General features: G+C 33.5%; 8 protein-coding genes and 3 long non-coding RNA genes across 16 annotated transcripts in view; 6 read left to right on the forward strand and 5 right to left on the reverse strand.

Moving 5' to 3' along the window:
* Positions 1 to 3,915: 3,915 nt before the first annotated feature.
* Positions 3,916 to 8,775, reverse strand: LOC143148434 (uncharacterized). Its single transcript, XR_012992474.1, has 3 exons — positions 8,730 to 8,775; positions 8,518 to 8,633; positions 3,916 to 5,521 (listed from the first exon to the last, which is right to left on the reverse strand). It is a non-coding gene; the product is annotated as an uncharacterized LOC143148434 (long non-coding RNA).
* LOC143148430 (aminopeptidase N) lies at positions 7,685 to 31,787 on the forward strand. Of its 2 annotated transcripts, XM_076314741.1 has the most exons (19): positions 7,685 to 7,915; positions 18,280 to 18,467; positions 20,342 to 20,687; positions 21,074 to 21,235; positions 21,305 to 21,485; positions 21,921 to 22,076; positions 22,853 to 22,868; positions 22,941 to 23,167; positions 24,549 to 24,726; positions 27,008 to 27,155; positions 27,238 to 27,319; positions 28,551 to 28,731; positions 28,923 to 29,109; positions 29,427 to 29,704; positions 29,820 to 29,998; positions 30,314 to 30,481; positions 30,904 to 31,044; positions 31,118 to 31,199; positions 31,286 to 31,787. In XM_076314741.1, exons 1-19 carry the CDS (start codon positions 7,867 to 7,869, stop codon positions 31,445 to 31,447), a joined length of 3,111 nt encoding a protein of 1,036 aa, XP_076170856.1. In that variant the 5' UTR covers positions 7,685 to 7,866; the 3' UTR covers positions 31,448 to 31,787. The 2 variants fall into 2 exon arrangements, with proteins under 2 accessions (XP_076170856.1, XP_076170855.1); XM_076314740.1 differs by having other exon boundaries at positions 22,853 to 23,167.
* Positions 24,738 to 26,611, forward strand: LOC143148431 (uncharacterized). 2 transcript variants are annotated; one of them, XR_012992473.1, is made up of 3 exons: positions 24,738 to 25,525; positions 25,799 to 26,001; positions 26,203 to 26,611. It is a non-coding gene; the product is annotated as an uncharacterized LOC143148431 (long non-coding RNA). The 2 variants fall into 2 exon arrangements; XR_012992472.1 differs by having other exon boundaries at positions 24,738 to 25,426.
* Positions 31,788 to 37,941: 6,154 nt separating the features above from the next.
* Positions 37,942 to 425,390, reverse strand: Nachralpha4 (nicotinic acetylcholine receptor alpha4). The gene is made up of 12 exons (XM_076314742.1): positions 425,318 to 425,390; positions 404,403 to 404,691; positions 282,284 to 282,328; positions 257,012 to 257,121; positions 184,219 to 184,399; positions 118,066 to 118,181; positions 117,345 to 117,513; positions 94,903 to 95,039; positions 44,745 to 44,891; positions 44,003 to 44,161; positions 42,354 to 42,603; positions 37,942 to 41,326 (listed from the first exon to the last, which is right to left on the reverse strand). Exons 2-12 carry the CDS (start codon positions 404,607 to 404,609, stop codon positions 41,135 to 41,137), a joined length of 1,713 nt encoding a protein of 570 aa, XP_076170857.1. The 5' UTR covers positions 404,610 to 404,691; positions 425,318 to 425,390; the 3' UTR covers positions 37,942 to 41,134.
* LOC143147863 (uncharacterized) lies at positions 231,561 to 232,706 on the reverse strand. Its single transcript, XM_076313545.1, has 4 exons — positions 232,636 to 232,706; positions 232,509 to 232,552; positions 232,164 to 232,300; positions 231,561 to 232,103 (listed from the first exon to the last, which is right to left on the reverse strand). The coding sequence occupies exons 1-4, from the start codon at positions 232,704 to 232,706 to the stop codon at positions 231,561 to 231,563; spliced, it is 795 nt and encodes a 264-aa protein (XP_076169660.1).
* LOC143148367 (uncharacterized) lies at positions 413,057 to 413,962 on the forward strand. The gene is made up of 3 exons (XM_076314660.1): positions 413,057 to 413,136; positions 413,438 to 413,701; positions 413,837 to 413,962. The coding sequence occupies exons 1-3, from the start codon at positions 413,057 to 413,059 to the stop codon at positions 413,838 to 413,840; spliced, it is 348 nt and encodes a 115-aa protein (XP_076170775.1). The 3' UTR covers positions 413,841 to 413,962.
* An 11,382-nt stretch (positions 425,391 to 436,772) lies between the features above and the next one.
* Positions 436,773 to 437,733, forward strand: Snrnp-u1-c (small ribonucleoprotein particle U1 subunit C). The gene has a single exon (XM_076314271.1). It carries the CDS (start codon positions 436,947 to 436,949, stop codon positions 437,457 to 437,459), a length of 513 nt encoding a protein of 170 aa, XP_076170386.1. The 5' UTR covers positions 436,773 to 436,946; the 3' UTR covers positions 437,460 to 437,733.
* Positions 437,734 to 438,115: 382 nt separating this feature from the next.
* LOC143148438 (uncharacterized) lies at positions 438,116 to 442,980 on the reverse strand. 3 transcript variants are annotated; one of them, XM_076314756.1, is made up of 7 exons: positions 442,966 to 442,980; positions 442,655 to 442,889; positions 440,840 to 442,564; positions 440,553 to 440,761; positions 440,352 to 440,480; positions 439,929 to 440,274; positions 438,116 to 439,853 (listed from the first exon to the last, which is right to left on the reverse strand). In XM_076314756.1, exons 2-7 carry the CDS (start codon positions 442,674 to 442,676, stop codon positions 438,301 to 438,303), a joined length of 3,984 nt encoding a protein of 1,327 aa, XP_076170871.1. In that variant the 5' UTR covers positions 442,677 to 442,889; positions 442,966 to 442,980; the 3' UTR covers positions 438,116 to 438,300. The 3 variants fall into 3 exon arrangements, with proteins under 3 accessions (XP_076170871.1, XP_076170869.1, XP_076170868.1); XM_076314754.1 differs by having other exon boundaries at positions 438,116 to 440,274; positions 440,553 to 440,734; XM_076314753.1 differs by having other exon boundaries at positions 438,116 to 440,274.
* A 375-nt stretch (positions 442,981 to 443,355) lies between these two features.
* LOC143148001 (CCR4-NOT transcription complex subunit 6-like) lies at positions 443,356 to 557,693 on the forward strand. 2 transcript variants are annotated; one of them, XM_076313827.1, is made up of 6 exons: positions 443,356 to 443,411; positions 443,515 to 443,782; positions 444,832 to 445,147; positions 445,319 to 445,494; positions 555,425 to 555,516; positions 556,968 to 557,693. In XM_076313827.1, exons 3-6 carry the CDS (start codon positions 444,840 to 444,842, stop codon positions 557,238 to 557,240), a joined length of 849 nt encoding a protein of 282 aa, XP_076169942.1. In that variant the 5' UTR covers positions 443,356 to 443,411; positions 443,515 to 443,782; positions 444,832 to 444,839; the 3' UTR covers positions 557,241 to 557,693. The 2 variants fall into 2 exon arrangements, with proteins under 2 accessions (XP_076169942.1, XP_076169943.1); XM_076313828.1 differs by having other exon boundaries at positions 443,515 to 443,740.
* LOC143148745 (uncharacterized) lies at positions 467,721 to 469,003 on the reverse strand. Its single transcript, XR_012992581.1, has 2 exons — positions 468,899 to 469,003; positions 467,721 to 468,258 (listed from the first exon to the last, which is right to left on the reverse strand). It is a non-coding gene; the product is annotated as an uncharacterized LOC143148745 (long non-coding RNA).
* Positions 557,694 to 573,087: 15,394 nt separating the features above from the next.
* LOC143148278 (uncharacterized) overlaps positions 573,088 to 576,716 on the forward strand; it is a 7,347-nt gene continuing 3,718 nt past the window's right edge. The window contains exon 1 of the mRNA XM_076314466.1: positions 573,088 to 576,716. This exon is cut by the window's right edge and continues 3,718 nt beyond it. Within this exon, the coding sequence (XP_076170581.1) occupies positions 573,555 to 575,465 (1,911 nt within the window). The 5' untranslated portion in view covers positions 573,088 to 573,554 and the 3' untranslated portion in view covers positions 575,466 to 576,716.

A 576,716-nucleotide genomic window follows, 5' to 3' on the forward strand; every position in this document is an offset into this window, starting at 1 on the left:
ATGTTTCGTGTACAAGTATCTTGTCTGGCTTAAGGGACAACTGGGTCACTCGTATTATTCGACGACATTTTCCTACCGAGTTTTGGGGAACCTCTAAGTGTACCCTTCACGGACGAGTTCTCGGGCGCAGATTGTTCTAATTTACCGTTATTGCCTACGGCAGTTTTCGCTGATGTTGTTTTCGTTCAGAATATTGTGCAATTCGTGCACTTAGACCGAGGAATACGTCGTGCACTTAGACTAAGGAAACGTCTTCTGTTCAGTTATTTCTTTCATTATACTTTGTGTTTCTTTTTCAATCTTTTGTTCGTTATTTGTCGTCTTTTGAGATTGAGATTCGATTTTTAATGGATGCACATTGAAATATTTCAACGTTGGTAAATTTCCAGAATTTGCGTTGACTCGGTAGCTATGCGTTGTGCTAAATTTGGTACATTTGGAACAACTGATCGAAAGCTCGCTAGAAACTTTTAAAGTAAATTAATTTCCCCATAGAATTGGTAAACTCAAATGCTCTCGATTGAAGACATTTATAAAAAGGATAAGACAATTTTCATAAATGCACACTTTGCATTCGATAGAAAAAACTTGGCATTTGCCTCAACAATTTGTTTATTTCCATCCCATCGGTGGAAGAAATTCTCCCGATCCATAGAGATACAGTTCTTCCGATACAAGCTTTTTGTAGCCTCGATTTTCTTCAATTGTTTTTGAAATTTGCAATCGTACCACCGGAGGCGAACGTTCATTCTTTCTCTTGATATTTGATTAGTTGGTACTAAAATTTTTCCAATTGGAGGAGAAAAAATACTCAAAAAACTGAATGTTGATCAATTGCTACGAGCAAAATAGACCATTTACCATACAAAGAACAATTCTAAAAATGTATACAGCAATCAAATTTGAAATTCAAACTTTCTTTAAACCGATGCATTAGTCGATTGGTTTTATCAATGTAATGTAAAACTGTAGCTTGATCTTCTTTCTACAAAATACTAAGTAATAGTACACATTTAACGAAGTTAGTACACATGCACAAAATATAGGAAAACGTAAAGTAGTAGATAAACTTTCTTTTCTTGCTGTTTTAGAACATATGAAATGGAATGTGCTAAATTTAACACATCAAGACCGAAAGGGTTAATAAAGCATCGTTAAACGTAATCATTTCTTATAAACAGAAATAACGCAAGGTTTCTAGCGAAGATTAGGAACGATTTTTGTTATTAGAGTATGTTCAACAATAATTTTAATGGTTGAATGTTGCAATTTCAATAGTTCATACCGATGGTGGCAATGCTGTCTTCGTAGAGTTAATATTAAAGTATTTTGATATCTTTTTTAAAATACAGAGTGAACCGAATGAATATCTATACGTAATTTTCTCAAAAATTGTTAGAAATAGTGTCGTACAGTGGATAAAAAAAGTATTTGTACGCTATATTACAAGGAAATTCCCCTAATCTACACGTCTGATTTTAATGAAACTTTGTGCGACTGTGATGCATAATGGGACGCATACGACATAATTTGTTTCGTCGAGAAAAAATGTTCTCGAGAGGATAAAATCAAAATCTCAAAATTCAACGTTTCTTCATTTTTTTTTTAATATAATTTTTGTCACGATTGAACGATAGAGGACTTAAAACTACATTTTTGTAAGAAAATTTTCGTCGTATCTCTCCATGCATGCACTATTATGCTCTACGTGCACGCAATTCTTCGTTAAAATCAGTCTTACAGGTGAGAAGAATTTCCTTATAATATAACGTACGAATACTCTTTGGAGTCACTGTAATACTTTTTCGATGTTTCACAGTTCCTTGTGGTATCAGCGGATGCAAGCGGCCCCTTGTTTTAGAATACAGCACAACGGAACAATACGACTGGCATACAATTTGAATGGGTCCACTTGGCCAAAGAAAAGATAACAAGCGATGAAAGTGTTGACAGAGGTTTGTGTATCCACAAGCAGTTGCACGAGAGGATGACCGAGTCATCGGAGGGTGGTGGACCCAAGGGCGTAGGAAGGCACACCGCATGACCCACGAGGACAAGTGGAGGACAGTCGAGAAACAACCAGCGACCGATTCAGACAAGCGAACGAAATATTATATATTGTAATACACTTCAACAGTTTCAAACATTTCCAAAGTGGTACATGTATCCAAGATCCATGCACACACGAGATGCATCGAGAATGTGTTGAGGGGACAGTGAGGGGATTAATTCAGTTGGTTTTACGCGGAGTACTCGGTATTGTTTATTACCTTGCGCTTGTGTGTGATTACGGGCCGTATATAAGTTTGGTTAAGCGCAGTGTTTAAGAACAAGGAAGTGAGGAAAATTGATTACGAAGGAACAGTGAACTCGCGAGGTCCATCCACGGATGAAAAGATTGTGAAAGAACAACCGAAAAGCTTTAAAAGTATTCAAAAGAACTGGTTTAGGACACGATCGCGTGCAACGACGATGAACTTTTTCGTTCTCGGGATTCATTCCGATACGTATAAAATTAGTAGCGAATATAAAGCGCGTTCTCTATTGGGCTCGTAGATATCGCTTGAAAGAAGATAACGTAATGTCAATTGTTTGAAAGGAAACACTTGCTTATTGTGCGACAATTAACATCGGCACGATGAGATTTAGGATGAGGTTAAAGATGACACGGTTAGGAGATTTCATTATAGTCAAAGTCAGCCAACTATTCGGTAAAAAACTTCGAGTGGTAAACCCGCGCTGCCTTTGCCACGTACTTCCTGTCTCTTCGTTACGCCTTCACTCTTGGATCGCTACGGCTATCCGTTTGTGCTTTAACTTGAGAGGGTATTTTAACCTTTAGTCGTCAGACGAATGATCGGATCTTATACGGCCTGTTGTATGGATCTGTTCAACTACGGCATGTGTATCGGGTTGTTCGGAGTCATTTCGTTTTCCAAAATGGAGAATATATAATTTAATAAAATATTTATACCAAACGAAACGAAACACCAAAAAGAAACAAAATGACTTTCCGAACAACCTAATATATATATGTAGTTAAGTATCCGTGACCAGGATAATATCGAAAGTTGATTTTCTACGAAAAAAATTCATTCTGCATTTTTTTACGTAGAATCACCCCCTTCCTGGGGGTAACAGGTCAATGGATAATTCTTTATAGAAACTTACAATACATCGGGTAACTTCGTTTTTGGGATACGTTGTACTATACTTTAAATTACCGTGGTTGTCGTTCGTGGTTGTTGAGATATGCTGCTTTAAAGTTTTCGAATTTTTCAACCCTATGTAACTTAATTTAACGAAGAGGAGAAATCAGATTGAAAATAATCGAAACAATCCGGACCACTATTTTTCCTTCGTAATGATCCGATTTGGTTTGGTTTCGTTTGTAAGACAATAAAACCGAATAAAAAATTCTAAATCGAAATTAGATTATCATTACCTATTCGTGCTTGAACTCGAAATAATACGGTTTTAAAGAAATTACAATACTTCAAAACTGCATATCTCATTATAACATAATTTAATATCGTTAATAATCGCGAAAAGTAAGTTTTCGTAAATAGGTGTTTATTATCATTTCGTTTCTCCTTCGTTCAATAAAAAGGTAAATATATATATACATACTGTATAGGGAAATATATTTTACTTCTTTTTGTTTTTTATTTCTCTTTTAATAGTCTCTGAGGTTTTATACAGGTTATCTCGGTAATCATGGTATAACCAGGAAGGGGATGATTTCACTTTGTTGAAAAAGTGCAGAATGAATTCTTTTCGTAGAAAATCGACTTTCGATATTATCCTGGTCACGGATACTTAACTACATATATATGTATTATATTAGGTTGTTCGGAAAGTCATTTCGTTTTTTTCTGATGAAAATGAAACACGTTTTTTTCAGAGTGTATAAACATTTTATTAAATTATATATTCTCCATTTTGAAAAACGAAATGACTTTTCGAACAACCGAATACATATGCCGTAATTGAACAGGTATCGGTATAGAGTATCATTTACTTCTCCATTTGTAAGCAATTGCATTGACACAACTTCGTTTGTTTATAATACAATATCATGTTCTGTGGTCTGACTCTACTACTATCTTTCGGTTTCAATTATCACAATGATGACATACACTAATCAAGAATACATGGATATGCTTTTTACATTGGAAGCGTGTGGTTGGTCTATATTAAAAAGTCTACATAATTCTTGTTTTGTATATTGGTTTATCAATACTTTACTAACGTTTACAAATCATTACATTAAACAGTGTCAAATATTTATCGAGATAGTTGTTCAAAAATTTTCTTCTACGCGGTTGAAACGATTACGTTCGTCATTAGAAATAAGAAACAACTTTTAATAAAGAAACAATTTTCAACAAAATTTGTTTCGTTTAATTTGTTGCAAGACATAGAAGTATCGTTGATATATTTAGTATGCCGGTAGATACGATGGAAAATTAATTCTTAATTTGAAGTTAATAGAGCAGTAAAAACTGAGCACTTTTTGTAAGAAAATTTTCGTTGTATTTCGCAAGATTACGAAGTTATAAAGAAAATGAAAGTCATTGAAAGTAATCCAATTGTTTGAAATCAGCCTTTACTTAGTGCCACTTTCTTTTCGATTTTTCAAAAAGACATAATTCGTAATAGAGCGAAATACAGCAAAACTTTTTACATGAAAAATATTCAACTCTTAATAATGTATCATTCTGTTGCAAAAAAGTCCCAAGAAAAGTTACATCGAAAAAATAAAAAACACATTACAACCTTTGAGATTTGATTTCACCTTTTTAAAGAAATTTCCTCTGGACAAAAAAATTTCCCCATATATACACTATTATGCTTATAATTTCTTTGTATTCTAGCGTACGAATATATTTTGGAGCCATTGTAATTACTACGTAGAATGATACCACCACCATCGAAATTTCGCATAAATTTTCACTGACGAATCCGGTGAATGTATTCGCCCTCGACAGAATCTATCACTGACAGAATCTATTAATCACGGGCAAATACTCGAGACAACCAATCCTTCAACGATGAGACAGAGGCGAGATTAGATAGTCACGATACAACCATCAAATAAAAACCAATGAAAACCTCTCCTCTGTCCGTAAATACGCTAAATTTTAATAGTGAACTGTGTCGTATTTCAACCAATCTCTCAGCGCGACTGCATTCCGTTAAGTCAAAGTGCAGTCAACAGAGAGACGTCACAAAGATACACCTTGACACATCGAGCAGAGTCCAGCTGGATATCATCAATTTATTTATTATCAGCTCTGCAGCAGAATATCATCAATTGTCGTGCCTGACGTTTTAGAGCATTCATTCTTCACCGAGTCAGAGCTTTCCTCTTTTCGTGGAACTCGCAAGGACGATTATAGACGATTATAGAGCAGCGAGTAAGTTCATCGATGGCAGCCGAATAAAACGTACATCACCTTCCAGGACACGTTCTTGAAACTTCGAGTAATTCGAAGTGTAATCCACTCACATGGAAGCCCTGTAAAGGATCGTGTAATTCGCTTATGAGTTTAAAAGTTTTGAAACGTAGTATAACGAAATGTAGCATAACCAACGTATGGACTTCCCTGGATTAAATTGTTGAAAATTTTTTTAATCGAATCTGATTACAATATATGTCTAAATTAATCGTTCTATTCTTTAGACATAAATGAAAACATAGAATTCCTTGATATTCTCATCGAACGTTGCTTTAATTGCTTTTCTTTTTGGGTTCAGCATCTTATTCACTGTGAATTACGCTAGAGAATATGTTTTTTGTTCCTAGTAATGAAATATTTCAAAAGTGATTTACTTTAATCGCGTGAAACTGAAGAGATGCAAACTATCATCCGAGTAAGACCATTCGTGTCCAAATTTCCAATTTAATTTCATTCGCATTTTGTTTAAACAATCCTGCACCATTGATTTCGAAATATTTAACATGTCAGAAATTTCTTCAATGGATAAACTTCGCGATTTCTCTATTGAAACCAATTAATTCCAAGATAAAATTTTCTTCTCAAAAACGAATAAGCTATTTCTTACACGTGCGATGCGATATAATTTCTTTTCTATAAACAGCGCAAGTATTATTGCTGCATTTTCTTTTCGAAATTCATACTGCGGAGGAATGTTAGGCATTCAGACAGGTTAACGACGATACATCACTTTGATGATAATAATAATATAAAATATATTTAAGCACGAAACTCTCGCTCTACGATTCACACGTCTCGATTTTTTTATCACGATTCGTCCACACGTAATAAAGCCCTTTTTTCGATTGCTACATTCGTCTTCTCCAGCCTAAAAACTTCAAACCCGTTTCCAGTGATCCATGCACACTCTCGAAACCGATATTCCACTGTAAACTATAAACATCCACTCGATACCGTTCACTTTGTCTCGAACACTTTTCATTTACACCCAGTCGTACCGATATTTATCTCACACCTACAATACAGTATCGGGCGAGAAAAATGAATGTTTTGATCGTTCATGGTTTTTCTTCCGCATCTAAATCTCACAATACACAAATCTTACGCATTCAGAAGTTGTCCGTGAATTGTTCTAGAGTAACTCGAAGAAGTCCAATGGGCAACTTATCGCTCTTTTTTAAGAAAACATGACGTAAAGTATGTTTACGTATCATGGCGTAAAATCCTTTGATGAAAATGTTTATCAAGTATGTTCTTGAATGTGTATTGCAAAGAAATAAAAATATTTTGCAATTTACAACTTGTGTACTTTCTCAACGAGTAAAAATTGACTTTTTCTTTTTTTTTTGCATTTCCTTAAAATCAACGGTCTTGCAAATATATTTTTGAAATTGATCGCAGAAATGTTTGTAGAAAAGTGATGCGCGGTAGAAATTAAACGATGCCTTATGGTTTCTGAAATAACATCCCACGATCGTTGTATTATTACTTTCTTAAATAAAATTCTATCTACGATTAACACGATAGATAAACATTTATCGTATCATTCTGATCAGCTTAAAATTTGGTACGCACATTCAAAAATTGTCCCTTTATTCCCGGAACCCCGAAAATGTTGATAGTTGATCACGATTATTGTATTTTCTAGTAATAGGAAAGTTTTCGTAATAATTTCTTTTCTTTTTATATTTGCAAAAACCACAATCGATGGAATCACGTGAACGCAACGAGAACTAGTATTTCGTGAGACATTTTTTGCAACTTCGTCTACCTGTTGCAAAATTATATACAATATACCGCCAAAAAATTCATACAGTTACTCGAATCGTATATAAATATGCCTGCAAAGTTCCATACACGTATCTTATCTCGTTTCTTGTTCTTTCCAAAAATTCGTACAAATTCTGTTATTGTTAGCATTTCAAACAAAAATACTTCTTTAAACAGCTGACAATTAGAGTATATAATATTTCAACTCCTTAAGTTTCTGATCACTTTGATTTGAGAATCGTTTTCGCAACGATTGTTGAAAACGGCTCCCGACGTTGATGAAAAAAATTATGGAAATAGAAAACAGGAAGACCGGACGATTGTGCTCGATCTATAGAAGTGCATAAGAGTAATGCGACGTCGAGTCAACTATTGAAAAAAGTGGGGAGTTACGAAGAGCATTCTGCTTGTTGAGCAGCGTTCACGTATTGCATCACAGGTAGAACGACTAATTGCGCTGTACTTGCATGAACGAGGTACGCCATCGTGGCCGCAGATTTAACTTGGTACCTAAAGAATAATTCTCCTGTCGCAGATCGTCCGTTTAGTTTCGTCGGTTTTCGTGTCTGATTTAGTTTTTACGTGTCGCACGCGATCGGTGTGCCTTTGATCGAAGAAACCGGAAGCTGATCACATGAGCCGAGGATCCATTTCCAGTTGGCAAGATTATGGACGCAGAAGTTGTAAGTAACGTTAGAATTACAATTTTCGTTCATTTCTATCGCACTGTATAGAATTTACAGTGAAATTAATTACCGAATTTCGCTCAACGAGTTGTACATTTTTACAACTCGGTTTTTCGGTTTCGTTTCGCGCGCAACATAAAAGTTTCAATCGAGGGTGCAAAATCTAATTTAAGTAAAAGGATAATTATGTTAATTAACTGTTTTTCTTTTTTGGTAAAGCCTACAAGTTGAAGATCGTTTAATTTGTAGCGATTACTAAAATATTGTACAGAGTTGTTTACAATTTGCTTTTTGACGCGTGTTTTTTAATTGGAATTGTAAAGAGAAATAACAGCGAGGTGTAACAGTGAATCAGAAGACAGTTTGATTTCATAACATTTACGCGGGATGGTGTAGTTTTAATAAGCTATGAAACATCTAAGTTAATAGAGAATGCTTTTGAAATAACTGTCAATTATTAAAATAATCGTATTGAATACTCAATTGCTACAAACAGCGACGTTAAATACAAATAAAAATAATAAGTTACAAATGTATATTAATGGATAGATAAAAGTATGCGACAGCCTCGAAAAGTTATAGATTTATAATGAACTTACCTCACAATTTGCCATCGTGAATTCTTTGCGGAATATTCTTTTTAATTATACAGTGAATTAAAACGGTTCATAATAGTTTCACAGATAATGTTTGCCACGAAGCATTACAAATGTCACTGGAATGTGAAATTCATATTTTTATAGAATGTGAATAAAAAAAAATGAACCTATACGAGAATTTGTTTCGGTATTGAAAAATTGTAAAAACATACCGTTTAGCCAGCAATTTTGCTCTAAAAACATGCAAAAATATATTGAAAAAGTGACGGCAAATATACCTCGTGTTTATCTGGTTTCAGTAATCATTTGACAATGCTATGTAAAACATTGATAAAGTTAAAAATGTTGAACTGCTCGTGGTACGAAGATAGTATCGAAATAAAATACGAGTGACATTTACTCACTCTTAACTTAATGCGTTAAAATGTTCATAAGATGCCTCGTATAATAAAAAGTGAACGTACGATAATATAAACCTGGGTGAAGGGAATACAAAACAATAATTTCGCGAGCGATACAAAAATTGTCCGATATCGAGTATGTTTACGATAGTGCAATTGATATAAAAAAAAAGCAAAGCTCTAACGAAACATAATCCAGGAAAATTGACAAAATCAGAACAGATGAAAATTTTACCAGAGAAATGAATAAATATGTGTATGTAGTTTGTTAAACACTCTTAACGAGCATTTTATTTAACGCTTTCGGGCGTATTGTTTCGAATACCTTCAAAATTAAAATAGAGTATCTTACATTTACCGCCTAATTTTACAACGATAAGTTTTCTTTTATTACCACAGAGAAATTCGTATTACCATTTAGGCATAAAGTTATTGATTGTAAGTTTTGAGTTTGCGATACACATTCATATTATAATCTCTATGTAACAAGTAATAAGTAGTAAGTAGAGACATCCTTATATTTAAGAAAATATGGAAAATTTTATGACAACTACATATACAAAGTGTCCAGAAACCATTCATACATCCTTATTAAAATGGAGAGGGAAAAACTCTCATGGAGAACAGAAAATTTTAACTGATTTGAACACGCTCCATCGAATGGTAATAATTTAAACTTCCTGTATCGGAAGTCGAGTTTTTTTAATGACATATGGTATTATTTATCGCATATTTATGAGCACTGTCGATATAGGCACTATGGTTCAAATATTCTAGATATCGCAACGAAGAATTCTTCTCTTGTTTTCATTCTTATGTCTGTTATAAATATCGACAATACTGTGCCCTTGAATGAATGCTACGTTATTTTCTTATTATTCTCTTTTCGTCGAGCTCGGTCCTTTTCGTACTGTAGCTACGAATCTATTCAACTTATAATTAATTTTACGGCAAATAAACTATAATTCAGTAGATTTTCCCGAGAGAGAGAAGGGATTCGGTATTCGTTTCATCCAAATATTAGTTCTACAAACAATGTAGTGAAGGAATACGAGCAACGTGATTGTTGAGTATGGTAATCGGAAACACGTGATAAACTGGACACGTCTCGATGAAAATTAATACCCTGAAACATTAAAAAGTCAAAGAAAAATCTCTTTAACCATCACGGTTGTTAAAAAACGATAGACGAAGTTTAATGAATTCTCAAGTTGCTCGACGTATTAAAATTTTATTGCGTTTATGCTGTCATGAACATTACTAGGAATTGCGAACTCTTTAATTGCTATTTGTCATAATCGTAATTGCTTGATTGCCACAAACGATCGTATCTTCGAAGCGTAGCCGATGGCAATAACTTCTGTTTTTCGCAAAATGCATCAGGTATGACAATTCTTTACACGAAGGGGCTCCTTGTCATACGAGACTGAGACAATGAGTGATTGGTCCACATTGTGGAAGTTTGAATCAATGAAAAAAACTTAGTCTTTTAGCTGATAGGAGGTACACGCGGAACGCTGGCACATGATTCTAAGAGGAAACGTACGATTGCAGTTATTATGTGGTCGTGGTTGTATGCAGTAGGTGTACTTGGCATGATCAACGTTACACGTGCAATTTAGTATCAGATTGATATAATGCGTATTTCTGTGCACATCGAGGACCAAGACGTCTTAAAATTTGACTACCGAAACGGTTTGAAAATATTAACACGAAACAGTGTTACAATGACAATACTGGTAAATATATCAGTAATCGTTAGACATGCAGACAATATTATATCGGAGGATCTGAATTCATTTTCTCGTTTCGATGATGTCTCGTGCGACAGTTGTTGAGTACGAAATTAGTTAACAAATTTTCCAATATTCCACATTAATTTTAACGAAACGAAAAGTTTTATGATAACTTGTTCCGCAATAGTTATCAATGCGCCCCTCTCTTTTTTCATAAAATTTTCATCACCTTTCAGTACTTTTAATTCGAAGCAGCGGTTTCGCAATGTAATGATACGATTATTGTTAATTGTCTGCAATAAATAAATATTCGTTTCGTGCTTTTATAAATTCGTTCAAATTGTGACTTTTATAACGCTAAATGAAATAAACGGTAGTACTCTTTTTCGAATATGAAAAAACTTATCCGATCGTTTTATGTGGAATAAATACAACGCGGAAAGTGAATACCTTACATGATATTCTGTGAAAGACTTAAGGTACGTGTCTTGACATTGGAGCAGTTTCGTGTGATTGAGAAACGTTGCGAGATTATTGAATTTAATTGAAATTGTGTGTTTCGTAGCGCTGGATTCATACATACGTATACCTTATAAACAGAAATGAACGACGACAGAACATCGACGCAAGATGTTTCAAATTTCACATGTTTACACGTTGATCATGCACTGTGTGATATAACGTGTAATACAATCTCGTGGCGAATTTTGCCACGAAGAACTACACGTCCAACTCGCATACGTAATCCCATGAAGCACCGTAAGTAGTAACCTTCGGTCACGTCGCGTGCGTTATCGTCGGCGAAACATCTTTTAAGTGAAACATTTCAATGACGCGCGAAAACACGAATCGGTGCACTCCTTCCGGCAGCGTTGCTGTAATTAAGCCGAACTTTCATCAAGGAATCTTTCAAATTGGAAAGCTGCTACATGCCTTGCATCGAAGTTACTTTCGTTTTATCGTTTTCTTATACATTCATCGCTCTTTGCTTTTTTCCTGCTTATGTTTACTGTTCAACGGAGTAACAAATTATGGAACGTCGTCGATCAATCGGGCGTTTAATTCGGATTAACTATAAATAGAGGTAGATGGAGCTTTTTTAAATAAATTACAACGGTTGTCAAATATTCAATCATTATTTGAAGAATTTACCAGAAACTTATATATTTATACTTCGGACGTCTCGCTTACAGTTACAATATTCGTTTACGATTTCGTCACAATATATCGAAAATTTATTTAACGTTTTAGAGAACGATCGGAGTAAAATTCATCGGTATGTGTGTTACACGTTAAAATGTACACTTCTATAAATAAAATTCTCGAAACCTTCTGTTAGCAATTCAATCACCGTGTCACGGTGCTTTTAAAATTTAAATATTGTTATACTTGTGTATCGTAGATTTTGAATTTTTTACGACTCCTTTTGCTTCGATTAAGAAATATAGTAAAAGTTATTTTTCAGTAATATTTCGATGAAATAAAACGAAACCAAACTTTATTTAGAACGAGTTATAGATTTTAATTTCTACTCGATTAAAGTGCTCTACTTAAATTCTGAGTGTCATCCACGACAAATATGCTTACTTCTAAGTTTTTTAATACAAACAGAGTAACGGTAGATTATGCGTTCGATGGTTTTTCTAATATTGCAAATGTACGATTCATCAATTAGTGATATCTTTGCAATGATGTACAGTATTATCGCTTTGTTTTTACTCGTAACATTTAAAATTACGGCAATGCCTCGCTAATTGTCGTTAGTTTGGTCTCGTTAACTGTCACGTATTTATTCCTTAATGCTTAACTATACTTCGGTCATCTTCATTCTCTCTTACTCTTTAACTATAAGCGATTCATTTTTTGAACATTTACTTTCCTCGATAACATATGATTACTTTTCAAGTATTTCGGTTTTTAGCGCAAAAGTACTAGAAAACATTTCAAACACTTTGTAAGACGTTTATACTTGTAAGAAGACTTATACACATCCTTCCTTCAAAGCAATATTGATAATTGTTTACATTAGAGTACGCCTCGCGTATAACTTTCATCTTAACGTATGTTATACGAGTGGAAGTATTAATTACTTTTTTCAAATGTTTTAATCGATGGTCTCGTCGTTTTCAAGGCAAACATGAAGAACAGAACCCATACACTTGTACACTAGGTTGTTCAATAAGTTTTGTCGTTCGATAAAACTTATTGAACAGTATAGTACCAGATTGCTCGATAAGTTTTATCGAACGACAAAACTTATTGAATAACCTATTAAATTTAATCTTCGGTAAATCATTAAAGATACTAGTAATAACAAAGACAAATAAATAATTTTGAATATATTCTTTAAATAGCACAGGTATATTTCATAATTCTCTGATATTAGACGTAATTGACACATAATATCGACAAAGAACGAGAATTTTCTTTCATAACTGACATAATATTGTCGACACATGTCGATTCGAGGAATAATATTTTTCAATTGTTAATAAAATTACCACCTAATCAGAACCTAACCCGGATGACATCTAGAAGAAATTATAGATACAGTAAGCTGAAAGGGTTGCAATTTAAGAAGGTAAGATTTATGAGATTTAAATAAGAGTGAAAAATAAAATAAAATTTAAGAGATTCAGTGTTTTTCTTATCCGTAGAACATATATCAACGTCAAAATCATCGACAAGGTGTACTTTAATGTAAACAACTACCGTGGTACTTAATCGATAATACAGTTGTCTGTTGATAGTATCTTAACGTGCATTACGCCTGTAAATTTGTTTGTTGAACTTAAACGATTATTGATATTGATTTTCATGTATTTACAAGCTAAAAAAAAAAAAAAAAAAAATACGAGTACCCGTCGAAGTGCAAATTGCAGACATCTTAGCTCGGTGTCTGCCTATGTTTTTCTAATATTAGTATGCCGAACGATCGCAGCAAAAACAGTTTTCCGGTAAACAATTGGCATGGAAACGTAATCTATGCCTTCGAACAGAATCCATGCACCGGAATGTCGTTAACGTCTAGAGAATTATAGCGGGTCGAGCTTTGTTGACTCTGTGAATGATTATGAGAGTGGTAAAGTTAATAGTCGTCGAACAACGTGCACGGAAAAGACCTTGAGAATCCGTTTCTTGAGCGTATTTACGAGCGTGTAGATCGAGCTACCTGAAACATGCGTGCATCGCCAGGAATCAATTTCCGTGATTTCCCATCACGTTTACCTCGAACTTTATTATAACGCGAATTTTTCGTGATCGCGGCAACAACGATAACGCCTTGAGCTATGAGAGGCAATTCCAAACATCGACTCTTCAAATGAACGCAAACGTACAACGTAAAATTACCATAGGCAAACACAATGGAATGTCAATCATTGATAATGTTATGGAGACTTATGTTTTACATTTTCGATAATCGATCCACGGAAACAATTCCCAGAGATGGAGATCTTGCAATATTTTCTAATGAAAACAATGTGATGTAACAAATAACGTTTCATTTAATTGTTTCTTTATCACAACGGATAGGGAAAATGTTCATTTAACTGTTCGGTACAAGAATTCAATTCTCTTTGAGATTTATTCGAACGATGTTACAAACAACGGATTTATAACAGAATGATCAAAATTGGATTATTTGTGGTCGATTTTGCTCAAAATGAAATCAAATTTTTCGATGAAAATATCAAAGTTAAATACAAAGTTTCGTTGAAATCGTAGTTTAGACGAAATCTTCTCACCAGACGTATGTACGCATATATTTATCTATATGTGGATTAAAAAGAATTCTTTTTAATACTCAAACGTAATTTTAAAATGTGACTTTTCTTCGATGCTTTCCTTCCTAATCGGTTGAAAAGCAAAAATATGAAATTTATAGCAAGAGAATATGCAACTAAGTTCATTTCTTTGAGCGATCATTATTTATTATGTGAGAAAATATTTTCTCAATGAAAACACACAATGAGTCTCGCAATCTTTTCAGTATAAATATTTCCATACTGCCGATTTCTTTTCGTATTTTTGGCCATATTGATGCAAAGTATACTCATACATACTACATTTTTAGCTTCGAAACTTCGCGGGATAAATATTCAAATATTATTTCATAACATATTTTCATCATTGAATGAAATTAAAGAAGTGTCGATTTTATCAATTTGCACGATTCGACGTACATACATATACTTGTTGTTATAAGAAAACTTTGATTAAAAAGTATTTTTGAATTATACATTTATATGAATTAAAAATTCTAATTAGCGTGCACGAATTTCTATTAATGATGAACAATTCGAAATAGCTTTCTGGTTTGACTAACGTTTAATAACCATACTGAAACATACAAGGGTGCTGGGAACATGATTATAAAGAACTATGTTTGAGTGTAGATACCATAATGAATATGCGAGACAAGACTATGTCATTAAGTTGAGTCGATGGTAACAGCGATCGAAAGAATAATATTATGTATATGCGAGAACAGCTATTAAACTATTAATAATTTTCACTCCTTCGTTTAATGGTGGTATTACTCTTTTCCTTGAATTACTCATTTCGAATGTACGTCGTACGAGCAATGAAATAGACAATTATCGAAACGGTTTGATTTGTTAGAAGAGACGAGAAGTTGTGTTCAAAATAAATTAAATGTCAAAATGATTGAAATTAATAGAAAGAGATTAAATTTGCAAAAGTTTCGTTTCGTTTATTGTATTATTCAGCTGGCCTATTATGTTTTCGAATATTCCAACTTAATTATACATCATACTACTTGGTATCACTATGAAGGATGTATCGATGAAGTTATAGAAGGAAATATTAGCGGTTAAATTTATCCGAAAGAAATGATAATACATACTTAAAATGCTTTTTCATTTTATACTCCTAGTTAATAGTAGTTGAAGTATATACAATACATTCGAAAAGATTGTAAACACCTTTGTCGTGACAATATTCTTATTACAATTATTTTGAAAATAAGTTTAATGAGAATAAGTGGGAACAGGTGTCTAATTAAATAAATATTTCAGTCAAAATGAAATCGATCGGATATCCTACAATCTTGTCATATTTTGGGCTATTAGTATTTTCCAAAGAACTGTTATAAAATTCACCGAAGTAGCTAGAATCGCAATAAATTTAAAAATTACACATAATTTACAAATAATTCGTAGCAAATTTCTGATACAAAAGTCTGTTTCATTTTTTGCAAAATTCTCCTCGTTTGTTCAAATGTTCGAGCTACATGGTAAGAAAGAAATTGGTTTCCGCATTAAAAAAGGGAGTTTTATCTAATAAAGGTACAACCAAAAAGGAGACGATTAGTTGTGCACAAGTAAATTGAACATGTAAAATAAAATTGTTGAACATTTGGATTCATTTTCAAGAAACTCGATTTGAAAAATTTATCGCGTGTACACGAGTATAGTACTATATATTTAACTGGTTCGCACTATTGTAGTTAGAAGACATAGGACTGAGATAAGATTAGCTTATGCATATAATTACAATTAGTCTTTCCATCGTAGATGTATACTTATCTTTACTTACACATTTTAACGTCGTTTCGTATTATTTACAATTCTAGTGGAATAACGATGTATTTTTATTGTTTACAAGCATCGACAAAAGTAGAAATAGGAATTGAACCAATTGCAAACGAATGAACATTTTTCTCGGTGCCCCTTTTACGGACAAATCAACTTTTATCAATCGTGAACAATTAAATATGTACGTATTGGACCATTTTAACGATGACTGCTGAGTTAACTATGAAGAGAAATTTTTTCAGCTGAAAGAAATCGAATGTGGTGTCACTTTTATAATATCGAAAAACACGAAGAAACGTAATAGAACAACAAACATTAGTCCAGAGGCTAATTTTATTTATTGCCTATAGAAATGCATTGACGTTGATCATCATTCAGCACAATATTTATGTCATTTCATCCTGTCTAGATTTTCCGTGCTCGAAGTTACTTAAAGATTATGTTGTCATATATTATTGTATTCATCTTGATATGAATTGTAATATCGCAGTAATACAAATAATAAATAATACCCCATGTAATCCTATTTAAAAAAACGCCGATGGCTTTGAAATCTGGAAAAAGATGATCTTTATTCCTTCAAATTAAACATTTGTTCCTATGACATTTCGTAGTATCATTAAAAGCAATGGAGAAACTTAAAGTGCCCAAATTAAGCGGTGAACCCGCTAATATATATGTCTTCTATTCACGAGTAAATGTCTTCTTTTAATCTGGTTTACGCTTTGTTATATTAATAACTATTAAGTGTCGGTAATCCTGGTGTACAGTACAATTTTTTTTTGTAGTTGTTTATACAATTTTTTATTTCGAATAATATGTAGCAACCAAAATGTAATTTAAAACACTTCGCTGTAAGTTTAAACACTTGATGTGAAACATAATTACGTTGAATCTCAATTATTAGTGCAAAAATTAACGAAACGATTCTAAATATCAGTAAAACCGAGAAATGTTGATGTTAAGAGTTTACTGCTTGACCTCGTTTAATTTATCAAAGTTGAATTAGACACAATCAAATATCTATCTCATTATTTTTCACACCTGGATCTATAGAAATTAAATTTTTATTAATGAAGAAATTCGATATCGGCACGCTCGATAAGGGTCGCTCTTGCCTGTCGATAGATCATTGTCAATTCAATCATTATCATTAATAAGGAAATAATTAAACGATCGGAGAAATTAAATTATCAAATTTAACATCTGGGCTGCACTCGTTTTATTACTATTTATAAAACTCTGATATTCACTAAATAGTATCTTTTTCATTACGAATTATATCATCCATTGGGTTCCATACTAGCGTTTTTTTTATTGATGACATTGTGTACGAAAATATTAGAAAAAAACTATCAATTACATTACAATAAAAACAATCTCTAAATTAGTATTCAATTTACTGTACAATATTTCTTATTTCATTCGTGTTTTCTTTCGGTATATTTTTACGAAAATATTAGAAAAAAACTATCAATTATATTAGAATAAAAACAATCTCTAAATTAGTATTCAATTTACTGTACAATATTTCTTATTTCATTCGTGTTTTCTTTCGGTATATTTTTACGAAAATATTAGAAAAAAACTATCAATTATATTAGAATAAAAACAATCTTTAAATTAGTATTCAATTTACTGCGCAATATTTGTTATTTCATTCGTGTTTCCTTTCGGTATATTTTTACGAAAATATTAGAAAAAAACTATCAATTATATTAGAATAAAAACAATCTATAAATTAGTATTCAATTTACTGCGCAATATTTGTTATTTCATTCGTGTTTCCTTTCGGTATATTTTTACGAAAATATTAGAAAAAAACTATCAATTATATTAGAATAAAAACAATCTCTAAATTAGTATTCAATTTACTGCGCAATATTTGTTATTTCATTCGTGTTTCCTTTCGGTATATTTTTACGAAAATATTAGAAAAAAACTATCAATTATATTAGAATAAAAACAATCTCTAAATTAATATTCAATTTACTGCGTAATATTTGTTATTTTATTCACGTTTGATTTCAATATATTTTTACGATTATTTTCTGAATAATTTTGCAGCACAAATCATGCCACAGTTCAGTGGCAGTCCGGTGGAATTTATGACCTGCGATGAAATCGAATATAAAAGGGACAATGGTTGGTTTCTATCGTATTCGAAGATAGCGGCGATTATCGTAGTTTTTATCATTGGTATTGTTGCCGCGGGACTCCTTGGATGGTACATCAACTCTATACCAAAAAAGAAAGTAAGTCGTTTAATTAGAATAGATTATCGTAACGAGGACGACATAACGCAATATCTCGTCGATGAACAGTTTTTATTTGTTCGCGTGAACTATGAACGAAAATAACGGTGCGATTTTTCAAATCTCGGATCTACGATTTTAGAAAAATAATACAGAATTATTGCAACCCTTCCCCAAATTATTTCAAGTTTCTTACCTTAATAGAGAACCACTAAATAAACCAGTGTTTGTAAGATTATGCGATGTGCGTGTATATTGGGATCGAGGCAGATAGAAATATACGTATAATGTAGTATTTTGTTTAAAAATAGAATATATATGAAAATTTACACAATTTAAAACTTTGAACGAGAATGATACTTTTATTTATTAAATTCTACTTAAAAATCATTTTTGTTGCGAACGTTTTACTTCTTAAACGTTCAATTGCAGCAGTAATTCGTGCAAGAGAGTATTATAATATTATGTTGAACTTGCTGGATTTATTCATAATATTTAGGGTGATTAATTGTGCGACAGCCATGGAAATAATGATTTTTTCATGCAAAGCGGAATTATGGTTCTTCCCCCTCTCTACCCTTCGCGGTATTTCTGAAGACCAGAGAAAAAACCCTTGAATACCTGGAATCAAAGTACAAAAAGGGAATTCTGAACATAGTATTCGTCGTGTAAAGTCAGAAATTGTTCCTCGCTGTTCACAATACGCGAACAAGCTACAAAAGTAATATCGTCATTTTTTTTATTTATAGCTTTAGTAATAAATTGGTATTTGCTACGTTTCTGGGAGCGCGATCACTCTGTATTTAAACCTATAATATAATACATTCTCACCTTAATTGCAAATAGAAAACTTAATTGTCACTGTTGATAATGCGAGACAAAATTTAAGACGCACCGAAATTGATCAACAGAACAACTTTTATTCGAAACATTTTTCCTTAGAGTCGAAAAATAGCAGCGACGAAATGAGTTATAGTTTTTAGATTGGATCAACAAACACTTGTGCAAAGTTTCATCGAAATCTGACGTATGTCAATTGGCAATATATCTTTGTCTGTTTGTAATAAAAATTGGAATACAAAAATACATGTAACTCGAAAACAATGTCACGTAGAACAAACTTTTATACGAATTTTAATTCTATGCTATTTTCGAATCCATCTTCAGCTTTTGTGGTACAAACAATATTCTAGTGTGTTGTGAAATGATTGGTCGATATTAAGGACAATCATTTATTTTGATATATATATATATACTTGCATATGAATCGGCGTGGAACATAGCAATTACTTATCTTCTCGCTATTAATAGATTATTAGTCAGAGCACTATTATTAAATGGTAAATGGACTTTTAAAACGTTCAAGAGTCGAAGGTAGAATATTTACGTATCCTGTAAATAAAGTCAAATAGCAGAGAAATTGATTCTTGTGGTCCAAAAAAGTCTTCCTCCATTTTATAGTTATAGTTTTACGATCCTGAAACAAAAATATAATATTCCGTTTAAAAATACAAAATATCCTCGATTTACGGTTACAAAATTGAAGAAAAAATGTTTCCTCTTGTATTTTCATATTCTACACGAGACATAATAAGGAAAGTTTCTTGTTATGTTTCTCTATTACCTTCTAACGTTCAATAATTACGTATTTCCAAGGAAAATTAAATCAAAGCAAGATTTACATAAAAACTGTTGATATTTATGACACTCTGTGATATCTTTGAAAAATAATATAATACATCTACAATTGATATTCTTAACTATCTTGAAAACGATTTTTCGATCACGCTATGTATACTCCTAATTGTGTAAATATTTTAATAATTATTTCCACGAGGGCGCTGTTTACACCCATTTATGCACCTGTTTTCCAGTCTTACGATGTCATCGATTTGCTCAACGATGAAATCGAGGATTTCGACGGTATTGGTGAAACTCTGATTTCACCTTTTATTCAACCCTTGAAATACCGTCTCGAGTTAACGCCGATAATCAATATTAACGGTCAGTCGAGGCTGAAGGGCCGCGTAGTTGTCGAGTTTGAAGTAAACGGCACGACAAATTTAAATAAACTGTCTTTAAATGCGAAGAACATTACGGTGTCGAGTTATAAATTGTCATCGTTGGATCCAGGAAAGGAACAAACCCATTTAAGGAAACGACGGAGAAGGAGAGCCGGCAATGAAACTAATCAGAATCACCATGATGGTGCAATACCAGGTAATGTCTTCGATTTTATTAATAACACGTTGGTAAATACTTCTGGATCAAAGTATAGTAATATATTGGGTATTGATCAAATTTGTTACTCGTATTCACGATTACGAGCAATTCGGTATCACGGATTCATTATCCGCGATTTATTTATATTCAACGCTCAAATAACGTTTCCAGGTTCTTTTCTATTTATGAGTGTACTTGAGTGTGTCTCGAACTTTTATTTTATACATACGTGTGAAAAAAAAAAAAAAAAAGAACAAAATTTACCCCTCTTCTTCAGAATTATTATTAGAAGAACTGTTATTAAAGTCTAGACTAACTACACTTGATTCTTCGAAATATGATTTATTCACGGTTCGTTTAAATATAACTTAATTTATTCCCAGCGACTCCTACCACGTATTACGTGGAACGTGACGTTCCAGTGGCACACACGGAAAGCGAAACAGTTCCTGACAAACAAAATGCTGAATATCCATTGCAAAATACATCCTTGGTTAAAGTGTCTAACGCAATTTCGATAAATCACAGCACATTTCACAATACCGGTAAAGTATAAGGTTCAAGCGTCCCCGATGTCAAAAAACCGTTGATAACATCGTTTCCTTATTCCTCAGAGATTAATTTATCGGAAATCGAGATTGCACAATACGTAGTAGACGAGAACAATGAAATTCACACAATTTACTTGTCGACTCGGATTCAAGAAGGAATTTATTCACTAGAAATCAATTATCAGACGTCGATCGACAATAATGCATTTTTTATTGCAAATTATAGCTCGTCCGATGAAGAAATGTACGTACCACGTATACCTAATTTTTTACTGTTAATCGTTTAAAGTAATTGCTTTATATTACAATCTTGCAAATAATTACAAGAATTTTATTTAGACGTGTTCATTGCGTAATGTCAAATGACAGTTGCGTAATAAAATTGAACAATTTTGAACATTTTCTTATTTCTACGAAAGAGTAGTACTTTCATAAAAAATTTGAATCCAAAATTTTATGTAACTGAGTAACAATTGACAACTAATACGAAAATGACCTATGTTCTTTACTCTTTAATGTAATAAAATGTTTTGATTATTTTTCAATTATACACAGTAATTACACTGATTATTTTCCCTCCAAAAAATTATGTTTAACTTGATATTTGAATTCTATGTTAAATTAGTAATCAAAATTTTATTTAATAATTTTTGTACAATTTTTTATCTTTTTATATCAGGTGGTTAATGGGTACGAAATTGGAACGTTTTGATGCTCGGTACATTTTGCCTGTTTTTGACGATACTGATCACAAGTCAGTTTTTTCCTTATCCGTGACACATTCCAAAGAAATGAATGTTCTGTCGAATATGCCCCTCAGGACTTCGAGGGACACGTAAGTAATCTCTGCCATGTCTTTTCATAAGATATATCCTTGAATAAAATCGAACGCCTCCACAGGCAAATCGAATTTAGATTTCTGTTACCTTTTGCAAATTATTAAACGATTTTCACTATTGTTATACACTGTTTGTGAACCCTAAATTGGGAAAGTCTTGTACAATACAAATCCACTTAGAGTAACGTAGGTATTATTTCTTTGCTCGAATGAATTAAATCAATTCCAAGTGGAATGAATATAAAATAAGAAATGTTAATTTTGTGTTCGTTTGATGTTAGAAATTACGTCAACAAAATAACTATAAATTACATTTTTATATTAGACTTGGTTTAACGAAGGATCTTTGAAACATGTATTTACGTTCCATAAAGAAAAATAACATCAAAGAAGTATGTACGTACAATACATATGTACATACGCATAGTATGTTCTACAAAAATTTTGTTTTTAATAGTTTTTTATATCTGGCAAATAAAACGTTTTCTAAATTTGTCTTAATTGTAATAGTTTTCTTTCTTATAAGTCAGAAAGTAAAAACATTTTATTTCGTTTGAAAATAAGCGACCCCCGTACGATTCAAAATGTAGATAACTCGGGACTCTATCTTGTATAACGTATCTCAAGGCCTGTACAATCGGTGAGGTGTAAGTTTTTGTAGATAATTGTGAAATTTTTATTACGTATTTAATTTTTTACGTTCTCGAACGTTTGATTTATAAGTTTTTCATTGAAAGGGATCGTAATCATTGCTCGATTATTTCTGTTTCAAGTTCGAATGCAACAATGGTAATTGAGACGTTCGACGAATCTCCGCCACTTTCACCACATAATTTAGCTTTTGTAATGGGTTACATTCAGCGTATAGGAGTGACATTGGTAGAAGATTCCAAAGTAGTAGCAACGTTCTGGAGTAATCCAGGCATACCCCGGCCGCTAGAGATTTACCTCTTCGACAAACTCGACCCAGCTGTCATTAACCTGATTGACGTGTTCCCGATACCTTACTCGCTGCCTAAGTTGGACCTTGTATGCTTGCCTCCTGGGATCGGCGAGAGCATAGCTAAACCGGGATTAATTGCAATGAAGTAAGGGTTATTATTCTTTTCCAGTTGCAAATGTCGTACATCGATGCAAAATTTACTCATTTGAGACCAAATATATATTTACAAACTGATTTGGTTGTAAAATTAATAAGTATGAGCAGTCTTTAACGTCTCTAGAGACAAATTATTTAGTTTGAAAGAAACGAAAATTCAAACTGGTATTGATCCGTCATATTTAACACTTTACCGACCGGTAGCTTATTAATTGGCTTTTTACCGCCAACACTTACCGACCGGTAGCCTATTAATTGACTTTTTGTCGTCAACACTTACCGACCGATAGTCTATTAATCGGTTTTTACTAGAAATATGGAATAATGGCAAAAGTAATATAAATATGTCAACAATACATTTAGCATAATTAATGGAATCCAGAAATAGAGATAAAAGATCCGATAGTCCAATAAAAAAGCCAGATTCAGTGGTAAATTACAACAAATATATGAAGATCCACATTGATCATGTGGATCAATGATTATTCAATTTTTAGGAAGATAAAGAAATTGACTAAACACTCTTATGTTTTGAATATTGGATAAAAATGATATTTTTATCTTCATTTTTGTTAAATCTACTCAATGTATTGTACATATTATATGTATTATCAACAAATGTATTGTTTTTTTCAAAAATAACTGCAATAAATTTATTGAATTATTTATGACAAATTTTTAGATATACGTGCAATCAATAAAGAGATAATTTGTTTCCAATATTAGAATAAGAAAAAGTAGGTTTATTCATTTTAATGAGTACTATTGTATATTCACATATACTTAAATTTATATACTTTTCTATCATTTAGTACCTGTATATATAGTATTTCCAGAATAAGAATCGAATTCAGAATTTTTGATACTAATATGTTAGTGAATATCAAATAAAGGAGAGAAATCATTTCTGAGTTATTATTATCATAATGAGAAGTCATTATGTTGATGATATGGATGGAAAAACATATTTGCCTAAGTAAATATGTTTTACCATACTAGAAGTACTATTTGTAGCTTAATACTGTGATTCTTACTGTAACTGTTTACATTTTACTATTGTGCTTGAAAAATGTCGAAACAGAATGCATTTTTGAACATATGTTTACATACCACTATCACAGTTCGATGAACAGAATGCACTGGGAAAATTTGGTCAAATATTTTAGAACAAATTTGTACATTGCTATTGAATTACATGATAAAGTAAATCACTACTGAATATGTATTACCATAAATTAGATAAGAGCTGCTTTATGTAGGAATAATTGTAATTACTTTGTTTTGTATTTGCAATTGTCATAAGTGTACTTTTTACTATAGAAATTAACATTTCAGTCAACATTTTCATTTACATTGAATAAACTTTTAAGGCAATCATTGTTCCGCACCATGAAAACATCATCACTGGTCATGAAACACAATGCTCTGAGGATTCTAGTCATTTTATTCGGACAACAATTGCTTGATGAATTCATGAATGTGAATCGGACGGACGCATGGATCTTCAAGGGTTCGCTGCTTTATTTTCAGCATGAGATTGTCCCAAAGGCAAGCAATTAAATTGATATATGAATATGATATTTAATACTTTTACGACCCAGATTTTTACAGTTAATACTGTTGGAGGCTTCCAGGTGTAAGTTGTATCCTTCTGAAAATTTTCCAAGAGTTGCAATGCACATTAAAGAAGTATGTTAGTTCATAACTTCTTTTTTACTTTTTAAAAGTTTTAAGTATAGAGAATATGTATTGACAATTAAATCGTTAATATTCGAGAAATTACAAAAGTTATAATAGATTGAATAGAACGGCATCTCTACAGGATGTCATTAACAATAAGTGTTGATTTTCCCTCTAATAAATGCCCGCTTGTCTTTTATTGCGTTCTTTTCAGATTTTACTTAAGAACACTAGATATTGTAATTGTAGATTGGTGCATTTAAGTTTGGAAAACCTCATATAATGTTTCACAATCAATGTAGTTGGAAAATACAATTCAAGTGCAAATAGTAAATTTGTGCACGGTTATGTATGTACTTTTTGACTCGAAAAGTGAAGTGTGGGTAACTTTCTACCAGAAATCTTCCATAGAGAAAAGTCACTGTATATGATCTATTCTCTAGTTGACAAAACTGGTGTAAATGACATACTTCAACGATGTTCAGACGCAAATACGCAAAAAAGCAACGAGAGTTAAATTCCATTGTTTGAATTTTCGTTTCAAAACTCATTTAATATGGGAAAAGAAGTATTGAAATTACTGTTTATGTAGCAGTTAGTGTAGTTAACAAATGTTATACAAGCATGTAGAAAATGATAAGACTACAAAATTAATCAACGATTTGAAGTACATACAGATATTTTCTTTTCCTTCTTTGAGGAAAAAGAGAATCCAAATATAAGCCGTTAACCTTTAAGCTAACCTTTAAAGCTATATTTCTTGAAACAGCATTTTTCAAAATAGCGTCCATAATATTTTAAATGGTAGTTCACTGATTGACTTGATACTTTGTACATATACAAAGTATTAGCACCCTAATTGTGGTGTAATTAAAGTTTTGTATTATTATTGCATAACAAAGGCTTAAGTTTTGGATAAAAATCGAACTGTTTTTTTTAGATGGGCTGCAATTCCACAATCTTATTTATTAAAAAGAATACTAGTTCATATAATAAGCTCAATCGTGCAGGCAACAATCTGTTCAGTTGGTTTTATTCAGAAGACCACACTTACTTAAATTAGGAATTGTTGTTTGTCTATTAAACAACTTCTTTTTATGTTTTTAGACATAATACATAATGCAAAAGCAAATGATACTCAAAGTATGTATAAATATATGTGTAACATTTTAAATTAAGAGGTGTAATATTTAACTTAAAATCAATAAGCAAAAAAATCCTACATTTGTGGTATCTAGGCTAGACTACAGTATTTATTCAAGAGCTCATGGCTCAAAATCACTGCTATGTCTAAACATAAAGGTCACCTTTATCAAGCTGTTGTTTTTTGTTTCTTTCTTATAGGCAAAACTGAGTTCTTAACAAATACTGTGCACTCTTATGCATTCAAGGGCCATGTAAACCTCAAAAATTAATTCTTGTCAGTACCATAAAGTGGAATATTTAAACTGTTGAATGCACAGGTCGCCATGGAAGTATAAGTCATCATACCAACACATGTAGCTCAACAACTAAAATAAGAGTCCTCAGGAAGCGACCTGAGTATGGTGGGGTCAGTAGTGGGAATGAATCCCATTGGATTCTCAAGGTCAAGGCAAATGCTAATGCTTGTGAGCAGAACTGAGGGCAAACATTATAGTCCTGATCTGCAGACATGTGTCTGCATTCTTAGAATTGTGCCCATGAATAGTGTGATTTGCTGTGGTGATAGCAAACTAAAGCTGTCTGGGTACATTGAAAACAGTGTGTGGAAATGAAAGTCGTGGTCAAGTTGATTCTGATTAAGAACTTTGAAGGTAAACCTTCTTTATCTTTGCACGTACTTCCTGTTTCTTCATTCCATATTCACTCTTAGATTTCTCTAAGAGAGGTGACAGGTAGGGATCAATCGTATGATTTGTATGTATTAGCATTTAAAAAATGAAAAATGAAGAAAAATGGTGCTACGTGCTGATCACTCTTGTCAGTTTACACATATGATACTTAACAGTGTGTTATTAGACTTGTAATCAGTTTAACTGTAGTGCTAACAAAAAGTCAAAGCAAACATTCAAAAGGATACAATCTACTCCTGAATGCATCAACTGAAAATTAATATTTAGAAGGATATACATTGTTGTAAACCATTTTGATAAAATTCTATTTTCAGATAGATTCATCATTGAACTTGAGCAATTCATTTGTCACCGATGTTCAGCTTCAGGTCATGGAAAGTGACGGGTACAGCATTTCAAGGCCTTTCCATGAAAACGTTAATTATCGACTTTTACACACTTTTAGTGATGAATATGCAAAAGGTACAACGGTAATTCGACATAGTTTTTAATCTTAGGACATCACGAGTGTAAAATAGTTTTGCATTTTAATTACTTCTTATAGGTGCATGTCTGATACGCATGTTGCATGGCGCGATAAGTGATACTGCCTTTAGGAATGGCTACAAGAAATTGATAAGGAGGTGGTGGGTATATCATACGCGAAGAATTCAACGTGTTTTATAAATTTCAATAAATACCGCTTAACTGACATGGATTTCATAATCTGCAATTTAACGAGAATCAATGTCTTTGAAGCTTAGACAAGACGTTAAGCGGTAATCGAGTCGTTTCAAAGCTAATTGTGATTAATCACTCGCTACGGTATTACAGTATTGTCTTGTTGTAGGTCGTTCGCTTGGGTACAAGTATGACTTACAACGAATTAGTCCTCTATTTTGCATTTCTTCTGTTTTTTGCCGCAGCAAGTGCGATATATTACTAGTGAGCGAGACAGCATATGCCGGGCAGGAAATCATAAAGGATCGCTCGAATTTTAGCGGGTTCGATTGTATAGGGATATAGGAAAATAAATATCGTTATTTAAATTTTTAAAAATGTTAATAAATTGTATCATTATAATCATTTAAGCGGGAGGAACTGTTCCCAATTTAGCAAAGCAGTATTAAATCTGTGTAGAAACAGTTCAATGCATTCAACGCGAAGAAAGTAAATTAAGAATCTATGCAGCTAAAGAATTCGTGAATTAAAATTAAAAAAGAGAAGAACATGCAGTTTTAAGAATTTGGAAAACCGCCTTCAAACGTGGTTTTTTAGAACAGCGGACAATGAGAAATTCACTCACGGATTTATTATTACAGGAAAAAGCATTGGAAATAGAAAATGATATTGTGTTCATTGAATGCCAGTAGGGGCTGGTTAACGAAATTTAAAGACCGCTACCATACAAGATTAGTTATCAAAGCCGCCAAAGACTCGAGCGAACTTTATGATTTGTCGTCGTCATGTGTCCCATCGCTCACTCGCAGTCTGTCATACTCGCTGCGGCAACTACAAAAGTAGTGGAGGGAATAGAGAGAGTACTTATAATGAAACGTGAATGACGACCTATAATGAGACAACACCGTATTAATAGTGTTTTGTTTATCATGTTCTTCTCCTAATTTCCTTTATATGTTCTTTTTTCTTCTATGTATTTATGTGTAATTTATTATTTCTGCAGACGTTATAAATACGCGTACAGCGAGTCACTATGTAGTGAATATTTGTTGATGTAGAAATGATTTTATTTCGCATATATATCAGCTTGTTTTATACCGTTACAATAATCAAATGTGTTTTGGCGAGATTATAGTTTTTTGCTATTAAATAAGTACAAACTGTAAAATAATGAAAGGAATCATATTTTTCATTCAGGAAATACAATACTACATATATCACTGATTTCATGAATGCCATGACAGAAGAAACTACCGAATATTCATTAACTCTTGGAGTTACTTTGGAAGAAGCGATGAATTCTTGGATTTTTCAAGGGGGATATCCGGTTATTACTGTTATTAGAAATTATGAAAATAAATCCATCACTGTTTATCAGGTAACAATACCAAATACTATACTATCTATAGACTCATACTTAAACAAAATGTGCATCCTTAATAACACTCTCATGGAACTCTGATAGGTAGTAGAAATAAGATGAATAAAGCTGTTTTTATTTAACATGTTTCTTGTTTAGAACACACAGTTTTTTTATATTTAATCAGTTCTTTATATTCATTATTTTAGGAACAATTTACAGTCGACAGACCAGTCGAAAATATCTTGAAGTTTTGGTATATTCCACTTAGTTATATTAACGAAAACGGCAATTGGTCGTTTCCTACAAAAATATGGTTTCATTCAGAGCCAAAAATGACTATAGATAATGTTGATTTAAACGAATCTTGGATTCTGTTTAATATAAATAAGACTGGTATGTAATAAATTTGAGTACTATTTTTGCCAATCTTTTTCTAACATTTAAATTTAGAAATATATATATTATTACATGGTATCTTATGGTTTATTCAAATGCAAGATTCTCAGTAATTTCTTTAAATTTCATTTGATTAAATTGTACTATAATAAATCTTATTATAATTTTATAACATATTTTATCACATCTTATTCATTGCATGATTTTCTTACATTTGATCTGTCACTGTTCTTACAATTTCGTTTATTTGCAATTGCAGTCTGTGTGTATTTATGTAATAATTTTATTTCGTTTTCTTATTCATATTTTTCAAGGTTATTATCGTGTCCACTACGATGAAAGAAATTGGATGTTGTTGAATAAGGTTCTGCAAGAAAATCATGAGCTATTTCCACCAGAAACAAGAGCATCACTTATAGATGATATATTTAGCCTCGCTACGGTGGGCTTTATAAAATATGAAGTTGTCTTTGACTTTATTAAATATATGCAACTGAAAGAAAGGCATTACCTACCTTGGACGGCGCTGATGCGACACGTGTTCAAATTAAATAGGCTTTTATATGAAACTTCAATCTTCACTGATTTCCAGGTGAGTTATTATACGAATGATATTGTGTCACAAAATATCTCGTCCATGGTTGTAAGTAGTTAAGGAATGGATTTACTGCACGTACACTCTGTGATATTATTTTATTCAATTTCAGGAGTTTATGGTGGAGTTTGTGTCTCCACTGTACAATGAAGTGAGATCGAAGCTTAAAGAAGGTTCACATATAACTATTATTGCTGTGAAAGTAGCATGTATGTTCGAGCATCTAGAATGCAGAGAGTGGTCTAAAAATGTATTCGAAAATGCAAAAACTGTTAATGAAGTCCAAGAACTGTGAGTTTTAAAAATATTATATTTGTTCGAGTTGTTATGATGTATCCACTGGCGTTTTTGAAATTAGCTTTTTCGTATATAATCCATTCATAGTTATGCGCATCATTGATTTTTTTATCAAACCATTTGTAAGAAACACATGACAGTTTTATGGCATGTTTTCAGAAGGACTTGTCATGGACCCGAAAATGATTTATTAAATGGAATAGTCCCTTTATTTTTTCTATTATATGAGAAAAGATTCTATATTCTACATAGATAGAAGAATTTTCATTTTATTTTTTAATGGTTTAATGGATATTCATGTCTTTTTAGCATTCCTCCATATCTTCGTGAAACGTTTTACTGTACACTTGCACGTTATGGAACACGAAAGGAATGGAATTATTTTATGGAACAAGTAACTTTGACCGAAGATGAGGAAGAAAGAAAACGCCTATTATCGTCCTTCGCTTGTTTCCAAGCACCCTGGATTTTACAATCGTAAGTGAAAACGTTTTCAATATACTGCTACGATTATTCTCTTACACTATGGCTAGCATCAAATCATTCGGCCGGTCAAGCCAATTGAGGATACTCAACTGATAGCAAGAAGATTGGTGGAGTTTGGCTCACCGCAATATGTAAGAAAGGAAGAGAGGAGTAGTAGTTTTCATGTCTAGTCCCTAGACATCATTTGGATTACCACAGCTCGATGAAAATGAGACAATTATTTTTGCCTGCTGTACAAACTAGGAAAATTTCGTCAGGATCGTCATCAGACTGATTGCACCATTCCGATGACCCACTTTTATTTGACAGCTCACCGACGACCCTTGTCAAAAGCTTCTTTGCATGTTAATAATTAAAATTTGTTGCCCTTTGTCGTTATATGTAATATTGTATACCTTTTTCTCTAATATTAGTGTACTCAACGAAATCCTTCACGAAGAGACATTCCAAGAAGATGAAATATCGATCATTTTAAAAGCCTTCCCTCGAAATCCAGCCGCGGCTCAAGCATCGTCTCGATTCGTTCGAGCAAACTGGCAGGAAATTGCACAGAGGTATTTTATAATCAATAAAACGAATGTATTGTAAGAAAAGGGAAATGATAAAGACACGATTTACTTGATTTAGATTTGTTGGATCTTATACAGTATTAAAGTTTTTCGTATTATCGATGAGTAACGGTTTAACCACCGAACAAGATTTAGAGGACGTAAGTATTTATGTATTTTCAAGTTAACTTTATATATTTTCAGTGTTTTAAATTACACAGACTCAAGAAATACTTATTTATTGCAGCTTCAATTATTTAGAGAAAATTATTACGACAGTATGAAAGGAGCCAGATATGCTGCAGCACTCGTTGAAGCGAACGGAAATTTTGTAAAGTCATGGTTGAAAAATTCGTTGCCTGAAATTGAAAAGTTGTTAAAAAAAGAAATTATCGATAAAGCTTCGTAGTCATGAATGTAGCCGATAGAAATACAAAAAGAAACATGTTTAGAATTCCATTCTAAGAAGCTCAATACAAGATTTCCGAAGACTTCTTTACAATAACATTGCGTGGATATCATGTTAATATACATTAACATTTAAGAGCAGTTATACACTAACTCGTGAAAATTATAAACATTTCATCTATTTATGATGTATTGTTCCGTGAAAATTTATAAAAATAATACGTATAAATATTTTATACTTGCGTAAGCTCGATTGTGTCTGTTGCAACTAATAAAGTTACACATATGCTGCAACATGTTCATTCATAGTTTGTAGTGTAGTGTACCTATTTAATATATAACAGTTTTTTTTTTTACCTAGGGGAAATTTCCCGAGTCCCCCGATGTCTTGAAGTAAGGGAGAGTATCCGGTTCCGGTATCACCAGTTGCGAATCCTACTCACAATATACAAAGTTTAATAAAACAATATTCACCCGCTTACTTCATTTTGAAAACTCTTCGGCATTTCTTATTCGATAACTTTTGTTACGAAGCTACTATAGCTATTAAGCGAATAACTATTGTTTTTTGAACAATATTGCTGCTTCTCATTCTTCGTGTACGTGTGTAAACAAAACTACGTAACCCCGGGTAAAATTGAAATCGAAGAAAGCTGTTCCTCGAATTGAAATTAAGATATAATAGAATTTGTACAACTTACAATTTATATATATATTCTATTAGGTTGTTCGGTAAGTCATTTCGTTTTTTTTTGGTGAAAATGAAACACGATTTTTTTAGAGTGTATAATCATTTTATTAAATTATATATTCTCCATTTTGGAAAACGAAATGACTTTCCGAACAACCCAATATTATATCTTAATCTCTATTCGAGGCATAGTTTTTTTCGATTTCGGTTCTGCCCGAGGCTATGTATATATATATGTATTTTGCAGTGTACTATTTTACAATTCTGTAATGCAAAGGTTAACAAGAGAAAAATGGGCGTTAGAAGCACATACAAATCCTCAAGATTGTGTTTCGACCCTCTATCCTTTGAATTTACCACAGATACATTTTTGGCCAGAGTCAGCAATGATTGTATGCCGTAGACATGTAGTTTTATTTAACACCTCCCAGACTCTCACAAATTATATCTCTAACCGCATGATAACCGGCTCTAACATTCCGAAATATTTTGCTTACAATTAGACTTTTAGAAAATATTTTTCCTTTTTCTTCTTGTTACGTACGTAATTACATACTTTTTCCTTCCCTTCTGATTTTCGTTACAACGAGGTAAAAAATGTCGAAACACCGCCTTGAGGATTTGTATGTTTGAAAAATATAAAAATTGACATAGATACCTGTGTCAAGCATCGTTCCTTATTTTGGATTTACATTCCACAAACGTTGATCAGTGAATTTTAAATAAGAATTATCTGTCGAATTGAAGTATAAAAGAAGTTATCAATTCAAGGATTAAATTATTATTCGTCAATGTATTTTTTGCTTCGCTTTCAGGGCTGACGCTCTTAATGTACCCTCTGTTTCTGGCAGAGTGTGAGAGAGAAAGAATTCGATTCGATTTAGAGTAAGCGTGCGCGATAAAAGCAGATTCAAAAATAAAACGAATAATTTCCATTAACGTCTCTCTCTCTCTCTCTCTCTCTCTCTCTCTCTGCGATCCTTTTAAATTTGGTCTCTACGCTTTTTGAATTTTAACGAAGGCCAACGACTGTATAGCAGATAGAACGATTCGAGTGGTATATACAGTACTTTTGACAGTGTAAGACGTGAAATGTACAGGTTTTCAAAAACTATGAAGAATCAATACTGGTCACGTTTTGATTCTCGAAATTAAAAGAAGCACATTCCGTTTTCATCTCGTAGTGTCTTTAAGATTACGCTGTATTTATTCCACATAGAATACTGTCGATACAAGAAAGGGTCGAATAAGGCATCAAAATAAGAAGGGAAGCGATTTTTCGCCCTTTGAGGGAGTTTTCTACTTAGTTGAGTAAAAAGAATCTTAATTTTTCTTGGTCGCATTTCCTTAAAGTATATATATTTAAGAATGTGTAGCTTAGATTTTATTCAAAAATTCGTGAACTGAATTAATAAGTTTGGAATGCCGATACTACCTACTTGCCAGCTTGTTATTTGAAATGTTTTTAATATTTGCTTTTTTCTCGAAGGCATGGTAGGTGAATTTTAATTAGGGAATTGCAATTTTGCAATGTCTGAAAAAGTATCGCAAAAGCGTTAGGGTTAACACTTTGGCAGCGATCTGTCACCAGGTTTCCCGAAGAGCACGAGCAACTCTTCACAGGTGGTCGTGCAAGACGACCAAGCGTGGGAGTGCGTGAGAGCGAAAGGAAATGCGTGTGGTCTGGAGAAAATGAAGAGTGTTTGGAAAAGACGAACGATTGAGATGGGCGTATGCGACCAGATGTCTAAAGTGTGAGAGAGATCGAGGATTAGAACGAAATGGAATGAATGCGTGCGAGGATGTAAGGTGCGAGAGAAGAGTGTTTAGGGCGGCAGCCATTGTTGGAGAATTGTCGAAGCGTGTCGTGTAAAATAAGAATAGCGTAGTCAGCGTAGTTATTAATTGTGAGCTTCGTTAATGTTTCGTTCCTGCTACCACCTCATTCGATACACGTATATCCTAGAACTTTGTTCACCCTTATTTTATAACCATCGTCTAACTAAAACGGATACCATACGGATACTTCTGAAAGCCACACATTTACGACGTGTACGCGAGATACGTGTATTGAACGAGGTGGTAGCAGGAACGAAACATCAACAAAGCACACAATTAATAACTACGCTGACTATTCTTCTTTTACGCGACACGCTTCGACAATTCTCCAACAATGGCTGCCGCCTTAAAGACTCTTCTCTCGCACCTTATATCCTCACGCGCATTCATTCCCTTTCGTTCTAATTCTTAATCTCTCTCGCTCCGCGTACAAAAGATGCAAGAGATTGTAAAAGTGTGTAGGTTGGGCTTAGCGTGATTCGAAGGCGTTGAAGTGGCCTCGAGTGGCTTGAAATCCGTGGCCTCTACCGCAATCGAGAACTTATGAGAATAGGGGCTGATGGAAAGCCTACTTGTGGCGAGTGCGGGAAGTGTCGCGACGAAGGATTAACATTTAGCCGTCTTTGTTAACAGCGATGCACGATGGACCAGACACGGTTCCGTGAAATATTACCAAAGAAGAATTTTCTACGACAACAAGTTTTATTCTTCGAATGCTTTTATCAAGCACGATTACAAAACCAAGCAACAAGAATCTCGTCCTTACATCGTGTAGCCTTAGAACGACGGATATCAATAATTCATAGGTACATATTTAACAAACGATATACATAGTACTTGTATCTAACGATGATAATCAATACTCGATAATCTTCTCCGTCACTATTCTCAGCTCGTTATTTTCCTCATTTTAATAGCGCTAATGCTATACAGTACATTCGTTTACTATAATTATCGTTATTACGTAATCATATCGTCATCCTTATTCGTCCTTAACCTACGTCGCTAACGTTTCTGAATTACAGAATGTTTAAGCTACTTTTAATTACGTTGCGCGTTCAAATGTGTCGAGTGGTCAGAGATCGGGACGCGGGTGTCGATTGAAATGAACTTTGTCCGTTAAAGTTGAATCGTGGACGAAATGATAAGAAGATGGAATTCAACAGCCCTGGAAGCGGCAGATTTCCAATTCCGTTTAGCCCTTTCGAGTTACCCACACGCAAAATAAAAGTACACTTTCTCGCGTTGCTTCCAGAGTGACGAATTCATCCGAGATACGATATTGCTTTTTTTTTTAACGAGTCGATGGAATCATTCAAAGGAGCAGATTTCGCGATAACTGATCGTTTGGTTGTTCTTCAATTTATTGTCATTATGCGATTTAAGCTTCTTACGCGTTCACTTGGCACAGTGTAGTACAAAGTAAAAGAAACGGAATGGAAAATGTACATTGAATTCATTGAGAGATTGGTACGCATGTTTCCCGGGATTACAGCGAAATGAACATTTTTAAGTTAAAGTACGGAATAATACTATATCATTAACACCGATTATATATATATACAACGCGCTTCGAATTTCATTTCTTGCCTTCCTCCTTAAGATAATAACGTTTTCATTTTACCTCGACAATGTTCAACACTTTTAACGAGCTTCGATCGATCTACTTAATTCCTCGGCATTTCGTGTAATATTATTTGAATTAGGGGCCCCCAAGTCTTTATAGAAATACTTTCTCCGATTCGCGACAAATCTACCGTTATTTTCGTCATCGCTGGATCACTTTCTCGCAATGAAAAATATGTTTCGTCGATTTTCAGTCAATACGACGCGGAGACTTCGTTTACAAAACATTCGCATACGAGCGGGGAAACGATACATTTGAAAGCTAAAAGACGATTCTCGATCGTAGAAGATTTCCTCGTTTTTGGTCTCTAGCTATCAGAACATGGGAGCTGCTAATTGAAATTGTTCGAGTCTCGATAAACGAATATTCGAAGAATTCGCAATGATTTGACACTAAAATTCTTTCGAGTCTTTAGAAACACCCGCATAACGATCGTCTTCGATGTGTGTTCGATTTTGTTGAAATATCGATCGACACACGGGAGGGATTGGGGCTTGGAGATTGGTGGATGGGCCCAGCTGCGTCCTCTTCGAAGGTTTCTTTTATTTTGTATAAGTGTAAAAGTGTGCTTCGAGAAACGATTCGAATTTTCATCGGTGTTGCTCTCTTTCTGGGTAGACTTAGTCCCGAAAAAATGTAGCCCCGGTCGAAGATCACTGCAACCCGATTAAGATTATAATCAATTTATCGTTCGCAGCGTTGCAATCTTATCCTACGTTATATAGTTCAACCAGACCCGTTGGTGGTTACATATTGCGCGAACGAAAATATTACAAATACTAATCGATCTTCATCTTCGAACTAACCGAGCGGTATAAGTTATTAGTTAACGATTTATCAGTACATACTCGTTCGAACGACTTGTTGCGGTCTCGTGTTCGAAGTCTCCAGTGGACGATTAAAACGATGTATTTTCATCAGATTTCGAAATATTTCTTAAAATTTTACGCAAGATTCTTACCAAATGTTTGTCCGGTACTCAAGATCGCAACAATTATCCATGGAAACGCGACACGAAGATCTATCCGTTTACGAAGTAACACGAAACCCGCATCGGTTAGATCGTTCGTACATATTTCGCGAAAATAACGTAAACGAGTGTGAATAATTTTGTATCGTTCGTTGTCACTGATAAATCGAATAATGCTTAGCTCGTATATTTCCACTGTCGATCATCGTCGCGTTGCGACAAGTTCTAAACAATATCGTGGGACCCTTTCGTGCAACGTGCGATCCCAGTTTCTCGAAATAGTAAAAAAAGTCCAATCGCTTCGTAGCATCTGACTTACGTTACGCTTCGCTATTTACAATTTATTTACAGCTTAAAATTAATCACTTCTTCTATTCGGCTAATTTGTAACTAGATACCGCGCGTTTGTTTTCCCTATACGAGAATCTTTAACCGTTTCTTTTGCAGCACTGGACAAATACCTTAATCGTTTCTCTTCACCGGCAACAATAATTAAATGTCTGCGACGGGTTAACAACTGATTAAAATGTCAGAGTGACAATAGCCGATCATCGATTCGAAATGATCCACCGTTGTCAAAGTGAGACTTTAAGGTTCATCGTTGCGGGATCGAGCTAACGATCCGACAGCTGTTTTCGTACACTAACGAGTAATTATGGCGTTAACGCGTAAATTAGTAACTGACTCTATCATAGAAAATGTGTGCGTTCTTTCCTATCAATCTAGTGCAAAGTAAATTTCTTATTCCGTTCGTTTCCCTTCCTTCGGTTGAATTTCGGCCTCTGAAAACTCGGCCGAAGTCTAACAAGAAGAACGCGAGACATTCGTTGCACCGATCTACACGAGGCTTTGCATACTTGTAAATACGTACACACATACGTACATATATACATTTACGTACCCTGATATATCACGTATAGCATTGTAACAGCAGATACTCGATAGTTTTCCAATTATTTATAGTTAATGTTTCATCGTTCTGCGTAATTACAATGTAGTTATAATATTCTTCAAATCGAGTGGTGGCTTAAATGTAAGGTGTCCCGATCCCGAGAATTTTTTTAATGTATTCTTTCCTTTTCATTTATTCCAATTAACTAGATCTCGATTAAAATAATTTTATTTTTTACATAAAACACGATACTTGTTGTATACGCAAGAAACATTCGAAACTTATCGATTAGAAAATTGAAGAAAAAATTAAAAAATACAAAATGATGCCTGAATACAAAATAAAATATTGTCATTTGTTACATCGTATCGAATAAATATAGATATAAATAAAAACACGATTTGTGTACAACTACGGTACTTACTTTTGCATACATATATATATATATTCAACGACGAGTACCGTATTTTATGTAAAAAGTAAAATTATTTTAATCGAGATCCAATCAATTCGAATAAATGAGAAGAAAAAATAGATCAAAAGATGTTTGGAATCGAACACTCGGCTCGACTTGAAAACTATTACAACTATTCTGTAATTGTACACAACGATGAATCTTTAACTGTAAACAATTAGAAAACTATCGAGTACGTGCTCTTGTAATGCTATACGTAATAAATCGGGGCAAGTGAATGCATTTACGTACAAGTTTGCAAGGCCTCGTCTAGATCGTTGCAACGAAGGTCTTGCGTTCTCATTGCAAGGTCAACGATGCAGCTCCCGTTGCACTTTAGTACCTATTTCGGCAACGCTTCGGCGTTCACTGGACGATTTTTCGATCAGGTATCAAATACGTTTATCCGTCGTGAAATACAACGTGCCCTGAGATCGATCACCGATCGATCAATGATCAATCCACCGTCTCGAAAGGTCTCTTTCGGTCGATTTGCAATTCGAGCATCGAATCGACGTCAAAATGGTAAATCAAAAGCAGATCGCGTAAGCGTGCACACTAGATCGTTTCTTTATTATTTAGTTTACTGGTTGACGAAGAATCACGGAGCTTACCAATTACGACGATACAAAAACGTCTCTCACACTAATCGACGCTTTCTAATGGCAGTATTTACGGAACCAATACATTTCGTCCTATGAATGTATAATATTTACAATCCAACGTAAGGTAAAGTATCGTACCTTGGATGCGTTAAAACTACGATTTTTAGCTATAAGTATGCCCGTGGACGTCGAAGAATTAGAGAATCCCTCGAGTCGAGTCGAGTCGAGTCGAGTCGTATTAAAAATGATTCAAACAAGGTGTCGACGCTTTAAAAGTATTCACTTACTTTAAAAGTGAGTTTCCCGAAACTGCAGATCAATGGTGGTCGTTGAATGTTCGTTCGCGACATCTTTGCGTTAATTTTACCAAAGAATCGCAGATTCTCCGACGAGACGTAACCAACGAACGTTAAACGCGATGGTACAGGTTTGTTTACACATGACTCGTTATTACAGAAAGAAACGAACGAACCTCGAAACGAAATCGTAACCAACTCACAGTAACATCAACCACGTACTACGGCATTGAACAACAATGTCAACGGTTGTTCAATCAGCTACATCTATCAGCTTTAGAATTCGTATGCTTTACTTGTTCTTACAGTACTATCGGTTATTATTATTGTAATGTCTCACGTGTTTCGATTGTTGTTACAAAATACAATATTTTCACAGAGGCGAAGTATAACGTGTCCGTTATGAAGTTTCTCTCGAGATTAGGTGTAAAGCTTCATTTCAAAATAACGAATTATTGTTAAAATTGAATCGATGGATACCATTCGAGATTCATTCCAATAATATCGAAGAATCAAAATAGTCGATAGACTATTGACATTTACGACGAGTTCGGAGCGCTTTAAAACGAGTATTCTGCTAAAATTAATCCTCGGTTTAACGTTATCACTTGGCAGGTGAAAGAGATACGTCTGGTCCAATTTATTCGTAAATTTTCTTTCTTTCGTATTCTAAACTTACGAATGACATATAAATACTATTTCTACCCGATTATTATCCGTTATAAACGTTAGAAATTACAGCGACGTGGAAGATCGAGTATTACTTAAAAAAATTACATTATTATTACGAAGCAGTGGATACCGTTTCAACGATTGAACGTCCTTCCTGAAATAGTCCACGCGTACCGAGCAAAAACTGATTCTTCTTCTCCTTGAGTTTGAGTTTGAGTTTCCTCTTAGAATTTTCAAAATCGTAACGCGAAACTGAGAAACCGATCGTCGCGATGAAATGAAAAAAAAAAAAAAAAAAAAAAAAAACGGTTACGTTCTCCGTATCGTTTACGAATTCGAAAGTGAAACTATGAAAAGTGATCGCGCTGTAACATTTCAATCGTCGCGGATATTTTCGTTCGCTCGTTTGCAAAAGGACCTAACTTGGACTAGCTTTATTCGTAACCTTTGAGCGTACAGCTGAAACGGTCGCTGTACGATCATCGTGTGGAAAACTCACGTTTCTCGAATGTACAAATAATAATTTCCCCGGATAACGATAAAGGAGAGAAAACGGTAATCTCGAGTGACAATTTCGTTGCATGTACCGCTGGAACCATTATCCTTCTCTCCTCTGTTTCGCTTAAAGATACATTCGTACAAATGGGTACGTTACTAAATGTTTAAAACTAATCGATTATACATTAAGTTACACACTAAATTCGTGTCGTATAACGAACTATCTACGATCGTGATGCCTAGAATAATTTCTCTGAACGTGTCTGGTAAACGAGATATATAAAACACGCGATCGTACGACATGTTCATTCGTGAACGTTCATTTGAACTCTTGGGCCAGAGTCGAACAATCGGTTTTCACGGTGATTAACGGTTTAACCTTTACCTTCTCGCCTCTTCGATTCCTTCGAGCGTCCCGGAAACTCGACGAAATTCGGCAACGATTTAACAAAATTATTATCAGAGTAGTACCTTCAATTGGCTTCTCGTTTTAAGATAACCCGATTAAGTAGTGGCAGTCGTATTACGATTTACTTGAGCATACTATATAGGTATAAGTTTCTTCAAAATTGTTGCAACTTGTCGACGCACGCGTCGATCGTTTTCTTCTCAGCGTGTCGACAACACTTGAACGAAGCCAGGAACGAAAGACTTCGTATCGTGCGTTTTCATGAATCGATGGTAACGAAACGAAGGAAGATTCCAAGGAACGTGGTTACTGTCTATGGCACCGACGATTGTTCACCGTTTGCTACATCGAAACGAAGTTTCAGGGTTACCGACAGGCTTTCGGCTCGTTTTCTCGCCCGAAAAAGGTTTCACTCGCGACTTGGGAACCAACGTCAGATATCGCCGTCAACGTGAAAAAAAGAAAAGGATCGGAAAGGCAATTTTACAATTGGCGTTTCCTTGTATCTTCCTCGCATGATTCTCTTTACCCCGCTTTCCTTCCTGTGGCTTGGCGTACGTTGTATATTTTACAATTGTTTTAGAAAATGGAGCCCTTTTACCGTTACTTCGTTATCGAACGTTGATGGAAATTGAAAGTTCCCGAGACTATAGGGCGGGGTTCCGTGGTCGGTACCAAGTCACTTCCGGGCATTGGTCCTTAGTCTTTATCTACGGTGCAGGGCTCGGGCAGAGACTATTGCGGCGGGCAGTTTACTACCGTTGTGGTTGCGAAATCGCTGAATTTTTTATCAATCGGGACCCGGTCGTCATAGAGAGTCGGAGCCTGTAAGATAATCCCAGCTGTGCCAACCAGGACCGCCAGAGTAAAGATCCAAAGGAACAGTCTGTCTAAGACCATCGCCACGTACTTCCAGTCCTCTTTCACCTTTTCACAAAGTAGTAACATGTTAAATGTCAAATCATTGAACGCATCGGTATACAAATTTAGAAACATAGAATTTCGTTCGAATACAGAGATGTAATACGAAACAAGTGTCGAAATTAACTTTCGCATAGAAATATAGAAATTGATTTACAATCGGTATATAATTTACGATTGTTCTTCGTATCTCTTTGGATACATTTACATACGTGCACGTATGGATGTTCTTGTACATATGAAAACGAATGATCGATGAATTTATGTATTATTGAAATGATAATTAAACGCGTTTATCAGGTTTCAAAAACTCGTTTCGTGTAACAACTTGCAGATAGTTTCCAAACGAGGGAAAGAATGTTTAAATATGTAGAGGGTCGAAGAGAAGGAATTTTACGAAAATTTATATATATTTATTGTCACGAGTTTACTATTATATAGTTTGTACAGTTTAGGTGAGCGAGTAAGTTAAACTTCGTTTGATAATAATATTCATGGGTCTTGCGCCTTCTGTACGGTAACAATTGGATTTTCTAACGCGACGAAGATTTATCATTGTTATTTTTTCTATAAAACTTTTTCTATACCGAGTTTCAGTGCATAACCGATCGTTAGATACCAAAAACCAATGATCCTTTCAGGATCGAAGTTCCATGTAAAAACTATTCATTTTACACTTTCAATTGATCCGTCTTTGAAATTTCTTAATCTTTATTGTAACGTATACGAAGCGAGTCGCGAGAAACACGACCCTGAAAAAATATTAAAAATCGTCTCGAATCTTTCACTATTTGGAAAGACGTGTGCAAAGGAGAGAAACGTCAATAAGACCATTTTGTACCCGATTTCAAAGACATCGTGTTTGTTTTTTTTTTTAATTTTCTCGATACAGCACCAAACAAGGGAGATATTTCGTGGTCCTGTTTCTCGTGATTCATCCTGCGTACGTATATCTTCCACCAAAGTGATTAAGAAAAAACGTAAAATGCAAAATATTTGTACGAAAGTCTCAAGGTTTCTAAACAAAAATTACCTTAGTCGAGTCTTCGAGCATTTTCGTGTGCTCCGCGATAAAACGTACACAGATGCAAGATTTGTGAATTTCGGGGGGGCAGCGCGAGTGCGAAAAAGGTGGAGGACTTCGTAGAACTGGACTTTTAACTTCTTCGATCCCTGCCTCTCCAGAAACGGAGAGATTCTCGCACTCGGTGTGAAGAGGAAGTGGTGGTAACGTTGGTCCATGAATTAAGCAACTTCCACCGAATCGTGCACCATCCGTGAGACTGAATTGCGAACAAAATAATGTAGTTCCGAGTAGAAAGTTTTCGTACGATGTTCGTGGTCTCGAAGAATGTGTAATATACGCATTCTGATCTCTCGAGATATAAAATTGTGTTTCAGTGAAATATATCGTATTAAATGAAATTACACTACGGATTAAACGTACGACGTCTATCTACTGTGCGCATTTTCTTTATTACCGACACGCATAATGAAATTAAACCTACAACAGTCAGTCTATGTGTTTACGTCGAATGTGACCACTCGTTTTGTTCAATTGGCGTCCCTAACACGCGAAATGTAACTTTTGAAATATATTTCTCATTGTATTTGCTATCACTTGGGTAGACAAGCGGTTTGTATTTTATGTAAAATTTGTGAAAATCGTATTGTTTCGTTTGTAAATAAGAACCGAAGTTAATGCACAATTTCGATGCGACGAACCATAAGAAGAAAGAAGTTAACGAATAAAACACGGTTTTAACAAAAATTAAAACAATATCATATATCGGTGTACCAACTTTATTCGTAATTACATTTTATAATAAATAGAAAATAGAAATGGTTCGAGTTAAAGAAAAATCAATCGGAAAATTTCTGATGAAAATAGAAACGAATGCAAAGTTTGATGATTACCGAGAATAGTCCTCTGGTAGCCACAGGTGACAATATTGTTCGACTGGGTAACTTCTTTCTAGCAAATATCTTTCAAAAGTAATATTCTTCGAAGCTTTGCACGTCTGTTTATACTCGAAAATTATACGCAAATATGTATGTGTGTGTGTGTCTGTGTACGTATACAACATATGCTTATTGCGGTGTATGCAATACATATATACTATTGCTTCGTGTAATGTTTGAAAATTTGGATCGTCATCAATACGAGTTATCAATATGAAAAGCACGGGTGGGGAAGTTTTTGTCACAATTGGTGGAACTCAAAGAGGCTGCTAGAAGAGGACAATAAATGGGACACAACACAAACAGTGATGGGGATAATATCTGATCGCGAATCTGAGCAACAAATTTATAGTGAAGGTTTATTAGGAGCTTGCCTTCAAGTTTATCGACCGTCTTTTTCTCGAAGAAGATAGACGACCAAACCCGAGGTAAACCTCGATAAATCGCCACATGTACGGGGCTGCTTACCGTAAGAAATCAAAATATATTGTACCATTAGAATACATTGAATAAATGTTCAATTTTTTTTTTCAGAGTAAAAACTGTGTTACCCGTCGTACTAAATACTGTAACTATTGCAACAATTTATACAGTATTCCAAGTATGAAGTGACACGTTTTATCCTGCATTATTAAAAATCTAACCATACGTTCAATAATGTAAATTAAGAAAGAAAAGGATTTCCTAGAATTGTTCAGATTTATCATTTGTAACCTGTACCTGGAAGGTGAGAGGTCTTCTTTCGATGGAGCACGACTATGAAATCGTTTGGGTGTTAGGTGCTCTTCACTATCCTCCTGAGTGGATGAATGATAAGGATAATAGCAAGCCTTCTCTTTTCCCCTCACAGTCCTCATTAATACTCTGCTAGAAGTATATCTGTGTATCGAAAATTTTTAGGATCAGCGATAGGACAAGAAAGTGTTATTTATCAAAATTCTACTTGTCCAGTGACTATTTATATATATATATATATATATATATATATATATATATATATATAACGTTATATTGTAATATATTACAATAATAATATTGAGTTACTAAAGAATAAAAGAAATACGTATACGATTATGTCATAGAAAATAAATATATTATATACAATAGAGAGATGCACATTACTGAAATATACTTTACGTTCACGCTAAATTAATAACAATAATTTGTTCGATGTAATATTTAGCAAAGGCAAGCTCAATCGATTATACGTATCGTTTGGATTTATTAAATGCTTTCAATCACTCGAAATGTATTACTGTTGGTAAAATTTAAAAACTGTTTATCGGCAAGAGATGTTAATATCGTGAAATTAGGATAATACTTTTAAATAGAAACTTATATAATAGAATATTTGTAAAGAATGTTTTCAACGTTTCATTGTAGTATTTAGAAGCACAAGTTTATTTTACGCAATACTTCTAAGACATTGAACACGATGAGTAATATATTAATAAACTCTTACCTATTTGTATCAAATTTATATTGAGGCCTTCGCATAACCAGCAGGCGAGGAAGAATGTGAATAAAAACTCTCTTCACCCAAGGAGCCATTTTATGTGTTTGCGGTGATCGAAAGTGGACATTTAGTACAACCACAGTTACACATATACTGTAAAATATAAAGAAATAGAATTAATTTACTACGATGTTTGAAATTTGATATAATAATTTAATCTCGTATAGACAGAATACAAATCAACTCATTATATGTTGTAGTTATAGCCCGTGTTGAAAAATTCTCACGATGATCAAGATGGTTTTTGTTTGTATAATTTGTTAGCGAGGGCTAACAGACGTAGGCTATCTTTTTTTAAAATTCTTAAAATTTTTTATCGGCAATTGACATTGTTTTGTACATATTTAACTATACTTCTATATAGTTATACAAGTTGTAAAAAATTTATGGTATTTTGTTAGTATAAAGTCGGTAAATGTATTTTTCAAAATTATTTATTTCATTTAGTGAGTTATTTAATCATTTTATTTGAATCTATCCAAATCAATTAGATTAACTCACGAATACCGATGAAGTAAGTTTTCTAATTAAGCGGTTTATAAAATCTCCTTTTGATAATATTTTGTTAGTTTGTAGACGGACCGATTTACTCCTTTAATTCTATTTCCAAAACTATTGGAAATGCAAAGGACATTTTTGGCAAATATTTATCATGGCTTTTGACAGAAAATAATATGGCTTGCGCAACAATATAAAATTTATAAAAGAATCACTTTAACGCGTTCACTTTTGAAGTTAATAACATTTTTATACAACCGAGAAACGAAGTCATTTTTACCAACAATTTACAATTGGCCATAGTAAGTTTTAATTAATATTGTATACATATCGATTAAAACAGTTAATGGAATTGATACATCAAACTAATCACTTTTATATAATATATTACACTCCTGTTTTTAGAAAAATGATGCTAACCTCGAACTAGAAGATAGGAAAAAGATTTTTCGTTGAAGACTTTCATTACGGTGTGCATCGCAACGGTTCTTGTAAAAAACCATAATTGAGTACAAAAAGGTTTGTTATAAATTTCATAATTTTCAGCGTAGTATCAGAGGTGAGAAACTTTCGAGTGTAATTTGCAACTTTGAGTTGTCGTAGCTAACAAAGTACGTATATTTTACTGCTCAACAAAGTATCAAAGTTCAACATAGTTGTATGAAAAAAAAACGTATTAACCTTTTATGAGATATTGAGAAATACTAACAGTTTAATTGGTTCGTTATTACAAAGAATATCTTATTCATGGTGTAGCGGGAATCGTAATACGATCAAAAAGTGATTCTTCGTATAGAAATAAATAAAAAATTTCGTATACAATTTATTTACAGGAATATTCATTTTTGGGAAAATAGATTTTAAAAAAATTCATCGAATTCGTGCGTAGTTAATTATTACACGGTTTGTTGAATGACAGTCTATTTACGTTTGTAAATATTTAACAATAATTTGTCAGTTACTATGTTTCGTTAGATGTAACCGACAATGTTTGTTTCGTGCATACGACTTTTTAATTGGCGAGGTTCGATAAAATTAAAAATTTAAAAATTAATTACTTTATTAAACGAGGAATCGCTGAAACCGATATCCCTTTCATTTATTTTTTGCACAGCCGTGTCCGTCGTACGTTTAATTTTTAACTATTGAAACTCTGGTAGAGTTGTCACTCTGATATCAGTACCAAAAATATTTCGGTAGTATTTCACATTTTATCGATCCCTGCCAATACCAAAGTTGTATATACGAGAAACAAATGCGGACGTATACGTGCAAACAAATCTAACAACTGCCTAAACTCGACAAATTGTGCAATAATTGACTGCAATGCGTACTCGACGAATGTTCAATATTGATTTCCTCGAAAGCGGAGGTCTCGTTTGAACAAATTCGATTTCAAATTTTTCGATTTCTTTTTACGCGAAGAGTTACTCACTTTTCGATCACAATGGTTGATGTAAAATTAAATAATGTTGACATAATAATTGACGATAAACGAGCACCGTAACTAGAACGGAAATAGAGGGTACACGCATCGAGCAAAGGTTTGTACATCGATAACGTTGGATCTGTTATTCTTTCTGCTGTTTTATGACTTCCCATCATCGGAAAGAGGGAGGAGATCTTCGTAGGGAACCAAGGCAAATTGCCATAACATATAACCGGGAGTGGCTGCGGTAGAACGACAGAATGTAAATCTCACGAGGCCATTCATAATGGAGATCTATTCTGCGATGGCTGGTCTTAGCAGCTGGTACTAAGGGGCAGACTACGATTTAAATTGGACCAGGTTCCTTTGATTCGACTTGGAACCATTTATCGGCTTGGAACTCGCTTTCTATCGACGCCTTCTTCCTCCCCTTTCGTGTTTGTCCTTTATTTCCCTTTGGGAAATCGTATGAATCGGTTGGAGACGAATTAAAGCCGTACTCCCGTGTCTCGTAGATAACAGATTTTATTACCAGAACATTCAAATATAGTATTCTTCCAGCATACAATGTAAGTTGTCGGCGTTCCCAATGAAACGGACTCTGAACTATAACTTGTAAACTTTTTCTGAAACCTTATAATCGCTTGGAAGAATAGTTGATTAATTTATATAGGAAAATATTGTATATTTTCTTTAATCCGAGAGTGAAAGCTTACAGAGGCGGAATTCGCGTTTTAATTTATTATATTTTTGTTGGAAGGATAATTAAAGGAGTGTAAATTGAACAATCACGCGAACTTTAACGTAATATTATGTTACATAATATATTTACATATTATCTACATATAAAATTCTTCATTCAGGTAAAAGTGTTGCGATTGTAGTTTTGCGACAATATCTTGACTTACTCGATGTTACTAATAAGTTATCAATCATTCAACAGTTATGAAATGTGTGTCTTTATACTTTTTATACTTCTTTTAAGAAAGATTTCTTCGTTATAGTCCTTCGATTGTAAGTAACTGAAAAAACTATTATATTTTTAATTGTTATTCGCGCCTTTTTCTATAAAAGTGAAACGATAAAACCTCACGAATCGGATTATGTTCTTCCATGGATTTAACTTATAATTTAAAAATCATTCATAGCGATTAACATGCTTGCTAATCGTTATCCAATGATTCACACAATTCATTTTGTAAAATTTAAAAGTCACACCGTACAAGGTAAACTTGATTGAATTTAAAAATTCAAAATTACCCTTCCAGTGTAGAAAAGTCTATTTCCGAAATAAAAACAATACTCACCCTTTGCTAAATTCATCGCGGTAATTTTATTCTTTAACGTAGCCTCAAAAGTCGGACGAAAAGCTATTAATATCCCAATGTTTATCATTTTTGTTTTCCAAATTTCCCATAGTCGTAAATGTCTCTAATTTTCGTAAGATCGTTTTCTGAGGAAAATTCTATTCTTCTACACTTTATTGCGTTTTTTTAAGATACTTAACATAGTTCCACGTAATAGGTTGTTCAATATAAATAAGTTTTATCGAACGACGAAACTTATCGAACAACCTGGTAAAAGTATTTCACACCCGATTTACGATAGTAGACTTTTGGCAGGCCCCATTAAAAATTTAGAAAAATCAAATAAACCACAGCTAAAAGTTCTTGGATTTAATGCCAGTATAATGCGTTTACATTTTTTTAGAAGAAGCAATAACGGTATGGGTTAATGCACGAGGGCAGCTGTCCATCCCCTTGAAATTCAACGAAGAAAAGAGGTCGTTTCCTTGGTTAGTTTCCGCCTAGAGCATTAACAAATCCCGCTCGATGCTACTGATTAATGGGTCACACTTACTGCCTGGTTTCGTTCATCAAATATATTGGAAGAGTTAGTAATATTATTCTGAATATATTCATCGTTTTCGTCAACGCTTTTGCGCATACGTTTCTTCATTTTGTTAGCGGTTCCTTTTCCTTTGACGTTCTTCTTCCATTGAATCTTGTCATTACTTAAAGTGCAGGATGATTAAAATTTTATTCCGCTTGGACTGAAAAATATTTGCTTCTTACTTTTCGATCTACAGGGAAGGAAAGTATTATAATTAAGAGAAATTTCGATAAAATTCTTTTTATAGAAACACGTTTCATAACTCTCTTATCATACCATGACCATTAATGATAAAAGATATTATGTACGCCCGTGAACACGATTACGTCTAAATGGTTAAGTGGATTTCAACGAAACTTTATAGTTAAATTTGATATTTTAGACAAAAACGGTCCGTAGATGATGATCGTAATTCTTTGGTTTTTTTTTTTATATATATTCGTCGTTTATAAAGATTTTGCAAAAACGTGTCTAATGAATCTTAAAGAGGTTTAAATTTTACAAAAAAGGATAAGTATCGTTGTTCTCTAAATTTCTTAATTAAGAAGAAATTAAATGAAATTTTAAACAACGTTTTCTTCGATTAAAATAGTAGTTATTAAAGTGACGCGTAGACAAATATTCCACGTATTCGTTGCTGTTAATTACGTGCACAAAAAAATACTTATTCTCCACAGAATATAGGTATTCCTTTTTTGTAGTTATAAACTACTGTTATATACCACTGTACCTACTATTGCTATATAAACAATACTGCTTGTATTGTTAGTACTGCTGTTAGTGTAACTAATACAACTATTATCATTACTCTTAATTGCTGTATTAATATTATTATTATATATACAAATAATTATGTCTACTACTCTCAGGTTTGAATATTTTGTTTTCAAGTTATCATATTTTAATAAAAATAAAGTTATTTAAACTTAAACACAGTTCAAAGTTTTGAATGATATATTTTATTTATCCTTAATTATTATTGAATTATGAAACTGAGGGAAGTGATTGGAAGAAAGAAAAAGAAGTGTTTAATTAAAAAAACACTTTAAATATTTTGGATTTTGTTTTGTTTTTTAACGTAAATAAATATACATTTTTTTTTGTATCAATAACGGATACCTTGTACAAGTATTTTTCTAACAACACATGTACTATTACATCCATTAATAGTTATTCTATATCTTGTCTGTGCCTCAATTTTCAATAAAAACAAAATGTCGCAACTGATTTAATTCAGCTTTCTTCCGTTAAGCCAAATAATAAAGAGTTAAAAATAACAATGTTTTGCCTTAAAAAAGTATAGTAATTTTTCTATAAAAAATCATACGCTCAACAAGTAACGGATCTTAACAAGTAAATACTTAAATAAATATATATTTTCAAAACATTAAGATTTAATTAAAACTATTACATTTACTAGGTTTAAACATCGATAAATACGAGCCAGATAAATAAAAGCTGTACGAAGCACCGCAGAGAAAATTCGTTGATCATGTTTATGATCATACCTTTGAAAATATGAAAATGTCTTCTGTTTTCGTTTACTAATGCTATTATAATTGATGCTATTATAATTTTACGGAGCACTGTATAATGCAGGATGAAAAACAAAGTCGGATAATTTGAAAGTAGAGAGCAATGGATTAATAACCGAAGTAAGGAAGAGGAGATGATAGATCGGTAAGCGGGGAAAAGTAGAGAAACAAATTGGGTCGATAACCGAGCGATAATTAGAAGGTGGGATAGGTTAATGACCCCGGTTAATAAAAACACTGCTACGGAAAAGGACAGCAAGTGTAGGCAGGAAAGAAAACGAGGGAAAGTGAAAACATTACTTCTCGAGACAAAAAGAGAAAGAACGAGAAATGACGTGATAGAGGAAGACGGACAATAATATGGAAGGAATTGTCAGAGGCAGTACAGTGTTTACCATATCTGTGGTAGTTACGACATTCGTATTGTTCTTGGAAAATTCACAAACACATCGTTGCATTCTTCCGGATGGAAACGACAGGAATTCGAGTCATCAACTGTTTGTTCAGCGGCTTATACAGCGACGGTAATAATCTATTGCCGAGGATAAATCATCGCCATTCAATCTGCCACACGCAATGTTTAATCGTTCGTTATTACAATCAGCTGGTCGTTTTTATGTCACCTTTCCCCTACTTCTTTCTCCCTCGGCGCCATTACTGATTTCCCTTCGGTGGTCTCTCTCTTTCTCTCTTTCGTTGCTCGCACTGTCCTTCTCGTATTTTTTTGTAAAGCTCTCCCGTGCCCGCGTTTCACCCACGAGGCGTTCTTTCTTCGTGACTGATGGATAACGATGATGAAGCGACTTGGAAATTTGTAGTGCAGCGGTTCTCCAGCGTGATGCAGACTAGTCCCGGAACGACGGGGTATAAAGAGACATCGTAGACCGAAAATCAGTATCGATAAGCCGAGATTTTTACGCTTCCGTTTCCTCGGGAATCGTTCGGTGATCACTTTTTCACCGAGTAGACGGCTTGTCGAGAATTCATGGCCAGCGAGAGTAGTTACAGTGACTACGAAATTTATTATACGCTATATCGCGAGGAAATTCTTCTTACCTGTAAGATCGATATTAACGAAAGTTTGCCCCCACGTACAGTATAGTAGCGCAATAGAGAAATTTCTTTAAGAAGGTGAACTCAAGTCTCCAAGGTTTTAATGTCTCTTTTTTTCATTTCTTTAATGCAACTTTTCCCGAGACTTTTTTTTGCAACAAAGTGATAAAGCATTAAGAGCTGAACGTACGAAAAGTTTTGCTCTATTTCGCACTCTTACGAAGTTGTATTTGAAAAATCGGAGAGAACGATATTTTCATTCACTTTTTTCAAATCATTGAATACACTTTCGGAAATGTATGCACGAAAGAGATTGAAATGGTAGAAGACGGTATTTTGCTGTACAAGATGATATATCAAAATTTCTCTTTTTACTTTATTAAATATTATTATGTTCCGCAATACCGAGGTACAATTTGAAAAATTGTACGAACAGAACGCAGCCTTAATAGTTGTGCAGGCGCTGACGCGATATTATGTCCTTTTCAATCCAGTATTTTGCAGATACAGTATAAGAAATCTGAAAATCTTTCTACTTCCATCGATGCATTTAATCTCTGACTATACGTTCCACTTTTTGCGTCGTTTTATCTCGCATCCCTCGCCGAAAGCGTTCCACTTGGATTCAAAGGCCGTTCATTTTTCACGTTGGCACACAGTTACAACCACATGAATTCTAATCGCGTTCGAAAAACCAGCTCACGTTTCAGGAGCGCATTCCGAGAAGTAACCCAAAGGGAAACTTATGGCGATGATCGAGCGATAATACGAGGTTTCTAACCTAAAAATCTGTAAGATATTGTTCAACGAAATTTTAACGTTCTGTAGGTACTCTGTAGCCTTACTTTGTTTTCTTCTACTTGTGTGTAGAGTAGAAACAAGGAGCAAAGACCTATTTCAGTCTATTTGCTGGTTTTACGCGATTCCTTCTTTGAAACTTTAAATAAACACTCTATTTTAAAATACGTAGGGAGACATTCAATTTTTGCAGCCCAGTAATAATTGTAATTTGTTTTTCGCAGATGTTGAAATTTCTACGTAACAATAACGTTAATATTTCAAACGTTACAGGTTGGATCATAAACCATATTTAGGTTTGTATTGGTCCATGGTTGCTACAGCAACACCCATTCTGTTGGTCTGAAGTAAATAATTCAAAATGATGTTTAATTTATAAAGTTGTTGTTGTAGCAAGTACCAGAATCATTTAAAAAATTAGATGTAACAAAATGGAAATAATACACACAACGCATAAACTTAATTTCTTCTGCCAGAGTAATTTTATAAATGAAAATCTTTCCTAAAAGATACCGAATTTCATTATTTGGTATAAACTAATACCTAAAATTTAATTACTGACTCCTCCAACGTGGCCACTAATAACCCAGAAGGGTAGATTTTATAGAAAAATCCATAGCACTTAAAAAAGCATTATACAACGTTTCTTGTACAAATATCCCTCTGATCTAGGAAAATGTTCGTGAATCTCTCCCTCTCAGGGATTATGGTTTGAATGATATATTAATATTTGGAAATTTTGTTCGGAGATTGATACATAGTTCGATGAAATATTTAGCTATTATTCAAAAGTACATTACATTAAACTGATTAAAAAATTATGATTTCGACAGAGCTGGTCAAAAAACCATCCAATGATCAAATGATCAAATTATCAAATTATATTTACCTATTATTTAAAAGTACATTACATTAAACTGATTAAAAAATTATGATTTCGACCGAGCTGGTCAAAAAACTATCCAATGATCAAATTATCCGAAGTAAAAACAAGCAAGTTTTATAATCTGCATTAACATCGTTATTGTTATGTGTATGTAGTCTTTTTTCAAAAAACTTTAGTATTATGGTCGAAAGAGAACAAAGATATTGAGTAAAACTTCAATGCAAATCAATGTAAGAAGTAGAGAGATACAATTTTTAAAAATTTGAAATCTTAACAATAGTAACACCGATGTGGATTATAAAACATACATTGTTTTTTTATTTTAAATAATAACTGTTCCGTCAATCCAAACGGATTGGCTGTACACGATTAGCCATCACTTTTTCACAAATCAAAGTTTTATACTCCAATTTAATATTTTTATACTTTAACGTGTGTATTTGTAGGAAATAGATAAACATTTGGTAAAATTATGCATCCTCCTTTAAAAAAGAATTCTGCATGCTATCTTCTTTTTTAGTCTGTCGTCCTGTCGTAAACCCTTGAGGGTGGATGTAACGAGAACTGAATAGACAATTGCAGTGCGTTTTGACAGGTAGTTCTATTCAAGAATATTCTGAAAGAACTGTCCTATTGATACGATCGCACAATTTGCATTTGAGAGTTTACCGAGTATAAAGAGCAAGTGCATATTAAAAAATCTAATATCGAGAGCAGCAAATAAGTGTATTAGAACGTATATATTATAGTAATATTTCAGTGTTTATGAGTTAAATGTGTTTCATGTCTAATATTATATGTAAATTTGTCTGCCCTCTAAGAACTGTTACATGTTGTTGAAACATTTCTGAAACTTCGATAATTTTCCGATATCCCCAGGGTGTCATGGCTGCTCTTAAGAGAATAATTGGTAACAAATAGGCTCGCGTGTAATTTAGAAAACGGTTATACAATATATGTACAACTCTTGATAATTAATAACTCGGAGAATTTATAATAATTTTTATGAAAAGAACTCTAATAGAGATGTAATTATAATTACAATATTTTAATAGTATGGTCGGTTTCATTATGCGATTTGTAGCTAACAATCTAACTCTTAAGATTCTTTAGGAAAATACCAGTTTGTAATATTAAGGGAAGAATTGTTCGATTAAATTCAAATACATAAAACCATATTCCTACTTTGGTATGTACAAGTAGGTACTACCAAAATATTATTGCAGGTACTTACGTATACTTTAAATTTCGAAAATAAATCGTACGAATATCGATGGTTTTGCACTGTGTGTTGTCACTCATCTGTTGAAGAACACAACTACAATCTTCTTTTTTTCTTTAACTGCAACTTTTTTACGATTATAGGAGAACTTTTATTTTCAAAATCTAATGTATTTCAATCTCACGAGAAGTGGTTTTATCGGGAAGAAGGTACAGAACGGCGTGGATGAGCGAAAAAGTAGATTCAGTTGAAAGTTTGTAATACCTTCGTCTCACTATTTAATACAGCGATGGATGCCTGAACGGGGTGTTGCGGTAACCTCGAAGTTTCAAACTTGTTTAAAGTTTGGATGCGGTCTTATCAATTGCATGAAAATTTTCTATCCGACTTTTCCTTTTCTTATTTAATCTTTGCTCTCCATGGTTTACTTTTACATCTTCCTACTCGTTGTCCTTTTTCTTCTTTTCCATGTCGACAGCTGACTTTTATACCTTTTGCTTTCGAAGTACAAGACGTAATTATTTCTGGCTTAGAAGCTAAGCTTGCATTTGAAAAATCGAAGAGAAAATGCCATTCTAAAAGTTGCAACTTCGGTTAACTTGACTTCGATTTCATGCGAGCTTGCATCGACTTTCATTTTCTTTATAACTTTGTAATCGTACTATATCGTCCAACTGTGAAAGAAATTCACCAAAAAAATTGTACTAAAAATATTAAGAAATGTCGAATTTTCGAATCTTGACTTTATTCTCTCGATAAGTGGCCAGTATGCTTTGCATGTACATAAACTTTCATTAAAGTCAGTGTTGTAAGTTAGAGGAATTTTCTTATAATATAGTGTACGAATACTTTTTCGATTCACTGTATTTTCGATTTGTTGTGGGCAGGACTAGTTTTTATTTCGTCATGTTTATTACACACTCTACGTGCATGTGTAATTTGGGTACAATATTTGCGACAGTTTTTTGCGGAGATTTCGGAAACTAAGACCGATCAGCGAGTTCGTGTATAGGGAACATTTGTTACAAATATTGTCCCTAATAACACTTTTCAAGTTCATTGAAATCGAAATAGTGGGCCGTGTTCTCAATAATTATCAGGGCTCGCAGTCGAATGTGATAAGACACGATAAGATAAGACAGTGATAAGACTCTTTTGAATTTGATCTATCAATGAAAATTGTAATCTTTATATTTTTTAGTATGTCTTCGTGAGACTATTACCAATGGATCGACGTGGTTTCATCGATGATAATCAATCCAAATACGATTTCATTCCAACTATTTTTATTTATACGTTATTCGAGTTACTTCTGAAAAGCTTTCGATTACGTATGATTAAGAGTAGTTCAATCGAAATTGTATTTTAGTTCATTTTACTTGAAGAAACTACGTCAAGCCGTTAATAATACTGTGATTAATATATATTGAAAAATGTAAAATTTGAAATTTTTAGCAATGGATAACACTGTAATTCGAGACTCGCTTATTCTTGTTCTATCTCGCTCACATTCAATGTGTCTCGTTTATTTTTCACGTTGAAAGGTACACGCAGAACTTAGTCTCAACAGGAGACAAGAAAAGGTCGATTCTGGAGAAAATTGCTATCTTCGTAAAGATGACCGTATACTATCGATATTATTGCAACAATAACGGTGGTTCATGCAGATGCTATACTAGTCTGAATCATGTTTCCAATGCGAAAAAAGTCCTAAGAGGGAAGTCTTCATTTATTACTGTTGGGTATATATTAGAGTTGTAAAGGTTTCAGGGAAGTGGGAATTATAAAACATTTAAAAAAGTAACAGTCGGAAAATACGTGGGTTTGAAAACTTTGGCTACCTGTCATTGTCAGTTGCTATCGATCTTTAACGGTGTACAATTGTAAATTTCAAAAATTGTTCAATTATCGTGATTTTTCTGTGACAGTTTATCCTCACTCAGACGTGTAAATTTCTTATTAACGTTCTACCCATTTTATAGCCGAAGTCGTCAAATTTTGGCGATACGTTCTATAAACAGAAATAAAAGAAAAAGTTATATAGAACTAGGTCGACACGTGTTCTATTAGAACATTATAAGAAAAATATTAAACACGAAGAATAGAATGATAGGTTTGCTGTTGATGTATTACGGCGTAAAACTAAATCGATAGAACTTCCATTAATCACTCACGGTAAGTACTTCACTTCAAAGTGTCGTCCACTCTTGTCAAAATAAAATCGACACCTTTCAAATATTCCGTTCGTTTCTTTCTGTTATAATTTTTTAATCATCAATTTTTCAACTTACATTTATACTTTTCCTTTATCTTTGCCCGTGGAACGTATCGACACAGTTTTGATTCCTTATTTCGAAACACCTTTTACGTAACTTCGAAACATAACTACTTCCCTCGTTATTGAAAAGCTGTATCTGAAGAAAATTTTTCTCGCGGTTTAATTCCACCTCGAAACGGTTTGTCATTGGACAACCTCGATCTTAGGAACAGTATCTCGATGTGTTTAGCAAATCGTTACGTTAGACATCACGTAAGATTGATGGCGACCCGAAGAACACCCTTTTTGTTTTCTATGTTTTTGCACCGCCGATCCGCTATAACAAACGTTTCTGTAATACATATATTTTTACCGACCGCCTTTGTATCGGATACTTGTCCTGGAATGATTAATTCGCGAAAGCCCTCTGAATAATGATGAATGTAGCATCTATATTCCCGTACTTGTAGGATGGAGGAAAGATTAGTTTTCCTGCCGTTCGGGAAAAAGAGGCGAAGAGGAAACAGGACTGATCTCGCTGGTACTATTTGAAAGTTAAATCGTATTCAACTTGCAAATCGTTCGTTTTGGCTCTGTTGGGAGGTTAAAGGGTAGGGTGGAGTTCGTTGATTACTCTGCACTACCCTCCGATTGAATCTTAATCGAGACTGTGCCAGGATCAGAGCTCGATTACCTAGTCATCATATTTTTTAATTTGACTAGATATTCCGACTTTTGAATCCTTATCGATGGATGGTCCGAGACGATACTGCTATCTCACTCGGAAGTCCTTTTTATAGAAGATAAGATTAGCTTATGGGAAAGATCATTTTTGTCGAACCACTGAATACACAGAGGAGAGAATAGTTTCTGAATTTCGAATGGAAATGAGGATACATATTCATGATAGTAGTAAACTCAGTTGAGCAGTTGGGTCTATAAAAGTTTCTTTATCTATGATACATTAATACACGGCAAATCAGCAATTTAATGTTAATAATTGGCAACTCCTGCATTAGTATAATTAGTCTGTTTATTGTAAACGAAAGCTACGGTTATTATGTACTTATTAATCTACATTTGTATACGTGTTTTATTTAATTGCTGTTATTTGCAGTAGTATCGAACAATGGAACAAAATTGATCGCATTTATGGAAGCTCCTCGGAAATTGGGAAATATTAAATTGTAGCGTTTAAAGATTAAATTATCCATTCTCGATCATTTTAATAAGATAAACACCAATAATTACTTAAAGTAAATTATGTCGGAAACGGGACTCATTCGTTCTACGAATATTCCTACAATAGTATTCGTAAAAGTGATAGCAAGCTCTTAGGTTATGCAGTATGACTTAGAAAGTTCTAAAAAACTTCTTTCAGCTGTGTTCGACATCTTTATGAAAATGAGAAAATTATCTTGTTAACAAGACTCCGTTTTACATCTTCGATAGATCTTCAGAAACATCCAGACCAAACACGTGTCAAAGATTTTCACAAACGATCGATACATACAATACATACATCTCACCCTATAATTTTATTTGTGTCACAAGTACGGGCACTCTAGTATTTTAAATATATACACGTGCCGTTGTTAAATTTATTATTAATTTAACGATAGTCTTTTCATACAGTAAAAGATAATACGAAATAAAAAAGAATCAGTGGAAAAGAAGTTGTCTACGAATTAAGAAGTGTCTATGGAAAAAGAATATATGACAAATATACATAAATATATGAAAAATATAGTGAAAACAGATACCATAAGATGAAGTTGGACGAAAATTAAGAAATATATGTTGCGATGTACAGTAATCCCTCGTTAAAATACTGTCGAGCTTAGAAATATTTTAAGAAGTAATGGTTGGCAAATTTGTTTCAAGAATCGATCTTTGTATCTTGAACTGAGACCCAGCTACGTACGAACTCTTCGATAAGGAGAGCGTTATGGCGTAACAACACAAAATTCATAGAAACGTTCCAGAAGAAAAGAGCAATTTACCTTAACAGCTTCAATCGTGCTGTTTAGTTCAATTCTAAGAACCTTCGAAACAATACAGTATGCAAACATGTGGCCAAAGTGATCAGAAGGTAAAAAGGGTTTAACTTGTCCGATAACCATCATAATCTTGCAACATTCCAACCTCAGTTGTTTCAACGTTCAAATTAAACTTATTCATATTTTAATTCGATCGATTTATTTTTACCGTTTACTCGAAATTATTAGGTTGTTCGAAAAGTCATTTCGTTTTTTTCTTTTTTTTTTGGTGAAAATGAAACACGATTTTTTTTAGAGCGTATAAACATTTGATTAAATTATATATTCTCCATTTTGGAAAACGAAATGATTTTCCGAACGAACCAATAATTTCTCTCCACGTGAAGCGGAGCGATATCAGAAAGCATCTTTCGCACAGTTGCTTTAGAGTACCTAACTATTATTTCGCACCGCACAGAGAATGAACGAGATACACCAAGAATGAGCGCAACAGCGAGCACTTCTCTTATCGCAGACACTTGGTCATCGAGTTTCAAAGTGATGTCGCAGGCATATCGGTGTGACAGCTGTTAATGTAAGCCATAATGTTTAATATAAGGATCATCAGGTTTTGACGATTCATCCTTCTACGTTGTTCTGTTTCTCGCTTTTCCAATCGACCGAGCATTTCTTCTATCCAAAAGAATTTGGATAGAATCTCTTCTTCTTCGTGAAATGTTAGTTTTCTACATTTATCAAAAACAATGTAATAAATCTTTATTCGTTTATATGTGCGACATTTTCCTTGTAGAATATCACGGACAATTACTTCACTACCGTACATTAATACCTTATGGACAGTTACTGACATAAGACCAGGGATAATGTATTATATTACAATTTAGCAGTCTCTTTTATATTTTCTATTGTATCTTCGTGAAAATATTATGAAAGATTCAATGAGGTTCTCCCGATGAAAATTAGACCAAACGCAACAATATTCGGATTGTTTTGCTTTCTGACCTTATCTAGAATTTTTCGAAAATTAGTTCCACGAGACTGTCGTTGTTCATACTGAACGAGGGGACTGGTGTTGACCAGAGTGATTTCAGCAAGCAGAATAGTCGTGACTTGAGATTAAAAGTCAGTGTACAGTTCACGAACAACCATTGCATCCGCATAAAGTTACGGTGTGGAATTTGGATAGGAGGTACATATTGACCCGTATCTCTTTGAAGATAGTAATGGAAATTCGTTAATCACTACTGGTGTACGTTATTGAGATACTTTGATAACTGTTGCGAAATTTCTTATCTCGTTAAATGATTATGCTTATATAGCACGTGATACGATACAAGTTCCGAAAGACGTGTTTCCAGGCTATTTGATATTCCAAAAGTGGTAACATCAACTGGTTACACAGATCGCTCGACCTGACAGCCATGGATTACTTTCTTCGAGGTTTCTTAAAGAGATGAATTTGCATTGACAAATCTAGAACTTTTAAGCAATTAAAGGAGAATACATATAGTTTCAGTAAATAATACACCTTTTATTATACTAACGCCAACTTTCATAGAAATAATCGACCCAACATTTTCAAATATACGTATTCTCCATATTGATCTATAGTTTATATTGGTAAATTTATAAAGATGCAAAAAAATAAATTGTAAAAGAAAGTATTAAAATGATCATTTTTTTAACACAGTGGTTAAACAAATTGATATTTTGCAAAATTGTTCGGGAGGTTAAATTCATTATTCAAAAGTACACAATTGTTGTTTGAACAACTTCTTTTTGGGTTTCATTAAATTTGATTAATTATTAGTTCCCCTTAAATTTGAAAGTTGATTTTACCGCTTAAACATGCATCATAGCAGAGAAGACAATATGGATCAAATATTTTTCCAAGAATTGTATTATACGTAAGTTTCGTTTAAATTGGCGATTTACCCTTAGGTGATGTTACTTGTAAGTGAGACTCCCAAGATACATTTTACCCAATTCATCGCTAATTGCTATCTTCCAAACAATCTCTCATCCCCTGTGACATTAAATTACTGATAAAGTGGCAGAACGACGTGGTGTTTACAACGTTAAAATTGTTGCACTTTCATGATCTTTTTCAAGAATTAAACGAATTAAACATATATACAATGTATCCGCTATGTTATTATTTTCTTACCGGCTATTTATTCACAGCCAAATTGGAACTCACGATCTTCCCAAGTATACTGGGTTGTTCGATAAATTTTGTCGTTTTTTCCATTGTAAAAAAATACCATGACACTTGAACTTTGAACAACTGTAAATATACGAACGAGTCGACAGATCTACGCGAAACTTCGCACATATTCATCAAACGGTAGTACCATTTTTCGAGAAATAAAACGACGAATTTAATAGCTTCATTTCTCATCGAACGACAAAACTTATCGAGCAACCTATTACGTAGCATTTATTGCCCTTTTCACTTCGAGGATTCAGGTACAACGTTCCGCGGTAGTGAATCGCCCTTTGTGTTGACTTCTTTGCCACATCGGCCGTTGTCATATTTTGACATCGAGAAGCCATTGCGCTCGACGTTACCGTCCACGCTTTAGCCATAACAAGGCCAGAGCTAAGAAAAAGGGGCACTCAGGGTGATGAAATTTACTTAGCGTGAGTAACAACGTCACTGCCCACTTAAACAGACGGTTGTAGGAAAGAGTGAAGAAGATATGTACCGGAGAAGAGGGAAATGGAGTTGAAGAGAGACTCGTTGCACCCTCTAAACATTTTGTAATTTTCGGTTACTGTGTTTCAGCAAGAACAGGAGGTTGGTTGTGAACATTCATCAATTTCAAAGAGACACGAATAGAGAAGAAGGAAGTCCCTTATCCATCTTTAAATTTTGTCTCGGGTTTACTTGATACGCAAGGATGTTTATCTCTGATACGCTGATTGACAAGCTCATAATTCCATAATTTGTCATTTTAACCGAATACTTTTATTACGATCAATAAGATTCAAAGTTTCTACAAATAATTTTGAACATCTATTGGATTTTTCGTAACGTTATTCATACTTTAATAACGCGCTGTGAAAAATAACTCTGCGATACCCGGATTATTTAGCGTCAATCATACATGCTTGTTATAGCAGTCAACGTGTGAAATAGAAATTATCATATTATTGTACTATTTACAAATGATCCAATGCGAAGAACACCTACCAGGATTGGATTTATTTCATAGATAATAAACTCTTCTTATTGTATTATTATGTTATTGTGTTATTATGTATTCTAATTTTAGTTTGCACGTATATAGTCAAGAAAATTAAAAAATTCCAAGTAAGTTTTCTATTTATAAATAACAGGTATACATACATACACGTGTACATGTTTTTACATTCGTATATTTACACGAACAAATTATTTTCTTCCGATATGCAATTGCATAGATATCCACGAGAACACCAGACTGCAAATAGAAATTATGGGATTATGAACCGATTTTCCCAATTAAAAGCGCTTTTAACGTTTCTTTGGCATTTCATATGTACCAGTATGTTCCTTGCAAAATATTTTCAAAATTCAGGAAACCTACCCAAGAATTTTCATAGGCGTTCTCAAGCTGCCTTCTCCATCTGCAATTTTCCATCCTTTTTCAACTTTGAATAAAAAACATTTATGATCACAATTTTTAAATTTTAATTAAAATGTGGTACGGGTTTCCTTCGTTCGATTATGCTGCAAATTTGCTATAGATTAATTTTTCAAGTGTCTCAATTTACGAATGTCCAACGTGATGTTGCACCTATATCAGGCCGTCAACTTCGTTTCATATTATTCTAAATTAGTTGTAAACTTTAATTTAAAAAAATAAAAGATCAAACACGTTGACTTACCGAAAACAGATTTGGATATTTTCAGAAAATTTTCACTTTTTTTCAATGCGAACAACGTCACAGTGTGTGGTTCTCGAAGGTCCTGTCAATCCTCCTGATAAAGTATTGCATAAATATATGTTCTTAAATTTGACGTTACAGAATTTAATGAAAATGTAACTTTAGTCTGAAGAATTGTGGGAAAATTTTAAGTAAAGACAAATACAATTTCGAAGATAACTCTGTTACCTCGATTTCGGGTAGAAATTGTCACTCGAGAGAGAAAATTAGTGTATTTTAACGTTGAAGCGTTTTATCATTCGACTTGTACAGTGAAGGGACTTTTGGATAAAAAATCTCCCGAATAACTTACTTCAAACCTTTTGTTTTTAAAAGATACGCGAAATGCACTAGGGATAAAGTAGCGTGTTTCAAATATCCGTATTGTAGGTAAATTCAACACTCGAAAGGTCTTAACAAAATGAAATTCCAGTAGAAGAATATACAACGTGACCCGCAAAAACTTGACTGGTTTCGGTTATTTTACAGAGATTATGGTACATTCGTTAGCGTTCAGGCGTGTCCCGTAAAATTTTTGAACCGATAATCAATCTAGCTTTGCCTTAAGGTATGTGGTATCGTTTGTTACGTGCTCTTGGTAATCACGCCAGAAGCGTTACCTAGCTTACTGAAAAGCTGGTTTTGATGGTTCAGCTTCTGGTCGACAGCACTTGTTCGTTAGAGCTTCGACCCATAATTGCTCCTTGAGTTCTACGGCTTCTTTGCACTAGTACTCCGTTATTTAATAATGAATACAAATACGTATATAGCTTCTGTGTGTATTTATATTCGTATATAGGTCGAGATTCGTCATCAGGAGCTTTATTTCTGACTGAACTTTACTTATTTGAAAAGAACAGTGGTAGTAATTTTTCATTCGAACCTAATTCAAAAAGTTATAATTGACAATTGAAACAATTTATTTCTCAAACGAACATTTAGTTTGATCATTTAGTTTACGAAGCATATTTAAATATAGGATTATACATCGGAAAAATATTCTGCAAATTTAATTGTACGTAGACTCACCTTTAAAAGTCTATGTTTAATCGAACGCGTGTTATCGAGTGTTACAATGCAAAAAATTATGAATTGGATCAACAATGATTTATTTACACTTCGATTGTTATTAATAATTACAGCAGTATTGGTATCTGTATTGTAGTCAATAGTGACGGTAGTTAGGACATAAATCAATGAAATTCATCTTCAAAATGTCCAACGAAAGAATTTGTATGTATTTAGAGTGTAAGGAAATAATTACCTGACTAACCATAAACCACAAGAAGATTAACCTCAAGCAATGAACAAAAATAAACAACCTCATAACCTCATGATGAAATCACTTTTATCAGCCAACTACCCAACACAATTTAAATAGAAAAGAAAAAACCATAGCATCTCGGCTAAAGACGAGCCACATCATGGTCATTTGTGAATACTTGATCGAAAAAACTGAACAACTCTTTTGCAACTACTGCAGTATCGAACTTCGAACAGTAAACGATCTACTATATGAATACAGTGAAACTGAAGCAATAAGAAAGAAATACGACGTAAAACCTGACTCAGCTCTAACGGACAAAACATGCATAAAAAATACCTTGAAGTACCTCCAGGAAATAAACATTTATGAAAAAATATAACACCACGTATGTGTAGATATCTATCGCTAATGACTCGTAGTTGATGTAAGATAAAATCCATAATAATAATAATAATAATAATAATAATAATAAGTTACTATAATAAATACAGTTTGTGACAATGTATGCAACGTCAAAAGGATTAATGGTTCCATTTAAATTCTAAAGGTTTCAAATGAAACATGCGTGGAGATGTAATACTGGATGAAAATAAAGATTTTGAATATTAATCCTATATCTGAATTATACCAAATTAACAATTCACAATTCATTTAAGAAATATTCTATAACATTTAAATCCTATTAAAGATCATTGGAACAAATTGAATCTTCGAATTTTAATTGGAATCTCTTAACATTCTAAAAGAATAACTGCAAGTTTGTCTCAAAAAGAAGAGCAACGTATCGCCATCGTTGACTATTTGTAAAATAATATTTCTAGTGTGTCGACACATTCATAATAAGACACTTTTGGTGTTTTAATCTTTTAAATATTCCAATATATTTGTAGCAAATATTACATTGGAATAATGCGCAAACCATGTGATCTATCTTTTTGTTCAGGAATGTATATCAATATATATTTTGTTATTTTTATATATTTTTAACAGTATTACGAAAGAAAAGTTGTCATTATCAACAAAAAATATTGTTTAAATGTATTGAAAGATGTATAAAAATGTCAAATTTTGTGCACCCTTTTATACGAAATAAATTCTCTATGAATTATTTCTCAAACAAGATTCTTGCTTTATTCGTGGCACAGTATTATCGGTAACGCACATTTTTCTGTTCTAGTTTTAGTTTTTCATGGAATGCGCATAATGAACGTGTAACCGTCGGTACTATCAGTTAAATTGCGTCTATGTTGAAGAGGAACGACTCTTCGAGGCGACAAAATTTACTTAGTTCGACTAATGACATCATTGCCCTCTTGAACGAGGTGGTCAGAGAGAATGACAGGAATGGAGGCATGAATAAAAAGAATGGGGAAGGAGAAGCGAGATAGGATGAGAATTCGCGGTGAGGAGTCGTGTGGCAAGCCATTAATATTTTTGTGGTTCATTTAACACGGTAAACTAACTGTCCTGAAACATTTTTCTTCTGCTTCTCACTTGAAACAGATTTTACAACAGGGGCGAATTTCAATTTTCTCGTAGTTCACGGAGCAATTTCAGAAGAAAATGTAAACTGAACGCATTTTAACATATTTTTGGATAAAAAATAATACATACGAGTAACTCTGTAATTTGCTTTCAAACCTGTAAAGGACACCTTCGAGTCATTAATTCCTTTAAAAAAGCTAGCAGTTACTGAACGTTATAACTTGATACGAATTATCCCGCTAATAAAATTAAACGATACGTGGAAGCGTCCGTGCAAATGGTGAGAGGATAAAAATTACTGGACACTCTATTGTTGGATTTTACGAGCGAATGAAAATGTATTGGATAATAACTGTCTTCGCGTGAAGTACGGTTAGTTTTTAGCACGCAGTTTTTACTTTTCCACCGCTCATTTTTCTCGTGTTCCGAGCGCTCTACGAGAAATTAAATTGACATACTTTTCTTTGTTCCCAGCTCAAAGAGCTATATGAAAATTTCGAGGCATCGTTTTTCTATTCGTTCTTTACGCCAGTGTTATTCAAATTCCTCGAACGTATATATGTATATATATTAAGATTGTTTCCCGGAATGGAAACAATTGTCACGAATAAACGATCCTGCTTTTACTCTCGATTCTGTCATTCTAAAATGGGGGAAAAACAAATTTTGGAGGAAATCTAAGAGAAGCTAATCGTATCATTTTGCAGACAAAACGTGGATTCAAAATGCAGAACATGTGAGATCCAAAGTACGTAGAGATGTGAATGTAACTCTTCCTTCAGTCGTGTTCTTAAAAGAGTTCCGCAGATCTATAAAATCCTTCAGGCAAGGGAAAGCAATTAATAACTCATATATGCAGTGAAATGGGATTCGTTAATGGTGCTCTTTGAGCATTTGAATCAAAGATGTCGAAAAACTATCACGGTGAAATGAATTCAGAGTTCTTTGAGAAATGGTTCGAAGTAGTTTACGAAGGAAATAAAGGGAAGGAAATGTACAAGACTGGCTACGTGGAAAAATTATTAACTTTGTCAAGTAACAAAATGAGAAGTACAGGACGCTGTTGATGAAATGGCTATGAAAAAAAATATTGAAATTCTTCGACGTTCAGCCTACCATTGTGAACTCGATTCAATAGAGCTAATATGGATGTAAATTGAGGACTATATTGCAAAGAAATATGTCTCATTTAAATTCGTTGACAAGAAAAATTTATTCTACCAGGCAATAACCATAATAACATCTGAACAATGAAACGATTTGTACACATCTGAGGAAAATTGAGAATTTTTCGAGAATGGATTCCATGATTGAAAATACAATTGAATCAATTGTCATAAATGTTAATGACTGAAGTGGTAGTAGTTAGAAATAAATTACTTTGTCTGACTTGTTTTATTTATCTCGTTATTATCCTATATTTATCTTATATTTCTAGAAGTGATTGTCCGAAAAAATACTTTATTATGTGTACCGTTGATTATACAAGTAAGTTAATTGTATGCCAAATAATTTAAACGATAAAAAAATGAAAATGAATTTTAGGAAAAATATTTCACGTAATCATTGGATCCGAGTATCATGTATATGTCTTGACACCTATCAAGGTGTCAAAATGTCACCTTGACATAGGTGACATGTCAATATATCTTTTCATACAGTTATACCTTTAACTGTTTGTGTTAATATTTGTTATTTAAATAACGATAACAAGAACTACCTTGATATTGTAAAATGGTGTTATTTTTTATTTAAGAGAATATAATAAAGAAAGACCCTCTATATATATTACGTCTGCTCTATCACATCTCTATAAACATTTTGTTTACCATGATCCACAGATGAGACGTGTTGGTAAATAGGAGCATCGAGCAATGACCTAGCAGGTACTCAAGCAGATAATTGAAATCATCCAATGATCCAACGGAGGGTCATATAATCGTGAATGTATTAAGGGTGAAATCGATACATTGCAGATGTTCTAAGTTAAATTAATGCGAGGTTTCTCATAATACTGTTAGCATAAGCCATCCATCCTCTTTCACTTTGCAGCCAGGTACTTAAAAAAAAATTCATATTTTTAAGCCATATAAGATTGATTCGTTTATCATTCTTTATATTTTTATCTCTTTTAAATTGTGTCATCTGACGTGTAATACTTATACGATTCTAGGTCGTTAGCTATCGTTTGGCACCAAGCCATAAGGGTATGTGATTTATGTCACAAGCCTATTCAGTCCTTGATTCAGTTATAATTCCTCGGAAGGCGAAATACTGTCAGACTATCTGCTTTCAAAATATCCTTAAAAATACGTTGGCGCTGGCAGGTATTTGTATGATAATATATAATATAGATATTATTGAATGAGGTATAAGAGAGTCATAATAGAAAAAAATCTGCATTTTTCAATCTGTTTTATTCAGTCGTTAGGATATTTTAAAAGTCAAGTTTATAATATGAATTATGAACCTAGAAGTTGCTCGACTGTTAGAAAATTTCCAAGTTTCTATCAAATACGTGTATAATTTCACGGTGGGAGATTTATCAATGGTCTCGACCGGTGTACGCTCCACAGTATTCAAGTTTCCTATATCCTAATCACGTTGGCACTATCTCAACATTATTTTATGTTTAAATTAAACTTCAGACACGAAAACGAGACACAAAGTAAAATATTAGATTTACCACAAGACACAGAAGAAATCACGATACAAGATTGAAACTCGGGAGTAACTTGATTCAGCATTTAATAGAGAAAACATTAAATTCTTTCCTTGATTCTTTCAAACAGTGCACTGAAAGTTCTCCGTTTGTTATTTAAAATAATTTTCAAAGATAATATATTATAAAGAAATAAATCTTAAGTATATATAAATAAATTTAAAATAAATATGTTACATCTATATAATCGGTGTTGCTTCTTAACAGTGCCATGTAAGTAAATAAATATGAAAAAAATGTATCGTTACCTAACGATGCCACTTTCTCGACTAATTAAAAATAATCCACGAATAAAATATTCCAATTAAGGATATTGGCCACTTGAAAAGTTCTTCCAAATTTTGTTCCTTGGTATTTTTGTCATTTAGCATGTACTATAATTGCATTGCAGATTAATCTCTTCTAATTAAACTCTAAATAGAAGATCCTCGATAGTACGGTTAAATGGAGATCTTACTTTTCTTCCGAACGTTTCATGTGTATAAAACAGCTTAACATTACTTATGACTCAAAAAACATTATTCGATGAACTTTTATCGCAGTAAAAGTTTCGTTTCATTAGTCTGCAGAAAAACTCATTTCTAAAGCCATTCAGGGTTCAGAGTAGTGGTTCACTCGGATTTCATTCGTTTAGGAAAACTCCAATCTCAGCCTGAGCTTAAAAAAATGCGATAAAGCTTTACCACTGTTAAGCCATCGAATTGCTGTGTAGCAGGTCAAGCTGGGATATTTGATTTCTATATATACATGTATATAGATCGTGTTATATATATATATATATATATATCGAAAATTCATGGAACAGGCAATGGTTAAGCCCACTAGACCAAATAAAGTTTACCACCAACGATATTAGTTTCATAGCACATGAGCTATACAAATATTTTCGACGCATCATGTGTTGATGAATAATACAATGCTTAATCTGCAGTTCCATCAATGTATCATTTTATGAGTTGTAAACTTGTTTGACTAAGCTTTCTTTGCACTGTATTTGTACTAAATTTTATTACCATCAGTTGTGAGATATGCTTAACCTGCAGTTCCATCAATGTGTAATTTTATAAGAATTGTAAACTTGTTTGACTAAGTTTTCTTTGCATTGTATTTGTACTAAATTTTATTACCATCAGTTGTGAGATATGCCTAACCTGCAGTTCCATCAATGTGTAATTTTATAAGAATTGTAAACTTGTTTGACTAAGTTTTCTTTGCACTGTATTTGTACTAAATTTTATTACTATCAGTTGTGAGATATGCCTAACCTGCAGTTTCATCAATGTGTAATTTTATAAGAATTGTAAACTTGTTTGACTAAGTTTTCTTTGCACTGTGTTTGTACTAAGTTTTATCACTATCAGTTGTGACATATCTCAGTCATTTCTCTAGGTTGCACCGAATGAATTTTTGGAAATTTGTTCATCCTGGTTAAGGATGATTAGTTATAATCATCTTATAAACTTTCAGTTGACGATAGTGCATCGATGTATTTTTATTGCGCGATGGAACATTTTGAGAAACTTGTATTTAAACAATACAATGAATAACAATAAGCACATCTAAAAAAACGCGACTGTTTTAAAGATCTGAACGAAAATTTCAACCGAGATTAATTCATTCATATATCTAATCGTAAAAATGATATTACAGACCATTTTGATTACTTGCAATAACGTAATATCGTAGAATTGTAGTATTCAAGTTTTTACGATTAATTTATAAATGTGCTTTTCAGCAAACATTTTTTTAACAACATTTGCAATACTTTGCGTTGTGTCCATTGAGTCACTTAGGCTTTGCAAAAAAAAACAAACGTTGATTCGTTAAAAAAGACTTAACAAAGAAAGTTTAGTTTTCTTTGACGTATAAGATCAACTATATTAGATTGTATAAAATTTGACAGAATAATTATGAATTGTTTTCAAATTTGGAGCGTTTATTGCTAGCAGTGAAAAATTTATCTTTCAAAAGTTTTAGCTTCTTCTCTCGAAAGAGTTTTAAAATAATAAATATTACAGATTAGAAAAATTATGCCACCATTTCAATAACTATATTTAGGCTTTAGTTCACGATAGTATTGTACTTAAATAGTTAACATAAATATACTTAAATGTATTGAAATAGTAGGCATGGATTTAATGTACACCACTGTGAGTATCAAAGAATTTACATTTTTATTAAATAGTCTTACTATGAATTTACAGTAGCTTCATTCAGCTGTGATAAATTTACGTATAACTCTTCGAAATTATACTACAATTTTCCTTAATTTTTTAGGTCTTAGATAATTCGACACCAAGAGGCCACTTGGAGGCGTGTCTGCACCTTAGAAGATACCATTTTTAATTAAGTACTACGAGCTCCACAGGAAGTATGTAGTAAAAACGACTGCTTTATAAAGATAAATGTCAAAATATAATAACACAATAGATGTAAAATATATAATAAGGATTATCTGGAATAATTTTAAGAATACAAGTCAGTTAATTATTTTCTAAAAAGAACATTTTATAATGGTATTCAAGGAACAATACCTAAGATCTTATATTCTCGAATTTTGTCTTCTTTATCGACAAAGTAAGATTCATAAGAGATGGGATAGTGTAGGTAAAAAACAATTGAAAAGGAATCTTGTAATTTAAGCTTCAACAACAGTTTACTATTTGTGTATGGATTGAAATTACATATTGTATTCTTTGAACTTACTCAAAGAATGTTATATTTACTATATCGATAAACCCATTTCCGTAATTAATTTGGCAGTATTAGTATTAGTTTCATGGTATTCCTAGCTAATGAAATATAATTTCCAACAATGTTTGAAAAAATGTTCGATATATCAACGTTAATGTTTATGTTAAATCTATTTTATTTCTTGTACAAAATAAGCGTATGTATGTACAAATTTGATTTTCATCAGACGTATATATATTTACGTTACGTTACGTTTTCATGTAGTTTATCTTTGAAGAACATATATAATTTGAATGAAATTATGAACAATATTCCGGAGAGTCCAAATAAGGAAAAAGATTAATATATCGCAATCTCTATGATACGTAACCGAACAACATACTATACACTCTCATTATTTGATTTTAAATAAATTAGTAATAATCTTACATTCAACGCCGATATAATAGGTTCTCGTGTAATTTTTTTCACGAGAAACAAAATTCTTTTATCCACTAAATATTGTTCAAAGTCTGAATCGCGATCGAAGCGGAGTATAATAGAAATAAAAGTTGAAAGGACAGTATTGTTTCTTTGTTTAGTTCATACCTGAACACGAATGTACGGTGTGGTGTAATTTTACAAGGAAAAACGGAGGATAAATTAATAATCGAAAGCATTAAACAGCATGTTTCGTACGATCCCGATCGTTATTGCAATTCTTCGCGGTATTGTTTCTTTCGCGCAGACAATGGGACCATTAATTAATCATAGAATTATGTTCCCGTTTCGCGTGCAACCTCTTTTAAATCTTATAGACTCGTTACCATATCGCAGGAACAATAATCGGGAAGAATTTGAAACAAATTTCCACTGGGGTGGCAATTCCAGTCAACTGAGTGCGCGTTGTGAAACGTTCAGATTAAAAGCAAATCAACGGGCGTCGCTAAATATTTATAAAGGACTCGTTAAAGCTTGACTTCCAGATTGCCCTTGAAATTCTCAACGAACAGTATTTTCCTCGTGAAAAGCGGTCTAGCCCAATATTATATGGCCGCGGTACACTTCAAGCTGCCACCGAACGCTTTGTGTCTTTCCAACGATCACAAAGTCATCATCGTTAACTGCGTTACGAAATTCGTGGAAACGTTCCACGCGCAATTTAGAATTCATGGAGTTTCCCCTATGCAGCATTTGAAGGAAGATTGTGTAATTGTGCATGATAACGAGGCGCGAGTTAAATTACCACTTCCGGTACAAAATGGAAAACTTTGGACGGTGGAAAATTTCCGTTACAATCTGGTATCTTAAGAGAATTGGATATTTTTTGGAAATTTATTTCGTAATAATATTCTTAGCAATCAGAGACGCGATATCGGTACATTTTTGTATACGAAGTTGTCAGTGAGCAAATACTTTTCAGCTGACTGAAATTTCTTTCATAAATGTATACACTGTTGGAAAATATGTCTCAATAAATATTTATTAATTTCTTCGTTTGTGGGTATACGTACACAACGTACATTTGTACGATCTACATTAATAGGATACTTTGTACGTTTTCTTGTTTAACTCGACTCTCTGAAAGAGTAAATAGGGTTGTATTAGGTTGTTCGGAAAGTCATTTCGTTTTCCAAAATGGAGAATATGTAATTTAATAAAATGTTTATACACTCTAAAAAAATCGTGTTTCATTTTCACAAAAAGAAAATGAAATGACTTTCCGAACGACCCAATAATTTAAGTTTTTTAACTTAGTAGTGGAATTGTCGATCAATTTGTATATATATTTAAAACTTTTACGAATCTGAATATATTCAAATATTTTAGAACGTAAATATCGTTTGTTAGCCCGATATAATAGAACGTATTCTGTGAGAAAAAGAAAATTATTGTCTACTATTAAACGCATTCTTTGTTAGAAATTATATTCTAACATTCTTTCGAGGGAATGTTGAGATTTCTTAAAAGTTAAATTTGTAATACGGACATTAGAAATCTCAACATTTTATGAAGTTTGAAAACACGTGTATATACAATAATACGATGTAACTTGAATATTCCTTTGCATTAGCATAACTAACCACAATGTGGTTGGCAAGTGCAGTTAGTAACCTAACTATTATTGATTACAGTAACAGCCTAATAGTCTAATAGTTCTAGGACAACCGCAGACGTGTATAAAAGTGCAATCAACGAATATATTTTATAATTTCAATAGTTTCCAACAACTGTCGAATCGATAATTGACAACTTGTATGATATCCATACCGGAAACAATTGCCTAAAATTCTGTATATTAAATCCATTTGATTATTTATTGGATAATTTAACGCAATCCATGTTCTCATCACTGCTCACTGTGCAAAGATTGTGACTTCGATATTAGACATTGTATTTTTATCAAATTTAACGTATTTTTGATTAACATTGATTTTCTCTCGTAACAGTCTTTACATTCTTGAATATTTATTTTTCTAAATTCCTCTTTTGGAATTATTTTCTTCCGATACGTGACTGTACATGAACCTTCGTGGCTGAGTGTGCCACGGAATATTTTCGTTTTGTCTATTCGTAACGCAAAGTTGGTTATTATTGATGACAGCCGTTGCGACACGACGTGTTCATATCACTTCAAACTGCGACGTAACGTAGCTAAGTAGTAGGAATAACTGTGGGACAGCTAACGAGGCAGAAACCGCGATGGTTAGCGAGGCGTCACTGTATTTAAATTTCCCCTCCCATATGCAGACATGGCTAAATTAATACGATTATTGCTGGAACAGTGTTACTTTGCGAATTTAATTTGAACATTTTCCGTTTAAATTTTCCCAAGTGTCTAATTAACGAATATGTATTATACAAACGTTACAAGCACAAGCATAAGTAAGAAAGTTTTCGGACGAGTACGTAAATACACTCTCATGGGCTGGAGATACACCTAATATAAATTCCACAGAACATTTGTGAGCGATCGTTGAGACTAAAACTGACGAAACTTACTTTCGGAACAAAGGTAGAGCTTGTAGAACTGGTACTATTTAACGTGGTAAATATAACATGAAAAAGTATATGTATTTCTTCCCAGAATAAATTTTGGAAATTTTAGAATCGCGATTCATAAAAAAAGAAACGATCATAAATTTTGTTTCTATGTCGTTGTAGAGTCTAGAAAGACGAATTCAAAGAGGGTAGAAAAATGTACGATAGCGATATATTTTAATGGAGAAAAACCGGTTTCACAAAGATGAGAAAAATTTTCCAAATTCGATGCGCCACGCCTTCCCGTTGCACGATCGATTTCAGATTTTACACAGGTTATTATTCTTTCATCTGGTATCACAATACCAGGGGGTGTGACGAAAAAAGTTTTTCGTCAAGTGTAACTAAGGTCCACCCTAATGCGCATATATCTCGATGGCGTATTTTGGCTGTGGAAGTAGCTGGTGAGTGCAGCAGTTAGGCCGAGTCGGTATCACGACTTGGGAATCGTGCCATGCTTAAATTGGATTCTACTCTCGAAGGAGTAGCCGAGCTAACGTGGGTACGCGGTCGGCAAACGGAAGTCTCCTGGCACTTCCTCCGTCTTCCTCCGGCCGTCTGGAATTTCCAATTCTGTCTACTTCGAAGGAAGGAAGTCATCATATTTAGGACGGTTCTTGTATTAAATTCGGAATACACAGGGCTGCCGCATGTTGTGCTAAAAGGTGGTTTCAACATCGGTGATCGGTGAGTTGCAATATCCAGTGGTAGTTGAACAGCCCCGGTGTGAAAACGTAGAAACTAAATGCATTACTTTCGCGCGTGCAACATATAGTATCCGATAGTTAATGCCACCGAAGTTAGATTCGGTTTAATCGATCACTTGGAACTCCAATTAACTAGATTCACATTTTAATTGATTCGAGTACACAAGTTGACAAATATTTCACCGATACGAGTTACATTAAAATGTTCGTTTCCTCATTTTTGCGTTGATAATCGATAATTATTAAACATCAAAAAGAAGGTTTCCTAAAAAGTCACGATACAAATTATCACGATGGATAGTAAAAATTCTTTGACTCATTCATATAGTGAACAGTAAACAATTTCTACTTACACCGTGATAATACAATCTGTATAATTGTTAATTACTGTATGCTGCTTTTATCGCATATTTTCGATACTTATTTTATTAAAACACTGTTAAAATGAACAATTACAGAGGTTCACTCTGTCGTAATACTGTTATAATATTCTATTATTAAATTTGGAATATTTATAATCGAATATTTAAAGTTTACTATTTATGTACAATAGAAATTTCATATTTTGTGGAAATAATACTTTTGTTAGTTCGGTGATTACAAAAGGTGTGTATTTTCGTTACATTTATATATTTCATTTCAGAAAGTAATGATATTGTTTATAATTAAATTTATGAGCTTTAAAACTGTGTTTACTTTAAAATTTGTATTTTCTTAATCGGATCAGTTGGAAAATTAAACATTTCTTATTATAAAATTGACACGCAATTGAAAATAATCAAATAACTTGTACGGTAGCATTGTTATCCGCGTTATACGATATTTTAAGTATATTGCCAGAATAAGTAAACACGTCTTCTCGGTTACATTGCAGTCATAACGAAGTTTATTTCACAATTCTTCCATCAAAACTTCTTTTACGATCATGAAACGAGTCTCTAGTGGCAACACAGATATTACGACTACGTTTTCTTTTCTTTTTAAATCGAAAGCAATCTCAGTGGACAGGGAGCAAGATCGTGTTCCTTTATTATGTTCCGTTAAATTGCAGTGTCTTGTCTGGTTTTATTCTTCTCTTAGTTTATCAAGCTTTTATAAGTTGTTATAAGTAAAAATGGAAAACAAACAAGGCTTTTTTATTCGTATAAATTTGGATTACTAGATTCCGTTAAGTATGGACCAAAACTTCCAAGCAAATTTCGCTACTACGAAAATTACAATTTTATTAAAACTTTGCAGATTTGTAAGTAATAGATCTCAAGGGAAGTATCGGGTAATTTGTTTTTCTTATTTTTTACTTTTTACGGTGAAGACCTCCTTAAAAGTTAACGTGTTTTTTTCATTTCCTTTAATACCTTGAAAATTATATTAGATTCAGTAAAACTACTATTGTAAAAGTATAGCAGCTTTTTAACAACATCGTTGCACAATTTTATGTGCATAAAAATACATTCGTATTGTATTGTAGCTGTACAATGAAAACTTTGAACGTTTGTTTAAATAAAAGAAGAATAATAATACAAATTTTTGACAATTTTATTGGCACGATTTTTTTTATATTTACTATAGTTTTCAAAACGTACAGGTCTTTGGGGAACTATATATCTACAAACTGTTCAGGGCTGTTTTCACACCGAAGAACCAAAAAGTAGAAAAAATAAAAAGGTTTCTCAATACTTCTCTCGAAGCTTTTCACAAATACGTGAAGTTCAAACGATATCGTAATTTTTAAGATACGAAACAAGGTCTTCGGAACAAAACTTGTCTTGTCTATATGCTACTCGATTAAATTTTGGAACAAAACTTTGTACAAGACTCGGTAAGACCATGTAACTTCTATTTCTGATTTTCAAAACTTCTGCCCTCGGTGTGAGCGTGATTAAGACTTTTGGTATAACTTTAAGAGTTGATTAGTACAGGTGGAGTAAAGTTTCTCCAATAGTTGAAACCCACGATACTCCTTAGTGAGAATCGTGTCTACGAGAAAATGTTAACATTCGAGCTGATCAACGGTGGTGAGCGATAAAGCGTTCAGATTATCGCATATTGTGCAAGTATGGGTTAGGTGGAAATAATTTTCAAACGTTCGGTGACGTAACGTTGAACTGAGTAACCGTATAGGAACTCGAATAGTGAAATATGCTTTACATATATAAATCAAATTTTCAACTGCTCCGGGAGTAAGAAAATTTTATATTACAATATTCCATTAGTTATTTACCGAGTACGTAAATTCTGTTCTTATTACAGATGTTTTCAAAGGCTTCGTATATAAAAATTCGATATAAATATATCAGAATCGATCGATTTACATATCGAGAGAGTGTTTATTTATGTCCAAATTGAAGAAAACGCGAATTTACTTTAATAGTTTCAAGAGTTCAATTTAGTAAAATTCTAAGAACCTTCAACAATAACAATTACTTACCAGCAAGTAAAAAGGGTCATACGTGGGCAGAACTTGGGCATTTTTCCTTGGCGAAAAAATGCTAATCGCTGATTGGTGCGTTCTTTGGTCATCGAAATACCATGTGTATAAAGTGTAACAAAAAAAACCGACTTGACTTGATCAACAAACACCGGAACGAGATACGAAGCCTCAGTTGTTTCAAACATTTACATTAAAGATAATCGTATTTAAGTTCTTGCTAGAGCAAATAGTAATCTTCATCTTTCGTTAAGTAGTTCTAGAACAACTATTACTTCGCACCGCACGAATCGTGTGGTATGTTTGTTGTATGCGTGATACTCGAATGGTGTGTATAGTACACGTGATATTTGTACGATATTTTTTGTCAATTAAAAATTAGACTGGTATCAAACTTGATATAATTTACAGAGAGCGACAAGACTCCAAGACTTATCGATAAGTCTTGGATCGTGTGTATATTTTATAACGAATTTATATAGGAGCATCCATTTCAAACATAAACGTACGAATGGTATCGAAACAAATCTCGGTTCTTGTTATTGCCTCTACTTACGAGTAAATAAAATATGTTTGCAATGCAACCTTCTTCGAATTTCTCCACTTTTATCCGAAACATTTTTTACACCGTTAATAATTTGGACGATATTCGTAAGGCTCAATTACACCAGGATACTTCGTATATTAATGTTGAATTACTCTCGTATAATTTATAATTATTTTGGGTATGTTTATTTTAATTCGCTTTATACATTCATTTAATTTGATAATTCTCCATTTAAATTTGCGCCATTATGGTCCCTACCAGTGCGCGATGAAACGCATTGCCGCAGCTTGTTTACGCACCTAGTGTGTGTTATGCAACGCGTTGAGAAATTAAATTGCAGACACTCATTAGGAAGCGAGCGTTATTATTTACATTTTGCGAATTTTAAGTTAAATTTCACGGTACGCATGTTGAATGTTAAAATGTAGTGTTCATTTCTGCGCCTGTGGTCCTCAGAGACCGTTGAACATTCTGCTAATCAAAGCGATTCAGACCCAGAGAACCGATTAAAGTATTTAACGCGTACATACACGGATGGATTCACATAGTTTAAATAATGTCTGCATTAGTTCGGTATCTCGGGAAATGTATTTCGCGTAAATTTTAAAATTAAAACTAATATCATTGTCTCACACTTCGTCACACTTAAATTCAAATAATCACGCGACTCGTTGTCATCATTTACATTTTCATTATTTGGGATTTACCATTATGTTCTTTATATTTTTGCGAAGATAAATTAATTTCACACAAAAGTACATAATAAATATTTGTTATTGAACGTATAACATATGGTGTGCGAATCAAAATTGCAAATATTATTCAAGGGTATACGTTCAAATCGTCTCAAGGGTATGTTTGTTCAATTCCTTTTGTTACAAACATTTTGTTGAACATTTTCGATCGTTCTTTTTTTTAGTTTAAAGGACGTAACGGTTGCGTTATACATAAGAAACATGGATACCTTTGTCATGTTGTCAATAATGGACTTATAATTTCATTGTGATACTTACTTGTGAACAAATGTTTTTTTTGTATGTCAGAATTGTAGATGTTAAAAGTGAGAAGTTTGAACTAAATATTATACTAGTAATTGAATTGAAATGTATAGAATCATTGTGGATTAAAAATAAAATGCACCAATGTATATGGATTAAATTTTATATAAGTAATATACGTAGAAGTAAAATGTAAATTTTATATAAGTAATGTATGTAGAAATATTAAAAATTTTTCACTCAAGTAATATTTTCTTAAATTTTGTTTTAACCGCGGAAGGTTAAAAGTGCAAAATAAAGCAAAGCGATCGCAATCAAAACTTCAAGTTTTTGGTTTAAGAGGGTGAATTCTTTTTTGATAATTAATTCATGAAAAAATGTTTATCGTGTTCATATTAAAATTTTAAATAAAGACAGATATTGCAAGATAATTATGATATAATTATAATTTATTACAGTATACGAGTAATTGTAAATAATTTCGTTTCGAGACGAAGCAATGATTTCAAGCATACTTTTCAATTTTGTAAATACTATATAAAGAAGAAAAGAGAAGAGCACGTATTGTTAAGGTAACGCCATTTTCTCGTTCGAGTTGCGTATTTATATGCAGGTTGTAAGACACTACACTTAAAACATTAACTGCATTCGCTTTATGCAACAGCATATTCATTTGAAACGATAATTTCAATAAACGCTTTCAATGACGAGAATCATAAAATAAACAAATATTTCAGGAGTATCAAGCAGTAACTGTATGGTAAGATCAACATATATTAATGTAAATTTCTCGAGATTGAATAATCAGAACGGAAGATCTTAAATTTGTTCTTTTGTGTTACGTATGCCCTTAAATTCCTGTAAAAGAATGACCTAGGAAAAATAATCAATTTTGAATGTACTCTATACAAATTAGAATCGTTTCAAATTTTTCCTCATTGTTGTACTTCAATTCATAACTTCGAGTCGACACTATAAATACATCCAAACACTACGGAATGCTGATTGAAACAAACAAATTGAAAGAGGTTCATAAGCAAAGACGACTATGATTCCTATATCCATGATGGATTGATAAACATGTGCATTAATGAGCACGTAAAATCTAATTATTCCAATCGAACAATGCTACTTATCGATTTAGAAAATCATATTGACAATTTACTTTTCGTACAACCTTACCGTTAATTGTAACTCGCTGGATTCATTTTAAAAGTTGCTATTAAGTATTATTAACGACCATTCGTATCATACTTTACCAAAAATTTCAATTGATATTCATCTATGATTCCCTCGTGTTTCTACCTAGGGTAAAAACATTTTCGTCGTGCAATGCTTCTAAACGTCATACTACATTGTAAAAGAATGTTATTTTTTAAACGAAATAAAGGTAAGTAACTGAACCGGTGGATTTATCTGCTCTTTGACATCGACAGATAGTAGTCGAGAGGAATTTCCTTGATCTTGTCGTCAATCGGGAAGAAAATGTTTTTCGAAATATTGAAGATGGACATGTTTCTAAACGTAAAAGAAAATGCCCGTTATAGCATATTCGTATGTATATATATATATATATATATATATATACATACGTATTCCGATATTATATTCACCAATTAAAAAGCAGCCAGGACAGGGAAGACCCGACGCCGCGTTCGGTGTCACTGAAATTAATGAAACGGAAAATTGCTCCCCTGTGCCAAATGTGTCAGTAGAGGTGCGTGGACACGTGTCTCGTATTTTATTCCGAACGTCAACGCGAAAAATTCGCGTGAACCTCCGCACTGATTACGAGTCTTTCCAATTTGACCTCGGTGTTCCGTTGGCGATGTAAAAATTTCACGTAGGTACATGCTCTCGTTCAATATACGGGTCAGCCGACTCGACGGGTCGTCGACATTCCGGAACATTAATTTCAGAAGTGTTTCTATTCACACCCCTGTATGGGTTCATTGGCCCGTAAGGGCTTTTTTCAAAGGGCGCTGGCTGCCTTGTACGAGGTGGAAAACCTCTTTGAAACTCGCACCGGGCCCCCGTTTAATATTAATAGTAGCATTTGCGGCTCCGTATGAACGACATTTAACTAACGAGGACGCTTCGATTCGGTCACTGTACTCGTTTACGTTTTTCCTCTTATTTTTCCTTACTATCCGTCCGTTCCTTTTCCTCCGCTCGCGTGGCATTACCACTTGCACGTTTCAACTGACTCTCGAAGAGTGCTCGTCAGAAGTAATATAAAACAAGACACGAGTTAAGATCAGAGGTAAGATACTCGCAGCCTTTCCGTGATAGTCCATTTCTTTTCAAGCCTTGGTTCGGTGGTACCGTTTGAACCAAAAGAAGTTTTAAGTGAACTTGTGGATCTTCTATAGGAAAGTTTCGTAATTGAATTTCACGATAGAGGAATTAAAGTACACAGGTGTTATTAACATTTTGGATACGGTGGTGCTTAGCGAAAAACAGATGGCCAGGTGCACCGATCAATTGATACGCTGCAGGGAGATGTTTTTATAAGTAGGAACATAATAATAATTAGTTCGTTTTATAACGTCTACGGTAATTTTTGCTTTCAAGTGAGAGCAGTTACAATGGATTCAGCTAATGAAATACCCACTTCCCTCCGATATTTATGTTCATTTAACACGAGCGACCTATCGACTCTCAGGCTCGGTTCGAACTAAAAATTGTTACTCACTCTGCTCGCAAGCGAATTGGCAATTCTGGTTTTGTAATTTCAAACTGAAAACTACAAGCTTGTGTACTTCAATTCTTTGTACAATAGACTCTATTAAATAACACAAATTTGATGAATTTTTATCGATTCCAAAGGACCGTACCAAGGGAATTAATTAAGAATTCCGATTGTTCCATTATTCGTGATTCTTTTATATATTTATATAACTTGTGATTGGCAACCTCGGGCGAAAGTGTACAAAATAAAAATGAACTTTTCATCGAGAACTCTTTAACCACTTGCCGTATTATTTAACTTGAAATCCGAGCCCAACCGATAGCAAACGACGCGACAAAGTGATGCACGAGAACAGTTGCGATACGAGTCGAAATGCGAAATACATACTACACTATTTTTTAGTATACATGGCCCGATCTTCATTTCACGAATCAGGCTCGCGATGTTCGCGTTTCCCCCGCATTTGATTCCACAAATCTGATACTCATATTTGGTCTAAAATTGCAATTACAAGTCAGACTCGTCAAAGTACGTCCAGGAGTTGAAAATTTATTCATAATACTTCCGTAAATGTATAGTGCGAAATACGTACATTTTAATTTAACATTCAAGGTTGGCATACCGATAAACGTACGGCATTGTTTCGAAGGTTCGGTTATCGAGCACGTGTAATGCGAGTCGTGCTCGTTGTTGCTCTATCTTTCTCTCGGTTGTAATTATTCTCGGTATATTCCACTCACTTTTCTCGTTGAACGGTACACGCAAAGTTTGACATCAGCCCGAGTTAAAAATCGCTATTTATCTCGTTTTCAGGGAAACTGGGGCTTTCGATTTTGTCATTCGAAAGCGGAAATTACTGTATTTTCCCTAAAATGTACATCACCTGCGAGATATATGACGTTAATGGAGATAAAATTGTTCATTTGTACGAATCGACAATTTTGAATTTTTACTGGACTGTTTTATCTCTTAAATTTTTTTATTTGGAAAAAAAAGTAAAAAAAAAAAAAGCTGCCTCTTAAATTTTACCGTGTAATAACATATTTAAAGGAGAAACGGATCGATAATTTGAAAATTAAATTATATGGAATATTATATAATACATACGTAAACGTATTAATAGCAAATTATTAATCGCATTTAGTGCAATTTAAGTGTTACATGAAATTCGATAACATTGTCGGTACATATTTATATAAAAATTAATGAAGATGTATTTGATTTTAGTCAATACTTGATGAAAACGAACTGTAATCGAAATCATTAATACGTTATCTTTTCAATGGCTAAGTATTTACTTGGTTTTCCTGTTTTGACAAACTTATAGAACATTAATACTACACTGCAATGATGTTCCAGTGATTTTAAAATACGCTAAAAAGCAATTTAATCCTTTAAACAGTGAATGTACTGATAACAATGCATTCCATTTTATTATGACGTAGTATTGTTGTAAAATGTTACTACTTTTACTTTAATTTTTTATGTTACTGCTAGTGCTCGTACTAACGAACACATACGTGTACAATAAGAAAGAGGGGTATGCGAATACGCCATTTTATTTGAAGAAAAAAAGTGAACAACGTGGGAGTAAAAACAAAAACTTTAGAAATGAGAATAAACGATTCTCAACAACACAACGGATTTGTTGAGAATGTGTGTATTTTTATATTTCATTTTATTATTCTTACAAGAGAGGTCAAAGGTAACGAACGTGTTTACACTTCGCTCCGGATAATTGTTACGATTTTTCAAACAGTTTACTGAACTCTGTTCTAAGTAAATTTTTACATTGTGTATTTTGATCAAATTTTGTGAATCCAGTTTCTCATAATTATGTGGAAAAAGCAGTGTTACGTGATTAATTGCAAACCCAGGGATCTGTAATAAGTGTGGCATAGCTTTTCATCCAGTTGTCTTTGGAGAATTGGTCATCCACACTTTGGTGGATCATCTTTCGTGAACTGTGATACCAATATTCGTCATTCCCCTAGTACATCTCACAAGGGACATCACTTAAGTATAAATATGTGATTTTAACGAAACTTACGTATAATATAGTTCTTAGAAGTATATTTGACACGTATCTTTTTTATCTGCTATTATACATATCCAGATCATGAAATCAGCCCTCAAAATTGGGGGAGAAAAACACACTTTCCTCGACCATTCGAAAATGACGAGACCTAAAAAAAAGTTGTTTGAACAAAAATCGCGTACTTTTGAATAATGAAGCTACGCTTCCAACCCGTTTTGCAAAATATAAATTTGTTTAAACAATATGTGAAAAAATGTCCATTTCTTATACTTTTTTATACAATTCGTTGTTTCGCATCTTTATAAATTTGCGAATATAAACTATAGACCGATATAGAAAATACGTATATTTAAAAATTTCGATTCGATCCTTTCGATAAAAGTTAGCGTTGGTACAATAAAATCAGCTTCGATACGGAACGTGAATTTTTGGAACGTATGCGAACAGTTGTAAACATATATATGATATAGTAGCTGTTTATATTATGGGTACTGTGGCGTGTATGGGAGGTGTCGCCATAACTTTGTACCATACGCTAAAGAATATATTGCCAGAGAAAAGGGTAGAAAATATTTTTAATTCGGATCAATGTGAATTCCATTTAGAAATTCACTCCTGTAGGACATTCTATTGGAAAGGAGAGAAAGATATAGAAACATTAATACAATCGAAATCTGTAATGATCCATAGTTACACGATACATCAGACTGTATCAGCCGATGGCAATTTACTTTCGTTCGCCATTATTTATTATTTTAAAAGAAACAAGTAGAACACCGAGACCTCGTGTACAGTAAATCATATTCAGAACACCTAACGTAATGGTTGCTGCTTCTATATCAGGAAAATCGACCAAAGAACACCTGAAAATGTGGCTGGAACAAGTCAAATTTACTCAGAATCATTTTGTGCTAAACTGTTTGAATTTAAATCTTTGATCTTAGGCTTCTTAAATTTTAATAATACACAAGAAGAAAATCTATTACTTTTTTTTACCACTAGTACGGTTTATCGATCGGGAAGGTACATCTAGAATTTTCGCAACATCCTTTACACACTCAATAGTTTCGTTTTCCGTTCCCGAATTGTAAAGGCGTTTGTCGTTTTCTGTCTCAGTTTTTGCAAATGTTCTCTTTGCTATGAGTGAGCAATTGAGTGACTTGATCCGTGCGAGTGAGAGGACCAGAGACTGTAAATATTAAAGGAGTGTGCAGCTATTTCCGAAATCCACTTATTTATCACCTATTCTGCTTGGAAGTTTATACTATCCAGAAATGTGACGATTGCTAACTTTCAAGAATTTCAGCAACGGTTGAACATCACCGATGAACACGAGGAATTATAACTAAAAATGTCATCTGTCCGGATTCCTCGTCAAGGAAGTCGGACACGCAAGCCGAGCAACAAGATGGAGTAGCCAAATGGCGTACGAATGATCGTCGAGGTGGTCAGCTGGCTGCATTCAGGTAGCGTGACACAACTACAATCCATCTTTGAGTCGTAAGTACTCCAGGGAGAATCTACGACTTCTCTTGAAGATGACCACTGTCTCCTTGGAGATACGACGAGTCAGTCACGAGTCTTCAGATTCGACACCAGGGAGCAAGATCGACCGAGGAAGAACACGAATAGACACTTACATCAATGGACCGTGAACTACGCTTTCTTGTATACCTTGCATTACCTATAGACTACATTATTTGTGAATATTCATCCACATAATTTCTTATCAAATAATCGAGCTACAGCACAGTGTCTCGATTATTCAATCCTCGGCAGAACCGGACGTTCTTTGTATATCGAGGAAGAAATTTAAATACAAAGGACCGGTTTGCATCACAGAGGACAGTATGTCATAGCAAAGAGAACATTTGCAAAAACTGAGACAGGAAACGACTCGCCTTCGAAATTCGGGAACGGGAAACGAAACTATTAAGTGTGCAAAGGATGTTGCGAAAATTGTAGATGTACCATCCCGATCGATAAACCGTACTAGTAATAAAAAAAAGGTAATAAATTTTCCTCTTGTGTATTATTCAAATGTAAGAAGCCTAAGATCAAAGATATTCAATTTAAATTCAAACAGTTTAGACAAGTTCTTGCGTGCGCGAACTTTCAATCGATGATTACTCTTACAGAAACATGACCGTGCGATAGTATTACAGATGAAGAATGCGGTCTAGAAGATTATCAAATTTATAAACGCGATAGAAATGGAGTTATGAATTGTTGTCGAAGTGGTGGTGGTGTGTTAATGTTAGCATATTTAGTCGTCGTGTTTCTCTGTCCGTTACATGTGTTGAACAAGTTTTTGTAGAAGTTCGTAGTGGTTTAAACCTTATGATTGTCGACTCAGTGTATATAACTCCGGGCAGTAACCTCTTGTACGAAATTCACGGTCGGACGGCCATGGTTGTTTGTTTGTTTTACCCACAGGGCACTGACCTAATTCTAGCAGGGAATTCTCACTTTCCAAATACATCATGGTACAATGACGATGTAGATAATCTAATTCATTCGTGCAGTCTCAATTTTTCGATGCATAAACAAATGCTTTTATTGTACTCTGGTACCTTTTTTTAGCGGCACTGCAGTACAGTCTGGATCCTTTAGCTTTACTGCTAACGTTTGATGTTTAATGACTTTCAAATTTACACATCGTGGTTACAGGGAAAGTTTTTTTCTTTTCTCTTTCATTGATATTGAAAAACGAAAGATAAAAAAAGGAGAGACTCGAACCTCAAATGTTGGGAATTAGATGTTACTTTCGAAAATACTTGGAAATAATTGATTATAAACGTAAACGATTCCGATAATTCAGATTCAGACACAAGTGAAATTTTATGTAACTTTAAATGTACAATCGATAAACTGAATTCAGAATGTAAAAGTTTTTTTTGCAACCTACTTTTCTGCGTGTGTTCTTATTTCTTTCATTGTTTGTATATATTTATATTGTCAACGAATATTTTTATATCGATGTAGTTACATTTCTTTTTAAATATTTAGAGTTATCTAAAATTCTATATCGGTCCTAGCTTAATCACGCGTCGATCACATGCATTTCGCCCTATCTTCTGTTTCGTTTCGTTGGTCGGAGTATAGTAGACTACAATAATATTTTATCCCGTGTTTGAATCTCATCGCGCGCAGGATTCTTTTTATTTTCTCTTTTAAAGAAAATCATGATCGTATCTGCTAAACTACTTTCTTTAATCAATATGTATATATCTAGATCAACTCTCAGAATGTGATAACATGATAACCTTATCGGTTAGGAATGTTATAGCATCTTACACGATACGACTAACTGTATAAATCGTACAAGTTTGCGAGCAACTAAATTTGATCTCTTCTAGTATCACCTTTTTGCGAAATTGGGATAATAGATTAACTTCTATAATTTTGTAAAAGATTTCATTTCCCTTTCTTTTACTTTATGTTATTTCATTCTCATGCGATACATTCTTACTTTCTTATATTAATTGTATCCAAAGAAGAAACAAAATCGTTCGTAAAATAATAATAATAATAATATAATATCAAAATAATTTAATAATATCAATAATAATAATATATCTAACAATACAAGTTGATCTAAATATACCAAGTTTTTAATTTTGAAGCTTTCTACGTTTAGAAGACGATCGCATTAATCTTTGCACTTCCTTTTACAAACTCGATCGTAAGTTTCTATTCTCCACATTTCAGGTTATAAACATAAATAATGTGAACAATCGTCGCGCACAGTTAAAAACAGGGAAATAAATTTATCATGAGGAATCACGATTTCAATAAAAAGGAAACAACTGCTCCGAAGTATACTCTTCGTTCTCATTCACGAAAAACATTAGCGAATAATGTCATATTGAATTGAACCCTGAGTAGGCCTTTGTTTCATCATTTATTTTCATCTTCTCTGTTCATCAGATAAGCTTGCACACAGTAAGCACGGACAATGCTCATAAATTTTTTCTTGCTGTGGCAGACTCGGCTTCCGTTTCGTTTCCATTGTCTCAGAATATAGTTGAGCGAGAAGCGAGGATGCAGAGAATCGATCGACCGGACCATTGTTTCGCCTCAGTGTCGATATCAATCGCGGGGGACGTTAATTATAACGGCATTAAAAGGCTTTTCAAAGGGGTAAAACGATTTCCAGAAAGTAGGAAATTGCAGCAAAAACAATGGAAGATGGAACGAATGAAAAAGGAGCGGGTCTTGTTTTCGGTGATAGCGTAGGGTTACGGGATTGGGGTAAGACGCCAGGCGAGAGAGGAGAAACGCTAGAGACATTTCGTTCTTCGACGTATACACGCCGACAGCAAAGAAACGATTTCGAATTGTGAAAGCGGTAAAACAAGACATTAGCTTTATGGAGTGGAATGAAAAGGAGGAGGACGGGTAACCGCGAATCTGGACCTTCTCCAAACCTACAGGAACTCCTGCTCGTACTCGTCGTTGTTAAATCCATTCGTTCAAAACCAAGATTTTAAAGTCGAGAACAAACTGCCGTGAACTGGGATGCAGCGAATTTTGTGGGTCTCGGTGCTCAGACGTTTGTTATCAAGGTTTCGGAACTTTCGAAAAGGTATGTGACTTTATCTTGATACAAATTTTCTTGAAATAAATTTGAACAAAGGATAATAAAATAAATGATATGTATTTTCATCGCGTTGATCGTTTTGAATTTATTCGACGAATTAGGAGTTCCGTTCAGTGGAGTAATCTTTTATCTCCACTTTGAAGAAAACTTTCGGAAGTTTCTATCCAGATCTTTATAAAAAACATTCGAAGTTTCGGATAATATGTAAGGCTGTATTTCCTCGTTTGTGATTACGAGGATGAAAAAGGATGTAAATTCTCTCTTGAGGTAGAGAGAGATCGGTTACAAAGGTAATGTGGGTGGAAGAAACGTTTTAAGATTTATTATTTTAATATAAGAGAATAAGCAAACGAAAAAGAATACGCCTGTACTCTACGGATATAATTCACGTGTGATATGTATATGATAATCTAACGTTTACATGTTATACGTTAGTATGGATTCCGTTTTGATTTGACACCTTTAATAACAAGGAGGATGTATGGGTATATATGAGTTGATCCAGTTCGAACAATTCGGAGATACATCAGTTTATTATTTTACACGCTGCTACGCCCTTTTAATCTCTTCAGGAGATTGTATTGTATAGAGTTAACCAAAACTCCAATTGATATCGATTCCATGACGTCTATCAATTTCATGACGATGTGGTCGTGTTGTAGCATTGAAAGTTTTAATTACGAATATTTATTCATAATTGTAATTTGATAATACGAATAAAATATTGTTTATTTGACAAAACAAAGCATCCTTATTTCGAACGAATTTATTGTAAATAGCATCCACATTTTGATTTGTTTTTTTTTTTTTTTTTGGGTTCTTCTTAGGAAACCAGTTAGTTTTAAGATTGTACACGAATTATGTTGTGTAAAATACAATAAAAACGTCAATATTTTCTTAATAAACATAATGTAATTGATACACTTAATAAAGTAATGTAACTAATTGGAGTTATTGTAAATCCAATAAACAATAAACAATGAACGGAAAATTTTCAGCATGTTTCTTTTATTAATGAAAATAAAGAAAGTAACGAATAATGAAAAATTAATTAGACCAATCTTAAAGAATACACACATAGGTTCTTTTTATTTAATGGATAGAGGATAAAATATTGTCATCCTTTGTCCTTTATTCGAAATTCTTATCTGAATAAAAATTTTGCACATCTCTGCTTTCAGAATATTCGGCACTTTATTCTGTCCGTTATATTTCCTCCTTTTCCGTTTATTTTTATCTCTCCCTTTATTCTTGTTTCTTTATCTCCCATGACGAGATGTATATTTTATTGCATGTAAAAGTAAACCTAGAACGTCGCTCAACGTCGTTGATATATGTATGTAACAGAATAACGTCCTTTACATTTTACAGTTTGACGTTTGTCTCTTTATTTTGTTCTAAACTCTTCGTTAATTTCGTTTCAAAGGAGTACAGTTGTTTGATGTTGCTATATATTCGTAAAATATCGTCGTTGTGCAGATCGTTAACTAATAATTTCGCTTGAAACGAAACAACTGACTCACATGTTTCTCGAAATACATCTCACGTAGATTCGATTGATCATAATTTATTGTTCCGTTCCACACTGGATTCTGTTTTTAATTCAGTAGGTATTTTGTAGTGAATTTGGATATAAATTAAATCATTTTTTTAGTTTAAAGAGAATTCGATTTATGACCATTTCTTATCAAATAATGTGTCTTAAATGCCAAAGAAATATTACAAAGCATACAGTTCAGAACATAACGTGGAATAAAAATTAATTTTGACATAAAATGGTCTTTATTTTCAAAATTAAAATAGTACTTATTTCCAAATACAAAATATTATATATTCACATATTTAACACATTTACGGTTATAGTATAACTAATTTCAGTTCACGTATGAATTATGTTATAAACTAGAATAAATAATTATCAGCGAGTAAAAAAACGTAGAATCTGTTATTGTTGTAGTACACTTAAATGTACTATACATTTATTCATAAAAGCTGCAAGAAATATGTCCAATAAAAATAGTTGATAAGTCTTCTTACTGTTTAGTCAACGTACACTTTTACCAGAACTGATAATTTTTGTCTTAGAAATATATTTATGGGCAATAGTTGTCTATGCAGTTTCCGAATATCTTTTTCATTTTCAATTGATTTGTTCGATGCACTTGAATAAGCATTTTCAAGTATCTAGGAAAAAACGTGGAATGAAATTCGTTCATGCGATGTCCTTTTCAATATGTGTGTCATTGATTAGTTTCTAATGTGACCCAATACTTGCTCGAATGAAGATACAAAATTTAAGTACATTAGAAGTATGTCTTAATTGAAATTATTTATCAAATCTCTTATATTGTAATGAAATTAATGAATTTATATAGTCTAAAAATCTAAACGAATAATTTAATGTAATTCTTTGCTCAAAACACCAACTTATATTTGAAAATCAATGATTTATTACAATTAATGAATAAGTGACTAATTGGTTTTGCATGCTTTAGAAATTAAAAATTATTTCCCAAATTCCAAGTCGACCGAAAAACGTTTTAATTTATATAAAATATTTTTTATTCTATTTACGAAAGATTTAAGAAGTATAACAATACCCAACTATAAATAGACAATTCAGTGGATACATTTACATGTGCATTTCGAATTGTTTTAACAATAAGTCTATTTGTAAGTAGACATTTGACATTGTGCAAATAATGCTTCGATCAATTTTCTTAATATGTATGTATTATATTTAGAACTGTGATCCCTTTTACGATAAAAAAAGAGAACACAAAAATAAGAATTGATCGAGTGAAAGTTAATTTCGATTGCATTTCTTTACCTATTTTATATTACAAGAGATGGTAAAATGATCGGACTTGTAATAAAAATAGGAAATACAAGACTATCACTACTGTAACATACGGTAATGCCCGCTTTCAAGTGACAAAATTTGGGTTGATAATACATTTGAAAGCGGAATAGGTAGCGGTTGTTATCTCGAGTTGAAACCCAACCTTGCGTGTACCGTCCGACGAAGAAAGTAAATGACGTACCCTGAGAGAGAATGAGATAAAGTCTCGCATTTCGTGCACTCGCGTGGTTAAAACTTTAAAGCGATACTAGACATGTATCGGTGTGTTGACTACTAATGTAAAACAAAATTTGTATACTTTTTAGTATATTATTATGAACGCAACATAGTTCAGGTTAATTTTTAATTGTATCTCGTCCATATTATTTCTGAACAAGTTTCTACTACGTATTAAGAGAAAGTATATTATCTTAAGGGAAACACTTTATACAATTGTTTACGTAAAAAAGTTAATTAATTATCGAAATTTCGTGGTGTTCCATATTACGTACTGTTCTATATTGCATTGTCTACCTTATATATGAATTATTTCACATAACATCGATACTACTCTATAGAGTTGACGAAGTGACACTTGTTGTGTGGCTCATCTTGTAGACGAAAATGGTATTGAATGTTGAAAAGTAAATCGATATATTGAAAAATATAACGAGGAACGCATTTAATAACAAAAAATGAAAGTTTCGACAAGGAGGAAAGCAATCTGTAACAACGTTAGTATATTTTTGTGACATTCATTGTAGTAAACTAAGAAAATTTGCGAAGCTGCATTAGCAAAAATATAGTCAGATTTTTGTCAACAATCGCGCAGTAAACATAACGTGCGTTTCACTATTCATTATTAACTACATACCTATTATTTACTACCTATTAATTTATTATTTATTATCCCGTAAAAAACGATCGTAAAGTTTTGTAGATGTCCATAACAGTTATGGAGAATTGAAATGATCTCATAACTGTTATAAGCAGGGAAGTTCTCATATATATTGATTTCGGTCCAGGTTCTAATATTGGTTCCATAACTTTATACAACAGTTCTATATTAGTTCTATAACTGTTCCCTATCGGTTTTATATCGATTCTTGTTGGGTTCCATATGGGTACCATCATGAATTTTTTATAGGTGAATCTGTTCAATGTGTATGGTGCGTAAACACATAGTATTTGTGCGGTATGTCTGATGTACGTATTATATTTTATGGTGTGTGGTAACTTGGATAATTTGTCACACAAAGGTGTTACTGCATCGAAATCTTCGACGGTTAAACGCATTTAGAACTAGTTAAAATACCTAGTAAAATAAATTCTGCATCAAAATAGAAACATTGTAAATTTAACAGTTCCACACATCAATCAACGATCATAAATCAAGAGACCCCGCGACCACCCAAATATTTATTTTCGATATTTTCCGTTTTTATCTTAATTGTCTCAGACGCATTTACTTTTCTCTGTTCTTTCTTTAAAAGAATCTATACTGCTTTTAACTCAACGTATGTACTACGCAATTAGAAGCTATTGTAGTATTGTAAATATTCGTGTACTTTAAAAGTTTCTGAATTTAGGGGTATTCATTTTTTTTTTTTTTTTTTTGATAGAAGAATTCATAAAAATGAATTTCTTTTGTTTCATTTTTTATAAATATATAACGTGTGAAATATGTACGTTAAATATTATACTGAAACTCGAAATATGAACAAAATTAAACTGAATTATTGCAAATGTTACAGTCACTATTTTTTTCCGCCCGTCCACCTTACCCCAAGAAAAAAGATGGATGCACTTTTTTAGAACTTTGTATTGATATGAAAATAGTATTACTAGTAGACGGAAAGAAGTAGCGTCGTAATGTTTTTTTTCTCAATAATATCGATCAATTCTCATGAAACCGAACAGTGTGCTAAATAAAGACGTAATACATGTTTTGATGTCCATTTCCACACCTTGAAAAAATTGTCAAGTATATAACACGTTATGAGTGTTTGTATACTTATATCTTATTTGTATTATTATAACAAATATATAAACTCTATTAAGTTTTACTTTCAAAAAAGAATATCCGTGTCAGTACAATGACCATAAAATGGCAATTGGAAGACAATAATATTTCCTGCAGAAAAACTTTATTAAAACTTCTACTGTTAAGAAGGCACGTCGAAAAATGATATGTAATTGAATGGTAAGAATTCAAGCTAATATTGTACTCATTTTGGGAATTTCTTCCTATATAGTTACTTTGGTCATCATGCAAAAATGCAACGTTTGAAACAAATATTAAATATTCAATGTACAATAAATTCAAGGTTGAGGTTCTTTAAATACCTGCAATATCGGAATTTCGTGTTTGTTTATTGGGATTTTAAATGTATCCCAAATGATTAAATTATATAAAAGAGGTCTACCACCCTTGATAAATAAGTTGTTTGACCGTGAATGTACAGGCTGAATACTTCAAGATAATGATCCAAAACATTGAAACCCGCTTTGCTGTGAGTGGAAGCTTCAGTCGTCTCGTGCCAATCCAATTAAAAATGTATGAAATGTCCTGCTTTTTTATGAAGCAGAAGGTTCTATTCACAAAAAGCTATTGTCATCGTATTATCTTCCTTTCAAAGCCGTACTACTTTTGTTAGCAACACTTCTTTCTATTATTTAATATAACGAAGATATTAAGGTAACCTGCTTCTAGTAGACCACACCTATATATTCTATTTCTTTTTCTTTTAGCGAGAAATGGTATTCTCTATACTTTCTCCAATTATGGTTTTTAATTAATTTCAAATGTATTTTTACAAATTACCATGTTATAGCTTACTTCGATCTGTGGTTTCAGATTATAAACTGCATAATTTTTGTACGCTGTGCGGAAATTGAACTTTTTTTTCTGGAAAATATAAAAAAATATAGTTCCAAGTAATAGATAATTGGAAATGTCGTAATATCGCATATAAAAAGCATTGAAACAACACTTGTACAAATTTTTCTATGTTACATTTTTAAGAATCGAAATGATCTCAAGGTCCTCTTGCGAAGTGATACACCAATGGAGTCTTTCTCATTACTTAAAACAATTCTAAAAATCTTCATTTGTTTCGAGTGTTCATTGTGTTTGGCAAATGTTTAATAATATTTTTGGTTGTAAATACGATTGCATCATCACGACGACGTACCTGCACACTGCATTATCTGCCAACGAATTTTTAACTGCTAAAAAATATGTATTTACTTACCAGATCTCAGATCCTGTGAACTCTTTTTATTCCCTAAAATTAGAAATTATGTTAATTGTTGTCATTTCCAAAAAATTGAAAACATTTAGAAAACTGTGACCGATCAAGTGAATGCTGCAACGGATGAAAATTTTCAGCCTTGTTTCAAGAAATGAGAAATACTCGTATATCTCCATCAATGATAATTTCCCAAGGAGACTATTTTGAAGATGATTACTTTGATTAAAAAAATGCAACATAGAGAAACTTTTGTTGATATAGTCTTATTACATTTAGAACTAACTCAATTCTAGACCTTCAGTTTCTTTCTATATGCATATTCAATCGTCGAATTTATTTTAATCATTGTATTGTTCGTATTAGTTCATTTTAGACTTGAACTCTTGTTTGTTCAATAAACTTCATAAGATTTATAAAATCAATTAAAGGCAGGTTCCTGAGATATTGCAGAGTATCCAGGAATAACCAATTGGGATTCAAATTCTCTTATTTCTCCTTTTTCACTAGTTTGTTTAAACATGATTAAATTTTCGATTAACGAAATCTAATTTGATAAAATTACGTATAATAACAGGGTAAACTTGAAAATATTCAATTTTCTGTTTGTTGGCTTTCAATTCGGTATTTACGAGTATGTAATTGCTATTGATACGTTTAAATTAAACAATCTGTGAGAGAGATATTATATAAGTGCTGCCCTCTTATAAATTGCATTAGTGCTTCAACTATGAAACTTAAAATTATCGAACTTTGAACTATTTGCTCTAAGAGCGGTAATTTTACGACTTTTTAAACTTCATATCGTTTTTATGTTTCGCAATTTATTACACGTATGTGTAATATGTATACAGGTCTCTTATTATCTCAAACATTATAATCTTAACTTCAAAGAAATCTAAAAGTAATATAAATTAGTTTCGAAGCTTTCTTTTAAGATCCTTTTTAAAAACGTTATCCACATTGACGTCTTTTTGCGGAGCGAAGTAACAAACAAAAGAATTAATTTCGTTTATATTTTTCATTACGTAAGAAAGTAAAAAAAAAATAAAGTTTCAATCGCATTTGAAATCACTTTTCGTGAAAGAATAGGATTTCTGTCTTCGAAGTAACTTTCGTGTCCGTCTGCAAATCAATTTGCATTTCTACGTATACAACTATCTTTACGGTGGTGTAACCGTGGGTCGTTTTTAGATTCGATTTCTACGCTTTGAAGGAACACAGAACTCGCGTTGTTGAGAAATCACTTCGAAGTTTTTATAAGGTGCGATAAGCGTGAGAAGTCCGTGTTAACTACTTAACATCGAACATGTTTCGAACACTTACCTTATCGAAACGAGTATCATGGCGAATATCAGGTACTTTCCAAGCAGCGGCACGACCAGCGACGTAGGTGGAATGATCTCGACGACCAGCAGGAAGAACACATGAAGACTGATGAGAATGGAGATAGAAAGCGTGACCTGGAATGATCAATTATTCGATTAAGATTTTAAGTTCATTTTCAAGCAATTACAAAAGACAATGCGTTTTTGTCAATATATAAACAATTCACACGTTTAGAAAATTAGAGCGTGAAAATAGCTTCTCTCCTCAAATTCTCCGTGTTTATTACTAACATTCGTAACGATCATTTTCGTATATTTAATCGTGATGCAACGAGTTGCGACATTATAATTTTCATTCGTAAACAATTATGAAAATTTGATTCGTTAGGTAGGTTGTAGTGTATATGTCGATAATTGAGAAGTGAAACTTACAATCGTTTGAAATCGATTAGAATGTAATCGAAGAAATACTATAAGACCTTACGTTTAATATAATCAAGTTCTTTTATAAACTACATTTTACAATGGATCGGTTTGGAAGAAACAATTCGCAATTTAGTGTTTCACGAGCAATGTATAAATATAGATCTAGTTGTAAAACAATACAGCCAGAGTTAAGAAAATTTCAAAGATAATCGCACAATTGATCAGATAATACTGTTTTTGAATTATATAATGCTCGTCAATAATATACGAGACTGAACAAGTATACGAGAAACAAAAATATATAGTATACATCGTGTAACTTTATTTCTTTGAAACGAAACTCTTTTAACGGTATTAAGTTGGGCTTTCATTACATTTTACTTTAAAGTGAATCTTCTCGTTAGAAATATATTAAAGTTCATTTAAAAGAGATATGCCAGTTGAGGGTTAGTGGATGAGAAGATTCACATTTATTGCAGAAATAAAGAAACGCGATATAATAGGAACGAAGAAGACAAAGAAGGGACTAGGAGACGAGTAGATCAAGAAAGTTAGTAGATGATAATTATTTGTACTTATTTGCAGAATAAATCCATTCACTTTAATGGAGTTTACATTACTTATTAAATCAGCGAGCAGCCACGAAGGCGAAGAGTATCATAATATACGATTCAATGTTTCCTTGATTTTAGCGCTAGTTTAAATCAATTTGGTATTATACATTGATTAAACTCGACACTTGTCTCCAATACTCGAAGAAATATTTAGTAAATGACGTAGCATTAGTGAATTCGTTTCATCTTGTACAGTGTCCGTTACAATGCACGATAAAACGAACGAAATGAAATAATACGATAAATCAATGTCATTTTCGTAATATTATAATTCGAAGACAGTGGTTTATTCTCGACAACGTATCTCAAGCATTGTTTTTAACGGTTGAAAGGACATTATGGTAAACCACAATTTTTGGTTTGTTAAAAAGCATTCCGAACTTTTCTGTGCAAAGTCAGTGGTAAGTTCCAACTATTTTGAATAATTTTACTGTTAGTTTTCTTGGACAAAGTATTCGCAGGAAGAAACTTGGTTTCCGGAAGCATGTAATACTTAGTCACCGAAAGCATGAATTTCGGTTGGTGGCGCCAGACTCTCTTAAGCTGTTATTTCACAGCGACATGTTTTGCTGCTAATAATCTCGAGTTTCCGAATAACGTTTCCGGCTGCAAACAACAGGATCCATTGAGTTTACAGTACGTTGCCTTCAACGGTACAATTGGGTCAATATTGTTCTACATTGATAGTGACACATCTTCTGAACTCACGATAAATTGAATCTTGTTTAATATTGGGGATAAAGACGACACCAGCGAGCGACACTGTTGAACTTGGCCGTACGACACGTTTACGAGATAATTGTGAGATTTTATTTCTCTAAAAAAGAAGTAAAATATTTGATTCGACATCGAGCAATAATACAACCACAATTTAAAGAAGGAGTGAATTTGTGATGACTTCGAAATCTCTTAGTTTAAATATATCTCTGTGAACATTCGAGCAAAACATTATTATATGTTAAAGACAAGAGTGAGCAACAACGAGGGCGAATTGAAAATAGTGAGAACGAATTAATGTGCGACGAAGTGGACGATAACCATACGGCAACATCTCGAAGAAAAAATGGAAACAACTACTTCCAGATTCACTGTATACTTATGGCTTAAAGTGTTGACTACTACGTCAGTTTTCCATGTTTGGGGATATCTTCGACACGTGAATTATACAATTTATACTGTGAAAAATAAAAGATATTCATTACTTCAATGACATTCGTTATATCAATTGCTATTTTATAGTATTCCTCGTGACGGTGACATTTGAAACTTCCCAAATCACCAATTGAATACTTCTCGACGTTTCAATCCATTTTCTAGGCCCTCCTCGGGACAAGTAATTAAAATAGGAATACGATAGAATATACTGAGATATTAATATGAAAATGAAAATAATAAGTAAAAATATGTTATGATAAAATTGTAATGAAAAGAAAACGAAATTTGATCGGAATGTGGTTCTTAGAATACCAAGAGTTCGAATTGTTCGATAAGAGTAACTAATGTTTGATTATCCGATTGGGTACATTTTCGAATAGTATTCTGAAAATTACACTTGGAAATTAGATTAATAATATCGACGACAACGATGCCACAGTCGTGAAGGATTTGATTATGAAGAGTTTCGAGATGTCTGAGGATTTGGTTCGAGATATTACCGAGAGAGATAGAGAGATTGGAGTGCCCCACTGAATGCCATCATCGGTGTTGGTTACGCATACCTTAGGCCCTGTTGCAACGAGAGAAGCGAGCAACGAATCACATCGCCGCAAAACCCTGTGCAGACATTGCCGACGAATATTTCCTCGGCCTGCTCGAAATGTAAATCGTTCCTATACTTCTGCCGGGCAGAAACTTCTTTAGAAATATTTACAGAGTACAATCCTACGGTAGGGTTTTCGTGCTCGATAAAGAACTTTTCGCAAAAATACGAAAATAATGCGGAGAAACTACCCATATCGACACTTTTTTAAACTTCGACATCAATTTATAACTATTTAGAAACGAACACGATCAATAAATTCTACACCACTACATTCAAGAGACACTTCTCCACCTTTTAAGGTCAATTATAATCTTCTAATGTTTTACTTTTCATGCAATGCTTCATTTTCGTCGAAAATTCTAGTTTTCTTTTTTTTTTTTTTTTTTTTTTTTATGACGAAAACTCGTGTTTTTCGAAAACCGAGTGCGATACAGCAATTCGGCTTCCGGATTTTTGTTCGGGGAGCAGGCTCTACAGGGATCACTTGATGCTTATTGGAAAGCAGAAAAAGCAGATTAAATTTCAATTTTAATCGATTCGAAACTTTCGAAAACAATAATTAGGTGAACAGAGAACGTGTCAAACAAGATACATTATACATCTATTTATTATAGGTTACGAGTTACAAAGCAATTAGTATGTAATCCTAAATGGAAGATACTTGTGCATTTATCTGACACCGAGTAATATGGAAATTGTGGTATCGTTGTCGAATAAAATTACAAAGATAGCATTTAAGCAGAAATTTGTTTCGTTCTTTAAGGATTTTAATCGTTTAAAATTCATTTCGGATATATATGGAGTTAATTGGATAATTGCTTGGACGAAAGCATATTGGATAATTATGGAGTTACATAATTATTTAAAATTTACACGCTCTTCCAAAAAACAGACCGTACACTGGAATTATGATCCACGTTAAATTTTGATCGTAGTAACGACAACGAGGACATTAACGCTGTTATACGCGCTATTAAAACTACCACCTAATTGTGTCAATAATCAACGTGACAGTCTCACTATTGTAAAGCAAATGGTATGAATTATTCATTAAAATTGTCTCGATTCATCAAGTATAATAACGCATGTGCAAATCACTGTAGAAATATAGAATGAATTCGCCCAATCGTCTTAACTGTAACGTTATCACGATAACCACCACTGTTACGTATCACGTAACTGGAATGCAAACGGTTCGAGTTGCATTCGTGTCCAGATGCTAATGGTTCGGAACTGCAGTTGTACTTTCTGCAGTGATAGAATTCGGACGATTCGAGTCTTTATAAATCGAGCAGTTATTAAGGGTAACTATGGACGGAGGCGACGCTCAACCTCTGCTTTCTGTGCCACATTCCTTGGCCTAGTTAATCACGGTGATTAGTCTAAACGATCGGTGATCGAACTGTAATTAGTGAGTCGAGACTCTCTGAGGATAGGAACGGAGATACTCTGCAGGCGTCACGTCGGTCCCAACAGTGAAATGTCAGGACATTTAATTCATCGGTTTGAAAATGTCAAACAATTCAACGCTTCGTTGCATCTCGAAGCTTCGTAAAATCAGGGCACGCCTATCGATTCGGATTACACACGTGAGTTTCCGATGTTTAACGTCAGAAGGGGCTTTGGTGTCGCCCTAAGACCGAACGAAGCTTTCACGAACCCCTTTTTTAATGATCATGCGCAAGAGATCATTCATTTTATTGCATTCAGAGTCAAGGATATATTGGAATCTCTGCCATTGACTCTTGCTTCAATTTTAAATCCATAAAGTAAATCTCACTTATTTAATCGTTATGGATCAAGAATGGGATCTATGTTACAGCTGACGACACAGTTTATCTAAATATGTTTCGTATTTGAAATATATTTAGTGATTCATATTTGAAATATATTTAATGATTCATATTTGAAATATATTTAGACTCGCATAGCGAGTCCTTTAGTTACACGATTGTGCCCCCACTTATGCTCTTAAGCATATTTTGCACGTGTGTATACCTTACGAGTACGAAGATTACACGAGGTCTCTTCTTCGGTTTTTTTTTTCCATAAAGGAGTACGTGTAGATCTGTTTAACTTTGTATCGAGTCAAACGTTTCTCCAATTTGAATTATTCTTTGTGAGGCTTGCGATTAAGAAAAGATTAATCGATATTGTTTACGTTCATTTTACTGGTGGTTTTCTTAACGCGAAACTATTCTTTCGTTCTTTTTGGAATATATTATATCGTTTCCAATACTATTTCCGTGTTTCCACTTGTATCAAATCTATAATTTACATAAGTATATGATTTATGAAAAATCATCGAAGGAATTCTAATAATAAATTGAATATAATTAAAGATTGAACAATGGTCAAATAAGATAATAACGTTTCCTCGACACACACTGTGCAAAATTAAAGGATCCATAAATTTTGGCCGAAAAATGGTCAATTTTCGAACAGTAACTACGTCAAGTTATCACATGATAATAATTCTTTTTAAATCGAAGCTTGAAAAATTGTCAAGTTTAACGCCCTCTATGGAGTTGCATGATAACTGATATGCGCCAAACAAATTTTTGCAACTCAATAGAGGGCGTTAAACTGTTCAATTTTTTAAACTTTAATCTAAAAAAAAAAAAAAAATCACGATCACGTGATAACTTTAAACATGGTTACAGCTGTTCGAAAACTGACAATTCTTCGGTAGAAATTTACCGATCTTTTAATTTTACACGTGAGTGTATATCATTTGTATATGTAGCGATTGAAATACTGAATTTCGTGTAGAATATTCTATGGAAATGTGTCAGTGTTTTGAAATATAAATAGTGATACTTTTGTATAAAAAAATTAGCGCAAATAATAATAGTAATAATGTTTATTGTCAGCCTTACTGTTTGGGTGTTAGGAAGTGATATATTAAATAATCCTATATAGGCTTACTATGTAGGGTGTAATATATGTATCCAGAAGATGGGAATGAAAGAAGAGTATTACGTTGTCTGCAGGGCAATATCGCTTAATATATGAAACAATAATGCCTCCGGGCAACCATCGTTCATTTTACTAGCTCCATTTTCGGGCACATTCATTTCACAGTTCAAGTGGTACCGTTAAATGTATTTATCAAAAATGGCGTTACATTTTTTCCAATAGTATTTTAATTCATAGTTTGTATAAATAGATAAATTAAGACATAATAAAATGATAATAATATAAATTTTATGACCAACAATATTCAATTCGTCACGTTACTTTGTATTTTGCAATTAGTTATTATATAGACTTATTAAACCATTTTAAACTTGTCTTGAGAAATTAGTAACAATAACATTATTTTCAAGAAGAAGTACTTTCAGAATCCTAAGAATGTATAATAATAAATTTTAACATTTTTATTTATTAAGTTTAGGTACTTATCGATCATCCTGTGGTAAACTGCTATTTCGATAAATACGTAAATTCTTAATTATACTTGTACAATTATTTCATTTTCATTTTTTTTAAATTTTATCATCTTAAAGGAAAAAGGTTTTTTAATTTGCAGGTGGCTCAGAACATATTAACGCACTATTTTAAAGAATGGTAATCTACATACATCAATTATTACGAAACATTGCGAAATGTACATTCACAACGAAAAATTAAAGTTTGAATCAGCAAAAAGAGTTAATCAAGTTCCTTAACTAGATTTACGAAACTATTTTCCATTATATGTTTATCCTGAAGTACATTAAATCTGCTGAAATACAATACTTAAATGAAGGATTGCAAATACTTTATAAAATATTTCCTACTGTTTGACAGTGGCAGTCTTGTATTGTCTATTTACTTGGATTTTGTAAGGCTAATGGAGCTCAAAATAAAGTTTTACCAAATTATTTTATTACATCCTTTCTGCTAATCCTTTCTTATTTCCAAAAAAGACACATAATCTGTGTTAAAATTGTTTTTCCTTATGTAGAGGTAGTATATATCGATCTTAAAATATTGTATTTTCTTGTATAAAAACAAGCTTTAAGCATGGTTACCGCTTTCAAAAAGATTTACCATAGAAAGTTTGTGTTAATATGAAAACTTCAAAAATAAGTGTTATTTCGCCCCGTAGAACCAGTCGGTTTCTTTTGATAAACACAATATCAACCCGTAACACTCTAATTAACATTTTCATACGTAGTGTAAAACGTAAACATAAATCGTTTGTTATTCGTTTGATGTTTTAGAAAATTAAAGTAGAAGGAGGGGAGAAGCTTAAGTTACGCGTTATTAATGTCAGTGAATGGTATCAGAGCTTGTTATGGTATCGCAGACTTCTTTATATTACGGGTGATATCATAAAAAAGAATGGTAAACGGTAAGCATGCAATTTTGACGACCATGGTGGCTGCGGGTCATCCCCGTTATTGCTTATCGATTCTCCCGGATTGATTGACGTGCCTCTAAGGCCGTACAGCTGTGTGTTCATTTTTCCATCTTTTCCCGAAAGAAATCCAACGGTTTTCTGCTCCCTTTACGCCCTCCACAGTCTCATTCGACTTATATCTCAATTTATCCCTTTCATCATATTGTGTTGATGTTTCACTCTCGTTAGTGTAAATATCATGCATCGATCACTATTTTAGATAGATTATTGTTAGAATACTCATTATATTAGGTTTCAGTTTGAACAATTTTTGGACTAGAAATTACATTTCGTTTATATTAAGAAAAAAAGTCGTTTTTTAGTTATTTTTATTTTAAGGAAATAATCATCCACGTATATGTGTTACATGTAAAAAATTAACGAAGAATTAACAAATATGAAACACTGTCCGTGTATGTTATGATAGTTTTGCAACGTAAGATTGCTAGTGTGAAACTAAGTCGATGTAAATATGAAATTATTGTGCACATTAAGTTAATAAAAATAACGAACTATAATTAAACAATAGTAGAGGAAACTTTGTTATTGTAGAGGAACGATTTAAATCGAAATTTTAAAAGTGGTTTTCAACTTGTTTTTTTGTGGCACAAAATAGATGGGTATGATTGGCACAGGAGAAGTTGGCTGCAGTCCTATGAGTTAAAATGGCAAAGAGGAAAAGAAACGCGAGCGAAACAAAACAAAGTGAGATGAAAAAACACATATAAGATGCGTTCGTGAACTCTATCGTTGCACTTCACTTTGTGTTTTGTTATGCGTAACAATGCGTAACAATGTATCCACGTACGGGCGTAGCAGTCGTGTCACAAGTGATGCGAGTGAATGATTTCCCTTTCCTCTGTGCCGTTTTAGCTTATGGAACCGCGGCCAATTTCTTACGCTCCAACGGTAAGTGGTATGTGCAAAATTTCAAAGTGATTCCACAAGGGGAACCCGTGCAGTATTTAAGATAAAATTCAACAATTTTCATCATTTTACGTCAGTTATAACATAATTGTGTCCCCCAGTTTTAAGAATATTACTTCTTAGATGTATAATAATAATATTTCTATATAATTTTCACAAACGTATAATTTTCATAATTTTTCAATTTTCCAAAATTAGTTCATAATGTAAAGTCTGAACCATTGTATTTACACGTCTACGAAAGTAAATTGTAATATATATGTATATATAGTATTTTTTATTCGTAAAATGTTATTATTTGCAATTATCTTACTATAATTATGTCAGTAACTAATCGGAATTATGAATATTTACACAACAATGAAGAAAATATAATTAAAACGTAACTATCTGGTGCATACAATACAAACTGAACGGAAAAGTATCTTATTATAAATTAAAGTATTATAAGTTTGTTTAATATATGTCTTTTGTTAACCGTTTATCTACCGATGGTACTTTGCAGTACTGAATTAAAATGCTACTATAAACCAAATATGCTCAAAATCTGATTACAATTCACATAGCTGTAATAAAAATTGAAAGTGACAAAATAATTTGATACATAGAAGGTTAAAGTAGATTTACTTACATTGTCGATATTCTTCAAATATGTGCAATACATATTATTTATTTTCTTTGTTGTTTAATAGGAAGTTATTGTATTGTGTTATCAGCTTCACGTGACGCTCTAAAGCTTTATTGATTACTTTGAAATTTTTTACTATTTCTAAAATTGTTTAATGCGTTTTATCAGTTCCCCATGTTGACCGATTTCTTTGTAAAGATTCGTATCAGTATGAAATTTAGTAAAAAAAGATTACACCTTTCGGCAGAAATAAATTGTCTGTAACGACGTTAATAGTATTTTTGTTTATATCTTATAAAACAAGTTTCTTAGTTGAAATCTCTATTTGAGTATTATGACAATTTTTAATCATACTTCTTTTTTTTGTATCGAGAGAGACATCTGTATCAACCTTAGAGTGGTAATGTGCGGTAAATTGACTCTTAACACTAATCGTGATGTACTTCAGATTGACTCTGTATCACTACGATAGTTGTGACCTGATGTCACAATTGACTCTGTGTCAATAGAGGTGACTTGAAGACAAATTAATTCTCTGCCAATAGTGGTGATTTTAAATCAAACTGACTCTGTATCGATTAATGGTGACTTGACATCTTAAAACATCTTCTACCGATATGTATTGTTTTATTATTGTTAATTGTATCGAAATAAAATTTATTATTCTAATTGTATTCACAAAAAGTACATTTTTTAAATGAAATATTACAAATATAATAAAATTATCTATAAAATATCAAATAATAGTGTCAACAAATAGAATATACCTCCATTTAAGGGTACGTCAAATGGACGTCGTGTCATCACTGACGATGCGGGATTCAATTTGATGTCAAGTCACCATTCTTGATAGGGAGTCAATTTGACGCAACGTTACCACTAGTGCTATGAAAATAGTGGTCATCACTTGAAGGTTAAACGAAGTTAATGTTGATTTTTTTGCGGTCAAATATCACAAGTGTCCATCAAGTATAGAGATGCAGCTGGGGGGGAGCTAGCTCGCCTGTAAAAGTCTCTAGACCCCTCTAGCCGGTCGCCTTGCGCTTCTACCCTCCTCCTCCTCCTCCTCCCCTCCCCAATCGAAGATGGGGAAGTCGATAGCAAGTCGGTTGCCACCCTTCACCTCTTTCACACACACGTCGCTTACTTCGGCATGGAAGAGTTGGTGTTGGGACTCCATCGTGTGTGTACGACACGGTATTTATTCATGTGAGCGAGAGGACCAGAGACCGTAAATATTAAGGAAGTGTGCAGTTACTTAAAAAATTATTCATTCGACAGCTATTCCGCTTGGAAAGTTATATTACTCAGAAACATGACGATTGCTAATTTTAAGAATTTCAGCAGCAACTAAACGTCGCCAATAAACAGAAAAATTCTAACTGAAAAGATCATCCGTCCGAATCGTCGAAGAAGTCGAACGCACAAATCGAGCGATAAGATGGATGCTGCTAAATGGAATGCAAATGATCGTCGTGGACATCAGTCGGTCGTACACACGCCCATGGGAGTTTGTCGTCGTTAGAGATTGCAACTGCTCCAGGTAGAATCTCAGAATTTTCCAGAAGACGACCACTGTTTCCTCGGATGTGCGACCAGTTACTCGTGAGTCTTCAGATTCGATGTCAGAGAGTAAGGTCGAACGGGAAAGAACACGAATAGACACTTACATCAATGGACCGTGAATTACGCTTTCTTGTATACCTTGCATTACCTATAGACTACATTATTTGTGAATATTCATCCACATCATTTCTTATCAAATAATCGGGCTACAGCACGGGCGAACTTTTGCGCTATCGATAGATCGTGAACTACGCTTTCTTGTATACCTTATATATAGTAGACTATATCTTTTGTAAATATTCGTCCACATAATTTTGTATAAAATAGTGACTACAACGGTATCTCGATCGTATATGTGGTAATGCGTGAGAATGAAAGGGATTGCGTGTGGTCCGGAGAGAATCCGAAGTGTTTGGAATACACGAGCGAGTGAGGTGTGAGAGAAGAGCGATTGGATAGCGCCATACTGGAAAATTTTAAGCGTACGTGATCAGACGTATGGAGTGAGAGATATTAAGAATTAGAATGAAAGGGAATGAACGCGCGTGAGGATGTAAGGTGCGAGAGGAGAAGAGAGTGTTTAGGGCAGCATTGTTGGAAAATGATCGAAGCGTGTCGTGTCGCGTAAAATAAGAATAGCGTAGCCAGCCTAGTTAGCTGAGTAAGTCTAGTAGTTATCAATTGTGTGCTTTGTTAATGTCTTGTTCCTGCTACTACCTCATTCAATACACGTATATTCTAGAACTTTATTTACCCTTTATTTCATAATAACCACCATCGGTAACTAAATAAATTCCTACGTATATAGCACCGAGGCACAAACAGCTGGTCTCTCCCCCAAGAATATAAGATAAAGGCTGCGGACAGGGTATGAGCTACCCTTCTGTGCCGATGGCGCCTGGCACGGTCGCTCTTCGTGCAGTCCCCCGGAAAGAAAAACGGCGAGGCAGCGTGGTTCTGCCCCGTGATACGGGGAGGGGAAGGGGTGGTGGTATCCACCTTTCGACAAAGACCGGGATTGCGTGCGGACACTCCACCGTACAGAGAAGCGGAGGGGTGCCACCGGATGTTACGCTGTTTGCAGTTCTCGGCTTCTCCCCGAAATCGTGCGAGCATGGTAACCTTGGGGGTTTCAGCGAATAGGCTCCGGAGATACCGGATACAGGGAGTCTTTCGAAGATTTTACGCAAAGGAAAGGCTCGTCCGTAGCAGAATCTTCGGCCCCGGAATTTTCTACTTCGTCGTTAGTTTGTACAAATCCTGTAATGGAGGAAAGAATAGATTTCAAATTTACGAATACGTTAAATTACGATTTCAGAATGAAGAATGTATACCTTTTATATCTGTCATTGCAGAAAATTCTACCCTTCGCGGATATTCTTTCTCTTCTCGAATTGATTCTCGCTTTTCCATTTCCATGAAATTTATATAGATACGTTTTTTGATTTTTGAGACAAAATTTATATTCTTTTATTTTAGTCACGCTTAACCCTTTTCACTCGAGAGACGATTCTCGATCGCCACTCAATTCGATGTATTATACTTTCTTCGTTCGGAAAACCATCGCTGCTTGGAATTGAAATTAAAATTCAATTACTCTTTTCTTGTAAGATGTAAACATATGTATATGAAACGTTGAAATGAAAATGTTCCGTTTGAAATTAATTACACGATTTGAAGAATTTCATCGAGGTGATAGTTTCTGGTAGCAGAAAAGCTTCGAGTGCAAAGGATTAATGCACAGTTATGTACGATATCGAAGAGTGAGTCGTCCGATACGTCTAAAATTGCTTTTCTTCGCTCCTGTGATTCATTTCAGCGCGTTTCAGACCGTTGCAAATTCCTCCAAGTTTCATGTAATGCTAATAATTTTGCAATGTTATTGCAAAAAATTAAATTCTCCTTGTGGGAATGTGTGCTTCCTCCCAAAGGACTTTGACCGTTTTTATCTTAGGAAATTTATAGTTTAGGGATATGAAATTATATTTTTATTTTGAGAATAATCATATATACTATGTACGTCCCGAGTATAATAATTATATTCTGTGTTTTTATCGCAAATTATGTTACTATTTTTTATCGAGTATGGAATACTACATATATTTTCATTATTACGGATTAAACACATTCCATGTTTCTTGATAACACACATATATGATTAATTTATTCGCTTTCGGTGATATTTTGAAGTCCTTTTTGAAAAAATTTGCCGAATATAAAGTTTGTGGGTGCTTGGAGCGAACGTTGCAGGAAATCTATACTTTAACGGTTGATTGGCTCTCTTGGCTCAACAACTAACCAAATAAGAGCTAGTCTCGTGATATCGGATGCTGCATATTAAATCTCTTTTATGCTGACGAATTTTTACGTTGTAAACATGCCTCTATTGCTCAATATTCCATTTATCCTTTTTATTTGAATACAATGTAATGAAAAATAACAAACATTCGCAAAAATAAATATATCGGATTCATACACAGCACAGTGAAATGTATTACGATACACGAAGTTAACAATACCTTTGCTATAATTGTTCGAATCAAGTGGTCTCTGGTGACAAGGGATTGTACAATTTTTGCAATGTCGCATTACTTATTCTTTCATCTACGTGTTTATACAGATACAGATTAATTAAGAATTCTACATTAAAATGTATTTATACATTTATACATTTTAATCCAAGTTAAAATGTACAAATTCGCTAAGAAGTGCTTTGAATTTCTAGTTCCTTCTCATTACTTAAGAGAAATTCGAAAAATATATATTTTTAAACGACACATAATTTTGATCATTTGACTTATATGGAGGAATGGCCTAGGCATTTGAAATATAATATCCATAGGTGGGGTATCACCTAGAAAAAGAATAATTAATTGAAGAAGTTCTTTATAGTCGTTTCTCGGACGAGTGTTTCGTAAATTTTTTATTGCCATTTGAATTTTGTGATCAGTATCTGTAATAAATTTACGCACAAATTCATCATCTATCCCCGGGTTTGAAACCGTTTATTTTGGTTTATTTTGGTTTCAAACGCAGTACGTAAAATCAATTTGTTAATACGATGACGGTGCGGAAGATACAATAGTTATTTGTTTAATTTTTGTTCTAGTAGAACGTGCACTGTGTTATGGCTACAAGTTTAATTTATCTGAATAATTCTTCTAATTGCGCTACATACTCAACACTCAACACTATAATTATGACGATATCTCGTAGTAAATCTTCTATTTATTATTAAACCACTTAAATCGTGTTTTAAACTTTCTGCTGTTATCGTAAAAATTCGAATTACATCGCATCACTTATCTTGCAGAAGTCTAGAGTAGCTACAAGTTTCTAAGTTATAACCTGCTGCTTTTCTTGGGGTTTCTTGATATAAGATAATCAAACACCTTTGATGTATCGGATATTTTGATTAATGAAACTTTTGTTCCTTCGTCACTGGACGACGATTCCAATTGTACGATTTTTATACCATCAATATAAATTCGGTATAAAGAACACAAAAAGAAATAAAACTGAAACTTTCGATCAGTGATTTCTGAGCCTGTTGCAACCGCATCACTTCTTGTTCTTTTCGAGCTGCATGTCATTTTTCTTCTTCTTCTAAACTGCAATCAGTAGAACCCATCGCACCGGGTCGACTCATTTCCCTTTGTTGTAGCAGAAATATTTTATCTTCCTCTATGGAAATCGTTTCCAAAGTATTTGAACGAGCAATATCAAAGAGGCCATCTAACCAGTTCATAAATTCTTGTTCTCGCTGTATTTGGAGATCATTTCGTCGAATTGCAGTTTTTTGAAGCGTTCTTCGTTTCTGATACAGTTTTTCTACCTTATCAATACCGTCTGAAGTTTTCTTTATCGAAGTTCCTGCTTTTTCCCCGAAAATTTCTACCCTTTTGATATCTAAAGTTACACTTTAATACGCAGATTTAACTTCACGTTCCTCATATTACGAAATAATATACGTAACACTTGTCCATTGTTTGGTAACTTGGCAGCAATAATCTGTGGTTCGCAATAAGTTGTCAAGAAGAATTTGTCGCTGCTTCTGGTTTCCATCTCACCGAACTTACTATATTGTTTGCGACGCGAACGCCACGAGTTTTCGCCATAGACCGAAGTGAGTTTCCCGGCCGTAGAAAGTAAGAAACAGGTTTATGACTATAAACAGAGGGAAAGTCTTCCTCGAAAGGCAAAAGGGCCTAAGCAGGAAAGTTTTCGAGGGTTAGTTAAATAGCTAAAAGGTTTTCAGGTAGACCGTAGTTGTAGCAAGTAAGTTTATGTTTGCTGGAAACAGTGAGTTTCACACCATATTTACAGATTTTTATACGCTAAAGACATAAACTTTCGAATCAATTATTTAAAGGTACAGATAAATATTGTTATTGAATAATCCTTTTGATAAATAATAACAACTTCTTCGACAAAAATTTAAAAATAGGATTATATACAGGACTGAAGTAAAATTACTCAAATTTCTAAATTTGAAGAGAAAGGATGACACCCTTTCCCATTGTCCTATTGACTTCCTCTTTTGCAGAAATTATTATTCCATCAATTCGAACAAATTTAGACTTAGAGTATGAAAATTTTGATGGTCAAAAAATACGATTTCACCCTAATTTACATGTATGTTAATCTTTCCGTGTCATAACTGTCCTTTCGTTGATGTTAAACGAATAAAAAGTCAAAATATATAGAATTTGAATTTGAACGTGCATTCAACTTGCACGTAATATCACATTCCTGTTCTTTCCTTCTCTCTGCAATAATTATCATTCGAGTGATAAAGAATAGAGAATAAATTTCCCAGACTTATTCTTGAATAACGAATAACGATTTTATTCGAGAAGAAATTATTCGTTATTCGCGAGTAAATTTGTTGTTCGAAACGTTATTCAAAGTATTTGAAATATTACCCAAATAAATTTCTTTGATATATCAGCGAAATAAATCCCACTAACTCCCAACTCCGTTTATTATTCGCTTCCAGAAGCATTCTGGAACCCATTCGGAGCCATTTCTTATTTTCGCTACATATAACAATATCGACCGTTACTCAGTATCGCTCGAATATTCGTCGCGAAAGTATCGATATCGTACCAAGCCGAGACGAGTAGCCCCGAAAGAATTTGCGCATCGTACCAAGTTCTCGAAAGCAAAACCTGAAACGAGCAAATTTTATTTCACATTTCTTTATTTATTTTTAGACAAAGAATCGTTCCCTCCCGTTTGTACCGCGAATTTAATTTCACCGCACGTATCGTTTTTTTTTTAAGCAAAAAAAAATATTTGAGTTGGAAAGGTTAACAGTACCGTGGAAACTCGTAGAAAGTTGGAAATTTATCCTGAAATTGAATACAGAGTAGATACGGCCATAGACGCGGTGGGCGTAAAATATTAAAAAAAAAAAAAAACCGCGGTGAACGTGTTAACAAACCGTAGAGTATTCGGTCTGGAAGAAGTGGGGCTGACGAAAGGCAAAGGTGAAAAAGCGCATCGATGACGGAACGATGGCGTTCTTTTCCCATTATTTATTCTGTCGCGTATCGAGGGCTCCGGCATAAAGAGGATCGTCGGCTCGAGGCGATTTTTGAGGTCGAGCAAAAGGTGGAGGCAGAAAGAGAAGCGGGAAACTGCAAAGGATTATATGAGGTGTGCGGCGTTTCGGGGGTAGGCGGTCGAAGGTGGCGGAAGAATCGATGGAGAGCAAGACGTCGTGATGGAAATGAAAAATAGTTCGCGCCACCGAGCCAAAAGTAACTACCAGTTCCTAGATACAGATAAGGCAAAATAACGAGGCCGACAGCCGTGCGGAAGAGAACTAATTCGGCGCATATTTCACACACGTCCGCTTTACGGACGCTAAGTATAGGTAAGCACGCCCGTTCCCGGGGATAAAGGAATTAATTGCATTGCCCCGGTTCCCATCTGTCTTTTTCTTTCCACTTGGAACTTTTCGCCCCCCACCCCACCCTCCACCCCCCGATGGCAAATTTGTTGTACCTACGTACATGGATTTTTAGTGCACGTTGCGCTGGCATCTGTCAATTTCGCTTGACGTTTCTCGTTTACACAGGGCGAGACCCAAACTTTGACTGACAGATTTTGAAAAATTTGTAACTTCGGTAGGGTTTAATTATCATCGAGATAGAATTTTTATGAAAATTTGTAATGGATATATACTTGGTATTAATATTTTCTAATAAAAGATTCAAATCCCACCCTGCAGTTACACCGTGACTTTGCGCCATTCGTGTTGAGATTTGATCAGAATCTTGATATCACATGTAATAAGTAAACACTTCACTGTCCGAATAAAATATGTTTACGTAAATGGTTTTTAGAAGTCGAATTTTTTGCCACATCGGAATCATTCGATACGACTATTTCCTTCGTGTAATAAATTTTGTTTTACACAGAAGAATTCAACGTTTCGATCGTATGGATTCTGTCCTCTTCGAGAAATACAGAGAGTAGTCCCGTTTAATTTGACAACCTTAAATATCTTACTGATTTTGAAGATCATTCAAAAATGACAGAAGAGAAACTTACTTATTTGAAAAAGAAAAATATATCGATAAGCAACAAGTTTATCCGAAGGTTATATTTTTCGAGATTTCAAGGTTATTGATATTTTTTTCCCAACGAAACATCATACTTTTCATCATTATGGCATAATACTTGAGATCAGGACTCGTTGAAACGATACACGATGGGATGTCCTTTATGCGACTGTGATTATTGAAAATCCATAAATGTATAGAAGTAGAAAGTAATCACTTTCGATATACGTATTTTTATAGACGATGAACGAAAGATCCTCTACTTCTTCTTATGTTTCTGGAAATGTCTGATTATTTGAATCTTGACTAATATTAGCAAATATTTTTATTCTAATCTCAATATCAAATAATTGGAAGCATTTACCTTAACATAAGTTGTACACACTGGTATGTTTCATTTTGAGTACTTGTTAAAATATTTTTTTTCTTCGATAATCTTTCTATCGTAAATATTTCATTAAGCACACACATCTACCATAGATCATTGAATTGGTTTTGGCATAAATCATTACATTATAATGATAGAAATGTGTAGTTTCCTTTAAAAAATTATGGTTTTTAGAAATAAATCATTTGATTTTTGTAATATTTTCCTATCGTAACAAGTAAAATATTTAAAGTGATCAAGTTATATAGATTACCCAATACTTTATAATAATTATTCGAAAAAACAATTTTGATTATTGTTTTAACATCAAGTCGACTTCGTCTCTTTTCAATAACGGTAATAGTTTTAATTTAATTAAAGTAAAAAGTTAATTAGTGAAAGATAATGACAAATATTCAAACGACTAATGATAAACAGTTAAAGACTCGATCTAAGTAAATTATTCGAATAATCTACAATTCTTGCGTGAACTAACTACATCGTTATATTGTCGAGCTCTCGATTATACTTATTATCCGAATTGTATACAAGAGATATCAACAAACGAACAAATGTAAATCATGTTAACACTAATGATAATTTATTTCAATACCCGTTCGTTATCTAACGCTTGGAAATTTATGCATACTTATCGGTATTAATAAGTATGTCATCGGAGGATCGAGACCATCGGCTATTCTTGACACAAATGCATTGCATAATTCTAATAAAATAATACGGGTAAATAATATTTTAATGTAACCCTGACCATAAAATCAATCGAATTTACGATATTAAAACTCACGGGGTAGCAGGAGTAACTACCGAATAACGAACCGTGGTTCAATAAAACTTGCATTCTCACACGTCACGCATTCATGATGCAGTGGAAACGCAGTTCTCCGCCGAAAGTTTTCTTACGATGATTAACGATCGCCATAAATTCAAAGTTTCCACCGCTAGATTTATATTCGTTCCGGTGGCTCACTCGCCGGTTTGAAACGCGAAGTATGACAACTCGGACAACAAGTATGTAATTACCGCGGTCCTTTCGACCTGCTCCGAAGGGACGTGTCACTTCCTCGCTGATAACGGATTTAGATCGCGATGTGTGGTATTCTTTCACGTGAATTGACAATCGCCAGGGTTTAAAGGAGTTTACGGACATTTACCGTTTCCGCATCGGATAAACGGATTAATTGCATTGCGGCAAATCGCGTCCGTTACCCGATTTTAATTAACGGCCACTGCGGTTTTATGGAAGCAAGTTTGCGCGACTGGGCATTTCTTTGGATATTTATGTCGTTGGAAGACAGACAGCGAGTTTCAATCAACGTTTGTCTCCTTGGCGTGGCAGGCATTACAGCAGGGCATCGATTAACCGACTCAATTGGGAGATAAATTTCTTTCGATAATCGATTTTTCGGTTAATCGGTCTGAGAGAATCAAATTTTTAATTATGTCATAAATCGATTAGAAATTAAGCAACTTTCTGACCGGGATAGTTTATACGTAAGCGAATACACACCTGATAATAAGGAAATTGCGATATAAAAAGTTAGACGTTTTTAGATACCCGCTTAATTTTGTTATCGATTCGAAAGCTTTTTCTTGAATCAATGGGCCTGATATTGGTACCTCAATGCTTTGCTTTTATAATGTCCACTTGTAAATACATTGCGTCGTCTAATTTATCGTCACTTGCTGTTTTTAAGCCTTTACGGGAACGAAAATTGCTCTCATTATCTAATTTGTATTGAAAGTTTAACAATTTCGTTTCACTGATTTTAGTGTTACTGATCTTGAATCTTCCAACATTATATTCTGTTGCTAAATCTGAGGCAGGTACATTCATCTTTCTTTTACGTTCAATAATGTCTAATATTATATATATATATATATATATATATGTATATGAATACAAATAGTATATAACTATTATCTAAACGCATAGGTGACGTGCAGTTAAAAATGCATTATGAGTTCGATCATTTTTACAGGTCATTTTAAACGTCTAGTTTAACATGTTTCAAATTGAACGTGTAAATAGTAATCTAAATTTTGGTTCATAGTTTATCGTAATACGCATAAATCAAATGTATCTTTCGTTCAATTAATTTTTTATAAATGTATAGAATTTGAACGAATGGAAGTAAATATTTGTATCTATTTTCTTGATTTAAAGGTAAGAAACGAAAGTAATCGAAGGTTAATGTGGAATAAATTTAAAGTAATAAAAGGGTTAGAATTAGAGCTTTCACTATTTACAGGTATCCGAATATTTGAATACTCGAAGTGGGTTACAGTACTTGTATATTCACAAATAATGTTTACTTATCGTCATCGACTTCTAGTGTATATAACGATTATTATTTTTAGTCGTTCATTTGCAATATGGTACTATGTATTTACTTATGTATACGTGTAGCTTTCTCTACGTGTTATCGTTACCTCCATATTCATTTTCTTGTATAAAAGGTAGCGATGCAAATCACATTTTGAGACATACGTTATTGTTGCATATTCATATTTTTACTTCAGTGACACTATTGATAACAAATTATAATGACATATCGTTATTTCGATTTATTGGATAAATTATTACATAAATTAATACCGTTATTTTATTAACGATTAATATAGAAACCTATGATTATCGGTGAAATAATTATCAGTGAAATGATTGATGGCGATGTAAACGTGTCGGCGAATCTCTATGTCGATGGAAACATTGTTAATGAGTGTCAAGAAACATAAACATATCGCAACGGCTGCTAGTTTCTCGACAATTAACAATGTATTGGAGGTTAAATTTTTTGAAATAGTGTGGGAGACAATATTTTGATTTTTACGTGTTAAATGTACGTATCTCTCAGAATAAAATTCGTATTTGATTCTTTTCAATAAATTACATATACCATCGCGACGTAATTGAGTATGGCAATAATCTACCGAGATAGATTTTTTCAAAACAAAATGCGATATTTGTGAACGAATTTTTGCAACGAGCAATTTAACATTATCTTTAAATAAACATCTAATAAATGTGCACTCATATTCAGTAGCAGCAAAAAGTAAAATCCTAAAGGAACGACGGTAAGTTAATGGATTGATAATGATAACAATGATGATAAATAATAAGAATATATTTACCCATTTATTATATTCAGGTATGGTGCATCAATTAATAATAATTCCGAAGATTTGTCAGTAATTGATATAAGGCATAAAAGTAGTAGTGATAGTAGTAACAACAACAACAACAACTACAATAACAATAATAATAATAGCAATAATGAAAAAAAATAATAATATAAATTTTCATCGAAAAAAGGATAGATTTGAAATTATATCTCACTCGAAAAAATGGTAGCAGTTGCAAAACTATCTTTATCGTTTGTATCAATAGAGGATTTACTATATGAGAACATTAGAACCAAATTGTAAAGTGTCATCTTATGAAACAATTTTAAAGAGAATTGGATTATTATGTACAGAAATAAAATCTAAAATACAAATAGCACTTGATAAAGAGATGTTTGTAAGTTTATATAACGACTTTTGGATATTCCGTTCTCAGGAATCATATATTACAATTACGTCATGTTTGAAATATCTAATTTCAACCTCGTAATAGAAAAAATGGAAAATACTCGCAAACCGCAGAATTTAGCAAATCGTCTTCAAATTTATACAGATGTCTGAACATTAAACGATAAAGTTGTTGCAATTGTTTATGATAATGCTCAGTTTGCACGATAATGCTGTCAATTTGATTGAAGAAGGTATCAGAAGAGTTGCTTGTTCCGCTCATATTCTACAACTAAGTACCAAAAAAGGTTTAAGCTTAAATGAAATTAAAGAAGTTTCCATCAGTCATTTCCGTCATTCTGTTTTAACCACACGGTCCCTTGAGAAAAAAATAAGAACAACTATATTTGCAACATTTAAAACTTATTCAGGGTTGTCCAACCAAATGGAACTCTGTATTTTATAAATATATGTATGAAACTGTTTAAGAATGAATTGCAGTTACTTCGGTACTTTCGGACAGAAATATAACAAAACCAGGATATAACTAAGAAATTAGAAATGATGAAAAGTGATTGGATTCTGTTAGAAAGTGTAACAAATATCCTAAAATCAATCGAAATAACCGCTGTTGTTCTTTGTTCCAAAGAGACTGTAACATTATCAATGATACGCTCTAGTGTATGATACTTAATATTGTCAAAAAGTATTTGGTAATGACAATAATTGTTATGCCGTAACTGGTTTTAAAGCCACAATTGCTTTAGATTTATCGTCTCGATTCCAATTGGAGTGGAATTCCGATACAAATAATGTAAATACTTATCATCTTTTACAACTACTAAATCCTTGATATAAAAACTTGGAATTTGAATCGAAAAGATTTCGGTATGAAATTCGATAAAGAATAAGGGTCATACTGCAAGGTGTATCGGATAATAATCCTAAAGATTTAGAAAATTCTAAAAGAACGGCATTAAATTCTATATGTTCAACAGAGAATAATCAGGAACCGCCAATTAGTGCATTTGAAATGTATATTTAGCGGAATCACAAATTGATCAAAATTTTGATCGCATAAGTTGGTGGCAAACGCGAAAAAATAAATTTCCCAAAATTGTACACATAACGCAAGAATATTCATGTATTCTGGCATCTTCTGCAAGCGCAGAAAGATTTTTTCTGATCGCAGGAAATATAACTGCGGAAAGATCATGTTTGTCTTCAGATACTGTAAACAATCTGGTTCTCTTTTGTATAAAAATAGGAAATAGTAGCAGCAATAGTAGTAGTAGCAATCATAGTTGCTAAGTAAAATATTATTAAAGATATTTTTTCTACTTTCTTCAATTTTAATCCTGTTTAATTATGTATGCTTTTTGTTCTTTTTACTCAATACTTGGATAAAAAGAGTTCCATATTCGAAATATCGAGAGAAAAGAACTGAATTCGAATACTCGGATACTTGGATTTAAGTCCGGATATCCGTGTACTCAGATCCGGATTTCGAATCCGACTTTGAGTTATAATAGTGTTTCGGATACTTGAATATCTGCATCGCGAGAGTCTCAGTTGGAATAGAGTTCTCTTGGTGTTTACATAACTGTAATGTTACCTGAGACATTAACATAAAGATTCTACGAAAATGTCTTTCACTCACCTTTTCCCCGCTGTCGCTGGGTAGGTAGAATGTCAGTACCGTAAGGAAGGAAATTCCCATACACGGAATAATAATGTTCACAGTGTAGAAAAGTGTTTTTCTCCTCATCGTTATATTAAAGGTAATATCCAGGTATGGCTCGTCGCAACAGGTGTAAAATTTTTCGTTTCTACAAAAAAAAAAAGACGTAAACGTTGCGGTTAATTTCTGTTAATAAATCTGCAAGAAGGATAAAATGAAATTCCTTTTACAGTTTCATGTTTTGTGAATGAAAAAAGAAAAAAACAAAATTTATATTTATTAAAAATATATCTGCATTCCTCGCCATGTTCACTTTTCTCCAATCATTAAGTATATTATTTTGAACTGAAATTGAAGATACAGATTCATTTAATATTTTATATTCGATGTAAGTTATGGAGTTGATAAAAAACGGTATCAATAGATTCTTTGTATCGACTGAAAAATTTTGTAAAATGAAAGTATATATTATGAAGCATTGAATTAATCCATTTATTAATTTTCAAAAGTAAAGTAAAATAGTTTTAAGAAACCTAGAACATTCTTAACAGCCAGAAATCTTTAGTGAGCATTGTTAAATTGGTGGCACAGATAACTGTCTAAAGAAACAGTAGTTTCTCACATTTTTGAGAAATATGAGTAAAAGGTGTCGATACATTTAGATAAGTATTTGGTAAACTTTGTATAAATGTATACTCACCGTACAGCAGGCACTTCTAAAATGTCCCATTCCACTGACATGTAGAACTCAGAAAGGTCGACTCCGACATCCACCACGTTGCTTTTCGATTTCTCATCCATGTGCCTTAGATCGACCTACGCGAAACAAAGGAAGCTTTTGCATTAGCATCTTTCTTTATCGAAATTCTGGTTAAATTAGTAATTGTCATGCCCACGTAATTTACTTTTTAAGAACAAACGTGCAGCCTGGATGCTTGGAATTGTTTCTTTCTTTTACTATTTAAGAATACGAATGATCTGTTCGATATCATTTAATTATTACGACGATTAAGTTTACCACTTACACAGTATGTAAATAACAGTTAATGTCTTCGAAATAGGGTGTGACAGATACGTGATCGATTGCGTTTTATTTACGGTGGTCTTTCTTACAACGGTTATGGCATTTTTGTATTGTTAAAATTAAAATAACGAATAGCACGAAAGGATGAGGATCAACTTAAAAAGTTATAATAGAAAGAATAAGTTTCGAATATACAGTTTGAAATCTTGCAGATCTATAATTTAATATAACAATTTATTACAATAATTATACTCTTATAAGTTTTAATATTTGCGCAATTATTGAAAATATAGTCTCAATAAGGTTCAGGTTAATGCAATTCTCGACTTTTAAATTATTTAGAATTATATTTGATACAACATGCTAGATTGTATAATACATTTCGTATTAAGCTTCTACGTTAGAATTGTTCAAACTAATATTCACATCTTTGCTGCAGTTGAATTCTGCCAAATGAAATAAGTTACTATTAAACAAGCAGAAGTGTCCATTCCCTAAAACGCAATGATAACCAACACCCTACTTTAAATGGTTTCGAATTAACCAGTTATTGTTGTAATCTGTAATAATTTATATTAATCTACAAGTTTACTTTTACATTCTGTGTAAAATTCGTGGGATCGGAGTAGCGTATCAACAATGATTCGTTTCGTGACGTGATTCCTGGTGGCTGCACGTTCGTGATTACGGGCTAAGTACGAACAATAAATTCTGAAATGAAAGTTAAAGTGCATGTCTCGTGATGCACTTAGTGTTCGCAAAAGCGCAACGGGAGCAAAATACTAATAATAGTCTGGATGAAAATGGACCATCCAATCATGAAGGCCCGGAAAGAATCTAGAATCAACTATCAGCGGAATGTCCTCTTCAACTATGCCTTCGCTTTCAACTATTGTGCAGCATGACGAACAAACAAAGTCGACACTGAAAAAATCAAACTAATCGCTAAGCAGAATCCTAATTAATTGGAGAAACGAATGGTCTCGCCAGGTAATTAGTTGCATCAACGTGCTCCTGATGTAGTCATTTTCGATTCTCGGATTATACACACACTTAACGAACCAAGCACCGTGACAAGGATATCGAAGATGGTATAATATATAATTTCGATGATTTCTCAGCGTTCGATTTGATCTCTTTTGCGCGAGCTTTTTCTCTAAGCGATTTAAAGCAAATGCTTCGAATTTAAGCGGTAACTTGGATGCGCAATACCGTGCAAAATATTCGTGTTAATCTTTATCGACGTGTAACACGATGAGTTTACAGTGAATATTTACATCTATATACAATAAGAACAACTAAAAAGAGGAGAAACATGATCATCGCGTCATTGGACTAACTATAGAAACTCGATGAATTTTGTTTAAAAATACTTGGTATAATAGTTATTAATAAAAAAAAATAGTAACTTTACACAGATACTAAACGTATTTTTTCATTACATTTTAACAATTAGAAGTAGATATTACGGATAACACCTGGTTAAAAGTTAAAAGACAAGCACAAATATTTTTCAACCGAATAATATAAACAATTATCGAAAGAGATATTAATAATAAGTAAAAATATTATTTATAATAGTTAAATCAATATTGATTGAAATGAAGAAATAGTTGAAAATTTGTACTGTATTTTAAACAAAATTTTTAATTTACCTTTTAAAATCAACAACGTAATCTTAAGCATTCGGATACGTATGAAAAATAATAAATACTATTTTATATTTTTGCACGGTATTGATGGTCGCTAATTGTTTAATCTCTTGAACGTTGCACATTCAGAACATTTTTGTATGCACGTAAACAGTGCACACAAGCATAACTTCATACATACAAAAGTATCGACAGAGATTTCTGAAGCAACGATAATACACAAGAACGTCGCACAACTAGCGCAATATACAGTAATAATTGTTATGCATCTGCTTGGCTATCGGCGTTCAATAATTAAATACAGACGACACTGGTTTATTTCGGAATTGCAATGAAACTCGTGTGATGTACAATGTGAGAATTGTCGGTAGGTGTACTAAATATGAAAAAACTGTACATTGTGTTTGTATCGGTAAAACGTTGGAAAATACATAATCTCTTTTTAATGGGAAATTTTTAACAGGTATCACTAATGCATACCTCTAAATGAAAAGTTTCTACTGATGTCGTATAATACAAGAAAAAAATTAATTATACACCGTGATAGAAGTGTTTGTAAGAACGTAATAACACGCTACGATTGTGTATTGCATAAGTACACTTGGTTTAAACGATTCTGTTTATACAACTCCAGATGTATAAAAGAAGCGAGGCTTCTAATTAATGGAACGTGATTGGAAAATTAAGCACGACTTCTATGATTATTTCGGTTACTTCGATTGTAAAGAGAAATTGAACATTGTAAGAAATGACTAGTAAATGAAATCTATAACATTTTCGCTAGAAACTTTTAACTCTGATCACAATGTCTAACTGTTGGTATTCTAAAATTATACAAACTATCCTACACATAAAATACAAAATCACGTGGAATTAGGCAGGAAATTTTGACAATTAAATTTCACGTTATCCATGATGAATGATGTCTGTTTTACTATGGCCAGCTACGTCGTTCACAGTATTGTCTTGATAATACAGAAGCATTTCGAAAGTAACTTTATCTACACACTTTTCGCTAATTATAGTTTACCCTTTGTTAAATTAGTAATTTTGTTGTATTTCTTTCTTCCTAATGTATCTAATAATGTAAAATCAATGTATATTTTCGTTTTGAAAACTTAATTTTCAGTAGTAACGGTTTACTTTCTTTTTCTACGTTTTGGCGATTTTCCTATTCCTTTCAGGAAACGTAAACCAAAAAATATATTGCACAATATTTCAATGTTGTTATAATATTCTAATATTTGCGTGATAATAAATCAAGAAACTAAGTAATGAACTACAATTAAATTAAATGATTTTTCTAACATTTTTTCTATCGTGTTCTCTTTACTGTTTCTACCGACTTATATTATTTTGTCAAATATAGTTTGTAATTTATGTTTCCTGGAGAAGTCAACAAAATTAAAAGAAAAGACAAATTTTCATTCTAGACTATTATTTTTGTGTTTACGAAATCGAAATGATGCTCCAACTCGAAGCTGTGCCTTGCGAAAGCAGTGTATGGATTAGATTGTCTGAAAATATTGTCTTTATGCGTATTTCAATTTGTTCTATATCCTACTACGATTCCAAATTTGTAAATGTTGTTCATCAGTTTTTATAAGTTGGTTCTTTTGAATGCTATTCCAATATTAAATATTTATGACGGTTTTTTAATTAGATTAGGAAAGTCTTGTACATGAAAAGTGATACAAATTTTTTCAATCCATCTTCTATTATCTGGTTGTCCTTTTTAATTTGGTTTAGAACTGTTATTATAAGTGTGACGCATATGTTTTTTTAAAAATAAATTACAAGTATTGAGGTTATTAATATATTACGTGACGTTAATTTTTAATAGTACAAATAATTATTGGTTATCAATTTTACCATTGAGTTCAGTTTTTCATTTGATATATTTTTTTTTTATTTTTTAACACAACAATGTGCAATTTTTAATATTTTGTGAATTATAAATATCTTTAATCACACCGCATGGAGGATAAAGACAAATGTTATAGCGTTTTATTAGAAGGAGATAGAAGTAATTTTATGATATCCAAACCACGAGTAAAAACTGTATTTATAGAAATATATTTCTTTTAAGATAAAAAGCTTTTTTCGTAACGAATTTCACAACTTCTATTAATATAAATAGAAGAGCTCAGAATATATGAGCATATGGTCGTTAAATCAAACAAACGCTATCAATATTATTGGTTATTCAATCAGGTATCTAGAAGTAATTTGTGTTTCATTTTCCCAGAAACACAAGTGATGTATTTTAAAATGTAATATTCTGATAGTTCTGCGCGATTATACGATGACAAAAACTTTACTATTGCTAACAGAAAATCTTACCTACTATTTTTAATACGATTAATTTTTGCACTTATAGTATGTATTCAATCTTCATTTATTCTTACGAGGATATCAAGTTACTAAACATCTTAACCCTTTAGTTCTTTAACAGCCTATATTATAATCGGTATATTCTTAATTTTTCTGAATTAAATTTAAACTACTAAGTAATTTGTCCGAACGATAAAAATATGTCTCTTATTTCTGGTTTTTCGAATTAGTCGCTTTACATAGATATATTTGAATACAATGCTTAGAATTTCAATGTCATGCAAGAATTTTATATGGACCGACCAATGATCCTCAGATTTTTGTCCTATTATTAAATATACAAGTAAGAGGAAAGAGATTTGCCGTTAGAATCATGAAAAATGAAACCTAGAATTTTTCATCGAATCGATACCGTAAACGAAACGGTCAAAATATTCAAAATACATTTTCTCCGTATATTTCGTGGAAAAATTTGGAAAGCACTTTTATCTCAGGCGAAAGCACTTGGAGCTTGGCAATTGTGCCAAATGTCTTTTTTGGCGCCTGCAAATCTTATCGATTGTTTTCTTTCGTAACTTCAGAATATATCCAAGTCATTTCCGCATCTTCGTTTTATTTTATCATGCACATACAGAGTGTCCCATTTCCAATCTTCTTACACATTTTCCGAAGTTATTAATTATTAAGAAAGCGATTCGAATAAAAATTAGTTTACTTCGGTATCATATTTTCTTCGAAGCACAATAATGTACGCAAAGATTTAATACCTATTTATATATATTTAATATCTAAAAATGTTAAATGAAGTAGCAACCTTTTTCGTCTAAATATTGTTATGTAAAGAAATTAGGTCGAAAATGAAGTAAGGGAATGCAATAATACAAACTAGCTCGATATGGTGATCGTGTACGTGGAATGTTTAAATAATATTTATCATGTCTCCCAAAATTTATTCACAGACGACTTTTCTTAAAGTTTTTTACTTTATTTAGCGTCTGATGGATTATAAAAATATTAAGTAATATTTCATTTCAAGGTTTTGGTTGTATGAATTGTTAAATAAAACTTTTCTTGTAAATGCAAGAAGGAAATCGTATCAACTGTGGTAAATCGAGATTTAGCAGAGATTAAAAGAGTCATTAGTGATCTTAAATGTGTCTATTCTTTGAATATAAAATTTTATCTAACGTTTGTTAGTGTTATCTTTGATTAACAAGCACTCAATACTCCCAATGACTTGGCAACGTGTCGAGGAAAGTCGAAACAGAATTAAAGATATAAAAACACATCAGAACGATAATAACTCGAAGAAAAGAGAGCACATAACATGTAATTCAATTTCGTTCGATTTAATTTTATTTGGTATATCTAAAGTAATACTCATTTCCGTTAAAAAATTAAATTGCCATTTAAAATCTCTCTCAGATGAATACATATCTGTCTTTGTTACATAAAATGTTGACCCTAAGAAGATGTACATTGTACAAATATTATACATCTATAAATAGTCAAATCATGTGATATATATGGAGCAATTAATATTGTACATACGAAATAATCAATTCAAGTAGTATTCTTTTGTAGAAAGAATGAAATTGTAATGATAATTTGAATAATCGACTTACTGGTGTACGAACTGTCAAATTATGGACGTTCAGTGTACTTATAACAAATTTTCAACAGTTTTTCTGCAAAGAGTACAATCATAATTGTAATACAAAACATTGTTTTAAATAAGTAACAATTGCAAAGACAATTGTATGTAACAAATATTGAGAAAAGGGAAAATTATCGAATCGATGACACTTTAAGGAAGAAAAATGAAAGTAAAAAATTAATTATTCTCTTTGAAGTTCAGAAGAATCATACATTCTTAAAGATCGGGCACGAGAAGAAATATCTCTCAAAATCAACGAATTGACAATGTTAGAACACACATGGTCATAGACTCACACGTACTTTCTTTCTATCATCCGATAGAATATACAATATACAATTACCTACGTACATAAAATCCATATTTATGAGTTTTCAAACTCTACAAATACAACAAACATGAATTTGTATTTGGAGTATCGACTTTCTGTCCCTTCAACATTTACATAGTTATCTCAACGGACAATGGACGACATATTGCATTCGAGGAGATAAAGATATGAAATATCGACTTTATTCGTCGATAACAATAATTCATGCATGTAGTACTAATTGATAGTGGTATACAAATATGAATTTCAATGAATAAAAATGTATGAAATTCTATTAGAAAGTCTGCATAGGGAAGTGATACCACGGTGTGCATTTATTTCAACTCAATTCTAATACGTTATAAATTGCCTACGATAAAAATCGCACTGAAAATACACAGAATATGAATATAAAGGATATATACAAACATATGGGCATAACTTCTGCGTTAAATTCGGCATATAAAATTAATGATCGAAGTTTTGTAAATATTTATTCTATTTGAGTTTGTTTGTTTCAGAATTATAAGCTAAATACCGTTTTGTATTTCAATATTTCTCGATCTAGATTTAGCAGTGATAGAGTATTCACAGGAGATATTTTCTACTGAAAATATTAATCGTTGCAGCCTTTGCATCTGATATAGATACAATTCTTTACTTCTCTTTTTTTCATGTTTTCTCACTTCTCAATTATTTAAATGCTATCGATATCCTATTGATCGATCCAATTGAGGAATCACTCTTTCAAATTCTACAAAGAAATGGTCCAATGATCCCCTCCAATTTTAATATGCTTTTGCAGAGTTATGGAAGACAAATTTCCATTGCAATGTGTAAAATATTAAATGTAGACACTCCATAATTGTACACATGCACACACACACATTAAGCTGTATACTTGCACTATGTATTAGTCAAATGTTTAGAAGGACTTTTTCATTATTTTTATGTGTTGCATTTCTTTCTTAAATTATGTTACATGTATGTCTACATGTTTTGACATACATGGTACATTTAGAGAAAAGAAGAATACTTCCAAATAAAGTAAATAGTCCAGTTAGAAACTGTATCATGTCGTCGTGTAAATACAACATTGAGGGCATGAATGATTGATGTAGCTAAACTCTAGAAACGGCTCACGCAAGAAACATAATACATAAATCATTTTATATGGAATTTCATTTTTAGAGTAATGACAAAATTTATGCCTCACAGGAGTATTCCCAATAGTATCGTGTCCCAGTTTCTTCTTGTATAAGAGACGACAAATATTATAGTTAATATAATAAAATAAAAATAAATTTGGATATATAGAATGATTAATTAAACTTGAAGTTTTTAAACCACAATTAAATGATTAGCTAACAAAATTATTTGTACTAATCAAAAATATTTTTGCAAAGAGTTATTATATTGTTATATTCTGGTTGAAGTTGAACCTTCTTGCGCATTAAACATTGTAGACAAGCAAATACTTTAATAACTAATGAATGTTTGCATAGAAGAATGGCTTTTCTAAGAAATTGCTGTTCATTTGATACGTTATTGTCGTAAATATGTTCATTTGGTAATTACAGTTTTATTTAGTTTTCAGACACAATATTTAAAAGTTTTATTTTAAATTCTTCGAATTTACTTATTAGATGATTCCATATTCTCTGCATTCTCCATAGTACCAATACATTGCATTGTTCGTGAAGACACTGCACTCTCTTATTTTTTATGTTTTCCATCACTCTCGAATGTATTATAGTGTATCCAAATATTAGATGATATTTTTCTTTTCAATTGATATTTTAAAAGATAACATTTTTGAATGTTACGCGATACAAAATCTCTTTTCATAAGTAATAAAAAAGAGAAAAGAAATTATTTATAGCCGCATTTCTTCTAGATACTCTGCAATCTATTTATTCGTGCATTTAATTTTTTCGTATAACTCATTCTCAGTGGTTTTTGGTGTGTAATTAAGGCATTTTTAGTGAAAATCCTTCATTTGGATAGTAGAATCACGTGTAAGTGAGAAATGCACGAATAACAAGTTTATACATTATTTACACAGTTTTACATTATTCACAGTTTTTCTTTCAAAAGTTTTAATTTGTCGCGTTAATCTTGGTTACTAGCCACGTGACTCTTTGTTATTACCAAGTTTCAAGGATTCATATGCTTTCGCGTGATCACAAATTTCACTTTCTTCCTCTCTACTCAAGATAACCAAATTCTACAAAGTTTTTAATTAATTTTTTATATCGTTCCTGAGAATTATAGTTACATTTCTCCTAAGCATACTACACAGTTGTTTCTGCTTGTACAAGGTAAAAGAATTACTTTATTTATGATTAATACGAGCATTACTTTTTTCTGAATTTCTAATTCACAAGTGCGACAAAACGTTCTCATTTGTCAAACAAACTTTGTTTCATGTTGCGTAACAATTTACAACGGAATTAGAAATTAAACACACCTGTCTTTCGTTCTGGGCTAAGATGGCTGCTCGAGTAATATATTTTCCAGATCTATTTCCATATGAAAAAGTGATAAGTTTTCATAAAAATGGTTTATCTATTACAAATTAAGAACCGTCGTAGAAACCGAATAATAGATAATGTAGTTGATAATAGACAATATTTGTCGATATTTTATTATTATTTATACGCTTTTACTTTTCTCTATTTTAATTACTCTGTATCCAGAAATAACTGTAATAGAACAAAATAAATTGTAATTTAATATAGTGATAACTCTATATATTTTTCTCGTTTACAATTTAGAAAAATTTCTTTTCTTGCATTTCAATAGGAAATTTACTGTTCTACTTATACAAGAATTCGCATTACTTACTCAATTTCGACAATTTTTTTAAAAGTTTCATTGTTTCATTATTGTATAGATTATCGTTCTTCTACATGAAATTAAAAATTTGTGTTTTCATTTGTTTCTTTCTTTAAAATTCACCAGAATGACTTCTTCACAAATTATTTACTTCATTTCTTAAAATGAATCAGATATCGGACCAAATTTGTGTATCGAAACATAAAATACAAAGCTTGTTAAAGTCGGCTAAAATTGTCTTCCTTTTGTAAATTTATTTTGAACGTAGGTACAAAATATGCATTTTACAGTAAAATTGTATATATCCAAAATATGAAAAGAATTTATTATATTGTTGTTTTGACTTATTTTGAAGCATAAAATCACTTCTATTTGTCGGTATCACGTATTTTAGTCCACCTGTATAGAATCTCTAGTAGCCTGGAAGGAAGGATTAAGGGGTACGGCTTGTTATACATCCCTTGTAACCCTACCATACCAATTACCGTATGTACTATCCTAAAATTTATAGCCTTGATCGCTTGTACTATTCCGAAGATTATAGAGTATCATCGTTTCCAAGAAACAATCTACTACTCCTTCACCTAAACTAGCTTCGATCTAGAACCAAACATATTCTGAAATGTCCTGATTACTCTCTCACAATTAGCTTAGATTATCAGTCAAAAGTTTATACGAAGTACCTGGTTTAAGAAGGTACAAAGTAATTGTTCTGGAACTACACTCTCTCATCGTGAAAACTATTTTGTTTTCAATGATCGTATAATCTAGTAATTGATGTCCAAGCTTTGAATTGTTTCTTGTTAAATGTATGACAATTATTTTGGGAACAATTATTTCATAATCTTTTAAAACAAGTCCATAAACAATCAAGTATATGAACACGTGTTAAATAGTAACTACTTGTAACAAATAAAGTTGTTTTCATTACTTTCAGATTGTTCATTTTGCGAGACAATTTCTGTTTTAGTGGCTCTTAGCTTTTTCAAATAAGTACCAAAAGTATTTTCGGACTATTAGTTTTCGTAATTGAAAACTTCGATCTACTTTAATAAACATCAACATCAAGGATGATCGTACAAGTACGAATGTAAGTTTTAATCTGATTTATACACATAATGAATTTAAGAAGGCAACCCAGTAATTTTAGATCGATCGATCGATTTTTTTGTTATTTAAATTGCCTTCGATTACATAGTCTCGAGTATGTATAGCAGAAAATTTTATTGCAAAAATTCGAAAACTGAACAATTCCATATAATTTTACAAGGAACGATCGAATGCGCTCGCTTACCATCTAATATATTATCCATCGGATTAATAAACCAAATTTATATTTTAAATTATTGCGCAATGAAACTAATCGTACATTGGTAAACGTTTATCGCAATTATTCATGATTCGATCCTGAGAATAAATACTGTAATATTGTAGCATGTTGCACACCAGTGTTTCTCAAACTGTGCTCTGTAGAGCCCTAGGGGTCCGTTTAGTATTTATAGGAGTTTCGTGAGCCGACACGAAAACAGTTGAAATAAGTTATTACGAAAATAAGCAAAGCTTAACTTTACGAACTGCTCGTTTGTAACCTTAATCACGCCACTATGCCGTGGCTTTAACTGTTATCGTCATGACACACCACTATTTTCTTGTTTTTAGGTCGGAGTTACACGAGCGTCGAAATGACGGACATTCGTATGTCTTTCTTTATTTTCAGGGGGAAAAAATACGCGAAAACATCCGTCATTTCGACGATGATCCGTGTATGCCGTTATTACGACGGAATTCAATCGGCGTTCTAAGTGTCAATGAATTGTCTCTTGTATTTAAATAAACAGAACTTTCGCATCTTCTTTTCTTAGAAGACAGTGCAAAGTGTAATAAAAGTCTAATAATTTTGTTATCATGAATAGATAGTTAAAAACAGAAACTTTCATCGATTCAGAGGTTTCAGAATGGGAAAATCAACGCCTTGGTAATTATTCTAATTAATTATTCTAAATTAATTCTCTTTTTCGAGATATAGAATGTTCGCTTCAAAGGATATTTTAATATTTGATAATCTTACAATTCATACGATTCATGCATATGAATCTCCAATTGTAACAACAAGTTTTAATAAGAATATCTTCTTTCACACCTCTAGTAATTACATACAAAATAGTGTTGTGCCAAGTAAATTCCCGAGTATTCAGAGGTGAGACTACAGTTGAAACTTGCAACGATGTAATTGATATATTAATAATATTTATTAGATTCATTTCCACTATTTTTTTAGCAGCTATTTACTCTCTACAACGAACACTATGTAATGATACTTCTGCAACGGCATGTGTCCCCTCACATATGCCCAAAATGTATTACAATATTTTAATCTGTACACAGTTGATCAGATTTAGGATCAAGGCTAGCAGTTCTTCGCATAATGGAAAATAAGAATTTGCTATCAGTCGCATAGGTACAAGTTCTCTTCGATTAATTACAATAACAGATTGTAAAGCAAACATAACCGTAACGGATCATCGTGTTGGCAACGGCAAGTACGTGTTTTTGAGATCCTATGAGCAGTCCCTGAAAATTGATTAAAACCATTTTGGTTAGCGACACTCAGGGACCGGGCGCAAAAGCAAGAAAGACACCAAAGTTGCCAATTACGTTAACTTGTAATACGTAAAAACCTGGTAACTCCGCCAAGGATTTTTGTACGGAGAGACAACTCGTGAGAGGTTACAAGATGGAAGCTTGATAGGCGTTTCGGTTGATCCGGAACTGGTGACTTCCCCTCGAGGCGGGGAACAATTAATGCAATCGGATGTGTAGCTCGGCGAAACGAGAGTGAGATCTGAGAGCAGACGCGCTTGATGGTGTAGGCGAGGACAAGAACTTTCACCAGACCTTCGGGATTAGCCATAGATCTCTTCGTGAGCCAGAGCGTTGGTTTCGACTCACGAGCAAACGGCGGGCCACAGCTATGAGCCACTTGACGTCACAGTGAAACGTGGCGGGTGGTAAGCTGAAAGATTGGTATATACCAGTGCTTATGAGACAATATGGGAGATGGAGGGAGACGGAACTCCGCGCTGATTACACTCGTTGGTATACACATACGCATCTTCGGATCTTGGATCTTCACTTTTGATCGACGGGGTTATATACACACCCGTCCGTAAAGTCACCAGACACTTGCTTCTTTTGAAGAAAGTGGTTATTAGAATACAGATATACTTTTCTGGATTGACTTTATCGTAGGATTAATTTTGTTATATATAATTATTTGAAATAATACCTGAAAAAAATAATGTCCGAATAAATGTTAAAGAAAGATATATTTTATTGTATATAATTATTTGAAATAATACCTGAAAAAAATAATGTCCGAATAAATGTTAAAGAAAAATATATTTTGTTACATATAATTATTTGAAATAATACCTGAGGCAAATAATGTCCGAATAAATGTTAAAGAAAGATATATTTTATTGTATATAATTATTTGAAATAATACCTGAAAAAAATAATGTCCGAATAAATGTTAAAGGAAGATATATTTTGTTATATATAATTATTTGAAATAATACCTGAAAAAAATAATGTTTGAATAAATGTTAAAGAAAGATATATTTTGTTACATATAATTATTTGAAATAATACCTGAGAAAAATAATGTCCGAATAAATGTTAAAGAAAGATATATTTTGTTATATATAATTATTTGAAATAATACCTGAAAAAAATAATGTCTGAATAAATGTTAAAGGAAGATATATTTTGTTATATATAATTATTTGAAATAATACCTGAAAAAAATAATGTCCGAATAAATGTTAAAGAAAGACTGTATTCATTTAATATCATATTCAACTCGACGGTATCATTTGACTAGACACTAATAAGAATAATTCATTATTGTATGGATCAGAAATGAATACGTTTTGGACCTACGTTTACGTTATTTTTATTCATTTCGGTGAGCTCTGCATGTGCTTAATGTTATTCAACAACGTTTTTGCATATCCCGTACAGTTCTTTCTAAAATCAGCACGCTAAATTCATATCGAATAAAAAGTGTCCCATTTGCATATTATAAAACTTAAATGCAATGCAAATGATCATTTCCACTTGTTTCTCTTCCCTGGTTTTTGTCGACGTAACGAGTTTCACAAAAGTACCCGTTATCGCAGCTTTGTCATTGATACGAACAAGCGGCAAATTACGATCATGTTAAACGAGGGACCAACAATCTCAAAACGTGACCGGATTGTGCTTTAAATTGAAAATGTCAACACGATACCGAATGTTTCATTTTCGTTTTGTCCAAAGAATTTAAATTCATTCGTGAACATTAGTCAAATGCATCGTGCAGGCTATACGATTCTACAAGTTTCTAATTCTCAGCAGCGCAGCATTGTTTGAGATTACACGGAATCATGTGATAATATTAAACCGATAATTTCCAACGTAATACCACAACGTTAAATGTTTTTAATTCCTACATAGTATCGCGTTATATTTAAATATTTAAATGCTGCCATTAAAAAGAAGCTTCAAATCAGCAACAGACAATTGACCGGATACAATTGGGCATTAGTTAAGTGGTATTGTCGGTTCAAATGTTTTATTTGTAGTATTAATTATAAAATATCTGTGTACGTAGCAAATCCGTTTTATAAGTCGACTGTCAAACCGATTGCATAATACTATCTTTGGGTAAACGCTCCATCTTTTCTCATAATTAACACGTTTTAAACCAATACCTTTATTTCGACTAATTTCATCAAAAGTTTGTGCAGTGAGCTTACTTTTGAACACCCATATTTATATTTGCACGTCATAAGTTAACAAATGATATCTCAGTGACCAAACATATGTAAGTGTTAGTCATACGTGCATTGTAGTTTCATAAAACGATACTATTTTGTTATTTTTCTATGAAAATGAACTGTTACGTTACATAGTTATTTACCTACCTATGATGATAATTCAATATGTCAACGGATAAACACGTGTGGAGGAGAAACAACTTTCAAATGTTTATCGTCACGGATTGGCGCGTCATTAAAAAACATTATCTGACCTCTTCAGGGATGATTATTTTGTTCGAAAGAAAGACAAATTAAAATTGAAATTGATCCATAGCGTTTACCAATTTCGCTACGATGCTACCATATTATTTTATTGGTAAATTTAATTATGAATATTTATTCACAATTTTTTATCAAATTAAATCGACTTGTTGTTCCTTTCGATATCGATTAATAACATGTAAATAAAAGATCATTTAGCGTTTACCAATTTCGCTACGATGCTACCATATTATTTTATTGGTAAATTTAATTATGAATATTTATTCACAATTTTTTATCAAATTAAATCGACTTGTTGTTCCTTTCGATATCGATTAATAACATGTAAATAAAAGATCATTTATTGGACTTCAACTGGATACTTTAACAAGTATCTTTGTTAAAACGTACTTTTTTCTGTGTATAGGTATTATTTAGATGTGTTCACAGGAACATGTCGTGCAACACGCGTTCGAAACATTATTTTACCACACGACGGTAAGATAATGTCTTACTTTATACCGATAACAATAAGTGAAATAACAGAAGTGAAGGTTTATTTGTTTTCAACGTTCCCACCTTTCACATTTCATTGTTAATCCTGCCGTGATCTGCAACAAAGAAAGTACCAGCAGCAACAGCGCAGCACAGCGCAGGATAAATTGAACATTCCAAGAATGTTATCGGAAGGTTTATACCGATTTCGTAATCCCTCTCCTAGAGTTGACCTCTCGATCTGTCGTCATCACCGTATTCAAGAGGGTTCGACACCAGATCGACAGAGCCGAAGCAGCACGTATCTTCCTTCTTTCATGGTTACCCCTAGGACAGCAGCATATACGACTCGAAACGACGATGATCACGACGACATTTCCGTTGACTTTCACCGACATCCGACGACATCTACCGAAGCATTTTACGCCGTATTACGGCTAAGAGCAACACGCTCGCCATTACACATCTTACAGAGCCTTACGGATAGGAGCAGCAATACACTCTCCATTACGTGTCTTTGTCGTGACGTGGCTTGATGCAACGTTCTCGCCACACGCATCTCGTGATCGAGAGCTAAGGCACACTACGAGATGAAGCATTCTCTTCTACTAACAGTATGTTAGTAGCGTGGATTGTTCTCGATCAGTGTTTCGATCCGATCTACATCACTGGTGGAAAGTCTACTCGGTTGTTCTTTCGGAAAAAGAGAAGCATCAAATGTCTACAATGCACTTTATTTCCTTCCATACTCAAAAGCGTACAAAACTTACAAAAATCAATGTATCTTAACAAAAATTTTTTCCTAAATTGTCAATTGTTTTCAATCATTCTGATACGGATATATTCAGATCTGTCGTAATGCCAGCTACCAAAAATCGTTCATGTACGATCTAAAGGTCAATTGTTTTTTTTTGAAAAATATTTAAAGAGACGTGTGAAACGTTAATGTTGAAACAAAAAAAGTTCGTTGAAACAAAGGTGCTCTGTACAGCACCTTCCCAAAATTGTCCAATAAACAATCATTTATTTACAATGTACAAAATACAGTGTCAAATGTTTTAACAAGGTACACGTGAAAAAAATGAGATTTGTAGTATAAAAAATTGTAAATTTTCTGATTAATACTTGATAATATTTTCGTTACACTGAACAATTTTGAACAAACGCTTCCATTAGTATATACATTTTTAATAAGTTATGCTCATATGTTTTTAAAAATATTTGTATCCAGCGACTTTGAAAGTTACTTTAAAACATTCATTTTTTCAGCTAAAGTATACTGTTGCGTGGACTTTACCGTATGAATGGCCGTATTATCTTGTTGAAAATTCTAATTATCTCCTGTGATTTTTACCGCATATTTCTTTAATTGTGTATCTATCAACTCTATATATATTTTATCTATCCGTTCGAATAAAAATTCTACATCAATTTTACCGAAGTATCCTATTTTGCCTTACATTACGATGCTTACTTCCATATTGCGTCTACTTAAAAATAATAATAACTCCATCTGTCAGAAATGTCTAAATCGAACATTTCCTCATCCATCACATTTTTTCATATTTTCTTCCAATGAATACGTTTTTGAACGAATTCTCAAACATTGCTCATATGTCTGCTGTTTCAATCTCTTATGTTTCAAATACACTTTATCGCAAAACATGACGTACATTTTGACAACATTTTGTACGTTATTTGAAACACTATTTACTTTGACAATTTGTCTGAAAGTTCCTAGAAAATTAAACGCAATGCGTATAATCGCTCTCTTGTGTCTTATGCTTATTTGTGTATCATATTCCTTTGAATATAACTTATTAAAAACCTTTTAATAAGTTATGTATAACTTTCCTGCATTGCTTCAATATTCTTGCAATGTTTGCAAGAATTATTCAAATTGTATACTTTTCTAATCATAAAAGAAGGAGACATTCTTCTTGAGAGAATGTATAATTCGTATAATGACTTAAATTTGATAAAACTCTACAATTCGGTAAAATATGGAAAAATATAAAGTGCGATATCTATTTGTTAGAGACTGTAAATGTGCACAATATGCCATTACCCCTGAAGAGGTTAACTACATTTGCAGCATGATAACGCACAACCTCCTCCTCTTCGATTAACACATTAAACACCTGAGTGGCTTGACTGGCGATGAAAACGTGGATTATAAGTGAACCGAAAGAATTCAATTAGGGTGAAAAACTTTGACATCGTCAACATTGTTGAATCGATTACCTCTCAAAAATTGTGCCATTGCCTGGAAGAAGTGATAGCAGGGTGGACCATAGCCAGAATTATAACCTGGATAAATTATAATTTCGTTTATAAACAAAGGATGGACTTCATAGATGGTTCAGAAATAACTTGAAAGCAAAATAACCGAAGCTACATAATTATTTTGGAACACCCTAGTAGCATCATCAAATTGATGGTCTTGTAGGACAAATGTATTCGCGTACAAGGGAATTGTGCGAAGCAATGATTGCAATTTGATGTTGTTAAATAGATTCTTACGTGAATTACACGTGTTTGTCTATTTATTTATTGAACTAGCTTTGCATGTACACAAATGCTCATTGCTGTTTGTCATTTAATAAAATTTCCTTGTCACAATAATATGTACGATCGATATTGGGTGCAAAATAAATTTAACAGCGAAAAATGCAATTCGAGAAACGCCGTACGCTTTATAGTGAATTAAATTTATAGAAAACAGATAACAAAACAAAGCGTACGTAATCCCTTGAGAATAATGACTTTAAGCTGTTAGATTTTATATCGTCACAGGGGTGATGGAAAATTGATCACGGTGTCGTTTCATTTTGCGACGAATGGCTTTTATTTATTCTAGCCCCCAAAGTGTGTATTTCACATTGAGATAATGTTTTGTATTTGTGTATAGCTGACTTAAAATGAACGTAGATTTTTTTGCTCCGGTGTAATAATGCTTGCTGAATAATTACTCGATATTCATAGTCGGTTTGATCGGTATTAACAACAATAAAGTTCGAGATAAAATTTGTATAAACTCTGATGTTTGTTCGTCGTCGCAGCTGTAATTGAAATCGACTGTAAACAAATCGGTGTGCAGGATTTGAAACTGCGATCTTTACTACATGGCTACCATCAAACAGAAACGAATTGATTCCTTATAAGCGATAAACCGGAATGTTATCCTAAGTATATCAAGAAAAAACATATACGTTCAGTGTTGTATTTATATATATGTAATCACATTGACACAATGACGCGACTTTGTTTCTTTTCAAAGTTGTGCCACGCGTTAGTATGTAATTCTCATAATACTGTATGAAAAAGTTCTTAGAAGTTCTTGGAAGGTCTTAGAAGTTATTAGAAGCTGTTAGAAGTTATTGGAAGTTATTGGAAGTTATTAATGGCTCTTCTACTCGAAAAAGTTAAGTTTCACGCCGTCGTTCAAAGTGTTAGACCGCAAAGTGTATTATTTCCTGAACAGATAGTGTATATACGCACGAAAATTTGTCCACGGTTCTGGTCTAGAACCCGCTATCGGAAATCGCAAAAGTTAGCAGAATTTCAGCGTGCTGTGAATTTTGCTTCGTAAGTCAAACCGAAATTAATCACGCTCCTTTCCACCAGGAACTGCATATGTATATACGTACTGGTAAGGTGTATGTAATAAGCCTCTGGAGACCACTCAACAGGTACACCATTTCAGAAGCCGCATCAGAGGCTTTTGGTAAATCAACTAAATGATGTCTTGCGCTTGTAAGGACACGGTTGCTCGACGTTTCATATACTGGGTGTACTGTTTAAAATGATGCAACGAAACATCTCGTAGACAACCGATTTAAAAAGAAAAGTTGAAAAATGTTTTTCGTGCTTCAGAGAGGGAATTCAAATTGCATTGTTAGATTTTTGATGCATGGGCGTTTTCAAGATCGTTTCGAGGTCAACTTGTTTTATTTGATCGTAAACCTATGTGTTTTATTTCGAAACTCTATTCTACGTCGTCAATGGTTTGTATACCGTCGTGGTTATTCGTGTACAAAACGTTTAAAAAATTAATATTCGCTAGTGGGTTACTGTTTATCGGAAAATATTTTTTCAAGTGAAAGTGTGTACTTCAGACTGACTGATAATGATTAATAGCACTGTGCGTTTCGTGGAAACAAAGTATAGCGAGTAACGCGATACTTTTGCTCAAAATATGCAAGCAAGGCAGAAAAAGATCATGCTTAACGGTAACAATTTGGCTGTCGAACCGACAGAACGTGTTTGATAATAGCGAGTGCCTACACATGTGTTTATTGTTAGTGAAAGTGTAAACCGTGACAGTGGTGGTATCAAAATTACTAGCACACGTACCCGCATTCATCGACTCATGTATAGAAGTACTATATACCCAACACGTCATCACCAACGAACCTACATACAGATGATACTCCCGAATCCAGGGAAGTAACTATCAATATTCATGAAACTCATATCAGAAGCGAACCAAAACCTAAACCGTCTTACTCAAGTATTACAAAATTTCGACGAAAGAACTGTCGACAGAATTAGCATTGAAGAATACGTCCAAGCCATTGGTAACGTAACAGGACCCAAATCCGTCAAATATAATACATATCGCGGATTTCACATGGAAAAATATGTATTTATCTTGACCGTAAAGATACAGTTACACCGATAACATCCATACACAATTTAATTACAATCAACAATACAATAATAGATATCGGATCGATTCTAGTACCAGTTTAAAGAATCGTTCTGTATACCGTACACCTAATAATCCCAAATTCCATAATCGAAGATGAATTCGAGAAACATAACATTAAATTCTGCTAAAAAATTTCACAATTAAGAGCAGAAATCTCAGATCCCGAATATGCACATGTATTCAACATTAGAAGGGAAACATACGTTAACACGAACGACGTCAAAAAATCCCGAACTTATTTATGATTACATTAGACGACACAATACATAGAATCTTTACTATCACCGACAAATTTGATTATTTTATATGTAAACAAGAAGGGCTTGTAACCAAGCAAACAATGTCCACTCGGTAATAACACGAGGAATAAGAATTTACACTTAGATACGAATCTACATGCCCAATCTACCACACATCGCCGAAAACCGGTCAAATAAGAATGACAATACAGATATGGAATTAGAAAACAATCCGCAGATCGATACAAACTCAAGCCCTCCCCTTGCTTCACATACTCCCGACCATCTATTAGAGGGAAGAACTATTACGGAAATGCATACTGCAGACCCACACCCAACTCTAACAGGGACCAAAAGACCACTATCCGAATCATTAGAGGAACAATACACCAAGCCAGCAAAATTAACCGACACGCTCTTCAAAACACCGATTCAAATGACTGAAAAAGACGCGGTCCCCAAACCAAAACGGCCCGTATCCCTTGCATTTATACTAGAGGAAATCGATGAACTACTAGAGATAGCCAGAAACAGTATAGAAGATACAAGAAATAAATATGTACTAAACTACTTACGGTTAAAGAACTTTTTAGAAATTGCAATTGTAGCACCAAATACAGGTTGAAATTTCCAGAAAGTATACGAACGATACACTAGCTTTGGCTTAAATCAATACAGAAATTCAACCCCTGTTAAAAGATCGAAGTGTTAAAAACAGACTCCGCAGAGTTTTAAAGAAAATCATGCAGAACGTATCCAACAAAACAAGTACTAACTGGTCATCAGAAATAGAAATAGAAAGTGATAGCTCTCAACAATAAACAATGCAGGAAATAATTCAATGGAACATTAACACATACTACACACATTTTGAACAATTACAAATCCAACTAAAACAATAAGACCCAATAGCTCTCTATCTACAAGAAACTAACTTAAACAAACACCATCATCCTACACTCAAAGGAGTAGTACTTTTCCTTCGTTCGTAAAAAACAGAAATCGTGAAACTTACTCAAGCGGACGAGTACTCATAGCGATCTCAGAGAAATACAATGCCACCAAGATACCATCCAAAACAGTTTAGAAGCTATTGCAGTGACCGTCTCAACGTCAAATAAAATATATGTTTCTAATATCTACATCCTCAACAGCCAAACTCTCTGTCTAACTGACTTAAAAGATCTGCTAATACAATTACCATCAACATTTCTACTTCTGGGTGACTTCAATGCCCACCATTATATTTGGGGTTCACACAAGATGGATAGTTGTGGGAAACAAATTGGAAATTACTCGAAAACCCAGAACTTATCCTTATAATTTTCTTAACCAGAAAATTAAGTGCAATAGATTTAATATTGTACAGCAGCAGACTAGCACAATACATGAAAATACAATAGATGATCTTCACGACAGCGACTATTTTATTATAAAAATCATGTATGAAAAATTAATTTTTCCACTAAAAACCCAATCAATTCCTTGATAAAACCTCGAAAAGACAAACTGGGACATCTATAAAGCAAAAATAACCATCAACCTTTAAGAACCAGTAGATAATGGAATTAGTCCTAAACATACAAAACACGTAGTACACTTACATGTATCAACATGAACCAATAAAACTGAAAACCAATAAGCAGCAAACCATACTGTGGTGGAACGAAGACTGTCGGATCGCTATGAAAAATGCCATAAAGTCTTCAATAGAGTAAAAAAAAAAACAATCTATAACAGGAAACTTAATCGACTTTAAAAAGTTAAATAGATCTTCTATCAAAGGACAATGTAGACGTCCTTGTAGAAAGCTTAAAAAAAAATTCTACCAACAACATCAAAACTTTCCCAATAACAACTCTTGTTGATACCAAACATTCAAACCAACAACGCACATATCATTATTTTTTAATAAAAAAAGTTGAAACTATCATAGGCACATTTATACAAGGTCATATTTTTACTTGTAAATATGTACCGTGATGCTTATGTACAAGTATGTATTTGGTTGATTTATTTTACTTGTATTCTGTCTTCGTGTCTTAGATAATCATTATTCCTTTCAAATTTCCCCACTGTTGTATGAGTCTTTACGTCTGACTGTTACAATTGAATGGCCACCCAATGTATTTTCTTCTGTTGATTGGCACGCTAATTGATCATTTAGCACCGTGTCCTTTCGGATTCAAACGCAAGTCGGTTTCAGGGACTGTAGAGATCATATCGTTGTTACTACGCGCGGGTCATGATGATAATTCACGTGGTAGCATCGATATACAAAAGTAAAATGTTCAGTTTATGAAATGTACATTCACCAACAAATTACAGAAATTTTTTAAAAATTGAATACCACACATTTTACAATAGTCAAAAAATTATTCGTTGGTTAGAAGATGATGTTCATTTTAAAATATGCGTTTAATACGAACCACTTTGATTTTTAAATTTACAAAGTACTAAAAAAGAAACGTATACGAACAAGAAAACACCACAAAAAGTAGTTTCGTTAAATGTATTTGTATTCCGTTGGGGTGTAATATTAAAAAATAAGTAGTTTCTGAAAAAGGGTGTAATATTAAAAAATAAGTAGTTTCTGAAAAAGGGTGTAATATTAAAAAATAAGTAGTTTCTGAAAAAGAGTGTAATATTAAAAAATAAGTAGTTTCTGAAAAAGGGTGTAATATTAAAAAATAAGTAGTTTCTGAAAAAGAGTGTAATATTAAAAAATAAGTAGTTTCTGAAAAATGTGCACAAAATATTTGCGACTGCAGTTAAGGATTAATGTGCCTTGACGTTTGGAATGATAAATCTACGTCACCCACGTCTTTAAGCATTTACACGCCAGGTCAACCTTTACCGTACTATGGCAAACTAATGTCAGTGAGACGGATTAAATTAATTAAAAGCTTCGCGCATGAGGAATTATTTTCATCACTCGGAAAATCTTAACGAACGTCACGTGTCGGCAATCGCCGTCAGAAACGTTAAAGATTTAATATGCTTGAAAATAGCACCAAAATTGAATTTAAAGTAACTAGCAATTAATTACAAAAGTGACCGATAGATTTTCCTGCAAGAAATGAAATTCAAACATTATTACTACTAATGTATTTCAAATATAGATAGATACACGTGTATGCACTATGTATGTATATTCAAATAATATTGTACGACACTAATGATTTAACGATACCATTGCTGGCAATACATGTAACAAACTTGATCAAACGATCAAGAAATCAAATTTGTACGATAACACTAATTATAATAACCCATTGTGTAACAGTCTGTAATGTATAGGATAATTATAAAATTATTTTTATCGTTAATAAAATTTCTTTTATATGTGATTTTTATATATAAGATGCATTCATTTTCAAACGATTCTATTTTGGTAACTAATGGATTATTTTGATGTTTGCTTTGATAAATAAGCTTTTATATTCGTTTAAGAAATAAAATTTCTTACTTGTGTGTGTGTGTTTATTACTGACTGTGTATATAAGTTCAATCCAAAGTCTTATTGTAACATTTGGCAAAGATGGTATCGTACAACTTGAATAAATCAAAATTTTTGAAAGAAGTAAAGTAGTGTCGCGTGATGTGAATTACTATGCCGTGTACCTACGACGTTCGCGCGTCAGCAATGGTGCCAAATTGAGGGGTGAAAGAAAATCATGTATTTTCTTTAGAGAAAGATTAATTAAATTTAAAAACAATTACAATATTAACGTACTTAATATAAGTTAATTAAATCCGTAACTTAAAATAAGTACTATTTCTTCTATTTTTATTACAATAGCCGATTTAACATTTTTATATTCGTCGATAAGTTGTTCGCCAATTTAAACATAAACTCTTCTCTGGATATTTTCGAACCGATGCATTCTTTGTATAATATTTAAGAATTTATGACTGCCAAATCTAAACTATTATAAAAAATCTGAAGAGGTTAAATCCTGCTTTTACACTATATTTGCACGTCATTTGATCGACTATATCTATTATACTTCAAACTTGGTCTTATAAAATCTAATTGTTTCCGGAACACGTTTGCAATTGTTCTCAATTTTCACAAATGTATACTTTGTGCTTAATAACAATACTTTTACTTTCGGTTTACTTTGGTAAATAGTGAGAATGCATGTTGTCTAATTTATAAAGCGTCGAGGATCACAGGGTCATTTTATTGTTGCGTTCTTTTGCTGGTTTCGGTAACTCTTTCTTGTTCGTTCGGATTTATCTCGACCAAAGTTGTATTCTGTGTAAGTAATTTTTTTATAAGTGGTATATTGGTGAAAAAGTTATTTGTAATAATATTTCTTCCTTGGCGTAAATATGGTTTAGCCAATTTCTTGACTACAAATTGCCATGAAGGTGTCGAAGATCGAGTTCCGTCTTTACCCAAATACCATGGAAAATCGTTTATAATACTATATATTCTTTGTTCTGACGAACCACGGCGTGTTGGCGAACCTGAAACAACTCGCAGGACGAGACGACGAGTTGTTGAATTTCCACAGTTACGGAAAAAGAAACAACGGGCAGCGATGAAAAGCGAGAAGAAACTCAAATATTGATTTGTATCGTATCGTACCTGAAAAGTAGACGTGATCGTACTCGTGTGACAATTTTCTTAGTCCCTTTAACGCGTTTCCGATTACAGAGGGATATTTTCGTTGAATTATGATTTCTATTTCTTATCCAATTTTCGACCACTTTTACAATTGCTACCGGAGAAATAATTTCATGAGAAACATCCGTTTGTTACAATTAACTACGAACGTAGCTTATCCTTCAATCTGACGGTTATTCGAAGAAACAGGTGTACATCGTGCAGAATTTAAAAATTACAGAGCTGAAAGAGAAATAGATTTCAGTATACGTTCGTGTCGTTCCATCCATAACAGCCAGCAAAAATTGTAAAAGATAATAGTAATAGTTTTTGTAATTTTGCTCACGAGGTTAGAAATCCGTATAAGATGGCGATCGTTCTATCGGAATTTGCCCGGTGGATTTGTTCACGTGCTCGCGCACGGTTCACTATTGTATAATAGTCAGTCTCCTATCGGAGTGACTGGTCAGAAATTTGAGTAGCTTGGTCTACTGGACAGTGCACGGTTACTTTGGAGAGTACCTGTATCGTCTAGGAAAGGAAACAACGAAGCAGCTGGTGCTACTGACATTTTCTGACAACCAGTACACGGTGCAACACAGTGTGGAGGTGTACCTCGCTTTGGTGAGTGAGCGTCGTGTCGTGGTAGGTATAATTAGAGGGGACTTATTGCTGTCGTGGTGAGGGCCAGCAAGAGAAACTGGATAGTCGTGGCTTCCTCTACAAACATATAATTAGAGCAGAGCAGGAACGTGAACCGCTTGGCCAGGATTGCAAGAAGTCCCTCTAGTCAGTCAGTCATTTTGCACTCCTGTTTCTTCTAGAGAATGGAAGCTCCTGATAATAAGCAAGGTGTTTCCTTCCTCCTTCGCACACGTAGCTTATTTCGAGTCGTGAGAGATTGGGGCTTACGGCCCTAAACACCAGATTTACCAACCAGTCGAAATGACTGGTTTCAACTGCTTTCGTAATAAAATTTACTTAAAATTCCATGGCATGTTTTCCGAAGACGTTATGATTTTTCTATTCTACGCATGTGATCAATTTGATAAATTCTTCTTTTTCCTCAACGATTGAGTTTCATTTAGGTATATATAAGATATACATTACGAAATCTATCGGTAGTTCTGGTGTTAAAGAGGTGGGGCAAGTGTGGAACTGCTATGTAATCAGGTGCTCCGATGTCGTGATATGAGGAGGAGGTGGTAAACACCTCCCTCCTGGCAAAAACAAAAAAACAAGGCACGCTGCAGGGGGTGGGCGTCGAATAAAGTACTGTATGCAGTTCTCGATGTCCCCCTGAAATCGTGCTAGTACAGTGGGAGGTTTTAAGACGGAGTCGAAGGAGCCTTTAGAAAATTTCCTCTATGGAAAGAAAATGAGGACTGTTCAATTCTCAGCGTGTAGGCCAGCACTGTCCAAGCGAAGCCTCATAAGACGCTAATTTTTGTCGCTCCTTCGTTAGCATTGTGCAGTTTCTCCGACGATGTACACATGCTGTGTGGAGAGAAGAAATGGTTTGAATGAGAAGTAAAAGAACGAGAAAGAGAAGTAAAAGAAACGGTTCCCACGCTGGATAGTATTAGCATAGTTGAAATCCAGCTCTCAACAAATACATACTGTAACGGTTCCTCACTTCTGATGCCTTCGTCTTTCAACATTTTCAGCAATTAATAACTCAGACGCAAAGGTTCAAACGCAGTTTCGTTAGTTTTCATTTTCATTTTACTTTGGCATGTACCTCTTAAAATTTCAATCACTTATTGTCTAATATTTCATGTGTACTTTGAATTCTTCAACAATTACGCAAATATTTGTTTATTTACATATGTTGGGACAATGTATCTTTCACGGGGGATTTTTGACAAAGTTTGTAAGGCTACCTTTAATTTTTTTTATCGAAAATACATAATTCTCTTCTTGACATTTTTTAACACGTTGGCAGCAGGTGGACATTGTATCAATAATTTATCAGTAGGCACGCAAAAAATATCTTAAAAATTTAAATAAAACTTACCTTTTATTATTGTATTTATTTTGAAAAATAATCCGAATTAAATCGCAAACTTTAAACTTGACAATAGTTTTCCAGTTCATATGTCGTCAAAATGTTCCGACACTCAACCTATTAATGAATTTTGAAATATATTTTATAAATTTAATAAAATATTTTTTTCACTCCCTAATCTGAAAACATAGTAAGCAATGATTCATTTAGAAAATTGTCAGTGACCATGTTGATTAAATATGACTGATGAAGAGTAATTAAGCCATCCTTCTATATTAAAGCACGCAAGAAAAAGAAATTCATTTAATAAATGCGGTTCAAATCAAATCAATTGAAAGTGAATGGAAACAGAGATATCAGAAAAGAAAAGAAAAAAACTATGACAGATAAGTAAATTTCGTACGGAAGCAAAATAAAAATTTCAAAATTTTGAACGTAAATGGATCACCACTGATTTCTTTTTGTTACAGAAGAGGGTGTAATAATATTTTCTGCGCAGCGAAATAAGTAAAAAAAACATGGCTCGGCTACTATGATCAAACTACATTTATATTCCAAGAATACGAAGCAGCAATTTCTATTATAAAATACTAGTATAAACTACAATATTGAAGTGATGGAACATTATAGAAGACATATTCTCTTTAAGATCAATACCTATTATAATAGTATTGCACGACTTACAAAAGACGATTGGGGTTTGTCGATCACACTACAAAAGCAGTATATCGACTATAGTAAACGAGCGGCACAGAAGTTGCCGATAGAACCACCACGCAATGTCCTTTCAATAGCACGATAGATTATACAATATAAAAATCTTGTATTGTGACCTGATCAATGTCTGGTATGTAGCAAGTTTTTCGAGGTAAAGTGCACACAGGCTCCTACATTTTTCATGAAAACATCTATGACTATTATAAACTGATAAAACCTCTTATGAAATACGCATTCGATAATCTCGATTATTTTCATGAAAGAGGAAATATACTTTTTTTTATCGATTAATTTAAGATCAGAGATTTCATATCACTTAAAATATTGTTTTGGTCATATTTAATTATTTTTATGAAAAATATAATTCCTATTTAAGAATATTATTAATTTGTTTTTATGCACAGTCAATTTTCAGAGATAAAGATATTTATGTGAATTAACTTGCAAATATTTTAAGGAATTTAAATTCGTATTCGAACAAGTTTGCAATATAATGTTGAATTTCATTTAATGTACGAACGATATTGTTGTCTCTGGTTGGCATTACAAATTTTCAGTACTTTGAAGGCATTCAAATGCATAAACCTCTGAAAACAATTTCAAAGATTTTTCAAACGCTCTTGTTTTTAGATAATAACCCAAGTTGTCATTGGTATCCTCGTGTATTCTTTACACGTAATCTTTCATGAATGTACACCTTATAGAAAGAATTTAAAATTTATTTTAAGTACATTTGTTTAGCATTTGAATACAATTGAGCTAGTTTAAGTATCGAAACTAAAATTGTTGAGAATTTTAAATGTTACCGAACGTTTCATCTTATTATAAAATTAATCCTGTTCTTGAATTTTACCGGAATACAACTATTATTATCTATCTAAAATTCGAGAGTTCGTTGTATTTGCATCACTCATTAAAATTTGAAAGATTTACATTTTTATCTTATTTACGTCTACGTTAGCTGTCACTTGTATATGATTTTATAATCTCTGTTATATGATACTGTAATTTGTATTCTATCGACTAAAATTATGTTAGACATTCGAAATATTGACAGATTGTTTCGGTAATTTCTTTGATAGATTGATTCGACAATTTTTTTTTATTCCCGTCTCATCTTATTTCGTATATCCTCTTTCCTAAAGAAACTAAAATTGTTGAGAATTTTAAATGTTGCCGAACGTTTCGTCTTATTATAAAATTAAACTTTCTTGTTAGAATTCCTCGATAACCGTGTTTATGATTATTGATGGTTGAAAGCATCAATTCATCGATTCATGAGGGATATTTAGAAAATCTATCGAAAACTCGATTTACCGATCACGTAACGAATACAGGTTATACCAATTTGTTATATAACACAGAATTTTTATGAGTTTGCTGATCACGTACACTTTTAGCGACCGGCTCCTGCAGCTTCAATAGCAACTGACATATCATAAACCCGTGACGTACCAAGTGTAGTGAATGGCCCTAACAGATGTGCAACCCGTGGGCTCAATTCCCTGCACCTTCTGCATAGCAGACGTGCACGTCGTAAATGGCATGAACGATGGGAGTTGCAAATACGTAAAACTATTTGAAGAAAAATACCGTGATTGACTATTTAAGAGGGTACATCTGGAGTACTGGTTAGATATCCTACAAAAGTTAACACATCGCATCGCTAACACACGGTTAGTTTTAATCGAGATAAACTTCATTCTGTAAAATGTGTAGGAATTTATTAATACGTACTGGTGGTGGTTATTATGAAATAAAGGTGAACAAAGTTCTAGGATGTGCATGTATTGAACGAGGTAGTAGTAGGAACAAAACATTAACAAAGCACACAAATAATATCTAAGCTGATTGCGCTGACCACGCTATTCTTATTTCACGCGACACGACACACTTGGACAATTTTCCAACAATCACTGCCCTTAAACACTCTTCTCTCGCACCTTATATTCTCACACGCATTCGTTTCCTTTCATTCTAATCACCCAAAATTTCCTAGTCTGCCGCCATCTCGATTGTTCTTCTTTCACGCCTCGGAAACACTTCGCTCGCTCGTCTATTCCAAACATTTCAGATTCTCTCCAGACCATACGCAATTCCTTTCATTCTCACGCATTACCACAGATATGATAACTGGAATTATAAAAGTTGTTACGAAGTACAGGACGTGTTTCAATGTTGATGTATGTAACGATTCGATGGATGGGGAAACGTACCGGTAACGATTCATTAGTTTACTCTAGAGTAATCTCGTCAAATCTGACAGACCTTAATGGGTAAACATTTATCTATAACTAATGACAATATATCAAATAACGCGTTAATTTTTCTTTTCCTTTCAACTGACACATTATACAAGTGTCAAAGTTTTGCAGGTATTCTGCAACCTGGTATATCGTTTCTATAGAAAAATAAAAAGACAATAGGGTTCGCCGGACTCCAACAAAGCATTGAAATGACTTTTTGTTATCACGGTAAGTATAGTTGCTGTAATTTATATATATATATATATATATATATATATATATATATATATATATATATATATATATATGTATACATATAAAAAACATACAATGTTTTATAGAATATTTATAAATGTCATGAGAATAATATAGTGTTTACTATAACTATAAACATTCTATTTAAATATTCTATTTTTATTATTCTATAATAATTTCCGTTAAAAAGTATACGTAATGTATTAAAGTAAATTGTTTTTGAGTGTGATACTATCGTAAAAGATAAAATAATAAACAACTTCGCTACTGACGCGCAATTGTCGTTTTTGGTTGTCCAAAATTTTTAAGTATCATTTTTTTTGGAAAGAACGTTATCATAAATCATAAATTATCGACTTTTCACATATTTAGCCAATAATAAATCCGCAAATGTGTCTGAGTTCGGTGCGTAAAAAGTATGCCGGTAAATTGATTCTTCACTAAAGTATGTACGTAATATCCAGTAAATTATCTTTATTTGGCTAACATTAACCTAGATTATAACGAAGAAATCACAGAAAAGAATGTCCCACGTGGTAATGGTTACTGACGTCCATGTCATTCTGAATTATATAATACTAATTGTAGGTAAGTAAATATTTTAAGTAATAAAATCAGTACAGAATTTACAATCTGTGACAACTACTAGTATTTTGTTCTAATTTATAAACGTCTTAAGTATAATATTGTACATATATAGATAATTTGTACGAACTTTATTTTTTGTGGAACAACATCTGTGATTGTAAACTGCGATCAAAGTCATAAAATCCATTCACGAAGAGACTTCTGAAAAAGTCGTTATCGGTTTTTCCCTCGAAGCCCATTCCTATCAGTTTTACTCTTAGTTTCAACGTCGAACGACAAATTGCATTTGATGGGTTGATCGAGTTCCAAAAATTGTATACTCCGGGAGAAAAGGTAATATGGAAAAGATACGCTTATAGTTCTCACGTTAATTCGAACCATTTTAAACTGGACGTTTAGAATCTAATATTCAATAGGTAAGACAGATTTATAAAAATTTCTATAGATCTTCAAATAGGTCGAAGTAATATTTATTAACGAATAGAACCAAAATAAACACGAATAAATTTCTCGATAAAGAGGAATGTATTAATCGTTCGACTCTTTATATGTTACTCCTCTATAGTCAAAATGAATTAAAAATCTTTTTGGAGACCGTCAATTTCGTACAGTTGAAAACGTTTAAAAGGTTGTGACCAACGAAGTGAACATTCTAAAGAATGAAGAAATCTAGCATTCCCCCAAGGAATAGGAAAACCGTCTTTATCGGTATATTGTTTCCCAAGGGGACTACTTTCAAGGCTTTGTTAAATGTAAAATTGGTAGTGATTGTTCTTGCATGATTGGTAACGTGAAAGGAATTGTAACTGATTAGACGACTTCAATAAATAATACATAATTGGTCTACCATAAACCTCTTGACTTTCAATTGATTAATCCAAATTATAATTTAATTTTGGATCCGTTATTTTATTTTTATGAAATATTTATTATTTTTATGACTTCTGACTATTGACTCGTAATAAATAAATAGAATGTGTAAGAAATGTGATTTAAGCTTTGGAAAAAAATGAAAAGACAATTTAAAATTGTTCGCAAACGTTTTGCAAAAATCCTTGATTTTAAAACAACATGATTTACATTTTTCATACGATGCAAACCATTAACGAGTATTAGTTTCATTGCATGACTATTTACATCGCATCGTAACGATGATTCTATTTTATTTCGCAGTATTGAAAGGTGACCCAGTTCTGATGACCTGTTGAAATATTTGAGAAACAGAAAACTGTATTAATTATTAGTGATGTACGATAACAAGTTGTCACTTTTACCATACTGGCTAACTTTACGAATGTCTTGTTATGTGCGAAGAACGGGACGTGCATCATCGCGCGTAGAGGAAGTTGCTTGCCGGAAATAGCGTTGGCAGAACCTGCAGATCGAGATAAATCGAGCTAATGAATTCCACGTTGAAATAGCATCGTCCGATCGGACAGAATTATCGAGCGACCTACTTACTTTTACTCTTGTTATGGAAGATTCACAGAAGCTAAATGTTTACAGTTTGATTTTTACAAGCATAAATCGGACACAATGCACGAAATCGCGACAAATATTATTTAATGCCGCTAAATGTAGTCTGGCAATAACAATTCTCTGTCTCAAAGTATTTATTGAAATCGTTTGTTCGAAATGAATCGATTTCATCTGTTTCAAGTACGCTGTGTTGCATTACTATACAAAATGTATGTACGATCAACATTTTGTCGCATAACAAAGCCACGTATAGTTTTGAATGATACAAATTTACTATACGAGTTATTTGAATCGGAGGAGAAATTATACAGCGTGTCTCAACGTCATGGGGCAAACGTGATAGAAAGAGTCGAAAAATTTTGTATAACTTTGCTACGTATGACTTCATTTTAGCAAAATAAGCGATTCAAACTTTCATTCTCGAATTTACACGCCCTCGCATAACAAAAATTTATTCGTAAATGCACATTCGTAGATATCGTGCAACGGTCAATAAGTGTTCTAATTACTGATAAAATTATTATTTCATACAACTAAATCGTTCGTCTTTTTTCCTCCTTTTCTTCTTAGCTCACCTTCCATGTATTTCTTTTTTTTTTTTCTTATTAGATTTTACTTATGTTTTTTTATTTATTTAGAGCATTAAACTTGAATAACGTGAAAGGTGTCACAAAACAGAGGCCAAAACGTCGTCGTCGTTGTTCTTAGTACGATAAAACAAACTAGAGAGGTTTCTATGTCCAATGAAGAAGATTTTGTTACTTCCAGCTGGTTCATCGATTTAAACTGAGCAATTAAAAATATTTTTTCAATTATATTCAGAATCAAGCTTGGTATATACTCTCGTAAATCACTCAATTCGACATTTAAGGCATTAAGATCGAGTAGTATACGTAAAATAAATATTTTAATTTAATATACTTGTATCATTTGACTGGTATAAAATTTTAGTTGAAAAATAAATATATTTCGAGTACTTACAAGCACTTCACATGTATCGTACATCTTTTTAAAATATTGGAATGCAGGGTGTTTGCAAACGAGAAGACACTGCTTTACGATCTGATAGGAAATGCAGTTCTGAGTAAAGAAAATTCAATCAGTATGTGAGAAGATCAACAAACTAAAATATGCCAATACGCATAATTTGATATTATCATGTTATAATGTTATTTGCTATCGGTTTTGTCATTTTTGTACATTCTTACGGCGACACAGAATTTTTGAGATCAAACATAAAACAAATTAATGAATTTTTGTATTATTAGGGAGTGATATTATTTTGTAATATAGTTTCCGTACGAATTTGAACTTGTCGTGACTGTAAACTGTCAGTAATTTGTAAGTGAATCTTCTTGATAAATATAATTTCGGTCTTCAAAGGATCGAATGTTTTTGATTGCTGACATATTTTACTTTGGCAAGTGTTTACAATTAACATGTAAAATATTTTCCACGAAACTCACGACTTATAAAAAATGTAAAGTGTTTGATGAAATATTGACTTTTAAACATTGTATTCTAATCTTGTTCTATACAAAATATTCTGAGGAACTGATACGAGAGAAAAGAAATATTCGATTCTATTCTTAACACAAGTACATATACATTTTTCATGTACGTTCTTGCAATTATGACAAAAGTGATTATACCTTTACGGTTCAGTAATCACTCACATTACGGTTTTTTTTCTATATCTTACCAAATTCGAGATATAATCCATTCCAATTACGTATTGTGAAACATCTTGTATAATATATGTTCACAGTATATTGTCGCGAGTTATATCGAACATAACTTTAACGTAACTCAAGTTATACATTATTATATGAGTGCCTATGTAACCATCCTCGAAAAGTAAATGAAATCAAGATGATGTATGAAACTTTTTCCTTGTGCGAGATGAGATCATGCTGCAGTGCGAAGGCCTCAATATATGTCTCGTAAGATCTCCCTGATGTCTACTTACAATAACTGTCACGTGCAAGCAAAACTTTGAAAAAAATTTTTAAAAAACACTTCCACACCTTTAGACCTTTCAGACAAATTTTATAACGTATTCAGAAAAACTTGTTATTCTTTGGATAAATATCACGAAGGCAGCAATTCTATGAAAAATACTTAATACCTTCGATCCTTTGGAATAGATTGGAATAATTATTTCCAACAAATTTTATAAAGTATTCGGTGAAATTTTTTACTCTTCGGATAAAAATCACGAAGATAAAAATTCCATTATAGTCAATATCTTCGATGCTGTAGGTTTGTTTAAAGTAATTCTCATTATCAAGTTTATCGCTTGAAAACTGTAACAACTCAAACTGCATTGGCAAATTTGGTATCCACGGTACCTAGGCAAGTTACTGCTCGCAACTTAATTCACTGAATAATGCGACATTCAATCGATGAACACTTCCCAGCGTATTAAAATACTAGCTGTATGAATTTTACGACGCAAGGGAGAATGCTTACGAAGTTCGTATCTAATTTTCGGTCCGCTAACTCTGAGAGTAAAGTTCAATTCAACTTGTTATATGGCAACTCACAAATAGCTCTTCTCAAGGTCAGTTTCCTACCACAATTATTAACTTGACTATATCGCAACATTCCGCAGCTGATGGATATGAATATTAATTTCATAGCTTTATGGTAATCTTCTGAATCGATTCCAACATCACTTTACATTGGATCAACACTGCTATACTACTTAAAACGTTTGCGGTATAATCAAAGTTTCTAAATTCGGAACGAATTATCAGATAATATGTAGAGGCACATCTTCTACACTTCTCTCTCGTAAATTAATATGGTAAAACTACGTTGTAATTGAATTATGCTTCAGGGTGAGATTTATGGTGGTTTTTAAAAGATGATTTACTTTTCAAATCGAGAAAAAGTACAAAACAGGATTTTACAAAATAATTCGACTGTAACTTTGGAATGTTCAACAGTTGAAAATGGAACGTAACTGTTGAAATCTTAAGCGTAACTAATCATACTTTTAATATAATGTTTTAATATAACGAATTTCGAATGGTGATCAACAATGATCGTGTGATTTAATGTTGAGATTCAGAATAGAATGTATTCTGGTTTATGTAGACGTAAATGCGTCTTGTAACGCAACAGCAAAATTAACTGAAAAAGCAATATTATTATTTGAATTCAACAAGCAGAGAATAATCATAAACAATTATCTCTTGTAAGGCAAAATTATTGATCTACTGATAGTCGAAATGTGTTCCTTTGCAAGTCTATTTATAAAATAATCTAAGGAGGCTTCAAGTTAATATACATTGGCTGTTTAACAATGTAGAAATTAACTATTTCGGTCTGCATTTTATAAAAGAGTAAATATTCTATAACAAACAACAAAAGTATTACTAGCTGCTCTACTGATGATTTATCACTCAAGAATGAAAATATTATACGATTTATTTCAATAGTGGGCTTTCAAACTTGAAACGAACAATCGTAATCGTTTACCTCAAAACAGTAATCAGAAGATCAACTTCTTATAAAGTATAGAAATGCATGTGTTTTTCCACATCGAAAGTTTATGTTAAACAGTAGATGATGGCTACACACTGAAGATGTCAAGTGAGATATTTTAGTGTGATGTAATATGAAATAATAAGAATTTTAAAACTGCAATTCAAATGCGGTATAGATTCCCATTGTGCAATCTCTTTGAAATATTGCACATATCGTTTGGTGTAATTATTTAGGAGGATAGCACAAACGAAACTAGAAAAACAAATTTTGACCTCTGTAATTAAAGACTGCCCTAATGTACAACTTGCTTCTTCGATTTTAATTTTCATATATCTCTAATGCTAAGACAGACTCTACAAACTTTATTCTTCAAGTGATTTCGTAAAAATAAAGCCAGAGGTAGATAAAAATGAAATTTTACCACCTCGCCCAACCCAGTGTCTGGAAAATATAGTTTTTAATATTGTTGGAATGGGGGTAACAGTAATGCGTGGGCATACTGCAAGATTGAAGCCAAAGACATACTCTTGTGGCAAGATCAACTTTCTATAAAAGTACCGAAAGTTTATTTACAAGGAAAGCTTTGTATTGGATTTCAGTGTGGATACCATTGCAAAATATGTTGCCACTAAACATATCTGTTAACGATGTTATACGAAATATTTAACGATTATTGATATTGACGTCAAAGTAGACGATGCCAATTATATAAAAAAAAAGTAAGAAAAAGAGATTACGGTATATTAACTACTCGATCACAAAATAAAGTTACAGTCTGACAGCAAAATCTGTGTTATTTAAACACGTCTCGTGATTATGAGTTGGGAAAGCACCTCCAGATTTCCAACATTAAATTTCGGAGGATATTTATCGAAATTCGGTTTTGAATGATCTTGATATAATAAATTGTTGAATTATTCTACGCATAAGCTATAAGTTTAGATCGCAATATGTGTATCATATCGATAAGAAAAGAATGAAGATGATCTTCAAATGGTGAAAGTGAGCAAATATGGAGTCAAGTTACCTCGATTCGAGGATTGATTTCCTCGATACACGATAAGTGTGATCCCAAATATTTTGGTCAAACCGCTAGATTCGGAGATGAAATGGCACCTCTCGTTTCAGATGTGTAATAATGAAATACGATTGTAAATACATTGCTCAAGTATAGATACATTGGTCAAGTGCCTGTATCAATATAGTTCTCCTAATTGTGCCGGTAGGTCGGCGACCCGGCTATGCAAGTCCGCGTGCCATGATTCAGATTAGATCGTAAGCACTTGCCGGGATGGTGCCGTGCCTCGAGATTGTAGGGAATTCAGGTAGGAAAGGCGGGCAAGCGAGCTCGCAGACCGTGAGCTTCGGAGCCTTAGCCTCATTATGTATGTATGTATAATCCGTGTTACGCTATTTGCCTTGGTAATTCCGAGGGTCGATATTCACCATTTTTCTTTCAACTGAATGGATAAACTCACATTATTCCTCTAAGTTCTATCATTTACGCTTATATACATAATCGGATCTTAAAATTGGTATCTTTGAAAGAAGACAAGCAGTTTACCTTTCGTTCGGATCAATGGGTTCAGATGTCCAGGGTTTTGGTAAGATTGCTTTGTACTTTAAATCAATATAGTTTGTTTATGTATTGAACGATTCTACCAGTGTGGAGAAGTCTCAAATATATTATCTTTATTATATATTACAAGGGTAATCACAGAAGTACTCGACCTGACGTATAGATGGCTGTAGTTGTTTGAAAAGAAAGGGAGAAAGTACCGATGTAAAGCTTAAGTTTGAAAGTTGACGGCACTACGTTGTTTAGTATTTGTTGGCAGCCATCGATAGCGAACGTTCTTAATGAATTTGTACTATAATATAAACATGGAAAATATTGGTTATCGTTACGTGATACAATACTTTCATTCGAAAGGTCTCACTCTGACCGATATCAAAGCGGAGCTAGATTCTACTTTGCAGGAGTCTGCTCCTTCGTTTACAATAACAAAATTATGGGTGGCAGAGTTTAAACGAGGTCGTACGAGCTGTCAAGACGAACATCGCAGTGGTCGACCAAATGAGGTGACTACGCCTGAAATGATGACAAAAACCCACAAAATGGTATTGGGTGACCGTCGACTGAAAGTTCGAGAGCTAGCAGACATGGTAGGCATATCAAAAAGCTCTGTACATCGCATAGTAACTGAAAATTTGGACATGAGAAAGCTGTGCGCAAAATTGGTACCGCAATTACTCACAATGTGAGTTTGTTACAAACAGATTCGTGCGTTGCTGGTTGATGGTTGTGAATTGCTAGTACAAATACGACTAGTACAGATAACTAATTGGTATTACAGAGTTGAAATACGAAGCGATTAGTGGAAAGATTCTGTTTTCTTTCTGAAATGCGAAGTAACACACTCCAGATGCATTAGGAATTTCTGAAAATTGAAGTTTAGAAGGTTGAAGTTTTATAGGATTGTCTGTTCGAAGTCCAAAGTATTGTATCTTGCACATGTATCAGTTAAAACTCTGCATTCTCGCAGTCTGTCTGACCTTGCGATGCAACAGTAATCATGATTACTCTTCAACATGTAGTTTTCATAGAACGTCTAAAAATGTTGGGACAAGTCGAAATACATAAATTCCTCTCGAAGAGAAATCGAAATGTCCATTATCACTGTGCACTCAGAAGCTTTGCTGTTGAGATTCGAGTAATTAAAATGTGGAGGTCTTCAGGAGTTGTTTTATACCGTAGGCAGTTACAGTAAGTATGCAATGATGCGAACAACCACTCGGACACAAGGAACATGCATTTATGTAATATGCATATATTATACCTTGATAGTGTTCCGTCTATAGATAGAATAATTTTCAAACATTTTCTAAGAATCCATTATTGTTCCTTGATCTATTACAAAATCAAATTATCATTAATGGTACAAAGAAAGGAGCAAATGCTTCTTCTTGGTGGATTCATCAGCAAGGGATAGGAAAGCTTGCATTAGACCTTTCTTGAATCTTATTGACGATTTAACCGTCAAAATTTGAACGAAAGTTCAATTTTCTTATAGTATTGTAATCTAAGTTAATAACATGTATAAGTGAACACGGTTTGATTCTTTATGAAAAAGAATAAGAAAAAATATAGAATCAAATTTTTTCATCCGGGGTTCAATTTTCGAGAAAATCAAATTTGAAAATCCGTTATATACGTATGCTGTTATGACCACGGTTCGTTAAACGACGTACGTATATACAGTTGTCCGCAAAAATATTTGAACGTTTGCAGCTAAAACGTGAAACAATAAAAATATATACATTAGACTGAAGTTTCGAAGGTAATTCGGTTATTATAACCTCTGTAAGGTACAATTATGATATAAAATTTGAAACAAATTGGATAATACGTATAAAAGTTACGAAATATTCGTTGATATCACGTGCTGAAAGAACGTTACAAAAGTATTCAAATGCGTATATTACATTCTATTATTTTCATATGTTATCTTATATTAAATTAACATTTACTTGCCTTGTATTAAAGTAATATATTACTTGCCTCATTTTTGGCTCTAGTAACATCCTTGAGACGGTTTTCCATATTCCGTGTAACGTATATCGTCTTTGCAGACAACGTACTATAATGCCGAGCAATCAATTTCCCTAGTCATTTGTGAGGAGACATTAAGGAAAAAGTAATCAAGATATCGAAAGTTGAGACCAATAAATTCAATAATTCTATAAAATTTTATCGATTAGAAATTTTCTATGTTTTTCCTTAAACTCGATAGCTTTTGATGCTGTATAGACACTGTTCAGAAACACCATACGTGTTAGACTCGATACGGACATACGATTTTTCTCTTCACGATCTCGTGTCTTTCCTTATTCTTTCAATTGAAAACGAGTGAAAACAATGAAGACAGACATACGATCGCAACGGAAAAAAATCACGTGTCTACATCGGGCCTTATACTTTGCTCGACGAATCACACTATAGCCGTAACAGCAAACATACGCGGAGGATTGTCAAACACGATCTTCTCGAAAATTAAATTTCACACGTACAAATCTTGTTCAATATTTTTCTTTTATTTTTTCATAAAAAATTGCGTCGTGCCCATTTGTACATACTGTATCATTCGGTTTGGCGTTATAATAGAATATATATATATATATATATATATATATTGTTCCGAATTTAGACTCGAGTGAAATAATCTATTACAGTTATAATCGCTCTTCCTGAATTTTTAAAAGAATCTCAGATTGCGAAATTATTCCCTTATGTCATTTAATACCGAATTTAATTAACAATAACTCTAACAGTGCATTCTAAAAATCAACGTTGTAATAACTCTACCTAGATTTCAGTAATAACTCTCCCTTCGAATACAGAAACCATGTATTCCTTTAATTTTTCAATTTATTGTGCAGTCACAGAAGTATCCTCACTTTCGATTACTGTTTCAGCTGGGATGCAAATAGATATACAGGTACATATATTCCGTTATTTAAAGCGCGCGGTCGTGTATATTGAGCAGCCCTTTGCTGTGCTCCGAAGGGTTCGAAGGATCACCTAAAACACTTGGGAAAATTAACAATGATTTTATTCACTACATATTGACCGAAACTCGTTGTCTCGAGTCGTATATGTGACGATTACACTTAGTACAATAGTTATACTCGAAGAGACCGGTGTATGATCTGTATGAAAAGGTCTTCGACGAATTCCCATTTTGTTATCTTACCATTTCTAAAACAAACGCTTTACTTTCCTCTGCCTAGTTCTGAACAATTAAAATAGGAAAAATTGTTTAATTCATACAGTTTCATATAAAGAGTTTGTTTCACAAAACAAGCGTTCTTGAACTTTAAATTATTATACATGGGCCACATATACTCGTGACCTGATCAAAAGATAATTAATATTTATATTGCAAATTGATTTTCGAGAATCCCAGAATAATACGTGCAAGTTGTTAAAAGGGGGAGCCAGTAACCTTCTCCCTCTTTCGATATACACCACTTAAATTTATCGCATCCACGAAGTTAATGCACCAATCATGTACAAATACATCCAACACGGCTACGTAAAAAATATTAATCAAAATGCTTATACGTTAACTGAAAAATATAGAAAACATTGACAATGAGTAACAAACAGTCAGTCAATCAAGAATACAAACGTCGATAAGACATTAGAAAATCTTACACACAAATACACCTCACCATGGAAATTACCATTGTATTTATATTATACTTTTGTTGGTGATGGAAGTGAGACACGTTTTATCAACCAATTCTAATAAATGTCTTGAAATCATTTGACAATTATCGAGGCATGCAACTATTTTTTGCTATTTATCAATTACATCAACTTTGATACTTGTGTAATTACATTCACAACTTATCGGAAATAAAAAGAAGCATTGGTAACACTCGCCAATCAGCCTGAAAATCAAACATAATTAGTAACATTTTTTAGAATCTGATGAATATTCCATAGTAGATCGTCCTGAATCTTCAAATTTAAGAAGAAGAAATAAATACAACAAATACAACAATAACGATAATAATTATACCGAAATAATGAATTGTACACAAATATAATTCGATACTTTTGGAATTACCGTGACACATTTCAATTTGTATTACATTTCGTCTTTGACTTTGTAATAATTAAAGAAAAAAGTGTCTCGACTGTTTTATAAACAAGACGATGAGTGATTCTAGTTGTAATCGAGGCGAAAAATTAAGAAAAATTAGAAACTTGATTTATAAAAATAAAATCCTGTGCCGATAAAGTACATTAAGAATAATTATAAATATTTTAATGACTATTTGGATAAAGATTTGTTCGATGTTATTTGATTAATCGGCATCTTTAATGTTTACTACTTACATCATTATTTTGTTAATGTCTCAGTGATACTTGATGTTTAAATTGTATCATTACTAAAAGAGGTGTCAGCAGTACATTGTACCGATGATAATGATAACTTATTTCGATAACTGTTTAATACCTCAATACATAATTTGGGAACTGATTCGTATCCGTATTATCAAGATTGGTCTCATTACTACGTGCTGTACTTGATGTCTTGTTGTGAAAATATATTCAATTATTGTTAAGTAGGAAGACGTGTTTGTTCGAAGACGCAAACAGTTGTATCCGGCTCGAAGGATCAGAGAACCGAAATGTTGATTACGGAGACAATTGATGAATTATCCATGTCCCTCCTTTACGTCAAAATTGACGCAGTAAACGTCATCAATTTTATTGCTGTAATTGTAGCGAGGTATGTGTTCTTGATTTAGGACCTACTAGTCGATATAATACTTATTATAATTAATAACACAATTACACTATAATACCTATACTATGTAGCACTACAATAACTAAATGATGAGACGAGTCGTTTCTAATACGTGTTACTACGTATTGTTTCCGATGTATAATTTTGTTTTAATGTGCGGTTTGTGATATCTAAGTGCGATTTGCTGTGTTGTTTATGATATCTAAATTTGATCTAGTGTGTTGTTCGTGATGTTTAAATGTGACTTGATCCGTTCGTTATATAATTGTGTTCTAATCTTGGCATTTATTATTGTAACGTGCTGGTGAAAATGATTGTCGACGATTAAGTTTTAGTTTTATCAAGGGTCTGTTATGTTGTTAGTGAAAATGTAGCAGAGAGGGAAAACGCTAATTTCTCTTCCTTAACATTTGAAGTTTTCTAGATGACCTCTCGTTATAATAAAGAAATTGAAAGCCGCATTAGCGACTGTAGCACGCATGGTTTTCGATCGTCCAGGAATCCCAAGTATTTCTGTTCTTCGGAAAATTAAAGAAACGAACAGTAGATCGTAAATTATCGACCGTCGTTCCCTTAATTACAATTAACTTTCGTTTAATACAATTTACCCGAGTTTACCAACTACGTGACGATTTGCGTTTCGATAATTATAGTATCATTCTGTGTATAACGCTAACACTTTAAAACATTATCTTTCACTACTGAACATACTTAACTACAACGAATTTTGTTGATGTTAATTTATCGAAAGAGCTAGAAGCATATCACGAAGAGATTCATCGATCAACGAATACGATGGTACCAAAATATATGTTAAAAATAGTTTACCAAATTTTGGCTACGGATTGCAACCTTAAAAATTAGCTACTGTTAAATAAAACCCAGTTGCAGTCCTTAAAAACCTGACTTAGAAACTGAACACAATTCAGTGCACACCAGGTATAAGTTATCGAAGAACACGTTCAAAAAGAAGTCTCGTTGGAAAAAGTGACATTGTCCCAATTGCGGTTCAAATTTGCTTTCGCCCAAGTGAGTCTTTTTTCGACATGTTTATCGCATAAGCGTTTTTTTAAATGTGCTACGAAATTTTACAATATTGACCAATAAATGTCTTCTTACGGTTTCACACGATATAAGCAGATCAAATAAAGATAGACCAGGATTTTTCTCGAATGTTCGTAGTATCAGTGTGTCTTCTTTTTTCGACGTCTTTAGTGTACTGTTACAATCTGTTAGATAATCGACGTTTTTTACCCCCAAATATCGTTTCACCCACTTATTAACAAATATTTTTGACTTTCTCGTATACTTAGCAACCGCTAAATATGACATTTTTGGTTCCTTCGGATGTGAGTACAGAAACACTGCTTCGTAACGTGATGTGTATGCGACACTGGTGTACATAAAATATGTAGTTCTGTGACCAAGGATAGGTGATAACTGAACATTTCTGTAGAAAGCATCTTAGAGGAAAGGTCAGGGTAACTGCTCGAGTGGGAATTTTCCAGCTAACAGTTCACAGGAAAAATTCTTTAGTCGATGACATCGTTTTTAAGTCGACTGACGAGGGAATGACTCTGTAGAACAGTGTCCTGTAATATGTGACAGCCGCTTCAGGGGTAGCTTTAGCACTAAAAACCAATAAAATAGGTTCATATAAACGTACTATGTCCCAGTTGATTATGTCATAGCGAGTATTATGTTGTAGTTTAACAAGTTACGTACAACATTGTTGGTTAATAGCGATCTGTGATTTCTTGCAGTTCATTTTTTTTTTTATAGAAACTATATGCCTCGAAGTTTGGTAGAGCTTGATGCTTGGGACGATAATGACAAGTCATTCTACGGTGTACAGTAATTCCCGCTTACATAGATGTCGTTGAACGGATATGCTCGTTTATATATGTATTCAGTGAAATTACTATTTTCTTATCTTGGGTTGAGACCGAAGACTGCATGTATCGTTTAACGAAGAAACTAAACAGGATAGAGTTACATCGAAAATGAGCGAGTCCCGAATTATCTATGTTCGATGGTTAACCATCAAGAGCAACGTGATAAGGTATGCAGCCATGATGATTCATCTAGGAATAAAAATTAGAATTTTTATATTTTTTTTATTATATTTTTACGAGAATTTTACCGAAGGATTAGAGAGAATTTCTCGATGAAAATAAATTTAGACACGAAGTTACTTTGATTATTTTCAATTATATGCTCGAATCACTTTTAAATTGTGCAAAGATGTTAAACGATAAAAAAATTTGTTTCTTACAACGTGATAATTATATTGCGCTTCTCATCGAGTATTTTAGAATAATTTATTATTTACAAGCTCGTGAAAAAAGAATAAATTGATTTTATTCATAAATAATTAAAATATAAGGAAAAACATCCATGTACACTCTAGGGTCCGAATATTTTACTCGTATTTCGGAACACTCAACACAGTGATGTCAAAAATGAAAAACAATAAATAATTGGTGAAAATCTAATACCATAAGCAAAAGCACCGATAGGTTTGTTATCTGCTTGCTGGGATTTGTAAGGATTTATCTATTATGAACTGTTTCCTCGCTTTAAAACAACAGCCAAGGATTTTTATTGTGAGCAATTAGAACGTTTCAAGTCTGCATTACAAGGGAAACAATGGGCCTTGGTCACGCAGTGTAAAGTTTTGTTCCAATGCAAGATCGCATGCCACAAAAGGAAACGTAACGAAGTTATATTATTTGCATTGGAGAATTATGATGCTCGTGCATCAGTTTTTTAGATTTCTCGAAATTTACAAAATCGTTTGAACGAAAAAGAAATGAGAACGATATATGACATCGAAATTATAATTGAAAACTTGACTTAAGAAAAAATCAGAACAAATTTACAAAAAAAGATAAAAGGCTATAAAAAAAAAAAATATATATATATATATATACTTCATTAATCGATAACAGAAACTTATATTTTCCAAGTTTGTGTACCGAAAAAATATGTGGCACAAATAATCAAATATTTTCTCTGCTACTTAATAGACCTCCAGAAACCGTAATACTTTTATTCAAAACATTTTTCAATATCTTGTATAATTTAAGGTTTATATTAACACAAATGAAATAGGTAGCTCTAAGTATACATTTATAGTATAGTTTTTAGGCCAGATCAATGAAAATTTGTGTTTTCAGAACAAAGTTTCATTAAAATCTATATCTGACAGTTTGCGATATTTTCTAGTTAATATTTACAAGAGAAACTTGACAAATTGAATATTATATTTGAATTTGTTAAATTTATTTTACTTTTGATACCTAATTGTTTATAGTAAAACAATCGCTAACAAATTTTATTACCACACTGTACTTATAAACTTCTACAAAACACGAATGTCATTAGAAATAATGTAAAATAGTGAGTACACCATTTAAGTGTAAAATGTTTTTATTTTTCATATTATAATTTTCCTAAACGTAGAAAATAACCTAATCCAGACTCTAGACTGTGTTACGAGGCTAGATTTTACATGTTCAATTTCTTATCGTAAATACAAAAATAAAAATTGTTTCCAAAATATAGTTCTTGATAGTCACATAAATATTTGTATAACAAGGATGTTAAGAAGTTTTTTTTTTATGAACAACAACGAATAAAGAGCTTTGAAGATATAAGCTCGAAATACCGTACTTCAATGTTCAATTTTGTCAAAGAAATTTTGTGATTGCTGAAGAGTCAGGAAAAGAAGCGTAATGGAAGAATAATAAAACCTCGATCCTGTATCTAGGTAACCAAGATCCAGTTTAAACGAGAAAAGAAATCATAAGGTCGATTTAACGTAATCTAAAACAAAACTGAAAAGCCGAGGTGGAATACAAATTCGGAGAAAAAATTTGAAGAATTCACCGTAAAGAAATGAAAAACACAAGAATTAATGATACGTAACATGTATTGTTTTTACAATGAATGTAACAACCAGTTTTAAGTAAAGTTTTGCACTAAAAACTCGTTAATGGTTACAGTTCAGTTGCAAATTGAAATCTGTTTTGTATTTTAGTTGTTGTATTATAATATTATAGACCGAGTTTTCCGAAAGCTCTATAATTTTTAATATTGTTTCGTTAACAGTTTTTTTTCAAGCATTTCAATTTACATGTATCATATTTAAGTTTTTACCATTTATTCATTTATTTTTTGTCATAATTTTAATTTTGAAGAAATTGGTTATAGTTTCATTCAAATCCTACATGGGGTAAACAAATTTATAGCAATGACACAGTATTATTTGATATGCAATGCAAATGTTGCAACGGTTGTACCTACTTGGTATTATTAAATTGAGCGATCTATCGACACTTGTACTGTTTACCACACTAACAATTTTAAATATTACACAGAAGACAGAGAAAATTGGATATTTAATCCTAAGAGGGTCGTTGTATCTATAGGATACACGTTGCAAAATATTTTCATATAAAAAATAAAAATGAAAGTTACTATAAAGGTGTGGGTTTCAATAGCTTTCTGGAATATTCCTTTTTACTTAACGAACACGTTGCTTTTTGTTCGTTTGATTTAGAAACCTGATTATTCGATGTCTATGTATTGTATCTCTTTTTATAAGTATCAACATGTGGCTTTGTCGTGCTAACAAGTCGGCATCCATTGTTTCTGCTTTGAAAAAATTTACTATTCATACAATTTTGTCGCGCCGACCGATCGCTACTGCAACATCAAAGGCTTTTATTTGCTAACTGCGGATACAATGTGTATTTATGCGTGTGCGCGCACGTGTGTAGAAGTATAAATGAATAAAACCGAGTTTAAAATCCAGAATGAGTCTAGTTGTCATTCGTTTATCTTACAGTTTTTCTCATTTTTTACACCATGGAACAGAGATGCAATCTAGACCACGATTCAGATCTTGATGAAACGTTCGCTATTTGACTGTAATAATGACAAAATGTTAGATGTGGACTTTGAAACTGAAACTGATACAGACAAATGTGACGAGGTTGGAATCCGGTCGCAAGATACAACTATTAAATAGGAATTTTCAAGTTCTGAAGAAAAAGAAGAAACAGAAATCCGTGGCCAGGTTAAAATTTCTCTCCATAAAGACCAAATTTCGAAAAAGAGAAAAGAAAGGCCATCGAACCAGGTACCAAAACGAGGTCAAAATATTTTATCCCAACTACCTTTGGTTAGGTCAAAGGCCAGCCATATTCAAATTGAATTTGGAGCACGAAACAGCTTTATCAATGATGCAATTATAGATTTGATTGTTTTATTCGCTAATACGTGCCTTGATAGTAGAAAATAAAAGTATAGTCGTGAGAGGGATGCAGAGAGTGTTAATAAAACAGAATTGAAATTTTTTTACTGGATTATCTCTCCACAAAAATATCCGTACAGGTATATCAAATTTATGGAATATTGATAGTACTGACACGATGTTGTTTAGGATAATAGAGACACTTCATCGATTCAAATTTCTTCGTAACGATAATAAGGAAACATTATCTGAACGACTGGAAGTAGATAAATTGACTGTATCTCGTGAAAGTCGTAAAACTTATTATTTTATGGGCTAGTATGTAACAATTGTGCGAAATGTTGTTAGCTATTCATTCTAAGCCAAACAAATATGGAATAAAATCGTTTGCACTGGTAAATGTTAAAATTCTAGATACAGGAAATTTAGAAATTTACGTGGAAAAGCATTTGGATAGATCGTGCAATGTCTGTGCAATAAGCCAATTAATAAAATCAAAAGATTCATAGAATTTTCAAAACAGATCATAGCATCACAATGATAACTCGTTAGTGCTATACCACTTGTGTCTGATTTCAAAAACAGAAGGTATCATATGTTGGAACACTTCGCTAAACGACTACTTCCAGTTGCACTAGTTGAGCAAACCAAGTTGTAAGTTAAATTCAAATTTGTATATATTTGGAAAAGATTGAATTTTAGTTTCGTATATAATATTGTATATGGAATTCGTTATTTATCTGTATAATATTTGTAATTATTATTTCACACCAAAGAGGAAGAAAAATGCGAAGTTGAAACATTTATACAAAAAACAAGCTATCTTTGTTTAAGCTGTGTTTTCCATATATTTATTAAACGAGAGAGAAGGTATTAATATTTACGTAACATTTTGACACATTTGTATTTATACGTTTAAAATGACCTTTTGCTTTGAAAAGGTTTTAATCGCTCTTTTGCATTGTACATATAATTTTTTATACGGAGCATTCAATTACTCTTTAGCAAATGTGGTTATTTATAGTTTCGCTCTAGACGCTTTGCGACGATAAAAATAAGCGGTCGAGACGTATTATTAAAATGCCAAGGCGACAGATTGTCGCGTGACAGTGAACTATTATACTATATTCTTCGATAACAAGTTAGATGGTGCTTTTCTACTCGGAAAAACCTTACGTAGAATCGTCTGCCAGTGTATAGCGCCTCGTAGACTGATAGCGTGTCACGAAATTGCAAAATAATACATGTAGCTAATAATATAAGCATATAAACCCTAAAATTATTAGTAAATAGTCCTGCATGGTGACAAATCGAGGGTGTTATTAATTACATTTATTATAACTGCATTTTCTCTCCACAATATCATTTCAATTACACGTTTCTTATCAAATATACTTATTAAGCAGTCTTTCTTTAAAAAGAATTTATGGATCGGATGAATAAAGACGAATACGCGAAAATTCGTATAACAAAACTATCAATAAACACATAATAACGGTGCATATAAGTTAATGTTCTCGGATAAAAATTTAATATGCTACAGACAACAGAAGGATTATCATTTTTATAAATTATATAATAACTTACTCGAAATAGTATCAGTGAAGGAATCGATAAAAGTTGAACAGTATATGTACATATGTTATTATGAATGTTTGATCAACGCTTGTTAAAGTAATTTTGAATTCATAAGGTATTGATTTTAATATGTTTTATCCTACCTAAAAATTCTCATAGCAAAAGTTGCTTTCCACTTGATCACCAATTTTGGTGATCAAGATGTTTTGTTAATATAAAATATTAATTTATATTAAATATAAAAATCTAAAAGGCGAAGAAACATTTGATGTAAATAGTACTTTGAATAAAGTATCGGGAAAATACATGTTGAGAATTGTCACTCGTGTTCCTGAAGAGCGAGATAGCAGTGACATTACATGCACATACTGAGTGTTCTACAGTGAATGAAACAACCGACAAACAAGTGATTCTATATACGAAAATAAATCGAAAAAGTAAAGTAAATGTTTGTTGCGCTTGACTTCATTTAGGAGAAAATATATTTTGAATATACATGACTGTGCATATTTGATTTGTAAAATTCAGTGTCCCGAACTTTTCGATGCATACCTATAATTTCATATGTTTCGATGCATACCTATAACGTTTCTGATTATACATTGTTACTGCTGCACAATTTATTTCCACACATACTACACAAAAGCAGTTTTAGGAAAGAATTTTTATTTTATTTAACGTTAAGGTAAAAATAGAAGATATCTCGATCGAAGAAATTAATTTAGCATGTAGAGTTTAGAATATTCTTTTCTTCTCTCTTTACTCGATCTGTTATAAACCTCAAAATATCCGTAGAAGAGTAAGGCAGAAATTACTTTTCCCGGGTTGTCGAGAACCGAGAATTCAGAATCTGGAGGGAATTCCGCCGCTTTACAAAAATTTCGGTCATCAGTGAACATAGAAGAGGCACTCTTTCGTTTCAGAGAAGTAAAAGACAAGGTGCGAAGCCTCGAAAAGGCTAGTTTTCCTAAACAGAATTTAAATTGACGTCGGAAACGTTACACATCGGATACACAATTTTAAATCGACTCTTGAAAAATTAAACTTCGTTTAAAATGATTCAATCAGCTTGGTTATTGAGACATACTTTGTTAGACTTTTCAACCAACGAAGTCCTATGAGATTCATTGTGGTTAATTTAATTAATTCAGTTAGACAACATCGAAATATCGAATTCATGGAAATTACATGGAATTACACGAAAAAACTTGTTTAATTTGCGTGTAAAATGCGAAAATGTGATATTTTTCATGACGTTGGTTGTTTAACTTTAATAGATTATCAAATGATTTGAGTAGAGATTATCAAGTGATCATCTAATATTATATTATAAGTATTATATATAAAGATTTGTTTATTTAACAAGTATTTTCATTATAGGGTGATAGAAAGAAAAGTATAAACTTTTTTCCTCGCCCACTGATTTAACTCTAATACTTTTACTCGCAAAATAATCCAAGCAATTGATTTATATAAGAAGATGTATACAAATCAGTTAGAGAATTTCATTACGACAAAAAGTGCAATTGCGCTTTAAAATGGCCAATGCACAAAAACATATAAATGTAGCACCAAAATGTAGAATGTAGAAATATTTAATTTAACATCATTTAAATGTTTAATGAAGTTTTGTTTTGTGTCACAACAGTTTAAAAGATGTAGTTTCCACTAAATTGCATGAAATACCTTGTATGTATGTTGTTTATAATTTTGAGTGTATTAGAAAGTTAACTTATCGTAAATTTCAAAATTTATGAAGTGGTAGTAAAGAAATTCAAAAATATCGCTTTTATAGTTTCACTTGCTGCCATTGTTATAATTGGCTATTATATGATAATCTGTTATTGGACACCACGTACGAGTAATAATAATGGTGAGCGGGCGTTTGATAAAGGGATAAAAATGAGTACGCATTAATGAACTAAGTATTTATTTATAAAGAAATAAAATATATAACAATTTCTTTCGTAACTGATGTCTGTCTATGAAGCATGGAGTGTCGAGAATCATTAAATTATTTATGAAATTCTTATTCGAGGACACTATGGTAGTAAAAATATTAACCATGTCTCTTTTGTATCAAATAATAATTGTATTACGTTCATTGTTGTTATAATAAATTTAATAAATAATTTCCAGGGCTAATTATATGGTCATTTGAATGTCTCTCGAACGCATATTAATTGCAATATACGTAAATCCGGGTGTGACATTAATCTCGTGAACGAAACATCGATTATTTTTGACAATGTTTCATTTACAATATTTATAATAGAAAATTTATCAAGAAATAATACGTGTGAAATATTTAATTTCTTTTTAAATTTTCAACAGTTATCTTCATTACCCGTTTTCAATTTTTCTTAATAGCTACAATTAATTATCATAAGCACTTAATTCATGAATAAATATTTTATTAACTCTCCTCATCAAAGTGAAAGCTCTGATTTCCTCGTCATCAAATTTTGAAGGTTCTGAACTAAAGACTTTATTCAATGCTGATTTTATTATACATGTTCACTATTTTTACATTTTTAATTTTTTCTACCGTTATCCTTGCTGTCTTTAGCCTAATATTATCGCGATGAACAACAATTCCATTCCGATTTTCTAACGATGTTCATTTTTCCACTAAAGCTATTCATAAACGATCAAGTTGTCAGCTATAGATGTTTCCTGTTACAGTCTGATTTTGATTTAAAAGTTCAAAATGAATGACACTTTTGATATTCCGTTACACGTACAGTAAAACCTTTCGTAGTTTTGGGCATGAGAAAAAATAATTTATCGGACAATAATCATTGACATTTAAGTTTTGGATTACTTTATAAAATCTACTTTTCGTTACTGGTAATAGTTCGATCGGGAAATGGACTAGCAGTGAATTTTCTTTTTTTCAATGAAAGTATCACATTGTAGACTGTTGAAAGAACACTTTTTAATGTATGAAGAAAGAAGTCTGCATGAACGTATTACCGAGATGCATGGATGCTTATTTAAGATACGATAACAAACGACATTGCATATGGGACGATCATATATATTCTATGATTCATGAATAAAATTTAAAATGCTTTTTAGATAGTTATATTTACAAGGGACAGTCCCGAAGATACAATCGTTGTTTCTAATGTAATTTGTGTGAAGAAGTTCTTACATACATATTATTATAATATGTGTCCTTAACACATATTATTTTTATAGGCAAACATTTGAATCGAAGAGTAAAAACAGTCACAGTTAGATATGACTTCACAACTTATTTGTCAGGTACGGAATGTTCAGAAAAATCCATTTTTTAACATAGCAATATTAAAAGCATATTATTATATATTAGCATGCATTTAAATATTTTTAATGTATTATTAAAACGAACAAATTTGTATGGAAATTGCACAAATGTCTGAATTCAATATTTAGTTACATGTACATACGTTACAACGTTTATCTATTTTTCTTAAGATAATAAATAAAATATGTATCGCACATTATGCTTAAAATATTAAACAAAATATTATTTAATATATTTAAAATGATAAAATGTATAATTATTTAAATTTGTATAGATTTGTCCCGTTTATAAAATACTGATAGTAATCTTAATCTCCCAGAAATATTGCATTTTTGGAATTGTCACATTTACTTTCATAAACCTTAACTCGGTACAAGAATAATCGCGTAACGTTGCATTGTGTCATTTCTCCGAAAAAGAACTTTACTTTCAAGCGAACGAATTCCGTAACTCGCACATTTGCCAAATTGAAACGTATTCGAGGACTATCTTTTGTCCTGCATCTAAATTTGATCGTTTTGATGAAGAACAGTAACCCATAATTGAAAACCGATGAACGTTGACTATGTCATTCTGAAGAACGACCACCGGGGGATAACTTTCCTGCAGCATGACGCGAAGATCCTCTTTAAGAGGCCCTTAGGGGAAAGTATAGTGTAGTTGCGGCTTTAACTTCGCAACGGCAAGTCGCTGACTTGTTGAGTGGCCTATGTCAACGTGACCAGGTCATAAAACGGACCGATATTTGCGAGACCTACAACACGTAAATGCGATGTCGTACAATGCAATGATGAGACGTATTGAACTATTAACTCATTCCCTGTGTGAATTTGACGTATTCGTTTAACAAGAAATACATCCTTTAATGCTGATTTTACGAAATTGTGGTGGTTCATGTTCAAAGGGAGAAACCAATCTTTAAGGATGGGGCATTCAATTAAATATCTTGCGAAAAATTAAAAAAAAAATTTACACAACTAAATTTTCACTTTAAATATCGACCATTTTTCAATTTCAATCAGTTTTTTAACTTAATAGTTTTATTCGATCGAACGAGTTTGTCAATTCTGATTTCAAGTATTGTTTCGACTTCTTTAACCTGTGAACCATGGGCAATGAAAACGATACGCGACAAATATTTCTGACTGTTTCATAAAAGGATATCTTTTTAATTCACTTATACCAAAAGTGATGATTTATATTACGTTTGTCCCATAAAATGATGCAAATTGCCTATGTTCTTGACAATGTTTCGTATCTTCGAAACTGAAAGAGCCATTCAGGTGTTCCGATACGAACGCAACACTCTGTACATCGAGACTTATTAAAATTTGTAGCTTGCAGTCGTGCAGCTGCATAAATCAGCGCAGTAACATACCTTTGGGGAGCGTTTGAGCATATTAGGGAAGCGTTAACCCGTAACTGGTACATCTAAAGAAACTTATACTTAAAGTACACATCTGATTCCCTTTTCCAATACACGGGTCGAAGAAAAATCTTTTAATTCCACATTGCACTCGGAGTTTCAATCTAAATAGTTGAAGAAATGCAACATTTTCACATTTTTAGAACGAAAATATATTGAATCATTTTTCCTCGAAAATTTTACCTTCCTTCTTTCAATGCATTCATTATTTTAGACACTGATCATGGTTTTACTTGATCGTATTATTCGACGACTAGATTACACGATACGATTATAATAACGCAACCGCGATTTTTAATGTTTTATCTTGTCTCTTTCTTAAATATTGCGTCTTCGAATTACGTCCCACTGATTTATATTATCGTCCACTCCATCTAACTGTGCCTTCGACTACTGACCTTATGTTAATAGGATAGTCATGGCGCGTCGTCGGCCATGCACTTTGCGTTAAATCCTATAAGCACGTTACACTGTTTAGAGGATAAAGCAAATGTTGCTGTATCGAACGGTCTTTGCTTACTCGCTTGGTTCCAAGCTTCCTTGTTCACATTGCACTCGATTCTGCTGGTAGCACGTGCCCCTATATATATATGTACGTCAGCATCAGTCGTGGAAATTCAAACAAGTGTACATTACCCCTTAGATACACGAAATTCGTAGTTCAGCGAATGATCATTTGAAAAAGGGAGCAATTGAAATCACTATATACGGTGCTTCACAGTTACGCTATAAGTAGCACTTGTTGAATTCTTCTGTATACGAATATTCGAACATAATGATTCAAATATTCGACGAATATGTTTCTCGACGTTGACCAAAGTTTATAATTAAACAGACTTAAAACTAGTCTACTGGAAGTTGGTTTTTAACTGAAAATGAATACGAGAACGTTGTTTCGTAGTCACTCTCGAGTTGTTTATGTTTCGCGAGCTGAGACGAAGTCTTGTTGGAAAATTTTTTCATGCCTTTGGAAAGGAATTGTACACCAGATTTGAATTTATTTATGAACGATTGCAAATTTGTATCGGTGAACATGATGTACAAAACTTATAGAAACTTATGTAACTCTAAGAAAGTCTTGACAAAACTAATTTCTAGAATGATCTTACGAGTATAAACAGTCGTTTTGCTGGACCGTTTATTTAAATATTTCAGTCATAATAGTCTAATTTAGTTGGAAATCTATGGTAGAACTGTGTACATTAATAAAATAAATGATTCCCGTAACTTCAAGAAATACTCAAAAAATTATTTAAACAAGAATGTTCTGCTCTGCAGGGAACACTTTGATATCAAGGCAAAAGGTGTTAAAAATATCTGAAGGTTAACTTCATGATTTTAAATGAATTGTTCATTTTACGTAGCAGAATTGAATTTGAAAATAAGGCATCATTTTAAAATTTTTCATTACTCTATATTCCATTTACCTTTAGATGTCCTTGAACAGAACGATTTAGTTCCGAAGAGTCTTTTCGTATTTATTCAAATTTTGGAAATTATTCGATACGTTGATTCATATTAATTACTCTCTATCAAGATTGTGAAATATCATACATTTAAGGAATATGCTGGTATTACTTAAAAATATTGATGCTTTTAAATACTTGGTCAATTCCTTGTTACAATTTCCTTCACAAGAAGTACAGAAAAAGATAAAATATTAATATAATACTTTGTCTCAGGATTTTTCGAACGCCTAGTACTCAATTGTTCACGTGTAAGAATGCTTCGTCAGTCTCGCATTGTTTCCCGTTCACTTTTAAACCCTCTGACTCGCTCTCGTCTTCACCAAAAGAGAAACTAGAAACAACTGCTCGGCAATTGCATCCCGTCTACGTTTTATAGCACCTACTGCTCCCGAACTGCTTCTACTCGACGAAAACAATATGCTACAATAGAGCGTCGATTATCCGATTTAATTGGAAAACAAATTTGTTTCGATAATCGATCTTTCGGATAATTGGTTCGAAAGAATCAAATTCTTAATTATGTCGTAAATCGATTAGAAATTGAGCAACTTTTAGTAAAATAAAAAATTATACATTCTTGAATTCCGTCAAAATGTGAATTCTCTCCAACATGAACATTTATACAGCATCTATTTCATTTTGATGTTTTCCCCATTCCAATGCAATATTCAATGCATTCTCAGCTTCACTGTGCGTCGGACTGGGATTATATCCCGTTGTATTTTCATTTGCACTAATATTTGTATTATCACTTGTTCCAAGCAGAGATGAAATAGTATAATTATCTCTTATAATTTCGAAACCTAGATTATTTTTATCCATGTTCGTCCATTCTTGAATATCGTTGCTACGAGTGTGTTCAAAACCAGGTATATTGCGTGTTAAATTTTCTAATTCCTCATAAACTTCAATTTAGTTGAAATTATCACTAAATTCAGACAAGATAACATAAACATTGTTAAACGCGTAGCTGAAATATTTATATATGTGACTCAATCTATATTCAGATAATTGGTTATTCGAGTTATGAACATTCGGATAATCGACGTTTCGGATAATCGATCTTCGGATAATCGATGCTCTACTGTATATGAATCTATTAGAAACTCAATGGTTTTAGTCTGCTGGAAATACAAAGTAAGATATCAAATTCGACACAAGACACAATATAAGACATTGAACTTAACATAAGATACAAAAAATGCCCAATACTATCGAGAAGTATAAGATACAATAGTAGATACCTATTCGCATATATTAACGAGGCAATTCTTTGAGACTTCAGAGAAACTCAACTATACTCGATCCAACGAGTCAGCAGATACAAACGAGTGCATATGATCGACGCATGGGCAAAACAAGCCCAAACTCATAGTTTGTTTTCTTTTATCACACGAATTCCACACAGACGTTTGTTTTCCTTCACTGACTGGTATCGTTGAACCGACTATAAATATTGCACGTTTGTTTTCCTTCACTGACTCGTATTGTTGAACCGACCATAGATATTGCACCCTCGGATCAATTTCAGACTTGGAGTTTAGATGCCATTTTTGGTAGTTTTTTAAAATTAAATTAAATCTTTTTTAGGATGGAAAGCATATTAGGAAAGATTACCATATATTGTATAAATATAAAATTATATAGACACACATGTATATATAATATACATATACAAATGTATAGAGTAATTCAGAAATACATGTTCATAGATCAGAGGATGAAACTATACGCCAAGATGAGTAAAAAATGTTCTATGAACGTATGTTCTATCATATACCTTAGTCTTCAAGTTATGGATAATTGAAGAAAATGTTCAAAGTTCCATGAATAGTTTCGAATTCGTTTTGTATTCTTTCTCGCGAATCTAATACGTATCTGTACGCGAGAAGTTTCACTCGACCGGCAATGGATTTCATGAAATGAACTGAAGAACAGCAAGAAATGTAACTACCTCCGTTTATCTGACTTAATTGGCGGTTAAAATGCAAGTTGCTTGGTTAATGTTTCAAATGTGTCGGTTAAATGCATTAGATGGACTTACTGTCCGTCTGCGAGAATAAGGTACAGTTAGGTTTACGTTTTTACTCTAGTCACATTCCACTAGCCCTCCTAGCATCAAAGGCAATGTTACCATTGACCGAAGACAATAGCGATCATTTCAAGATTGAGCGAAACAAAATAATTTACAGTAGCATTAGGGTACGCCTTCGTCGCAATATTTATTATATCACCGCTGAGTGGATCAATTTCGTCCAGCAGTTGGTCTAAATATTTAAAGTCAATTACGATTACACGTATTAAAAATGTCTCCTTTAAATGTTTCACATTTAATTGGATAGATGTATTCGATTGGTTGGAACAAAATGACCGTCTTCTTTTAAGGAGAACTCTCAAGTGCGTAGGGCTGTAGATGTACTGTTTCGAGATAAGGTACCATGAGATAAGGGGACTGCTTGTCGAGATCGCTTGTGGGTTGTGTCATAGCAACAATATAAACGCAACCAAGCCCGGCCCTCGGCCTCTAGTGACGTCTGTGTACGCCTTAGGCTAAGCGTATACTATCGACTTTCTGTCGAACAACAGTTTAGTCGATGTGGTAAAAGACATGGGCATATATGGGAGCGAGCATTGGTACTTGTCGACTGTTTCTCAAATTGACAAAACAGTCAAAGTGACATTTGACTGCCGAGAAATTATAGACGGTGCTCGACTCGATGAAATATTTTAGTCGATGGAAAGTCACATTCCTTTTTGGAAGTAAACATCTGAACTTGGGCGTATCGTCCTCGTACTTGATCTTACAAACTTTCGATTCATAGAGCACGTGAAGGTTTGTCAAAAATATGCATCTCTGAAACACGAATAGCTACATCATAATTAATAAATGGAAGTTACGAGATTGTCAATTATGAATTGTAGAAAATTATAAGCTGAAAAAATATTGGCATACGCGACCTATTCGGAAACAAACAAATATTGAATACATTGTCGTTTTCGATAACACGTGATAATATTCCGAAAAAAGTGATCGTATTGTAATTCCTCTCACGAAAAAATACATCTCGATAGTAAATAATTGTTACTATTTATGTTGAAATAGAATTGTCTCATCATTGTACTTAAACACTCCTAAGACACTCCATATGTGGGAAATGGTTACTTATATACAGCAATACAATATTCCAATCACTTCCCTCGCATTATTTAATATTCAGAGCAACATTTGGTACTCCCGTTAAAATTGTACGTTATCGTTAGAAAAAAGTAACGATACCATGAAAGACAAATTTTTTATAATGAAATTATGAAAGAAGTAAATTGTTATAAAAATAGATCGAATGGCCAAAGTGTGAATTGATCTTTTTTACCACGATGTAAAATGCATACGTGCACATGACGGTAGAGTTATCGCACATTCAGGAAAAAATGCGTAACAGTCATTGAAATTCTAATTTTTCACCGGGCACTCGTGGTAGATTTTTTTCGGGGATTGTACCGTTCCGCCAAATTTAATAGAAAACTAACACCGTGAAAGTTAAATTCGAATGTCTCCCCATGCGTAGACACAACTTTCAAACCTTGACGACTGGCAACCTGACCGAAAAAGATACGCCGCTGTACAAGTCTATAGGATTCCTTCATGAACGTAAACCAGAATATCGATTTTCTCTTTAATGCATCAGCGACGAAGAGTCGTGAGGAATCACATCTAACGACAAAAGGGAGGAGAAACTTTTGGTTTAACTCATATTCTCATCATTTTTTCAAACAAAGTAACATTGTATTTAATAATCGTCAATTGATCTAAATACGATGAGAAAAGAACACAATATAATGTGTACATGAGAATATTAAATGTCTCGAAAAATATTGAACATTCGAGCAGTGCAATTTTGTCCTGAAGAGTTCTCCATAAATCCATAAATAATGGAGTTAATAGGTTGTTGAATAAGTTTTGTCGTTCGATAAGAAATGGAGCTATTAGGTTCGTCGTTTCATTTTTCTAAAGATGGTATTACTGTTTGATGCACATGTGTGAAGTTTCACGTAAATCTGTCGATTCATTCGTATATTTATAGTTGTTCAAAGTTGAAGTATTTTTTTTACAATGGAAAATGACAAAACTTATCGAACAATCTAGTATTTAAATTTTCCTATTTAAATAGTCCATCTTGTACATATAACGTGCTCTACTGTCCAGGGTTTCAGTTATCCACGAAGGGCTCTCTGAAACTTATCCTCCGCGGATATAGAGATCCACAAAATGAGTAGGTACTCAGTTAGAACTTATAATTAAGTAACAACTCATTTAAAATTCATTTATACTCGTAAAGAACACCTAAGGACTCATTTGTAATTAACACATATTAACGCTGAAAAAAAGTTCAGTAATGAATAACATATAATTTGAAAGCTTAAATAACATATAAAACTTGTACATATCGAAGTTACTTGTGTATACATATACCCAAGCATTTGCGACTGAAATCTATTACACAAAACTGAGAAACGAGCAAAATCATTAACTACGTAAAAGTTTCGAACAACGAGTAAAAGATAAACAACTTTTTAACCATTATTCATTGAATAAAAACTTAATTTTTAATTGTAGAACGAAATATTTCACAATAAACGAACAAAAATTTAACTGTTCAACCGAATAAACGTTGCGTACCGAACGCTATACGTTCATTCTCTACAGTTTTTATTCGAAGAACATTTTGATAAAAACCATCTCTAATATAAACTATTTATAAAACGTGTGACAACAAGTAATGAGAATAGTAATTCGAAGCATTGTATTACTGGCAAGTGCTGCAATGCGATAAACATTTTCATTACCGTAATTTAATTCGACCGCTTTATTATGTATTCGAATTTTAATTTCTCCCCTCGTATGTCATTTACTCTAAATATTGTTACTGTTAGTGCTCGAAATTGTCGAGGAAATTTTTTAATCGCTATAGGCTCTATCGGACAATCGTTTTTGTTGACACGTGTGCCGGATGTTGATCGACAAGTCCGTCAACGAAACGGAGAAACACTTAGGTAACAAATAATCCACTTCTTTGACCAAATGACACACTTTGCATGTTTTCGTTAACTTTACCAGTGCGAGTGTACAATTTATTATTAAAAACTGTACAGACGCCGTTAGTCATTCCATTTACCGAGTATTCAGTAATTCGCATATTCTGTACCGTGGTCATTAAACAAAACTGTCGGGAATACGTTGTCTGTACAACTTTTGGAACAGAATTTACTGTAAATTCGGAGCAATCGTCCCTTATTAGTGCAACATTCTGCTTTGGTGTACTAGTAATACGTATAAAGTGACAGGAATGTCCAACAAGCTTCTCCAATGTGATTAATCAATCGTTCTAAACAAGAACCTGGGACGTTCGAATCAAACGCTTGAATATTTCGACTAGTCGGAAAAGTGTGGAACTGTTGAAACAGTTGAAGTGCACAATTCCATAATGCAAACAACTTGCAGACATTTGATATTGTTAAATATGTATATAAAATATCTTGGAAGTTTCGATCTATTTTAGAAGATTAAAAAATGAAATTACGCATGTCGTGACTCATTAGACTTATTTTATTCAAGTATCAACTTTAAATTGATTTCAAGAACGTATTTCATAAAGTAATTTCTCATACTTTTATTTCCAAATTATGTGCATTTTGATATTACTAAAAACTTATTCTTATTCGCATTATAGGACCTTATCGATGCCTCTTACGAAATAACTTTCTCCGTTATTTGTTGATAACTTGAAAATATAAACATTGATCGATACGCCTAGCATTTTTATATTTTCACTTAATAAGAAAAAACCTGTTGTATGCATTCTGCTATGCATTTTCAATATTAGAAAGTAGTACTAGGTAGAAATCGGTAAGACATATATGATATATTGTATAAAATAATGTTAAAAGTATAAGATTTATTTATTGTACTGTAATGACTGCCACATTATTCGTTAAATATGAATTAATCAACTTTACTTCATACTTCATTTCCGTATAACTGGACATAGTTTTTATAAATTTTATAATTTGTCATTGTACTCTGACCAATTGAAACATTATTAAATGTCGGTGGAAACCAGGTGTGTTTTCGAAAAGGATTCATTATTTGGGTTAAAACGTTAAGTAATTATGTACAGACTTTTATGCGTTAACGTAATAAATATTTACTTAAATATAATCACATTGAATGAATAAATATTGCACGGTAGGTATATACTATAAATTTTAGTTTTAAACAAATTTTTTAGACAATCAAAGAAGCAAAGGACGATCTGAAAAACAAAATACCATCTGATATTTGAAAATACTGCTATTTGTGTTCCTGGTACTGTATCATCGTATAATGAAAGTAGAATTTCAACGAGCATTCCATAATAGTGACCCAATCAAATTTCAGGTCATAATCACGTTAAAGGATATAACGGCTGGTTAGATTTTCTATGAAATGAAATGGAACCATCATTCCTCCGAATGGCCACGAAGCGAATAGGCGACCACATTTTGCTGTCGAACGTATCTTACGATTTTATCAGCAGAAACGTTTTATTCGAGCCCTTAATTCTTCTGCAAAGAGAGTTAGAGCAAGTCGCATAAAAGGGTCAGTAAAATGATTTGTTACGAGCGGAGCGGGAAATCAGTGAAATCAGCAGTTCAGTGCCGCGTGCTAAAAGTATTCTTAGGTGAAAGATACGCGTACGCAGGACGAGAGTCCCTGTAACAGTAAACCGATTGTAGTTTCGCAATCTCTACGATCTTGGTAACTTGATAAGTTACAAGTCTGAAAAGCAACGTTGTTTCACGAATTTCGGGCGGTCAGGTGCCATTTATGATGTAGCGCTTTCACATACATATGTATCATTCTCGAATTTCACGAGCTCGAAAGAAGCGATAAAAGAAATTGCACAGCGTCGGTTAGCGATAAAATTGAAAAAATAAACCTAAACCGAAAGAATAGAGGAATACAACAAACGTTACCCAGGTCGAAATTTTGTAAATTCACTTTCATCGTAACTGTTGTATTTGTTTCTTTTTTTTTTTACATTCAGTTCTTCGTTTCGCTACACAGTTAGCTTATAAGCGATGCTTCCATGAAACATGCTTGATAATTTTCATGCGATATGAAGTGTATGTGATGTGTATGAAGTCATGAAAAGAACATCGAACTTCGCAGCGTTCCGTTCTGAACAACACAAACTCGAACAACACAAGAAAACCACCGTTTTTCTGTGCGGAACTCAAACGGCTGTCATTGCGACGGAACAAGAATGTTTTTGTTTATTGTAAGACAGATTTTGAAACTATGTTTAATACCTAAGATATAGGATTTAAATTTCCACGACGTATCCAGTTGAATAAGTACCCAGTTCTATAATAATTATCTCCCCTAAACCACCAAGAAATTAAGTTAACTTCCACAATGGAGCAACGATATTAATGAAATACAAGTTTCAAAGATAGTACAAAAACGTTGTCTTGTACATACGATATTTTCGCATTACTGTACGATATAACATGGTGTTACTAAATGTGTATATAATTAACATTGATCGTTCAAAAAGTTCTTTTTTTTGTAATTTACAGTATTGTCTCGTTATAGGTCGTTATTCGTGTTTCATTGTAGCAGTCTCTTTATGCCCTTCATTGCTTTTGTAGTTGTAAGTGAGCGAGAGGGCACATGACAGCGGTAAATCATAAAGTTCGTTCGAGTTTTTCGCAGCTTTGATAACTAACCTCGTATCGTGACGATCTTTAAATTTTCTTAACTAGCCCCTGCTGGCATCGAACGAGGACGAGAATTTCATTCTTTATTTCAAATGCTTTCTCTCGTAATAATAAATCCGCGAGTGAGTGGATTTTTCATAATGGACAATGATCCGCCGTTTTAAAAATCACGTCGAAAGGCAGTCCATATTCCTCAAAGGTGCGCGTCTTTTTATTTTTAATTTTAATTCACAGATTCCTTTAATTGTATAACTTCTTAATTTACTTTCCTCACGTTGAACGGCTCGAACTCTTTCTGTACAGATTTGATACCACTTTGTTAAATTGAGTCTAGTTTCTCCTGTTCAACTTGTTAAAGAGTATCAATTCTCTTTTCTATCGTTAATGAGGTACTTTTCAGACCCGTGATTATTTAACAATAATTCAACTATAATAATACACGTAATTACAATAATAATTGTAACAGTACAATTTATTAAAATTCTGTTCAATTTGAATAACTTTTCGTTTAAAAAAAAAAAGATATTTATTTTCGATTCGATTGTATCCCTATACTACAATCGAAGTCGATGAAACTCGAGCCGCCTTTTGTGGTTTGCCGCCGTCATGTGTCGTCTCGTTCACTAGCAGTCTGTCGCATTCGCCGCGGTAAAGAACAGAACTGTAAAACAGATGTTTCGTTGCAAGTAGTGTCTGTTCTCCAAATGGACGACCTATAACCAGACAATACTGTAACGTGCAAAGACCATGGAATATAGTATTCTAATGAATGAGATGTTACACTTCAGAATGAAATACATCAAGTATTTTATCAATTGTTATTAGTATATTCTACTAATTGTACTAGTGAAAATATGTTAGACAAACATAGGTCCGTAAATGCTTTCCAAATTATAGTACCTAAAAATAGTCACATTAAGCAAAGAAACGAGTTTCACAAAGCTACATTATTAATAGCCCAACACGAATTTTCAGCCACCGAGCGCATGTAATGCGAGGCTCGTTTATAGTATTCTATCTCGCTCACTTTCGGTGAATCCCATTTATATACTTTCTATGTCGGACCATACATATGTACATATATGTGAGTCTCGGTTTCAATCCAAGGTAACAGTGGTATCTTCACCCAATAAATCTTCAGTAGCAGATGATTAAACGGGAGTTACTTTATTACCGTTATATAGGTTTAGGTCTTGTACCATATTTCTATTTATACTTCTTCGTAAATAATATTCCAAGTAACTTTGTACGCTTTATTTTGATTTCTATACGTCGGCAAGTATCGAGAGGTGAGTCAAGCCAAGATTTTAAATCTATGATGAAAGAGAGAGAGAGAGAGAGAGATAGAGAGAATATTTTTCTTATTAATCGGTATAAAATTGCAATCAGTTATGTTCAACATACATTTGTTTATTAAATCGTTGGAATCTTTCCACTACTGAATAACGGTTAATGTTTGTAACTTAAAAAGAATGTATTAGTGAACCAATATTTGAATGACATTTTTTCATTAGTTCGATCAGTGAACCACGTTTCTAAGTGTAGCTGAACGTTTAACAAACACCGTGTAGGTATTTGTTTCAAGAAAAATGACATTATACAGTTGGAAAAAATATTTCTTCTCTTGCATATTATTACTCTATTTATTTACATTGTTTACTGTGTTTTGTACAAAATTTTGTACAAAGAGTATAGACGATACAAGGATGTAACAGCAGTCTTCATTCTAAATGTTACACCTATTATGGGTAATACTTTCGTATAAAGCTGGATTCAGCATCTGCTATTCTAGAACAAAGCTATTACAATGTATAGAGCACGATTTGAGAAAGAAACTTACAAGGAATATTTGTCTAATGCTCGACGAAAATGATTATGATAACACTTTGTACATTCGTCGATCGACTGAAAATAAAGGACACGTATTATTCGTTACTTGTAGTAATTCAAATTTAATGGAAGAAATTGCCTTCCAAACTTTCGTCTCTCTGATGCTATTTTGAAAACTATTGGCCATACAAGGATATTTTTTCAAATAATATTTTTTTATTTCTGATGAAAAAGTAACATTTCAAAAAGTAGTATTTTACGTACTGGTAGAAACATGAATAAGAAAATGAACGAATTTGCACCGATTGTATCGATCCTGTATTGATCTTTATTAATCCTGAGATTAACTTACAGAGTTTGTTAATAAATTTGAAACACAAAGTATAATAACAACGAAGGAAGAAATTAAACTGAGATAACAAAGTTTCTTTAAGGGCATTTAAATCTCCTTTGTAATGATTTTTGTATTAAAATAGAAACTTTTTGAACGACTTGTCTACACTTTAAAACGTGAATCGAATTCCCCCGTGTTTCGTGAATCGAAATATGTTTACAAGTGTTAAATAGTTTTGTGCAAAATATTTGATGGTATGTCTGGCATGCCTTGTGTGAAAAGTTTCTCGTATGATTGTATACCTAGCCCACATGTGTTATGTACAGTGAAACCCCAAGTTTTATAGCAATCTGATCCCATGATCTAATGTTTAATCTTTCCACGGAGCTGCTAATGTCAAAGAGCAATGCGACTGACCAACTTGGATACGCTTCGAAGCGGATTCTTTTCACCTCGATTCACGGATCGTGATCGAGGTATCCTTTGAAACCTTCGATGTATCACTCTTTCAAGTTGTTCGTTGAAGCGAGGATCAAGACTTACTACTCTCGTAAGAAATCACGTAAAAAGGGTAAGGTAAATAGATAACATTCTTTTGAACTGTTAACGGTTGACCTTTTTCGTATAATCTAATCCAAATTCAAAGCAATATGTATTGAAAATTGGTCACCGATGATTTCGTCGAATTCCTCAGAAATAACAATTCTGGATCCTTGCAAAAACGACGACGAGAGCCATGTTTCAACGATCGCGTTAAAATATGCGAGCCTGTAGGATTGTTCGAGCACACCGCAGAATAATATATAAAAACGAGCTGACCGTACGACATCACGACGAATGTTAGTCAAATAACACTGCAGTCCACACCAAGTAACAATATTGAAATATATATATGTATATATATAATATATAGATAATATATAAATATGACGTATGACGTCCAAGACCAGCGCATCGCAGAAACGATTACGGGTATCAAGGTGGCATTCTCTGATGGAACACAAAAAACGAAAGAAATAACCAAGGAGAAAACTGGGAAGACCGATCATATATGACGAGCAAAAAGGTTCAATCTGGCGATCGTGCTCGTTGCTGTTACATGGCACCTTAAAACCGTCATAAGTCCAGGAGCCTAACTTCAAAACACAGGTCTGTACGTCGTATGGAAAGAACTCAACGTCGATGGAGCAGGAGGATTTATATACGGCCGGCGGTTGCCAGACGACCAATCCCGAATAGTAGACCGTGGCCTTGGTCATCAGCGTCACCTCGTAGTTGCCGTCGGCGCTGGAATCACCGAAGAAACGAGCCGAACGTGATCACGATTGGCTCCTCGAGAAGAGCACCGGATGCTGCCACTCCGCGACTCTCTCGCCCTTCGTATCAATTCAACTGAAAAAGCTTCCCGCCGATCGCACGGATCGTTCGCTTTGTTTCATTCGGGGCTTGATTTTCGTCCTCTAGAACTTACCGCGCAACCTCCTCCTGTGTACTTTCTCTTCGACTTAACCTTAACTCGCAACTTCTCGTTTAAACGTCACTTCTCTGAACGTAACCGCACCGTAATGAGCTCTATTTCACGGAACGTTGGAAAGAAAGCTGGCAGCATCCGTCTCCTATCGTGGTTTTCGACTCCCCCATTGACAATAATATTTCGCAAACATGCAAGCTCCGGAAATCGCGATCCATCGCGGAGTTTGGAAATCCACACGACGAGCCGATCGTTCGGGTACAGTCTAATCTTAAGATCTAATTGGATCATCCCCGACGCATCACGAGCGTTCGATCCACGTCGCGGATTATCCGTGGGTCACTTTGTCACGCAACTTAGCGGCTACCATGCAAGTTTACCTTGAAGCCGTCATAGGTCCACGAACCGAACTTGAGGACGCAGGTCTGCTCGTCGAATGGGAAGTACTCCACGTCGATCTCGCAGGATGATTTATAAATGGCGGGGGGCTTCCACTCGACCAATCCCTGGTGGTAGATGGTGGCCTTCGTGGCCAAGGTCACCTCGAAGTTGCCGTCCGCGCTGCGAGCGAGCACATTAGTGGTTCTGGGCGCTGCGGCGGTCGAGCTTACTTTGTATTTCCGATTCGATACCAAGCCGTCGTTTAAAATTTTTTTTTTTTTTTTTTTTTTTTTTTTTTTTTCTTGTATGTGTCTTAACGATGCCTCAGTAACACGAATTGCTTACTTAGCAGAGTGCACGTTTGACGCGCGGAAACGCGAACACAGGCTTTTCGACAACTCAAAACACGCGATCGCTGCGATGCATCGGAAGTGTGAATAGTTCGAAGGAACACGAATCATCGAACAAATATTCGTTTTTTGTATACACGACCGCGAAGCTTTCAGTGATTTTCCGGCTCCCGTTGCGGAGACGAATAGACGTGTGCGCGGCTCGAACACCAATCACGAATTAATCACTGAAAGCGGACTACCTGGACGTCACTATGGTGGAATTCTCGATTATTTACAATTTTTGTTCCGTCGAGAGAATGACTCGTCAATTTTCGAGGGGTTTTCAGTTCGAATTACAGGACAACGGGGTATACCAATAAGAAGTATTGCGCACGGTAAACGCTAAATATATTTTTCGAATTGGGTGACTACATATCGATTAGATGTATCGAAATATACAGTTCTGATATTGTGCGCAGTTGATACCAGTTTGTGGGGACTCTACGAATTTTGATATCGTCGTGAGAAGTTTTGTCGATATAGAAATACACCAATGTACGTTTAGAAAATGTGAATAAATAATTAGCAAAAGAGCAAATACAAAAGGACGGTATAGTTTTGTTCTGATCAAAAGTAACATGACTATTTGTAACGCGTTTTATGCAATTCAGTTTCTTCATCTTCGAAATTCGATATAAATATTCCAGATGCTGAGGCTCTTACTTCGATCCTATGACTGATGCGTCCACGCGTTAAACTTGACTTATGCAAAATAGAAAAAGGATGTTCTATTGTGTTTAAAATTTTTGTCCATAATAAAGTAGACATATTAAAAAATGAGATCAAGAATCATAGTTTGTATAAAAAAAAAAAAAAAACGAATTATACACTAAAGTCGAAAATCTAAGGGGGTCTTTTACTCTATACCTTCAGAAAAATGTATTTTTTTTTTTTGCTTTTGCATCTTCTTCTCTATTAAACTGAAATTCGAAAATTTTGAAAAATTATAATACCGATATAATTTTGTTTTATCAATGCAACATATATTTTCGATGAATTAGAATTTTTTTGTAAAAACAAAAATATAGATTCTTGAAATATGTATGTATATAAAAGTGTAGAAAGTTTGCAAAAGCCATTGTCTATAGTATATAAAAAGAAAATTTTTAAAGAAATATAAAGTCTAAGCTTAACTGACTATAATAGAAACGTTTTATTATTTGAAAAGGCATGGTTTATAGAACAATGTTTCCTCATATTATTTGTCTGTTGTATTATAAGTGCTACTTGTCTAAAAACTTGGACCAAGAATTTGTCAATATCTAACATATAAAATGAAAAGTGCTGTCTGTGAAGACTGTATCCTCAAAGAAAAATGAAAATATAAAGCACATATGAAAGAATGCACCGCATCATTCTTTATAATATAGTAGGGTCAAAATGAATCGAAATTTAATTGTAGACTATGGAAATATCATCTATAAAAATGAATGTGTTCAAGCAGAAAATTGGAAAATGTAAGAAATGTAAGAAAATGCAAGAGTATGGTGGTACGAATACGGAATGAATACGGATTAAATAGAATAAATATTGAGTTGAAAACAATTCGAATGAATGTTGTACATGCGGTACTTTATCGATAAATGTGAAAGCCTTGGGATAAAAATTTACATTTTTCAAAGACAATTTATGAAACTCTACATCTTTGACGGCATTTCATCAACAACAACGACTGTAGAGGAAACAAGAAGCGAAACAGGAAGAGAGATTGAGCGTCGAAGCAGTCGCCAGAGTTCAAAGGCTACTTGGTCGTTTACAACATTAATACGATTACATTTTTCATTTTTTTTTTTTTTTTTCATAAAACCTTTATCAATATATTTGTAAGGTCTTTCTGATTAAAATATGACTAAACATGGTATAATTTGGATGATATTTACTCATTCGGAAAGCAATATTAACTCAATATTTTTCATTTGTTAGATAAGTCTCCCTTCTATCCATATTTACCGCAGGCATACAACGTGATCAAATGTGCCTTGGAATCGGTAAAATCTAGTTTCTTCCGCAGGTGTCATTTAATATAACATATAAATGAATATAATCTAAATTCTATCGTGTTTGGTCTTATTTCAATCAGAAAGATCTGTCAAATATATCGATAACATTTTCATTAACAAAAGTTAATTTTTGCATTGGTATTATTTCACCAACACGAGCATTCATTTTATCGGCTAGTGTTACGTTATAGTCAACTGAGAAATATCGTAAAATATCACATAAATCGTTTGACTGGTTCCGTAAGAAGAAAAACTTTTCATATTTATCATGTTTCACATTTATCGAGACAATACTGTATATGTAGAAATCTGAAACAATATTCATGCTGTGGAGCTGTGGTGTCAAACACGCGGTCCGTAAGTCTCTAGAACAGGGGCCACGGCCTAAAAGTTTATTTTATCGAATCATAATAAAAATTATATAATAATTGCGATTTGAAGAAGTATGCTTTAAACATCCAATGATTATTATAAGAATTTGAAAATCGATTCAGAGGATTCAAGGCATGTGAAAATGATTTTTTATTATTTCATACTCCGTTTTTTTTTTTTTAACGTCGAAGAAGCCATAGACAACATTCAAATGGAACTGATCGATATCTACTGAATACACTGCTAATAAAGAAGATAATGAAGGTGTACCAGATTTTTATTTGTGCTTGCCAGAACATTTAATTGAAATACGCATGTTTGTTGCAAGTATTTTGGCAACGTTTGGTAGTGTTATACAATTATTTTCCTGTTTAAAGATTAATAAAATTGTACACAGAGCGAGATTGACAAATAAGCATTTAAAATCTATGATACTGAAATATATATACCGAAAACGTCAGTATCGCAAAAAATTACATTCGATAATGATGACATAATGTTTAATAAAACATGTAAAGTTTCTAGTAAAAAATATTAATTTTCTTATTTTTAATGTATTGTTTTTTTTTTTTAATTTTTGTAAGTATAAATAGAAAAAAAAAGGAATGTAAAATATAAATGACTCATCGAATCGTCACCATTATTTTGAGGCACCTTTTCTTGTCTGAGGCCCTCAGACTTTTTAAAACTACCCTTGGTAACCCACGTTTATATATAAGTTTGACACCACTGCTGTAAAGAAGCAAATATAATAAAATGGGCTATAGATTCATTGAATTTTTGACCTACAAATGCATGCATTGAACGTATGATCGAATACAACAGTATATCAAAATATGTGGCCATAAATTTAAAGATGAATTCGATACGCAAAGTTTGTAAAAGAGTTCATCTAAGTGTTTGTATTATATGACCTCGTTTATGAATTACTAACATTTTTTAAATCATTTTCAGTACAAACCAAGCCAGCGTAACTGACTCCACCCGACTCTTCATGATCAACACTTTACATATGTGCTGTGTAATGTTACTGACCTTGTGAACACCTTTCATAATATTCTATGAATCACTTAAATCTATTTTGTAGATAAGGTAGTTTTGTAAGAATTTCTACTTGAAGTTATAATCGAAAACTGTATAAATACAAAAATGGAAGGTATAGATATAATTGATGACCTTGTCAATGGCAACGTTGTTTCAATAAGATGCCTATACATGAAGAATTAACCTAACAGATGTTTTGACAAGTAGAAAAACATTCTATAGAATGCACGAATGCCTTACTACAGAATACACTAAATGTCTTATTACGTTTATCAACGATAGGCCTGAAACGATTAGGATATATGATTATATCAAATAGAAGAAATGTTTGTATGTACTTTTTCCCCGATTTTTTGCGCTAAAATCACCCCTAATGTTACGCATGTATTTTTAAATACGTTCTGCGTCATATTTTTTGTGGAAATAATAAATTAAATTACTCAATATCGACAATTTGATTGTTTAGCATTATATAATTAGTGTGTTTCGTAGAATTTTTAGCCATACGATTCACTAACAGTTCGTTCTAATTGATAATACTTAATATTATACGTTTCATCATTGCTTTTAGACTTGAACCCGTAGTTTCGTTTAATCTGAGAGTTTCAATTTTACTGACAATATGACATATGTTAAAAAAAAGCTAGACAAAAATCTGAAAAGTGAGATTTGTAAACTAAGTGTATGTAGTTAATAGCAATGATTTTACGATGTCATGCGTAACAACATTTCTGTTAGTTTTTTCTATCTTCTGTAATCAGTCCCTTTGTACGTATATTTTATTCAAGAAACCGATGAAGAATCCTCAAATATTTCCAGCACAGTATGTAGTACCATGTTTGTACGATGAAATATAATATTAGTAAATATTGCACCATTTAAAGTTACCTTAGTAGTAGCGTTAAGCAGGAAGACTCAAAGTTTTAATTCATACAATTCACATTCCCACCAAGAACAGACTCTCAGGAGATGGGCCACAAAAGGGAAGATATTTAAATATTACAGTATATATCCTTTATCTACAATAAAGTAGACTCAGACTCAAATTTCGAAGAAAGCCTCCAAGTGCTTTTCTTTTCCTGTGGGCTCTACATGCACCCTAGGAAGAAATCGAAATTTCTATTTAGGAAAATTATGTTCTCTTCTGGAGAAGAGTTCCAACAAAGGAACACGAGAATTTGAATTCTACAATGGTTCAAAGAAAATATTTACGTATCCCAGTCGTATTGTATAATAATTTGATGTATCACAGATTTACGTATACCAGTTCATATAATAATTCTACATAGAGAAATGGTATAAGCGTAGTAACGGTTTGCTTTAATAGATTTTTACGTATAACGGTGTCTACTTTTATACTTCTCAATAATCTATTGTACAAAAATAATTCAAAAGAAAGAAACTCGAAGGGTCAGAAAAGTATTTGTAGCAGTTTACGTATACGCAACAGTCAATGACTAATTCGAAATAAGATTTGTTTATACTCGTATTACCAATCTGACTTCGAAGCTGATATAATATGTTCAAATTTCATACCGAAAAATATAAAGTTTGAATTTTTCAACTGTGTAATACATTGCTGAAAATCACGAAAGAACCAAAAATACTGGACACAAACACATTAGCAGGGCGACTAAAGATACTCGCGAGTTAAGAATGGCGGAATATTATCAGAGAACCATAGACAATTTTTGCTATCTGGTTATATCGCATTAACATGGAAAAAGAACGTTTGTCTTCAAAGCGTGAAAAGTTTTTTCTACTTTGTCGGAATATATGGCAGAGCTCGGGAGGGTGAAGGAGAGAAAGCTTTTATAAGTAATACGAATGGAAAGGAACAGTTGGGATTTGGTAAAATATATCCAGAGGAACCAATAAAGTTTTAAAAAAATGTTACGTTTACCGACAAAAGCGAGATTAACATATTCGAATAGGATAGAAAGAAATTCGTTTGCAAAAAAGTTGAACGCTAAGCTTTAATAGAAAAATTTTCGACCGTTTGTTAAGTATAATACAACGGTAGATACACCATTACGTAGGAGTGCAGTCAATTAATGCTGAAAAGTATATCGAGATGCAACCAACTAATTTACCAGAAAATGCATTGGACTCGAATAAGACATTGTACTTTCGATAAAACAACGTCTCAAAGCACATCGCCAAGAGAATACGGCAGTATATATTGTTACATATTCTGAAAAAATTGATTTCAACCCCACAGTGACCAAATATTAATCCAATTGAGAATCTGTGGTATCTATTAGATTTAGAAGTAAGAAAATGCAGAATATCTAATAAGAATGAGTGAAAAAGAGTGTTCTTAGGAGAATGATTGAAAATATTACTAGAAACTACGAAAAAGTTAATAGAATCGATACCAAGAAGAGTTAGAAGCCATCATTGAAGCCAAAGGGATGCACACAAAATACTAATTGTAAATACAGTATTTATTTGTTAAGAGCTCGGTTTTACTCACGTCAAAAGTTTATCGTTGTTCCCACCATATTTTATTCATTTTTGCCGCGCAAAAGAAAGAAACGACCACTCACGTCTCCCCTCCATGTTAAAAGATTGTACCAGCACCGAGTTGCGAGCTCTTAACGAATAAACACTGTAATTTATTTTGTAATGTAGAACCTAAATACTTATGAACTTACCGTCATAATCATACGGGTGGAAATAGTTTTTTATACATAATGTTCGTGTGAAATAATTTGATAACGAAAACAGTTTCGTTTAGTGTATCGCTTCGTTGCATACAAGTATTACAAAAACATTGATTGCGAATCTATAAATATTCTTTTGATACACTAGATATACCGAGTGTTCCTAAACTGTGTGATCAAAATTTTTCAGTGTATTTTATTAATCGCGTTGGTGAACAAGTGTCACGTATACATATAGAACAATCTCTGAACATTATACGATAATGTATATGTCGAAATATTTTAATTCTTATCGTTATTCAATAAATAACTATAATTATTTACATTCCACAATTGTATCTTAACAATGATAAACCATACATAATCCTATGCTTAATACTTTATTTGAACATTGGACTCATTCCGCAGATGTACAACTTTTAATTAAATAGAAAAAGTCAGGTATTTTTAATTTCTTTTCACTTATTTTGAAAATTTCATGCAAAACGGTATAATAACTTGACCTTACAAATTGCAATGGAACTTGGAAAGGAGATATTTGCGAATTCAAAAATATTTGTATGATAATTCTTCATCGATATTATTAGTAAAATACACTGATAAAGTTTAATCGAGGAGTTTAAAAACAGCCTGAATAATTACATCATGTTTCAATTGTTTTGTAATCGAGCACACCCGCCCATATCTATTCCCAAAATTTACGAAATTTTCGTTCTGCATTCTGCAGTTTACATGTTTTTTTTCTTCTGATTTCAAGTACAGGGATTCGTTCACGACTTAAGCTTGTAGAGGAACGCGAACTTATTATCAATCCAGCCTGAGTTGCCTTAAGCAGTTTATACCTCGATGCAAGTGTACACTCTGATCCGTTATATATTTCAGCGTGCAAACAAATATCGGTACATATGAATACATATGTATACATATGTATGCGACGAGACAAACACAAAAATGATATTAATCCCGATATGTGAAATTTGTATCGAGTATTTTTCATGCTGATCTGATAATCCGACAGCGTGAAAAACAGTCCGATATTTGTGTAAGTTGACATTTAAATTACGCTAGCTTTACTCAGTGGAATAAGAATATGATTCCATTACTTAAATATATTGTAAATACAAATGAATTATGAAAACAATTACGTAGATCGTACATAGAAATACAAAAGATAGATTAATTATGTTTATACATACTTTAGTATTAAAGGGATTTTTATTTAAAAGTCATGAAATCGTTCTCTATGGATTTCTTTCAAATTTTGCACAATCGTAGATGTACAACCGGTTGTCGTCGATCTTTGTATAGCGAGCTTCTAGAGTGTGGAATGAAAAAGAGCGAGTGAGATAGGAAAAAATGGAGGGAAAAGTATTTCATCTCAGGCCTGCTAGAGTGGACTCACCAGTAAGGTATCCTAGCAGACCCTGCGTTATACACCAGGACATTGGGTAGTCGGTAAAGGATCCGGTATATGTACCGATTGAAGATGGTACGGGAACTTGTAGGAAACGGTCAACGTCGAGTTTCCCTCTAGTGGCCAATGTAGGAGATGTTGCCACACTTGTTATACATTTTTCCTTAATTGTATAAGGGTCTAATTAAGAGGGAGTGAAGTAGTGCCATTCAGCGATACTCAAAATAAATGAATAAATTTTGAAGGATTGAAGAGTTATCGAAGAAATTATATTCATTTTCTTTTATCCAGTCAGATATAATACATAGAAATCGTTATAGAAAAATATACACTCTCTTAATTTTCACGAAAAGTGATTTAAATTATACTTTATTTAACGATCTCCGAGATGAGTCAGAGAGGAGAGAAATGTTTCAGTTACGATTTGTAGCGTTTAATTCGAACCATGTTTTATGCCCGCGCAACGAAGTTCACGCGAATGCATATTACAAAATAAAAATAATATAACGATTGATCTTAATTTACCTTACGCAGTACTTGTGAAACTTGTTATACAAGAAGTTGCGTATCATTCGTTGGAAAGAATTGATGGTTGGAAAGAATGAAAATATTATCTTCAGATTTTTCTGGGTAATATACAACTTATATGGATTTTGGAATCTTCTGTAAGCGGTTTTGTGTCTGGAAACGCACACGTTCAACGTTTATTTAGCGATAATGATAATTCTTGAATTCGCATGTATAAAATAATTGTGGAGCGAAGCTTAATTAGAAAGACAAGAATCCTAAAAGCAGTGAATAAAAATGATTATGATTATAATTTGGTTACAACTGACTATGAAAAATTCAAACGTATTCACAAGAATATGACCAACTATCACTGGTACAATCGTACATTGTCGACTATTTGCTTCGAGAGAAATATAAATTTCTTATTAATATAGAATGTTGTATCCCTAATTTTTCGAGTTATAAATTGTGTAATCAATATTTACAAATCATATTATATTTTCATTCCAATAAATATTACATAAAATACAGTTCAGTATCGTAATGATGCAAGAAGTATTGATTGCTCGTGTACTTACTGACTTTTATTTGGTATTTAGGATTCGGATGATATTTGGATAATTGCGCACCTGCAAAATTTATAAATCTCCATTTTTCGTACACAAAACCGCCTGGAGATGATTCAGATGCAGAGGATGTCGAGTAGAAATACATGTAAGTAACATCACCCGGTGAAGCAAAAATCTGAAAATAATTATATTTTCAGGTCTTTTCAACACATGATTTATGATATTTTTTGGTTAACAAATTTTACAAGTATATGCTTGCTCGCAAAATTTTAAATGTCATTCTATAAATACCAGAATAACATACAAATAATAATCTTCAAATAATTTTAACACAATCTTTATTCATTTCAGAAGTAATACAATTTTAATAGTGATATTTAATAGATTTGTTACTTGTCTGTTTCTTAAGTTTTACTAACGTTTTTAGGACTTATATTTCATGTATTTTAAAAACAATCGTCTCCTAAAAGACTTTTTTTTAAATGATAAAAACATTCAGTATTAAATACATTAAGTTTTTAATTTCGTTATCTTTCGCAATTTTCATAAAGTGTCCATGGCTTATGGGCAAAAAATTATAATTTTAATACTGTTGCGACAAACTGTTTAAATTTTAAACACGAAAATCGCTGTTTAACTATCAATTATATATTATATTATATTTAATTGAAAATAAGAAATGGATGGACTTTGATTATATTCGGTTGATCTAGATAAGCTATTTAATTGCAATTTGGTACCGTGTGATTGAATATGATGACTGATATCTTATATATATATATATGTACATCGAATAGCGAGTGACAGATTGTTTAACTTCAGTCTGTCCAACAAAGGGATTGCATATGCTCAAAAAGTTTTGGCTCGGAACATTTCTATTTTTACATAACGTTGGTATGAGTGTTAAAAGGCGTTATATGAGTGTCTGCGCAATAGAATTCTCTTTCTATGGTTAGTTTTATTAGTTAATAGTCTTTTGTCGTGAAATTTTCCATAGGCTTGGATAGCCGAAAAAGTTTCGTAACTAGTAGCTTCCTTTTTGTTGTTAGGGAGGATCGATGGTACAGTATTAAGCTGTAGACACGAGTATGTAATTTACTTTAATCGCTAATTATTGTTATGTAATTTTTTTTGAAAATATGACTCGCACCGTTTTCAATCAATTGTAAATACATGTATGTATTCCAAATGTACGTAATTTACCACTAAGATAAAATCGTCTACGCACTGTATCGTATAATATCCGAATAAACGAATTTAGGACGAGTAAAAAATGTCCTCTGATCCTATAAGGGGTTCCCGTTTGAAATCTCCCAAAGATTCCCCCGACCTCGAGGGAAGTGTGGAATTTCTCGCACCCGGCTACCTCGGGTTCGAAACCTACCCACTAAAGCCCCCACGGTGGCTATACTCGCACAATTTCGAGGAGACACTGAGAACTACAAACAGCATAACATCCAAGCGTTAACCAAACCCCCCTTTCTCCATATTTCAGCATTAGTATGGGGACGGGGTAGTCGTTCATCCCCCGTTCATCGGCGGCACGTTCTATTTTGTATATTTAGAGGAGGGACCAGGTCTCTGCTGAAATGCGCAGTGAGCGTGAAGGGGAGCGACCGGCTTATTGTCTATACACAGTATCTTCTGATGATCCTCAAGCGGCAAAAGAAGCGGTTTTTCCATGCTCGCCGCAAAGAATACTTATGTGCGTGACCGTTGGCAGTAGCTCCAAGCTACCTCCAACACCGTTCGGTTCAGACGAAAGCCTTGGACGCACTCAGCGCCTGGGAAACTGATAGGCAATCAATGTCTAAACACAGTCAGCACAGGAGGGAAATCGAGTCACCTGACAGAGTCGGTAACCGGAATCCTTTGGGGAGTGATGCATCCCAGTTGGGCAATCCCAATGGGGTGGTCAGATTCGGTAGGTCAGTGGTATAGCTTATAACGCAGGTTAGAGGTAGCAAATATCTAGGTGGGTGAGCTGTGATATCAACTCGGGTACCGACCTGCAGAGCCGATAGAGATTTAGAAAGGTCTCGCCTACACCAAACAGGATGACTGGAGCTTGCACTCCGTTGTCAAATTGGTAGTTGAAGTACTCCGTGCAGATGTGACGGCGTATCTTAACCCCGCGTCTATGGGGACCATGTTCGCTGAGCCGTTGAGGTAGATACAGGCACGTAAAATACAATCAGACGAAATGTCCATACACACTTTGTGTATACGTTGGAGCAAGAGTTTCAAGCATCCGGCTAGAGGGGCCTTTCACGGCCCTTGACGGTAAGCTCGTGACCTCCTGCGATACTACACGTTTGTAGAAAGAGACCATGGTCACCCATTCTCTCTTGTCATCGAGCATTGTTCTTACCACAGCCTGACAATGAGAGGTTCCCTCAATTTCCGACATCAGGACGCGACGCTGACCCGTACAAACGAGGCATACCTCCAGGGTGGGTCACGTTGTGTCCTGGTCACTGGGACAATGCCAGCAACGCGTCCTTTCGTATAGGGTGTAGGTGTTGCAGTGTAGGTGCTTTGGTAAGCGAAACCACCGAAACCTCTGCCTAGCCACTCTGACAGTTCGCTGGGCCAGCTGCTGCTAGCACTTCAGTAGCATGAGCTATCAGGTCTGACGCTTGAAAGCTTCAACTTTGCGTCCCGCCAGAACCTTCTTCCGTTCGCAGGAGATGTAAGAGCTGTTGTAATAAGCCGCATGCTAACACATGAGTAAATCCAGCGGAGGAAGCTCTGGCAGGATGATCGCCGCCTCATAAGACACAGTCCTTTAACCGCAGGCTACCTTCAATGCCAGTCATTTATAAACACAACGCAATAGTGTCAGAGCGGACTGTCGGAGTGATTGGAACGGTGCAAGTGCTGTTCTGGCACGGTGGTGCTCAAGGTTGATTCGTTTGGCCTACACTAAACGCCTGGCAACAACATGTGACAACCTCTCGTCCTCGCTGGTGGCCACTGGGCGGTTGTGGTTTCATTTCCAGTCGGTGAACTGGGCAATATGGCTCGATGAGTTGGATACCAACTGGGCAGAGTAAAATTTAAGTCTGCTCAGGGAGATAGCTCAAAGAGAAGAATCCTTAACGATGCAATGGGCCAGAGTGGTGATACGGGGCCTTTCCCATCCTTTTCAGCGATAGTTGTGCGGAGAGGATACATAAATTAGCATGATTATTCTGGACACGTCGAACCAAAATTTGATTAGAAAGGAAAATGGACTAGTGAAAACGAAAACTTCAATCTGCCGAAAAATCAAATTTCTGCAGCAAATTCAACAATAAAATGTAAAACGGCTTGTGCAACAAATTGAGAAAATCTTTTAAAACTATTCAAGAGAACACTGAAAAGGCAGTCTCTGTCGTCGTAGATTTGTTACGTCATTCTGATACTTTTAACTATTGGAGGAAACAGGTGCAGCTTCTTAAAAGGAGACACCACTGTTTCGATTTCAAAAAATTTACATTTCTTTGTTTGTACTTTTTTTAAATTGTACATTCCAACACTACTCTAAAATGTTGTGGTGGAATGCAAAACATTAATGAATACAATATTTTCCGGAGTGTAGCGACTCGGTAGTTATTTAGCATTAAAGCACTTCGATCTTTGAACTTTGAAAGCATTGTGCTATAAGTTAAACAGATTTTTTTAAATTTATGGGTAATCTTTCTCAGAAACTATTTATTCAATTGACTTGTAATTTTAATCGAGTATATTCATGCCAACGTTCCCCATCGTTATATGTGGATACTTTCGTTTTTAATACTTTTTAGGAAAATTTCAAAATTCCTCGATTTCTTTTAGTAAAATGTAATTTTTAATGCAAATCAATCTTTTAACATATCCACATGTGCAATGATAGTGACATTCATTTAGCTTCTAGAAATTTTTATTTTATTTATATTAATAATGATTTAATAATGAACTAACGAAATCGACCTCACTGCAAAATTCTTAATATATACACATGAATGTTTTTTTTGAGAAAATTTGCCATAAATATTGTTCAATGTAATTTTAATATACGTATAAAAGATTTATACGATACGTTTTGCATTGTCAAAAAGAAATGTTATAAATATTGATAAGAGTATTTTGTCATCCTCCAGTATTTTTTCATTCCGAAAAGTGGTATGCTCTTTTAAAGTAACATATAATTTATCACGAGATAGGTACAAAAATGTAATGCAAAGGCGATTAAAAAATAGAACACTGGAATGGTTTCGTTTGAAACGCGAATATATTGACTTACATATTGAACTGCTTTACGAAATCGAGAAGGGTGTTCCACTAGCCACATAGTGAGTATCTTTGAAAGAAGAAAATTTAAAGAACATATGAAGAGGGAGAATGGGTGAATCGTGTAACGAGTACTTCCACAAGAAGATAGTGCTGACAATGCTGGCGCTGTACCACACAATTGATGTCGACGAGATCATTGACTGCATCATCGAGGACATTCCGAACCCAGCTCTGAGAGACCAAGCATATATGCACCGCTTTCTATCGAGAGCATTCCTGTTGGAAGTGTTCGAGGTCTTGCCACAGTGGATTTGAGAATTTCGTCGACGCGGCAGCTGGAATGCGCCAAATGGCCAGGAAAATAGTGAGGGGGTAACGTTACTAAAACATGCCACAGTTGTGGAGCGAAGGAACATTTGGCTGCAGATTATCTAATAGAAGATAGAAATGTAAAATGTTTCTTGCGTCGTAGGTTCGGACACGTCGCGTGCAGATGTCTGAGAAGTTCAGCATCGCCTAAAAATAGTTCTACCATATCGTATTTAACCCAGTTACATCAAGAAGTGAAATATTCAATGACTAGGCTATATAACTGAACGCGGAATAACACAAATGTACTGAGTTATCTACACTACTGACCGAAAGTATGAAGTGACCTAGCTCATTAATTGCATTCTTAATAGCACAACAAATTTTCCGTAATGTGTATGACAATTAACCTCGAATTTGAATTGAATCTGATCATTTGAAAATTGTTTCATAATTTCCCTTTTCGTTTCAATACTTCATTTAGGTATTACGACACTATTTTAATTTTTTTCTAAACTAGCTACCTTTTAATCTAGCGATTTTAGTGCGTGAGAATTAATTTCTGAGAGACAAACATTCTTGATATGCTTACTATCGTTCAAGACAGCCCATCGGTAAATTGTATGTAAAATTCTTCATATGCGAGCAAACTTTAGGTATTCAATTTTGATCCCAAATGTGTGGTGAAACACTTGAAAAATATCGGCACGAAAATGAAGTTGGTCTATTGTATATTTCGAATTGGGTATGTAGAAAAGCTGTTCTGACTTTAATTGGATATTATAGCGCAATGTTAGAACGCATGTTGTACATATAATACAATGAAGATAAAATATACATAAATGGTACGGTACAATTAGAAATGCTGTTATAATACCTAATCTTAAATAAAACTTAACCTCAAGTAACCATAGCTTTGACAAATGATGCGGAGAGTGAAAAAGTGAACACACATATATGGGAATCAGAAACAAAGGTTATGCAAAAGTATTTTGTGTTGATAATGGAGGTTGAATACAAAAATTTTGAATAATGGCTTTTCCTAATAGAGAACCAATAATAAGCAGGTCCGGTACGAAGTCTACAAATTTGTTCACAAATAGAAACCCTTTCTTTGAAGAACGGTTCCTCTCATGTAGAGCTAATTGTAAGTAAACATTTTCAAAGACATATACTCCTTTGATGGAGTCTAACAGGTAGTGGAATATTTTATGAGTTATTTTCATTATATAATTCGCTAGCAAGCACATAAATGCAATTTTCAGAGAATTAACAGCACGTAAGGTCATCTCGATCTAGATCTAGTTGCACAGATTCTTACCATTTTGGGTAAAGAGGAAATAATTGAATTCGTAGCATTATATTTTTTTTTCGGCAATCATCTGTATTAAAAACGATCAGAAGTAAGTAAAATTGTTTCAACGGTTGCTGGGACGAGAGAAAAGGTTGTACAAGTATATATGAAAAGAAATCAATTGTACGATTAATACTCCTTTCGCAGTACTTAGGAGGAGAGTATATTATTATATTTTTTAGAAAGTACGTAAATTACTTTCTGGTTGTGTGTGTGTGTGTGTGTCGTCATATTTTATAAAATTCCTGCAACAAAAGAACGTCAATGTCTGATAACATCGAAATAATAATTGTATAAGTTACATTGATAATAATTATCCGTCTTCAGTCTTTACACATTTGAAAATGGTAATCGTGGTAGAATAGGTAGAGGAAACACTGCCTCACTGAGTCGCGCAGGCAGAGTAGTGGATTATATGGACGCCGTTTCTTCGAAAATCGAAGAAACGATCGGTTGGAAGCGCACAGAGTCGAATATAACCTCGTCTCTGGAGCAAATGCATGCTTTATTGATTGCTTCGAACGGAGTACAGCAAGTGGAGGTTGTACAGATCCAAATCTCTGTGTTCTGAGAGCTTGGAGAACCACGACTACTATAAAATCGTGCAACCGTTCACAAAATGGACTTCTTACGTCTCGTTGAGAAAAGGGAGGGAAAAGTCGATCTACTATTCAATCGTAACTTTTATCGAATAATTCAACTATAGTGGCAAATCGCCCGATAAACTGTACGTTCAGAAATGCAGGTGTTCTGTAATTTTTTGTCCACTGCACAAGTATGCTCCTATTCGCCACACTGGCAGTTTAATGGACGAGGTTGTAGAACAGTGTTAATGAAAAAAGTTTCACGAACCACTTTGCCTACAATCTCGTGTGAGACACGTGACAAGGAAATCGGGCCAAACGTAAGAAACACGAGCGAGTCTTGTCCACGTTTGTACATTCAAATATATTTCCTTGAAAATATTAGAATGAAATCCTTGTACAACATCTTTGAGAAAAACATTTAGCGTCCACGTGGACAGTGAGAGATGTGATCGATTTTTGCTGTTGATTATCAGGCACGCGTTATCGAAATTTAAATTGTAGGGCAAGGGGTTAAGCATCGCTGGTAAACAGTGAATGCACTGTTAACAAGTGATCATCCGAGGAATGGTCTTCGGTTGCTCTAAAATTGAATAGTAATTAATTTAGAATCGGGTGAATGAACTTTAGAGTGCAGTGCAGTAGAGAGTCGATTATCCGAAGCGTTGATTAGTTGAATGTCGATAATACGAATGACCGATTATCTGAATATAGAATGAGTAATGTATATACATATTTTAGCTACGCGTTTAACAGTGTTTATGTTACGAGACGGGTATTTTAGTTATTTCAAAGGTCCGAGTTTAATATTGCGACATCTTAACGTTGCCAGTATGTCCGTTGTTCGTCGTTTCCGGAGTTATCGGGAATATGTAAAACGTATCAGAGTAGACTTTAGTTCCTTCATTTTCTTGTATACTTTCACTTTTCTGGCATTCTATTGTTTTATGTTTTCTACTTTTTGCTTCCCAGTTTCGGCGATTTTTCGTTTCGCTCTCGAGCGGTTTTGGACGCAAATATGTGGCAATCAGACTTGCGTGAGAGCGAACGAGTGACAGTTTTCACAATTTCCTGCCCTGTCGCTCTCTCTCTCTCTGTATTCCTGCGATTTTCTTCACTTTCCTTTCCAGTCCTGTTTTCTATCTTTTGCTATTCTACATCTGTCTTCGTCTTTTTTTACTAGTTTTAAGGACGTGTTGTTCAGCGCCGCATGGCAGATCAGAGTTCGACACAGTAGAGTCCAGTTCGTCTTAGAATTTCATTTATCAGTGTCGTGGTCACGCGTGTAGCGATAAAACAACCTAGGTGTGTTGTTAAATAAATAGGACTATTTTAAAAAAGTGAAGGTGTAGTTGCTTTTGGTATTTCCACATTCTGTACTTCAGTTCTCTTAATTCTGACATGTGTAATCAAGATTTTGCATACCTTATTCAAATGGTATCTATGTACACAAATATATCACACATGGTTCACAAACCAGAATATGTAGAATACATAAAAATGTACAAACACACCATATTTTGCATATAAGTATTTATCTTATATGCAATCTACTTTTGTAGAATTAGACGTATGTAATATATTCGTGTACATTTTATTTAAATAAAATATGCAAAATGTTGATTACATGTACCGAAATTAATGTTCAAAATGCAATGAAAATTATTTCATAAATAATACTTTGCAATTTACATTAATACCCTACCTTAAATTTTAATATTTGTGGTCCTATTTACAGAATATTGTTACGATTTATACGATTCGCTGGACGTACGAGTATGTTACTAGTATTTAGGTTACATGTTTTAGAAGGTCAGTGACGCACAGTCGTGTGATTCGCATCATAATGAATCTGTGCACAAATGTCACACACCTGTCAAGTGCAATGAGTAAATATAAAATAAATTTATGAACATAAATCTATTCGATCGATCGATTAATAATTAAAATAAATTTACAACACAACAGAAGTAAGTACAGTAGTTTCCACTTTCAAAATTGTGTTCGTTCGTTCACTTCAGTGTGAAGTCTTGACAGTCTTGCCTGTACGATTTTCAACTAAAATGAAATAGGGACGAAGTAAAATTAAAAATAGTCCCAACGAAATCGTGTTTGAAAAACAATATTTTCATTAAGAAAATCTCCTCAGTCAATTGAAAATATTTTCATGAAAATATAATATCCAAGATAAGAATTTTCATTTTCATTACAGTGCGATATTCGATCTCCCTTGTGCATTTCATCGCTCTCGTTGGGAATTGCCGACTCTACAAATCGACAGGTTGCTTGCGCTAATGAAACATAAACAGTGGAGAGAAGGGAGTGCAGTGTAAAAGTTATCACTTGAAAGCGAGAATTACTATATATCGAGTTAATTGGAGAGATGCAAGTCAACGAATATTTACTATTCCTATAGATTTATTGGGTTTACGATATTACGAATAACCGTGTTTCTATGTAAGTTCGGGCCAGCGCTTCTGGCAGGATGTATGTAACTAGAACACACGTACATATAACTTGATACGAAATAGTGAAACGTTTCGAAATAACTTTTCTGAAATAATAATCGGCCAGGTACAAAATAATAACGATTCAGAATCAATCAATCGGTAGTCAGTTTAAACAAATTTTCGAATCGAGGGAAGTCATTGAATATTGATTTACGAATAACAGTTGTAGTAGTTTAGTACGTAAGTGTTAATGTTAGAAAGTTAGTAATAGCGAGTGTGGTTTAATTTACAGCAAATATTTACAGTTTATTATCTATTGTAAATAGAAAAATTGACTTGCAATTGTGGACAATTAATCCGAAGACATTCCTTCCGTTCCTTCAATTTAAGGCGTACCAATTACTTAAATTAGTTTATAGCTTGTTCGAGACTGTGTGAAAATTCCGTTAATTTCAGATCTATTAAACCTACCTAAAATTCCTACAATACTTTATTCGTTCGTTACATTAATTTAATGATTCTATTGCACATATTTAAAGATGCACATATGAGATAAGTAAATAAAATATACTGACAATTATGCAAGAGGCGAGGTACTGTTGAAGCGTTGTTGGGTCAAATCGATTACTTTTGTAATCGAGATCGGGTATTTCGGTGAAATTGAAATATGTTGAAATATATATTTCACGGTGTGAAATTAAGAGGAGTGTGAATCATCGTTTCGCATTGGTTAAAAATCCCTCAAAATATAACTTGTTACTTTGAAGCTTCTTCTATACAATGAGTAATTTCTAAAGCGAGCTTTTCATAATTGGTACTGTCTCGTAATTCACGATCCTATTTAGGGTTCGAAGTTGACATTACTCGGTGTTCAACTTCCAATTGTCATGCTTGTAATACCTGCGACACGAAGTATTGAATTCTTTGCAAATTTTCCGAACAATTCACGATTTTAGAAGAACTCCTTGAAGACAAATTTTCTAGCATTTAGACGATTTTATGCGAAACTAATCTTTTAAGTACTCGATTAATTTGTTAATATCATCCGTGGTATTACTTGAAGTATTTTGTAGATTTATTAAACTACTTTTCCTTATATTATGGAAGTAATCTCCTTTTTCAATTCTTCGTTTCTTAGATCTTAAAGTTTTAGGGTAGTTACTATAGGAGAACGGTAATATTTTTACCGAACTAATCATTTCTACTTGATTAATTGATGTCGAATTACTTTCTATCGAAGTATCGTTAACATTCTCTATCGATAATTGTTGAGATGGCTGTGGCCATGTTCCGTATCTGTTCTTCACTATATCGATAGATACACATGCTACATCAATGGAGAGTTGCCGAAAACTGAAGTACCATCAATTGTGATATATGTAATATAAAGAGATCTATAAGTGTATTCTGCGTTGAACAAAAATTTTAGTCAAATAAAATCCCAACGATCACTCGATTTATTACATCCAAGTTGAAAATTACATTAGCATAAGCTACAATAAATTACACAATATAACGTGAAAGAGATATATAATAGTAGCCGAGCTCGTGGGTCTTAATTTTCTGAAACGGGTCATTAAGATTTTAAATATGAATTGCCCACGCTAGAAATTTATTTTATAGTGGAAGTTTTAAGGAATTGGGGCATATGTTTTTTTTAGGAAGTTTTAATTGATGCATTTCGGTCAAAAATTTATAAAATAAGCATTTCTTTGTAACGTCGCGGTTAATGAAACGATTTAAAAGAAAAGGTCGATTTTCTCTCGACGAAAGTAAAAAAAAGGAGGAACTCGATGCAGTTGCAGTCAGCTTTTATCGAAACGAGCAAAAATTACAAACTCTGACACCCTGTATTGTTCAAAGAATTTCGAAACCAAGGGAATGGTAGCACACATTCCTTCTAATTTTACATGCTCTGTAACTTGTTTCAATTTCATTGGAATCGGTGACCTCGACTATAAAAAGTTATCGATTTGGCGTGAAATATCCTTCTTATTAATCTGACCTCAGATACGAACTTCGATACCTTTCGTTGGTATCTTCCGTGATATTACTTGAAATATGTTTCGTGTAACTTGAATAATTATATTTGACGTACAGTCGCGACTTTAATATTCTGGATATCGTCGCTCGAATGTATACATTAAAAGTGTATTTAAAGCCACGTTGCCATTAACAATTTCTTATTTACAGTTATTATGATACGAACAACTAATCTCGTCACGAACTATAAAATGTCAAGATTCTCGTCTGTTATACTTTTCGTACGAAGCATTGTCTTCACCAAGAGCCACACGTGCCCCGTTTCTCTCCATCCCAGCAATTCATTAACCCAGATATCTGTCTCGCCAGCGCACACATCTTCTTATAATGATAACGTCCCTTCTCTCCACTGTGCGCTAACAGCACGAGGTTCAGAAAGGCAGTGTTGATAGTGTGCGGTACGTTATAAAGATCGCAAGAGGTCTTTATCGAAATTACCGATCCTCGGTAAGAGTATTATATCAGCATAGTGAGTGTCGGTCCCTTTTCGAAATATAATGAACGATCTGTGGAGCGTTAAATTTGAAGTGCGGAGGTAAAGGGAAGGTAAGCGAGGGAAAAGGAAGGGATGGCGTTTCATCCTGGGCCTGCTAGTGGACTCATCTGTAAGCCATCCTAGCAGGCCCTGCCTTATACGTCGAGACATTGGGAGATCGCTAAGGCACCGTATATATATATATAGGAATTATTTAATACTGGTGGTTATAAAACAAGGGTGAATAAAGTTCTAGGGTATACGTGTATCGAATGAGATAGTAGGAGGAACAAAACATTAACAAAGCACACAATTAATAACTACGCTGACTACGCTATTCTTATTTTACGCGACAGGACACGCTTCGATAATTTTCCAACAATGCTGCCCTAAACACTCTCTTCTCCTCTCGCACCTTATATCCTCACGCGCGTTCATTCCCTTTCATTCTAATCCTCGATCTCTCTCACACTTCAGACATCTGGTCACGTTCGCACATCTCAATCCGTTCGTCTTTTCCAAACACTCTTCATTTTCTCCAGACCACACGCGTTTCCTTTCGCTCTCACGCACTCCCACGCTTGGTCGTCTCGCATGACCACCTGTGAAGGGTTGTTCGTGCTCTTCGGGAAACTTGGTGACAGATCGGTGCCAAAGTGTTTACCCTGATGCGGGTCCATTTGCACGGAATACATTCTTCTAGGCCTGCATTGGAAGTAGGCCCAAGTGGGAACGGAAAATTCCGATAATTTCCCTCTGGTGACAAGCGTGGGTAGCGCCACCACGGATCAAACGTACTCGAAGAATTTCAAATACGTCAGGCCGGTAACCTTCTTATGGGAAGAACACTCCGTAAGTGTTGAAATATAATTGAGACGGTACGAGAATTTTTTTGGATTATTTAACGATATCGGGGATCATATATGGGGACTCGTGAATTAGTCTTAAGGAATCCACGAACTGGACGTCGATTTTCATGAAAATTTATAGATACGTAGAATATTCAGGGATTTGAATGATTTTCAACTGCAATAACTCTAGTTTAACCACAAAAATTATATAATCGAATTTTATCTCCTTCAGGGTGAAAGCTATTATAGATAAAAAACAAATTCTCTAGATACTGGTCGTTGTTGAAAAATGTCATAATATATTACGTTCCTTGATTCATCCACGATTCGTTATTGTTTTACTCGAGTCCCCTTCCCCAGAATATGTTAAATATACGGTGCACGAGTGAAGATTTAAAAAAAAAAAATAAATACCGAACACGCCAAGATATGCATGCCCCAAGTTATCCATCGTTGCTCAGGTATTATTCACGCGTGAGAAGTTGTTCGCTGTCCGACAAGCTGAAAAGTCAGAGAGGAAACGGGAATCGTCCATTCGCATCAATCGTGATATGGTTGCTGCGCACTTACGCAGATACATTGTCACTATTGATTAAGTTGGGCACATATGCGAGTCTACCGCGTGACAAGGAACGCGAACGAAACGCAACACGATAAAGTGAGACGCGACAATAGAGTTCGCGTACGTATCTTACAATTAGATACGTTTTGCATTGCGCTTTGTCGCGTTGTGTTTCGATCGCGTTCCTCGGCGCACAGTGGACTGACTCCTATATACGCTGAACTTAACTAACAATGACAATGTATCCGCGTAAGTGCGCAGCAGTTGTGTCGTGACTGATGCGAGTGGACAATTCCCCTTTTTAGCTTGAAGAACAACGGCCAGCTTCTCGCGTGTGAATAATAACCAGTAATTGAAAAATTAACGGCTCGTTAAGGTATGTTTCTTATATGTCCATTCCTTGAATGTCCAATAAATATACATTCTGAAAAGTATCATTTGACACCAATAGAACAGTACGATAAAAAGAGAAGATAATATATTTGATGTTATTAGGAGCGAAGAATTTGTCAACGATGTAAATAATGCAATTGGTGAAAGCAAACAAAAGGTAGCAAAAGGTCCGCGTCTGAATGCTGGATCACCGATCTAATTTTACGAGTTGTATTTCGACGAACTCTTCGTTTGCAAACAAGTCAAGTTTTAGTATTTTTAAAGTACAGGCGCACGTACGAGTATTCATCTGCAACTTACTATTTCCATTTGGCTAGTGTTTGTAATCGTTTACAAACATCTTTGGACGGTACTTAATAGTTATTCATTTATTTATATAAAAGTAGAATGATCATGAAGCGACAGACTTAATTTTTTGATTTTGCGACACAGTTAAATATCTTTTAAATAATGAACAATATTTTTCACATGCTTTTATAACGTTAGGGTCGTATTTGGAAGTAGTTTGTATCTATTTGTGTTTTTGTATTTCGTATCTCCTGTATTCGTAGAGTAGGTGATTCTTTGTTAATGATTGTTTACGATAATCGCAACTGGTGGTTCCGAGTTCTTCAGCAAGTATTCGTGGGTGATCTTTGAGTGTTCAGTTCTCAGTTTCGTAACGACTATCCTCTCTTTTCTATTCATGTTTCGCGGAAGTATTTGTTGGGGAAAATTTTTCACAATATTGTGTATCTTCGATCCGTTTGTCGTGTTCCATATTCTATTTCATTCCTCCGTTTTCATATTATGGATCAACTCGAGGAGGTCTTGGTAGGAAATTGGATCATTTGATTCAATGAACGAAGAGTTTGCTGTTTCTTTTACGTAAGAATCGGTTTCTTCGTTTACAGGTATTCCCTGGTGCGAAGTAACCCGAGTTAGAGTTTGTGAGTTCTGTGTAGGTTTCTCTGTAGGTAATTGTATCAGCAAGTCTTCCAAGTTAGCCAGATGGGATGTACATATTATAAATGTGTATTTTATTTTGTGTCGAGACGATCGCTACAATAGCTTCTAAACTTGCTTCAAGTGGTACCTCGGTGGCATTGAATTTCTTTGAGATCGCTATGAATACTCCTCCGCTTGAGTAAGTTTCACGATTTCTGTTTTTTTACGAACAAGGAAAATCCTTTAAGCGTAGGGTGTGTTTGTTTAAGTTAGTTTCTTGTAGATAGAGAGCTATTGGATCTTACTGTATCGGTAAGATTTGTAATTGTTCATAATCTGGCTAGTAATTGTTAATGTTCCATTGAATTCTTTTCCGCATTGATTATTATTGAGAGCTATCGTTTTCGATTTCTGATGAAAATATGGAAATAAATAGAAAGAATTTGTAGTACGATTTTAAGATATCTAAAAGGATGGGTAAAATATTTACACAAATGTTTTCCAAATGAAGGTAACTAAACGCAAATCTGCGTTAAATTAATAGAAAGATATTTTGTACGAATGTTTACAATTTCATTTAAGTATGTGTTAAGTACGTATACCATTAATGCATTAAATACATCGAACAAGGGAAAAGCCTGTTTAAATATTAACGTAAACGAAGTACATAATTTTCAAACTCCTACAATTCTTTTTATCGAAGAAATTAATAATTAGCAATGAAAATTATACGCTACGAAGAAAAGAGCTGCAATTCACATCAAAGTTAAATCAACGCCACCGCCTTTTAATTTACCCTACAAGTTAACTCATTGAGACAGTATAACGAGTGGAACTCAGAGTGCGATTTTCGTGCCAAAGTATAAAAATCACGAGCTAAACACGTTATGACTTTCAAACATGCAATAATCAGTATTTACAACTAATTTACTGTGAATGTTGTCAGCATATTAGACGAAAATTAAATTTTATAAATTTCTTAATCGACTAAAATAATTGCAATTTTTAATACAATGTCTTTTTTTACATGGAAACTTTTTATAGCCGTTTTCTTTTTCGAAGATCGTAATGTTGATTATACTAAAGAAAATAACCGCCGTACAAAGTCTAATAAATCGAAATTGTTTTTGAACGTTTTTTAAAAAATTATCCATCCATGATGAATATATTTCGAAAGTTTTATTGCGAAATTCGTAAAACTAATAATGTTTTAGAATATTTTTGAAAGCGTGTCCAGAAATTTTCATCGTGTTTATATCGAAATCTCGAAATGAAATTTTGTGCTAAAAGTAGCATCTATTATTTTAAACGCTAGTCATTTTGTTACATATTATTATTTTATAACGATCTACAATTAGGCGTTAGCGACAGCATTATTTTTTTTTTTTTAAATATAAACGGACTTTAAACGGACGAGAACTCAATTATAAAACAAAGACGGTCAATTTTGACGACAAATAACTTAATTCTAATCCTACTAAATATGGCTCCGAAGAAAAGAGTTAAATAAATAGTTTTCAACTCTTTTATTAAGTTCATTAACCATAAACAAATAATAAACAATATTGAATAAACAAAGTACATATTGCATTATTAGACACTAATAAGTATTATTGTTTAATCGTCTTTAGTCCAAATTTGAACTCGATATATTTTTCAATTCAAAAGATGCATTCAAATGTCTCTAAATTACACAATAGGGACAGTGATTATCCTTCTTAACGAATTCTCAGTTTCGGATCCCTTTGACTTCCTCCTTTTTCCAATGGTTTAGGATTAACAGCACACTCGTGTAAATACACACGCACATGCACGCACACAGATCCCTTTTATCTCACTTCCACTCTCCGCGAAAAATGAGAGCAAAATTGGTAGTTTTCATTCCAGCTGATAGAAAACCCTACCGAGATTAAAAGGAAACGAAACTATTGCGAAGGAGTTTCAGGTCACCTTAGATTCCGCATGCCGTTTTCATCAGCGGGTTGAACTTCAATTTCACTTAACCTCTGATCTTCCCATCTCTCCCTGTTCCCTCTGCTTCGCCGCGTTTCGCCCTTCGTGTCTCTTCGTCGCGCCGACATTTACCGTTGCCGTTGTTGCTTCTGCCACGAATCTCGCAGTATTATTTCTGGAGCTTCCTTACTTCCTGGTTAAGAGAGAAAGAGCTTTCGAGAAATTTTGATCGTCCGTCCGCTTTGTTTCCCACCTATCTTTCGATGGATAAGTCGTTCGCAATATGAACGTGTCCGCGTTACGGGTTGGAAGCTTTCAGCCGGAGATACATTGCAACATTTTTGGGAAAATACCTGCACATTCCCGTTTGCACGCGTGTAAATGATATCTATACATACAACTGTATAAATTCAGGATTCATAAGATAAATACGCGAATATAATTCTCGAGAGATCAGCTTAATTTAATTTATGACGAAGGAAAATGAATTTATATGAAATTTATGACTACTTGTTATTAAAGTTATACGAACGGATATTAAGATACGACGATTATTCCGGTGGTGAAATTAAATTTCTGAAATACGAAAGCATAATTATTTCATTTGTTTTTTTTTCTTAAATAAAAGAAACAATTATTGAGGGAACCTTTTGCAATTAAAAAATTACGAAATTAAAATTACACGCGATAATTTCTAGTAAATGTTTCATTATGGTCACAATTAAATGTTATACAATATAGACACGAAGTGGCTCGTTATTGATTCTTCGACCAGGAAGAGGATGAAAATGAAATTTTAGGAAACAAACTCTACAATCGAGATGAGTGCTTTCTGGATGTGAGTAGAACGCAAACTATAAATAATAGGCGATGATGTGTAAATAAACAATTCCTAGAATAGTAAGGATAAATACTGAATAAGTTTAATAAAAAAATGGCTTTAAAAGTAGAGAGCAAAAAAGTAGTAGATTAATCCTATTAGAATGTAAACGGTTGACGATTTTTTAACAACAGTCAAATCCTATCTTTTTCACATTATTTCTATCTTTTTGTGGTTTCTTGACATTCTGTGTACAATCCTTAATTAAATTTTATATTTTTAAAGTTGACAATCCTGTACGAAAGAACTACATATTCTGGAGTAGTCACGTGGTTTTGTTTATGGCAGTCCTTTAAATTGAATACGTTATAGGGAAAAGGGTGATGTTAGGAATTTCTTTATAGAGGAATTGCATCTCTAATAAGGCTGTTTCATTAATGCATCAAAAGTACATATTTCTGAAAAATATATGTAGTATAATTTCACCAAAATGCGACTACTAATGTATACATTCACTGGTAACTCTATACATTTCCTAGCTATAAAGAACATTATATTTATAGTGTTCATTTTGATTACAATTCCTAGTAATGGTATATATTCACTAGTTAGTCGATGCATTCACTGGAATTTATTTTAACTTTAAAGTATACGATATATGTCGAAAGTAATTCTTAACTTCCGTTGAATAGACCATCTACTAACAGAAATAAAAATTGTTGTATCGTTCAAACGCAACCTCGTTTGGAGTGTTTAATTATACGTTATTCGAATCACTGCTAATAAACTTCTAATCGCCTGTAATTAATAATAATCCACATGAGTTCGAATTTCGACTCATTTTTATTGGGAAAACCTTATAAGTAAATTCTTGCGAATATAATGAAATGTATAAAGATTTCTGTTTTTATCGATAGGTATATTATTCATCAGAAGAGAAATAATGTTAATGCTAATGTAGGTATATTATTCATCGGAAGAGAAATAATGCTAATGGGGACGAGTCTGGTTCAATTAGCGAGGGCAAAGTTTATTCAGTCAGCGAGGGAATACTATATTTATTTAATACTGAACATTTTTAGCCCAAGCTAGTCATATCGAGGTTTCTGGTGTAATGTAATACTGTTAAAGGAATCTTGTAGTTAGTAAAATAATACACTGATGGGTCGTCGAACCGTTGGGACTGGTTCCCTCTGATGTCGGTTCTTGTCCGTTGCATCAAAGGAATTGCACTCTCATATAGTGTGAACAAGTGTAGTGGTACACCTCCGTCACTTACGCCACTGTTCCTATTTCTCTGCTCATTAAAGCTATAAGGTGTCAGAACAGGTAAATAGGTAGCTCAAAACAGTCTAATATTTCGTACACTAAAAAGAATCGAACATGTTGAAATAAAATAAACGGAGGCAGTACTGTACGTATACGAATATAATTGTTTCAACGGAACAAACTTTTCATCGAAATGTAAGAAATAATTATACAAAGTGCAGACTGTTTGAAACATTAACTTTTCAGTTCTTAAATTAGATCGATATTTAAGTACACCATGAAGAAATATGACGTATGATACTTGCTAACACTCTTAGTACGAATTCATATCTTTCCACCACGTAATTGTTAATTGTATCTTTTCAATACATTCTAAGAAATTATTTTACGATTTTTTGTATTTTATATATTCAATTCTACGACTTGAAGAATGTATACCTATGTGTTTATTTTAATTAAATCTGTCTTTCCACGTATCGTGCAGTAAATTAAAAATTTTTCATCAATTCAAATTATTAACGAAGTTGATTATAAATGACTAAATAATATATTTTTAATTTTCATTTTTAACTGTTTCAATCGATATATTTGTTTGCTTATTTCTTTTAGTAGAGAATACAAAATAAATACTTAATAAAGGAATGGCGGGGTCACCGAAGCGGACATTTTCTTCACTTAAAGCATATCGAGCGTTTCGTTTAATTTCAGGTTATAATTATACAAAATTGCTGTGAGAGAAACGGAGATTGTCCTATATTTTCTCTCTTTTTAACTCTCTTTTGTTCGCTCACTCTCTTACAAGCTCTGTGGCAGTCATAACAATGCTTCCGCGACCCAAAATTTTAACACAAAAGCAATTAAAATAGCTGTAGGTTCTACATGATCATAATTGATAATAAATTATTAAGGGATAAAAAGCAGTGAACACGTGATAAAATGACGAGAAATTAATGGGACGCGTTCGCTTGGCACATAAATGTCCAAAATGCGGAAATTTATCGCAACTGTCTGCATATATTGTTAAAACAGGTAATAACTAGTTCTGAGATTCTTCGTGCGACTAGCAAAAGCCAAATCTGGTAGCCTGTTATGTTTAAAAGGAGATCTTTTTTATAATTATACTTTTTTTCGTATCGACTTTAAGTTAAAGGTGTTTACATTTTTCGTATTGTGAGTTTAATAATGTTAGATGTTGCTTTGTTTTATTGTTGAGTGTACATACTGCTGATTGTACATATTACGTCATATAAATGTAGGTGAATTTAAGAATTTAAAAAATTGATCTTTCTTTAACCTTACATTTCTAGAATATTAATAACCGTAAACATTTGAAATGAATATAGTTCTTAAGTAAGAAATATAAAATCCGAGAATAGCACGCTGTTGATCTATCTCATTCACTCTCGTTATATCAAATATAACTCGTTATATATCTCGTTATATTAAAAATAGTGGTAACACCACCATCTTCAAATATATAATTTTTCTTTTCCTTCTTCAAATTTAGTTTGCCCAACGAAACAATATTTTTGGAAAAATGTGTAGCGGAATAGTTTAACGACGTTGATTTATGAATTGTTCTATATTATAAAAAGTTCTGTGTATCATCTTTTGTTTGTCAAATTGTTCTATCGAATCATCTCCGTAACATCATGAACTATTTCAAGCCATATTATGGCTTCGATACATTATTTTAAACCTGTTGATTGTTTTAAAAATACTAACGTATTATATATAAAAGTTCATCTTTAAATTTAAAATTTATCAAAACTGTTGAAAAAAAATATTATATTTCATTTGATCAATCGTCAAATAACTATGATTAAATATTACGTTACGAGATACATTGACAATAAAATATATTATTTCACAAACATTTATACGAGTAATCGTTTCCATAGAAGTGTACTTTTACGATGTCCAGATCCGTATCGAACTGAAGTAAGAATTTGGCTTGCGATAAAAGTTTAACGCTACGACTGTTTCGTTTGTGTATACGAAACTTGTATCAGAACCAGAGCGAATTCGATTATGAGCAAATGTGTTGCAGGACAAACTGGTGCCTTTCAATCGAAGAGATTGCCTGTGGTTATACGATTCTAGCGAAATACTCGTGTCGATACTTTGAAAATCCGGATTGCAGTCTTTGTTCGCGGATTTCCAGCGCTTCGAACATATTTTTCAGTGACATGATACTGGAACCTTCCTAAAATTCTTCTCGTTCGTCTTGCATACAACCTGCAAACTGCTGGGTTAAGAAGCAAGAAGAAAAATGTAACAGTAAATATATATAATCAGAGATATTAATCACGTTAGAATTCTTCGGGTATCGAAGTGCGCAAGGAAAATATAATACAAGTGACCAAAACAGCGTAGAGAAATCTCCAATGTTATATTTTTACTCAAAATTATAAACTGCAGAGTGGATCTGCTATAGAGAACATATGTACAATGTTAGATAAATATATTTACAGTGTATTGTAAATCTAGAATAAACATGTAACAACTCATTATTTCGTCTTTACAAAAGTGTTGAGAATAAAGACGTCATTTACAATGTTACGAAATTAAAGATACATAATTCTATTTAAAAATTAATATTTTTAAAATTGTAATTTCTTACCAATTAAATACCGATCGATGTTTGTTCGAAACATTTTTCTTGTCTACTTCTCAAGATCGGTTCAAACGTTCTAAATATATTTTCATTATTATTCACAGAAGTGTATTCTGTAAACAAAACTTATTTCATTTCTTATCTATACACATAAGAAATTATTTCCTGTTTTAAAATAATCAGCGTTCCATTTAGTAAAACGTTATCTTACTTCAACGATACATTGTAAATGTTACAATAAAAATCCTTGAAAATAATGGTTATTTCTTTAAAATTCCTGGAACAAATAGAAAATATTAAGATACCACAAATATGTTCGATCCAGTGCAATTAAACGCGTAATTATTTGCTGGAATATTCGTTTAAGGAATTTTATTTCCATATCTAGAGAAAGAAAAGGACGGCGCAAACTTCAAAGGCTCGATCAATTGTCGAAGAAGAAGTTTCAAGTAGGAATTCCGAAAGTTTGAAACTAGACAGACGAGTTTGAGAGCGAATTGAGAGACTACGCCAAAAAAGACGAATAAAAATGTTCACCAAGTTACGTTATACTTAAGGACCCTTGTAATTGACATCACTGCTTATACTAATGACCAACGAGACTCAGAAGTGAATGGTGAAGAGCTGGAAGGGAGCGAGGAAGAAAAAGAGAGGAATACAATCATATTTTAACAACATCGTGGCAAACTCGGAAATTTAGTTGGATTTTCATCTCCAACCTTTTAGAAGTTCATATTTTCCAACTATTCAGCTTTGTTGGGCAACTAGTTGACGATTGCATCAAATAAATCGTTGCGTATTGTATCAATCGTATTGCGTATGCATATAGTATTATAAGCTCTGATCCATGTATTATGCACTGAATTATTGAAAAGGAAGTAAGTTTATAATCAAGCAAATTTACAAAGGACCAAACTTCAATTTAAAAGGAACTCTGAGATGTATTAACATTAAAAAATATTTATGTTAAACTTGAAATAAATTATTCGAACAAGCTTCTGTTGATTTAGATTAATGCTCTAGAAAAGTGAAAACATGTGTATTAGAAAAAAAGATACTAAAACATGCAGTTATTAATAATAGTACTGTACCAACATTCCGATATTGTAAGGCAGTGCATGTTTCATTGTATTCTCAATCGTTTCATATCCAAACATGATTCGAACATATTTTATATGCGATTTATTGTGTGCCCACTGTCAATACCGACCATCGAATTTAAAGACTATTTAGATTATATACTCTGTTGGGACTCTTGCGTATTCTTTTGTGTGAGCGAGGAAAGCAGAAATTGCAACCATTATGGACTGTGGAGCTGTTTTCAAAATTCACTCATCTGCCCACTTCCTTATTGGGGCCAGGTGTACTTTTCTACACACATAAGAAATAGTGTACAGAATACATTTCTGTGAATAATAATGAAAATATATTTAGAACGTTTGAACCGATCTAGAGAAGTAGACAAGAAAAATGTTTCAAAGAAACATTGATCGGTATTTAATTGGTAAGAAATTACAATTTTAAAAGTATCAATTTTTAAATAGAATTATGTATTTTTAATTTCGTAACATTGTAGATGACGTCGATACAAATTCCACGACCTGCTATACGGCCTTACCGCAACAAGATTTCATTTCTTATTTTCTGGATCGAAAGATACCCTTTCAAGGCAGGCAGGATGTTGGGACTCTTGCGTATTCTTTTGTGCGAATGAGGAAAGCAGAAATTGCAACCATTAAGGATTGTGGAGCTGCTTTCGAAATTCACTCGTCTGGCGTCCACTCCGTTAGAAAACTGTATTACGAAAGACTTTCCAATCTGAGGAAGTTCAGCATGGTTGTAGAATACAAGGTGAATTCATGACCAAATGAAACGAATGCCAGGATCCCTCGCCAGGCCCTCGCGGGTCAAACGATGGAACGTAGCGGTCAAGTGCAGTGCAGATGATCAGCCAAGACTTCGGCTAGGACATCGGCTGGTCGCACGCAGACAATGGGACACAGCTGCAACCCATGCGGGTTTCTCGCCGCTGAGGTTTGCAAGTACGCCAGGAACGCACGAAAAGCACGGACGACTTCTTTACCTCGAAGCTGCGACCAGTCACAGAAGGCAGTCTTTAGATTAAATCTCAAAGGGCAAGATCGACCGAAGAGAACACGGGCAAACTCCCGACTCAGCCGATCACCGTTCTATTGGTACATCTAAACCTTCGCTTTCCTCTATCCATTATCTTATTTATAAATATTAATTTACTTAAGCTCATAAATCAGTAACTACAACTCAGTGTCTCGATCAATTCCAACGACGTCGACGAGACATAAACATATTCACTTTTACACTGGACATAAAGATGCCCACGTATTAGGAAACTAATAATATTATTTGAATTACCTCAAAATCGTAAACGATATCTTTCACCTGTTCCTTAATTAGTTATCTACGAGATATATCTGTGTGTCAACTGAACGAGACACGCTGTATACGAGGGTAGTCCCATAAGTACCCGACTCGACACATAGATCGCGGTAGTTTGAAAAGAATGACTAAGGGAGAAAGTACCGATATAAAGCTTAAGTTTCAAGATCGACGACACTGTGTTGTTAGTATTTGTTTTGGCAGCCATCGATAATGAACGCTCTCAGTGAATTCGTGAACATGGAACAAATTGGCTATCGTTATGTGAGACAATACTTTCATTTAAAAGGCTTCGCCCCAACCGATTTCAAAGCGGAGATAGATTCTACTCTGTGGGAGTCTGCTCCTTCGTTTACAACAGTAAAATATTGGGTGACAGAGTTTAAACGAGATCGTATGAGCTGTCAAGATGAACATCGCAGTTGTCGACCAAATGGGATGACTACGCCTGAAATGGTGACAAAAATCTACCAAATGGTATCGGATGACCGTTGACTGAAAGTGCACGAGCTAGTAGACTTGGTAGGCATATTAAAAGACTGTGCATCGCATATTAATTAAAAATTTGGACATGAGAAAGCTGTGCGCAAGATGGATGCTGTTATTACTCACAATGGAACAAAAACAGCGTCGCGAGGATGTTTCAATCGAGTGTTTGGCGAGGTTTCGCAACAATAAAACCGAGTTTTTGCGTCAATTCATAACCAAGGATGAAACATGGGTTCATCACTTCACACCTGAGACGAAGGAACAGTCGAAACAATGGATCGAAAGGGGAGAAGCGGCTCCAAAGAAAGCGATGACAGTTCCATCTGCAGGCTAGGTCATGGCGTCAGTTTTTTAGGATGGGCGTGGGATAATTTTCATTGATTATCTTCAGAAAGGAAAAACAACCAACGGTGAGTATTGTGCGAACTTATTGCAGCGTTTGAGTGATGAAATCAGGGAAAAATGGCAGCATTTGGCAAAAAAGAAAGAAAAGTTTTGTTTCGTCAATACAATGTACCAGTTCACACGTCCGTTATCTCGATGGCTAAAATCAAGGAGTTAAAGTTCGAATTACTTTCTCACGCACCTTATTCGCCAGATTTAGTTCCCCGGATTATTTTTTGTTTCCAAACTTGAAAAAATGGCTCGATGGTAAAAGATTTGCCAACAATGAAGAAGTAGAGTCTGCGATTGATGGCTATTTTGCAGAGCTCGACAGTTCTCACTATAAACAGGGTATCGAAGCTATTGAACATCGTTGGGAAAATTGTATCGATCTAAAAGAAGACTATGTAGAGAAACAAAGATATTTTATTCCAAATTCTTTGTGTTTTCTTTGTTAGGTCAGGTATTTCTGGGACTACCCCTGTATTCTGTCTCTGCAATCGCAGTACAACCTGATAGAGAGTGATTCTTCATGAGAAAGTAAGTTGAAAGTGCGTAATAATATTTTTGATATATACACATACATATGTATATTTAATTTTTTATTTAATATGAAATATTTTTACGCGTTTAGAGTTCCAGGCAAGAATGTATTCATTATGCCTGTAACAACATTACACGTATTTTATGCAACTTAATTATTTTGTACTCCTTTATATCAAGACATTTGCCATTGGCTATCGATAAAAAGTTTGTTTCGTCTACTTTATTATAATATAACCATGCGTTCATAGTATGGAAAATCAGTTGGTAATTTAATAAAATATGCATAGGTGCAGTGTTAATAGGCAGATATTGCATTGTTCATAAAATAAGTTGTTTAAAGACTAATAAATATGCGTAATACATTTTTCACCGCGCAATGAATCTATTGTATTTACATATGTGATCTACATCGCTTATATCTACAAAAACTACTTTCGGATCAGACGGACACTACTTAACTAAGTACGTTACAGTTTTAGCCAGATTACTTTAGGATTAATTCATACGTTTCGTCAAATTTAGAACAAAATTTCACAGCTGCTCTCTAACAATTTTATTCGCATACTGTTATCGTAATTCATAATTCAGTGTCGTTCCTTGTGTACCGTCTGTGATGTGTCTGTAATGTGTAAATGGAAAAAATCAATCAGTGAACTTTTTAGATGGGCAATGGTAGATTCACCGAAAATTATGACGTATAATTCTCTTTCCGAACTCATATATAACTCAGAAACCACACGATTCTATACTTTCCTAGAGATGAATGAAACTAAATGGTAAGTTTATTGGAAAACTGCTGGGTAAAGGTGTGAGTACCCATTTCGTCGACGACGAAGAAGCAGTGAAGCAAGCTTTTCCTCATCGATAGAAAATTGTTCAGCTTCAACTACTCGCCTACCTTCACGAGGTAACTATAAATTTTTCCTACGTCTCGTTTAAACGAGCCCATTGATCTCGATTCCAGTTCTCAATTTATTCTTGGTGATTTTCGACGCAGTTCTCGCGTCTCTCGGCAATGCACTCGAAGAATTTGTTATTTGAAATAAGTACGCGTTTGAGAGTTGTCGCGAAACTTTGAATACGTCAAAGTAGACCATAGTTCCTTTGCTTTCTTCTGTACTTTCACTTTTCTGGCTTTCTGTTATTTTATGTTTCCTGCTTTTCAATTTCCATTCCTCGACTCGCTCTTGATCGATCTTTTCTCTTTTATTTCGATTTTCTATCTTTCGTATCCCATATCTGTCTTTGTCTTTTCCTACTCGTTTTAAGGACGCGTTGTCCGGCACTGGAGGTAGATCAGAGTTCGATACAGTTGAGTCCAGTGTGTGCTTCGATACCGTTTATCCGGACCATGATCAAGGTGTAGAATTAAGACAAACCAGACGTGTGGTTAATAAAATCGGAGTAGCGAAGGTTTACTTCAAGGTTTCACTTTTAAGAAGTGACGGTTTAGTTGCTTTTGGCGTTTCTATCTTCCACACTTCAGTGGAAATACGAATGGAGAAGGTACGAGATCTTGTGGGAGAGGATCGGCAGTTCGAGTTTCAGTTAGCAGTAGCGAGTGTGGAAGGTACCGCCACATATATTTCCTCAAAAGTAGCTTTCATTGAAACGCGAGTCATAAACCGTGCTAGCCATTTGCAGATCAAATCGTACAGCAGCCGCTGCTACTACTTGTATTTACGATTCTGTTGTACACGAGACAAATTTTGAAGTTGTTAACACCGCTTCCATTATGAGTAGATACAAGCACCGCTTGTATATTATGCTTATGTCGATAAAACGAAATAAATAACAAAATAGTTTAAGAAAGAAAACGTTTTATATCTTTTAATAACTCGAGGCAAATACAGTTTAATTGTACTCTATGAAATTGTTTGCGTACAACAAATTTAACAAAGTCATACGTTATAAAATTAATGTATAAACAAGGGAATACTAATTTCCATCGATTTTTGTGTCATAATACTGTTACGATCGATATATTATTTCATCGTTTGAACGATGTGATTTTTTGACAACGTTCTCACAAAGCGATAGATCTAAGCATAGAAAATGTCTATATGTTTGAAACTCCTAGAAAATGTACATAATACGTCAATCGTTAGCACTATATGTTTCCACCTCCTCTGTTTAAGCTAGAAAATTAGTCTTCTTTGATACAACTTATTCCTTTATACTCGTTGACTTCTTTATATAGAGGAATTAACAAACTACGTAATGTCAAACATCAAGGACAATGCGATGGTCTTTGAAAAATACGAATGTCACGTTTAATAACAAAACCAGATCCGTAGAAAGTTTTATTGCCTGTTTCATATTATATAGAAGAAATTATTTATTCTGAACTAGTTTGTTACTTCGCATTCACAAACTAAATAAAGAGCTTTCTTATGAGTAATTGAATTCAAGTTGGAATTATAATATAAGAAAACGATAAATGCTCGTTACAGAGTATATAGTTTTATTCCGTGGAGACGACACAAGAATAATGGCAAGTAACGATGCAAGTGCTGTCCGGGCAAGGTTGCTCCGAATTCATCAAGTATTATTTAAATCTTTTAGAAAATAATTTACCGTCTGTTATTAGTTTTATTGCATTCAACGAAAAGGGAGTAATATTTTACCAGACCGAGAACCCAAGCATACTCGTACAGAAAAGATGGTACAAAACAAATTAATATTGTATTGTAATGAAGTGAAAATCGTGTGAAACCAACCGAGAATTTATAGTCAATTTTGAAAAGAAGTTTGGCAAAATATGATAATCTACTTTGAGATATTCACGAGTTATGGACACGAACAAAACTGGAATTGAACGAGAAATTATTAACAATTCAATAGCTGGTACATCGTGCAGACTAGAAGCAATAAAAAAAATAGTAAAGGAAAATAGATGAAATATTAATTTAAGACTATGGTTCCATGAGAATGATTAAATTACAAAACTGTAAACATTACTCCAAATTTCTGTTTCTGTAAAATATTCTGCATATTATCAATATTAAAGAAAATAAATGTTATATTTTGTTTACCAAACTTATCTTGTAATTACTATAGGTTAATTTTAATCAATATTATTGTTCCTTGTATAAGATTAATGGTGTGTGTTTATACTTTTTCTCAACACTGTATATACACGAAATTCGTGAAATTGAAAGAATAATCGCTACCCCTTAAAAATTCAATGCAAATTAAATGCAAGTATATTCCAAAAAATAGTAATTATTTATCCCCGAAAAACATTTAAACTCTGAACATGTACAAAACGATATAATAAATTGAATTGAAGTCAGGTGAACAGGTGCATTAGCAACGTATCGCTATTTTCGTGTACGTATTCGAAAAGTATAATACGAAGTAATGCTTTATTATCGGGTGTCGTTGGTATCGCTTCAAAATGAATCCTGCTACTGCTTACTACGTTATTTCGGTGACGTGTGACCGAATGTCGCGCGACTGACAACAAGTGTCTCGTCTGTAAAGATCCTTAATTTCACCGAACAGCACGTCCTGCGACAGTACGGGACAAAATAGAATCGCTTATCAGGCAGTAATTAAACAACTAAGCGACACGCGTCCTTTTCTTGCGCTCCGCGTCCGAGCAAAACAACCTCCGCGTTCTTCGCTACTAAACACCACCATTCGCGTAATTAATCACTTCGCCGATAATGACGGCGACAAATTCGATTTCCATGCAGGAAGCAGATTTAATTTCAGGGAAGTCGGTTGTAAAGCACAAAGGGGAAGGAAAGATGCCGAGGTTGAAGAGGACTGGGCACAATTGACGATGCGGCCCTTACACGGGGTGTCATGAGACCGACGAGAAAGTTTTCTTCAGCATTCAGCAAGGAAAACTTCGAAAGGAGTTTGCTGAGGCATGCGAAAGCCGGCTCTTACGTTTAAAACGAGAGCCATGGGGACTGGAAGGCTGGCAGAGAAGGAGCCAGCCAGGACAGCAGGAAAATGAAGTAAAAAAGACATCTCTTTGGGTGTCTCGTTACCTCGGTTTCCCTTCGATATTCCATCTCAGCCAAGGTTATGCGCCAAAGGATATATTGAAGAGGGCGAGGTGAGGGGCGAGGGTGGTTGGGGGGTGTAAAAAAGTGAAAAGAGCGGCTGATTTAGCAGAGAGTGCACTCTGTACCGCACAATGGGTCGATGCTACAGTGCCGTACGGTATTTCAGTTCCTCTCGCAGGTGTGCCCGTATTTCCACGTACCTATGCGTCTACAAGCTCGTGGCAGTCGTACGTCGCAGTCGTATATCGTGTCACCGTTGTGCACGCGAACGCCTCTACCTGTTCACGGCCCTTGTGCGCACGTATGTATGCTCGTATGATGACGGTGGTCTTCCATACCGCCTGGTCGAAGGCGGCCCGCTTTTGTTCCTCTTTGTCACTCGTTTCTACCCTTGTAAAAGGCTTACTTGGCAAATCTAATACACTCTGACCTTTTCGAACGATTCTCCTCTTTCCTCTTTCGCATCCGTGCAAGGGAAATATCCGACGCAGTTTCGTACTTTTAAAAATCGTTTGTTTGCGAATTACGCTCTCCGGCACTTCTTTCTCGAGAGAGAAGTAAACGGCGGGTAACAGAGTGCTTTCCCGAGATTTTTCACTCACCTCTTTCGCAGCCGGTACACATTACATTTTAACAGGAGGCGCCTTTAATAAGCGCCGAGATTGCACACCAAGTGTTTGCATTTTCATTCAGAGTGTCGAACATCCTTATTCGAGAGCGTCCAACGATATAGTAGAATGTTCAACCATCCGAGTCTGCTGTTATTCGAACCGATTGTGAATACGCCTTTACGAAGTGATCATTTTCTTATCTAAATTCTTATTGAATTTTTGTTAGAAGTAATTATTACACGATCGTAGTACGAGTAATGACTCTAATACGCAGTAATGATAATTAATACATCGGAGGATTAAAATTGTGTACCAATGAAAAAGTTACGATATATAAACACTTATTGTATTAGAAAAGAGTAGATAATTCGTGACATTAAATGAACGAAATTGTAATTCCATGCAATCAAACATAGTGAGTAAACTTTTGAAGTCAAGCAGCCAAAAAGATGTGGGATTTGTGATATGTTAACAAAATCGTATCTTTCTATTATTTCTTCATTTCCTTTATTATTATTTTTAAATTATATTTATGAAAAATACATATTCTATTATCCGAAGACTGGTTATTTTCGTAACTAGACATGCATCTCTCCCTATTAGTTCAGATACTGGAGGTTCTACTGTATTTTATGATTATTGTAAATTTGTAAAAAATACTATATATTATGATTGTAAACTTCTCACCGCATTTAACTCTGGAATGCCATACTGTGAGTTAGTCTATTTTTTGCATTTACAACTTTCTTAAAAAGTAACATTTCATTTCTTATCCCCACCAAGAAAAGTGTTTATAATGTCAATCTTCTAGTTGATACCGTGTCATGCTCAATATACTCGAGGAATTAAAATGGTTACATCGAATCTATGTAAGATACGATAGGCCATTATAGTAATTAATATTATAGTAATAATATTATAGCATCAAATGTCAATCTCCTTCGATTACCACACCCATTGATACATCCTATAATAAAATTTTTGTTTCGTAAGAATAATTAAGCGCGGAATATTTTTTCCCTCGAATCATCGTGAATAAATTGATATTTATGATGGATGAGTATAAAATCGGCTGAATTGGTTATCGATATTTAATAGAGAACAAGACTTGATTTATTGAATATGAAACTTACCATTGATACAAGATTAAGAATACAATTTAATCGTTAGATATGAAATTGTTTCTTGTCGGAACAAATCTCTCGGTTACCAAACGGATATAAGAATTTAGAATCCCAGAATAAGAAAATTATTTTCGATTTGTTTGTTGGAAATGTTACGATTTAAGGAAATGTCAAGGATAATTCAATTTAGAAAACCTTACTTCGAGTAACCAGGTATGAAAGTAATTCAAGTGAAGCTTCTGTTGCATCCCAGGATTTACCTTTATTTTCACGCAATATCTTCCCGCGAAGAGAAACGCACCTTCAAAACGAACCGTCCGACAGTTTCACGAATAGAACGCGAAATACAAAATCGTGGTAAACAAATAGTCAGACGGGGCAGATATATCTAATGTTCGTCGCTTCCGCGCATAGGAGCTCTCGATAACAACATCCGTCACGCGGAAAGTTTCCGCTATAACCTATGAAAAATTCTGGAATCTAGTTCTCGAAGAACTATTGTACATAGTAGGATAACTTTCCTTGATACAGTCTCGGAGGCAAGCGTAACCCTCTACGTCGAAGAATAGGGCAGAGAGAACGTTTTCCAGAATCGAAAACTATTTTTGCATCAAATCGACGAAGAATTCGCGAAGCTCCTCCGATACTTAGAGTTAGAGATTTTCCGAATGACCGAACGACCAAGCCGACACTGCAGGAGAGTGAACTTCCAATGGGATCCAAGATTCCTCGTCGTCGTTCTTTTTACTTCCGTTTTCACTCAGCACGCGACGACACGCCGTTTCGTTTTCAATTTCAGAAGAGACGCAACGGATATGGCAGAACGTCGTGACATTGGAGACTGGTAAAGGCGTGAGGATTATAGGAACGAACCTTATTTTCAACACTCCATGAAATATGCTCGCTAAAAGAAACGATCGGTCTTTACGACGTGACGAGTATATTAACGAAACTATGGTTTCGGTGACTTGTTTCGTAAATGGTTGCGATCGCACCAACTGAGATTCGCGTTCAGAAAAACGAAAAGATTATAAACGATACAGGGATATGTAATAATATATTATATCGGGGTATTAAGTACGGAGGGATTAAGTATAATTTCTCACTTCACGTTTCTTAATAATTATTTACTTTCTACTCGGTAAATGTTGCACGTAACGGTTAAAAAACTCCAGACGACCTTCATAATTTGATAAAAATCAAGCTCACGAAACATCAATTATTGCACTATGTGCTCCCCTTTGTATGAAATGGTTTTCGTTTGGAATATTTGTTTATACAGCGTACAGTTCACGTGTAAATTTGAGTGAAACAATTGCATGATTTTTATGTATACAAAAGAAGTTAAAAACTTTGACCTCTCTTCGTTTCCTTTACTTTTGGGAACAATTAGACGCTCGGGAGTGCCGATTCTGAACTCTAAGGAGAGAAAATGATAGTTCTCGCTATCCTTACTTTGCGAATATGTCCCTTAAGTCCTCGTAAAATTTGAATACCTCTTGGAATTTATGATTTGCCAGATACTACATCTAAACAATTCTTTATCCCAAATAATCGTCAGTCTGATCATTTGGACAAATAGAACGGCTTTAAATTTTTTAACGAACAGAGAATGAGATTAACGATACTCCATCGACTGTCTTGTAATCCTTTGTGCGATAACGATGAACTCGTGATTCATCTGTGGGGACGTTTTACACGAGGAATTCTTGACAACCTTTTGCTGACTGTCCTTTCGTGGCGTCTGACAATCGACGCAGTATCTAGCGAGCGCAGATGTTTCTGTTCTCGTAATTCAAAGACTAGATAATGTGCTGCACTTTTTCTCGACTGGTGCCTAGTTGAAGAGCAATTTCCCGTTGCTTAATCCAGCGATTTCGTTGGATCAGCGCATCAACTCGGGCTTGATTCTCCTCGCGGTCTTTGTTCATCGTAGGCATTCATCTCACCTCTTTTGAAGCTCTTTACACGTCGAACTCACTTTCGAACATTTTTCACATCCATATAGTCATTGCCATGAAAGACTTGCCAACGTTTGTGAATTTTCGACGGGCGTACAGCATTTTAACGTTAAAAGTGTAATCACTGTTCGCGACTTTGTAGAAAATGCGGAAGATGTGTTCACGTTTAAATTTGATTACTACATCAGGACGCGAGACACCGAAATAAAACGTCGTACGTATAGACTAAACACTCGTCGCTACACAATGATCATCCATATATTTCTATCTCCATTTTTCGCGGAATGCTGTGGTAGGATATATCGTTTAAAAATCGATACACGTATCGTCCCTTATCAATTATAAAAATTATAACAAAAATTGTTATTAATAATAGAGCAATCCTCGGTTTTAAGGCGGGGTTTCGTTCTTAGATTCACAGCGCGGAATTATCTTTACCATTGTTTATCTTTCTGAAATCCAAAGGACCCAATAAGTTGATTATTTGTCGAAAACGTTTTTGTCGTGTTCGACACTGATTTTTATCTTCTAACGAAACTTTACATTTTTATATTTTTCATTCGTTCATTAGTGTTTAGTATTATTGTAAAAAAGGAGCTAATCGAACTTTAGTACTTTCTGTTGACCAATATTGTTTATTTCTGTGTTATTTTATGGTAAAATTTATTGACACTGTAAAATGGACTTTGCTGATTCATGAATATCCATCCATTGAGCAGAACAGTGTCAATTATCATATATTATGCATTTCTGATCAGAAATCACGTAATGCACGAATAATCCAATAGAATGGTATTGAAACAATGCACTGCGTAAATCGTATCGCTTGTTCACTCGATTCTCATATAAATCACGAAACACTCACTTTACAAGCATTTTAATTTTACCAGTTTCTCTGAAATATTTAGGAACAGTTATAATATGCGTGAAATTTTTATGCGTCTTAAACTCGACGAAAATTTGTTTTTAGAACATTAGAAATACAGTCTTCGAATGGACTTGAAAGTGGTATAAGTGACAACTTTTATTTTGATTTCAGAAAAGAAATAAACAGGATATACCGAGAGCGACTGAAGTTAACAATGTGTACATTCGGTTATTGTAACTTTAAAGCGACGCAACATACAATGGCTCGCAAAAGTATTCATGTACTATATCATAAAGAAAGTTTTCTAACCCAGAAGTTTGATTTTAATGAAACTTACATGTTTGTGTGAATGTAAAGCATACTGGATTTGTTTTGTTAACAAAAAATGTTCCGGAAGGGACAAATAATGTTCTCGCACGATTACGAAGTTACATGGAGTTCTATCTAATCGTTTCGGTTAGCTTGTTTTCTGTTTATTAATATTTCTCATTTGCTTCTTGAGTGAAAATCTCCAGCGTGTAAACAGTCGTACGATAATTGTTTAGAAGTTTGTTGTCCTCGCCGATATGGATGACCTTGAAATATGTTGTCAAAGTTACTATCTGGAAGAACTTTTCCTGTACGCGTTCTCCTTGTTCGACTTTAGTTTCTAAGATATTTGTAAAAAACTGTTGATACTATGATACTGAAAGTAAATGTACTGTAGGAAAAGTACCTTCTCATGAATTTAGGGGCACCCTATAAAAGTTCACTCTAGAGGTATTTAAACCTTCAACACTATTCTAACCTAATCTAATCTAATCCAGCTTAATCTAATCTAATTTAATCTATCCTTGAATTAAGAGAATATAGATAAGTTTAGATTAGGTTAGATTTAAACGGGGTCAGGGTTCTGTAATTCAAGGATAGATTAAGTTAGATTAGGTGTAAAGGACACAGAAGAATACCGATTATCCGGCGTACTCGAGACTTTTGATCATTACAATAAGCAAAATATAATATACACTACTGAATATATTTTTACATATAAGTCTGAAATGAAATCCGAGCGGCAATAACATGTATAGAAAAAATTTGTTCAGAATGGTGACCACGATGACATATTTCAAGATTATCGGAATCGGTGAGGAGGGTAAACTTTTAAATAATTCCCAATCGTGGATACTGAAACTCTATATTCGATTTCATGTTTGGGGAATTTCATGTTTAGCAGCTACCTGACTTTCTTCCAAGGGTAAAAGTAAAAGACGCGCGCCACATCGTCTTTATGAACTCCGTCGACAAGTTTATCTTGTGTCCTCAAGGTTGATCGAAGAGAAAAGAGGGACCGCGAGCTTTGTAAGTCAATGCCAACTTTTTACGGAACGATTCTCTTTTCTCCTTTCTACGAACATGTACGTAAAGGTAGAGATGAAGAAACGAGGTTACAGAAAATTGTTTTTCCGAAAAGTAGAGTGGTGAAAGAATTTCGGAGCGCAAACAGGAAGAAAGAAAAATCGTAAACAGAACGTAGGACCCGAAAGATCTCTTCCCTTGGGATTTTGTACGGCGTGACCCCGAAACAAGCTGAAACGTTTCACTGCGAGATCGTTTCACTTTTTTCTTCTTCTTTTACGAAGCTGTTCCACTCTTAGTCAATTTTGTTGGTTTTCGATGATATGAAGCGCGATCGATAGTACGGCGAAACATAAAAATAGAATGTAAACGTGGAATTTAAGTACAGTAATATATAAACAATCTAATTTGATAGATAGAAAGCAAGGATAGTAGAAATTACTATACTTGGTTAAAATAAAAGAAATACTTTAACAATATCTGTACTTAAACAAATTTTTTGGCAATCAAAGCAAAGAACAATCTGGAAAACATTCCGATTAGAATTATGTTAACGAGTACACAAATTGTTAGATTATTTCCTTTTATTTCAATTATTTTGTAAAAGGTTATACGTAGTCGATATAACCATCGATAAAATGGTAGAGGTCAGTTCGACAAATTGTTCGCAAATGAGTAACGTGTAACAGATATTCTAACGTAAAATAATTATTATTTTCTAATTTTCTTTAATTGTTTTTTCTTTAAATTTATGCTATACTTTTATTTATTTTACTTTACAGACATTCATAAAACCAAAAGTCAAAAACAATAAATTATAATAAATTGCCTGTCTCGACCATAAGTTCATTACATTAAAATAATAGTTTTACAGAGAACTATTTTTAGAGAAAAATAAACGTACATCGTGAACAATTGTACTGCAAATTTATTCGTTCCTGGTTATCTTGTTCGTAGAGCCGGAATTCTGAAACTCTTGAGACATTGCTCTGATAATCTGTAATTGGACTTCGATGTAAGATCAATAAGACTGAATTTGTTGAAGCGGGTTCGAAATCTTTTTGTTCTGTCAGTCTTGTTAAATCTCTTGTCGGGACATAGTATGCGATACTTTGAAGGCGCATGGAAAGATTACGGTCAAACTTTTGCTATTCCTCAAACTATCCGCAGAATCCTCGAAGCTTGTAATTTGGGGATCTCCGATACACTTTGATGATCTGTAAGCTTTACTATACATTTCACTGTCGCTGTATCTGCTCGAGCCTACATGCATCCACCATAGATAATCTCGATCCTTGTCCACGCCAATAGACCTACTCAAAATAAACATATTTTGATGCAAGATTAATACCTTTTCAATTTTCATAAATATTTGTATAGTTACGTTAAAGCTGTCATAACCTATTTAGATGATTATTAAAAACGTTAAAGCATACATATATAAAAATGATCGTAAAATGTATTTCCCTTCGACTTTTTATGGTTTCCAAAAATTGTCAGATAAGGGAATGTTTTCGTTTTGCGGACGAAAGAAGGCACTTTTTTAGTAATTTTTTCCAAACAAACAACACTAGTACTTGTTAATGTTGCGGTTTTATCGCACATCGATACATATTCTGAGAGTTCTCGCAACTTTTGTCATTAAAAAATGATAAGAATTATAAAAGTTACTAAAACACATTTACAAAATGTTTTAAAAAATATAACTGGCATGTTGACATGATTGCAGCTCTTCTGCGAATCTAAAACAGACAAATCAAGGAGCATTTTGTTTAGTAAGAACACAATTATGGTCGGAACTAAATGAAAAATAAAAATCTTCAAATTTAAACAAATGGCAACACTTTAAGGTCAGAATATCGATTTTTTTCAAAATCATTTTTGAAAGTGCTTTCTTTCGTTTCTAAAACTAGAAGACCTTCTTAAATTATGTTTGATTTTATTGGATTAAACATGTTCCATCGTAATCAATTTTATGCTTTTATTTATTACTGAAAGAAACTAAAACCATCAAATGTTATGGAATAAAAATTATCCAGTATTAGACAATGACACAAATATAAATAGATAGAAAGCAGGAGCATTGAAGCGTATACATAAAGAGTATCACAATATTCTGAATTTTACATAAAGTCTTAGGTTAAAAATTCGTGGTTAAAGTTTCGTTGAACGTAGTTCGTTTCGTTTTACTCGAAGCAAATACAATAGTTTCAATATTCTCTTTCGTCATTTCTGAAGCTCGTATAAAAGAATCGATATAAAATGAATCAGATTTTATTGGTTCTGTTCGTTCAGCAGATATAACCTTTTGAGAAAAGTATTTTTATTCATGGCCTCGTATTTTTCTGTATTCATCGCGGAAATCTGGCCAGATTTTCGATACATTCGTTTGAATTTCACACTAAGATGACATTTGGTCATGTTTATTCTGCATTGTACAGGAATTCAATATACGAGGAAACCACCCTTCTCAGTTTCAAACAAAATTCTATCAAAGGAAAGTAGAATATTCGGTGAAAATTCCGAATCCAAATGATAAAAAGAAAAAGTCATTCGTGTTAGAAAAATCACATTTCTCAACTTTACTAGACACCAGAGATTAAAAGCGATTCAAATCGGTTCAAATAAGATCAATGTAGGTAACTATTATAGTTTTTAAAAATTTCTGGAATGAAATTTTGCTTATTTAAAGTAACACCAATAATTGAGGTCATGCAAGTACTTTGTGCATTTTATTCATCGACATATGTGAATAAATGCAATTATTTTTGTAAACATTTTCGATCTTAAAACGTTATCTTCGAAAAAATATTTTTAATAATTAATCTAAAACAAAAATAAATATGTAGGATATAATATCATAAGCAAAAGCCAAAAGAATGTAGCTCAAAAAAAAATAGTGTAACCATCCGAACACCTATTTCCACTTTCTTTAGAGCAATAGTATAAACAATATACAAAATAGAGTAAACAGTACAAAAAGGTGATCACAATTTCGTTAACCGTAATTTTTCGATTTTCTGATGTTAATTTTTAATAAAAAATGTATTTACGTGTTTGAACTCGGAAATTCTTAATTTCAGTGTCCGGATTCAGTTTTTTGAAGAGTTTGTTTAGTTTACAAACCTAAAAATTGCACGATAGTTGAATGAAAGATTGAGAAAACTGTTGGAAATATCAATTTCACACTTTGTACGTATAGCTATTAGTGTTTTGGCAAAAATATAAGAATTCCTCAATTATTAATAATTGTTCGAGTAATATAGTGTTACACATCGTGTTCAAAATAACTCTCCTTTGAGTCAGAAGTATTGTGTATATGTGCGATTATCATCTGGATCAAAATAAATGAAAAAGAAATTCGAAAACTAATGAAATTATAGCATGTGGAACAAAAATTTTGATAGCCATTGAATTGATTATGGTTCAAGCATTAGAGGTATTCATTTTATACGTGCTTCGAATTTCAAGTCAATCGGTCTATTCGTTTCCGAGATATTACGACAACCGGTTATAAAAATGTCGTTTCTAGAAAAACGACTGTAATGTTTGACGCGTAATGTTAAAATGTAATTCGGTCCAGAATTTTATAATATTGCTAATTTTTCAGATTTGAAAATGTAAAGGAAAAAGATCGATTTTTATTCATCTCCAAACTATACCCTTTAAATATTACATTGCAGAAATTTCGATACATTCGACTAGTTGGAAATCAAAATTAATGTGCGAATTAAAATTTTTCGATAGTGAAACGCTCATAATTTCCTATTATAAAATAACTTTTCCCCCGCAGAATTTCTAGCTGAATTTCTGTTAGATTGCTCTGCCGCAAATGTAAAATTACGTTCTCGGTATGCACCACGAAGTACCAAAGCGCAATATATATATATATGTGTGTGTGTATGTGTAACAACGTACTTGGATCGAGGCAACGATCGATCGCATTTGGCGTTCCTTGAAGTTGGCCTCTCATACCGGAAAGCGTCCGTGTTATTCTCTATTGGAGGCTTCTTTGTGGCGCATTGGCAGGCCGGATCCTTGATTCTACGTGGGCAAAGTTTCTCGATCGAGTCAATCGTATTCTCGAAGACCTGCAGGGACTTCACGAACCTGGACCTCACTCTGTTGAGGTCAGCACAGCAGATTGCCTCGAGGTCGTAAATTTTCCTCCTATAGGAGCCCGATGTTGGCGTTGAAAGACGTCGCTCGAACGAGTTCAGTTCATCTTGCAACTCGTCGATGGTTCTCTGATACATTGAACTCCCAAGGCATGCAAGATAGTTCGTCTTCGACGTGTCCTGATCAACGTTTCGATACGGATTACAGGCTGAACGCCGACTAACGAGCTACCAACTTACTCCGTTAGAGTACACGGTTCGATGCAATTTGAGAGCACCACCCGGAATCCGTGCATCGTTGTCTGGCCAGCAATTACGACTCGTGTGATCTACGGATCGAGTAATTGTTTTATACACTTGGGAAAACTGTTTAGCGGCTGAAATCGACAAGTTTCCGATTACGTTCCAGCCGTATCCTCATTTTAACTTTTCATTTAACAACAAAATACAAAACTTCGAACACCCTTTTCGTAAACGAAACACGTTGCAAAACCATCCGATCGCGTGAAATCAAACTACTAAAAAAATATAAGATATCAAAGAAACATTCTTTTCTCGATTATGCGTATGTATGTACGTACTTACGTATATAAGAATGTGTGTCTATTAACACGATTGCGTCTAAACTGCTGAAAGAATTTCGGTAAAACTTTAATATGGACGTTTCATGGACTCGTCTCAAGACTCGATTCAAGTTTGAACAAAAACGGACCAGAGATAACGATGATTACAGATCTGGGGTAGATTACCTGTAGTAGTTTTTTTAGTTTTTCCAATATACATATGTACATATATCGTTATCACTTCAATTACGTATTTGTCATTTGTAAGGAATTTCACGCATTTTTTAAATATATCCCAAAGAGAATTGAATTTACAATAAAAAATTTAAATAAATCTTTTCTCTACCTTCTAAGGTAGAGAAGAACTTAAATAATAGGTATTTTATTCATTGCGCAATTAAACAATCTCTATTAATTTGACATTTAAACGAATACGAAAATTCAAAAAATGTGAAAAGTTTTGGAATTTATACAAAATATCTAGATAACATATTATTTATCCTTCGTGTCTGAATTTATTCTGCAAAAATTAATTCTTGAAGATTCGGCCATTATAATAGGAGATACGAAAGAATTTATAGAGAAAAATAACTTTTTTAAGCAGACTACGTTTTGAAAAAAAATATTTATTTATATGGCTACAGAAAATTCAGCAAAAGAACCGAAAAGGTATTTTCCCTTCCATTTGAGGTGCTGATTCATCATTTAATATTACAGGACACCTAAACATTAATCTCAATAATTAAAAATTATTAATACCAAAATTAATCTAAATATTATTACTCTGCATATTACTATCTCTGTTACATAACAAAAAATTGTCGATTAACAAAGAAATTTTGTATACCACAAATTTTATATAACGAAATAATTACCACATGTAAAATAACATGTATATGACGTATTCCAAAGCTACTTTATAATATAATTTTCACATTATAATAAATCTGCTTAAAAGAAGGAATGTATCCATAGAAGTTGATTTTATATCTCCTACAATTTGTGAAGAATTAAATAAAAATGAAAAACAGTTCGATTTGGAGATTTGATTTTATCTCTCCCATTATAAATCGGAATAGCAAGATATAGCTGTACTTGAATAGTTACCATTCTAAATTTCATAGAAACCCACAACTTATTACTCATAATTACGTTCGAGTTTTGAAACTTGTCAAGAAATTTCACATTCTTTCTAAACTGGAATATACAAGTGAAATCCATTAAAGTTATAAAGTTATACACTTTAAAACTTTACCGAAAGATACTGACTTCTCTCAAATATACCATTAAATATATTATTCGAACTTTTAAGTTTCAATGAACTTAAAGAAGGTTGCCCGATAAAATCTACTTTAATTTTTGGATGTTCATTCTACAAACAAAAATGGAATTTGTAAATAAAAAGAGAAATACACAATTTCTTTATTTAACGTCAACTTAGACACGAAACTGTAAGACGCACACCGAAGGTGAAGTTTCAGAAATAAATCATATCTATATACTCCACATTTAGAAGGAGACTCTTGTATTTACGAAGAGAAGAAAACCTAACTAACCTGTCAAAATTTCGTAGTTTTGTTGCAACTTGAAAAACTTTTGTAATACTGTCATTTCTATTTCACGATGAAGATTAAGTCTCTCGTCTCGCAACGAATTTCGTAATTTCTGAAGTACCCTACGAAGGTTCTCCACTCGTGAAATCAGAGACGTATCAAATTCTAGGTTATCCACTATTACGTGATCGTCAATGCTGGCCATTTTTCTTTGTATCGGAAATGAAAATACTGATGGCATACAAAATATACAAATGTCACAAAAGGAATACACAAAGCAGGGAAGTGTTTCGTGTCACTGCGTTTTGTTGGATTTCATCATCTTTCTGTCGCGTTTTTTCTGCGAGACATTTTGGTCCCCTTAACCTACCATGTGACGTCACTCGAGAGATCGACATTTCTCGAGTGGTTGAAGATTTATTACTACCTTTAGCAAATTTTCTTGCTATTTTATTCGATTTGTATCGGTCGTTATGGTAGCTGAGAGGGAGATTCTAAATAGTAGTGTTCAATTCGAAACGTTAAAGACTTTAGTAACGTACCGATTCAATTTTTCTAGAATGTTCTTACCTATTAAAAGATGAGAAAACCACGATGTTTTGCGGGAACATGTTTTTCACAGTTTCATGCTTCTCTTGATTCAATTATTCGAATTACTTACATACTGTGCAAACAAATTACTAATTATCATTTCACTTTTTCTAATCAATATTTTGCGTCAATTAGTTTTGTTTCAATTCTTGTCAGATACCGTTAGGTGAATTCATTTATTTAAAATTATTTTATAATTGCTGTAACAATCAAACGAAGTAGGTAAATACGTGAAATCGTATTCTTGCAAGAACTAATTTCGTATTTTCTACACTTTCGAGTGCAATTAATGAAATTAATTAAAATCTAACAACTTTACATGAAATCTATCATCGAATCCATTTCACGTTTGCAATTGAAAAGCCGTTAAATTCCTTCATTACGTTTCCGATACGTTCGTTAAATAATCGATAATTTCCCTAAGTAGATAATTTCTCCAAGGAGAATTATAACGGAACGTCTCATATTTATAAGTACACCCGTTGTATTGAAAATTTTACATAAACGTTTTACATATTGATATTATTATAAACTAAGCAGTTGGTAAAATTTAATCAAAATATAATCCCATGCCTATTACATATTTCTATTATTTCGAAATGATGACAATCATTTGTTGTAGAACGATATAAAATATTTTGACAGACCATACCTGCCACGAAAGTCTTAATATAAATCAAAATCAGTAGTTTATTTTTTAATTAAATTTGACATAGAGAATCGACATTGCGACTGTAATTTAAGGAATATCAAAAGAACATAAGTCACGATCAAAGTAATGAATATTTACAATTAGATATACAGGGTGGAAGAAATGTATTTTCGTTCTTTAACTACGATACCGAAATAAAAAATCTGAAAAAAAATGAAGAAAGCTGTTAACAACCATATATATCTACTTACTATAAAAGTATAATCGTAGTCCCGTATATTGTTTCGGTATAAAATCGACATTTATAAACATTTCGAGAAGCTTTTCCCGTTTTTCAAACTTGGTAAGACATCTCAACGTGTGGTAAGTGTATGACGTTTCTTAAATTAAAAACTTCTGGTTTTATTGCGGCGCATCCACTTTTATCTGCATTGTCTAGACAGACTTCTACAGTTTAATTCTTCCCCTTGTACGTATTCGCCGTACCTGACGCGTTCTAAATTGTAAGCTCGGCAGCCGCCATCGTCGCGAGTCACCCACACTCATTTCTTCTTCCAACCCTCTTGGGATTGTGAAGCCCGATATTAACTTCCGTGATACGTCGAGAAAACTAATAACTGATAATTAATTCTAAAGCGCAACAAGGGGTAAGGAGATAAAATATGTTGCGGAGACAATTCCCATAATGACTGAAGACCATGAACAATATCATAAACAACATTAAGATAAATAATACTCGTTATACTTTACGCCACTGTAATTAATCGTGTATTTTATCGTTATCTGAGTTACGTTAAGTAAATAATTTTATGGGAATGTCTCGAAAATGCATAAGTAACCAAGAGTTAATCGTTGTCCAAGAACGTATCAGGTGTGAACAATTTCGATGATGAATGATAATTAACCCTCGACATTGTTCTTAAAAAGTCTCTTCGGAGATGTGCTTCGTAAGCACATTTTTTGCAGCCAAGATTGTACGAATTATAGGGTTTGTGTTCGTGCAGTAATATTACGCAACGTTATTTACGTCTTGATTTGCAAAGCAGTATACAATTTTTTAATCCACGAAGTTTGCTCTATTATGATTATTATTGAATATCCATTAGATGGATTAACTATGAAAAAGCAATCTAAATTAACAAAAATTTATTCTGTTATTCAATGTAAACTCTTTCAAGATATATAAACTTCGATGTAGCAACAAAATTAATATGAACGAGTTATTGATTGGAACGTAAGCTATTTTATATTTACAGTTAGAATGTTCTATGATTGCCATGATAACACACATCCTGATGATCAAAATCGTCCACTAGATCCTTAAATTCTCGTGTGTGGATTTGATAAAAAACATTTATCTATTTATAAATAGATTTATAAAACAATACAGAGATGGAACGATATAAATTTATAACATTAGTAAATATTAACATTCTCAGGAATTAGGGCATATACGTGTACACTCAATTTTTAAGTTATTTTAAATATTATAACTTGTAAATATTCACTCACGTTCCGGATAAATATTTAAAATCATGTTTCCAATCCTATAGTACGGTAACAAAATTAAAATATTAATTGATATCGTGGGTCAACGTCAGACTGAATTTTGATGTACTTCGAGTAAAATAATTAATCTTCTGAAAGGTTAACAAATTTCTCATACAACAATTCTGAAGAATTCTACTAGAAACAACTGTGTAAAGTATTATACGTGTATGATCAAATATTTTTGAACATTTCACCTGGATTGTTGTATCAGAAAATATGCACTGTAAATTATGCAGTTATAAATGCTTGTGACGAAGTTGAGATTCCTTAGCTGTATTTACAAATATTATATATTAATAGAAAGCACACGATTTAGACTTCTTCTTATTTTGTTTAAACATATTTTGTTATAATTCATAATGTATAACTCGCTGTATTAATATTTATATATTTTTGATTTTATTTCTTTCCTTATGTTTTTGACCTGAAGAGGATCATAAAATAGATGATTATGTACCGAAGAGAATCAATTTTGCCACATTTCTGCGTACTCAAATTAAAAACAAATTATATATTATTATTATATCTCATTATTGACATCATCAGGTATAAAAGGGATCACAAAATTTGATACACTATAGTTTTGTTGCAGTTTTCAATGTTCGATATAGCAGTCGTTCATCTTTTGAAAGACAATTATTAGGCTACTAACCTCACAGATATAAGTAATTTCAGGAAAGATCAATCAGTTGGGAATGCCTTATTTTATTTGCAAAATAAGAACTTCTTAATAATTATCATGTTACAGGAACGAGTTCTCTTTTCAATAAAAATGTATCTCGGAAGATCGATCTTTTTCGGTGTCAGTAAAAAAGAAGAACTCGGCACAATATTTTCAAGGATAAAAATTTATCGATACAATCAGTTTTCGCAAAAATATAGACAACTTTCGACTTTCCCGTCCTGCATTTTTAAACGAAGTTTAAACTAGCAAAATGTTGACTTAACTCCCGTCTTAATTTCACGCGGATCACGTCGTACTTCAATTTCATCGAAATCCCCGACGTCGATTGCAAAAAGTGATCGATTCGGCGTAGCGTAACCCAATCTCAATTCATAATCTACAATTATCATAAATCTTGGAACGTATCTTCCAACAATGATTGCGTTATCATTCCATATATTCTAATTTACAAGATTTATTTAAATATTCGATCATCCCGAAGGAGATCATCAATTGCTAGAATTCAAATTTCGTTCGGTCTGAATGCAGTCGATTATGTAGCACACGCTCAATTTTCCCAAAAGTTTTCACGAACCCGACAACTAAGTTCGAAACATCGATCGGTGGCTAATTATGCCATCGAAAATTCCCACCGTGTTCAAAGTTCGCGATGATAATCACAGCTCGAACAATCTTCATTTAACAAGTAGGAAATTTTTATCTGCGTCGAGAATTGAAGGGGTAGGTGACCGAGATAATGGACTGGTTCAAGTCTTAGCGGGTATTCTGTTAATTAAATGTTGGATTAACCGGTGGACCGATACAGTGTCGTATAGACTGTTAAATGTAATTAATGATTGGACCCGATTGCCTTCGTCACAGTCGTTATCGCCTATGTTAATGAACCAGTTCTTCTTGGTAGCGGAAGACGCTTAATCGAGCGAGAGAAGCTCTGAAACGGTCCGCCGAGAAATGAAATGGACAACAGCGAAAGTGATGTCTCAGAATGGAAATTCACGAGTAATTTTCATCTCACTGATGCACGCAAGAAGCACTAGAAGTGCAGGTGAAGCAGATGATCGTTTTCCGCCAAGGAAACAACGAAGGCGATGACGACGATGATGACGGTCGTAGAACGAGAACGAAAGTCGGTGTTTTATCGACGGGCAGGCTTTAATTGAAACAATTTTTGTTATATTTTCATTCCTTTCCAATTTCGCGCAACCGTGTATTCGCAGCTTATACGTTGGTTCGTGTATGAATATTTATGATTGAATGCATTTTAAATTTGAGGGATGGATTCGAAAGACGAAATGTAGGACTGTAGGTTCGCGTTTCATTTCGACTGATTGTGAGTCGAAATTTCAAGGATCGGTGTACATTCTGTTTTGTTTCGTCAGAACGTGACGTTTATACTATTGTAAATGAGCGACAAATTAGAATGAAATTCTTTAGATTTCAATGAATACGATAGATATGATAGATAATGTATTGTATAAACTTGTTTGACCTTCTTTGTTGTTTTTAGATTATAAACAGAGTTTGTATGAAAGTTGACCCTGAATTTGATACAATTAAACTTGCTGTAACGAACAACTTCTTCGATAGGGTAAATATTAGCGAAACAATGTATTCAAATAAAAGTCTAGAAGTTTTTTCTTCGATATTCAAAGTTTAATTGATTCGAATGACACAAATAATGCAAATTAGCTACTATAACTACTATTAGCTATTTGAAATGTCTACATAAACCGTTTGAAACAGACGACATCACTTTGGAACGCACCATTATTCTCGCAACAAATTATTACTATACATCTTAAAAGCAAGATAAATTTACAACGATAAAAATATTTTAAAATTTCCTCTTAAACCACTTTTTTCCTACGCATTTGCATGCTTGGTACATTTAATAGGAATTATAAAGAGATTACCATGAAAAAAGTACGATTGCTAATACGAATAATTATCTGATTTGTTAAATTTTTTTAACAGACGAAAAGAGTAAACGTATCTCGTCCGAGGACGACACAATTAACGTTATCATTGTATCGTCCTGATTCCACGTGTAAATATTTAATCTGAACCGGTACAAAAGAAGGATTCCTTTTACAAAAATTTGTCAGTATAAACTTGACAATATTCACAATACCGATTACAAAAACAATAATTTCCAAATCATTTAAAATATTCTCGGAGATCGAGTAGTTGAAAATTAGGTCTCGCTACAAGTAAAGAAATTCGTTTAATTAAGGAAAGAATAATAATTATCTACATTTATATTATGTTAAAGTTCAACGTCCAAATGAATACTTGTACAAACTGTGAATCTTGAAGAAATGAATTCTTACAATCTCAGAATAAAGAACATTCTCAAGAAGTTAATTTACGCGTGACAAAAGTCACATTTACTTTCCGTGTTCCATTAATATGAGAGAAATTCAATCATTTATAGTGATCGAGTGCCTTTACGCCAGGCTTGATTATCTGGAGTAAGAGGATCTCCGTAGGATTCGAATTAACTGCGGAGGATTAAGTTAAAGTTAAGCGTCTAAGAGGGCTCTCATGGAAACTCGGTTACCTTCTTCAGGATTCAGGAAGCACTTGGGAAAAAGCAAATCTTTATACCGACCTGGACGCTGGATTCGGTGTGAGAGTTCCTCATTCTCGAGTCCGCAAAAGGTCACCGGAAAGCGAAAGAGAGAAGGGACAATAAATGAAGATCTCAATTAAAACGTATTTCGGTTTACCTACCTTATTCGATCATTATTATTGAATAATTAACGTTTTCCCTTGAACGACGAAAAATGAATACATGGAAAACACGTATGTATGGAAATGGGGGTCTACTCGAATCATATAAAGTATATTTAAAATTTTTAATCTTGCCTTTAGTTATCTAAATATAAATTTCTAACGAGTTTACTGTTCCATTAGACCGGGGGTATATGCATCGGTTAAAGATGCAGTCAAAGGGAACAGTATTATTTCTCAGTTCATCGACAACCTAGTTATATATTGTTTTATAATACTTTCCTCGGAGAGTAGCTTATGACTGGAAAATATCAGGTGACTAGATTTAGAACGATCAGTCTTGTACAGACATTTAAGTTAATTAGCCGTGTAATGCTACAGAAATTAGGTTGGCACAAAATATTAGTGATTTAATAGATAGTTATAAACTGGCTGGATTTGCTCTACATTTTCAAAGCTACAAAATGTTTACAAATGTATAACACATCAGTCATTTTATGGCATTGTAGCTTTAATTTAAAAACAGTTTGAAATATCTAAAGACACACCCAATAAAGTTAACACTTTTCTGAATTACGACATTTGTAGAAATAAAACAATTCTAAGGAATATTTAACAGTAGTTGTAGATAGTTTTCAGGTAGTTGTACTTTTTAGGGTAGTTTCAGTTAGGCGGTTATAAAATTCTCCCACCCTTTTCAATCAAAAGCAATATCGCCGACCGTTTCTACCCGTGGCGAGAAATTTTGACAGCCAAGGACTAATTAACAATACGTGTCCACAATATAAACAGCTACTGTATCATATATTTTTACTGTTCGTGTACGCTTCAAAAATTCGCGTTTCACATTAAAGCTGATTTTATCGTACCAACGCTAACTTTTATTGAAAGGATCAAAGCAAAATATTCAAACAAACGCATTTTCCATATTGGTCTATAGTTTATATTGGCAAATTTATAAAGATGCAAAACAATGAATTGTATAAAAACAGCATAAAAATGAAAAAAGTTTCTTTTTAATATATAGTTTAAACAAATCGAATTTCTGAAAGTAATATTTAAATTTTTAATTACAGTTTATATTCGCAAATTTATAAAAATACGACGAATTTAAACAATAAATTGTACAAAAATGTATAAGAAGTGAACATTTGTTAATATATTGTTTAAAGAAATTGATATTTTACAAAACTGTTTAGAAGCTTAAATTCATTATTCAAAAGTATGTAATTTAACTACTTTTTTCCAGATTTCATCGTTTTCGAAATATCGAGGAAAATGTTTTTCGCCTCCAACTTTGAGGGTTGATTTCACCCGTTAGACATATATAATAGCAGATAAAAAAAAAATATGATTATTTTTCAAAGAACTATATCGTATGTAAGTTTCGTTAAAATCGGCGATTTACACATAAGTGATGTCCCTTGTTAAGTATATCGTTACAGGTGGTACATCGAAAGAAGACCATTCGAATTAGTACATTTTATTTAATTGTTTCTTATATTTATCTCCACATCGTTACTCGCATTTTGATGTATCTAACTATTTACTAGGTATGTGAGATGAACACTCATGCGAGAGAGAACAAATACTCACTAATTCGTCGCTTTTAAGATCGTCGTCGTGAAAAACTGAAAACTCTAGCTGGAAACTGAAGAGTCTCAGGAAAAGAACACGAATCAAAAGTTTACTTTTAATAACAATGTATTATGATAGATTCTACATTACATAGATCATAATACGACGTTTTATGTGCATTGAGCGTTAGATAAATTGTTATGGATTCAAAAATATTAATAATAGCAGTACCTACGTGCTGCTTGGTTGCACTGTTCACGTTATAGAAGTAAATTAAATTACGTTAATACATGACACGGGGGCTTAGGACGCGTTTAGTGCAGCTCTGATAGGCGCTCTGTTCTGCGGCACGTGGCGTCGTGTCTCTCGCGTGTACATATATAAATGGCCTTTACGAACGATCTTGCCGTTCCATTTAACGGAACATCAATTTTGCGATGACAATCAGTTGGAACAGATCGACTGTATCGATAGATTTTATATTTCGAGTAGACCGTGTTTTACGTTTCTGCGTATCCGTCGTAAATAAATGTAATTTTGAGCGTGATTCTATTTTAATTAAAGCACAATCTCGTGTTTGGATATCAGGAAGCCAAGTATATTTTCTACATATTTGCAGGTACTATTTTGGTTATTTCAATACGAACAAGAATTGTGAAATCGGAATTTCTTGATTCATGGTTTTGTATTTTGGACAATATATGTTTTTCATTGTCATATACTTTGATTATTGTATATAACGTTTGTATAATAATAAAAAGTAAATACATTACAGATATCTAAATAATATATCAAACCGCTGACAGGTTTTATCAAATTCCCATAAAAACTGAATAAAATTAAAAACAAATGAAGTATTTTAGTATTATAAAAACAAATAAAGTAGTAGAAGTATTTAATAATCTTATTTACATACAAGCCAATACTTAAATGTTTTCAAACCTTTTCTTTTTTGAATCTTTCTCGGAAAATGAGTAGATATTCATTAAAATCTAAAATAATAAAATATATAAAGTAAAGAAACAATGATAATTAGAAGAATTTTAAACTAAAGGTATCTGCATCAATTAGTAGTGTTATAACAACCATAAGAAAATGCACACGATGTTAGCATACGTAGGTTGGGTATTTAAACATATTATTCTTACATATTATACATTAATATCGAGATCAAATTATTATTAAATGTTATAAAAATACAACAAAAAGAAGTAAAGGAAAAACAATCAAGCCTGGCATACCTAATGACCATGGCTCACTAGTACTCGTGTAAAAATATCCTAATTTTTAGGATATTTACAAGCAAATATTTGATATTCACTGATAGTGGCTTACTAAACAATAGTACAGAGTGTTTCTGAATTATTTAATCAAACATCATTAATGTAATCTGTTAACTGTGTATAGATGAAAAATGTGATATAAATCCGCAAATACTTCTTTTCTAAGGTGTACACATTAAAAAATATATATTAACTGTAAAATTTCAACATTTAAATAAACTGTTTATGAATCAGTACATATTTTGAATATTTCAATTGCATAATATTTGATATAACTCGGACACCGTACCAGAATTTAAATAATTATAGTCAGATGTCAAATAATCATAAGAACTATAAACTACTTCGAGTACTTCTTTTAACGTACAAATTTTTTGTTCAAATTGTTTAAATTAATATAAATTAAAAGTATTTAAAAATTTTACAACAACTGCTTGATTAATAACAACGAGTACATTAAAGCATTATTATATTATTCGATCTTGATAATCTTTGTTTCTGTAATGAATCCGAGCAGCTCGTGGATCATTTCGTATTTATCACGGAGCGTGTTATACTTCGAACAAGTTAAAATAAGGTAACGCGTTCAAATTGATACACGAAATGTTTTGCAAATTGGCGCTGGTTCCTCAGCCAGGAAGTACGAAGCAGAGAATTTAGCGTAGTATACTCTAATTCCAGTTTTGACAACTTGATCACTTCGACATAAGAAGAGAATTACTTTTTGTTTCTCGAAGAATGAATCGCCAATGCTTTTGATGTGGGAGTGTGCTAATTGTTTCCACTCTAATTCCCATTGATGCATTAATTGGCCTTTTGTATCCTTAATTAAGTCTTCCATGGATGGATTGTCGAGGTGGTCGCTTGTATTTGGAGGCGCTTTGCGGTCTAGTTCGCCCTCTCATTTTCAGGAATACCGATATGACCAGGAATCCATACCAGTTTAACCCTGTTATTTATTCGATGATTTTGCGATGAATTTCAAGATACTGAAGGATAATATCGTTGCTCGATAGTAAATTCCTTAAGACATTCACGACACATTTAGAATACGAAAAAAATAACAATTTGTGCATAAAAGTTCTCGTATGCAATATAGGGATGACTTGGTCGATAGTCCTTAATGTCCTCGCTGTGAAAATTGACGTATTGTTTGCGAATTTGGAATTAAACGTCGAATGAGGAGTAATCACTGTGTATACCATTCCCACTTCGGATTTAGATTCATCGATTTACTATAGATCTTCGCCTTCTTTGAACACGCTTCTCCCCTTTCGATCCATTGTTTCGACTGTTCCTTCGTCTCAGGTGTGAAACGATGAACCCATATTTTATCCATGGTTATAAATCGACGCAGAAACTTGGCTTTATTTCTGTGAAACATTCGCCAAACACTCGATCAAAACATTCTCACGACGCTATTCTTGTTCCATTGTGAGTAATCGCGGTACCCATCTTGCGCACAGCTTTCTTATGTCCAAATTTTCGATCAATATGCGATGTACAGGACTTTTTGATATGCCTACCATGTCTGCTAGCTCTCGAACTTTCAGTCGACGGTCATCCAATACCATTTGGTAGATTTTTGTCACCATTTCAGGCGTAGTCACCTCATTTGGTCAACCACTGCGATATTCGTCTTGACAGCTCGTACGACCTCGTTTAAACCCTGCCACCCATTATTTTGCTATTGCAAACGAAGGAGCAGACTCCTGCAAAGTAGAATCTAGCACCGCTTCGATATCGGTTAGAGTGAGACCTTTCGAATGAAAGTATTGTATCACGTAACGATAACCAATTTTTTCCATGTTTATATTATAGTACAAATTCATTGAGAGCGTTCACTATCGATGGCTGCCAAACAAATACTAAACAACGTAGTGCCGTCAACTTTCAAACTTAAGCTTTACATCGGTACTTTCTCCCTCAGTCATTCTTTTCAAACAACTACAGCCATCTATACGTCAGGTCGAGTACTTCTGTGATTACCCTTGTAATATATAATAAAGATAATATATTTGGGACTTCTCCACACTGGTAGAATCGTTCAATACATAAACAAACTATATTGATTTAAAGTACAAAGCAATCTTACAAAGCCCTGGAAATCTAAACCCATTGATCCGAACGAAAGGGAAACTGCTTGTCTTCTTTCAAAGATACCAATTTTAAAATGATAGTATTGTATCACATAACGATAACCAATTTTTTCCATGTTTACAAAGCCACTGAGAGCGTTCATTATTGATTGCTGCCAAACAAATACTAAACAACGTAGCGTCGTCAACCTTCAAACATAAGCTTTATAAGGTTGGTACTTCCTCCCTGAGTCATTCTTTTAAAACAATTACCGTCATTTATTAAGTTGTTCAATAAGTATTGTTGTTTTTTCCATTTTAAGGAAATATTATGACACTTCAACTGTGAACAACTGTAAATATACGAATGAGTCGACAGATCTAAATGAAATTTCACACATGCTCATCAAACAGCAGTACCATCTTTCGAAAAATAAAACGACGAACCTAATAACGCCATTTCTTATCGAACGACGAAACTTATCCAGCAACCTATTATATATGAATACATAAATGTATGTACGTATATATGTATGTGTATATATAGAATGACTTTCGAAAATCTTCTAGAACATTCTAGAAGATTCTGTTCCACAGATACGTGATGTTTATTAAACAAAATAAGAGTTTGTTTGTTACTATGACGAACAGTGATTCGCAGTTTGTCAGAAAACCGATCTCGTACAGAACACACGCGAAAGATATACCTTCCGGAATATTAATAAAGTTTGATTTATTGATAAAATAGAAATACCGATGCTATTATTCAATCACACCCATAAACCAAACTTCCAATAGATTTATATAAAAGAAATGTACGATTTCATTGAAAAAGAGAGTGGTGCAGGTTCAATTTAAAAACTAAATTTTACCTTGTTGCACACGTATCCTTCCTGTATCTCATCTTTCACAGAAAATTAATATTAACTCTACACACGTACCGTAGGCTTTCTGCGATAAAGACTTTAAATAAATAAAAGAAATAGTGCCATTGTACCAAGAAAAAAATAGTCACATCATAAAACATGAAAAATTACATCATGAAATTATGGTTTCTATTGCAGCATTTAACTTTCATCCGCATCAATATTTTGTAGTTTTCTAGTTTCCAGTATAATTCTGTATATAATAATGCGATTAGTATGCACATTATGACTATATTTAATGTGTAATGAAAATATATGTGTATGCAAATGTACTAAGTATATTATTAGTGTATTATACGTGTTTGATGTGAATCGAATACCGATACTTTGTAAGAATTGATCACGTCTTAGTTCGATTATCGATTGTCTTCTTCAAATGATTCCACAAAGCTATGATGTAGATACATGTAAAGGGTGTTTCGCAAGGTGTAGTCCAATCGAAATGGAAATGGTTCATTATGAAATTGTAAATGAGGAAGTATGGTATAAATTTTCTTCGTTCAAAGCTCCATTTCCAGGAAAATTAATTTTGAAAATTTTTGCAGTTCCCTTTGGATTCGTACTTGTATTTACAAATGTTAACAAGATTGTCATTTACATTATATCGTTTCTATATCTTGTCAATACGGTAGGGAATAACAATTGCAAATGCATACAATATATGGATTCGGTTCTCATATTGGCAACGTGTATCGGTAACTTTACTGCCACAGCTCGTTTGTACAGAGAACAATTTTCGAATTGTCCTCTCCGAAACAGAAGTGTTATTTAGAGAGTAAAACAAACACTACTTGTACGCGGTGCTTTTTCAATACGTGAAAACTGTAAAATTGAAAACTCAAACAAGACTAACAAGAGTTTACGCATACGATATCATTAAACCGTCACAATTTTACACGTACTATTCGATAATATGGTGCATCCTTATAATATGCTTAGAGCACAAGAGCTTAATTATAAATGAAACATTTGTTCTAACCATAAAATAATCAAGGTTTGAAAAGAAAACGATTTTTCTTTAGATTTTAATAATCAAAAATATGTTAGATATATTGAGAAGAATTTAGTGTGCAGTCCACAGTTTTATATGCAATTAAACGGACACCACTTCTAGCCATTTATTACAAATCGTAAAAAATGTTTTAAAAATAAAGAACATAGTATTTATCCTCAGTGTTGCTCAAAAGTTTAGAGTACCCTTCAATCTTTATAGAAATAAAGGTTTCTTCTATTTGTATAACAAGTTATACAAAAATATAAAATATAAAAAAATACATAAGTATAAGGAAAAATATAAAACATAACAAGTTATATAAGTATAAACAAACGTGTTCCATTGAAAAGTGTATTATTCTTTTGTTTCTTATTAAAAAGTACTTAAACGTAATATGTATAAGATAAAAATAGTATATCCTAAATATTAAGAAAAAAACAATACGAAGTATTTATAAACTGTTCTTTTTCAAGGAAATACAAAATAATTCTGTTTGAATATTTTATTAAAGATATCTTTTACGATCAATTATCTACACGTTTCGATTTCGACATCGTTTTGTAGACAAGTGCCGACAACCTTCTGCTATTAAACAATAATTTACATCGACAAATTTTTTCTTTGTTAAAAAAACAGGAATAAATAATGTAATTATTCTTTTAGAGTAATTCGATGCAAATTCGGTCAACTTAACCCAGACATAATTCATATCTTTCTTAATTTTCAAAATTTCGTGCAAACAACAGAATAAATTGATTTTATAGCCTCACTTTTTTGACGAATTCACAACGATAAAATGTCCAAATCCAAATGAACTTATAATCTTCATTTCAAGTTGCTAAACATTTGGCCAACAATATAAATACATAATATGTAATGGAAATGATAGGGCACAAATTATGGTCTTGAGGATGTTTATAAATATAAACAAGAATACGACGTTATTCCATATCGAGATTCGTTGAGACAAGAATAACAAGGTATCATTAAACTGCTTCGATGTCCTTTCGACATCGATTTTTATGAAGCTTTACATGTTCGTAGAATGATCGTAAATAATGGGCCGTGTCTTTAGCTACGGAAAATCAAGTTTAATGGCAAACTACCCTTTATAGTTCCACCCTCCAATAATACTTTTTAAACTATCATAAATATAAGGAAGTCCTTCGAACAAATTCTTCATGATTTTTTGCGAAAAATAACAAGGTACACGTATTAGTGGAAAATACTGAAAAGTAAGTATCAGCTTTAATTACTATCGCATATGTTACGTATGCAAAACAGATATTGCCGTCCAAAGGAGTTTGTTATAAATACTCACTTTTTATGGTTAAATGTCAATATATAAACCATATTAGTACTTGTAACCTATATATTAGTACTTGTATTGTCTTTAAATAAAGAGAATCTAATAGTATTGTTCGCGAGGTTTTCCGTTAATAGTAACTGTACAAAAGTCGTACAAAATTAGTTTAAGAAATTTCTTTCTAAATTCAGAAGTATTTCTGGTTTAGTTACAAGGCTGAAACTTAGTAGTATAGTTTCAATTCTTAAATTTGAGATTCCACAGTTACAAGTGTATACATATTTTCTTTACTTCGGGCTGCACGACAAATCGTTAACGTTTCATCAAAATCGATGAACCCGATGAACTTTCAAAGTAGTATATTATACCGAAAGCTTCCAATTGTCCCCTAACTTTCTCAACCTGCTCTCAGTCGTGTGAGAGCATCGCAACATTTCTTTTTCTTTTCTCTTTTGACAAGCAATAAGTCCAGGTATATATCAGACGCTACAGTGAACGATTTCCTTTTCGCGTTTCCATTCATTTTTTAAACCGATATCAACCGATGAAACTCGCTTAACGGTGGCGCAATAAATCGTTGCCTTTGTACATAACGAACGTCAAGGGAAAAAATGAGGAAATCCGGGTGAACGCCGCGACCAAACCGGGCAAAAGTGAGCAGGACAGAGACAAACAGACGGGGAGTCAGAAATAAGGAATGAAAACGTCGAAAGCAAAAAGAGAAATAAGTGGGAGACTAATGGAACCGCGAGAAATCAAGTTAGTCGAGGGACGGGAAATCTGTTGCCCGAGAGGTTTAAGTGGAGAAAGCGGAGAACGGTACATTCCGCGATCACGAGGGAAAAGGAGGGACGTATTTTGGAGCATCGAAGAAAAATGATACAGAAAAGCAGAAACTTCATTCCTAGGTACAATATTTCATGGAAAAATGTTGCGTCGAAGCGAGTGGTAAGTTGATTCTATCGGACTAATGGTGAATAATTGTTCTATATCGATGAATTTTATTTCGTACTTTCGTCGAATCTATGTGCTCGCAACAATTTTGTACGAGAATGGAATTGATCCTTCATTTGTATGAAATTTTAAACTTTGACGTATCAAGAAACCAGTTCTTTTTACTAAAGTTTCACACTGATAAAATCTGTATCGTAATTTTACATAGCAAAACTCGTGTGTTCTGATTTATCCAAATTGCGTATAAAATATTTAGATTTCGGATGAACCTTATTGCGTTTAACGATATTGTACTTCGATCGTTACGAAGTTTAATATATCGTGAATATTGGTAGATATTATTTTGTCGGTTACAAAAATTCCAATTTTCACGAGAATACAGTTTCGTCGACTTTTTTTGACACATTAAAAATCTAGTTCTGAGCATTATAACTACTTGACCAAATATTATCAAATGTAAAACTCTCTCGAATGAAGTTTTACTTGTTTCGTTAGGCGACATAATTCGTCAATTTAGGAAGTATTGCATTACTAACGATAAGCATGCAAATTGCATTTCGAATGCAATTGCAGTTGGGGAGGTTCGAGGCTACCTATAAACATAGTTTTAACAAACTCGCGTAGGAGTAATAGTCAAACTTAATTCTAAGCATTGAGTATTCATAGTATGAATTTATTATGAAGTTCGACATTAAATAATGAGATCGTTTATTATTTTTAGAAAAATGTTTATGACAATAAAAAATGGTTTGATTTAGACACGAAATTAATATAGTTTGATTTATATATACTTACATTGTATTATAGTACTGATAACAATTTGAGTACATCTATGTACATTGGAGTCGAAGAATTTGGGGCATTTTTCGATTTTTATAAAAACGAGGATTTTGTATACACATACTTATTTTGTTAAAAATTGTATCTGCTGTTTAATATTTAAAGGATATTCCTTAGATATAATATTAGATTTAAAAATTATAAAAAAAAATATTTAAAAGAACTCTAAAAGTTTAGAAATTGTTTTTCTTTTTAAGAAGGAAGAAAATGCAAATTATTAAGTATTCATTTGATTTCACATTGTTTTATAGGCAAATGAGAGCAATCTTCCATTATTAACCCTTTCAGATTCCTTTTAGTTGTAGACAAATTTTTCTATAATTAATCATTAATAATAGAAGTTGAACAAAGAAGAGTTCTTTTTTTTTTTAATCAAAAGGATCTGTAACCTTTCGAGCAACAATTTATAATAGAAACAAATACTTATACAAATACTTTTCTGGAAATAAGAAATGGGGCAATTTAGATACAGATATATTTATATTCAAATGCATTTATACATACGCATTTATGATGTTTCTTATCTGTTATCGGAAAATGCAAATAACTTAATCCTTCGGGTACAAAAATTACAATGAATTGATTGATTTGCAATTATTTATTTAGTCGTACGTTGAAATTTCAATTATGTTAAAATTTCATTTTGTTACCCTGAAATTTGGACATCCGTGTTTTTATATCTCAAAGTACACACATACATATGTATTTGTGCATATACGTAAATTGTCGTGTACTCGCATAAACGTTTTTGAATACACCCCCAATACTAAAAATTGCACGTATTGAAATATGAATAAGCACGTGTACCCTTTCATTTGAGTACAAGTGACATGCAGATATCCAATGCCTTAATTTATGGATGCTTGATGGAGAAAAATACTTCCCTAAAACTTAATTATATTTTCCATTATAATTTCTATCGATTATAAAATCTTTTCTCTATTATACAAAATCAGTAATGTGGCGTGTACATATATTTAAGAACCATCTGCTCAATTAGATTGAAATAAGAGCCCAATTCATTTCCATATTTGATTATTCGTTTAAGATGTTTCCGTTTTTCCATTTCATATAAAAATATAATTATTCGTTAATATCTTTACTCAAATAATCCTGGCGCATATACGTATATATTTAAACTGTTGAAAAAGAGACAGTCGTTCTAATTTTACACTAAATTTTCATAATGAAATCACATTAAACATAAATTAGCGCAAGCTATAAAATCCGGAGAATATTTCAAAATTGCAAGCATGGCACAATCCAAATTATTGTTTGCCAGTGATTAAAAATTGAGAGAAGGAAATGAGTCGCCCTTCTTATTTATACGTATAGAACAATATGTAGAATAAATATAGAAAATAACTATATCTTCCTTCCGGTGTATCTATAATTACCTACATAGGCATAACCGAATTGAGGGCGTAATATAAGTAAGAGTATGTAAAAATTATGATAATGTTCGTGATAAAATTATAAAAAAATATACAAACGTATGATTTAAAGAAGAAGAGACTTTATAAAATGCAAATGTAAAATGCAATCACAAAATTCTGGGTAATACTTCTGAGAAGGTAAACCCAATAATAATTAAAGACGATATTCAAACAAGCATACTTGCGTATATTACTTAGACGTTTCAATCTTGATTGTTGTTCCTCTTTGGTAAATGAACATGTAATCTCTATAGAAAATATAGAAAAATATATGAAAAATTAGTTTATACCAGGCAAAGAGATTTCAAACATTAAAATACGATTGGTCAACTTACATATAAATTTGTTCAGTGAAATCAAAATATTATAACATTTTAACGTACATTACACGTATGTAAATATAAAATTTGAAATTTTAGTTACCAACGGTAACTCGTCGCACGATGACTTAAAATTGCAATTATTATATGACTCAATTTTCAGTTTTATATATTCTTGGATGTCATCTAAGTTGACATATTATAATCTCTGATCTGTTACGAACTAATTTCCTCCGTAATTTTCTGTACCTTTGATAAATATCGCCAGAAATGAATTTTCCGTATAGTTTCCCGTATCTGTTACGTATTCAGCCGGAGATTAACGTTCCGTATTTTTGTAATGTTTATTTATCAAAGAAGACCGGAATCCAAGATCGAAACTCATAAATAATGTATACGAGTGTGTCGTGGCCGGTGATCGTCGTTAATTATTTATCGGGGTTTACTTCGGGTTTCCTTTTTTCACGTATGAAAAATGCGATTTCACCGTGTAAAGCTTCCGAAGCACGCATTTAACGTCGGCGTTTCTCGTTGCATTTAGGGTCCCCGTCGTTTCGCGTTTCCAGACGCAGCTCGAAAGTTGTCACTCTCGTAACGTGTCGTACGAATCTCGAACCGATTGTGAATGTTACGGCCTCGTCGTAGGCGATTCGCGGCAGCCTCGAAAGTGACCGCGGCGTCGAACGAGCGGGAACATTTCTCTCGTCAGCTCCGCCCGTTTCTCGAGAATCACTCACACGAACATTCGCCGCAGCGCCCATGTTTCATGCGATGTGAATAATAATCTATCCGGTTAACTACACCGAGAGCCCGTCGTGAGTGTCGAGCGCGAGCCAAAAAACCAACCGGGAAACGACTCGAAGTCGAGACGACTTCGTTGGCTCTCGCTCGTTTATCACCGAACGGAGCAAAAGTTACGCAAATATGTGCGAATGAGAGGCGGGGGGAATCCCCGTGACTCCGAACTAGGGCTGCGTTTATTTCCCGATAAATTCGTCCCGATCTGTTATTTGTTCCTGCGGTGTTCGTCGGAGACAGAACGTTCGTTCGCGGAACAGACGAACTTAGCCGCGAGGCATACAAGTGCGCGTGAATCTATGATATCCGTATTATATTGCCACGAGGCGATGCAGATAGCGGCGGTAGCTGCACAATAGGGGCGTTTTCGACCTGCCTAAATATCGAGCTAATGGGAAAATAATGATCTACATGGGCATTTAAATATAGGAGCGGTAATCCGAACCGTCTGTGCGGTATTTCGTGGACTTCCATATAGAACGATATAAGCTGTAGAATAATTCGGGGATGTGTGTTACACTCGAATCGGTTAGGGATACAAATATCTGTATTTATTGCGAATCGTGTATGTAACTACTTTTAATTTTATCGATGCTGTGTAATTGATCGTTTTCATTTTGTAATATGAAATATTAACGGTGGGTCAACCTTAGAAAGGATACGGAGTTACTGGGGAATTATGTTTGAATCTATAGTATTTTTCAGTATTGATTTACTGCAGTTACACGACTGTGTATTTGATAATATTCATTGTTTAGTATCAAATATATTATTAACGAGGGGTTAGATATAGAAAAAATATAAAGATACTTTTAAATATAATTACTATTATATATAAAGAAAATATTGCGAAGCTTTTTACTTTAGTTAGTTTCAGTCGAGGTTACGACCGATCTGTGTGTCATGGCAGATTTTTAATCGTCTCACTCTGTTGGAAAAAATGTTAAGTTGGGGTCCTTCGACTTCCTTGTATTTAGTAACTCGTTTCGAACAGAGCACAGTGCGACAAGCAATGGACAAAACTTAAAAAAATACAAGTCTAAAATTTATAGGCTGCAAGCCTTTCCCGCTTGTGTTTCAAGTAATAGTCATTCGAACGAGATCATCGACATTTGTGTATTACTTTGTAGGTGTAAACTGAAGTTGTTTGTGTGGAAAGTTATCTGCGACCTGTGATATACTGGTACCTTTTTAACAGATTAATGAAAGTCGATCGATGAAAAATTAAAAAACAAATTTAAATTTAAGGAACATAAAGCAATATTTAATAGTAGATGAATCACATCTTGAATTATTAGTAATCGGTACTTTATGCAGACACTATATAGCATACATCAGGTTTAGAAAATGTATTGAAAAAATATTTCAGACAAGTATCAATTTGTATCTTTCGTCCCTAAAATGAAAAGATCTGATAAAAATTTGTTTATATCTAAATTAGTCAGTAATCGTGTGATAACAAAAATTGGCAAGAAAGTTTTTATTTGATAAAAAAATCAAGGTAATCTTAAAAGTGGTATTGGTACAATCAGAGCCTTGGGTCGAGAATGGATTAGTTTAAAAATTATGAATCTTTTCTTAAACGTCCATATATTCGTCACACTATACGGAGGCAGAAATACAAATTTCACACCAATGAGTGTAAATGTAATTCTCTATAATATTTATTCTAACATTTATTTTATGAGTATTATATTTTTGAGAATATACATTTTCAATCCTTTTGCTTTGGATATTTTTCAAGAATAAATATTTGTAGTATTTCCATAATCCTTTTCCTTTTTTAAAATGAACGTTTTCGTTCGTACATCTATATTTACAATTAAGTATTGTTACATAAATATTAAAGTCTACCATACCTAATTTAGATTACAATATTAAAAAGTAAAAGTATAACGTCAGGCAGTGTTCAAAGAATTCACGTATTTTTATACAGTTCATTTTAAATAATAATAAAATGTAATGTTTCCAAAGAATTATCACTAGACTGCGGAAGTTTATGCAAATGCATGTTTTAGAGAAATGGATTAAACAATTGAAATTTTAAATGTATGATTTTAAATGTATCGTATATTCTTTTATTTTATATATTTTACATAATCTGCGTACATATATCGCATATATAAATTTCTCTATAAATTATAAAACTTGGAAACTGCAAATTAATCGACAAGAAATGAATTTAATACAAATTTATAGTGTGTAAATGTGAGTTTAAATAATGAACATTGGAGGAAAATTTTATGAAAGTGCACCAGCCAAAGTGTGGTACGAAAAGAATCAACAATATATAAAATTTAAGGAGGACAGAGGAGACAATTTTACAGGGATTTTAGTTGATGAAACAACGGATGCTATTAGACGTAATATTGTCAATATTATTGTAGGAAAAGTGTGAAAATGAATGGTTTCGATTTGTTAATACGAGTTTGTGAATTTTGTGGTCAATGGGTGGCGAATAATAAGTTTTATTATTTGTAACAGACGTTGCAGCGTATATGTTAAAAACTGCTGAAAACCTGAAGATGTTTTACTCGAATATGGTACATTTCACATGTTTCGCCTATGGCCCCAATTTACAAAAGAAATGCATCTACATTTTCCATTGATGAATCAATTGATATCGTCAATGAAGACATTTTTTTTAAAAGCACTGTTTGTTATATATGTATATAGTCCTATTATACTATTATATATATTTTAAGGATTGTATAATCCATGTATTCAATATTAAATAAATTGATTAAGCATAATTGTATAAATTCTTATGCAAGTGAGAATTTGCCAAATTTATTCTCTATATGCTTTGAATACATCTTATCTGAACTCTGCATATTTCCAATATATATATACCGTTACTATATAAAGTTCCGCAGTCTCATTACTACGTATATTAAATTTTAAATTAAAAAATTTATTTGATCCGGATAACGTTATTATATATTCCGTATCCTTTCTAAGGTTAAGAATTAATTTACCCGAGAATTGTTTTGATTTGTACAATTCACAAACTGTAATCGTTTGTTCTTAGACATTAATCACAATCGCAGCTCGCAAAACATAAAGGTATAGCATCGAATTGAATTAATATTTTGCCCAGACATTTGCTAAATAATTTTTAAGAATTTTTTACGACTTATCGTTAGTAATTAATACATTTAGCAAACAGTTAAATAACTGACAACGAGTAACTAAATAATGAACGATACAATTTGCTATTGTATTTAAACTAAGATATCTTTTTGTCCAACGCGATAATCACACAATATGGTTGCCTAAGCACTGACAATAAATGCGAATAATACGGATATCGACAAACTTCGAGCGACCAAATGACATATTTGAAAAATTGTTCTTTAGAAAACGTTACGAGATCTTTCAATTTCTCGTGTTTAACGATAAGTAAATGAACACCGACAGCCCTAGTCATCGTTAGTCGGCGCAATTATAATATACAAGAAACGAGGAATGGCGATAAATTTCATCCAGTGTTTATACCAGAAAAGCTTGAGGTTGAATTTAAAGTCGCCGGTTCGACAACACCTCACATTTTTCCGTAACTTTCGGAACGATGTCGCGGTATGAGATGCACTCTGACATCAAATAGACTGTTCTACTTTGAAATGCAATATGCACGACAATGGTACCTCTCTTGTTAAGTCGAGTGGACACTCGTTTCTCCTTTCGTTTTTTTGTTACGATATAACGTGCGCGAGAACGTCGACATATATTAGAGATGGTCGAGGAGAAAAAACGTTTACATGCAGGATCTCTCATGTTGAGACATACGTACACATATTTGTATACTTCCTCCTCGCTTTCGTGAAATAAGGAAATGAAATTTCTTTTACAATACGTGCGCGTTTGCGGCCAATTTTTCAAAGAAAGCAAACGATCGATAAATATTGAAACATGTAATTTTACGTCGAATGATTGTAAACCACGAGTATTTCTATTCAGTTATGCAACTATTATAAAATTCGGATTGGAAAACGTTGTAAAATACGTGATCGGAGTACCGAATAGTGCAGAATTTAGCTCTCTATACTCAAGTTTCGTTTTACCAGGAGGAGGAGACATTTGACTAAGTTGCAAATAATTTAAAGTTATTCTCGAAGAAATGGATGTCCAAACGGCTTCAATCTGTCGACAGCATGCTATGTCACTACTATATGTATAGAGTATGTAATGTGAAACTATAGAAGATGTAATTAGAATATAGAACAAAAAGCAGCAGGCAAACTCACTTGTTGTAGAGGACTATGTCGGGCCGCCATATGTGGTCGGATGGGACGTGTAACATGTGAACTCCCCCGTACTCCTTTGGCTCCCATCGTAGCTTGTAATCGTACCATGACTTGAAACAACCAACACAAAAAATATAACCATATTATTGATCCGTTTTTCTACGACCTTAATTTTGATCGAAACGAATCGTATTTCAATAAACACGTAGTACTGTGTATAAATGTTATTTCTTAGTAAGCTGGGATAAAATTGAAGTTAACCTTTAAGTATAAATGCGAAAATTTTATGAGTAAAAACAGTCGTGCGATTTTAATAACCGTGATATCTTAGTAAATATATTGCAGGGAACTACATTGTAGCACGTGAACTGACATTAGTCCGTTTAATTTGATTTCTAATATCAATTTATTTATAGTCAATTGATAAACGTAATTACTGCTCCACCTATCTAATCGTATGAATGTTCAAAATACTTTATAAGTATTTTTTCGTTTTTATTGCCATCTTCTGAATAAGTAGTTTCTGTATGATATATTTTAAAATATAGATAATATTATTTGATATAAATTATTACTGCTATTAAATTTCTTAAAACTATTGAAACCGATTGCAGGGTGTTTCGTTTATCTTTTACACCTTAGTATCTTCGTTATTTTTGTCGATACAAAAAAAATATGTTGGAACAGAATTATTTGGTTCAAAGAGACAAATATCGTGCGATTTGTAGACGAAGAAAACATGAATTGTAATATTTTCGCTTCCAATCAAAGAATCTCTCGATTTAAACGAAACACCTGGTATACGAAATACATTTCAAATTTATCATTTATGTTCTGTATATGACAATGGACATCGAATATTTCTACCTTTGAGCCTGTTTCATTCGGATTGAACAGTGTACGAGAGACGTTTGAAAAATTCGTACCCTCCCGTACAAATAGCTTTATTTCATTCATTCTACATTTTTTCTATAGTTTCTGCCAGAAGCTTCCATATATTGGATACAGCTGTAACAGAACACTATTTTCTTATCAATCTCACGATGAAAACTCTCCGACTGCAGTATCTTCTTAATTTCTATTTTTTTTAATTAGAACTATTCACGTCACAATTGACTGCTTTTCACTCCTTAAGATTAATTTACTAGCTTTAGAAATGGCATATGTCTCACTATGAAAACTTATTTATTGCTAACTATAATTCTCTAGAAACGATTCATAACATACGAAATAAATAAATTTTATATTTTAGATTGACCTTGTTAACTTACACAATTTAAAAAAATTCTACGGCTACTATAGAGTTCAGCTACAAGTAGAATTCTACTGTAAATATCATAAACATCGCTGATTATATTAAATTTTCATTCATTAGAAGTTAGATTTATTTGCAAGTTATAATTACAAAGTAATCGTCATCGGCTTGATATAATATTTAAAATATAATTTAATTTATGTAAAGATTAATATTATTATTTCTTTTGGCACAAGTTAGTCTGTAATGAACCAAACTAGGAAACAAAATATGCTGTGCGCGGATTACATTGTAAATAAAACTTCCAGAGAAAGTTTGACACTCGTGTACATACTCTTATGTATACCTGTGTGATCTGTCGGAAAGGCACGTTGTTTATCGATACACAACCTCTGCCACTCTCTGTCTCAACACACACAATTGTCTACGTACCTTTCGTAGTTGTCGCGTTCGTGTATTGAAGGAAACACACGTGCCTCGACACTGGAACATATCGAAGCAGAAAATTGTGCCAGGAATTGGACGGAATTTCATGGAGTCGCGTGAAAAAGGGAAACATTCTTGGAGGAGGAAGTGGTCGAGGGGATGGAAGAAAGTTAGAAATGCTAGACGTAGATCTAGTCGAGCCCTATAGTTCGTAGAGGGTGGAACGTATTTCACGGTAACAAGAAAACGGGAAGAAGGATCTATTCTTAGACGTCTGGCTTGAGTGTTCCGCCTCAATGACTTTGCAGTGGATACATACTTTTATAAAAATAGCACCATACAGAATCTCAGCGTACACATATGTATAACAACGTGTTGACGAAAACTAACACGTTGGATGCCGAGTTACGTAGAAGTTAATACTTACGTGGTGAATTCGTACCATAACTTTCCGCATAAATCCAATCTTACAAATATGATATAAAATTGTAGGAAGAAAGAAAGATTAGTCTCGAGTTCAAAATAATGTGGTGTCATCGATAACGGAATATTTGCTCGGTCAAAAGTCTCTCAAAGGTTCACTAAAACGTTTCATTCGATACAATTAGTAATTCCTGCTGGGAGTAATCTTTCTTTCTCTCTAGACTCCATTGATATGCAATCCTCGTTACAAAAGCTAATTAATGTTAAACAGGTTTATACATACTTTTTTATGGAAAACAAAATTAAAGAATAGACAACTTTATTTGATATACGAATACGTACAATTGAACAAAATATGTAGGATGTACAGCAAGAGGTAGCCGAAATATTAAGAGGTATTTCTAAATGCAAAAATTAGACAAAAAACAAGAATAACAAAATTGCGTGCGAGACTTTTTGTCCGAGATATTAATTGCTGAATGTACACGTAAGAGGTGTCAAAAGTGAAGGATTTATGTTGCTGTCGGCAGTGTTACAACTATCTTGAAAGACCCATCTACCTTGTAAAGTCGTTACGATGTAGACGACGTAATAATTCGCGACACTGTTACAGTTCTGTATAGAATAATACAAAATATCTACATAAAATAAGTTTTACAATGTATAAAAAATTAAACTTACATAATAGATACGTAAACGGTAATTCAAGTACTACTATAGAGTTTCAATACAAACTGGTAAACGTAGAGTTCAAGAATTAGAAAACACACATAAAATTGATATCTAACTTTCATTTAAGCATGTACACCCGAAATCAGTATAGCGAGGAATACAAGCAATCCAAGAATAACAAAGAAAGTATGTAAAATTCTGCCTGAGATAATTTCCTGATTGTTTGTTTGGATTATAAGAAAGAGGAAAACGGATCGTCTCTAACAGTCTAATCAGAAGACAAGCACAATGAATACTAATAACATGAGTAAGGAAAAAGAAGTGATGCGATATTTAAGAAACATAATCTTTAAAAAATGACTTTTTCATGCGCGAATTAAAATAAATGGTTTGACGTAATAACTAACTAAGAATTTCAAGTTTTACCCTTAAAAAACGAGTTTACATAATATAACTTGATCTACTACAATAAAACGTTCCAACAGTTCGAAATTAAATCTAAGACGATTACATATTACAATTATAGAATGATTCGAATTTAATACTTGATACGAATTATACATGATACGAATTAAACTATACAATTACAAATATAACGATAAAATATATAGAACTGTAAAGTACATAAATTCAGGCATATAATTATTAATATAATAGTTTTCATATTAAATTACCAATATAGTTATTCGAATACCATAAGTAGTTAATTAATATGCTTTTACAATGCTTTTCAGTGATTTATACTTTGACGTTAGAAGTATTACAGAAAATAAGGAACGCATTAATTAGTACTCATACTTTAACAAATATATTGAGGTTTTAATCAGATTTTGGAAGATTTAAAAAAATTAAGCTTGGACATAACAATTTGTAAACAGACGATGATTAATAATGAAACGTCAGTAACTCTGAAAGAAAGTTGTCCGGACTGCCCCGAAGAAGAAATGGGGCTGATTTGCCCGCTTCAGCGGCTGATTAAGTTGTCTCACGAAAAGGGGCTGATTAAGCTACCTTGCGAATGGGACCTGATTAACCTCTGTTGGAAACGATGAGAGGCTGATTAAGTTAACTCCCTTGGAAAGGAACAAAGTTGTCTACCTTGCCACAAGGACAAATTAAGTTGCTTCACTTGAAAAGCTAATTAAGCTCTCTAAGACCTTGACTAAACTACGCTGGAAAGGATGACTTGAACCATGTGTAACTTCATATTTGAGTGTGAACTTAAGGGGGCAATACAGTTTAGCTACACGGAAACTAGGACATTTTTAAAATTGAATAATACAAAAATATTAATTTGGAACTTTACACAATCATATAGAGACATTTGACCAAGTTATGTAAATTTTTTCATACAAAAATACGTACTAGTTTTTAAAATAGAAACCGATTACGCATAAATTGTCAAAAAAGCACCATCAACAGTTGACATGATTTTGATATATCCAATAGCTTCAGATTTAAAACGTAGTCAAATTAGATGGGAAAATTAATAAATGTTCATTAACTGCAGAACAAAATCTAAAAACAATTGCTTCAAAGGCAGTTTTTTTCATACTCCCTCGTAACAATGGCGAAAAAAGAACGTTACTTTGAAAATGTAACAATTACGGAAATATCAACTGAAGTTCCATTACAATTTTTGTTAATGTACACGGTAAGAAGACTTCGTATTGTACAACAGGAAGTTCTAATACAATTTAAAGATATCCTATAAAATGTAAAATTTACTTTTAAATGGAGTTGTGATGGTAGTTCGAGCCATTCCCAATAGAAGGAACGTTTTAATGAGACCTTTGACGAAGACCAGCAAGATACTGCAGTATTTATAATATTACTTCCATCTCTCCAATTATATTGTCGACATTAAGAATTGAAGAAACTATATCATGGCAAAATCTTACTCTGTCAAGCACAAGCTATCATTGTCCAATACAAATTTTATTAATGAACAATAAAATTAATGAAAATAAAAGTTGAAAGTATTAATAAGCAAATTGAAAACTTAATACTCATTAAAATATCAGTAAAAATATCAGCCTTTTTTTGAGATAAGACTTCTGAAATGCAATTGCATGCTAGATTGTATGAAGAATTTGATGTATAAAAAACAAGCATTGTTTTCTTAAACCGTTTCAGAGTATTAGCATATTTTTTTAACGAATCATTTTTAGTTTTCACTTACGTTATTATTGCACGAATAATACTAATAAATTGATAACTACAGAATGTTTACGAAAAGGGACTAAGACTTTAAAGATTTATAGTACTCATTGAAAGGAGTAAGAAATGTCTAGTCAACATAATTACTATAATTAATGCTTTTGACGTAAAATCAATTTTTATTATTCACGAATATTCAATATCGTAAGTTTGTCTGTCATATATTAAATGTAAATAGAGGAATTTATTCGGAAGAACACTAGTTCGAGGTTGTTCACATAAGATTATTACCAACATTAACAAAGATTATTTCATAGACACAAACGTAGTATAAACTGCACAAATCTTCGCACACCCACGCGAGCGCACACACGCACACATTATACAAGCATATACAAAGTAATTTTTATTATTTACTTTACAAATATTAAATCTTTCAATATAAAACCATTTCTTTCTTGTTTTTCAATTAAAATGGAATTCAAATTTATTTTTAAAAATTTATATTATTCCTCAATAAGTAATACTATTGATTTCCACTGAAGACGATTAATGTTGGTAATTGACTAATAACAATACGTTTACTTATCAATATGAATAATCCAGCACTTATACAAATAATTATGTACCAAGAATTATTGGAGCACAAAAATACTCCCAATTGTAAACGTTTTGTTATTTAAAACTCATTTTTTCCATTACTATCATTTGCACCATTATCATTAACCGTAATTTAGTTAACAATTGTATTATAATATCGTACCATTAATGAGTTCAATTCTTTGTGAAATTCTTTTTCATCTTCCTAAAATCAGTAATAGGCATCCCTTTGTTGTTTAAATAATAATAGATACTTTTTGGAAATAAAGCTATTTGCGTATTAAATTAGTCACCTTGTATAAAATAGTGAAGTGAAAGAAATTTTAATATAATTCACACATCATTTCTGGTGGAAACTGTTACTGCATTGATAATACTTTATGCAATGAACTTTTTATTTTTCTTAAAAAATAGCTCATTCAAAGATTCATTTCCGCAAAGATTACACTTATTTGAATTTTGAACATCATCTTCAACATGTCTTACAAATTTGGAATTTTGAACCTTATCTTCAACATGTCTTATAAATTTTGAATTGTTCACGTAGCGCCGACGTAAGTAACAAACGCAGACTTCTGGAACTGTTTCCTCATTTTATCCATACGAGCTTAGCGTTCAGTACTCGCGACGCCATTGTTCAGAGTATGTAGAGTTTGACACAGTTTAACTGCAAGTAAGTTCCCAACTCAATGGCAGTTAGTTTCTACCATTTTATTGACAAATTAGTATAAATGTCTTACAAGCAATATGTCTATCGAGTCAATTATTGACAAATAGGACATACCCCGTCAGAATTGTGCGAGCTTAAAAGCGTACTCTGCTATCTCGGAGTGCATCCTTGAAGTAGCGAAAAATAAAGGATAGTTCAAAACTGCACTTTGCACTGACAACGTCATACGAAATACATACACTTTTTAAAACTATTTTTGTCACCCTGTCCTTTACACATTACGTACAGCAGTGCATTCTACATAAGGATAAATATGAGCATTTACCAAAAAGAACATAATTAAAAAACTACTCTTGTCTAAAAATGGCGTACACAGTATGAAATAAAATGGTGATGTGTAATTACCGACTAGGGAACGCAGTGTTTATTGTTACGATCCGCATCGGCGAGTTGTCAGCGACACAATAAATTTATGCGTGCCTTGTGTAACACATAGGTAGGGCCTGTTCACGAAAAGGGTCCTGCTCGCTGTAAGTAGCGTGAATAGATTAAAATATAAGAGATTAAAATCCTCTACCACGGTCATTAATTTTAAGAGACAGGAATAGTTTGAAAACGAGAGAAACGAATGAAAAAGAGCGAGAATTGACCGTATTGGACGGGTGTCAATAGTTGACGATTTTTATCAAGGAGATGGAGTAGAAAAAATGTTCCAAGTTCCGGAGCTTAGGTTGTGCAGATTACACATAGAGTTAGGAACTGATCGCTTCTCTTATAGCGGCAATGATATGCCTATAGTAGTGTGGTCAGTTTTTTTTTTCGAGTTCACGGTTAATGTGCTGCTGTCAAACTGACCTCAAATTATGGTTACGGCTCTGTTAATTCACTTGAAAATGCAGTAGGTAGCAACTTTTATCTCGAACTGTGACCGATAAGAATTGCTTACATCTGCGGGTGTCATCCGTGCAGGTCAATGTGTCGTTTGTAGTACACAAACACAAACAGTAGAAGGCACGATTACATTAGTAGAATCTGGGGTGAAAATTGTCACTTCAAAACGAGAATTACTGTAACCATATTCGTAGCAACATCGTGTGCATCATAATGGTATACAAACGTCGATCAATACAGAAACTATTTCAAGTTGTTAATTTCGAACTACTTGGTCATCGCATCTTCAAAAATGATTTTGAATTTATATAAATTTATAAGTCTACAATATTTTGGAACGTATGTTTCTCAGTGTAATGAGAAAGTATCATATATATAAATGGTACTAGTAACGAGATATTCGAATGAATAAAATTAATAGATCTTTAATTTGATTTAATGATAAATATATTTTGTGGTAGTATTTGAACATTTATATCATTATTTCGCAAACTCTTCGAGCTAAAAATGAATTGTACATACCATTGAAATAACCGAAAGTACAGAAAGATGGTAGACATTTTGATACTATTTATACCGAAAGGATTACGAAATTTGGCTTCATCTGAAAACGATTAAAGGTCATCGCTCATTTATCAACATAACCCCAACGTGGCATCAAACCGACATTGACAATTTCAAATCAATCGCTCATTCATCAATAGATCACGGAAACGACACCGTCCAGTTGTCCGTGCAACGATCGGTGATACTGATCTGCTACTTGCAGGATAAAAAAAAATAAAATAAACCTTAAAGGTCATCGCTCACTTACCAGTGCAACGCCAAAACAACATCAAACCATCATCGATAAATTTAAAATATTACGTATATTTTAATGAAAGTACAACCACTTTGCATCAGCACACTATCGGCACTTTTTATATTCGCGGAGATTACGACCTGAATATTTCAATCTCAAGTGACAATCATACGTTAACAACGAGTTTCTTACTTATTGATAACCCATTCGTTACGATTCGTCGGTAACGATGAATAATGAAATATTAATTGAATTAATAAAACAGCGTTCCATTTTATTTGACGTACATAAGTCATTCTAAATATAGTGGTAGCAAAGCTAAGACTAATTGTGAAACTAGGTAATGTTTAAGAGAAAATAAATTACAATTACATTATTAACATAATATTTCTTAATATACAGTGGTTTGTCGCAAAACTAACAGGACTGTATAAGAATAAAAGAAATTAATGGCGACATTTGTACGAAACTTATGTCATCGAGAAATGCATCCTTCGTTGTTATTTTGTTAAAGTTTAACGACAGTTGAATCGTTAGAAGCCACTTTAAAATACGTAGAGTATGAGTCGTTTTCGTATACTGTTCGATAAATGAGCTTCGAGCAAAGGACAAATATCAAATTTTGTTTTAAATTCGGTAAAAGCTTCATTCAAATTCATTGATTGTTCCAGAAAGTGTTTAACGATAACTGTTTATCGTGTACTCAAGTTTACCCCTGGTATAAACGATTTAAAGCGGATCGGAGGAACATTAACGACTATAATTGCTCAGGCTGTCAAAGAACACCGAAGAAAAAATCCAAAAAGTGCGCGAAGCAATAAGGAATCACAAAAAATCTTCGTTCACAGTCAATAATAATATCTACTTGGGCGTTATGAAGCGTTCATTAACACTGGATTCACCAACCTCAGTTTCAACTACTTTTACAAAGAAATTTACTTCAAAAAGTACAAAGAAATTTACGTTATGATTTTTTCTATTCTAACGTATTTTTGATATTGTGCAAATAACAGAGCAATATCACCGATCGTTGCGCGGACAATTGAACGGTGTCGTTTCTGTGATCTGTTGATAAATGAGCGATTGATATGAAAGTGTCGATGTCGATCTGATATCACGCTGGGGTTATGCTGATAAATGAGCGATGACCTTTATAGTTGTATTATTTTTCATTTATTGAGAATATATTTTCTCACATAATAAATAAACGTCATTCAAAGAAATTAACTTTCATATTCTCCTATTACAAACTTCCTATTTTTGTTTCTGTGAATTACTTATTCGAAATTTTGTTTATTAGCAAAGTTTTGTCTTTCAGTTACTTCCAATCATCGATATTCTACTGTTCGTGAATTTTCTTTGATATTTTATAATAATTTTTAAGAATTAAAGAAGATATGTAACGAGTAAGTAACAAGTAAAGAAGATGTGGATAACGTTTAAGAATAAATGAATTATAAAGCACTTCTAATTGTAAAATAAAATTGAAAACGTTCGGAATGAACTTTTGTGGTCATAGAAAGAACAATTTTATGACAAAGAAGAATAAAACAAAACTTCCAAATTTAGTGTACTTGTATGTATTTAGTTAGAAGAAATGTACTCTGAAAGGACATCATTTGTGTAATGATTCGTAAAATCATTTAAAAGGTCAGTTTTTTAAGGAGTTTCGTTTTCATTGCAATTTTTAAAAACGATTACTTTTCTGAGTTTTCGTAGATTCTCGGTAACAATTAATGAAAAAATTTCATGGAATCGTGCAAACCGAGAGCCCATTTATTCCATCTACTATATATCTTGCTCTTCCTCAAGGATTGCCTACCCAACCGTTATATACAGCAGAATAGGTGTAACTTACAGGTTAAGTAAAACGTTCCATATTCACGTTTCGGCTACTGATTGGCATTTGAATACCCCACGCGAATTTCAACTCCGTCACCAGGTCGTGAAAAGGAGAGAAGAAACTTTCCCTTGTGAAAGAAGTCGAGTAGAAGGGAACAGATAACTGATAAGGTTATGTCCAAAGTTCAAAAGTTTCATTATACTTATCACGATTACGAATATACTATAACATTAATCAAATCTACACTATCAGCATAGTTTTAATTAATTTATGACTTCTTACGAACAAAAAATTGTAGTGACGTTACCACAACGTCGATTTGTTCATCGACAAATTGTTGTGTATTGAATTTAAACGTATAGTTTAAGAGTTAACGCAGAACGTTTATTTTATTGTTTAGAATATTGATAATACGAATAAAAGGTTATTTATTGGACGATACAAAACATCTTTAGTTCAAACAACCTTATTTTAAACAACATCAATGTTTCGAACATTTTTTTGAGCCTCGTACGGGAATTATTCGTGTAGCAATTGTTCAAAAATATGTTACTTAAAACAGAATAAAATTAGCGCTCACCTCTTTTTAATAAACACGATATGTAAGGAATTTCCCTTATTGGTACAAACCAATTGGTTTCCTAAAGGGAACCCAAAAAGTGATGTCAAGTGAAGAAGATGTGGATAACACATCCACAGGTGTCAAATGTCAATGTTATTTAAATATAAAATAGTTTTTATGTTTGAACATTTAGTATTCGTGCCTGGATTGAGAACATAACAGTGTGCATCTTCTTTAAATATAAAAATATTATAAATATCCAACTTTTGAGTTTTGTACATATACTATACTTATTGCTATAGGTCGCCATTGGGATTGAACATAGTACAAGACTAATTGAGTATTATACCAGCCCATTAATTTTCTTTACCAAATCTTCCCTGAATAAAAAAAAGTTCACTAAAATCTTCGCAAGATGTTTCGTTAGTAATTTCAGTTTGAACAAGTAAATGGAGTTAATTTTCAGTGAAGGATTAAGATGATTTAATGTTTGCAAATGTTAATATTAAAATCATCGTAAATGAATGGTACTGGACAAAAAATATGCATACATAGAATTATCTATGGAGGACTTCATTTTTCACAAGCGTAATTTCATTTTTCGTGAGAAAACGATGGAGCATATCGCCTACTCTTACACTCAGGATTCTTGCGACGAGAGAAAGTTCGAGGAAATTCGATTGCCTTAGAGCCATTAATTAGTGGCCAATTATCCCGCGGGGCCGTGGACGATACGAAACTTCGGCGAGAATTTCTTCGTCGGAGATCCAATCAGAGATTTGCTTTTTCGAGCAAGCACAGTACGAGTAAAGACTGTTCTTCTATCTCTTAGAAAGAATAACAACTACATTTTTTCATTATTGCAGTAGCTCCGCATGTACGTTTTTTTTTTATGAAACTCGAACGTCTATCGTTGTACTACTAAATGCTAAATTTGTTTACATCCAAAAAAATTAATTTTATTTTGTAAAAAAGGATTAAACCAAGAAAGAAATCGCTTTTGTGTTTATTCATTCGACAGTTTTCATAGACTTCGTGGATTCGATTGTTAAGCAATAGTAACTCTTACTTGCAAATAGAGTGATATCTATTCAACAATAACAATCATACGTACAAAACAGAAAGAAAAGGGTTCAAGTATTCCAAAATTCCATACTTCACAGTTACTTGTGTTTAACGATTTAGTGTTCAAATCCTAATTTAGTTCATGGTACCTACAACATAAATATTCTTAAAATTCTAATAATTCATAATATATACATATGTGTATCGTAATGATACATCATCTTTTCACATAGTTGACTCCTTTTATTAGAATACCGAGCTCAACCTGAAGATCCACATTATGACTCACGCATGATAAATACGAGTCGCATTTATGTTACAGTCTAAATACAACAAAAAGTATTTGCACTCGTAGTGTTATTGTTTAATATTTTATGTGTTTGAAAAGACTTTAATTTTTAAACTTTCTTTTCACGATTCCGTTGTCTTCGAGCCAAATCGCGTGCGAGAAACTCGATACCTAATTATAACACAAGCAGTTAGAAATTAAATTGTAAGGCGAGGGGTTATTACAAATTTGTGATATTTCGCGTACCCTACCTGAGATTATAATGAAAGGTATTTCGTAGAGAATATTCATTATGAATTCTAATAACCGAATCGGAGATTTGAGATCTAGAAATAATTTTCTCCACATGAAAAACGCCCTACGGGTTCAATGGAACGAGGATTACAAATCCTTATCAATAAAAACCAATGTTAATATTTGCAAATTTGATTACGTGTAGATTAAATCTGATAACAATTCTACGTTCAAAGTGTAGATATAGATTCATGTAGATATTGCTCTTCGATCCTGGGCCAATGTAAAAAAATTGGTGGTTAACGGTTAATCTCCACGCGACGTGGCTTGTCAGTATTCGAACATTGGTACTCGATACTGACAGAGAAAATCGAACAGCGGATGTCGAAGGTGAGAGGGAAACGGGGGTTCAAAAGCAAGAACTGAAGCGAGGTTCAGGGAGATAGCAACGTTCAAAGAGAAAAAGGAATACTTTTCGAAGGTAGTAGAGAAAGAGAAAAGCGAGCAGGCAGTGGGACAAAGAGAAGTAAACTGATACCAGTGGAAAAGGAAGTGGAGATATAAAGTAGAAGAGGAGTCGCGACGTGTCCATAGGTAGAAAGGCCATTGGTGGGCCACTATTGTTATCAATTTATTTCCGATGTATTGACTGGTCGCTAAAAGGGATGCAGTTATCGATATGTGATTGTGAATCTCTACGACAGAAACCTTTTCAAGCAATCGATTCCACCACCTGTCGATCGCAGATACATCTATACGTTTCAGGAAACGTATCAGAGATTTCCGACGGCTTCGGAGGGTTCAAGTTGTCAGTGAAACTAAATGTAATTAAGGGTAGCCGGAAGATTAATTCCTGTACCTGTAGACGAGGGTTGCAAAAGGGAATCCAATGAAGAAATTCATTTGCAGCGCGAATATCATTTACGACAGGCCGCTTTAATGAATTGTTTACTCTGAAATACCAGCTCCTTAAGATACCTTGGAAATCATGGCCTCACTTATCTTGTGTACGAATTACTTGCGACAAGATGTTCATCATTTACCAAAGGTGTGTCTTATAATAACGAACAAGTCGCGCGAAATTGATTTATTAAACTTTTAAACTTTTTTACCGAAAGATAACTTAATGTTACATTCGTTTCTCCATTCTCAATGATTAACGAATGCATATTACAGAAATCAAAGCAATTAACCAGCCAATCTCATGTGCATTAACCTCGTTGCTTTACGAAGTGATGAAATATACTTTGAAAAATGTTCACGTTCTTAATGACATAAACTTCAACGAAAAAGAATAAGTTCACATTAATTTATTTGAAAACAAATTTTAGCCTGGCTCTTTAACCTTGACTACACACTTACGGAGTTTTTGAATTTACACAAAACCATAATTAACAAGTTTTCATGTTCTTATAATCGCTGTACGATGTAGTAATATTTTACAATACTTTTGTCATACATGGTATTTTGTATGCAATAAGCAATACGACTACATTTCGTCTCGGTTCTACTAGTTAGACTTAACTTACACGCCACGCTATTAATCGTTTAAACGGTTTGTTCGAACTAATTATGTACTAATGAAGTGCAAATTAATTGGAAACTGCTCAAACAATTAATAGCATCGCGTCTAAGGCAGGACCCGCCTGCTAAACCTTGCTGATTAGTCTAACTTGCAGATGCAGAATGGAACAGTAATATTCTCTTTGTACCAAAAATATTACACAACAAAGAGTTTCCTTTGATACACATAAAGGTTCTAAAAGAATGTTGAAACATATGTAAAATAAATAGCTTGGCTCTTTCCCAATCTCTAAGAAAGCTTGTGCAATTATACACCATTAATATTCCAAAATGATTTATTTAAAATACATTAGAATAGTCGCGTTACGTGGCATTGTTGGGTGAAAAATTGATTTATTTTTATTTTGTCTTCGTGTACAATGAATTTATAACGCATCGATTCTGATCTTTACAGTGATATAATATCGAACATTTCAATTCTCATGATGATATCACATTGTAACATATGTGTCGACGATAATTATTACAACAATATCTAGACTGTGTTGAATCGATCACTGCTGAACTTAATGACAGTCTGTAATTTTAAGCGATTTGGTATATTCTACATAAACAAAGTAAAAAAAAAAAAACAAAATCAGAGATAGTCTTCGTCTTAAACTTTCAAACATAAGTATATATTTAGAGAATTGTTTATTAACCGCATTATTAGAAATCCTGCTAGAATCGTAAGATAATCCTTAATATATCATAATTTGCACCAGCCTCAAATTTTATTCATCCATCCTACGACGAGATTATATGTACATCTAAAAGGAAACCAATTCATTGAAAAATGTTATAGCATTAGTGGTATTACCTACAATTACACATGTTATTGATATACTGTGTAATATGATGATCTGAGATACGGACTCCATTTCAATTTATTATATTTGTTCTGTAGACAAAGTTGCATTTTTCCTTAACATGGCATGGCATGGTAGTCATTCTACCACTGTAATCTTCTATTACGTTTTCATCTGCACTTTTGGAGTTACATACAGGATCACTGCCAATATCGCTAAACCCTTGATAATTTATTTTTCTGTTCTCCCTCTCTAGATACACATTTTGATTCCTTCCAATGTCACTATTATCACTGTCTGCTTCTCCATACTATTCACTCTTCGATTCTTCAAAATTTGAGTCGAAAACACTAACACGTTTGAACAAACTAGCCATAGCTACTTGCAATTTTTACAATGCTTGCACTGATACAGAGTTTGTGGAACTCCAAGACTGGTATAAGTCAAGTTGCAAAAATCGGACAATAGTGTTACGTTGAGAAGAAGATATTCGTAGCAACAATTCTCAGAAAAATTAGTGTTCGATGTAATATTAAGTAATGTACTCCTTGTATTTGTCAAAACGTTTAACGTCGCCTTAGCGTTGCCTACAATTAGGTAAAATTTACAAGAAGTATTTATTGATCTGTGCATCGTCTTGTCTTACAGACGTGCAACTGAAGCATACATACTTTAACAGAAAAGCAGTCCCCTTACGTCATGATACCTCTCGGAATTCTACACCTGATTTATTCAGTTAAACATCACACCGAATCTCTTGAGAGACAGTTCAAATATACGTATAATGATGCATTCCTTCCCACAGACAGTACGTCAACATCGTTATTATTTTTACATTCCATTTCATTCCATCGCATACGATACTATGCCATTAGGATGCTGTGTGAATAGTTCCTTTGTTAGACTTGTATTGAATTCTGTATCAATACACGATAGTTGGATAACAAGACAGTCAAATAACAGACTATTCGCTCTGCTGAGCTTGAGATAGAAAAAGTTGAAGCCTATGAAAGAATTAGTTCTGCAGAATCTTGATTATCCAAATCAATTGTACAACGTGCTGTATGGATAGTAAAATTGCATAACTCCGTCTTCTCGCGAAGGAAGATCATTTATTTTGAAATATTTCGGTATTTAAGAAAAACAAAAAGATTTAAACAGAAATTCTTTTGAATATTTCATTGAACTGCATAATCTTTCCACAAACACTTGAACACAATGGTATTCAAATATTTATTATTTGCACATTTCATAATCTTTTAAACTATTTTATTCGATAAACTTTCAACACAATTTTCAATTTTACTCTTCTGTTTTTATATTCTACAGTTGGCATGGCAGTACTTAACAGTCAGTTCAATAATTTATTTATTATTCTATATTTTCTTTCTACCGATATGCCAACAGGTTTTCATTCCATCAGCATTTTGATCATTCAAGAAACATCGTAGATGACAAAAAGGAATGGCGATTCGTGTTCTGAACATATATTTTAAATGCATTTCCATGCTTTCTGAATTACGAAAACCTTTTTTATTACACTACCTCATCAGAAAAGTGGCGATAACATTTCTTTCTCGTCGATGTGCCTTAACAATGTGAAAGGACGTGGAAATTGTGATCCTCAGCTCCACTTGGAGATGCAATTAAAACAGGAAAAAATGAATGTTTGTACCGCTCTTTCGAGTGCTAACGAAAGTGATCTAACGATCATGCGCGAAAACCCGTGCGCAATTGGGTCGGGTCAGTGACCTTATTTAGGATTAGGCTTCAGGTGATCTCTCAGTCACAGCCAGATAGTGCAATCTAGATTTACTAGATTCTAAATTATCTTCAGTAATAGTGTATACACGTATATATATCAAATCTGTCGCAAACATATATTTAAATATATATAATTTTTCTCTAAACTTTGTTTGCGTCCTTTTCAGTAACGACTAAAAATTAGAGAATTTTAGTTTATAATAGAAAAACCTGAAAACAAGAAAGGGAAAGAGCAGAAAAATATTTTGTGGAAAACAAAACGAGTAAAAAAGAAAAAAATGAATTTATAATTAAATACTGGTCAAATTTAAACGAAACATAAAAGAATTGAAGTTCAGCATAAGAATTACAGTATCTTAACAGCATATTCAACCAGAAATTAGTAAGTAATTGTTGCTTGAAACTTCTCTTGGTCTTTGGAACTAACAACAGGACCTTTGTTCGAGCGATCAACAAATATTCTGATTAAAAATATATAAAAGTAATAAAAGTAGTAATCATAATCATCATTTTTTTCTTGATATTTTCTGTTTCGTGGTATATAATTCTACTTTTAAGGTAATTGGAATTCCTTTGTTGGATATGAACAATATGGATCGATTGCAAACAAATTTTTGAATTATTCTAACTTGGACAAAACCTGTAAATTCTATTTAAATAAAATTACACGCGCGCGCGCGCACCCATATGTTTGTGTTAGAAAACATGATCCCTTAATTTAGATGTACATTCTGCAAGTACTTAGTATTCAATTTTATTCGTATAGTAAATGTTAATTAAGACTAAGTATCCTTATAAATAAATGATGTACATTAGTGTAAAAGTGTTAAAATTTTGAAAACTATGGCTTTAAAAAGAATTTGTACTTAATGACAATATTTATTTGGAAATATTATAAACTGGAAACAGTTTTCTTTCGTAACATTTTGTCGTAAGTGTACAGATTGGATATACTCTTGTACAAAATGAGAGAAGATAAGTATTTTAACAGAATAATTGAAAAACTAAATTTAAATATTAAAATAAACTTTCTTTCGAACGAAGTATTGATCTCCAAGAAAATAATTTAATACGTCAATCAAGCAGAAACATTCCTACAATTTGATTTAACGAAAGTTGTACACGTCTGATATGTTTCCATAAAATGCATACACCCTTATTCGTTGCTCACAGAGAAATTGAAGCTGAATCCTCTATTTTCTTATCTTATCAATTCTTAAATTATTCTGAATAATAATTCGGATGTCGCGCAAAGTCTATTACCTGAACCTTTCAAAATTTTCGTTACGGTTTGCTTTCAAACTCAGAAATTCCTTTTTCGAGAAACCGTACATTGTATCACTTGTACATAAATTTCTTACGATGCACTCTGAACCTTTGAACTGGTAACCAGTTTACTTCATCTAGTATTGAAATACTTTGTTCTCAATAATATGAATACTCGTTAGAATGTATAAGAATGTAAACTTAGTCATAGCTGTTATCTTATATATTCTTACTTTCTATATTTTCTAACAACTGAATAATGTAGCAGGTATGCTTTACACATCGGCACTGCTAACAATCCCCGTAGAGAATTCGATAACTTGATAAAGAAAAAAAAAAGAACTTGGAAACTGAAACTCTCGTTTAATCCAAGTAAACTCTGCTGCACGAAAGTGCACTATTACTGTATATTCGTGAATATACTTCCTCACATGCCTAACGAACAAGTTACCCGACAACAACAACAAGCAATAATAAAACTGCGAGAAACAGTATTGAAATTGCTCGTATCGAACTTTCTCGAGGCATAAATTTTGAATCGATGAAATAAAACATTTCCATTGAACTATCCAAGAGTTATTCGTCGTCGCTAGACTCGCGATTCGTATGCGACGTTGTTGTCGCTTCAGAGACACGACAAAGGTTGATTTTTCAAACGCGCACAGATGCTTGGTACAACACGAGCTTCTCGATGTTCGCTGAAACGAGAAGGAAGTTCGAAAAACGAAACACTTCAAAACCGGCTTCTGAACGAGCGATGGTGTAACGTGGACGAGTTTCGCCATTACTCTACGTTACACGTGCAACGCGTGTATTCGTTGTACCGAGTGCTAGCCGGGGGCAAACCGGTTGTACCTAGTACCTACTAGGTTGTCGCACACAGTTGGGACGGAGGGTTAGTCGGAAGCTAAAGAGGGTGGGTTCGACGTTGAAGGATGGCGTGTCGCTGGGAGACGCGACCGGAATACCTTCTAGCGCACGTACACGCATAAGTACACACAGAGACGAATGTAACTGGGTGTAACGATCTGAATTTCTCTTCTCTCTTCTCTCTACCCCCCTATCTTCTCTCGATTTCAGATCCCGTTTCTCCGTCGAACGTCGCACTCGACGGAACAAGTGTTTACCATACGGCACGGTTATGTATCGTCATCTACTAACGAATCGGTTTGTCGTTCTTGATAAAATGTGCCCGTCGCGATTGTACTCAGCGGGTGAGGATTTGCCGTTAGAGACAGAGAAAAATTGCTAGGGCATGCCGTGGAACGTGTCAGAACAATTTGTATCCTAGAATTGAGAACACGGAAACGATTAGATTAGATGTACATCCGGTAAAAGGAAGAAAAGGAAACGCGCTAGGGAAAGTAATTGTATGTAAGAGAAGAAGAATACAAACGTGTACGAGGAAAGAGAAATAAAACATTCCTGGAATAGAAAGGAGAAGACGAAATATGGACGAGATTGTATATGAAAAATAATAAAAGAACATATAAGGGAAGAGAACACGTAAGAGAAAGAATGAAACGGTATTTGCACGATGAAGAGAATATACGAAGAAGTGTGTGCATAAGATGAAGCATGGGGATAATATGTGAAAAGAGAAGGAAATAAGAATGAGAGATCGAGAGAGCGTATGTGAAAAGTGAATTGCGAGCAAGTGAAAGAGGTGTCTAAAGATACGAAGAAGTATCTGCAACAACGAAGAAAGATTCATTGATTTGGAAACTTGTATGCAGTTTTTCCATTTTACGAAGAAGTGGAGAAAATTAGAACATTATTCGCAGAAAATGTTACCGAATCGAGCAACTTACTTGAAAGTTGCTTCTTCTTTTGTAGTATATCTTACTGTTAACGTTAATCTAGCTCCTGCGCTATAAATTGAGAAGAAAATTCTTTCTTGTTTCGTTCTATTGGTACAATCTTGATACATACGACTCTAGAAAGACTGTGTCGTACGATTATGCTAATTATAGTTTTTTAAAATCGAAACCAATCATCGAACATTTCTTTCACTTTGACTCCACGTGGAATCCTTTTAATCGATACTTAATGCAATAATTTCTACTTTTAAATGACAATCTTCACATCGAATTCGAATATAGTATAACAAAACCATTCTCTTCACTGTGTATATTTATGCGATGCAACTGACTCCTCGATTTACGCAAGCAAGAGCGATCTTTATTGACCTAAGTTTTGTACAAATATGGCTAATGTGTCAACCAAAATGCTGTCGTACAAAATTGTAAGGTATAAACAATAGTTATTCGATATTTACGTTTTGACGTGCATTGGTAAGTTCTCAATTTTATTCAATGAATACTTTACACATATTGAAGAGAAATTTTTTAAATTCCATCTTACATATAAAAAATATCATTGTTAAAGTTATTCAATGATTTATGTACGGTATTTTATTCATTTCTGTGTAAAAAAATGCTTTTTCCTGTTTCAACATACAAATATCGAATTATTAATTAAATTAAAAGATTCAGCAGGTTTCACGCTTTTTGTAACATATAAAAAATGAATGCCAGACAAACAAAAAGAATTTTGCAAGAAATAAATTATGAAAAGTGTGTTAATTGCAAATTAGGAGAACAAGATTATCATTAAGTATTGTCTCCAACCACTATTTGAATTGTTTTTCTGACATTAAACCCAATTTCGTGCGAAAAATTACTCCATATACAAGGCAAATATTCACATCTGTGGTTACTCGTTATTAATAAATAAATTTTCCCTTTGAACTAAATTACAATTAAAATTACTAAGGAAATATGTAGACAAAGGACTACCGATTCGACTGTGGCAGTTGCAAGATTAGTATTTGAAATAATATTGTCTAACAAAAAAGTTAACTAAAAAATGAGACCATGAGCTTTGATATCCTTTTAAAACCTTGAACGTAATCTTCTAACACGGAACAAAATAATATATACGTAAAGACAGATTCTCGCGGTGCGCTGCGCTAGAAGCAAACATTAAATTTGTAAAATGCCAGTTTATATTTGCAGCAGGATCTGTTACGGAAGACATACACTTTTAGCAAAGAAAGTTAATTTGCTCTTTAAGACGAGAATGTTCATGGCTTCACGAGCGTAAATTGCATGTGTACGTCTAAAGAATTTAGTGAGATTTATCTTTGAAGACGTTTCTCAAGTTGCTCGTAGAGCGAGGTTAAGGATGCTAATTGGTCTCGCTTAATTATTCTTCAATTACATTTGCCACTGCGCCTTACTCTCACGCCTCTCGTCCTTTTCTATTTCAATTCTTTCTAGCAAAGAGATATCGCACAACGTTATACAGTTGCACGGGTATATATTACTCAGTAAATTGCTCGGTAAAGTAGTGTGCAGTAACTGTACTGCGAATAACTCCAAAAAAGCAAGATGGCTGTTACTTCTCACACACGAGTGAACATTTTTTTATTCTCTACCTATTATTCATCAGTTACGTCGCTGGAACAGTTTAACCAGATGTTTGCAGTAACGATGAAAAATTTGCGTCAAAATTAATGCACAGATACCGTAACTGTAACTGTACAATTAATTAAAAACGAGCTATGAACCAGACCGTTATAATCACATTTAATCCCTCTTCATTGAAAGATTTTATCGTAACAAGTAATCTCTTCCACGACAAATTAAACTGACAGTCTAATCTGCTTAGATCAGGTGCTAAACGAAAAGGTTGAAGACTTACAAAGAAGTTTATGATCGAAATTGGAGCTCCTTTAATATCAGTGAGTGTAAAATGACGATGTGAAATCCTGAAGCAGTTAAATATTGAAAATTTCGACGTGTTAACTTAATTCTATCGTTGTAAAATAAAACTTCTTTCGAAATCTTGTTGCAGTAGAGGTCGTGATATCGTGGATTACGAATCAAGTGACTCGGATTTCTTATTTAAGAGTTTCATTATTGTACAGTTTTCTGTAACACATAATTATCGTTTATGATATTAGTTACATTACGTAAAATAAGAAATTATATTCACAAATGTATTTACACTTTCGTGCATAAAAGAGATTCATCTCGTTTCGATGCATCTAAAATGTTTCAATTTTCTTTCTCCTATCGAAATACTAAATTCAAAATTGTCAACTTTAGTTGCGGTACGTTAAACAGAATGATCGTAAAAGAAAAATAATTGTGAGATTATTGGAGTCGGGATGGAGTTTGAATGGTCACGAGTATGGGAATTATTAGAGCGACTCGATATCGTGATCGTTGTTAGCTATCATTCTCAGGCGACGCATCATCTTCGTTCAGACAAATGCTGTTACAATGTCTTCACGCTCGACCATACCCTAAGGTATGCGATGTACCACCTCTCGTACAGAGATACGCTATGTCAACCACTCGACTGACTCGAGACTCGCTATTACAGTTACTGCCTCGTGTCCAGGGCAATGGTCTTTCTTATACCCCCGAGTTTGGGGCCTCGTGACTTGTGTCCCCCGTCTTGGGATCGTCGAGGGTGTAGGTCGACCGTGATGGTTGGCTCAGGTGGTTGTCAGACAGCAACCAGCCGATGGATCTCTACTATATCCGGATCACGGGAAATTCTGCGATCCCATTGGTTACGCACGTGTCGGTACAATCCTCGACTAGTCACAACTCCCCGTAGAGGATCACTCTCTCATACACGCACACACGCACACACGCACACACGCACGTCCCTCGTTACCGTCCTACAGTATTACGATTAAATGAAAGAAAACTGTATCGATTTATACAAAGAAAAATACTTAATCGGTGGGGTATTGCGATTGAAAATAAGTTCCATTCAATTAAAATGAATACTTTGAAGTTATCGACTTTCCAAGCCCCCGTTTATGAAAACAATCAGGTTTCGTCATCTTAAATTCTTGAATTTGTTTATATCGATCGTCCTCTCTGTTTCACATCTAGCCCAATTAAAAAGCGTTCGTCTTGATCCTAGATTTCCTTTGTTAGAGAGCAATTGATACATACTTCCTAAACTGATTAAAAAATTCTTATTGGGTACAAGTTGAAACATTAACCTTGTTAATAACGTTACAAGTAACTTGAAACTCCTGGAGAAGCTCAGGAAACTGTGACCAGAGTTCAAAGGTACTCTCGGTTATATAATGTCATTAATTTGTTTGCCATTACCAAAAGTAATAATATTATCATACAATGAGCAAATTTATAGTAATTAATAATGGTATTTGATTAATATTAAAAATAATAATTAGAAATATATTGTAATATTATAACGAACGATATTTAAATATTACGAGTACAATAATTAGACAATTACACTGAAACGAATTTACATTATAGTGTATCAACTAGATCATCAGAATGACACTTTTGCTCTTTAACACCGAGTAATGAAAAGATATGTCGTGTAATTTTCAGTACGAGTCGGTTAACGTGTTCTATTCATTGTCATTAGTTTTACTTATGTTCGTGTTTGTGATTATAAACCACGGTACGATTCTGACTAGATAGAAGATCGATATAAAGTAGACAATGTTTCGAAATCAGTTCAGAAGGATTTCATTACAACGAAGAAACATATAAAGAAAACACAGTCTTGATTGAAATCTCTACAATCAATTCAAACAATCGAGATACCAATGTTTGCATTAACGCAAACATCTGGTCTGACCATATTCGTGGTCAGTTAAGTGGTCTGTTGTTATTGGTCTATTTTCTTGAGCTCCGGGAACGACTCTTGCTCAGTTATTGAAGGTTATTCGCCGGGTTGGAATAAACCGAACGGTTTGAAAGAACGTTCGGAATTCGCACTGCGCGACTTCTTTCGAACAGCTTGGCTCAATTTAAACCGTTTAGTTTGTTCGACTCGTTCGATTTCCCCCGAGTTGCTCGGTTTATTCGAACAGTTTGATCTTTCTTCGAAACGTTCAGTTTCCTTCAAACTGTTCGATGTTTTCAAGCCAAACGTTCCAACACAACTGGGATCTTGAAGATGTGTTAACCATCCGCTAACGAAATAGGGTCGCTAGATTTAAGTCGATGTCGACATTTGCATTCAGGGTCATGGGCCATAAAAAGGAAAACTGGAAAAATACTTACTCCGGTGTTAGCTCCCTCATAGAGCCAACCTTTCTAGGTTTCGATCGCAAAGAAGAAAGCAAGTCAGAAATCTTGGAAAAGCGGTTGAGTACACAGTAGAGTACGTGCAGCAAAATTCGTAACGAAGGAAATATTGTAAATACAAGTAATATCGGAGCTAGTGGAAGCACTGGAAATAGTAAAAATACAACAATAAGAAAACATCTTGAAAGAAGTGATTTCAGTGCGGTGAAGAATAAAATATTGGAAAATAATCCAAACATGAACGTAAAAAGTATCGTAGAAGAAATTGTTCTTCGAAAAGAAAGAAGCTTTGACCAAAGATACTGGAGCAAGTGAATGGTAATCTTACTTTGCATACTTTCAAGAAAAGTTCATTTCACACGTTAATCAAGGAGATAAACTTTGAATATACTTGACAAGGACGCAACAGTTATTAAAAATTACAGGAATGCGATAAAGCTGATCGTTCGATATGTTTTATGGACGAAACGTGGATTAATGCAGAACACGTGAAACCCAAAATGTGGAGAGATGTGAATGTAACATTTCGATCCACATTTTTAAAAGAGTTTTCAACAGGCCTAAGCGATCAATTGTCGCTCACATAGGTAGCGAAATGGTGTTCGCTGAATTTGAATCAATTAGTCGCAAAACTACCACGTTGAAATAAATTCAGAATTCTTTGAGAAATGGTTTCGGAGGAATTTTGAAACAAATAAAGTTGAAACAAATAGCATTATCATCATGGATATTGCTCCATATCGTTCCGAAAAGATTTGAGTACAATACCCAACAGCTTATGGAGGAAAAGAAATATACAAGATTGGCTGCATGAAAATAATGTCAAAGTTACCGAAAATATGCTTCAAGTGGAATTACTATATTCGATCAGGCAACAAAATAAGTAGTACTTATCGATGAAATGGTTAAGAGAAGAAATATTGGAATTCTTCGGCTTTCACCTTACCATTGTGAGCTCGTCTCATTGGACGGACTATAGTGATGATCATTTTAATTTATATAACTGCGTATGAAGCGATTCTATATATGTGCAAAAGTGAATTAGAAATGTGTAATCAAAATTTCTCTTACAAGGCTTTATTTTCGTGAAAATCAATTATGAAAATTCTTGATATACGCCTGTGATTAAGTACAACTTGCTGAACGTGTCTGTCCATTATTTGGTTTTCTACTCGAGTTGGAGTTTGTAATCATTGACGACAGTATGGTACTATTTAGTTTAATCGATTCTAACTCGTTAGGAGTTAGACAATAAAACAGTCGTACCGCCATTAATGTTTACGAACACCAACACAAGTAGAATAAATGAATAATAGACAGATACGTTAGTCAAGTTGCATCCAGTCGTAAGCGACAAGATAAATTTTCAAAAATTGATTTTCTCAAAAATGAAGTCTCACATGGAACAATTCTATTGCTTATTATCAATTTATTTTTACGCGTAAAATTATTCCCTACCCAGATACCCATTAGTTTCCAAACACCCTATATATTCGTAATAGTTATCCGTATTTCTATTTTGTCGTGCCAAAATTAGTACGCGTTGCGGCGATAACAACATTATAGAAAACAATACCTCCTTATTTTGACAAGCAAACAATATCTGTCGAGTGATTCGGACAAAGATGAGAATTTTTGATAGTGTAGGCAATTCTGTGATACGAAGACGTGAACTGCATGTAAAAATAAAATAAATATTTACATAAAGTAAATTATCATCGAACTAAACGATTAATTTGAACTCTGACAGGGTTAATTTTTCCTCTTATTTTATCTGACAATAAGCATTTATTACACAGTTTAGTAGTGATCACAAAAATCTTGAGCACGTGTTTTAACGATCTATTTCATGATTCCTAACGAGATAAATTAATATCGCTCACCTGTTCGACCCACAGATTCGTCGTCATAATCTGATTCTTCAAGTTCTACAACAGAAAGCAGAAAATATTGCATTGTATTCATTGTTCAATTTATTAATTGTTTTTTATTCTATAACAGATTAGTTTAAATTTAGATCAGAAATTAATATTTTTACCAGTTATTAATTTCTGCACTGTAACTATTTAATTCTTTCACTAAAAGAAAAGTAAGAACTAAATATAACTTTCATCGATAGAATTATAAGGTTGAGTGAAACACAATATACTTAAAAAATCAATCATTAATTTATTAACCGTTACTTACATAATATTCCTTTATATAATATTAATTTATATAATATTTCTAGATATTAAGTATGCTGTTGACGCGACTTATATTAATAGTTTATTTGTAAATATTTGCGAAGAATATTTACAGACGTTATTTTATTGATGATATTTTTCACATTACATGGTTGAAGTTGTTTATATTTTCTTTCGTTTCATTGCATACTTTAATACTTTTGTATAAGTAATAATTGTACCTGTAAAATGCTTTTTCATATTTGTATACTGTACTCTTGTAAATGTATATGAAATAAAAGATAATACGAGGATCAGGATTTGATTAGCTTATTAATAATTAAACATAACGATGTCATCAAGTATTCTAAACAATGTAAATTGATAAACTAATTCTAAATAATGTCGATAAAAATTTATCAGCATATGTATACTACACTAGATATTTAATCAACTGATTTACAATGTCACTGTTTAAGGATACAAAATATGGTAATTACTTAACCTCTGAATCGGTCTTCAGGAAACGTTTGGAAAATTTTCTTGGTTACTTTCCACTAATTTAAACCTGAACCTGTGCAAGTTTTAACGAGTTTGGTATTCGTTCTTTAAGAAGAACAAAACTGTGACAGCTGTGACATCTAAATGCCTCAGACGTACCAAAGTAACAAAAAGTGAGTTAAGATAACTTTCCATAGACAAACTTTCGTTTAACGTGAGTGTTTCTGTATTTTAATATGAGCGTTTATCGAATGCAAAAGTTCTTTCTATATAACAAATGTATTTTAATTTAAAAACCAGTCAAACTATTCTTGCTTGACAATTATTAAGAGAGAATATCACCTTTCAAAACGAAAAAAGGTAATATTTGGACATTTTTTCTGACGGTACGGAACAAATAATATAAATATTATATGTATGTACAAAAAATCAACTCTGTGATGCGACTAGGAAATTCATCTATTATATATACTTATAATCTCTCTCTCTTTATATATATATATATATATATATATATAATCATTACCGGTCGATTTGAATATCGCGCAATTTTTAAAATTTCAAATCGATTAACCTGAAACTTCACATGTCGTCTAAATAGATGGGAAATATTGGAAAAGTAGACGGTGAAAGAACGTGTGCGAATTACTCAGGTGTATTACAAAAAATCGCGATCTTTAACGCTAACGATTCGAGAACTTTGTAATCATTTCCCACGAAATCATGTGGCGGTAAAAAGCACTGTGGAAAGTTTGATCGCTAGATCTGTTGAAACTGGTTCAGCTGGAGATCTGAAGTCACCGCGTCCCCTTATCGCTAGTTCAAGTGAAAATGTTGCTGCAGTTGCTGAAAGTGTGAAAGCAACCCCGGGCATATCGATTCAACATCGTTCTCAAGAACTGAACATTTCGAGGACCAGTTTGCAAAGAATTTTAACAAAAGATCTTCATTTGCACATTTATAAGATTCAATTATGCCAAGAACTTAAACCGTTGGACCATTTCCAACGTCGTGCGGTCGTTAATTGGGCGCTGCAGAAGAAAGAAGGTGATAAGGATTTTTTCGAGAAAATTATTCTCAATGACGAGGCGCATTTTCACCGGTGGCTACGTGAATAAACAAAATTGTCGCATATGGGGCTCGGAAAATCCACAACAGATTGAACAATTGTCAATTCATCCAAAGCGAATCAATGTTTGATCGGTGTTCGGTCGAAAGGTACTTTGAGTGTTTCGTTGTTAAGCATTTCTAAACTAGGTATATAATGTAGGCGTGACTTCTTCGTCATTTTTGTAATAAAGAATTTTTACACATAATTGTCACCGTGTTAGAATTAATAGTTAGGAAAACTCAAAATTCTAATTAGAAGTTGGAAAGATGCTCACCAGTGTTTGACGTGTCTTGAATCAAATTACTGTGGCTATGCCTCGTTGTGGTATCACTTTCACAAAACTTACCTCTCATGCTGCAGACAAGAGCAACATAATATTTCGAAAACCGATTCAAATGTATAATTTTACCATTTATTCTAAATCCTTTTTTATAGTGATAATAAATTTATAAGTCTGACCTCGGACTCGAGTAATGGAACCATCCTCACCTCTATATATATATGTCTATTGAATATGAATGATTCTTTTACTTATATGGGAGAACAAATTTCCCCCATTAATGCAAATTACAAAAGATTTACGATTCACGTGTAGCTGAGTTTCAGTTCGGGATAAAAATTTCTACCCACCCTGCTTTCAAGTGAACTGACGGCTCGAAATTTATTACTTAAGGGGCCATTACTGTAATTCGTTATTTAAATCCTCTCATCTTGGATAGCGCTCCTGCAAAATATCTTAGCGGTAGAAACAAGACTCTTATAAAGAATTTTTTAAGAAACACAGATGAAAATTCTTTGAGACTTTAGATAAGTCATTAGTTAGGAAACATGCAGGTTTCTAACTGGAAGATTAAAATTTCTAAGGCAACTGGCTCTAGCCAAAGGAAATGCACTTGACTTCGAAAAAGATAACAACCTGACCATCATATTATATAATCGGGCACATGATTGGATAAGGGCAAAGTGATCATGCTAGTGAATGGATGCTGAACTGCATTCATTTATAGTTAATAAATAAAGGTAATACTAATAAACTTTTATTGTTACAATTATTACCTAAAATCTTATTAAAATATAAAAATCCTTAATAGGTTTCTTTTAAATTCACAAAAAAAAAAATGGCGAGTTCAAAGAGTTTTTCGATGCTTACATTTTCTAAACGCATTTTTATATATCTGTTTCAGATATTTCAATGTTTTTCACTTATAAATATATACATATATACGCATACACTTATATGCAGTAAATTAATGCAGTTTATTAAAATTATACAGTTTTCGTTTAGGGGCTGCGAGCCATAGGTTGTCATTCCCAATCACTTCGAATTCAATATATGTACTTAAGTGTATTTCTGCCTCTACGTTATCAAAAATATTTCTCTTACTATCGTCAAGAAAGTAACTAATCTTCGTGCAATTTTCGATATTTTACTCATCTTCCAACACACATTACCGAAACCGTCAATAAGCCTATAAAAACTCTTGGTTTCATAAACTGTATCACTACTAATTTTGTTAAACCCCAAAACCTGCTGTAAAATTTATAACACCCTTGGAGATTAGAACTGATTAGAAAAGATTCAATATAAATTTCTGCGTTTAAATTTTTACAAATTAGGATGCATCATACGCACGAAAGAGTATAATTATGATTACACCTCTAGTCGACTCAATATTCAAAAATGGGAAGCCAGTAGGAAGTTGACCGATGCTATCTTCTTTTTTAAACACCTTAATGGCCAAATAAATTATTCCACTACCCTCGAGTTAATGAAGCTTAACGCTTGCTCTAGCCCTCTTCGTAAAAGTTTCTTATTTAGTATTCAGTTTTTTAAGATTAATCTCAGCAAATTCTCGTCCTCGTTTTATTTAATTTTTTAAACTCGATTTTCGTCTCCACTCGTAATGTACAAAATAAAAATTTCTCAGTCATGTTTCCAGGTACCACTAAATCTAAAAATCATAAAATAACATCTTACTTTTAATAGTATTTTCAGTTTTTGTTTGCTTCCGATTAATAATTTGTGTGAAAACTCGGAAGTGAAAATGATACGGATGGATTGTGAGATTAGATGATAAATCGATAGCACTTGGGGATATATCAATATAGGACCACCAAATTTGTCAGGTAAATCGGAAATTCGTTAAATCGGAAAACCATTAAATTGGGATCCGTTAAACTGATATTTACCGTATTATATCATAATTAATGTAATCAGTCGAATATTCCTGTTAACACGTTCGTTTGTTGCATACAAATGTTTATTCATATTTACATTCGTTGTCGAACCTATGCATCATTTTACATATATATCCTACAGAAATATGCTTTATAAATGCTAAGTAACATTTTCATGTGTTATGTCCTGAAAAAAACATAATATACATTCTTGCATTGAATTTATTTTTATTTATGTAATACATAATTATGGAAAGATTGAACTGTAATGTTCTTACCTAAATCTAGCCTGATTATAATCTTGATTGTAATCTTAATTGTAATCTCTGATGTTAATCTTTGAACATCACACACGATTAACAAAGTATTATATCGGTTGAATGCTTCTTGTGAATATGGTTTTTACATTTATAATAAATTTTATTTAGATAAAATATTACATTTTACTCTATTTTGTTTAGTTTCCTTCATGTTTTGATAGCACCATTTTTTTCTTTCTGGTTCCATCTTTTACTATTTATGTTTGTAATATCTTTCCTGTTCAAATTTCTATGGCGTTTATCACATTTGTTAGTAAACATGAAATATTTGAACTTTTATTTTTCAATTGATTTTTGTTCAGATCATTGGATAATTCCTGCAGGAAGATAACTTCTGCTATCTTTCCTTTATTCATCTCAATTTTGGTTTTCCACTTTAAATAACGAGTCAAAATTAAAAGCAGTGGTATCTGTAAGTGTATAAAATACAAGGAGGGCTATGTTCAAGCACAATGTTGAAATGAGTAGGTTCTTGCCATTTAATCAACCGTGTCAACACCTGCTACTTTGTTATCAAATAAATTTATATCGCTTTCTTTTATGACTAGTCAATTTACATAGCTTCATCTTGATATTGAATTGACAGAAACAAAAAAAGGTTTGATAGTTTGTCTTTCTCTATGTACGAAAATAAAATGTTTAGCAAAGGACGCGTAAAGTTCTCTTTCTTGTAGAATTTTGAATGCATCTGAAATGTAATGTCGTACCCCAACCGTGGTACGACCATATTTTAAATATTAATTTTTCTTTTAAGTTATACACCAAAAACTAATTCTTTTTTTATTAGTTGTACAAATTTTTAAACTATTGTTGCTAAACTTTTATTGTTCCCTGTTACTATATCTCTACACTTGCAGTACACTTCCATATTTATTATGTACCTTATTTTTGCATCTGTCAACATTCTGATCAGTATCCCGTATTTTCCGTGTTTGTCTCTCATAATAATTTTGAACAACTCGCAATTGTCCACAGTTGCATCGAGTCCAAGTTAAATGTAACACGAAAAAAAGTACAAATTTCTTGCAATATATTTTGCAAAGGAGTAAAATTATTATTTCTTCTGTTTTCAGCATTTGTCAATTTATTATCGAATCTGGATCATTTTCTGAGTTGTTGAAATCCAACGAGCAAAATTCTTAAATCAATATTTTTGTTAAACAATAAACCCGTAGTAGTAAGTAGTCCTATATATCCATGTAATTCAACAAGACTAAAAAGTTAACCAATTCAGTTGCAGTTTTCTTATTCGTATGTTTAAAAATGGTTAGAGAACTATTTTCAGTGAAGAATGTTTAAAAGGCCGCAATTATAAATATCATATTCTTGTCTGGGGGTTAATTAGGTATTGTATCGATTAAACCATGATATATAAGATGAATCATTTAAATGTGAATACCTGAATATTTCCGTTATATTGTAGGAAAACATTTTCAAAACCTTGAATTGTAAGAAAATGTGATTTAATTTTTTTTTAACGATAAAAGAAAAATCGGTTTCGTCGATCCCTTAATTGAGAATTTCTTCCTAACGCTACTTTGCATTCGTACAGTCTATGAACGAAATTCCTATAACTGCAGGTGAATAAACAAACATTTTGAACGTTACAAAATGATTTGAGTGTACCGTATTCCTTAACTGTACGTCAATTATCTTTATTCTCGTTATTGCCCATTATACGACGATAATATTCATATTAATATCCGTTAAAATTAACTTACACTCTAGGAAGCTTCTCTCCATGGAATGAAGCTCGGATCCCATCGTTCAACGTTCTCCTTAGAGCGTCGCTCACCAAATTACATTCTATCGGAACGTAACGAGATTATCGAGGCTACATATCGCCCGTTTCAGGCAGTGGGCTCGAAATAGTTTCCGCGATTCTGATCGATATCGCGAATCTCATTGTCGTCGAACGATCGCTGCTTGACGAGGCTTAACCACGTTTGATCGATCGACCGGTTTGAGTAGCAGTTACAGTTTATCGCTCACAGTTTGTCGGTATCTGCGCGCTGGCTTTAAATCAAAGTTCATTGGTCGGATCGTAAATAAGATCAACGAGCCGCAATGTCCGGCTGTTCGCATTATTTATTGCCGGCGTCTGTGTGACTTTCCACAGGAAACGGAAAGTATTTAAAGCGCGTTAATCTACAGACAATGCCGAAATATCGGGGCCACGATTTATCGCCAACGCTATTTGGACGCCGCATCAAAAGTCTATTACTCTTGGACACTGACAACGGCCCAAGTGCAATGAACTTCTGCCGCTTGTCCATGCAGATGTACGTTATTGAGAAAGCTAGCTGCCAAATAATTGTAATAAAGCTGCGGCAAACGAAAATCTCGAACGAAAGAGAAGTGGGAAAATAGTTAATATTTCAACGTTCGTGTGGAGAAGCCCCTCGTTGTTTTGAAAATAAGAATTCCTCTTGCACCAATAATATATAATACAATGTGCTGATTTTAATCGTTGCGTTTGACCGTACGCTTTATTAAGAATATTGTAATTGTTCGTAGGTTTATTGTTCGGTGTAATATAAATTTGCTTCAATTTTATGGCAGAAATTTTATTTTCAATGTCGTTTTAGAGATGAACATTATTTTTACGTTCATTTTTTATCTTTTATTAGTGACTTTTAAGACTGGTACAATGCCCTCTGGCTCAAGGTCATTGAAAGTTGCAAAAGGTCAATTAGAAAGATGTTCCACTTCCTACTATTTTTTCTCACTATCCTGCCCGTTACTTAATTATTTGCAAATAGCAGCGATACATATTTTTTCAATTCTTCGTGTTTATCATAAAAGAATAAAATCAGAAATTAACTTGTTTGTAGGTATACGGTATAAACGTAGATGATTAGTGAAATCACGCATATCTGATGCGGCAAGGAAGGCACGAGAATCACCTAGATTAGAAAAAATGTCAAAATTAAAACAGTGCATTAGCCATAAATATAACAAACTCTTCATTTTTCGCGCGAAAACTTTATGCGAAATTTGAAACATGTATCTCTTAGAAAATATTTTTTGGACTCGACGTAACTAATCCCAAAAGCTATTAAAAATATCATGTTGAAATTTTAACCGCATATAGATCCCTTTATGTCTTCAACTAGATTCAATTTGGCATCGGTAGCTCTTTTTTAAATTAATTTCTAAACATCAATTTTTGCATTCGGTCTAGTATCAACTATTATTGCATACATTCATCTTGAATAAGAATTTGTTTGTACTTTTTGTTTCGAATTTATCAAACAGCCACAATTTGTTACTTCAGCGAAGAAAAACATTTCCTGTTCACCTTTTCCAGCGATAACTAATATAATATTGAATTTTCAAGTTCGTGAAAGTTATTTCGTACTGTTGAAATATAAATGAATTAACGGGTGAAATTTTTAATATCGAGTGATTTCTATTTCCTTTGGTACGCAAGAACATATTTCTCAAGATCGCAAAATTGATCGTTTAAATTGATCGATTAAGATTCGTAATTTAATCGAGGCTATATTATTTATGCGCAAAAGGTAGAAAGCACGACTCAAATAAGATGCACGACTTTATGCGCAAAATTCAATCTGACGAGGAATGAAAATTAGAACACGGAAAACATCGATTTAATCCGTGCGTCTCTGTGAAACGCGTTGCACAGCTTCGTTTCATAAATTGACCGGACGGATATTCCATCTACAGATTCAATTTATGCGAACGAATACACGCGTGTAACTATCCACTACAGATAAAATAATATGTATATACGCCGCATAGAACAGCAGAAGAGGACAGCAATTTGTAGAGGATTATCCATTCATGACGAAAATGGTCATAAAGCATGAAATTACTGATGTCCCGCACAAACCACGGAGACCAACGTAATTAGTCTTCAGGGATTTAGGGAAGCCTCTATGCCTGTTCCATCTAGCAGTGATTCTTAACCAACGTGTTGTGAAGACGGCTAATCTAATGCTCTGTTAAATTTTTACTTCGTACGATTTTCAAAATTATTACTATACTCATGATTGAGAACTGTATCGTGCTTTCTTTTCTCTAAACTGTGCCACGAGTTTCAGCAAATTTAGAGTACATTTCTGAACTGTATCACGAGCCTGAGAATGTTAAGAACCACTGGTAAAGAGGATTGTAAGCGATGCCGCAGGAATATGATTACGGATAACGCAAGTCTCGCGAAAAACATTTATCGCGTAATATTCCTTCGAAACAATTATAACAAGGAGAGGTTTTCAAAAATCCGTTTCCGATTGCTTTGATTTTTATATATATTAGAGAGGATCGAATAAGAAATATATTTGCCCATTCATATTTAGGTGTGAAACTGCTCCTTAATGTTTGTAAGATGGGGTACGAAATCGTTATGTAAATTATGTAAATAATTAGTTTGGTGCTTCTCGCGTAATGTATGTCAGCAACTGTGCTCTTCTTCATTACTTATGGCTGAGTGATTCCACGATAAGTTTTACCTAAAAACTTTTCTCTGTGATAAATTACAAGTAATCTTTTATCAAAATTGGTACTTTTTCCTTTCAGCGGTATATTAAACTCCAGATTTCATCATTCCGAAATACAATTTTGTATCGAAGTACGAAACACAGCTTTGAGATATTCCAGGAGTTTCTATACAAAATATTCTATAGTATGTCGCATAAAATAATTTTTTTAATAATCTATTTCGCAGTCCGAACGGTTTTTAGGAATTGTTACATTGCAGAAGTGTCACACAAGTGTCCGAATATTAATCTAACACGAGAATGTAACAACTTTTTGTTTAAAATCTATGATACGATTAAATATAATTGTTAGAAAGAAATTGTTCAATCTGAAATAAATGGTTCATCTTTTTGTAAAATAAACAATATCGTATGTAAATCGTTCTCTTTTATACAAAGTAACAAATACGAAAATACTGTGTCCGAATATTAATGTAAATAACTGTACCTACCACCAACGAAACAGAACTATCAACATTTGCAGATGACACAGCTATCCTGGCCTGCCACGAAGACGAAACAGCAGCTTCCAAAGCACTACAAAATCTCTACACAAAGTACAAGATTACTTCGATAAATGAAAAGTAACAGTCAATGAAAAGAAATCTAACCACATAATATTCACACTAAAGCAACAGACACCTTCACTGATAACTCTATACAATAAGTACATGATTTCCCTAAAAAAGTATTTCATAAAAAGAATATTCGAAGTCAATTCTGTACTTAAAAATATTTAAAGTACCCCCTTTGTGCCCCCACAATTAATTAAACATAACGATGTATTGTGCGATGAATTGTATTGAAAGTACTCATTTACAGAGACTGATAAGTAACTGATTACAAAAGTAATGCAAATAAAATATTAAATGAATAAAATACAGTAAATTCAATATTATTTATGTATTTTAAAAATTCATTTTTTGTTATTTTCTTAATTCTATTGGCCTATCTTCACCTTCTCGACACCAAACTCGAAAATCTATCGTCATTTACTTCACTATCGTAATGTTCGACAGCCTTTTGTATCTAATACTGTATCGTTGAAAAGTATGGGACTACAATAACGTAACGTCGATGTGACATATCGTCGCAGTTACAGCAACAATAGATAATAATTGTAATAATGTATTAATTTTCAGTCGCAACTTGAAATCATTGTACAAATTATTTACGATTAAGTGGGATCAATAATTGAAAGGTTACAGAAAAATCTTGTTAAATGAATGAAAAATATAAAAATGTTAGCAATCATTTTTATTGCAGTTTAATTTTTCCAAGATTATAAACGTACTGGCAACATCTACGGTTTTAAGTTATTACTTTTAAATGTCACAAAAATTGTAATAAAATAGAAAAATTGAAAAATTTATGACCAAATACGTATAAATATAGCGATCCCTTATTACTACACTGACATGTTGTGGCAGGGTCTTCAGTTTTCATCAAAGGCGAGCTGAACTCGCTTTATTGGGTCCAAGCAGCCGCGTATATCGATAATATCTCAAAGAATATCGGTTTCAGTATAGTGGGTATACATTTCTGCCTGTAAATGTTTTGAAAATTGAAATAAAATAAAAGTATCGACAAAAGTGATCGGTAAATATAGGTAAATATACCGTTATTTCTATACAACGGTATCACGTCATATCGGTATTTCAGTATTTTGGTTTATATAAAGGTTATGAAGGTGTAACTAAAAATATCGGTATAATGAAAATATTTGATATATTGGTATAACTCTTTACTTTAGACTGGAACACCATCTTCAATAACACAGTTCATACACACTAATCTGTTATAATAAGGTCATTTGTAACAAATTTTTGTCAATGAAAAGTCAAAGTCACCTTGATTTTTTCAAATGGTACAATGTATTAACGTATTGTGACTGATGTGAAAGCGAGTTCAACGATCCATTATTAGCTTGAATTCATAAATAAATCACGAAAAACGTTATTTTATTTGGATCGAATTATACGTTCAAAATGGTAACTTTCAATAAGAGCAATGTTTTTCAGAAAATTAAACATTTCCATTTATTTTTTAAACGACACTATGATATTTTTTATTACAGCAAATCATAATTAACTTAACGGCCACATATACATTACAAAAGGAGTGAAGTGTATCAAAGTTACTGGCTATCGTTCACGAAGAAATTGATTTTCCGTGATTTTTATATATTCTTCGTAAATTACTGAGAAACATGGGGTTTAAATTGAAAAAAAAAAACTAATAGTATTAGAAGAGTATTGATAGAAAGACCAATTATAGTTGTCCGAGGAAGAATGTTTTCAAGAACACCGCACCAATAAAGATGGAAAATAGGAACATAATTCACATCAATGAAACGTAGATTGATAACACATCAATTTTTGGAAAATATTAGCAAACATATGAGCGACTAAGTTAGCTAATAACAACCAAGAACCTGAAAAGTAGAAAGCCTGAAATAGAACGAGTGGTCTATTCTCCTTATCCTTCGCGTCGTATAGTTTCTGGATAGTGTCTCAGTGTCTCGTCTCCTAATAGTAAATGATATGGAAAAAGAAATTCATATAGGACTTCTAGATTCTTTTGTAATAGTTTTAGAGTGTACTAGTAAAGAGGGATGAAATAAAAAAAAACCAATTACGAGCATAGAACTAAACTGTGCCTTCTAAAGGCCGAAATTTCTATACAGACTACATCAGGTCACAAGGTGTTGGTATGCGAAGTTGAACGAGACCCTAACGAAGATAGGAGCGAAAGTATGTGATACAGATTCATCTACACAATCCATAGGTAAAATGGTAATTGAATCACTATGCCACAGAATGGGTATATACAAATTTGAATGGATTGAAATACAAATTTGTCAAAAATTCAATCGAGAAGAATACGTAGCGTAACACCGCGTTTTTGATCAATCTTTCGCGTTGTTAAATTCAACTGCAGTACGTGACTGTACGAGACTGTGTGCAACATTTCAAATCAATGGAATACAACTGATGTTGTTTAATTGAAAGTTCTTGTTATTTCATGTTCTGTGTACAAATATACATCTATAGAATGTACAACATGAAGATAAATAAAGTTTGGCAGGTAGAGATAACTCTGTTCGAATTCTTCAAGTGAAGTGCTCTGCAATGCTTGATAATAGTATGCTTGATGAACAAAAATCTTTTTTATAATCTCCCTAATTTGATATTTTATAGTTTTTGAGAAGCTAAAGTTTTCAGGTGATTGGATGGTAGTCGCTGGCAAGGGAAGCGCAGTAATTTAGTACGTAAGAGAGAGAAACGTAGCCAGGTGCGTGGGAAAGGGAAGAGCTGTAATGCAGAGCAAAGAAGGTAGCACGGTGTCGCAAAAATTGAAGGAAATTCCCGTTGAGAGTACAGGAACAAAGCCTAAATATATTGAGCTGGTGTGCCGAATGTTGCATCGGATGTGCCTGCCTCTTCTACCCTGCTTCCCTCGCTTAATCGTGCCAGAGATAGGCTACCGTGGGAGTTTTAGTAGGTATGGGAGTTTCGAGGTATAGAGAACCCTACAAGCCTTTTTAATACAAGAGTGAAAATGAAAAAGTGAAAATACAAATTTTACATTGTTACACGTTACAGAAATAAAACATTAATAATGGAATGCTACTAGAAAAAAAAAAAAAACGGTTGGTGTAGATAATAGAAATCGTACATATAGATTTTATATTACATTTTGTACCCTTTTTTGATATTTCTCGTCGCTGACTTTTCCACTGTAGGTATTCAGACGTACCTGTCTACTCCGTTTTCAATTATTTGTACTGGTCAAAGACAATGGTGTCTTTCATGGTCATCAGATAGATTCAATTGAATATATTCCTATCTAGAAATTGTTTTTCCCGGAAGTTACAATACAGACACCGAACTTCCATTAGTTCTACCATACACGTGTAATAAATAGGTGTCCAATTAATAAGTAAATAAATATTTGGCTTGGGACAATATGTCGCAAGAGTATAAAATGATGGCAATGCAATTACAACACTGTGGTTGGTAACAAACACAGCGTAAAATTAATAAAGTGATCTAAGACAAATTAGTAATATAAATGTTAATACCAATACCAATAATACTGTTAGCATCAATACAAATAGTAATTCTAGTAATAATATTAACAGTTTTCATAGTAATAATCACAATAATAAAAAACTCGAAAAGAACAAATAACTGGATTTTTTAAAAATCACTTAACAATATTACAAATTAACTTATTCTAATCGACGTGTAAACAAAACTGAAACATTATTGTTCAATTTCTAATTTCCAAGTTGTTTAGAATAAATAGGTAATTTGTTTTAATGTCGCATAAATTGAGGATGAAATTACGTCTGTTAATAATTCCAAAGACTAGCAAAAGCTGGCACAAAAGGGATTTGGGAGGTTTATATGCGACAGTGTGCGTCACGCAATCGATTAGTAATTTTAGTAGACGTTCTATTATTAGTATTTAGAAATGAGAACATTTCAATGAATAATGATCACGTAGTCACAGATCGCAAACTTTTATAAAATCCAATACAATATATTAGATGTTTCAAGTCTCGTTTAGTTCTCGTTACATTTTATTCCCATATAACACTTTGAAACTCCTGTAACACATCAAGGACGGAGAGCCCGATAGTTTGTCTACTTCGATAAGTAATGTATTTGGTTCCTGTTGGCATTGAGGCATTCTAAGCTTAATCGATCGCTATTTACACTCGATTTATGTGAAATTGGAAAATCCCTTTTTATTTTTTATTCGTTTAAAGATTCTATTGGTCGTATCACATGAAAATAAAAATAGAATGCAAATACAAGAAACATTGTGTTTTATAGAAAACGGTGAAAGATTAAGGTTCAACTGTTCTACAACTTAACTTAATTTTAAACATTCAAACTAACTTCAGCATAAGATCAACAATAGGGTATTGCTATACATCAGAATAAAACGAAAATGTAGTGTTATGGAAAATGTGAGAAAGTAAAAAAGTGAATTGCATGCTTAAAAGAAGTATAAAAATCTGTGACCGTATATTACTGTAAGATAGTTCGTATAGAAAAATATATAGGAAAATAAAGCTTGAAATTTTATAGTGCAATAAAAGGGTACAGAAAGATTTAAACAGAACCCATGTTTGAAGCATTATGGGTATGTGATGATAAATTAGAGAAAAGTAAATTAAAGAGGTACTTTCAAGACTTTGAAGCATGCATTGTATAAACAAGGAAACGTTAGAACTTTAATATCAACGAATGAGAACTTATGTAGTCAAGTATTTTTACGGGAACCATAAGAATAAAACATAAGAGAAGATAATAAACAACAGGGCACGGAGGAAAAATCAGATCACAATAGAAGCTGAATGGTACAGCGCAGCAACATGACGGTTAAAGTATCAAGATGAATCAAAGATTACACCAAGGTTTTTGAGGATAGATTTGATGGTAAGAATAGCTGAATCGATGCGACATACTGACAGAAAATAAATTGTGAAAGAGGTTAGGAAAGGTAATCGTATCGAGGAGTTGAAAAGATTCAGATATAAATCATACAAGTTGCAATAATATCAAAGCATACAAAGCTTATCGGCTAGTCTTACATTTACAAGGGAATATATCCAAGAGACAGACGGTAATTTTAATAAAATTCACAGGATATATCTCAAAAAAATATTTGACAAGTATTTTCTTTTATCAGCCATCATGTATGATAAGGGAGTGAGAACAGCCCTCAAAGTTGGGGTCGAAAACATTTCTGGACATATCTCAGGATCAAGTGGGTCTGGAAGAAAATTTTTTTTCAAATTTATTGTTTTCAAATGCAAGAACTATCCAAAAAGTACATCTAAAGACAAAATAATTTGTCTAAAAAAATATATTAAAAAAAATTGTTTTTGATCATTTTTCTTGTTAAAATTTCATCAATTTTCTTATAACATAAAACTTCCAGCAATTAGCAAATTTGATATGTGTAAAGTATAGACAAGAATAGGTGATACGTGTTTTTAGAATTTTTTGTTTCTTGTCATACAACACAAATTTTTCAACGGAAATTCTTTTCCAATCAGCGTGAAAAGAATTATTCGAACCTGTATTGCAAACGTTATTGCACTCTTTGACAATATTGAAAATATTAAAAAATCATCTGTTATTCGTCCGATAGCTGGAACAAATATCTCAGATATTTATGAGACGCGATCAGGATATTTCTACAGTGGCTATTAGGGATCATTATGACCTAAGATGCGTTCAAATGACTCACGATCGAAATTTTAAATTTTCCACGATGTGAAATATACAAGAGATCTGAAACGAGCCGGTAACGATTGACAACACCGAAGTTTTGCAGCGATATTTCATATAATTCTAAGGAAAATGCACATGCTTTAGGTAACTCTGATCGATAAATGTGATCGAAGAAAGCATAAACTAGCACATTTGGAAATACATAAAAAATCTGTATCTTGCATTGGTACACACCAATGTTGGTTGTGTTAATTGCAATTGGTACTTGTTTGCTGCTTCCACAAGCTGAACAAATGGACATCAGTGCTGTAATTGGATTAAATACACGCAATCTTTCGAATCAAATTGTTTGAAATTTTCTCTCGATTCATTAAACTTTAACCCCGTTAACGTTATTAACATTTTTATGTAAACATGCAATCGAACATAGCAACAGTAAGAAGGAAACACCTACCAATGGAAATGAAATTGAACTGGCACGTAGCATTGTAGATTTAATTAATAGGTATACCGAAGCTGGGCATACTGAAATAGAAACTCATCAGAAACTGATATTTGGAGATGTGACGGATGAGTGAACTTCAGTTGATAATTTTCGTCGTGGTAGTTCAAAGGAAATAGGGCAAGCGTCAACGTCTGTAGACGAGTTGAAGGAATCATCAAGCTCACCAGATGGAAGTCCAGATGATAACGAATCAGAAGGTATAGATTTTCAATGAAAACAGGAGGTCGTTTACATCGACGAAGCGGAAAGAGATACGTTTAAGTTTCGAAACTGCCCGAAAAATATTCAAGAATCAGGAAAACAACAATAGTACACGATATTGGTTCGAGACGGTGAGCAATGTATGAAAATCGGGTAATTAATTTACATGGATATCGAGCATTCAATTATTGGCTTTAGAAATGAAAAAAACCCATACGACATAGTTTCCAGAAAAATCACTGAATTAATTACCCATTACTGATGCAATTTTGAACGTATATGGGCAAGGTAAATAAGATTTTATTCTCTTTCTGTGGAAAGCGTTGCGTTTTCGATAAAAATAAATAAAGTGGAGGTTCAGGTATAACATTTTAACATTTTTGTGTGAAAATATTTATTGGGATTTGTGCGACAGTTTAAAGAATTGAAGAATCAATCTTAATGTAGACGTATTAACAAGTAATTATAAACATTCTAAATTCATTCGAGTAAATTTAACAAGAAAACAGATAATTATAACAACGTAAGATAGTTGGGAGTACCTATTCGTTTCAATTTGACAAGCAGAAAACAATGTTTTATAATTACGAAATTATCCAAGTTTCCTCTAGACAATTCTCGACTGACCGACCGTCGAATATTCTCATGACTAAAATGGGGTCTGTTGTATAGCGTTGCTGATGAGTTCTCTAGCAAATTCAGAATCAAACGCATCTCTTTTCTCCTTCATTTTCCTTTTCATGTCCCTTTTCCACCTTATCCGTACCACAACTTGAAAATAGAAATATAGAGGTAAGTTGACATGACGTAAAGTGGGAACTGTGCCTGGCATGTGTAAGAAACTGGAAAATATGCAGCAAAGAACGAAATGCTTGTCAGCCGCAGAAATATCGCAGACCAGACACCAGAGTTGCGAATGGTCGAATTGCAGCAGATAACGGCAAGCGTGACGATGTACACACTCAAACAGTATTCAGCAGTGTGGTCATCCTCCTCAACTGCCCTGTAGATATTGATGCAGCGGAAACACGCAAGGACGTAGGATTTTCTTCGATAATCTTTCTGTCGTTTAAACCACCGAAGTAGAAATAGTACGAATCAAGCTTGGAGCATCGATCTTCTATGGTAGAACAATGAAAGACATTTTTCATTCAACAATCGAGACAATCGTCTAGGCGAAGTAGTTTCAAAAATACCACTGTTGTCGAAAATGATATACGCAATTTTTTGACAGTTTCAAACATATTAATACTACAGAAGCGGAGACAGACACCGAGGTGGTGAGTTTGGGGTGTTTGTAACAATTCGTGCGATCAATTTCTATTCGTAACGTGTATTCAGAATTTTTATAGAATTGTATTAAAGGGTAATAAACATTTGTACGGAAGTAGCGATCGTGGTGAAACGAAAAGGAAGAAGAGCCGACTGTCTGATAAACTAGTCGAACATCTGACAAGGTGAGATCCTCAGATATAGGTAGACGTTTGATTTTTCAATGAGATTTTGAATGAAATACCGAAGGCAATGATTATGATTTGATGGGTATACGATTAAGATATATTCACTGTTCAAATTTTGATGGTCACTGATCTGCTTAAGTAAAAGCGTAACTTTAAGGTGAGAGTGCAGAGCAATTGGAAAGCGTTTACCTAGTAAATCACTATTCTTGTTGATTGCAAGATCCAGTTTCGCTGAGGCTTTTTTCGATCGTATACATTTTTTCTTATTCACGTCTTTTTTTATACGCTCCTCTTGTTATTTACATTCAGGTATTAAAAGGAACAAATTCTTTTATTTTTCGTTTTCATATTATTCTATTCTAATTTATATGTCGAACATTCTAATACATTAAGAGTTATTAAAAAGTAGAAAAATAGAAAACAAACATCATTACAATGTAAGTGAATACATGCATATATTTATTGTAATCCATGTATATATGCATATGCTGCGGTAAAATCGATTAAAAAAACATTCAAAGCATAAAAATTGTAAACATTGTAAACACGATAAATACTTAATAAAAGTCTCTAATTTTACAATTACGTACTTCCTTCTTTAATTCGAGTGAAAATGTCGCTCGATTGACATTTATAATGTGTGACTTCTCTTCTCGACTATTTCATTCATTTTCAATTACCTTTGATGTATCGAAATTTTGTATCCTGTACGTAAAACTAAAGTAATATTAAAATATCGAGTAAAGGAATTTAAAAAAAAAAGCGTGGAGAAGAAAATTTATACGAACAGAGAAAATTTCAGAACGGTGTTCGATCCTTGGTATAGTGGTACGGTAGGCAGACGTCTTACGCTACATTCTTACTTCGATGTTATGTTCCTACTTCGATAAATAAACAGCTGTCGAAAGTTGAACTTTAAATACCTTTTAAATAATTAATCGTATGCTAACTGTAATCATTTACTTAAATACTTCGTGCTCTATCGCCATGCCAACCTTCATTGAAAAGTCAAACTTTCATCTAGCAATCTCTCTTTGTGAACCGGTCACAGTCTTGGACTCGTACCTCCGTGACTATTCACCTAGGTGATGAGGTATTAATTCCATTGTTCCATCCAGTGAGGGGCGATATGCTGATCGAGCAATGGATAGGACACCTGGATGAGCTGGGTAGGATTGGGACGGTCAATCTGTCGTGCGGTTAATCGTAGAACGATTGAGAGTCCGTGTGAAGTAATGACACTAACACCGGTACAAACCGCTGTTATCTGAGAAAAGACGAAGGAACTCGTAATTCTGTAATACTGTAAATTCGTTCTTTTAAACAAATCACGTTACGAGGCAACTGCCTCCAAAAACTAAATAAATCGTGCAAGTCGAATATACTGTTTCCCCTACGCGAATAACTCACTTAGCTTTGGTAATACATAAAAATAATTCAGACAAATCTTGTTTCATTTTGAGGGGTGTGTAATCTGTTATCAGTATTTTTTATATAGTTGAAGATTGAAGAGACAGGTGCCATCAATGTTTCTTGATACGAACAATGTACAGTATTGTCTATATCGAATTATTTTAAAGCATTCATTGACATTCATGGTTAATATTTTTAACACTCGTACTAGTAGCGTGTATGTATAAAGGTGTTCGATCTATTCGTTGAAGTTGAATATTTTCATACGTAATTGAACCTTCACGTCATTGAATGTTCTCGAACAGTAGGTCATTGTACGCATCTTATAGCGCGTTGTAATCAGAAAATACGAAAAAAAAACATATTTAGTTTCTTGACACTTCACATATATAATAAAACTACTCGATTATGTTGAAAACAAGCGAGACTTAACTGAAACATTTTTGTTTATCACGAAAAGTAAACAAGTTATTGAAGTGACTCGATTTAAGTACTTCACCCTATACATATATCCACATAATAACGTTGAGGCATACGATCAAATGAAATATTCCTGCTTTACATTTAGTAAAGCGTTTAATAAATGTGAATTATAATTAGTGATGGAATAAAATACTTTCCAACTATGTTTGAATCCTGACCCGCTAAATACGAACCCTGTATAATTACTTTGAAAAACAAAAGCAATACTTTCAAGTGGAATCACCCTAATAACGTAGTAGATTCAAACCCTTTATGTGTATCGTGTCAGAAATGTTACGTGTTTCATTGGAACAAATTTTTCCACAAATCGAAGTACTTATCGATACATTTTCGAAAATAATTTGCAATTAACTCATATAGACCGACTACTTTGCAAATGCAACAAATGAATCATTATTCATTATAAATAGCATTTGAACCCGTGAAATAAACCACGATTCCATCCCTAGTTGTAACTGCATTTGTATGGTTTATTACGCAAAAGATTGCACGAATGATAGGAAGTGAAGCCCCATGAAACTGAGATCTCAAAAATAAAACGATTTCAATTATATTTAATATAAGGAGCAACAAGAGTAGAAACACGATAGTTATGGAAGTTTATATCAACTGAGAGATGAAGAACACAGTTAGAATTTGAATAACGAACAGATCTAAGATTCATCGATTCGAATAAAATGAGAATTGGGAATTAAATTCGAATATATAAAGAAAACAATATTGGGAAGACTTCGATGATCTTGGCATTTTCTTTAGACGGTTGCGTAATCTGGGCTCTGCGGAAAAGTTGCGACAGCACGAGAGTTTTCCTCCTGGGAACTACCAAATCAGAAATAGTGGTGATATAGCCTGGAGCTTCGATACTCCTAGGAAAGGACAACGAGGAGCATTCATGGTTCGACAGCCAAGATAACGGTCTCCACGGAACAGTTGACGAAATACTACCATATAGGGTGAGTCAGAAATCATAATACACGCGAGCAAGGGCTGATTCTACGTGAAAAAAATCAGAGAAAATCGACTTTGAAGTTTGTTCAACCGAATAATACCTGTATTTGATTATTAGTGTAAACTGAAAGCTACTTGTATTAAATTATCAGTGTCAAACGTGCAATTTTAAAAGTAATACTAAATGTGCAATAGTTTCGTTTCTATAAAATGTCACTTGGTAAAAATGTTATTCGATAATTTGAAGAACAGAAAGAATTCAGTGAAAAAAATTATCACAATATTGGGGAGAAATCGTTGCGTAACTTTTAATCGTTTAGAAAATAGTGCAAACTATGACAAAAACAGCCAGCTAGATATCCAAATTAACAACTCCATGAGAAGTTGCAACTCTGCAATGACAAAAGGTAAATAATTGCACAATCCGACATAGAATTGAATATTAGAATTTTACAAACAATGTAAACACCCTCCACAAACAAACGAGATTAGAATTTACAGAAGAACGTACGTATTGGCGTAAAAAGTAAAAGAAAGTCATTTTTTATGACGAAAAGTGTTTTAATTTGGTTACGTTGTTATCATGATGTGGACAGTTATACGATATTCTGAAGAAAAATAATTTAACAGCGTCGAAAAATTAAAAATTAAAAAACAATTGAAAACTTCATAAATTTCTTCCTAAAAGAATATTGGAGTACACACGATTAAAGAACAATATAAATAGATTCTACGCGTTGATTTTTTACAGAAAACGTGACTTGCCTCATAGTTTTATCGTATCCGTTTTATATTTAAACTGTTATAATTCCTATAAAATAGTGTAAATACAAGCTGTTTTCTCGCATGTTACTACAGAACGAATATTCTTTATATATTTATATACAAAATCTTGATATACACCATTGGTTCTGAGAAACACTGAAAATTCAAGAGTGTCTTATAGCTTTTTTGTGACGCGTATTCATTACAAAGATACTGATACTGGTATCAAAATTAATATCAACTATCTGAGATTACGTACTTTGGTAAGAATATAGTTGGATATCATCTATACCTAATTATATCAATCTCATCGCTACTATATGAAACTGCTAATCTCATTAGGTTAGACATTTTAGTCGAGCTGAGACTGATATTTCCTTATTCTTACAATACAGCTAAACTCAAGTAAATGTAAGAAACACTTATTAACCAAGTTGTGCTGAATCACACATGTATAAAATGAATTTTCATCATCGATTTCTTCGAAAGAAAACATCGTAGGGGAAAACTGTGTTAAAAATATTCTGTTCTACATCTCTCTTTTCTGAGAGACACTCTGTACGTGTACGTACATTTCTTTATCGATCACCGTCTAAAACAGAATTTGCTAGGTTATCTTACCGATAAGTTTACTAGCAGGACAATGCCGGAAGACCACTTCTTTCTTTTTTCATTTTTCAACTATCCTTCAGCTTCTTATTCTTTAGTCGTTGTAGTATAAACAGTACCGTATCAACAATATTATATATATTATTCAGAGTCGTAACTTGCCAACGAATCACATTGGTCGTTTTTCCTCTAATTACACGCACTTTTGTCATTGGCTGTTACGATCGTACATGTAAGTCTATCGCGTGACAAATGTCGCGAAGAGGAGTATCGAAGGTATCGAAAGTGAAATGTAGAGATAACAACCGACAACTGTAACGTATTGCCGTAGACATAGGTTTAGAATAATAATTATCAGCAAAACAAGTAAATTTATATACCTTTTGCAATATAATCCCGAAAGACATCGGTAAAATTTTCTTATTTCCTCACTCTACACATTTAATAGCATTAAATGTGTTATTAAGTCATATCAGAGTTAAAGATTGAAGAAAATGTATTCAACACATTATTGAGGTTGTTGACTGTTAGACCACGCGGTAGAAACTATAGTAGAATTATTTATCATAAATATAAATGACAGATCCAATAGTTGTAGATTAAGAACCGAATGTACGCCATGTAGTTTTATAAATATCTAAGAAATTGATCAATTGAATCTGGGAAAAGATTTTTTATAATTTAATTTACACTCGTTACTTACTTTAATTCATAATATCGCATTAATATTGAATACGAGTAATTTTTCCAAAAATCGCGGTCTCATTTTCTAATGTACAGAGACTTGGCAACTTCAGTCCCTACATAGTACTGTACTTTACGATACATTTCTGTATATTGAAAGTCTGACGAAAGTAATTAATAAATTTAAGATTTGTGAAAGTTAAATATAAGTTCCAGATAAGCGGAGTAAACTTATCTCCGTTAAAGTTTTTATTGAATAAAATGGTCGAAACAGTTCCATCGCATAAAAAAGGTTTTCGCATTATGTAGACTTCTCTTTGGACTTCCGGGATAATATTTTCTTTTCGGTATCGAGTTACCAACAATATATATTCAAAATTTCATAGCTGCATTTCACGATTGGTTATTGTAGAATTTTGGAATTTCATTAAAAGCTTCACAAGGATGGCACATTTGGCACATTTTGACGCATGCATTTTTTTCATAAGAGATATATTCTTAACTATCGTACAACTAAAATAAATTGTGATCCCTTGTTCAAAACTAGTTGAAACGAAGTTTTGGCTCTAGCTTATTATTTTCAACACTACATTCAACACAAAACTATTATAATAGACACTCCTGTATTTCCTTAAAAACATGAATTTCATGCATTTGAAACAGTTTTTATCCAAAGACTTTGAGTGTATAGTTAAACGGCAGAATGCAGTAAGGTTAAAGAGTCTCGTAATGGTAGAGCTGTCAGTTTTTATTGAGTCATACGAACTGAATCAGGTTGAACTTAATTAGCATTAACTAAATCGACAAAATGCACCTCTATAACTCACTCTATCATCTTTTCATACCATTTCGAACATGTCGAAACAGGCATGTCTCTGCAATTCTAAAAATAAAAGAAAAATAAAAACAAAGTACATATTGTACACATCGGGCTAGTTTTAATTGTATGTAATTCGATGCCCACACAACTTGTCTCCGACGTGTCGGAGCAAATAATTCTTCATGGTCTGTTAAACGACGCCTCTCTGAGCAATGGTATTGTAGCATGACACTCTATAACCGTGTAAGTGTCTGCAGATCAGTCTCTCACAGCTAAATAGCAGGTGCAATTGCTGCATTTCCACTACTTCCCAATTAGTGCAGGTGATCCCCACCCGTCATGTCTTGCTGTGACGTCACATGCAAATGGCATTCGATCTTAGCTAGGGTCGTGACCGATGACGCCTAACCTCGCTCGTCACAGGTCAGTTGGATATACCTGACATAGAATCACAATTCGTAAGTGATTTGAACTATGTGTAATAAAAGTTCATTTGAACGAGATAATTAATTGGTAACACTCGTACGAAGATAAAATAGAAAATTTTTATTCTAGTATATGACGTGTGCTTTTGTTTACTGGCCACAGATAAACCAACAGTTACTATCTCGAAGAAAATTTAACTCTCGAATTAAGAGAAATAGGTTCATTATTGATTGTACAGAAATGTAAAAATAAATATTTTTTAGAGGCACATAACAAAATCTTCATAGGTTATTTCGAATGGTAAATTTTTTAATTTTCATATTCGATTGAAACTTGAATTATTAATATAATAAAATTAATACAATAGTTATATTAAAATCTACATTCAGATTTTTGTTCTATTTATCGATCACGATGTTTACCATCTTCCTTGTGTAATTATGTAAACTCATAATTTCTAATTTATTAAAATTATTAATAAATTTGATAATAAGAATAAGTGCATTCGTATGACAATACTAGACTAAAGCCATCATATTGATATACTGTTATGCATGGTCTGTACAAGTGTAATTCTAGTTAAAATAATTATTAGAGAATTCTTAGATAATTTCGAAGTTATGTAATTCAAAATTTTCAAAGTCACATAATTAAAAGTTACTGACACCGAACGCGAGATATTGTCGTTGATTACTAAACTGTTAACGAATGGATCGTAGCATGCCAATTTTAATAAAACTCGAAGTTAATGAAAAACTGTATTATCAAATATACATTTACATATACATACATAGATGGCACATCTCTCATTGTCAATGAATAATTCACCATCAGAAACCATCAATGCTCTTCATATTAAACGAACATTTCAGAGTGCTATGACGGCACGTATCATTTCAACATTGTTTGGAGTCACCGAAAGATTTCATTACTTATTTAATATAAAAACATGTCGCCAACGATAATAATAAAATTTTAAGTAAAATGGTTACAATTTAATCGTTAATTGCACTTATTGACGACAATAATTTTTATAGAATTTCGTTCAAGTATGTAAAGAAATTAATTAGTAAGCAAATAATGTTCTAATAGTTACAATAATACTTCGGAAATGAGAAATTTTCGGGCTTGTTCTGGCATTTCTAATTTCCTGTTTTGCTTGCAGAATGAGGGTAGCTAGACGATGCGGTAGAGACGGTACACGGTGCCTAAAGGTTTTCACGTTTAAGTGGAAATTCTTTGTTCTGGTAATTGAATTATCTTAACGCCTGTTTCAAGCCGCATGTTTACGACCGGACATCCTGCAAATTCAACGCCTTCAGTCAGTTTTCAAAGCGTGCTGGTAATTTATTTTCGCGGAGATGGAGATTACAACGGTATCACAATACCGTACATATGGTGTGTTTATTTTTTATTTTTAACTATTCTATCGAATATATTATTCATTGATTATTTTTATTAGAAAATAAACTTAAGCTAACGCGATGCCGTTCGTTAAGAAAAGAATTAGTCTTATGTTGACTAAAGAGGTGCACCAAGAACTTTAAAAGAAGTTAATTTAAAAGTATGTAACTTTGTACTATTTAAATACTGTGTACTATTTACATAGTTAGGTATTTAAATATTGTAATAAAAGAGGAGACACCACCTTCTCGATTAAAAAGAAAACTGTTTTAAGATACCATGGCGAAATACAATATATTAACGAAGATACGTTTTCCTGGATCGTAAAAGATTAAATGGCTTTTTTCAAATCGGTCGATAACTTTTCTCATAATCTACTTATCCGATTAATTTGATATTTGAATTACACATTTGCAATAACATTCTCTACTGTTGCAGGTACAGACTTTATTCTCTCACTGTTTAAGAAAACATGAAAATATGACGATGTTTGTATAATATTTACGTATTTTTCCTAAGAAGCTCACCATACGTAAACGTATCAATATTTTCCAAAATTCAATGATCAACAACGCTTATATTTTTTGTACATATTATTATTTTTTAATGAAAATTGTCCAAAATACTGTTCAAAGTATTTATATTAGGTATTTCATAACATCAGAAAAATTGCCGAATATCATACACATAAACAAATATATATGTACGATGTGGTAGTCAAATGCACAATATGTTTCAACAGAGTTACTCCTACAAGCGAAGTTGTGGCGTTAGGTGGATCAGGCCGAGATTTTCTCACGGCTCGGCTCAAGTGGCGATGGTATTCTGAGACCTAGAGGGTGAGCATTTCTACATCCTGCAGTCCTTTCCTTTAGAGCGTGCTTGTAAGTGCCCTCGGGAGGAATGACTCGAAAAGTCACCCAGTTGAGGAGAAAAATATAAACTTTAACCTAGCTACAACTACGCAGCGTGTACAAAGTCCAAAATTTTGTTACGAACACGTCAGTCAATCTGTGCCAACATTGCACACAATGTACATATATTTTCACGATAAATTTAAATTACAATTAATTTTATTCACAGCTACTGGATTGATTACATATTGGTAAAGTATTGTTCGATACAAGACTGTAATTTAGAAACTGATATCAATAATGTTGCTTAAAGACCATTTCAATCGCAAGTAAATACTTTATCGCATTTCCTAACATTTCACGTGGACTGTTGCTCGCTGCTGGCACTTGTGCGGCAGTTACAATGTGATGAAAACTTTCAAATGATTTTTTTTTCACACGAGATTTTTAAAGCCAGCATTGCTAAAATATATAATATTATTGCATCCCAGATACGCGGATAAAATCATTCTTCTGTGACTGAGAACCATTATCGTAGAAAAAACATCGATATCGAAGCACCAATTTGGCCTTTGTAAAAAAAAACGAGCAGCAAGAAAGCAGAGTGATAAATAATATTCTCACAAAGTTCGAAAACAAAAAATATTGCACCGAGGTATATCTTGATGTAGAAAGAACCTTTGATAAGATATGGCACGAAGAACTGTTATACAAATTGGCAAGAAATTTCCCTCGAAGGTTTTACCACCTAATTAAGTCCTACTTAACTGATAGAACTTCTCAATTAAAATGCAAATTTAATTTCTGACAGTTTCGCAATAGAAGCAGGAGTTCCACAAGAAACTGTACTAGAACCAATCCTATACGCTTTATATAACGCAGATGTCTCTATTAACTCCCAGATAAATTTATTAACGTTTCGAATGATATAGTGATTTTCATCATTTAGGAAAATCCAGTAATAATATCAGCGATGTTCCAAGCCATCCTACACGACGTCAAAAACACTTTAGAAAATGGAAATTAAAAATCAATGAAGAAAAATGCAAGTAGATCATTTTTACATTAAGAGAGATTAAAAATGTCTCTGCTGGTAATTTTAAGCAACGAAAACGTATCTCAAGTAAATGTGATAAAGTACCTTAGAGTGCATCTGGAACGAAGCTACATGATAGTAACGCGTACAAAAAAAAATATATAACAAATAAAAAGTAAAAGGAAGCAAATGTACTGGCTTAAAAATAGGCATTCCTAGCTATATCTGGGAAACAAGTGACTAATTTATAAAATAATAATCAAACCAATGTGTACATACTGCATCCAATTATGAGGAACTGCCCAAAAATATTACGCATGACTGTAAACGCTTCGTGGTATACTGTAATAAAGATCTTTGAAAAGGAATGAAATTAGTTAAGAAGGAAATCGAAAGCTTCTTGAGCAGATATAAAGTTAGATTAAAGAACCGCTTGAAAATTTAGAAAACAATTCGCATAATACAAACATTACGAGAAGATTATGCAGAACAAATCCAAACGACCAAACTTGTTGAAAACAATGTAGTTTGTACGCAAAACAATTTACCTAATGCTTCTCCCTAAACAAATTGTAAATTAACAGGGAGCTAATATAAAATGAAGACAATAAAGTAATTTCAAACAGAATACTTAAAATTTTTAATATTGTTTTAACTGTCATTCCAGTCCATAATTAAGTAAGCGAGATGAATTATTAAAATGAAATCTGCCAAAAGTAAATACGATGATACATTATAAATGAATTATTCGAATGAAATATGGAACATTGATCCCTATTCATAAATTAAAAGAGAAAGTAGTTTCTGTTTATGACTTCTTTACCCTACAGAGATATTCATCGAACTTGTTAATATTTTTTCATAGAATGCAAAACATGAAAGGAAATATTTTATATCGCTACATCGACAAATCTGGTACTGAAAGTAGAATTATTTACATCGAAACCTCAGAAATACAATGTACTATCCTTAGGGCGAGCACGTTGATTAATGGGCAAATTTTCGCATTCGAACTGGAACTTTTAGTCCGAAAGTTGTAAGCTGCCGCAATATATACTCGAAGAAGAAACTTGCGCAGCAAGTTTAATATCCGTGAAACTGGCACGCGAGTTTCAGTGAATGTCACGACCTATCTACGATTCCGACGATCTGTTTCAGTAATACAAGTTTTCAACGCAACCGACATACAAACGGAGTTTCAATTTGTGCGGTAGAATTTTAACAGATAAATAGATTAATCTTCAAAAGGAACGACGTCGTATATAAAAGCAAATTACATAGGAAATTGTAAAAAAGTATATATGTAAATATTTCTTCGTTGTAACAATGGTCACGATTTTTTAAACACTTCCTCGCAAAACAATTGTACGAACAAAAATTAGTCAACGCTCAATCGGCAATAAAATTTAAGGTTAAAATTGCAAAAACCTTTTTCTTTTTCTAAATCAAAGGATCACGATTACATTTACTCTTTTTTATATGCTACTTGGTTTTTTTTTCTGTAGATTATTTATTGTTTGCATTCAGTTACAACGTATTCCTGAATTACATTAATCGTGAAATTTGGCATTGATCAGTTTCTCGGCAAATTTCATAATTTACAGGGATGTGATAAAAAGAATCTGAAAAAAATATTGACCCTTATAGTTAAGGACTACCCCAGTGTTGAACGTGTTGTCATAAGTGGCGTTAAGCTGAAGAGGAAGGTACGCTTGATAATTGCATTCATGATTCACTTCCAATCTCTCTTAATAAGATTTTTACAATAACAGCCAGTAATGAAAATTTTAATTCCTTATCTTAAACGTGCTTTCCTTAAGCACAATTATCCTGGTTTAAAAGTAATTACAATTATAGTTTATTCGAATGAGCACCGATAATTGTTCCACGATGTGAAACAATCTAAATATAATTTTCATTCGAATACTATAAACGATTGTACACGAAATTTAATTCGAATAAAAATTATTGAAGAATATAAATTTAATAAAATGAAATATTTTTAGTGTTGCCAAGCATCGTTTTATGTAACGAATATTTTAAGTAATGTAAAATAAAAATTAGTTATGAAGAATATTGAGAAACGTAGGTATACACATGAAGTATAAAATACAAATGAAAATAATAAGTGCATTTATAATCATTTTTATGTAGTCATATATGAAAATTGTAAAAATATACAATGTGAAGGAATCAATCAATATATAAGTAATAGAGAAATTGTAGCAGGAAATAGAAGATTATGTAGCGTAATGGTATTTCTTTTTTCTACAGAAAAAAACACTTTTCAATTATTGAGTTAATCTAACATTCATACAATGGAGTATGAAGTAAGAGATCGAATGTCTTGTAAAATTGATTTAGTCGTAGTGCTCGAGAGAAATTGCCTAATGAGACTACAATCTCTAAATATAAAATTGAAATAGAAAGTTATTCGTTATTTGTTATCCGAATAAAGTTGCACCCAACATTGATTTTCCTCTTAGTTAAACACACGTTAAATGTAATTCTTTACTGAGAATTTTCTTCGAATTTATTTATTAAGTTTGGACACCTTTTGAATTTTTTTTGTAAATAACAATAAACTGTATCGATGGATAAATCCAATCCATCTGAAATCTTTTCCGCTATTGCGGTAATGCGTGGGAACGAATGGTCTTGCGTGTGATCCGAAGAAAGTGTGAAGTGTTTGCGATGGACGAGCGAGAGAAGTATTTCCGAGGCATGAAAGAAGAGCGTTTGAACGGAACAACAGGGTGCTCGAACTAAAGTGTGAAAGACGAGCAATTAAGATGGTGCCAGACGGAGGAATTTTGAGTGAACGCGACCAGATCCATGGTGTGAGAAAGCTTAAGAATTAAAATGAAAAGGAGTGAATGCATGTAAAAATATAGGGTGCGAGAAAAGCACGATCAAGACACTATTCGTTGGAGATAAATCGAAGCGCCTCGAGTAGAGGAAAGAGAGTTTGTGTAGCACAGCGTCGAACAAAGTGTCGCGTAGTCAATGTAGTTATAGTATGTTTGCGTTACTGTTGTTCTATTTCTATTATTTTATTCAATACACGTATATCCCAAAACTTGATTCACCTTTATTTCATACAACAGTAATTCTTACGCTATTAAATACAGATCCGCGCCAACTAAAACCTTAAGTACTTCGTTATCAAACCCAAATGGGAACACAAACCTAGTTTTATCTGTTAAAACTTGGTCGTAATTGTTCCAAAATCATCTGTACGATACGTAAAGTTTACGATGATGAATCTACGAACGATACACAAATTAAAGAGTGGTTCAGACGATTCAAAAGTGTACTTTTGTGGAAAGTAATCCTGGTTTTAGCAAACCTGCAACGACTAGAACCCCGAAACATGCGGAATGTGTGAAAGAACTAACTATCCTAATGAAAATCGTCGTTTGACTGTTCGAAAAGTAGAAGAAGAACTTGAAATTTTACAACTATTGGTTTTTGAAATTTTAATCCAAGATTCAGGGTTAGGTGCTTTGCCACGATAATGTACTTGCCCATTTATCGTAATTTATTCGGAAATTTCTGGTGAAACGCGATATCGTGTAACTTCGTCAGCCTCTATACAATCCTGACTTGGCTCCTTGCAACTTCTGGCTGTTCCCCAAATTGAAAAATCCTCTAAAAGGAAAAAGATACAAGGACATAGAGAATACAAAATGAAAGGCTAAGAAGCAGCTGTTGGCTATTCCGAAAGCGAACTTTAAGGAAGTGGAAGGATCGTTGGAAGAAATTGCAGCATCCAAAAGGAGACACTTTAAAGAGAAATATCATTGTTATTGATCAACATTAACTCTTTCTTGTGTTACAACACGACGTTGGATACTTTCTGAACACACGTTGTATATACGTAAATTGAAATTATTTTCATACGAAGCGAAAACACAAAGAGAAACATAATTAATACGTATCATTACAGATTACAACGATACCTCTGCAATAAACCGTGGGAACTCATCACGCGCGCTAAATTTAATTTAATTAAATGTTGTCTTTGCGGATGTTTAATTACGAAGGTAGATTTATTTAACATTTACCACGCAAAATAGTCACCTAATATTGATTTGGCGAGTGACGGAAAGAAGTGAAAGCATCATCTTGTTTCTTTAATTTTAATTTCTAAAGAATTATAAATAAAGTTACGCAGAATCATAATCTCTTAAAGTAATATAGTTACCTAGTCAGGTAATAAATTATAACTTTTACTTCATCAATTCATATTTCATGAGTAAAATAAAAAACAAGGAATGCCGTAAAACAATTGACTAAATCAATTTTTAGTACTTCAGTTTACAAGTAAAAAAACAAAGTTCTAATTAGATGTCAGAAAGAAAGTAAGCAAAAAAATAAAAAAATAACTAAAAAAACAAAGTTCTAATTAGATATCAGAAAGAAAATAAGCAAAAAATAATTGTTTCAAACTAGTTTCTAACTAGCATACAAAATCTTTAACGTTACTTAATGTGAACATAGTAACTATTAGTTTCGAAAATTAAAAACTGCGTGCTAATCGGAAACATTGTTCATCGGTTCGGTATTCGAACTAATCTTTTTATAAACTGGCGTATTTCAAGAACTCGAACAGACCGTATATAATTAAGATCCAGGTAGTTGTTTCACATCCAATAAATTTCTTCATTTCTGTCGAACACGTGCACTTTTACAGTTCCACTTCTTTGTCCAGAATAGCTATTTCCATATCATAAACGCACGAATGGCGCTTGTAATTGTCAGTGGCTTTGCCAGGTGTGCAACTATTCAAATTTAATTTTCGTACGCTTCGTTACATCGCGTTTCTATGTCCAACACGCACCAAGGTGGGTGAACGTTAAAACATTTCGAAAGATTACCCATTATGGAGACATTCAGTGTACTGTAATGACTCGCGAAGAGTAAACGCAAAAAGTTTATGAAATCAATTAAGAAATAGAATTAAATTCAGTAAATTAATTCTTATTATGTAGCCGAGCATATCGTTGCGAACAAAAGTATCAAAAAATATTATCAAATAAAATTCGTTTGCTCCTCTAATTTAAAGTTTAAAGTTTGAAATTAATTGTTGACTTCACTTTCTCCGTTTATTTATTTTTTATTTTTGTTTCTATTTATTATTTCGTTTTTATTCATTTATTTAATAGGTTTCTTATATTTCGATAAGATAGTCGTTAATACGTTCTTTACTATATTTTGATATCGCGCTCGTGAAAAAAGGGTCAAGAGAAGATATTGGATACATCCTATTGTAAAGAATAGGTATCAACTTGGTTTCTGTTACATCTTTATGTTTCAATTAAAGAGAGACGAAATAGAATTCTTTAATTATTTTCGAACGTTAACATCTATTTTTAATGACGTGTTTAAAAAAGAGTGGAAAGAGAGTGAATAAAAGAAAACACGAAAGTAATTAAAATAAAAAAGGAGAGTTGCCCATGAAATAAGTAAAGTCTTGAAGGCTTAGCAAAAGACCCAGATATTTTTTAGTCTTTTTATTTTTTTCATGCATTTTATCCACGAATCTCATTTTGTCGTAATAGATTTAGCTGAAAAGTATAAAATGACATTAATACGTTTTTCTAGATATTTAGTATCTGGTTGTTCCTTCAAAAATCTGTATTATTCCTGCCAGATAGGCATACCAACAATTAGTATTAATACAAAAGAAGTCGCACAAATTATATATAACAACGTTTGTAGCAAATTCATTCATTTACCAAACTAAACTTCTGAACAGGAAAAAGTATTGAATGTATTTCAAACGAAAGCCAATTTTCCTCATTGCATTGGTATTGTAAACGACAAATACATAAGAGATAAAGAAACCATCGAACAACGACTCGACGTATTTTCATTATAATTACAAAGATTTAATTCATTTTGTATATGTGAAAATCGCATTGTACGGACAAGATTGTGATTCTTTAATTTTTAAATCAACCTGATTGTGGGAAAGGTTGATGGAAGACATTTTAAGTAGACCAAAACTTAGATCTTTCGATGAACATTTAGAAACAATTGTTGCTTCGTCTTTATCGGGGACGAAGGTTTTGCATTGTACACTAATTTATCAAGCCATTATAGAGGAATTTCTTTGGATAAGAAAAAACGAACAATTAATTATCGTTTTACTCGAGCTAGAAGCATTCGAGCATTAGAATGTCCTTTCGGTATGTTAGCCAATAAATGGTGAATTTTTTATCGTTCTCTAGACGTTAATGAAAAAACAGCTATTTGGATAGATGAAATGTACATTATACTGTATAACTTTGCGAGAGAATTTTCTGACTGTTAGCAAACATTATATGATACAGAATATGAGAAAAGACCATGTTTAGTTTAGATATAATTAATGTTATATTTTATAGGAAAAAATTTGTTTTACGTTAAGAAATTAGACACGAACTTAACCCGAATCCAATAAGGACCGGTGGAAAGAATTCATTTAACGCCGCGCACCGAACAAGGGTATTGCTTTACACACCTCTCGAACCTGACTTGAGAAGATTGCTATATTTATCTCATCGATCATATCCCGTCCGTTAAGGATGAATTGACGTGGAATAGCGAAAAATGACTGTTTTCAATACTCCTTTAAAAAGTATCATTGTTACCGAACACCTAAGGTTTAACCTAACAACGACTAAACATTTTTGTAGATACATAGTTAACCATCGTATAATATATTGTAGGAATTGTACGTATAATAAAATGTATTCTTACATTAAAAGAAGGAGCTGTGTGATATACTTGCGTCAGTAAATCTGACAACAATTGTCACCGACTCACCGACAGTTGTCGACAACGCCCGAATTGTACTGGGTTTTCTGAACATGAGATAAAATGGAATAAAATCTGAACAGCGCGATCGCGCTGCTTGGGACTCGAACGGTTAAAAAAAGAATTAGTAAATTATTGGTCTGATTGTCGGAAAGCGCATTCATTTGCCTTTCAAACGAGCGCGAGAGCATTAAAGTGTGATGATTTTGAACGATGTTGTAGCCATTATAGTAGCGCAGACTGCCCGTCTGAACATATACGGGGTTATACTACTTGTCTGAACATATACGGGCCATATTACTTGTCTGACCATAGACGGGGTCATGTCGACCCGTACATGGTCGGACAAGTAGTAGGACCCCCGTATATGACCCGATAAGTGGTATTACATCCGTCTATAGTCAGACAAGTGGAAATGCGAGTGTATAGTCAGACAATTATGGATCTATGGTGAGACAAGTAGGCATGCGTGTGTATGGTCGGACAAGTTGAAATGCGGTTGTATGGTTAGAAATTTGACCTTAACTTCTTTTATTCGTATTGTTATCATTTCATCTGCTTTTTTTTACGAACTTTTCTATTATATTTGCGATAAATATGTGGGTTTACAATTCCTTGAAACCTGTGGAACGATGCGTTCTTAAAACTTTAGGTTTCAGAGCTTATCCAAATAATGATCACTTTTTAACATCCTCCTTTAAAGTGCACTATAGTTTGGTTCGGATCTCTATTAAACGTACCCTTTGTACAGATCTCAACCAAAAGCAATTTTATAAATATACGTATGAAATTTTGTATACAATAAGATCCTCGTACCTTCGTTTTGTATATTTTCTGTAGATTTCAGTTACGGCGTAATGGTAGTATCTGTTATCGTTTAAAAATATTTTACATATTAAATAATTACATAATCAATATGAATATTAAATATTGATTATGTCCATAATCAAAATATGAACTATTTGTACTAACTATTACTACAAACTATTACTACAAACACTTGTCAATTTACAATTAATTTTTACTATATTTATTGCTGTTCCATTCGTTGCCAAAAAAACAATTTCAGATGGTATCTACAATATCCGTTTATCGATGTAAACTAGTTTGTTAATTTCGAGTTAGAATAAAGGAGACAACATAATGAATTAAAAATGACATTGCATATTAAAGAATGAACATAAAAATTAATCCATTTCAATACTTGATTTACATTCGTGTAATATCCTAACGAAAGATTGATCCGTTGCATCGTAAACATCGATGGTTTTTGTTTATTCCCTCTTCTTCGCAAGTAGATTTTCAAGGAAAATGAAACGAAACAATTACAAAAGCTTAAAGGACGTGCAGTTGGTCTATTGAACTGCCTAATAATACAATAAACGTCTATAACTACATATTACAGTTATATATAATCTACTATTCTTAACAATGGTAATTGTTCTATTGTGCATCAAAAAGCTAACGTACATGTTGCTAAGTTACGACTACTTTGACAGAAACGATACAGCTGTTACAGGAAACCATTTACACGTATAACTTTTTTCACAGGCTCTCTTCGTATAAGTACCAAAGAAATTATTTCGTGTACACTAATCTTTGCAACAAGCAAATACATAAAAATTGCCTATTAATTTTAAAAGGTAATCTTAAGAGTCGTAGTACTAGCGAAAGTGCAATAATTTCGTAGGAAAGTGATGTAGATGGAATGTTTGCAGAACAGATAAAAGGATTTTACGTTATTGCAGAAAGATCTGAAGGGGTTACACGAAAATCCACTCACGATTGACCTGGCTATTGTTGACAGGAATACAAGTCCTCGAATTTCTGATCGTTGAAACGAAGCGCGATTAAGTTGGCGTGCACTGATCGATGTCGTTAAATAACTGACCGAGGTTTACTGCAAACTTTGTTCGATATGTTACCGAGTTAATCTTCTGGAATTTGTTTTGTAAAATAACTTCGTTTCTGAACCTAACTCTGCGTTACAAACTTAATCAATAGTAATTTCCAATATTTTTAAATGTAACAACAATGGAAAATGGGCCATTTTAACAGGGGACATCTTCTAATTCTTATTAAATATTCAAATTTTATTAAATCTAATATACAGAAATTACTGCTTTTCTTTCATTTCTCAGATTAAGATTATATTTACCATCTGTAAACTCTTTCATTGGTTATTATTAGGCTAACTTTAAAACATACTTACTCCTTACAATGTAGGCGCTTTTGATTTAACACAATGGAGTGCGGAGAATGTGATGGTCTAGAGTTCTTATTGCAGATATGGAAATTTCATACAAGTCATTTCATCATCGGGACTCTCAGAGCACGGACACTGGCCCCACGATTCGCATATAATTATACGATTTCTCAATGTAGAAAAGTTATGTATAAACTCTATTCTAGACTATCAGAAAAGTGGTATGAACAAATTATGTTCGCAATGAGTAAAAATTACGTTTTCTTTTTATATAAACATGAATGCTCCATAAAACGTTGCTCCTCTACTTAACCCAATCTGTCAATAAACAAATGTTACAACTTCAGTTTGCGTTTAATCTAGAAACAATAAAGAGCATGTTCTAAGTTTTAAATTCATTCAATCACCATTTTGGATACGATGACGAAAAGAAGAATACGTTCAAAATGGTCAACAATTCTTCGAGCAGAGAAAACGAAATTTACCACAACCTTCGTGAATATTTACAAAGTGATGACAAAGATCCAAGAAATATTATTTCTTACATAGACTTTTAAAATAACTATATGTAAATGCTATATTCAAGATTATTCAAGCAAATAAGTATCTTTATATAAATATTAGAATCGTAAGCTGCGGATCTAGAGATCTGACGACAATTGTCCACAGAAATATTTCGTCAATAGTCGCACGAGTGTTAAATTGTCTAAACAGTGCGAGCATTGGGTTTTGAAACTATATGTACGAGTTTATTGTTCTTTCGGGCGGTTTACCGATTAAAATTATGCCTAGAAAACAGAAGGAGTCAACGTATTCTTGTTATTGAATGTAGTAACTCGAACGAAAATTTGTTCAACTTGCGAACATCGCACGTAACCGTAATCCCACGTAATTCCACTTTTTATGCCTTCCACTTGGTTTTTTCCCATTCCACTGATCTCGCCACCCCTTTCATTTCCTTCGCTGATCGACGTATACAGGCGCAGAACGATTTACGAGCAAATCGCAGGCGGTGAGAGTTTTCTTTTCGTTGAATCGTTAGCACAGTTTTTACCAGAAAGAGTGGTTTCGCTTGTATTTCGTATCGATCCTTACGAAATAGTATCGTGACGACCGTTGTGAGCGACATGCAAATGCAAAAACATAACACAAAGTTTCTTAATGTTTACTCGGTTATGCGCATTGGCTTGTTAGCTTGGCGTTCAGAAAGAGTCGTTCATTCTTTTAATCGAATTTCAATCTCGTTCAGTTTATAGGGAATTTGCAACTTCGAGGATTACTAGATTTTCGAGTATTTCTAAAGTAATTCTTTTTTTTTTAATATAAATCTATATTTTTTACTTCAGAATCCTATTTCACGTAAAATACATCATGTTTGTCTAAAAGATTTTTGTAAGACTTCAATTCGTTACTATATATGTAGAGAAACATCTACAAAATAATTATTATATTTGCTAAAATCCAAAAAGTTTAGATACTTTGTTTCATCTGATATCCGTATTTCACGTTTGCTTTGATTTTACAGAAGTCAATTCACTTATATGCAAACACAGTTACCGATAGTTTATGTCTGATCGTAGAGCTACAGATCAAAATGAAAATAGTCTAACAAGTGGTATTATATCGTTAGCCACATTCACGTAGTTATTGCTTTATTATGAGTTAATTTGAAACACTTCACAGTTGAAGAAAAAATTTCAATGATTTTACTCGGTTTTAGAAAAGTATACTGTAGTTCGTATACAATTTTGTATTAAGATGTTGGCATGAGTGATAACAGGATGTGTATACAAACAAGTGGGAAGTCTGGTGTGCAAATGAGAATAATTATTTAAAAATATGTGTGTGTGTGTGTGTGTAATATAGATTAAAATTTTTTTTTATTAATGATGAATCAAAATTAGATATTGACGAGGCTGTTAATTTGTTTGCTTTACAGTATCTTGGGAAAAAATGTTCACTACGTGATTCGTTTTATCGTGTCTTTAAACAGTTTTTTCAAAATATTACTTTAGAGATGATCTTGGTACACACGACGAAAAACAACTATGAATGTGAATCAGGAAGTTCGTACAATTTCTCAGTTAAGAAGCTGAAAGTAACCATTTTGAACATCACTTATGACATTTTTGTGTTAAAAAGTTACATTGCATTATTATTAATGTAAAGAATGAAAAAAATGAAGTAATGTTGTTATATTGTAACAATTATGAGATGCCTCTGTAAATATCTTAAAAAATAGATGTTCTACAACAAAATATTTCAGACAAAAGTTGTGCTTATGTTTAAGTAAAATAGAATACTGAAATGAAAAATTCAAATTCATGATAAAAAAAATTAATTGATCTCGAAATAACCTTTAAAATGTCCACGCATTAAGTAACGAATAATGCCATTTGAATCTCCTCCCAAAATCCAGAAAAACATACTCTGCCTTTCTTTTTCTTAATTATTTGTTTATAGTTTTCTTGCAAAAAATTGTATAAAGATTATCTTATTCTTCCGTTTGCGAATAAAATACCCTCTTAAATAAACAAGCTTATAAAAAACACAGAAAAGTGAAATTCTAGCTAATATAAATAAACTAATAATTTCCATTCATACGTACACGATGTAATACTTGGTTCTTGTTCTCAAACCTAGCAAAGTAACTCCATGAAAACAAATATATCTCAGTTTTCCTTTTACCTCATCTTTCATGAACATTTAGTATTTTTCCAATTATATTTTATACCTGCAATTACAGTTAACTTGGCTGCTGTTACAGGTGAGTTGTAAATGTTTTGTTATTTTAAACATTACGATTCTTAATAAATCTACTAAAATGTAGTGTAATATTTCTGCCTATTATGCCTTTCGTAAATTTATACAGTCTGTAGTTAATGTAGAATGCAATGCACTCGAAGGCTGCTTTAAATAGAAATATATATAGTACTTGCACTCTTATCCTAAATGAATCCACCAAATTTGATAACAGAACAAAGATAGCCAAGTGACATGGAAATCAAATTATCGTATTAAGATCTTGCACGTATGACTTTCTTAGACGCAAAAGAGACATTTAAGCGACGTGTGATAGAATTTATAAGGAACTGTACCGTTTCCGCTACACTGCACAGATAAGACCTTTATCAATTTAACTTTAAAGAACCTCACTGTCTACGAGTCATATTAATATCTTATTTTATGGAACACTGTCTACGTGTCATAAAATTACCACATTTCTACCAGCCAATATTATATTTGAATTCTTTTGTTGCAAAAATTGCACAACGTACTAATTACTGCGTACAATATATTCTTTGTTTTAACGATATATTTAGCAATACGTGAAATTCGGATGAAATTAATTTTTTCATAGTTAAAAACACAATATGATATAAAATAAATAAGTTACGTAAATATTGTTATTTATATCCTGTATTTCTTGAAATTACAAGCTGAAACAAAGTGACTGGTGATCAAATACTTTATCATACCCATCATTTATAGTAACATTTTGAAATATTCTCTTTAATATTCAGAAATATCAAGTAAAATATTGCTGTAAGTAGATACTGTATTTATTTGAGTATCAGTTATACCGAAAGAACAAATCGAATACATTATATCTACGACATAACAAATTTTATTTAAATGTCACTACATGTCACACGCGTATAAAGTAGGTAATACATTTACATTAATGTATTATATCCTGATTTAAACTAGATTATATCATAAATTTAATTTGAATGTTTTGCAAATATCGGCGTAAACACACTTGCTGTAACATAAAAATATTAACTCTTTGCTACCTTTTGCTATATCTAAAGTATACATTTTGTTTTAATTTAATAAACTATTGTATACGTATTAAGGAAATCCATTTTTGTTGATCCGTGGCGTCCATTTGATCAAGAATATCCTGACGTGGATTCAAAGCGGTAAAATACGCGTCTACAAAGTAATAAAACTGTTACGTGCATTTTACAAATAGAATTAGCAATTAACATTTATATTCTTTTTCTTTCCTTTCTTTAACGTCTACATAACGTGCATGCGTAAAGGGTACATAATTCCAAAAACACACGACACAAAATACGCATGTACTCTTTCATATAATATCATTTTACTCGTATAAACAATTACAGTATGAACTATGCACATACATGGTACATATTGTTTAAAATACTCACGGTACAGTGAGACATACATTTCGTGGATACGTACATAAGAACTTGCACTGTATTGATGTCAAAGAGGAGATACAAAATTATCTACGTAATGATAATAATTTTCAAACTATTGAAATCGTAGAATAACATAAAACTTCCAACACCCTAACTTTACTCGTAAACTTTCATGCTCGGCTTGCATACAGTAATCAATTCGTATCGCGACAAGTTATTTTATTGTACCAGGTAATTGGCGTGCACTTGAAACAAAATGTTCCATTTATTTCGAGAATAATGCCGAAACACGTACAGTTTGAAATTTCCGTAATAAAGAGAACAAGCCCGAAGAAACGATTTTGGTTTCCAAAGAGAAATCCACGCCAAAGGTGTCGGGCAACGATAAAACTGCTCTGGCACCGATGCAGCTGAATCTATCTATGCAGATATTACCAGGAAAATTAGTCTTGGACGGTTTTCGTTCCATAAACGTGCATATTAACTATCCTCTGATCCATAATCCTGCCTACAGGCCGATGGAACCACATAGCAACGGCTGGCCGGTGGCTTTCCATTACTACTGTCCAGGCTTTTCACTGCACATTCATTTGTGTACCTATAACTTCGGCTAGCAACCGTATAAACCTTCATTAGGTATTCATACCGCGAGATAACATCACCAAATTCTGCACCTTCATGGATCAGACATGCACGGCTCCCCTTTTAATACTCGTCTGCACGAGCCGAGAGTTCTTACTTCAAATGATTTTCATTTATGCAGAAGCACGTACCGCGAAACGGAATGCATTTGAGCATTCCTGCTGCGCTTTTTGAGGGCGATTCGACCACGCGATTATTTGCGTTCATCTCAGACACGAAGCGTTTATGTTCGCGTTTTATCTTCCAAAGGTCTATCGTTTGAATTTTTATGAATTTCTCCTCCGTTTGTTCGTATAGTAGCAAACACACGACAAGTTTAACGACGACACTACGAAAACAAAGCTATTGTGATTTCTAAAATAGGGGAACGAAACGAAAACACTGTTTTAGAAATTGAATCGTTGTATTCTGATCCAGGCCTATCGAAAATATGTGAGAGCATCGCGTAAATGAAAAATAAGAGGAAAAAGAATTGTGGTAATGAATCGATTCGTGAGAATACTTTACAATGATTAAATTCGAACATTTAAATGTTTCTAAAGCTCTTGAGTAAACTAAATAGGGCAACTTGAAAACGGTTTTTATAACCCGGCCATAGAGTTACCACGAAACAAAAAAGTACGTGTCTAACAAGTGCATAACAGAAAGAACGAAAATGCACTTACAATGCGAAAGACGATAACGAAATAACGCTAAATAATAAATATTTTCTATATATGCGAAGAAATTTTCCATTAAAAAGAAACATGGATTAAAATTAATTTTTTTCATTCGTTGTTCAATCGACCTATACGCAGAAATATGTTTTTGTAAATTGTGAAACATGAAAAGATGTTTTATAGTAGATAAGACCTTTATGGAATAGATTTCCTCGTTATGTTTTCGATGTTTTTCATTTCTTTGATTTAAGTACCACGTGGCAAGTACATTACAAAGTTTAACGAGTAAAGTATAAATTTTCATTTTCCTTTATCAAAAATTATTTTAAAATACTTTGTATTTATGCCAAAAAATTAAATGTATAAAATTCGTTTATGAGATGAACCTTACGAGAAAGATAACTAACAAAAGTTATTACATAACAAATTTTGCACCACAAATGCATTTTGCATCGTCTCTGAACCAATCATACTTATTCAACCTTCGTTCTCATACGAACTTCATTTCCAATTAAAATAACCCGCATTCTAAGTGATTAAAATTACTCATCTTGAAAATTTCATTTGAATGTGTAAAACAATTTCAATTATTTTTCCTTTGAGGTATGCTAAATAAATGTGACCATTTATTGTGTAATACAATGTACACACACACACACAAGTTTAATTGTATAAGGTTATGGCTACAAATTTTACGTTAAAAACTCCATGAATCTAGAGATTGGTAAAGATCAATTTCATCCATTGTGATAGACAATCACGTGATAAATTTTTAACGAATCACTGTAGATATATATTGAAGTTCGATTAATTATGATTTATTTTATTCCTATTTTCACGCTTTTGATATATTCTTCTTTTTATTGTACTTTAGAATCTTCCGAATTCGTATTTGTCCATATCTGTAAATGTACTCTGTTACACATTTACGCAACGTTTATAGTATACCATGGATATTAGAAAACGTGGTCATTTTTTAAATCGTCGTGTCGGTATCTCTGATTAGTATTATATATACTTTAAAAACTCCGATATGGCTGGAAAATGTGAAGTTACTTTACTTGGAAGGATTCCAGCAGCATTTACTAATGCGAACAGCAATTGATGCATCGTCAATTCCTGCGTAGCCGCAAGCCACATACAGCGGGTTTGTGGATATATGCGGGAATCTAGGAAACCATCCAAAAGAACTACACTGGTTATCCCACCTTATTAGGTACATCCATAATCCTTCAAGAATATACCGGAAGGAAAATTAAGATCCATTAATACATCTCGTGGCAAAACGTCCATCAAACAAATTGATACGACTACAGCGAGTTATTTATATTATATATTATAGGGAGACACCATTTCTGCTACCAGTGATGAAATTCAAATGTCAGAGCTGTGCAGGATGTGCCAAATAAAATGTTACAAATTGTTTTTTTAGAAACTAATGCAGATACCGATTTATTTTTCCTATAGTTAAATGATACAGAGAGAGGGGAGAGATTCTGGTACAGGCCTTCGACATTTCTTTAAATGAGAGTAGTATCAATTCTTTGTTGTTGAGGTAACTCATCGAACTAAATAACGTTTACTTCGAAGTTATGGTAAAAAGACTTGTCCCAAAGTTTTCCTTCAGAGAAACGAAAAGAAAGCGAGAAAATAGAAAGTATCGTAACAATGATACTTCCTTAAATGTTCAAAATAGTGTCCTTGAACTTACACGAACTTATCAAGACTTTCACAAATATTGTCTCGAACGTTTAATAATAAAGGAATAACTCGTGTAAATATAAGCAGTATGTATTTTTGTTTTCGTATCGTTGTTGGTTGGAGGAACCAATTGCTATTACCTTCTTTATACAAGTCCATAAAAAAATCTTTAGACGTTAAATCCGATGACCAAAGTAAGCACATCACTGGACAACCTCCTCCATGCATTTATTTGTAAATTTCGTTTCTAAAATCCTATACGTATTTGGAAAATCAATTTTAATTTATGCTATAATTCTGCAATTGTGCGCAATAAAAAAAAAATGTTAATCAAATAATAAAAATAAAATCAAATAAATGTTATTCGCCAAGAATATTTCAAGGTCACTTTTTTAATGGAATTGTAACAGGTCTTTATACCTTAACTAGATTAAATTTTTCATTTAGTTCAGATTCCTACGAGCTTACATTTCTACATTACAATATTTTGATCTTTGTTGATACTTTTTTCCGATGTTTACGTCGACAACCGTCTACTCCAAAAGTTGTCTTTCACGCAATCTCTGCAATCTAATTTCTTAGGCTAATTTCTTAGTAACATTTTCTTACCGTTTTGAACAAAGGAGTAAATTCACCAACAGATTATACTTAACAATGTTTATTTCGACTGAAGTCGTTCCTTTCTTCGCAATATATTTTATCACGACATTATGCTTGATATTTTCCATTTTTCGAAGAAACTCAATACACTTCGTTTCGTCCGGTTGTCAAACAAAGACAAGCTGACAGGTCATTTTAAAAACTTATTTATTTTCGTAAAATAATTGAATGTTTACAATGGTTTATAATTTGTGACGACCTAAACGATACTTGCATGGGAGGCTGTGATATTCCGAAAGGTCCTTTGTAACTATAAAACTCTAGTTCTGTGTAATAGAATATCAACAGTCATAAACCCGTATATCGGTCTGGAGTAAACGCGCTACGGGATGTAAAATTCGGGTTCGCAAGCACTGTTATGTACCTTCTGACTCGTGAAACAATAGGATTGTAAATCGTTACCCTCCAGAAAAAGGTCCACGAATAGCGTGATCAATTCTCACAGTTTATCATATTTAGAGAAAAAATTTTCGCATCTGCTTCTCTTTGAAGAAAAGAACCGTAGCCTATTTCAGAAAAAAAAACTCAACCTATCGATTTGTTTGGAAATCCTTAAAAATTCACTAATTTTTGTTACGAATGTTGCAAAGAAATTGAAATTAGATTCGTTGCAGACACCATTGAATAAATATAACGGTAATTTCGTTCTACTTACGGGTGCATTGGAACGAAAGGGTCAAACGAGTTAAGAAACTAGAAATTAATCAGACAATAAGGCAACAGTTAGCGTTTGTGATCTCATAACACTTAGTATTAACACTGACTTCTCTACTAAGGTATGTAACAGTAATGTTAATCTTACAATGTACTAGGTTGTTCCATAAGTTTTATCGTTTCTTCCATTGTAAAAAAATACCATGACACTTAAACTTCGAACAACTGTAAACATATGAATGAGTCGACAATTCTACATGAAACTTCGTAGCTCCATTTCTTATCGAACGACAAAACTTACCGAGCAACTTATTAAAATGATATATATTGGGTTGTCCGAAAACCTCGTGACGATTTTTGGTAGGTGGCATTACGACAGATTTGAATACACCCGTATCAGAATGATAGAAAACAATTGACAATTTAAGAAAAAACTTTGATTAGGATATATCGATTTTTGTAAGTTTCGTACGCTTTTGAATATGGAAGGAAATAAAGTGCATTATGAACACATTTGATGCTTTTCTTTTTTCGAAAAGAACGGTCGAGTAGACTTTCTATCCGTAATGTAGATCGGATCAAAACACTAATCGAGAACAATCCACTCTTACGACACGTGAATTATCAGAAATGTTACAAATTAATATTTGTAAAACCACCATCCACGAACATTTTGTAAAGCTTGGATACAACCGTTTTGATGTATGAGTTTCCCACAATTTAATGAAAAGAACCTGGTGGACCGAATTTCCATTCGTTTTATAAACGTAACGAAGAGATACAATATTTGAAGCAAATAGCGACAGGAGCTCGACAATACAACCTTAAATGTGTATAATGAAATTTTAATAAATTTAGTAGATTTACGTGAAAAGTTCGCGCGATATTAACGTACTTTATGGGGCTAGAGACTAAGGATACAACGACAGTAAACCTTCCTAATGGTCTGCTATGTATAGGTCTACAAGGGTCGCAAAATAAACCCTCAGCCCAATAATTATACAAATACAAACAGCATCGCTGCAGCTTCTCGCACGAGGATAATATAGACTACTGCAAATAGATATAAGCAAAAGATTTCTCCTTTTCTGGTATATGAATATGTAGTAATTTTCTATCGTGTCTTCGTTAAGAACTTGCAATTTGGTACATTTTAGGTGTTACTTTTCTTATTGATTAAGATTTGAACAACCGTTGCAATGGCCAGGAAAGCGAACAGAATCCCATTATAAACACATTCAATAATGTTGACGAACGTGAATTATAGACACACGATGATATGATATTTCTTAAAGTACCAGTTGTTTTTAGCCGAGAGAAAATATTACTATTTTGTAAACAATCTTCCCGAGCAAACTGAAGTACGCTGTGGTCTTTTCATAAAAGCTACGAAAACGTACTATGAACTTCTATAATTGTTTCAGAATGATTAACTCCACGGTGAGTATGCTATTGCCTCATATGGATCGGCTATTTTTTAATCGAGTTGAAAAGAATTTAAATACACTATTCACATGACAAGAATAAGGAAAACATTTATTCATAATTAAAAAGTAAAATCAAATTAGAAAATGTACTAAAAATTAGTCAGAAACCTATTCAAGAATTTCGAGTGCACGTATCTTGTATAATAAATGTGCAAATGATTCTAGAAATACAAAACATTCATTCTAGTATCTCTGATTGCTAGCACATGATATCTATGTTTAAAAAATATGTCACGTTATGTGAATTTGGCTCTGAAAAGTAAGAGATACTACTGACAAATATATTATAACTATATTTAACAAGTGTGATTCAAGAATGCAAAAATTCCCTGTCATACGAAAGATCCTAGTTAAGCTAGAATATGACCAAAGCTACCAAAAAAGCTGCTTGCAATCCCTTATGTGCTTGATACTCTACACCGAGCATGCCATATATTCCAGAGACTGTGCTGTATTTGTAATTTCACAGAACCTCCGGTATAATCCGTGCACCACGACAAGAAAACCCAAGAATGAATTACTGGTATTTCGATCCATTTATATTCCTCATTTAGGCCCTCGAGCAGTATAATGAAACTTTTCCAAGAAATATGGCGCATATAATTTTGGGACCGTTCGTACTTCTTTAGGAAAAAGAGATTATTCGGGGTAACAGAAATTTATTTCGATGATAAGTGACCCTCAGTTTATTCCTCGTTGATGTTTCAAGAACAGCGATAAGTAAGAAAATAATAAGAACGAGAAGAGATGTTATTTTTATATAGGGGTTAGAGAAAGCAAGATTCTCTGTAGAGCATTTATATCGCGAACAAAGGCGAGATGTTCCTCTTATTTTGTAAATGAAAGGAAACTTATAAATTCTTTGTCATTTGCATCGCGCATTACTGCGCGGAATATTCAACGACTGTGCAAGGCGAAAAAATCTCCAGGCAATTTTTGTGTAAATTGGATGTCGACGGGCCGTAACAAGAGTTTAAAGCAATGAACCTTTCAAGAAAAAGATTTTCTAAGATAGTTATTTTCCTCGGTTTCTCCACACTTTGCCTTCCTTACTTTCCAATATTTTCAATCTCGCTTTTAAAAAATTGAGTACCCTCAGAACGCAAAATAATTTTCAGGAGTTAAGATTATTTTTTAAATAGTTTATCGGTCATCGGAACAGAACACGGAAATTACAAAAATACTGTACTGGTTTTTGAGAAATTTAGATAAACTTAGCGCTCTTTTTTTTATATTAATTGATAATTAATACCAGATTATTTAATGTATAGTATAGAACATTTTAGTTGATATGAAAATGTTGATTTTCATATCTAATAACAAAATAATAATTCTGTACCTTTATTGTACAATTTTAAGTATCTCGGCATTTGCAGTTTTTAAGATTATACAGATTAAAATTATGCAAATTTTTGAATTTGAATGTATTTTTGTCGACGTTTTGACTTCCGTCTCTGGACTCGCTTCAGTAAAATGTACATACAGCTTTGCAAATGAATAATAAAATAATGTAATTTTACGAGCCGTGAATAAAATAGGTACAAAAAAGTAATAACGAAAAAACCGTGTGATACGAAATAATTTTACAATTACAAAGTAGAAAAACAAGAAAAAAACTTTGTCTATGCTTTTCTTCGTCTCTTTCCACTTTTTCATCGTAGAATTCGTTTCACACACTTTTTTCATTATTATTTTTCGTAACTCATAGTATTATGTTATTGCATTATTCGTAAATATTGTATACACATTTTTCTGAAATGTGTTTACAAGAGTTAATAGAGTCTATAACAATACATTCAAATTTAAAAATTAATATTAGCTTTGTTTAATTTCCTCATCCAGACTTAATAACGAACGAATAATCTCAAACGAACATCCGGACGCGAAGAAAATTGTCGCAGCAAAATAAATTAACGATTACATTGTATTTATTTATCTTTAGTTTTAATATTATATCCATTCAAAAAGAGATTACTGGTAACCGCGTTAATTTGCAAAAGACGCTAGCAAGCTTATACTTTCAGAATAATTAAAATGAATGTACGTTTTTATAAACAAGAAGGGATGTTTCAGTTTAGGCAGAGACTACATGTTGAATTCTTCTGTACATGAATATTCGAATAGTTTGTCTACAAAACAAGTATTTGTATATTTGTAGCATTTGAATAGAATGATATTTATAAATCGAGCTCTTTTTAAGTACATCGTTCTTTTTTAAACTTTATTTTCCCTTAGGATACAATAGTCAAATAATAATAATACTTATAACGTAGAAATGTCTATGTAGTATTCGAGTATTAAATTATTCGAAAAATCTGCACTTAGCTTTTAACGATTTCTGTAGTGTCAATAATACTATAACAGTTCATGATCCGTAGTATTGTTAACATCGTTATCTGCTATATAGCTGTTGACAAAATTTTCGTTGATAGAGTGTGATCACAGATTGGCTATGATTAATATTCAACTTTTCCACAAGATGTGTTACATCAATAATTGTATATAAAACTTATGAAAGTAAAACTCTCTAGAATTTTTGACAAGTCGAAAAGAGAAAAACACTTTTAATATCACAAACGAAGGCATATAATCAAGAATATTATAAAAATTTTCACGGCACATAGTCTCATTTTGAAAAATTATGGATATAAGATAGTTTGGAAATATGTTATTGTATTGCTGGATATAGCTTCATTATCACTTAACTCTTCGCTGACATTTAAACGTGGTAGTTCATGCATAGATTCTAATAAATCTGTGATAAATTATCTATCGGTCACTTATCATGGTTAGACAATGCTGGATTGTCAAACATTTATTGATTTCTCTGGTTGGAGCAACTTACTCCAATTTCTGGTAGCCCAAATCAGACAGTGATCTAATCTAATCTAATCTAGGCTAGACCAGCTACCAATTTAGGAATGCCGAGAATGCTTCTAGTTCCTTGCATATATAGATGCAATATCCTTTGTACATGTATGTGAGTATAAATTCTCATATGGTTATATACTGACTCGAGCATGGTATCGATATAACGTCGAATATTCTCATATCGCCGGTTCCGATTGACGTCTACTCAATATTGTCTATTAACGTTATGGGGTTTCTAATTTTTGACGGGTATTTCACGAATAAGGCTATACATTTAGTAACACAAGATATTGTATTTCTGGCAGAAGCTATCATCTTTGAGACTTTCTATTAAATATTAATAATAATTTAGTTGTAACAGAAAACGAAAAAGTTTCTAATTTTTGGCGGGTATTTCACAAATAACGCTATACATTTTGTAACACAAGATATTGTATTTCTGGCAGAAGCTATCATCTTTGAGACTTTCTATTAAATATTAATAATAATTTAGTTGTAACAGAAAACGAAAAAGTTTCTAATTTTTGGCGGGTATTTCACAAATAAGGCTGTACATTTTGTAACACAAGATATTGTATTTCTGGCAGAAGCTATCATCTTTGAGACTTTCTATTAAATATTAATAATAATTTAGTTGTAACAGAAAACGAAAAAGTTTCTAATTTTTGGCGGGTATTTCACAAATAACGCTATACATTTAGTAACACAAGATATTGTATTTCTGGCAGAAGCTATCATCTTTGAGACTTTCTATTAAATATTAATAATAATTTAGTTGTAACAGAAAACGAAAAAGTTTCTAATTTTTGGCGGGTATTTCATAAATAAGGCTATACATTTTGTAACACAAGATATTGTATTTCTGGCAGAAGCTATCATCTTTGAGACTTTCTATTAAATATTAATAATAATTTAGTTGTAACAGAAAACGAAAAAGTTTCTAATTTTTGGCGGGTATTTCACAAATAAGGCTGTACATTTTGTAACACAAGATATTGTATTTCTGGCAGAAGCTATCATCTTTGAGACTTTCTATTAAATATTAATAATAATTTAGTTGTAACAGAAAACGAAAAAGTTTCTAATTTTTGGCGGGTATTTCACAAATAAGGCTGTACATTTTGTAACACAAGATATTGTATTTCTGGCAGAAGCTATCATCTTTGAGACTTTCTATTAAATATTAATAATAATTTAGTTGTAACAGAAAACGAAAAAGTTTCTAATTTTTGGCGGGTATTTCACAAATAACGCTATACATTTAGTAACACAAGATATTGTATTTCTGGCAGAAGCTATCATCTTTGAGACTTTCTATTAAATATTAATAATAATTTAGTTGTAACAGAAAACGAAAAAGTTTCTAATTTTTGGCGGGTATTTCATAAATAAGGCTATACATTTTGTAACACAAGATATTGTATTTCTGGCAGAAGCTATCATCTTTGAGACTTTCTATTAAATATTAATAATAATTTAGTTGTAACAGAAAACGAAAAAGTTTCTAATTTTTGGCGGGTATTTCACAAATAAGGCTGTACATTTTGTAACACAAGATATTGTATTTCTGGCAGAAGCTATCATCTTTGAGACTTTCTATTAAATATTAATAATAATTTAGTTGTAACAGAAAACGAAAAAGTTTCTAATTTTTGGCGGGTATTTCACAAATAACGCTATACATTTAGTAACACAAGATATTGTATTTCTGGCAGAAGCTATCATCTTTGAGACTTTCTATTAAATATTAATAATAATTTAGTTGTAACAGAAAACGAAAAAGTTTCTAATTTTTGGCGGGTATTTCACAAATAAGGCTGTACATTTTGTAACACAAGATATTGTATTTCTAGCAGAAGCTATCATCTTTGAGACTTTCTATTAAATATTAATAATAATTTAGTCGTAACAGAAAACGAGTAAGTTATTAGAAATATGAGACAATACTCGACGTAGTGTTATGGGACACCTATTTTTGTTTCAAATAAACACTGCATTCTGCCTCTTTTGTCCTTAAATAAACATATAATTTTTTCTAATTTGATTTAAAACTATAAACTGTTACTTAATTTTATTTTATTATCTTGTGTATACGTGTATGCGTTTATTAAATGTGATTTATCAGCAATAACTCATTACATATAAAATTATGATAATGAATTTCAAAAGTCATTACTATGTTACAATCACTGCAACATAGTGTATAATACCTCCGTGCTAACAGAGTATACATTCGTAAGTAGTATAACATAATATTCGTTAGCTTTTGGTTCTACCGGGTAAAGCAATAAAGAATTATATTGTTAGATTCATAGCTTGGAACACATACTATTTTCAAAGTTACAATTATTAATATTTTTATTCAAATTTGAATTAGTAGTTTTTACGAATAAAACAGACATTACAACTACAAGTTTTCTAAAAATACATATATGATACTTTTGTGGAACATTTGACACGTACATGGTATTAAAAATTGCATACAAGATTTAACAAGATCCGTTTTTACACCAAGAGTTGTAATAACTTTTATATTTAAAACGCTAAAATAATTAGGCATACGTATAACAATGAGATTATGATATCTACATAACACTTATACGTTATTGCGTAAACGTGATTCGTGTTTTTGTCATATTTCTTACTGTACGTTGTACACATCGGTAAATTCTTAATATTCACACAAGTTTTCTTTTTATTGGTACTTTCCTATTAGGTAGACATGAACATGTTTGTATGTGATTAGAAGATTTATAGTGTCGCGCTTGTGAAAAACTACGCTGTGTATATTTTAGGTTAGGGAAGCTCGATGATTCTCATTGTACTTACTGCTGTAGAATACCGAGAAATTAACTTGCGACAGAGTTATTCACATATCCCATGGTCAGACCCCATAAGGTGCACAGTTCTTCAAATTCACGGGTGATATTTGAGGTGCAAAGATTTCTATGGTCTTTGAGTGTTTAGCTTGCATTTCAATTCTGGACGATATACATTTCTATAGATTTGTACGTAACTGGAAAGTGATAAATAACTTTCTATAGGAAACACTTTATTCGTATCATTCTCAATGACAATCGTAAACTCCTGTATACGTAAAACGCAAAATTAAAAACTTGCGCAACGTTTCTATAAAACATACCCACTTGCCACGTATAGTAGGTTTCGACTAAGGGTGTGCAAAATTCACGAACCCTCGCTAAAAATTTCTACCGATTATCTTCTACCGTTATCTTCATTTATAAACTTACGAGGACATTCTGTAGGGGGAATTACAATTTGCATCCAACAATGGAATAAATTTTAAGAACATAGAATATTTGTACCATGAGAACTTCTGTACTTGTACTTTGATACTGAACATTAAATTCAGCACTGTAGATTTTAAGTGATGAAATTTTACTGTTTGTGCTATTCAAATAAATTGATTCTTGCTTGCAAGTATTTTCGTCCAATAAACAATTTACCTTATGAATTTTGCGAAAGTTAGCATAAAACATGAAACATGAAAAAATCACCACCTGTCTGTTCTGGAGAGCCGTTCGGACTTTGGATTTTAGTACGCGCATCCACAACACATACCCGCATACCACCAATTTTTAATCTAAATTCAAATACCTGAACCCGAAGTGCACGTCAGAGAAAGTAGGGCACAGATGCACGAAGCGCAGAATGAAAATTGTTAACAGACTCTAAGGGAGTTTTTAATACCGTCGCATCGTGTCTCACATCGCCGATGCTCTCGAAACTTTGACACTTAAGTTTTACACGAAGAAACATCGTCGAGAGTCAGGCCGGTACAGTCTTTCATAAAATGTTCAAGCAATTGATGATGCAATATCAGCGGTATAAAGAATTGAATTGTGACAAAAGTATCTTCTTAATCGTTCGATAACATCTGCACGACTTGATAAGAAACAAACGAACGTTAACTTCCACGAGGATAAAGGATCGTATATATATATATACCGATCAGAGTTGGTACGAGAACTTGCGAGAAACAGTCAGCGATCGAGTTTCCCTCTAGCGGCAAATGTGGGAAGTGCCACCACAGAAGCACGTCACAAGTGATGCGAATGGATGATTTCCCTTTCCCCTGTTCCATTTTAACTGGATCCTGGCCAACTTCTCGCGTGCCAACGGTACACAGTAAGATAGTCCTTATTCTTTAGCTTTCGACTTTTGCTCTTATCATTCTAAAAAATGACACTCAGTGAAAAAATCGTGCCAAATTTCAGAATAATTGAACAACTGGAACTCAGTTTTTTCGGGTAATCGGAAAGTTTCAAAGCTTGCACGCGTTGAAGATGATGCAGGTATACTAAGTAGATGGTTACATACTATTCATGAAGAGTTCGAAAAAGCAATGAACGATCGATACTCTTTCATATATTTTGAGTACTCGTTTCTGAATTGTCTCTCATCATCCCGAAAATACAATTGTAGAAATCAATCTAAATCCCTCGGAGTTACCACAGTATAACATGAAAGAACCAAACTCGCATAAACGTTAGTAAAACTTTTTGAACAGTTTACAAAACAGACTAAGACCATACACATTGTTAACACCGTACAAATCTGCCATTTCTGCGTTAGAATAATACTAAGCGGATATTGTTAACCACATGGGAATATCGCTTTCACTTTTCCACCCTCAGTATTTATTTAATACTGAAAATTTGTACTACGTTTGTGTGTATAATATAATGTTTGTTAATATTGGTAATAATTTTGTGTGAATAATTTTTAAATAATATACTTCTATATCAATTCCTCCATTTACATTTAATGTGTGACGGAGAAACTCATTCGCGATATCAAATATTCATAATTAATCAAAATCAATGTTACATCGAAAAAATTAATCGCAGGATCTATATTGATTAGACACTTTTTATTCCTCTTGGTGAATACTATAAGCTCTTAAAGTTTTGGAAACAAAACTCAATGATTTTGAGTACATTTTATTTTAAATAAGTACACAAATGTTATTATTACACATCTAGGAAATTATTTTTCTATTTTAAAATATTCACCAATATTTCTAAAACAGCAGGATACAATTATATTTGAAATTTGCGTAAAATCTCTAAAATTTCTAAACTCCATCTCAAATGCGACTTGGATTTCCGTTATCCAATCACTTTGTGCATGTAATTTCCTTACCGAGTGTCGTAATTTAGCAAAATAAGATTCAAAAAAATAAAAGAAAAAGAGTGACTTATTTCTTAGGTAAATTCGCGCGTTAGACGTTATTCGTTTACCGGTTACGAAGCAATATCTGCTTATCGAACTTCAACTCTATAGTTGATCTACAAGAAAGCAAGCATATTTATGAAAACTTCTATTAAATTATACTCGGGCGTATACTTTCGAACCATGTTAAAATAGATATTTCCCAAGGTAATTTTTATTTCTACTTTCGGATATTACATTCACAGAAAATATTGAAACCTCCACACAGTGGCACAAATTGAATTCGCTCAAGGAGTCCAATACTATTGCGACAAAGATATTCGCAGACAGAAAGGGACGTGTGGAGCGCAAACGGACGAATTCAAAGAACCTCGTAGAAAATAAAAGAAAATTTGACTATTTCTCGTGAACGTCTCTCGAGGATTGTACGGTTCCCCTGTCGCACGAGGGGCAAAAACGAACAGCCAGCCCGTCTGAGAAAGTGTGCCATCATTGTTCATTTTCCCCTTGAAAAGTACGAACAAAGGGAAGGGCAAAAGTGCAGTCCTCTTTCGCACAGACGAGCAGACAGTAGAGATCGAGGAATAAAGCGACACCCATCTTTATTCACGATATATGTACGTACGTATATCATATGAAACAAGACTGCGTTAGCTGGTGCAAGTCCCAAACGAAGGGAGCCTGCTCTTTACAAAGAACAATTGCTGATAACTTTCTTGAGATTTGTTGCCACAATGTTTGGCAATTAATGGTAATAAGGGTTAGTAAAATCTTCATAAATATAACCTCTTTGTATTTCGACACAGGCTACGTGAGTTCTCGTGTATTACAAATTACTAATGAAATAATTAGGATCATCAGGGGCACTGTAGTATGTTTACGAGTATGGTAGGACCTCGACGATTGCAGGAAGCGGGGAAAAACATTCTTGCAATGATGAATGTTCACGCTACGAACAGGGTAACCGATCTAATCAGAAAGAACCCCACTTACACAGTACATCCGCACTACCTATGGTCACTGCTACAAGTTACTTCACCCTTCAAACTCATTCGTGGCTGAATGACCATCTCCGCGATGCAACGAACGAGACTCTTATGCAATGATCGAGGTTGCAACAAGCAAGGTTCTATCGGTAAATGTAAAACAGTTGGGTATGGTCTAAACAAAAATATAATGATATCTTTGTTTACGTTTGTATGCTGTAACTTCATCATCCCTCGTAACCATCCACCGTTTCAGCGCGTTACGCAATTCATTCAATATGTATCGAGTTCCTCCGAATATTGCAATTATGTAATTAACAAATCGAATGTAAATTTCACAAATTTCATGTCGCAAATAATGTCGTTAAAGAGGATTTAATAAACATCTTTAAATTGACCTATCCTGTGAACAATAACGATCACTTCTATGATTCACTTATAAGACAACGAAGAAGGAGCACTTTAGAAAACAAAAGGCAAGCGTCAAACTTACCGTTTCTGTATAAAATACTTAACAGACGAATACTTTGGAATTTTCCTGTATTTAAACCAAATCTACCAAACTGAGTTTGCCAACGAGGAGATATATACATAAAATTTCTTGCTCGGAGGTTTACATCGTACCAAACAAAGTTAGTTGAAGTTCCTGCCATCCAGTGCACATCAGCGCTTAAATATTTTGTATTGAGCACACTTTATGTACATACTTACTAATATTTCATCTCGTGCATATAAATAAGTCAATTTTAGTAACTACGAAATTTGATTATTTTATTGCGAATAAATGAATTTATACTACATGAAACTTTCCACCACAGCTGCCAAAGATGGACAGGGTTTTCATACCCCATAGAATTAATAACAGAAGTTCAAAATGTCGGTCACAATTTCATAAATTTGGAGTTTCTTCCTACCTGTCAATATCAGTTGACAAGTCGCAAACCCAAGAGAATGCCATTCGGACGATGTCTAGAGAACTTGAAGTAAACACGAATCAAAATCAACTGGCCACTCAAAACCATTGAAATGTTATCCTCACCATATCACTTTGCCACCCTGCTGCTTTCTATCTCTACCTCTCTTCATACAAGCCTGCAGGCATACGCTCTCACTGTCTCTCAAACAGAGACAACCTGTCATAGGATAAAAGCAGAAGCCGTGTCTGCCAGGGTTCACACTCGAGGAAATGGCCTTGAGCGGCTAATTGAATTTGAGTCACCTATAGGAGATTACTAGCTAATTTTGTCAAATTAAAGATGAGTCTAACGTTATCTGCGTTCTTGCGTACCATATATGATAAACTTATGTCGGAAGTATGAAAAATTCTGAAAATCGCTCAAAATATACTACTCTTACACACGGTCTCAGTTCAGTATTGAGCTCTATGAACAAAGCTCTTGGAAAACAAATTAGAATCCTATGACTAACATTGTATCAGTTTTCTGAGAGAACTACACGGACTAATTTAACCATGGAGAAAAAGAGTTACGTAAACTTTGTATTACAACTGTTAAGGACAAATACTTGAACCCTTATGTCAAACTATAATATTTGCATTTTCCTAAACTTTAAATTTGTTTTTCTGTACTTTTGCGTTTTTTTCTTAAATTGTACAATGACTTTTGACGATTTAGACATTCTGCAACGAAACTAAAATAAGTTTAATATTTGTATAAATATTGATTGCATTTGATGTGCATTTGATAAACAAATTTTAGTTGAACAAGAAATTGTATTTATTAACAAAATAAAATAAAGTACATAAAATTAGAGTAACGTAATCATAAGACAGTTCTATGAATTAGTATATACAAAGAAAAAATGAATATCTATACACCTATTATTATTTTTTTAAACAATTTGTTTGTCCTCCCTTGTTTTTTACCATTTTAATCATCCTTGAAAGGGATTAATATAGACGCTTCTCATTTTTTCTTGTAAAAAATTATTCCATACATATTTGACAGCAATTTGCATATCTTAAACATTTCCAAATTGTTTTCCATTTGCTCATACAGCTGTTCTAAGTTCGCCCTAAATATTTTTCATAATTTTCAAGTTTGGAAATAGTCCACTGTGAGATTCTTTTACCGAAGATACTGTTTAACGTAATAGCTCGAGGTATGCACTGACATATTGTATTTATTATCTCGCAAAAAATAAAATGTTCTTCGACTATTCATACGTCATGTTCACGAATTTGTTCATACGGTAGTTTCTATATTTTTCCTTATTAACTTATCACTTATAAAGTTTGTCCATACCATGGGAGAAACACTACTCATTTGTCAATAATTTAATACTGGATTGTGTTCACACGGGTTTCAATAGATCCAGTAGCTGATACTCTTGTGCGTGCCCAAAGACTACTCCTCCAACGATAAAGTAATGACGTTGAAGAGATTTTAAAGCAATAAATTGTGAATGAAGATCGACAGGCTTGAAATATAACTATAACTGTGTTTTGTCTATGGTACGAGATCTGGTTGTGATCGTGATGGTATCAACTTGTCTCAAGATCTCTTGTGATGTTACAAAGTTGTATACAGCTCTGTTGTACGATCTCTTGTGCGATCGTGATGTTACAAATTTGTGCAAGGCTCTGTTGTACGATTTCTTGTGTCATCGTGATATTACAAAATTGTATAAGGCTTTGATCTAGTTCGAAAGGATACGCCGTGACAAAGCCTCGCTCAGAGTGGAGTTATTATTTCGTTTTTGTAAATTGGGCTGTCATTGGCCTCGAATTCACCCTGGTCTTTTCATAAGGCGTTGTCTTAGTCACCAAGGAAAGGGCAAGTGAAGTCGATAGCCTGGGAAAATTCGAGGCTGTGGGTGTCCGGCACCGATTTGAGGACTCATAAATTAAACTACGGTCTCGGTCGTGGCGTCTGAATATTATCACACCTAAACACGTGCCCGAAAACTATTTACAAGGCACCGCAGTTCAACACCCATCTGGTCGTTTCCCAAGACTCGCTTGCATATTCCGTTGAGGACCGAACAAATACCTATTCTACATAAGTCATAGCAGTAATAACTGAGATCATCTGTACAATCCAAATTAACTTTATTTTCATTAAGTTAATATCTTTTGCATTTCTCTTACTAAATATTCTCGTTTCTAGCGTAAAAACGAAATTCCTAATATTTCTTAGATATTGTAACTTTACTCTTAATTTTTGTTTTCTTTCAATTGTTCACGATCCTTAAGCAAACATTATACATTTCTGACGTTAAATTACACGTCAACGCTACATTTTCAAGCCTAGAGATTCTTAGAAAGTATCTTACTTTGATCACTGTATTATCTATCATACTTGGATGTTTCATACGTAGAAGTACTACGTACAGTGATGCGCAAAAGCTTTCTAATAATAAACTTTCGTGGTATATTTTTGAGACACAAAGCTAAAATGAATTTTAAATAATGAAGCATTAAAATACAAAAATGTTTTCTGATCAAACTCGTATGTTTTTTTTATATTACTTTTTAATTACACTATTCAATATTCATTTCAGCTTTCTATTTCATTACGCAATTCATTAACGTTTTTGGATTTAATTTAATTAAGTGTATGCTTTAAAGGAACAATATTTCGCAATAAGTTTATCAATTAGCAACACTTGCAAAATAATAAGATTAAGCTTTTACTCAGAATACAATCTTCGATGTTTTAACCATAATTTTTGATCCTTATGAAGAGATCTTAAAAGCAGAAAAGGTACACGCATATAAATCTGAAAATTGTTTATGAAAAACAAGAATACATAACAAAAGACTTACGATAAAAGTACAAAAAAATTAAATGCAAAATAATGACATCCACTAATATTTATACTTCTTAAAAATGATTAAATAACAGACCAACTGTGTCGCATTTCTGGAACATTATTCTACCGTTTTTTACATCTTCTATGTATTGTATAATATTGTCTAAAATGCCATGCTTGTTGATGAGACTGTCGTAAAGTAACAAAATCTATTTAAATCACTCATGCTTGTGAAATTAATAATTCCATTAAGAATTTATTTACCGCAATTAAATATTTAACAACAATTTAAGATCAATAGAGGAATTTTTATAATATGTTACTAAGTCGTATAATATTAAATTAAACGTCACAAAAAATATTTTAATAAATACGTATTTCTTTAATTACAAGTGTAACTGTGAGTATATGTATAATAAAAAATATAAAAGAAAACTTACTGTACTGGTACAATACTTACGATACTAGTACAAGTTTAAAAGAAAAAATTTTCCTAAATTTTTAAAATTTATAAAAGCCATACATTAAATTATTTTTAATATTGTATATTCATATCGAATTAGCAGCCCGAGTTAAGTGTAGATTTTACAAGATTGCTAACTAACCCACTCTGTTTAATCATCGATTAAATTATTATATTTTACTTAAAAGGGCACCAAGAAAAAAGAAAGATACAATTGGGAGTGGTAGAGCCAAGGGTGATAAAAGTTACTCGTTCGAACTCTGATTGGAAACAGAATTCAAGTATCCTACTGAAGTGTTTTACAATAGATGAAATGGTTTCTGAATAGAATTTTTTTCTCCTTTCGTTTCAGATCCCTTTAATCTCGGTGCGTACAGAATGTTCAACAATGAAACCCCGCGATGAATGAAATACTTCTCGAATTGCTGATAATAACTGGCCTCTTTAAACGCACTAAATATTCGAGAGGGGTAGCCGTTTTAATCGAATGAAAGTTTAAATTTCACTTTAATACATTGCTCCCGCATAATTGGAACACGTTGAAGGTAAACGTAAAATCGTGTGGCGAAAATTTCATTCCGAAGCGTGATTCCGTAGTTTTAATCGCCACCCATAGAGTTTAATCCTACATTTTATCGAGATAACGTAGTCGTTTTATTTCTCTGCCAAATACACGGTTGAAATGAAAGGCGATGTGAATAATATTTCACGGATATTCATTATGATTAAAATTACAGTTGACTATACATTGTTCGACACCTACAAAATTTGATATTACATGCGCTACCTGAGACAGTCAGAGTGGAATTCCCAATGGTGTGCGCGACAGGTGGGATAATGCGTGTTGTTTGTTTCTTCCCGAAAAGAATGATCACGAGTGACACGATACTATTACGAACGCATCGAGATGTTTAGCAATACGTTTCGTGTCGAACCGATTTTTGGTTACTTCCCGTTTAGGCCAAATATGCCTCACGCTATTGTGATTAATAGATTTGCTTCTGACTAAATATTCTGCGGCTTATGTTGAGCGGTACGTCGCTCGGTGACTGCACTATGAATTAACAGAGTGTAGTCGTGTTGAAAGGTTCGGTGAATCACGACCAAAGTGTTTAACGTAGACAACTGTGATGTATTTGAGCGATGTGAGAAGGAGAGTTTTCTCGATTATTTTGGGATTTTATCGTGACTGATTTCGTGTCAGTCTCGTCGATGAAAGTTCGGTCGCGTCAGTGCTTGCCTGTGATTGGCTAAATCGGTCGTTGCGTCGAAGGCGGATAAATGCAATAGAGCTTGCCAGTAGGAAAGTATGCGATTTTCCAGTGGTTTGAATGCAACATTTAAACTATAAAAAGATTAAGTGTGACACAGTGCAAGGATGATGCGCGAATGATCGGTTTATGACCTGGCCTAATCGACAGGCAGCTGGCCTCCAGATTTTTCGAAACGATGTTCTTCGTCTTTGTGAGGGGCAATGGCAATTTGGTCCTCGATATTTATAAGAATGAAAAAAATATAATTAGTAGGAAAAGGGTGAAGAGTTTAAGATGCATTAGACAACAGAGCAATATATTTAATTTTTAACGTTACATATTTGTTTCGGGTCAGAAAGGTATATTATGATGAATTTTGTACATGTAGTGATATTTTCAAGCTATTATTCACGGATGAATAAAAATCAATTTGATTTTGCTGTGCACTTTTTAAATATATGTACGCATTTCGACAGAACGTTACACTCTCGATATTCATATATACGAGTATATATGAAGGTAAATGTAGTGATAAAATAAACATTTTCGTAACAGTCGTTTCTTTCAAATTTTCGAATTCGTCGATGGGCTTCGAAATGGAATTGACCTTTTTCCATAATCTTTTACTGGATAAAAACACAAATTTAACGGCTCGTAACATTGAGCTACTTCAACGCATTTGAAGTCGTTCCCTTCCCATGACATACGTAAGTTCTAACAGAGTTAGACGAAGAAATGGAACGACACGACAACACACTGGGAATCTTTTTACTTCTACCACTTTCTAGTAGATAATCGAACTAAATAAAGAATCTATTATAGTATTTCTTTTGAAAGCAACTTAATAATAGATCGAGAGATGAAAACAAGCTTTAAAGTTCCACTTAATATTTTAAAGTTTTCAAATTTAAACGAACGAATACGAAATTCTTAGATGAACATTTTATTACTAAATATGTACATATCAAATAAATATCGGTGTGACTGTCTGTGAACGAAAAATGTTTGGAACAAAACGAACCGTATCAAGTGGACGTTTATAATTTACAGCGTGATATCAGTTGCAACAGTGTGAATAGATTCTGAGAATGCGTGTTTTCGGCTACAGCGTACGAATGGGACGGTCGAAGAAAGGGCTTTGTTAAGAATGAATGAATCGTAGTCAGAAAGTCAAGGCATGTTGAGTGTGAAGCGAAGAGATTCATCTTTAAGTATATTTTACATTTTTATTGTAAGAGGAGTCTAATTTCGTAACCTGCCTGAATGCCTAACATTTCTCTAGAAGTATAATCAGAAAAATGAAACGAACAGTAACACCGCGACTAGGGCGTCATTTTTTAAACGCGTATAAATACGTAACGATACCTTCTTGTGTGTTAAAGCTCTGAAACGAAATAACTTTTATTATTGGTTTCAAAGCTGCGGGTATGTGAGGCTCGAGGAATCTCCACCGCTTGTGCGATAATCGACCACTGGTGACAATAGAAAGGATGTTGCACAATAAAGAGGAAACAATTGACCTATTAATTTATGGCGAGTGCAAGCGAAATTAAATACGAGCACATAAATTACGCACAGAAAGATATCCGAACAGTCGTCATCTCCTTCAAATTTATTGTAGTAAATTATTAAATGATTATGCAAAATCGATAACATTGGTGAACGAAAAAGAAATTGCAAACATTAGAAACATTCAAATGCATATGCGCGAACATGATTTTATTATTTTACTTCGTACTCTTTGCGCCTTTACATTACTATTATTATTAATTCTTTATCAATGGTTTGTAGTAAAATGAAACGATTTGCAGTAAAATTAAACATATAGTTTAATACAGTCCATTTGGTGACCCTATACGGTGTCTCCGTCGGCAGCTGGCGTTAAGGGTCTCCCGTGAAGTTGAAATCCTCGAATACCAGATCCAGCAGCTCATGCTACTGCAGTGAGCCAGCCCACCGCTAGCCAACAGACTGTTAGGGCTGTCCCTAACGGAGTGGCTGAGCAGATATTTTGGCAGCCTCACATGTCGAATGGTGCAGGTGTTGTCCGAGAATGACTGCTTCGGACATTACTTCCATCGTATAGCGAAGAAAGCGACGACGCGTTGTTGACATTGTTTTGACAACCAGGACGTAGTATAACACACTCTGGAAGGGTGTGCCTCACTTAAGCGGATGAACACCGTGTTCTGATGGGGAAATTGGAGTGGGAGGGGGTTCCTCGCTGCCGGGCGTGGTAAAGGCCATGCTCCCCTAGCCGGTGGTCTGGTGACCCCCTCCCTCCACAACTCCCGGGAGGATGACAGTAGCCGACAATAAGCTAAACGTCCCTCCTCGCACATGCCACGTATTTCGAAGGGAGGACTGGTCCCTCCCCCCAAGAATACAGGATAAAGATCTCACGCGAGTTACTTCTCCACCGAAATGAAGGGAAACTTTTTCTAAAAGAATTAGTCACCAGAGATAAGACTGGGATTCTGTATAACAACATGGGCCCAAACGATCCTCGTCAAGTCAACAAAAAGATCCTTTACTTGTTGTCAGAGTTGGGTTTCACCCAAAGAAAATTCAGGTGTTCGTTCGATAGGATTCGAAAGGTGTCGTATATTACGAGCTGCTTCCATCAAACAGAATTATCGATTTAATGTTCAACTAGAAGAACTGAAGGCAGCCATCGCTAGAAAACGCCTAGAATTGTCAAACAAGCGAGATGTGGTGTTTCATTATGATAATGCAAGACCACACGTTTCTCTGACCGCTCGAAAGAAGTTAGTAGAGTTTGATTGACACGTTCCACTCTATCTTTTTGCATATTGTCCCATTCGATTGTTATTTATTTTCTTGTTTAAAAAATTATATGCTGCATACAAATTTAACACTTTAACTGATATTAAAAACCAACTTGAAATGTACTTTGCAAACAAGTCTAATCAGTTTTGTCAGAATGGTATTATGAGTGTATACTATTTATAAAATTCTATATACCTAAAATATGTTTAAAAAACGAAAAGGACTTATGGAACAACCCAATACAATTTTTATTAATGGACATAAGGATTAAAGCACCCTGGAGAAATTAATTGGCATTCGAAACTTTTCGAATTAAAGTACTTCTTGATAATAAATTTTTGTTCAGTCTCTTTGTATTTAAAATAAATCTGTTTCTCGGGTTTGCATACTCTTCTTTTATCTTCGTCAAAAAAAAAAATTAAATGGTTGTCTTATACAACATAAATTCTCTTCTGGACTGGATAATGATTCATGGGTAAAGCTTTTGTGAGACTGCAGATCTGAATCTGAACTTGCAATCCTATATTAAATCTAGTGGAAGTCTATCTTCTGTTATATTTTCACATTTCTGCCTAGTGTACTCTAATTTGTCCGTTGTGCTTGGGTATATTTATTTCATAAGTTCCCTAAGCTCCGTCCCTCGTACTGTCCTGCCTTCTGGTTTTGAATGTTAGACGTTAATGGTTTCGATCAAATGTTCTGGAGAACCTTAGTCGGCTGGCATGTAGTCTCTTTGCTAGAGAGTCTCTATACTTTAAAGACTTGAAGCCTTGAGAATCTTTCGCCCGTAGTAAATACCTCGCATCCTTGAAAATCGCTTTAATCGTCCTATACTCCTTTATCTTGTCTGTTAGATATTTCCCAAACAGTCAACTATCAGCTTTCCTATTGCTCAAAACTCTCTTCACCTGTTTTGTTAGATAAAATAAAGGTCTTAGAACTCTGTTTCAGTATGATGTACCTCTGCAATTAACTTTGCTACATCACTCCACTCCTTTATAAAGTCTATTTTATCCAACTCGTCCTTTTCGCTGATAAGATCTGACCTTGTAGAACCAATCGCTATCAAGACTGCTCTCATCAGCCACTAATTTTCTTTCAAGTAATTGCCTCTCTTCTGTGCTTATTCTGAAAGTATTGCCTTTATCTCAGAATTCAGTTTTGGTGCATACAGCTTTGGAAGTCTCGCATATTCCCTTAGTATTTTATCTCTTTGCTCTTTCCCAATTCGTTCTACTGTCCAACATTTCCATCTAAGAAGAAGGGAAAAGTGAATAGAAATCTCCAGGGCTTCCGATTTGTTGGGATCCTCGCCCAATATCTCCCGCACTTCCTCATTTAATACCTTCTCCCTATCAGGATCAATGTTTTTCTTGGTTTCCCCCTCTTCCTCGCGAATCTCATTTCTTTCGTTCGATGGTCAATTTACAAGAACATGAACAAAGAGTGTTTCATTTTTTGTCTAAGCGGGATAATTTCTGACATCGTAATCTTTAACCTCTCAGTATTTGAGGTTCTGATTTGTAACCTGTCTTGCCTCTTGTACTAATACACTAATACGATATTTCAATCTGCCTTGCTTCTTGTGCAAGTTCATCTTACCGACTTTTCGACCATCTTACGTCTCGTGCAAGCTTTCTGTCTCTTTTGATATATTCTTATTATCATCACTACGTCGAGTCTTTGGATAACCGCTCTTTTCATGTGCTTTCTGTTTTGACGACAAATTTTCTCCATCTTCCTGTAATTCAGCGATCTTCCATGTAACTTTGCCAGTTCTTCAGCTAAGCATCTTATCTTTCCACATTTGTTCTCTTAGCCATATTGAATCACTATGTAAACAAAAAACAATGCGTCTATACCTTATTTATGTGCGACCTCTAACGCATAACGACGACGAATGAAGAAGGTGTAACATCAACGAGAGAAGAAAAGGAAAGGAGAGCCTTTTTTTGTTTCTGGGGCACTCTAAACGTTGTGACGGAATCTAACGGAATGAAAAAGAAACGACATTTCTAATCTCTTCAAACGAGACCGGAAATATAATTACAATAAGCATTGGTATGAACTCTGCGGATGTGTTCAACTGTATATACGAGAGCGCGTGAATAAGTATATATGAAAGAGAAAGATAAAAGCAATAGGATGGTATTATTAGCGCGCCAGGAGTTGATCGCTGTCCTACGTGAACAAAACAAAACAAGACAAAGTGAGATGAAACGATAGATACGTTTCGCATTTCACTTTGTTGTGTTTTGTTTCGTTCGCGTTCTTCGTCAAACAGTAAACTTCTACATCGCCCCAATTTACCCAATAGTGACAATGTGTCTGCGTAGAATGATAGAAATGGCCGATTCTCCTTTCCCCTACCATGTTTTATTTTATAGAATTCTGATCAACTTTTCGTGCGCCTACGATAGACCTATGCGTCGCGTTCTCTTGCGTCATGTATTATTCGTCCACGAAAAGAAGGCACAGCGTGTTGACATCCCCATTCTAATTCTAGTTCGCTGAATCCCCTGCCATCATAGGCGTCAACTGCTATTGGCCAAGTTCGAGTGAGAATGAATTCGTAGTATCGACATAGACTCCTATTAAAAACGTCAATTATTCAAAAACAGAATAATTTACTTAAGGTTTAGGTATTACCGTTGATTCGATAAGTTGCTCGTAATGAAAATATGAATACAATTTAATATGCGTAATAATCATTAATATTTTGAAAATTATTTATAGCGAAAAAAATTAATTTGTATTTATTAAAAACAATATGAATCCGTTTATACTCATTTCTATCAAGATAAACTCTACATAATTACAATTTACACAAAAACAGGTCATGCTAGTATTAAAATAAGTATAACATTTATGATTTGTAATATAAGAAAATGTAAAGGTTGTGATTGTTTTAATTTTAGTATGACTTGTCTTTATGTAAATTGTAATTATGTAAAATTCATCTAGATAGAAATGGGTAACTTGGTCGTTGTCTTCGTCCAACCGCGATTACGACAGGAGTGGGGATATAAACACGCTGTGCCTTTTTTTCATGGACAAGTAATACTTTTGCGATTGCCAATTGTTTTTGGACGATTAAGCACGTGGAGAAACTAAAAAGAGAGTCGATTACGCCTGTGCCCAATTAAAGTGTATAATTCTTCTTTAGAAAAATTCATACATTTCTAATAAACTAAATTATCTCGTACGAAAAGTCAACACCATCAGGACTGATTGAAATCGATGCAGTGATATATGTATACAAAGTATCCTAATATAGTTATAATACAATTCTATTGTGGGAGGTAGAATGAAAAATCAGTCCTAACTTACAGGAAATGTGATACTCTTTGTAAATGAGTAACGAAAATAATGAACAATTTTATATCCGTTACTCGTTTAATAAAAATTAAAATCTCAATTATAGAATGAAATATTTCACAATGAACAAGCGAAACTTGTTTAATCTAATAAATGTCACAAGTAAATCGTTATCCAATGGTTTTATTCGCTACTTTTTATTCGAAAACAATTTTTGAGACATGAAATAAGTAATATATCTAACCGAAAATGCATGTCCATTTTTTTTAAAAAGCAAGTAAATACTTTGTTCGGATCAATCTAACGACCAAATAGTATCAGAGCGACAAATATCGAACCGCGGGCGGTGGTGAGATTAGGGTTTCGGTCCCCTGAAAAGAGAGGCGGCGAGACAACGTGGCTCGGTGTCCCCCTGAAATTGTGCAAGTATGGTCACCGTGGGAGTTATAGTGCCAGATGCGGAGAATTTCACACAACTCTCAACTCCATCCCAAGAGCTCGGGGGAATCTTTGAAAGATTTCCTCCGTGTAAAAAAATAAAGGATAACAAACATATATACCTTGTACAAACCAACATTAAGTGCATTTTTCCTCGCCTAGCAGATTCCTCAAATCATACTAATTTATCAGTAAAATTCATGTAAATCGAATACTTTGTCGAAAAGTTATTTAATTCCACATTCGATTTCGGATTGAATTGATCTGAACAGTGCATAAGGGTTAAAAGAAAATTCTGGAACAACCAAGTATGGTAGATGTTAGGTTTCACAGAGTTCGTGAAGTCACTTATCTAGCAAATTTGTTGGGAAAGAAATGTGCACTATGGATTTTCGTTCCTAATGGTTGGCTTCCTGACTGTTCGTTGTAAATACGGCTTCACTCCCCTCTGTTGGTACTATCTTGAACTTCCGGCAGACCTTGGTATTCAGACTCTCCTTAAATATCGAACCGTACAACGTGCAATACATACATCGATATGTGTACAAATGCTAGTAACCCATAAATAAAGTGTCTGTATTAATAAAATATAATAATAATTCTCGTATGGGTTGTTTTACTTAACCTGCTTAATCGAATAGAACTTCATTTACAAATAAACAATATTTATTTAACAATAACAAAAATATGTAAAACAATTAAACGTGCAATGTGATCGATACAATAACTCGTGTGAGCGATAAACAATGGTAAACCTAACCACGTAACCTTAACAATGGACGTGGTTCCGCTTCAATAGATGAAAGATATTTGTTTATTTTCTTTATTTAAATAAATATTCATGTCTTAGAGTAAAAATTGTATTTTTTAATTTTTCTTTACAATACTGGGTTTTCCATATTGAACACCATTTTTTTCAAATTGCTGATTGCTATTTAATTTTTATTACCTTAATTTCAAAATATTTACTCTTTTACATATTCAATTATATAAAAATGAAAATCTTTCAACTTTGTCTTGCTGTAACGTAAGTTTCATTAAGAAAGAACCTTTTCCCTATTTTTGGCTAGCTTTTAAAACCGGATGTTCTACATCATGACTTTATTCATAGAGCGAATTAAACCGAGGTAGTCGTAAATGGAAAACCAATCTTACTGTCGAACACGTGTAGATCAATAGAGAATATTCATACTATAATTGCAGAGAATTTGTTGTATGTGTAAACTCGTACATTCGCTTCTAAAATCTGTATCGTAGTTTCGTAACATAACAGGTTGGTTTAATAAATTCGTAAACAATAAGTATTAATAATCATATACGGTAAAATTTCCGTTGTCTGAACTAATGAAGGATCTTCATCAAGTATATCCTTCGAAGTACCACTCTTACGAAGGTACACATTTTCCAGAATCTTTTCCATTACTGAAAATGTTTCTGGAACTCCTCAATTGTTATTCCCTTCGGAACACAGGTCGATTCCTCCTTAACGGTCTCGTCCCGAAACGATGTTCCCTGGTAACTTCATTTAATTTGTAAGTTAGGAAAGGTCACACTGAGCTACGTCCGACGAATAAAGCGAAAGTTCTAATACTGTCATAAAATTTCTTTCGATAATCTCACGAACAAGTAACTAGTCAAGTGTACCCTAAAAATGTTATGCGTTATGCACGTAGAATGTTGTGCACACCACTTTCACTGAGATTCAGTTGAGGAAATAAACTTTTGAACGCGTTCCACACTTTCTTGCACTCCAGATATGGAGTCCTTCTTTTACCACTTGTAAACAGGTACATGTTATACAGCGCACACTTTGTACACTTTATTCAACATCGTGTCGATTTAATTTCTATGATTTTCAAGTTTTAACAAATATTTTATGTCAATTTACCGCTTTTTCAAAATTCTTCTATCCGTTTCGACTGCACACCGAGAAATATTAACTTCTTCAATATAAAACTATGATCGAAAAGTGCTACAATTCATCAATCACAATTTTATATTAAGAACACAACTTTGCTTATGGCTATGTCGCCGAAAGTGTCAGTAGTTCCTATAAAATGATATTGTCACATTTTATGTCACTATTTGGAGTAGTATAGCCAAGGGTGTAGAATCTATCTGACATCCTGTACATCTTCAACTACAATTCCGTATAATATGTCACACCACTGAACCACCATCTCCAACGAATAATATCCAATCACTTCATAATTTTAACTTTTCGAAGAATATAAAATTTTATATAAAAAACATTCTTCATTATTACATCGTTATATCAAAAAATATCACATCAAATACATTATTTAAAGCATCAAGAATTTCGTACAGAATCGTCTTTCCCAGTTGGACAATAGAACTACCTTCGTAGTACCCAATAATTTGATATAAGTATCGGTCAACCAAAAATTAAAAATCTGATTTAATTACAACCACAGAAATATTTCAGTAGTTCGTAAATAATTTGCTGCAAGCGTATCATTCAACATGGTCACGTAGCGTGGTCGGGATTACAATCAGTGATAGTTATGTTCAAGATCAGTCTGTAACGGTACACCAGCTGTTAACGTTTCATTCTCGAAATTTCAATTGTTCAATATTTGATCAACAGACGCAAAAACATTATTCTGATGGAAGAAAATAAGATATATTGCTGAAAGTATATAAACGTCGTGTCTCTCGTCTTCTCTGGCAAGTAGATCATAAACTTCGTAATTTGCAAAAGGTAGAAGAGAAATTAATAATAATCAATCCTGTGGATTAATCTGCAAGACGAATTTAGGACTTGAAGGAAATTCTGCGTCTTTCTTATGGACTCGATTCACCAAATATAGATCAAGTTACCTTGCAATCCCAGTCCGCCAAAACCTTGCTAATAAAAGATGTGAAGCTGAAATAGAAGAGAAGTCATCTCTGAACAAGTCGACTGATCATTTCTTTCATTATTCGAAAGAAACCAATTAGCAATTAATTGTCAAATCTGAAATCCCGAATATATTAACTCTTCGTTTCAAAAGTGATCATAAATTATAGTTTTCACTGGCATTACAGTGCTTCAATTCTATTTACGTTAAGAATCGATAGAAACAAATTACAATCAAAACCATTCGCTCCTGGTCAAACTTTCACCAGAATCAAATATCATTTTTGAATATCCTCTCGAGTTGGACCTTTTGAATTTTACTACCTTGGCAAGAATGAACATTCATTGTCTAGTTGGCACATCGTGTGGAAATTTACTTTCAACTATAAACAGTGATAAAAGAAAAAAAGAGAAAGTCAGTTCAAACGATGCAGAAATGTTTACGTGAAAACGAAGTATTGTAATTTAGTCTGTGTGCGTAATAATTTTCGATAAAGCTCGAATTTTATAATATAATTCACATGCAGGATGTAACTGAGATAGGTAACCAAAGTTTAAGAACGTTTTTACTCATCTCAGAAATCGAAAAATGTTGTACGAACGTGTATTAAAACATTTCAAAGACTAGATTTACGATACAAACGTCAGGAACGAGCTTTTTTTTATAAAACATCTGCCACGAATATTCGAAAACGCATCATTCGACTGATTTATCAAGAGATTAATCCTAGAAGTTGTTTCGTTCTCACAAATTTTCTACGTTTCTATCGACCACATACTTTTTTAAAGTCTTATTGTTTCCCCTTCAATAGCAATTTGACATGTCATAAACCTATTGTTCGATGCTTAACAGAGCGCGGTTTATAACTCACCGAGAGAAAATTAACTTGCAGCTATTTTTACACAAAAAAGAGGCACGAGCTAGCGATTCGAGCACTCTTATACAAGGAATCATAAACTGTGATTCACCAGTGAACTGTTAGAGCACCGGACAAGTGGCTAGAATACGAGTCTGCACAGGCCTTTGGAAAATCCAAAGTCGCATATTTCCTCCACTTTTTCGGAAACAACGTTAAAATGAAAGATCTTCTGCCACAATGAAATTCGAGACAACCTTCGCTACGATGTTTTCAGTCATCGAAACTAATGACGAGTTTTCATATAAAAGGTTGGTCACGTTATATATATATTTATTATCAGTATTGCATAATATACGGTACATACAACATTCTGAGTTTGTAATCATCCAGACCTAATCTTTACATAAATGTCAGTTAATTTTTGTAAATAAAGAAGAAAGAAGTAATTTTATATGAGAAAATAAAACGGTACGGGCCACTTGATTACCTCACATTCGGCCTGCGATGCGCAATTTTCTTTCTTTCTTTTCCTTTTTATTTATAACTTATTTCATATTAATGTTATCGAGGGTTTTTGCATTTTTCGTATTAGGTATTAATTGTTTCTCTTCTTGTTTACAGGTGTTTATTATTATGTGAACGCTTCTCGTTTTAGATATCTTTTTACCAGCGATTATAAAATGGAGCGTGCTTAGTGAAGTGTTATGTGGATTGTAGAAGGTCTGCAAACCAGAGGATGTCTTATGACGACCCTCCTAATTTCAGGAAGTCCTTTGAAATACTCCAATCTGGTAGGATTGTGTAATTTAGTATTTCCTGTTCAACAGAGTATAGTTAGATAGATAAATCTGTATAACTATACTTGGATAAATTTTGTTTTCATTCTTTACTTATGCAAACTAAGCAGTGGAAGCATTTAACGCAAGTCGATTTGCTCAACGACTGTTACTCGTTTGTACTTTTTTATAGACGCTGAAATTCTGTCCACGATAGATCAACAAAATGAATCCTAATGTATTCAATCACGTAACCAAAATTTTATCCACTCGAAACAATTTACATCTTCAAAAATTCCAATAAATTTTCAATGTTCCGGAAGGTGTGGAAAGGAAAGAGTTGCATAATTTCCCCTCCTCTGCTCACATCATGCTGATTGTGATGGTAAGGGTTTACATAATATCCTAAGTTGTAAATAATTAATACTAAACACAGATAAGATTTGCATAACAAAAACAAAAAGAAACTTTAGTTCTTTTTGAATTGCTAATTAAACGACCGTAGGTGATACGCGTTCAGAACGCTGAAACGCTTTAGATGTCCATTTGTTAAATCCGCACAGAGTTAAAGGTTGTAGGAGGTTGCACTTGACATTTTCATGTTTTTGTTAACAGTTATATAAATACCACTTACAAGTTTTCATGTTTCCACATGAAAAACAACCCGATGTTTATAACTTCCAAGCATTTTTTGTAAATCTTTCTCAAATACAAATTGTTATAAACTTTACACTTTTTATATATAGATAAAATAATGCTTATGCCGCAGTTATATAAATAAAATATAGTTGCTCGTGTAAACGAAAATGTAATACAAATTTGCATTTCGATATTCTGTAATGAATAATTAAAACAATTAGTTTTAGTTTTAATTCCATAACTTTGTTCTTAAAATACCATCACCGATCGTCTAGTAATCTGAAAAAGTAACATTTTTACACGGGGAAACAATTTTTTTCGAATAGAAAAATTGAAAAATTTACTCTTGGCAACAAATTGCCGCTTTCCGAATCACTGTACGTTGGTTTAAAATTGGATTCCTCGTATGTTCCACTGGAGATGTGCAATCAAATACAGTTCATGCTGATGAAGCTCCAGCCCACTATCGCTACCTATCCCGCTTCCAAGTGACAAAATTGCTACCTATATTGCTTTCAAACGACACAATCGCTTGCTATCCCGTTTTCAGGTAATAAAATTGCTACCTGGCCTAATGTCAAATGACTTGTAAACGGTGACTGATTGAGATGTACGTTTCGTTTGAGATAAAATTTATCAAACTAACTAAAAGATGAAACTAAATTAAACGAATTAAAGTATCTCAATGACCGCAATGATCCTATAGATAAATTCAACTGTCTCTCAATTCCAACGCAAGGTACCCTCAATTTTCCCTAACAATTTTCTGTCTTTCGATCCACTATCGCGCTGCATTTTTCTCTGACACTTTATTCTTTGACACATACATCAACAATCACGCGATGGGTCACCAAATGTCCAAAACTCCACGTGCATTCTTAAAATTCATTTCGTCTTCTTTATTTCTGTCATAATCGATAATCAAACGTACACATCCCCATGAACCTTTGTTCCCTTTACCCGTTCCAAATACTCATCATTCACGCTTACAGTCGTTTGATCCAACCGCTCGAAAAATTAACCTTTGCTTTCGTTCGATATTTTACAAAAGCAAGAAAAACAAGACCGTCAATTTATTTGAAAGCGGGGAGAGTCGCAATTTTATCTTGCATTTGCTCCGACACGCTCGAGTTGAGCGAGAATGAGCGAGATAGAGCAACAGCGATAAGTATTGTATTACATGCACCCAGTAACCGGAAATTCGATCTCGTGTGCCTACCTTACCGTAGCCTAGGACCGTTGGTTGCTCCAGTTGACGGGTTGTTTGAGCTGAGTAGACATAAACAGAGGAGAGGATGATTCTGACACTTGAATCTGGTATAAAAATTGATATTTGAAAGCAGGGATGTCAGGTTCCTTGTTACCGCTCTGACTCAGCTTTCGTGCCATTGGCTGTTCCAAGAGTAGCAGAAGCGTTGGAGGGGTCGTATCTGAACATAATGACGCCACGTCACATGATTCGAAGTTTCGGTAAGATTAAAGTGTCTAATTTTTTGGAAGAATCTCACCAATTTACTGATAATATTCTCATGGAGGTACAATAAGAAAAAAGGTTGTCAATTTGTATTAGTATTGATATACCGAAACACGCGCGACATTGCTTTAAAGCATCTATAATACATGACGCGTTTGCTATTGCGCTCGTTCTTGGTGTATCTCGTTCCCTCTTCTTGTCGGGCTGTTGGTACGTGTCTAGCTCTCAGGTGTGATACAATCAGGTTGATTCCAGAAACAAATTCGTAACTGTCCCTCCTTAAAAAGCTTCACACGAATCGAACAGTGTGTGTTTTATCAAGGGGTTACCTTTCAGTTTCCTGAAACGTTCTGCTAGGTAGAGTTAGCGAGTGAAACGTCTTTACGTTAGGCCCGGTTAACACACCATATTACAATATGTTTGCATGGATCACGTGCGCATTAATGCAGAAACAACAAACGTTCTCATATCATGTTAACAGACACAGAGTGGGGAAAATTCTCAAGCCCAGAAGCTTATGTTGGATAACACTGTCACATTGCATACTTGTATATTACACGAAGCACGTTTCGTGGATGAATAAAAAGTCTTCTTTGACCATTTTATATTCCCACCTATTCTTGGAAGCTCAAAAGATCCATTCTAAGGGTTAAGAATAAGGCAAGGGGAATGCTTATCGAATCCACCTGTGGATTGCGTTTTTTTATAACTTGTTTACTAGTTGTATGCCAGGAAAGAGTCTAAATCCAACATAATTTTGTTTGTTTCGTTTAATCGGGTGTGCTACGCAGGAGAGATTAGAATTCTGACCGATGAAAGCCGCATTCCTGTTAGTATAGATTTCTTGAGCTCCCATAAATATGCAGCCCTCTAAGAACGTCTGAGAAGAGGAAAACTTATAGTTAGCACACGTTATGCACTTACAATTTTGTGTCAGTATGAAAACTTGGAAGTTGTACTCTTTTTCAAGTATACTCTCTTCAATCAAAATCTGCTAACATCGTTATTTAAATTATTGTTCAACTATCGCTTCTGATATAATAAAATTGTTATGCCGAATATAAAGGATATACATAATTTTTCTCGATAAATACCAAAAAAGGTTGAAATGTCAAGAAGAAATGTAAATTGTTATACATTTTCAAGCATTCTATACGAATATCATTATTCTAATATTTATTTTATAGAAGAGCATTATAATAACATTTATAAATATTAATGCAAAGTGAAAAACTTGATATTCCTGGATTTACTGCGTGTAATTTATTAACTGATTTAAAAATTGTTCTTAATTGAAATTTTTTAAGTAAAATTTCTTCTCAGAAAAATTTTGTATATATAAAATTAATACGAAATGTGTCAAAGTTAATGCGTGAATTATAATTATAATTATCTACTATAATTATAAAAGTATATGCAACATCTCGTACAAAGCAAACCAAGTAATAATAATATGTACCTCTAAAATAATTGACGGATTCACTTCGACATATTTCATGGCGATTCGATGAATACCAAATTTCTTTAATAAAATGAAAATTGTTCTAAACAGATTTCAACAAAAAGCTGCTTTTAAATAAGTCAATAAACTATACATAGTAAGCTTAAGAAACGATTACGTATATAATTTGGAAAAAAGTTGTATTTATGTTTTATGAAAAAATAAATATAATCTGTTTTGATATCTTTGTATATAATTATAATTATATTATTGGACTTTTACATACTCAGTCTATATAAAATGTACATATAATTTATATAATTTGATCACTTTTCGATTCGTCAAATTATTTAAAATTTTTTTGGACAATTACACCGAATAATATAATATCTAAACATTGCCAATTACAGACGTTTTATATAAATAAATGTTTAAAAAGACTTTTCATTCTCATTATTTGCGAAATATTTTGAGCGTGTGGACGTCACAAATACCTTTAACTTTAAACTTCTTTTAAGTGTTCAAATCTTTTTAACATCTATTTTTTTCATAATAGTCTTTTTGAATGTGCAAAGAAGACAACTGTATCGTGATTATTTCTGACGCATGTAAATTCGTTCCTTACTATTCTACAAGATTATTGTAGATAAGATTAATACAAGATTATTATAGCGAATTATATATACATTCCAAGGAAAATCTTGTAAATGTGTTCTATTGATATTCATAATGTACGGCAAGGTCACGATGCTAAAGTTCAGAAAAACACGAGTCAGAAATCAATATTCGCTGAATTTGCACATGCGAATCCTTTATCTTAGAGAATACGAAAACCAAATTCGCGAACCTATGTTCTACTTATGTTAATGAAATAATTATGTACCTATATTGCGTAAGAATTTATAAGAATTTTATGAACAACGTTCTACAAACTAATATATTGTTCTATTAAATAGATGATGTAAATATAATGAAGAAAAGAAATATAATTTTTTAGATATTAATTTTATAAACCAGCGTACTTTGTATTGTACATATTTGTGTACAAATATCAGTGATACAAAGTTATGGAATACAAACATACTAATTTTGTTATGTTTGCTCTATAAGTGTTCTTCACGTTTTGGTAGGAATGATGGTGTTACGATAGGGCAAAGTTTGGTGTGAAATGTGAATACGTATGTGCATGATTTAGCTAAAATGATAGAATTCACAGAGACAATGTGTTATTGCACGTATCGCACACCAAATTAATATTATATGATCATCAAATAAATCATCCAAAATGTATCAATATAAAAGAAGACGTAATTTCTTACAAAATGTCCAATTTACAACTTCTGTTCAGATCGCAAAAGTAACTGTTTTATTGTCGATTTGAGCGAAACTGTGTTTGATTTTTAGTTCAAAAGAAACCTTCCTTGTTGAAGATAAAAATTATATATTATAAATATACGCTTGCTATAGTTGTGCCTTTTTTTTCACACTATTTTACAGGCAAACTTTTATTCGATTAAAATATGACGACTAAAGCCAACGCATAGTAATTTATTCGTGTTATTTATTGAATTGAACAGTTAAATTTTTATTTGTTCATTGTGAAATACCTTATTGTAAAGTTCAAATTCTAATTTTTATTCAACGAGTAATAAATAAAAGGTTGTTAATCTTTTATTTGTTATTTGAAACATATATCGAGATAAAAATGTTACGAGTGCACCTATGTGTTCGATACGTTATTTAACGAAAAATGGTGTTTTTAATGTGAATTCTAGCAATAATGGCTATCACCTTATTGCTACAATTATGTAATTCGAAAAGTACCAAGATTCATTAGATGTTAACTATTAAGAGCATGTTAATAACTCTAGCAATGATCTACGTGATCCTATAACTTTATTTAGGTATGTAAATTTTTGTTTATATATGGGTATAAGTTTAGAGACGAATTTAATACACTAAAAGAAGAAAAATGTTCGTACAAACATATCCAAAATGACCTTGTTTCCAAATTACAGCGGTTTTTGTATTGCACCAATTGTTCAACCATCTTCATGGAAATTTTTCGAAGTGGGCACTTTCAATTCGAATAGAGACTTTTAAACGTTTTATCATAGATCTCCTCATCCGTTCAAAAGTACCAGGTATTGTTCGAATTCGCTGGCAAACCTATTGAATACGCAGTCAGAGTACCTCACGTAGAAAAAGCTCAAGAAAGAGCCCAGTTTATTATAAGAATCACTAGGAGACAAAAACGGCTGTAACTAGGAAATAAGGCCAGGTCCTGTATATGTTTATACGAACTTTTTTCTTGTTTCATTGTACTGAATTTGCCATTGAAGTTATAGCCACATATTTTGAAACACCTTTTATACCTTCCATGTTTTATTCCACCATATTCAATCAAGTAATGTATATTAATTTTAATATGTTTCACCATTTAAACTCTTAAAGAGATCCAAATATTTGAACGAAATCTCGAGCTTTTATATTTAATCAATATTTACAAACAATTGTGCATAAGTAACGTAATTTAAATAGTGTGAAAACAAATATGTATAACCGACACAAGTTAAGTAATATAAAAAATATATGAAGCGGTGAGATTGGAATTGCAATAGCAAGAAGCTACCATATCGTTAAGAAACTGAGAGGGAAATCAAGTTCATGAGAATGCCTGGTAGGAAAAGTAACTGAACACAATGTTCTTCTATTGCAGCAAATGTTTCTACGTTGTTGAACTATACTTTTGCAATAAGGAAAAGATGCCTTCAGCGAATACACTGAAATTCTAACAAACATAAAACGAAAACGACGCTTTTTAAGTACAGCTATTTGAAGTTTAACCATGAATTACAGACAAAGTCTCGAAGTTTAATATAAGAATAAAATTCCTGCGACTCGAATAAGTTAATTTCTTTTGTATCGAAATCATTCGCAACATCCAGGCTTGTTCAAAGCAGGATTCGTTGGATCAGTCTTATCGACGAATCCACCAATGGCACAGGTGAAGCGATAAAAATTTGTTACATAAAAGTTAAAAAAATTATATTTTTAGATGATACAGAAAACTAACTAAATAAGAAGAAACTTTAATCAATTAAATTGTGAAATAAATTTTTCAACATTTTCATTTAATCTTTCGGTAAATCTTTCAATCAAACCTACTTTACTGGTAAAATAATTATCACTATATTTTAAGGTATTAACAATATAAGAATAAATAATACAAAATAACAGGTTATTAATTGAGAATTGTACCATACAATTTAGTGACAAAAATGTAATAAAATTAAGGCAAAGTGTACAATAAATATGTATAAAAATTCATTTTTTTTTAGAGTGTGCAAAAATATTGTAGATCAAATATTTATTACTCTTCTATTCAATAAATAAAGATGTATTTATTTAAGGTGTACGTATGACATTTCTTGAATTGCTTTATGAAATGAATCAATTCTTGTTTGCTTTGTACACGAACGTTCATTCCTTGGGTAACAAAAGTGATAGAGGGCCTGATGAAAATCAAATATCTCCTATCTTCTCTACTACAAAGACTCTTTCGACGAAATACCGGTTGTCTGGCAATGAAGTGGTACGTAAACTTCTATATATAGGAGTAAGGCAGTAATTTTACATGGAAAAATAAATTGAAAATGTAAACTTTATTCCATTATTTATAGAAAATAGTAGCAAAACAGTATTGTAAAATGTATGAAGTAAAATATATTCTGCTTTGATACTTCGTTTAATATTTAACCTTCCTTTTCCTTTGGTATTTAAGAATTATGGAGAGAAATCATATTATTTTCAGAAAAAATATATACTTCAATTTTCATTTACGGTAGATATATATTTTAAACCGTTAAGTTGATATAAGTAATAGATGGAAACTACAGTTTTTAAATCAGTTTTGAAAGCGAAATTTAATAGATTTGAAATTAGTTTTAAAAAGTGCTTTAACAGTTTGTTAAATTTAATGCAAATATACTTCCTTCTTTAACCCTTATACACTGTTCCCGTCAATTTAACCCGAAATCGAACTTTAACGTTATATAACTTTTTTATAAAATATTCGATTCACATGCATAACACATTGGTAGATCAAAAATAAATAGTAAACAATATTGCTGTTCTACACATCGTTCAATAATTATTTGTAAATAAATCTTAGTTTATATTTATTACAATCTTGTTCTAAATTACTACTTTGATTTATTTTAAGTTACTTGTAAAACACTCGACACTAATTGTAACCTCTTATATTAATAAAACGATTATGTATATTCTATGAAAACGTAGTATGTAGATAATACGTAATTTGTTGTTCCATACTTGAAATAAATCACTTATAATATTATGAATGGAGATCGAATTTATTTAAATGTAATATAATATATTCCCGATACGGGTCAATTTGACCCAACAACTTCAGGTGGAACAATTATTTCTACATTGGAAAAACGTTACATCTGCTTTAAAATGTATATTATTTCGATAACAATATAAGAAATAAGCGATGGATTTTTAGCGTAGTCTATCTTGGCTAAATTGTGGTCTATCCCTCTAAATAAAAGGGCGACCCCATCGATCCAACGATATCAGTTAAAGTAAGTACTAGGGATTCTGTACTGAAATAAAAGCTGAAAGCAAGAACATAGTGCGCGAACGGGGCTAAAGCAAACGTTAAGAAAAATTATTGCTTCGGTTAGATATCAGGGTTCGTTTTAAGAGCCATGAACTATGACAGGAAGGAAGATTGTTCCTGTAGTTTTCTTGCACGTGTACGTGACCACAATATGATACCGTTACTAGGATACTTTCCATATATCACTCTACCACAGTACATTTTTCGTGATATATGTGAAAACCTCTATTTTCCTTTCGGACACAAATTCTCGTCAATGTGTATACAGTATAGAGTGCACCAGAGTTTTCCTTGATCCTTTATGGAGCAGGTCTTGAATTTTTAGTTCTACGACTTTTTAATTACACAGTGTGTCTATATAAAATTCAATAATAATTATTATAGTATGAATGATTGGAAAATCAATGTGACCTCGAATAACACCAATGCACGATTAGAATTACAGAGCGAAACAAATTCGGTATACGTCCTCGAAATGACTTTGAAGAAATCGAAAGTCACAGAGACGAAAAAACTTTGAAACAATTGAGAATCAAGGTCTCTATTATTTTACCCGTATCTTTTGCATTTTTGCATACCATTTTTCATTACTAAAATAAATACCATACACTTTACACAAATATGGTATACACCTCCAAGAATGATCATTTAGATCGAAAACATGTATGTAATTAATAAAAACTTACTTACAACATCAATGAATATTAAACTTGCGTTTACAAGATCAATACCTTTTAATTAATCGAAGAGATTGGTAAGCGAAAAATACTGTTCACGCGGACTATTTCTACGTTTCGGTACAATGAACAAGACGCTACAATTAAAAACGACAGAACGGCAAATTGATTTGAATATTATCGCTTGTAAGAGGCCGAGTCATTAGGACAACGATTACAACAACGCGAAGAAGCGCGAAAAGTAAGAGTCCGATTAATCGTCCCAAACACAAGGTGTACACTTAGACGTAGATTAAAAGGAGGTGGGGAACAGAAAAGATTAGAATATCTCTACTCCCCACGAGTTTCTCTACGGTAAGGAGGTTGAGAGGCGTCGTTTTCCGAATCCTCCTCGTTCCCAGCATTTCTCCCGGCTCCCGACGAAATTACTATACGCGCAAATGGAGTTTCAGTGAGTACCCGCTTGGAGTAATTAAATTTCACTGTATACGTTAAGGAGGAGAACGGGAGGACGTGGAATGGATGAAGAAGAAGAGTGGAGAGGAGTTGCACGCAACTGACGATAAGGAGGACGTACAGATTGGAAAAGAATGTTTTCTTATAGATAGCGTGCGCAAATTCTACACGTTCGAATCGGTGGTGATCCGTTGAAGAAATTTGACTTTTTCGAAGTAAAAAGTGATTTTTTTCATCGTATCGTATCCTGCTCGTTGTAAGAATCAAATTTGTCTGAAGGATCCGTACATCGTAACCTAACCATTCCCTTGCAAAATAGTAGAAAACTATTATACGATAGTTTAAGTTTATGTTTTCATTTACGTAATTTATATTTCGAGTAAAATTATTAGTTGGAGTTATCGTGTGACTGATTATCGATACACATTGATTCTGCAATAATGACCAGTGAAGCACATTTTTGCACCACTATAATCGTACTTGAAACGCACTAACAACTTGTAAGTACGAAGGGACAAAGACAACAAAGAATCGTGGTAGAGGGGATCGTCCAATTTCTGTTTACGCTATGACTATGTTTACATTCAGTAACACGTTTCACAGTACTTCAGCTTTGTATTGGTAGCAAGTAAGTCACTTTCTACAATATTTCGACCTTATATCGTTCATCTCACCACATATTATAAATCTATACGGGATATATTTTTCCTTTGAAAAATTTGATCTTTGTAACGAGTGGAATATGATACGACTTTTTAAAAATTTAACATTAAAGAAGTTAATCGACGCTATTTTTGCGGGAATTTTTTAACATGTATCCATTAATACAAAAGTACAGAATTCGCTTATACTGTACACAACACAAAAGGCTTTTCCATCCTGTACAAGCAGAATAACTGTGACAACAACACCTCGAGCAGCTTTACTATTATAGGCTTAAATAGTGTGAGGTCTCATAGATAGTTTAGTTTAGTTCAATTAACGCTACTATAGTGTAGGAGTTAGTTGTTTCTACTATGTTCTAAATTGAAGCTGTGCATCGTACTTTCCAAACGATAAGAAAATAAAATCGAGAGTTCATAGAAAGAAGTATTTTCGATACATTGTAAATAACTCAGTAGGCTGAATAAAGTGAAAAACGCTTTTGTCACTATATTCGCTAAGACTTTGTCATTGTAGTGAAGTAATAATTTTATATAAACTGATTTGTGACCACAGTACAAAAATTGTATTACTTTTAACTCCTTCCTTGGGACTAATTGTGATATTGAATGGAGTAAGTTGTAACGCGAAATTAATACGTGCAGTAAATGCAAAAATTGCATTATCTTCTAAATCTCTTCATTAAAATATATATCGAACACAATTAAAATATGTCCTGTAATATATTACAGAAATTTAAAAAATTAGTAAACTTTATGGCTGAAATAAACGCTTTTGTTTTTATTATACGATCAAGAATAAAACTTGAAAATTGTTACAAAAATTGTCTTTTTGTATTACTTGTAAAAAACTGTATTTGTACATGCATGACAAGCGGGCAATATTTGTTTGCATATTTTACATTGCAAAATCACAACAATATTTATTTTATATTCATAATATACAACAATAATAACAAATAAATTGAAATGAAAATGACATTTATTATAAAGAAAATACACGAATTAACTCACGTGTTCCAAGTTAAGAAACAAAACACATTAATCAACGCGATGTATTCGATATTTGTTAACACGCGATTAGCCAATCCATGTTGAAGTTGATGCAAAACCCAATACACCAGTTTTATACCAAACACATTTAGAAATAACATTTAGAATACAACAATAATACAACCAATGTATATACAATTTAAAGTAATATTTGTTGACTATGTTTGCAACAATTTGACACTGAATAGAGATCAGACCATTTCAGGTATGGATAGGGACGCTTTTCCAATCTAACCCTTGCAGAAATTGATGGTAAGCACTCTGGCTTTCGAATCATTATAGATATCAACTTGAAATCTTGCAAGTTGGTACTTGCACTTTAATAAGGTAGAAGTAATTCCAGGCAAATTCTATACATTGAGTTTTCTCGTTTGCGTTGAAAATAATTTTGTTGGCAGCAAGTCTAACAAGTTCCGTCCGTAATAATGACTGGGATTAATAGCTATCTAGAATAAGACAATGCAAAATTTGAAGTTTGTGTCTGCCAAAGTTCAGAAGCAATATCGACCACCATCATAAGTAACTTCCCAAGCGATATGGCTCTCCGTGTTTCAACCACTTTAATTCATACTCGGTGTTAAATTGTGACAATTGTGATTGTGCGTTGCCCAATGAAAAGCATAAGAATAGAACCACTTTTGTATTGACTGAAATGATTTTGACTACCTTTAAATGCAAGACATTGAGTGGTGAAACAAAAAATCTATACACTGAACTTAATGATTAATTGAGAAGTTGTGAGTTACTTGAATTGATTCGTTAAACGAAATTTAAAAACTTAAACTAGAACTAAATACAAACTAAATACAAAGAACATAGATGTGTTCCAGGATTGAGTTATAATGCGAAGAGACCCTCGCAAAAGACAAATTCTATATAAAAACAAAAACCTTTTCCTATCACAAAAAAAGAACTGTTATTTATTTCTGTTCCACAACTAGCAATACCAATTCAGTACCAATTCAGTTTTCACATAAATATCTTTTCGTTTAAATCTAATTTTTATTTTTACAATACCATGTCTAAAGAAAATTATAAAAACTAGTAGAAACATAACACAACCAAATCATTACTATAAATCTTAAAGAAATTAAACCTTTTTTAGGCCTTGTTCCAGATCACCCAATAATAAATTTCACTATACTGCATTAGTAATAAACAGGAATTTTTAAATAAGTTTCTATTCAGTTGAACTAAAAGACGGACACTTACTTACTCTAATTGAACCAATACAAAATCAACTTTATTTTCTGATAAAATTTAATAATACATGAAACCAAAAAAGTGAATGATTATGAGATCGCAAATATTAAAAGTTAATAAAGGAAAGACATTCCACTGCACAATTTCACGAGTTTTGTAACTCAGTCGTTCGTCTTCCGCTAATTTAGGTCAATAAAACGCAGAAAATATTCTTAGTTACCCTCGTGTGCTTGAATTAAAAGAACTGACTCAGCAAAAATATAGAAGTGTCAGCTGCAACAAAATTTCCTGAAACCTGAAAATTGCTTCAATTGTCTAACATCTAAATTTTAAATTCAATAAACTAAAAAGAAAAAATAGAAAAATTTTAAAAATGATCACATGAAATTATAATTTAACTTATTCGCTTTGATCGAAGTAGCTTAATTTTACAAAATCTCATATTCAATTAATTTATTAAAAAATGTATACAACTCTAACGCCTGTGTGTAATCTTAAAAGAACTGAAGATTTTCATTGAATAATTTTTTGTACCAATTCCAAATTTAATTATGCTTTTTAAAATATAGTAGACACAATGATTCTATTCGAATAATTCGATAGACATCAATATTCTGCTTTAATACAAATTTGGCATTTGTCGAAACGAAATCTGCAGGTTATGAAAAATACTATAAACTAGAACGATACAATTCGTTCATTGCTTGTATTAGTTCTTTCAAAATACAACTTTTCTTTACGCATATATGCAACAAATGAATGAAAATGTAAAACGATAATCTCACACATACCAATTTAAGCGGTGCTAATCTAATTAAGTTGGAAATCTTTTTCTGCATATCATTGCCAACTCATGAGACATCATTTTTGTTTTATTATATTTCATGGCCAACAGCTTTTAAAATATTATTTAGACATAAGGGAGAAACGATGAATAATTGCTAAAACTGATCCGTGAACTATCTTTGTAACCAACAGCATATTTACAAAATATAATATGTTTCATTTGTTTCCTCAGCTGTTATATTAAACTAAGACAAATCAATTTGATTATTGAAATGAACAAAATATCGGAAAATTCCCACATATCGTTAAAATTTCAACGACGTAAACATACTTAGGCTTAGCATTTTTCATAAGGAAGATCTTTCTTACGATTATGCAATCAAGAAATAATAAATAAAAGAAACATGAATTTGGTCGTCCAAATGCAGCTGCATATTGAATATCTTTAGTACTAATGAAATGGGGTGTTCTGTAGCAAAGTGTGCATAGCAGATATTGATATTCACGTTGTGCCCAGATCCCCAGTTAAAGCGGCAAGGGTCGTAGCCTGGATAATTTCCAACTGGGACGACAATAACGCGATTCAGTGTGGCGTAGCATCGACGGTAAGAATGCTCGCTGACAAATACCTTATTTTGTGGCTTTAGTGTATCAGCAGATGTACGATAATTTATCTACATGTAATAAATTTTCCTTGCTTTAAAAAAATATTGATCACTTTCATCCTGTTTTACTTTTAAAAAAGAATCATGGAACTCGAATCGAGGAACATTTCCGAAATAGCAGAATAATTTTCGATTGTCATGTCACGACGTAGATCTAAGTGTTGAATTTGAAATCTGGGAAATTTATATTGCACTTTAAACTTAGTTAACGTTTTGTCATTTGTTCCCTTGGCAAGAGTTGTCGTTTGATTCACTTTTTCGATCTTCTTTGATGAGTCGATACATAACCAATTTCACAATAGTATAGTAAAAGGGATGGACAAATGTTTAACACTGTTTAAACATTTGAACCCTTAAACACAATTTTCTACAATTTTAAGGTCCATTTCGAAAAACAAACAGAGTTATGAGACTGAAAAGGAATGTTCGGCAACTCGAAAATTTAAATAAATTTTAAACTTTGCGCAAACGTAGTTTAAGTGACTCTGTCAATGGATACATTCTTTTGTTTTAGCGAAGAAATATTATCCGTCCACGAAAAGAAGCCACAGCGTGTTTATATCCTCGCTCCGCCCGTAGTCGTAGTTTATTTTGATATAAATGAGTATAAGCGGATTTATATTATTATTAATAAATACAAATTAGTTCTTTTCGCTATAAGTAATTGTCAAAATATTAATGATTATTGCGCATATTAAATAATATTCATTTTTTCATTACGTGCAACTTATTGAATCAGCGGTAATACCTAAATCGTAAGCAAATCATTCTGTTTATGAATACTTGTCACTTTATTGGTAGTCTGTGCCAATGCACCTTACTAGGAATTCCTTCTCACTCGGACTTGGGATCACCGGTGTCGGTTTTTGTCACCATCTTCGGCCAATAACGGCCAACACCTGTGATGATACGGGATTCAGTCGACTAGAACCAAAGTGGGGATGTAAACACGCTGTGCCTTCTTTTCGTGATCGGATAATAATTTTAGGGGTAACAATACGCGTGTACGCGGAATATAAGTGATCCAGGAAACCGAGCCGCTCTCGGGGGAGGAGCAACCCCCGCCCCAAGAATACAACTAAGATAACCGCCACGCCAACGGAAGACGTGGGCGTTAAACACCGCCCCGGGGCGTTGGGCGTGGCTAAGGAGCCACAGGCGGTCGTGAGATTGGGACTTATGCGGCCCCCAACCGGAAATAGCGGCGGAACAACGTGGCCCTGATCCACCATCAGGCGTTCAAACGTTGAGAAAAATGAGAGGCTTCTTACAGTCTCCATAAGAGAATGAGAGATGGCGCAGAAATCGCACTGCCCGGGGAAGTGGGAGGAGAGACCCACCGGAAGTTTTAATGTTTTTAGTTCCCGGCCACCGTGATGGATTTTAGTGGGCGGGACCCGCGTCCGGTGTTTCTGGGCGGGGAGTATCCCACACTTCTCTCGATCTCACCCCCAAGGAATCGGTGGAGTCTTTCGAAGATTTTCCCCATGTAAAAAAGAAAAAAAGGATAAAAACATTTTTCCTTGAAAATTTTGCCCATCCTCGATTCAAAGTATAAAATATTATGCAGAGAGTAATTATTCTTTCGCGAGGTGTTTAAAGCGTACATCGCTTCTCAAGTCTGTCTGTACCTCGTTGACGGTTTATCTCAATGACGTATTTGTAGGTATCTGGCTTAGTAATTATACTTCAGAGACTAACCAAAGTAGGTGTGGTTTTGGAATAAGACAATGCCTCGGCCAATGGGCGACAACATTTGTATCTAGTTCTGGGTTAGTCGTAGTTGTTAGGAAGATTTGTTTCCTCAAGAAAGCTTTTATACTCTATACATTACACATGATCTGGTAAAAGTATTTATGAAAGGAAACAAAAAAGGACACAAAAGGTGGATGCTTCTCTAATACTTGAAATGATAAAGATATCGAATCTTTTCGTCTGTCAACACATGGACTATGCAAGCGTCGGTGCTGGGTCCATTCGGAGTGGCATGACATAGATAATAATAATCGATAATAAGAATAGAAAAAGATATATAATATAATGTTGTCTGGATTGTCTGCATTGTCTGCATTGTCTGCGGTAATACAATGTTACCTGCATTGAAAATCAGGATACTGTACCTTGCACGTGAATCGGTTAAAACTGTATGCTTCCATAGCCTACCTGGATTTGGGAGGCAAGTCACTATTCACAGTGTAAATGGCTTAACACCCCGATCACCTTCTTGGCAACGAACATAGAGTTCCGGCAACCTCGTTTCATAAGCCACCGTGTAGGCTGAGACGTATAATACGTCTCTATGTACAATGAACTACTATATCGCGTACTACATCATCGTTTACGTGAAGTCACATGTAAATACCTGCAAATATGTTGATATATTACGTTTCAACTACTTTGGCTTGCCCTAGCTATTGAAAGGATAATCCTAAATATGGGTAATCCTATAACTCAGCGTTCAGTTACTTATTGCTTGTTTGAACAGGAGAATTAATAACGCACCCTTTTTCATCACTAAAATAGAATAGTTCTAACCAGTGGAGAAGTGTTTCCGGCCAACCAATACTCTTGAAATCGACATTGGTGAGAAATTCGTTAAGATTACCTTTTCGTATGCTAAACTGAACCGACAAAGTTGTCACCTTCACGCTCTACCAAGTGGATCTTACAAATGAAACATTTCAAGAAATAATAATACCTCAGTTTATTTGAAACATCCATATTTTTCGATTTCATTTTGAACATTTTCTTAAAAGTGTAATTTTAAAACTAAAATTCATTAATTATTCTTTGAATAATGTAAAATTTAATATTATATAAAAGTGCAAAAGTTACCACGAGAACTTGGAGTAAGAAGTGATTTATAACACTCTCTGCTAAGTTGCCACAAGCTCGGGACTTAACAGCGACACTTTGACAGAGAGACAGACGAAATTTCTTCATTATAATCAATCCAGCTTGCTTACCTCTCTATACATCGAAGGTAAGAGTAAGAAACAATGACAGAGGGCAAGATATTTCTAACTAGGTAATTACAATTCCAGATAGGGGTAGGAACAACTTTATGACAATCTGACATAAAACGTTGTGACAACCTAACTGACAGTATTGCGGAACCACTGTTCTGTTTGTAATCAAATAGCACAGAATATGTTTCCAGAATCAACTTTACATTGTGAAAGTTTTCAATTCTTCTACAGAATATCAATTTTACTAAGCTTGAATTACGTTTCTCTTATATAATCAAAATATTTCAAATGTATGTGAGAATTTTAAATAATTTTAAACAAACACTCAGATTTTACAATAGTGCACAAATCTATTCAACTTTATAATGCAATAGCTACATAGTTCGTGAGTAACCAATTACAAAGTTCATAATTTAAAAGGGTAAAATGCATATCTGACCCTTAAAAATTAGTTCTATTTTGTTCTTAATTCTTTCTTTAAGACAATCTTGAAGAGCTGAACATGTAAATGGAGTCTCGAATTCCATGAAATATTTAGGATGTTTTCTTAAATCCTGCAACGTCTACGAATCTGCTTCTAAGGGCTTTGTATAGGTTCACGAGGCGTCAATTACCATTGAGAGCACGACTACTGCACTATTTTCCCTGAGAAACAGCTAAAACCATCCCTGAGTTTTGAAAAAAAAACATATACAAATAAATATACAAATAATAATCACGAAAGCGAAATTGTCCCTTGTTGCTTGAATCGTCATTTGTCCTTGAGGGGGTCTTCTGATTTTAGAGATGATAAAAACACGTTTTTAGTCATTTTTTCTAAAGAAATCGTAGTACTTTTTAACGTAACGGTTCTGTCACGCAGTTATACACACTCTAAGTGTGCTCACAATATCGATTGTTTCTACTTTTGTACAAAATCGATTTTCAACTTTAAAGTGTTGCAATTCTTTTCATATCTGAAGTTTTTTATTCTGTTCGATTCCGACCATAACTGTATTCTTACTTAAAAAGAATACTTTTGATTTTTCGATTCACAGGAGAACCGCAATCATTTCAACATTCTAGGCACATTTTTTAAAACATCTTGTAAATGTATTTCAGTAATTTTTGCAATTGTTATTACATTTTATTGAACAAAATTGTAAGTACTCTTAGAATATGTACGAATGTGTAACAAAATCGATGCATTAAAAAGGTACAACGATTTCTTTACAAAAAATGACTAAAGAAATGCCTTTTTTTTCGTCTCCAAAACCAGAAGACCCTCTTGAATCAAATTTAACGCGAAGTAAACATATTGCAACCAAAGAAAACTCGGAACTCAAGAGCAGATACCGTAAGACAGTATCCACGAGACAAGTCGAAGGAAACGTTGGTGGAGCGGTTGTAATTGTTAAGATGTTAAAATAACGCAACGTATTTGTGCCCGTATCTCTTTACCTAACACGGTTTCGTGTATATAAACCCCAATCTCTCTTACGCGTTCATTCGTGTGTTTCTCCATCCAGTCGTCCGATCTTATTTGCGTATATGCAGATTGTGCGTTAAATTTGCATCGTTTTCCTTTTATTATCACTTTCCCATGTGCAATAAACAAAGAGAAAAAGATTAACGGAGCAACCATATGTAGAGAGCAAGATACGATAAACAAGAGAAATTTAAAGAACAATGTAGCATGAATTTGGAGAATAAAAAAGAAAATGGCTGAAAAGAGAAACAAGAACAGAGGATTTGACACGAATGTGTGGGAACTATAGATCTATACAACATGTATGGTGGACGGTATTGAGGACAATCTAGTTGGTCGAATGCCAAACACGGAAATATATTAACATACGAATAACTTCTGATTCAACCTGCAGACGAACGTGGTTTATAGGCTACCGCGTTCACATAAAAGCTTCCAGTTTGTCTTAAACGTGACAAATAAATCAATTTTTATGAAGTAACAGCCTTATCGTTTTCATTGTTTCAAACATCTGTTTCTTGATACAATAGCACCGGTCTGGCGCACGATACAGGCGACACTTAACATCGAATTGTGTTCTTTGATTCCCTCGAATTTCTTCTAAAGTAATAGATAGTATAGTTGCTATACCAATGTCTTATAATATAATTGAACATTCTTATGCACTTTTACTTCTCGATTATAACCATCTATGAAGTTAATAAATGTCGATCGATCAATTATAATATTGCAAAGTCGTTTGAAAAGTTACACAAGTCATAAGAAATAACACTGAATATAAGAAAAAAAAACAAATTCTCCTTTTTCTAGCAAGATTTTTATAACGAGATAAAAGAAAGAACGATCGAAAATTGAAGAGTGTAAAATAGATTTGTGTTTCGTAACGAAGAATGGCATACCATTATTTATTATGAGCTGTCAGAAGTCGCAACGACTCGACTTTCCTTTGTCTCTGTTTCCATAGTAAAACGATTCGAGCAGAGTATGGTAGCGATTACATTATGCCAGGCGTAAAAAGAGTCCCGCACATACCGAACAGTCTTTAGTTCTGCTTGAAAAACTGAAGAGTCAATACGGCTGATAAATCTTTTGTTCCTTTTATTGCTTTCCACGTTAAAAGACTTGTTCGATTAATTTTTCTTCGTCGCCTAGGAAATACTCGTTCCTATTGTTCAACATTAGGAACATTATACCTATTCTGTAACTTTTTACCACCATTTCTTTCCCACTTTTATACTAAATTGCACATATTTTTAACCGCAATACCAAATTTCTATGAATTTTACATACACTTTTTTAAAACAATAGCATCTTTCGAGTGTACGCTAAAAACATGAAATATTTCTAACGCAAAAGTCATATCCTAGTAACTAGAGCAAATCGTTTTTACTCTTCAACGGTATATTAAATTTTACCAATAATAAAAAGAAGTTTTTACATTTGATGCTTAATTTCTGGTGCACGTTTAATATTCGAAAAACATTGCGTTTACTGAAACTGTAGTAAATATTGATAATAAAAAATACAATTAGAAAGTCGAACCTATAAATCTTTTACCTACAAGTCTCTCTTTGTTGGTAGATTGTAAATATTTCAATCAATACAAAACTCCAGGAAATAGAATCGTGCGTGAATGATTCTGAAAATTTCACAACCAAATTCATAAAAAGTCAATCTTATTGAGATGTATGAAAGCCGTTTGTATAATTAATCAATTCACTATCAGTTCACTAGAAGCCGAATTTGGAACGAAATCCATACCATCAACAACCGATATACTTTGAGGTATAGTAATTCGTGCATTCAAGTGGCAATTTATACATCGAATTCAAGTGATGAAATCATCCCCCTTTCCCTCCCACGCCCATTGTTTATGTTCATGTAGTACAAGTAATTCGTCCATATTGACCTGAGTTTGAAATGAATATTACTACACCTATCCCGCTTTCGAGTGAATTGACGATTCTAATTTGAAAAAATACGAACTCTACCCGAGATTTGCAAAATAATAATTTGTTCCTAACTTTCGTATTGCTAATCGTCGATTCAATGTAAAGTAAATTTATTCGTAAAAGCCGATGCTTCTCGATTAAAGTAAAATAAAAAATTGACCACTCAATTGACAATTTGGGAAATAAAAATTCATTCTTACAGTTTTCTTCGTAACATACGTAGTATTGTATCGCGAATTTTTGCATCCTCCATACTCGAATACATTTTAAATCAGAAAAATAATGACTCAATCCCTTCCCACCGTGTAATTTCACGCGGACTGTATCGTATTTCAATTTGATAAAAATTCATAACGTCGTGTGTAAAATGTGATCGATTCGGTATGGAGTAACTCTATCTCCATTTTAACTAACACCAAAGTGACAAACAAACGATAACACCTTAAACTAATTCAAGAATCTACCTGATTATAACATTGAAGTAACCGAACTTAAACGTGACTGATAACTGATAACTATCTCTTACTTCAAACAATCAAAGCATGCATGTATTTATCAATCTTTTAACGACTATTAACTTTGAAAATCATGCTCACTGCGGCAAATATTCGCCAAAAGTTAATTGGCTAAAATCAGAGACCACTGTATTAGCTAATAACTAGACAAATTTAAATATACTCTAAATAGTGTATATTGTATTCGACACACCGAATTACTTTACTAGAAAGATCCATATTTGATGAAATATACACTCGATAACATTAACTATAACTTTCATCTTATGTAACTCGACAATGTGATAATTTGCTTTCCCTCGATTTGTAGTTCGAATAAAGCACGTGTTAAATATTTGTTTATATTAAATGAATACTTTTTGATATTTTCCGAGTATTGTGTACATTTTACGCATAAACATGGCTCTAATGTTTTTTAGACCGAGTACTCCTGAAGGTACAGCAAGGTTTATAATAAAATTATCTATAGACGATGTTTTGTATCTGATACACTTTCTACGTAGACAAATAATTCCCAAGAAGAATAAACGTTAACGATACAACTCTTAAAAACTAACATCTCGGTTATACAAAACTATTCGATGCATATTCTTTGATCCGTAATCGTTCGCATAAAAGGCATATAGTAAGCATAGACTTCAAAATCAACAGTAAGATATTTAATCGACACCATACTCTGGATACTACATATTATACGTAGGAAAAACTTCTTCCTAGTCAAGTTGTGCCCAACAAGTTGGATCTATTCGTAGCTAATTGCATAGGATAAACTACAAACAATTGATTTAACAATTTGGTTCACCACAGGGAAAGTAAATTTTAGCAACCGATCACTGCCAATCGCACAGAAGAGTCGGCACATTCCTGAAAGGTATTCATTGCAACAGGAACTCGTATTTATCTGCAGACTGTACGTTTCTCCTGTCGGTATGCGCACTCTATCGACGTACACGTTGATAAGCACTCGCCTCGTGGTAGTTGCTCAGCCTTTCTTGCATTGTTCCAACCATTCCCATTCCATTGCATTGTCTTTCGACTACGTCAGTAATCAGCATGCTTTGTTGCTGGGCTTCATTTTCTCGAACGACACAGTCACCCACTTTAAAACCGACCCTGAGGAAGTTTTCAATTGTAGGGAAGTCAACGGATAACCATCGAACGCCTAATGCTTACCGCTATGATATAAACCATTTCTAAGTGTCGCTTGCAATCAACAGCTGTGATATTCTGCTGTCGACGTGAAAAGCTACTCGTGTGCACCGTTCAAAGTCGAACAATGCTTTTGTTTTCAAGGACTTAATGCCTCCGTAGCAGATGATGACTGATGACGTATGTGTACCAAACGTAATTCTTTGGTACAACAATTTCATAGATTCAGACATTCCTCAAATTTATATTATCATTATTCACCATATTTTCCTTTCATTTTCTCGATCATGTTGTACTATCCGATCGTTGAACAATTATTTCAAATCTGTGCCTATTCCACAATTTACTATTTATGCACATTATTTATAACAAATCTTATTTGAAATTAATTTCATAATGATAATTCAAAGATAATTTCATATTTTTAACTTTGACCAACACAATTATATTAATATAATAACATGGTTAAAATAGTGTTGTATTATGTAATATATACATAAGATGTAGATTATAAATCTATTTCTTTCTTAAATATGAAATTGAATATTGTTTTCCAATTATCTGTACCGAAATAGTAACAAGGTATGTGTTCTAGTTTCAAAATAACGCGATTACCCGTGCTTACAACCAGTAAGTGAATGTTGGGTAATGAGTTATTTAAACTAGTTGTTAAACCGTCATATTTCGTGAGAACACTTCAAATGCAAAAAGTAGATAAATTATTAAATTGTCTCAGTAGAAATATAGTCAATTCAGAGAAAAGTAGCATAGAATTAAAAGTAATAAAACTTATTACATCATTATCATACTCTGAAATACTTTTAATACTATTGATCAATTATTACAAAATTCTAGCAAAGTATAACGCTGGAAAAATTTTAGAAAAAACAAAAATTGCATTAAAAAATAATTTCACATTATATTCTTAAGACAGATGGTGTAAAACGAATAACTTCTAATAATTGGAATTATGATATTTAATAATATAGTAATTTAATAGTTAATAATATTTCATGAAAAACATAGAGATGAGAAAGTGATCTAAAAGTTGCCTTTGCTTGATTAATATAATACAAAATTCTTTAGCTATTATTCATAATAATTTCTGATAATATTATATTAATATATTATTAATAGTAGCAGAAGAATTTACCAACGAATAGAAAAATTTCAAACAACGTCGTATAATGATCCAAAATAGATAATAAAGACGTAAAATCAGCTTTAAAATTTATGTTAACACGATGTAAGAAAAATATGTCCGAAAGAGAGAGACACGTGCTTATAATAAACAAGTGGAGAAAGAAACATAAAGGGATTTTACACGGTGTGACAGCCGCTTTAAGTGCCAGCATTTCGTTTCTCTCAGCAACCTTTTCGTTTGTTCTTTGTCGACTACCTCGCGGCTACCGAAAACGCAAAGAAAACGAGCTTTTATGGTACCTCGGAAACTTTAGTTAAACATAAGAAACTCGATGTTTAAATCTTTCTAACTGACAATGTGCACTACGCACCTTTTCGTACTACATGTACGAAAACATAATTCTTCTGCGTTAAAGAAATTCTTTTTCCTTCGTAAATCCTAAAAATTATATTACAAGATACACACACACACACACAGACGTTGTAATAAAAAAGTGTTTAATCTTTTATATGAAAAGGATATTCAAAATTTTTCCATAATATTCACGTTCTCTGAATGTAACTTTCTCAACTTTTTCTTTAAGCGTAAACATGACACTTTATGCAGATGTCAATTAATTGTCAGTGTCCTACAAACCGATATATTGTTTGTCTAGAAAAATAAATAGACAGTAGACTGGACCTCGACAAAGAACTGGCACACCCTTTCTTTAATCAAAGTAAGCATAATTGCTGAAATTTGTACATGCAGATATTATATACTTACATTTAACTTTGTATTTATAATGAAATATTTTTTATCTTGTATTTACAATTACAATAAGTAGTATATTACTGTTACGGTCTGTAAATATTCTAGAAAATATTATTATACATTCTTTAGAAATATTTTTGTCTTATGTTTCCAATTACAGTAAGTAGTATATTACAGCCTTGATGTCTGTAAATATTCTAAAAAATATTATTGTCCATTTTTTAGTATTGTCCATGTCTTGTAAACGTATGCCTTCTGACATCAACTAAAACTTTGTTACTGATCAATTATCAATTCTTGCTTAAGCGTTTCTTATCCACATACACGACCTTAGCGTGGATTACAGCTCTACATATTCTGAACATTCTTAGCGTCACTTTTGTTAACATATCTGCTGATATTTCGTATCAAATTTGTTATAACTTCTGCCACGTACCTTATTTGCCATACCTAGTCGTACACTTCGCTTTCCGATCTAATTCGACTTCCTTCGAGTGGATTGCGGTCCATTTCCTCTGATTTCGAGTAACCAAACCATCTTCCTTAGAATGATTGATTCTTCCTATTAATCTAAACGTGACCAGCAAGACTTTTATTTGCGACTCAGATTTTCTTCTCGGAATACAAATACTTTAGTCTTTGTTCAGACGAAACGATATTCTCTTCTCTCCGACAATATATTTCTTTGATCATTTCTCTATCTACTTTGACGAAATTATCAACTTTGTTATCGGAAAACCAATTTCACATTAGTGTGCCCCAGTCGCCATACACTTTTTACAGTTTTCTTTCATTTGTTCTATATCGCATAAATACTGATGCCTTTTTGACCCGATGATCTCAAATTCGAATTCGTCTACCCATAATAATTTTATCGTCTTTCCTTCGGACAATTTTAATATTCCATTACCAAAAACAATGACGTTTTCTTTATTCCTTTGTAGAAACGATAGAATTCTTCTTTTCCACTTTTAATTTTTTTATGACCAATTTCCTCTAATCGTCGTTTTATACTACAGATTAATACACTTTTATTCATCTGCATTATTAATTTTTGTGGGTGAATTCGAACGTTGTAAACCTTCTGTTTCATTTGTTTCCACTATTTCCATTTGCTTAAGAGGATATTCTACTATAAACTGTAACCTCTTAGGTATTCTTCGAGATTATTTTACACTAGATAAATTATTTGAAACAAAACAGTTTAACTAGAACGTGAGATATCGTGACAACAATTCGGAAAAATATGATCTCTAGAGAATCGTGTTTAAAATTTTACATACCAATATCTCGATCTTCTCAGTTGCATTTAATAACGAGTTTAATATTAACATAACTTGTTTCGCGCGTTGAATTGATTGTTATCGTTGTTTTCGTAATATTATTGCCCAGCTTCAATTCCTAAAGAAATATCACTCGATTCCGATTATTCATTGTATATGTGAAATAGAAAATATTGTACAACAAATTGAGAATCGTTTCCTCAAACTAATACACACTTATTGTAATAATTTTAATACATGCGACTGTAACTATTTGTAATTAAATATCGTTGCGTTTACGTTATTATAGCGTAAAGTTCCAAGAATCAGAAAAACTACATTTAATATAGAATAATGTACTAATATTTCTACACGACATGGACAGTAGCGAGTTTCTTTCTTCATTGCACGAGAAGACCAAACTTATTTTCATTGAAAATCTCAATCTAAATGGCCACAGTTTGTAACATCGACGCGTACCAAAGTATTTAGAATTCGAGTAAATCAAGTAAACTCGAATGTATACCAATCGGATCAATGTACGTACCAAAAAATCTAAAACAAAATCGTTCCACAATACAGTGGACTTCACAAGTCGGATTCCAAAGTTCTTCCATAAAATTCATTTAAACTATACAACTTTAAGAATTGTGGAAGAAAACGCTGAAACAAAATGGAATATTGGTGAAATTGATACTTTCCATCCAAGTATTTCGTATTGGCCCGTAACGATCGGCACGAAAAAACTGATACACTGACAATATTGAAAATTTTAATGTGGAATACTCTTTAAAATCCCCTGTACATGAAATGCACGAAAAGTATTTATACCTAAGAATTTGACCCATCGAAAGTTTCCGTAAGAGCATCTATTTCCATTTGCCTCCCTGTCGCCGATTCAGGTCAAACTTCCGCGGCAGTCGGATATCGAAAAATAACGAGAGAGTAAGAGGCGAACACTTGAAAAAGATTACGATACTGGGCCGTTTGTTCAGAGAAATGGATATCGTAGCCCACGACGTATCCTACCACGATAGAAATTTCTATCGATTCTCAGTTAGGCAAGAATCCCAGCGCCGTTTCTACCTCCACTCGCACCATCGTCGACTCTTTCGCGCTCTCACTTCTTTTCTCCTTCTGCTCATCGATATCTTCTCGAAAGAAGTACTCGCATAACAACTCCCTTATCTCGGCTGTACCTCTCACTTCATGGACATTCATTTTTGTCTTCGCATGTCTACTCCTAGCCGGAAAGAGCTGAAATCCACATCGAACACCCTGCACCATAGTATCTTTCAACTTGGTTGAGGATAAGTGTAACATTCTTGATGTACCAATTACAGTATTTCGAGGTTAGATAGCGACTATATTGTCGCATATAGCTACACTCGGCCATTGCACCGGAGGTACCCTTATTTTTACCACAACACATTAACTTTTTATTATCGTTATATTCTTTTTCTTCCTGTTTCGTTAAATACTGCGAAAAGTATATGAAACCATCATGGAACAAATATGAATAAAAATGTTAAAACCACAGTTTATGTTTCACTGTATAATGTAAATTATTGAAAATAATAAAGAAGATGTAAATAATTTGAAGGAAAAAACAATAAATCTAGACGTTCATTTTTTGTTTGTATGTATCAATTGAAGGAACTGTTGTATCATTTTGTCATACCAATTTTATCAACTTTACATCATCTTATTGATATGTAAATATATTTTTGTGTACAAAAAATGTTTATAATTCTGTTTAACATAAATTAAACTTATTGTACTACAAAATAAAAATTGAACAAGAATTTTAATACGTCTTGTCGTTTTGTCGTAAATTGTAGGTGGCACATCGTATAAAAGTAACATTATGTTGTGCATTTATAACTCTCATAATGGTGTTTGTAATAAAAAAAATTATACATAAAAAATAATGCTGCAAACCTTTGCAACGTACAAACTTCTATATAATTAATAAATTCCATACACAAAATTTCAACAAATTAGATATATTCTAAAAATTCTCATTTTCTTCGTCACACAAAAGTGATTTTCATCGTGTTGAAGTGCTTCCATCGCGTCAATCTGGTACATTCGGTTTCTATATCGCTCTTTTTGTGAAACGGAAAAGTTATCTCTTACTTCTCAGTCCACTCATAATACTTCCTTGTAAAGTACATTTCATTCACTAAGGAGACATTCTATCACTACATTCGAACACAAATGTTCCTTAGAAGTCTTCACTGAATGTGGCTGTGCAAACCTGGTTTCGAAGTCAATATTACTTTCACAGTGAAAACAAGAACTGCCTTGAGGGATATTTACCATGACCGTTACTGCTACATCGAAACTAAAGTCAAATCTTGAGCGAAATGTTAGTGAAATCAAATTTATTTCTATTATAGTTCTCTAACATGGGACTCGACATTCAAAATGCAGCTACTGAACAAAGAACGAGTAATTATCTGCCATGTCCCACTGTATATTTAATTTTACAAAGACGAAAAGGAATGTTTATTCAAAATCTATTGAGAACGAGCATCATGGTTCGCTATTATGTTGAAAATGCCTTTTTGCGTAAACTTATAAAAACTAGGATATTTTTCTTACAATAGTTAACAATGAACCAAATTTTTATTTGTACAATGTAATTTATGCCTTTGAATATGTGTGATCGACCATTTTGATGTTTTCGTGACTATTGTAAGTCACTTCGTGACATATCTCAACACCGAACCAAAAAATATTGAAGAATTATTCACTAGTGTACAAGAAGCATAGAATTCTATACCAGGTAATATATGTGTAACATTTATCGAATATATACCGCGAAGATGAGCCACAGTTATTAAAATTACGAGTTTACGTAATTTTACATTACAACTAAATGATGCCACCTCACTGTATATATACACAAAGACTAAAGTAATTAATCATCTTCTCGTTTCGAGTAACTAATCTAATCCGCAAAATTCATCTTCGATATTGAAATCCGCATTCCAAACGTTTTTCGAAGGAGCTGTGATTGATATATAAATTAATAAGACAGAGAAAAAATACATTTCCTGGAGTTAGTTTTTAAAATTTGTTCTCGCAAGAAAAGAATATTCTAAAAAATTCCATTCACATTTTTTAGAAACGAGATACTCTAATCCCGGTAGAAGTATAATAGTTTACATATCCGTTCCTGACTAACTTTGTTACATTCGATTTATCCTTTTTCACTACTGTACCCATACACGTGGCAATAAAATACCACGTGTAACAAGTGAGATCCACTTCAGCCGGAAATTGGGATCGCAAAAATGACGAAAAAACTTCGTGTAAACACGTGCCCCGTTTGACCTTGTTTACGAATTATAACAATAGATATTTTTGCGTCTCTGTTACTCTTAATCACAGACTGTGCTATTTAACTATAACCGATTCTATTATACCGTCTCTGTATAATGCTCGATAAATCCTTGACATCTTTCGACCCAGTTGACTTCTCTCTTCTGTGGTATCGGATTTTCCGTGCCCGCTTCGGCCTGCTTCGAGCGCAGGCTTAGAAGAGATAGCGCGTGCGAACAGACCTGCGTTAAGGTAAACACTTGGCGCCGATCTGTTCGCTAGGTTTCCTGGAAAACACGAGTGTCCCTTTACAGGGGGTCTTGCGAGACGACCGAGCGTGGGAATGCATGAGAACGAAAGGGAATACGTATGGTTCGGAGAAAACGAAGAGTGTTTGGAAAAGACGAACGATTAGGATGGCCGAACGTGGCCAAATGTCTGAAGAGAGAAGGACCGAGGGTTAGAATGAAAGAGAATGAATGCGCGTGGCTGTATAGTGTGCGAGAGGAACGTTATGGAAACAGTATCTCACTGTATGACACAGTATGACGCAGTAGGTCACAGTATGTATGGGTAAGAGTACTGTTATGCAGGAGGGAAGGGTTGAAGGAACACTCGTGTAGAATTCAACGATCCCTTGGCACTTTACCGAGGTTTTATTAAAATAGACCGACTGACAAGAATTTCACGGACGTACTTAGCACTCGAACATGACTTACAATTAGAGAAGAGTGACCCTCGGGGTCTTCGACGGGTCTTTGTATCGTTCGGTGACAAAGAAAGAGTTCGATCCCAGCACGAGGTTCCCACGGGGAGTCACGTAGGCTGGTCCAAGAAGTGTTTTGACTGACTTACGTTATCTGACTTCTATGAATTGGCTCGCATGGGAACAGAGATTAATCCTAAGAATGCAACGCGGTAGGTATCGTAGCATGATTACGGTTTGGTATAACAGTACTAGTAAAGACGTAGTAAGAAAGGAGAGTTGAAAAGACGCACTAAGACGAGAGACTTGTAAAAGACGTAAACGACGAAGACGATAAAGACGCGTGCCGAGGGCATCAAGACGATTAGCTTAGTCTTATACATAGTCGATCTATCTTTAGTGAAAAGAGAAACCTATTACCGATACCACGTCTAATACTAATAACACTGTAACGTATAATATACATAAATATACACCAACACACCGCACGGGTACAACAAATTTTTGGAGGCTCAACTTACGGGGATCAACACTTCTATAAGCAAACTTACTCAAGTTCGTTATATTTGATTTCACATATTTTGATACACACTGTATACTTTCTTAGGTCCGTATACATATATAATTTGCATTTTCATAATTTCGGAGAAACGAAACAAATTAATTACTCGTGAAGGGTACACTAACGTTATCCGCGATAAATGATCCTTATACGATACAATTACAACTACATTGAATATACATTCAGATTTAAATAAAGGTATTGACATCTTAAATTCTCATACTAAAAGTTTCAGAACTTTGAACATCTGTTGTGTCTCGATGATTTCCAAAATTTTTCGGAAACTTTCAACCTTTTAATCCTCAGGATTCCATTAAAATCTCCAAGTTTCCATTTTTGTACGATCAGTCCTATGATTGATAAACAAGTAACAATTAACGTTTCGCTCAGAATTTACTGGAAATGAAATTAATTTCTCCACAATTTATCGATTTTGTTTGTCGCCAATTTGTTCGCGTGAAACATTTTCAAGAAACGAATATTCCTTATTTTCGTATCACATTGCCTTTACAAGATCCTTCCTATTTTACCTCCATCGTTAAACGGTACAGAGTGCCACAGCACGATACAGCGTTATCTCCTTGAGTCGTATGGAACATTTCAGGGGCAATTTAGCCGCGATGAGTCTTCAGCGCGCTTCTGGCATCTTGCTTTAGACATGCAAAAGCAACGAGATCCAGTTTCCGATAGCACTTCTCGTTTCCAGTTCAAAATGATTATTATACGATATAATACTATTTCAAAAATTTCAGTTATGCAGAATTCACCATCTTTTTTCTTCAGAAGGAAATACTAATTTGTAAATGCACAGTACGTTGAAACTACATACCGGATATGATAATTGTAAATCACGAATGTAAAACTGTGTACCAAATGTAGTAATTCACCCTTACAAGTGACGAAATTGAGACAGCTAATATCAGTCAAAAGTGGTGTAGCGATTCTTATCTCGAATTGTGACAAATAAAAATCGTTTCGGCTCCTTCGCATTATAATTTTTAATCTTTCGGTTACTATAATGAATTCTTACTTTAATCAATTTATGATAAATAATTCGTATCAAACTTTTAACGAATAACGTAATTGATTTACTTTTAAAAAAGTATGAAAAATATAAAGAATTAATTACGATAGAAACATAAACCGTGAGGGCGGAAATGATTTCGTTACTTAAAGCAGTGTACATAAAAAAATATCACTTGAAAGCAGAAATTACAATAAATAATAAAATGTTATTATTTCAGAAAACTATGAATTTATCTATAAAATTCTTAATGACAATTCAATCTTGAAAATGGATGTATCATTTTTGTCATATATTTTTGTTAAGTTAAGATCAACTTGTTCAATCTTAAGATCGTATTAAGTATTTCATTCAGCAACATATATGTCTTTTAACACGATAGAATATTAAAAATCCATCCGAGTGAAAGGAAAGTATGCACTATTCCAATAACTTTAACATCCATTTGACCTTAGAAGTTTGTTTTTGTACGCATAAAAAATAAATAAAAAGTAAAATAAATGGTGGTGGCCACAGATTTAAATTCGTTTTCATTACAATAAACGTTTAAAGGGAGCTTTTTCACTTCTTTTACGAAACATTTTTATACCCTCCGTTTCATAATTCGACAAACTGTAGCTAAGATCTGCTTTATAACTTCAATATAAGCTTATAACTATTACTTTTTTCATATTTTCAGGCATTATTGATTGACTGTTTCTATTACGCGTTCTTTGAATAAGTCCAGTAAGAAAATATATCTATATAGAACAAATACAGAGTTTATGTATTTTAAATATATAACGACAGAGGATAAAACGCGATAAATATCACGTAATATTTATATTGTAATGCGTATCTATTGTTCAAAGAATTCAAACTTAAAACAATTTCGCATTTAATAATAAAAGACGTCTATTATATTTATACTTTCGTTTCCCTGTTATTTTTGCCCATCTTAACTGAAGCTTTTCAAATCAAATTTCCTTCTCTCTGTAAATCTTGTAAATGTTATTTTATTCTTCTCTTACTTTAACGAATCTTTAGATAAAATCCTCCTCTTTAGAATAGGGTATTCCTTTATGGTAAGTTAACTGTAATAGTAGATCTGTGTTATCTTCTAAAGGAATGCTGGATACATCAAGAGCAATTTAACTCTGACGAGTCATTCTCGTCGTTTAAACGGTCTTCGTCTTTCCGTTCATGTTTTCTTATTCGCAGCACGAAAAACGAACAACCCAAGGTAATGCTCTACTATCTCACATGTCAGTAGAATTCATAGGAAATTCATTTTTTGGGAAACATCTGCAACAACACTGAACTAGGGAAAACATTTAGATTTAGTTAACAGAGTAATAGAAGAAGTATTTATATACCTCGCCTCTGTTTTTCCATGTTTAAGGACATATTTTTATATGCAGCATTTCATTCAATTATGAAAAATTAATGTACATATGAAGTCACAGTATCGAATATCAAATAAACAAACGCTCGATCGCCAAGCTTCAAAGTAATGCCGCGCACGACTCGATGTGACAACATTTAATGCAAACTAATGACTTTTATATTTCTCATTCTATCTTCGTAAGAATACTATCAATGAATTAATGAGGTTCTTCCGATTAAATTGAGACCAAACTAGATCGTATTCGGACTATTTTCACTTACAGGTCACTCGAATCATTTCTAAAGAATTTACAACTACGGATAATCAAAAATAATCTAAACACGATTATAATTTGGTCTCATTTTCATCGTAAGAAACTCGTTAATCAATTGACAATACTCGCGTGAAAATACAATGAGAAATATACAAGTTTTTAGTTTGCATTAATGGCTATCCTACCTAATATGTCTGCAAACCACTTTGAAGTTTAACCAGTCGGTTTTTAGATTCATAACTGCTGGCTATTGTAGTCAAAGAACATAACTAGTTGTGAGGATGAGTCGATACGTATTATATAGAGAAAACGCGTCTATTTGTCGAGTAATTACTATACTGTTTTTGTTCCTTGAAATACTTATGAAGAATTCGGACATATTTGCAGAATGCTTGATCCCGACACTATTGTATAAACAAGTAGGTACCGTGATGATTAATAAGTACATCAACGGTTGGATCTGTATGTGGATAAATCAGCCTTGCATGTGTCAATTGAAACAGTCTTTAAACTATGTACTGTTCTTCACAGCCAAGTACTATTGGTTGTTCTAATTTTTAGAACATTTGCACGGTATTTTTATAAGATATTTTTATAACACGAGCAAATAATGTCGTATCTTCTATAAATAGATTTTTTGATCAATGTGAAGAATCTGATAAATGATGATTCGCAGACAAAGTCGTAGCAAGCAGTTAGTCGATTTGTAAAGAATAAGAAGAAACAGTTGAAGATTTCAATAACTTATTTATTTAAAAATCTTGATTATCATCATAGTATTATTTATCGTGGAGAAAGCAAGATGGGAATAGGGGATTCAACGAATTGCTGTTTTCCAAATCAAATTCTAAGTGTTCATAGCGTTACTCAGGACGTTAACTAGTGACGTGTGGTTCGGCCGCATTTACGATTTAATTATAGACATGCAGAAGACAGACTAATTGCGGTAGTAAAGTAAATTAGAGCTTGGGGAGGAATAATATCGATGAATCAATTAATCGTGCAAAATGTACTGAGCAAATGTAATTTTCGTTTATAGAAAACGTCAAGAACGTTTAATCTACGAGTTATTAATCCACGAGTTTTGTGCGTTAAACCATGTACGCGTACTAACGCCATAATAAAAGTATAAGAGCAATCTTTTCGTGTTAATTTTTTTATCTAGGCATATCAAAATATTCTTTGAATAAAGTTTATTACTCGTCACAATACTCACATGTAGGGTATTTTAAAAATAAACATTGCTATGCTACAAAAAATACTTTCTGCTATAACTAACTTCAATGGCCTTGAATAACCATTTGTTATATACCATTACACATATTACACAATTTGTCAAAGACACTCAAAGACACTCCACGAAAGCATATGGAACAATCATTTAATACATTACTTGACCGTGCGAATTTTTGTATCGCTGCAGAAGGAATGTATTTTGAATAAAATAAAACTATTTTTCCTCAAAAGTCGTCCGTATTGTGTTATTTTTAACAAGTTCAGTTACATTTGCGATAAACCGTGTATAATGACACCTTTTGCATCGTGTAATTTTTGTTTGAACGATTGTACCCTATCTGCTAAAGTTGTAGAAATAACTAAAGTACTTCAATATTTCAAAGTACTTAATAGTTGTCGAATTACTGTTTATGTAGAAATATTCGACAACTTATTTTTCTTCAATTAATGCAACTTTGCAATTATTGATAAAGGAAAGTCTGGTAAGAAACAAATTAAATGCAAATGATCGTTCACAATATTAAGAATAATCCTAATGTAAATATTGTATGCAAATTGTTGCTGTTCGTCATAGTAACATTTTACGTAAATGCAAAGGCACGAATGTACGGTATATTCAATACGATACCTTATTCCCTTCGAACAGTAAATGAGGTCCTTTTGAATGAAAATCATTTTTTAAATTCAGGAGCGAATGCTTTGTACTCGCTCGAATCACGTGCACTTTATTAATATTTAATGATATATTAATGGCTGGCCGTAATCTAAAAGCGAAGCAGACGATAGGGAGGAGGTTAAGTGGTCGCTTGACTGTATTTGTCAGACGACTTTTCTGTTTGCATGCCGGCTGCTCGTTTGTTCCACGTACAGGCATTGTTCTCCCAGATTATTTTTCCTCTTTCGTTTCCTGGTTATCCCCTTGTGCACGTAGGCGGTATAATCGAACGTTTTTTTTTTTTTCCTTTTTACATCTTTCTATGCTTTCATTTGAATTGCTGCACTACGACGGAACCGTCATTGTAACATTTAATTAATCAGCTTCAATAGCAATTCTCATTATTTCATATGCTTCGTACGTTCAACTTTTACAAACGATATTCTTTTACTTCGAGATTTAAAAATAATATTGTTCAGAATTAAATGACAGCGTTCAAAATTATATTATATATAATATATTAAACAACAACACATTACACACACATATATATATATATATATATACCCTTTTTTATTTAACATTTTTTAACAAAATTTGTTTAGTATATATTTTTTCATTGAACACTGTACCTAATCAATTACACATGAAATAAAAAATTTTTAAGTGTCTAATGAATACAGTATATAAATCTAAGTTGTGTTTTCTAATATCTTTTAATTAATATACCAAAGAAAATTTATAATTCTATAATAAAAAGAATGGGAAACTTTTTCTATTTTTGCTTTTGGGTACTTTATAAAAGTATTGGAAAACCATATATTGTAAATTAATTGGTATTAAATGCAGCACTTTGTGCAATTAAAAGTAAGTTTTTGTATTTAACTTTCAACGCTTCGATCTTGACATAATCATTCTACCAATAATTCGTATATATGGTAAAAATTTGTTCATATGAAGCGTCGTTATGAAGAAAATTGGCTTGATTAACGTGACTATTTTTTATTTTAGTATGTAAATATTGATGGTGGTGTAGTATAATCTGTTTAGCTGATGTTAAAAAGTTAGAGTCTTGTACGTTCAAGGAAGAACAAATAATATACCATCATTAATGCTTAGAGTCAGTTGCAGACAGACAAATTAGCCAAATTATACTCTATCGCACACATTCTTTACAAATTTTCAACATCAACTATCTTAAAAACGAAACACTAATTTATTTTTAAACAATGTTAATACCACATTTTCGATTTCTTTTTATTCGAAGGATGATTGCAAGAAGTATATGTTTCTCTATTTTTGAATAATCAATATGAATAATCACACATACTGATTCTTAATTTCAGTCGAAATATACTACTTATAAGTGTCACAAGAAATATCCAAAAATTAGAGCAAAGCAAAATGATTACTTTTTAGCAACTGGATAAAATATTAATTTCGATGGCTTATGTAATATATCTAATGTTTCTAACAAATAACAAGAAGAGTTATATTGGCAACAATAAATTGAATCAGTCGGACAATTTTGATTTTGTTCTGAAAGTCAAAGTGTTCTGAAGATCCAATTAAAAATATTATTCTTGGCCATGTTACAAGAATAATATATAATATAATCATTAAGTCAAAAGAATTAATTGTATCCCGTGGCGTATTTTTGTGAAAGTGTATATATATACATAATATATAAATACTTCTGAATAAGAGTTAAAATGATTGATAATATATATTATAATATAATATAACAAAACAGAACAAAATAGAATGGAATTCAATATATCATCAATAATTTTACTTTGTGTCGTTAAAATTTGTTTGTTAATAATTGCAATTAAATTCATTACAAAGTTCCTCTTACACAATTATGAACCTGAATTATTTATAGAAATTAAGCGGAATATACACCAAAAATGCGGCTGTTTAGAAATTATTGACACCTATCTATTATATTTACAACAGTTTACCCTTAATGCGCCGACTAAAAGTATAGGAACTGTCGATAATACGATGAATCTATCGAAGGTTCCAGTTTGAGAATGTCACGTAGTAATATCGGCAGTTGCCATTATTAATAGTTTATTAACTTTAACTAGAACAGAATAGTTGAACTGCCGATATGTTGGTTCTCGACCAGATCTATAGATTTGGTGTGTTTTGATTCAAATAATAGTGGTGATTCGTACACTTTGGCTGATTTGTATAATATTTGATATTACCGAAAGGCTATATAAATATCACAGTTGGACGGTCTACTATTAAAATTTAAATGGTTCGAAACGTTTCCTACGAGCTTCACAAATCATCAGAATTGCAACTAATATTATCGAAGTTTTGCAATTTGTACATAAATTACTCCATAAATCAGAATATGTTTCGATTTTTCACTGCAAATTGAAATATTTAACGCGATATTTTATTTACATATAACATTAATATATAACAGTATAATAATAACTCTATTAAGTATTATTTGAATTTTACATGATTTAATTTAATTTACTAGACGAAGCGTACGAACAACTAGGAGAATTGTAGATAATTACGGAATAGATGCTAGCATATTTGGTTCATTTACTATGCGGTCAATGATATCCGTGAAGAACCTAATTGCAAATTCTAATGGATTTACTTTTTAATGATTTGCATTTAAGTCAATTGAACTTGTCAGTATCGAGATGTTTGAACATTATGCCAATGTTTGCGTGGAAAAAGCTTACCTCGTTACAAGAAAATTCAATGGTTTTTCTCATTTTCACTATATTTTCACGCGCAATTACACGAAAACCAATTACTGAATAATCGACGCACCCTTTATCTTACGCAAAACTGGCAAGAAAACCTAAAGAAAGCCGACACTCGATAATTTAGCAAATATTAACATTTCTGGTATCGACTCGTTGATGGTGAAACTATTTGTTTTTAACGCGAGCGAAGCTAAAGTGATTGGCGGAAATTATAAAAATAAAATCATAAGTTTGTCAAACAACTTTACGCAATTTGATATTCAGAAGAACATAAAAATATTACGCCTTTACTACTCGTCAGTATTTTACATACATTACAGGATAAACAAAAAACAGATCAAAACTGAATATATACGTTGTATTTCAAATTTAAACAATAGAATCCATTTGGTGTGATCATTCAGAATAAATGCCATACTGATTTGCAAACTAAATCAAACTTCTACTTGAAGTCAGACAAAATATATTATAACCAGGCAGAAAAGAAGAAAGGAACAGAATGAAAATGGCTTATGCAATAATAAACATTTGACAATTATGTAGAAGAAAGCATCTGGGTACGTGTGTTCATCTGGATTCAGTCTAGTGTTTTCAAACTCAAAGTCATTCGTGGGTCACATTGATATATATATATAACTGTAATCATCTTGACATCGACTACAGCACTGCAGTGTTACAAATATGTGACATTTTAAAAAACATCAATAACGATGAAATCTCGGAAAAAGTATCTTTGAAAAAAAATTTTGCCAATTTTATCATTTTCCTCTTGTGACATTTTTTCGTATAATTGGAAGCAACAGAGATTTAAGGTGCTTTAGTTAAGTGGAGCCCCCTTTATGAATATAAACAGTGGCGGGGATAATTACTTAAGAGTGGTAATTACTGCATCGTTAAAACGTTAACACTGTACACAATAGTCTGTTCTTTAATGGCGAAAAATCGGGTCTATTAACTACATTGTCTCTCACTCGCACTCAATATTTCTCACTTTAATTGTTCATCCATTCCTAGGCGAGCGAGAGTTCCTGGAACATTTACCTCCCGTGATAACTATCCAGATATGGTGCCGAATATGGTACTCTACAACGAAATCGAGTAATCGATAATCTATTTAAAATAGCGTAATCTTTGCATAAAATATATTTCTACACAATATGTATCGCATTCCATATTTCATTTTATACTTTTGAAAATTAATGTTTCTCGTATAATAACATACGACAATTTATTTCGATCATCATAAATGTATCCTTTCCTATTTTGAAAAATGTTGATTAACATTTCCCCGCCTCTTTGAAATGCACAGTTGCAATTCCTCGTATATCAATTAATAAGTTTCCGAAAATTATACAATATCAAAAGAGAATTTTGTCGCTCCACCCCTAATAATCTTTGAAAAGAACTACTTGTAACATTTTATGTAGATCATTTTTTATAAACCTAGAACATTTCATCTTATAAGTATAACTATCAAATATAATTACTAAATTGATGTCAACAAAATCGTCGATGTCAAAAGTTCCTCCTTAACTCTTTACAAAGTTCACAACGGAAAATGAATTTCTATTCCATAAATAGAATTATAAATTTTTACACAAGTTTCAGGTCTTATTGAACCAGAACATTTTTTATCGTTGTAGATGTATTTTAGAAGTTTTCCTGACAAATAGTCGACGAGCCAGGAATGCATACGCACATTCATGGTATTTGTGTGGCTGCAGGACATACCGTTCGAGAACTTTTGCAGTAAATATTGCTCGTTCAGGCGATACGTTCGGAAAGCGTTGTTTGTTTACATTTCCCTCGGCAATCTACCTGTCTCTTTCGTTGTTCTCCTTCAACCGTGTTCCTCCCACACCCTTCCCCAACTTTTCCCCTGTTCAGTTAGTTCCCTTGCCTCACGTTCTTCTTGCGTGCATATTTTCAATGTGAATGTATTCGTACCATCGAAATGAATTGCAATTAAAATAAATAAATTGTCGTGACATTGTTTCATCACCTGGTCATCCAAAAGTTTCCTATACTACAACGAAAAACAACGTACTGTCATGTTGCTTTCAAATGATAATGATATATAAATTAATCTGTGATGTTATCAGGAATGTCACAAGAAAACATCACCAAATATCAAACTTCGATTCTGATAAAATTTTAAAAGAATGTTCATTGGTCCAACTTAAGAGCTATACTGTACTGTTGATTTTATGAAAAAAAATTGATTCAAGTAATTTGTAGTCCATTTATTGTTGGAAACTGTGTAACTTTTGTATAAAATATATTTCTACACAGCATATATTACACTAAATGTCTCATTGTATATTTTTAAAAATTAATTTCTTAACTTTCTTGTAACATTACACATAACAAATTATTTTATTTCAACCGTCGTTTATTAACACAAACGATTTTCGTATTAGTGAAACTCTGCTGTTGGTCAACAAATGTTGTCCAAACACATTTCACAAGTGGCATTGTTACTACGCAACATAAACTCATGAATCCATGGACAGTAAACGATATCTACTTAAAATTCTCTACTGACCTTCAAGTTTTGGTTGTGTGCTGTTTTTGGTCAAAGCAATATGTATAGTATCTAATCATCACAGCATATGCTACATAAGATAGAATGAGACACAATTCCCGAGTGATAATTTCTCGTTGCTTTCTTGTTAAAGATAAAAACGAGATGAAATGCGAACGAGTCATAGGGACTGAAACCGAGCGAGGTATGGTACGAGACAGACGAAGCATTATTGCACGCAAAGAGCAGAGCATCAAGTGTCCGAAAGACGGATCGAGATAAAGTACCAATCCTTTGGCCGTCGTACCTTGCTCACATTCGATCCCTGTGACTAGCTCTCGTTCCATCTTGCTCTCGCTATCGTTCCTTGCTCACATTCGACCCCTCTATCTCGCTCTCGTTCCATCTTGCTCTCGCTATCGTTCCTTGCTCACATTCGACCCCTCTATCTCGCTCTCGTTCCATCTTGCTCTCACTTTTGCAAAGCAAGTGTAAATCAAGAATAGCGGATAGAGTGTCTGGTTCTCAACATGTAGGCCAGCACTGTCCAAGCGAGGACTTGTGGGATCTGTGGGAGTCATCCACTCCTGAACGCGACGCTGTACATATAATATGTCACGAGTGGCGGCTGTGAGCTTCCTTTCTAGGGAGACGTTGCTTTTTCGTCGCTACCTTTTTAGCGTCGCGCAGTTTCTCTGACACTGTAGATATTGTAGCAACAATTTTTCACATTGTATTTACTACGTGACGCGAACCGTAAGGATTTAGAAGCAAGAGAGTATAAAATATTGATAAATATAATATATTCGATAGAAAAAATAGAACACGACGCGGCTAGTCTTTGGCTGACACTCTGGCCCAGAGATACACTGTAACCACAACTACTACTCGCTATTCACTCTGTCCCGAGACACAATGCTCTCGTCCAGAGACACACTACAATAACAACCCCCTGTTCAGGGTGACGGCCTTTTTTATACGCCACAATTTCGGACCTACGTGACTTAGGTCACGAGGACGGAGTCATCTCGGAAGATGCAAGAGACGTGAGATCGGTCATCGAAAAACTGCATTGTCCCATCGGTTAGCCTTCCTTTGTCCTTTACTAGCCCTCCCCCCGCGTAGGGTCGATCGTTCTCACGCGCACTTTCTCTCCCTTTCACACCTGTACACTCACACTCGCGAAATTCCACACGCATTCCAATTTTCATGCACACCACAATCTGCTGTGTACGGGAATGAACGATTAGAAGGAGAAACAAACACGGATACACCGAACAACGCTGGTATAGTCCAAAACCAATCTCTCAAAGAAGAAATCGTCAATTATCATAAAACGCAACTTTTCTTTTTCCCCCTATAAACCTTTTTTTACTTCCTGTAAAATAGCTCTGATCCTGAGATTATTCGAGCTTTGCATGTGTTTGGACAACGTGTACTGATTAAAATTCTAGACCCGAAGGGCCACCTTTCCACTGGAAGGACTAAATGAACTAAACGAGGTGACACAAATGTATTCAACAGTAAACAAATCTTCTATAGCTAGACTGTTCCCAAAACTACATCCACGATTACTTTGGCGAGAGTTGACCAAGTGAGTTGCAACGATTGACCCAAGATGAACTGCGACCTAGAATTAAACTTGAACCGAGTTGGATGCAAACTAGAATCGGGTAAAAAAGCAGACTTGAACCTGAATTGAATCGATGCAAATTAAAATCTGAGTCGTAATCGTATCGTAAACTAATACTTGAGTCGAATCGAGATGCAAAATTAAACTAAGGGTTACGGATCCTCAGTGACGTCACCTCGGTCCTTCCTACCCTTCCAAATTAAAGATAGAAGCCAATGAGCAAACGACGAATCACAACGGACCTAAAATAGCGCCAGGATTAATCAAATGTCCACCACGATTGTTCAAAGTGCACAAACCTGATCTGAAAATTCCCAGTACCTGAAAACTTTCACAGCGACACCCTCGCTAGGACCCGCGTGTCCAACCATATCAAAAGCCGTGAAACTAAATTGAAACGATTGATAGCAAGACAATAACAAATACGTATCGTTTGCTTCAAGCTGGAGAAAATTAGATTTTCCAATGATCGTTGGCAGGCCTAGTCCGTAACCATTCAATTCTCTCTGGCAGATCCGAAGCACCTGGGTACGTAATAAATTGTCGATGCTAAACCTTTGCACCTTCAATTCCTATAAACATCTACTACCTGGAATAAGGTCAAATCTCGATAGTCCGAAACATCTCGAACGAATCACATCATAAGCCTCACCGAGTCAAATACCGTACAAATGAAACAGTCCAATAACGTTAACGATAAATTGACGTGTGACCTCTACAGTATAACATTGTATGCAACATCGTACTTTGTCAGCAGTTACGAGGAATGAACTTTTAGAACACATGCAATTTGGGCTGTGATTCCAAAATTCAATGTATAACAAAATTTTAATGGAATAAAATGTGTTATTTACCTACTGGCGATCCAATGTTCCAGAAATGATCAACACTAGTCGAACGCTAATATATACTGTACTCGTTAATCGAATAAGTAAACGCGAACATACATACTTTGTTGATAGATATTTGACAAGCTGAAAGTGCTCAATTTTCCTAATGGAGACATTACCTGTTTTACTAGAGAATGTGCCACTAAATACCCACGTAATAATGTGGTATTAACACGATGGTTATTACCTTGGGCAACACGCACGGTAGTCAAGGGAATCGTTACGCAAATATTCTGTAACCAATAGATGATCTCGATGGAGGATTTCTCTATTGTATTTCCGAGAGTTGACGCTATTGAATACTTTGCAATGGGGTGCTCTGAAAGATGAAGAACGATATTAAGTCTTTTAGGACATTTGGAGCTTAAAGAGGAAAACTCTTTGAAAAAAATTTAATTATGCATACGAGGTTTCTTATCTGTTTATCAAGATATCGCTATCAGCTTGATAAAGTAAAAACTCGTAAAAATGGACATAAAGTTCATAATTTTTATTTATTCATAACACTGACATCGCCGTGAAATAACTGATGTCTGCGCGTCGATAAAAGTATAAGTTCTCCTTTTATGACATCTTTTACGCATATCTTTGATAACGAATAACTCGAACATAAATAGCCTCAAACTCAAGTTCTTGATTTTAAATCGATTATTCTTGATTTTTGTACAATTTTGGCAATTCCTTCAAATTTCGGACACTTGTCAGAGAACACTTTGTATATAGGATAATCACTACGGTCAAAGTATCAAGCCACAGAATTTGAAGAAAATACTAGAAACTTAAAACAATAAGGAACAGTTGAGTAGAAATGTATTTTTCATATTCATGGAATATCTGATTAATCGTAAACGTCAGAAATCCCTTTCTAAATTCATAAAACTTTCAAGGGAAACTTTAAATGCGTGTTTCTCGAATTGACATTTTGCAATATCTCAAAAACTAATTAATCGTTTAACTTGAAATTTTAGCTACATAAAACATTCCTCCAGTTTTCTCCTAAATTAGAATTAATTTAACGGGTTAAAACCTTTCTTTTGTAATTGCTGTATCTCCACAAAGTGTTTCCATTTTGTTTATTTTAAAGTTTCTCAATTTATTCTAGGTCAGGCTCATACAGAATAATAATTTGTTTATACTTTTCATTTTCAATTATTGAACAAAAAACAATCGCGGTCACCGCTTACAATGGCACTTTCGATACAGCAGTGGTTCGTTACTAATAATTTGAGTCTTAAAAAAAAATTACATTAAAAAATTCACGTAACGTTTGTATAAGTACAATAATAAACACAAGAACATTTAACTTAATAATTGCCTATTTTTAAGGGATATTGTAACGTTTACTATAAATCCGTTTTTAAGTCGTAAGCCATAAGTTGAAGAAAACAAATGTGTTGCAATTTGTGACATCGCTTTAAAGTAAGTAGATTATAATGACCTAATTTTAGTCGGATGAGAATTGTTACTGTCTTGAAAAAATTAATTTTTCTACATATCAATTTAGCGATATTCGTGTTAAAAAAATTAAATTCCAAATATCAAAGCAACAAATTAACATTAATACTCGACACGAAAATGATGAAAATAGCTGTTCGAAATTAATTCTCTAAGAATTTCCGACAAATAACAGATTGCATTTACCATCAACTTCATGAGATAGAAGTTTCCACAAAGTAAATATCTTCCGTTTACCTTCCAATGGTGGCTTCACCGACGCCTTGCTATGTTTCTGTGCACAAATATTTACGGAGTAACACGCGATATCAATACCACGTATATCTAATATTGAACATTTTATTACTTCAGTATGTTAGTATTTCTCTGAAACTGGATTTATGATACGGACGCTGAAAGTATGCTGCTTGTCAGGACTAACCGGAGCAAAAGTTTACGACACAACTTCATTCAATAGAAAATAGAACAAACATTCCCCGATCACTCACAATTAAAAACTGAGATCTTTCTGTAGTCAACGAAACATTGAAAATAGAAAAATTAACTAGGATACTGAAACAGTGCAAAAATACCAGCCTGGTAAAGATGGGATACTTAACAAACTACTAGTAAACCTAGCCCCTTTTGAACCTGAAGTACCTGTTAATAATATTCAACCCTATATGAAAGAATAGCATATTTCCAGAATCGTGGAATGAGGCTGTAGTCATCTCGATTGCAAACCTGGTAAGGATCCACTACTTTTAGAAAACTATCGATCCTAAACTAAACAACAATATCCGTAAACTATTAGAAAAAATAATTAACCACAAATTACAATAGATATTAGAAAATAACAACACAGTATCGTCTGTCCAAAACGACTTTAGCAAATACCATTTTAGTATCGACCAAGTAATTAATATAGAAATTTAAATATGCAATATGCGATGGCTTGGTGAACAATCATCATACTACCTTTATAGCTGTATACATTGACAAAGCATATGATACGATTTACAGAGAGAGGACACCGTATATTCCAAAGAAGTTAAGCTTTCATGGCAATGTCTTCTCGCTAATTAAAAATCTTTCTAAAAACAAGAAGCATTAAAATCAGGGCCAACAATTATCTATCCGATTCTATGATATTGCAAAATGGAATCCCTCAAGGCTTGGTAATAAGCGTAACACTGTTTCTAGTATCCATAAACAATCTTTTATTTATACTATTTCTAATATCCAAAGCATATCTTTTCGTAGATGACTTAACTATAGTATACAAAAGGAAGCATAAAAAAACCACAAAATATTTACTCTAAAACGCTTTAAATAGTCTACATAATTGGACAACAAAAAAACTGTTTCTGGTTCTTCAAAGCTAAAACCAAATATGTAATTTTTCCCAAGCAACGTGCACCCACGATAAAGTTACAATTAGGAAATTCAGAATTTAAACAAATCACTTGAATCAAGATTTTAGGTATGTCATTTGGTGATAAAATAACCTGAAATGTCCGTATCTCCAATCTAAAAAGGGTATGTAACAAATCGTTTAAACATTTTAAAAATATTGTACCATCAGCTAATTCCTGGAGAGCGGATAGGAAGATCTTATTAAACACGTACAAAATCACCGTGAGAAACAACTTAGAGAATGGATCTATCATTTATGGTGCCTTTACAATCAAGCCCTTACGAAGCATCATAAAAGAGGTAAATAAACCTCCACTCGGAAGAAATTTTCCTTTATAAATATTTTTCTGTCACATCATAAAATATAACAATAAAAAACTGACTCCCAATCCATAATTATACCGACGAATGAAAAACTGAAGCTGACACAGAGTACGCGGTAATCACCCTGGTCTCCTCACTTTCAACCAAATTAACAGCAAGCACATCAATTTTTACAGTTGAAGCACCTGTCATCTAGCACGCTGTCAAAATATCTCGCTAAATCTCCTACACACTTAATAAAATAACACATTCTAATTAATTTTTCGACACAATAATTGTATTCCCTCAGTCACTTGGATCGTCCTAATCGCCTCCACAAAAAGCCCAAATTTCAATCTTGAATTTCTAACGAACCTTTCCTCCGAACAAACAATGTTGCCCGATTCACGACCAATAAATCACTTTACTGCAGGAACCCCATAATACACATTAGTAAACACTGAGGAAATTCAATTGACAGTCCTCAAGAACTTCAACCATTGCGATACGTTCATGTTACGAATATATACCTCATATATTGCCAAGGTTGCAGATAAAGTGCAGTAGTTATGATAGATCATTTGTGCAATGGAAGCATCCTCGCAGTATCTATGCTGGCATCGTAAATAGCTGCGTTCCACGTACGTAGACTGGTATATTCAACGTGAATCTGACAAAGTAGGTTATTCTGCGGTGCCAAAAAAAACTACACAACTCCTTCAACTTTAAAAACGATGCTGGTCTATATTTGCCGCCATCAATAAAATTCAATAAAAGTGAAACACAACCGTAATAAATATAATAAGAAAATTTTCAAAGAAACTGATACTTCTGTAAGAAAAAATAATTAGGAAATTTAAAAAAAAAAAACCTTAGGTTTTTGAACTAACTTTGGCCGCATTTAAGAAAGATTTATAAAATTTTCCAACGAAACATTTAAAGGACGATATGCCCGTACAAACGTAGCAAGCATAATTTATTGCCATGCAGATCATAATCACAATATTTTCTAATGACTTCATAAGACCATTATTATCTAATAAAAACATAAATACAGTAAATGAATTTATAAAATCAATTTCTCTTCTATGTACATACTAAATTGGATAATACATTTTGTGTCAGTTTAACATGAATACCGATTGTGCATAAAGACATTGTAAGGTATACCACAAAAGTTATCAACGAAGAATGGAATAAAATTTGGAGATCCATGAAAATAATAAATAGAAATAAAATTATGAGTAATTTCTAGTAGGAAAGAACAAGAAACATAAGCAAGAGTTAGAATAGATCACACAAGAGTATCCCATAACTGCCTCATGAAGAGGACGAATCTATTTAATCGTGAAACATGCGAAATCCTGCTTGTGATTGAACATTTTGTATATGGATATATATATATACATATGTACATCGATAGAATGTAGGAAGTAAAAGGAACAGGGTCAATTTGTGGATCGAACCCAAGCACGAAGGAATTCTGAATCATACCGAGAGGTAAGGAGAATGTCATTGAACTCCTCAAAACTATTAAACTATTAAATAAACTGTAACAGGGCTGAGTTAAGTTGAAATGAATCATAAGTAATTGATACGACTAAAAGTATACATACATACATACATAACGAACACAAAAATTCTAATATTATACTCGAGCATCAGCATTAACACGAGTTGATTAAGATATCTATTCATATTCAAAAGTATACTATAGACAATAATCATTGTTCTTTAAAAGCACCATCGGACTAATATTTGTTTTTCATTATCATTGATTAATATGCGCGTACCAATTTTCTGCAGTTGAAGGACGGAATTTTGTTTGCTTTGAAAACGCAATTTTCTAGTAAGAATAATAAAATTATTTCTCCAAATGCAAACAATTTATTTGAACACAATTAAATTCATCGATACGTTTCAATTTAGTTCTCATTGAACGAATTGGAGCGTGTAGTTTTCTTATTATTAATTTATGTAAACAAAAAATAAAGTAAAATTTGTTATGTTTTCTTCTCACAGATAATTTACATTTTGTGTGTGTGTGTGTGTGTGTGTGTGTGAAATAGTGAATAGCTTTCTGTTTAAGACGAGTGCAACTTTAAAATTAATTAGAAAACAGTAAATATTTGAAATGTGTGAATGGATATTTTTAGAATTATGTATCTTCTGTCGTGTCGTCCTCAGAGCGTTCGATAACATTTTTAATAATTTTACAGTCCCTTACTCAATTATGCATTTAGTTTAATCATTTTCCATTCATTCCGTTACATCATTTTCGATAGAACTTTTGTACTATGATATGTTCCACAAAATCACGAGTACCCCCTTAATAATCATTTTACTTTTAATACGTATAAAAATATAAAACGCAAAATACGTGGGAATATTGACACTTTTTGGATAATCAAGCGTTCGGTTAATCAAATATTTGGATAAACGATATTCGTTGATAACAGAGCTTTCGTTTAAACGACGTTCGAATAATTTAGAATTTATTCTACTACAAATAATGCTTCCGTAATTTTCGCCAAATTGTATAACATCGGTAATTTCTGAACATTTTTTTTTTATCATGTGAAAGTATTAAATATGTTAACACCTCGATGATGATGATAAACGAGTAACGAAAATTCAATTTGTGACGCCAGCAACCATTCAAGCGATTAAACTATTACGTAACAGTATCCAAAAAATGTTAAAATAAGATCATTATGCACGGTCACTTTCTAGACTATTATTATTTAACTTTTATAATTATTTACATTTGTGTACAAAACGTACATAAATAAAATTATTCGACGTATTTTGTAGAAAGCACATCCGAATTACGATTAGTGATTAATTGAATTCAAAATAAAAGGAGAATAATTCTTATCTGAGAAATTTAGTTTTGTGTTCTTTGTAGGTTTAGTCTAATTTCATTCTTATTCATATTTTCGTACGATTACAAGTAAAATAAAATGATATTTATCATTATGTGAACTATAAGGCGATAACAAACAGATATACTTAAATTTTATTTGCTTATTATTTGGAATCTACCTCCACAGAGTAAAAGTGCGATGATAAATAGCTTATTCTATTTCCTTATATATACGAAATAAAATAGTGAAGGTTTAATCAAAATCGGTTCGGTCAATTTTCAGTTAACCCGGAGTAAGCAGATACAAATTCCAAGAATAGCTAACAATAAGTCGAAGTCGCCTAAAAATATTAGAAATGTAGACAAAATTACGATTTGATTTATATACATTGCATAGAGACTACGTACAGACGTAGAAATCCAGGTATCCAAATTTCGTTTGAACGGAAATTGTTTCGTTTAGAAAGACTTGTTATCCTCCAAATTAGAAAACGTTCTGATCGTATCATTATACTTGAGCCTAGATTCATCACACTTATGAATAGAATAGAACAACGAACCAAACACTCTATTCACTGCTCGCTTTTCAGCTACGTACACACTCGTAACGTGACCACAAATCCGAGCCTACAGTTTACTGACACTCCACTGCAAGGTATCTAAAGCGTACGCTCCGAAATCTTCATGAAGTTTTCAAATTGGTTTTGGAGTTCGCACGAGACTTCTGCGTATATCTATGCAGTCTTCCTAAACAGCTTGCCTCCACTTTGTTAGCTTATTACATTGTGTTAGTCTTTGTAAATTTGTCAGTAGATATTTTTATTGTTTTAAGTTAACATTCTCTTAGCTTATTTCTGACATATTGATATATTCCGAAAGTTTACTTCGCCGATAATTTTAGAAATATGATTATGTTTTTCCCTTAAAAAATGTTTTAACATCTACAAAGCATGCAATAGTGTTAAGATTACATTTCATATTATAAATATATAAAATATCACAGTATGTTATTTTCTGTGTTGAAAATTTACTGTCTGTGTGGTCTAAATACTACACAAACTTCCGAAAATTAGATTTCACTTGTATAACTGCACTTGTGCATGTAAAAATCGACTACATATCTTTGCATCGTAACAACATTGAATTAACATTATTGTGTTAATGTTAACGATTTATCAATGCGGCCCAATGTAAACGGTGGTCCAAATAAGATAACCTTTCTCTATAATTCCAACCCCAGCCAGTATGCACTATTTGAAATATCTAGTTTTTCTACAAGAAAGCTTTTCGTTGAGTTTATATTAATAATTTTATAGATAGTATAACATGAAAAATGGATTCATTTAAAATAAATTATATTATATAAGCCAGGCAATATTTTTCTATACAACTTTTGTGTGGCTTTGTTTAGAAAATCTAGATAAAAGCTAGCATCTACCCCATATCCTACGATAGTATTGTGTATAGTTGTTAAACACAAATAAGAATTATAATTTATATCAGAATACATCAATTATATTATATTAGTTTGAAAGTATTAACACGAATGTTCCTAGCGTTAATTTAATAGTATTTAGAAATTCTAGCCTTAGAATTACACTGTAGTGTGTATGCCACTAAAAATATGACATCTCAGTACCTTCGCTAAATTAAATAATAGGAAAAAGCATTGTTTAAGAAATTCTACAGTATAAAGGGATACATAATATGGCGACAATAATATTCAATTATGCAAAAGTCGTAGATTTAAAGGTCAACTTCATTTGTTTTAACGATACGTACAGTCTTTTATAGTAGAAGTAAACATTTATCGTAAAACTAATCATTCCTGAAATATTTAGTTAATAAGATATTAGCATCGTAACTTGCTAACTTCTGTGTTGCGTGTATGCTAATGTCAAAAAAAATAAATCTCCGATTAAGAAAAATGTGATATCATAAATATGTGTAGTAGTATACCCAACCTCACGTAAGCTGACTAAAATGTCTAAACCAATACACTCGCGACTCCTACTAGGATTGATCTCTTATTTATCCTACAATGCTTTTAATTACTTCGAATACAAATAAATGGCACATACACATACGTCGCTAGATTTGAAGCTAAGTATTTCAGAAACTATTCATTTTAGGAAAAATGTACTGTAACACTTTTTCTGTTTTAAAAAATAAAATCGATCTTCAAATCTCATTTACGAGTCCATTTACAAAGAAACAATTGCTACTGTATTGTACTCCTCTTAAAGTGATACAACGTCTGTAAGCAAAATTATTCCCTATGGTTTAAAGTAACAAAAATATTAAGGTTAGCTCCTTCTAGTGGAATATCCTACATGTAAAGATATTCTAAAACACTAACAACGTATAACTATGAATGTTACCCAAAAAATATATTAAAATTTTACCCAAAAAATATATTGAAATTTTTAAATTTCGCTAAATATATTTTATGAATATATAAAAGAAGTCAGCATGTTCTAGACAGAGATTAAAAAAACAGCTGAGAAGGAAATTATTACACGCATAATGCATGATCATAGACCTAACCAATTCTCAATGCTTAGCACTCATCGATTAAATACAAATGTAGTCCACAGTGAAATTCATTTTCAGTAACAACATAATAACCATAATCAAATAATTGTATCCATCCCTTTCAGCCCAAATGCAGGTACACCACATGCAATTTTAAGCATCAGAGTTACGATCCTTCGCCTTGAATTTCATTGGCGTGTGATTAGTGCGTAGACCGCGATGAATGTTCTCGCTATACATTAACTAAATCTAAGAAACAGAGATAGAATTTCTCTTGATTGAGCCGCTTAAAAGTTAATTATTAGAAAGTACCACTCCACGTTTTTATTTATAAGGACTACAATGTGAAGAAACAAGTAAACTAATCGATTTTACTCACCACATCGATGAGCTGCGAGAGCTTCAGCTTAATGCACACGCGTAGTACGTCTGAGGTATTCACAACAGGGCGCACTAGTTTATTATAGTTAGATAGCAGGTCGTCGTAAAGGCGTTTTGCATCCGGATTGCCGGCGACAGCACCGTGAACTACCAATGCCGAGAGGAACCATACGCGCAGTGTTTCCCCTATTATGGGGGGCATCATTGTCCCTTGATTCCTCCACTATGATTAACACACTCGCCCCCTTTGAACTCTCCCTCGACAACACGAACTGTGAATCACGAATCTGTAAAATATACGGAACAAGATGCATGTTAATTTTCAGTTTAACAGTAACAACGAAATCAAGGATACTAAGCTAGCGAAGAATCTATGTTCCATCCTACGTCTAATTTTAGTGCTACAATATTGCAAGTTTTCTGCACGCCTACAATTATTAGCTTGTAAACACGATCAAAGCATTCGTTGAACGCTAATTAACGTTCTTGGAAAAGGAACCATCTCTTCCTTACGAATTATCCTGTGCTTATCAGATCCATCACCTTGAATAACAAATTCATCGATTAAAAGCTTTCGTCACTCGCCGGAACTGTACAAATTTTCTATTTATATTCGGTGCAGGAACGATCAGAACAAAATGTTACAAAACTTGAGAATATTTCAAGATCGAAACGGAGTAGAACTATATACACTCGGTCCACAAGAAGAACACTCGAGAACCAACAACTTGCAGAGTTAGGACACTCACGGTTCTACAGTAAAACTCTCATTCAAATAAACATACCTAACACAAATTTACTTTACGCGCTTAAATTATACAGTGGATTATTGCAGGAGAACGGAGCTGAAAATTTCGCAATGATCGACATTCGCGCAATAATCAAAGCAACTAATCCAATTAAGGGGAGCTACGATATATTATTCGATATATCTCAACTATCTATGATCACTATATCAATTACTTCCCCAGCAACTTCATCCGTTGCTATGTCTTCATCCCTTTCATCTGTCTATGCAATGCGATGAATGAGACTCACGTACAATTAATAATGTTACAACAATCAAGATTCTATTATAACATATTTTACAGACTTTTATTAGATAAAATTTCAGCACATAGAACAAACGGTTTTTATAATTGCTTTAGTTTCGTAAAGTATTTGTAATCAAATTAAACAAAAAAAAAAAACAATTTTTAATCATTTTTTAAATATATGTAACGAATATCTATTATCATGTAAAATGTTTAATGTTAAACACTTAATTCTCGATTTGGGACTCTATTAAATATGTGTGCTACAGAAAGGCCATGCTATGCAATTCAGACGTTGTTACAGATTTGGTTGAATATATGTATATTCCAATTACTCAGGTAATATCATGTTCTACATACATATATGATTCACGCCGTATACTAACGATAGCTATTGATTGAGTACTGTTCACTTTCAACAATTTTTCAAAATTTTAGTACTGTCAATACTTAATTTCACAATTTGATGTGTTAAACATGTTACTCGAATCTGCCAAAATACAAGGCGGTAAATTTTTTAAATCCTCCCTTTATGCCTGAGCACACTTAACGTGAAATACAATTCTTTTAATCTGCACAGTGCTAATCATTCTTGTAAATATTGTTCCACATAACCACAAAGTTTATATTGAAAATTAAGCATTCGAAGTCAATAAAGCAGCTCGCACAACAGATCTCAGTTTATCACTAGGAATTTGGGATAGCTATACAGTTCATTCGCTGGAGCCTCAAGTAACTTGACCTCAAGATACTTTAACAGTTACTCCGTGGACTGATTTCCACAAATCTCGAAACAATACCTACAAGAGAAAGTCAAAAAGTTTCCTTCTCCTTAGACATACGATACATCGCTCAAACTCGTTACATCAAAACCAAATCCACTGATCGCTTAAAAATACATTCGTTTCAATATAAAGGAAAGTTGTCAAGAGGAAGAAACTTACAACAGTGTTGAGAAAGACTTTACACCAGATTGAGAACACCCTCTCCCCCTATGGCGTCAGCGTAGTGTGTTACGCCGAAAATACGCTGGTACTGATTGTCAGAGATCATTGGAGAAACACCGTTTGGCCGACCAAGAACGGTGCCCGATGCGTTATCAAACGGATCAAGATCATTGGCCTATAGGTGGCGCTGTATAAGACCGAGGTACTAGATTTCCAAGCAATTTAAAATTTTATATTCGGTTGCACTATTTTCCACCACAACAATGAACATATTTACGGTTGTAAAATATACATATCAGTTTCCGAAGTATCACTGTTAACATTATTTTCGATTTGATATATATTTTTCTCTGTACTTTCGTTAATTGTTTACATTCGTGTATATCTTTTTATTGCATTACTATCAAACGTAAGATTCTTCCTCCTGGAATCCCAAGAGTGAGCAATTTGGTAACATTTTCATACCCTGAATATATATGAAATCTACTAGTTATAGATACTTATGGCAGATTCGCAATCCGGGTAATCTCATCGATCATACAAGACAGTCGGACTAGCATCGTCGAACGGATCAAGAGGATCGGCTGGGTTTCCATGCATCTTGGCAGGTACCGTCACCTCCTCTGATCCGAGAGAGTGACATCAGTGCGGAGGTGAAGTTTCAGATGAAATATCTGAGACTGATTCTCGACAGCCACTGACGTTTTGAGGGCACTTCAGTCGTCCGGTTCCGCGATTAAAGAGGGTAGTCATCGCGTTGATCCGAATACTCCCCAATCTGGGGGAGCCGAACGATCGGGTCCGCTGCCTTTATATAGGAATAATCCACTCGGTGGCCCTGTATGGGGCCTCCGTCTGGGAGGGCATGACATTGCTTCACCGGATCCATAGCAATCTAGCCTTGCGAGTCCCCTGCACATGCAGGACGATGACCTACGATGCAGTAACTTCTCCGTCAAGACTCGCACACGGCTTATTATATAATAATAGCCGCTGCGAGACACCCGAGCAGGGATAAGTCCTGGCAGGATGAGAGGGAGAAACCCTCAAGCACCAGGCCGAGTAGTCAATGCTTTTGCAGTGGCAGCAGCGGCTGGCCCAACCGACCAGTGGTTCGGATAGTCAGGACCATCCAACCACTTTTGATGGAGTGGTTAAACAAAGGTTCCAGTGGCCTTATCTACCGAATAGGGAAGGCGCTGTCCGGGCATGAATATTTTGAACAGAACCTGTATCGCCTAGAGACTGAAGCGATCAGGCACTGCTAGCATTTCCCTGGCGACCAGGACACGGCGCAACATACACTAGAGGTGTGCTTCGATTGAACAGGTGAACGCAGTGTCCCGATGGATAAAATTGAAGGGACCTCTCTCTGGCAGGTATAATAAGTACCACGTTCAACGACGAGAGAGAATGGATGGCGGGGGCTATACGGAACGGGAGCGCGAGTTCACCAGCAGGGGGCGTGAAAAGCCTTCCTAGCCGGTCGTCTTACACTCTGTCTGGACCTCCGAGAGCACGGAGGTGACCAACAATAAACTGATATGTATTTTAGAGGGAGGGTTGCCCACCTTCCTCTCAAGAGTACAAGGCCGAGTCTGCCATAGACGAGGGATGAGCCATCCTCCCGTCCCCATCCTGGCAGGTGCAGTCGTAGAGAATACGAGCAGTCGCGAAATTAAAGCTCACGATCGTCCTTTCGTGCGACCCTCCCTGAAAAAAAGGTCAGCGGTGCAACGTGGCTCTACCCCGCTGCCAGGCGTCCCGACGCCGGGGATACGAAGATGGGGATGGTAAACGCCTCCCAACAAAAACACGTGGCGTACGCAGACACCACACCGCATGCGAGAAGGCACCGGATTTTATACTATTTGCAGTTCCCGGTTTCCTCCTGAAATCGTGCGAGTATGGCCATCGTGGAGGTTTAAGTGGGTAGGCTACACACCCGACTTAGTTGAGTACGGAGAATCCCACACTTCCCTCGAACCCTCGTCAAGGAGTCGAGGGTGTCTTTGATTTCCCCCACGTAAAAAAAAAAATGAACGGATGAGCGCCGTGTCCTGATGGAGGAAATTGGGAGAGACCTCTCAATGTTGGGTGGTGTGGTGAGCGATACGCTTGGCAGTGAGAGAAAGGGAAGGGCCGTGGACTTCTTCTGTGAACGAGTCGTGGAAAGGGAGCGTGAATGCGTAGGTGTGGTGGTCGTGTCAAGAGGCCGGCCCCCTAGTCGCTCGCCGCGCACCCTTTCTTTGGGCCGACAGGGAAGAGCCTGAAGTGCTTGAGTTTGAGGGGCTCAAGTTGCCTTCGGCTTCTTTTAAAATGGTTCCGACAACCAGGGGGTTGTTCCATGAATTTGGGCCTCACGGCCGCCCACAATGTGACTTCTAAGACGAGTGACGAGTGACTGACGAGGTCGACAAGGCTGAGACCCCCTCCCTTCCTCCTCGCACAACATACACGGGCGTGAACATGAGCGTGGTCATCACGCTACACAAGGAGAGGCACTGAAATTCTTTTCGCTGTCAGTTCCCGATATCTCTTCTTGGTCATACCAGAATGATCATCATGGACGTTTCTATTCCAGAGATTGTTCTATTCCAATTATCGCCAACCAACCTCTCGTAAGCGATCGATAAGCATTTAGTAACTCGTATTAGCTTAAACTGGTACGTTTTATATTACAGATTTTACATTAGTAACGTTTTACTACATAAGACAGTTTTATATTATAAATATATACAACTGCATTAAACATCACTTTAAAGATGTGATTCACCTTAAAAGTAAACTTATATTGAGACGTGTAGTTCAAGAAACTATATTTTCTGAGAATAATACTTGATCTATTGTTCCTAAAGATAAATACCAGACCCTGTTTCTGTGAAACACCAAGTTTCTGTTACTTAATAATAACATCAATTATAAGATACTTTCTATATAAGTTTCTATTTCCAGCTCTAAAAATATCGAAAAATAAATATAGAAACAAGCTTACAAATAATCTCAATAATTGTATAAGAGATGAAAATTACTAACTGTCTTCACCAAATTTCAAAGTAATTATAGTAATTATAAACTATAGGTCACTACCTGATACAAAAGCTAACACTAGCTTTTCATTAAATTTGTTGTCTCAAATTCATATATCAAAAAAGTACACTTCTTCCATTTCGAAAGAATTTCCTCCTTTTTATCATTTCGCCTCGAAGCGATCTTGAATAACTGAAATATTATAGATTGATGAAATTGTTATCGTATACATTACACGTGTACTTTCAAACTAGAATGCATCCGATGACCATTTCAAACCGCAACAAAATATGTTTACCATAAGATGATAATTTTGATTTCAATAAACGATAGTTTCGAAGATAATCTCATGGTAAAATATACATACGATGTATATTTTACTGTACATGTAGAAATTAGCAACGGGGAGAGAACTTGTGAGAAAAAGATCGATTGAATAGCCCCTCTGGTGGCAAGTACGAAAGGTGCCGCCACACCTACATATTTACGCAATTTCTATCTCCCAAATGGCAAATACTTGGGGAATAAATATTTTTCACAATTTCGATAGAAATATTAAATTTTCTTAAGAGCTTTTCTTAATTATGAATCAAATTTTTCTGTGAATTTAAAAGCTGAAATCGTTAAAACACCTGTTAGACTTGAAAATCTCTAACAGTACCATATTTACTTTCTACTCTTTCTCAATGTCTTACAAAGAAGATCACGATTTAAAACAAAAATAAAACATTTGAAGTCGACAAATGTAAACAAACAATAAATTTGAAATTTCAAATAGTTTTCTATTTTTATGAAAAAATTCTATGAAATGTACAAATTTAAAAATTGTCAAACCGAGAGCAATAATTATAAACCTTAAGGAGATATATATTTTTTGAGGCTAAAAAATCATTATCATTCTCCGAAAATTCTGCTGAATGTTTTTCACGCGTTCTTCAAATCTTTCATTGTTCAGCTGTTATTGTGATTATTGTCAAATGACATAAATTGTTCATGTCAGCGAATTTAAACGAGACATTTTTGTTTGCAATATAATTTTTAATTTCAACCCATATTAGCTCTATTGGATTGGGCTGATAGAATGGTAAAATGGAAGTTGAAGAATTTCAATATTTTTTCTCTTAGCCATTTTACCAATAGCGTACACGTGCTTCTCATTTTACTGCTTAATCATGTATATGTATATTGTATATTTCTTTTCCTTCATGAGTTGCTGAGTATTGTATTTAATTTTCGGGAATGATATGGACCATTATTCACGACGATAACCCCATTTGTTTCAACGTTATTAAAAATTCCTTCAAACTATTTCTCAAAGGATTCTGAATTCTTTTCGACGTGATCATTTTTAGACTTTTTTAATTTAAATGCCCAAAGAGCACCATTAACGATTCCCATTTCGCTGCCTGTATGAGCGATAATTAGTCACTTTCCCTTCCTTGAAGGATTTTTTAGGGTTTTCTGTTGAAACCTTTCTAAAAATTCCGACTGAGGAGAAATTACGCTATCACGTATCTTTTTCCACACTTTGAATTTTACGTGTCCTTCATTAATCCATGTTTTGTCCGTAAAATATATTGGACGATTAACTTCTCTGTGTTTCTGTAATTTCCTTAAATAATATTCTTAAATCAAATTTATCTCTTTGTTATCGTTTAAATAAATGTTACACCCTCCTCCATTATATTTAAAATTTATCTTTCTGATTAATGTATAAAGTGAACTTTTCTTGAAAGTAAGCAAAGAAAGATCAGCATTTATTTGTACCAATACCTTTTGTATTGTCGGTAATTTCACGGAGTTTAAACAAATTGTTGGATGATTCGCTTTATTATTCTTTTATCAAACTTATCCATCTTGTCAATAATTTTTTATCAAAACTTTTTCCTTCTTGGAGATACGATAGTATCTGGCGTGTTTTTCTTACGTACTTGAAGTATAGAGCTGAAAATATAATTAACAAATCATAATGAACTCTCTTGAAAAATATAACGTAAAATATACAATCAAATGTACAGCAACTCGAGTAGTTTCCTGTTCGATATATTTCATGCTCATGTTTGGATTATTTTTCAATGTTTTATTATAAATGTTAAAGATAATATTCTTTTCACTTGTGTTAAGATAATTCCTTTTAAATCGTTTCGTCATTGTTACATTTGTTACATTATTACATTGTCACTATTTTCAGTGCTTCCCTTAGCTCCGACATTAGTACTCTCAATATTTTCTTCGTTATTTATTTATTTGGATGTGTTCTACTGTGTGCCCTACTGTTGCTCCAAGACTTCCAATTCACTTCCTTCCTCACGGTCGAAACCTTAAAAAGTTGGCTAGATAGGAGAGGTATCCCTTGAATAGGAAGTATTTTTCTGTTTTGGACGCTTTCCTTTTAATGGCCTATTACCCTGAATGCATATGTTTGGCATCGAATTTTTCCACTAGTGGATGGCCATCACATCTCCAAAAGGCTACAGGTGTTGAAAAGTTCGGAAGAAATGGACTGAATAATGTTAGATTCGAATGACTGAACTGAACTTAAAAACATCGAACAATTCGAAAGAAACCGAACGATTCGATCTTTTTTCGAATAACGAATAAACCGAGCAACTTGAAAAAAACCGAACGATTCGAATTGAGCCAATCGGCTCGAAAGAACACGTGAGATGTGAATTCTGAGCGCTCTTTCAAACCGTTTGGTTTATTTCGAACCGGCAAAGAGTTCTCGATAACTGAGCAAGAGTCGTTCCTGAAGCTCGAACAAACCCGACAGCTGCAGACCATTTAACTGACCGCGTAGGCGTTAATGTAAACATTGGTATCTCGTCTCTTTGGATGGATTGTAGTATTTCTAGTCACTGCCTTCTTCTCTCTGCCCAGCATAGCGCAGAGAACGCTCATTGAGAGCGCGAAAAGTGCCCCAATTTCCCTTACAGGACACGAGACTCATTCGTACATGAAAGCACATCTCTAGAGTGTGCTGGGTCTTGTCTTGGTTATCGGAACGATACCAACAGCGTAGCGTTATTTCCTTCTTAATACAATATTAAACAATTATGCCTACACAATTCTGTACCATTCGGCAGCTGAAAGAACCGAAACCTCTGTCTAACCACTCCAACAGGACTGACTCAGTCACTATTGCCATTGCAACATCATTAACTGCTGATCCTTGTGCTTGGGCACTTGTAACTCTCGTCCCATCAGGACCACCCTCAGCTCGCATGAATTACAGCAGCTATTATAATAGGCCGCGTACAAGTCCACAAATAGATATAGCGAGGGAAGCCCCGACAGGATGACCGCTGCCTCGTGCAACACAGTCCTCTATCCGCGGTTGACTTGTGAGGTTTAGTGTATGACACTGCTGGGCCAGGAAGTGGATAGGTTGACTGCCCATACGGGCCCCCCATACAGGGCCACCGAGTGAACCATTCCCATGTAAAGGAGGTGGATTCGGTTTCTCGGCCGCCCCAGATTGAAAAGGAACCGCCCCAGATTGAAAAGGAACCGCCCCAAATTAAAAAGGAACCGCCCCAGATTGAAAAGGGACCGCCCCGGATTGAAAAAAAACTGCTCCAGTGTGTCGACTATCCTTTCTAACTGGAAGTTAGGCAACTACGATACTTCTCAAAACGCCAATGGCTGTCGAGGATCAGTTCCAGATATTTCATCTGGAACTTCATTTCGGCACTAGCGTCGCCCACTCGGATCAGAAGAGGTGACGATTCCTGTCAAGATCTATGGAAAACCAACATCTTGGCCTTATGGAGAACCTGACCTATGGAAAACCAGTATCTTAGCCTGATCCATTCGACGATACGAGTCCGACTGTCTTACGTATAAGATTGGCGAGATTGCCCAGATTGCGGATGTGCCATAAATAAATAATAGATTTCATATATACTCGGGATGTGAAAATGTTCATGGAATTGCCTGCTTTTGGGATCCTAGGAGTAAAAATCTTACGTGTGAAAGCAATGCAATGAAAAATGTACACAAATGTAAACAATTAATAAAAGTACAGAGGAAAATATACATCAAATCGAAAATAATGTTAACAGCAGTACTTCAGAAACTGATATGTATATTTTACAACCACAAATATGGTGTAACTTTAACTCATTGTTGTGGTGGAAAAATAGTGCGACTAAATATAAAATATTAGCAGAATTAGCAAGAAAGTATTTAAGTATTTTTGCTATGTTTGTTAGCTCAGAAAAGTTACTTTTGTCGGCTGAAAATACGAATGTAATTGTTTACTACTCCAGAACGTTAATTTATTGGTAAGTTTACATCAAAATAAAAAGTATTTGTTAATCATGGGGCTGGTCCATAAGTTCGTGCGGATTTTATTGCAATTTAAATTTTCTAGCGATTGTCTGATACATCATTCGATAGCTCTTGTTTTCTCCTTTTAGTTGATTGTTTACCTATCCGTTCTGTGTCAGTAATATAGTGATTAATTTTCGAGAACTATGAAAGATTAAATTAACAATAATGAACATCAACACGGTTTGCTTTACGAATTTAATCGTGGTTCTAAAGCTGTTGAAGTGGCCCGCAATATTTGCGCAGAGTACAGAGAAGGTTATATTGCTGGTAAAACGTCGCAGAAATGGTTTTCTCGATTCAGAGAGGCAACTTTTCAATAAATGATGAGCCACGTTATGGTCGAAAATTATGTGCATTGAATAAAATTTTGGCTGATATATTATGCATTGTGTACATAATTTTTTTCATTGCCAATAATACAATGGGCGCGCCGAAAACGACTGTAAGGCGATAGAGTTCTTGAAAAATAATATATTTCATTATTCGCGATCTGAGCAATCTCGCCGATATCATAAAACACGGACTCAACACTAATAAGACAATGTAATCTTACATACATCACAAATTACATTTCCTTTAGTTTCGGAAAGAGTGAGTAACATATTTCCAGATCTAGCTTTCACAGTTAGTCGTTATAATAAAAAATTAATTTTTAAATGATTATAAACACATATATTAATTAGTTAATTGCGTTATATACACAACTAATGGAATATACACTAAAAATACTGGTAAAGTCAGTATCATATAAATCATAAATAAAAAACTAAACTAATTATTAATAAAAAATAAAAAATATGTATTTGAGTATAATCATAGGGTATACATAATATTCCCGAGGTTCATTTTACTAATATTAGCTATCGATTATTAGCTACCATTATGAATTATACCAAATCGGCGGTTTGGTCGAGATTCTCAACTGTCTCATCATTTTGGTTATCTCGTCAGACTCGTGAGATTGAGTAACGGGTAACCAGATATCTTGGATACCTGGAGCAAAACAATAACTTTTAGATGAAAATTACTGCTGCAGATATTCTTCCGTGAAATGTAACATTGCGTATTACAGAACATGTATACTTTGGCTTTACAGTAACTAAAAGTATATACGCATACAGTAGATTTTCGAATAATACAGAGTCGTATAATGCGGTTTTCTGCACCATAAAACGTACCTTCTGTATTATTCGGGAGGAGAGATTGTATATATGTGCATTAACGTGCGCGTGTATATACGGACACTTCTAGTTATTTGTAAAGCCCAAGCATACGTGTTCAGTAACGATTTTACTTCAAGGAAAAGTACCAAAAACTGTCATTTGTTACCATTAATAGCAGCCGTATACTCAGCGAAAGGGGTACTAGTTGTTCTCAGTTTTGTTAGAATTTCCACAAACTTTCTTAAAAATAACCCATAATATACAGATATTTATTAATTCTACTTATTACAATAAATATTTTTTTCCAACAGAATGAATTTTATTCAGATTATAAGATCCGCAACCTTGAGAAAGTACAACTATGTGGCTGAGAGTTTAAACCTATTTCTCGCCGATTTCATTAAGCAAATGGCTCCGAATTAAGAGTTAATTGCCGCAAGCACAAAGTGCATCTATGACAAGGATTACTGAACAAGCTTTACCAAGGAATCTACCAGCGACTTAAAACGAAAGGAATTTTTTAAGTAACCGTTTATTTTCATTCAAGAACATTTTTTGAATCTTCTTAAAAAATGTTTATGCATCCTTCTTGTGGTGACATACTATGCTTATTAAATTATCTAAATAATTACTTCAGAAATTTGAAGTGGACGAGGACGCAATGCACTAATTAAGTGAATTGTACTTATTAGAACATTTCAAAGTTTGTAAACGTCAGTGTAACCACACGGTCCTTGATACTATACTATGATAAAACGGATGGAATTGTATTATCTTTAAATAATTTTTATTTAATCGATTTTAAACTAACAATATTTTTTAAATTGCTAATAAAGTAGAACAAACAGAATCATAATTTCAATGAAAAGATCAAAATTATTTTTTTAAGCTGAAACAATTTTTATGTGGTATTCTGTGATCTTTGGTATAAGTTTCCAAAAACTCATTATCGTTCGATTTCTAATTCAACAGTTGAAATCTTTTGAAAGAGTGAAGCACTATTCTTCAAACAGCTGTAAAATCCACAATTCTCAATATTTTAAAAATATCTCCGAAATGTACCTTCACAAGCTATAAAACATTCAAATTTGAGAAAAATCCGAAATAATGCTCCACTTAGTTCGATTTCACAGCAAATGACCTTTACACGTGTTTATAAAAACTTTTTTCTCATAAGACGATTAAGTAGTTATTATTTCCTGATTTCATAGAATGTATAGATGCATGTTATACAAAAAATTGCTTTTTTTTGACATAATCGCTAAATAGTCTCACTCTGAAGAAATTGGTAAATTCGATGTCCAATTTTATACTATTTGACATAGAAAACTGTAATAAAAGTTATTACTACGCATATATTATTGTAGTAATTGAAATCAACGTGTGCTCAAATAATGTCAAAGATCAATTGTGTCAACAGTGAATAAACTTTGGAAAAAAATACTGTGAAACAAAAAGTAGTAATTTATCAGAGGGTACTATTATAATATTGACCATACGTTAAATTATGTCAATCCTAATAATATGCCCAAGAAAAAACTATTATTTGCTCTATACCCATTTGTTAGATAAACAAAGTTGCAGAAATTTTGAGGACATAAGAAACAAAAATACAGTTTACATGATCTTACATACTTCTCATAAATCATAAGAATATATAAATAATATATACAAAGGCAAAGAATCACATACAAAGCAGATGAGCAAATGAAAGCAGGAAAATGATGTCTAAAACTACTAAATATATGTAATAACTTTTCTCAATTTCTTATTTAATATTCCGTATTTAGAGAAACTATTTCATATATTAGTTTCACAAATGTATAGTAGTTTTCCATATTAGGGATGTTATTAACTGGATAGGGATGTGAGTAATTCGTAATTTTAACTTGGCAAATAATTCAGTCAGAATTACTCCAATTATTTGAATTGTCATGATTCCAGATTAGTCTGTTATGGTAAACCTACCAGTGACCTATTCGTGGAATGTATCGAAGTATGCTTGAATACCTATTCTCTCAAATAGCACTGCAGTCATGCTAATGCATGGACACCGCATAATACAATGCGATACAATGAAACAATATTTCTATATGTAAACATTATTTTTGACCGATATGGGTGACTTCCGATAGCTTAATGCAAACACGTACCATAAATCCATTTATGAGTTATACAAATTTAATCCAAGAGATAGATCGTAAGATAGTTTTTCAACATTGTTTAAAAAGTAAACCTCTCTAAAAAAAAGAAAATTTTTGTGTATAAAATTTTAGACCATAAATGTTCATTATGGTTATTTTAATTAATTCTAGTATTAATAAATGAATTAAATATACCACGCTACGTACTGCAAATAATGTAAAAAAAAGTAAACAATTGTAATAATCAGAATAATATGTTTGTATAATTTTCTATGAAATAAGGTAAGTGGTATATAAAGTATGTCTCAGCAATCGTAATATAACCTTTGTATAAAAAGAAATTGGAAATGTTGAATGACATTTTTTTTACAACCTTTTGTTATCGACAAAAATAACTTTAAAAGAATATTGGTTGTACATGCACTTGATTAACAATATGCTAACTATTAAAAGACAAACACAAAATTGCCTGAGAAAGTGTTGCAATCTCAGAATCGTGATGTGACAACTTCTTAGACAAATAGATAAAGTTTAATCGGTGTTATCGTTCCAGCTCGTTCGCTTTTATACTAATCAGGAACGAGAGTAAGGAGGAGTGAAATTGAGTAAGATACAATTAACACGGTACAAGTAGTTCTAAGAAGTACTGAGGATAACTTTGTGACAACTCAAGCAATACTGTATATGCGTTCTTATTTCTACTTATAAAAGTCTTGAGAAGGTAACTGTCTTATTCTTATTTATAACAGTAAAAATTATCTTTCACAATATTGCAAATCAAAAAGACTGTATTTACTTATACTTGGCTTAGTAACTGTATATTAAGAAGGAATATTGATTCAAGAGTAGTCATTAAATGACATTGTAGACTCTGCTTAATCGTATGTGCTACAAAAGGGAGAATTCTGATTAATAGGGCCCCTATTTCTTTTAGAACAGATTTTTTCAATTCTTTACAGTACAAAGCATACATACCATTCATTTATTAGTGTATAAATTATTCATTATGAATTTCACTAATATACAAAAGGCAATATTGTATAAAATGTACCATATGTCCACTTGCTTACTATTAATGAATACGAATGTAATAACATTTACATACCGATATTTGAGTTCGATTAATTTTATTTCTTCTTATAATTCACAAGATGGTTTAATCTCATATATTAGAAAGGGACATAATGGACTACAACGTTCGTACATATACATAATACAAATATAAATATTTTAACATTTTTACTTATTTTGCACGTTTTATCGTTCCACGTTTTACCGTTCGTTTGTTTTTTCTAACGTTCGTTTATTTCTTTTAATGAAATACTCTTTATAAAATTTGAAGCTTACAATATAATCGTATCATGCATAAAAACTACGAAATTAATGTAAGACTTCAATTATTATATTTTTTTACATCACTTTTAACCCACCTGATAAACAAGAACACACAAGAATAAATCAATAGACACTGAACTTTAACATTAGAATGTAAATTTGAAACCATGCCTTCTAACAAATTCCTGAGAATCATATAAATAATTTCACTACACTGTAATGTCATAAAATCTTCAAATAGTATTCTATAGAGGAAAAGACCTTCTTTGTCAGCGTATTGGGTCAGACGTCCACATTCTACTTACACGTAACACCACATTTTCTTCAATTCAAGACTGTTCTTTCTTTCTTCTTGCAATCACGTTGGTCAAACAGAATATTGTACCAGAGAATCTGTTTATCAACTTTTCAATTCCATAAATCATATACACATTTTACAACAGAATTTGTTTTATTATTACAATTCTCGAAAATACGTATTTCCATTGCTCGGTCACATATTTTCGCTCTCGTTTCTCTAAAACTTCGATTTGCTAGATTTCCTAAGCGTAGAATTCACGAACTCACAAATATAATAAACTCACGTATTAACACACCCGCATTGGAGGAAAGTAACAATAGAAATAGCACTCTTTTCAAGAACACTGATGAATGATTAAGACACTGATGAATGATTAAGACACTGATGAATCTTACTCAAATTTACGAATACAATGTTTCATGGAAATCAACGTTGACTATCTAAGAGACAAAAAGTGCTTTCGGAGATCTAACAGATGAACACTCAACATAGCAAAGTATGTAAGAATAATTCGTAGATTTGAACGAATCAATTTATATGAATTTTCCATATACAAGCAAAGTCTCTTTATATGTAAAAAATAATCGATTAAGAGTAGGCACCATAAATATATTTGTTACATATGTTGAAAGTGGAATTCAAACAGTTAAAAATTGAGTGAAAAAATCATTATTTTGCCTTCAGAAGGCCATATTTGGTCGGTGATGTATCTATTGTTTTATAAATTATACCTTCTCAAACGTTTCGAGTGTTTATTTTAATTAAATGAAATTAAAAAGTCGTAATTTTCCGATCACAATGCTGAAAAATCAACCGCTCTTATCGATCGATTCATTGTGCTATGGTTAGAGAAAAAAATGTAGACTACAAAATTGATCTATTTATGGGTTCCTAAAGAGAGAGTAATTTCTATTTAGGTACATTTCGATATATCAAATAGCCGATTCCTCGATCTAACGAGGAATCCGTAAAGTGACCCACATGCTAAAAGATTTTTCACCCCTGATTAAAGACGAATAGAACTACCTCAATTGTGGCAGGCATGAGGATAAGTTTTTTTGTCATACTACAGAAAATAGTTAATAACAAATTATTGTGTTTTATCTTAAAATACGAATGTATATACGTTTCAAATTACGAACTTGTAAATCTGACACATTTTTTTACATTAAATCCTAAATAACACCTAATAAACAACATTTCGAATGGAAATATACCTATAATGTCATTTTCACGCAAAATGTTGGCAATATTACTCTAAAAATATTATTCGCATATTTTGCGACATAAACTGTACTTAAATCTTGTAGAAGATAAGTGAGAAAACTTGGCAAGAATTGTTGAGATAGCTGTGGTTTTCATTGGTTCTACTACTACTTAAAAAAATGTTATACAGAGAATACAATTGACTTTTCTGCCTTCAATTATAAAGTTTATTTTTTTGAGTCTAAAAAGTACTTATCCTTGTAATATCAACAGTCTGCTTGCTCTTCTACGGTACAATAAAATTGTACTAACACCAGTATTATACACAAGCATACAAAATAATTCTGTAATATTATAAAATTGTGCGCGCGCGTGTAATTATAATATAGCAAGAGAGAACTTTGTTTCTTAATATTTGTAATATCTAAACGAAGAGTTCTATACATTTTTTGTTATTGTATATCTGTATACTAAAACCTGATATTCCCGATGTCTATTGTAATAGTGCAATTTTATAATATCGTAATATGACAAATTAGGGCTATTATAAAGATAAGTATTTTCCAGAATTTAAAGTTAAAACATTATAATATCCGAAGGAAAAAACTTATAGTAGTGGAACCGATGAAAAGCAGGGGCATTTTAACAATTCTTGCCAGATGATACATTAAAAAAGATTAAAATATAAAATTGGATGCAAAAGATATCGTATCGTATTTATTAAGATACCACTTATCGTCCGATCGTTTTTCTTTTTTTTAAACTACCAAACATACCGAGTGAAACGTTCAATGCATCATTTATAATATAAAGAACATCGCTGTAAAATATATCTATAAACCGATGTACCATGTTCCTTGTGTTTATAATGAAAGATGTAGTCACTTATTACCCTCCGAACCGTGTTTAATATGCAATGCGTTAATAAACTTAAAGCGATGGGGTCTAGTACGAATACTTAAATCACCCTATCTGCCCTGAATTAAGGTCCGCCGATTATCTCTAAGCACGGTCTCAACATCCGAACGTATTCTCACAAGCTCTGCGCAAAAGCAAAGATATGTCACTCTTGCGAACGACACCCTGTTAAGGAGATCATTACCTAAATAGCTATGGTAGGGGTAACCAAGTGGGGTTTCGAACGCTAAACATTAAATAGTGGCGGCGTAATCGACTGGAAATGAATGGAAATTTGATAATGACATGCATCGTGAAACTTAATTAAATTCGTGCAGCCTAATGTGTCTATCAATAAAGTAGGGAACCGTATTTCACGCGAAACGGTGTGCGAGATTTTTACGACACAACTTACTCGAATATGATACACGGTAACGTAAACGAAATCAGTTTTCAAATAATCGTGTGACTCGACAGGGATTAAAGAACATACGACTGAGATCAAAAGAAAAGGTAAAACGTGTCTCCGTCTATCTATCGTCGGAAGATGAAAATTGGATCGCTAGCGCACTCCGGAATTCAATTTAAATAACTTAATTTATCGCACATCGGTTCCGCGTTAATGTACATTAAGAGAGTTGCTGTAATCGTATTTTCCGTGACATTAAAAGCGTATTAATAATATCGTGTAACTTTAAGTTGCAAGACATCCATTTGTCTTGAACTTGCTGCAAAAATATATCCACGTTCCGTAAACTATACTAATTAATACCGGTATAGACACTATTCACAATTATATCGATCATTTGTTTACTGACTTTTACTTGAACAATCGAAGAAATGTATGTTAACCGATGCATTAACTGTTGTAAATAAAAGATATAATATAATGAAGTAACAATCTCCTAATCGCAGATGGGGTTTACACGTACATGAGTGAAAATTTATTATACGAATAATGCATTCGTGCAAATTATAACGCGTTATCATAGGCAAATACACTGCGAATTTAAAGAAACTGATATCGAGTATTAATTCATCAACTTCGTGATGAACACACTGCTAAGTGAAATCGTTGAACTAGAACACGGTGCTAAACATTAGAGTTTTTCACGAAGAAAAGTTATATTCGAACTGAACATAAACAATTTGAATATGCAACAAACTCGAACATTTAATATATTATGTTTCCATTCACTTGCAAAACGAGAATGCAACTCCTGCATTCGCATATGGGAGCTGTTTCCCAAAAATCAGAAAATACAGAGGCGAACCTCTTCTAGAATACTGGCACGTTATACAGGATGGGCCAACTTTGATTGACTATTTTTAGAAATTTGTAATTCTTGTAGAGTTTAATTTTGTTATCTTTCTTTTCTTTTTTTTTCGGATCATACGAATTTAAAAAGAAATGTAACAAATTACACTTTCGTGTGAAAAGAAAGATTCCAATGAAAGATTAAAATTATAAAAGTTATATGCATTTCACATCGGTCGGTTCAAGTCGGCCCACCCAGTATTTAGACAAATTGTAAATAAATATTCGTAGTTGAATTTCCTGATAATATAACGCACATTGCTTTAAATTTTTGACGATTTCGAAGCAAAATAATTGGTTCCTGAAGAGACTGCAGCTACACACACACACACACACGTATACATATGTATTTATGTATATTAACGAGTACCGTACGCTCTACCGTGTTTCGGCAATGGATACCAACGTCGAAAGCAATTTCCACAAAAGTTCGGATCACGGTCAGAACTGAGATGGAAAGCATGCTTAATTTATCAGGAATAGAAGCAAACGCGAGTGCAAGCGTCGCTATTAAAGGACAACGAAGTGCTGTAGCCATCATTTCCGAGCGCTGCATTGCGAATCGGCAAACGACTGATTGATTCGCGTATCTCGCGGAAGGCCATTAGAGGAAAGTACGCTGCAACTCAACGAGATAACCGCTGGATGTAAATTCAAGCCTATATCTGACAGCATTTAATCCGATTTTCAACGATCGTTATGCAGGTTGTCTGATCAGTCTAGGTGAACCACTCATCGGTGTTGGGATTAGGATTATCTCAATGGATTTCCCCACTTTGATATTAAGCTGGAAACTCGTACGTTTTCGAGTCACAAATTGCACTGTGCACTGGTATCCGCGTAAACAGACGACTTTACCATCTCGATCGAGTAACATATACGTCGTAAATATTTGCGACCTCTGCAAGCACCCCACTAGTTGTTTGTTGATTGGTCGAGTTCATAGGAAACATATCGAGTTCGTAATAAAATTTCCGAGATAGGTTTTCATTCGTGTTTTACAATACTACCATCAAGTACCGCAAAAGATGTTCCTCGACCGAGAATATTACGAATATGTCAATAGACGATACAGTTTATATAGAAACAAACAAATGGTAAATGACGAATGGTAGAGACAGTGTAAAGTTAAAAATAATCGTGAATAATCCCTTTCGATATTGTAAATAACAACACGATTGATTTAAGGAACAGTGAGTTCGCAAAAATCATTTAGAACCATAATTAAAAAAGGTATGTTATTACGATCATATTGAATAAAGAAAGAAAAGAAACAACAGTCCCAATGAACGATGGACGAATCCATCTTAGTTCGCTCTTTTGTCATAAATGTTCGAAGGTCTAATTACTAATGTATCGAGTAATAATCGTGTTCAATTAATTGATGATGTTTGGCGCAGAATTATTATTATTATTGGTCCAACATTACCGAGTACGTTTATTACTCAACAAAATTCGGCCGATACTATGTGGCCAATTAATCGATCGAAATATTTTAAAAACAAACATGTATGCAAAAGATTTGTCAATGTCGTTAATTATTTAATTTAACAAGTTCGTTAGGTTCCATGTACGCATCGTTTTTAGCACACGAAAGATTTTTTCGTCTATTGCATCTGTCTAATATGGATTACTTTTATTCGTAATCAACGTTTTTCGAATATAATCGCAAATGACTAGAAACAACATTTTTGAAACGATAAATACACAACATTTGATAATCTGTTTCACGTTTACACTGTTTTCTATTTAAATCGAGCAATGTAAAAGTTCTACTTGTTTACAAAAGGTGAAAAACTAATACCGATCAGCACCAATAAGAGAAAATTAAGTTGGTAAAAGGTACGAAGAAGAAAGGTGTTAAGAGATAATGCTTTCGAAATTGAATCGTTCGAAAATTCAACAAAATGTTAAGCAAACATTATAACAAACTTCTATCGATCGGTATTGTACAATGTATTCGTTATAACGTTGGTATTTATTGCACAAAAAGTCAACAAATCTCCCTTCAAACGGAATACCAATACCTGCGCAATTAAAAAAAAAGAAAAAAGAAAAAAGAAAAAAGAGAGCCCGAACGCAGGGTACAACACCGTAATTAAAATCTAAAGTGTACCATGAATAATATTACAAGTTTCTGGTCCACTGTCGTGAAAAAAGAGTGGCAAACGACCATGCAGAGTAACGAATACGAATGTCGTTAGCGAGAGAGTCCGACTATTTGTTCGCGTCTCGTACCTGGCTGGGGATTTGAATTACCCGTATGAGACTAAATTTGCTCCTCTTCCAGGCATCGTAACTTGCCGATGGGTGGCCCGCGTGTCGTATTTCAAGCCGATGTCACCGCACGCACCGATACACAAGTGGAAACGTGAATTTACGATGGATCGCGTACATGCGCTCGGCAACGACGAAGGATCGATCAACACTCCGCTCTCACCTACGGTCCCTGCCAGTCTACACAGCCGCGAATGTCTAATTACTTTTACGTTGCTAACTGGGTCAACGATATTTTATTTCGGATAATCGCAGACCTCGGGTAAGGTGACCCTCTTTCCGAGAATCGCGCGACGTCTTCGTTCATCGCGGCACACCAACATTGAATCATTAAAGTGCCAGTAACGTCTTCGCGATACGCTGGAATTTCGAACCGCATCTTCTTTTACGTGGACACTTCCCGCAATTTACACGCCAATTTAACGTGACTACCGTCACGGCACATCGGTTTGTGGCGCGCTTCGCGATTCAGTGTTTTCCGCCCGTTGGAGGAACCAACTCCGCGAAGTTAAATGGAAAATAGTAGTCGGTGGACTTAGCGACGGATAACCGACCGTTTAAAAACCCTCCTTTCCTTACAGGGAGTAACGAATTTTCAGTGTTTTCTATTCAACGGGTCGAACGCGACGCCTTTCTTCGTCCTTAAATGTAATTGTCAACAGACGGAACGACACCCCCTATTTAATGTGAAACTGCAGCAGCACTACTTAAACATCTCTTTGTACGTAACTGTCGATCGAAGACAGCTAGAAATTAAATGCACACAACGCTCTCGATTATTCGATGCGTTTAGAAATCCTGCGGAGTAAAGCATGACTGTGCGTCGCTCGAGTAAACAAAACACGATCGACGACCAGCGCAATGGAAATTCACCGAAAACTTGAAATGTACATCGATGCCGCGACAGTTGACAAGTTGACACTGACCTAACCTCGCGCGCTCCAGGCCACGCCGGTCTCGAAGCAACTTCCGAAACCGCTGCACACCCGTACGCACTGCACCCACGACTGAACAACGGGGGGTACCGACTCCTCGTCCTCGAGTTCGAAGATTTCACCCGGCCGGTGGCGCCACTGAGCGAGTACACGTACCAGCGAGTTGCGGGAGCGTGACGGGAGAATACCAACAACTGAAGAGAGAGAAGAGGACAGTGAAGACTCGGGCAGGAATCTGGACCAATCCTGCGCGCGCATAAACGCGATGCCTTGACGTATGCACGCGACACGAGACATTGGTATAGTAGTTCGCAAGGTGCGATCTCAAAAAAAGGTGTCGACGCTCCGCCCACGAAAGGCTTCGCTCTTGAGAGGATTAAATTTTTTCTTTGAACCGCACAAACGATGCGAGTAATTGAATCATTGACTAGTTGGAACTTGGAAGACCGAGGAGGAACTAATAGTGTATGGTTTTACGAAAACATCGCTTTAAAAATCGGTTTACAGCTCCGATCTCGTCTAAATTCGCTAGTGCGATCGAACGTTTCGAAGAATAAAAAATTCATTCCATCGTAAATCCGTTTAACCGAAATATCGAGCCAGACTGGTCGAGAATTACTTAATACGTATCAAAGTTGAGCAAAATGCGATTTAATTAATAAACAATAGCTATGATTACAAATGCAATTGTTGATCGGGTTACGAATTACTTTTCATAACTGTTAGTTGCTATTGATCGCTGTTAAAATTTCAATTATTAAATATAATTATCACGTAATCGTATTTACGAACAAATTATCACAATTGATCAATCCTGCGGCATTTGAAACATTTACTTAATTGGGAACAAGTAACAGATACGTGTATACTATCCGGTGTTGGGCTAAATGTAAGTAAATTGACAATAACGATACACGACTTTTTTAATTGCAAATTAAATGCTTCCGCCAATTATAATTTATGGTCTATTGTCAATTGAAATTGCAATTAACATTTATTATAATAAACTATCTGTAATGAAATTATGCGCGTTTCTATGATTTTTAAATGGTATTTATGTATTGTAGAATGTGTGCTCTATTTTATAAAAGTTGAATTTTTGTTGTTTTTGCATGAAACATCCGCATTTTGTATCAAAAAAATGTATTTTTTATCACATAAGCATATTTCACACAAAAGTACGTATGTGTACATAACGTATAATTCTTTTGGTTTACCTAATGAATAAATAATTTTATATATATGATTGTAGTAAGTAACAGTTACATTTGGCAATCAAAATTGTAATTGTAGTCGGTAAGTAATTTATAATTGGTATTAAAATAATTGAATTTCTAGCGAGACTAACAGTGTTTTATTTCATAAAGAGACACAAATTCTATTTATTGCATTTTATAAATTTAATAATTACATTAATATATACTGTAGGAACTTTCTGTTTTGACCTTGTATGTCTTATAATTTTTCAAGTAATTAATTTTTAACTTTCAGATAGTCGTGTTTATTAAATATTGTTAAATATGATAAAATTATTAATTTTCATCTTTCTTTTGTATCGTGACTACGGTAGGTAGGTGTATCGTTTAAATAGTTATTAATTTAAATAATTACCATAGTTTAGAATATTGGAAATATTCATTACATAAAAATTCGTAGAAATAACGGAACTACAAACGTTCTAGTGTGCAAATGTATGATATATTGTATGCGTTAGAGATGACAACCATAAAATGTTTCAAGCTTTGTAGAAAACAAAATTATGTGGCGAAGACAGCATTGTTACACCAAGATTATAGAAAAATACGTTCGACAACAAATAAAATCAGGATTCCGAAAAACGAAGAAAAACCGTAAAATCGATGGAAAAAGTTGTAAAACCTATTTACGAAGGTCTCTCTCGGGACGAGATTTATTATATAGAAAGATGTCTCGGTGCATGTATGCAAAATAAGAACGAATAGCGATGAGAGAGAGACGAGGACGTTGAAGCAGCGGGCGTTTGCCATGACAAAAGAGACCCGTACAGCTCGCAGAAAGGAAATCACTCTGGAATACGACAATTTTGAAAAAGAGGATGGTACATTATTACACGAGCCTGATATCGTTGATTAAAACTATTCTAGAAATAGTATTAATGCTGTTTTCTTAACACACCGACATAATTTTGCAAAAGTTAATGAACAGATTCACTTGAAACATTGCATTCGGATAAAGTAAATGTCTCTTTTACTCGTAGACTACGTGCAACGCGATTTGTTTAAATAATGCTAGTTTGTTTAAGCGTCAAACCTTTTGGTTTTCCATCAAAAAGTTCATATATCTCCAATATGCCTACGTTTTTATACGCTTTAATATTTGTTATTTCTTTTCATTCTTACCCTAGTTTTACTCGTATAAATTAATCATTTTTCATATACCGAAGCTATACACTCTTTCTACTTTTATACTTTTATACATTCTTCTTAAGTAATGAAATAAAATGTCCTCACTTTCATCGCAGGACAAATTTTGTAATTTTTGTATTTGCACATACAAAGTAAATATCAGTAAACTGTAATACTTGTAATACGTTGACTCTTTTTTTTTCCAAGAATCATCTCAATCATGTGTACTGTACAATCTGATATGTACTGACGGTGACCGGAAAAATTAATTTATTCTTATCGTATTAAGTCTCACCTCACGTGTCTATGCTTTATTGATTGTATTACACGTCATTGATTTCTTACTAGCAAAAGGTAAGATTTGATTTTAGTTTTGTGCGTAAAGATACTTCATTAGCAAAAGAAGAATTCGTTTAGGCTTAATGGCATTTTTTCATTACTTTTAACAAGTACAAACTGATCAAAAATTCGACTCAAAATATTCTATTTAGTTAGAAAACAAAATTACGAAACTGTAGAAATTTACAGATAGTATGAAAAAGTGATTCAAAAACATAGAATAACATTTCTCAATACGAGGCTTTGTTTCCGGATGCGCCTACTATTGAGTACGACTTGGTTATCGTGTCTGTCCATTACTCGATATTTCTACTCGTTTTGAGGTATTTAAACTTTGATCGTGATATAGTATTATCTTTTTCGTTGATTCAACCGTCTTTTGACCGATGTAGTTATAATCAGTTACAGTAGATAACACTGAATCATTATGAATGCTTATAAAGAGCAATACAAGTAGAAATAACGAGTAATGGACAGACAAGTAGTATTAAATTGCATTCGTACCTACTGAATCTTCAACGTCATTTTTCTTGAAAACAATGACTTGAATGAACAAATTTTATTCTATATTTTCAATTCATTTTCTCATATAGAAGTACTATATTCGCGCTTCTACCACAAATTATCGTATCCTGTATACTATGTATTTTGCTTACTAGACTTTCATTACCCAAATTCACTTTCAGGAGGCAATATAATTCCTAATTTACTCTTCAACTTCTATCATGTAAAAGATATCCTTCTTAAATATTTTATTTAGATAAAGCATTCGAATATTATTATTAAATCCTAAAGTATTCGTATAAAAATTATTTGCACTATTTCTGTGATACTGATAATGGTAAAGTAAATTAAATATTACATCCTGTCATCGGATAAATCGTTACAGTGAGTGAAATTGATGATTCTTAGAAGGTAATCAATAATTTGCACTATTTAAATACTGTAAGTTCCCAATGTTTTGGACAATGCACAAAATAAGTATTCGAATTATATTCGTTGACTATTTAAATCACCGAAATCATTTGAATCATTTTTCGAATATTCGAAAAGAGTAAAAGTTGAAAAATAATTCCACCGTGGAAATGAGCAAAATTCTCATCTGGATAAAAATTTTAAGCAACAAATAAGAAATAAATAACTTTCCATATCTAATTTATTACATGAAAATAAAAATCTGGATTATACAGTCGAATTATATTTCACGTTGAGCGAATGGAAACTTATGTGACTGACTGTCAATAAAATAAAAGTTGTAAATAAAATAATATATAAATAAATCATCATCTATTGGAATAAAACTCTGCCCATGTTTGTTTCAGCTGTATAAACTGTACGATTTCGCCTGGAATAATTTTTTCTATATAGTAGGAAAATATATACTTCATAGTTTTTAAAGATATCGATTGTTCCAAAATTATATAATCTATTCTAAATCGTGTAATTAAAAGCAAGGAACATAGACAGTGTAATTGAATATTATTTAAAGAATTAGCTAAAGCGTGTTCCATATTAATTTCAAAATTATTGTGCAGCATGCTGCCAAATAGATGGATTAAAGTAAACGAAGAGAAAGAAACGGTAAGGCAGGAGTAGTTCACAAAGTGAGAGAAAACTGAGAGGAGAAAATAGTAAGGAAGGGTCGTTCCAATTCAGCGCCGCTCATTTATCATTGAACCTCGAATGCCAATCTCCTTCTCGCTGAATCGAGAAATAGAAAGAAGAGGGTAAGCGTAAAATGAAGGATAAAAAGACTTGGAAAGTTCGACCGAATTATTTGTCAAGTAATAAAGTCCTTTTAATTCATCCGGCAGCCATTGTACTTCAGAACTCTCGAATAGGCCGGTTTGACCTGGAAATCGACATGTTCAATTCGTCAATCAATCTGCAGCCCGTAATTAGGTTGGAATGATTAGAGCTTATTTCGTTCCGACCGTTATTTATCCAATTGATAATAATAAAATTAATTTATTCGCAATCTGCTTTTCTGATTTTCCTATTTATTGTTATTGTATGTCTAACAATTATACTATAATGTAACCGAATCTAGAACGTTGAACAGTTTATATTATTGTTTACATTTGGAAAGGCAATGGAGAAAAGCATTATACACGTAATCCTGTACGTATAAAAAAATAAGAATTTACATTCTAAAAGACGTTATTTATTTTTGATTAATTCTTATATCGCAAACAAACATAAATTTAAAATAACAAGTTATTTAAAACATTTTGAACATTCAGAACATTTGAATGACATGAAAAATGTTTAAAATAGTTTTTGTCATATTTCCTTATATGATTAAAAAATAGTATTAAATAAACATTGTTTCAAGCAAATATTATAATATTTAATAAAGATTACATACACGAAAATGCAAAACTTGATATACCCTTCTACTTAAAATAATAGACAAGTATACTAATAGACAAGCTGCGATACAAAATATTTCATAAAAGAAATACACTGCTTTAATTCATCAGTCACGAATTTTAATAGGCATTCACATAGTAAATCTACATCGAAAATAAGCCGACACGTGTCCAAGCGTACGTTTCAATGGACCTTAAAATATTTTGTAGGAAACCAGATAAATCATGAATGGAAAGTATTTTCTAACAGTTTACTTTGGTGCGGTTGTTGAAACACTTGACTCTTATTTCGAAAATCCCAAGTCTCGAATGTCGCTTTCTGTAATATTTTCTTTTCACGCATTTTCCAATATTTCAATGATTTTAATGTGCGGACGAATAGTTTCATAGAATTTCCAAAAGTATTTACTCACAGTCCTGAAAAATCATTACCTTGAAAATATATTGTTTAAAAAAAATATTGTAGAATTACCATGTGAAAGTTTAAAATATTTGAAAAAGTTTGTCACAATTTGATTTTAATAGTTTCTACGAAAATAATATATAAAATTAAGGAAGTAGATACGTATTAGCTCAAAATATTTAAGTTCTGCATTCTTTTAAATAACATCACAACTCAACATAATTTAAAATCTATTTACAACGTTGTGTACTTTTTATCAGACCATTGTATGCATTATACATTGTGTGTGAAACGGTCGGGTGGATATGAAGGAATGATAAAGCCTCTGTGTTTGATGTAAACCGCCATATTGAAGGAGGCTTGGCAAGTTACCAATAATCTTCTCAGATCAACATTATCGACTCGCTCAACGCCTCGGAATTCAATCTAGAAATGAATGCGTACATTCGTTTAATAATACTCGATTTCAGCGTTTTAGAAATTACAAAATCTTGCACAATTTTTCTATATAAACAATCTTATTACTATACGTAAGCAGCAGTTATTGTGGATTCTGAGACTTACAAAAGGAAGATCTAAAATTTAGAACCAGTAACGTGTTAATTCTAGCAATCGATGAAATTGACATTGTTCTATTGTCGAAAATTACTTTCGATACTATCACCAACAGACTCCAAAGGAGTCTCTAAAAGAGTGTGGCCGCTTACACATCGTGACGATAATCCCATGTTGGTACATAGTGATTTGTGATCTAAAGGTCGATATCGTTATTGTGTCAGCAGTTGATCGAAGACGAGTACTGCAACGAAGACGATTATATTTGTTAGAGAGAAAAAAAATAAGACTATCGTCGCAATGTTTAAACAATGTCACTCCTTTAGAGTCTATTGGCGAGAGAATCGCTATGTACATGTGAGAAGAATCGACCTATGAAAAAAGAATGAGACACTTTTTGTACCATTGATTTGAAAAGAACTAGAGCTGGTTCTAGTTTGAGAATCACTGTACGCTTCTAGCTGCCCGACTGAAACACTAGATGGTACTACTACAATCGTACGACGCAGGACGGAGTGTCATTCTACCATAGACGAAATATGGAATAAATGTCACATACAAGATATAAAATAAAAGTTGCAGGCAATGTTTTTTCATGTTTCATAGATCGGAGACTCACAAACTCCCTCAGAAATTCATTGTCACTTCCAACGTTATCGACTCAGACAGGAATAAGATCATAATGCTATAAGTGGTAAAACTTAAAACCAAAATATCAACAGTTACTTACTCGAAAATTATCAAAATTTCGATCGATCTAGATGTACCAGTGTGTTGAATAATCTAGCTAGATATATATTGGACTTTCCGTCAGAACTGAGCACACAATGAAATGTTTTCTTTAGCTATTGCATCAAATAGAACAGCTTTTAAAGCTGATAAAATGAATAAAACATAACCTACTCTACTATACCCTACAATCAAGCTACACTTCTAATGAACTATACAAACAAGATCGTAGCCAATTTGTACATATTATTTCTTATGTAATTAAGGATTTTTATTCACTTATAATATCGTAACATATATTACAATTGGAAAATATTCGTGTTTTTACTTAAAAATAAATAATAGAGGTTTATTACTTTCATTAAAAAACAATTATCATAAATTTAATTTTATGTACTACCTACAACTGCATAATTTACATATTTTGCATTCATTAATACAATTATTATTTAACAAAGGTATACCAAAGACATCCTAAAATATTCTGAAAGTTATTGGTATTAAAATAATCACATTTTACTGCATTAAAATCTAAATTATTCTCGTTCAACAAGAAACAATAAAAATACGGCGTAGTATCCATTCTATTTAAAAATTAATTGTCAAAATAAAATATCGAATTACAGTTTGTGTATATTTTCTGCACACGCTTTCTATTTTTCATTAAATTATTCAACAATAACGAAAAAACATTGGTCAATGCAAAGAATTTCCCACGCACCAGTTTTAATAATCAAGGTCACGTGAATATTAGAAATAATCGAGTCACATGTGTGATCTGTGAAAAGAAATACCAGATACATAACTGCTCACGCTTTTTACAAATGCCTCTACATAATCGAATCGATACCACAAGAAAAGCAAAATTGTGCACAAATTGTTTACGAAGTAGTCACATTAACCGGTTTTGCAAATCGGAAAATTGGAGGTGTAATCACAAGCACCACACCCTGTTACATTTTAACACCTAGATAAAAAAGAATTAAGCAGAATTCAACCCCGATTTCGAACAATCGTTGGGTAACGCCAGATACAGTTAGAATCTCTTTAACTGTACCGTATAAATCTGGAGGTTTGCTAGGTACAGCGCAAATAAAAATGTTATACCACTTCGATAATGTATACACATGTCACGTCTTGTTGGATGGAGGCTCACAAAACCCTTTTATTACCCAATCGTTAGACGAATCCAGACTGCACGCGTTAAAACGTATTTATCTATTAGAACACAAATTCTACCAGTACCCAGTGCTTCGAGGATTGTAGAGATTTTAAGAGAGTATGAACGGTTAGGTCATATGAATGAAGTTACGGAAGAATTAAGTGGCTTTCGTTTGCGACAGTGGATCTCTAACGACCACAGGTTAATTTCAGATTTAGACATGGATACCACACATAAAACGCTGTCCCTAGATCCGGCTGAGACAAAAGAAACATTAGAAGTATTCTGATATCCATTGGATGACAATATAGTGTATACAAGCAAGCCCTTTAAACACAGTAGCTGCACCATTAAGCGGGTAATACTATCGCAGCTGTCACATTTATTTGACCCACTAGGCATATTACGTCCGGTAATCACGAAAGGAAAAATAATTATACAGCAACTATGGAAGACAAACATAACTTGGGACGAAACAGTTCCGCAACATTTACTTGGCTCGTACGTACAATTTAAAGATGGTATCTGTCTCGTCCTTGGAGACGAGCAGGCACACGGCGGACAGGTGGAGTTGCGCAGTTGCGTCCACGTCTGCTGCTCCCCCGCTACTGAGTGAGGAGGAGGACATCAGGAACGAGGATACGGCTAACGTATCTATTTGCTTTGCCTCGTCCCTGAGGTTGATTGAAAAGGTAGCGACCACCTCACAAGATCTAAGTGTTACCTCTGCGAGGACCGTGAGGATGCCGGCGGAGGAAGCTCGCCAGGCTCCGCAGGTCGTCATCAAACGGGCCAAGTCCCACTTCTGGAAGGAGTTCCTCGAGACCCTCGAGCACGATCCATGGGGGCGCCTAAACAAGGTCCACCCGATCACCAAGGGTCTCGATCTCCAACTCTTGAGGGACGTGGTTAACTCGCTCCATAGTGAGTGAGAGCGAACCACGTCCCTCGGCTTACCCGACCACCTGGTCCGTCGAGCTGGGGGTCACGGTTGAGGAGCTGGCCACGCCCATCCGAAGGCTCGGGGCAAAAAACACTGCCTCGAGTTCTGACAATGTGCCCGGCCAGGTCTGAGTTTTGGTTCAGGGCGTTCTTGGTAACGGCCTCCAGCAGCTATATTTGACCTCTATCTAGAGGCCGGGCGATTCCTCTTCACCTGGAAGGAGGCGCAAATGTCCTCCGGAAGGAAGGAAGGCCGACCCACGAACTCTCTGTTTGCGTACCGGCCCATCTGTCTACTCGTCGATGCGGGCAACTTGTTTGAAAAGGTGCTGGCATCCCGCATCGTGGGGCACCTGTCGAGGGGTGGGCCCGATTTGACCGAGTGCCAGTTCGGATTCCGAGAGGGTCGGTCAACGGTCGACACGGTTCCTTTCGGCCTCGACCGTCTCTCAGAGTGGAGTGGCATTGGCATTGCCAATGCCTTTAATGCCCTACCCTGGAGGTCAATCAGACAGGGGCTTGAGGAACATCGAGTTCTCACCTATCTAAGGGCAATGGAGTGGAGAAAGGTGTATTCCGAGGTTCCGCAGGGATTCGTACTGGGGCGTCTGCTATGGAGCCTCGGGTACCGATACTGTTCGGCGGACCGCAGACCTGCTAGCGGGCTTGCACGGGCCTCCGCGGACAGGGGGCGGAATGGTCCTGACGGGATGGCAGGTAGAGGGTAGAGGTTGCAGCTTCCTCACCTATCGCATGGTGCAGGTGCTGCCCGGGTATGATTGCTTTGGGTGGTACCTACGCCGTATAGGCAAGGAGACGACTCAAAGGAATACTTCATAAAAGTTTGTATGACTGTAATCTGTCACTTTCGCACCCCCGCCAAGGATTTCTCAGTGGAAGAAAAACCCGTAAGGGGTTATGGGGTAGAGGTTTCAAGACCAATAAAACAGAACAATTTGTACAGTCGACCAATTTAGACTTAAAAATTGCATGAACACTCTCGTATAAATCGCAATTTCGTTCAATTTCATTCCTGGAACATGTAATCATTCAACTAAATCAATCGCAAACTTTGGTAGGTCTGTGATGTACGCATAGTTATATAAATGAACTAAACAATAATACGCATGCGTATAATCATGAAAAATGAAACATATCTTTTTTCAGTTACGACTGTAGTTTTCTGCAGTATTTTCAGTATCAAGTATTACAAATTCTTCTTCTTGCACCCATCCATTGGAATTTCCATTTCCAATACATCCATTAGGACCATTCCTTATCAAATTCTAGGGAATATGCTCATTAGTGGTATATAATTTCTAAGAGCATTAACACCACAAATTATTGTCATTAACTGTCCTGGTTTATCAGATATCAGAGCACCAACTTGTTTCATTCCCTTTTTAGCTATAATCCTATTTAGTTTTTGATCAAGTGATACCTATCTCATCAATATTATGTAGGATTTCTATGTAAGGGTCAGGATGTATCAAAAATAGTTATACAATTAACACATTAATAATAAACAACAATGATATCTAGAGTAGACAAAACTTTTCTAAATACTTCTCAATAAACCACACTCTACGATATGGTAGATTCAACATCCTCTCTTTAGAAACACACTATTTCAACAACAGCCCCCATTCAAGTTGACGAGCCATACTAGCTTGCTCAGATGGTTACCAGATGTTAATCAAACGATGAGCCTCTATTATATCCATGCCATGGGAAATTTCACGATCCCGTCGACTTACGACCAATTATGACCCCCCACAGAGGATTGCTGGTACATTTGCAATTATATATATATATATAATATGCTTTAAACCTGGCTACAGAAATCATATTATGAAAACAAATACCATACCAATACGAAACCAACTAAAATCTTCAAGAATAATAAGAATAACGAGAACAATGTTAAGGGCGGAGTATGTTGCAAAACTAAGAATATAACGATAACGCAACAAAACAACACATACAAACACACACACACACACACACACACACAAAATACAACACAACATTAATACACATTAAAAAATACGCCAAGGACACTAATAAGTTATTTTATTGTAACGTAATTAACGTTACAACATGGTTTACAACTGTTGTTACAACTACACTATGAATTATAAAAAGATAGTGCTATAGATAGGCGTAAAAACAGACGACATTATTCATGATTGAGCCACGAAATGTAAGTCTCTAGATTTATTAGTTCGTAGCTGGCTTGGACAAGAAATAGTGAGGTTAGAAACGATAAGATATATAGTTAAATTTTCTGAAACGCACCAATCGCAGTTGAGAACGAGTTCGCACCAACCTGACTAGAGCTGCCCTCTGTAGTTCAATTGTTAAAAGATCGGAATTCAGTTGTGTCAAATATTTATTTACAAAACATAATAATTTAGTTTAAAAATAGAATGTTCTTTAAGATCAAGTTTTAAATTCGAATCAGTCACAATTTCTATCCTATAAGAATTTAAATTATTCTTAAATCACAAACTAAATATTTTGCAATTTTAAATTTCTTTATGGAGTTCATCTAGGTTAGTCATAGTTAAGGGTATGAAGATGGGAAGGCATGTACTTGTATACAATAATTTGTGGTTATCTCTGGCTAACAAATTTGAAGAATTCAATATAATTTACAGAAAATTGTAAAACCTGCTGTAAAGAGCAGAAGTATAATATTTTTGAAGCTTAAATAATAATATCCAATTGAGCAATGCCAAAATATTACTGTGATTATTGTGATACATACTTAACGCATGACTCGCCGAGTGTACGAAAAACTCATTGTCAGGGTCGTAAACATAAAGACAATGTCAAATATTTCTATCAGAAATGGATGGAGGAACAAGCCCAAAATCTAATTGACGCAACAACGGCAGCATTCAAAGCAGGAAAAATTGCATCTAATCCGTTTGCAGCAAACAAAGGTGCAGCAATTCCACCACCGCCGAATCTTGGACCACGACCCGGAGTACCACCCCAAGGTCCACCAGGCATGATGCCACCTCCAGGAATGCATCCTGGTGGCCCAATGGGTCCAGGAGGTCCAATGATGATGGGACCACATGGACCAATGCCACCGATGATGGGTATGAGACCACCCATGATGGGTCCTATGGGACCAATGGGACCAATGATGGGTCCTATGGGACCTATGGGTCCAATGAGACCCCCAATGAACGGACCACCACCACCTATGGGCGGTCCACCACCGATGAAGAAATGATGAAGAAATAATGAAGTAATAATGAAAACAATGTATATTTAAGTCTGTTGCAGTAGTAACATGTAAATATAAATGTAAGTGTGACATATACATGTTTTCAACAATTCATAATATTTTTGGAATATTGACGTATATGAAGAATTACAAAATCTTAAAAACTAAATAAATTTAAACAAACTAAACATAATTTAAACACTCATTTTGTACACGATATATATAATACCTCATTATCATAAATAATATTTCATATGAATCAAAACATGATAGAATGTTGACACATATTTATGTTTTAAATAATAAATATATGATGAACAGGGAATAATAAATAAGCAATCAATTTTATTTGAAAAGCATTTTTTATTTATTTACAAAAAATAGACGTAAAGATGAGTTGTGTACTACAAATACCATACTTTAAAAAAAAATATACTTTAACTTATTAAATTACAGTCAACAAAAATATTTGTTACGCATGTTGCATAGATTTGACATACCGTTTTATATTTCCATAAGCAAATGAGCTTTAAAACAAACCTGTTTACTTCAGACTTACTATGTAGACATATTTTTCAATTTATAACTGAATGTCATTCTAATACAAATACAAACAATTATGACATTGTAGTTGTAACTATTATATAGTCATAGTATATATTGTGTATAATTGTACATAGAATTTAGTACTTGCAATCACATTTTATAATTTTTCTTTATGCTGACTTTATATAAAGTATCATTGAAGAAAATAAAATTGAGGAAATCTAAAGTATTGGAAATATTAAAACTTTCATTTCGCTTAATGTTAAAATACAATAAACATAGTGTTTTAAAGGAAAAAAGTTCATTTTAAATAACTACAAAATGAACTCACATATTCCCGGTGGTCATTTTCTAAAGTTATTAGACGTTGCAGCACATCAATATGTTCTTGTTTAATGCTCTTATCATTTATTCGTTTTTCAACTTCTTCTACAGCTTTATTCATATATGGTAAATTGAATCCAAGAGCATCACTAATAACCTTCTTAGCTTTACTTTCTATAGATACATCAACACTTATTACTTCATTTTCTGCAAGTTGTGAACTAGTTTCAAGATTTGGTTTTGTTTTCTTTACTTTTTTGGATTTTTTCTTCTTTGTAACATTTGTTTCAGAATTAACTGTATTTTTCTGTTGTGAATTTGATATTTTTATTACTTCACTATTATCTTGTGTTACCTCAACATGTTTCTCTATGTTGGCCTCAGTGGATTTTACTTCGGTACAAGGCATGCTAGTTAATTGATCATTTTTAACATTCTTTGATGATGTACTGGAACACATATATTTGTTAAGAGGCAGAGAAATTAAATTAGGCGAAATACTCGATTTCTGAAAGGTTTTCACAGTATTTTCCACTGGTTTATTATTAGCTACTTTCATATTACGTGGTAACTGTACAACCTCTATAGGATAAATGTGACTATGTTCAGCAATGTTATCTTCCAAATTGTGTCTGTCTGTATAAACAATTTCTGTATTAAAGTTTGTAACACTATTATCAGATTGGATACTATTACTTGCTGTAGAATATGTAGTAGTAGATGTAACAGTAGGTGTTTGTTTATCTCGTTTCTGACTTACATTTAGCGAATGTTTAGTACTATTGTTTATGTTAGAACTTGTCTGTTTATCCTGTGTATTAACTTTCGATTTATTATAGACTTGCAAGCTTTGTAAAAATTGTTCATAGGCATTAAGTGTTACATTCTGCTTCTTAGTTGTTTCATTTTCGTTTCCTTTATTTTTCGCTGTCTTTTTATCTTTATAATATTTTTTAAACAAACATTCTAATTCGTCCTTTACTAATGTACGAGGTACGAATATTTTATTGTATGCGGTCATAATTTGGAAATACCATGCGATGCAAACTTCTTTCATTGCTCTAGATGTTGCACATGGTTTTTGTAACTTCTTAATCATTTTTTGTAGTTTAATTGCTTCACGACTCAACAACGGTTTTGTATGATAAATTTTCATCAATTTTTTTCGTAAATCTAATAGGTCTTCTGACATTTTCGATAATGTAAAAGAATTCTGAGTATTAATCATTGACAGTTTTAACTGTTCTATTTGACTACAAAGATTCTTAGGATCTTCTGAATCTTGTTTTTTTAATTCCTCCCACTTTGTTGTTAACAATTTCAACAGTTTCTTTGTGCCCCGTGGGAGGTTTACATGTATATTTAGATGTTTCTCATCATTTTGGAGTTCAAGCCAATAAAGAAAAATATGATGTATATGTACAGGAATCCCCATCAATGCTCGAACTCTTGTCATTAATACCTTTTGAAGATTGTAAAATATTTTGATTTCAAATTTAAATACTTTTGCCAATTGATCCAAGAAAGGTACTGGAATAGAATTTTTTAAGAAATATTCTACTTTGGAAATTAAATCATTCTTAACTTGCTTCAAAATTTCTTCACCATTTGGTTTTTTTGTTTGAAAAGCACCATATGAATATAAAATGCAACAACCCTTAAGATCATCTTTCCTTTGGGAAAATGCTACATATCTGGTGCGACCAGATTTACCTTTTCTAGATAATGGTATTATGTCTTCATTAGTATTTACATGTACAAGATCTTCACATTCTGTTCTATTTCCATAATTTGATACAAATGCTGGTGTTGGAAAATGTTGCGACCATCGATATTCATAACAGGTAGAAGAATCATGTCCACGTTTTGTGCAATTACAACAATATAATAGATCTGCAGGTTTCATGATTTCAGATAAATTCTCTGGAACGTTTATTTCGGAATTACGTGTCTGAAAGAAGAAAAGTTATCATGATATTCCCATTCATACTTTTCATATTTACACTACTGGACTCGTAATAAATTTACTGTTTGATGAAATCTTCTCCAAAGATCAGGACACTCAGTTGATTTGTGTCCTACAGCTTTGCACATATTACAATATAATGTGCGACAAGATTCGCAAGTTTTCCTAAATGTTCCTTGTTTTTTACCACACTGTACAGGAATAACACATTATTATTATTAGATTATAATACAATATATTTTTTAAGAAATATATATTCGAACCGTGAGGCACATTTTTTGAGGACATCGGGTTTCTGTGTGTCCCTGTGTACCACACATGTGACATCGAGGAGGCTTAAGTGATTGTGGACAATTATATGCTTGATGACCTTCACAGTGGCACTTATTACACTTCATATTCCAAAATTTTTTATGTTTAAAAAGATTTGGCATCAGGTCTTCATCTAAAATAGCCCAAAGTCTTGGATCCTCTATAATTTATTTAAAATGTGCAATACTTACATGTACAAAATTTATAACTAAAATAGAATAATTTTGAATTAACTTACTTGACATTTTACTTTGAATTTCTTGAATATCGTGTCCTCGAGATTCATTATAAAAAGCTTTAAGATTATCAGACATAGGACGAAAGAAATATTCTTCCCAAGATTCTTGTTTATGATTATCTTTACTCTTATGTTGATTAGAACATGTTGCAGAATATGTACTTTCACTATCTGAATTTTTTTTTTGTTTGACATTAGTACAAGATTCATTGTCATCTTCATAACGTCTTTTTCTACTTGAACTTGATTTATTTGATTTATGAAAGGTTTCTACTACTATATCATCTGCAAAAGAAACAGATTTGTTTTTGTCTCTTTCATATACAACATTACTGTTGTCAATAGTTTCTAATGGCAACTGAAATTCAGGTATGTTATCTTTATCTTTATTCAGAATATTTTTATTCATTTCTTTTATTTCTTTTATACTTGAAGCACCTTTTTGAATTTCTGTGCAATTTAATACAATGTCTTCTTCCACACAAGTTACCTCTGTATCATTAATAGGAGTTGTCATTACTAAATTATCATCTGAACCTTTTTCAGTTATATAAGTCACTTCCTCGTTATTTTTTGAAGAATTACTTATATTATCCATAATAAATAAACATTCATCATTCATATCTCTGTCGCTGCTGAATGTTTCTGAACCTTCATCAGAATCTTGTAATTGTATAACCACTGGTTGTGGTTTAGGTGGAATGGGTACTTCTAAAATAGATTCTTCAGAATCACTTTCCGTTTCTGATGATAGCAATGTTATCTCTTCAGAATAATTACACATTGTTTGCATTTTTTCATTTCTTGTAAGTATCTCATACCTTGTATCTTTTTCTTTTTGATCTGCAAAACTCATATGGGTATCCAATTGTCGATTTTTCTCATTATTTTCAATATTTATTTTCTTTTGTTCTTTTTCTCTTAGATATATTTCTCTTTCTTCTAACTGTTGTAATTGTCTGTTTAAATTATCATACTTTTCTAGATATAATTTATTAATAAACAATTTTGAGAATTCATACCTTTTAAGAATATTGTCAGAACTGTCATTTACTTTTGCATGTTCTTCCTGAATTTTTTCAACATTATCATCACCATTACACTTTTTAGAATTTAAACAAGAAGATTGATTTGTAGTTGTATTTTTTTCAGAATTTAACGGTTGTGTGGATGTTAATTTTTCTGTATTTTCCTCTTTTATTTCTGACTTTACAAGAACATCTTTACTTGTATCACAGGTATTATGTGGATGTAGATTATTTTTATTACTTTCCACTTTGTGATATGCTACTGATTCTTTATTATTTTTTGAAGAATCAATATTTTTTTGAGGATGTACAATTTCCATACAATGTACATTTAAGTTATTTTTGTCATCTACATCTAACAATTCAATCTCATTTGTATCACAAAGAGATCTAACATTGGATTTATTATCTGTTTCAAATAACATTGAGTTATCCATTGCGTCGTTCGTTACACATATTTTTGAATGATTTTTACTAACACTATTGTTTGTAAATTTATTATTGGGGTCAGATGCTCTACTAGTACTTGTACTATTAAGCAATTCTTCATTGTTAATACCAGGAGTTTCTAATTTAACATCCGTTTTCGTATCTACATTTTCTACACTATTTGAAGCATAATAGACTTCAGCATATAATCGAGATTGTAAATCATGATTAACTTCTTCATCTTCACTATTTTCAGCCTTACAATAATCTGTAACATACAAATTGGTGTTTTAAGATTAAATTGTTTATTATTGTTGTACAAATGCAATAAACGTTATATCTAAGACAATATTCTTACCTCGAAATACACTGTGTTCCATAGTTATTTGTATATTCAGCACATGGAACTATTCCGTAATCAATGAAAAATACTTCATAGATAATATACGTAAACTGAACAAAAACAAAACATACGTAAAACAAAAGTACTTCTAACGTTTTAGAGATGGGGGTCATACAGTTCTAAGAAAACCACATGTGCTTATATTGTTTGCACGTAGTAGATTTACTTATTCCTCTGCAAAATATTTTGTCTAGTAACATAAAATATTAAGTTTAGAAGAAAAATAATCTCCGCTGGTTAATATAGAGAGCGCTTTTGATAACTACCATTGGCGATGAGATGAATGCCCTTGTATCATCACCAGGATCCAATAATTCAGTTCATGTGAGGAGAAAGTCACCAGCTCTGCTACCAACCAAGACCCTTTTTTCTTCGGTTGGACGTCTCGGTTGGTGCTTGAACTGGTGACTTCTTTCTTAAATGAACTTTACTAGTTAAAAGAGGGTAGACAATTTAAGAATATTTATCTCAAAAGCTAATGGTACAGTTGGTCTTTTAAAGATGATAATCTTTAAAGTAATTATTTAAGTATTGGCTTCATAGGTTAAAAATAATAATATTAACATATTTTTATTAGATAGATATACACTGCATAAGAGTAAGTGAAAAAGAATCATGAATAATGCGGAAAATTAATATTAATAGTAGTGCAGGGAGAGATTCAGCAATAAAAAGAATTACGTTGTTATTACATTTATTCCTGAGTAATATGGTAATGTTTATTTTCATGCATTTAATTAAGTTAAATATGTAAATGAAGTTAACTAATTTTTTAAAAAACTATATGATACAATAATCTTTCCTGAAATCCCTAGATATTCTCTACTTGGTATAAATCTGATATTAGGCAATCATTCAGCTGTGTCGGCTGCTTCGGGAAGATTCGGTAGTAACGCGACCAATCAGGATCACTTATAGTTCGCGATCAGTGCAGTTGATAAATGGAGGATTTGTGTTTGTCAAGGTAGTTTTGTTTACGCGTAAATTTTCATTTGGTCTCAGCTTCTCGTACGTTTTGTGTGTGCTAAGAGGTAGATGAAGGTGCGTAACAGTTTCCTTCAGGTTTCGTATTAAATTTGAAAGGTAGGAAAAATATCGACTCGGAGAAATGTATTGTAACGCCAAGGCTTGTCGTGCGCAACATATGAACTGTGTAGAGAAGAATGATCGTTTACGTTAAAAAAATAAAGGCTACTGTACGAACCATCACTTAAAACTTGTACTAACAACTTTAAAATCTCTTTTAGTCAATTTATTTTTAAGAAGCAATGATGTTACCTTTGAGTTATTAAGTAATTCAGTAATCTATATTTTTACTTCATAGGTTATGGATCTACTGAGTTAGGATTATTAAACGATATATATAAATTTAATAAGTTACTTTTGAGTAATATTATGTTTATACTTAAAACTATGAAATAATACATATAGGTTTTAACACAAATATATATTATTATTATGTTAACATAATGTAGATAAAATGTAAATAACATACATAGTACTCTGTTTTTTTATTAAAATAATCAAATGTTTTTAATAAGAATATGCTTATGGAGGATATTAAATAAGGTTATTTTACAAATAATTTAGTGTACCTTTGTTGATAAACTTTGTTTATAATTTAAAATATCATTTATACGATTTTAAATCATTTATGTTATGGTATAACTTGGTGGTATTTTAATTTTTTGAATCCCGAATGTAATGACAGATTTTTACAGAAGTACCTTCAAAAGTATTTTCTTTTGCAAGAAAGTTGCATTTAATATAGGCCTTTATATAAATTTAGTATTTTATACACACTTTTTTTTAAAATAAATACAGATTTTTATTTAGGAACTATTGCTCTTTATGTGTTATACATATAATATTTGTGTTAATTTGTAATCTTAGTTTATATTAAAATTGATTTTTTGTTATAAGATTATAAAATGTGTAATATCTAATGATGATAACACTTATTGGTATAGAAATTTAGTCAAACATACAGATTAAAAGCTTTTCATCCCACATTATTATAAAATTATGTGGATTAACTTTGTTTTTACTATATATGTACATTAATTTCAAAATAAAATGTAGCTCACATATAATTATGAGATTAATTATTTAAAACTCTTTTATTTTTACAGGATTTAAGATGTCCCGCAATCACAAGGACAAGTATGAAAACTCAAACCCACGTCGTACTCACACTTTTATGTCCACGGACGATGCAAATTCTGGCAAGAAATCTTATTGGCCGGAATTGGAGATAACAGGCAGTATAAGAAATTTGAGCCCAAACTTGTGGCAATTAACTCATTTGACAGCTTTGTATCTCAATGATAATAGTTTGCAAAGGATACCACCTGAGATTGGTCGGTTGGTCAACTTGCGCGCTTTAGATCTTAGTAGCAACAAATTACGCAGTTTACCAGCAGAACTGGGGGACCTCATCTACCTCAGGTACATTTTAGATTTATATTTCTATTAATTGTTAATATTGTAAATATGATTATTCGATGTCACATGAAAATAAAACTATGCGATATATTGTAAATAGATGGAAATATTTGAGTATTTTTTAAATTAGATACGATGTTAATGTTATTACCTTAATTTCTATTTGTGTTTCAGAGAACTGTTATTAAATCAAAATTACCTTCGCGTGTTACCATACGAACTAGGAAAGTTGTTCCAGTTACAAGTGCTTGGACTTCAGGGCAATCCACTCAGCAAGGAAGTAATGGCATTGTACGGAGAACCTTCTGGGACCCACAAGCTGCTGTCATATATGCTGGACAACTTACAAGGTATATAAATGAAAATCTTTTTCTTTAATTAATTAATTAATTAATTAGTAGGGAAAGTTTAACACCAAAGGACTTTACTTCTTTTACCAATTTATTAGTGTAAAACAGGTTATTAATGTGTACTTTATTTGTTATTAGCAAGCAAAGATAACCAATAAAAATGATGGTATTGTGACGTACCGGCACAGTTTGCGAATTCGAATATGCGATTCGCGCTATGCGTCTACGTCATCGTTCGCGCTTTCGTTCGTATTTCGCACACGTGGAGCGCTTGTTCGCTCAGAACCTTGTCTTTTCTTTCGCCTCGGTCGCGAATCAGGTAAATATTCTAATACACATGGGTGTACGAAGCATCAACTGGGAAAGTATTTAGTACTCGCCAAAGATGATCTGATTTCCTGGGTTGTTGATACGGTTTACACCTTCAAATAGGGAAAGAGAATAGGATGTTCTTATAAATGACTTACAAGAATGTATGCTAAAGTAAATGTGATATAACCAATTGAAAGTAGACTACTTTCATCTGGATTGACGAAAAAATAATTGAAAATATAGCGAAACACTTTTATGAAAAATAATCAGAGCAGCTCGACATTACCAGGTTGCATGTAATGTAAACTTAATCAGAGCCATCTGGCGGTGCGTTGCCTAAATATGATAAGAGTAAATATTGATCGATGACAACTGTAATATATTAGTACATTACACATTTCCTGTCATATATATATATTTATTAATATTATATATATATATATATATATATATATATATATATATATTTATTAATATTATATATATATATTAATGCATTTAGTCCCGTGTTATTTTCATTTTAGATAAGATGCATTAATTGTTGTAATCTATTTTCTTTTCATTTTATTTGTTATGTATTTGCATTATTTTTCATTTTTATTTATTAGTTTTTTATTTGTTCCTCTCATCTAAACAGTAATCTTTTACAGTTAAAATATGTATATATTTACGTGAGTGTATGTATACACAGGGTGTTCATCGTATCAGTCGCCACGATTTTTGAGATATTTTCAATAGTTTATCGAAGTTGTGAACGAAAGGTTGTTCATTTTCAATTGGGATACATTATCGCTTTAAAACCTTGGTAATTATTTTTTTTGTCGCAATAAGTCTAGATCATTTTTTTTTTCTCAAATGAAATCATATATTTTTTTTCGTATTATTTTAGAGGGGATGAATATGAATATGATAATGATATACACGAATTTTTAAAAAGAAATAAGAGTAAAAATGGTAAAATACAATATGGAAAAGGAATACTGGCAATCCCGTATATACAGTATGTCCCATTTAACTCTTTTAGTGTCGATTGAAAGTATCGCACCTATGCGAAAAATACGGGACCAATTTGATGAATTTGCTAAGGTTTGGGAAAAAGCCTATAAAAAAACCAAATAAGAATGATATTTACAAAATTCAAAAAGGAGCGTATTACCGACAAAAGAAAGAATAAAGTAATGCCAAATATATAAATATAAAACATTATTGAAAACATAAATACAACAATATCTTGTACAAACAATATCTGTACATAAGATAAATTATCGTTTGATCATAGCTTTATACAGACCATGTAGTAGGAAGTATAGATATTGCACTTTCAATCATTTGCAACAAAATAACTGATATTGGACCACAATAGTAAAGGATAATTCCGTGATGCATGGCAAGCATCAGAAGGCTTATCTGTTATAAAACAAGTGATCGGTGTAGCTAGTATAATGTTACTGAAATAACATTTTGGTTTTATTATAAACATTTATACATAGTTATCTATTGAAAATGTGTAATATATACTTATTTATTAATATTTATTCAAGAAAATTCCCCGTATCGAGTTTCTATCTTATCGTTCTAAAGTATATGCAGTCTCGGGACCAATTAGCATAGAATACAATAAAAAGTTAAATTCATGCACAATTTTTTCAATTCTTTTTCAGTTAAATTGAACCATTTATAACGCTTTTTAAATTTATTTTGAGATAGAGTTCTCTCGTGATGTGAATAGTAAAGCGTCATCGCATGTGCAACGATGAATCGTTGTTGGCACTTTTTGCAAGTGTTGCGAGCGACGATGCATCGAAATATTTCGTAGACAACTAATTAAAAAGAAAAAGAAAATGAAGTACATCTTTGATTATTTTAAAAGGGGATTCGAATTGCATTATTAATCCATAGTTTTCGATCCCTAGACGTTTTTAGAGACATTTCGAGGTAACTTAGTGTTTTCTTTTTATTATAAATCTATATTTTTTATTTCAGAATCCTATTCTATGTAAAAATATGCATAACGTTTGTCTGAAACATGTTTTTGTACAACGTTTGCTTTTTATGATATTTAGAGAAACATATACCAAATTGTTAGAATATCACTTCAATTTCTTACATTTATCACATTAATACATTGTAATTTGCTCTTTTGTATTTTCTGGAGTAGTGATTGGATCGCGATACATCTTTTTTTTTAAGTTAACCCGATAAAAAATGATCCAACGATGTTAGATCGGGCGATCTTGCCGGTCAGAAACCGAAGAAAATAATTCTCAATCATTTTTATTCAATGTCGGATCCACTCATAAAATGTCACTCGACTTTGAAGATCACTTCCGTGAAGTTTTTGTATTCCACACTTTGTACGGGCGGAACTTCTGACGCTTTGAAATTCGCTGAACATTCGATCGAGATATTTTTGAACTGCGAGAAATTGAACGAATACTTACACCTAGGTTTAGTTTGTACATTACTATTTTGTGAAAACTGTTCAACGACACGGTAAAAGAAACGACGCGATACATACAAATGAAAAATCTCGTCAATATTTCGTTTTCATTCGCTATAAAATAAATAAAAATTCTTTTAACTTTTCGAACGAATCCCCTCTTAAAATCACAAAAGGCATGTTCGACCCTTTTCTTTTGTCAATTAGTCGTTGTCTCGATTTGAATGGTACACTTTGTATATTCTTATCTCTGCAGTTTTATATTCTGCTTGTAAATACTTCAGATGCATCTTTTTCATTTGGAAAGTCAACAGAATTTAACTGCGATAGTTACAATAAAATCAACCCGGTTCTTCCTCTGTTTACCGAATAGGTATTCTCACCATATTTCACGTATGGTGGCACGTATTTGCCACCTTGGAAATAGAAAAACTTAAATAACTTTGAAATTGGAATCGTAGTGGTATTCGCAATTGAAGAAGTGATCTTGAGCAGCTAGTTCATTTTATCTCAGTTATAAGTATTGACATATCTGTAGTATATAATTATAATATCCAATTTATAATTGATGTGCCAGGATTCGAGGTCTTTAGTTTTGTTTATTCACGTTATTCATCTGGCAATCGACCGTTGGTCGTTTTACATGGCGTTATTAACATTTTTGCTATGCGGGGCTGGTTAAACAACCTTGTCACTGTACGGGAGATTTCAATAGTTACGCGAAAATCGACCAAAGTAAATGTTCTAATTATTGACTCATTTATTACAAATCGTTCCTTTGAATGACAATAAAAAATTCTCTTTATTATTTTTCATCTACATTATACTTCTCTCGTAATATTAGCGAAGCCCATAAAGGAAATTCGTAATGTATTTGTGAACTTAAATAATATTTATTAAATAATAACAAATAAGTGTGTGGCTACCACAATTGTATACAAGTTCGTGTAACGAGTAACTTGTCCAAGTCTGTATTAGATAAAATCGTTTCAAGTCATGTTTCCGTGTATCGAAAGGTTTGAAAGTTTAGTATCTTTTGTAGTAGGTTCTGGTGATTTGGAATTCTGCCCTATGTTGTGTCTAGGTGTTTATATTATATATATATAAATCGTTATAGGTGAGTAATGAAATCTTATCGCGTCAATTCCTATTGACGTACATCACTATTAAACACTATTAAAGTACATCGTTTATTAAACACTATTAAAGTACATTGTGTACGAAGCATACAGAGTATAATGCTTTAATTGAACTGCTAGTGGTTATATTAATGAAAAAATTGAAAGTGTTAATGACTAGATTAATATTGAAAGTAAATGCACCCACTTATGTTATCAGTAATTTCTAAAGTATTATTTAAAAAATTCATATTTTTAAATCGCTTTCGACGTTAAATTTAATAATAATGTAGTAAAAATCCGTATCGAAGAATCCGTACTCTTATTCGTTTGTTATCCCTTAAACAATTTTTAAAAAAGCAATCAGTTCGAAAGCTTCACTTTTGTTCGAAATAATTTCAGACAAACGAATTTTCGTTTTGTAACGATACCAACGTTTAATATAATATATTCATAATTTGTGACCAAAGTTATTTTAGGGTGTAAATAAAAAGACATAGAACAGTGAGTATTAAGTACAGTAGAGTTTCGATTCAGTTATCTGAAATGTTTGATTAACCGGAATATTTACTCCGACTATTCTTCGGTAAATGTTACTGATTATATTTACCGCAAATAAAGAAGTCACAATTGCATGCATTCAGTAATGGTGTTGATAGTAAACAGTTGACGAATAAAGCGAAGGAATTCAAGTGTTCGATTCCAATGTAATTGTAGCTCTATTCCTCTGCTTTGTACAGTTATTATAAATTCAGATTTAAGAGAGTGCATTCCATTTTATAATTCCGTAAGTTGTTCTCAATCCTGCACAGATTACATTTTAAACTAAAGTAATGAAACGAAAACGGATAACATTATCAGTACACCAGAAATTGGATATTACAAATCGTTTGGAAAAAAGTGAAAATAAAAATATTATTCAAGAGTATGATATCGGATTTTTTCACTATATATAATATGAAAAAGCAGAAATAAAATCTTGAAGAATTTTTATTTTATTTAGTTTCAACTAAAAGGATCCTTCGGATCCTTTCCTTCGGAAATTATTGAAGGAAGTCTAAGCTGAACTAATTAGATAGATGCTAAATAATTTCAAAGAGATTTGAATTTACCATGAAATAGTTATGTTTCTTTTATGTTCGGCATAGAATACATAAATCAGATATTTCGGGTGAGCAAAAATCTGCAAATTAGGAAACTGCAAATGCATATAAGTTGACATTCGATACAATTATTAAAGAATATAATTTCTCTTTTTCTCAAGTGTCTTTTATGATGTTGCTCGCCAAACAAATAAATAACGTATAACTGTGTTCCTTTGTGGAAATCCTTTAGGGGATCGCAAATTGAAGCTGTTTGTAATTGGAAAATACGAAAAGCCTAGAGCTTTTAAGAATCTCGTTCATTTACCAGTCATTTACGAAGTTCAATCGAACGCCTGGACGACTGCTAAAACATTTAGAAATTTCTTTCCTCAACACTTTGTACCAGATGTTAAAAATAATTTGGAAAGATTTGGACTTCCTAAAGATGCAAAGACCCTTCTGCTCTTGGACAATTGCAGAGCTCATCCTCCTAACTTTGAAGTAAAGTTAGGTAACATTTCTGTAAGGTATCTTCTGCCAAATGTTACACCCTTGGTTCAACCTATGGAATGAAGAAAGAAAAAATGAAAAATAAAGAAAAATTATCAAAAATTTCAAAATGAAATATCGAAATTCTTTTGTACAAAAATTATTAAATTCTAATTGAAATGTAAAGGACTTCTAAGCTAAATTTAATTTAAAAGATGCAATTCTTGTTGCCACTCTTGCTTGGGAAGATGTCAAAGATGTAAGGAGCACGACAATAGAGAAAGGTTGGCGAAAATGATGGTCGGTCCCTGTACAAGACAATTCTGTTCAAGAAAGCGGAGATGCAGACGAAGCTAACAATTCTCTACTGTTAGATATAATTTAAAACGAAGGAGATAAAAATAAGCCCATCGTAGAAGGATTGAGCGATGACGCAATAATTCAAAGTGCAATAAATCCGCAGGTGTTAGAAAAAATGGACAGCGACGAAGAAGATGACGCAACTAACATTATTTGGCGTGAAGTTGGCGAATCATTGACAAATTTATCGAGTACGATAAACACTGTAATATTAGAAAAATGACGAACCTGCATATTTTTCGAAACGAATTCTTTAATAAAAGGTCCAAAATGATGAAGCAGGTTGATATACGGGCATTGCTCATAATATATATCTTATATGTTTTATATATTTATCTATACATTTTATTTTATATATTTCAGTTTTTATTAATAAATTGCATTACTATATTACTCATGGTTGTTTTTTAAATTATATTCCTCATTTTTATCACTTTATACGTAGGTATGGTCCAATTATTCGGCATATTTGAATTTCCGGCATTGCCTCAGTTCCGAGTATACCGGTTAATCGGATTTCCACTGTAATTGTAATATTCACCTGCTTAGTAATTAAGAAAGTTAAGCGATTCTGATAAGAAACTTCCTGTACACATTTTTCTAGTACATTTGAACGTTGTTCGTTCTGTCTTCGTATCTAGATAGTTTTTTTTATTCAGCTTTTGTCTAGTTTTCATTGATTTCTATTTCAATACTCGTTATCTCAAGAGCGTTCAATGAATTCGTTATCATTTTTGGGCGTTCTTCTTTGTATTCGTTAATAACATTTACACTTCGATACAATACTTCGATAGAAAATTGTCTTTTGGACATTCGCTCGAAATCATGCTGTACGAATTGTTATTTATATTTTTCGAACTTTTCAACTGCGATATTCGTATATATTCTTCGTTGTATATAAAATGCACTACGAGTGTGCGATGTTTGTATATTAGAGGGGAATAGAGAATTCTCCAAGGGGATTGAGTTAAGAAAGGTTTCCTGATTCCGCTTTCGTGTATCTAGCTTACAATACGTACCTAGGTACCTAGTAGTGGGGTTTTAACAACGGGTCAAAGTGGGTGTGTGTTTGAAAGGCGAGACGATCATCGGTCAATAGATCACACTGTCTATGGTTGTCGCTTAGCGGCAACGTGACAATGACGGTGTCAAACATTACGATTCACTTGTGTGAAAAGTTCATCTACCTACGGGTCTTTTTTTCTCCTAATGTTGTACATGAATCAAGTAAAGGGGAAATTCATTAAATAGAACAGATTGAGTCTTATTTTAAAGACCATATACATGTTCCACAGTAATAATATCAATAATTGTGGAATTTTTCTCCACAGAAAATAAGCCACAAAGCTACGAATAGAAACAAAGTAACTTTTCCTCGCTTAGTTTATTATACATTGGTTTATCATTCATTAAATAAAACAGATCGAGTCTTATTTTAAAGACCGTATACATGTTCCACAGTAACGATATCAATAATTGTGGAATTTTTGTCCACAAAAAATAAGCCACAAAGCTACGAATAGAAACAAAGTAACTTTTCCTCGCTTAGTTTATTATACATTGGTTTATCATTCATTAAATAAAACAGATTGAGTCTTATTTTAAAGACCACATACATGTTCCACAGTAATAATATCAATAATTGTGGAATTTTTCTCCACAGAAAATAAGCCACAAAGCTACGAATAGAAACAAAGTAACTTTTCCTCGCTTAGTTTATTATACATTGGTTTATCATTCATTAAATAAAACAGATCGAGTCTTATTTTAAAGACCGTATACATGTTCCACAGTAACGATATCAATAATTGTGGAATTTTTCTTCACAAAAAATAAGCCACAAAGCTGCGAATAGAAACAAAATAACTTTTCCTCGCTTAGTTTATTATACATTGGTTTATCATTCATTAAATAAAACAGATTGAGTCTTATTTTAAAGACCATATACATGTTCCACAGTAATAATATCAATAATTGTGGAATTTTTCTCCACAAAAAATAAGCCACAAAGCTACGAATAGAAACAAAGTAACTTTTCCTCGTTTAGTTTATCATACATTGGCAGACTTGTGCCAAGGAATTATGGAATTGACGGATATTCTAATGTTGTTACTCTGGGAACCGGATTTTCATCCTTTTGCCAGAGTATATATGTATACAATCCATCCAGAAGTATTGTCCTATTATGGTGGTATGTAGTATCACCATAGGTCAGAGATGAGCAAAAGTATATTCGAATGAAAGATAACGGGCAAACTTTACTCGATTGAACAGTTACATATTTCTTTGTTCATTGTGAAATATTTCATTGCATAATTGGAATTATTATTTCAATTCAATGAGTAACGGATAAAAAGTTGTTTATCCTTTATTCGTTGTTCGAAACTTTCATTTAGATAATAATTTTACCCGTAAATACTCGAGATCCGAAATCTTCTTCTGCCAAATGTTACACCCTTGGTTCAACACATGGAATAAATTAAAAAAAAAGAAAATAAAATAAAGAAAAATTATCAATGATTTCAAAATGAAATATCGAAACTCTTGTACACGCGATTAAAAATTCCGTGTTTTGTACACGCGCACGTGTTTCGTGTGTTTATGGCGGTAGAACGATATTTCTGTGCCGAGTTTACAATTGTGTTATCGCAAAAAGAAGAAAATCTAGTCCTCGCGGTAAAAACGTTGGAATCCTATCAACAGTACACCTATAAAAAAAGAATCCCCGATGTGAATTTACCAGTGTATGATGGCTAAATGATGAAATGCTACTTGTTGTTTTGCAGAGTGTCTTAAAATGCAAGGCAATTTTACTTGTAAAATGCAAGTAAAAATTTAGCCAGCATAATTTAGCTTAAGTGTCTACGAGATATTTTCCTAATGAAGCATTTTATCGAAGCTGCGGTTGTAGAATCAATTAGTCTATATAACGAAGGGTACACAAAAACGATAATGAACTCATCGAAAGTCTCTGGAATAACGGGTGTGAAATCAGTGGAAATTCAATAAAAGCAGGATGGAACAGTTCAAACATACTATAAAAATAATACGAATTGGTATAGTTACAGAAAGAACAGTAAGTTTTAACAAATATTAATTAAATGTTTCATAACGAAGTAAGTAATACAGTTACTTAATACTCACTATTCTAAACGTTTCGTTTGCACTCTAAAACCATTTTTCATCCCAAATTACGAGAACGTATATATCTTGGAAAAACGAAGATTTATTTTTCTCTTTCTTTTTAAATAACTCCCACAAAAAGAAAGCTTTCGAGCTGATTATATTTTACACGCTGTTCAAGTACTATTAATCAGATGCGTATGGATTTTTTAATACGATTGTTTTTTTACAATATTTTTTAGCACGTGGAAAAATGTTTTTCAAATTTGTTTTTGCACAAAAGGACGAAGATTACATGAAAGTACGAATTTTTAAAATTGTGTTTCAAAAATTAAATCTAATTGAAGCACTAAAATTTAAAAATGAACTACATGTTGCTATGTAATAATATAGGATCTTTGCAGTGCGTTGAATGTTTTTTTGATGTTCCACTATAGTCGTCGTTCATACACATGTATATATCTATAAGGATGTACTCGTTGTTGATGACTACAGTGGTCTTTCGTTGTAAAAGAATTAAAAAGCATCACTAGATGGAAGAACAATAATGGACGATCTGTAACTAATTACAGAATGTTTCAATGCATGGTTGCCTAACGACTAACGTAAATCAAATCTTAGGGAGTGCTTAACGTTTGTTTTCAGAGAGGTAATCTTAACGAATTCGAAGAATCAGCTAGTTGGTAAGATTTCGCGAACGTTATATTGGTTGCGCTAATAATAATAATACAATTATCATCGATCAATATTTACTCTTGCTATATTTGAATAGCACACCGCCAGATGGCTGTTTACATTTACTTTCTGTGTAATATAGTAATAACAGACGATACTCGTGTTTTTTTATAAAAGAATTTCAAAAATGTTTTTCCATGAGATTGGAAATATTTTCAAATATAAATCGTTGTCATTGTGTTATAAATAACACAGGCGAAATAATATTTACTGATTTGTTTAATGTCACGTTGTTTAAAATTTCACTCCCCACCCCCAAGATTTGTTTCAACTTTTGTTTCAACATTTAAATTTTCATTGTCAATTTTCTTTTAAGTTTATAGCCGGAGAGTAGTAAAAAGCCATTGTTACTAAATTATAGAGGGTTGTTACAGATTACAGATAAATATGGTGTGTGCATACATATTCTTGTTCTTCCTTGTGGAATTAAGTGTATAGTTAAAACATGCCACGATTTATACAATTTATTTAATAGTTTGTTTCTGAATTTTTACTCTCCGATCATTTTAGTCGGGATTTATTTACAGGTTTGATATAATATTAACAAGTTACAAAAAACACTCTTTAATCGTATTCCTCGTTTCCACTACAAACAGTTTAATAGAATCGGTCACATTAGCTCAATTTGTGATTAACAATTACTTACTGAAAAATGAAAATAGTTATTATTTGGGTACAAAGTTAATTAGGTACATGTTTATAGGAATTTTTTTTATCGTTTTTGTTTTCAATCTATCACTGAAGTAATAGTTCCCGTATATCATGATACACCTTGTTTATTAACTGTTTTATATTATATTCGAACAATTATACTTTACGAAGACTTCGATGGGAAATTGTTGACCGTTTTGAAATTAAGAAGACACAGGAAATGGAGCGTAAATATTTAAAAAACGTAGAAAACCGGTCGATCGAGTTTAGGTGAATAGTGTGCAAGACTTCTGGAAAATCTTGAATTTTGCCCCACATGTTTGTCCTCTCAACGATTGCCATTACTGAACTACACAACAGATGTAGATCTAATCTAAACGCTCTTTGATATTCTTTAATTCTTTCTTCAGTCACAGTGAATGTCATAGTAATCGTGTCGATTACACTCGACATCGATGTAAAGAGTTGTGGGTCATAGTGTCGATTGTAGTTGACATCCATTGCAAAGGCCTGTGGGACCTAACACTGACTATGATCATCGTCCATGTAACGGGTAGTCGATCCTAGCATCGACATATTTGCTGTAGATTTTCCCGTACAGGGAAAGAACATTAAAAAGGAAGTGAAAAGAGGGCAAGTTAAAAAAACGGATGCAGTTGAGTAAACTATCGGATACTCTTTTAGCTGCCATAAATCTTACACACAACTAAACGAAATTTATTGTTTGTACCACCGGTCAACCTTCCACGTTCTCCGATGCATGTCCCTCTAGAGTCGAATGAAGTTTCTAGCATTCAGTATTTTTTCGACGATGGAAACTAGTAGAACTATTTTGAAAAATGTGTTTTTTTTTATAACTCACTACTGCTACATCGAGAGTCAATTTAAAGCTCGAGCGAAGAGTTACTTAAATAAAAGTTATTCGCTTTAAAGTTCTTTGATAAGTGAGCGAAAATTGATACAAATCGTGCCACGATCTACTATATAATAGGTTGTTCGATAAGTTTTGTCGTTCGATAAAACTTATCGAGTAAGCTCTAGTACTATACTGTTCAATAAGTTTTATCGAACGACAAAACTTATCGAACAAGCTAATATATAACTGTACAAAGATGCAGAAAAATATGCATAATGTAGATATTGAGTGTTAATATTATAAGATAGTGATATCCTGATGGCAGTGTATTTCCTATTGTAGATGACCTAAGGATTGTTGATACCAAGGAAAATTAGAATGTTTTATGCGATTGCATAACACATCTAAAATCATTAAATACAGCAGCTTGTTTAACCGGAGCATATGCAGCATTATTTTCAAACCGTTATGCGTTAGTCGGAATTAAATGAAATCATTATTGATGGTTATTGTCTGGCATTCTTCTGAGCATGTTATCTATTAATTTTTCTGCGTATTCTCGGGATAAGGGTCGCCATATTACCCGAATTTGGCAGCTTAATTGTTCTACGCTCTATATTGTCTTGTTAGGAAGCTTTAGCTTCGTACACATTTGGTATTCTCGTCCAAACTATCTTTTGATCGCTGTTACCAAAATTTTGTTATAAATTTGATTAATTCTTACTGCGTTTATATTATATTAAAAACTCATAAATTTCATCCACTTTTTCAGTGTTCAATGGATAATTTTTCTGGTTGGCGTTAACCGAGAACGATTAATCGAAGTTAGCCAAAATATTACTCGCGTTCGAAAAAATCACATTGCTCTAATTGCGTTTGATATTATCGTGTGCCCAAGTGGTCATTTTTCGACGTGTCGTTCAAAGAGTAACGACTTCTAATAACACAGTCTCACGTTACGATCGTGTAAATGTGTGCTTACGCTTTCTCAGGACATATTTACACCCATTTTCTTAAATTTATTTAATCCTTGACGTAATGGCAATTGATTATTGTTCGAAAATACGTCCATGATCATTTAATCGGGCATTTAAATCGTTTCACTTTTTCGTATACTTCGCAGACGCTCCGAGCGGTATTTTGTGCCCTTTTGGACGGATCTACAATAACACATCTTCAAACGTTTTACGTGCACTTTACCTTTCTCAAAACGATTGTTTTCTTCCAAGAGACAGGCAACTATTAAACATTTTTGCGTTGCGTTGTAGAGGAAGGATCAGACCATTTTGATAAATCAAAAGTTTCCAATGGGTGGCATCCAGATTAATCATTTGCTGCATATGCTCTTATGAGACAAACTGTACAAGAAGGATGTGGTTTCAAAATTATTAAAACCAATACAATTAGGTTGAAGTTTACAGAGCAGCACCGTCAGCGGTACACCGTATGTAAACATGCATCGATGCGTACATCTTGTGTGTGAGTTCCTCTATGTGTGGCCGCACACCTGGGAAGTCAGACCCATTGAGTTTGATTGCTTATATTTCAAAATCGAAGTGCCAAATTGCAAAATGGTCTTTTTTCTTTTTTTAAACACTTTATATATGGTATATATGTGGTGTATATATGGTATATATATGGTGTATATATGGTATATATATGGTATATATATATATGGTGTATATATATATAGTACAACAACGTAGAAGTGTAAAGTATGAGTAAACTATGCAGTACTATAGTTGAATATAAACATTTATATCTTTCACACGAAGCCTTTCCCTATTCTGCTAATGCAACTCATTTTAAACGGTTGAACGAATATTTACACAAGTTCATCTACACAGTTTCCAACGTAAAACTTGAAATTAACACGTTCCCTGCCATAGTTTTTTTCACGGACTTCGATATTTGGTCAATCACACTCCAAAAGGGATTTTCATATTTGACGGTACACGATAAATAAACTCGTAGATTTATTAGTTATATTATGTAAATTTCAATGAAAGTATTATAGTCGAAGCTTACGGGAATATTGTTTCAGTACGTAACGAAGGATCAATAAAATATACATCGTACAGAACGAAAATACGATGAGCGGAATATATATTCCATATTGCACTGGACGTGTTAATAGCACGTGCTTTTGTTGGTGTTCAAATGGGAGTGATTGGTGTCAGTTGATCGATGCGCCTCGTACCATACGTCGACAAATGTTTCGAAGACTAACGCGTTGAATATACCAAAGTCGTTGTTTTCAGAGCCCTGAATATTTGATGTGGTAGAACTCCACGAAAAGGAAGCAGCTCGGACAAGTAGGTTTGACATACGAAGACAATTTAGTGTCTTAGAGAACACATTAGTGCCCACATAATTTAATTTCTTTTAAGTTCGGGGTCAAGTGGGTGTGTCGGGACGCAGGCGTGTTGGGTGTATGGGTGGTTACGTTAGGGAATGTTTAAAGGAACGTGGGGGAATTCCAAAGGGGGCTAGAAGGGAAGGTGTACTTCTATCCATTGTGTTTCACGATTTTTGCCAGTTACCCAATTGCCTGAAAGGTCTCGGGTGTACCATTCCGTTTATCCATTGTTCTCCGACTTTTACTATTTGGCATCGCAGCACCATGCTAGTCATTTCCTCCTCTTCCAGAGGATATTCCCTTGTCATCATCGTCCTCCACCTTCTTTGCTTTGTCTTCCTTTGTATCAAGGGTTGTTCTCTGTATCTCGAATCACGCTGAAACTACGCACGTTTGTTTGTCCGTGAAGGGACATCAACTTTAAAACTTTCGTTGATCGCCATTCCGAAGACGTTTCCTCTTTGAATTTTTCTAGTGGATTTGAACGACTTGAATAGGTAAAAAAATTCGCGTGGCCAATTGTTTGCGAGATTTATTAATTACAGTTCGTTTTTTTTTTCAATTCTTGAGTGTCGAAAGAATAATACTTGTTCAAAACCGGGTTTTCCGAATAAATTTGTTCTACGCGAAACATTTTGCAGTAGGAGTATGTAACAGTTTGTCGAATCCTTTTAGTCACTTTCTTCAAATTAAAATTACTTTTGAGTAATTAAAAGTAATTAAATAATGCGTCATTTTTTAATTTAAATATTTTCCGTTGCAATTTACAACCTTTTTTCGCTTTTCGGGCAATAGTCAGGTCCCGCTTCGTTAAAATAAGTTATTTTTTGAGACCATAAAGTCATTGTCCCATTTTCGGACTTAATCGCTACCCTTGAACTCTTTGATCGTTCCAACGAAACAAAGATTTGCGTTCGCATGGAAATTTACCATCGTTTTTCGATCAATGATACATTCAATTTCCTTAATTATCTATGCAGTAGTGATCTGCTATTATCGTTTAATCTGATCGTAAGAGTTTATGAGAGAGCACTCATTCCTGGTGTTATTCAGGCGACCCTTACGATGGTGTGTTATTAACATGGATGTCGATAGTTAGCCGAAGTCATCTACTCGTGATCTTTTATACTTGGAATTTTTGTAACAGTTTTACTTTTCATCAACTTTAATAACTCGTCGAAAGAAACTTTTTTCTCTCTATTTAGCAAGCAATGAAAGACACATAGAACCAGAAGCTGAGCGTAAGTTCGTAAACTTCATCGAGAGATATTTTCCATGCTTCCGGATGTTTCTCATAGCTGGTTGAAACATCAAGAAACTCTCGACCGACTGATTTTAAATCTTATTGCAAATTCATAAGTTGTATCTGTTGGATCTTCATTGGGCAATACTTGCAGATTGATCGCGGTTACAGATGGTCTAATCAAAATATACTTTATGGGGTTTCCATTTATTTTATTCTATTAGTGAATAATGGCCAACCGATCTTTACTGTGTAAACGTGTTTCATAATTCGAAGATATTTAAATACAGTGAACCCTGGATAAAAGACGCAATATTGAATCTGTGCAGAGTTTTTTTTAGGAGGAACTGGTAGTGAATTTGATTCAAGAATTGATATTTCATATCTTGGAACATAACCACGTACCAAGGTACCTGGTAAGCGCGGCTCGTATTATGTATATGGCATTCATGTCGACGTGATAGTATTAATGCTAATTAACAACTCTTGTATTTCGTATTGTATCTTTACAAAATCACTCGCTTTATTTGAAACATTTAAAAAATCTTGGCCCAATATTAATAAATTTAATTTTACATCTATCGAAAGAGATAATTGTATTTATAGAAAGTTTCAGAATATACAAGAAAAGAATTTCTTAAAGAAGAGTATTCTAAAAGAATACTTTACAAAAGTATCATTATTGGATCGGCGAGGTTCTTTTCATAAAAATGAGATCAAACTAAACCACTTTTGGATTATTTTCACTTATATTTACGTTATATGAATCATCTTCGAGGAGTCTTTAACTATCTATAATTAGAAATAGTATGGCTAATATTTTCGTTAATTGTAGAATACAAGTATAAATTTTGCTGGAATTTCAGATCTTGTAATGGTGCTTTCTTAGAAAATGGTGCATTGATCCACGCTTGGATGTATAAATTAGTAAAGAGACACATACGTCACTAATTCCTATTAATTCGTTATTATCCAATAAAAATTTTTGACGAAACGAGTATATTTTGAGTATGTAAATTGCCTTAGACACCCATCTAAGGGCGGTGGTAGGAAGCTCCAGGAATATGCAAAATGTTTGGTCGAGCGTTTTGAAGAGAGCCATTAAGAAAAACTACCATTAGCTCTAGAAATTCTTTATAATCTTCTCTTGGTTGCTTTTGATCTATATTATATGAACAGAAGTCTAATTTTTCTTGTATATTCTGAAACTTTCTATAAATACAATTATCTCTGTTAATAGATTTAAAATTGAATTTATTAATATTAGGCCAAGATTTTCTAAATGTTTTAAATAAAGGGAGTGAGTCAGGACCGAGTGATTTAAAAAGATTTCTCTCGAACACACTTCTTAAAATGATTTCATATATATGATAGCAACAAACAGATGTAGTAAATTTCATCGTATCATTTGCTCTAAGAGAATACAAACTCTTTTTAATCGCCTCGTGATTAAAGATGTGGTGTCACAACACAAGGCTTATACCTTGTGTGATACCTTGTATCTTGGTACTCTATTAAGTACCAATCATTTAGTAAACGATAGATTGCTGATGCTTGTTTCATTCCACTACCGTTTGGAGTCGAAAGAATATCTAAAAGTTTTTCCATGACCAACGATTTATACAATCGATATTCGTTGCAATTTATCTAGAGTTGCAACAAGCTTTACAGTAATAACTTTTTCTTTCCTCTTCTTAGTGTTTTTGAGTTACTTGGGTCAGATTCGTTAAAAGATTCAGGAGTATATAAAATATCGGCATAATTGTCCATAATATTTTCTGCTCCATTATTTGACGAGGACTGTAATTTTATACCTTCTGCAGTGCCAATGAATAGAGTAAATAACACAAAGTTTTTTAAAGACATTATATAATGTACCTTGTACTTCCATCGTAGTTTTCAATTTTTCTTTTCGAAACTCTTGCCGAAGTGAAACAGCTTGCCGTTTCTTTTTCTCCATTAAATTTCTATCGGTTCCAATCATTTTTCTTGGCCATCCTTTTTCCCTTTAATTTAATAGAAAAAGTTTATCTTCTTCAATTATAATTATATTTAAAACGTCAGGGTGAACAATATCGAAAAGGCCATCCAACGAGTCAAGAAACTCTCTTTCCCTTCTTTCTCGTATTTCACTTTGCTGTTTTTCACATTTTTTCAACTTTTCCCAATTTTCATGTAGTGCTAGTAACTTGTCGATGCTGTAAAAGACACGATGAGTGTCTTTTGTAGGTATGCGTGTTTTATTTAAAAAAGTTTCCACTTCCTTTATCGCAATAGCAGTATTTGGACGGAGTTCTAATTTCACTTTACGTATATTATAAAATGGGACTCGTTAAAAACTTTTCCATTACTCGGTAACTTGGAGCCAGCAATTTGACTTTCACCGTGCCTCGCTAAAAATATTTTGTTACCACTTCTGGTTTTCATTTCTTTGATTTCACTATATTTTCGAACTAAACTCCACGATACGAACACTTCGAACTCAGAAAACAAACCGAAGAAGAGCCGCTGTGACTAATGCTAGACATATTTGGTCAGCAAGGACTATACTAGGCAATATCATAAACCGCTACCCTGGAACGGTGTAATACTGTTTCCTGGAGGGAAAGTAATCACTTTTTTTTATGATATGAAAAAGTTCTACCCGTTAGAAAGAACTTTTTTTAATCTCTTTTTTACAAAATGGATAACTAAACCCCAGCGTTAGACGCCAGTTTAAGCTAAGTTTTTGAGTAAATTATTTCAATTTCTCTACAAATATCATTGTTACAGATACAGATTGTATATAAATACTATTATTGTACAACTATTAATTGAACTTTAATAATATTGGCACCGTACAATGTCATTTTAGAAATTGATATAAGTTCGCTAAAATTTCGAAATGCAGCACGTGCTGCCAATGTCCAATCAATTTGAAATTTTACACGGATCATTTTTTCGTTTAGTGTCACAATTTTGGAGGGTGAGGCCGAAAACAATCGGAAGTCGGGAAATAAGGGTCTTCCTAATGTCTGCAGGACAAACTGCAAGTCATACGGAATGAAAAAAAATGGTTACAATACATAGTTATATATAGAGTGACCCAATATCGATAGTATAACTAAGAAGAGGGAAATTCTCTGTGAAAAAATAAATCGAAAATATAGGATAAAATTTGTTCGTTCGAGGCTTTGTTTCGTTAGTCACAGATGTAACAAAGACGAGTGTTAAATATTCTAGCGATTGGGTTGTACGGTAAGTGTAGACGGTGAGTGAGAAACGCAAAATGAAAGATTACTTTGGATAGATAAATCTCTTATACTAGGTCCTCTTCGTCAGAGTACGCGATACAATTTTTATAACGTCTGTGATTAAGGAAGATCTGTATGCAGCATCACCTAACGGTTGTGTTAATTCCTTTCCAAAATATAACTAATAGATAATACTATAAATATAACAGTTACGCATCTGTAAAATAGTTACAGTACTAATTTTAATGAAATTTAGCAAGTAGTTTGAAAACCGACAAATATTTGATCTATTTTCGGAATTTTACTGTAACATCTGATAGATTACAAATTGAGACGAATTTAATCTATATACGATGAATATGAACGATATAATCGAGGTTAAATTAAGGGAGGGTGTTGACGCAAAAATAATTTATCTGTAGTTTTTAAGGTAAATTTGTACATAATTGTACTTTTGTGTCATTTTTGACGTCGAATTTAATTACACAAACATTAATTTGATAAAGAAATTTTTTCAAACCGCTTGAAAAAAATAAACAAGGGAATAGATTTCTCGACCCGCTTAGTTTTTTTCAACATATATTTTCAAAATGGTTGAAAAATCTTTCGTCTCAAACTAATATTCGCATCATTTAATCTGGTGTAGAAAAACTAGTGGTAATTAATTTTCTTGAGAATACACTTCCTTAATTACAGCATAAAGCTATAGCTCGCCTTTGTACCGGACGTCGTTTATTTTTGCTTCCGTACATTTCTTTTTTCTACTCAAGACTTACTTTCTTATTATATACAATTTTGGTAAGTTTATCGTTGTTATTATTATTATATCACATATCGAGATTTTATGTTTTGCTTGTCACGTGGTTAGAAGTTTTGTCATTGAATACGTTCTTTATTGTTGAATATTTCGTAAATTTAAAAAATTTGGTGGTCGAAGATGGATCAAATATTTAACGATTCTCTAAGTATCATTTGTGGTATCCTTGTGAAGTCTTCACAGATGAGGTACGATTGGAGTTGAGAAAATTCCTCGTACAGTATTCCTCAAGGAAGAACATTTATTTATTCTCCGTAGATTATGACGGAGTATAAAGTGATTATCTGCGCATAAATATATCGAAAATATAGAATAAACATTTTTGGTACGTCTCTTCATTTCCTAGAAGATCGTTCTTGATAGAGTGCAACTTGATGAAAGTGTGTTTGAATTATTTATTATTCCTATTCGTGTTTATGTTTGTAAACATTAACATTATAATAATTTGTTTTTAGTCGATTTTATTATTTTTAATTAGTTAGAATTAATTAAAACATACAATACGAATAAAATCAGCGTATAATGATTTATTTGTGATGTTTCTTCGATTGGACAGTTAAATTATTATACGTTCATTATGGAATACTTTGTTCTGTAAACTAAATCTTAATTTTTATTCAACGAGTAACCGATAAAATGTTGTTCATCTGTTATTCATTGTTTGGAATTCTTACATAGCTAACAATTTTATTATGATAATATGATAATACCATATCACTGTCAATGTTTACAAACACTTTTCAAGATCAATTTTCTCCAAAACGAAGCCTGATTTGAAGAAATTGAACACAAAGTTCATGTATGAATTACACTTGATCGTGTTCTCTTTTGTGAAGCGTTTTCCATTAATTTCAGAATAAAGTTGTTTTTGTGGAAACACGTGTAATTAAGTGTAAGTTAAGCAAACCATTGCAACAAGGAAATGGCGCAAGATTATACATGATATAGATATTATGTACTGCCATAGGTGCGATCTACTTAGAGATTTTCGTATCGTATTAAAAATCATTAAAATGTAATAGAAAATTTACAACGGTACATAATCTAAGAATTATTGCAGCCGTTGTGAGTTCAAATTTGTCAATTGTTTTTGTAAAATATTTTCGTGAACGAGCATACTTAACTCGGGAATCATGCCTTTTCACCGATCATTCGTATAGAATTTTTGTTTTCAAACCATAAGTTGAACAGTATAGTTGAAATTTCATTATTTGTATCAATAGGGAGACAAGACTGTTAAGTCAAGGGCATTTTTGGATAATAGCGCACTCATTTTTTGACGATTCTGTATAAATCTCGAGTAAAGAAACTCTGAGTAACAGGAACGAAAAAATAAATAACGAAAAGAATTTTCCATTTCCAGGTCTCGTATAATTTTAACCGCTAAATAGAATTTTTGTTCTGTGTATTCAATTGCACGGAACAATATTTCTTTCTGTCTCTAACAACCTAATCCGCAGATCCAATGCTTTGGATGCTTAAAATATTATTAACGAGGGTATTCTCAATGTTGGTAAAAGTAACTTTCTCGATGAAATTCTGACAACCAGAATTACTTTTCATCGTTGTAGAAGTTCATTTCAGTAGGAAGGAGAAAGGGATGTTCTGTAAAGAAATGCTGTGTCTGGTCAGTAAAATGTTCAGATGAGAGAATTAAGGTAAACGGAGGTTCGGATAATCGAAATTCCGTTCTGTATAAATAACATCGATCACCGTTTATTGGGACTTCTCTCTTATTTATTTCACACGAGCCTTGGTTTCCTTTATTAGACAGTTCGCTGGTCGAACGAAGTCGTCTGGCACACATTACGTACACGGGATCTCGATGATGCGGCTCGAGTGGGGAAGTAGAAAGCAGAGAAACGCTCGTCGCAAACAAATAAGAAAATGTTCGTTTCAGTGGCCACCGGGAGAAAGAAACTGGGTCTCGTATGAGCAAGACAAGTGAAAGGGGTCCCCCAGCCTGGGGGAAAAAAAACATTATGCGCGATTCACTAGACTGGCCACTGCCACCTCACCCGTATAATTACACGAGGCCTCGGTCTCGGCTCCGTGTAATTGAGGACGAGTCTGAGAGGAGAAAGTGAACCGTGGTTTTGTGTGTACATCGTGGCGAGAACTCGTATGATTCATTCGTTATTCGGCGTGTAACGTGTCGACGAGGTTAGGCATTGAGCACGGCCAGTGAATCGCGATGATGCGTTACGAATTCGTTTCGGTGCCTCTTCGTCGACCCCTTTACTTGCTCTTTCCTTCGCGTGGATACAAAATCGAACGATCTTTCGAAAGTATACGTGCTTCCAGGTATCGAACGAAGCGAAAAGGGTCGGAAGAGAAATATACCGATACAATCGTACCAACGACGATTTTGTGAAAGTGCGTACGTAGCAATACCGACGACTCGTTTGTATTTTGTCGCGGTACCATTACTTCGGTCCCCATGGAACGATATTTTCGAGTTCTAATAACTCTCGTCGAGATATCTTACCTTTGATCAACAACTGATTTACCAATCGGTCGAACTAACTGGTTCCAATCGCTTTTAGAAAGAAATTCACTTCAAATTCCATGGTATATTTTCCAAAGACGTTACGATTTTTTCCATTCTGTACGTACGATCAATTTCTGACAAATTCCTCTTTCTTCGCGCTCAATAGTTTCTCTGAAACGCGTACGAGACGATGCACGTTAATGTATCGGAATCTTTCGGTAGTTCTAGTGTTAAATGTAACGGAATACGGAGTTGATTCAATCGCGATAGACGTACTATATTTATGAAGTTTCCGTACGCACGAATACATTTGCAATAGATAGATGTTGCCGATAGAAAAGCAAAGATCGTATTTACTACGTTTTTATAGATGCTCCGCGCCTCAGTGTTTCGTATCGAATCGCGTTCGCTGTGGTTTTTGCAATTCGTTGAACGATTCGGACGTGGGAAAGCGTGGAGTGTTTTCAAGCAGAAAACTCGTTGCACGTTCCTCGGTGGATACTTCTTTTTGAAAGTTGTATGCTTTTTATTGCTTTCCAGAGTTCGTCGAAAACTAGTTCGTTAAGTTGAAAGGTTCATTTCGAACAAAATTGCATCGATCCACGTTTACGTTCTACGATAACACTGGGGAATCACGAAACTCTACACGTACTGACGGTATCATTCGAGATTATGGAGAAAATATATCTTTCATTCGAATCACCGAAATCTGAATATCGAATAGTGGCGAAACACTGTTAGGAAATGGCCATTTTTTCGATTGGTCGTAAAAGCAAAATTGTTACGTAATATGTATCCGCACAGGTAATCGAGGAAAAAGATTATAACAAACACGGTTAAATGACACGGTTTTCTCTTTCATCTGCTTTCGAAATATTTATTCGGAAAATCGTTCAAAGTTTGTGGAAGGTTTAGTAATACAAAGGTATCGTAACACTGTTGCGCTGCATTAAATCCCCAACTAAATCTCAGTACTGAAAACCTCGTCAAAGAGAGTTTTTTTATACTTTTGACAAACCTAATAAAAGTGTACACATACTTATTAGCAGCGAGGTTTCATTACTACATCGAATTCTTTAAAATCAGATTTTGTTACATAACAAATTTCAGTTGTTGCTCTTCCGAACCTGAGAGTCGACTACGTAACGTAATATTGCGGTAACGTTGAAAATACGTGCAATAAACGACGATATTGTGCTAATTTAACCAGTTATTAACGCGGCCGAATTATACACTGTTCGAATTATAACGAAATTCTAAACTACGCAGATTTATCGTAATTAATTGTATTAAAAAACATCGTATCCAGTTTGCGATCAATATAATAGAGTACGACCGATATAAAGTTCGATCGATAAATTGTTGGTTAAGTTCTGCCCTCGTAGATGGAAATCACGTGACCTTGGATTTCTACTCGAGTGATTCAGATCGATCCATGGATTTGGAAATTGTCTGTAAATAACTCTCATTGAGGTTTGCGATATTAAGAATCAGTGTATCTATTGTGTATCTCGGACTATATGCGCTATTCGTAACAAAAGAAAATCATAAATACGAATATTTTAATCTTCTTCTTTGTAATAATAATATTCGCGAATACGAATATTTTTATGCTCTTGGAATAACAACGTAATGTTTCTAGATCCATCGGTAAAATATAAGAACACGATAGGTTTGCCTTTGAACGAAAAAATATCGTATATTGGCAATTGTAATTTGAAATCCAAAAATGAATCGATATAACGCGTGTCCATACATTTGCAATTAGATCTTTATGAGAATAGTGTAACAATGGTTTCCAAACTTTTTGAAAGGCGTCGTTTTAAAAATAAAAGAAAACTCCGAGATGTAAGTGGTACATTTGAAATAATACAGGAAAACAATACTCCTATAATTGTTAAACTCCGATGATCAATGGGTCGATAAAAGGGAATACTAGTATTTACGTTGTTCGCAATTTTCTACATTGAACGTTTTCTTTTGCGTCCTCCTTGGATTGTGCTCTTCCTCCGTCTTAGGAGTAGCACTTCTTGTGTTCGAAAACACTGATGTCGTTACATTAGTGTTACAAAAATACGTTTATTTTTCTTACGGTTGATCTCCCATGCATTTTCTTCGATGAACGTTGACGAATAAACTCCAGTCGGTTCGAAGCATGCCTACCGAATGTCTTTACGCAGCTCTTCCTTGCTCGCCAGCGAACTGTGCGGTGAACTGTGCGGCGAACTGTGGCTGCGATAGTGGAACACGCTGCGATGGCTGAGCCAACCAAAAGGATTACGTTCACGTTCTCATTCTCGTTCTCGAGTTCCAAGTACACGGTTCGCTTTCTACGAGTACCTGACCCGTGTCACCCAATGGGCTGGTCGAGTACTTTCCTTGCTCGAACCGTTATTAACTGGGAGCAAATTCGTCGTTATACAGCTTTTGGAAGGATAACCATTCACTTCTTTCCTCCTACGAGTAATCGGTATTTCTACAAGTTTTCGAATCCGTAGTTAAACGAGGATCTCTTGTCCAGAATGCGATTTTTTCGGTTTTTTTTCGGGATTGAAAGAAAACTATAAATCTTTCAGTGTTACGGGTTACGGTACACATATTTACTAGCATTTAAACTACGTAAAATTATTTTTTTAAACCAAAAATAATGAAAATTACACGGACCATGTTTGGCCGAGAAAGTATTGCAAAGAAATGTTTCTTGTCGGTGTGCAAGATTTCGAGCGTTCCTTCGATCTGATACGAACAAACAAAATGGTATCTTGTTTTTTATGGATATGACTGTGGTGTGAGATGAAAAATCTTCATAACTATGAAATAGCGACACTTTGAAATTTAAATATCGTTTCTTTTGTTTTTTGGAGTCTACAACGTGTTGACAAAGTACGAAAGAATGAACATTTTTTAAAACCCGTAGTTCATGCGACAAGCATGGCACGTCCGTTAAAGGTTCTATGCAAATTTGAAGTTAATCGGTGAAGTATAACTCGAGATATTGTGCACACCGGTTCGAGAAACGAGGTTTTGAAAAATACACGTTTAAAGTTTTACTTATCAGTTCGCTACAACTGTCAGTTGTGCTCATTAAACGGCTATAACTTCGTAAATATTACGAATTCGAACAAATCCTGCTGCAGGCATATTTTCGATGACATACACTTTAAGAGAGAGCAATGAAAAGAATCGATATTTTTTTTAATTCTAAACAAGAATAGCCCCTTAAGGTGAATTCTCATTTCTTCTTCGTTACGAACAATCTATGTTGTTCTTTCGCCACTCTTCCATTTTCTGAACACTCCTTTTTGTCGCACAACATGATTTCTACAATCTGTACAACTTCTTTCTAAATGTTATTTAAACTTGACCGTATACGCGTGAACTTTTGGATAGTCTATGATTTTTATAATTATGTGCTCGGTTTTGTCTTCGTGTAATTTTTTATTTTATTTTGTTTTCCAAGCATTCGACTTCTAACGTCATCCTCCGTGTTTGTATAAATGTTATTTTCGGTAACTAGTTAGTTTTATTTTCAGAGTATTATTTAAATTTTGGTTGCAGTTCGGTAACACGAATGAAATTATGACGAGAGAATATAAATTGTGACACCATAACGGATGTGTTTATTTATGTTGTTAAGTTATTTTTATTTTTGTCAAGATACATCAATTAGGTAATGAAATTGTATAAATGAGACCATGTGGCTGACCCTGAACTTGGTATTCTTAACTGTTTAATAACGTTTTATCTGTTTTGTAATATTAATTTGTATAAAATTATAATAATTGAAACGCTTAACAGATATTTATTTAATACATAGTCGGCGAAGGGAACGCGGTATTGTTAATTTATTTATTTTTCAATATTTACATTGCGAAATGTTCCGGAGTATCGCGGAGTGGAAATATGAAATGTTTTGTTTAGAATTGAAAATTTTTAATTTGTTTTTCTTTCAACGCATTTGTAGATTTTTTAACATCTTCTTTTATCATTTTTAAGATATTCATCTTTCGATGGTACGTGGCTTAGGAATATATAAAATAATTTAAGCTAAGAATTTTAACAACATTGAATATTTTATCGGAGAATTGTTACTAACGGTATCAAGTGGAGAGTGCCAAATATGTACAAATGCTCTTAACATGTTAAACGCCGTGCCAGTTTTCTATACTTAAGGATGTCCTCGATATTTGTTCGCACAGTAGCGTAAAAAGTTGAAATATTCGATAATTTGTCGGTGTGCGTGTTATCTTACAGTATTACTAACGAGAGTAATGTCATTTAAAAGTTTACTTTGTATTAGATTTGATGTCTCGTAAGCGCTTTAGAGAATCTTTTCTTGTTCGAATCACCATATTAAATAATACGATCGACAAAGTTTCTATTCTAAAACGACGAATAATTTCCAATTCCTCGTATCCAATTAAAGAAATCGAAACTAGAATTACCGATAGAATCCAGTGTGTCGAGGTGTTCCTCGTATGTGTCTCGTGGAAATCGATGATCGAGGAAAAACAGGAATTTATGAAATCGATTATACGTATTGTGTAGAAAAAAAGTCGTGACTCGTTTTGAAAATATGCTACGGAATTTAAAGTGAATTTCTTTGCAATAGCGGTTGGAACTAGTCGTTTTAACTGGTCGGTGAATCTAGTGTTAAAAAACAAATTCATTAGCCCACTTTCTCCACAGCTGTTATCTCTCAGCTATAAACTGTCGTCTTAATAAATGTTCCGTAATTAATGCGCTTAAACTTTTCTCTTGCAACATGATCGACTCGACAGTCGATTACCCTGCTTCTGTCCACAACTTTCTCGACTGCTCGCGCGTAGAGATCAGTTCATGTGCCGGCGTGCGATCCACAGCACCGAATCCTTTCTGTTCAACAAATCCTGGTACGTGTATTCTCGGGTCATGTAGGCATACGTGTGTCGGTGTGCGCGGGTATAACTACACGCGATTTCCTGCCTTTCTCTATAGCCAACAAACTCGGCAAACGAAGCGAATCAAACGATAAGGCATTCACTTGGCGCCCACTGGCAAACAGAAACGCGAATATGGGCAGTGGGCAGCAGCTATTATAAACAAGACTCCTTATCTCTGAGAACTAACTGACACCGCTCTTTCCCACGTTTTGTTACTCTTGCAACGAAAGAGGGCGTTTCCCTCGCCACGAGGAACACTGGATGATAGTTTGAGTTTCATTTTATATACTCGCTGCTGGGAAGTTTCTCTTCTTATTTTTCTCCTACTTTTCAAGTCTTTCCGATATCTGTTGGTTTGATCCAAGTGTCGTGCCAAGTACCGGTCCTTTTCTCATTAAGGGAAAGTTTAACTAGTAATTATTTGCCCGTTACCGTATACAGAATTCGAGGTACATGATTTCTCTTTAGATTCTTCTTGTGCTTTTATTTTTCATTCCGATCAAGCGATTATCCGTTCAACGCATTGATTGCCACATCGTGCACACATAGATTGACACTAATGATTTAAGAAATGAAATTCAGAAACGAATAATGCTACGTAGAGATTAATGTCTGTTTTGCTTTTAATATGACCGTGATAAAGAAGTTATTTATTAACGCTACGTTTCAATTATGAAATATTAAACAGAGTTGGAGATATTACGGAAAATAAGAAGTTAGAAATCGAAACTTGTATAAATGTAGATAAAATCACCGTTATAGTTCAGGAAGATTGTGAGATTTCAAGGAAAATCCAGTAAAATAAATTAGTCGTAATTACGTGGTCAGTAACGAATGAAATAAATACACTCGAGAAAGACCATAAAACTTTACTGTTTTCTTCGTTAAAATCAAACAATATGTAACTCCTTTATTAAAATAAAGATATTTGGATGAAAGTATAAACTAATCTAGAGTACAACCCAAGGAAAGTTTTATGAATCTGACTTGGCTTCAGACATTTTAAATGGAACAGAAACATATACACATTCTTGTTATTTCTTATACTATATAAATTGTATTACGTTATTAGGACGAGTTGTACAATAATTTCTTCAAAGTTGATCGCCTGCTAACTCTTAAAACTGATTAATCGGTATCATTTGAAAAACTAACTTAATTTTACCGACGATGAGTGAATTATTTTTATCACCGTTACTCTATCTCACTTATTCTTGGTGCTTTCACTTTTCTCGCCAAACACTTGTAACACGAATATTTGCCACGTGAGGGACCAATGGCTCAATTCGTGTTGACTCTTTATCTTCACGGTTTGTATTCAATCCTTTAGTGTAGTAAGTGAAAAGTTATCGCTCTACGGTAATATAGTCATTCATAGTGGTTAGTGTGATAGTTAAAAGTGAAATCAGGTGTTTTGCATACTTCCTAATATGTTTCCATCGTTTTAATTTTCTAACGTGTGTTAGTAGAAGAAAACTGAAATCAATAGAAGGAGAACATATTTTCTAATGTATTTAACGAGTTACGTCATTTTGACGGCGTAGAAAATCGTGCAACATACAATATACGATAAACAATACGATTAAGAATATTAATGCCAAATTTTATCAAAACGTATTCGAGCTGTTACTGAAACCAGCGCAAAAAAACAGTTTCTCTTTTTCATGTTAACTTTCAAACTTTTTATTTTAACCTTTTATTTTTCAGTCAGTCGGTACTGGTTCACAATGCGATTCTTCCTTAAATATTGAAGTGTCGTTATCGAATAATTTTATTCGTTTTCTAATAATTTTGACTTCCTTTGTAGATTCTTGAATTCTATGCTTTGTAGTCCCAATTCGAGCGCAGTCTAGCAATAAGTTTCAGTCATCGATTCATTTTCAATATAAATGACAAAGGCCAGAACATTCATTATTCGTTACATCGATTGTCTCCGTTATCGGTTTTACATTTTACATAACTGCGACCGATTACATTGAACGAATTGTTAGATTGGTCAAAGCCATTCAATGGTCGTTTCGCCTTGTTGCTACGTATTATCTGTGTAAATTAGTAAATTTTGTGCCTTTTCGATCTACATTTAATCGTTTCGTATTAAAATATTAACGCAACTTTAATGTAAATCTCAGCCAACATGATTCTGCAACCTGCACACATGTTTCAGCTCTAGGTACTATATTATAGAATATTCACTGCATATTCGTACAAAATATCAAATTATTTAGCCTTCGATTAAATCAATTGAACTATTGTACAATTTAGATATTGTATAACAAGTTACAAACCAAACGAAAGTCTTATTAAAAACTTTATATCCAAAGATTGTTTCATGGAAGCTTACTCTATATTATTTTTAACGGTTCAAATTAGCACTTTATCGAAACAAAGATTGCTCAACTCCTTGAAAGAAATGGAGATTGTTATATATTGTCGCATATTTTGTTTTATTTACCTGTCTTTTCTGTTTCTCACATGGAGAGGTCGCACCTGTGGAGCAACTATAACGATGCTTTTTAGAAACTACCTACAAGACGAAATTAAAAATATTAAATGTTAAATATCTTTATAAATAATAACCAATGGCAAGAAAGCTTGGATATGTGTCGATGTATTTTTGCTGCATAATCACCAGAAAAAGGTTTAAAAAATTGACGTCCCTACAGATGCGACATCTTCTTGTTATTGGTATCCAGAAGGTTTGCTACGAGTTTGTTTCATTATAGCTGCATTTATAATGGATCTTAACTTTTCTTTTTGCCATCTTTCTACGATTCTAATGTTAGAATCTGAAGTGTAACCCAAAGTTTACTGGCACGTGTCCAAATTGACTTTCGAAATGTTTTCTATATTAATAATTTGTCATAGGTTTTCTATATTGTTCGTTTAGTTGTTCGTTTCTTTGACGATATGCGTTTTCCACATCAGTTTTCTCCAGATAAACACCAATGCATTTCACTATTTCCCATAGTGGTCTTCATTGTTCAATCTGAGAACAGAGCAGGAATCTTTTCTTATTATGAAAGTTATGCGAATGGATTTAGCGGTGTTGATCTTTATTCTTTATTTTTTTAACCAAGGTTCGATTTCTCTAAGATAAAGTTGTAATTGGTTAGAGGTTTTCTTCGGGTTTTGATCTGAGACTAGAATAGCAGGATCATCCGCAAAGGTAGCAGGAGTGGTGTTGTTTCTTGTTGGAAAGTCTGAAGTATACAATATATACAACAATGGTCCCGGAACGCTACCTTGCGGGACACTAAATTGGATGGAGTACAAGTTCGAAATGGCCTGTTGTATCTCTACTTGAAATAATCTCTCTTTGATATACGATGTTCGAAGAGCGCAAAAAGAAGGAGACAATAACTCTTTAATTTTTGTTAGCAACTCGACACGGTGTACCAGAATTTCTAGGAAAGCTGCCAGGGAAGATTGATTTATTGGTCACTTAAGGGATCTGGACACTGAAATTTGGACAAAAAAAATCGAATTTTTCTTGTTGTCTTGAAGTAGTAGTTTGAAATCCTAAAAATCAAGTGCAAAAAGTTCCAGCCTTTAAAACAAATTATTTTTGGATGTAGGATGACTCCGGTCGATTAGTTTACCCGAGTACCATAGAGTTAAGCCCCTTCTACTAATGCCTTTTGAAGAAAACTGATTGGTGATATGATGGAAAAATTCACAAAATAGTGTGCTGGAGACAACTACTCCTATTTATGAGAAACCGTGGTCATTTATTTAGAATACTGGGTGCGGATTTACCCAAACTCAGAACGAAAGTTTGAATAGTATGGTGTGGTGCTTAGCTCCAACAAATTCGTTTAGCGACATTGCAATTGTAAAAATTGCTGTTTATATTGCTCTCAGTATTTTCACGCACCTTTAATCAATTTCGTCACCAATCCCCACGTGTAAACGTCTTAAAAGCAGATATTAAATTTTGTTTTATATAACAAATCAGTGAGAAAAAGTCGAGTGCCCTCGTGTACTCGAATACTATTTTAAATTAGTTTATTGTTCCACATGTTCCGGGTATTAAAATATCAGAATAATGTTCTTGATAACTGAACATTTCACGAGATGCTTCACACCTCTTTAAAAAGTATGTGCAGAAGATTTAAATGTACATCGTACTCCCTTTGTGAAATCTTTTTCAATGAACGTAATCATTTGATGCGTAGAAAGTGGGGCGTTTGAGATAACGAGCGCAAATAATTTCATGCAGGAAATTTTCAAGGCATAAGTGAGTAGATAAATTTTTAAACATGTCTGTCGTGAAAAGGCAAATAATTGTACTAATTGACTTTCTTCCGAAATATAGCAAAATCTATCGATGTACAGGTACTGTACCGGAATCGTTAATCGTATTTTTTCACGTCGGACGTTTGAAAGTTTCCTTTACGGAGTACAGTAATTTGTGAAGTATTCCAAGAAGAAACAACTGTCTCGAGAAGAGGCAACGTCTACTTTCTATTCCCTGTCTGTTGCCGTTCTTTAAACCTGAGCGATGGAAAGACGGGAAATAGAATGCTAGAAATTTCTCTGTTGAATTGGACCTTCAGAGTCGAGTGTTCCTCCTTTCTAGATATTCTGAAGTACCATTTTGTTAAAAAATTCATTCAGACGAAATGCAGGCAGTTTAACGAATACAGATCATGATCTAACAAACTTTTTTTTATGGAGCGTGGCTCGACTATCGAGGGTAACACAATACTGGAATATTATTATAATTTAGTAATCTTTTTCTTGTAAATACAAGCATCCACGAAAAAAAGTAGAAAAGTGTGCGTTATTAGTTTACCATCTTTAAGGTAAAAACTTTGTTTAAAAAATAAAGGAGTGCGCTAAAAACTGCGCTAAGATTTGTACGATTCTCAAGTATCACAGTAGCTAAGATTTGAGCAACAATTGTTGAAATGTAGAAAACTCGAGGTTGAATTTTAAGAAAGGAATTTCATTTTCGTTCTAATGAATTCTTTTAATATGCGGTATAAAAAGAGTTAAGTTCTTTGTATCGAATCTAATATTTCAATAAAAATGAAAAAGATTTGCTATAATTGCGGCAAACCATTTCAAAAGTTGACACGTAACAAGTACCACAAGTGCAATGATATGTGGTATTGCTTGATTCGATGCAGATATAGATGCATTAGCGATTCCAGTACCAGTGCTACTAGTAGTAACATTGCTGGCAGTAGCAGCATTCCTTCACTGGAGGTACCGTTACAACACAAAGCATTCCAGACAATTCAACCGTATTTTTAAATATTAATCGAAGTAAAATGACGACAAAGATATGTATTTTTCGTTGCAATTGGAGATTTACCTAAAAATAGAAGCAGTTATCGAGAAAAGAATGCTTAGAGATATATATATATAGGAGGACAGTTTTGTACGTTACGAAATTTGAGCTTGCTGTTCTCATAAGCAAGATGCATTCTTTTATGTTCTTGAAGATTTCATAGTGTCTACCGTGGATGTTGAATAGAACGCCAATGAGACAATCAGAATATTTAGGTGATTTGAAAACACGATTCTGGAAGAGAGATAAAGAAAGCTGAACTATCATTTTTAAAAATGATTGAAAGTAAATTTTCATTTGGAACGGTACTAGATCATGAACTGTTGTTCAATATTTTACATTTCGTCTAAAATACTCCAGCACGAAGAAATGAAATTGTTTTAAGAACTTACTTTTCGTGTTCGAGACATGGATATACTATCGAGGAATTAGCTCTTCATTGACAAATTGAAAAGTATATCGATGGTATATATTGTAACTACGTGAGAGGAAAGCTTTTAGAACATTTTTGTACTACGCAATTTTCATGCGTGTGTGTGTAGTCGTGCAGAATGTATTAGGTCATCCCATAAGTAATATTTTTTGACGGTGACTTACGGTGAAAAAGATTAATACTTACATTTATTTTCAATCATCGATATATTGACCAACAGTTTCGATGATCTTTTCCCATCTATCGGTCAACTTTCTTATTCCATTTTCGAAAAACATCTGGGATTTTGAATTTAAATACTCATTTAATGCTGATTTTACATCCTCGCTATTGTTGAAATTTTTTCCACTTAAAAAATGTTGCATCAACCGGAATAGATGGTAATCGCTTAGTATGGATGCTGCCTTCAACTAATTGAGGTTCGAGGAATTTTCCTGGTATAGTTTATAATATGTTTTAGGGTGAGGTAACTAAAACAGGCCACCTGAATAACTTGTTTGCTTGTAGTAATAGAAAGAAAAGTGTCAGGCAGAAGTTGTTTGATTTTGAGGGGCATATAATATAATAGCAATAGTTTTTTTCGTTGAATGCACAAAGAAGATACGAAGGTCAAGCTTGTTTTCTTTAAACGGAATGACCTGTAAATGAAGATCGTTCAAGATTACACAAAGTCAACGCTAATGGAAAATGAATTATTTCAAGTAAATTTTATGCGAAGTCACGTGTTCTCTCTGATTGTTAGTGTCTCGTTGATGCCACTCTTGTAATCGTTCAAGCATCATTGAGCGTAAATAAACATTCTTTCCTTACTAATTAGTTTGAATATTGGTCAAAGTACATATCTTGCGATATACACTGCCGGCAAAAAGTAACGCAGCTGAAAGTTACAATAATTTAACTTATAAAATTTCCCCTTGTTTCGATACCTGTTTGTACCATCCGGGAATTCGATAAGCCTTAATTAGGATTATTTTATGAAAGAAATACATTTCAGCTACACGAGTGAGGATAAATTAATAAGCTTTATTGAGTGCCGGTACCTAAATTTCAGTAACTTCTAGAGTGATTAATCGAAGGTAATTATTACTTGAGTAACACAGACCGCATTTTATTCAAAAAGTTAGTATAAATACCGAGTAATCAGCGACAAAGCTCAGTACAGCGGAGAAACTTCTCAGAGAACTGTTCCAGCATAGAAAACGTGAAGAAATGGGAAAATCTAAAGAACTGAATGTTGCAATACGAAGTGCTGTATGCGTTTTATATTCCGAAGGAAAATCAGAGCGAACCATAGTTGCTCAATTGGAAATACGAAAAACAACGATACACAATGCCATTGTGCGGTTTCAAACTACAGGGTTCTATGAATCCAAAGAACGATCTGACAGACTAAGGATTACCACGAAAGCAGAAGATAAGCACATCGTGCTGTTAAGCAAGAGAAATCGTAAGGAAACTGTGCCAGAAATTTGTGCAGAAATTAAATAGCATTCGGGCTAATGCGATGTCATTGACTACCGTGAAAACACGTTTGAGAGATGCGGGCTTATTTGTGCTGATCGCAGTGAAAAAATGATTACTTCGATCAATTGATAAAAAAAGACGACGTCAACGAATCGTGCACATTAGAGACTAGAGTATAGTTCTCTGGACTGACGAATTAAAGTTCGAAATATTTGATTCAAGACGACGTGTTTTCGTTCGTGGTACTGCTACAGAAAAAATGTTGCCATCGTGTTTAGAACCTACAATAAAGTACGATGATGGTTCGATTTAAGTTTGGGGATGTTTATCAGCCAAAGGAACAGGTGACTTTGTTCTTATAGACGATATATTGAAGAAGGTTCGTTAGAAAGAAATATTAGAACGCCAAGCAATTCTATTTGGGCTACGTCTAATTGGGTAAGGATTTGTGCTACAGTAGGATAATGATCCAAAACACACGTTCAAACTTTGCAAATTTGTTCAAGAAAAAGAAGAGGAAGGGATATTAAGAAACATGGATCGGCCAGCTCAATTATCGAATCTAAACCCTATTGAGTTACTTTAGGATCGCCTGAATAGAAGGATTGGACAGTAGTGCCCAAGATCCAAACCAGATACCACTAAAAATACGACAATCATCATTTTTATAATTTTCTGTATTATACTACATCCACCTATGATTGGACGTTGAGAAGTATGGAAAATTGCAGCTTCATTTTCATTAATTCACGTATCGTTTGCATATATCGAGATGGACGGAAACTTTCCGCTGGCAGTGTACGTAATACGAAAGCGGAACAAGTCGTTATGATTTTCATTTATGCAGAGTGTCGTGAACTTACAAGAGAATTCAGTGGGTTTGTATGCGGAATGATTTCCCGATTGTGTTCATCTCTCGCGTTCTGTTTTCTCAAATATAATGAAAACTTTTCTAGAAACAGGAAGTGTGGATAATAAAAAATGTAATCGGTGCAAGAAAACAACCGGGGACGGAACTGCAGTAACAATTTTAGCTGCTGTACCAGCAGACTCGTATTATTTTGTAAGATACTGCAGTTGACCTTATGTAATCTTGAATGACTTTCATTTATAGGTCATTGTACTCGTCTTGAAAGATTCTATCAGAATACGAATAAGAAACAATATCGTCCCATTTAAAAAAAAAACAAGTTTGATCTTCATATGTTCTCTGCGCTAACAAAAAAACTATTGTTATTATATTAAATATCCCTTAGACTCAAACATCTTTTATCTGATACTTTTCTTTCTATTGCTACAAGCAAGCAAGTAATTCTGGTGGACCGTTTTAGGTGCTTTACACCTTGTACTAGGTTGTTCGATAAATTTTCTTTATAGCATAATAATAGTAATGAACAATACACGGTTACTTTTATATCGCAACACCTTCAAATAATAATCTATCATCGGGGTAATCAAAGGATGATTTGTAATTATCGATTGAGCAATCTGAAGTCTGAATGCCTAGCATTTGAAAGACGATGAGAACAAATACGAGTTAGGTGATTGAGAAATTGAGGTAAAGCCTCATTTATAATCCACAGGAACGTTGTACTCCCTTCTGACGCGATTGTACAGAGTTTCACCTGTCACACTAACGGTTTTTTTTTTCAGGCAAAAAACACGTGTTCGTTCTCTCAGTTTATGTTCGCACTGTTGGACTTTCATGTTTTTGCGAAATTTCCTGCACGAGGTTTATTATTGTTCCGCGATGTAAAATTCGAAAATAGTAACAAAGAAAGTATACATGCATATATATATTGATTTCAGAGTATAGTTTAAAATTGCTGTTGGTAGAAAAAAAACAGTCATTTTTTTTATATCACGTATGGTGAACAAAAAATTTCGCGTGGGCAGGAAAAAATATGTAGCATTTTTGGAATTTTATACACGGAAAAGTATTTCGAATATCAATTTGAAACGTTGAATTATTATGTATACACACTTTATCAAACTGTATACGTTTTTTCATACATGGTTGCGTAATAGTTTTTAACAGAAAAAAAGTTTCTGCCTGGTTGCCCGGATCCAAAACAAAGAAAATACATAAATTATGAACTTATACGAGTACAGTTACAATGACAATTCGAAGATATGAAAAATGATGGTATTCCGAAGAAAGATTGTCAACATCGATGCTGAAAGATAATATAATTTAAAAATATAACGCAAATCAACTAAAAAACACAATTTCGAGAAAGAGGTGTTTAAAGTTCTGCGTAACGGAAATAGTATTCTACGATATTTTTAGTCAGCTTCTCGTCTCTTGTATCGGTTAAATGATTCTTTTGCTGTCCACTTTCATTCACATGACTGTCAAGATTTGTAGAATCGAACACGATCCTCGTTAAATACTTGCTTTTATTTTACACACATGTACCGAAACATCTTTCCAATAAATCGTCCCAAGAAAGATGTTCGCGAATAAATTTGATCAAATTTTTAATCGATTTTGTGATTTTTCTTCGTATTCAAGAGTCGTCAACTCCATCGTATGTATATATTATGCGATAACGTTCGTAAAATTTCTGAGATGGTCCGAACGAGGAGATAGGGCAGAAATTATCGCTTAGTTTGTAATTTAGCTATTGAATGTCATTTAATACCGTTTTAAAGAAATAAGACTTTATACTTTATTTTTGTTCTCAGCGTTCAATTTTTCATATATACTACGAATGAATCGAACAATGCATAATTTATTATTCAAAACCCTACTTTCCTTGACTACTTAATTGTTTTACAAAGTATTGAACAGTAGAACAAATATTGATACGCTTTGTTCACACTCCCTTTATGAAAGTGTTGTATTTGTCGATACAAGTAGGATTTGTTTTTATAGTACCATTTCAATATTAAATGTGCTAGCATCGCATATTCATTAACATTTTTTACAGGATACCGCATGAAAGTACGGTCTTTCGTCACTAACGGTTGAAAAACGCCAGTTGACGTTTCTCGTTCTCGATGTGTTAAGTTGTCCCATGAGTATGTAGTATTAACATTATTCTATTTAACATCCGTGCGGTACTTGGACGAATTTTAATGAAATACTTGGCGATCCTATCGATACCGCAGCGATTCATACTTAATCTTTTGCACTCGAGAGATGACTCCCGCTTATCACTTGATTCGATGCAGTAACTCGAGAGATGACTCTCGATCACCACTAGGTAAATGGAGCGACGATGATTTTTATTTAAGTTTGATTTCTTTGGAACTCGAAACGTTGATGTCGATGCAGCATCATGAATGGGTTTCCAAGCTGTTTATCTATAATCTTACAAAGTGTAGAACGATGTGGCTTTAAGTGGCTATATTTTCTTATTCCAAATTAATCCATGATCAAGGATCAAGTTGCATCTTTGGAGTCAGCTGGGCGGTCGTGGCAATAGGAATATTGGTACGTTAATGAATTCCGTGGTACATTGATAAATGTAACCTAATATACATAACATAAAATTACTCTTAAACACATTTTCGAGACCTTAAATTACGAGGAAATAAAACGGAAAAATCGATTATTGAATAATATTACGCTATACAAACCTCTTTGGAAGCAGATAAGTTTCATCTCCAGATTCATATTTCAATGAATTATTTGAGTTTATAAATGGGCTCTTTATAATGCAGAACTCAAAGGGAGAGAAAATTAATCGGATTTCTATTTCCGGTGGAAGTCAGCAGTGCTTAATCCCTTAGCTGGGATGCGCTGCAAGTGAAATATGATTGCTGGTGTGCGGCACCGTAGCCATATGTGAGTCTCTGCGATTGGTTCCCCTGCAGTAATGCCTCGTTAGATGTCGCGATTTCTGCCTCGTTAGCTGTCGTAGAATAGAATTATCCCCTATGATTTTCTGGAATTTGAAAATGAATCTGTGTAAATGAAATGATTAGAAAATCCCATTTGCTGTAGAAATTAAAGCAATGCAAGGAAAATAGAATTATAAGGATTAGGATGAGCCCAGATTGAACGATTACGAATCGTTTCACGTGGAATAATAGTACTGGCAAAAGTATTTCTTGGACAATTGTGTGCAATGGAAGAAACAACTGAACGTGGATCGTATACTTTTTAGTTCTCTGTTAACTTTCGAAGATTTGGTTGGCTCTTTGCAAGTTCCGAAGATAAATAACAGCGCTCAGTTTTTGTACACTAAAACTTTTTTTAAATGTATCATTATCATTCATCATTTTAGGGACAAAGTAGTTGCCAACAAAAAAGAATGAAATGGAAAATATTTGTACATTATTGTAATAGCTAATGGAAATTACACTTAGAAGTTAATAATTATTGTAATTGTAGTGTACAATTAATTGATCGCATAAACTGATCGTTTGTCCAGAATAAGAAAAATTCATTTGCAATTAATTCTTTCGTTGTGAGTATTTTTTTATTGTAATTCTTTACCTAAAGAAACCAGAAATATTGAAACATTTTTTTCCCTCGATTCTTATACAAATGGTGACTCATATGTGCGAAATTTGTCGTAAGATTTTTTAAGACTAGAGAAACACTGTTTTGACAAAACGATGCTGAAAAATATTAAAATTATCTCTTTAAATTCTTTAGATTCTTTCTTTATAAACTATTCTGAATTTGAACGATTATTTTCTATGCATGTTTAACAAATGTATAGAACACTCTATGTTTTTCTATTTAGGCAACGCCAATAACAATGTGTGCGTCCTATATTATTTAAATACTTACTGAGAAAGCACATTTAATGTTTTGCTTATTTTGAATAGACGAATAGTACTCGTTAGGATATTTGTATTTATAGTAGATAAAAAAAAATACGCACTATTGAGTTAGTGACTTTTTCTAGACTGTTATTACAAATTGATAACAATTTTACAAATATCTGGAACCAGAGTATTGTATTGTACGATAAATAGTTGACTTTTTACAGTGTGAGAAAGCGTGTGTATCTTGTTCGCTATTAAAACTTACAAGGGATTCACGTTTCATAGCTGAGCTGTATTGATTTACCTGTTCTGTACTATTTAGAAAGCGCTTTTTATGTAGGCGCATTCATCGTGCTTCAGCTTTGAAACGAGGGTTTATGAGACATCTTTTTGTTTTTTGTCGACTCGTTCTTCTTTTACTGGCTTTCGTAAAGAACCCTAATAACGTATTCGTGTTGGTTGTGTTAAATTCCACTGAAATTAATTACGAACAACGAAGCTGATGGTTGCTTATTTGAATCTTGCTATTGAACATTGTATAATTAAATTTTTGAAATTGAAAGACTAATTTAATTTATCACAATCCGTTTTGTTGCTTCTGGCTGTGTAACCAATTCAAACGAAATAAGAAGAAGAAGAAGAAAAAGATACACCTCGTCGTTCAAGTTTCAATCAGCACGATTCGTTTAATTTAATTTTGTTCAAATAATGTAGTCCTTTGCCGATTAACTAAAGTATAAAAAATTTGTCGAGCTTTTCTAATTTGCGTAAAATAAATTAATATACGTATATATGGTTCTTTTCGCATAATGTTTAGAAATTACAGTTATGAAAATACTCATTCGATTAAATAATGAAAATTAGCGACTTTTCTAAATACTATGGCTCATTTCTTTTAGTTCGTATTTCTTAATTATATTTAAATTACTTTCTTTCTGAACAAGATTGAAAAGAAATTCTTTTGTTTTAAATTTTTAATAGTCAAGAGTGACCAAAGGTGAAGAAAATATATTCGATATAGTTTTCAAGTCATAAAATGTCTCTTCTCCCATCCACGCATAAATACTTCGTTTTAGAACAGAATAGATAATGATTTTCTTCTCAAACTAAGGACTCGACTCGTGTGTTTAATCGACAAAAATGTTATCTCGCCCGCAAGCGGGTGTCACATTATTTGCGCATATTGACCGAAACTTGAAAGCAATATCGAGTATCGATGTGTCAATCACTGATGCAAAATACAAATTTTATTTTCATGAAAATATTATAACTTGATCGACGAGGTGTTCTCGATATAAATAGAGTCCAAACACGATCTTATTTGGATTATTTTTAATTTTATGTAACTGCAAGTTTCTCAGAAGTGATTGATTTGTAATTAAATATAGATCAAATGAAATTATTGTCATTGATGATACTCTCACAAAGAGATAGTGCACACTGTCGCTAAACACGTTTAGCGAGGTGTATTTCTTTGAGCTCGCGAGGTACCCAAATATCGAGCTCACCAACGTACCCACATCGTCTCAAATTGTTCTCAGTCATCAACTTTGATTGTTCTTCCCGAGCTCGGGGCATTCTTACTATCAAAATCTCCTGACCAAAATTTTATAAACCAATTCTGACACTGTCGTATGTTTAAGACGTCTTCACTGTACACATCGCATAACTTTTCATGCGCTTGCGTAGTATTTTTTTCTTTTCGGAAATAATACAATGAAATACGACGAAGATGCTCTTTGATGTTATCCATATAAGAATCAATATCGAATGAACAATTTTAAAAAAAATTGGGGAAGATTCTTTTTAAAAAGAAGCTTAAACCGTAACGTATCAGGATTATGGTTTCTGCATCCGCCTACGGTCTCTTTTATGAAATCGGCGAAGAAGCTGTTACCCGCCAAAGAACGAACAGTATCGATAAAACTCGTCCACAATGTAGAATCGATTTATAAATTGTGCACTTCTTCGCTGAGAAAGGCTACACACTGAGACTCGTTTTTCTCGGTTGCTATTATGGTATAAACTGTTCACAGATTGTATTCATTCGGTGCAAAAGCATACAGAGTGATTCTTTCGTCAGTAGACTCCAAAGGAGTGCCGTCATCTAAACATCGTGGTGATAATACCATGTTTGTATATTCATTGTGATCTGTCGATGTAGAAGTCAGTGTCGCTGTGTGTCAGCGATTGGTCGACAACGACGAGTAGTACACACAGTGGAGACGACTAGATTTATAAGAGAGAAACAGAATGGGACTATTGCTGCGATATTTAGGCGGTGACATACCTTTGGAGCCTTTTGTCGAGAGAATCACCCTGTATCACGATCGTTCTATGGTCAAGAGTGTGAGGCAATAGGGCATTGCTGTGACTCGAGCTGCAGTGAAACACATGGCTCAGCTCTGACAAGGGAAGCACTCAACCTGTCAGTCTCCGATTTTAACCTACTTTTGCAGAAGGGTAGATTACAGGTCGCTGTTGTTACGTTTAAAATATTAGTTGTAATAACTCGATAATTCTAGAGATTTAAGTAATCAATCCCTCGAGGCTAGATGACGAGTCTCACTTATACGAGTTCTCTATATGCCTGACTCAACTTTCACGGGCTGCGTTCGGTACAATATTTCAAATGTTCAGTTACCGTATTCGGGAACAGTTTCATTATTTTACAAATCTACCGTATCAAGAACAAAATGGTTTGTATATTTCCGTGAGTAAATTTAATAAAAAATTGAAATATTTTAGTTTCCCTCGTAACAACTGCGCGCAGACTTGCAGTGAAATTAAATAATTGAGACACCCACGTTAATTTTAAAATATCGTAAGGCAAAGAATTGAATGTATTCGTTCTTCTCGGGTCGAAAATAGGTAATGATCGTGATTTTTATTTCGAAAGAAATCATTTTTTTTCCATACGTATAACCGTCACTCAGCCTTAGTTTCCGAGATTTTCGTAAGAAACTAGTGCTACTATTACAATGGATTTTTGTCTATAGTTACGTGCACTTGGTAGTATTGGATCGCTAATTGCTTACAGTTTCTATAAACACATTGAGGCAGCCATCAATGGACTGTGTCATGGGACGGTCTTGCGTAAATCCATAACGCGACACAATCGGTTAAGAAATTCCGTAGAATATCAACTTGGAGGTAAAGAGATGAAGACGGAGTAAAGTTTTGACACGTAATATCTGCTGGTAAGACTCAGACTGTGCTTTATTCGAATGTGCACTAAGGCGAAGTTCGGCTGATGTCATCCACAGTGGGTGTCAAAAGTATTTTCTATAAGAAACTTTATAGAACTTTGTCTATTCCAAAAACATGCATACATATTCTTGGAAATCTCAAGAACAAACTTCTTTTATTAAAAAGAAATTGTTTATTTATATTTTCTATGTAAATATTAACAAAAGCTTTGAATGTGGTTGAAAATGTACGAGTAATGACTATTTTTACAGTTCCTGTTTCATAACATTGTATGTGTAATAATTATAAGGTAATCCATGGAATGTCGATATAATTATCATCACAATTTCTGGAGACGTTAATATAGACAGTGTACTCGATTCAAATATAAGTAACTATTAATACTAAAATGGGACGAGAAGGTAAAGAAACGAAAGAAAGAGTATTATAAATTTGCATAAGAGGAGCAAAACGTTACGAAAGACTTCAGAAATTGTGAATAGACCAAGGTCCATAATTCGTGGAATTATTAACAGATATGGAGATAAGAAATCTTTAAAGAATAAAGCAAAAAGTGGACGTACACGAGAAATAAATTAATATACTGGCCGATGGATAATTCGTAAAATAGAATAAAATCCAAAGATTAGTGTAGTAAAAATCGCAGCTGAAGTTAAAAGTAACGCATAAAATGTTCTTTATGCATAAACTTTAACAGTTTTTGTCACAAAATTAGAAGTTTACGAATAGTTGTTACTCGTGTAATGTCGACCGTATTCAAGATTTTTGTTAATGTTCACGTAGAAAGTACATATAAACAAGTTATTTTTAACGACACTTGTTCTTGAGATTCCTCAAAATCTGTATGCATGTTTTTGTTGAAATTTTTTTGGTAATAACCAAAGTTCTATAAAGTTTTTATTTAGATTCACTGCTGTACAAATACATTTTACACCCACTGTAGGTGCCGTCATCTTTGAACTATGGGTTGTTTTGGTGTCACGCAAGTGCGAAGTTTGGCTGATGTCATCTAGAGATGGGGTGTCGCTATCTCTGAACTTGGTTGTTTTGGTGCCTCACACCCTCTTCCAAGATTAGATTTGGACTCTCAAATCGGATGTTACGTTGTTTCACCTTGAAATCCTTTGGAGAAGGGCACAGTTTTTCGATATACCTTAGTTCTGGGGTTGTTGGTTGAGCCGAGCATTGGTTGATGCAACTGTCTGTATCATTTCTGTGTGCGAGGTACGAAGTTTCTTGAATAACTCTGGGACTCTTTGAATATCTGAATCTTGAATCGAGTTCACTATAACTTGTTTGTGCTTACCGGTATTGAAGAAGCAAACACGAGTTGTTTCACTAGTAATCTCGCACAATTTGACTTCCTTGGTAGTCTGTAAACCAATGACAAAATCATTTAGATAAAGACTACGCCGTGAATGGATTGTTATAATCATTTCTTCCGCAATATCTAATGCTTCGTTTTGCCCTTTCTATTATTTTCTCGATGAGTATCATATACAGTAGGGGTTTCGGCTCACAACAGATATTCTTCACTTGTCTTATCGTTCTTATGAATTCCGTCTTCGGGGAGTTTCTATCGTTTTTATGGCTTTACTTGCCTCGACATCCCTTCACGGTGCTTTTATTACGGTTGTTCCTGTTGTCCTTGGTGTTGGTGCATCATCAATAGTTTCTTCGTTCGAAGTGGCGAATGTATTTTTCCTTTGTTCTACGGATTCATTCCCAGCGAAATACCTAATGTTCATTGTTTCGGTCAGTTTCTCGAACTCCTCGACTCGTTTTCCGTTTTATCTCGTTAACTATGCTGTCTGCTAGGTTGTTCATCTTTCGGTCTTGTAGGTTTAGTGCAGCTAAAATCTGATCTATTTTAACGGTCATCTCTAGGATGGGCGATAGAGTTCTTGAGTAATCCACCGTATAGTTTGTTTAATTTATTCGTCAGATGAAGAAATCATGGGGCGAGTGTTTCGATAATTTCGAAAATTTCCTTTACCTGTGCATGGTTCCGTAATGTTGGGTGAGGTTTCGTAGTCCCTCGACGAGTTCCGCGGATAGCTCGTTCGAGTTTCTCTCGTCGCTAGATCACTTAGTATCCTGGTAAAATTGCCAAAAATATCACAGGTTGGTCGTGGTAATATGACACAATCGGTTAAGAAATTCCGTAGAATATCAATTTTCACGCATCGTTGCTTTCGTATCCTGCCAATTATACACAACAGTTGCTTGACTATTCGAAGGTACATATATTTTCCAAGGCGATATTGTTCCGAGATCTTGTTTCCAAATGCAAAGTATTTACTGCATTGAGAGTAAAATTTGAGAATGAGGTTTCTCCACTTTTAGCAATAGATGAAGTTGGTCGATGCTCGTCACAGGGTCGCTAAAAATGTCACGGATTGATCCTGGTAACGTGACACAATCAGCTAAGAAATTCCGTAGAATATTAATGTGACGGTAAAGAAACGAAGACGGAGTAAAGCTTTGACACGTAGCACTTGCTGGTAAAACTATGCTTTATTTGAGTGCGGTTCTTTGTATACATAGTTTTTATTTTGTTTGTTCGCTTTTGAATATGGTAGGTGAGAATAGGGACTAGGATAAAGTTCAATTGTCATCTTTGAACTACTAGGTTGTTCAATAAGTTTTGTCGTTTTTTTCCATTGTAAAAGAATACTATGACACTTCAACTTTGAACAACTGCAAATATACGAACGAGTGGACAGATCTACATGAAACTTCACACGTGTTTATTGAACAGTAGTACTATCTTTAGAAAAATAAAACGACGATTCTAATAGTTTCATTTTTTATCGAACGATAAAACTTATCGAGCAACCTATTATATACCTATATTTTGAAATTGTAGGCATTGTTGTTACAGTTGGAAAATAAACTGATAATAAAAAAAAACTTGACGAACAGGACTTGAACTTATGATCTTGAGCAAATACATAGACTATGTATATACCCGTCTATAGTATCTGCATCACGAACATTTTGGTAAGAGAAATTGATTTTCAAGGTATACAGTCAGTTAAAAAAATCTTTGTGCACTATACCTTAAATATTTTAACCCTCGGAAGACGGTATTACTGTCTAGACTGTTATTTTTTCGGTTCCTTTTATGATTTTTTTTTTTTGTAGTTGGTCGGCTATTTTATAGCGAGATTTTCTAGATCTGTTTATCCATCTTATAAATTCATACAGTATTTTTCTCATCCAGAAATATTAAAAATGATTGAAGTTATTCTTGTTTAATGACATTTTCCAAAAAAGATGTTCCATTGGCTGCCATTGAAATATAATAGTACCGATCCGCTAATCAGAAATAGGGGGTGAGAAAGTATCTTCATTAGCAAGAACTAGGGAGAAGTTAAAATCTTGACAAATAAAAAAATGGCGAAACTTTAAATTCCGAATTTATATTTTTTAGTTTAAAAAATAGTAAAATTCAATATTTTTAAGAGTCTTCAGTTCTGACGACTAATTCTAGACCTCAACACCCCATTGAATGAAAGAGCTATGATGGTATCATGATTCATAAATTACAAAATGCCTGTGTTGTCCTTTGACGACTATCTATATTAATTATTAAGAAAAATTATTTGTTAAATTTCAATAGCGTTCATGTTTTTCGTAAAAGAATACAACCTATTTTTTTTTATCTTTTAAGGTTTTTTCTGTTAAATATTTATGGAAACTATTGGTTTTGCAGTGCTATAAATTGTCGCGTACACCGATCGCGCACACAAGTAACACGAGACCTTTTTTTTCTTACTACCTGACAAATCGAGATAACAAATAGCGGGCGTTATCAATCACGATAAATTTCTGGATACGTACTATTCTAAAAATTTATTGGTAATTTTGTGTCTTGTTTTTTTAGGTATAACGGGTATCTATCTCACATCGGCCGCTTCTATTTTCTCTGGCCTTTTGTTTCTATTTTTTTTTTTACCACACCTTCGTACTGTCCCTGTCACTCTTTACCTTTCTCTCGATTAACTCCACCGGTGTGACGTGAATTAATAATCACCAAAGCTTAACGCACCTTACGAATAAGATAGGTGTTCAATGTTTTGTCACCTTTACTACGGATATGACGAATTAACTAAAGGCCCGGTACTAAAAAAACTGACACGAACGAAACAAGACAAAACAATGCATTCTACTTTACCAAGCGCAAGTATTCAATTCTTCGTTTTACTGTGCATTTTATAACGAAACGTCAACTTTAAAAATACATGACATTTATACAGTGTGTATTGTAACGTGTGAGAGCCATTTCAGACGTGGATTGGAATTCAATGGAGAAAGTTCATATAAACATGTGTCCCAATTATCTTTGTTCTCACGTTGAAGTCATTTTTGTATTATGGTAATTTTTCGTTACAAATCGAGTCAGTGTAATTTCTTTTAGTAAACTTTTTGTATAACGTTCGATAAGTTATCGACTATTTTATTTCATAAGACAAATTCCACAAATTTAATTATATTCGATAATAAAATTCCATTTTGAAAACTTGTTATAAAAAGGACACATGTTGTACAGTAGAAAATTTTTTCATTGTTTTTGTATCCTCGATTCACGGTCGACATGGTTTCTGTATATATTAGATTGTGTCTATTCTTCTATAACATTCAATTTTACGGAGAAAGTTTATCAAATATTGACGCAAAAAGGTATACGATACATCACGTACGTGTTGAAGTGGTTATTTACGAAGTCGTATACTTTTTATCGAGACGAGAACAGGTAGTAATAAAAGTTGTTGTAAAACGAACACATTATTACTTGTTAAGTACGTTATGTAGTACTGTTCCACAGACTGGTACTGATAAAAGTACGTAAAACTTTCTGGACCGTATACAGTTAATCTGACAGCAGTTAAGGAGATTGTGAACTAATCCTCATAATGCGATGATTCTTTTTTTCTGTTTTTGTCTGGTTTTTTTTACACCGAGTTACGATGTGTAGGAATCTTGTTTGTCGCGGTCGCAAACTGTTTTCGAAATCTTTCTGCTCGTTGAAACATTTACCAATGCTTGTAGAAGCGAGTCGTTTCCGGTCGCGGTGCCATTATTTCGCGGAAAGTTTGGATGCACCCATCACTCGAATGTCGCCACGAAAGTCATTCTTTTCTCTTAGGTTTCTCTTCTTTCCATACTTTTGTTTTATCTCCACTATTTTACTTATCCGTTTCCTTAAATATACAGGATGTTACTAAAATCGTGTAACAAACTTCATTAACTAACCATTACTAATTGTTCACGATGAAAAAGTGTGTTATAAACATAGATAGTCCTATAAATTAGAAAAAGAAATTCCTCTTACTTTAGCTACGATTATCATGGGATCAGTCTTTAGCTAAACTGAACTCTATGACGTTGTTCTGTAGCCAGTTGTTTCTATTTTGTAAGTTAAGTTACATTTTTGGTTGGAAATCCGATATTCGCCTTTAGAAGAAAACAATAATCAAGAGTCTTACTACTATCTCCAACAATTTTTTTCGTATTTTGATTTCGATTATAGCACATTCTCTCATCGTTTGAAGTCACATCATATCTTGATGAGTATTTTCCACAAAAGTCACTGACTTTGGTAGCACAAATTCAAATCCATTTATAAACGATTATAAACTGTGATTAGAATTTGTGAATATAAAATGTGAAACTTTTCATAGTAATTTGTGTAGCTTGACGAACTCTCTGACAAAAGCAGCTTTTGAAATAACTGTGAATACTATGCGTGTCACGATAGTCAATTTCTGTGTCGTTTGCAAGCCTGCATTACTCTGAAACGTGGCTTTTATACATTTTCTTTTATTTTTAACAGCGGACATAGATACTGATTAATTAAAAACGACAATGATTTTTATTTTTTTAACTGTAACGCAATGTTTACAATAGAGCAGTAGCCAAATAAATATTTGTAACAGATTTTATGGCTGGATTGTATACTGGGTGGTCCATGCAACAGTTTCAGATCATAAGTCGGTTATTAATACATTTACGAAAAAATGTCAAAGGAAAAAGGTAAATGGCTCGAAGAGCACTACATCTGTAGGGCCTTAGATTTTTTCAAATTCAATAGTGCGTGTGCATTCGCATCGTTTCTTTAAATTGCAATGTATATTTTTTGTAGCACAGATCCATTTCCCCTTCGTAAAAAATTATTAAGGTATCGAGGCAAAGAAATGATTAATTTTCGAGATATTTTCAAGAAATGTCTTTATCGAAGAAAATGCTTCATGACTGTATTGTAAATTTAAACACCGTTTATTTTGCAATGTAATGGAGAAGCGTTTAAGCATCTTCTTTCGTAAAGATATTTTTTGAAAATATCTTGAAAACTAATAATTTTTTTGCCACGATACCTTAATAATCACATCAAACAGTCATCCATAACCAATAGAACGACTAGGACAATTTTTAAGGTAGTTATTAGTAACGTTGCTCAAACGAATTGTATTTCTGTATTAAGAACATTTGATCACATTCTTTTAACACGTTGACTGCTCCAATATATTATATTCTGTAAAGTGATTACTGGAGTGTCGTGCACACTTGCATTTTTTACAAACTTTGCTCTAACAATTTATTCAAATGTTCGAATTTTTCTGCTAATATAGATCTATAGATAATATAGATTTGCTAATATAGAACCTGCTAGAATTAGGTTTGTAGGATATTTTTTCCTACAGTGGAAGAAGAGAGAAGATTCCATAAAGGAAAAACATACTAGGAACACCCTGTATACTCGATTTCTTTGGTTTCGCTTCTTCTTTTTCCTGAATAATTGTTCAGCTCATCCAGTTTTCATCCTCTTGAGACACATTTATCCTGGAACTTCTGTTTCATCTTCGATACATTTCTATCGATCAGTCAAATTATCTATACTCTCAGACGTGCATTAAATTTTCGATCATTACGGTTGCAGTCGCATAGTTAGAAAGTTGCGAAGCAGTCCGCGAAGTTATTGCGTGTAACTTTTGTATTCCACGATTGATGCCTGCACGGTAGTTAAAGTCGATACTCTGTCGTTTGCAAGTAAAATGGAACAAGTCGTTCGAGTATAATTAGTGTGCTCCGTATACTGAATCGAAAGGTACTTTAATATTCGGATATTGCACTATTTTTGTATTTGTTGCTGTTTACAAAAGGGGACGATTTAAATATTATTTTGTTCGTTTTACAAAAATATGAACCATTTATTGTAAATTGAAAATACATAAACAATTTCTTCCTATCAATAACATTTGCTTATACAATACATTTTAAATGAAAATTGATACATTTTCACGCTTGAATAAAATTCGGGCACTGTGTAAGAAACAAATATTTTATATGTACAATTAACGAGAAACTATACTATAACTACAAAATTAACGTTACTATACTTTTTAGAAATACTTCCTCTGATATTCTATGTAAAAATATGCATTACTTTTGTTTGAAACATTTTTGTCAAACAATATATATCTAATATTTATTATTCGTACGTCTCATTTGTTTGGAAAATTGGTTCTATGGAAGCCAATTCATTTTTGTCTAAATAGAGTGTGTTAATGTGTCTAATCGAAGAGCTACAGATGAAGATGTACAGTTTAAGATATATTGTGTCGTTAACTACATTTACACAGTTATTATTTTATTGTGAGTTAAATATAGAATACTTGATACTTGCAGAAAAAATTAAATTAATTTTTATTTATAATAAATTTTAAAAAAATATCGATAAGATTGTTAATTCGCATGCTTTACGGTATGTTCAAAGAAAATAGCCATCGCATCGTTACTTGAATGAGTTGAAATCACCTTAAAAATGCCCGCGCATTAAAAAACTAACAATGCCGTTCGATTTCCCTCTCAAAATTACCAAAAATGTGCTGTGCTTCTTTTTATTAATCGTCTATGAGATATTTCATTGTGTCAACTTAAATGGAACAGCTTGTACGTACACGCGAGAAATTACACCAATGGCTGTCTTTGGGGTTTCGGTGATAAACGTGATCCATATCAGTCAAGTAATTTCCGCACCGGTAAAATGCTGTTGTCCGTGGAATAACGAAGAGCAGGGTAAACGTCGTAAGAGTAAAAAGGGTTGCTGCTGGTTCTACACGAGGCGAACCTGGTAAGAGGAAGTTTTAGCAAAACGTCGAATGTTTTTGTCTTGCCTGTATGTTTAGGCTAATGTCGAATCAAAAGAACAGGCGCTGCAGAGACTCCACGATGTAAAGTAGTTTAGCAAAAACTGTCTGGTATCTCGCTACCTGGTATCGATACGACAAAACACGTGTGCACTGTAGTTAACCGTTTCACTTGACGTACTTTATACAATCGGAATACTTCTCTATAATTACATAATGTTTTGTCGCCGGGAAAGCAGTAATTTCAACGGAGAAATCAGGGATAGTCGAACCTCGACAAACTTAACCGATGCCTCCGAAACAATACTTGTTTGAATTTCTACAATTGCGCTGCCAAACTGTCACGGTCCCGCCTTCTGACGATTCTCGATTCAACTGAGAGAATTGTGTGCCGAACGTGACACCCTACTTGGGTATCTCCCTTCAATGTTTGATACTTCGAGAACCGGTAACCAGTTTTTGCAATCGGATACGCGTGAGAACTCTACAATTTTAGATAGGACGCTTTCGTGCCTTGGCATAAGTCTTCTGGTATGATACGGAGTGTACCTCCAGGCAATATGAATGCAGGAGATTCACCTTTGTGTTATAGAAACGCTGAATAGATTCTTTGATACTTTAGAAATCACCGAGCGACAATTTGTATATAAAAGGGTGAAAAATTGTTTTTCATAAACCATTGGAAACGGGTCGCGTACCATTGATTTACAATACCAATTGTGACCTTTTCCGCTGGTATTGTCGATAGAAAGTTTTAATGTCGATTGAAACTGTTTAGATAAAATTGTAGCGTAATTCTCAGATAATTAGAATCATTGCTACTATCGGGATCATTCAATGGCAGGTAAAGCTCGCTCGATTAACGTGTCTGTTCAATTATGTAAGGAATTCTTCGGAAAATTTATCGACGATCTTGTGTTTCGCAAAATTGAGAAATCATAGAAACTGTTGCTATGTGGGACGAGGATCCAAAACTTTGTTCGTCAAGGATGCATTTGTATCCTATGCTATGCAATCGTCGTGTCTTTAAAATTGGGTGTGCGTTACTGAATACCATATTTAAATCAGTGTTTGCATCTCGTATGTTTTTTTTTCTTCTTCTTATAAATTATTGTCATTACTATTATGGTACTTTTTCCTTGATACTTTACTAGCTGACTTTAGGGTAGAGTACGGGCTTGCACCAAGTAGCTCTTTACCATTTTATTGAATAGTTCTGTTATTCAGGAAGGTTCTTGTCATTTGTGTTGTATTTGGTGCATATAATTTTATATCGTTCATGTATAGGGGAGAGCAGGGTCGGTAGTAATACATCGACTTTGGAGCACGATTACGTAAAAGCTTTTGCATTTATAACAAAAATTCTTGCAGAAACATGTTATCTAATTATCTGACATTCCTGAGCCATAGCAATTTCGCTGTACGTCAAGTAATATCCAAGATATTAATAAATGGAAAGCAGAGAAAATGTTACAACCATTTCAGACGTTGGGTCAGTTGTAATACTGTACGGGGACGATAGTGACACAAGTTTAATTTTAGAAAATCAAGATATTTATTTAACCAAATTGTAATAGTATATGAAAAAAAGGCAAAATTAGTAATTTGGTATATAGAAAGGTGAAAAATTAAAAACAAAGAATAAAAAATTATGATATTTTTCTTCATTAGGCCTGTACTTACAAATATGTATATAAATCGTTTTGGTCGATGCATTCTTCATGCGATCAATCATTACAGTTACCTTATTGCACTTATTTCTCATTAAGTTTACTTTTACTATAAGATTCATTGCACACTAGACAATAGTACTCTTTATTTTCTTTCTTTTTTTCATTTGAGTTTTGTATATTTTTGTTTGTTTCTTTTTCGCATTCTTTTTTAATCTTTCCCTTTTCAGAGGAATCAATGTATATAATAAACATTCGCTTCTCTCTACCTCTAGTTGAAACTTGTCGTGACAAAGCTTTACGAAACAGTCGCACAAATTCAAGGTCGAATTGTGTATATGGATTTGTCTTTTTATTTTTTATCAATAGAGTTTTGTTCTTTTCGCTCTTTGGTAAAAATTTTATTCCAAGCCCTGTAACCAATCATTACAGGCATACGAGTATCTTCTTCTTCAACTTTTTCTCTTTTTGAGTAAAACAAAATATTTATGAATGCTAAGTGACGATCAGTATTTCTTTAAGAAAAATCAAATTGAAGTTTTAAAGTAAGAAACAAGAAGATATTTGCTAAAAGAGTGTTCATATTACAATTTTAAAACAACAAGAAAAGTTAACCTTTGTATACTCTAAAGCTATTTTTTCATTATAAAGATATCCATTTTGCATCTATAATACATAAATGTGGTAGATGAAGGTGTTCCAAATGTCATTATACACTATATACCTGAAAACTTGTATCGATACTTATATATTTTGAGATATTTACGGTGTTACTACCGTCTCTGTGTTACGACCAACCTCATTCTCTTACTGTTATCTGTTTTTACGACAAATTCGTAGTTTGTGCGATCGAAAGCGTTTGAGAGTGGATTAAGAGACACGCAGAACAATAATTTCAATTTTTTCGAGTTTTTGTAACATGTCCTGTTGTTTCGGATTGAACGAAGTTCTCGTACAGTATGTTTATCATTTAGAACATAGCTCCACTATGTTCCACATAAGAATTTAATTATATTGAGAGCTTCTGCGCATTTTTTTTTTGAATCCTATTAACATTGACTTTGGATATCAGCTGTCGTGTCCTTAAACTGTATATTCTTATGTTTACTGTAACGTTTCTGCTCGTTAGTTTGTCTGTTGTCTCCTTGCTGTTAAGATACAGACATACCCGACCGTCATAAACACGCGAAACGAATCAGATGTTTTTGGCCAGTAATTTGACCAATAGCGATAACGTATTCTTGTACCGAGATTCCTTCCATTGAATCCAGCACTACAGCCTGGTCTTTAGTGGGAAATTGTACCTGTTGTGCCATTTGAGCGCATGAAACTTTAGGTGAACTTTTTTCTGCGGTTGACAGCATGGTTATTGCGAGACGGTGGTGGAAAGTGCTTCTGTGGTCAGAAACACTTGCACCTTGGTGCTTTGCACTGAAGCTGACCGGTCTGGTGGTTAAATACATTTTATTAAGAACACGTAGAGCTTGTATCTCTTCTGGTAATCACACGTGACTACATTTATATTCGTACGTTTATATTCGTACGTTTATATTCATACGTTTATATTCGTACGTTTATATTTGTATGTTTATATTCGTGCGTTTATATTCGTACGTTTATATTTGTATGTTTATATTCATACGTTTATATTCGTATGTTTATATTCATACGTTTATATTCGTACGTTTATATTTGTATGTTTATATTCGTGCGTTTATATTCGTACGTTTATATTTGTATGTTTATATTCATACGTTTATATTCGTGCGTTTATATTCATACGTTTATATTCGTTAACACTTTGTACACATCTTGCCTCGACGATGTTTCGCGACGAACCTCTGCATTTTATTTTGATCGGCTTATGTCTGAATAGAGAACTTAAATATTTAGCTTATTTTCAAACAACGTTGTGGAAAATAAAAAGCTAAAATGTTGTTTCGAACGATTATCTGTTATTTTCATTTTAAATAAAATTTAGTTATTTTCATTTTAAACGATAAAGAAGTAGTTTTACAATTGGCTCAGTGCCAATAAATGAAATTAATAATTTAGAAATACTCGTCAATCATTTATAACGATGCCAAAATCGATCGAAGAAAATTCTTCGCGTTATGTTATTCGATCAAGATGTACACAAATCAAGTGCTGGTGTAAGTGTGTAGTGTGATATGTTAGGCAAAGTTCTCGCGGCGTTTTGTATTAAAACTAAAATACTCAAAGGAATGTATACGTTTTATTAAGTACCTTTACACTTAATAATGTAATCCTTTTCTAATGAAATACGAGTTTATCAATCTCACTTTTATAAACTTCTATGCATTTAAGTGTTGAAAATTTTGCATATCATTTTCACGATTTTGCATATTTCCTAAGTAATAACTAACTACAGTTTACAATGCAGTCTCTTTCCAGCGAATATTCGACTTTGAATTAACATAGTGATAATCAAATATAAATTCACTTGTTGTAATACAAATCATACGTCTTTTGTTTCTTTTGTTTGATTCTGTAGCTATTAGTCGTATAAGTTTATTTGTACGATGTGAAAGAAGCAAAATATTAAACGTTAACTTTTGATTTTTATTGCAAGCTAATAATTCGATAATTCGTGTGGAACCTATTTGCGTAGTTCCAATGTTCTCTCAAGTTAATGCAAATGTGAACGAATTGTTTCATCGTTTCCATTAAACATGTAAGAAAGTTCCTGAAATCTTACACTTGAATTGGTCTCAACAGCAACACGTAATTCATCGTTATCAGTGAGATGGATGGTCTTCTTGCTCGTATTGCGACTTCCAGTGATTCATTTCCAGAAGCAAATTCTTTAAACCATTTCTGTCGAGTACTGTTCGCTAACTGGATCTTCTTCAAGCGAAATACGTATTTTACGTGACAAACAGAAAACAGAGTTTAAATTCATAAAGCAAATAAACCCGAGCAGCACAAACTTTTTTGATTACCTAATATAATTTATATTTATCTACACGGTAAGTTGTTATTTTTGTAATATAAAACTTTTGAATAGAAAACATTCGACCGTATACGAACAATTAGTAGGCGTTTCGAACGTGTATTACCAGAGTAATTCCGGAACAGATGGAACACGTTTTTAAAAAGTCTGAAAATAGAATATTTTAGAAATACTAAATATTAAACTCACGGGTTTGCGTAGTTAATTATCTTTTCTACGATATGTAATTGCCATAACGCTATCTTTACAAATAGCTATGTCCCCATCTCTTCCTCGCTACTACTGGTGAGGTGAACCGTTTGAATAAAAGTTATATTTCTTCGACAAAATTGATCGGTATTAAATATTTTCGAAAAACTTGTTTCGTCAAAATCATTTTTACTTTAGTCGTTAACACATACGCGATTTATTTATCCCACATTGTATGGAATAGATTTACCGGTGTGATTATAGTTAGCTTTAGCATCGCTGTTGTACATAAGAATTACACTACACGTTATTGAAGCTTAATTTACAAGAAAGTCACGAAAATCTGTTCAAACAACAATGTGATACTATTTCGTATACGTACGTAAGAAGCATTACCACGCTAGAAATTACGATGTCGATTTTAATCAAAATTTTTCTCCAGTCACGATATAACATTCACAGATATGTTAGACCACTTTCGCTACAATAGAATAACACTTGAGGAACACTTTCAAGAAATATTTACCTGGATCTTTTCTGCTGATTCACATCTTCCTGAATTATCCTATAAAGAGAATTCGTAGACTCTTTCTCGCAAATGGAAAAAAATTTGCAAAGATCGTTAAATGGTAATGCGATAGTTAACAGGGTGAGAACAACTCTGGTCAAGAGTTATCTGGACTTGGTTCTCAATTTTTTGTAACGATTGTCGTTTCTAAAAGAAAGTTCATCCCGATGGAATTGGAGTTCGATTTCTCGTTGGGTATAGAAATAGCAGCGAGAATTACAAAACGAGGGAGAGTGAAAGCTGACATATTTTTTCTTTTCTGTTTCGTGGTGCTGAATACGAATCGCGGCACGTGGCGCAGACTCTACGACTGCGTTGAGACCCGACAGCTTGTCGTTTGGAGACGGAAGGATATTTTTCCCCATGAAAACAAACGTTCTACGTGCACGGAAATTTCAATTGTTTCGTTCGATATCCTTGGGTGGACTTTTTCAATTAGGCTGCTCGGAGATTCATGGCGATGCACGTTATATCAGCGAATCTTCTCTCGTAGATTTAGAATATCATCGAGCACTGTATTTTAGATACAGTTAGTGCAAGAAATTTACCAAAGTACTTACTTCGAGGCGCTCGATTAATTTCTTAAAGGGGAACACATTTATCGAGGCAAGAAAGTTAATAATTGGAAATTTTTTTCGACGATACAAAACGTTTGATATATTAGTTTTGTAAACATATTAAAGGTACAAATTACGAGTAACGTTTCTGTCAATTTTTATTAAAAAATATTAATATCTTATGGATTGAAAATATACATTCCCTCGTTCGTACTACGTTACCCATATTTCTTAATAATCAGAATTGAGTAAAATCAATATTTCTAAAAATATTGACTTCTTGACGAATGACAAGATTTTTAAGAAAAATTTAATTTTGTTGAGTTTTGTAAAAATGAAATAAAAACGGATACGATGAACATTTGGGAGAAATTTACAAATACCAAATTTTTCAGCGTATTAACTTTTCTGACGTATATCGCATCTCATTTAAATCATTTAAACACCAAATTGCAAATTTAAAATCACGTCGTATGAGATTTAACCGGCCATATTAATGAATTTCAAAATTAATTGCAATTAGTTATCGTTGAATTAGCAGAAAGTTAGTTGTACTATTCTATTTTCCGTGCTGTCGAGAAGTTGCAAATGAATATCGAAATGTGAACTTCTCGGAATTTCAATCGCCACTGTTGGAGATAGAACAACAATGTCAAACGAGTTTCAAAGATTTTGAACGATTGAAAACGGATTTACAAATTTTTAACAAACCGAAAGAATATACAATAAGAGAACAAAAAGCAGTATATCGAATAGAATTGTGTAATTTACAAGTGGTTCTGTTTATCCTTAGCCGAAATGAAAATGAGATAGAGTTTTGCAAATTACTATCACCGGAGAAATATCCAAAATGATAGATCTTTATTTAAAAGTATGTTTTATATCATCGACGTACAAATGTTGCGTTGAGTATGAGTATTCCTCTCTAATGAGATATATAAAATCAAATTATCGTGCTAGTATAACGGAAGGAATCGTTGCATTCCTTGTTACTAATAGCAACAAGTAATATTTCGGTTGATGTATCGACACATGTTAGTGGAATAACTCGACCATAAATATCCCATTAGGAATTCCCATTAGGATCGTATTTATAATATTTTTATCTTACGAAGCTTATGAATATTTAATTTTCCATCTCATCTTTGCAGATAAAGGCCGATAGGTAATAAAACGCGAAGAAACGATACGACATTGTTCTATAGTCTACCTATGTGTGTGTAACAAGGTGCAAGGAATGGGAATTGGCTGGAATGGCGGGAGCATGTTGCTCATGGCTGAAAAAAGTTAACCAGGCCTGCCCTAGGATGTTGCCTACACTTTAACGCTAGAACTACCGATAGATTCCGGTATATTAAGGTGCTCCTTATAAAATTGATTATATGTATAAAATAGAAAATGTCGTAACGTTTTTCTGAAAATATACCAAGTTGTTCGATAAGTTTGGTCGTTGTTTCTATTGTAAAAAAATACTACGACACTTCAACTTTGAACAATTGTAAATCTACGAACGAGTCGATTGATCAACACGAAGCTTCACACGTGTTCAACAAACAGTCATATCATCTGTAGAAAAATAAAACGACGAACCTAATAGTTCCATTTCTTATCGAACGACGAAACTTATCGAGCAACCTATTACTATGGAATTTGAATGAAATTTCTTTGTAAAAGCAGATGAATCCAGTCATTTCGACTAGTTTGTAAATCTCGTTTTAATACTACTTCCTATACGTCCTGAATTGTCCAATCCTTTATATTACTAATGCTACAAACAGGATCTGTTTAGATCTACTCATCGATGTATTCAGCGATACTACCCTCTTCGTTCCCTGTAATTTTTATGACTTCAATACATTTCTTCCATCGAGGATGTATCTAGATTTTTCTTACATTTCACTCTTGAGCTGGCCAAGATAAGTATTTAGACGAGTACAGGTAATTTTCTCAAGATCTATTATTCAATAGGAATGAAAAGCCTTAACGCGAGTAAGAGTAGTTACATTTTTAAGTACCTCGCTGCTGTCGCCCAGTTTTCTGTCTCGTTGCTGAGAATTTCGCCGACCTTTATGCCCTTCATAAAATTCAGTCTTACCTTGCACTATTCAAGATTTCACTTTTCTCTATCCATTGCAGTTATGAAAATACTGTTTTTCATGGCGATTATTTTGTGTACAGGCCGTTAAAGAAAATTTTTTAGAATTTAATATATCGGAACATCGATAATGTTGATCATTGTTAAAAGTGAGTTTTAGTTTTGATCAGCAGGAAGAGTAATATTATAAAATTAATGTAAAAGTTATAAATACACTTTAATTTTGTTTCGGTAAGATTACAATTTACAATTATTATTTTACCATCATTTTATAATATGAAAAAACTTTCTTGCTTTAGCAAGCTTGCTTTAGTATCCTTTAAAATAAGATAATCTTTTGTTTAAAAATCGTATAGTTTGAAACTCTTAACGTGTATAATTGCCATTATACACCATGATCGTTTCAAAAGATTTCATCAGAGTGTCATTAATGATAATGGAAAAGAAAAGCGTACAAATTTTAATTAATACGATCATCGAAAGGTCCTCAAAAAATTGAAATTAAATAAAATTTTATTACACTCTACAGATAACGTCTGTACTCTTCCTAACATTTTACCAATATTTTGCACTCGTTTAAAATGCAAAACATTTTATATATTTCATAATGCACGAGTGAACGTGTTAACCGTTTTCATAGTAGCGATATAATTTTCTGCGCCTTATTCACAGTGAATCACGATTTTATGATAGTTATAATTAGGAATTTTCATTTATTGCTTATTCAAACCAATTGTACGAGTTTTCGTACTTTCACGATTGCATACAGTATTTCTCGAAACAATTTCCGTTTTCTACTGCTTCGTTTCTGACTTTCGTTCTACACGGACGTCGTGAAAAATGTTTAGACAGAATTCAATTCTTTATCGATCCAGCGAGACCTTGTTCAATTTAGATTACATCGGAATGAATTTCGGTTGGGGAAGCTACTCGAAATTAACTTGTAAAACATGTTGCTTTACGACCACCATTGTGGCCAACTTAACAGTTGCGTTGTAACTGAAAACAATCACTTCGATAATTAAGTAATGTTTTCAGTTGAACGTAACACGTTAATTTATTCAGAGATATGATATTTCGTCTTATTATCAATGCACCGTGGATGCAATAATTCGAATCTGATGACCAACGACTGTTGATATGCTCAAAGTGAAATTGTTCTACTAAAAGGTAATTTTCTTTGGTCTTTGAACTTTAACTTCAAGATTAAACTAAAGGGAAATAATCAGCGTCGATTCGAAGAACAAGGTTACACTTGTAATGATATTTTTGTGTTTCGTAATTTTTGTTATTGAAATGTATCAATGTATTAAAAATATACACATCGGGAAGTGAAATGAAGAAATAAACAATACAAAATATTAATTTAAGTCACTGGTCGTCCAACTAGACCGTTTACGTTTCGTGAATGTCAAGTTCTTATCAGCCTCGTGCATCTTAAAGGAGAATTTTTAACGAAAAGTAGCACTAGCTTTTTTTAAAAGTGAAATACGAATCGAACGATGAACGGAATATCTGAGAATGTTCTGTCGAAACTTGAAGTCGATAGATACGTTTCGAGAAATCTTGACGAGCAGTCGAGAGAACAAATTTTGAAATAAACGTGTTTAAATCCGGCGATAATGAATTTTTTCGAATTTTAAGAGGAAGCTTTAAGAAGATATTTCGAAATGCTTTCTAAAACTTTCGATAACGTGAAGAAATTCCATCTTTCTTATTTCATCGTACGTGAAGAAATGTTTCATTTCTTATTTCATCGTATGTAAAGAAATGTTTTATTTCGTCGATTTTACATCGTGGTTGTTCCTTTGAATGTTCTTTTGCTTTGAGTAAAAATCACTTCAATTAAGTGGAAACGGAGCGTTTCGAGGTACCGGGTATTGTAAAAGGAGGACATGGAAAGACGATTGCAGAGAAGGTTTCCGAGCACGTGGGAGAGGAGTGGGTCAGTTAGGGGCACGACGGGTAAGGAGAAGGTAACTTTCTCCGGTGATCGTCCCACTAACCTCGATATTATCGAGTCAAAGATTTCTATGTATGTATATCTGCGATATCCTCAGCTCGCTCACACATTTCCCTTCGATAAATTTTTATCTTCTCCCAGATTTGACCTCCATTTCCTATCTTTTATCTATTTACTGCTTAGGTAAAAGAGGCGTCCATGTTATGTACGGTGGGTGCCTGCTGGAAGACTCTCATAGAAATTCGAAAGGTTTCTGTTCGTTCGTTACGGTCTGCAGGAAATGAACTCTTTCTATCGAATAGATTTGTATTTTTTCTTACGCGACGAGACATCGTAAACTAACATTATTAATGCCGTTCAAATATTTGAGAACAACGAAAAGTGTAAAGTACAAACGATCGGTTATTCGATCATTTACTCGTTTATATAGACTGTACTCGTGTTAGTATAGTTTCTCTATATTTTCCGAACGTTGACCGAAATATTCTTGTTCTCTCGAAAACGAATAGCGTCTAGCTTTCCGTTTCGTTTTCAAACCGATATTTTCCTCTCAAGCCTGAGACCGGTGAATCATTTCTAAAAAGGCTGCCGAATGTGATCGTGCACGGAACGTTGACATTGAAATTTATGAACATTGAAATTAATTTCCCGAAACAGTTTGAAATTTCATCCGCGTAACGGGATAAGTTTCCATTCTCTGTAACGTGTTCGCTCTTCGTTGATCGTTTAATCGACATCGGTTAGGTGCTAGCGCCAAGTTAATTCTCCGGCTTGATCAAAGACGTGAAAGTGCCAGTCGCGTATAATCGCATGCAGCTTTCCGAGTATCCGTACGCTCTCGAAATTGCGGCTGCTTTGGACTATTAAAGTGAAGTGCGAACACGGCTGCGGAAAATAAGTGGGTGATTCACGCACGTTCTATAATCGTCAAAGCGGCAGCCAGCGCGAAATGCTGCTCACGGGGTTATTTCCTGTGACATCGTGACGTATGCGCCAGAAGACGGAAATCCGATGTCGACGACGAGGACGGAACACTAGAAACGGGCTCGGGGTAAGCGGGATTTCACGACACGGTAATTCCTTCGGCTACGATGTAAAATGGGAGCGGAGCGCACCAGTACCAGTATTACCAGGAATCTCCAGCGGCTGTTACTTTCATTTCTTAAGAGCGGACGATGTCTAGATTCGTTTGGAGCCAGTCGCGAAACTTATCCGGCTACTTTGCGCAATTGGTAGACATAATCGATTTACTTACAATTTATATTATACGCTAAGTATTTTAATCGCGACACAGTAATTCCTTTGGCTACGATATAAACCGGCAGCGGGACCGTACTAGTGCCGGTATTAGCGGAAATCTCTAGCGGCTGTTACCTTCATTTCTCAAGAGTGCAACATGTCTAGATTCTTTCGCAGCTAATTTATTCGCTTATCATTTATATTATACAGATCGAGCCAACTTTGACCGACCGTTTTGAAACATTTTTAACTTTTCTAGAGTTTAATTATTATTATTTTCTTCTTTTGCAGATTATACCTGAAAAAATGATACTCTGTGGTAAATATTTTCAAACACTGCTTTAAAATCATTGGAAGTATCTTATCTGTCTTGTTCCGAATGAATAAGAATCAAATTATAAGTTATTTATCGTTTCTGTCGACCGACACTGTTTTCACGTAGTAATTTTTAAGCACGTATCGACCTTTATTTTCTATTCAGAGGCATATATTTTTTACTTTTGATAGTTATTTCGATACTTTACATTTCCGGCATATATGGTCGTTTCAAGAAATACGATATATGTGTACACGTATAGATAGCTCTAAAAATATATAATTTGGTATCCACATTTAAATTGTAAAATATATCGATCCGACCACTGTTTAGGTAGTTAGGTATTTCAGATACTGTACTTTTATTATGTTTAAATTTGGTTTATTATTTCTTCTATTTTTTCTCTCTTTTATTAAATATTAGAATGTACGTAAAGTAGAATATCTAATACCCTAATTGATAAAGAGATACGGTTGATCGGTTAAGGACATTTGTGGATAACAGAAAAGTATTTATTTTTCCGATACTGGTGATTTTGTATGTAAGGTAAAATAGCAAAAATGATAACAATAGAAATGAAAATATAATACGAACAAACGAGTTTCTTTAAAGTTTACGAATGCTGTCTATTTCTCGGTGCTGGGTTCTATAGGTTTCTTTAACGCATGACTCATTACTTTCCTTTTTTACCTAATTGGATTCGTCCAAATGTAGATTGCACCGATTCGTATTGAATTTGCTAAAAGAAAAAGTTGGCGACGAGGCCGAAAAATGGTCCCACCGAAACACTTCAACTTTGTCCGATAACATTCTTTCGTATCACCGATAAATTTTTAGAAATATTCAATTGTAACACTTCGTGCGCCTCGTGTACTTATATAAATTAAAGTCCGGTTCGTCTCTTTGTTCTCTCAAAATTCGAGATCCAGAAAATCGATTTCAATGGTGTTTTTTACCAAAGGATTCATCATTTCTCGGAGAAATTGTAAATTTCCTCGATAAATCCTCAGGGGATTAAATAATGATGATAAATGCGTGCAAAGCGTAACGTTGTCCATTTGGCTGCTAAAAACTGAAGAATTACTAAATTTATATTTCAGTGTGGTTTCCATTAGCACGTCAGGCACGTATAGTAGACAGTTTGAAATTATAGTCCTTCACGCTGCTTCAGATGCATAGAATAATGATACTATACGTTTCACGTTTTGTATGACAAGCAGCGTGATCGAGCTTCTTCTGTTCCATATCGAGAAATACCTGTATACGCAATCGTGCTTATTCATTCTGTAGCCTCGCTGTTCGACGTTTCGTGCAGTCCTCGTAAAAAGTTTTCGTGTTCTGATATTACATTCGATTCTGATAATTCAAAAGTAGCCACGCTACAGTTCTATCTCGTAACTTTAAATTAACTTTAAAACGGTTGTTATGAAAATTTAGTATTTATCGTGCCATTTGAACTTATTCAATGGTTCCTTTCGTGCGTATTTGCTCAATAGTACAACATTCTTGAAAAGCTGAAATTCTTCCGTACCTTACTATAATTGTGCATCGATAAGAATTCTAAGAAACAAAAGTGGTGTACATCCAATTAGGCTCAAATGTAAATGAAATAGATTTGAATCGAACTCTGATCGGGTAGCTTCGAAACATTTACAAGTATCTTGTCAGACATGTTACGTATTACGTATAGCAATTTATAATAAGATTTGTCGCATAGAATATTAAAGTAAATAAATACCCGCACAATTCGAGTACTACTTTTGTGTACATTTTCGAATCATATAAGTATTTAACGGGAGTTCATAATCAGTTTACGTAGGTCGAGTAATTTGCAAGTTCAACGTATAAACCTATGAATAATACTCGTGAATTCAGCTTTAGGTACTAGAACTCTCGGATTTCTCGTAATTATATATTGAACTGCATCCTATCTCTTCTCTCCACTACGTATGGGGTAACTACGATCGGTTACTTCCCTCTTTGACTTCGCTCGTTGCTAAGTGAATATCGATTAGGCTTGTCAACGCAATGCAACGAACGAAATTCTGCAAAATTGTACAAGGTAATCGTCAATAAAGATAGTAACGTTCACTGGTGTATCAAGTGTTTTATGGTGGATATGGTTTCAGCTTCATAATTTAATATTCGAACTACGATTTAAAGGTTGCCACGAAACAATTTTATTTTTCTCGCACACTTTCAGTTCGTATTAAAATTCAATTTTATAAGAATGATTTTCGGAACGAGAAACAAAAGGTATTGAAACAGTTTTCTCTACCATTGTTCGTTATACACGTTGAATTTATTTTTTACGTTATTTGCCGCGAAAACATTTAATGTAGAAACGTGTCGTACACTCGTATGAGATATTTAACATCGTGTATATCAATTTGAACAAATTGTAAGAAAAGAAATGTGATTTGTGAAATACTTAACAAACCGGTAAACGATTACAGTTTCTGTTATTAACAGTTGGACATCCACGGTTAGTTTTAGGTTCTCTATCGTCCTAGAAAGTCACATAATTCGAGCATCACGGTTCATACGGTTCCTTGGTAAGGTGAGTCAGCTTATTAAAAAATGCAGACGTCATTGCTGAAATAAATGTGTTGCCTTTTGAATGAATATTTCCGGAGACCTACTCAGGCTATTCTCGGTGTTTTGTGCTTATTACGAGCTGCCTTTTTACCGACCTACCTCTTTGAGGTGAAAAGCAAGACAGCAAAAGCGAACAGATGAAAACACGAGGAGAAGCTAAAGCTCCTTCTATTCCCCGAGGTTTCCGTACTTTTGCCTCTCTGTTACTAGATCTTCTGTTTTGCACGAATTATTCACTGTGTCGGATGCTCGCTACCCTGAAGTCAATGTTACTCTTGTATATTTGTACTTTACTAAAATCTTTGCAAAGTATTGCTTCAAAGTCACGTACATTTATTGTGCATACGTAAAGGGAAATTCTTCCGTATATTCCACGAACGTTTACTCATGATATCCATACGTACACATATGGTTTATACTTTCTCTTTTTGTACGATTTACTTTGCACTATGTACATTTAGTCATACGTTGACAGTATTACTAATTATTCATTGTACATGAGAACAACTTACATTGGAGCAAATTTGTACATTTTTCCGAGCGTTTATTATAAATATCGAGGTTGGTAAGATTTCTAAGAATGTACTAAAATTTGATTTCTTATCTCTCAGTTTCTTAATAATTTAAATACAACTAATAATACATTTTGTATCTTTTTACGGATATTACAAGATGAAAAATTATATCAAGTATTATATAATCTTGCTTTAAAGTTAATACTTCATCGTCCTGTCAGTTTGTTCCATGACTTCAGCACTTCAGCATATCATATATATATAGAACTGATAAGTTACGCATATTTACATATCTATGCGTACACAAAGAGTTTGTTTTATCTAGACTTGGTCGAATATTTCAGAAAGAACTAAGCATGTGAAAAAAAAGTTCTTGCAAAGGTAATTCAGTATACGAGTATAATTACACGAGTGCTGTCGCATTTCAATTTCATATCACCAGCATTACATTTTGTACATCTCACGTATTGTAAAATAGTTGTAGAAATAGTAAAAGGGTCAAGAATTTTGTACTCGATAGTTTTCTATACGGTTACAGGTACATTATCGACTCCTGTCGTTCGTTTAGATTGGATTAAGTATTTACGAAGTTAGTTTCGGATCACTGAATAGCTTCCATTAGTTCACGTCCACAATGGGATGTAGCCAAAGAAGAAGAAAGTTTTTCGAACTTTTTCGGTTGAAATTTAGGGAAATTAGAAGTGGAAAAGTTAAATATTTATTTAATTATGCAGCAAATTTTACATATAAAGGTAAACATTCGCAAGAAGGGGGTCAGAATATATTGTTTCGAGTGAAGTTTTGTTTTTATCGCAATGTTTAAAAAATTGGATCAATATCACCACATCTTTGAAGCAAATAGCACGATAGAAAAAGTAAAGTGTGTTAATTAATATTCGCTATAGACGTAAAACCGAAGAAGAAAGGCATAATGTTAGATATTTCTTCTTCTCCTCGGTATTGCAGACTTATTCGAATTCAGTGAAAGAAATATGAGATTTATCCTTGTAATAAAAGACGTATAATGAAAATAAAATGTTCAATCTTCAACTATCATAACGCATTACGGGAACAGAAAAAGAGATCATGTGGTTGCAATATTAATGTGTAACGTTTCTAATCTGTCAAGTATTTTGTTCAGAAGTATCCTCGGTGCTACATGTTGCTTTCAATTCGTGCAATTTTAATATGTGGAACAATAATAATTGTTTCGGTTCTTTTTACCAATTGGACAAATGTCAGAATAGGTACAAGAAAATATAAACAAAGACAGTATGTTTTTTTAAATATCATGTTAGATTATAGATAACATTATCATGTTAAATATCATAAACAAAGATATATTTTTATAATTTTTGTTTACTCTTGATTCGATAATTTTCTATGCCAATTTTTCTGGATTTCTGTACCACTGTATGCCTTATTAAAAGTATCGTTGCAAAAAGGTTTCCACGACGTAAAGTCTCGCTTACAAGGGCATTACTTAAATATAAATCGCCAATTTTAATAAAACTTATATATAATTTAGTCCTTTGAAAAATATTTGACACGTATTTTTTTTTTATCTGCTATTATCCATATCCAGAGGGTGAAATCAGTCCTCAAAGTTAGGGGACAAAAAATATTTTCCTCGTTATTTCAAAAATGATGAGAGTTATAAAAAAGTTGTTGAAACAAAAATTGCGTACTTTTGAATAATGGATTTAAGCTTTCAAACAGTTTTGTAAAATATCAATTTGTTTAAACAATATGTTAACAAATGTTCACTTTTTATACATTTTTGTACAATTTATCGTTTCGTATTTTTATAAATTTGCGAATATAAACTGTAATTAAAAATTTAGATATTACTTTACATTTCAGAAATTCGATAATTAAACTGCAACCATTGATACATAATCAACTCTCTTTTACCAGATACAAAAATTTGTTCAAATTGGCTTGGTTCCGTTGCTGTTATATTAACAGTAGGCCTGATTCATTTATTCATCGTTATCAAATATTCATTTTTTATACTTTTTTGTACAATTCAATGTTTCGCATCTTTATAAACTGGCCAATATAAATTTCCATCCTTCCAGAGGTTCTCAGGTTTTTCGGTGAGAAACTTTTCAATGTGATTTTTTATATCGATCAAAGAGTTAAAGTTTTTGCCATTAAGGAAATTTCGATACATTCAGATCTGTTCTAATGTCACCTACCGAAAATAGGCAGAAACTTTTCAGACAATCCAATGTATGTTGATCATAAATGTTTCGAACATACAAAGAAAGTTAGTCTCTCAAAATTGATAATATTAAAACAAAGCTCCTCTTTGGTAATTTGAACGTTAAATAAATAACTTTCTTGGGCAGTAAGAATAAATATTTTCGATTTCAAATCTAGCCATCGTAAGATATATAAAAATTATACGATACGTTTCTATTTAATCTTATAATAACCGGGTTCTTGATCGAAAATACTTATGCTTATTGTACAAACAAGTTTTTTGCTTTAAGGTTACGTAACAAATACTCGAATGAACGAAGTAGAGGTGGTTTGTTTTAATTTTTCTCTCTGCAATATAAGTAGGTTTTAACACAGCTCGATGAAAACGATTCAAAACGGTTTTGTTACTGAATACAAGAACACAAAGTATGTTCGCAAGTGTGCGCAACGATTTCGTTACTGAATACGAGATCGCACAGTATGTTCGTGAATGTGTCTTCACGCGTGTGTATTATAGCGCCCGCGATAAATCGACTAGCAAGTTTTTTCAGTAGGCGTTTTATTTTTGAAAGGAACGATACAGAAGGGAAAAATAACATCGGAGCCTTACATATTGTTCCCTAGAGGGCTTTTGATTTCGAAGCGTCAAGTACTGCTGTGAAACCACGTAAACACGTGTGCGTTTGTAAAATTGGAATGCAGAAATAAAGGGGAAGGAAAAAAATGTAGAAGAACGAAGCTGAAACTTTTACCACTGAAACATCACAGGCCCTTCTTGACCGAACAAAGTCATTTGCGTTTGATATGATTTTGCAACCGTTTCTGAAATCAATTTCAAAAATTTTGGAAAATTTTTCGAGACAAGTTTAAATATCGCCAAAGTCTGCACACATAAATTTTAGCTAAATTCGTCCGATTGGACATAAAATGACCTGGGAACGAAGCGTTAAGGGTTTCCTTCGTGAATATGGCTAATCTAAACTTTCGTTCGCTTTTATAAAAAGCATCGTGCTGTGTCCTAAATGCAAAGGATTGCTCAAATCCGCTTAAACTGGATTCAAATGAGTTAGAATTATAGAATTCTGTCAACTCTCGAGTATCGTGTTACAATGTATGTATATATGCTGCGGAAAAATGTGTATATTTTCGCACATGAAATATTTTATACAATGTATTCTGTGTCTTGTACGTATTTATACGGAATTTGTATTTCCCATAACTCGATGAACTTGCCGTGTTTGTGAATAATAAAATGTGAATATTAAAATTTACAGATATGAAAAAACATCGTATCGTTATTTAAGCTCAAGTATACTTTATTCTATGCGTAGAAATTAAAAAAAATAACGACCCGATGATATTACACCTTCGCTACAACCGAGTACGATAATTCTATAAATTATGGGATTAGTTTTGACCTCGTGGAATCCTAGGACCACTTTGAGAAACACTGCTACAGACAATCCAGTATTTTCTGGACAAAGCACGGCTCAGCTATTAAGTGCACGCAAACTAATTAAGTTACCAGCTCGAGTTGCTATTCCTTTCTGAAAATTTCTGCCACAATTACGCTGGAAATTAATACACATAGTCGCTATAACTCATTGGGTTCTGGATACGATAGCAGGGAAGGAGTTCATACGAAACACGGAAAGAAACATGATGGGCCAGTAGTTGGATCGTGCCGGTGGTATCAGGCGGGTCATCTCTAATGATACCAGCCTACGGTAGAAATTGTGGCGCCCACAGTCCTCGAGTATTTCGAATTATTCAATGTGGAGTGTCGAGCATTAAGAATCTTATGTGTTCGTGTCAGGTTTACCCAGAGGATATTACAAACTGACCTAGCTCACCTAGACGTATGCACCATCCTACGTATGGAAACGCATCTATTCGACTCTGGAATTTCACATTGCGTGCCAGCGAGGATAGTATACCTAATCATTAATTTTAAAGCGTGCCGTGCCGATGGAAGTTTGAAGGACGAAGACGCGTTCCGCGACAACACTTGGGGCTTCCATAAACCATACAGAATTGTTGACGAATAATGTTGCGACTTCGATACTGTCCAAATCTAATCAAAGTATCCAGAAGCTGCAATTCGTTGTACAATACATACACTCGGTACACCGCGTTGTCATCGACGCGCGTTTAATTAGTATTTAGGTACACGGGAGGACGTACGTAAATTAACGAAAACGAATAAACGATGTTAAAGTGCCGTTTTAATATCAACGACACGATACGTTAATTATGGAAACATTACGAGTCGATTTACCTTTGTTTCGAGACACGGAGGATATTTTGTATTTCAATTCGTTTTAAAATGTTGCCAAGTAAATATTTCTTTCCCGTCCACAAATGGATACCTCCGTATTTATTTATCGATTTAAACCGGCTGGTGGCAGGTGTGCAACCCATTGTGTCGTCTACATGGTAATTGCGTTTCTTTAAGCGAAAGAATTATGAATTCAAACCTCTAATTCGCGACAACAGTGTTATTCGGAATGTTCAAATTAAAGAAAACGTCAGAATTGTAATCTTTGTATACATTTGTAAGCACAATTGTTATAAAATAAATTGTGAAATCAATTCAACACGCAGGCATTTCCTACCATTCGTTAATTAAACGGTAAATGAAAAGATTGAAATTTACGAGTGTGAAATTTTATACTTCTCGTTATATGGAATGATATTTGTACCATACGTGTAAGAATGGTAAAAAAATTTGTTCAATATATTATATCAATAAAACACGATGCAACGATGCGCGGAAGACTGACAAATCCGGTGCGCGGATATGCAACGGTCGTTGCACGACCACGCAAGCGCGCAGCTTCGAGGATTGACTTGCACCATATTGACTTATTTTGTAATTTTAGTTTACACGTGACAGCAAATCAACACAATGCATACTTAATTTCGATCTTTTTTTTCTTCATTTTTTAACCGTTACGTTAATTCAAATATGTACGATTTAATTTTTATTATCGTTAATGTCATTTTGTTCAAGATTTTTTAAATAATCTTTGTCACGTTTCGACGTTTCATCGATCTCATCGATCTAAGAACGTAACGTTGACAATTCCCTCGTAGATGAAAACTATTTTCGAAAATATGTATTTTTAAATCGTTCTACACGACTTTTAGAAAGTACGGCTTGTGTCTCTTATTGTACGTCTAAAAATACATTTAACTCAGTAATTGTGAAATATTCTTCTAGCGCTTTGATAATGTTTTTTCAATAATAATAATAATAATAATAATGATAGTAGTAATGATAATATTATTCGAATGCGTTCTCGTAGCGGTATCTGCAACAAATGAACATCGTGTACTTGATATCTTACGTAGTACAACACACGACTGTCTTTCACGAGTAGCCATTCGTATTTATTTAATGAGCACGAGTACGTATACGAGCAAGTTATTGCCATCAATTAATTATATACGCGATGGTACCGGCGTACCGTTATGTCCAATACGATTTCGGGCCCGTGAAACGCAGAACCAATAGAAACGAGACGGATTAGAAATGGTCTATAAATGAACCGTAGTTCTTTTAGACCTGTTTCGCACGACCCCTTTGCACTCGATACCGTACACTTCTGTCTTCAACGATGATTCACCGTCTTACGTTTTCTGACTAATGAAACTGCGTCTCAAACATCCTTAAAGGATTATTCTGTCTTAAAACAAGCTGGAACATTGAACAATTGGAGCGGGAACGAATGTAAAAGTGATCGTTATTATTACCGCATCGGAATAATTTCAAGTTATAAGAACGATAGATTTACATACGTACATTACCGATTAGAAGTTTGGGTAAATGTATTAATATGTGAAATAGTACATTTTAAGTTTTATTAAAAATGTAATATGAATGTTTTATTACTCTTCGTTTACATGCATAGGCATCAAAAATTATAAAAGTAAATTACAATAGTTGAAATATGTATCTTCTATGGAAATGTTATGTCCATCACTAAACGTCTCGCTCGTCAAAATAACCACCTTTTTTCTTGGTTAATATTTTACATAATTTGGGCATTTTGGAAACTAATTTTTGCAGTTTTTTCGTTGGCGTGTTTTTCCAAACGAATAAACAAATTTGGAACTGTGTATAGTTGTAAAGATGTGATACCATAAACGATGTTAGTTGTCAAAACAGTTTAATTTTTGAGGGGGAAGCCATGAATCTTCCTCCTGGTAATAGTAAAATCACACAATGTATAAGGATTAAGATATGGTAAAATATTCGACCTTGCAGTTCAGATTTAAGTGCGGCATACGAATGCAGTTGGTGTACCCAAATTTTTGGCCGATACTGTATACGCGTTGTCCTAAAAATAAAATGAAATAAGATTATTTTTAAATAAGATAATCCAGATCATTACTTTTCGTTCTAAAATATATACCAATCCTTTAATATACTTCAAGATAATTGAAACCGGTGAGATCGTTAATACGTTAAAAGCAGAGATAACTTTGCTCGGCTTTCAGGCATTGGGTGTTTGGGTAAAAAGAACCAACAGGAGATAACACGATTTTGTTTCATTTTCTTTGGATTATGAGAATGGCACAGCCAATGCAAAAATGTACAAAGTATATATAGTATACAAAGAAGATAATGAGCTTAGGAATGGTAAAAAGGTGTCCATTGAGAGACGATCGGTTGAAAAAAGCGATCATTTAAGCAGAAAGAATTTTAATTCCTTGCCTATTCACAGTTTCGTTTTACAAAGTTCAGTAATTCGTTAAAGAAGTGTACACATATTCGTTTTACATTAAATTAACGATAACATTTATTTCTTAACTTTGATACCGTCCACCTAATTCCACTTCACCGAAACGTGGTCCTTACGGACTGACGCTACCTAAATGGAAAGTTTACTATCGTTACCTGCGCACCCACGCCCCATTCAACGTGTTAATATTCTAAATAATTACCAAGAATTTTGCTTGTAATAATATTAATTCTTGCAGAAGAAAAAAACGATGTCTTTCTAAGTCGCTTTTTTCTATCGCCAGAAACGACGGAAATAGTTTAGAGTTTTTACGACAAGTGGGACAGCATTAATATTCATTTCATGCTATACATTATGAAAAGAAATTTGACTCTGTGGAGCTCCGAAACTTCGTGAAATACACTTCGAGAAACTCTACTGTAAGCGATAAACATCTGGGATGAAATTGTAGATCTTATAACGATAAGGAGATAATTATTGCTAAGAATATCCTTTCTTCGTAAACATACAACATAGCTTGATACCTGCACTGTATAATATTAATTACTCACAAATGTTCGTACCCGTCAGTGATGCTAAGTGCATTGTTCCTATCTTGTTCCAGGTAAGCTTCTTAGAACCAGGCCACTAATGACTGAATTCGCGCTCATGAAAGGGATCGATGTGGTGAGTAAGCCAGTCTCGCAGAATGTAGGTATATCGTGAAAAGTAACACATATAAGACGTATATGTATAATGTAATGCTTCGAGATTTCACGCAATTATTTGAAATTATCTCATTTCTCTTTCTCGTTTTTAATAACGTTCTTCCCTCTGTCTTACATTCACGGTAGAATATCAATTATTGGGACTGATTTACTTATTTATTTATAAATGACGGAACTTTTTGTATATGTCAAAATAATCGCATACATATACTAAAGAAACTTGGTCAAAGTTCTTTATCATTCTAATTGGACCGTGATCTCCTAACTGTTTTATACACAACATTTGGAAAGGTTGGTTTTCATGAAAGAATTTCAACACGATTTGTAACACAATTATTGAAGTCTCTACGGTATATTGATAATTTCGCGAAAGAAGGTCGAAGATACGGTACGATTTCGACACGAAGTAAAATAGCTTTCGGTCAATAACGTCTTAATGGTTAATTTCGATGTTCACAAGCGTAGCGTTTAAATGCACTGCTTCTTGAAGGTACATAGGACATATTCATTGTTGCACCGGTGAATAATCGATCGAGTCAAGGGTAATTACTCGTGCGTTGAGTTAAACTGCAGTCATGGATTTATTTACACCGATTGACAAGGCGATTAAGTACACGGTGTTCTAGCAATAATTAACTATAGGAGCAGTTTAATGATGCTCTAAGCAGCCTCGACTGTTGCACTGCTCGACCTCTGTCTAAATGTATAATACAATCTAGGTGTTATGTTTGCATTCGTGCGTTGAAACGCGTAAGACGTATTGAATCTAGTACGGATTTTTACGTCAAATGTCATTCAATCCAATTAAGGAAAATGTACAATAAAACTAGATACTTTTATAAAGAACATTATTGCGTGTTGAAATTATGCACAAGGCATTTACACGTACAGTAAATCTCAACTTTCTAATGTTCAGTAAATAGGAGAATTGTTTTCTATAGTTCCACCGAATTTTTAATTAATCTAATATTATTTTTTTACATAAATTTTGTCCACCTTTCAACATCATACATATTGCAACGGAACTTAATAATCAGTGAAAAGAAAAATTAGTACGATGAATATACGATTTTTTACCAATATATACGTACAGTGAGGTATTCTATAACGAACTGATTTGTTTTAAAATCTTGTTATAGATCTCTTGTTATAGAATGCATTGATATGCACTGTCGGCGGAAAATTTCCGATCACTTTCCTTTTTTCAAACGATACAATTTAATAGAACGAGACGTTATAAAACGCCCACTTATTTTTTCTTCATTTATTTTTATGAAAGTTTCCCCTGATTTAATACCTGTTTATAGCATCTGAAAACCCCACAGGCCTCGATTAAAGTTATTTGATAAAAGTAACACGTTTTATCTATACGAGTTGGAATAAAGTAACAAGTTCTATCGAATGACGGTACATAAATTTCGGTACCTTCTAGAGTGTGTAGTTGAGAATAGTTGATAACTTAGCAATATAGAGCACAGTTTATTCAAAAAGTTGGTATAATCGGTGAAAAATTCCAAATAAACGGTATAAGAAGGCCAGTAGAGCAAAGAGACTTCTCAGAGAACTGTTCCCGCATATAAAACGTGAAAGAATGGGCTAATATAAAAGAATCGAATGTGCTGTATGATATGCTATATCGTACATATGATATATATGTACGTTATATTCCGAAGATAAGCGTATCGTACTATTAAACAAGATACATTTGTAAAGGCCAAAAATTTGTAATTGACTACTATGAAAGCACATTTGAGACATGCAGGCTTATTTGGGCGAATTGCAGTGAAAAAAAGTTCGACTAATTAATTAAAAAAAAAGAAGGACGATGAGTTGAATATTAAAAGTAATCTTTCTATATTTGAGATTTTGTTTACAATTGGTCGAAACATCGGTGGCTTGTACGAATCACCGACTCAATTGCCTCGTATGTATCTGAATGGCGGGTACAGGCATCTACATAGCTGTGTTGTTCTATCTGTGAAAAAAGTATGGTTAAAACAAGACATAGATTTCACTGTATCATTTACGGTCAGTTTATGTGTGTTATGTCGTGCTTAAACAATCTGCGAAAGAATTTTTAGATAATGTTGTTCAAACTTGTTTCGTATTATTCGAAAGACGCATTTGTCTCTTCTTGCGAGACAGGAGGGTTCGAATACGTCGTGTCACAGCCCACGGAACATGTAGGAATGAGGCTGCGGCAACAGCAACAGCAACGGCAATGGCAACGTAACAACAGCAACAACATCGAACGAGCGTGTTCTGTGTGCAAATGGCAAGGTATTTCGTGCATCCTTGGATAATATGCGGCGCAATACCAAATGCCAGCACGTCCGCATGGCAGCCAGTCTTCCAATATGCATGTGTGCAGCCCGGGCGTTGCACGCGCATCCTGCGGCTATACGCGTATACCAGTTACATCGTAAAAAACAGCCTGAACAATACCGATAGTCCCCTTCTAAGATATTTTTCGGTGATATTACCTCATATTCATCATCAAAACAAACGACCTTTGTCTCATCGTGAAAGGATCCTAACTCAAAAACGACCGAATTCCCTAACCCCTGGATTGGATTTCCTTCAAATTTTGCACATGAGTAGATCTATGTGGTTATCATCGATTCACTTTCAAAATTTGTTCGTAAGTATCTAGAAGGCAGAGAAAGAGGAGGAAAGTTAACAAAGATATGAATACAAAGATAACGAGCTTCGATGTAAATCATTTTAATAGTTTCGTATTTGTTAAAAAATTGAAAAAGTCGTAGCCTGCAATTCTTACCTATTTTCAGGAAAACGATTCAAACGATCATTTTTAAATGAATTTTATTTTCTGAAATGCTTTAACTAAAGTATATTTTATTTTGGTTTTTAGTTCGTTTTTTAGTCGTCGTGAATCTTTGCAACGAATGCAACAAAGCAAGTAATGGTTAACGTTTCATCTATGTTTCAGAGCATGGTAAAGGACCGAGTAATGAGACTAAAACATTCGTTAAAATTATAAAAATTCATATTTGCTGGTAACTTCGACAAGCTTCACTTTTATTGGAATATTTTCAATCATAGTTTGTCAGTTCTCTTCAATGAAATACACAATAAATCTATAAATACGAACATATAGGAGAATTGCAGATATTATAATTTTTCTTTTTATATAGGAAAAATACAAGTTATTATCATTTTTTCAAGCAAGAAATTATACCTATTGTTTTTCTTTTGGAGTCGTTGATAGGCTACTAACGCGCACAAGTTTACAGAGACAATTAATAAATCATACTCTTACATTCCGAGATTTATTTAAACGAGCAAAGTCATATTTTTACTAATATCACATTTAATTACATATATCAGAATGAAGCTTGTGGTAGCTTCATCGATCACTGGCATTAAAACTTTTCGTAACTGAACGTCAATATTATCGAAAATAATGAAGGATTAATGAAAATTTCATTACAATGCAACAGTTTTACCTGTAACCGTTAAAATCGCTGCTCAAAATAATCCTACTTGTGCTATCCTTTCTATCCATTCTTTATTTTCCTCCCATGAAAGTAGTCTATCATCCCATGGTTTCTGTCAAACGGTGTCATTTTCATTTAGTAAATAATTAAAGAACGATGTAAAATAGTCATTGAACAGAAAATTCAAACTGCCAATGTATTTTTGATTCGTTTAAGTTATTAAGTCAATTTACTGTAACATTTACAATGGTATTTAGTGTAACTTTTCAACTTATGTTTAACCATTTTCTGAATTCCAGGTCACAGGAAATTTCAAATAAATCTAACTCTTTATATTTCACTTTAAAACCTACTTCCTTGCATCGAAACACCCATAACACTGTGCTTTCGTTTTTACCAAAGCCAATTAAAAGCCAATTCTCCCGTATGTAGTTCTAATGAATGGATTAAAATTATCTCTCGAGACTATATAAACGCACAGATTAAGTTCACCGTACATAGGTTTCCCAGCCGGTTCTTCGACGATGGAATTATATAGAGCCAGGTTCGTCTTGCTAGGTTTAATTGAGTATAACTTGGGTTATGTCGATAGTAATATCATACGTAATGGTCGTGGGAAACCATTACTTTATTCTTCGTTGGCGTGCCAGTTTTTTCTTTGGTACTTAACCTTATCTGCTTTTAAAATTCCTAACTCTCGGCAGATGACCACTTGACACGACGAGGATCGTTCACGTAAGCTCGATAGTGTTGAAAACGAATGACCATTGGCCGATACGAAGTGCTTAGTCAGCTACTCGAGGAAGCACCTGCACATAATGTCGAACGTCGTGGCATAGACGTCTGTAGATAGTTGACTGCCTCTGGAAAATTTAGAATACTCGATTTCACGGACGACGAGGCTCATGGCATTATCCGTTCGTTACTCCTGTCGAAGTAAAATCGAGAAACATCAAGAGGACTTTTCCCTCCTGATCATTGCGCGTCGTGGCTTTTTCTTCATCGGTTTGCTTTTCCCAACGAGAGTCTGTCGCAAATTTCCCTTCTCCTTTTCATTTGCAAACGAATCCATTTTTCACTTAATCTTGTTTCGTCTTTGTCAAATTTAAATTGATCATTTACGTACTTATTCATTTTGATAGAATCATATACAGGTACAAAAGCAATTATATCGACTCACTGTTTGGGTTCGTAATTTCAACCGTATTAAAAACAACGAGTAATTGAATTCTATTCTATACTGTAGCCTCCTGGATTGCAATCGAACGGGACGCGTGATCAGTCTTTTCATAATTCTCGGAATATCGTCTCTTGATTACGATTACGTATAATACACGCGAGTACGTGTAGATGAAAAATGTTGAAACGCCGCGTAGTTTCAAAAATCATGCCGATTTAGCGAATTATGCATCGCTGTTTGTATTTGTAAGTTGTATGATGTTGATCACGTTTCGATTACTACCAAAAAAGATTTATCTATCGAATTTTCCGATCAGTGTACCAATTTTCTTAAATTATTATTTATTTAAAAGTATAAAGCTTTTTGATATTCTACACATTGTGCGTACAATAAATGTGAACGCACGATTACGCTAAAACGGAATTTCTATTATAAATTAGAATGTAGATTGGTAGTTAAAATTATTCTCAATCGAAGACATCTTATTGATGCAATTTAATCTTTGTACAGATGTCTGTCACGAGGAAATTAGATTATCATTATTATTATTATTATTATTATTTATTTTTTCTCAGCGTGAACTGGTATTTATTGTATATGCGGTTATACACTAAGCTTGAACAGTGGGGATATTTATGGGTATTGGAGGAAATCACGGATAATTCTACGTGTTTGCAATACGACGTTACGTTTATTTTGTTTATGATTTTCTTAGCGCAGTTGCGGTTCTCTGACATGTTTCTTTAGCGTGTTTGTGACTATTGCTGTTGCAGATATAGTAATTATATGTATTTTCATTGATTCAATGTTATTATACATTATTCTTATTTCTGCTGCTAACGGTTTATATTTTTCCATTTTAATTCTGTATGTTTTTTTGTAAATTGTCGGTTAAAATTACGGGTATGTCTATAATGTTTATTTCGTTTATCTCTTTCTTCCACGACGTTTATTTAGTCTACAGTGAGCTACAGTACGATCAGTTAAGACACTTTTATCCTATGTGTTGTATTCCAGTATCGCTTGTGATTTATATTTACATGCTGTTGTTTGTTGTATTAACCCATTGCCTGATGGTAACTGCTGATGAATGATTTTCGTCACTTCGTCGTATGCCTGATTTTCTATGTGGTTTGTGTTTGTTGGGCATTCTGTAGTTGAATGTTTAATGGTTTCCGATGATGTGTTACACCTCCTGCATTTGTTTCTTTGTATATTGTCGTGTTTAATTATGCGTTTGAGGTAACTTCGTATTACCTGGTCTTGAATGTCGTTTATGGAACCATTTGTTTGGGCAAATAGAAGTTTCCTGTTAAGCCATATAGAAGTAAGTTCTTTGTTTATACGTTCTATGTCTGTATGGTTAGGGTATTGTTCGTGCAGTGGGTTATTGTCCGTTTTTCTTTCCCCTGTGATAGCTTTTGCTCATTTGCGTTAGCTAGATTTAGTGGTGTGTAATTTTTGTCAGATTGCACTATTGTTTTTATGAGTTCAGATTATGTTCGTTCAGCATAGAAATAATCTTGTAGGTTTTGTATTTGTCTGTCATGCAAGCTCATCGTCTCTATTATTTCTTGTTCTCCGGCTCTACGTGGTAGTGTCACATGTTCTGTAGTTGCTTACGGATGGTGACACTATGGTTTTGTTAGGGACGTTCTTGTGTTCCTTGCTATTTCCTCCAAGTTTGTGGGTAACCATTTAATGATCTCGAAAAAGTATGCGAGGACGGGTACTTCCAGGGTGTTAATTGCTTTTGTGGTATTTCTACAGTTCAGGGAGGTTTTGAGTATTACTTGCATTTACGTCTGAAATTCTGCTTTCAATGTGTGTCTTGCTGCTATGCACTCTATGGGTATATGCTCTTCTATGCCTAACTATTAGTATTTTTCATTGTTGTGTAATGTTCTTATTACTTCATTGTGCCGCACAGTAGTTCGAAACGATCGTAATCTGGAAAAAATTCGATAACTTCAATATGGAAGCATTAATTTACACAAAAATTAGTATCCTGAATGTTTTCAACATTGATGAAAACAAAACGTTAGACCCAATTTGTTGAATATATATATATATTGTAAATAATTGTCATATTTACGTTAGCATTCAGGAGATGTCGAATTTATTTACTGCGAATCGATAGCCAGTATTCATAGAAATAATAAATATTCAATGAACACAAAATGGCGGATCCAAAATTAAATCATAGTTTGGACCAATCAATTGAGAGTTTTAAGAGGTGTTTACGGTAGACTAAGGAAACACTGAAACTAGTCGTTAACTCTAAACTGTTAACTAAAATAAATAGTAACAGTTAAAGAAATTAAATAAATGTGTAACAGTATGGATCACCATCCGTACTACTGAAGCGTTGATTGTGACAATTGTTAGAAAAAATGATCCTATCACCAAACCCGCAAATTTACACAGCTGGAACCTCTTTAGTTGTATTCTCTAAGGTTCATTAAATAATCAGAATCAAGTTTGACATTGACGCTTGGTGTCGCAAGAACGTTACATTTAATTAAAGTCGATTAAAAATTCACTTTTGTAAAATTTGTATTCTACTGAAAACAATAACAAGATTGTTGATTTAATGTATGTTACACATTTCCTTTATATCGTTTTTCGGTTTCTTTAACGTGCGTTATTTTGTCGTGCGGAGTACAGTATATAACGTTTTGGATATTTTTAAGTATTTTGATATGTATTTATTACTATATATTTATTAAAGGCACGGATCGTTTTACTTTTTTTGTGTGTCGTGACCGTCGTATTCCTGGTTTATTTTTCCAACACATACCATTTGTTTCGATTTCGATGCGTGTATATAGGTTTCCTTTAATTGTTGTACTTTCTTTCGTATTTCCGTGTTTTCTATTGCCATATTATTATTATTATTATTATTAGTATTATTATTATTATTTATAAATGTTTTAAGAGAATGTTATATTTAAACAATTCGGATTATATGGATACGAACATGTTGGGTGCGAGCATAGTGTGTAATAGAAAGTGATTTTAGGAAGTAAAAAAGCGGTTTATTAGAGGAAACCGGGTGTTCGTAAAAGAAAATAAAACAATGCATAATAGAGAGTGAAGCTTTTGGAGAAAAAGAGCGCTAAAAAGAAATAAAGGTTAGGCGAGCGTAAAGCGTGACCGGTCGGTTAGAAGGGAGATCGGTAGGTTACCTAAGAATGTGACAAAAGTAAGACAAAAACAAGTAAAATCGTAAGTATGGATACTATTGGAAAAAATCAGAAAGGTATGGAAGAATTTGTAACTAATATATTGCCGACAGAAAACATAGGGACATACTTAAGTAATTCCAATATGACTCTGACCTAGTTATGGATTGCTATATAACGTCATTGCTTAATCCATTTGCATCAAGAAGCAGAATATTCCACGCGCGACGTCTGACCCATCTCACGGGGCGCAGATTAATTTACAAGTACAGAGTTACCTACATATATTACCAAATGTAGAACTCGGACGTTCAGTTCTCAAAGGAATGCTATGTTTTTTGCATTTCATTGGTGTCAGTAAGAGACTCATGCAACTAGTTGCTTGCACTGTCCTTATACCGATACAAGTAACGATATTACAAGATATATACAAGAACTGTGTATTTCATTAACTCGAGAATATGACCATCTTCGGTTTACTTAATAATACGCATAAGATTTTATTTCATTTGCAATAACACAGTAAGACTTTGGAAATCTTCCCATCTAATTATTTCGTTAGTTTTACACATGGCTTCGATTGGTAAAGATTATAAATTGTGGAAAGAAAATAGATTAAATCTACGAAGAATAAAAGATTAATTTCTCAGATAAGAATTATTTGTATTTCATTTTCAATTTAAGTAACTAATAGTCGCAACTCGAATGCGTTCTCTGAAGCTGCATACATCAAACATTAATTGTAAAATTAAATAATAATCAGCGTAGAAATGTTCGTGAGTGTTTCAGAGCTATAGTAAAAATAATAGTCTGATAATTTTAACTTCAAAATAAATTCTAATTATATATTACTATTATTTTTATTTTATCTTCTACTGCTCATGACTTCAAAACTAAGGGAGAGTGAACCTTACGGGGTTACATCACCTCTGTGAAGGAAAGAAATCGAAATAATTTTTTTTATACAAAATGATAGTTTAAAGAGGTCCCGTTGAAAAAATTGCAGCAATGATAAAAATATGACGTACGAGGTGATAGTCGATACACGTTAATGTGCTTAATTAGAGTTTCTAACATACGCTTTATAAGTATACAATATTTAAAAGAGTCAATTTCAATTAATGGTTAAATGATACATTACACAGAAATTGTTTCACGGCTTCTCAAATTTTCTAATCGTATAGTGGTTGCTAAATATTATTCATTGATTCTATGATCTCGTTTTCAATATTCACGATATAATAGGAACATGTTTGGCGAAAAGTCAGTTTTTGTACAATTTTTTGAATTTTAAAAATATCATATCTACGCAATAGAGAATAGATATAGAAATAATTATACTGCTCAAGTTTGAATTTTTAAATACCGTTTGAACCAAAATTACTGAGATCAAGGTTCCTCGCGACACCTAGGATGGGAATGCCGCCATTTTGTTTACTTGTATGTATCGAACAAATAAAACACTTTCTTTTAGAGATTATTGTATGTTCTATTCGCCTTAAAAAATGTATTTCGATCAAGCTTATAGCTTTTCTATAAAAAATTCACGCAAGATACCCTCTGTTTTCTCTTTGTCGAGGTGGTATAATTATAATGAATTGAGGATACTTTGTAACCTTCCCTTTTCAATATACTTCACCTACGTTGCACAGCTGTAGTGTAACGTTTTGGAGAAAGCAAAATTGTCAATAATACAGGTAGATTATGAACTGTGTGTTGATGTCGTGAGAGTCCGAATCATATTTATATAATACTTATCTAAATGAGATATGAAAAGGCTGTTACGTATTTTGCTTCTTGATGCAAAAGGGTTAAGAGTGTGTATACCTAGTGAGCTTGGAATATCATCGTCATCCTGGTATGTTACATGTATATTCATAGGTAAATAAATCTTATACGAAACATATCCTAAGAATTTGTGATGAACAGTCTCGAGCACCTAGTACGATGTTGAATAAGGCTCTAAATGTGGAATTCGTATTCTAGGCACGGATGAATTAATGATGCGTGTATAATTTATAAAGTCGGAATTATAAATGTATAATTGGTAAATGTTATATATAATTGATAAATATTTGATAATAGAGGCTTTGGAGGCAAAGCCTTTAAGTTTCGTAAAAAAGGCTCAAGAAAGAGGTTATTCTTGGATCGTACAATTTTCTATTCATTGAACAAGATATCGTTAATACGCTAGAAAAATTTAATTCATTTCATTATGTCCTCTTGACCAATACGGACGCTATGAACTTCAATATGTTGAAAATTAACATGTTCTTTTTACTCTGAAGAAGACACCAATTGAGGTTCCATTCCACCGAAAATATTAATATCGTCAAGATATAATAAATACTTGCAAAGCGTGATACCTATTGGTAGCAAAAAGCCTACCTAGACCATGATATATTTGTACGAGCAAAATTATCATTCGTAAACGGTACACACAACTTTCTGTGTGAATAAAGTACATAAAGCTTTTATTAAACAAATTGAGTTAATCAAAGTAATCACGTATTATGTCCGATTTCTCTCAAACGTGCGAACGAATTTGTCGAATAACAGTTGTAAACTTCATCGCTAAATCATACAGAATGTAGAATATTATAATCTCCTGTAGCATAAATAATTTTATTAGAGTATTATTGCCTTTTGAACAGTAAAACTATGTTTAAGTTCTGTATCGATACGAAATAGATGATCAAGCAAATGGATTGATATTACGTAGCTCCCGCGTGTGCTGTGCTTATGAGTGTTAGTTACTATCTGTGTTAGTAACAATGAAGTAGTGTGGCAACATCGATACCATCGTACCACCCTAGTCGCGTATATGCACGTAAACACGTATCGCCCAGCTGGGAACCATGAGTTAACACAGACGAAATTTCTGAGTACAGAGATCTCACACAAGCATGCAAGAGACCCAATCCAAAAATATATCTAAACCGAAATCTTCTGCAAACGCAGCAAAACAAGGGTACACTCCATCCAACGAACAAGCTATCATTTTACAATCTGTCCACCTCGCAAAGTATATTCCAATCACCAGAACATATACACCGATGTATCCAAAGCTGACCAAGGAGTTGGATTTGTCAACTGTGACCCTGATATCACAGAAACGTGTTGAAAATATCTTAAATTTCCTAAAGGAAAGTGACACCTATCACGAAATATAACCATCTAGAACCAAGAAACAGCACTGAGTCGTCACTAATAATTAAAAGGCCGGCGCGACGCTAAACACCAATTAAAAGAAAACAAAAAGAAAGAAAAGAAAAACAACATTGATAAGTGATCATTTATGCTATGTTTTCGTAGAGAGAACATTACGAACAGCTATTAAAATACCTCTTGTACTAAATGAATTTGTTGTTAAATTTCCATCTAGAGCGGAAGATATTAAAGCCAGCGAGGGATGATGAAGCGGTGCTGAAGCTATCGATAAGTCTGGCCTTTGTCACGGTAACTATGTTCAATAGATTGTTAGAACTATGACTTCTAGAACTCCACTAAATTTCAATTTATGATTCCGCACATCCTGATAATATACTAAGCGAAGATTTATGTCAACCATCTTAGGAACTTCATTAACACGTTTGATCTTTCTATTGATTATTCATTTATCAATCAGATTACGTATTTAAAAGAAAAACCTGCGCTTGTTCCCTGGAGATTTTAATGCTATTTCGTCCCAATGAGTGTTTCTTATAAACGATAAAATTGAAATATAAAAGTCCTTATGTTTAAATATTTTAAAAGAAAGTATATCGGGTAAGTGCAGTTGTTTTCTCCAAGGGAAATTTGATTAATTATTTTATTACGCACAAGGGATAAGACACTGCTTGAAACGTCTGTGCCCTAGAAGTCATAAACCGTGATTCACTAGCAAACCGTTAGGGTACTGGGCAAGCAGCCAAAATGCCAAGTTTGCACGGACTCTTGGAAAATTCAGAACTGACGGAAAAAAAAGTGAGAGATGAACTGTAAGGCGAAACATACGAGTGCATCCATATTTAGACATTGAGGGGCACGTTAATTAAACGAGTTTTAAGTTTGTATTACGCTATTATTGCATGTAATTGAAAGGTTACTCCATAAAACACAAAACTATAAAAGAATTATAAGTTAATTCGTATTACTACAAGTTAATTAATGGTAAGCAAAAATTGAAATCTATTATCAATGCTTAATATTTCAAATTTACCGCAATATTGATATTGTTCCCATACCAGGAACGTGTAATCAAAAGTGGAATAATCGGTCAAATATGAATAGATAGCATAGTCAAACAGGTCTCAGCCGACCACAACTCACTATTCGCGTTAGCCTGACTCGTTCGGATTTCATTTATGACACGATATGTATACATATACAATACAATAACTACTAGGTTGTTCAATAAGTTTTGTTGTTCAATAAAACTTATCGAACAATCTATTAATATTACATATTATGTATTATACATTATATATTATTCATTAAATATTATACATTATATTTTATACATAATACATTACATATTATATATTATATATTATATATTATAATTACAGTTGCTCACGAAAGTATTAAAATGCATATAGTATTAAATGTTTAAAGTATTGGTACTCTGTGGTTGAAAGCTACAAAGTCCTTTTAAACACAGAAAACATTAACAAAAATGTGCTTTAATTGTTCAAACATTTTTCTATTTACTATATATTATAATAGATATGTAATAATGAATGTAATGTTCATTGAATAAGCAAAATACGTTATACCAATAGTGTGGGCAGATAATATTCATAAATGTTACGAAACATTCATTGAAAACGTAGATTGAGAGGGTTCACAAAAATATTCAAAGCCATATATTACTATTTGTTATTTTTATATATTACATTATATTAACATGTAGTTGGTCCACCTTTAACTTTAATAACATCTGTAAGAGGGTCTTTCATATTGTGCATTCATTTTTTCGTGACCATTATGCACACAATATTCCATATTTCTATAATCTTTTGTTTTAACAACGTTTTGTTATTTATTTCACAATTATTTAATCTTCTAACTATTTCAAACTAAAAATACTCAATAGAATTAATGTCTGTGTTCTGCGTTGATGTATTTACGGTCTGAGATATATTACACAGTATCCATTCTTTTACAATCCGAGTAGTATGTTTCGCATCGTCATCCTGATAAAAATAAAAATTTCGTAACGATTCTAATTTTTCGACACTTTGTTTATGTTTTTCTGTGAATACATGAAAATCTACAATCCCATCTATAAATAGTAAATTTTCTGAACCGGTTGTCATACAACCTAACATTATGATAGAGCCACTTCCGTGCTTTACATATCGATATATTCCCATATCGGTGTTGGATCTTCTCCACACATAATTACATTCATCAGAATTAAAACTATGAAATTTACTCTTATCTCACTTTTGTAATTCCGATTTTTCGAATTCATAACGCATAAATTCCAACAACTTCGCACGATTATCATACCAAACATACTAAACGATATCTTAGCATCAACTGAGTTCGTCATTCCTAACGTTTTTTACAGAAATTCGATGTAAATACCGATTACTGCTAAGCGTTCGAATATTTTCATGACCCCCTTTCAGTACACGTTTTCAATGAACGTTTCATAATTTCTATAAATACTATCCGATTCGCTTTAAAATTTATATAAAAATTATTTATAGTTATATTGTACAGTAGTTGCAATGTAATTTTCAAAACTTATAATAATATAAATATATGCAGGTTATTCTCTCAACCGATAAATTTGGGAAAAAAATAGTATAGTATACAATTTCACCGTTTTTTACATTAAATACAATAAATGGGACAATGTTATAATTGATGCTTATAATTTTTGTTTACATCTTACGATAGCTGTTATCGAAACGAATTCAACGATCTACTATGCGATAAGGTTTAATAAACAAAAGAGGTAGAAAATTAAAAGAATATTGTTCAAGGAGTTGATATGAGATTTGTTCAATTTTTTCATATCGGATAAGCTTAAAGAATACGCTTAATAAGATTTCCGTTTTGTGCAAGATATTTTTCTACTCTTGTCATTAGATATTTCGTATTTTTTCTAAATGTCGACAACGGTATCGTTGTACACGATTCTATTATATTATTTTTCATGTCGGCTCGTTGATATCTGTAAACGATGTAATCTTACAAGAAGAAATCTATGGGTATTACATTCGGTGATAGAATTTGCCATTTTACAAGTCCGCTTATTTCTACCCATTTATCACCGAAACTATTCCAAGGAATCACAATATTTACTACGTTTCTGATCTTGCCAGAAATATTCTTAAGACAGCGTTCGAAACATTGTGCGAAAAGAAAAGTCTGGAATTGCGTTCATTTCCTAGGAATTAATTTCCATGGAAGATTTTATTTTGAAGCAATTTGCCTGTCTGGTCTCCTGAAGATAAATGAAGCATCGCGTATACGTTCAATTTGCGTGCATGCAGTTGTTGCTGTGCGAGACACAGTCGAGCGGCTTTCTCTTCTAAATTGAAATCACGTTCTGTGACATCAAAAGGAGTTGCTTTTGATTTCGCGCGATGTCACAGATGTGACGTCGTAGCATAATTTGTGCACAAGCAATCGAAAGAAAGAGTGTTAGGGTTGCCGAGTTTGGAAGTTCCAATTGTAAATACAAGTTGAGACGTACATTTGCTAAATGTTACTATTTTTTCCTTCATTTATAAACATTGTTGCAAATCGATATTAAATCATACGTATGCTAATAATAAAATAAAGTATACAATTCTTTTGTAAAAAGGTGCAACGTTCTAAATGCATAAAATAAATTTCGAGCGTTGGGGCGTAAAATACTTGCGCAGGCTATGGAGTATCGGAACGAAGATTGGAAATTATTTTATTGCAGGGAACAGGGGTAATAAACTGGAATTCTTCGACAAGTGTCCATTTCACTTGCTCGGACTCGTTTATGATCCCATCTAATAATTATTGTCGCGGTCGGATTTCCAAGAAATCCAGAATAATATCCTGACAGGAGAATTGGGAACCTTTCCCCTCCTTGTTTTTATTTTCAAAAGAAACTAGAAAGTATGGATCGATACGCATTACGCCAATGCGTGAAAATAGTGCAGTTACACTTTGAAAATAAATATTTACTTATTGGTACATAGTGAGAATTTCACCGAATAAATACAACACGAGAAACTCTAGCTCATCAATTTAAAAACTTCGAAAGGCTCCGAGGGACAGGGACAACGACGAATCTTAAACGTAATGGAAAATTTCGATCGAGTCGATTCGACGAAAACATTAAGCTCGTAAGAGAAAGTGTAGCGGAGAGTTCTGAAACATCGACTGGGAAATCGTCTCTTGAATCGGGAATTAGTCGATGGTCGCTTTAGAGAATTCTATTACGCAATTTACTTACATTTGAATCTTTACAAAATTAAGTCCTAAAAAGATGGTGCCGCTAAACACACAACCAGGGAGATAAATTGAAACGATTAAAACTACACAGTTTCCAGAGCACCTGATTTCACAATTCAATGATATGACAAGGTTGTCACGATTATCAGATTTGGCATCTTTTCATATGGATCTTTATTATATTTCTTTATTATAGTTTTCATTTTTATTGTATTCTTATATGTATTGTACGTTAATTTAGAGTTTACGTATTGATATCAGTAATCTGAATATGGTCGATGTATTATATTAAGTATTACGATAATTTGATATAAAATTCAGTACGTAATTATCGTTGATTTTTATTATTCAAAATTTCAACGAATAATCAGCCAATTGGTTAAAAATACAATTAGTATTCTCGTTATTGGTGATTTTATTTTTAACGTCGCTTATATTCTTTTTGGAGAACTAATGATAAATTCATAATAAATGTATGCGTTTCGTAGCTTGTTTCTGTGGCAATTTACGTCATCGCGAATCGTCGTTCCGCTTGCAATGTCAGTGCGCTACCGTGTGCAGCATTTTCATACGATACCTTTTGTCCCATTTTCAGCAATTTTGCGTAAGAATGCAATTCTCTGTGCGAATATTCAAAAACGGTCGTGGTCGTCCAGTCCCTTCATGGCGAGCACAAATTACAGCGGATAAAAAAAGTATTTCTACACTATATTACAAGGAAAATCCCCTAACCGACAAGTCTGATTTTAATGAAAGTTTGTGTGCATGTAAAGCACACCGGGCCCCATAATTTTTTTGCCGACAAAAAATGTTCTCGAGTGGACAAAGTCAAAGCCCGAAAATTCAACGTTTCTTCATTTTTCTAAAACAATTTTTTGGGGAGACTTTTTTTACAGCTGAACGACAGAGGGCTAATAACTGAACATATTTTGGAAGAAAATTTTTGTTGTATCTCGCACGATTACGAAGTTACAAAGCAAATGAAAATCGATCTCCAATCGTACGAAATCGATTTCTTTTTGCGATTTTTTAAATATGACTTCGTAATGGTACGAAATAGAGCAAAACTTTTCATATGAAAAATATTCAGCTCTTACTGCTCTATCGTTCCGTTGTAAAAATAGTCTCAAGAAAAGTTGCATCGAAAGAATACAAAATCATTAAAATCTTGAATATTCGATTTCACTTTCGTCCAGAAATTTTCTGCGAACGGAATAATTTCTCTATGTATGCACTAGTATACTCTAAATGCACACAAACTTGATCGATCTTACAGGTAAGAAGGATTTCCTCGTAATGTAGCTTACGAATACTTTTTGAAACCAGTGTACAATGAATCGAACACCGTACACTTTACTCGTAGCTCTGCTTCTTCGTCTTCGTGTATCCGCCATTGCCAAGGTTGTAGGATAAACAAACGGTCGACATACGCGAATCCGAGCACGTACATCTTCTGTTTGCATATGCACGGCCTTTTCGACCTCGCAGACCAACGTACTTCGGCGCTTGCGCTGGTTTTATAGCTTGCAGTTTGCTCAGGAATTGTCCTTTCCCTACCACCATTTTACTAGGACATGCACGATTTTCGCTGGACACACGATTTCTCACAAAATGTTCTTTCGTTCTCGGAAAGAAAAAAGGACGATTCCACTCTAATATGCCGTCAGCATCGTCCATCGGATCCCAGTACAAAACGTGCCGGAATAAAACAACTTTTACCTAAGTTTGTGTTTAAAACAATTATCTTCTACGAACACAAAGACGACACAGATTTCTGTAAAAGATACCTGTATTTTATCTCCTGGTAACTTACAACAGAACAGAATAAACTTACGATTTCTTTGAATAAATATTTGTCGTTTGGGAGCATGTTTTAGTGTCTATATACAGGCTGTATACAGTGGCTCCAAAAGTATTCGTACACTGTATTATAAGGACATTCTTCTTACCTGTAAGACTGATTTTATCGAAAGTTTTTGCATATGTAGATCATAGTAGTGCATATATGGAGAAAATTTTGTTACCAAGACAATTTATCATCTTTCATCTTATTTATCTAGCGACATCCAAGTAACAATTCGAACTATTATCGCAGCATAACGATTTATCCGAACACATTTGTCCGATACTGTAGATGGATAGATAGCCCTGTCACTCTTTTCGTTGGTGAAGGAATCCGATTAAAAATATAAAGGGAATAATTCCAAGTATGTATTCGGCAATTCCTTAACAAGTCAGTTTTGCTGCCATGCACGTGCCATCGAATATTTAGCGTACAGACGAGGGGTATGTTAGCACGACATCGCATTTCCACAAGCACGGTATTTAGAAGATGATTTCGAGGTACGCGCCTTGGTATCCAGTAGCGGCCATCGATACCCACGTTCGGCATTTTCAAAGGAGTCATTCAGCAAGGTATGCTCTGGTCTGCCCGCGAAACTATCTGAATAGAATGCCAAATCTCCTATTCCCCTTGTATACACTGCCTCATCCTCTCTCTGTTCGTATCTTTGGCACGTTCGCATATCTCTCTCCTTCCCCCTTTCATTCTCCGTCTCTAGCTATTTATCTCTATCTCCTTAGTACCTGGTGCCATCTAGTTCATCCCTCGTTCTCTCTTCCGATGTTCTGTCTCTCTACCTTCGGATTGATTAATCGAACATCGAAGTTCAAAGGCGCTCGCTGCCTACGATCTATGTAATCTCAGGTGCAGTTACCGGGTGTAGTATGTTTAACGATCCATACTGATCACTTTCGCGATGCTTCAGCGACACGCAAGACGGAACAGGATTGTTTGATTAAATGTCGGGCATTATCGATTGCGAGATAATAGCACGCCGACTGTGCGATAAGAGTGAGTTGTCAGGAACCTTGGATACTACGGAGACGGACGTATGAATCGAGTGCAAAGCCTATTTCTTCTTTTTACAATTGTCACTTTTATTTTATCTCTTATTACGGTCGGAGAGTTAAGATACTCGATAGAAATGGTCGATGGGTGTACTATGCCACTGATGTCGTGCACAACCTATTTGAAATTAAAAGATCACGAACCAGTAGAACCGATGGCTAGTAGGTATTTATATACTTGCTGGACGATCAACGTATTATAAAAAGATACAAATTAGTCAATGTACGAAGTAAAAAAGAAAAAAGATTACACATAGAAAGAATTACTGTGGGACTATATTTTCCGTGACTCCTTCGTATCAGATTTGTAAAAAAATATCGGAAAAAATGTCACGAATATTACACAAAACGAAAGTTTTGTTCAATATTAATGAACGATAAACATATTCTAAACTATTCAATTTTATTTAATCGCAATAGAGCATAAATGCGTTTTGTGCATTCGAAAATGCATGGTAGAATGGTCTGCGTTCACAAGAAGGGTACCTACATCGTGAATTGTGAAACGCCAATTTGGACGAAATTTTGTACAAATGTTTATTGGTTCGATCCAAGAGGCATGCCGTATTTTGTTGCTGCTATTTGTCCCTTACAACAGAGTCTCATTTTATTTATGCAATACCTATGTAACTTTTAAATTACTAAAAATATTGAAAACATGTTTCAAATAAAAATTGTACTGTTTCTGAAGGTTTGTAAACTAGTAGCAAGTTTTCAAATATTTTTTTTATTAATTTATAGCCCTCCAGATATAGCTCCAGACAAGAATGATTTTCTATTTTATGTCGATAAAAATTGAAGTATTAATTATTAACCAGTGTTAGATTTTTTAAAATAATTTTTCAATATAATCATAATTATGTTCGAGATAATGAAATAATACTAAGAACAACAGACCTGTTCCAAAACTTGTCAAAAAACATTACAAGTCTATATCACTATAATTACGATTCAAACATACTTTATTCACATTTTGCATATCCAATATACGTATTTATAACTGGAAATATATAATTGATAATGATTTATATAAATTGGAAACATAGAGTTATCCAACAGGTTTCCGCACAAAGGTTCCTAGTATATTCTAAGATTAAAAAGTGATTAAAGAAAATTAAACGATTAAATGAGTTAATAATTTCACCGAACGAAGAATTTTTATTAAGTTTCAGTCGATTGTTTAAAAACTGCATTGGAATTACGGGTATTCTTATAAGTAAAATATTACTATATACGAAATTTTGATTCCAAAACAACTAAATAATTAACAAATACGTTATTAGCGATCAATAATGGGCGCAAGCAAATAACGATTAATTTCATCGTCAATCGTTTTAGACGATTATTTTAATCGTCAATCGTCATGAACGATTAATCATTCATTCATCTATCGAATATTAATCATCTTTCACACTTAACGATTACTTCAATCATCGTGAGCGATTAATTTCATTCATCGATTAATATTAATCGCGATTGCCTTTGACAATTTAATTTTCAATCGCGTCCCTTGATCGTAACTTGTTAATTAATTAAATGAAAATAGTCAATTAATGCTTAATTCTATCTAAACGAAACAAAATTACAGCCTCCAAGTTACGACTCGAGCGGTCTACGATTCTTCTGTAACTTGATTTGGTGTTACAACGTGTTAGCATGTTACAAGAAATATAATAAAGTACTTGTAAAAAAATCGCACATGCTCAGAAAATATAGGCGATACAATCAAATAAAACAATTGATAATATTTTTGAATAAAATTGTTAGGTCATTGATCAGGTTGTTCCATAAGTTCCTGCTACGGTGTACTAGGTTATTCGATAAGTTTTGTCGTTCGATAGAACTTATTGAACAATATAATACTAGGTTGCTCGATAAGTTTTGTCGAACCTATTATTTGTACTTCTTGCATTACATTTTATAAACCCACGGAGATAAAAGAACTTCAATGACGAAACTTTTATGCTTAAATTTAATCTGTAGAAGATATTCAGAAGCTACGGATCGTAAAGTTATTAGAATTCTATATTGAATGCCTGAAAATTTAATGTGATCGTAATCTGGTGAACGAAACGAGCAATTTGTCAGTGCGAGAAACGTCGCAAATGTTAAGCATGTCAAAGTCATGTGTAGATAGACATTTGAAGAAAATGGGAATGATGCCAAAGCTGGACGTGTATGGTTACCGCATCAGCTCACGGAGCGTAATCGCCTTCATCGTGTCGCAATATGCACTTGCATATCCTTGCTTGCACGTAACGGAACGGAACCCTCTCTGAAACGCACAGTAATTGGAGATGAAAAATAGATTATGTACGAAAATCCTCGAAGGAAACGAACTTGAACCGAAAAAGAAAATCCAGCAGAACGAGTCGCAAAACTTGGTTTACACCCTTACAAAGTTTTTCTTTCTGTATTGTGTACGATTACCAAGGAATTTTGTCCTTCCAGTTGCTTCCACAAAATCAGACAGTTAACTTTTTGCAGTGATATGTCTACTCTCAGCCACCGAAGCATTTTTATCGTTCCAGTCGTACATACAATTTTTACATAAAATTAAAACATACTATTGCGTTACATACATCTAAAGTTTAAAAAAGAACTAATAAATTTTAGCCAGACACCTAAGTATAAACTTAATACGACCGCAAGGGGTTAATGCTGACCTGTATTGCGTTTAGTTTGGAAAATTAACACAAAAAAAGATTTCAGGAAAATGTACAAAATTTATGAATTGTGGTAATGTGTTTTTCCATGACAACGCCAAACCGTATGTGCAAAAACAATTACATGAATTTGGTAGGGATATTTGATCCTATCCACCTTACCCCCTCCCCATTTTTTAAATAACTATTACATTTAAAAATTTGTTAAATCGACAAGTTTCAAAATTTTGAAAAATCCTTCGAGAATCGTTCAAATTCTTGATCTCTACTCGCTTTAACCGTTTTTCATTTACACTTTATTGTATTGTTTTCTCCTCCCCAATGTCACAAATCTAACCGAACGAACCTCACTTTGAGAGGAGATAGTAGCGATTTAAATTTCGTTTTCCTGCTTTTTAAATGACAAGCCCTAGGTACCGACGTGACTGCAACCCGACAGGTAGCATAGTATGTGGCGTACCAGTCACGACTGCCTGGTTAAAACTTTATCCTGATTGGAACATGCTAAAATATAATAGGTATTCGCTAAAAGTTGTTTCGTGGAGAGTATCCAATACTGATCTAAGAATTCGATTTCGACAATGAATGAAATATGTACTCGGAGAATCGTCAAATGATTTTGAAATAGAGAATAATTTGAAAGCATTCGTGTTGCGGCGCCAATGGCGAGAGACAATTTCCATTACTCCTCGTAAAGGAAAAACCTTCGTTTCTAAAAATCTGGCGAACATCTGCTTGTCGATCGAGGCAGACCACCTCATAAACCGATGATCCGCGTGGCATCCCGGCGATGCGTGCCGCTTAATCGTTTATTCATTATTTTGCCGCTTAAATATTGTATCCCGCTACCACCGGAAACTCGCACAATTTCCCATTGGCGAGACTTACAGAAAATATTCACCCTCGGCACCTCGACACCGACAGAATCAACCAATCGCTAAGACGAGCAAACTTTTCTCATAAGAGACCGAGACAAGACGAGGCAGTTACGACATTAAAACACAGAACATTAAAGATTCAAAGTTACCATCAATCGTGGTCGTTCAGTCTCTTCCTACAAAACACCAGTACATTACGTACGAGTCCATTCTGATAATTCGCTTACACAAATTTAATTAGGCGCGTAGTGCTAAGATACCACTTCGAGGACTACGCGTCGCAACAATTCAAATTTATTCGTAAATAACGAATAGTCTTTCCTGGGAATGAAATCGTTATTCGTAAATAACGAATAGTTTCTCCTCGAATAAAATCGTTATTCGTTATTCATGAATAAATTTGACAGATTTATTCGTTATTCGTTATACATTATTCGTTGTTTGGGTAAAATATGCCGAACTCTGTTCCGAAGAAACTATTGTTTTGGACATTATGAGAAACCTTTGAGACGTTATATATTTATCGTAATCGTTCTTCGAATTCTCAATGAGAGAATTCCTTAATCTCTAGATTGTGAAGCAATGTGTTATTTTAAACTTTATCGGTGAAAGACAGTCACTCTTTTGGCATTCGGTAGGGACATAATTACAAGTCGCGACATTGAAAATATTTTCTATGAAAAAATTTAATTTTCATCGTTTAATAATTACACGATTGGACAAAGTTCGCTACCGTTTTGTCCGAGAAAGTATTTAAAATACTTTCAAGTGATATTCTATATCGATGGTTTTTCTTTTATCGCGAAATGTATTTATCTTATTATCCCGCGGATATGGAGATTCTATTACTATGCATTATGACCGCTAAGAACGTAAAAGTAGGATTTCTTGGAGGAGATTAAGTGGAGCAAGTAGACGTTCCCGTTTCTCTTCACCGTTTCAACTAGCAGGTAGTGCTCTAGCATCTCGTTTCTCCGCAGTAGGTGGAAAGGTACGCAACACAAATTATGAATTTCATCGGGAAAAAATTAATTATACATTCTACCATAGAGAGCTGGTAAGTCGGCGAGTCTTAGGAATGCTGAAAAGATTGGTTTTTATCGGAATGAATCTTCAAATAATTATAATTTTCAGAAACTATAATTTTCATGTTTTCTTACACCGATGAAATGTCTGTGCTTTCATCGGAAACTTTCCTCGCGATTTACCAATTTCCTATAGTGCTCGTGTCTACGTAATGAACCACCAAAATGAAGTGTTTCGTTGTGTATTTCATTATTAGTTTTCGCAAGTGTATTAATAACCGAAGCAAATAATATTAGAAATTATTGTAAAGTGATACAATAAGGTGGTGTGCGCTAAAAGTATGGAACGTTTATTCATTTATTTCAACCATTTACACGGAAGACTGTTCGGGAAATGCAATTTATGGACTGAAACGATCGGAAACTTTGTAGTCGGCATCGAAATGATATTCACAAGTGACGTTTATAATTCTGTTATAATGTAAATACACACACGTATACATTTCTATTTAATTTATATCGGAGTAACGATAGGAATCGATCGATCGAACATTATTTTTCATCGCGAAGTGAAAATCGTTAACAATTTGAATTTAATCGTAATTTAAGCATTTCTGGTCACGACTGATGTCTTTTCGTAACATTAAATAAATGTTAAGGTGTGATGGAGCACTGTACATGGTGAACACAAAGCACGCGAGGGAAGAATTCGCAGTCTATAAAGTGCAAACCCGATATGGAAAGGCAGTGCGATGCGTTAAACTGTCCGCGAGTTTTCGATTTACGACGTGACGGGATCGAAGTTTATACAAGTACTGGCTTTAAGAGACCATCGGTTTTCTACGGTCGGCTCTTTTTATTCGATCCCACTGTACACGCTAGATCCTATTTGCATAAGTGGATAGAATAATGTCGGTAAACGGTCAACGCAGCGCCAGATGTATAATCGTGCATACATGCTAGGGTCAATGCACTACTCTTTACAGTGTTTTTAAGCACGAACGTCGAAAATAGGAAAAGTTACCAGAAGGAGAATATTTTTTCAACCTTAAAACTTTCTTCCGTTCGACTCAACGTTCAAAGTCCATTATACAGTACGAGGTTTAATTACAGAGAAACAGTGTTTCATTCGATTATATTCAGTAGTTCTATTTTTTATCGTAATCGAAGACAAATATATATGGGATCATCTCAGAAATAACGTCTAGCTCCTGCTCCATTTACAATATTGGATAAATGTATTCGAAGAAACATTTGTATTGTGATTACTTATACTGTTGTTTGGCTACCACTGAATCGATAAAATCACGCCCGGAGCAAGGAATGGTAAATAAATCGTCTGATAAAAAATATGGTGAAGTGACCAACGCCGATACTGATAAAACTGTACAGGTTTGCACTTTTTTCTAGCTGCGGTACAACCTTTAACGATGAACAGGGAATCGTCCACTGGCTCCACTGAATCTCTTCCAAGAAATCCTACCTTTTAAGTACTTCGCTGTCATAATGCATCAACGTTGAATCTCCATATACGCAGGATAATAAAAAATATATATTTCGTAAATATACAGAACCGTGGATATATATCCTATTCGTACACATATTTAAGAAAATTGAAAGTATTTTGATAAATACTAACTCGAACAAACCGATAGTAAACTCTGTCTGTATGTGTAATTATTGAATCAAAAAATTGAATTATTTATGCGGAATGTTTTTAATATCGTGACTTGAAGTCTCTACCGAATGTCAAAAGAATGACCGTCAATGTCGTCGTTTCATCAGAATATTAACAATTTCAGCAGAAGTCAACGACGTAATTAATGATTTCAGCGAGGAAACATTACAGTTTACCTAAACACCAATAGATATTGACACTATGCATTATGTATGTTCATAAATCATTTAAGATTTATATTCATATAATATTTTTTCTTAATTTTGCCCGTAGAATATGTTGACAATGTTTTGCGGGAAAAAACTGGGACACTCTGCATGCATAATGGCTTCGCATAAAAAAGGACAAAGAATTTGTAGTGAAATACGGACCATAGTAAAAAAGAAATATGTCTGTGCTAGTGTCACTGTTGCAATTTAGATTCACTCATTCAATAATAACAGTGTATGTAGATAAGAGCGTGCAATTCCAGTTTGTCCTCTAATACTATCTTCAAAATGATCGAATATAAAAGAAACGATGTTTAAACAAATTCTTTAGTGTTTGAAAAAACATAGCATAACGGGTACATCGACGATAAATTAATAAGTTAAAGAATCGCTTATAAAGTCACTCGATACGTGTACAAAACGAGTAAAAAAATAAAAATACATACGATTACTGATGAAATCAGAAGAAAAGATAACTATCTCTTCTTTTCTATAATATTGAGAATAAATGTGGTAGAAATAATTTTGTTATATATCTACACCACGTTATGTGCAATAGTTTTAAAGATACTATGGGAAGGTTGAAGCTTTGGAGGATGGAGGATTAAAATAATGGCTTGCGGAAAAAACTAATATACACTTATAGTTTTATGGTATAATCATTGTATATGATTATACCATATATATTACATTGAAGCCAGATATAATATTGATACCAGATATAATATATTGAAGCTTGATCGAACGTGACTTTCTTTGACTTTTTACATTTACAATCTCCATAGATTTATAATACAGTAATTTGTTTGTGATTCTAACTAACTGAATGCCGACTAAAATAAAAGTATTTTCTACGTTATGCGTAAAAAAAAAAAAAAAATGTAAGAGTTCGTTAGAAGCGACAAAGTACATTCAAGGAAATATTTATTCATTTTTATAATTAAAATTGGTAGAACATGTGAGCAACTTACTGTTATATATTCTACATACACATTTTCTTAGTGTGTAGTAAAATGATATATAATAAATTATAGTGTGTGTGTGTAAAATAAATTATTCTAAGTGAGTATATATTCTACATATATATTTTGTTGGTAGATAGTAAAGTGATATATAATAAATTATAATATGTATATATATGTGTGTGTGTATATAAAATAAATGATTGTGAGTCGTTGTAAACAAACGATCTCGTTTACATTTTTGATACATTTGACATTCAATTAAAATGTTCCGACTGTTTATAGTTAGTTTGTATAAATTGCACCGTAACGCCGGGCCGCAACTAGCAAACTAAAGTAAAAGAATGGCACGGAAGCCCGTCACTCGCGCCAACGCCTCGCTGTAATACACTGTAATACAGTAACTTCCGTCAAGTGGAGGCGCGAGCCGTGTATCCAGCAAGTTAAGCACGATGCCGTGCCGTCAGGTATTTTACTCCGTAGTCACTGTGCTGGGTATAGTTTTCTTGTCCTCATTATGTATTCTCCTGATGGCCGTTTAAACCCCTACATTTCATGCCTGCGAGGCAAAACTTTGTGCGCCAAGCCACTGGAAAGTTCAATGAAATTAACTCTGCTTTGCATACACTTAATAACCCGTATCGCGCTGCCGCGATCTGTGAACGTATCATAGGATTCCGAGCGAGCTTCGACCATTCACCCGTTCGATCTTCTTGCCTGCGATTTTCCGAGCGAGCGACTTTTATCGAGAACTTCCACTCTGCTTTCCCAATGACACATGCTCGCGGTCCAAGACATAGTTTCTATTCCCTCTTGTATCGCGTCACCTTGAACAATCGTTTCTCCACTCCCTCTACACGTTTCGTAATTTAACACGTTAAACGCCACGCAATTTTTCTATACTTAACACCTCGAGCGCCATGTCGGTCATCGGTGACTGCCACCTTGCTTTCCATTCGGAACGCGTCAGTCATCGGTGACTGACAGTATACTTTTCGTTCTTCTCGTCAGTCTCTGTTCACCGACGATATACAATTTGAAAAATGATATTCCTCGATTAATATATTTTGAATAATTTCAGTCCTAAAACACGGTACACGCAAAAATGATTGTTCTGTGCAGGTTTCACTGAATGTTGTAACTTCTTTTCTCGACTTTCTGGCAATATCTCGTCCAAATTGTGCTGCATTTTTATGCTCGTATATTTACCTCAACGAATGGATCCCACAATCGTAGTACAGCTTGCGATAAATGCATACAAGAAATATATCTCGAGTATTACGTGCAGTTTTATCGCAACCTTAGACGGATCTCCGGTCGTCAGCCAGCAGCATATCGGTGAAGTCGGTTAGCGCGGCTTAAACGGAAAGGAAGATAAAATAGGCGTGGCTTAACGTGTTAAGGATGTCGCGATATTTGTTCGAAACTTAGCGTAGAAAGTTGAAATATTCGATAATTTGCCGATGTACTTGTCATCTTATGGTATTACTAACGAGAGTGATACTATTTAAAAGTTTACAATTATTGGAGTTTGTCTTGCAAGCGCTTTAAAGAATCGTTGTAACTTCGGAGCGCCATTCCTCAGGGATCATCGTGGCGTTTAACGTGTTAATGATTTTCTTGCACTTTTTCAGCCTACCGTGCTACTTAAAGTTGTGCAATCGAGCCTCAAAATCTACAAAAAACTCGTTTTCGAAACTTTTATGTATTCGAATGGCTACAAATGCATTATGTGTATTCTCGTCTTCGATTTATCGACAAATTTTTTAAATTAACGAAATGGCACTCGAATCCCGAACGGCGTTGTACACGAATGCGGCCATTTTTGACCGAACTTTTTAACGAAAATGTTTTAGACAAATATATCGAAGTATCCTGGATCAAGCCATGAAAATCAAAATTCGAATAGAATATTTTGTTTAGAAGAAATGTTCAATCAATTGCTCTTAATCGAAAATAAAAACATTTTCTTTCTGTCACACGGAAGATACAGATACCTTTCTAAACTGTAAATTTTTTATAATTTTAATATAATTTCGACAAAGCATTTACCGAGAAACGAACAATAAACGTATCAATTTCATCGATTAATCTTCTAGGAATATAAGATTAAACAAAGGTCGATTTTCTAAATTCTGAGGCTCGACCATCGCCTTGAGTCAAATTAACCAATAATTGTACTTCTTTTCTTTTCGATAAACGAAATTTCAGTTAAAAAAATTTAAAACAGCCCTTGAGTAAAATTTTGAGTAAAAGTTTTTAAATATGTTTCAATTTAAAACATTCGGACATATAACACACGGGTAATAGGTACTTGTTTTCATTTCCCGTTTTCATGACGTAGCCATTACGCAATTTTAAACTGCTTACCATAAAGCGTAAATTTCTTATGTAACAAAATTACATTATTATACAACACAACTGAGCTACTATTAACATGCAAAAAAGTGTCATGGAAATTGCTTTAGGTGCGATTACCGACCCGTAACAGGTGGATGGAACAGAAGTATTTACTAACCGGTTTGGTATCCTTTTTCCCCGATATACATATTCTGTTCACAGCTTTGAGAGTTACGTAACTGACGACAAATTCACATTATTTATATATATATATATATTCAACTTTCTGTAGCATCGTGCTTACACGCCTAGAATAATTTTCCTACATTATAGAAAATTATGCAACGAACTGTGTAAATATGTGGTCTTGGAAATTTATTCCTGTGTCTCGGTTAGTTCCACCATGTACAACACGTACGTAATATAATTTGAACGCAGTTGATACGATTTTCTCGTTGTTTTTTTGTTGCAGGTAAGTCGCTGGTCCGTTTCGAGAAACTCTGGTGTGTTCATCGCGCAAATAGTTGACGAAAGGAATGCAATAAACTCTTCGAGGCACAATCAAGTGGTACGTCAATGTCAATTTAATATTGTTGCGGTTGAAATCCACAAAAACGTTATCTTTCGTTCGTTTCATGGCCGTACTTAGCGAATTACTTTGTTTTATCGAACACTCTCAACTTTACCATCTAAGAGTATATACTTGTTGGAAGAAATATTGAAGTCGTAAAGACCGTGGGGGATAAAGATCGTAACGCACTTCGATATCTGGAGTCAAGTTAATGACAATGAATACTGTATATTTCTTGGATAGTAGAATATCATACCAAAAAGAGTGTTAGCCTGTATCGTTCTGTGTGACGAAAAATACAGTTAACATTTTCCACACTTGGTGCAAAGGTTTCCAAATGGCCCTCTAAAGAGAAAAGGACATCACTGCGATTGGAATAAGTGGTAAGTTTAAACTGGTACAAGAAACATGTATTCTGCAGTCGTTAAATTCTGATTATCGACGTATTAATAGAAAGAGATGTGTAAATTATCTACATTTTTCTACGTTACATATATTTCTTTCGCATCTTTTAGTTCGATAAACACTGACTTAGCGAGTCTGTCTAATTCGAAGGTACATAATCGATTTTTTCATTTTCTTAAAATTATAGTTGTCATAAAGTTACGAAGTTTTGCAAATATATTTGCGATGTTATAATTACAAAAATTGACGAAGTCGTAGAACTCTCGATTAAATTTTCTATATAGAGTAATTCTCGTTTTTATGTAGCAAATTTTGACACCAAATTGAAGCGAAGAAGTCATCCCTTTCGCTGTTTATGTTTGTGTGATTATGAAAGACTCGATGATTCGCATGGCGAGCGACTGTCCGTTCATTGATCAAAATTAATGCTTATATTTTTCTTTACATCTTCGCGACAATATTACTACTGAATTGGTGATGTTTTCCAATAGAATGCTTCCAATTCAGATCTCGTTCGGATTGTTTTTAGTTACACGTAAAACAAATCACTTCTGAACAGTGATACTTCTATGAGACAACCCAATTTTTATTAGGAAAACCTTGTTAAGCCATTGATAATACTTTCTTGAAGATATAATGAAAAATATAGAAATTGAAATTCTTATTTTGCCTCAGTGGTTGACACATCGAAACACGTACAATATCGTTTTGAAACTTCGACAATCAAGCGCATGTAACGTGTTTCTCTATCTCATTCGTGCCCAATGTATTTCGATTTTCTTTCTTCGTTAGTACGAATCGCAACGTTCCGATTTTGTTATTTAAAAGCGAGAATTACGGTACTCTGAAACTAAATATACAGTTAATTTATTCTTGCTGTTCGAGTTGATGATACGGTACGCCAAACGCGATGAAAAAGTGGATAATGTCGTTTAAATTTTACAATAGGTTGTCAATTTAATCGATAAGTTATTAAATACGTATTGTTACATTTTAACATATTTATGTATATGTAATTTAAACGAAATGTGCAAAATATTTGTTACAGCAGCAAAATTCATTTTCAATACGGTATCGCACATTTCGTACAAATTTATTTATACATTGATGACTTATTGTAAAGTTAAAATATCATGGAGCAGCTAACGGTATTTATTTTTTTAGCATTAGTTATCTAAATTGCACGTATTACAATGTATACTTTATATACAACGATTACACTTAATATCGCGAAGTAATTATCGAAGTGTTATTTCAATTGTGATTTATACGATTTGTACATAGATTAGACGTGTGGAAATTTATTTTCAAAATGCCGCGCGTTGTTCTTATTTCACAGGTATTGGTGTTTAAGTTACACACGTGTTTCCGAATTCATTTTGAACGCACAATGATGTACTCCATTCAGCGTTTCAGCCACGTGACAATCAAAGGCTCGATCAGAGAGAGAGAGAAGAAATTGTATTTGGCGTATCGTATTTTCCTCGAGTAATAAAAATTAACGAATCGGTGTACACGAAGAAAGTTTAAAGTAGTTTTCCTCGAAACGACATTTTTCAAAGTTGTCGCCGTAATAATATTTTGAGATCGAATACATTTATTGACCAGAAAATGTATACACAATTAAAGAGAATATCTATACTGTTGTCTCTCTGTACAGATTCCTCGTTTACAGCTCGAAAAGGTCAAACTTTTACACAGAATCTGAACTTCTTGCACAGGACGTTGCTATTTTTTAAGTTTTCGAACTTACGAATTTTTTTTTGCACGGTCAATGATCACATTTGCGCAGATTAAAAATGCCCTTGAATCATTTCACTTTTGACGATCGGGACAAAGATGAATACTTCTTTGTACGCTATGCGGAATAATGCATAATTTCGATAAAATCAATTATTCATGCTTGGTAAAAATGTGTGTGATTTTTCGAGACGTAAGTGAATAATACGTGGAAAATTTCAAATCGATACGTCTACTAGTTATCGTTAGAGTTAAGAACTATTAGACAGACTCCGTATTCAGGTTATCGCTTTTCGTACCAATTTACTATACACCTAATATCTGTACTATGTTCCTTCCACTAAGTATATATTTTGCGTCCCTACGTCCTAATGATCCTACAGACAAACACGCTCCCGTCTTCACACCTTATTTAATTTACGAGTTCGCCATACCACTTCCACCAACTACACTTAAAGAAGAATTCCACGATCACGAGCAGGTGAGTGCGCAGTAAGCACGGTGAAGTTTAACGACCCCGCGTCGTTATGTCTTGGTGTTAATGGGCCTATATCCTGAGAACCTGTCATTTCTTGCATAAGAGAACTCGTCGTCCAGCTGCGTACGTACTTGATTCCGATCGGTAATCGCACAGTGATCTTTCTTGACCCATGTCGCGTACTCGTGCCTCGCCTCACCGAGAGTGTGCGTATTTTGATTAATTAATTCTCATTCTGTTCGTTGAATTAAATAAGCAACATTTGTACGGGCCGTTAGCGACGGCCTCCCTTGTGATCACGGGATAACTGCAAAGTAATTACTTGAATGGTGAGGAGTTTTCAACCGTAAATTGCGTACATTGCCTGTATTTGTATCGAAAAGAAGAACGAGTTGCGAATTTATTAATGGGTAGGCAGGAGTGCCCTGAATCACGCTCGGTTATTGAAACTAGTTATTTCGTTAGCTCGGACGGCTGACTTTCGCCATTTATAGACGGTGCATACTTCGTGCAACGGAATAAATCACTCTGGTAATCGAATGCACGTTTTCAAACCATTTAACACTTTCTATTGGATTTGAGCAAACAAAAGGAAAAAAGAAGAAATAAATAAATAAATAAATAAATAAATAAAACTAATCGAAATCTCTTTGGAAGACGATACAATGTACTTGCTTTGCACTTGTGCAGATTGAACGAATCAAACTTTTTCGTAGAAATATATTTTCTCGAACGTTACGTTATTAACGACTAGTTCGTTTTATCAGTGAAATTTATCTTTTCAATACAGTTGAATATTTTCAATTTCACTGCTACCGGCAATGTAATAAAAATATATTCCGTCTTCGTATTTCGAACACGATGCATTTGCACATGGATCTCATTTTATTATCGTTGAAGTGAAAAACAAAAGTTACAACAAAGCTTGCCTGGTATATATGTTACAGTGCCTCTCATTGCATTACAGTTTGTGATCTGGCTACGATCTTCAAAAGAAGGATATTCATTAACGAGTGCACGTTCAGTGGGACAGAATAAGAATTCTATTTCGAATTTGAATAATGCACGTTACGATTGTGATCGTAAGACTACGAGGATGCTCTTTTATTCAGGTCTAAAAAAATGATAAGTGTTGTTGTAGCAAATAACGGTAGATTAAGCAATTTCATTAGGTCGACTTGGAAGCAATCGAGCAGTTTCTAAGGCGTAAAAGTTTTCTACTTAAGCCATTCTGTAGAGTGAATCAAGTTCTCAATGTAACTCTAGTGCAAACGATAATTAACTATTTTTCCCTCCTCTTTCTTTATTACTTTTCTCTATTTGCAACTCCGACTTCTTTGCCCGTTCACTCTGCGCGTGTCAATGGGTATTTGTTTATATACACCGTATTATCGATTGCTATAATGTTTTCGGCTTTGTATCGTATTATAAGAATTTGAATATTTCATAAAGAAATAATGCGTGCAATATTTAGTACCGGTAGTTAGTTATTTCAGAGAACATTCTTGGAAAAACTCAGATATATATATATGTAACTTTGTAAGGTGATAAGCTTTATCATCTTAGAAGGCTAAAATCTTTTCAGATGTGCGATATGTAATTTTGTCAAATTTTGTCAAATCGAAAACTATACTAGCTCCCTTTTTGATTCAGTAGTTCATCTCTTGCTATGTTGGAAGAAAGGTACAAAAAATAGACATCATTGAAAGCAGCGATTAACAAACTGTTTCATTTCGTCGAACGAAACTACAAACAGACTAGTACGCTTAAAACACAAAAGTAAGTCAAATATGGATCACTAAACGTGTAAGTAGGTATTATTAAGGAAGCTTTTAGGTTAGTTGGCTTCAGAGAAAGTTCAATTCACAGACAGAAAAGATATTTCAACTTTAATTTGAAAAGTAATTTAAAAAGTTTGCCAACTTTTGTTGCGATTCGTTGGTGTAAGTTACAATGTTCCTCTATATATTATAAACTGGCTTGTTAGACTTCTCGGGTCACTTCCGCGACTCATCACATTTTTGCATCGACGAGATCGTCACTCCAGTTTCTGTAAGATGAAACAATTTCCCAGGAAAAATCTATTTTCGTGTATGAAAATAATATATTTATTATGTAATATATTTTCGTACGGCTAGCCGGTTACATATTTTCAACTGCAGAGGTTTTTTTGACACTACCTTCTGGTTGTTCCTTCCATTCGCTCAGAGAATTTTTGAAAGAGTATTTTAACAACAAAATTTCAACTCTCTGACCGTGCGAATAATAGATTCTTGACTCTTTGTACTTGTAATATTTTCTGTTCGCCATTTTTGAATGTCATCGTCTCTGTCTTTGCTTTCTTAGACTTTCGTTTTCTTCGCCTCTTCCTTCATCTTTACGGTATCCGTTCTTCCGTCAACTAGAACTTTCCAGTTTCCTTTTTCTCACTTAATTTACTCTGAAAATATATTTAATAAAGTGTACTTCAGACGATGCTCGGCATTTTTTCTTTCTTTATCCTACTTTTCTTTGCCTCTCTACTACTCGTATAAAAAGATTTCTTTAGAACGGACTAGAAATGATACAAAATAAATTAATAACTAATCGAAAAAATCGTACAGATTGGAGCGTAGGTTATGTTCCAGAAGATAATAAAAAATCACTCGTACCATAACCTGACCACTAAGAGGAGCTAAAAGCTCTGAAATTGTAATCTAGGGATTGCATTAGTTAATTGGTACCATGCCCGTGAAAAACGTTCTAAATACAAAATTTTAATAAAATGAATATAAATGAAAATGATATATAACTTTTTCTCCGTGCAGACTGGCTTACTGGATTGCTTTAAAAACTGATGGAATTTAAAATGATACATGTTTCACTGTGAACATTCACTATTACTACACATACCGCAATCATTTTAAAACAGTGATGTTGTAAGAATTGCAAATACCATAGATGTCCATTAACGCTTTTCTATAATGTATGCGATCTTTAGGAATAGTACATTTTCTCTTCATCCTTTTTCCTTAGAAGTGTCAATTACTCGTACTTTTATTTAATCTTCGTGTTGCATAATAAATTCGTATTCTTCGTTTAATGTATACGTGTATACGTCGCGTTAAATTCTTCGTGTTCGGTATTTATGTTTTATGTACCCATAAAAACTTTATGAAATGTCTATTTTATGTACATTTACTTATTCACTGATACTTCTTCTTTCTGTACTAATTTTTTGGAATTAGACGTAATCGTGTAAGCTTTTAGTTATGTCGATAATTCCGTACATTTATGTATTTCCGTTTTGTACGAAAGTAGTGAAAACTATCGACATACTTATTACCGCTTCATTATTGTAAAGTATCCACTTCTGTCAAGTCATGCTTTTGTTTGAGACACTTGCACATCTAAGGCACGCTTTATTATTGTAGATTGATTATTAACCATGCAATGATTGAAACGGTTGCCAGACACTGTGTCGATCTAGCTGGATTAAGATATTGGCTATACTATATATAGTAGTCTATGCATATATGCAGTAGAATCAGGTTCACTCAATTTTACACAAATAAGGAAAGTAATGTTCTCATTCGTCAAATCGACCTTGATTCACCAACAGTTCAAGAAACAAAGCAATAACGTTCGACAACTTGCAACCGAGATATACACTAATGAAAATTGGAATTTTTATATTTTTCGATATATCGTTATGACTATTTCTAATCATATATTATACGAATCGTTCCTGAAAAACTTTCAATTAAAGATGGTTCAAACAAAGTCGCGTTTGGATTTATTTTCATTAAAAAATCTTCACCATCCACCAACGATCTCTCATTAAAATATGATGAGAAATTTAATAACTTTAATTGTCATTAAGGGATGGATTTTTATTTCTCATTTCCCTGTCTGTGTATCATATCGCTCAAATCGAACGATCATTCACCGAAGAAACATAAATAATTGTGAAGTTTCTATTTTAACGATTCAGAGAAAAAATATTATATATCATGAGATGCTAGTGCAATCTACTGTAATATTGCATCGTTAAAGGGGTGTCAGAAGAGGTGTAATGTTATAATTATTATTTGATTAATTATATTGATAAATTATATGATCTCTGTCAGGATAGGTCCCTCTCAATCTAAGTTTTTTACTGGCCATTTAGCGTAAATAAATCTAATTTTGTAGTTCTGTCACTTACACTATCGTCCATTTTAGTTCCCATTGTCGGTAAACATATAAAGTGTCGCAACAAGCAAGTAAAACTAACAAAAATTAGGTGTCTTCTAATAATTCATTCCAGAACGTATAAAACTATAATAGAAAAATGTAATAGAAAAATACGTACGAAGCATAGCTTATCTCAAATGTTGATTGTTCAATTTTTAAAGTAGATCAGAAATTTACCATTTCAAAGTAGTCTTTGATCGTTATGTAATTGTTTAACACGATAAAAGATAATACAATAAAATAAAAAATCATATTTAGAATCCATTTCATTATTAATTGTACCATTTTAATGAATTTTACATTAATAAGGTCTACCTGCTATTACTTCATTGAATGGCCTTACAAGTTTATATTTATTTAAATTATTAATTAATGTTGTCAATAAATCAAATAATGAGTAAATCTATAGATATATTAGGAATGTTTATATTGTAAATAAAATATTCTTTGCTTTATATCATATTTATTATTTGTAGCAGAAGATAAAAGTAAGTGCTTGATTATGTTACTTGAAGCAAATCCAGAATGTCGTTTAATTTCAGGTTTTGATATAGTATTGACGTAGTAAAATTTATAAAACACTTGCCCTTTTGTTCATATATCAAAGACGAAAATGAAAGACAATAAAAGCAAATGAAATATATTTGACGTGGGACATAATTATGAAATAAGTTTTCAGAGAAAGTTTGTGACAATATCTCGGTAAATACTGTAATACTAAATTTCATCACAATGATTCGTTAGCTCGATCATTCGATAATCTCTACCAATCATTGTAATGTTTCCGCGATCCCAAATTTTATCTCTAAAGTAATTATAATAACTGTAGGATCGATCACATCTTGTAATGAATAACCAGGGTTTAAATTATACATGCATATTGTTAAAATAGATATGTGTTATTGTATTTGTTTTGTTCTTAATGGTAAAACATGACCTACAGGGAAAATATTATTCAGATACAACAAATGTCTTCGTAAATGCTGTTTCGTATTAGGTGTAAGAACCATAAATTAATATAACATATTTCTATATTTAGAAATATTAAAATTTTTTTTTGGCACTTCAAAAAACAACGTTCGATTTTATATTTTATTACCTTTAGGAGAGTGGAAATTGTTCGAAGAGATTGTTCAAAGTTTTATCAAATTGCACGAAGCTACAAGTACGATAAAAATGTGTCGAAGTTATTCATATGTTCGACGAATACGATGAAATATAATCCTGAAAACCTAAAACGGTTAGGAAGCTCGATTGCTATGAATAGGAATTCAGTAATGTTAAATCCTCAACGTGCAGGAAGTTTGTTTTCTCATAATTATTTACATTACTAACAATCTTACCAATTTCAATGACCTTTAAGTATGTTAATTGGAAAAAACTCTTAGCTGTCAAGATACACAATAATAATTAGAAATGTCAGTTATAAGGTAGTAATTCCCGCTTTTAAGTAACAAAAATGAGAATCGACAGTTCATTTGAAAGCGGAGTAGGTAGTATTTTGTTTTTTCCTCAAATCGAGATCAATAAGAATTGCTTTCGAGTGCTTTAATAGAAACAATAGAAGCGGGGGAGGAAGTGTAGTTCCGTTATTCATATCCGACATTAAAGTTAATACTTGAAAGCGAAAATTGGTGTGTTTCTTCGAGAATTTTCTGAGATCTAATCCGGATGATTATTTAAACACTTCTAAAATGTGTTTAAGGATAATAATAATTGCCTCGTCAATTTCAAGGATATGATAGATGTTAAGAGAGGGAGGGAGAGATCCATGAGTGTTTTGAAACCATAAACAATGGCCTGAGTTAGATCTGTATCTGAAGACAAACTAAACAAGGTAACGGACGAATAAAAAATTCGAACTTCGAAATAAATTGTAATTTTCTATTAGTTTTCCCTTATCTTCTAAAGTCGTAACTTCAGAGCTGAGCGATGCTTTATTGTAGGTTGAGGGCATTCGGTGACCTTCCTCTTGCAACGTACTTAAGGTTATTGGAATCGATGAGGTTGTTAATATTGCACACAATTAACGGTTTTGTAACTCTTTTATGGTTATTGTAAATCGATTACCTCGTATCTTCGCATTACAGGTTAAAATTGCACTTTGTGCATCGTCTCCTTCCTCGAATTAGTAAATGAGAAATCAAGTTTGGAAAAGCTGGACTCTTTTATCGTAAAATTGAAAGTAACCAGTAGTAGGGGATGAAAGTATATTTAAGAGTGAGAATTGCACGGGAAAAAATGACATGTACTTATTTGACAACTTGCAAGTGTTAACTTAGTGATTCTTTGTGTATTTTTGTGTGTGGTGAAAAATGAAGTGGAGTCAAGAAAGTATCATGCAGTTCGTCGATACACACGAGAGGAAGAAAGTATTGTGAGATCCACAACAATCTTTTCACTTTCGCAAATCAATAATGCTGAGCAGTGACTGAAATTGGCAATGGAGATGAAGAGACTATCAATTGATGAAACGTATAGAAGGTTTTCACGCAACATTTAGATGCAAACAGTGCAAAGAAAACAAAATGATTCGCACAGAAAAAGGTGGGTACTTGTAACTAAAATATCAACGTACTTCTACAGTAGTTACATTTTATTGTACGAGATACAGTAATTGAATTACGCACACTTTCACATACGCGTCTTATATTTATCTTACGAATGTGTAAATAAATAACATATTTTACTACATTATTTTATAAAATTATGTTATAATCTTTCTTAATTTTTACAGAATCGGATGGCATATACCGCAGAGTTCCCGGTTTGCATATGAAAGTCTGCGTTTTATGGAAGGGCAACACTCCTTGGCGAATATTGGGCATTGTAAGTAAAACTTCCTAATCAATTTTACTGTTATTGAAAATTTTGAGCCAATTTTAAAGGAACAAGAAAGTTTCGAGTAATTTTGAATCTAACAAGGAAATTGAAAAAGTTATTTCCCCCGCGTGCGATTATTTTGCCATTTTATCTTTCTTCGTTCATAAAATAAGTGGCCAATTCCTTTCTTATTTCTTTCGCCTTTAAAGGTAATCTTCGTACAACGTTTCGAATTGGCATGGAAGGAAACATTTTCATTGGTTGCGCTTCTACAGGAACTTTCTCTTATTTCATGATTGTGTATATTATTGAACCCTGGTGGAACATAAATCGTTGCCAAACCCAGCCTTCTTCGCAAGAAATTGTGTAAATTAACGATGGCCCATTATGATTTCCACTTTTTTTTGGCTTTAGAAACGTTTATTTCCACAGTGAATACACTAAAAGAGAAATGACAGAATCGAATATGTTTTCCTTCACTTTTCGTGTTCTACAGAAGCTTATAGTTAAAAATTCGTTTTAAAGTCTCTTTGAAAAGTTCCTCTAGGTGTGCTTTCATTAAATTTTCATATAGAGAAAAGGTTGTTTTTTCATTTAAAAGACAGGGTATAATTTCTTCCCTTTCGTTCAACACATTCCCTGCTGGACCGATTTTCGATTATGGAATTCGTTTACGCCACGTGAATTGCATGTGCCCCACGGCGTCAGTATTATTAATAGTTTTGCTCGTAACATATGTCCTTTAATATTTATAACAGCCGCGACGTCTGCACTGCAGAGCAAACACTTTTATTTTTACAAATTATCGTCGTATTTATCCAATTGAAGTCAAAGAAAGAAAAATTGTCGTATTAAATTTAAATTAAACTTTGTATTTTTAATTCTTTTATACAATTCTTTTCGTTTTCCGGATAAAATATTTATAATTGTAAGGATATATTTCAATGTTTTATATTAAAACATCTGCTTTTACAGCAGAATTTTTTGTTAATATTGCATCGAGCTGTTTAATATTATTTTTATAGCGAATTTTACGGTATTGCATCACAAATTGAAATTTTTGTTTTCAAATTAGAAAAAGAAAATATATATAAATGCTTCTATATATATATATATATATAGAAACAAAACGGATCGTTACGTTGCATAGAGCATAAATAAGCCACGGTATAATTACTGTAATGTACGCGATACTTAAACATCGGTACACGATTTTATAAAATATTTAATAAAAATATTGCGTATTATTCATGATTCGCGTGACAGGGAACTTGTTAAAGAGCCAGATTATGGAAGCTGTAGAGTTTTTCTTTGAAGTTTATATAGAATTCTTTGTTTGAAATTGCTTTTCTATCCAAATTATTTTCTTGGTATTTAGAATTTGCATATAGTATATGAAGCTGCATCTAGCTTCTACTATCGTCACAAAAAACGATATTGAATTCCTGTTTTTGTAGACAAATACAGAAAACGATTCAAAGAACCAGTCGGCGGACACTTATCGGGAGGAAGACAGTGGAATTGAAGAAGAAAATAAAATAAATGCAACCCCTCCATCGATGAAAAAAAGAAGTCTCAAGGATGGTCGACTATATATGGCATTTCATATATTATCATCTGCATTTTCCACAGCAGCTACTGACGACCATAATTCTAGCAACGTAGTAGCCACAAAATTAACTTGGCATGTATACGTACGTTTAATGTTTAAATTAATTTACACTTTTTAATATGAAAGTAACTACCAAACATATTTTACAAACATTTATATTTCAACAAAATATATGCTGCCAAAATGGTAACATGCATAAGATTGCAATCATCCCCGAAGAGATTAATATAATAGTTCAAAATGAAAGAATTGGATGCGTTATCAAAAGTAATATTAATCAGTTTTTATTCAAAACCAGAAATAGCTTTCACAATTATCTCAAATAATTGCATTTGACAATAGACATTTTCTTTGCCCGATTTTTCCATATTATTGTCTTAATACAACGTTGTCCTCGCAATGGTCTGCCTCGTACATCTTGAGAACCCTTCTTTATCATTTTAAATATTAACACACGAGTAGTGTATTTTATTGTACCTTTTATTCTACAAACAATATTATATTCTATATCTTTTTGTATAATACGATCACCTTTTGTATATATGTATATATTATTATAATGTATTTTTATCGCATACACAGTGCTATAAAATACCAAAAAGTGTGTTTTTGTTTTTACATTTGTATAATATTTTAATATTTCAATAAACGTTTCGTACACTTTTGAGGTAATTTGCTTAATCGGTTATTTTAAAACTTGAATAATTAACAATGGTAAGTTATCGTTTTCCAAAAGGCATAAAGTAACTGTTTTTCCCCCTTTTCTTCCTTCAAGATATATAATACTTCCTCGCAGATTACAATAAATTTTCCCTCCTAAGTTGCACAGGAGTTATTCTCACCGCTTATCTACGAGTCACGATCAACGATGACTCAGATTATTAGTGAGTTACCAAAGCAGTAAAGGATAATTTTTCTATTTTTGATCGTATCATTATAAGATTGCTTTAATCGAATTGCTAAAGTTCTTACGATCAAAATGATATGAAACATGAACATATTTTAATGATTTTGAGTTGGACGAGGCTATGTTTATACTTTCAACACGATAATTAAGCATTTTATTGGAATGTCGCAAGCTGTGGTATATACGAATTGTACAAATGTGTAACTAAATAAATTCAGGTTCTGTTCTCATTCTAAATAGCAGCTAATTAAACAAAATAATCAGAGCAATGTTTCGTCTATCATTATCGTAGGTTGCAGTAGCTTGGTACCGGTTGCATTGAAAACTATAAGGGATTACTTTCTATTTTGTTTGCAATTAAGGAGTTCCTTTATGATGCAGGCCGAAGAAAAGACAATGTTTGTGATTTTTTTGTGTGGAAAATGTGTACGAAGTAATTACATTATTTAATTAATATATTAATATTCACAATATATCGGCAAGAATAGGATCACTTAAGTTAAGTCGTAATGGTAAAAGTACGTATTTTCAAAATGAAAACAATTTTTCGACCCTAACTTGGTGATACGGCTAAAGATATTTTTGCTAAAAAATGTAATTCTGATATTTTTTTTCTTTTTTTCTTTAAAAACTTTAAAATAAAGTATTGACATTGGATCTGACATCGTATAATGTTGGGATACGAAGTTGATGCAACAATGAGAGAATATACTTTTTATTATTTACTAGTTTATTATCACAAGGAATAACAAAAATACAAACCACTTGTAACCACACACGTGGTCATCATACCATTCTCTCAACCTCACGTATACGATACTCTACTGCCAAGTTAAATCTATAACTTAATTAACACCTAATCTTATAAATACTCATCCTTTCATACAAACATTTATATTCTCACTCATGATACATTCAATAAAACCAACTTCATACGTTCTAATTTACTAATTTGAAGTTTTCATAAAATTTAAAAATTTTTTAACAAAGTTGGTCCACTTAAAGCTTTCTTTAAACCGTCAAGAATCATTTTATCACTTTATACATGCATTGTACGTAAGTGTTTTCTCCTTTAACACATTCTCCAAGATAATGACTTCTTCTATTCAATAATTTCAACCTCGTTTTAAAGTTCTCACTATTTGTCACTTTCACAACAGTTATCGCATAAAGTATATAGTTTTCTCTTTCCTTTTTATAAAACAAGCCCTGATTCTCTCCAGACTGTTGCATTCTTTTCTTAAGAATTGTCTCAGTCGAAAACTCATTCCAACATCTTCCTCCTCGAAACAACCCATGCATACTTTTATTCAATTTACATATTTCAACCTTTTTATTGTCACACTCTTGTGACAATTCCATATATATTTCTTTACTAAAATGGCCATGCAAGAAGGCTGCTTTAACCTCATACACTTTCACTTTTCTTTCCATTTCTACGGATACACTAAATAGTATTCTCACAGTCTCTCTGTCCAAACTACTGATGCAAAGGTTTTAATGAAATCAAAGCCAGGACATTGTCCACATCCCACTGCAACCAATCTTGCCTTATATCTATCTATATTATATTTACATTATACACCCACTTACTCTTCATTATTTTTTTATTATTTCGACGTTCAACAATACCCACGCTTTGTTCTTCCATGGAATCCATTTCTTCTTGCATCACTCTTCAGCATGGACCGATTTCTACTTCTTATTCTTTCTGACTTCTTTATTGTTCCACTTTCTCTTCTCTTTTTTCCCTCTTCACTCTTCAAGTACCTTTGGACTTCCATTGCACTTGACAATGTTCCTCTTGGTGAATTCAATTCAATTTTATTCTCACTTCCTTGATCTGCATCGTTTGCTTCCATCTCTTCGTGTTGCTATTCATCTTCAGTGATGTTTTCAGCATCCAGTCGCAGTGATATCAAATTCTGAACCCTCTCACTTTTATTCTTCTGTTCCTCTTTCAGTAATTCAACTCTGTTTCTTGATTCATCAAATTTTACATCACGTTCGTTCTTCACAATGTTCAATTCTGGTATGTACACTCGATATATTATATATTATTCACATCATAACTCAAGAATATTCCTTCATGACTCTTTGCTCCAAATTTGCTAACCAACATTTGTTTATTAAGCACATACGCAATATATCCAAATTTTCGAAAATAATGAATATTTGATTTACGTGCATGTAACATTTTATATGGTGTTTCATCATGCACACTTGATTTAATTCTTCTTCTTTAAATCTGTAAACACGTAAACAGCTTCTGTCCAATACTCCAGAGGTAATGGTGTGTCCAACAATGTTACCCTTGTCATATCTATTAAAGACCTGTGCACCTTTTCGGTTATTCCATTACATTGTAAAGTTTTTGGTGGACTAAATTCTTTTTTGCTCCATCCATGATCTTAAATACTCTCCAAAGTTCGACTATACTCCCTTCAGACTCTTTCTTGCTTGATTTTCTTTCAATACGATTAATTTCTTCAGTTCTTTCGCCGCCGTACTCTTGTAGTCAACAATAATTGTAAATATATATCTCTTTTCTCCCTTTTGACTTTGGTTTAATCGGGCCAATCAGATCCATGTGCCATAGTTCAGGAATCTCTTTGGTTTCTCATTATTAAGTCTTGGATGCAGTTTGCGAGAAATCATTCCTCCCACGCAACATTCAAACAGTGTTTTAAGTCATCTTTTCTTATTGCAATCATAAGATCTTGTTTTTTCGTATCTTCGATTGTTCCTCTGTTTGTGTGTTCTAATCGCCTATACCACACAATTTTCATCAACTGTAATACTCACTGCCTCGCTATTATCACCACAGACTTAACATAGTACGCATTACCTTTGTGTTCCGCTCTTATCCGTACTTTTTCGTGCTTTTTTTCTTATTTACGTATGTTTGCATGAAATTTATCAAATTTTACACTACTAGGTTGCCCGATAAGTTTTATCGAACGACAAAACTTATCGAGCAACCTATTATATCCATAGTCTGTGATCTTTGCTACCGATATTAAATTAGTGTTCAATTGTGGCACACATAGGACATTCTTTAACCTTACTTGTTCTTCAGTTTCCAACTGTTTAATCACAACTTCTCTCACTCTACTTGATTTTAGTTTTTTTCCTTTTTTTATCAGACAAGGTAATTTTTCTTTCTTCGTTGTCTGTTTTATTAAATATACTTGTGTCAGTAGTCACACGACTTGTTGATCCTGAAGCAAGTAACCATATAGCATCTTTGGCATACCAGTCATTTCCTCTATCATTTTCATACCCTTGATCTTGTGCACACATCACTGATTCATCCCACGTTCTCATGGTTGTTTCTTCACGGTGCCGTCCATGCCCGTTGCCTTTCATCCCACGATGTTCTTGATCTCTTGCTCGATGACCTTGATATCTTTTTTGATGACCTTTTTCTCGTGCAGGTTTTTGTCCTTTGTGCTCCTCAGAGTTTAAGGCTGTATGACCAAACCCTTGACAATTGAAGCATTTTTACTTACCAGAACATTCCCCTGACATGTGATTTTTCTTCCCACAATTATAACAATATATTCTCTTTTTGGAATTATCTCATACTGTCCTGATATCCGCTAGTTTTCTTGGTACCTTTTCTTCTCTCCTTTTTTCTTTTCGCACTTCCTCTTGTTTCAAAGCGTATCCAATGTCCTTTATTGTAGGTAACAAAATCTATGAATGTGATCAAAAAGTCATGAACTCTTCTTTTAAATGACAAGCACTACCACAGATTGACATATAGTATATCTTAACACTAGTTTGGAATGTAAAATAACGGTTGTTATCAATATGAGAGAAAGAGAGCTCAATCAGCTGAATAAACGAGATTGGTAACATTACATCATAGGTGTCTCTTCTGAACCTGAACATCATAGGTGTCTCTCTGTCTCGTTTGCTCAATCGTTCGCACTTTCTTTTTCGTTTATACGGTAACTGCCATGTCGTGCATATTTGTATGACATTAATGTTCGGTTACTGCAGCTTCATCTTTTAAGAAATATCATTCAAATACGAATAACACTAAGTAGAATCCAGTAGACGCGCTTCAAAGCACTACTACGAAAACTTTTGATCAAATTGGTCAAAGTGAAGACACCGTTCTAAAAGTATAAATTGCGAGAAACAGCTAAAGCGGTGCATAGGAAAACTTTTCTGAAATCTGCTCGACAGTGAACGTGTTAGAGGAACACATACAAACAGGGATATCTCTTTAGGGGGGTTGGCTCAAGTTTGGATACACCTCGACTCGAAGTGTATGTTGACTTATGTAATGCATCGAGCTGCCAATATGCAGATGCAGGTGCATCGCTATTTCACCAACTTTTCGTTCACCAGGGAATAAGAGGAACTGTTGGAAGCATTTTCAGACACGATTCTCTTTCAACGGGCACCAGTCATTTCATTTTCATGTACGTATATTCTTTCCGAGGCTTCGCGACTGTATTATTCGTGGGGTTCTTCTATCCATTTGTATCTTTCAATCGAATCGGATTCTCTCTTCGAATCTATTAGGGGGACCGGAAAGTAATGTCGTTTCCCGACATTAAATTCAAATACATAAATTTTTAACGAGTTTTTATTTTTAATCAATGATATAATCACCCTCATTATCAACAACCTTTTGCCATCTAGTGTGCAAATTTTCAATGCCGGATCGATAAAAATCAATTGGTTTTTGAGCAAAATATACAGAGATGGCATTTTGAATATCATCCAAATTTGCAAATCTTTTGCCACTTAGAAAGTGTTGAAGCGATCGGAATAAATGGAAATCCGATGGTGCAACATCGGGCGAGTATGGTGGGTGAGGCAGTACCTCCCACCCCAATTCATTAATTTTTGCCAAGGTTCGTCTTGCGCAGTGCGGTCTTGCATTATCGTCTTGCAGAATAACGCCTTTTCTGTTGACAATCGCTGGCCACTTTTCAATTAAAGATTTATTTACACGATCTAATTGTTCACAGTAAAGGTCTGCATTCACAGTCTGTCCAGGTTTCAGCACTTCAAAATGAACAACGCCGCGAATACTCCACCAAACACACAAAAGGGCCTTTTTGGGGTGTAAACCTGGCTTAGCAGTACTTTGTGGCGATTCATTTGGAGAGAGCCACTGCCTTTTGCGTTTTGGATTATCATAAAGAACCCACTTTTCATCTCCGGTGATCAAGCGATCAAAAAACGCTTCTGTATTGTGCCGTTGAAGCAATAAGTTGCATGTGGTGGATCGGTTAGCCTTGTTCTCTTCGGACAGATTATGCGGGACCCAAACACCTGCTCTGCTTACTTTCCCAATCTGCTGCAAATGTTCTTGGATGGTCGACCAAGGTTGGTTAAGACTGTTTGACAATTCCTCGATTGTCTGACACGGATTTGCTTCCACTTCCGCACTTAACACGTCATTGTCTAACGTTGTTGGTCTTCCTGATCGATACGAGTCGGAAAGATCAAAATTACCGGATTTGAACTTGGAAAACCACCTTTGGCATTTACGAACGTCTAATGCATTTGGATAAACATCGCAAATGTTTTTGGTAGCAACTGTTGCGTTACTACCCTTGCGAAACTCAAAAAGCATGCAATGCCGGATATGTACCTCTTCTGGTATTTGGCTGGCCATTTCACCCAAAATTGTAAAGAAAAATTTTAAATTTAATTATTTACAACTAAACAAGTCACTATAACCTCAGAATGTCTTTGCTACGACTTTAATGTACACAATGAGCTGACAAATGACAATCAAATAGTGACATGCGCAGAAACGACATTACTTTCCGGTCCACCTAATATATTGGATCGCTAAAACGATGTCGATTGCTTTGGGGTACCGCAATTTCAGAATAGACTGTAGCTTCCAATCAAAGACAAGAGTCGTTCGTACCTCAAACTGCAGGTATTAATATTTCGGGCGATTAGTTTTATAACTGGTTTTTTTAATCGAAAACCATTCGTTCGTTTCTTTCATCCTGTACGAAAGTTATACCATTTGCGACTTATTTGTCAAACCAGGTTAGTATTTCTTTGAATGATTTGCATCGTTAATTTTTAAATAACATTTCGGTGAACGATACTGTGTAACTTGATAATTTTATTAAATAAGGTAATACACTTTTGGGATCGGAGAATCAAAACGACACGATCGAAAACATTATACAAAATGATGCTCGATGAGAGTAAAATTATTTGACTTTATTCGTATTCTACGTGTATTTATTTAAATTAATCGTATTAAATATTTTAACACGCGTCGATATTTGTTACCATTAACATATTTAAGTAATAAATCGTTAGTTGGAAATTGAATATCTGTAGCGTATAGTTTGTCGAATGTGCAAAAGCAGCGGGCATTAATTAGTTTACGTTTATTGGTCACCCCGATCGCGCCATCTTGTAATTACCGATTTGCAATCCGTGTTAGAATTATAGGGCATGTAGCAAATGTAATCAGTGTAGCGAAATGTCGTTTCTACATCGCGGCACGTCAACCTATGATCGAATAGCTATAAAATTAAATGATCGAAAAGTGATGCATTTAAAGCTCCGATAATTATGCGTTTGTTCGTTACGATATTAATGTAACTATTCTATTTAATTATTCATTCGATACCTTTGCCTGTTTCGATGCAATCTTTAACGTCTCTGGCTCTTATTTTTTGGTTCTCGTTAGAAATAACGAGAAGCAAATTAATTTAATAAAAGGAAAACTGAAAGTTAATAAATACAAAAAGAGGGACCGTAGTATAAAACGATGCAGAAAATAGTCAAATGAATGAAAGTGATTTGAAAATAAAATTTACATATTTAAAATTGAGAGTTAACAAATGCAAAAGGAGGAACCGTAATACAAAAAGATTTACAAAGTAGTTAAATTAATAAAAATCAACTGAAAATAAAATTTACATATTTATAGTTATTCCTGAAATCGTTACTGAATTAAAACCGTGCTTATGATGTACTACATCCTAAGAAATAAAATAAACAGAATGAGTTAAATAAATACAAAGAAAACTTGGTACTAGTTACACGATAGGATTATTTTAATATTTACATATTTAACTAATGTTTTTGTTTTTGTTTTTTTTTTTTTTTTGTGAAAATATGTGTTCTTCTTTGTATTTGTGTCTCTGACACGTAATCGTCCAAAAATCAAATCTCGACTCCGTTCGTGATAATTCGTCAATATTGATTAACCAGTATGATTGCACTATAACTTGTATCGAACGGTTAGTAGGTGTTCGAGCTGATACACATAGAAATTTCTCATGATGTATCGTTATTCTGTTCGCAAGTGACTATGTTCCGCGTCATTCTCTCTGTCTTGTCCACCGCAATTCAATGACCTGTTGTATACTACCTCGTCTGATTCGATGTCGTACCATATCACAGTTCTAATATATCCATTGTGCATCGAACAGTTTCTAGAAACTTTATGGCTCGTCAATTTTCGACTCACTTTTACCACGATATCAGCGATCTGGCAATTACACAATTTTTCTTGGACAAAAATATAGGTTACGTAATTTATACAACACATCGTGACAGCTATAAGAATTTTTTCAAAATTATTTGTTGTTTCCATTGAGAATATTCGTCTCGCAGCTTTAAAAACAGAACCAGAAGTTTTTTGTTCATATATTACCATTCTTGATTACGCGTGCTCGTTGCAGCAAAAATCTATTTTTATTTAATCGAGAAATATAGTTGCGTTTTGTTACTTACATATATTTTCATTATAAATATTCGTCGTTAACTCCAAAAAATTAATAATCAAACTTACAATTTTATGCGCAAAAGTTGCGCGGTATTACATGCATCCCAATTGAATGACAATGATACGTCTATTAGTAGATTAATTAAAAATGTTAACGTTAAACATTACACATAAATTATATTCTTCTTTCAATTGTTGACTAGCTAGATATTATTTACTTGTAACTCATACTTGCCATTTAACGAACAAGAAACTTGCTTGTAAACGTTACACGAGCGATTAATGTCTCAAGTAAGAAAATTAGATTTCTCGTTTTATTGTGTCGTTTTCCTAATTGTGTAAGCCTTTTGAAATCTACCGGGATCTCAAAGTGCAGCTTCATTGCAAATGTATACATACCCTGAAAGGTATGTACATTTCGGTTGATTACTATGCGTTCGTTGGTACTGTGTCGTAAACTTGAAGTATTTATCAATAAGACATTCCTGAGAAACGTAATTTTCTCTTAAAAACTGGTAGTTAGAGTACTAGGAATTTGATTGAAAATAAAGGAGTACACGAAAGAACAAAAAACCGGAACTTTAATTATAAATTCGGCGTAAACGTAATGTATTTACACATTGACAAATTTTGGTATACTTGGAAAGTTTTAGAAAGCAATTTTTTAAACGACGATACTCTTTCTTATGCAATACGCAACCGTTCTGTTCGAATTTTGTTGTAGAAATTGGGAAAAAATGAAATTAAGTCAATTTTGAGCAATGTGAGCAGCTCGTGGAAAGTATGCCTAAAAGAAATACAGCCAAAAGGAAATATTTTTTTTCGATATGATTTGGACTTGATTCATTTACAGTTACACATTGATTGAACGAAACCTATAATGGAAGATTTGATCAATTTTGTGAGACACTGTATGCTTTACGTCGAACGGATAAATGTTTATTCATATAAACGTTCGGTCGAATAAATATATAGAATCTGTAATCGTCATTTATTCATCGAATAAAATTCTATGTATCGACTCTGGAATGACCTGTCGGACGACTTATCGTACGATGAATCGTAACGTGTGTAGGTGCATAGGTGTACAGGCCGCTTTACACAATGACAATCAAAATTCATTAACCTCTTGCCGTACCATTTAATTCGACAAAATCCGGACCCAACCAATAGGAAACGATCGCGCTAAACGGGCCAGAGAGCAACGCGAGAACAGTTTTAGTACGAGCTGAAATGCAAAAGCCGGTGATGCGCTCATTTTGCTTCACGCGTTGCAGCTCTTTTGGACGTCGACACTAATTTAATTTTTTTACACAATATATTATAGCAAACAACACACAAATCATCGATACTCTAAAATACAAATAGTTTTAAAACTATATTTCGCTCATAAACAATACTTCAATAGAAATCACAGTCGTTTGAGTGTCTTCAAATGTGAGTTCGTCGGAAGGAATATGTAATAATACGACACCTTAAAGTAAATTGTTTTTTTTTAAGTATAATTTTAATGAAAGTTTGCGTGCACGTAAAGCATACTGGGCTACATACGACACAATGTGTTTGCCGACGAAAAATGCTCCCACGAGGATGCAATCAAACTCTGAAAGTTCAATATTTTTTCGTTCTTTTAATAGAATTTTTTCCAAGATTTTTTTAACAGTTAGAAAGAAAACGGAAATCGTTGCAAGCTCTCTAATCGTTTGAAATCAACTGAAATCGGCCTTTGCAGTGCCATTTTTTCTTCGATTTTTCAAATACAACTTCGTAATCATGCGAAATATAAGGAAACGTTTCGTACGAAAAATGTTCACCTCTTAGTACTTTATCGTTCGGTTGAAAACAAAATTCGATGAAAAATTACATTAAAAAATAACGAACTATTGGAACCATCGAGATTTGATTTTACCTTTTTAAAGAAATTTCCTGTGGACAAAAATTGCTCCATATGTGCAGTATTATACTTTATACGCGTGCAAATTTTTGTTAAATCAAACTTACAGTTCAGAAAAATTTCCTTACAATATAGTGTGAATACTTTCACGAGCCACCATATATGGTCCAATCTTCGTTCCACGAGTCAGACACACGATGTTCACATTTAGTTCAAATTGGATCTCACGAGTTTGACTCGTGATGTTCATGTTTGGTCCAAAATTTTTACTGCAAGTTAGAGTCGTCAGATTACGATAAGGGATTAAATCCAGTCACCTACGTTTTTCATTGTACCTTCTACTTACCACTTGCGATCTATACTTTCTTCCCCTGTAAATCCACAAAATCCGAAATTACCATAATGGATGCATTCTGGAAAATGTTATAGTCATTTAGATGTAATAATCGAATAATCACCTCTCGGAAAGAGGAAGCGTAAAGGCAAAAAAGAATGCAGATAGATCTGAGAAAGTGTGCGGAAATGTATCCCATGGTGGTTGTTTTCGGCTATACAAAAACTATAAAGGGTTTACGTCGTTCTTGATATACGGTCGACATTTCCTTAATCGATGTATTTAAAAGTCGAAGGAAATATTTTGTCGTTGGTACGTAGCATAGACGATTTCTGCACGATCTCTCGGATCGGTGAAAATCTTTGAAAAAAGAGTTCCCGCGAAAAATGATCTTGGTTGACTCTTTCAAGAACAAATTTTGTTCAAATCGTATATTTCACTCGCTGCGAGGATCACACTTGGAGTTATTTCCAAGACACGTTTAAAGCAATGTATCGTAGTTTGTAACAAAAGTGTATTGAAAAGCGAGTATCGATTTCCCTGTTTAATCGTTACAAAATAAAAGCAATTTTTTCAAAAATCTTCCACACTGTACACCGAGCTTGTCTATGCAGTCTGCACTGTTTTTTTGTTACGTTTTTACTCCGTTGAAAGTTTCTTTATAATTGGTTGAAACACGAATAAATGTCTATAGAAAATTTAACTCTTCTGTACGTTTAATTTTTGTTTTCCAAGTCGCAAAGGTCACTTCAAGAGTGACCAAACTTGCTGGAAAGGAAACGAATATGTAGGAGCGGTTAGGTATCCATCGCTATTATGGGATTGCAAATGTTCCGAAGTAATGTATGCACTGAATTTCTCATTGTCGAATGTTTTGATTTATGCCTCGAATCATAAGGGATGTTGTATTGTAATGCAGAACCCAATTCTGATTGTGCTAAGAGATCACTGCATTCGCAAAGCGTTGCTTCTGCAGAATCTCTCTCTCTCTTTCTCTCCCCCCTCTCGTCATCGTTCTTTCTAACGCGTCTCAACATCCTAATCGCAAAATATTTCGGTAGATGGAATAGCATAATTAGCAATTAATTAGAAATGAATTACGCGTTATTCAAATTTGCATTGTTTCTCACATTCCACAACTATCGTTACGTGGAAAATATTGGGTTGTTCGGAAAGTCATTTCGTTTTCCAAAATAGAGAATATACAATTTAATAAAATGTTTATACACTCTAAAGAAATCGTGTTTCATTTTCACACAAAAAAAAAAAAAAAAAAAAAAAAACAAAATTACTTTCCGAGCAACATACCCAATAGTCTGTAACCTTAATCGAATCTAGCGCAAAGACGTTTTCCACGGTAGTGACTACAGGTCCGATGACTACGTCGGGTTGATTTTAACGCATACTACATTCTGGCCAATTTATTGCAATATTGTCCAACGGTAAATTGTTTTTTGCGAGCGTTAGTAAATTCCTTTCTCGGAGGTCTAAAAATACGAGACGACCAAGGAATGTTATATCGTCGGTAAATTTCAAACCAGAAACGAAAGCGTTTTATCATTGTGGTGCCCGCGAACATTTCAACGTATCCCTTTCACCATAAAATCACTCGTTCGAGCGTACTTATCGACCGAGATTTTCACAACGGTCACGGCGTACTTTCACGTAACACTTCGACCACCTCTCCCTGTTCTCCTTGATATGCGTCATTTCTCTTTCACAAAAACGCCATGTATCGCTGTTTCGGAGGCGTGCATTCTCAGCTGAGCCAATAATATCCAGCGCGATTAGTTCTCTTTCTTTCTTTTTTTTTTTTTTTTTTTTTTTTTTTTTTTACACAGAGTGTCCGTTAGGAAAGTGTGTCAAGATGGCCATGCGTCTCGGGACACGCATGGCTTATAGAATTATGATAAATTTCATTGCAGGGGATACATTCACGAGGAACCGAGAAAGCTTTCGTTACAAGTTCGCGCATGTCACATGTGGTCGCAGTAGGTTTATCGCGCTTCATTACTCTTCCTACCGCGCACACATTTATCCCACTCAAATTCCGTGCACACTTTGACAGTCGTAAAGTGATCCAGCGTGGATAAGTCGACTATGCCGCGATAAATCCTATACGTCCCGGGCAAAATTCTCGCGTTGTGTATCGCGTACGTTACCTAAAAAGTATCCCATAACAATCACTAACGGTACGACGCTCGATCGTAGCGGCGATAATGCACGGCACGACCTGCGCGATAACACGAGTAAACATTCGCGCTATACATATTGCAGACGTGAGATCTCCACTCGTAAAATTATCGAGCTTGATACGCGTCATACATTATAGGGTGACTCGTATCTATGCGGACTATCGATTTGAACTAATAAATAAGCCATAAATTAATCGATCGTGCTCGATACTGGTTTATAGAGCTTTCACATGCAAAGTGAATTTATCGAAGTACAACGAGACTTGCTCCAATATCCAGAGAAAAATGGATTTATTGTAAATTGAAAATGAGTTAAGTTGCTTTCACAAAGGGACTCGTATCGTTTATCGGAGACTAATAAAAAGAGACACGGATTTGCGAATCGAAATTTAAATATTCCATCTAAAATAAATACCATTTCTGGAGCCGATGATAAATGTTGAACGTACTTCCATTTAAAGAATAATATATTTTAACCGACAATCGAATCTAGATATACCTTTAATGATCGATAGAAGGAAGTTTTCTTCAATGGTTAAGAAAAACAATCGATCGATCGCTTATTGTACAATCTTTCAGAAACGTTTCGGCAAGGAAATAATGTTTCTTATTACGTAAAATTAGAATTTGATGAAATTCCTGAGTGTTCTTTTCGCGTTTATAAAAAGTACATAATTGTGTAATTAGTTCGAAAGAAATTCTTATTCGAGCCGACGCATGAAATATTAAATATACAAGGCGACGCGTGGTGTCGTTAACTCTTTGGGGCATAATGGGTTAAGAAATGTCCCAGCTTTTCGATACCCTGATACGTACGGTGGGATATTTTTCAATCCACCGTAAAAGATCATTTCATACGTTTAGCAACTGTGCCTCAAAGAGTCAATCGGTTCCATGTTTAAATTATTCAATTTCGGTCAATTCGAGACCGACCTACATACATAGAAACATGTAAGTAGAGCACAGGATCGAAGGGATTGAAACGAAGGATTATTTAAAACGGTAAATGTTGGTTCAATCGAGTCAAAGAGTCACATCGATGAAACAACTCGTTGAGGCACAGTCGTTGAACGCGCGAAATGATACAAAATAACTGAAAGTAAAAAAATAGAATAATTATATATTTAATTACGAAATGGAGTATTAACAGTTTCGTTGTGCAACCGGTATGGAGTTATTTGAATTTTTCACGGTGGATCGAAGAATATCCCATCGTACGTATCAGGATATTGAAAAGGTAGGACAGTTTTTAACCCACTGTACTCCAAAGAGGACGAGGCTGAGGTTACCGACAGACCCCGAGCGTCTTTAGGTTAAGACACTGGTAAAAGATCCAGGCTCGTAAACTTACTTCTAATCCGAGTAGAATTTACAATGCGAAAGATGTCTAAACGGCAGCAGGAAGTGTGTCGCCGGATCGTTAGACAGAAAGGTGTTAATTTTGTCGCTGGTTCTCTTACTCGCTGGCGCAAAATCTCGCGATCGGGCTTCTGGGCGCTAGGGAACAAGTAGGAGGTTCACGACAGGCTTGATAACGTCAGTGCGAACGAAAGGAGGGATCGAACGTCGCGTTACTTCGCTCCAGATGAGACGTTCTAGAGGAGAGTAGGTGGGTCGTATGCGAGGGTTCAACCGAGGGCGGCCGCGGGCGATTGATGACTTGTGACCTACTTTTAAAGGCTCGTGGCCTAGATGCGAGGGTGCCATAGCCCGATCTAAGATATCAGGCTTGGTTCCTCTCCTTCCTTTTCTACCGACTGGCTCCTTCTTCTCGCTGGTTTCCCGTTCTTTTACTTTTTCTGCTCTCGCCGCCGTACCATCTACTTCACGGATGACGATCCTCCGGACTTGGATAGCCGGAATATAAGTCGTGTCCCTGCGGGATGTTCGTCCTCTTCTTCTTAGATGTTGTTGCTCCGTTTTACTCTGTTTCCCTTCCGTTTCCCTTCCGTTTTAGATTTCTTCCGTTTCTAAATTTAAATTCGAAACACCCTCTCGTCGCGAAATTCGATATTCTTGTCGTTCTAGTGGGTAATGCGATGACCGATCGTTCGTAAGTTGTCAGGATTTCGGTACGTTTAGTTGTCCGTGGATGTATAACTCTGCATCGACGACACAAATCTTTGGTATGCTTTTATATTTTCGTAATCCTTACCGTACGCTTGTCTAGTAGGGATTTCCGTACAAATAGAGTTCTTCGGAAAGAATTCCTCGTTTCGAAAATTTCTCAACTCGAAAACTGTTACGCGAAACGCACGGAAACGAGGGAAATGCAATGTCGCGATTTTACTTAACCTTTCCGAGTCAAAAATTGAATTTTAAACGATTCCGTGAATTTTGTAGCGTCGTATTGCGTTTGTCCGATCGTTTGGAAGGAGGTCGAAAAATGGAAAAGAATGAAATGATACATCGAATAACGAGCAAATCCCAGAGTTCGTAACGTCGGTCTTTTTGTTCGGAAATTTAGATTTATCGTTAGTTACGCAACAGTTGCATAGAAGCGATAAATATAAACCGAGCATTATCCGTCTTAATTGGATATATCGTTCGCGAGCATCGTCGACAAGGTGAAATTCGTGTTCGCGAGTCAGTGTCTTCGAAAAGTTTCGAGAAACTCGCTAACCACGCAACTTACGTTCCCTGTCCAGCTTTCTTCGATGTCTGGCTAAATTGTGACAGGCCATCGTCCACCGGAAGGTACGCTGTTGTGTGTATATATATATATATATAAGAGAAATACACGCATGGTAAAGTTTCGTTGAGTGGTATGGCGAGGTACATTGTAAAGAAAGGAGGTGACAGGAACAGTGGTGGGGATGTGTCTATCGGCGGTGAGTGTGGTAGCGGTGGTAGAAGTAGCGACGGTGGAAATGGAAGCGTTGAGAGGAGTGGGGGGACCTCCGCGTCGCAGAGTGAACCGAAAGACGGTGTAGGCGCGCTCAGTGGATACAGCTTCAGTGTCGTTCCGGCTGCGGCTTCGTACGGTTGTTTTACTGTGGTACATTCGTTCGTTGTAACCGTCATCGGTGTTTTCCTAATTGTTCTCGTTGTGCAACACGCGTCACCTATGATACGATCTCATCGAAACGAATACCGTTCGCGTTAACGCGAGTGGATGGAGTCAGGTTCGATCTGTTCGTAGTATCGGTAAAAACGGATCGACGATGACAATGGGCTAAATTGGTGGATCGGTTCGTTTATCGGAATCCATCGTAGCCGGCCGGATCTGGGTCAATGGATTAACGTGTTAATGTGATGTATTAACGTCGAAAGTTGACGCGTATTTCGCGAAGTGTGATATTCACTGACACGGACCGAGTATAACGGTGCTGATAATACAAGTGGTATCGTTCGTGGACGTTGTAAGATGAGCCCGGCCTCTCAGGGCGCCGTGGAGGTGGAGCGTTACATCGGTAGTTGCTTGATATCATCGAACCTTAGACCGGGACCGCACAAGCCGATCATCGGCAAGAAGCAGGAACCTGTGATACGCGGGAAAACGCGAGCCTGTTACGGTGGACAGAACTTGATAAACAGTACCGAGCAATGTCAGGTACAATATGGTCCTGGCGGTTGGACAGGCGCTCCGTTAATATCGATGACGTCCAGTCCGCGCAGATGTAATCAGAGATCATCGCCGTCGCTTGGACTGCAGCAGCAGCAGCAGCAGCAACAGCAGCAGCAAGCTTGCGATCAGCAAGTGTCGACACACCTGCACAAGAATCCGCTCTCTAGGTTAGCTATTCACACGCAGGGAGCGCCGCTGATCTTGGCTGGTCGATTTCACAATCGCGGCAAGATACATAACACCGGGAACGTTAATGGCATTACCAATACAGTTTGCAGTAGTGCAGCGGTTAGCAGTCACGTTCATAATAATGGGAACACGACGGCATTAAATGGTACGATGAACAGTGCAGTGAGATGTCCACCGTCCCGGTCGCAAAGGTCGGTGGAACTTTCGAAAAAGCAGCAAGTGAACCCTAAGTCTGCGGATTGCGCGACGAACAAGGAAACCACCGGTACGGGAACCAATATCGCGAACATCGATTCGTTGAGTATCGCCAGCGACGAAAGTTCGGGATCGAACAACTCCGAAAACAGTCTGCCGCGTATAATCAAGCCTAGAAAGCGCAGAAAGAAAGATAGGAAACCGACCAACAACGTAACCACTTCCGTGGAGGTTGCGAAACACGAGGAACAGCAACAACAGTCCGGTCCGAGCGTAACCGGCGAACAATCGAACGTAGTCTCTTTGAAACCGTATATACCTGGCTGTTACGAACAACGTTACGAAGCAGCACCGCTTCAGCTTAGAAATCATAGAAGGCCGCCCATAGGAAGGGAAAGTGTGTACGGTTGCAGAGCCCAGACAACGAGTATGTCGGTGCAGGAGATCGCCGACGTCAGGCAAAGGTATGCCCATCGGCACGTGGAAGGGAGAGTACTGGACGACAACAGAAATGTCATTGTACCGGTGCAAATTCGTACGATCCCGCCGAAGGGTTACAGACACAACTCCCACCACACGAGCAACAACAACGTTCCGCCTTATCTGCACGAGTACAACAACCTGACGAGTTGCGAGAGCAGCATCAAGGATGGATTGGGATCGTGTCAGTGTCGATACTGCGATCCCTCGGGGCTCATATGGGACGTAGATCAAAACTGTTACTCGCCCTTCTTGACCCCATCGTCGTCGAACGAGTTTTGCCCTAGCCACTTCTCCCACATGCCGCTATTTTTGTCACGGCCGGCTCTCAATTGCCAAGGACGGAGCGTCGAGAGACTTTTTAACGTCGATGGTCCTTTGGTACATCGCGAGAAAGATACCGGTACTGCCGGTGTCGTACTCAGACGCAGTTGGAGCGATCCGACTAGTTACTTCAGCGAAGAAATCGCCGTTCCTAGTAAAGACGTTGGTGTAATCGGCGACAGGGGACAAGCCGAAAGTGGCAAACGTCGAACGCTCTGGCACGGTGACACGATCGGTTTTCCAACGAACAACGCGGGCTCATCCGGTACGGGAAACAACGGTACCGTATTGTCACCGAAAGGATTGGAGGTTTCCACGGAAATCATTACGTCGCCCAACGGTCACAGAGACCTCGAGATAAAATTCTATTCGCCCTCGCCGAACGCCCCGGCGCCGGAGGAAGATAAAATACTCATTGCGGAGGAGGTAGACGAAGACGAGGAAGATTTCAGCGACATTTGGAGTTACCACGAGTCGAAATTGCAGCAGGATTTCCGTACGTTGCTGCAAGCAGAAGAATGAACGCGGAACAAAGTTCTCTTTCGATGTCTAGTCTGGCTCATTAGGATCGAAAGAGAGAGCATTCGTATTCGCGCGTGTGCGAACGTTTGTGGGAGATATCGTGTGCGTATGCGAGAAGGAGGAGGAGGATGAGGAGGAGGAGGAGGAGGAAACGTCGACGCGAGATTGTGTGCGTGAGTGAAAGAGGTGGCCCTGGAAATTGAATTAGTTCGTCGATAGGGAACACAATCGAATGGACTTGCGTAGACGCGTGCGCGACTCTGTGCGAAACGGAAAACTCGTGGCACTTAACGTAACGATCCGTGTTCCAAAAATCTCGATTTCTATCGTTGCTACGTCACCGCGAGAGATTGACCGTGACAGGCTACCGTGCCACGGCATTTCCGACTTGTCTACGCAATGACGCCAATGTTGCCAGCAGTCTTCGACGAGACGATTACCGACCGTAAGAGCTCTTTTACACGGTCACGAATGAACCGGCACATGTGTGTCGCGACGACTATCCAGGCAAGAACCGACGTTGAGTCTAAGAATGCTTCTTCGCTGCTCCGCCGGTCGGCTAACAGGGTACAAAATCATATTTCAGCGTTCACACGAGCACGTGACCGATTTTCACGCGGAATCGTTCATAGAAGAGATTAGTACTCACCGTTTGCTTGAAATATTGAAAAAAAAATTCAAACAAGTCGGAAGAACAACAAGAAACACCTTCGTTTACCATTGTTCGGTCGATCGCTATTTGACGAATCTACGTGCTTCCTTTTTCTTCGAAAAGAGCTATCGTCGCAGTGGCAACATTCGCGTTTACCGATATACACGTATGTACAGTATCGGACAAACGTCTTCGAACAAAGAACGCTATTACATTCATATTTTTATGTACCATTACGGAATCTAACATTCCTTTCTCTATACGTAGACATTTTATCGATTGGATGTCAGTCGACTCATTTCCGTAATATCGCAAAGCATTTGTCCGGCACTGTATGTGCAGGACGGGCTAACTTTGACCGACTGTTTTTAAAATTTTGTATTATTTGTACGGTTTAAGTATTATTATTATTATTACTATTATTATTATTTTGCAGATTATAAAGAATTTTATGAAAATTTATCATGGGTACGTACCTGGTGCAAGAACGGGTTACAATTATTGGTCGGGTTTTTTTTACGGATTATATGCATTTTACATCAGTCGGTCCGAGTTGGCCCACCCTGTAGAAAATGTCGCGGAAACGGTAAAAGTACAAC

This window comes from Ptiloglossa arizonensis, chromosome 6 (assembly GCF_051014685.1).
Source record: "Ptiloglossa arizonensis isolate GNS036 chromosome 6, iyPtiAriz1_principal, whole genome shotgun sequence".
Lineage (NCBI taxonomy): Eukaryota > Metazoa > Arthropoda > Insecta > Hymenoptera > Colletidae > Ptiloglossa > Ptiloglossa arizonensis.

Excerpts from the sequence above, each read along its gene's own strand:
- LOC143148430 (XM_076314740.1), top strand. The coding sequence starts at position 7,867 with ATGAGCCGAGGATCCATTTCCAGTTGGCAAGATTATGGACGCAGAAGT. Across the intron at positions 20,688-21,073 it reads CCATGATGGTGCAATACCAG|CGACTCCTACCACGTATTAC; the intron begins GTAATGTCTTCG and ends ATTTATTCCCAG. Across the intron at positions 31,200-31,285 it reads CCGAACAAGATTTAGAGGAC|CTTCAATTATTTAGAGAAAA; the intron begins GTAAGTATTTAT and ends TATTTATTGCAG.
- LOC143147863 (XM_076313545.1), bottom strand. The coding sequence starts at position 232,706 with ATGTATATTGGAAAAACTAAAAAAACTACTACAGGTAATCTACCCCAG. Across the intron at positions 232,301-232,508 it reads AGACACACATTCTTATATAC|CCGCTAAACAGTTTTCCCAA; the intron begins GTAAGTACGTAC and ends TGTCGATTTCAG. Across the intron at positions 232,104-232,163 it reads GAACCGTGTACTCTAACGGA|GACACGTCGAAGACGAACTA; the intron begins GTAAGTTGGTAG and ends AACGTTGATCAG.
- Nachralpha4 (XM_076314742.1), bottom strand. The coding sequence starts at position 404,609 with ATGATGCCCCCCATAATAGGGGAAACACTGCGCGTATGGTTCCTCTCG. Across the intron at positions 95,040-117,344 it reads CCAGCGACAGCGGGGAAAAG|GTCACGCTTTCTATCTCCAT; the intron begins GTGAGTGAAAGA and ends TGATCATTCCAG. Across the intron at positions 41,327-42,353 it reads TGCTCGAAGACTCGACTAAG|GTGAAAGAGGACTGGAAGTA; the intron begins GTAATTTTTGTT and ends CTTTGTGAAAAG.
- LOC143148367 (XM_076314660.1), top strand. The coding sequence starts at position 413,057 with ATGGCTGTCGAGGATCAGTTCCAGATATTTCATCTGGAACTTCATTTC. Across the intron at positions 413,137-413,437 it reads GCCCACTCGGATCAGAAGAG|TACAGAGGAAAATATACATC; the intron begins GTGACGATTCCT and ends AATTAATAAAAG.
- Snrnp-u1-c (XM_076314271.1), top strand. The coding sequence starts at position 436,947 with ATGCCAAAATATTACTGTGATTATTGTGATACATACTTAACGCATGAC.
- LOC143148438 (XM_076314753.1), bottom strand. The coding sequence starts at position 442,676 with ATGGAACACAGTGTATTTCGAG. Across the intron at positions 440,481-440,552 it reads CTCAAAAAATGTGCCTCACG|TGTGGTAAAAAACAAGGAAC; the intron begins GTTCGAATATAT and ends ATTCCTGTACAG. Across the intron at positions 440,275-440,351 it reads GGAGAAGATTTCATCAAACA|ACACGTAATTCCGAAATAAA; the intron begins GTAAATTTATTA and ends TTCTTCTTTCAG.
- LOC143148001 (XM_076313827.1), top strand. The coding sequence starts at position 444,840 with ATGTCCCGCAATCACAAGGACAAGTATGAAAACTCAAACCCACGTCGT. Across the intron at positions 445,495-555,424 it reads TATGCTGGACAACTTACAAG|AATCGGATGGCATATACCGC; the intron begins GTATATAAATGA and ends TAATTTTTACAG. Across the intron at positions 555,517-556,967 it reads CTTGGCGAATATTGGGCATT|ACAAATACAGAAAACGATTC; the intron begins GTAAGTAAAACT and ends CTGTTTTTGTAG.